We start from the raw sequence: 576,716 nt of genomic DNA, 5'->3' as shown, positions 1-576,716 counted from the left end.
TGACTGATCTAACTGTGATACTCTTCCCTGTTAGGCCAGTTTTGTGCAGTGCAATGATGACTGCATGTGTTTCTTTAGAGATAACCATGGTTAACAGAAGAGAAACAATGATGCCAAGCACCAGTCTCATTTTAAAGTGTCCAGTGGTGTGATTCTTTATCATGACAGATTGATCTCCAGCCCTGTCCTCATCAACACCCAAACCTGTGTTAATGGAGCAATCACTGAAAAGATGATAGCTGCTCCTTTTAAGGCAGGCCTGCAATGAAGTTGAAATGTGTTTTGGGGAAAAAGTTCATTTTCTAGACAAATATTGATTTTACAATTAATTGCTGTTAAGCTGATCACTCCTTATAACATTCTGGAGTACATGCAAATTGCCATTATAAAACCTGATGCAGAAGACTTTGTAAAAATTAACATTTGTATCATTCTCAAAACTTTTGGCCATGACTGTACATGCACCAAGAGGAAGATGGTGATCTCCGGCGGACCTGAGTGGTGAAGCGACACATACAGGAAAGCGGGGCATGATCTAAGTGAATGGCGGCACAGTGCATTCTGGATGGACAATGCACTTTCGGTAACTCCAAGGGACCGGGTTAGTAAATGTGCCCCACTGTCTCATGGCAACACAGATGTGAAGAAAGCCCATGGTTGGTCAAACAAATTTTATAACTAAATTGAGAACAGCCAGCCATCTTATGTATATGGGTGCCTTCTATATGGGATTATACTAGTTGAAAATATCCAATACTTTTGGCCTCAGGTAAGGCAATGGCTCTCCCCTTCTGAAATCACAAATACAGTTGACTAATACAATCATGCTTGTTAATGAAAAAAGTGAGGTTTATAACTGTTGACTAAATAAAGGTGTACTGCGCATGACCAAAAGCTAAATGCATGTACTATCAGATCTGTATTATTTTTATTTACCTGGCTTTTCTTTGAATCATGTGATCCAACAATCATGAAAATACAGTGAAAGATGAAATACTCTGAAATGCATCACCTGTCTAACCAAAAAGTGTAGAAATACCTTAAAACAACAGAAAAGTCATCTGTAACTGCAAGCTTCATTATCTGCCTGAGGGGTGCCTCTGAGAATGCCCTTATGTGTTTTATCATTCTTAATGTAAACAGTGGTTTATGTTTGCTGGCAAAAATGGACCCATTACCCATCACTGTGCAGCTCTGCTCCAGTTCATCAACCCGTTGCTGCCAGGACTGTCGTTTCAAATAAATCATTCACTCAGGGTATGTCCCCTGCATTCTATACTGTCTTCTAGACATTGTGGTTTTTTTAATTTGTATTTTTGTTGCCTGATCCTCAAAATATACACTCACTGGCCACTTTATTAGGTACACCATGCTAGTAACGGGTTGGACCCCCTTTTGCCTTCAGAACTTCCTCAATTCTTCGTGGCATAGATTCAACAAGGTGCTGGAAGCATTCCTCAGAGATTTTGGTCCATATTGACATGATGGCATCACACAGTTGCCGCAGATTTGTCGGCTGCACATCCATGATGCGAATCTCCCGTTCCACCACATCCCAAAGATGCTCTATTGGATTGAGATCTGGTGACTGTGGAGGCCATTTGAGTACAGTGAACTCATTGTCATGTTCAAGAAACCAGTCTGAGATGATTCCAGCTTTATGACATGGCACATTATCCTGCTGAAAGTAGCCATCAGATGTTGGGTACATTGTGGTCATAAAGGGATGGACATGGTCAGCAACAATACTCAGGTAGGCTGTGGCATTGCAACGATGCTCAATTGGTACCAAGGGGCCCAAAGAGTGCCAAGAAAATATTCCCCACACCATGATACCACCACCACCAGCCTGAACCGTTGATACAAGGCAGGATGGATCCATGCTTTCATGTTGTTGACGCCAAATTCTGCCCCTACCATCTGAATGTCGCAGCAGAAATCGAGACTCATCAGACCAGGCAACGTTTTTCCAATCTTCTACTGTCCAATTTCGATGAGCTTGTGCAAATTGTAGCCTCAGTTTCCTGTTCTTAGCTGAAAGGAGTGGCACCCGGTGTGGTCTTCTGCTGCTGTAGCCCATCTGCCTCAAAGTTCGACGTACTGTGCGTTCAGAGATGCTCTTCTGCCTACCTTGGTTGTAACGGGTGGCGATTTGAGTCACTGTTGCCTTTCTATCAGCTCGAACCAGTCTGCCCATTCTCCTCTGACCTCTAGCATCAACAAGGCATTTCCGCCCACAGAACTGCCGCTCACTGGATGTTTTTTTCTTTTTCGGACCATTCTCTGTAAACCCTAGAGATGGTTGTGCGTGAAAATCCCAGTAGATCAGCAGTTTCTGAAATACTCAGACCAGCCCTTCTGGCATCAACAACCATGCCACGTTCAAAGGCACTCAAATCACCTTTCTTCCCCATACTGATGCTCGGTTTGAACTGCAGGAGATTGTCTTGACCATGTCTACATGCCTAAATGCACTGAGTTGCTGCCATGTGATTGGCTGATTAGAAATTAAGTGTTAACGAGCAGTTGGACAGGTGTACCTAATAAAGTGGCCGGTGAGTGTATATTCAACTGCCCTTCTGCTTCGCTATTTTGAACTGCATTTGTTGTTACCGGGCTTTAGAGACTATTCTCCTGTGTTTGTGTTGTCTTTGTCTCCATGTGTTGGACTTTTGGCACAGGGAGCCAATTCTAGTTCATCATCCACCGCCCAGAGGAGTGGTCCATGCAATAGGAAGGGACAGCTGAGAAGTGAGTTTAGTTTTGTCCATTCACAGAACCTTTATTACATCATCTTTTCTACAATGTTTACATTGTAGACTATTACTTCACTAAAAAAATATTTTTTCTTTGTATTCTCAACAACTTTTACTTTTGATCACTGGTCCATGTAAATGGGCTTTTGGCCAAGCCAATTTCTCTCACTTTTTATCAATTATTTGGTCAAAAGTGTCAAAAGATATGACACATGCTGCACAATTTTCATTTTACCTACTAAACCTACAGCACTGAGAAATACATAGAAATAATATGCACAATGGGAAATCAATAATAATAATGAGAAAATAAGATCAGGCTCCGTATTTAGTAACAATTTGAGCCTCATATTCTGCTGCTCTTTATATTTCTTGTGACTTCAACCTTGAATATATTTGAATACATTTATTAATATACAGGCCATAAGGCATGTAAATAAATGTGTTATCGATGCTACAATTACTACTGCTCTTGATATCCTGTCATAAAATGTGCTCACATTATAGCTCTAATATTCAATGTTATATAAAAGAAATTAGTGGAGAAATTGGATACCTTGCCCAGATAATGTAAAAAAGTTGAACTGTATGTAAAACATTGGACACCCTTATCGAAGTTGGAAAACATTGCACATCATATTTGGAGATTCACAATGAAAAAAAAATATTGATGTTCATTATATGTCAGTTGACCATAGCAAATCATCGGATGATACAAAATAGGTTTTTGGACGCTGACAATAACATTGAAACAAATCTCCAAAAAACCTCCCCTAGATCATAAACTTTAATGACAAACAGCTGCAACAATGATTTCTCTGCAGCTGAATTACAGACCGCTGCTGCCAATATTGTACATGGAGTGAAAATGGATGTTCTTAAGCTTGTTTGCAGAATTTGGAGACATAAAAGATATATGTCTAACATTCACCTGGTATGGCTAGGTGGGTCGGCTAATTTACTAACAATCTGTTTCCAGGCAATATTAGGTTTACATCTTCTTTGTCTTCATCACTAGTCTTAGATGATAACATAGTGTTTAACTACCACTGAAAAACGAAAATGTGCAGAAGAGCTCACGCACATGGGCACGGAGCCTGTATGGGATTGCGAGGAGGCCATTTGACGCCAAAGTATGAGGTTGCACTGCCTCCATGTGCTGCAGTACAATCCCTACCATACATGGAGACAGAATAAAACATTGTACACATTCAATAGAGCTGCATTGGGCCCTAACATATCTCTTTAAATTGGACAAAAAAAAACTATTGTGATATGATTAGAGATGAGCGAGCACTAAAATGCTCGGGTACTCGTTATTCGAAACGAACTTTTCCCGATGCTCGAGTGCTCGTCTCGAATAACGAGCCCCATTGAAGTCAATGGGAGACTCGAGCATTTTTCAAGGGGACCAAAGCTCTGCACAGTGAAGCTTGGCCAAACACCTGGGAACCTCAGAAAAGGATGGAAACACCACGGAAATGGACAGGAAACAGCAGGGGCAGCATGCATGGATGCCTCTGAGGCTGCTTAATCGCACCATTATGCCAAAATTATGGGCAACAGCATGGCCATGACAGAGTGACAGAATGAAGCTAGATAGCATCTAAAACATCCAATAATTGACCCTGACACTATAGGGGACTTCATGCAGAGGCAGCGGCAGCAGCGGCAGGCTAGAGAGTGGCATGGCGACATACCCTAAATGGACTCAGGCTTCAAACCAATGGGTGGCAGAGAGGAACCAAAGGAGGTGAGCAAGAAGCGCTCAAATAATATCGGTACATGATAAAAGTTTGCCAGTATATTTTGTGGATTACACAGCAGGGTGGCGACAAAGTTAACATGGAAGCCATGAAAACAACCCTGACAAAGCTCGTTTGATAAGGGGACCATGTATGGAGGCAGTGAACTAGTAGTAGATTAAAGGTGCTGCAGTTAAAACTATGTTAGTTGGATCTTGGCATGGAGCTGGCGCTCCGCTGCCAGGCGAGCTTTCGCCAATCCAAGCCCGTGTCTCTAGGCTACTCCCCAAACAGCACTTCTAAGAACCTTTTGTATAAGATCAAGTGTAGTAGCGTTCTTATAAGTTTAGGATATGGCGGGTGAGGGGAATGTAAACAGAAGCGCAAGAAGCGCTGAAATAATATTGGTAAATGATAAAAGTTTGCCAGTATATTTTGTGGATAACACAGCTGGGTGGCGACAAAGTTAACAACTTTGATGTGGAATCCATGAAAACAACCCAAATTTCTGCCTGACACACCTCGTTTGATAAAGGGACGATGTATGGAGGCAGCTATATGGACGACTTTTGGAGGTAGCAATGGAGACAACGTGTGGAGGCTGCTATGGAGACAATTTAATTTGGATAGTGCCTGTATGTGGCAGTCCAAAAAAGTTTTCAAACCAGAGGAGCAGGTAGGTGGCCCTCCAGAAAAATGGAATAGATTGAGTGCCTGTATGTGGCAGTCCAAAAAAGTTTTCAAACCAGAGGAGCAGGTAGGTGGCCCTCCAGAAAAATGGAATAGATTGAGTGCCTGTATGTGGCAGTCCAAAAAAGTTTTCAAACCAGAGGAGCAGGTAGGTGGCCCTCCAGAAAAATGGAATAGATTGAGTGCCTGTATGTGGCAGTCCAAAAAAGTTTTCAAACCAGAGGAGCAGGTAGGTGGCCCTCCAGAAAAATGGAATAGATTGAGTGCCTGTATGTGGCAGTCCAAAAAAGTTTTCAAACCAGAGGAGCAGGTAGGTGGCCCTCCAGAAAAATTGAATAGATTGAGTGCCTGTATGTGGCAGTCCAAAAAAGTTTTCAAACCAGAGGAGCAGGTAGGTGGCCCTCCAGAAAAATTGAATAGATTGAGTGCCTGTATGTGGCACTCCCAAAAATTGTTTAAAACAGAGGACCGGGTCGGTGGCCCTCCAGAAAAATTAAATGCATAAAGTACTATAGCTAGAGCCAGTGGGCCCTGTCAAAAAATAGCCAGTTTCCTCTGCTTTACTGTACAAAGAGGAGGAGATGGAGGAAAATGAGGAGGAGGAGGAGTGCATAAATTATTCAGGTTGAGCTTCCTTCACCTGGTTGAGATTGGAAATTATGAGAAATCCAGGCTTTATTCATCTTAATAAGCGTCAGCGCTGTCAGTCGACAGGCGTGTACGCTTATCGGTGATGATGCCACCAGCTGCACTGAAAACCCGCTCGGACAAGACGCTAGCGGCAGGGCAGGCAAGAACCTCCAAGGCGTACAGCGCCAGTTCGTGCCACATGTCCAGCTTTGAAACCCAGTAGTTGTAGGGAGCTGTGTGATCATTTAGGACGATGGTATGGTCAGCTACGTACTCCCTCACCATCTTTCTGTAAAGATCAGCCCTACTCTGCCGAGACTGGGGACAGGTGACAGTGTCTTGCTGGGGTGACATAAAGCTGGCAAAAGCCTTGTAAAGCGTACCCTTGCCAGTGCTGGACAAGCTGCCTGCTCGCCTACTCTCCCTCGCTACTTGTCCCGCAGAACTACGCACTCTGCCGCTAGCGCTGTCAGAAGGGAAATACTGTTTCAGCTTGTGCACCAGGGCCTGCTGGTATTCATGCATTCTCACACTCCTTTCCTCTCCAGGGATGAGAGTGGAAAGATTTTGCTTGTACCGTGGGTCCAGGAGAGTGAATACCCAGTAATCGGTGCTGGAATAAATTCTTTGAACGCGAGGGTCACGGGATAGGCAGCCTAGTATGAAATCTGCCATATGCGCCAGAGTACCAACGCGTAAGAATTCACTCCCCTCACTGGCCTGACTGTCCATTTCCTCCTCCTCCAACTCCTCCAACTCCTCTTCTTCTGCCCATACACGCTGAACAGTGAAGGACTCAACAATGGTCCCCTCTTGTGTCTCGCCAACATGCTTCTCCTCTTCCTCCTTATCCTCCTCCACCTCCACCTCCTCCGATATGCGCTGAGAAACAGACCTAAGGGTGCTTTGGCTATCAACAAGGGAATCTTCTTCCCCCGTCTCTTGTGACGAGCGCAAAGCTTCCGACTTCATGCTGACCAGAGAGTTTTTCAACAGGCCAAGCAGCGGGATGGTGAGGCTGATGATGGCGGCATCGCCACTGACCATCTGTGTTGACTCCTCAAAGTTACTCAGCACCTGACAGATATCAGACATCCACGTCCACTCCTCATTGTAGACTTGAGGAAGCTGACTGACCTGACTACCAGTTCTGGTGGAAGTTGACATCTGGCAGTCTACAATCGCTCGGCGCTGCTGGTAAACTCTGGATAACATGGTCAGTGTTGAATTCCACCTCGTGGGCACGTCGCACAACAGTCGGTGAGCGGGCAGTTGGAGACGGCGCTGCGCTGCCCTGAGAGTGGCAGCATCTGTGCTGGACTTCCTGAAATGCGCACAGATGCGGCGCACCTTCGTGAGCAAATCAGACAGATTGGGGTATGTCTTGAGGAAACGCTGAACTATCAGATTTAACACATGGGCCAGGCATGGCACATGTGTCAGTCTGCCGAGTTGCAGAGCCGCCACCAGGTTACGGCCGTTGTCACACACAACCATGCCTGGCTTCAGGTTCAGCGGTGCCAGCCACAGATCAGTCTGCGCCATGATGCCCTGTAATAGTTCTTGGGCGGTGTGCCTTTTATCGCCTAGGCTCAGCAGTTTGAGCACCGCCTGCTGTCGCTTAGCGACGGCACTGCTGCTGTGCCTAGAGCTAGCGACTGATGGCGCCATGCCCACGGATGGTAGTTTGGAGGAGGAGGTGGAGGAGGGGTGGGAGGAGGAGGAGGCATAGTAGGCCTGAAACACCTGGACCGAGGAAGGCCCCGCAATCCTTGGCGTCGGCAGTATATGACCAGCCGCAGGGTCAGACTCGGTCCCAGCCTCCACCAAGTTAACCCAATGTGCCGTCAGCGATATATAGTGGCCCTGCCCGGCAGCACTCGTCCACGTGTCCGTGGTCAGGTGGACCTTGTCAGAAACAGCGTTGGTCAGGGCACGGATGATGTTGTCTGACACGTGCTGGTGCAGGGCTGGGACAGCACATCGGGAAAAGTAGTGGCGGCTGGGGACCGAATACCGAGGGGCGGCCGCCGCCATGAGGTTGCGAAAGGCCTCGGTCTCTACTAGCCTATAGGGCAGCATCTCCAGGCTGAGCAATCTGGAGATGTGGACATTACGGGCTTGGGCGTGCGGGTGGGTTGCACTATATTTGCGTTTCCGCTCCAGCGTCTGGGGTATGGAGAGCTGAACGCTGGTGGATGCTGTGGAGAATCGTGGAGGCGACGATGGGGTTTTTGTGCCAGGGTCCTGGGCAGGGGGCTGACTATCAGCTGACACAGGGGAAGGAGCAGTGGTGTGCACGGCCGGAGGTGAACGGGCTTGTTGCCACTGAGCGGGGTGTTTAGCATTCATATGCCTGCGCATACTGGTGGTAGTTAAGCTATTAGTGGTGGAACCCCTGCTGATCCTGGTTTGGCAAATGTTGCACACCACAGTCCGTCGGTCATCCGGTGTTTCCTTAAAGAACCTCCAGACTTCTGAAAATCTAGCCCTCGCCGCAGGAGCCCTCGCCACGGGAGCTTCACTAGTTGACACATTTGGCGCTGATGCACCAGGTCTGGCCCTGCCTCTCCGTCTGGCCCCACCACTGCCTCTTCCAACCTGTTCTGGTCGAGGACTCTCCTCCGTCTCAGAAGCACTGTGTTCACCCGGCCTATCAACCCAGCTTGGGTCTGTCACCTCATCATCCTCCGATCCCTCAGTCTGCTCCCCCCTCGGACTTCCTGCCCTAACAACAACTTCCCCACTGTCTGACAACCGTGTCTCCTCATCGTCTGACACCTCTTTACACACTTCTTCCACTACGTCAAGAAGGTCATCATCACCCACAGACTGCGACTGGTGGAAAACCTGGGCATCGGAAAATTGCTCAGCAGCAACCGGACAAGTGGTTTGTGACTGTGGGAAGGGTCCAGAAAACAGTTCCTCAGAGTATGCCGGTTCAAATGCCAAATTTTCCTGGGAGGGGGCAGACTGGGGGGGAGGAGGCTGAGGTGCAGGAGCTGGAGGAGTGCCGATTTCGGTGACATGGGTGGACTGCGTGGAAGACTGACTGGTGGACAAATTGCTCGAAGCATTGTCGGCAATCCACGACATCACCTGTTCGCACTGTTCTGGCCTCAACAGTGCTCTACCAAGAGTCCCAGTAACTTCAGACATGAACCTAGGGAGTGCAGCTCTGCGGCGTTCCCCTGCTCCCTCATCAGCAGGTGGTGTCTCACCCCGCCCAGGACCACGGCCTCTGATTCCTGCAGTAGTTGGACGCCCACGTCCCCGCCCTCGTCCTCTACCCCTAGCCCTCGGGTTAAACATTTTGAAAATGAAAGTTATAACTTTAATTTTTTTTTAACTTTTTTTTGTGTTTTTTTGTGTTTTTTATTTTTTTTTTGTGTTTTTTAGTTTTTAAAACCAAACAATGCTATCCTATTGCTATGGCTATTTTCTAGCCAAGTATGAAAGCACACTGCTATGCCAGATGAGATGACGCTGAGTTATGAAAAAATAAACGTAAAATAAAAAGGAAATGGCAGACTGTGCCTAATTGAAATCCAACCCCTAATAAATTTTCCCACTTCGGTCTTTGCGATGGATATGTGCGTCACTAAGCGCTAAACACAGCGGTCGCAAGTCTCACTCCAAATTCCTGACAATTGGCTATTATATGCACTGCAGCAAGGACAGCCACCAGCAGATCAACCAGAAATAAAATATATATAACGCTATTGTAGGCGTAAGTAAGCCGTTTGGATTCTCCTTTGGCTATTTTCTAGCCAAGTATGAAAGCACACTGATGAGATGACGCTGAGTTATGAAAAAATAAACGTAAAATAAAAAGGAAATGGCAGACTGTGCCTAATTGAAATCCAACCCCTAATAAATTTTCCCACTTCGGTCTTTGCGATGGATATGTGCGTCACTAAGCGCAAAACACAGCGGTCGCAAGTCTCACTCCAAATTCCTGACAATTGGCTAGTATATGCACTGCAGCAAGGACAGCCACCAGCAGATCAACCAGAAATAAAATATATATAACGCTATTGTAGGCGTAAGTAAGCCGTTTGGATTCTCCTTTGGCTATTTTCCAGCCAAGTATGAAAGCACACTGATGAGATGACGCTGAGTTATGAAAAAATAAACGTAAAATAAAAAGGAAATGGCAGACTGTGCCTAATTGAAATCCAACCCCTAATAAATTTTCCCACTTCGGTCTTTGCGATGGATATGTGCGTCACTAAGCGCTAAACACAGCGGTCGCAAGTCTCACTCCAAATTCCTGACAATTGGCTAGTATATGCACTGCAGCAAGGACAGCCACCAGCAGATCAACCAGAAATAAAATATATATAACGCTATTGTAGGCGTAAGTAAGCCGTTTGGATTCTCCTTTTGCTATTTTCTAGCCAAGTATGAAAGCACACTGATGAGATGACGCTGAGTTATGAAAAAATAAACGTAAAATAAAAAGGAAATGGCAGACTGTGCCTAATTGAAATCCAACCCCTAATAAATTTTCCCACTTCGGTCTTTGCGATGGATATGTGCGTCAATAAGCGCTAAACACAGCGGTCGCAAGTCTCACTCCAAATTCCTGACAATTGGCTAGTACATGCACTGCAGCAAGGACAGCCACCAGCAGATCAACCAGAAATAAAATATGTATAACGCTATTGTAGGCGTAAGTAAGCCGTTTGGATTCTCCTTTGGCTATTTTCTAGCCAAGTATGAAAGCACACTGATGAGATGACGCTGCGTTATGAAAAAATAAACGTAAAATAAAAAGAAACTGCCAGACTGTGCCTAATTGAAATCCAACCCCTAATAAATTTTCCCACTTCGGTCTTTGCGATGGATATGTGCGTCACTAAGCGCAAAACACAGCGGTCGCAACTCTCACTACAAATTGCTCACAATTTGCTAGTAGATGCACTGCAGCAAGGACAGCCACCAGCAGATCAACCAGAAATCAAATATATATAACGCTACTGTAGGCGTAAGTAAGCCGTTTGGATTCTCCTATGGCTATTTTCTAGCCAAGTATGAAAGCACACTGATGAGATGACGCTGAGTTATGAAAAAATAAACGTAAAATAAAAAGTAAATGGCAGACTGTGCCTAATTGAAATCAAACCCCTAATAAATTTTCCCACTTTGGTGTTTGAGGTGGATATGTGTGTCACTAAGAGCTAAACACAACGGTAGCAAGTCCCCCTGCAAATTCCTCACAATATGGTACTAGCTGCACTACTAGTGCCAGCAAGCCCAGCCACAAGCAAACAAAAAAAAAAAAGTATAACGTTATTGTAGCCCTAAGAAGGGCTGTTGGGTTCTTGTTGAATCACTCCTGCCTAACACTATTCTAATAGAACACCCTAACGCTTTCCCTGACCAGCAGCAGCTCTCTCTCTAGCGGCATCCAGACACAGAATGATCCGAGCAGCGCGGGCAGCGGCTAGTCCAGGGTCACCTGATCTGGCCAGCCAACCACTGCTATCGACGTGTAAGGGTACCACGTCATGCTGGGTGGAGTGCAGAGTCTCCTGGCTTGTGATTGGCTCTGTTTCTGGCCGCCAAAAAGCAAAACGGCGGGAGCTGCCATTTTCTCGAGCGGGCGAAGTATTCGTCCGAGCAACGAGCAGTTTCGAGTACGCTAATGCTCGAACGAGCATCAAGCTCGGACGAGTATGTTCGCTCATCTCTAGATATGATGCATCAATGTATAGAGCTATTCCCTCCTAGGGCAGATGTGATGCCAATTTTTGGTTCATACTCTACATTGAAAATTTTAGCAAAGTGCGGTCCAATACAAGTGATACAAAATGACCCCATTTTGTCCGGTTTGGCTTAAGGTCATGCCTTAGTAAAGTGTTAGTAAAGTATTCTTTGTATTTTCAAACACACATTTTCCAAGCATTTATAGCCAGATCCATGGTTAAAAAATTTCAGTCACTTCTCAACAAATATAAGTGTGTGCAAACAATAGTTTTGAGAGAAGTATTGTTCGCTAAAATCTGGAATAGTTCCAAAATAATGAATGTACAACTTTCCATTCTATTTCCTCTCAGCAGTTTTCATCTATTTACTTTGAACACTGTAGAAATACTGTATTATTCACCTAACTGATCCCATTTAGTTACTGTAAATGAGACCTGAATGGCTGAGCAACATGTCCTGTGTGTCTAGAGGAACCAAGGGCCAAGAGGCAATGTTTTCTTTATGCCATCCAGGAAAACATATTTACATATTTCCCAGAATCCCCCAGTGGAGCATCAATGGCTGTAAGGCTACCGGCACACTGGTTATGGCCGGGCCGACATACGTCAGCCGTGATGGAGAGGAGGAGGGGTGACCCCTCCCTTCTCCATAGTGATCAATTGCGCATGGCCCGTAACATGGGGAAAGATAGGGCATGTCCTATCTTTTCCCCATGTATGGAGTGGTACATGCGGCACCGTATCGCTCAGTGGGGCCATTGCTATCTCATAATACATAACTTATATGACAACCTCTGTCTATTGCTGAGTCTGCCTTTGCATATCATATTACACCCGTCGCCTAGTGCTTCCTTTTCATGTCCCCATCTCCTGCAGCATTTCCTATATGAGCCATGCAGCCCCACAGTGTGCCACCCTATACCTATCCTACTACCAAGTCCTCGCCATCTACCCCCTTAGACCTGGATATCACGCTACTAATCTACGCGTACCGGTGTGGGTTGTGGGGCTCTGCACCTCCCGCAAGGGTGCAGATCCTAGAGAATGACCGCCTGTGCACACTCGGCGGCCGCTGTGTATCGTAGGAAGTGAGGTGCTGCACTTCCTGGAAAGGTGCACATGGTCCTCCAACACTCACACAGGTGCACGGAGCAGCTAGAGGCATGCTGGGTGAACGGTCCAGGCCTCTCGGTCATGCTTTTCTCATGTGACTTCCGGGTGAAAACCAATGCATGCAAGACGGATAAAGGCACCCTGGGACAGTTGCATGTTTGTGTTAGAAAATCCAATTTGACCTGAATGTGAGACCATAGTTAGGATGAGTTTATGGTTGTATCCCATGCCAACCAAATTACACAGAAAAAGAACTGATGGTGACAGTTATACATATATCTGTAATACACTTGATTTGTTTTGATAACATCAAATTACAAAATATGTTATTTTTGTATTATAAATGTAATTAGGAATTTTGCCTGTGTGGGAATACCCCTTTAAATGGTATCCATAGGAGTCTTCTTAATTTCCTGACTTAGAGGAACCAGGAAGCAGAGACCTCTGGTGGAACAATTACAAAGTATAGCATTTTTGCATTCCTGTGGTCCAACATTAATGTGTTTGGATTTTTGCCCAAATATTGAATACTTTAGATAATCACTAAATCATATATGTGTATATTAAGTTATATACTGTATCTGTAGAAAGGACACCATTAAACTATGACAAAAATAAGCCCTCTCTGCTCGTTGTACTTGCTATGGTACTGTGAGATTCTAGCTTAATGCTATGTTGGATTATTAGTTTTTGTATAATAGGAAACTTAAACTAAATGTATAACATTCCATTTCTGTAAAATTGTAACATTTATTTTCCTCCTGGATGTACATCAATAAAAGGTATGTGTGTTCATGTTCACTGGAATCTGTGCATGACAAGATTCATTTGTTTGATCTTTCATGCTCCAATAAATCCAATATTAATAATGGACAAAAAGATTCTAATTTTAGCTGAAATGCATTGTTATGTAATATGTGTAGCAACATGTAGAAAAAGGTTAATATAATATACAGTCTATTAACAGTAACTTTAGGAGGTCATATGCTTCTTGTAGTGGTTTCAAACAAAAGATGACTAGGCTTGTGTGTGGTGGAATTTGCAACACCCCTGCCAATGCATAGGCAAGGTGGTAGTTGTGAATAGCGCCCTCTCCATTTCAGGAGCTGATAGGGAGACTGATCATCTCTCTAGGAGGTCTCTAAGTACTGTAGAACTTAGTAGTTGCAGCACTAGCTACTGCCTGGTAAGGCAAGAGCTAACAATACCCAATGTTATCGTCCAATGATGTTCTTGTAAGGCAAGCCTGAAGCTAATTGGGGAGTGCTGCCACCTGACCAAGGGAGTTTATAAACCCCTGGTGGGTGGGAACACATGGTCTTGGATTTCAGTAAGGAAATAGAGAAGCAAGACCAGTCTGCAGCTCTGTACAGAGCTGCCCTCCAGATCCACTACTGGGAAGAAGAGGTACCACAGGCCGCTGCCTGATACCTGAGGGCATGTCAGGAGACTTAAGCCCCAGAGCAGAGTTCCCCATCTGGACTCAGCTCCATCTCTACCAGACCAGCCTATATATACCACTAGGCTGTGTGTTACTTTCCTGTGGACCAGCTATCTCCCACCAGCTTGATGAATCTACTGCTACAACCATTTGGCCATTGCCTGCTGTTGAATAAAGAACTGTAAGTTGATTTGCGGTATGGCATTTTATGGGCATATTCCTCATCATTCATTAAAATGTGCGAATCACACATTGTAATGAATTGGTTAAAACCAGACAGCCTTGGGTCTGTCACTGACGCACATGGACCTTTGGTCTGTCACTGACGGGCGTACTGCATCAAGTAGTGGACCCTGGGGGAAGCATTGGAAAGGTGAGTACATGGTTTATTATTTTAAGACAAACTCCACCAGTCCCAGACCACCCCCACATCAGCCCCAGACCAGTCGGCCCATCGCATCTGCAGTCGGTGTTTGCTTCAATATGTAGCAAATGCCCACCTTGTATGGAGAGGGCTCAGCCAACATTTGACATAATAGTACGTCACATGTTGGTAAGGGGTTAATTAAGGTTCTTTGTATTTCATCATGGTCTTATCATTATGATAGTCTCTATTATTATCTTTTCTGTACAGTCATTGTTTACATTTATATGAAACAGGTTTGTTCTTACCAGAAATTTCTGGAGGGAAGCAAAACTGACGAGTTGACACAAAGTGAGGTGTTACTTTTTCCTACCCACATGACAAGAAGTTAAAAGTATAACTATTTTCAGGTTAGGCTTTTTACTGTAAAGACACTTTACACCTTCATATCAAACACCCATGAAATTACCTGTGCAATAATGCAGGTTTTCTTTGATAATACCTGCACATCAGTCAGTTTTCAATGAAAAAGAAATTTTTATTTTTTTTTACATATTACTACAAAAAACTTGTATTGTGACCTCTACAAGGAAGGGACAGAAACACAGATCCAAGGATGAAAAACACACCTTTACCACCAGTTTGGCTACAGAAGTGCTTTTAGGAGAGGTATGGAGAACATGAAACTCTTCTGCCCTATGTGTGATGTCCCTCTCCTACATAAGTAGTATATGTGCATGTGTAGTGTGTATATGTGCAATATGTACAGTATATGTCTGCATATTTGAGAACTGGAGTGATGGTGTTGGTGTTGCAAGACATTTAAAGGTAAGGAACGTTATTTTCATGTATATTGATTTCAACAAAAATATTTCGCTATTTTCCTGAATTGGTCAACGCCCTCTTAAAAAGGACCTTTAAACAATTTCACCAACTAAACCTCTTTGCAATTTTTAAAAAGTGTTATTGTACTTGACTTTTTTCAACTGTCTGTTACTTTGGGCACCCAGTTTGCTTAGTAGGTTCCACTGCTGTCAGAAAAATGATCCATGCTTGGAGTAGACAGCTTGGCACCACCCATCGGACTGTAATGAAGTTATTGGTAAGTATTGATTGTAATTAGCATATTGTATGTCTTAGCATATTGGTTGCAGAAACTTAAAGTTACCGATATATTTTAACTGTGCTACAATTGGAGTTGATGAAATTGGTTATAGGTAGAGATGAGCGAGCACTAAAATGCTCGGGTGCTCATTATTTGAGACAAACTTTTCCCGATGCTCGAGTGCTCGACTCGAATAACGAACCCCATTGAAGTCAATGGGAGACTCGAGTATTTTTCAAGGGGACCAAGGGTCTGCACAGGGAAGCTTGGCCAAACACCTGGAAACCTCAGAAAATGATGGAAACACCACGGAAATGGACAGGAAACAGCAGGGTCAGCATGCATGGATGTCTCTGAGGCTGCTTAATCGCACCATTATGCCAAAATTATGGGCAACAGCATGGCCATGACACAGCCTGTTTGCTAAGGGGACGATGTATGGAGGCAGCTGTATGGACGACTTTTGGAGGCAGCTATGGAGATGACGTGTGGAGGTAGCAATGGAGACAACGTGTGGAGGCAGCTAAAAAGACGACATGTGGAGGCTGCTATGGAGACAATTTAATTTGGATAGTGCCTGTATGTGGCAGTCCAAAAAAGTTTTCAAACCAGAGGAGCAGGTAGGGGGTCCTCCAGAAAAATTAAATAGATTGAGTGCCTGTATGTGGAAGTCCAAACAAGTTTTCAAACCAGAGGAGCAGGTAGGTGGCCCTCCAGAAAAATTAAATAGATTGAGTGCCTGTATGTGGCACTCCCAAAAATTGTTTAAAACAGAGGACCGGGTAGGTGGCCCTCCAGAAAAATTAAATACATAGAATACTATAGCTAGAGCCAGTTGGCCCTGGCAAAAAATAGCCAGTTTCCTCTGCTTTAGTGTACAAAGAGGAGGAGAAGGAGGAAAATGAGGAGGAGGAGTGCATAAATTATTCAGGTTGAGCTTCCTTCACCTGGTAGAGAATGGAAATCCTGAGAAATCCAGGCTTTATTTATCTTGATAAGCGTCAGCCTGTCAGTGCTGTCAGTCGACAGGCGTGTACGCTTATCAGTGATGATGCCACCAGCTGCACTGAAAACCCGCTCAGACAACACGCTAGCAGCAGGGCAGGCAAGAACCTCCAAGGCGTACAGCGCCAGTTCATGCCACATGTCCAGCTTTGAAACCCAGTAGTTGTAGAGAGCTGTGTGATCATTTAGGACGATTGTATGGTCAGCTACGTACTCCCTCACCATCTTTTGTAAAGATCAGCGCTACTCTGCCGAGACTGGGGACAGGTGACCGTGTCTTGCTGGGGTGACATAAAACTGGCAAAGGCCTTGTAAAGCGTACCCCTGCCAGTGCTGGACAAGTTGCCTGCTCGCCTACTCTCCCTCGCTACTTGTCCCGAAGAAGTACGCCCTCTACCGCTAGCGCTGTCAGAAGGGAAATACTGTTTCAGCTTGTGCACCAGGGCCTGCTGGTATTCATGCATTCTCACACTCCTTTCCTCTCCAGGGATGAGAGTGGAAAGATTTTGCTTGTACCTTTGGTCCAGGAGAGTGAATACCCAGTAATCGGTGCTGGAATAAATTCTTTGAACGCGAGGGTCACAGGATAGGCAGCCTAGCATGAAATCTGCCATATAGCCAGAGTCCCAACGCGCAAGAATTCACTCCCCTCACTAGCCTGACTCTCCATTTCCTCCTCCTTTTCCTCCTCATCCTCCTCCACCTCCTCCGATATGCGCTGAGAAACAGACCTGAGGGTGCTTTGGCTATCAACAAGGGAATCTTCTTCCCCCGTCTCTTGTGACGAGCGCAAAGCTTCCGACTTCATGCTGACCAGAGAGTTTTTCAACAGGCCAAGCAGCGAGATGGTGAGGCTGATGATGGCGGCATCGCCACTGACCATTTGTGTTGACTCCTCAAAGTTACTCAGCACCTGACTGATATCAGACATCCACGTCAACACCTCATTATAGACTTGAGGACTGACTGACCTGACTACCAGTTCTGGTGGAAGTTGACATCTGGCAGTCTACAATCGCTCTGCGCTGCTGGTAAACTCTGGATAACATGGTTAATGTTGAATTCCACCTCGTGGGCACGTCGCACAACAGTCGGTGAGCGGACAGTTGGAGGCGGCGCTGCGCTGCCCTGAGAGTGGCAGCATCTGTGCTGGACTTCCTGAAATGCGCACAGATGCGGCGCACCTTCGTGAGCAAATCAGACAGATTGGGGTATGTCTTGAGGAACCGCTGAACTATGAGATTTAACACATGGGCCAGGCATGGCACATGTGTCAGTCTGCCGAGTTGCAGAGCTGCCACCAGGTTACGGCCGTTGTCACACACAACCATGCTTGGCTTCAGTTTCAGTGGTGCCAGCCACATATCAGTCTGCGCCGTGATGCCCTGTAATAGCTCTTGGGCGGTGTGCCTTTTATCGCCTAGGCTCAGCAGTTTGAGCACCGCCTGCTGTCGTTTAGTGATGGCACTGCTGCTGTGCCTAGAGCTACCGACTGATGGCGCCATGCCCATTCTGATGGTAATTCGGAGGAGGAGGTGGAGGAGGGGTGGGAGGAGGAGGAGGCATAGTAGGCCTGAGAGACCTGGACCGAGGTAGGACCCGCAATCCTCGGCATCGGCAGTATATGAGCAGCCGCAGGGTCAGACTCGGTCCCAGCCTCCACCAAGTTAACCCAATGTGCCGTCAGCAATATATAGTGGCCCTGCAGCATTCATCCACGTGTCCGTGGTCAGGTGGACCTTGTCAGAAACTGCGTTGGTCAGGGCATGGATGATGTTGTCTGACACGTGCTGGTGCAGGGCTGGGACGGCACATCGGGAAAAGTAGTGGCGGCTGGGGACCGAATACCGAGGGGCGGCCGCCTCAGTCTCTTCCAGCCTATAGGGCAGCATCTCCAGGCTAAATAATCTGGAGATGTGGACGTTGAGGGCTTGGGCGTGTGGGTGGGTTGCACTATACTTCCTTTTGCGCTCCAGCGTCTTGGGTATGGAGAGCTGAATGCTGTGCATGGAGACATTGGTGGATGCTGTGGAGGATCGTGGAGGCGAAGATGTGGTTTTCGCACGGGAGGTGTTTGGGCCGGGGTCCTGGGCAGGGGGCTGACTAGCAGAGGCAGCAGATGACACAGCGGAAGGAGCAGTGGTGTGCCCGGCCTGAGGTGAACGGACTTGGTGCCATTGAGTGGGGTGTTTAGCATTCATATGCCTGCGCATACTTGTGGTAGTTAAGCTAGTAGTGGTGGAACCCCTGCTGATCCTGGTGTGGCACAGATTGCACACCACAGTCGGTGTTTCTTTAAAGAACCTCCAGACTTCCGAAAATCTAGCCCTCGCCATGGGAGCTTCACTACGTGAAACATTTGGCGCTGATGCACCAGCACTGGCCCTGCCTCTCCGTCTGGCCCCACCACTGCCTCTTCCAACCTGTTCTTGTCAAGGACTCGCCTCCATCTCAGAAGCACTGTGTTCACCAGGCCTATCAACCCAGCTTGGGTCTGTCACCTCATCATCCTCCGATCCCTCAGTCTGCTCCCCCCTCGGACTTCCTGCCCTGACAACAACTTCACCACTGTCTGACAACCGTGTCTCCTCATCGTCTGACACCTCTTTACACACTTCTTCCACTACGTCAACAATGTCATCATCACCCACAGACTGCGACCGGTGGAAAACCTGGGCATCGGAAAAGAGCTCAGCAGCAATCGGACAAGTGGTTTGTGACCCTGGGAAGGGTCCAGAAAACAGTTCCTCAGAGTATGCCGGTTCAAATGCCAAATTTTCCTGGGAGGGGGCAGACTGGGGGGAAGGAGGCTGAGGTGGAGGAGTGCTGATTTCGGTGACATGGGTGGACTGCGTGGAAGACTGACTGGTGGGCAAATGGCTAGCAGCATTGTCTGCAATCCACGACATCACCTGTTCGCATTGTTCTGGCCTCAACAGTGCTCTACCACGAGTCCCACTAACTTGAGACATGAACCTAGGGAGTGTAGCTCTGCGGCGTTCCCCTGCTCCCTCAACAGCAGGTGGTGTCTCACCCCGTCCAGGACCACGGCCTCTGACCCCTGCAGTAGTTGGACGCCCACGTCCACGTACTTGTCCTCTACCCCTAGCCCTCGGGTTCAACATTTTCAAAATTGTGTAAACTGTAAATTTTTTGGGATTTTTTTTGTTTTATTTGTGTTTTTTTTTTTTTTTTTTTTTTTTTACAAAACTATGCTATTCTATTGCTAAGGCTAGTTTCTAACCTACACTGACAGCACACAACTGGATTTTGTGCTGTGCCTGATGACTCTGAGTTATAAAAAAAAATAAAAGTAAAAAAAAATAAATCAGCAGACTGTGCCTAATTCAAATCAAACCCCTAATAAATTGTCCCACTTAGGTGTTTGAGATGGATATGTGTGTCACTCAGAGCTAAATATAATGTTCGCAAGTCTCCCCATGGTACTAGCTGCACTACTAGTGCCAGCAAGCCCAGCCACAAGCAAAAAAAAAAATATATATATATAACGCTATTCTAGCCCTAACAAGGGCTGTTGGGTTCTTGTAGACTCACTCCTGCCTAACAGTAAGGTAATATAACACCCTAACGCTATCCCTGCAGCAGCAGCAACTCTCTCCCTAACGGCATCCAGACAGAGAATGATCCGAACAGTGCGGGCATGGGCTAGTCTATTCCAGGGTCACCTGATCAGGCCAGCCAACCACTGCTATCGACGTGTAAGGGTACCACGTCATGCTGGGTGGAGTGCAGAGTCTCCTGGCTTGTGATTGGCTCTGTTTCTGGCCGCCAACAATCAAAACGGCGGGAGATGCCATTTTCTCGAGCTGGCAAAGTATTCGTCCGAGCAACGAGCAGTTACGAGTACGCTAATGCTCGAACGAGCATCAAGCTCGGACGAGTGTGTACGCTCATCTCTAGTTATAGGACATCTAACATCAGATTACCTGATGGTAGATGACTATTACATACCTCCCCCTCCCGTTCCTGTGTCTCCCATGCTTTATTTCTTAAATGTTTGCATGGCTGCATTTCTGTAAAATATACGTTTATAAGATATGCAAATTACCCTCCACCGTAATATAATGCCAGTCGCGTTCTGGTAATGTCATTGGCTCTCTTTTCAAATTTCACCAGGTTTCAGAATGCGCCTGGGGGCGAGCATAAATTATATTACGTTACATTGAATTTGCATATCTTCTAAACTTATTTTTTGAAGAAATGCGACCATGCAATGATAAAAGAAACTACAGTTTGCACCTTCTTTTCATTGCAAATGTTTTAATAAATATGGCTCATCATGGTTGACCATCAATGATCTAGAAAGAGATGATAATAAAAGCTTTAATAAAAGGTTATCATTTCATCCCAATGTTGCTTGCAATGATGATGACATCAATGCCAAAATGTGGTATATACAACTACTGAAATATCAAATATAGTACATGCATGTTAACACATGGAAAAGTGAGAAGAAAATCTTGAATAAAAAAATTAGCTTACTTGTCCATTTGCAGTACTTGCCGTTCTTTTAGAACAGAGGTCCCCAAACTTTTTTTTTAAAGGGGGCCTTTCACTGTCCCTCTCAGACCATTGGAGGGCTGGACCAAAGTTTAAAAATAAATAGTGGTACATATGTCCGCATCCGTAATACACTGGCCCCCTCTCCATTAATTATTAAATATGCTGCCCTCCCCCTCATAATTAATTATGCTGCCCCTGCCATTAATTATTTCCTATGCTGTCCCTCATAATTAATTATTTCCTAAGCTGCACTCCACCATTAATTATTTTCTATGCTGCCCCCACCATTAAGTATTTCCTATGCTGCCCCCACCATTAATTATTTCCTATGCTTCCCTCCACCATTAATTATTTCCTATGCTGCCCCCACCATTAATTATTTCCTATGCTGCCCCTCATAATTAATTATTTCTTATACTGCCCCCACCATTAATTATTTCCTATGCTGCCCCTCATAATTAATTATTTCTTATGCTGCCCCCACCATTAATTATTTCCTATGCTGCTCGCCGCCATTAATTATTTCCTATGCTGCCCCTCATAATTATTTATGTCTTATGCTGCTCCCATAATTAATTATTTCATATATTTGGCCCCCGGTCGCCACAATCTTTTTATTGCCATTTAAAAAAAAACAACTTGTACTTACCTCAGTCTCCCGCCGTCACGTGACTGTGCAGCCTAGTTCATGGATATGTGCACCGGGGGTGTTTTCCGGCCACATCGCTCCAGTAATAGTGCTCGAGCAGATGTTTCCAGCAGCATAGGTCCCTGTGCGACTGTTGTAAGCCCAGCGCTGGCACGCCAAGCGACAGGGGGCTGAATTGAAACGGTCTGTGGGCTGTAGTTTGGGGACCCCTGTTTTAGAATCTATTATTATTGTCTATTAGTATCTTTTATATTGTTGTTTAAACAGTAGGTAATTTTCTACATTACTTTAGCAAATGACCTATGTCCTAAATTACCAGGAAGAACAAAACAAATGAAACATTTCAAATTGCCATCTTAGTTCTTAAGTTTGAACTTTTAATTGTTTTCTAAAGTATGTAGATATAGTGATTTATATTGTACTTTAAAAGATTGAACTAAAGTCACCTTAAAGATTCAAAGGGGTTGATCTGTTTCAGCAAATAAATGTTATTATTTGTGCAAAAAAAAGTTGTAAAATTTAAACTTTCTGGATCACTTCCTCCCATTTCTCAGATTTCAGCTGTCATTCTACAGAAAGCTTCTATGGTCCCTTCTAAAAGATAGAATTCCCTGCCCCTGCTCATTGTATGGTCAGACAGTTGCACAGCTCATTAGTGTCACAGAGAGTAATCAGAGCTGTATGATATAACGAGCCGTGCACCTGTGTGACATCACATGACCAGGAACAGATCTCTATCTCCTGAAAGGGACCATAGAAGCTCCCTACAGAATAACAGCTAACAGAGATTTAGTAAACTGTGAGGAGCTGGTACAGAAAGTATATTGGAAAAATTTATAACTTCTCCTAAAATAACATTTATTTTTGAACATACCTCTTGAATACCCCTTGAGGCACATTTACTTACCTGTCCCGTGGCGATGCCCACTGTGTGTTGTCCAACCTGGGTTCGGAGCTGCCGCGATTCACTAAGACCGTGCCTCCAATTTCCTGCATGTGTCGCTTCCCCTCTGTGGTCCGCCGGAGTTCATCCTCTTCTTTCCGGTGCATGTGAGTGCTGTTCTTGCGACACAATTTGATTTTTAAATTCCGCGGTTTGTCCGAATCAGTCAGGTTGTCTGATGGCCACGCCCCCAGATTTGTGTCGCATGCAAGCCTGCGCCCATGCGCCACAATCCTATCGCGTGCACCAAACACCCGTGGCAATTCAGCGCAAAACTGAAAAATTCAAGTCAATTGAAGGTAAAAAAATAATGTAAAAACTGAAAAAAACTAAGATTCTTCACTGTACAGTACAAACACTGTATGTAACTTTTACTTCCAGAGGAAAAAAAAAAGCTATGACTGAAAAAGTAGTTTTTCTTCAAAGTAAAATATATTAGTCATATAGAGAGATCATTTTGTGGCGTCTATGATTTACGTAAAAGCCATTAATCAGCTTACCACATCACTTCCATTTCTTGGGAAATGATTCTTAAAAGAAAAACTAAAATGTTTGTGAAGATAAATAGTATGTTGTTTAATTTCTAAAGAAGAAAAATGTTAAGCTTTTAGCATTCTCTCGCAAAAGCAAATTTATTTTGAAATGGTAATGCAGAGAACAAGAGAATACTTTGTGATTATCATTTAATTTATTATAATACCCATTACCTCTTCTTTCTTTCTCTGCACCGTTTAGTGTGTTGTTGTACTGCTACTTAGTGGTATTGTAGACTCATGCACATTTCATGGATCCATGTTTGAGATTTGAATATGATATTTGAAGGCAGAAAACGGAACGCAATCCAGTTACCAGTAAATTACAAAGCAAAATGTACCAGATGCTAGAAGGGATTACTAATGATAAAAATAAAAAAGGCTATGGATAAATTCATTGAAATCTTGATAAGGCAAAAAAAAGTTAATAATTTAAAGAGAATCTTCTAATCATTAATATGTATTACTTTTTTTTATTACACATGTTAAAAAAAGGGGACGTATGCACACTGGAAATACAAATTATAACACTCACATAAGAAGTGTGCTAGAATAGACCTAAGAAGCATAATCAATAAATATCTTTATTAAATACAACAAATTTAACAAAAACACGTGACATATAAAAACATTTAAAAGTATTGAAAAAAAACCTAATGTGGTTGGTCCGGTTACTCCACCTCAACCAACACCTCTAGCCTCCAAGGGTTAGTCAAGTAAAGCTGTCTATCAACCCCGACCATTGAATTATCAATAAGTACCCATATCAAAAGCGATTATGCAGTATATAATATTACAAAAAACATATAAACATAAATGGCTTGAATATAACCTGAAATCTAGTGTTAAAGTGTTAAAGCATTAAATAAACCTTTATTCAAATACAAATTGTACAGTCATGTAAACCACTAGAACCGAGTACATATGCCAAATCTGTGGTAAATGTAACATATATTGAAAAATGGGGCTGCAGGAGTGCGACAAAACCCATGGCTTGGGTGGGAGGCTCCCTACACGTATTGTTGCCAATGGCGTAAACGACCCACCACATCTATTATTTATGTGTATACTACGGTACTTTTAAATGTTTTGATATGTCACATGTGTCTGTGTTGAATTTGTTATATTTATTAAAGATATTTATTGATTATGCTACTTTGGTCCATTATAGCACTCTTTGAGTGTTATTACAGTATTCACAGAATATGTAAATTCTAAACCAGTGATGGTCTGAGAGTTGGATCAACAATAATGATGGATCATAACAAACAGTTAAATTGTAAATTGTGAGTAATAAAACACATGTTTGATCTGGTGATGCACCTTGTACTTAAGTGTTCACACAGATTGGGATAGGTCTACTCCTGTGTTTTCAAGCAGGGATAAATGTACACTGCCACTATGCCAGGACTGCTAATAATACCATTATACACTGACTATATAGTGCTTAAACTATATAAGAGAGCACTCCACAGATAAGAGATGCTTTTACTGACCAAATACATAACTAAATGCAGTGACTCGCACAGGACATCTTCCCTGTTTGTAGTCAGTCACCATCAAAATGTGAGGCATCAAGACAATAATGGAATTTAACAGGTTAACCAATCATAGTTTTTAACATAAGTTGTCTTCTGTATAAAACAGCAGTCATCTGCAATGTATAGAGAGGGTTTAGGAGAAACCGAAACCACGTGATACGTTTCCTTTAAACAGAACCTTCCACCATTTACATAATCTCCAACTGGAGATAGAAGTTGTGGGTACAGTTAAAAATCTTAAAAATAGCTGGTACATCACTCCACGTATTAAAGAAGAATGCTTCAATTTCCAAAAAGGGTAAACACATTTTGGGCTAGAACAGCCCTTCTCCAAGTACAATTGGGATGAAGATAAAGAAACAGAAAGTTTGCTTCTCATAACTGCTCAGAGATAATGCTGGCATGGTCTCTGAGCAGTACGTGAACGCGGTTACCCTTTTGGAATTTAAAGCATTCTTCTTTACTCTGTGGAGTGATGTCCTAGAAGCACTGCAGCAGCTATTTTTAAGGTTTTTAACCGCATCTACAACTATATTCACCGATGCCCGATTCCACTATTAAAACGACGACGGAAAGTTAAAGGGCAGCTAACATCTCCTTATATTTGCTGTATGCTTCGAAAAAAGCCTTTTTAAGGTGAGCATGTTTCTTTAGGGGGAGTGTTACCTACCCCATTATTAGTCCTTGTTCGCTATCTATTTGCCCTCATAATATTACACGAGGTGCCGTCCTCTTGACATTACTTGTGACATATTTATATTACTTGTTCATAAATGGTTGGGACTAAAGACAACATTTCAAATATACATTAATTGGTAAAATAATGGCTATTAATTGACTCAAAGATTTTGGGTTGGTAAGGTTCTTTTTAATCAGTGACATCCAATAATTGCAGTAGCCACAGGCATTCTAATTGGATATCACCTAAAAGCCATGAGTTAGACATCTTGCCGGTTATATTTTTGGAACCACTTAATGGATTGTACAGAATTCTAAAGCCTTGTATTTCTCTTACTTCTATGAGAAAACTTCAGTTTTATATGAAAGAAGAGTAATCTAGAGCCGTTTTATATATTGTTGGTGTGTCATCAATGTTTTATCTGGGATACAGTTTGAAATTTCCACAAATCAATAGAATCGATTGTATCAGTGACTCTTTCTCCAACGACTGACTCCTCTCAGGCCCTTCCCTTAGTTGCTCTTCTGAAAGCAGACATTCACTGAAATCCTTGCTGAATTCTGTGTTGCTACTGGACAAAAAGAAGCTCACTTAAATGTCAGACTACATAGAACAGTGATGGGCAACCTTTTGAGCTTAGTGTGTCAAAATTCGACAAAAAACCGAGCATAACTCGGGTGGTGTGTCACCTTGACAAAAAAACATATTTTTGTGATATTTATATTTTAAATAACAAATATGTATACTATTTAACTTCTAGGGTACTTTAACCTTGGATTGTCTGATTGATCCTACCATGTACTGCCATACAATCAGACAGGTGTGAAATTGCTTAGTAACTTGCAAACTTTCAGTCATGAAAGTTCACAGGTTATAGCGAGGGCGCAGGCACTGCTGTCCGCATTTCCTTCATGCCCTCTTGGCATGGAGAAGGTGTGCGGATCAAAATAATCGGAATGTCTGGCGATTTGCAAGGCGTTGCAATTATTTCAGGGCTTGTACGTCACAAAACTGACACACAAGCCCTGATGACTGTCTTCTGTCATACAGTGCACTGACCTTACTCACTGTGTGATGGGAGTTGTTGTCCTCCCTCATCCCTGCTCTGGAGTTGGTCAGTGTAGAGGTGGCAGCTGCTGGGACATCACACAAGGCAGCAGCAATGTGGCCTCTGACTGTGTTGCCATACTACCCCCACCACAACTATCGGGAGCTGCAGAGGAGCCTCCTGGGTGTATGGCCGGGTCATCTCTCCTGCTGTGCCCTGTGCTGATACCTGTGCTGACTGGAGACACTGGGCACAGCTCACACATGGGGAGTGGCCGGCCCGGGGAAGGAGGAGGAGGGGGGAGTGCTGGAAGCTCAGTGCAATCTCTCAGCCTCCCGGCTACTGCACCTGATCATGTAGGATGAAACTTAACTCTCAGGCAGCCGCGTGTCAGTGAAAATGGCTACGTGTGTCAGCACTGACACGCGTGTCATAGGTTAGCCATCACTGACATAGAAGCTATACTACGTATAGTAACAATTCTAAAGTATTTGGAAATGTATGAATAAATTGACAACAGAACATTACCATTTGTCTTGTTAATAATGTTTCTCGCTATATTATACCATATAATAAGAATGGGACATTAAAATACTTGCATATGATACCAAAATGTTAAATTAGGAATGCACAAATTTACTCAAACAACTAGAACTTTTCTGTAGAACTGATAATTTCTCAGAAGAATACCCATAGGAGATTAGGGTGTTCACATAGAGGGGCAGGTATATAAAGCTTGATGTCCCACCTGATATAGCAAGAGGCTCTGGTTTCTTAGTATATACAATCACCGGCCACTTTATTAGGTACACCTGTCCAACTGCTCGTTAACACTTAATTTCTAATCAGCCAATCACATGGCTGCAACTCAGTGCATTTAGGCATGCAGACATGGTCAAGACAATCTCCTGCAGTTCAAACCGAGCATCAGTATGGGGAAGAAAGGTGATTTGAGTGCCTTTGAACGTGGCATGGTTGTTGGTGCCAGAAGGGCTGGTCTGAGTATTTCAGAAACTGCTGATCTACTGGGATTTTCACGCACAACCATCTCTGGGGTTTACAGAGAATGGTCCGAAAAAGAAAAAACATCCAGTGAGCGGCAGTTCTGTGGGCGGAAATGCCTTGTTGACGCCAGAGGTTGGAGGAGAATGGGCAGACTGGTTCGAGCTGATAGAAAGGCAACAGTGACTCAAATCGCCACCCGTTACAAGCAAGGTAGGCAGAAGAGCATCTCTGAACGCACAGTACGTCGAACTTTGAGGCAGATGGGCTACAGCAGCAGAAGACCACACTGGGTGCCTTCCCTTTCAGCTAAGAACAGGAAACTGAGGCTACAATTTGCACAAGCTCATCGAAATTGGACAGTAGAAGATTGGAAAAACGATGAGTCTCGATTTCTGCTGTGACATTCGGATGGTAGGGTCAGAATTTGGCGTCAACAACATGAAAGCATGGATCCATCCTGCCTTGTATCAACGGTTCAGGCTGGTGGTGGTGGTGTCATGGTGTGGGGAATATTTTCTTGGCACTCTTTGTCCCTTGGTACCAATTGAGCATCGTTGCAACGCCACAGCATACCTGAGTATTGTTGCTGACCATGTCCATCCCTTCATGACCACAATGTACCCAACATCTGATGGCTACTTTCAGCAGGATAATGTGCCATGTCATAAAGCTGGAATCATCTCAGACTGGTTTCTTGAACATGACAATGAGTTCACTGTACTCAAATGGCCTCCACAGTCACCAGATCTCAATCCAATAGAGCATCTTTGGGATGTGGTGGAATGGGAGATTCGCATCATGCATGTGCAGCCGACAAATCTGCGACAACTGTGTGATGCCATCATGTCAATATGGACCAAAATCTCTGAGGAATACTTCCAGCACCTTGTTGAATCTATGCCACGAAGAATTGAGCCAGTTCTGAAGGCAAAAGGGGGTCCAACCTGTTACTAGCATGGTGTACCTAATAAAGTGGCCGGTGAGTGTATATCTGGTGACCAACAAGTCCTGCCAAGTGCCATAGCAAGTGCTGTAGTTTTTTTAGATATACTGTTTTGAAAATTTGCCCTCATCCCATCAGTTTTACACAAGGATGTGGATGAGGTTTTGCAGCCTCCGATTGATTTTTATTACAGCAATGCAGAATCCTCATGTTATTCTCACATTGTCCTCACCAATTATGAACATGATTTGTTTGTTCCCAAGATTTTTCAGTTAATGGGAGCCTTCTTACCACAGTTTTTTTTAATATGACCAATTCTAGAGATCTTGCTGTTGGAAGCAAAAATTCTAATCCTCCACAACTCCCGGCCTCCCCAGAATCCAACATCTGATCGACCGGTTATATTCTTCCCACCGAATTTACAACAAATCTTTAAAAAGCGCAGACGACCTGATAAGTACATTCTGATAACATTACTCACAAATGATGAAATCCCTACAGACAACTCACAGACACTACACATAGCTTCCCCTGGCCATAATTTATCAGTGTTAAATTTGCCTCCAGGTGTCTTCAGCTCCACACTGTGCCTGTTAAAATATTACGGTCACTTACAGCAGTTTTACTCAACCACGCGGTACACCTTGTCCCGGGCGGCGGCCCAGCACTGAAAAGACAAAAATCCAATACTCACCTTCCCTGTTCCCCTGCATAATTTTATGCTACAGGAAAGAGGATCATTGGAGGGGGACAGCTACAGGGGAGGCATGGAACTCGAAAGAGGACAACAAAAGCTATACATTTTGGCTAGATGCCAGACTACCTACTTATGCCCGCCGGTCCCTGGAAGAAATATATGCTCATAGATGGTCCATGGGCAAAGAAAGGTTGGGGACCACTGACTTACAGTATAACGTCACCTGGATAACAGTGCTCCTAAAAGATATATAACCCTCACAAAACAACTGACCACCTCTTTTTTTTTATTTATACCTACACATATAATTTTTGTACTGTTATCCAATATGGAGAGGGGGCAGGAAACACAAAAACAACCAAGGAAAATGAACAATACAATACGAGAGGCAAAAATTGCAAGAGTGTCAACACTCAAAAGAAAAAGACCTAACCGTAATTAATTTGTCAGCTCGCAGTTTAACCAAACCTCAGATCCAGGTTTTACAAAAACGTCTGAACTTTATCCTTACCACCATCCTTTATGGATGTTAATAAATTCATGTGAAATCTTACCTTAAGAAGACATTTTTTCAGGACAAAAATCTGGTTGCAGTACAACATGCCAAAACTTACCGCAACCAATATGAATGTTTGAATATCCAGGATCAGTATGCAACTATATCGCTACAGGAATTAAGGGATCAATCTGTTAGAGAACCTATAGTCATAGGATTTTTTCTCTATGAACATAATTCAGAAAATGACTCTAATCTATCAAATAAATCATTTTTTGCATTAAAAGAATTGCGTCAAAACCATTATATAACTGTGAGGTCCGCAGACAAAGGTGGCTCGGTGGTTATATTGGATAGTGGTGTGTATGAGAAGGAAATCCATGCAATGCTTGTGGATCCAGTTGTCTATAAAACCTTATCATCTGATCCAAACAATATTGTGAAATCTAAATTACAGGAACTACTAACATTGGGTAAAGATTTCCATGTACTTACAGAAAAAGAGATGTCATATTTGTTACTGGAGCATCCTCAGGTATCTATTTTTCATGCAAGGTACATAAAGATACCTTCCCTCCCCCCTATGTCCTATTAGTTCAGGTACTAACTCTTTGAATGACCGACTTAGTTCTTGGTTAGACTCTTACCTACAGCCCATTGTGTGCTTCATGCCTGGTTTTCATAGGGATACAAAGGATGAATGGGATGAAAGATATATGTGGGTCTCATGTGACATTAACTCTCTATAAACGAGCATACCTTATGATAAAGCGTTATGATATTAGCGTTACAGCACCATTTAAATAAATATACAGATTTCTCCAAAGAACTTAAATAATTTATTTCATCTTTAACTCATTTTTTGCTTACTAACAATTATTTATGTTTAACAATTCTTTTGTTTTGCAACTTCAAAGTTGTACAATGGGAGCATGTTTTTTCCCTTCACTGCCAAATCTTTATGTTTTGTGGTATGAAGAAGTTTATCTTTATAATTCCAATAATCCATTTTTATTGTATATTTACTGGTATGGAAGATATATTGATGACACACTGTACATATGGTCAGGCACGGAGGATAATGTTCATAAAATTGTTTCTTACCTGAACAAAAACAACTTTAATTTGCAGTTTACTTATGTGGTGCAGGGGAAATCTATACCTTTTCTTGATCTTGTCCTTACGGAGATGCTATTTCCAAGAGGGTATGTACCAAGACATACAGAGAATCAGTAAGTGGCAATTCAGTACTTTTAGCCTCCAGTTGTCACCCACGCATGTGACAAAAAATTTACCAGTTGGAAAGTTTGTAAGGGCACGCAGGAGCTGCAGTACCAATACTGATTTTAAACGCAAATGTAACATTGAGTGACAAAGGATATTCGAGATCATGTATAACCAAAGCTAAAAATGTGATTAGAGAGAAAACTAGAGATTCTCTTTTGGTCCCCACAGAGTATCCACTGACGGAAAAACTGGAACAAGTAGTTTTTTCCACAGCCTTTAGCACTGAGGTTATAGTGAACATCATAAAAAAGGTTTTGCCAATGCTTATGGTTGATGATAAATTAATGGACATATAACAATCTGTGGGTAAATTTGTTGCTAAAAGAGCATTCACCATAGGCAATCGTATTTCCCCTTCCCTGTACATGACTCCGACGATTAAGAGCACAAATTGGCTTACTGTAACTGATTGTTACAAATGTGGAGGAGAGAGGTGTAATAGACACCTTCACCAATTGCAATACCAGATATGCGGTTTATTTAGCGGAATGTAATCTTTATAAATTACATGGTAAAAGTGCAAATAGGCAAACACATCTCAGATGCTAGAGTGGACTCGGATAACAAACCTATGAAAGATGTGAATAAGATCTTGAGTCTGTCTAAACAGTTCTTGCTCTCTCACACAGGATGTTTTCAATCACTCAGAGTTACAATTTTAGGGAAAACATCTAAACCCACCATAGGAGGAGATTGGACTCATTAGCGCTGTAACAGAGGCATATTGGATCCTAGTTTTGGACACCCGACATCCCAGAGGCATGAATAATCAAACGGACCTACTGTACCTCTATTGATTACACTTGTGCCTCATTGGCATTTTCGCTATTTATGCAATATCTTTTAATGCTTAGATTCATCATAGCCTATATATACACATGCCTGCATCATGTTTTTTTCTATGTTTATTTACCTTTATTTGCTGTATCATTAGTTTTCTTATACAGCTGCGCAGATTAAATGTTCCTACCCTCTGCGTGCTCTGCGCATGTTCTTGTTTACGCCAGATGGCTATTGCACTTGGCTATTTAAACCTTGAGCACCATGTTAAAAGTTAGACCATGGCTAAGAACTTTAAAAGATTTGGTCTGTGTATCACACATTTTGTATTCATGCTGTTTTTAATGTAACCAATAAATCCAAGAATTTTTACTTAAATTGGTGTGCCGGAGAAACTTTTTCCTTTTTCATCTACAACTGACCACAATGTCACACATATATATATATTTCTTTGGAATCAATTATAGTATGTACAGCACCACCAATATATTCTGCGATAGATACCACACCCCTGTACTGATTACATACAGCACCACCAAATAAATCGGTTAATAAATATAGAGACTCCTAAGATTGGTGCACATAATGCATTTGAAAACCTGTGCGAATGCAGCAGTAAAAACTTATCACCCAACATATGTATACGGTTTTTATATAAATAATAACTTTTATTTTGCCTATTAACATTAATGATTAAGAATAACAAACACATGTTCCTACTTATAAAACACATAACACAATTGTAGATGCATTGTGGCCAATGCTAATCAAAATGAAACACATCATGTGATCATTGACATATGTTGTAAATGTACATTTACATTTCCAATTTATTGTACGGATTGTTGCGGATGCGAAAAATACCCAATATATGTGTGTGTTTGTGTTTTTTCTACTTCATTAGATGTGTATAGGAAATGGTGGTACTAATTGTTTTAACCTTTTTTTTCTTACAGGTTGGCTTAAACAAGCGATCCTTGATCTAACACATATACACATACAAATATATTGCACTATGTTATGTAACACACTGAGTAGTCTGCCAAAGGACTTTATGCAACCCTGGGGCACTCGTCGGACACCGGAGTTGCTATCAGAGCATCAGACCCCCCAGTATGTGGCAAAGGGGTGGGGGCATTGATTCTAAACAGAAGCCCCTTACATGCCATGGTTATAGAATATACAGCTGACAACCACAGCTTCTGGCTCCATTCGGGAGCCAGTGCCAGAAGTACGGGCATAATAATAGGGAACAGGTTTCATAGTTTCATAGTTTCATAGTTTCTACGGTTGAAAAAAGACACTTGTCCATCAAGTTCAACCAAGGAAGGGAAGGGATTGGATGAGGAAGGGATTTAGGGGAAACAATTCTATATAACATAACCATCTATGTTATTTAGGTGGGGAAGTCACTGCAGTCTGTGTAGCACTATTACATCAAGCCACTATTAGGCCCCCATTTACAGCCTCCCGAGTTTAATTAAATGTTAGCCTCATTTATTGTCCCGAGTTAAAGTATAATCCAGCTCTTATATACTGCCACTTATTGTTTAAAGGGGTATTCCCATAAACACAAGATTCTTAAATATACTTAGGATAACAAAATAACATATTCTTGAATTCACTATAATTAACAAAAATACAGTAGTTCACAGATATAATTCAAATCTGTCTCTGTCAGCCCTGCTGTTTACAATTTGGTTGTCCCTGGATATGACTGTGAATCTTCTGATCTTATGGTCGGATTCTTCACATGAATAGCTTCTCTAGTCTCCAGTGCTCTTTGCCTCCTGCCCCTCCCATCCCCCCTGCATTACAAGACCAGCTCAGACACAGGCACTTCCTGCCAGCAAGCAGCAGTGTGCAGAGACTTACTATACAAGCTACAGGCAGATAAGGTCTTTATCCAGGGGAGAGGGAGACATATAGCAGGGTTAACTCTGTGTGTGTTATAGGTGAGTTAGCAGAGCTGAGAGTATAAGATACTAATAGAATGTTCAGAAACAAGCACATTATTAGCACGCAGCATCTCATAGCAAATAGGAATCATGAAGTGTCTGATTAGATTGACCCTGCCCACAGTCTGGAATTTTACAATGAGAATGGGGGTTAAAATTATCTTTATTGTGTAAGCATCACTAATGGATTAAAATTTGAGAACTTTCTTTCATGGGGAAACCCATTTCATTATAAACAGGTTCCCATATAAAGTCCCCCAGTTTAATTATATAGCACCCCCAGTTAAATTATATAAATCACCCCCCCCCCCAGTTTAATTAATGTTCGGTCCCCATATATAGATCCCCCCTCCAGTTTAATTATATACAGCATTCCCTTCCTTCCAGTTTAACCCCTTAAGGGCACATGTCACTATAAGTGGTTATAGCTTTCTAATGCTGTAACATATCCAGTTGATTTTGAGATTGTTTTCTCATAACATATTGTACTTCATGATAGTTGAAAACTTTGGGTGATATTCTAATTCATAGCACTAAAGTAACTTTATAGCTAACATTTAACAAATGTCTCCTTTAAGTTGTCATGTTTTTTTTATTTGTCCTCTCCTTTTTGTAAGAAGTTATGAGCCTTAGAACTTTAGGTGTCATTTTTCACATTTACATAAAAATCACAAAATCATACTTTTGATGGACCTTAGCTTACAGGTCACTTTGAGAATCCTAAATAATAGTAAAACTTCATAAATTACATTTTAAAAACTACACCCTCAACGTATATAAAAAAAACTTTTTATGAAGTTTGTCAACCCTTGTATTAAAAGGGTGAAAGCAAAATCTGGTGCGATTTTGAAATTTTATATTTTTTTGGCTAAATAAGTGTATTTTTCAAAAAATGTAAACATTTTCAGTAGATAAAATATTAAAACGCTCCACAGACTTTGATACCCAATCCCTCGCGAGTATCACAATCCCCCATATGTGGTGGGAACGGCTGCTGTATGGGCACACGCCAGGACACTGAAGGGAAGGTGCGTCATTCAGAGCAGATTATGCACTGTCACTTTTTAAAGCCTATGCAATCTTTTTTTGGCATTTTAAACATATAAGGGTTTATATTCTGCAGGATTAGATGTACTTTACAAATACTGTACATACTTGAGTATAAGCCAACTGGAGTATAAGCCAAGACTCCTAATTTTACTACAAATAACTGGGAAAACTTATTGACTTGTGTATAAGCCTTATAGTGGGAAATGCATTGGTCATTGCCTCCCCGAGTAATGCAATGCTCTAAGACTCCATAATGCTATAAGACTAAATAACCAGCATTTACTGAAGGGGCTGGGCAGAATATAAAGGGAGCAATGGACACTGACTCCAGCACTGACTGGTCAGCCGTCCATCACTCAAGCCACAGCTACAGACAACACTTGCTCAAACTCACACCCAGCTTTCCAGAGGAAAGATCCTGAGAAGGATCTGTCAATCACAGGCAGCTCTCGGTGTGGTTTTCAAGCACAGAAGCCTGAAAAATCATCCCTTTCAGAACAATTTGCAAGTTCCGACAGTATATGTATAAAAGAATTAAGAAAACTGTACACAAAAAATGGCACAAAGCTAAAAAAAATAGAAATGTTAAAGCAAATAGAAATCTTAGAATCAGAAAGAACAAAAAGTGTTGAGTTTTTTGTCTGTAATACTTGACCTACAACAGTTAAATAACCAGTAAAACAGTATCTGCTGTCTATAAGTTATAAGGACAAACTTCCTTACCACAAACAAAGGAATGAAATTTTCAGTCAAATGACTCAATGTGGTAGTGTGAACTGTGTAGACCTCTCCTGACACACGACTAATTCCCCCTGTCCTTTTACCGAAAACTAATGATGTATGTCACGTCAGAGTGTTTCACACACAGGAAGTTTATAACTGTATCTGTGAAAACCAAACTATACCTTTTAAACAGAATATTCAATTTTCTGTTGTTTTCTTTTATTCCTATGTATGACACAAAAATGTAGCACGTCCTGGCACATGAGCGTTATATTCTTTTCCATAGGAGGAAGAAAAACATTCAATGTTTTCTCAACCTCATAAAATTATATTAGTTATATTGAATAAATATATTTTTTAAAGTCTACAAGTATTTAAAAATGCACCAAACTTTAAAATCTGTTTCTATATTAGAAATGCACATTGCTGCACTGCAAACATACTATTGACCTATGGTAATAATTAAAGTGATGTAACAATTCGTGATGAGCGTCCCCATTGAATTTTAAAAAGCTGTCCAACCAGTGACACCCACGATTGGTTCTGACACTGATCGCGGGGGTTAACTGTTTAAATACCACTGTCTAACTTGTCTTTGTGCTCCACATGGTTGCCGACTCACATGCTTAACACCATGGGGCTTATTTACTAAGGCTCCGCGGACGCATTTTCGTCAGTTTTTCCTTTGTTTTTGGGATTTGTGCTGCAGGGACAGGTATTTAAGTGGAGATAGTCTAGCACGCGATAGGATTGTGGTGCGGCTGCGCTGGCTTCCATGCGGCAGAAATGGGGGGGGCGGGTCATCGGACGATCTGATAAATTCAGACTGAGCACGGGATTTAAGATTCGAATTGTGTTGCAAGACAATGCACTTACATACACCAGGAAGAAGAAGGTGAACTCTGGCGGACCTGAGCGGGGAAGAGACACATGCAGGATATTGGGCGCACAATCTTAGTGAATCGCAGCACAGTGCATTGGAGTCGGACAATGCATTTTCGGGGAACTCCAGCAGCCGGGTAAGTAAATGTCCCGCCATAAGTTTATCTTGGCCTCATCAGAACAATTTGATGCAGTATGTGGCATACGGTCTGAGTAGTGACGGGCTAATGCTCTACCCCAGTGCCTCTATTATGAAAAGACAGACTCCAGAAATTACGCTGAGCATGTGCATTTAACTACTCTGTACAAAGCAATAAGGAACGCAATGATGGTAGTAATCTATCTGTACCTTTTCTATGGTGAGTCTTTACTGACTTGCAGCAACATGATCTTTGTCAGCTACTGACAATATAAACATAAATCTAAATCAATATAAATCTACTAAAATCCAAACAAAACCTATATACATTTGATATCCCTGTGATCATACTGACCCAAAGAAAAAAGAGAAGGGATCATTTGGAGCGCACAATAAAAGCTGTAGAAACAGAGCAAACACTGCAAACATGTTTTTTTTGTCAATTTCACCACACTTTTTTCCAGCTATCCTGTACATTGCATGGAATATTAAATGGAGCCTCTAAAAAGAACAATGTGTCCCGCAGATAACAAATCCACATACATCTCTGTTAACAGAAAAATAAAAAAGTTATCATGTTTGGAATGAGCGGAGTAAAAAACAGAAATGCAAAATCAAATAAGAGTCCTGTAGCGGTTAAACAAACCCATATGTAAAGCCTCTCCTCTTTATCTTTATTTATTCTATGTATAAAAGCAATAAGAAATGGGTCAAAATAATAAATTCCACCTTTGCCATTGTTGAATTGTGTCCTGGTCATGTTAACATTCTTTAATTATGTGAATGGGAAGCTAGCATTCCTTCCTAGCTTCCTAGCAATCCATACCCCAGTCATAAGCAGTCACGTCCTCATCATCATAGGTAACCCTAGTGAAACAGACTTTAATCTGATGAACACAGCGCACAAGCATTTCTGATCCATCATTTCTTATTATAGGGTATCGAGAGAATAAGACTTGGCAAAGTTGCTAACTCTTCTAACAGCACATGGGATCTTTTACCAAGCTTTGTGCTGTACAGACATTTTCCTGGGAGAATGAAGAAAAGAGGAAAAACCTTTTATACATTCCTTCAGAGCAAACTGAACAGATGACTTTGTGCAATGTGTGCTGCTTTAATGGGATGAGGATAATCAGGCCATCCACCTTAATAGGGCAAATATTGGGCAACAGATTCCATTCCATTAAAATAAATGGGTTTAATGCTTCTTTAATGGGACGCCCCTTATCAAATAAGCCCTTTAGGTAATATTTTTTTCTGCCTTAATTGCTCCTATTATAGGTGTGAATAGTGCAGCTCTCTCCTACTGTGCAATTTGTAAATGATCCATCAGCTTATAACAGCTTGTTAACATCCTCTTTTTTTGCTTCTCCAGGCACCCTCCTGCTCACAGCAGTCTCACACGCGTCTGATCCATTATATTCTCTGCTCTTGTGACCCTGCCTGACATTTTCTTTTCTCCTTGCTTACAATACATATACATGTACACTTGTTTCAAAATTATTTCAGAAGATTTTTGTTTGAAATTTTCTGCTGGCATTTCTTTTCAAACCTACTGTACCTTGCACAGGAGTATTAAGAACAAAAAGTGTTGTGTGGAGACATGCAGTCTTTACGCCATTGTTCTGATGTATGTCATACTGTTATTTCAGGACACTATATGTTTGAAAACTATAGGAAATGATTGCACTTATTTCTTAAGAGCTTCAAAGTTCACCTTTTACATCAAATTTCTGGAAACATCTGTAATTTTTCAATCTAGAACTTAAGGACATGCATAATTTTTGTTTTTCCAATTTATTTTATATTTCTCGTCATCTGTAAATTGTTTGACCAACATAGTCATGTGAGGACTTGTCTTTTTTTAACCAAGTGACACTATTTAATGAGCTAAAAAACTAAAACAAAATATTGAAATGGGGTAAAAATACTCTATTTTCTGCATTTGTCTATGTATTATTTACTATGTGGTGAAACTGACTTATTCTTTGTGTCAGTACACTTAAAAAGATACCAAATTAATTTAGTGTTTGTACATTTGTGCTGCTTAAAACACATTCTACTGAGAGGTATCAGCTTCAAAGGCAGGAGCCCACATTCCCTTTCCAACATGGAGCGGATTTATACAATAATAAGGAAAAGTGGTATTGTGATCTTACAAGCTACATAGTTAGTGGGTTGGACAAAGAATTGAGTCTATCAAGTTCAACCATTGTATACAGTGGGTATGGAAAGTATACAGACCCCTTAAATTTTTTCATTTATTGTTTTATTTCAGCCAACTGGTAAGATTTTTTTTTGCTCATTAATGTACGCTCTGCATACCATCATGACAACAGAAATATAGATATGTTTGCTAATGTATTAAACAAGAAACTGAAATATCATATGATCATAAGTATTCAGCCCCGTTGCCATGACACTCATATCTAACTCACACGCTGTCCATTTCCTTCTGATCCTTCTTGAGATGGTTCTACTCCTTCATTGGAGCCCTGTTGTGTTTAAATAAACTGATTGGACTTTATTAGGAAAGGCACACCCATGTATATGTAAGACCTCACAGCTCACAGTGCATGTCAGAGCATATGAAAATCATAAGGTTTAAGGAATTGCCCAAGGAGCTCAGATAGAATTGTGGCAAGGCACATATCTGCACAAAGTTACAAGTTAAAATTTTTCTGTAGCACTCAAGGTTCCTAACAGCACAGTGGCCTCCATAAACCTTAAATTAAAGAAATTTGGGACAACCATAACTCTTCCGCAACCTAGCCATCCAGCCAAACTAAGCAATCATGGGAGAAGAGCCTTGGTGAGAGAGGTAAAGAAGAAGAGAGGTAAACAAGATCACTGTGGTTGAGCTTCATAGAAGCATTAAGAAGATGGGAGTATGTTCCACAAAGTCAACTATCACTGCAGCCCTCCACCAGATTCTACTGACAGAAGCCTATCATCAGTGCAAGATGTATGAAAGCTTGCATAAAGTTTGCAAGAAAACACATGAAAGACTCCCAGGCTATGCGAATTTATGACTCTCTGTCCTGATGAGATGAAGATTGAACATTTTGGTATTAATTCTAAGCAATATGTGTGGAGGAAACCAGGCACTTCTATCACCTACCAAATACAACCCCAACCATGGAGCATGGTTGTGGCAGCATCATACTATGGGGGTGTTTGTCAGCTGCAGGGACAGGACAACTGATTGCATTTGAAGGAAAGATTAATGTGGCCAAGTAAAGAGATATCCTGGATGAAAACCTCTTCCATAGTGTTTTGGACCTCAGACTGGGATGAAGGCTCACTTTCTAACAAGAAAATTACCCTAAGCACACGAGCAGTGGTTTCAGAACAACTATTTGACCATTCTTGACTGGCCCAGCCAGAGCCCTGACCTAAACCCAATTACGCATCACTGGAGAGACTTGAAAATGATTTCCACCAACGTTCACCATCCAACCTGAGGGAACTGGAGAGGATCTGCAAGGAAGAATGGAAGAAGATCCCCTAATCCAGGTGTAGAAAACTTGTTGCGTCTCCCAAGGAGACTCATGGCTCTACTAGTTCGAAAGGTGCTTCTACTCAATACTGAGCAAAGGGTCGGTACACCTATGACCATGTGATATGTATAGTTTTTCTTTTATTAGCAAAAATATCTCTATTATGTACAGTGTCTTTCAAATTATATTGTGCCTGTCATGAATTATTATAACAGAGGAGTACATTACCAGAACAAAGCTTAGTACATAAACACAGTAGCAGAATAAGGCTCAATATATAAATACATTGCTAGAACTGAGCTTCCTACAGAAACACAGCACCAGGGCCAAGTCCCTATATGCATATATACTGTATCCCAAATGATTTTACTTATGTCCTCTAATTTACATGTATCCACAACCCTCAATCATGAATGAATTAATACACAGTTTCTCCTTATTGTGCACACTGTATATGATATTGTGCACCCTCTATTAGATATATACTATGACCCCCCCCTATAAGACATAAACTCTGTCCCCTCTATTAGATATATACTCTGCCACCTCTATTAGATATATACTTTGTCCCCTCTTTAAAAATATAATTTACCCTATCTATTATACGTATGTACCGCCCTGTGCCCCCTTTATTAGATACTGTGCTGCCTTCTAAAATGATAAAATGACTTACCTCCCTTGTTTCCAGTCCTCGTCCTCCACCTGTGGCTGCCAACTCTCGGCTTCTGCTGACGACTCCAGCAGGGTGATGATGCTGGATCACAGAGAGGGCACTGCACATCATCTCACAGCAGATGCAGGACTTTGTGGCGCTGTTGTTTTAATAACAGACATGGATACCAGGGATTTTACTATAATTTGGAATCGGTGGAGGGTGGTTGCTGGTGTCCCCCACCTGGTTGAAATGGCCCTGTGTGACATGGATGACCTGGAGCAGAGACAGCTGTATGTGTATGCAGAGGGCAGCGTGCTATGGAATATGGATAGACAGCAGCTTTCAAAGGAAGCAAAGACACAGGTAGATATACATGCAGAAACATGTCTAACAGAAGACTTGGCCAACCCCTTTTAGTGGCCTCCTCTCCCTGCAACAACTTTTACACGTCTTTTTCTATGGTGATACTGTTTTTTTAAAGGTCTTCTCTTGCAACTTTAATCATTTTGTGGGTGCCGATGAACAGACTTGTTAAGCAAACGCGTTAACACTCATCACCTCCGGTAAGACCAGTGATTGTTGCTGGCAAAGCTGCCTACAGCATTTATAGAAGAGTGAAGAAATCTACACTACTTACAGCATTTAAATACAGGCAACACATGCATGGCACCAGGGGTCGAGGAGGGCCAGAAAGGGGGTAGCAGCTGTGCATTGTTGGCTGTCCGTGCACTGGCGCACTTGCTGCAACTGGTAACTTTTCACAAGTGTGCTTATTTCTACGCCAGGTAGGATCTAAGCCTTTTGATGTATCCTGCATTGGAGGGGCGGCAGGGCTATCGTACACTGGCACATGTGTATGATATATTACCCCCATAGTGTCTATAAAATAAAAAAAATAATAAATCTACACAACACAGAATGCAACTGACAAATCATTTTTAGGACAAGCAACAGACAATCCTAAAATGTTTGATGCTGAACCTTTAGGGTTATTATGTAGCATACATATAATGATAGATTCAACTATAGTATTCATATCTGTAGCATGTAATAGTGATTCTTATACCTTATTACATGATTACATCTTAGCATACATTTGTGCTGTAAATATTACGTTTATAGTAGGATATTATAATACACTACATATGATATACAATCATAAGGACATTTCATGGTGCAGAATATAGGCAGAAAGATGGAACTATTCCTGGAAATCTGGATAGTATACAACCACAGTATATTAACGTTAATAACATGTCAATTTAAAACCACAATAAGTCATATGCAAAGAGAAATCACACATAATTAAATTTCATGGCAGTTATGGGGTAAATTTAAATCAAAAATCCATTCAAGATTAATGGAGACCTTTTTAAAATGTTGCTTTTTATGCTATAAAATGTAGTGGGAAAAATGTAATCCATTAGCTTAAAAAAAAGTGAATCTCGTTAAATGAAATCTCTAATAATTATTTGTTAATATGATTTATGTGAATAAGGCAGCGCTATTGCGTTCCATTGAAAATCTGATGTGAAATATGATAACATAATACAGTGCGGTTTAATAATGACAAAGGTTATTGAATAATTAGCAAATTCTGCTAAAATGTAACCAATCATAAAGAAATAAATGTATTGATGTATTATATATGAAACAGGTTAAGTTTTATTCTTAACCTCTTCATGCACAATGATGTCCAGGGCCCTCATTGGATGCACATTGTTTGTAAATTTGCGCAACTGTATCTGAAGGCTGGGTCTGCAATTATTCCAGGCACAACTATTTATGCGTTGTGGTAACACAGTGGTGCCTAAAGGGTTTTTTTACTCTTCCCTTACCCTGATTGTCCCCCCTGTGACGGCTTCAGGGGTTCACCATAGCAGCACCAGGGCCTGATGAAGAAAAGCAGGATATAACACTGTCAGTACAATAAGCGAATTATTATAATAATAATAATACAATTATTACAATAAGCCCAGGCTTATTGTAATACACTGCCAAAAATTAATATTGCAGTATATAAGTCTGAACAAGTGGTCTAAATGTTGCTTGTTCATGTCCCATAGTCGGACAGAAATACTCGAAATAAAGTATTAAAAATAACAATGTCACAAATGCCCTATCCCTTTTAACCCATTCCATAGGCACATAAGTTGTAGGGGGTACATAGTGTGATGCATTTGGTTTCCGTGAAACGAGAATTTAATTGAGTGGGTGTGCTGAGTGCTTGGGAGTAGGAATTAACGTAAGAACACCATTTTGCATAAGTGGACGGAGCTTGAGGGCTAATTTGCGTGGTTTTCTAACATAATTGCACCCTGTGTTGAACTCTGGTGTTGGGGGTTCATGACCCTTACAATGTCTGCATATTTCTTCAAAACAACTGGTATAAACCCTTTTCTTCTAAACAACGTCTGCCACATGTATATGTTTTTAGTCCAGTTGGATAACATGAATTGGGGAGTCTCCCACTGACTCAATGTTCTGTTCACAAGAATTGTTCACCTTGTGGAAATTAAATAAATGAATCTAACCAGTCAACTTTTCACGACTTCCAGCAACTCCAACACTTACCGCTCCTCTAATTCTGGTGCAGTTTCTTTAATATCTACCATTCTTTTATCATTTATAATTACTGTATATACTCGTGTATAAGCCAAGTTTTTCAGCACAAAAAATGTGCTGAAAAACCTCACGAGTCAATAAAAAAAATAAACTTACATACTCTTCTGGCAGCCCTGATGCTCGGTGCAACTCCCCAATGCTCAGCGTGGCTCCTCTTCTGTCTTCTCCGCGATGCTCCAGTCCCCGCGTTCCTCTTCTGCCTTCTGTCTGCTGTAACAGCCGGCAGAGACGCAGTCATGTGCTCTGCTGGCCTGCGCATAAAACGACGTAGTCAGTGGTCGCATGATAGTGTGTACTGGCCGGCAGAGCGCATAACCGTGGCTTTGCCGGCTGTTACAGCAGACAGAAGAGGAGCTGCGGGGACCAGAGCATTGTAGAGAATATACATCAGGGAGCATCAGGGAGCCACGGCGAACATCAAGACCGCCCGACGGTGAGTATGTAAGTTTTTTTTTTTAAGTGCTTGCTTGCTTACAACAAACAAATGGTTGGGAAGAGGGAATAGAAAATCAAACTGTTCTGACATCACTGGTAAACCATCTATAAAAGAATGCATGTTGTTAGGTTTAGTGGTAGAAAAAGGTCTTCTATAAATACTATATGGACGCAATCTAAGTGAACACATTTATTGTATTTATACACAAACTGCTTAACTGCCAAATATTAGCAACTATGCAATACATTTTACACACACTCTTAATATATTTTAAGCTGTCAAACATGATGTCATGATAAAAAAAAAGGAGTGCAGGCTCTAAACTCACCCACAACCCTTAAAAACCTACATAACAAGCCACGCAAATCCTAATGGTGAGGGACCTCTGGTAGGTAATCCCTACTCTGACTTTGGGGAAGAGACAAAATGACTCCAGAATGGAGTTTAGGACACTTATGGGGTTCCAGAAACAGGCAGGAGCACAGACAGGATAAAGGGTCCGTTATAGAATTAGGGTACACACAGTTCTTGGTCAGTCTGGGGGTACACAGGGTGTGGGCTTAGTATGGGGGTGCTCAGTTTCCTGGTTCAGGATGCGGGTACACAGGTTATTGGCTCAGGCTAGGGCTGCATATCAGCAAGCTCAGAATTGAAGATGAAGTTTCTCCAGTCTTTTCAAATGGTTTATATAGAGAGACCAATTAAATGAGGATGTAATTGCTCTCTGCCATACAGATCTCCCATCTTCACATATAATTCAGTTTATATTTAGTCTTCTCCAACACTGCATTTTTGCATTTCTGCATTTTTTTAATGCAAACTTCTGACTATCAGTAGGGAGAAGGGGCAAAAGTAGGAAAGTCTGCACCCCGTCGCTACATTGTGGTTAATGATCCCCCCACTCGAAGGGTATTTCTGATCCCAAAACTTTTAGGGTGCCTGCACACATATTTCCTGTAATTTTGCAGAGCTGCATTTCCATGCAGTAAATCCGCAGCTTGTCTATGTGCCTTTAATGCCTTGTGGATAGTGCCTGAATGTTCATCAATTGATTGTGCAGTCCCTCTTCTTACTTTTGTACTGTGTGCAGACCCTCCATGCTTTTTTCTTTACATCTGTGAGCTCTGCTGCAGCAGAGTATGACTCAACATGTTCCATCACGTTCCTTTCTCCCTGTCTCTGTCAGTGTGGGCAAACTTTTAGAAGAGACACATTGACATTACATGGACGAACTGGAGCAGTGAGAGAGAAGGCAGCCGTGTGTGTATGCAGAAGGCAGCATGGTAAGAACAAAGAAAGTCTGCATCTTTAAAAGGAGGCAAAGACACAAGTACATATACACACAGAACATTCATGTACATGTATATAATCACACAGTACACATACAGTTCACATGTACACATACAGAACACACAACCTAAATATGTACATACAGCACACACAACATACATATCTACATACAGCACACATATAAGGTAGGTAAAATTCAGCTTACCTTAATATTATTTCCCTTGACATAAAATTTGATGGGGGATATAAAACAGTGATAGGTTCCTGATGAATGTTTGGGATTAGACATCCTGTTTATGAGCACATGTCTTTATTTACTAGATTATCAGGTGAATACATTGTTGTCTTTCAGAAAACTGTGGTTCTTCTTTATAAATTCTTGAGTTGCTTCCCACGTGTGTGTGCAAACAAAAAAGACAGTTTATTAATATTTGCCGAAGCTTTTCATCATGATTTCATGGACCACAGGAATAATAACTGCAACTATAATATTGCATCTTAACAAAATATTTGCTGTAAAAACCTGAGTAACTTTAATACTGATGCAAAACTGGAAATGACTTTGATAAATTCCCTCAGCTACTGTAAAATCAAATTAGAGGAATGAAAATTCAGAAATAAAAGCAGTATTAAAGAAATCTCTTGATTGAAGAATAAACCAAATAGATCCATCTTCTGGAAATCTTTGCGGCAATTATCTGTCTTGGCTTCATTTATTGTTACATAAAAAATCTGCTTTACTGAGAATTCTACTGAACAGGATTTCTACGAGAGACATCAAGAGAAAATATCTTCAATCTGAAATGATTGTTTTGCAGTAATAAATTGAACCATATGTACACTATGTTATTCAATCTTTTTTTCTTTAAGCTATAAATTGATATTAAGGAACATTGAAGTCATAACACATGGTTATCCAGGCATGAACAAGGCAATAACCCGCATAAGTTGTCAAGGTGAAGCCAAACCATTTATTAGAGGTTTGTGTTGTTTTTGAAAAATACACGCTTGGATAAACAGGGATTAGTGCTATTATGCTGCTACGGTGACTCAAGTGTGTTTTTACAGTGTCAGTAATTTTTATGTTTAAAATCACTGGTGCAGTATATTAGCTATAATTTATGTTTATCATCTTGTGTACCCTAATAGGTTTCAACAAACCATTTAACACTCCGCTAGTGCATATACATTACTAAATAGGTATTTATCTTGAAAATGGGATAGCAAATGCAACTCTCAGATTCTAGCAATTGACTATTTACAGGTTACATAACCCAAAATAATCCTCCCCTCCTCTTAAGACACAGGTAATGCGGTGATCGTTTACAGAATTTACCAAGCATCTTTTTTTCTTGTGCATTTTCTTTTTGGCTCGCAACAAAAGATATATATTATGACAAAAAGCCTGTCAGTTTAGATGACATCAAAAAGCCTGGCATGCAGTGTCCGTCACACTTAATAAGTAGAGTGTCCATTATAAAGCCAACACAGCTGGAAATGACAATAACGTCTGCTGAGTATAATATGCTACAGGGTGCCCTTTGAAGAGGACAACTGACTTTTCAATTTGCCATTTGGATATCTTGAGTACGGTATTATTTATGTTCTTAGTCATTTTCCTTGCTATAGGAAGGCACGAGTTAAATGAAAACCCCTCATTAGATGCACTTTTTTCTTTACCGATGCGGCTCAGATGAGGCTAATGATACCACTTAATAATATCAATCTTAGTGTGAAAGTATTTCAGCTTGATTTCAATTACCATGACACAGTAAATAACTTTTAAGTGCTTACTGTTGATCAGTATGGATATATTTATGAGGCACTATTGTTTTAGAATAGTGACACTCGAGAAATATGAAGTATCTGTTCCAATTAATCAAATGCAGATGTCCAAAATGTTCTATGAATTTTACCTTATTCATCTTATTGGCATGATAAACAGTTGTAACAATGTAACATGTTACATTTACAATAATTTAGCCAAGAGTGAATGCATGTGGATGTAGATTTTGAAGTTTAGATCTACATTTAAGATAAACTTGCCCTAAAAGTCCCAATATATTTTCAGTTTTAAAAATTCCTGTCTCTAATCTAATATTCACTTTTCAAAATATTTTCAGTTTCTTTTTCTAAATAAAGAGAATATCTAAATTGAAACATTTATATTTATTAAATCATAGAATTCATTGCCCATCTTGCCTTAAAAGATTATGTGTATGTGAATATGAAATGGCGATGAAAATGAAAAAGTGTGAAAGAGGCCTGAGGCAGAAGATTTTCAGTTGTCTAGTGCCTCCTTTAAAGTGTAATACAACGTTTGGCAAAATGTTATAAATAAATAGTGTAGATAATAATAGAAAACTTTGTAATAAACTTTATAAAAACGTTTCTTATTTCTTCATTTTTCTTCTATTTCTTTCCTTTATAAGAAGCTTTCTGTCCCGTTCTGCATTGGTAGCTAAGAGATAAAGGAAGCAGATCAGATTTGGCAGGAGTTAATTATTAGTCTTGTTATCTGTCTGAAGTGGAAGGACCTCAGAAGGCTTTCAGATGCACTGCTCACAACAGGAGAAAGAGAAGAAAATGGTACAAAGAAGCTGTTTTACTTAATGAAGTATATTACAAAGTTTACTGATCCATTCATTTCTGAAATTAAAAATTCAAAGGTTTAAAAAACTTTGAGAACAATTAAACTACAGAACTCTCTTTCAGTGTTGAGTTTAAAAGGTACATAGGTGTATTTATTAAAGGAGTATTATCATTGTTATAGCATTTAGACTTATTGGGGATATTTATCATACGCCGGCGCTCGTGCTGATAACCCCACTGCTGCTCTTTCACAGCCCAGAGCCTCTTGATGTATCTGACGAGGTTCAGCGCATGTTTGAAAATTTGCCAGCTGCATACCTGCAGTGAGTGCACAGACATGGGGACAGTAAAGCCCCACACTGGCCCACTCCCGGTCAGTCATCGCCCTCTGCTGGGCCGGCCATGCCCCCCCCCTACTATTTGGGGTAAGTAGTAGCAAGCACTAGCAAAAAGTTAGCATTTGTGATTATTTCAGGGCTTCCACGCCATTGGCGTGAAGCAGAGGCCATGATAAATACCCCCCATTTTTTTGTGATGGATATGGACTTTTACATTCCATTCATTATTTTTTTAATTCCTCTGGGTGTAGAATATAGTACTATTATTTTTAGTAGATGGACATGTATCAAAATGTATTAACTTCATTTTGTTATCTGTTACATAGAGGGTGTTAAAACTCCCTTTGAATCCCAACACAATTCTAAATGACTCCGCTCTAGTAATCTAGTACCTAATGCTTGTGAAATTATTATAGTCAAGAAATACACCAATAGCCTTTATAATGTTTTAATAAATTCACCATGACAATACTTTTACTGCTCTTACAGTAAAAAAAAAAACCTTTAAGCCTCCATTCAAACTCTTTCGATGTTCCGACTATTCAATTGTGTGTTTGACTGAACAATGGCATCTGGTAGTTGGCTGGTGCTATTTATCAGAATGCTGCAAATCCACAAAAGAAGAACAAAAGAACAGTTTATAGCAGAATGCTCAGAGTGAAATGTCACAGATTTTTGATGGCTTCTTGGAGTGGAGTGTAACTCTAGGAGTGAGGTTCTTTTTTCCAAAAGAAACAGCTAGTAGATCTGTCTTGAATTTCTAACTTCCAACTCCTGACTTTTGAATAATTAAAAAATACACAGTAGACCAACACTTGTGTAAAGATATAGGTAACAATTATCAAATACCAAAATAGTCAACTCAAGGACACACATTGCATACTAGTGGTAATCAAAAAATGTTGATACAAAAAACTAGTATATACCTTTGAATTACTAACTCTAGTTCCCCATTAGGGGTTGTCCACCCTCATATGGGTTTCAGTCCAGAATACACCCACAACCACATACCTTTAAATTACCAACCATAGAAACCCATCAGGGTTTTTTTTACCCTAACAGGGATTTCTGTCCTATATAAAATCACATACGTTTAAATCACCAATCATAGAACCCCATCAGGGGTTGGCCACCCTAACATGGGTTTCAGTCCGGTGCTAAAGGTTAGGGTCAGAGTAAGAAGTCAAAGTCAGGTGTCAGGGTTTAGAGTGGAAAGTCAAAAGTAAACTGTCAGGAGGAATAATCAGGTATTAACATAAGGGTCAAAAGTCAGAAGATATTAGAGTTAGAATTCAGGTATAAGAGTTAGAAATAAGAATTTAGATTCAGAGTCAGAAGCCAGGTGTTTGATCATTAGTGCTGAACATTGGACTTCTCTCTCTAAGTCTGACATCGGGTGTTGGATGTTGTATATCGAACAATAGACTGAGATTTACAATAATATGATATTTGACTCTGCCATCTGCGGATGTCCTTATATGGACACTGTATTGAGGGACACTCATTGACCCTTTATTTCAAACCAGTTGATATAAGTTTCCTTTAATATGTAAGTTGTGAGTGTGTTCACACAAGATTTGCATTTTGACCTGAAATATTCCCATTGACTCATTTTAGGTTTTTACAGGAAATCCCCTTTAGTATTTTATCAAACCGTGATTTGTTTGTAGGCTTATGGTTTATAAATTATTACCAGAACATTTGCTCCTTTTGCAGTTGATTTTTTTTTTACTCGTGGTTGGTATCATCCAGTCGTTGCAATTATGTCACAATAGTCATTTACATTTTTATTCATCCATGTTTCTTCTGAATTGATAAAAATCAAATCTGTAATAAGTACACTTTCAGGATTCGGGATGTGTGGATCCTCTGGACCACCATGGGAAATGGTACTAGCCGACACCGGGGACCGGAGTCTAAGTTTCACCTGATCTTCACCAGAGCCCGCTGCAAAGCGGGATGAACTTGCTGTGGCAGGGTACCACCAGGTCGTTCCACAGGTGCGACTAGCCTGCTGTGGCAGCCGAGGTCGAGGTACCTTAACGGAAGACAGACTTGTGGTCGGGTTCAGGCACAGGGTCAGGGCAGGCAGTAGAGATGTAGGGTCAAGTCCAATTCGGGGTCAGCAATGGGAAGTCCAGGCAGATGGGAACGGGAACACAGGAATATGGAGGGACACAGGAACTGAGGAATACGCAGGAACGCAGGAATACACAGGAACACAGGAATATCGCTTGGGAGCTTTTTCTAAGGCTGTGAGGCACAAAGATCCGCCAGGGGACACAGGAAGGGACTGGGAATTTAACTGGGAAGGCGGAAGGCCAGCACCAATTATTGGCGAGATGGCCCTTCAAATCTTTGCAAGCCGGCGAACGTGCCCTAGGAGAAGGGGAGCACGCGCCGCACCACGGGAGCTGCAGAGACCGCCGCTGGAGCCAGGACAGGTGAGTTCACCGGCGGAGAGGCTCCGGGGGCACACGGAGGTACACAGGTGCGCCTGCGACCCAGGAAACGGGTCACAGGGGCACCCGTGACATACAATATTGCCATAATGCAAACCAATGCTCCTTTTGTTGAACATTCCTTTGGGAGTCCTAAAGAGGGATAACATTTTCTAATGGCAAACTCCTAACCTTACCCCCTAGTATGCACATAAAGTCTATTACTGCCCCCCATACTTTTTAAAGTCCCAATTAGTTTAATAGACCCTTTCCAGACAGCTACTCACAATGCACTCACAACTGCATGCTTCTGCAACCCACACACTGATACAGTGGTATAATGGATCCCTACATTTCCATTGTCTTCAACTTTGTATTAGCCTGGAGGTTGGAGATAGAGTTGTAGCTGGGGACATAACTGCTGCAGTCTTGGATGTCAGACCAAATCTTAATATACATGACTGATCTGCTCTTAAACAGTGGTGTTGTTAATGCTGGGTTCACATTTTTTCTGTATGCTGAGCGTATACGTAGAGATATAGTGGCAGACAAAGGCACAGAAATCTGACCATGGTCACACAGGTGCAAGGTTCGTTATATCACACAGCGCTGATTATTCTCTATGATATAATGGGCCGTGCACCTGTGTGACCATGATCAGATTTCTATCCAGTGGATGTAAACATAAAAGCTTTCTATAGAATGATAGCAAGCAGAGATCTAGAAAACCAGGATGAATTGATACAGAAAGTATATTGGAAAACTGTAAATTTTTATAACAATAACATGAATTTGCTGTTATGGGAATACCCCTTTAATGCAATTTGGCTTGGAACATAATGCAAAAAACTGCTACCTCTGCTCACTCTGTAAATCTTGTTTCCCGTATGGGGTATAGTCAGTTTTAGAATGTTAGCAATGGTGCTGGTCAGTCACTTTTTTTAGATGTGAAATAATTTATTTTGCCAAAAGTGGAATAAAATACAATAAAATAATATAAATCCGTACCTTTAGTCCAGCACCTCTACACAGTTCACCATGGTGACATAACTCTCATATTGTCCAGTTTGACCCCTCCAGGCAGCTATATTTGTAGTCTGCAACTTCTCTCTGTAGTGCTTATATAAATCTATCTTTCATATAGATTCATATAAATTTATAATATTTTATAAGATATTGTAAAATCGAGACAGTTATTAACTTCCAGTTACTTCCAATAACGGGATCTCTAATTCCATTTATTGTTTGTCCATGATCATAGGTGTATGAACCAGAAGAAGCACTTGGTCCAAGTGCGAAACGCGTTGTTATTAAAAGCATTGCATTTTATTTTATTTTATTCCTCTTTTGGATAAAGTAAATTAATTATTAAGTTAAGTAAATTAGCAAAATAAATGATTTCTTATCTAAAAAATGGGACCAACCACCGTCTTTCCTAGCGTTCTAAAACCGACTATACCCCCTTGCGGGAAACAAGATTTACTACTGGGAACTGCTCATCCATACACCAGGGAAGGAAGCAGAACCACGAACGCAGCTGCGGAGAAAGGTCCATTACAAGAAGTGACACTAGGAGTTATGCCACAGATGCACAACTCCTTCAGGTTAGTAGTTCTATGTACTTTACATTCTCTGTCCACTTGTCTCATTCCTCTGCTCTCTCTTTAGCTATACTGTACAGCTTTGGCCACTGATTTTTAACCCTTTCACAACCATCCCTGTTGCTTTTCTATTTATATAATTCTTCTAGTACCATCAATCAAGTTGTATTCAGCTTGCACAGAACTCTGCACAGGATAAATACAGGGTTCTTCACTCAGTATTATTAGGGTGGGACTTTATATGCTCCAATTTTTTTTAAGTTTCTTAGAACATTTCCACAACATTGTTCCTGACACAATATTTCAACATAAATGAGCAATAAACTTTAAGTTGCTTATAGCCCTATGCTCTTAATTGGACCTGAGTTGCAATGTATGACACATCTCAAATAGTTCATACCATTTTTTATTAAAGGACATCTACCACCAGGATCAAGGTTTGTAAACCAAGCACACTGACATACTGGTGTGTGCCCCCTCTGGCAGTATCCGATCTTCTTTTAGCTACTTAAGTCCTGTTTTTTTTTTTTTTTTAACTGAAAATTTTTTTTATTCATTTTCATTTAGTACATTATAAAAATACATACAAACAGCTTTGCCATTTTGAAACAGTATAGATTTTCAATATCATTTACATTTGTGTAAGATCGCTCTTCTGTTTCTGTTTTTTTTTTTTTAAAATAACCTTTTAAGATCATGCAAATGTTAAGGCGCCATAGGTGTTAATGGAGCCTGGAGCCCCTCTGGCTCATATGCATAATCTTAAAAGAGGGAGTATAAGAGGGAGCACACCAGTATGTCAGTGTGCTTGTTTTACAATCCTTCATCCTGGTGGTAGATGTCCTTTAAATCAGGGGTCTCAAACTCGCGGCCCGCGGGCCAACTGCGGCCCGCGGGACAACATTTTGCGGCCCCCACCTGGAAAAGCACCGCCCGTCGGCAAAGCTGCCGGCAGCCTCAAAAAGATAGCGGCGCATGGGCGCCGCCATCTTACCTGGGATCGCCGCTCCCCCGGGGGCAGCGATCCGTCTCCATGGTAGCCTCGGGTCTTCCGTAGACCCGAGGCTATTTCGTTTTAACCCCTTCATTACAATGTGCTGATAGCACATTGTAATGAATGAGGAGGAAAATCCCCATATACTGCCATACTGTAGTATGGCAATATATGATAGGATCGATCAGACAACCTAGGGTTAAAGTACCCTAGGGAGTCTGAAAAATAGTATAAATAAAAAAAAGTTTTTTTAAAAAAAATTATAATAAAAAAAACATTAAATTTCAAATCACCTAGATTCAGTTCCCTAGAACTGACATAAATATAAATAAACAGTAAAAATCATAAACACATCAGGTATCGACGCGTCCGAAAATGCCCGATCTATCAAAATATGATAACGTTTTTTACAATGCGTTTAACCCCGTTACGGAAAATAGCGCCCAAAGTCGAAAATGGCACTTTTTTGCCATTTTGAAAAATATAAAAAAAAAACTATAAAAAGTGATCAAAAGGTCGTACAGTCCTAAAAATGATATAATTGAAAATATTGTCATATTTCGCAAAAAATGACACCACCCACAGCTCCGTACACCAAAGTATAAAAAAGTTATTAGCGCCAGAAGTTGGCAAAATCAAAAAAATAATTTTTGTACAGGTTTTAATTTTTGTAAATGTATGAAAACATTATAAAACCTATACAAATTTGGTATCCCCTTAATCGTACCGACCCAAAGAATAAAGTAGACATGTCATTTGGGGCGCTCAGTGAAAGACGTAATATCCAAGCCCACAAGAAAATGGCGCAAATGCATTTTCATTGCATTTGGAATTTTTTTCCCGCTTCCGAGTACATGGCATGGAATATTTAATACCATCACTATGAAGTGCAATTTGTTACGCAGAAAACAAGCCGTCACACAGCTCTTTACGTGTAAAAATAAAAAAGTTATAGATTTTTGAAGGTGGGGAGTGAAAAATGGACATGAAAAAACAGGAAAGGGCCCGTAACCGGTTAATCCCCTTCCCTCCGGTACTTGAAAAAGATGAAGTCGCCGCTCTGAACGCACTTGGTGCAAGTCAGAGCGGCGACTTCATCTTCTTCGATGGGATGGACACGGGGAGGCAAGTACCGGGGGGAGGGGAGGATGGAGTGTCCCTGACTGGGCTCAGTGCGGTAGGAGCTTGGGACCCCTCGGTGCACAGGACGCGTTCATAGAGAAAACACGTCTCCCCGCTCGGGGCTTTCCTTGCGCTGGGAGACGCCATGACATTTGAATCTGAATAATGATATTTTGTAAGCGCATTTTGTGTGGAAAACTTGATGCGGCCCAGCCTTACCCAGAATCTACCTCCAGCGGCCCCCAGGTAAATTGAGTTTGAGACCCCTGCTTTAAATAGTAAATTATATTTACATTGGAGCACATTTACTTACCCGGTCCCTGCACGATCCGCAATCTTGAATGTCCAACGAGGATGAAATCTGCCGGAATTCACATAGATTGTGCGCCTGATATCCTGCATGTGTCGCTTCCCCGCTGAGGTCCGCCAGAGTTAACCATCTTTTTCCTGGTGCATGTAAGTGCTTTGGACACAAATTGAAAGTTAAATCCCATGCTCACACGGCCCACCCCCCGATTTATGTCACCTGAAAGCCAGCGCAGTTGTACCACAATCCGATCGCTTGTGACAAAATACTCTTCTAAATGCATCGCAAAATGGAAGTCGTTGGAATAATCAACAAAAATACGGCTGCAGGACCCTAAGTAAATGTGTCCCATTAATTTTCATTGTCTGCCTCTTTATTCAGAGATAGTGACTTTACTGTGTTACCTGTTTCAGAACTTTTTTTAAAAAAATTATACATTTATACAAAATTATCCTACATTAGGGCTTCAAAAATGATTCCTGGACAAACTTGCATAAATGGAACAAATTGGGTTTTCCCACTACTTACATTTATGTCCTATCCTCAGGACATGCTGACCCACCGGCAACCTAACCAATCACAGACCCAAGAAAACGCACCACCACCCCATTCATATAGCATCATAGAATACTTAGTGGAACTTGTGAACCCATATTTTTGTTATCCTAGTTGTTCTTAGTAGTTAGATACCCTGCTAGAAGACATTTACCTCTACTCATATGGTGTATATTGGGCAGATCTCATTTGAGTAATAAAAGAAATAAATATTTTGTGAAAAAATTGTACCTCATTTATGTCTAAAATTATAAAACAACCAATGTACCATATTTTTTGGACTATAAGGTGCGCCTTATAGTCCAGTGCGCCTTATATATAACCCGTACTTACAGACAACACGTACTGTATAACGTTTAAGAGTGTTTAAGAACTCCGTGCCAGCAATATCTTGCACCAGCCCACACTGTACATCGGGCACAATACCCCACAATGGCAGGGTCGGCAGTACCACCAGCACTATAGTGCCGACAACACAGCAATCCGCATTGGCCCCCTGGTAAGCAATTTTACCCCTATACCTGCCAGCCCTGTAACAGGGGAAAAAGGAGGAGCCACAGGGAACCCTACAGGACTAACACCCTTCCTGAGGAGTGAAAGAGAAGGGGCAGAGGGAGACAGCTTAACACCTGTAGCATCACCCTTGCAACATTAACCCCTAACAGCCCGTACCTCTGAGATCCAAGCTCTGTGCACTGTAGACACATTTGCTTGGAACTGCAACTGCCTTGGACTGTGTACAGGTCTGCCACCTGCTGGTCATTCATCCTTTTAATCAGGTGCGCCTTATAATCCGGTGCACCTTATATATAACCCTAGAAGTTTTAGCAGGCATTTATTGATGGTGCACCTTATAATCCGGGACGCCTTATAGTACGAAAAATACATTACAATATGCTCTATATGTATCATCTTAAAAAGGTGAACCTATAAATACACTTTATTCTTTAATTATATAATCAGGGATAAATATTAGATCAGTGCGGGTCTGAGCGGCCTAACCAAAGATAGCCAAGAGACCACTCTCGCTGTTCCAACTCTCTCTATATGAACTATAGTTGTATTGAATTATTGCATTCTAAAACTTTAATTTGTATAGATGTTACAGCACTTCTGTGTATAGCATGGCAGCATTATTTAGGTATTATATAGTGGTTAGGCTACGCCTACATATATCCTAGGCAAGCAGTAAAATGAGTGTGATTTAACTTGCCCTTACAACTTTTATTATCAATACTTTATATAGCAAAACAGTTACTTGGTGCCTTTTTTCTGATTCTTCTTTCTCCTTTAGTGAGCAGTGTAAATGAAGTCCCCTCCACAGCAGTAGATAAGGAAGTAGGATAAATATATCCATACCTAGACAATATTTTCCTATATGATTCAGTTCTCCAAGGTAGACTTTCGTCATTAGAAACATTCCTTTAACACTCAACATTCAGTGGGGAACAGGATAGAAAGATGATTTACATGGACTGATTAAAGGAAATCTACCATCAAAATCAAGCATGATAAACCAAAGACACTTACATATTGATCGAGACACAGTGACTGTGGTAATATTCTTGTATTGCTATCCACTGCCTCCTTCTATTCTAAAATCAACTTAAAATCAATTAAAATTATGCCACTAAGCCAGGAGGGCTCTGGGGTGTTTCTAGAGCCCCTCCAAGCCCTAGCAGCACAGACTGTTACACTGTGCAAGGAACACTTCACACTCCCACTTTGTGCTGAAACTTCCACTGCTGCCATGAAATTACAGCTGAAGAGCTATAGAAAAGTGCTGAGGGAGCAATGGAAAGGGTGAGACAGTGTAACTTGTGAAGATGCAGCAGGGATGGGCTCTGATAATGCTACCAGATCTCTTCTGGCTTATTAGCATAATTATAAAAGGTAATTTTAGAAGAGAGGCCATGGATAAGAAATATAAGAAGATTACTACAATTATGGTGCCTGGATGTAGCATGATGGATTTTGATGGTAAACGTACTTTAAATTAGTAAACAGGCAAGGGAAACAAAAACTTATTTCTTAATAAAGTATATTACACGTTTACTATTATCATCCAAACTATTGGTTTAAATAATTTATGCTGAAATACAAAAAAAAGGCATCAGTATTGCATTTCCAGTGCATTACTGTACACCTCCATGGCCGCATGGTATTCTATGGCAAAAATATTTTATGATTTATCTACCAAATTTCTCCGACTATAAGGCACACCGGATTATAAGGCACACCATTAATAATTGCTTGCTAAAACGTCTAGGTTCATATATAAGGCGCACCGGATTATAAGGCGCACCTATTATAAGGATGAATGACCGGCAGATGGCAGCCCTGTGCACAGTTCAAGGCAGCTGTTGTCTGTAAGTAGGGGTCATATATAAGGCGCACTGGACTATAAGGCGCACCTTTAATTTCTGAGAAAATCTAAGGATTTTTTGTGCGCTTTATAGTCCAAAAAATACGGTATTTCTTTTTTTTTCTTGCTTAATACCAGTGTAAGCAGTTTTAGCTTTTTCTTTAGCAGTCATACTGTCTTGCTAAATGTGAGCCTTGTACGCTTAACAGGAGCATGTCAAAGATTTATAGAGAATCCCATTTGGAGTTTGTTTCTGAGTCATTTGCAATCAGATAATTAATTCAATATATGAAACCTCACATCAGTTTTGCTGAATTTCTTCTGCAGCCTTAAATACTTAGAAAATTTAAGTTAAATGTCCTGTGTTACATTGCCTTCTAATTTTCTTGGCAAATAGTGCAAGGCATATTCGCAATTAGCATCAATATTTAAGTTTTATTAAACAAATGTTGCTTTAGGAAAAGCCATATATAGGAAAATGAATCCAATGACAATATACTTTCCCAACATTCAATAAAGCAAAATCCTTCCTACAGTCAATTACACCCCAGTGCAAGGCCTATTTGCTTTGTAATTTCATAACTTGCAAGCAATTTAAATATGAAATGTTCCATCAAATTAACATATCATGTGATAGAATATTATCAGATACATTAAAGCATGCATGTTCAGCTAGAATTAATTATATAGTATTGCTATTCTTTTATTAACAAATTGAATCTTACACTTTTACATCTTGAAAAAAGATGAAAATAATTAAGTTGAAAGGTAAAGTTAATGTTGATAAAGAAAACATCAGTGTATATAAGGATCAGCCATAACATGGTCATGTAAAGTCCATGCCTCCAAGGGTCAAAGCTGCTGTGGGCATTTACGAACATAGAGGCTTATTTACTAAGTTTCCGAGGATCGCACTTCGGAGTTTCGGAGGATCGGATTTTCTGTTGTTTTCAGGGACTGCACAGCTGTAAAATGTATTTAACTGGGGATTGTGTTGCATGCGATCGGACTGGCTTTCATGTGACAGAAATTGGGGGGCCGGCTGTCAGACAATCCGACTGAATCAGACTGAGCACGGGATTTAACTTTCAATTTGTGTCGCAAGACAATGCACTTACATGCACCATGAAGAAGAAGGTGAACTCAGGTGGACCTGAGCGGGGAACCGACACATGCAGGATATCGGGCGCATGATCTTCGTGAATCGCAGCAGATGTGCATTACCGTCAGACAATGCACTTTCAGGGATAACGCAGGACAAGTAAGTAAATGTGCCCCATAATGTTATAGGTGAGCTGTGTAAAATTACCTGTAATAGCTTCATTGTGTCAATTTTGGCTACTATTTCTTCTTAGAGCTGTTTACTTAGATGGGTGCAAAAAGTCAATGAACCAGTGATGGTGAACATTTTAGAGATTGTGGGGGAGATTTATCGTTAGATGGCACCTTGGGACAGTTCTATGACTATCTTTGGATCTCCGCTTCTCGTCAGATTCATTAAAGTGTCTTTGGTCTTATGCTACATATGTGTCTGAGATTTTTCTATCATAAAGGCACAACATAAATCAAAATCACAGCACATACACCAGCTGGAGTGATTATGCAACTTTTTAAAAAAGTTGCAAGTCATAAAAACTGCCTTTGCATTGCACTAGCAGTGGTTCTATGTCTACACCAGTATAGTGAAGTGGCGGGAATAGTCCTGTGCAACTTTTTAGCAATGAAAAGTCGCAAAAACCCTCTATGTGACTTTTAGATGCAGAAAATCCTAGCAAAACCAATGATAAAATCTCCCCCTGTGTTCCAAAATGTCAAACCAGAACCCACCTACAGTATGTATAGCAAAGTGCAATTTAAAGGGACATTTGGCACATTCCCATTAAGTCCTAGTAACTAAATGCCACCTTTTTTAGGTAAAATTGGTTACCCTAACAACCCCATGAAATCAACGTTGTCATCTTACCTGCCATACCAGCCAGATCTAGTAGAAGTAGGAGTCTGTCTGCTCCTCCCCATGCCACATGCCTTCTTTCACCATTCAGCACTTCAAGTGACCATGGTGATGTCATCTAAGGTCCTTTAACCACTAACATATACAAAATATACCCCATTTATCTGATTTAATTAAAGTTTAACCGTCATTTCAAAAAACTTTTGATATGTTGTAGGGCAGGTAATTTTAAGCGCTTTTGCAATTGGATTAGTTACCCAAATCTTGCTCCTTCCTCTTGTATTCTGCAGACTTCCCCTAGATGTCAGCAATCTCACATATGTCTGTTGCTAAGCTCATCCTGTCTTCATAAAGAAGCTGAGACTACGGAGGAAGAGACACGCCCCCATCCCTCTCCCTCCAATCAGCGGTCTACCTCATGTGTCACTGCTCACAGCTGATTACCTCATATTAGACTAAACAATGTGAAGCATGATCTCATGCACAGAGATCAAATATTTAGATAGCCAACACACTTAAAGAGCAAAATTGAACCCAAAAAAAGAGAAAAGGTAAGTGTGTAAAGGCTGAAAAATCAATAAACTTTATTACAAATACATATACAGATGATCAAAAAGATCCTACAAGCATGATTAAAAACATTTAAAAGTGTACAAAAACACATACAAATAACAAGGTGGGTCAGAGTCAGGTGGCCCAGACCCACATACGGCCACAGGTCAGCACAAAAGTATATGGATGCAATCCCCTCACAAGGATAAAGATGGAGATGTAGCCCTAAAAGACTCTGTCTAATTACTGTCCTTAGAAAAATGGGAGAAATAGGTCAAAAATGCAAATGCTCAAGGAAAGTCAAATGAAATTCCTACACAAAGCCCAGGACAGGAATAAAACTGATAGTGGAGCCAAGCAAGTATCGCAGGGAACAAAGGTAGTTCAATACAATCAAAGAGCAGAGCAGAGCCCACACCATCAAACGTTCCTAATCATTATAGCCCAAGTGGGGAGAGGGAAGATTGGATCACAGACCCGTGGTCGGAGGCACCCCACGCGTTCCGTCGCTAGATTGCGACTTCCTCAGGGGTAAGTGCCTTCTGGCCCGTGGAGCCTACCTTATGTGTCCCGGGGGAGTCCCCAACCTCCAATCGCTGGCGTCTCCTAAATGTGAGCACCTGTGTGCAAAAACATGGCGAAGTTATCGCGAGATCGGTAAAGACTCGCGCATGCGCCTAAATCATTCTTACCGGCGACGATAATTGTGGTAAGCCCTGATACTTTATGCGCATGCGTACTTCGTTAATACATATCGACGCCCGTGCGACCAAGTGGAGTGACAAAATGTGCGCACGCGTACAATGAAATTTGAAGAAACGGACTAAATAGGCGCACATGTACAGGTACGAACAATAATGATAGAAAGAGGTATAGAGGACTTATGTGCTCAGTCAATAAATATCAACGTTGGTACAAATAAGTAAAACGGCGGATTTATGCGCATGCGTCTAAAACAAAAACATGATTGTGGAAAAGTGACATTAAGTGTGGGCATACGAAATAGACCACAAGGGTAGGTATATACCATAATCAATAGAGTGAATATATGATTGCTAACGCGACCAGGCAAGTAATGAACAATACCAAGAAGTGAAAAAAATGTCAGTTAGAAACGTGTAAAGCAGGGTAGTGGTTATAAAGAACCAAAAAAGAGGAATAATAGGGAATGTGTATATAGACCCAAATAGAGCAGTCACAGGCTGTGCACAACCAAGTGCCCTGACTGGTCGAAAAAAACAATAGATAAATATTATCAACTGGAGAGCCATGACTAAATACAACATATTAATATGCAAAAGAGTAATTTATTTTTCATTAGGTATAAAGCAAAAAAGGAGTCGGATGGGGCTCCCATTATGGGACGACATAAGGTAAGGACGGCTCCACGGGTTATGTAGACAAAGTTAAAAGAGAAATGTAACCATTGAAGTTACATGCATGTGGGGACCTGAAAATTCTATCATCAAAAGACACCGTATGGGTAGATACTTGGTAGAGCAATAATTCTTGGTCTAGAGGCTGAAGCAAGGTTAATGGATCTGGCTACAGGATGATCCCCAGTGTGGTATGGGTTACTGGGAGAAAGACACAGACAATTTACAAAGATACAGAGTATTTACCGAGATATACAATCATTTTGCAGGTATAAATGGAGGCAAGACAAAAAGAGAGAACAGGCTGTAAGGAACCGAGTATAAATTGGGTGAAATCCCAGGTATCCAAGTCAGATGTTGGCCTCCAAATTGGGATGAGATGTTTCAAAGGAGGTTGCTCCAAGGGATCCCCATTGCTCAAGGATATTCAATCATCGGGGGGTATCGAGGAAGAGGAAAGATATCAATCTACGATCACAGTAGGTCTCCATAAACATAAAGAGGAAAAGAGCTTTGGGGAGAGGATACAAATTGGTTGGCTCGTACCCCTGTGGGGATTGCTCTGTTTGCCCGCTTATGGAGATTTGTAAAGAAATCAGGGACTCTGCAGGTCTAAAGGCGTTTACATTACGTCATTACATCAACTGCAAATCAAGAAATGTAGTTTATGCCCTCATTTGCCCCTGTCAGAAAATATATGTGGGCCAGACATCACAAGAGTTAAGGAAAAGGGTCCAACAGCACCTCTCGAGCATCCTCAACGCGGACTCCCACTTCAGCCAGGGCAAGACTCTCTCGACAGTGGCTACGCATTTCCGACGGGAACACGCAGGTAAGACACGGGGTATCAAGGTGGTTGGTCTTGACCTTATACGGTCTACCATTAGGGGTGGAAATTTGACTCCGGAACTTTTAAGGAGGGAGGCCCGTTGGATCTACAATCTGGGCAGCTTGGCCCCTCGGGGGGTTAAGGAAGATTTACTTTTTTCAGGATATTACAAACAGAGGTGATTCTCCTATACCCTTCTGCCGTCTTTACTAAGCGGGAAAGTAAGTACTTCACTGTCTATTCTCTATATATTTTCTTCACCTTTCCTTTTCTTTGTCTCACTCTTTTTCAATTCTCTTCACATATGGGTCATTACCTTTGTTTGCTCACCATGTGTTCCCATTCACAGCACACCCTCCACTCTCACCCGGCTCACTACTCATTTTTCAAGTGGGTAATATATAATAACCCTTTCACCTCACTTTTTTCTTGGGAATGTTTCCTTCCCCCTGTAGTCTTGGGACCCTTTTGGCCCCCTTCTTCGGGCACTTTTGGATTCACTTACCTGGGTTTACTCCCTCTTCCTTTGGTGCACTTCCCCCTTCTTACCCATCCCATATCACGGGATTTAGGATCATGAGAACCCAACCAATCTTTTCTTACAAAAAAATGTTTTTGACTTGTTCTCTCCCAGTTTTTTCCTCTTTATGTTTATGGAGACCTACTGTGATCGTAGATTGATATCTTTCCTCTTCCTCGATACCCCCCGATGATTGAATATCCTTGACCAATGGGGATCCCTTGGAGCAACCTCCTTTGAAACATCTCATCCCAATTTGGAGGCCAACATCTGACTTGGATACCTGGGATTTCACCCAATTTATACTCGGTTCCTTACAGCCTGTTCTCTCTTTTTGTCTTGCCTCCATTTATACCTGCAAAATGATTGTATATCTCGGTAAATACTCTGTATCTTTGTAAATTGTCTGTGTCTTTCTCCCAGTAACCCATACCACACTGGGGATCATCCTGTAGTCAGATCCATTAACCTTGCTTCAGCCTCTAGATCAAGAATTATTGCTCTACCAAGTATCTACCCATACGGTGTCTTTTGATGATAGAATTTTCAGGTCCCCACATGCATGTAACTTCAATGGTTACATTTCTCTTTTATCTTTGTCTACATAACCCGTGGAGCCGTCCTTACCTTATGTCGTCCCATAATGGGAGCCCCATCCGACTCCTTTTTTGCTTTATACCTAATGAAAAATAAATTACTCTTTTGCATATTAATATGTTGTATTTAGCCATGGCTCTCCAGTTGATAATATTTATCTATTGTTTTTTTCGACCAGTCAGGGCACTTGGTTGTGCACAGCCTGTGACTGCTCTATTTGGGTCTATATACACATTCCCTATTATTCCTCTTTTTTGGTTCTTTATAACCACTACCCTGCTTTACACGTTTCTAACTGACATTTTTTTCACTTCTTGGTATTGTTCATTACTTGCCTGGTCGCGTTAGCAATCATATATTCACTCTATTGATTAAGGTATATACCTACCCTTGTGGTCTATTTGGTATGCCCACACTCAATGTCACTTTTCCACAATCATGTTTTTGTTTTAGACGCATGCGCATAAATCCGCCGTTTTACTTATTTGTACCAACGTTGATATTTATTGACTGAGCACATAAGTCCTCTATACCTCTTTCTATCATTATTGTTCGTACCTGTACATGTGCGCCTATTTAGTCCGTTTCTTCAAATTTCATTGTACGCGTGCGCACATTTTGTCACTCCACTTGGTCGCACGGGCGTCGATATGTATTAACGAAGTACGCATGCGCATAAAGTATCAGGGCTTACCACAATTATCGTCGCCGGTAACAATGATTTAGGCGCATGCGCGAGTCTTTACCGATCTCGCGATAACTTCGCCATGTTTTTGCACACAGGTGCTCACATTTAGGAGACGCCAGCGATTGGAGGTTGGGGACTCCCCCGGGACACATAAGGTAGGCTCCACGGGTCAGAAGGCACTTACCCCTGAGGAAGTCGCAATCTAGCGACGGAACGCGTGGGGTGCCTCCGACCACGGGTCTGTGATCCAATCTTCCCTCTCCCCACTTGGGCTATAATGATTAGGAACGTTTGATGGTGTGGGCTCTGCTCTGCTCTTTGATTGTATTGAACTACCTTTGTTCCCTGCGATACTTGTTTGGCTCCACTATCAGTTTTATTCCTGTCCTGGGCTTTGTGTAGGAATTTCATTTGACTTTCCTTGAGCATTTGCATTTTTGACCTATTTCTCCCATTTTTCTAAGGACAGTAATTAGACAGAGTCTTTTAGGGCTACATCTCCATCTTTATCCTTGTGAGGGGATTGCATCCATATACTTTTGTGCTGACCTGTGGCCGTATGTGGGTCTGGGCCACCTGACTCTGACCCACCTTGTTATTTGTATGTGTTTTTGTACACTTTTAAATGTTTTTAATCATGCTTGTAGGATCTTTTTGATCATCTGCATATGAATTTGTAATAAAGTTTATTGATTTTTCAGCCTTTACACACTTACCTTTTCTCTTTTTTTGGGTCTGATTACCTCATATGTCACTGCCCCAGCACTCATTCATGTGCAGGGAGAAGCCCTCACTAATGTAGTGACCAAACACCTACACTTATCTCTCCTCAGCTTTCTCTACACTTGTATGTAAACACATTATCCACACTGACAGAAACTGCAGCCCCCCTCCCCCCATAACCTCACACAAGGAAGTGGCAGGAGACTGTGCCCTCATGTCTGTGCTGGAGTGTTACTGTTACAGACAGATAGATAGATAGATAGATAGATAGATAGACAGACAGATAGATAGGAGATAGATAAATAGATAGATAGATAGATAGATAGATAGATCATAGATAGATAGATAGGAGATAGACAGATATATAGACAGATAGATACATAGATGATCGATAGATATGAGAGATATACACAGATAGATAGATAGATAGATAGATAGATAGATAGATAGATAGATAGATATATGGATACAAGATAGATATATATAGACACATACATAGATATATATGATATAGATAGGATATACATAGATGGCTAGGAGATAGAAAGATATTAGATAGAGGATAGATATGAGTAGATAATAGATAGATAGATAGATATGAGATAGATAGATAGATATGAGATAGATAGACAGATAGAGAGATAGATAGGGCTAAGTAGATAGATATGAAATGGATGGATACCCTGTCATTGGTCAGCAGCAGGCGCTTGTGATGAGGTGACAGGAGGCAGGCTCCGCTCCTCCATCTTGCTGATTGTAGTTTTTTTGAGAGCTAGAAACTATAGTTGCTATGGGCCAAAAGAGGTACTAAATGAGGACCGAGAGGCAAAATACTTTTAGGAATAATTCTCAGGAACACCTGGAGCAGAATTATGTATTTTAGTATTTTTTTTTGCTCAGAATGACGGTTACATTTTAAATCACAGAATGCCTCCATGGAGGCAATGGGAGGAGTAATGCACGCAGGCATGCTGTGATTTCATGTGATCAGGTACATATGTTGTCATAAATAAAAATTTTGTGATGTATTTGACGTTGTATTATTATACTGCACAAATAACTTTCATAGTTCATTTTATGAAATTGTGTGGTAGATTATTAAATTTACAGGAGAGGAAATCCCTTTGTCTGCAAAGTAAGCATTCTATACATCGGTGATTCACAATGCAAGAAATATTTTCATATTATCCCTATTCAGAACTAAAGAGCATTACAGAGTTACAAGGATACAACCTATAGTAGTCATGGATCTTGTATGTTTGAGAATGGGGAGAAAGTTTATGTGTCTGGAGGAGTACCTGTTTGGGAAAGCAAGGTTAAACTTGATGTCTTCCTTGAATTTTGTTTTGGAATTTTTGTAAATGGACTAGATATATATGGATTCTTGGCAGGCATATACATGGAAAGGTAGAGTTTTGGCCATTAGCTCAGGATGATCTCCGGTTGTGCCAACTTTGCAAGTTATCCCCTTTCCATAAGATATGGAATAAAAAGCTGATTGGTAAGGGTCCGACCAATAGTTTATGTTAGAGCCAGAGTTCTGTGCTTGGCACTTTCTGGCAATCACATACGATTGAATGGAGCAGCAGGATGAGCGTACTTCACCAATTAGAGTGATCTGGTCTCCCTTTATCTGGATTTCTGAGGGTTGTTTTCTCATGAGCACTCAGTCCCTCACCGATCAGCTTGCTATCTCTTTCCCTTGCATAGTTAATAACTTGCAATGTTGCTACAATCTCTTTAATGTTTACTGCAAGGAGAAAGTGGTGAGGCTGGAGTGTCATGCTATGTGATTGGTGGAAGTAGTTAGTGGTTGTCATAAATATGACATGCTCAGAGGAGTACCTATTGGACTTGAGTTCTGACCTATGAGACAATTAGACCTGAAGTATGTCCGCAGATTTGAAGCTGCTGTAGGTTTTTTCACAGGAAGAAGTGGAGCCTGAAGCTGCTTGTTGAATGTACAGTTGATGGGTGGCTAAATGACTGCAGTTGTGATGTGGTTACTGAAGATGTCCTGTGTGGAGGGTCAATATGGGGGCTTGGTTAAGTCTTTGGAAGAGTTGAGTTTAGACTGTTTTCCTGAGCAAGTCCCAGCAAGTAGACAATTTGCTTACATAAGTGATCATAATGATCTCTGCCCCTTTGTACTAGTGCTGGGAGGAATCCAAACTAGAACTTAACAGAAGAAAACTCTACATGAAACATTTTTTTAGGGTTCTGGAGAGAACTTCAGTTCAGTAAAATCTCAGACATTATACTGCTAACATTATATGTATATATAGATTTTTTTAAGTAGGACGTGAACTTTCAGCTCTTTTCATTTTAGAGTAGAGTAATAATCTGCAGAAATTTACTGGAAACTAATAACAGGAAGAATACCGGTATGTTATATTTCCATTGTAACTATTTGAGGGGCACAGAAAATCCTGCCATAAAGAAGACAATATACAGTAATACAACAAAAGGTGCATTTGAGGTTCTATGAGAAAGTTCTCCAATTTTGTTTATCTTACATCTGGTTTTCTTTCCGGTATAAAAAAAAAGAGTTTGAACGGATGTTAATTTTTCAAAATAAAAAACTTTAGTAGTTGAAATTGTAATCATTTAAAAATCATGGCAGCAAAGATACAATAGTTGTGTTTCGCGATGACACCATCCTACGCACATCCACAAAGTAACCAAATGCTTTAGATGAAACCCTATACGTAAATGATAACACAACATCTGAATATACAAAGTTCACCTAAAATGTACTTAAGTACATCTCTATAAGAAGCTTTACTTCGGAGCAGGTGGATACAGAGATAAGATTCAAACCCTTTAGTACCTCCCACACATACCAATGTAACCAGTGATGACCTACTTAGACAGTAATATCCATATCTTGTTCTGGGTTTCTATGTGCAGGTGTAAATATGAAAAAACACCCAAGTTCACATATTACTTAGGAAGAATAATACACACCAATAGCTTTTATGTCAGTATTTATGTCAGTATTCAGTGTTGCTGATCAGATTTACTAAGCCTTCTGTTATAGTGGATCCTACAGTTTACATATAACTTTATCATATAGCATACAGGATAATGTCCTACTATCTGTACCACACACCATCCCACGAAGAATTAGCAAAAGTGTAAGTTAGACCAGACATTCTTATGCTACATCCAATGCTTCAAAGTGTCTGATTCTGGATGATAAATCTCTCATAGTCTAGTCTTGCAATAGTTAACTCAGCTTTACTAGAAAGCTGTACTGAAATTCTGGCAAATATGCATAATTTTTGGCACGTAAACTTTTTTTTTGCAAAACAACACTGCCTTTTCTAATCTGTGAGGGTCTGACAGCTGGGATCACTGCTGATGACCACGGCGGGACCCTAATGTATGCAGTGGCAAGCCAAGTGTTATTCTTGGCAATCATTGTTTGCTCTCATAGAATTGACTGCAGTGGCAGGGCGCATGCTCAGTCGACTGATCCACCCTCCCAGTGGGCTTGGGATCCCCATTCTCCTAATTGTTTGGGGTCCTGTTCTCATGATTGGATGGCAGACCCTCACCAATTAGGAAGTTATCCTGTGGATCGAGGACAAATTCCTCAGTTAGGACAATTCCTTTATAGTTTTTATAAATGTCGTGCAAGGCATTTAAGATATCCCACTTTAAATTTATACAAATCGTTATCTCTCTTTTGAAGAGACAGTTCACTATGTCGTTTCTTGAAATTAGGAAGATAAAATATGTAGACAAGCATAAATATATACATTAACAAGTTTCTTTAAAAATATGGATCTTAGGATATATGGTCTGAAAAACATTACAATGCAGATCCATGCTCATCATACCCTACAATAATGGACATTCACTAAGAAAGAGTGCTGCACAATACCTGAATGATTACTGCTTAGATAATACTAGTATTCCACCAAATAACATACATAATTCACAAAAAAAAAATAATGTTCCACACTTTCTACAAAATATGTTTCAGGGACAGGGTTTCCCCTGTTTGAGGATGTGACTTAACGCCATCTGTTGTAACTTAAAGTAGGCCATGACCCACAAAAGAATAGGGACCACATTTTAGAGAAAATGGTTGGGACAAAGGCATTTTTTATTTTGTCTTACATGATAGTCCCACTTGAAGAAGCATTCTGCTTAGCTAACGTTATGTTTGTCACATTTAGGACCAAGTATGGTACGGAACTGTTATACCATATAAGAGCCCTCTACAGCTTTACTATGTGGCCAATTATATTGTTTATCATATATATTCACGTAATGAGATATGAGACAAAGCATGTCAGGAACCTAGTAGGGAGGTTTTTAAGGCCACTCAGTCTTTCTTGGAGCCAGGATGAGTGACAGCCTGGCATCCTGGCTTAAGATGGGACCACATGTCCCATTGACACCCAGTAAACAGCATACAATCATATACTTGAACTGTGTTTGGGAACAGAGATTGCCAAAGAAGCCTTGTGACATGACTCAAGGTTGAGAAAAAACAAATAGAAAGGCAGGAGAAAAATACACTTTTATTCAGATGGCTGTTGTTTCTCTTCAGTGCAGAGGATGTAACTGGTTTGAGGGGCCATAGGTATGGGTCAGTAGGGAGGTTGTGTCTCCTTGAGAAGACAGCTTTTGCAATTATCTTTTAAATTGGTGGGATGAATTCTTTGTGCAGCATATAGGGATTACATGACTCCACATACCTTGCATAAGTGACTTTCAAAGGCAATCCCCTGTCTTTGTCTTTTAGTCAACATTCCATGTGTTGTACCCTTGCCTGGATTTATTTGCAAATACAAAAAGTGCTACTTTCCCTCTGTCAATTAGTTACAATTTAAGTGGTTGGCTATTTTCCAATTAATCTCTTCCATTAGACCTGTCTCTCTGCATATATATGTACCTGTGTCTTTGCCTCCTTTGAGAGCTGCAGCCTTTGCCTGTTGTCACCATGCTGCCCTCTGCATATGTACACAACGTCCTCTCTCTCACTGATCAAGGTCGTCCTTACTGCACCTCCCACTGTGTCTTTCTGTCTCACAGTTCATCTCACTGACAGACATATCCCCTGCTGCTACAGCTCTTCGTATTCAGCAGAGTCCAACCATGTAAATAAAGAATCATGGAGAGTCTGAAAACAGCACAAATGTAATTAGCAAAAATGCTAAATCACTTGATGATCATGCAGGGATTATAAGGAGGTAAAGGTACCTGGGCAACAAATGTAAAAGAGTGGACAACAGCTTTAAGTTTTATAAATTATTTACCATCAATGAGAATTCTTTACTTTGGTTTTTAATTTTCATTCCAGAGATCTCCAGTCTGTTGGACATTTGACCCTACTGCTATAGGCTCAGCACATTTTACAGTATAGGAGAATAACACCGTCCAAATACATCTGTGTATCTGTGTGCCAGCTTCATATACCATGCTTGCCATGACTGAGCAAAGCAAATTCTAAATAGCTCCAAAATGGCTAGAGTGTGACTCTATTGATCCTATATAAAGCTGTGAGATTGTCACAGTAATACTCTGGCCATTTCGTATGTCAATGCACATAACCATAGTCAGTCCGTAACACGTGATTGGCATGTAGACTGTGTCTTTCAGAAAGAACATGTTCATAAAAAACTGGTAGTGATTCTATATGCAACATGTTGATTAATATAATAAATTGTATAAATTGCAGTTATTTTGTCAGCATATACACCCTATCAATGTGCAGTATCCATCTGTGTATCTATGTATCTATCTTTTTTGTTCACCTTTCATAGAATAAAAGTTTATGAATACTTATTACGATATAATACAGTTGAATTAAAATATTGACCATTCAAAAATATCATAATAATGAGTATTATTGTTCTTATTTTCTGCAGCCTATGACCCATTTATTTTCCACCACTGCCTTTGCCTCCTTATAGATTTGAGTAATTAACACCTAATTATTCCCACTGAGTGTTTCTGACTCTGCAAAAGAGCAAAAAATCATCAGGGGGTAATTATTTAGTACTCTAGTCACTAAGCTCTAGTCACTTAGTATGTTGCCTTAGGAACAAACGGAGAAAAATACATTCAAGTAAAGGGTTCTTAATTACTTGGTTAACATGATAAGGGGTAGTTATACAAGGCAAGTGACACACCATAACTGCTCAGCTGCCGAAATCAGTCACTTTGTATTAGGAACAATTTCTGCTCGGGGCCCAGGGTGATTCCTGTTAACAGTATTTTGTAACCACATTCTGGAGCTTGGAGAATTAAACTGCACTGCAGACAATAAAGTCAGAGTTACCATTTGGGATTTCTATTTCTGACAATCCTCATTAATAATATGGCTAAACCCATAATGAAAATTAAGCACATCATATCATAAAAAAATTAGTTTTTGTTTAAATTCTCCAATATAAATTGTATGGGTTGTATTGCTCTATTTTCAGTAGTATAGTTAAAATAGTTGATCATACATAGTACAGTGGCAGATTTACTAGTTAGACTTGCAGACAGATAGTCTTCAAGGGGTTTCCCAGGATTCCATGGGGAACATGGCAGGAGTAAACTACAAATTAAAATCTATTTACCCTGTTCCAGTGTCACAGTTTGTCTGGACCTTGACTTTTCTAGGGGTTAGGACATTCACCGCAGCCAATCATTGTCTACCAATTGGCCACGTAAGGGCAGATTTACTTACCCGGTCCATTCGCGATCCAGCGGCGCGCTCTGTGTGGTGGATTCAGGTCCGGCCGGGATTCATTAAGGCAGTTCCTCCAACGTCCACCAGGTGGCGCTGCTGCGCTGAAGAGCATCGGAACGCACTCAAGTTCACCGCAAGACTTTTCTTTTTTTAAATGCGGCGGTTTTTTTCCGAATCCGTTGGGTTTTCGTTCGGCCACGCCTCCTGATTTGCGTTGTGTGCATGCCGGCGCCGATGCGCCACAATCCGATAGTGTGCGCCAAAATCCTGGCGCAATTCAGGGGAAATCGGCGCAAATCGGAAATATTCGGGTAACACGTCGGAAAAACGCGAATCGGCCCCTTAGTAAATGACCCCCATAGAGTCCTGTGACCCTTCACATTTGCATTGCTGCCAGGAACGCTGAGGCATAGGAGAAGTTTTTTTAAAAAATTGATTTTTATTTATTTTCAAATGTTGCAATAAAAACCACAATCACTCATTAATAGGTGGTTTAGTGCCATATTTGTTGTATTTTGCAGGACAACCTGCAAGCTTTTCCTGCAACTTTTTCTCTAAAACCTTGCACTCTTGATATAGAACTTTTTAGGTGCAAGAAAAGTAATTGAACTAAAAAAGAACACCAGCCAAGCTCAAAAAGCACTCAAGAAGCCAAAAATAGTGATAAATTCCCTCCTAAATCCTTCTAGTCTGACCCTATGATGAGTAGCAAGCTCTCCCAGCATGGCCAATCATTGACATACCTAAGGAGAACATTCCTGTGGTTGATAAGGGGTTTTAAGCTGCTTGATTGGCTGTTTTAGTAGTCAATCGTGCAGCTTTATGCTATTTCCCAAACTCAGACCGGATTCTGAGCAGCAGCGCTTGTTTGAACGGGGTTCATGGATGTCAAACTCGCCTAATTTGGTACAAACCTGAATTATGTGCTTGGGGTTCATTGTCACTACCCACACATAAGCACGGTATAGTGAAGGCCACTTTAAGAGTAGTCTAGATAGATCTTTCCCAGTAACCAGAACATTTATTAAAAAATGTAATTTTATCTATTCATATGAGTTTCTCTTTGTTAAGTCCATGCCCAATGTGCCATATGTGCCTGAGAGAGAGCATAGAAGCTGATTACCATAAAAAAATTGGTCACTTATAAAGTTCAGTTACTCCATTGTAGCTCTTTCTCCTCCATTTGTGTAAAAAGTGCATGGCAGAGCCAGTGATAGTTTGAGAATGCCATAGGCCCCCGGGCTGTTTCCACTATTCTTTCATATATGTGTGTGTTGCCAGACCACCAATATGTATAAGGCATGAAAAAGTTTCTACTGCATGTCATGGAATTTGTGCCTTTTTTAGACTTTTGCACCCACACTCCACAAAAAAGGGCTCCAGGGCAGAGATACCATGGCCAGTCATATTTATTATAATCTGCGTAAGAATACTAGTGAGAGATACTAGTCCACAAGTGTTACTAAGAATTACCAAGAATTACTAAGCAGTAAGAACCTCTAATTCTGGTGAGTGGCCGCCAGGATCGGTATTATGAACACTGTTGCACAATACACCAGTCTAAATAAATATACCCCAATTTGTAGAGGGGCAGTTGGAGCCGGACATGAGTTGCGGGCAAGGGGGATGAATGTCTTATTGTGGACATCCTCCCTGCCAAACTTTCCTCCACTTATTTTCATGGGACTTGCAGGTTGAATTACAAACCAGAAGTACTTAAGTATGGGGGAGCTGTTTGGTTGGGGTTTTGTGAGGAGGATGGAAAGGATTTGTAAAGTACAGTTACTACATTTTAGCTGCCGACTATGTGATACACACAGGCAACAGCTACACAAGGTCCCTCACCAACCCCCAGCTTGAAGAGAGCAAGGCAAAGGAGGATATACAAAGAGGCTGTACCTGGTGATTTGTTATATTCCGTCAACCAACTGATGCATTTGTGTGAGTAGGAGGGGAGGAGACAGGCTTCAAGTTGCTTCCTTCATCTCAACTGGGGAGGCTTTAAGCTACAGTGCCCCAATTTCCTAATGACATTGGATTATCATTTGGGCACTTTAGAGGTGGTATGGGCCACCTGAGTGCCTTGAGTCCCAGGTGATTACCCAAATTGACCATAGGATATTCCACTATTTGCCAAAGCAATACGACTTTTGCAAGATTTATGATTAACCTTTGCAACTTAAAACTTGTGTGAAAGCTCGATAAAATCTACTCCAGCTGCCGGCTTGATGAGGCCTGCTGAGGAAACGGGACACATTTATGATGATGCCTGTCTCATGAACATTCTACGCTACCTTATTTGTAGTGGTGCTGAGTAAAGATGAACTATTAAAGTGAATGGTATATGCCCCTGCAGTTATTGCAGATGGCCACTACACAAAGTTTGGAGCCAACTGCTTTCGGCTTTGTGCTCTATATTTTAACTGGCTGAGACAGCTGCTTGGAGTGGAACCAGGTGTCGGGACTTCACCATTGTTTATAATCCATACCATTTTTATTAGACTTTTTTATGTCACTGATAATTCTATAATCCAAACCTTAAACTGAATATTGAAAGACAGATCATAGTTGCATGGGTTTTTATTTCCGTATTTTTGTTACTCTGACTGTTTTAAAAAATTCATACGGAGAATTCATTATAATCTCAGTCTTTTTTTTTAATAGAGCCCAAAATTATAGTCATTGAGGTCAACTTTCTTCGTATAGTGTATTGAGCCTACAGCATAAAGGTAAAAAAATGAGATATGTTTTCTAAAAAAAAAAAGAAAAAGAAACATTTCTAGCTATAATCCCGGTCATTTGTGCAGTGAGATGTAGACAGGGGGCTAATCTCCTCTCAGACATTAATGTTTTCCTCTTATAAGAAGAAAGAAGAAAAAAAAGAACGCCCAAAATAAATAAATAATAGGCTTTATTATTCCTGACAGCTCATTGTGTTTAAAGTATGATGAACTAAATGTCCTTTTTCTGCTTTATAAATAGGAATATTAAGGGAAAAAGCAAAGTCCCTATTAATTAATTTGGACCATTGTCTCACTTGTGATAGTCCTTGGTGTCAAAAAGATAATTAGAATTTTATAATGATAATTGTTATAATTATGCCTGAGAAAAAAATCATCAGGGGGTAGGTCTATTCAACGATGGTTTAATTGTTCCTTCTGTTTAATAATAAGGTCATTTTTCTATTAGCCAGCAGCAGGAGCTCGTGGTGAAGAGCAGACATACTAAAATCATTAGCTTGTTTACCTCTTTATGGTACTGCAATTTAACTGCAAGTTAATAAGATATATAATATCTGCAAAAAAGCAAGAGCTTGGCCAGAATACACAATAAAAACCAAATTAAATTACTTCTAGCAAACTGTCACCCCATGTTTGTACATCCCAAATATGCACTATACACTAGTATACAAAGAAACACAAAAGACGTGTAAGAGGACACTCAAAATGAACTGTAATTACAGTGAATGCATAATTAGTATGTAAGTCACCAAGTCTGATCATTTACTATTTCCAGGAACATATTTTCCAAGTTTTTATCAACCTACATTATAACAGTAAAGTGTAATACACTTGCAATATACTAAGTAGAAAGATTTTTGCTTTCCTGTAGGTAAACAATGTGCTACTAATTTAATTTTTTGGTGCTAAAAGTGAAGTGTAAATAGTGTCCACAGGATTCAATTTGTAATTGCCAATCAATTAAAGGGGTATACCAGGATTGTGAACATCTGATGAAAAAAAACCCATAATGCTATAAATAAATGAATATACAAAAAGTCAACGTCATTAATCACAAAATGGAACTTAAATATTTAGATTTTATGATTCACAAAATATTATGTGCTTTCTAAAATAGACAGAGTTACCACCAAGGTGGCCGCCACGGGATACTACAAGTCCCATGATCCTTTAGTTCAGAGTAACCCCTCCTCCATCTCATGCTCTGCTCGCAGTGATGATCTAACAGACTGTCCTGCTCTGTTACCATAGTAATGATGTGTAACTGCCATCACTGCACATTATCTCACTGAGATGACGTCTCACCACAACAGCGACCATAATAGATAAACTGCAACCAACCAACTATAGCCAAACATAGTGGTGATCACATGACCTGCCCAGGCAGGTGCAGGACTTGTGATGTGGACATGTGACCAGCGGCCATCTTTTGTACTGTGTCTGCTCCATGCGGAGAAAATCAACACACTGATTAAAGGGCCAGTAGCATTTTAATTCTCCATTACAGTGTATGTACACAGCATTTTTCTGCTAAGGGGAGCAAAATTTTAAATAACAACTAATTACATATTAGCTAATATTTTAGGGAACCATTTGTATATGAATTATACAAATGGAATACCCTTTTAACTCCTTAAGAGAGCAGCTCACAACCGTGGTTGGTCCATGAATTATAAAATGTGCACTGATTGGATTTTATGGACTACCCACAGTGCGGAGGATGGGACTGAGAATCATAGAGATATATACTCACCGGCCACTTTATTAGGTACACCATGCTAGTAACGGGTTGGACCCCCTTTTGCCTTCAGAACTGCCTCAATTCTTCGTGGCATAGATTCAACAAGGTGTTGGAAGCATTCCTCAGAGATTTTGGTCCATATTGACATGATGGCATCACACAGTTGACGCAGATTTGTCGGCTGAACATCCATGATGCGAATCTCCCGTTCCACCACATCCCAAAGATGCTCTATTGGATTGAGATCTGGTGACTGTGGAGGCCATTTGAGTACAGTGAACTCATTGTCATGTTCAAGAAACCAGTCTGAGATGATTCCAGATTTATGACATGGCGCATTATCCTGCTGAAAGTAGCCATCAGATGTTGGGTACATTGTGGTCATAAAGGGATGGACATGGTCAGCAACAATACTCAGGTAGGCTGTGGCGTTGCAACGATGCTCAATTGGTACCAAGGGGCCCAAAGAGTGCCAAGAAAATATTCCCCACACCATGACACCACCACCACCAGTCTGAACCGTTGATACAAGGCAGGATGGATCCATGCTTTCATGTTGTTGATGCCAAATTCTGACCCTACCATCCGAATGTCGCAGCAGAAATCGAGACTCATCAGACCAGGCAACGTTTTTCCAATCTTCTACTGTCCAATTTCAATGAGCTTGTGCAAATTGTAGCCTCAGTTTCCTGTTCTTAGCTGAAAGGAGTGGCACCAGGTGTGGTCTTCTGCTGCTGTAGCCCATCTGCCTCAAAGTTCGACATACTGTGCGTTCAGAGATGCTCTTCTGCCTACCTTGGTTGTAACGGGTGGCGATTTGAGTCACTGCTCGAACCAGTCTGCCCATTCTCCTCTGACCTCTGGCATCAACAAGGCATTTCCGCCCACAGAACTGCCGCTCACTGGATGTTTTTTCTTTTTCAGACCATTCTCTGTAAACCCTAGAGATGGTTGTGTGTGAAAATCCCAGTAGATCAGCAGTTTCTGAAATACTCAGACCAGCCCTTCTGGCACCAAGAACCATGCCACGTTCAAAGGCACTCAAATCACCTTTCTTCCCCATACTGATGACCGGTTTGAACTGCAGGAGATTGTCTTGACCATGTCTACATGCCTAAATGCACTGAGTTGCCGCCATGTGATTGGCTGATTAGAAATTAAGTGTTAACGAGCAGTTGGACAGGTGTACCTAATAAAGTGGCCGGTGAGTGTATGTTGTAAGGAGTCCCCTCTTCCCTCACAAAACAGCAGTGCCGAACTGTAAACAAAACTTTTTAAAATTTTAGTTCATAAAGCCATATGAGGGCTTGTATTTTGCTGAAAAAATTGTACTTCTTCCCAAGCAATGTACTGGGAATTAATGAAAAGAACTCCACACACAGTGAAATTGAAAAAAAAATTCAGCTCTGTTTTTACAAATGTTACTGTGTGGTCCAAATGACACACCCCCTACTTCTTCTTTAGGTTAGTATTATCGCAGAGATACCAGATAAATGTAGTTTTTTTAGATAAAAAAAATTATTTGTAAAGACACATTCTGACACCAGTAACTTTTTATAGCTGACATTTTTATTGATACCATTTTTAGAACCATATAACCCTTTTCTCACTTTACTTAATTGTTAGGAGCTACATTGGGCATTTTGGGATATGAAGAGACGAACAAACAGAAATTCTGGCTCTCTCAATACTGTTAGTTTTTCTTTAAGAAGCTCCTCCTACACTGTATGCTGCACCCAAACATCTGGCTGAAGGCCCGGTTTTGGTTCCCTAAGCCTCCAATGTTTGGTACAGCTCAGAACTTAGCTATTTGGATCTGTCCAACTCCTTGTTATAAGGCCATTTCTGATTTTGAAGTCCATGAAGTGGCCTTGTGCACTGTTGACATGACGTGACCTTTATTATTTTTACACCTACCAGGAGCCACATATATAAAAAATTTCTTAAGCCACACAAGGAATTTAAAAGATATGTCATAATAATTCAAAGGTTCTTAATAATTCTGGTGAGATTACATTATGTCAGCCAGGGTCGTGTCAAAACTAAAGACAACTGAGATGGACTGTAATGGGAGAAAACAATTGTACACTATTGATTTGTTTTATCATTTTATATTACTTTTTTATATTATTATATTTGAATATACATGTTGTTCCTTGGACATGAAATAATAGATAATTTAGCTGGCTTATAGATATTCACATCTCTTCATCAATAATTATTTTTATTATCTCTTGACAATGGAAAATATTTTTTCATAATTGACATAAAATGACAAAAAATGACATTTTTAACTTTAGTGACATTAGATCTATAACAATGCTCACTGGTGTACATGTTTGTGCAGCATATTCCCGAAAAGGTTGGGCCATGTGAGTGCATTAGAGTGCAGTAAATCTGTGTTTTTGATTTGTGTTCATAGACCTCCTCAATGTTTAACTGGTTCACTATTTAAGTACATTCAGTACATTAGACAATTGGTATTAAAATACGAATCTATATAATTTATTTTTTTTCAACCTCTGCTATCTTATATGTAGCAAATACTGCTAAAAATAGATAAGCAAAATACATATGAGCAAATTGTTATGTTTTTCTCATTTCTACTCCAAGGCATGCCTGCAAAAAACTTGTATGATAAGAGTTTACATTTTTGTGACACCTGGTGGCCACAACAGGGAAATCAGTTTGCTGTATCACATTGATTTTATTTCACACCATAATTGAGTAGTAAAATAAATCCTACTATAAGTCCTTACTATTACACTCAATGCCTCCTATATCTGAAATTGTACATTTTCTTGTAAATAAAATTACAGGCAGTCCCCGGATTACATACAAGATAGGGTCTGTAGGTTTGTTCTTAAGTTGAATTTATATGTAAGTCAGAACTGTATACTTTATCATTGTAACCCCCAGCCAAATTTTTTTGGGTCTCTGTGACAATTGGATTTTAAAAATGTTGGGTTGTCATAAGAAACAGGATTAACAATAAAGCTTCATTACAGACACCTGTGATAATTGTTATAGATGTTTATAGTAGCCTAAGGATAAAGTACAGTAAATTGCCAACATCAGAGGTCCGTTTGTAACTAGGGGTTGTATGTAAGTCAGGTGTTTTTAAGTAGGGGACTGCCTGCATTTAGATTACAATATCCATTGTGTTATGTGATACCTTTGACAGTTATTACACAATTTACTTGCATATCTAAGAAACTCATCCTAAATAAATATACAGGTGGTCCCCTTAATAAGAACACCCGACTTACAGACAACCTCTAGTTACAAACTGACCTCTGAATGTTGGTAACTTACTTTACTTTAGCCTTAGGCTGCAATAAACAGCTATAACAGTTATCACAGGTGTCTGTAAGTAAGCTTTAGTGTTTATCCTGGTTCTTATGACAACCCAACATTTTTTAAATTCAATTGTCACAGAGACCAAAAACATTTTTGACTGGGGTTATAATTATAAAATATACAGTTCCGACTGACATACAAATTCAACTTAAGAACAAACCTATAGAACCTTTCTTGTATGTGTGTTTGTGTAGCATGCATGTGGGGATTTACCAAGGGATTTACCAAGGGGCCCAAAGAGTGCCAAGAAAATATTCCCCACACCATGACACCACCACCACCAGCCTGAACCGTTGATACAAGGCAGGATGGATCCATGCTTTCATGTTGTTAACGCCAAATTCTGACCCTACCATCCGAATGTCGCAGAAAAAATCAAGATTCATCAGACCAGGCAACGTTTTTCCAATCTTCTACTGTTCAATTTTGATGAGCTTGTGCAAATTGTAGCCTTGGTTTCCTGTTCTTAGCTGAAAGGAGTGGCACCCGGTGTGGTCTTGTGCTGCTGTAGCCCATCTGCCTCAAAGTTCGACGTACTGTGTGTTCAGAGATGCTCTTCTGCCTACCTTGGTTGTAACGGGCGGCGATTTGAGTCACTGTTGCCTTTCTATCAGCTCGAACCTGTCTGCCCATTCTCCTCTGACCTCTGGCATCAACAAGGCATTTCCGCCCACAGAACTGCCGCTCACTGGATGTTTTTTCTTTTTCGGACCATTCTCTGTAAACCCTAGAGATGGTTGTGCGTGAAAATCCCAGTAGATCAGCAGTTTCTGAAATACTCAGACCAGCCCTTCTGGCACCAACAACCATGCCACGTTCAAAGGCACTCAAATCACCTTTCTTCCCCATACTGATGCTCGGTTTGAACTGCAGGAGATTGTCTTGACCATGTCTACATGCCTAAATGCACTGAGTTGCCGCCATGTGATTGGCTGATTAGAAATTAAGTGTTAACGAGCAGTTGGACAGGTGTACCTAATAAAGTGGCCGGTGAGTTATGTAATCATGCCGAAGACATACCCAGTCTATGCATTAGTTCTTGACTAACAGAAAGGCAAGCAATTGGGGGGGGGGGCTCTCTTTGTAATGATCATTTAATATATGGGCAGGGTTTATCCCTCCACCCATTTGCTTTTATGCATTTGAACCAAACATACTTTGAGAATGCTTTAGCTACACTTATGCAGAAACATAACTTGTTTAATCTCTGAACTGAGTGTTTTTTCCCTGAACTGGGAAAACTAGGTGCAGACTGGTAAACATATTACACGGAGCTTCCTGAACTGTCCAGACATGACTAAACAACCTAAGCTGGATGACTCATGCAAAGCAGCTGGGGGATGGTGCAGTGATTTATTACTTCTGCCTGTCAGGGGCAACACAGTGAAAACAGCGTTTTCTGAAACAGTGCATAATTAAGGTAAGAGGAGAAGCACTGGGCCAACCAGACATAGCCTCATTATCATTATTTATAATTGCTTTTTCAGAAAAACCACTAGGCTCAGTGATTAAACAAGATATGTTTCTGCACTAGTGTAGCTACAGCAGTCTTAAGGTTTATTTGGTTTATACTGCATCAAAGCAAATGGTAGATTTCCTTTAACTTTCTCCTTATCCTCTTCCCAACTAAGAACGTTTTGCTTGTGACAGGGAATGACAGATTTATCTTATGTTGTCATTTTAATTCAGTGGTTTATTGAATTATCAGCATCTGATAGTTATTATAAATTAGGTCTATTTCCTACTACATCTCTATATTTCTATCAAAAAGCCACTAAAAGAATGAAATATGGATTAACATTACAGCATTTTAGCATCCATTGTCCCAGATGCTAAAAATACAGCGTTTAATAAGAAACTCTCCTGTCAGCAGATTATAAGGAAAATGTTCCTTATCATCTCTAGTTGTCATTGATATATTAAGTACCCAACCCCTGGTGCCTAAAGGCTATATACATCTAAGGAATATGTTTTATGATTGAATTCATTTATTTTGAACTAAAAATATTTTCCTAATAGGTTTTCATTAATACTAATTGCTTCCTCTTCTACACAGGCAACATTTCATACTTAATGAACTACATTATGTTTTTCACTTGCAAAGAGAAATCTGCCAGAGAAGCAGCCTGATGTCTCCTCTTAGTGGTTGAAGACGCACACTGGGGCTTATTTACTAAGGGTCCTCGGACGCACTTTCGATGGATTTTCTGACATTTTTGGGTTTTGCACAGCTGTGTACTGTATTTAACAGGGGACTTTGTTGTGCGCAATGAGATTTTGGCATAGCTGCGCTGGCTTTCATGCAACAGAAATTGGGGTGCGTGTCGTCGGACTATCGGCTGATTCGGACAGAGCGTGGTATTTAAGATTCATATTGTGTTGCAAGATCAAGCACTTACATGCACCAGTAAGAAGAAGGTGAACTCTGTCGGACCTGAGCAAGGAAGCGACACATACAGGATATCAGGCGTACGACCCTTAACCACTTGATCCTCTATAACGTTATATATTCATTAATCGTCCTGTTTGGTCACATTGTACTACACTACATCAAAAGAAAAGCAAAAAGTTATGGCTCTCATGACTACACTGAAAATATGTATTTCTTGAAATCAAGTAATTTTATTGTGTCATGCTAGTAAAACATAAAAAACAAGTACATTTATCCACAACATAATTGTGATGCAGCAATGAGGTAAGATATCATTACTGCCATATGCCTGTTTTTTTCATACTACCTGGAAGAAGAAGAATCATAATGGTGTCAGAGGTGTAACAAGACTCCAGTGAGCCTTGGTGAAAACCAGGGGCATAACTTGAGGGGGTGCAGAGTGTACGATCGCAACCGGGTCCTGGAGGCTTAGGGGCCCATAAGGTGTCACTTTCCCATATGAGAAGACTAATTCTATAAAACATACATTCTAGTTGGGGGCCTGGCACAGACTTTGCACTGGGGCCCTTCAGCTTCAAGTTATGCCACTGGTGAAAACTTTGGGTAGGGGCTCATAAACCTAAACCACTATCCCCATCTTACACATTATACTTGAGTATACATATCTACTATATATTTGTTTTCAAACTGTTTTTATTGGGTACATTATAAATAAGCCAAATTACATAATGCAATATGGCCAGAAATAATGTTCCGTTTTTTTTTAATCACATACAAAACTATGGTAAATACTGTTAGTAATCAACTAACATATAAAAACAAAGAAAGGGAAAGGGAGTAATGCTGAAAACGTACAGTAAAAAAATACCATGCCCAAGGATAGGGGCATGAAGACTAGGAAGGAGGGGAAGATCAGGGAGTAGGTGGGGCCAGGATGAGTCACATTGCAGTTATCTACTTTTGACCATGGTGTATATACGTTACGTAACCATACAGTATACACATGCTATGCAGTACACATACACTATAGATCAAACGTAGAAACAATGTATGATCACTTGATTTTATGTCGGCGAACATATTGGGGCACATTTTCTTACGTCCGACGATAATGCACAAAGATTGTGCGCCCGATTTCTTGCATCTGTCTCTTCCCCGCTCAGGTCCGCCAGAGTTTACCATCTTCTTCCTGGTGCATGTAAGTGCATTGGTTGCGACACAATTTGAATATTAAATCCGGCTCTCAGTCCGAATCAGTCCGATTGTCCAACAGCCCTCCCCCCGATTTCTGTCGCATGAAAGCCAGCGCCGATACACCAAAATCCGATTGCGTGTGACACAATCCCCTTCTAAATACCTGTCACAGTGGCGCAAATCCCCAAAATTGCCAAAATACGACGAAAGTGCGTTTCGTGGACCCTTAGTTAATAAGCCCCATTGTTTCCCATCAGAGCCAAATAAATTAGACTTTCATCACTAAAATGAACTATGGATCACTTCTCCCCTGTCCACACAACATGTTCCTCAGCTAAGGTGAGACTAGCCTTTTAATTCTTTCTGCTAATGACAGGTTCAGTCATTGCAGAGTGGGCTTTCAGACCAAATATTCTTAAATGTCCACACTGTATGACAAGACAGATGAACAATTGTTCAGTGCTGAACAATTCAAGCTGCGCTGTTGAAAGGATTTACCTATACACTCGGCTTATACTTGGGTATATAAAAAAATTAATTGAGTACCATTCCGATGCCGTGGCCGGCTCCTATTCTTTATTCATGTGCTCCGGTGACTGCTGACATCACAGTTGTGCACCTGCCAGGTTGTGCGCATGGAACTGTCGCTGACCTGGACCTGGCGCTGACACACTTGAAGAAAAAAGAGTAGCCGCCTGTGGCATCGGAATGGTGAGCACTCACCATTTTTTTAATTTACTGTTTCTTTTTTTATGTGCTGGGCATACTGGGGGCTTGCAGGCTATATACTCCACGGAGCTGGCTAGCAGGCTATATACTAAAGAGGGCTGGCTGGCTTTTTACTACAGGTGGCTGGCTGGTAAGCTATATACTAAAGGAGGATGGCAAGCTATGTAATAAAGGGGGCTGGCTGACAGGCTAAATACCAAAGGGGGATGGCTGGCAAGCTACAGGGCCGCATCTGCCATGAGGCGAGATGAAAATCAGGCGGCAGAATGTGGGTCCCTGTAAAGGGCGGCAAAATTTGCCGCTCTAAAGTGGGCGATTTGGGCATCCATTAACGCCCGAATCGCCCACCAGCGAAATAAATAGCGCCTGTCTCTTTATATGCGGAGTGACACAGCGCCTTTCCAGCTGCTGCGTCGCTCCGTTCTAAGCAGTGACACAGGCGTCATGACGTGTGAGAGCCGTGTGAAGACGGGAGCCGAGGGAGCAGCTGCCTGCAGGTGAGTATGATTTTATCATTTTTCATGTACTTTAATTAATTGAATGTGGCTAATAAGTGTGTGGGGAGGTGTCATGTTATACTGGGGGGGAGGGGGGTACTGTAAGTATTATATGGGGCTAGAAAACGTTTAATACTGGGGGGGGGGGCGCTATATATATCATATGGGGCCATAATTATTTTATACTGGGGGGGGGGGGATGATGGAATGCTATGTATTTATTAGGGGCTATAATTATTTTATACTGGGGGGATGCTATATATATATATATATATATATATATATATATATATATATATATATATATATATATATATATATTATTTGGGGCTATACCGTAATTATTTTATACTGGGGGGAGTGCTGTATATACCATTTATATTATTTGGGGCTATGATTGTTTTATACTGGGGGGATGCTATAGATATTATTTGGGGCTATAATTATTTTATACTAGGGCGGGTTCTGTATATTTTATTTGGGGATTTGGGGCTATAATTATTTAATACTGGGGGGGATGCTATATATATTATTTGGGGCAATAATTATTTTATACTGGGGGGATGCTATAGATATTATTTGGGGCTATAATTACTTTATACTGGGGGGGGGGCTGTATATATTATATGGGGCCATGATTATTTTATACTGGGGGGGGGGGTTGCTATATATATTATTTGGGGCTATAATTATTTTATACTTGGGGGGATTCAGTATATATTATATGGGGCCATAATCATTTTATACTGGGGGGTCCTGTATATATTATATATCACTATATCACTAAGCTGGGGGGATGTATATGGGATACAGTATATTACTAAGATGGGGGGGGGCTGTATATCGGATACAGTATATTACTAAGCTGGGGGGGCTGTATATCGGATACAGTATATTACTTAGCTGCAGGGGCTGTATATGGGATACAGTATATTACTAAGCTGGGAGGGGACTGTATATGTGGGGCAAGATTTTATTTAAGCTGTAGGGGATCTGTATATGGGAGCTGTATATAATTTAATTGGGGGGTAAATAACGAGGCCTTTAAATATATGAGAGCAGGGCTATATAAAAATTAAAATTATATATATATATATATATATATATATATATATATATATATATAGATATATATAGATATATATGTATAGTATATATTCATCAGGGGTGCTATATATTTGATCAGGGTTGCACTGTATGTAAAATCTTGTAACATAATAACAGGGTGGGATACATTAGTTATAGGATACCGATTACTTTGCATCATGTAAACCAAATGTTGGGGGGGGGTCTGTATTAATAAATTGGGGGTGTTGTATATTGATTGGTGCTTAGCATGCTATAATCCCAGTAGAATATATATATATAAATATAATGAAGGGATGTTTTGTATGTGGGGAGAGTTGTGTTGTGAGGGGTATATATTATTCAGGAGCGCAGTGTTGTTATCCAGGAGACCTTATACCGTAAGTGACTGTGGTATTTTTAAGGACGCCGGGTGGAGATGCTGCACGGAGCTGAAGATATCCGGCTGTGAACTCAGCAGTGATACGTCATGGATTGGAGAACCCGGAATAAAGTCCTACTGATGGAAGAGATTGTCATCTATAAGGTACTAGATGCCACTAATGCCTTTCAGATCCTGTAGTCAGTCACACAGTGTCAGGGAGCTGTCTGTAGGGTTGTTAATTGTTAGTAAAGTTTAAGGATTTACTTAACAGGGAGCGGGGGGGGGGGGCAGCATTTTAATAATCGCCTCAGGCAGCAAATATGCTAGAATTGGCCCTGGCAGGCTATATACTAAAGGAGGCTGGCTGGCTTTGTAATACAGGCGTCTGGCTACATACTACAAGGAGCTGGCTATATTCTACTGGGGGCTGGCTGTACACTATAGGGGGCTGGCTGGCTATATACTACAGGGGGCTAGCTGACTATATACTACTAGGAGCTGGCTGGTTATATACTGGGGAGACTATGACCAATGAATTTCCCACCCTAGGCTGAGGTGCCTCAGCTTATACTCGGATTGGCTTATACTTTAGTACATACGATATCTTTCGAGGGTGGCAAGCCTTCATGTTGGACTTGAATGAGTTTGAGATGTTGTAAAGATGCCAAATTCTAGAAATCACAGACTAGAAGGTACACCATTTTTGCACAGTCGATGCAAACTGGAAAGTTAGGCTGCCCATTAAAAAGGCTTTCTTCAGCTAATTAAGGAAATTAGCACCAGGTGCCAGATTAAAACCAATACCTTCCAGTTATCTGAGTGTACGTTCTCACTCGTGGCGTTAACGCATACGTTTTTAAGCAGTATCATAGCAGCTGAGAAAAGGAGAGTTGCCCAATTACATTGCTGTCAACATTGCTTTTACAAAACACATGCGTTAACGGCGCAAAAACGAAATGTTGACAGCAAAGTAATTAGGCAAATCTCTTCTTCTCAGCTCCTGTGATGCGTTTGAATGCACATACCACGTGTGAAAGCACCCTCAAAGTGTTCTCAACTTTTGATCAGTGCTCTTTTGCAATTATCTCATTTTTATTTGTGCTTTAGAATGCCCCAAATACTTATACAGAAATACCACCATAATATTCTACATACAGATATACATACACAACACATATGCTGCTTACAATAGAGTTGAACATACCAAACAAATCAATATATATATATATATACATATTGGACTCCTCAGGTTTCAATCTTTATCATGTATAGAACGGCCTTTTGACTTCTTCCGGCCATGGCTTATTACAGCAAACATTATCCCTAGGTGTCTTCAGCACCACCCTGTGCTTCTAAAAAGTAGCACTGTAGTATTAATAATACTATGTTTCTGTGTAGAAAATGTCTTAAAATTGTACCGTTTTTTAGCTTTTTAATCATGTATTCATAGGATAGGGCCAAAATAAAGGGGTTTGTTGTTGAAGTGCAATAGAATATGGTATTTATTAACCCTAATGGCAAGACAAAGTTTCTGTAGTGATTTCTGCTCCAATCCCATGGTGTAAATTTTGGGGTACCTGTATACCACAAATGTCAATATTTTTTTGTTGCTGAAGTTGATAGCAAGAAATACGTGGCAAATCCACATAGTTTCTGGAGTGATTTTTGCTCCAATTACAGGGTATCTGTTTTGGGGGATCTGTATACCCCAAATTGCAGTTCTTTTTTGTTGCTGAAGTTAATAGCAAGAAATCGGTTTAAAATCCATACAGTTGCTGAAGTTATTCTTGCTCCAAGTCCAGGGTGTCCATTTTGGGGGAGCTGTATACCTCAAATTTCAGTTCTTTTTTGGCAAAGACATAATGGGGCACATTTACTAAGGGTCCAAATGCTGCATTTTCGTCGGGTTTCACAATTTTTTTCCATTTTGCCCTGACTTGCCCCGGGTTTTTGGCACACACGATTGAATTGTGTCGCATCGGCACCGGCTTGATTGTAACACAAATCAGGGGGCGTGGACGTCGGACAACCCAAGTGATTCGGACAAACCGCAGAATTTAAAAAGCAAATTGTGTTGCAAGATCAGCACTTACATGCACCGGGAAAAAGAAGGTGAACTCCAGTGGACCTCAGTGGGGGAAGCGACAGATGCAGGAATTTGGAGGGGATAGCACGGCGGGGATAGCGACAGGATGGGTAAGTAAATGTGCCCCAATATTTTCAGGGAAATTATAATGAATGATGGATGTGACATCTCTAATCTTCAAATTCAAATTTAAATTAAAAATTTGAAACTTTGAATTCATTTTAAACTTCAAATTCATTTGAAATTTCAAACTCTGTCATTGTGCCACACTGTGGCCTACTGTGTTTCTGCCACCTATAGAATTTGTCATCATGCCACTCTCTGACATCATGCTGCTGCTGCCACCTCCACACATTGTCATTGTGCCACTATCTTACCAACCGTTTAGCTGCCACCTCCACACTCTGTCATTGTGCCACTCAGTGGCCTACCAGGTTGCTGCCACCTCCATAATTTGTCATTGCCACTCTCTGACCTCATGCTGCTGCTGCCATGTCCACACTTTGTCATTATGCCACTCTGTGGCCTACCAGGTTGCGGCCACCTCCACGCTTTGTCATTGTGACACTCTGTGGCCTACCATGTTGCTGCCACCTAAAAAAATTGGTCATCATGCGACTCTATGACCTCATGCTGCTGCTGCCACCTCCACACTTTGTCATTGTGCCACTATCTTGCCTACCATGTTGCTGCCACCTTCACACTCACTATCATTGTGCCACTCTGTGGGCTCCTGCTACTGCTGCTGCTACCACCACCTCCACACTCTATCATTGTGCCACTCTGTGGCTTACCATGTTGCTGCCACCTCCATGCTTTGTCATTGCCACTCTCTGACCTCATGCTGCTGCTGCCATGTCCACACTTTGTCATTGTGCCACTCTGTGGCCTACCATGTTGCTGCCACCAAAAGAATTTGTCATCATGCCACTCTATAACCTCATGCTGCTGCTGCCACCTCCACACTTTGTCATTGTGCCACTATCTTGCCTACCATGTTGCTGCCACCTCCACACTCTATCATTGTGCCACTCTGTGGGCTCCTGCTACTGCATCTGCTGCTACCACCACCTCCACACTCTATCATTGTGCCACTCTGTGGCTTACCATGTTGCTGCCACCTTAAGAATTTGTCATCATGCCAGTCTCTGACCTCATACTGCTGCTGCCACCTCCACACTATCTTGCCTACCATGTTGCTGCCACCTCCACACTCTATCATTGTGCCACTCTGTGGGCTCCTGCTACTGCTGCTGCTTCCGCCACCTCCACACTCTATCATTGTGACACTCTGTGGCTTACCATGTTGCTGCCACCTCCATGCTCTGTCATTGTGCCACTCTGTGTGCTACCATGTTGCTGCCACCTTAAGAATTTGTCATTATGCCACTCTCTGACCTCATGCTGCTGCTGCCACCTCCACACTATCTTGCCTACCATGTTGCTGCCACCTCCACACTTTATCATTGTGCCACTCTGTGGGCTCCTGCTGCTTCTGCCACCTCCACACTCTATCATTGTGCCATACTGTGGCTTACCATGCTGCTGCCACCTCCACACTCTGTCATTGTGCCACTCTGTGGCTTACCATGTTGCTGCCACCTCCATGCTTTGTCATTGCCACTCTCTGACCTCATGCTGCTGCTGCCATGTCCACACTTTGTCATTGTGCCACTCTGTGGCCTACCATGTTGCTGCCACCAAAAGAATTTGTCATCATGCCACTCTATAACCTCATGCTGCTGCTGCCACCTCCACACTTTGTCATTGTGCCACTATCTTGCCTACCATGTTGCTGCCACCTCCACACTCTATCATTGTGCCACTCTGTGGGCTCCTGCTACTGCATCTGCTGCTACCACCACCTCCACACTCTATCATTGTGCCACTCTGTGGCTTACCATGTTGCTGCCACCTTAAGAATTTGTCATCATGCCAGTCTCTGACCTCATACTGCTGCTGCCACCTCCACACTATCTTGCCTACCATGTTGCTGCCACCTCCACACTCTATCATTGTGCCACTCTGTGGGCTCCTGCTACTGCTGCTGCTTCCGCCACCTCCACACTCTATCATTGTGACACTCTGTGGCTTACCATGTTGCTGCCACCTCCATGCTCTGTCATTGTGCCACTCTGTGTGCTACCATGTTGCTGCCACCTTAAGAATTTGTCATTATGCCACTCTCTGACCTCATGCTGCTGCTGCCACCTCCACACTATCTTGCCTACCATGTTGCTGCCACCTCCACACTTTATCATTGTGCCACTCTGTGGGCTCCTGCTGCTTCTGCCACCTCCACACTCTATCATTGTGCCATACTGTGGCTTACCATGCTGCTGCCACCTCCACACTCTGTCATTGTGCCACTCTGTGGCCTACCAGGTTGCTGCCACCTCCACGCTTTGTCATTGTGACACTCTGTGGCCTACCAGGTTGCTGCCACCTCCACACTCTGTCATTGTGCCACTCTGCGGCCTATTCATGCTGCTGCCAACTGACCGCTGTCTCAATGGAACACCCTGTGATTTCCATAATGCTGTTTTTACCCTCCACCACTCTGTGACATTGCCACTATATTTGGTTTTCCCCTTCATTTTATCTGTCAGAAGGAATGAAAAGCTTCAGGATTGATAGCCAGAAGCAGGAGTGGATACAGAACACAAATATCCCATTTACTGGTCATCTCTGTTCTGGATCAACTCCTGTTTGTTTTTGCTTTTTAATACTGATGGATTTTTAACCGATTGAAAGTGGACACTGAAGGATGAGATGAAGGGCAAAATGATCAGTGACGTTAATGCAAAATTACTGCCGACACCCTCTCCACTTTTTTGGGGGGGTTTCTACATGTATCCGCGTTTAACAGAACAGGTTCTGTTGTAATCTATGGAATCATCTGATATCAGTGTAAAACTCTTTGATGTTATAGTGGGATCTTGGTCCTCAGCTCAGTTCTTTTGAGCTGGCACAGATGTTACCTTGTCAGACTCCGTTCCCGCTTCACTTATTTGGTGAAGTGCCCATGGAATTGAAGAGTGAAGTGATTCTAAGAGCGGCAGCTGTCATGTGCATGTCATACTAAAACACAGCATTGTTTGAAGACCAAACCACGCTCCCTATGCACATTTAAGCATGGCACAAAATTCTACAACACCCCCTGGCTCTCTGCAGCCAGGAAATACCTGTTTTTAACGTGATTCATCATGATTCGATTTGTGTTGAATGAAATTTTTTCAGAATTTTTTTTTTCGGGTCAAACCGAATTTCAACAAATTCGCCCATCTCTAATCACATTCATTATATAGCTAGTAAGTCATTGGGTAAAAAGTTAAGTGACAATATTCCGGCAGGATGGAGTCATCAGGGGGACTTAGAAGCAGACTGTATTATGATGATGAATTAAAGCTCCCTCTAGTGGCAACTCCAGGCTACCAGAATTTAATTGAATAGTGCTACATCTATGCAGGAGATGTCTTTGCAGTGGCTTTGAGAGGCTTTGTATCATAAAAATATTCTGATACCTAAGAAATCTATAACAAAATTAATTAAAACAATATTTATTAACATATATATAAATGATATTTAAAAGATGGACATTCACTTTTTTCCATATGAAATGATTTGCTATGCTTACATCAGCAGTACATTAGCAATTATAAGTCAATAGCACTTTGTAGATATGCCTGATTTGCAGTCAATAAAACTGAAATGGGTATATCATCCAAGCACGAATTTCTCTCAGTGGTACTTCTAGAATTTTAATAGAACATTCGGATCATGTTCTTTATTTTGTGTCTTGTCTCATAAAGTAAATATAGATATAATTAAAAGAAATTGCAAAGTATATGTGCTCTTTTTTTTTCTAATACCACAATCTAAAATTATCAACAGCTAAAGTAGAATATTGTGAGCTCATCTGAAAGTTTACATTAGGGCATGGTAAAATGTGCTATTTAATTGACAATACCTTCTACATATTACACTATATTATTTGAATATCATTTTATAGAAAATAGATTACAGAAAATGGGCTAATGCATTGGAAAACAACACTTGCATTGGAAGATAATTTTCTAAATGCATGAATGGTTAAGGAATAATTTATAGTCTAAGAATGTGAACTGTTCCAGGTGTAAGGCATTTCTATTGCAGCAGCTCCTTCTTTTTATATCATACACACCATCCTCCAATTACTTCCCTTTTAAGTGAAGAAAAAAAATTCCCACCACTACTAAAATATACGTGGTCCTGTTTTCTCAAGTATTTGCAAGGTTGAAGAAAATGTCTAAATGCTTCAATTAAATACCTTTGTTTTTGGTATATATTTTTATTCATTAGTCAATGCAGCTGCAGAATTCCATCTACATGCTGGAAGTGCTCTTTCATGCTGCAAAAGGAGAACAAATTCAGATTAGATTTTCTATTTATTAATAAAACAATTTTAAGCCTTAGGCTGAATTCATACATGCAGTGTCTATAGCAGTTTCTATGCGTTTTAAGAAAGGAAAGGCATATATAAGGGAGGATTTTGTGGTTCTCCCTCCTGCTGGATCCACTTTTGGTTATGGTGTAGAGGAGAAAACTGCACCTCAAAGTGCAACAAAAATGCCATTGCCATTCGAAGCTCAAAAAGTATCAGCTATATGTGTGATCATGACAGACTGAAGTTTTTAATGATTGAAGTTTGGATTACAAACTTTACAAGAAAGCTTGTGGCTCTGCAGGCTTTCTGTTCCACAAATCCTTCCCATTAAGGGTGCATTTAGAGGAACTTACGCCCATGCAGCTACGGCCGGACGGGCATACGTCCAGTGAAATGGAGAGGAGGATGAGCGACCCCTCCCTTCTTTATAAAAATGCATTGTGTATGGGCCGTAACATGTCCTATCTTTTCCCTGTGTACGGAGCGGTACGGTGCCGCACGTGTCACATTGCCATCTATGGGGGGCATATGTATGGCCGCAAGCTTGCGGCCATACATATACTTTCCATACGGTAGTGTGAATGCACCCTAACACTGCCATTGTGGAGATGTATATACAGCCTTAGGCCCCTTTCACACTTGCGTTGAAGATCAGTCTGTTCAGGGTGCGATCAGGGTGCGATCAGGGTTTGGTCAGTGAAAAACTGACATTTTTCATCAGAGTTCAATCAGTTTTCAGTCAAAGTTTGTTCAGTGTCTCAGTTTTTACGCACATTTTTTCGATGTTTCCAATGCATTTTCAATGTGTTTTTCATACGCAGATAACGCACGTGAAAAAGACTCAGATCGTGGTCTATCTTTTCTATGGCAATCAGTGAAAAACGCATTGCACTTGCGTGTGTCTCAGAGTGCAATGCGTTTCTGATCTCCATAGACTTGTTGTATGTTTTTCACACGCATGACTTGCAAAGTAGAGCATGTTAAGAGTTAAAAAAAAACTTTTGTGTGTGTGAAAAAAAGCAAGCCTGAAAAAAACATTGATTGCAATGGGTCAGAGTGCAATGCAAGTTCTGGGCATCAAAAGCATGCGCATGAAAAACGGAAGTGTGAAAGAGGCCTTAGAATCGGGGGTCCCTATATACCTAACACTCATGGCTGGACCATTCTGCACGTTATTCTTCAAAATACACGTATAACATATGTACACACACTATGGGGGTCATTTACTAAGGGCCCGATTCGCGTTTTCCCGGCGTGTTAACCGAATATTTCCGATTTCCCCTGAATTGCCCCAGGATTTTGGCGCACGCAATCGAATTGTGGCGCATCGGCGCTGGCATGCACGCGACGGAAATCGGGGGCATGGCCGAACAAAAACCCAACAGATTCGGTAAAAACACGCCGCATTTAAAAAAAATAAAGTGTCGCAAGACTTGCACTTACCTTCACTAGGAATAGGCCGGTGTACTTGAGTGCATTTCGGCGGGCCTCGGGGAACTTCAGCGCAGCAGCGTCACCTGGTGGACGTCAGAGGAACTACCTTAGTGAATCCCGGCCGGACCCGAATCCACCGCAGAGAACGTGCCACTGGATCGCGAATGGACCGGGTAAGTAAATCTGCCCCTATATATCCATAACAAAAATATAAACACAACTATATATATAATGGCACAAAAACGGAACGTGTGACATCACCCTAAGGAGTGCCTCCTGATAACCTGCTGGCCAAGATGGCGTACCTGGCAGCCCAGTGCAAGTATAGAGATGGACCTGCTATTGTATTAGACAGTACTTGGATGACTACTTTTTTATGGCTATGCTGAGGCTGACTTGTTTGACTGCAGAGTGTGAATAAAACATTCAATTTGGACTATAACCTGTGTGTCCCTGCTTCCTACACTACTACCAAGCGCCCGCCAGAGCAATTCCCTACAATACCTATACCGATACCCGCACATTACTATGTAGAGCCAAAAATGTACTTCACACCAGGGCTGCCATAATGGACATACAGAATTCACTATGGGGCACAAAGTTTACTAAAGGCTTTGTGCCAGTTTTCTGTCGGACTTTACACATTAAGAAGTGTGTCGCACATGACCATTTTCTGGTGCACCTGCACTAGGCACCATGTGAAACACATTAGGGGTGTTCCAGGGCTCAGTTGGACCATGCACCTGATTTAACATACAGGTCCAACAGAAGTGTCGCACACCCCATGTTAAAGGTAGAACAGAGTGGTGCACTCTGTCATGTCAGTTAAGGGAGCATCAGATTCATGAAGAACGGGCACCAGAAATCCTGAATCTGGCAGATCCTGCATTAAACACAGGCAAGGCACAGTTAATGCAGTTTGCTCTATTCTTACTAAATGTGCCCCTATGTCCCTAAAAACACTACAGTCACTTATTGTATAATGTCACAGGGATAAAAACAAATCTTCTAATATATATATGCTACCTACTGATTTACATACAATGACATTCTCTAATTAATTTATGTTTACTCCCATTCATTAATATTTTTCCAATGCAGAACCCCCATTGATTCATATGTAACCCTGCACCCCATCATTAATTAAAGTAGCTGAACAGCCTACCTTTACAAATCCCTATGCAGTCAGAAGAGCCTGGTCCAGGAGACCCCTTGTAATATACAGTCCAGGAGCCCAATCCCCCTAATAACATAATGTCCATAAGCCTATTCCCCTCCCTGCATATAATATACTTTCCAGAAGCCTTTCCCCACCTCCTAATACTATACTGTACTATACTATACTCTGTGCCTTTCTCCCACCCTCCCTCAATAGTATACTGTCGAGGGGTGCCTTCCCTCCTAATACTGTACTGTCCAGGAGTGCCTTTCTCCCAACCTCCTATTATATATATAATCTGGCCTGTGAAAAAATAAACAACTTGGACTTAGTTCTTAGCAGCTCCTGTTGTCCCACGCCACCGCCTGCCGGTGCCATGCCCCTGTCTTTTTACAGGCTACTTCCTCCCACCTGGCACACCCACAGCATTCGTTTCCGACTTGGCAGCAGTGGATGGGTGGATGTGCCAGGTCGGCAGAAGTAGACTGAGAGGACTTTACCTGCCTCATTAAACAAACAGGGCCAGTGGCAGCGCGGGGCAATGGAAGCCCAATAAGTAGTTATTGTAAGTCGGTTACTTTTTTCAAAGCCACCCAGACCGGGCATTCTGGGACCTGATACCTAACATGTTTCTGATTTTTTTTGTTTGTTTATTTTTATTTGTGTTCTAGGGAAAGTATGGTGGTTTGAACTTTTTATTATTTTTTAGACCCTTAAGGGTTCAAGTACATTCCTACCATGCACTGCAATACTACTGTATTGAAGTAAATGGGGATCTTTCAGATTATCTGTTTCGGCCTGCTACAAATGGTGGCGCGAAAGTGATTAAACGTCAATGTGCAGCAAACACTCTGTATGGAGACACAAACTTAAACTCCCACGGTAGTCAGCTCCAAACTTCTCCCACCTGACAGTGGACCGGCCAGCCGCGCTCAGAGTGCCCAAGGCAAAGGCATATACTTGCAAAGAAGAAAACGGAAGAAAACTCCAGCGCAGGCTCCTTGGTCTTTATAAAATCAACTTTTCTTTATTTAGCATACAGCATAGACGTACATCGGGTAAAACACAATAGGTTATGATCTACGTGTTTTGGCTAAAAAGCCTTTGTCTTAGATCAAGACTAAGGCTTTTCAGCCGAAACACATAGATCAGAACCTATTGTTTTTTACCCGATGTACGTCTATGCTGTATGCTAAATAAAGAAAAGTTGATTTTATAACGACCAAGGAGCATGCGCTGGAGTTTTTCTTCCGTTTTCTTCTCTTTATGGAGAGGACTTACCCTGTGAGCTACAGAAATATTACATATGGATTCACCTGTCACACCACATCCCAGGATCACTAAGAGGTTCTATCCCTTCAGTAAATCCATTGCAGCACTTGTAAACAGGGCGCAAATGAGACAAAAACTTTTCATGTCTTAATTGCCAAAACACTGGAAAGCAAGGCATAATCCATCATAGTATCATAGTATATAAGGCTGGAAGGAGACAAGAGTCCATCAAGTCCAACCTTCAAGAATTAAATAAATGTTTTATCCCCATAACCCGTGATATTTTTTCTCTCCAGAAAGTCATCCAGGCCTCTCTTGAACATGTACATAGAGTCGGCCATAACAACCTCCTGCGGCAGAGAGTTCCATAGTCTCACTGCTCTTACAGTAAAGAACCTTTGTCTATGGTGATGGTAGAATCGCCTCTCCTCTAGGCGTAGAGGATGCCCCCTTGTCCTGGTCACAGGCCTAGGTATAAAAAGATCTTTGGAGAGATCCTTGTACTGTCCGTTCAGGTATTTGTACATTGTAATGAGGTCCCCCCTCAGTCGTCTTTTTTCTAAACTGAATAATCCCAAATTTTGTAATCTGTCATTGTATTCTAGTCCCCCCATTCCCCTAATAATCCTGGTTGCTCTCCTCTGTACCCGTTCCAGCTCTACTATATCCTTTTTATGTACTGGTGCCCAAAACTGTACACAATATTCCATGTGTGGTCTGACCAGGGATTTGTATAAGGGCAGAACTATGTCTTTATCATGAGAATCTATTCCTCTCTTGATACATCCCATTATTTTATTTGCTTTAGCAGCAGCCGCCTGGCTCTGGTCACTAAAATTAAGTTTACCATCCACCAATACGCCCAAGTCCTTTTCAGCTTCAGTTTTACTAAGTAATTGACCGTTTAGAACATAATTATACTTTTTGTTTCCATGGCCCAAGTGTATAACTTTACATTTATCTACATTAAACCTCATCAACCATTTCTCTGCCCATCCCTCAAGCTTCCACAAATCCCTCTGTAATGCTAAACTATCGACCTCAGTATTTATTACTTTACACAGCTTAGTATCATCTGCAAATATTGAAACTTGACTGTGTAAACCCACTACAAGGTCATTAATAAAAATATTAAAAAGAAGTGGCCCCAATACTGACCCCTGTGGCACTCCACTGGTAACATCAACCCAATCTGAGAATGTGCCATTAATGACCACCCTCTGTTTTCTATCACTAAGCCAATTACTTACCCAGATACACAGATTTTCTCCTATTCCCAGCAGTCTCATTTTATATACCAACCTTTTATGTGGCACGGTGTCAAATGCCTTTGAAAAGTCCAGATATACAACATCCACAGTGTCCCCCAGATCCAGTCTTGAACTTACCTCCTCGTAGAAACCAATCAGATTAGTCTGACAGGACCGATCTCTCATAAACCCATGCTGACGCTGGGTTATAAGGTTGTGCACAGTGAGATACTCCAGGATAGCATCTCTAATAAACCCCTCAAATATTTTCCCCACCACAGCAGTTAGACTTACGGGTCTGTAGTTTCCAGGATCGCTATTTGATCCTTTTTTGTATATTGGTACCACATTTGCTATGCGCCATTCCTGTGGAACATAACCAGTCCTCAGTGAATCTTCAAATATTAAAAATAACGGTCTGTCTATCACCGTACATAATTCATGCAGAACCCGGGGGTGTATGCCATCTGGCCCAGGTGATTTATCTATCTTAGTGGTTGCGAGGCGGCGCCGTACCTCTTCCTGGGTTAAACTGTTGACATTATAAAAAGAATTAACATTATTCCTCATTGTGTCTTCCACCAGGGGATTTTCCTGGGTAAAGACAGTTGAGAAGGCGACATTCAGTAGATTGGCCCTTTCCTCATCTCCTTCCACCATGACCCCCATGTTATTTCTAAGGGGACCCACACTCTCTGTTTTTAGTTTCTTATCATTTATATACTTGAAAAATAATTTGGGATTATTTTTGCTCTCCCTGGCAATATTTCTTTCAGTCTCTATTTTTGCGGCCTTTATCTGCTTTTTACAGGATTTATTTTTCTCTCTATAATCCTGTAATGCCTCATCGCTACCTTCACGTTTTAGCACCTTAAACGCTTTATCTTTCTCGCTTATTGCTTTCCTTACAAGACTAGTTAGCCACATAGGCTTTTTCTGGTTCCTTTTATGCTTTTTCCCATAAGGTATGTGTTTCTCACAGGACTTTTTCAGAATATATGAGAAAAAGTCCCATTTTTGGGGGGGGCTTTTGTCTTTGAGAGCATTATCCCAGTCTATGCCTTTAAGGTCTTCCCTTAGTTGATGAAAATTTGCCCTCCTGAAGTTTAGAGTGTTGGTTGCCCCTTCACTAACATGCTTAGTAAAGCGTAATACAAAATCAATGATATTATGATCACTATTCCCCAGGTTCCCCCCAACCTGTAGTTTTGATACCCTATCAGGTCTGTTGGTAAGGATAAGGTCCAGCAGTGCCCCCCCTCTTGTTGGCTCCAGGACTAGTTGCGACAGGTAATTGTCTTTTGTTGTTGACAAGAACCTGCTACCTTTGAAGGACCTGCAGGTTTCTGCCCCCCAGTCAATATCTGGGTAATTGAAGTCCCCCATGATAAGTACTTCACCATGCTTTGAAGCCGCATCCATTTCACTTATCAGCATTTCCTCTGCTGCCTCCACTATATTTGGAGCCTTATAACAAACCCCTAGTAATATTTTATTATTCTTTTTCCCTCCCCTTATCTCCACCCATAGGGACTCCACATTTGCGTTACTGATGTCATCTCGCAAGACTGGCTTGAGGCAAGAATTCACATATAAACAAACCCCTCCCCCTTTTTTATTTATACGATCCTTTCTAAAAAGACTATAACCATCTATAGTAACAGCCCAGTCATAGCTACTGTCCAGCCATGTCTCGCTGATACCCACTATATCATATTTCCGTTCCAACATCAAGAGTTCCAGTTCCTCCATTTTGTTTGTGAGGCTTCTGGCATTTGTGTACATACACTTTATATGGTTTTCCCTGTCCATATTCCTTTTGTCCTTATTTCCCAATCTCATTCCAGCCCCCCTTCCTCCCCCATGGACTATGGCTCTTCCCAGCTCTCTATGTACACCGTCTAGTTGCCCTGCACAAGTGTAGTTGCCCTCCCCCCAGGTCTCTAGTTTAAACACTCCTCCAACCTTCTAGCCATTTTTTCCCCTAAAACAGCAGCCCCCTCCCCATTGAGGTGCAGCCCATCCCTACTGTAGAGCCTGTAGCCCACAGAAAAGTCAGCCCAGTTCTCCATGAACCCAAACCCCTCCTTCCTACACCAACTTTTGAGCCACTTATTTACCTCCTTGATCTCCCGCTGCCTTTCTGGTGTGGCACGTGGTACAGGCAGTATTTCGGAGAAAATTACCTTTGAGGTCCTTGCCCTGAGCTTATGGCCTAAATCTCTGAAATCATTTTTAAGGACCTTCCACCTACCTGTTACTTTGTCATTAGTGCCAATGTGGACCATGACCGCTTGTTCCTTACCAGCCCCTCCCAGTAATCCATCAACCCGATCCGCAACATGCCGAACCCGAGCACCCGGCAAACAACACACTGTTCGGTATGCACGGTCTTTGTGACAGATTGCCCTGTGTGTTCCCCTAATAATGGAATCTCCCACTACCAGCACCTGTCTGACCTTGCCTGTGCTCCCATTACCCTTCTTACTGGAGCACACATTCCCCTGGTTGCTAGCGGCCACATCTTTCTGCAGCATTGCTACCCCAGAGCTGATATCCCCCTCATCCTCCAGCCTGGCAAACTTATTGGGGTGCACCCGATCAGGACTAGACTCTCTACAACTCTTCCCTCTACCCCGCCTTCTACATGTTACCCAACTAGCTGCCCCCTCATTCTGCACCTCCATACTTCTCTCCCCACAACCATCTTCCCCAGAGAGTTTGTGCTCCAGGAGCAGCAAACTTCGTTCCATATTATCAATTGCCCGTAGCCTTGAAACTTGCTCATTTAGATCCAGAATCTGGGCTTCCAGATGAGCAATTTTCACACACCCCACACAGCAGTATTCCCCCTCGAACGGCTGTTCAAGGAAAGAATACATGGCACAGGATGTACACCGTGTAGCAATGCCACTTATGGAGTCCATTATTCTAATGGGGATTACAATAGAATTATGCACAGAAAGAAGAATTTACAGTCAAAGTAACACAGAACACAGAAGTTACCTGCTAAAGCCCCTCAAACTTATGTCCCTTAAACGTAAGTCACACTTAAGACACTGCACACACTTGGGATCAATGCACACTCGCTGCCAAGCTCATACACTCGCTTTGCTAATGCTTTTTTAAAAGTTATCTGCCACAAAAATCTGCAGAGCTCACTGCACAAGATCTGGCTGCAAACCACCAAACAAACTGACCACAGAAGTATATAAAGGCTGCTAATTAGATAGCCACACCCCACTATTAATTAGGCAGCACCTGTGACTATACTGTCTAGATAAGCAAGGTGAATGCCTCCCTATACCCCCCACACAATATACAGATTATGCAAGTAAAATACCTTCAGATCTACTTGGTTGCAATAAAAATCACACAATGAATATCAGGAAATAAAAAATGTAGATGCACTTATCTATTTGTTGCTGGATCCAAAAAGTACTCCTTCCCTTAAACGTAAGTCACACTTAAGACACTGCACACACTTCAGATCAATGCACACTCGCCGCCAAGCTCATACACTCGCTTTGCTAATGCTTTTTTAAAAGTTATCTGCCACAAAAATCTGCAGAGCTCACTGCACAAGATCTGGCTGCAAATCAGATGCAACGGTTTCTGAAAGAGATATTCCCATGAAGACAAGTTTCCTAACTGTACTCAGGATAACAAAATAACACATTCTCCAATTCAATGTTATTAACAAAAATATAGCATTTCACAGATATAATTCCAACCTGACTCTCATCTCTAATCTGTCTCATTTTTCTTTCTATGGGTCAGTCCAATGTTCTGAAGCCAGATGAAAGTGTGTAAAAACTTGTATCCTGATAATCTAACCACATTGTCACCTCACAGAACTAGAGGGATCATATTGTGTCTGCTTAGTAGGTCCCCACCCACACTATGGAATTTTGAACTGAGTAGCCTAGGGAGTGATAGGAGCTAACACAGCAATAATCTCCTTAAAGTATTTACATCTCTCTACATTTCCAAAATTAATAAATCATTTTGCACCTTCATTTGACACATTTCTATGAATTTGTTGAGGTGACCTGTAAGACATATCACCCCAAGTTTTCCCATGTCTAGACCGTACTTTCTCAATTAAGAAAATGCAGAAATGCAGAAATGAGTCCTATCAACTCTGTCATCCGTTTTGGAAAGGTAAGCATGAATTTTGAAACCACCAGCAGCATAACCAATTTATAATAGATGTTGTTTAGGTTAATAATTTTGCTTATTGTATATAATAAATGTCACTTGTAGAGACTGATAGAAACATGAATAGTGCTGATTACACAGTAATTAGCAGTGATGGTAAATGTGTACAATATAGCTGGGCGAACAGGTGGAAGTCACATGACAGGAGGTTTCATCAGTAGATCTCAGAGTGTGTGATATGAATGACTAATAATATATTTAAGAGATTTCTTAAAAAGTCTTTGCATTAGTGGAGTTAGAATATTCAAAGAAACAAGAGTAAGTAGAGTTCAAAATATACTGCGCTTAACGCAATGATTAAAATTTATGAGCTTAAATGAGTCCTCCTTGTTTGATTCATTCCACTTTTGCCTCTGATATACTTGAAAATGTAAAACATTATTTTGGGTGAATATTCATTAGGTATAAAATGCAATACAGTATACACTGAATGATACTAATATTAATGTGCAGTTCCACAAAAACAAACCTGGAAATATTCATCTTAAACTTTATGATATTTGCATGTCAATTTTGGAAATCATGATTTTTTTTTACATCTTTTTAACTATAAGTAGATATTTATACTGAGTTGAGGAGTTTTTAGTGTATTAACCCTTCTTCACCAATGCCTTTTTTCGTGTTTGCATTTCCATTTTTTACTCACCTTCTTTTACAATCCATACCTTTTTTATATTCTGCATACTGAGCTTTATAAGGGCTTGTTTATAGTGTAACAAATTGTACTTCCTAGTGGCAGTATTTTACTTTTCATGCCATGAACTCAATGAAAAAATGCTTTTGTCCCATGTTGTTGTGGGCTCTGTTTTAATGGCTTTCAATGTGCCGTCCAAATGATACAACCCCTTTATTCTTTGGGTCAATGTAATTACAGGAATACCAAATTTATATACCGTATATGCTCGAGTATAAGACAAGTTTCTCAGCACAATGTTTGTAAAATGAAAATTGATCTCATAATTTTGATGTTTCCCTATGTTTATCACATAGGCTCAGTAAAGTTTAACTTTTTTGAATTCAGGCCTAGAATCCCAACTGCTTAGATGCAGTGGTTAGATGCTGCAGCATGAGGTTATGAAAAGTGAATAGATAAAAGGATTGTAATTTTGCAATTGCAAATAATTTTTAATTTTTAATCAATTACCAAAATACATACTTACATACATACTTTACTTTGTCCTTTTAACTACTGCTTAATCAGCTAGTTGTAGCTGATTAACCTACCCCCTCTTATTGCAGGTTAAAGAGTCTTTTCAGATAATTTTTGATATTGTGTAGGGGGGAACTAACATCAAAATCAAACATGATAACTTCTTATATTTGTTATCCATGACTTCCTTCCTTCTAAAATCAACTTTTAAAATTATGATAATGAGTCAGAAGAGCTTTTCCTTGCTGCAGCTTCACAAGCTATTACAGTGTGCAAGGAACACCTCCCCCTCCCACTGTGTGCTGAAACTTCCTCTGCTACTGTGCAATTACATCAGACAGAGGAAAAGGGGGAAGTGGTGAGGAAGAAGAGGGAGACAGTGTAACAGCCTGTGAAGACAGAGCATATAGGGTGGTTCTGGTAACACACACCCCCAACTCAAGAGCCCTTCTAACTCAATAGAATAATTTTAAATGTTGGTTTTAGAAGGAAGGAGGCCGTGGATAACACATATAAGATTACCCTAGTTATGGTGCTGCATCTATGAGTAAGTGCCCCTGGTTTATCATGCTGGCATCGATCATTGCTGTTAACCCTGTAAATAACCAATGGGAAAGCTGCTGGAGGCATTTAAATCTCGTGGCATGGCTCCTATGCTCCCAGGCATTTAAATCTCGTGGCATGGCTCCTATGCTCCCAGGCATTTAAATCTCGTGGCATGGCTCCTATGCTCCCAGGCATTTAAATCTCGTGGCATGGCTCCTATGGTCCCATGCCATAGCTCCCATGCCGCGAGATTTAAATAAATACCTTCTGATCTTAACATCCCAATATTTTCATTTTATCAAAATATAATAACCTTTTTTTCCAGCATTTAACCCCATAACGAAAAATAGCACCACTACGAAAAATGCCACTTTTTTGCGCCATTTTGAAAAATATAAAAAAATTATAATAAGTTATCAAAAGGCCATACAGTTCTTAATATTGTAGCATTGAAACTGTCATCAAAAGTCGCAAAAAATGACACCATACACAGTTTTGTATATATACTAAAGCATATATAAAAGTTATTAGCGCCAGAAGATGGCAAAATGAGTAATTTTTTTTGTACAGGAGGTTTTAATTTTTGAAAGGATGGTTACTGAAACATGGGGATACAAGTAACACCAACATGTCCCTTGCAATGAATTAAACACTACATTATCCCTTGCTTAAACGACTGGAAGTATAGTATTAGGTGAATCTCTCCTCTACCTTTTTCTTGGAACTCATGCAACTTCCTTATAGGTATCATTAAAAAAGACACAGCTGATCCTTAAGAATCAATGTTCTACCATGTGGTAGGTTCATATTTCCAAGAACAGTATTGCATTAATTGAGATAAAATAGAAAGTTTCTATAATCCCATTTACCAGACTAATTTAAATTAATAGAGATGGGACACTAAACCTCTAGGAGACAGGAGGTATTGTATCACTAGGGGTCGGTAATTAGTCTTCCTGCCTACTGGGCCATCTGGGAGTGGATTTTGTTTTACTGGGCACTGCCAATATGAGGTTGTCCTAATGGTAGGAAACACAGCTTCCCACTGCAAATTTGGCTAATAAGACTCTTGCTAGGTATCATGTAGTAAAAGTAAAGTGCAAGATGGGAACATTATCAGGAAAAGATCTGTGTATCCTCAGAGTTGTTGGAGTAAAAATCACATTGTTCTTTGTTCATCAGACCAATGTTCTTGAAGCCAGAATTTATGAAAATCAATTCTAGTAGGCCCAAGAGTAAAAGCTCAAGCCCCTTTTTCTTATCTATTTGCATATTGGATTCTATCTATCATCAGAATATCTCCAGACAGCATCTCAATCAAAAAATTGGATTCATTTATTGGAGCCACAGTGAATTGATAAGGTTTAATACAGGCGGTCCCCTACTTAAGGACACCCGACTTACAGACAACCCATAGTTACAGACGGACCCCTCTGCCCACTGTGACCTCTGGTGAAGCTCTCTGGATGCTTTACTATAGTCCCAGACTGCAATGATCAGCTGTAAGATGTCTGTAATGAAGCTTTATTGATAATCCTTGGTCCAATTACACCAAAAATTTTGAAACTCCAATTGTCACTGGGGCAAAAGAAAAAAAATTGTCTAGAACTTCCATTATAAAATATACAGTTTCGACTTACATACAAATTCAACTTAAGAACAAACCTCCAGACCCTATCTTGTATGTAACCCGGGGACTGCCTGTAATAATAATAATAATAATAATCTTTATTTATTTACCGCCATCAAATTTCGTAGTGCTTTACAAATCATAGGGGACATATACAAATATAATATTACATTACAAAGAACAAACAGTCATATGGAACAATAGCAGTGAGGGCCCTGCTCACAAGAGCTTACACACTATGAGGATGAGGGGGTTGACACAAGAGGTAAAAGAACTTGTAGAATGGTCCAGCCATTCTTTATATGGGAACAATATAAAATAATTTAATAAATAAAAATTCTGCTGCTTGAACCAGCCATCAGCCGCCATGGATTAATATCATATTTTACATGAGATGCTAGCAGGGATATTTTTATTCCTCTTCTTTGCAGGACCATAATAGGGGACTAGGCAAAACTTGTACATAAAAGGTTAGGGTCTGGCTGGCAACCCAGAAGTTAGTGTTGTTGTCATCCAACTGTCCTAACATAAAAATTAGTATAATTCAGTCTTGTAGAAGTTGTACAAACCTTAACATGAAGGAACTATTTTTGCAACATGAGACATTAAGAGGGATTTATCAAGGCATGTACAGACAGTCCCTGGGTTACATAGATTTGTTCTTAAGTTGAATTTGTATCCAAGTTGAAACTTGCATAATTGTAGATGCAGACAAAAAAATTTCTTGCCCCAGCGACAATTGTAGTTTCAAAATTGTGTGCTGTAAAAGGACCAAGGATTACCAATAAAGCTTTATAACAGACAACTCACAGCCTGGGACTATAGTAAAGTAACCAGAGAGCTTCACCAGAGGTCACAGTGGCTAGAGGGGTCCTTCTTTAACTAGAGATCATCTGTAAGTCAGGTGACCTTAAGTATGGGACCGCCTGTACTTGCAATTATTTTCCTCCTTAAACTACCTCCATGCCAAGTGCTAATGGAAGGACTTGAAGAGGGCCTTGCCGGGTTGTGCAGTGGAACTGCCACTGGACATGGTCCATTTCTCTGTCTGGCAATTCCGGTCATAGCATTTATCATGGTTGAGCACTGGATATACTAGGTAGCCAGAGCCTCTTCGTATATCTTTCTCAACCTGCGAGAAGGGGTTAACATCGAGCACTGGTGCATCAAGCACTGCACTTGAATTTAGGACCCAGATGTCAAGAAAAAGATATAGTATAGTATAGCATTGCATAGAAAGAAGTTATAATGGAGGTTATTAGCTAGTGGGGGCAGGAATAGCAACCTGTTTGGTTATTAGAGATGACAGTATAATGTAAAAAATACATGACTCTGAATTCTGTTCATGAATTTACAAGCAAGCAGTGAAGACCCTAGGAAAGGGAGGTAACAAATAAGAATGGGGGAGGGATAGATGACCTTGACATTAGTCTTCATAATTGTTTGAGGTGATCTGTGTTAGGATTGTAACAAACCTTTGACTGATAATCACCAATGAATTGTCAATAGCAGGGTTAGGGCTCATTCAGACAAAGAAAATGTTCATGTAATCTCCATATCGACATTTCTCAATTTAGACATGTGTGTGTATAGTGCTTCAGCTCAAAATTCATAAATAGATCCATAATATTCGAAGCTACTCCCATTAGGTATTTGTTATTTTATAGAGAACAAATAGTTATTTGGCATGTATCTATGCAGGAAAAAGATTGTGTATTTTATGGGCATTTTAATGCATTTTTCTCTGTCTGAATAGAAAATAATTGCATCCTATAAATTCAAGGTAATAAACAGCTCACTGTATAAAACTAATTAAAATCTTGTAAGTAAATGCAGAAAATTAGTTAAAATTACTCATGTAATTCTTAAAATGAAAAGAAAGTGGGGTCATTATTACTCATACTACTTTTCATGCAATCGCTGTTTACATTGTCCCCCAGTGTTAAACAACTGGCTAGTAGATTTGCATAAGGTAACTAACATATACCACATCACTTGCACGCCTGCAAGTACACTTGAGTAACTATAATTACACGTGACACCAATTACTCTATTACTTTGTATTAAATTATAATGGAAAATTCCACTAGAGAATTGAAGCCTAATTGCATCTTCATTTGCATAATTTTGCATATTAATTACATCTCCGATGAATAATAAATTTCAGCAGATTTTTAATTTATGCATAGACACAAAAACAAGAGAAAAAATCATTTACAATGAAATACGCAGCTATGGTCAGGGCATTTGACTAATTTCGCTTAGTTTAGCAAAACAAAACTTAGTCTGTTTAACATGGTCTGTCTGTGTTGATTGCTGTTTACTACATGGTATGTCAGTTGTTAGTGAGTTAAAAGATGTCTCTTCCTAATGGAAATAACAGAATTCAATTATAACATCCCGAATGTGTGAATCCATGCTATTGTGAAAATTTGTTAGAGGACAACACTGTTTAACGTGAAGCATAATCCAAATGGATTTATATTTTTTAATTGTTTGTTTCTTTGTACTACAACAAAGTATAGTAATCAAGATAGAAAAAGCAGACAATGCTGAATAATCCGGAATGGATATTTCACTTCTATGTTTCAAGTGGCATTTGTTGAAAATATAAAAGGTAAAGGGAAATGAGCAAACAGCGGACTTAACCCAGTAAAATAATAACATTTTCTAAGGAAACGAAGAAGGAATTTTAAATACCTCATCAAATGGTATTCATTTCATGAATGAAAATACAGTGGATGATATATTTGTAAATTGTTAATTGGCTTTGTTGCCACTAGCAGCCTCGGTTATGTTGGATCTTTTCAGCTTGTATTACACTCTAATTCAGTCCACTTGGATCGCACTTGTCTGTCACATTGAGTCTTTTACTCCATTTTAGCATTTTTGTGTCTTGCCATCAGGGTAATAGTGGAGGGGGGGGGGGGATAGGGCCCACGAGTGAAATAGATTAAGGGGTTTCACCTACTACTACATGTAAATATTAACCGTACATCTTTAGACCACATCCACGGTATGCGTTTTCAATGTGTTTTGAAACACTGATGCATTTTGTTATGTTACGTTGGTGAATTTTTGAGCCATTTGGAAGGTCTGTTTTGCACCTTATTTATGATCCTGTCTTTTTACTTGTGATACATGTTCAGTTTCTCCTATCCTGGCAGGTGCAAATTGTGTCTTCTTTTTGAGACTTTTTGTTGCAAATGTCTCAAATCCACATGGACACAAGCCACGTGAGGGGGTTATATACAGGAGTGGACACTACTGTTAATTTGTGATTTAAGGCCGTGTCCTGCATTTTTAAGCACTCTAGTCACACCCCAGGGAGATGACGACATATGAGGCTCCGGTCACATGTGGTGTTTTGATTGTAGTTTGAAACACATTACAACAGTTGAAGAGAGGTGATTTGGCTACTTACATTACTGTTAACATTCGCGTTTACAAAATGCACATGTTCACATATTGTTAATGCCTGTGTTAATGTCACATTTACATTGCGTTTTGTAAATGTTAACGGTAATTCAATTAGGCAAATCACCTCCCCTCAGCTGTTGTAATGTGTTTAGCTCCCTAGCTCCCCCTAATATTGTGGACCTTCAAATCCTCCTCATATTGTGGCCCCTTATCAACTTTCATATTGTGGCCACCACATCTAGCTCTCATAATGAGGGCCCCTTCAGCTCCCCTCAATTTGTGACCTTTTACCTCAAGTTGTGGGCCCCTCAATGCCCCCTCATCTTGTGGGTCCCCCTCATATTGTGGCCTCTCATCTCCACCTCATCCTGTGGGCCCTCATCATCATCCCTTCATATTGAGCCCCCCCCCCCTCATTTTGTGGGCCACTTATCCTCTTCCTTTTCTTTTTTTAAGTAATTAAAAAAATAACAAACACCAAATACTCAACTCGCTTAGTTTCACAGCAGATCTCCTGTGCTCTTCTTCCTAATCCTATTTCTGCGAGAAGTGATGTCGGTGGACACAAAGAACCTGCTGGCCTCTGCTGCATATAGCTGCAGCAGGAGAACAGTGCTGATGCAGAGAGCTGGCAGTGAGGGTCATTGGAGTCAGTTGTGGCAGTGGGCAATACCACCAGTCCAACCCTACTTCTTATCATTAACACCAGTTGCAGACCTCACGTGATAGATGAAAAATGAATAGTTATATTATATATATATATATATATATATATATATATATATATATATATATATATATATATTGTTATATCTTGAAGAACACTTTTTAAGTATGGTCCAGTTTGTGACATATTTAATACAGAAACTAGACAGAATCGCATGTATGTTAACCCCTTAAGGACGCAGCCATTTTGTAGCTTAAGGCTCAGCCCGATTTTTTGGATTCTGACCTGCGTCGCTTTATATGGTTATAACTTTTGAACACTGTTACTTATCAAAACGATTCTGAGATTGTTTTTTCCCCACATGTTGTACTTCATTTTAGTGGTAAATTTTGGCTGATAAGTTTTGCGTTTATTTACAAAAAAAATAAAATATGATAAATTTTTTGAAAAATTTGCCATTTTCGAAATTCAAAATCATTGCGTTTTCAGGCAGATAGATTTACCACCTAAATAAGTTGCTGAATAACATTTCCCATATGTCTACTTTACATTTTCATAATTTCTGAAATGTTTGGATAATTTATTTTGGTGTCACGCGGCTTACAAAAAGAATATCGCTTTTCCGGATTTTCAGAATTGACTATTTTGGGGATAAATACAGTTTTGAATGAAATTTTACATATTTAGCATCAAAACCCCCTATATAATCAACCTATTTTCAAATCTGCACCCCTCAAGCTATCAGAAACAGCTTTTACGAAGATTGTTAACCCCTTGAGATCTTCATAGTAATTGAATCAAAATGGAGGTGAAATTTAGAATGGTCAAATTGTTCCCTTATATGTTCATTTAGCACTAAAATTTACACATTTCCAAAATATAAAAAGAGAAAACCCACCATACAAGTACAGAGTACAGAGACCCCCCACATGTAGCTGTGACTTGTTTTATGGGGGCACAGCGAGGTGCAGAAGGGAAGGAGCGCCCTGCAGCTGCCAGGATTTTAGTTTCCTCATTGGCCCCTTTTGAAGGCTATAAAATTTTCGCTTTTTTGTTATTTGGGCCATGTGATGCCATTTTTTTTGCGCGATGAGATGCTTTTTCCATTGTTACCATTTTGGGGTTAGTATCACCTATTGTTGAAAATTTAGGAACTTTTTTTGAGGGCAGGAGTAGAAAAGCATCAATACTGTACTGGATTTTTTACTCTTTTTTTTTTTGGTGTTCACCGTATAGACTAATAATCCTGTTATCTTTATTCTATGGGTCGATACGATTACGGGGATACCAGACTTGAATATATTTTCTTACGTTTTACTAAATTTGTCAAACAAAACCCTAATGTGGGGAAAAATCTATCATTTATGTATTGCCGTCTTCCAAGTGGCATAACATTGTTACTTTTTTGGCTACGGAGCTGGTTGATGGCTTATTTTTTGCGGGACATGTTGTACTTTGCACCAGTATCATGTCGGAGTACACATGGTTTTTTGATCACATTTTATAGCATTTTTTGTGGGATTGAATAGCTAAAAATCATAATTTTTGGTAGGTTTATAGCAGTTTTTTTTTACGGCGTTTATCGTGGGGGTTCAATAATGATTTACTTGTATTCTACGGGTTGTTACGGACGCGGTGATACTATATATGTGGGGTTTGTGTTATGATTTAGACTTTTTTGGGGTTATATGTCTCTTTATATGTTATGGGGCTTATGGGCATTTTTATTGATTTATTACTTTATTTTTTATTGAATAACATTTTTTTTTTTACTTTTTCACTTTTCCACCATGGGAAATGACCAAGCAATCATCTTGGACCAGATAATTTAAGACCATGCAGCTGAATTCAATTATCAGGTGCACCCTGCACATTTGCCGCTGTTGATAAATCTGGGCCAAGTATGGATTTGGACCTTTATCTACAGCGGGCATTCTCAACTTTAACTTTACCTGCCCATATTTCTGCTTCTGTAAATTACAGAACCATGCACTTGATGCGGTTTAGATAATGCGGATTATTTTCTTCTGCTGTAGAGCTCAAGATATGGGAATCTTTTTCCTTTATTGCAACTGTATTTTTTTTTTTTACATTAGGAATGAAATAGAGAAAAAATTAACTGAACATGAATCACGAAGGAGTCCAGAAACAGGTACAGAGATCACAGAACAAAAGCGACCCATATGGGTTCAGTACAGTAGCAGAAACCCAGAGGGTTGGAAGGTATAAACATTAACAGAACATATTCAGAGAGGACACAGTTTGTGGGGGACAAACACGAAAGAAAAGAAGGGCACTTGGGGCCTTTCACTCTGCTTTCAGAGGGGGCATGTAATAACTAACAACACATCTCAAGACACCATTGTATTTGACCAGGATCAGTAAGGGGCCCAAATAAGATCAAATTTATTATATTTTGTAAAAGCTCCTTGATTCAGACCTCTTTAATTCTAGAGCATAGGTCAATGTAAGAAGGAGGTGCTACTTGTTTCCATCTGTCTGAGATAAGGCAACAAGCTGAATGTGCAATAAGAGCCTTCAGTTGTGTTTTCCCAGACCAGCTGGGTAAACATTCAACAAATATGCACTGGGCCTCATTGGTATCGAGCTACCCAGAACATCAACAATATCCTTCTCTACCATTTGCCAGTAGGGAATAATAGAGGTACAGGTCCAGAAGATGTGTGGCATGTCAGCACCTCCCAGACCACATCTCAAGCAGGTGTCTGGGGCCTTGGGGTACATTTGGTGGAGCAGAGCTGAGGTGTGATACTATATTAATAACATTTTCTTTATATTGGACACATTGGGAGGTTTTGGTCGCTTTGTCCCTAGATCTGTAGTCCGTTTGTCCACAAACCAGAAAAGACCTTTGTTATGCCAAGGTTTAGACATTTGGCCTGTGAGTACAGAAGGTAGGCCAGTTTTGTACAGGTTTGAAGCCATTGGCTAGTATTCTGACTGTAAAGGGAAGAGATCTACGCAGTATTTCCAGTTTGATCTGGTATGCGTCAGTGGCCCTAACAGTGGAGATGGTGGGGCCTTTCACTCAGAGGAAATGCATTGGGGTGAATTAGGGAACTCCAGAGCTTCTCAATCCCAATCCTTCTAAAGTAAGCAAGAAGTGTGGACCAAGCAGAAATCCTGAGCAGGTGCATCCCCAAACCACCCCGGTCCCGCAGAAGTGTTATTATCTGTCAAGACAGGCAATGAAGTTTATGCATCTGCTTGACCCCAGAGGAGTTGCCCAAGATATTCAGTCCCTTCTTGGGAAGTTTTTTGGAGCGGTTAGCCAGTTTGTAAGTAATAATATCACTGTATCAAGTTGCTGGGAGCAGGAGCTGGAGAAAAAGCAGCCTTCACCATGCGGTAGAAGAGAAAAACAAAAAATTACAACAATAGAGGACGGCGCCTCATGTGATAACGTCAAGGAAGTATATTTGTATCTAGGTAAGTATTCAAAGTTGCTCAACTGGTAGCCAGCTCTCCAATATCTGGTAACCAAATAACCGTGAGAAGAAGTGTATGAAAGAGGAAAAAGTGGGGCTAAATGGTGCGCTTGTAACCTGATGTTGTGAGGTGGCCTCATCAAAGAGTGATGCAATTCATAAACCAACTCATTTTTATTTATATTTCAAAGATAAAAATGCAGTATCCAATGGTCATACCATTGGATACTTGATTTTTTACCGGGATACTGGATTTTTATATATTTTTATATATTTTTATATTATATTTTTATATATATAACAAAATTGAGTTTGTTTGTGAATATTTATTGAAATTGAGGTTACAAGCGCACCCATTTAGGCCCACCCCTCCTCTTTCGCACACTTCTCCTTGCGGTGTTATGACACGCCTGTAGGGATTTCTTAATTGGTGGGATAGATTCCTTCACCGATTTCATAAAAGATGATGCACACAATAATGCTGACATCACAGATGACCACTCTGCAAATGCCACCGATAAAGCCAGTTTTGGCCTTGGATCTGCCCATGTATAGTCCTTATGTATACCAAATGGCAAGAAACAAAACAGAAATAAAGGCAGCAAAAATAATCACACATTATTTATCAAATATATAAATAAGATACTAGTACTAGTACGGCGCGCGCCAGGTCCCGGTGCATGGAGAGGGCTCGCGGGCCGAGCCCTCTCCATAGCCGGTAAGTCTTTGCTGCATATTGCAGCAAAGGCTTACCGGTAACACCCGCGATCGGTGCTAGCACCGATCGCGGGTGCTTTCGCGGCGATCGCCGCCGGCAATGCTGCCGGAGGCTTCAAAAAGATCTTGATGACGTCACGGGGATGACGTCACGGGGAGCGGTGATCCGTTGCCATGACAGCTTCGGGTCTCACGAAGGCCAGAAGCAGTCTCGTTTTAACCCATTCATTACAATGTGCTATCAGCACATTGTAATGAATGAGGAGTAAAATCCCCATATACTGCCATATTGCAGTATGGCAGTATATGGTAGGATCGATCAGACAACCTAGGGTTAAAGTACCCTAGGGAGTCTGAAAAATAGTAAAAGTAAAAGTAAAAAAAAAGTTTAAAAAAAAATTATAATAAAAAAACCTAAAAATTCAAATCACCCCCCTTTCCCTAGAACTGATATTAATATTAATAAACAGTGAAAATCATAAACACATTAGGTATCGCCGCGTCAGAAAATGTCCGATTTTTAAGAATATAATTAAGGTTTTTCACTGCGTTTAACCTCGTAACGGAAAATAGCATCCAAAGTCAAAAATGGAATTTTTTTGCCATTTTGGAAAATATAAAAAAAATTATAAAAAGTGATCAAAAGGTCGCTCAGTCCTAAAAATGATAGCAATGAAAACGCCATCAAAAGTCGCAAAAAATTACACCACCCACAGCTCCGTACACCAAAGTATAAAAAAGTTATTGACGCCAGAAGATGGCAAAATCAAAAAAAAAAATTTTGTACAGGAGGTTTTAATTTTTTTAAATGTATGAAAACATCATAAAACCTATACAAATTTGGTATCCACGTGATCGTACCGACCCAAAGAATAAATTAGACATGTCATTTGTGGCACACAGTGAAAGCTGTAAAATCCAAGCCCACAAGAAAGTGTCGCAAATGTGTTTTTTCACCATTGTCACTGCATTTGGATTTTTTTTTCCCGCTTCCCAGTATGTGCCATGGAATATTGAATACTGTCACTACGAAGTGCAATTTGTTACACAGAAAATAAGCCATAACAGAGCTCTTTATGTGGAAAAATAAAAAAGTTATAGATTTTTGAAGGTGGAGAGTGAAAAATGGAAGTGAAAAAACTAAAAAAGGCCAAGTCGTTAAGGGGTTAAAAAAAGCAAAGTGGGCCTTCTGAGGAATAACCTGGGTTTCATGATGAAGGCAAATGAGGACATAAAATATATGGCGCCTTCTCAACTGTTTATCCAGGAAAATACTGTGTCATATTATATGATCAAGAATAATATAAATTCTATTAAGTTAACATAGTAAGAAGTGAAAGAAGACCTGCCACCCAAATTTTACCTCTCACACCAGTAATACTTGCTGGTAAAGGATTAAAAGTCCACCCCATATCACCTACAATTATATGCCACTGAGGCACTGTACTTTAATTGCAACAGTTTTAATATGCAAATGAGTAAACATAAATCAACCTCTGAAGAGAAGAGTCACATTTCCTCCTGGCTGCCAGTGATCCATGCATCTTCTGTTTGACTGACAGCTCAGTGTCTCTTCAAATTTCTGCTTGAGTAGACAGGAAGTCCTCTCCCTGGCCATACCAAAATGCAGGCCCTCTCACCTGTATAGTGAATTTAGCAGTAAGCACGAATGAAAAACTGTGATTTGGAGCAACACAGGCAAAGTCACAAAGAGGGGTGAAGTAAGGTTTATTGTGCCTGTTCTTGATAACAGATTTCTTTGAAGCTCTGACTAAAATAGACAAAACACTTGGTCAAGATTTCATTACCCCCTCATACTGCAAAATTAACTAACATGATACAAATACCTTTGCTGTTAATAATTGAAAATTCCTTAACCCCTTAAGGGCCTATCTAATTATTACCTTTTGGACCTTTAGGAATTTTTTAAACCTGCCATGTGTCACTATATACAATTATAATTTTAGAACGCTTTAACTTACCAAGTTTATTTTAATTTGTACCTATTTATAAAATTTGTAAAAATTTAGAAAAATTAGCGATTTTCTGATTTCTAAATGTTATGCTCACCATACAGTTAGTCTAACCACCCAAATTGTTTGCTAACTAACATTAACCATATGTCTGCTTTATGTTTTTTTTTGTTAGGAGGCTTACAGTTTAAACAGCGATTTTCCAAATTTTTAAGCAAATTTCAGATTAATTTATTTTAGAGGATAATTCATTTTTATAAGGGTTTTCAAAGTCCTATTTATTAGAAACTTGCCACAAATTATTTTTAAAATGGCAAGCCTACAACTATTTAAAACAATGTTTGGTAAGCTTATTATTCCTTTAAGCATCTCACATGTATGTAAAGAAAATGGAGCAATAATTTGGAATTTTTTAGGGGTTTTTGTTGGCTTTTGTTGGGTGGATTTTGCTGGAACAGATTTTAGGTACAATGTCGCATTTTCTGAGCCCCTAAGATAGTAGGACAGTAAAAGCCTCCAAATAGTGGACCCATTTCAAAAACAAAACCCCTCAAGGAACATAGTAACTCTACATTTGGGGCATAATACATCGTTGTTTAACTTTTATTAGCTTTTTATGTAATTGATTTTTAGCTTTTTATGTGTTTTATATACCAAATAGCATAGATAACATGTTAATTATGGTATATGGGTCAGTAAGATTATATTCAATTTACATAGCATTTTGTCTAGTTCTACAGAATAAAATTAATTTGGAGAAAAAAATAGATTTTATTGCCATCTCCTAAGAGACGTTTTTATTTTTTTTGATGATTATGCTGTTTTAGGGCTTCATTTTATTTTATTTTTTAAGGCGTTCACCGTTCATGTTCAGTAATGATTTTATTTTATTGTAGGGGTTGTTCCGGATATGACGATACCTAATATGTGTAGTGTGTGTGTTGTTTATTTTAACTTTTATGTGCTTAGGAAGTTTTATATTATAAGGGGCATTTAGACATTTTTTTTTACTCTTTAAAAAAACTATTTTTGTCCCCTTCTGGGACTTGAACAAGTCAACATCTGATCACTTTTTCAAAAGAATACAGTGCCATACTGATGTATAGAAGTATATTATAACAGTCAGCCCTAAAACATGCATAGGCCGACACTGACTTGGTCCTGTGGATAAACATTGTAGGATTATAGCTTAGATTTGATGTACTTTCTCTATTATTTAACATGTTGGTCCATTATGCATAAAGAAATTGAGGTCTGAAATAGAATCAGGAAACTAGTCTCTTTTGCATGTTTAGTAGCGCCTGATTAGTATTATAAGGTATAGGCAAGACTTAAAAAAATAAAATAAGTACATTCTCAATAATTTTATTTTTAAATAGCCACTGTGGTCACAGAAGTGAAATGGTGATGAATGGCCACAGTGGTCAAGCGACCAAACTTCATAAACCTACAGACTGCCTTTTGGATGCATCTGGAACTCTTTTGGTGCATTTGTGTCATATTTATAATAACTAAGGCCAGTGGCACATGACTACAGGGTCATTTTTGCGGACTGACCTTAGTGAAGCCTTTTTTAAATGTTCTTTTGCATGTATTTTTAGCACCACTGAGGTGCTAGAGTGCTTTAGTGGCCAAATTTGGAAACTTACACTTCACAAATGTCTTTAATATCTGGATTCACCAAATCTAGAGTAAGATGGATAAAAAAAAATGTAGTGAGTTGTCACACACCAGAAAAAGAAGCAACGTTTTTGGAATTTTCAACAGTTTCAGCATTTTTATCACAAAAAAATGTAAGCTATTATCAATGACCCATAGTCTACATTAGGCTACCACTTGTCATCTAATTACTTGTACAGAAAGTCGTTTGCAAGAATGTGAATATTTGCATTACAGTACGTTAAGCTCTTTAATATTATTATAGGAGAAAAAGAAGCTTATGATATCACTTTACCAAAGTCTACCTCAACCTTATTCTAGCAAAATTATCCTATGAAACTGTCTTTTTTACGTTAACTACTATTGCTTTATATTTATATAAAATGTTTAAAGTTACATGCAGTCCCAAGCTTACGTACAAAGTTCTGTAGGTTTGTTCTGAAGTTGAATTTGTATGTAAGTCGGAATTGTATGTTTTCTAATTGTAAGCCCAGCCAAAATGTTTTTGGTCCCTGTGACAATTGGATTTAAAAATTGTTGGATTGTCATAAGAACCAGGATTAACAATAAATGTTAATTGCAGACACCTTTCATAACTGTTTATTGTAGCCTAAGGCTAAAGTACAGTAAATTCCCAACATCCAGAGGTCTGTTTGTAACTAGGGGTCATCTGTAAGTCGGGTGTTCTTGAGTAGGGGACTGCCTGTATTGGTGTTGATTGATCATGCCTTCTATGCCAGCTTTATGGCTTCCAAGGCATGAAAAAGTTGCAGTTTCTAGCACAAATAAAAAGCGCATCTCTTTGCCAATTTGTGCTCCACCCGCCACTAGAAAAGCGTGGGCAGAGCTGGCAACAAATGGGGAGAGCCATTTAATGAAACTTCTGATTGTATGGATGGAAAATATGGAAAGTCACATTATGGACACATGTTACAGATGTATTAGAATTAACTCATATTAAAAAAGTAATATACCTCCTGCGACTTCTGCACAATGCACTTCACAGAGCTTTAGACCTATAATGCAGAGATATCTTTAGGATATGTTATCAGTGTAATTGATTTGTAGTCCCACTATATCTGGTTATTTAAAAGTTTTGCCAAACACAACCCTCCTCTTATCCATACCCTGTGTCTAAAATTGACTTATTGGTCAAATGCTGTAACATACAACATAAAAAACGTTTGAGAATGCCCTTTATTCTGCCCCTTTGTTTGTGTTTGCATGACTTTCAGGGGATGGGCCCGAGCAAATTACACATTAATAGCATATCCTAGAAAGTTCATTAGTGCATGATTACAAACAAGTGGTTTTCCCACAAATACATTAATGTCTTTCTTTTCTGAAATATGATGGTTACACCTCTGGAACCTGAAGCCTTGAGTATAATCTGCTAAAGTAGGCTGTTTTGGTAACTCCTATAGAAGAGAATAAGAAATACTGAAACAATGAAGCAAAGTTATTTAGGGCTCTTTTACATTGGCGTTGTTTTTCATATCATTTATTCGGTCATTTCACAGATACAGAGCCATTCTTTTCTATGGGCTTTCATATTTCAGTTGTTTTCAATGATCTGTTTTTTAATCCTGTCCTATTTCAACATGCAATGGATGTGCAATGACCATGCCAGTGTGAATCCACCCTTACACTGTTTCCAACATTTTCATTAACTTCTACAGAACATTGTAACCCCTTACTGACGTGTGATCTATCTGTACGTCACACAGCGGCTGCCGGTGTATGGAGAGGGTTCACGGGCTGAGCTCTCTCCATTCAAGGTTGGATGTTTCCTGCATATTGCAGCAAACACCCAACAGTAACACCCACAGTTGGTGCTGGCACCAATTGGTGGTGTTGACCCTGTTAATGACTCCAGCAAAGCTGCCGGAGGCCTTTTAATCCCTGCGGTGCATGGGGGCCGCCTTCTTGGATTCAATCACTGCCTTGTGAAGTCACCTGTGAAGACAGAGACTGTCTGATTTTAACTCATCAATGTGCGATTTGCACATTGTAATACATAATGTATAAAATCCCCATATACTGCTATACTGTAGTATGGCAGTATATGGTAGGATCAGACAACCTAGGGTTAAAGAAGAAAATTAAATAAAAAAACCTAAAAATTTAAATCACTCCACTTTCTATAGAAAATAAATAAATTTAAAATATATTTTATAAATATAAACAGTAAAAATCCCAACCATATCAGGAATTGCCACATGCCAAAATTAAAGTTTTTCCTGACGTTTACCTTGTAACAGAAAATACCACTTTTTTGTCATTTTGAAAAATATAAAAAATGCAATAAAAAGTGATCAAAAGGCCATACAGTCCTAAAAATGCTAGAAAACATCATCAAAAGTTCCACCACAGCTCCGTTCACCTATGAAAAAGTTATTAGCGCCAAAAGATGGCAAAATGAAGAATTTATTTTTTGTACAGGAAGTTTTAATTTTTGGAAATGTATGAAAACATTATAAAACCTATATAAATTTGGTATCCCCATGATTATACCGACCCAAAGAATAAAGTAGACATGTCATTTGGGGTGCACAGTAAAAGCTGTAAAATCCAAGCCCACAAGTAAATGGCACAAATGCATTTTTTCGCCAATTTCACTGCATTTGGAATGTTTTACCTGCTTCCCAGTACATGGCATGGAATAAATACCGTCACTATGAAATGAAATTTATTTCACAGGAAACAAGCCCTCAAACAGCTCTCTACATGGAAAAATAAAAAAGTTATGGATTTTTGAAGGTGGGGAGTGAAAGATGAAAATGCAAAAACGAAAAAAGGGCCTAGTCATTAAGGGGTTCAACGTGTTAGCTTTGTTCTACACTATTTTCATAAACACTGATCAGTGTGGACTGTCTAAAATTTAACTTTTATTAGAAATGCCTAATATATAAAAAGATAACAAAAGCTAGAGAGAATTGTTGTATCTACCAGCCCAGAATATAGAAGACACCCTAAAGGTGGTCTGGTTCTGTGAGGCAATAGCCTCTATCCTAATATACATCAGCACTGAGCCTCCCAATATACATCTTTAATCCCAGCATGTGTTGACGTTTATCATGTTGAAGATGGGGTCGGATCCTGACTTTCAATACACATTTTAGTGTCTCTAGCTTTTGTTATCTTTTTATATTTTAGGCATTCTAATAAAGGTTAAGTTTTAACACTTAGCATTAAATATTCCAGAATTTTGTGCCTAATGAAGTGGTATGGCTTAGTAATGGAGACATGGCCTACAATTACCAGATTCAAATAAAACTGCGCCAAAACTATTGAAAAATAGCTTCAACAATATCCTGGTCTTAATTTGGGTTACAAATACAGCAATATTGTAAAAATAATTCAGAATAGGTTGCGCAAAAAGCCTTACTTTCTAAAATCACCTGACCTTTTATGGGTTAATGACCGTAAGTATTTAAACTAGATAGAAATAATATGATAAAATAAATAAGATTTACAACAGCCAAAAAGAAGAAGCACACTATTGCTTTATAATAACCTTGAGGAAAACTAGAACAATATATTTTATTAAATGCTATTTTTTCTTATAATGAAGCAAATACAACAGCTAACAAATGTAGCTTTAATTTGGGAGTCGTCTTTCAATAACAATTATTTGATGAACAATGCAGTGGAAAACAATGTGAGAATTAAAAAACATATTTTTGAATATATTCTGTAAATGTACTTTTAATTTTTTTTCCTTAGAAGAAATGAAAACGTAATGACTTTTCGAAGACAATTAGGCATTGAAAATATCTGTAGGTCCTTGACCCTTTATTAGGTGAAACAGTTCTAACACACCATAGTTTTGGATTAGGAGTTTTTCCCTAAAGCTGTGCTTCAGAATCTTTTACAGATTTCGAATCTGTCATTGTACCCTGCCAATTTTTCACATCCACATAGTTGTCACACATTAATCTCCAATGTAATTATATGTAGTGTAAAACTCTCATGAAAGATAAAATAACATAATTCCAATAAAATTAGCGGTTCATGTCTTGAATTTTTGGGGAGGGTTTTTTTGGTAACTTTTTGTACTAACAGATTAAAGAAATGTATCTATCTATATCTCAATCCGTACAGTTTAGACATTTTAAATCAGTATAGTTTAGACATTTTAAAACAAAATGAAAAAAAAGAATAATGGCTTACAATATTTTTGCTTCATCATAAAAATGTATATTTTATAGGCCCAATTTATTTCCAATTTAGCTTTGTATTTTATGTGAAATTTAACCATAGATTGACTATTTAGTTTAGTTTACTAATTTAATGTCATAAATCAAACGTGAAAAGACAGAAAATTTGTCTGGTCCCATTTATCCCTTAATTAGGCCTTCAAGACTGGTCCATTTCTTTTGCGCTGAAAATTCATTACGAGTCCTATTTTCACTATGTCTTAATGTGTAACTTTGGGATTAAGATAAGATATTGCTAAATATATAGTAACATTGTACAGCAGGGTTCATGCTTATATTTGAGCTCCCCAAAAAAATCTTTCTTGTAGATTAAAAGTTTTGAGAATTAATGAGAACTCTAATAAGGGAATGACGAATTCATGCAAAAATGACAGGATTTCAATAATAAATGCAAGTTTACAGGAGTTGAAATAAAGATGCAGAAAAAGCATTGAGCAAGAAAGATAAAGCTACTTGTATAAAGGTGTCTTAAAACTTGAAGAACTTTGTGAACTTTGTAGCTGTATTAGAAGAGTGCATTGGGCCTCTTGCTGAGCTTGCTTTTGTACATTTCATTATACTTTCTGTTGTTACGTTCATTTTTTTTTTTACTTTTTACTCACTCCTAGAATTTTTTAAAAATTCTGCTTAAGGGATATAAAATTTATTATATCATATATATCATATATGAGATGTTTTCTGCGAAAAAAAATTGGAATTATTTTAGGTTTTTTTAATATTATTGCAATGTGCAAAATTAACATATTAAATATACAAGAAATGAACAATACTTCAGGGTACCAAAAATGATAATACTTCATCCTTTGTTTGCAATCTTTAAATGTACTTCTTATTGGGCTGTAAAACAAGAAATTCTCACAAGTTTTATGATTAAAAAGACAAAGCATAAAGAGGTGTAATAATCTAAAATTTGGAATCAAATATCAGCCATAATCCTATCACATTTATGACTACTTTGCTACACTTCTTTTATTATCTACTTCATTCGAGCAATTCAATACATAGACTATTTATATATGTTAAATGTAATTCCCTATATTAAAAGCAAATTTTGACAATTTTTAAAGACAAAGCAAACACATCAGTACTGTATATTTCCTAGCGCATTTTAGATTTTATAACATTTTTAAAATGGGAAAAATAGTTAAAAAATCTATTCATTTATGTATTTTCTATTACAACATTGATTACAAAGAAACTGTTTAATAAACTATTTTCATCCTAAAATTTGAAAATCCCACGTAATAAAAGTCCACCCAGTTTTTAATCACTACTCAGTTATTTGTCTTTTATTTTGACTGGCAGAGACACCACAGCTCATATTGCTGCACACAGTATAAGTGAGCTGTCTCAGAATGCAATTGATAACAATCTCTACAGGCAACTGTATAAAAGATGAATTTCGAATCGCGCTTACATTGTCTCCAAATGACAGTTTCAACTCCATTTCTTGAAAATTCTGAAAAACTGAAATCTGTTTAATTAGATAATGTTTGCAGCTATGATATTTCACATATTAGAGCACAAACTGGCATAAAACAAGAATGAGCAAAGAGACTACTGTAAAAAAAACAAATATACTATGCTAATTTTATTTTATGCAAAAACACATTTTACTTGTAGTTATAATATGCTTGGACATTTCACATTGAAGAAATGTTATTTTGTTCAGGCTTTAGGCTACATTCTTCCTTTTTATAAAGTTTGTTTGCTAAATGTGGCAGAATAAACAGAATAAAAAATCTAATTAACTCTCTTTTTGCCTGCGTTTGGAAAAAAATGTCAGGAAAAATACTAAGCAATACTTCCCTCGTGTGGTGTAATTGAGTAATACATTTTTAACTTCGGCAAAGGATGTTCTGTTGGCGAAACATTTGAACATTCTTAAAAATGACTACGTAAAGGTGTTGTCTGCTTTGGAAAATCTGTATGTATCTCTTGAAAATGACCTGGTAATATTTACCTTCTTTTACAGCCTTAATCCTGTATGAAGAGACCTTACTGCTAAGTACAATGGAATACTCAGTTTGCTGGAGGCATCAAATACATAATTTACGACAAGTTTATAAAAATGTTGCACAATGTTGAAAAATCAATCATGTCTTTAATGTGTCCAGAGTTTTCTTTTTTTTTTACTTTTATTTAATCTACTCTTTGGCCAAAATTTGCCACATTCCGCATGAGGTTTGATAAATCTATCTCAAAAAGTGTCAGTCTCAATATGCTAGTCCACTTTTCACCCCTGACATGTGCTATGTAAATTTCAAGTGGAATATTGTGTTAATATTAGGGATCACTGTCTTGCTGTGCCTGTGCTGAGGTATTATATTAAGGATCACCCTGAGGCTGGTGTTTAAAAAAAAGAAAATCACAAAATATCTTACAGTTACTCAAATTTTTAAGACCTCAGTGTTTGCCATGTACGGTGACCTATTAGGCCCAGTTCAAGACTGGGTCTAATAGGCAATCTGTCAGCAAATCACTGAAATATAAGGAGACCCAACAGGAGGCCAGAGTGCCCCTAGTAGTTACTTATAGCCCACAACTGGAGATCCTACATCACATTGCCAAGGAACTCCAACCGATTCTACATAAAGACACAAGATTAAAAGAAATATTTCCAGTCCCTCCTCTCCTGTCTTTCCGGCAACCACCAAACCTGAAACAACTGGTTGTCCGGAGTGCCCTGAGACCCCCATCAGAAAATGGTACCTCACCCCAAACATGCCAGCACATTTGCACGGGTGACCTGGTACCTGTACCTCAATCACAGCAGGTACATCACATCAAGGGAACCTTTTCCTGCAGGTCCTCTAATGTGGTCTACCTTATCATGTGTCAGCAGTGTCCAACCACAGGCCTTTATGTTGGGGAAACAGGTCAGAGACTACATCAACGTATGAACTCACACAGAGCTGATATTAAAAATGAAAGGAAAGATCTGCCAGTGGCTGTACATTTCTCCAGAGAGGACCACACTATGGAAGATTTGCAGATTACTGTTTTAATGGGACATTTTAAGACACAGAGGGAAAGGAAAGAATGGGAGTATAAATTAATGAGGAGATTCAACACCTTGCAAAGTGGTCTTAACATTCATGCCAGCTTCATGATCTCCTACCTCTGACCTGGAGGCCACAAGCAGATAAGAGCCAGGGCTCATGTGTCTCGCCTCATAGGTTTTTAATGTTTTTATTGCCATCCTGTTGTAAATAAGATGTCCCTGTTTTTATCAATCTGTTGTTTTAGAGGGGTTTTTTTATATCCTTTGATGATCACTGTTTATTGTGTATAAAATGCTGTGAATTTTCATGCATAACATCATGTCTGAGGAAGAGAACTCGTATTCTCGAAAGCTCACCATCAAATATACTCAGTTAGCCTCAAAAAGGTATCGCCTGATTTCTTCACTCTTCTTCAGCAAATCACTGACAGATACAACACACTGCAATGTGTTGTATATGAGATCAAGGTATCCCCATTGTAAGTCCCCTAGTGGGACAGTAAAAAAAAGTTTTAAAAAAAGAAATAAAAATAAACAACAACCCAATCCCCCTGTTCCTATATATAATTCTGTTATAATATAATAACCCCTCCTCCCCCAAGAAAAATGGTACCATCACGTTGGTTGTGACCATAGTCAAGCAGATTTAACATTATACCCTTCACAAAACAGGTATAATAAACAAATTAAAATTAACATTTTTGTGCTTACTACCTCCCAAACAAAGTGATAGAAAGCGATTAAAATATCTGATGTACCCTATAATAGTAACCTCTAACCGTTAGCTTTTCCCTTAATAAACAAGCCTTAATAATCCTCTTTTGATTTAGAAATATAAAAGTTATAGCTTTCATTATAGCTTTCATTATATGGCAACACATAGGCACATACGGATTCCTTATAAAGAAGTTTTTGTTTGCTAAAATAGCAAAACATAAAAATCCTGTGCATATTTGGTGTCTCCTTCTAACCTACATTCTAACTTACAGAATATTTTTATCAGATTTATTATACTGTACAGTGAACTGCATAAAAGTTTTAATTAAAAAAACATGGCAAAACAGCTGTTTTATTCTGTTGCAAGAAAGAGTTAATAAATTTGAATCATCATGCTATTTTTACTGTAAAAATTAACCCATTTGAAAATAAAAATAAGCCCTTATATGCCCTTAACAGGAAAATACATATAAAAGGTCTGTGTCCTCAAGGTCATTTTAGGCCGTGTCCTTAACCCCATAGCGCAATAAGACGTACCCTTACGTCTTACTGCGCATGGGGGAGTATGAAGAGGGCTCACGGGCTGAGCCCTCTTCATACTCACCGGGCATTTGCTTCATAATGAAGCAAACGCCCGTCGCTAACATCCGCGATCGGTGCTTGCACCGATCGCGGGTGTTAACCCTTTGGTCGCCGCCGGCAAAGCTGCCGGCGGCATTAAAGAGCCAGCAGCGCGTGGGCGCCGCCATCTTGGCTCCGATCGTCACTCCCCGTGACGTCACCGGGGAGCGGCGATCCGTTGCCATGACAGCCTGGGATCACACAAAGATCCGAGGCTGTCATGATCGAGGCTATCTATTACAATGTGCGATCTGCAAAATGAAGAATTTTTTTTCTGTACAGGAGGTTTTAATTTTTGTAAATGTATGAAAACATTATAAAACCTATCCAAATTTGGTATCCACGTGATCGTATTTACCCAATGAATGAAATAGACATGTCATTTGGGGCGCACAGTGAAAGCTGTAAAAACCAAGCCCACAAGAAATGGCGCAAATGTGTTTTTCCATCATTTTCACTGCATTTAGAATTTTTTTCCCGCTTCCCAGTACACGGCATGGAATATTTAATACCATCACTACGAAGTGCAATTTGTTACGCAGAAAATAAGCCATCACATAGCTCTGTACACGGAAAAATAAAAAAGTTATAGATTTTTGAAGGTGGGGAGTGAAAAATAAAAACGCAAAAACGAAAAAGGGCCTGGTCCTTAAGGGGTTAAAGTGTTAAGGTAGAAGAAAAATGAACTGACCAATTTTTTGCCTAAGATGAGTCACATTTAGAGGATGGAGGGGGAGTGTTTTTTCAGCTGCCCCTTGGACTCTATAGCAGCTAGGTCCATGATTTCATCTTAAGATTACAATGTATCTTTAGGATCACATCAGGTTTGTTGTTCTGTGAGCTACAGAACATTTTTAAAGATGGGATTCCAGAATGAAACCAGAATCTAGAACCAGAATCTACCCAAAGTAGAGGCATCTGAACTGACAACCCCTCTCCAGCCTCTAAAAGTGATCCATCTCTGGCAAAAAGCTGAGTAATCTTTTTTATAGAGATTTTAAACATAAAGACAGAATGATGCAAGTAAGGAGATTTCATACCCTACCTGTGGGTGCTAGTAGTAGTAGTAGTCAGGGGAGGATTAAGGGCACCCTGGGCCCTAGGCTGCATTAAGACTTTGGGCCCTCAACTGGCTAATGTTTTTAATGATCTGATGCTTTCTACATTAGGATCGCAGTACAGAACCAGAATCCTACCAAATAAAGTCCATACCACAATCAAGCTGACTACAAACTTATAGCCCCAGACCCAAGTCCACTATATAGAATCAGCACCGAAAGAAACAGGATATGTTTAAACAATAAGTAAATGTTCTTCATGTTGTTTAAAAATCTTGATAAATACAGTTCAATAAAAAAAGAAAAATAACTTAACATATTATTGTAGCAAATTCTGACCCCTATAACAAAGCAATTAGACCTCCTGAACTTACACAGAGGCAGGCAAAGGGTTACATACTGTAAGAGCTCAATATATTTATATATGTAAATGTCTACTTATGCTCATATTCATACACACACACATCCAGTGCACACACTCAGGGAGCTTTTATACCTAGGACTGCGGGAAGAGGGGTAGCGGAAGCAGTAAAGCCTCCGGGATGTTCATCTCCTGCACTTCTCCTTTTTATCACATTACAGGCCTCGGAGGAGGGCACTGACCCGCATGGGGAGTTTTGGCTGTAGCCGTACACTGCAAACTTTGAGCTGGAGGCCGCGGGGAGAGGAAGTGATTTCCTCCACTCAGAAGACTTGTTTATTATGTGAGCTGTTAGAGTTCCCTCCTCCGGAGCTACCATACTGCAGTTGTTGGGTGATTTGGGTGGCCATGGGCCCCTCTGGGACCATCAGGCCCAGGGCGGTCGCCCATACTGCCCTAAAGGTGATCCGCCATTGGTAGTAGTGGTCTAAAAGCTGGTGGCAGAGTATTTAAGTATATTGAAGCTGACTGTGGGGCTGATGTTTATTGCCTTTAAATGCCAGTTTTCTGGTTTGAGAGACATAAAAAAGTGGGAATCTCTGGGGCATGCTTACAACTTTTTGGCCCATTTGCATCTTATCACTACTTTAAATAAGTGGACATGAAAGAGAGGGGACACCTTGGCCTGATTCATTTGCAATTACCTATACCAGAAAACTTGCGCAGGCCATAGCTCCATTTCAGTGTATGAGTGATGCTCTAGAATTATTTAGAGATAAGGACCTCTTTTTATAATTTGGATGTATTCTCGGATACTCACAGAATGGGTTTTAACAATGTGGAGCAGATTTATCAAGCTGTCTGAATATTCCTAGTTGCCCATGGCAACCAATTATAGCTCAGCTTTCATTTTACCAGTGCTCATAAATATTTTAAAGGGGAGTTGTGATTGGTTGGCATGGGCAACTAGGAATATTCTGACTTTCAGACAGCTTGATAAATCTGCCCCTGTCTCAGGTTCCACTAGTCTTTTGCTGTGCCGTATTTATCACTGTGATGATGAAATTTGGTGCATCAAAATGACCATTATAAATTCATTTCCTAGTGTGTGCCTGTTGTTTTGATATATAATATGTATAGTCTTGGGTAACAGGGGGAAATATCACTGTTTTTTCTATATATTTATTAGTATCTTATATGTGTTTGTGTTTTTACTTTACTTGTCTCCCAAGAGGAAATAAAAAACACTTTTGACTTCTCCCTAGGGCAGGGAGATTAGCGTGGAGAGTGGGAGCAGGAGAAAACGGCAGCAACATCTAAAGTCATCGCTGTAGACTTAGGACTCGCACTCGCTGGCGTCTAAAGTCCCTGGGCAGTCGGGGGGGGGGGGGGGGGGTTAAAGTTTGAACAGTGACAACAAGAGCAATTATAACAAACTAACATTTTTGTTTTTTTGCAGCTACATTTTCAGCTTTTTTTTGTGGACTAGGACGAGTTCGGTAGAGTGTAAGCAAATTTAATAAAAGCTTTGTTATGTTGCTAAAGGCCTATTTGACAATATAACAATGCTACATAAACAGATACAATTCTTTATTGTCTCCTTCCTACTCCTTGGTGGCTGTACTAGTCTGATGATTAACCCTCATTTATACATAGCAGGCTGCACAGATATATTCCCTTTTAAGTATCATGCTACAGTCTGTGGAACCCCAAGTTGTTTCAAGCAATGGAGACGCTGAGCACATTTTTGGGATGGCCTGTATACCTCAATACAATTCTTCTCCTGCTAATAACACTAAATCAAGGAATTTACATTTAAGCACTGCCATTATATATTCTTCACTACAGATAGGTAAGTGTATCCTTTAAATTACACACAATGTTGCATAGACTATGGAGTCGTATAAACAAACCACATCCTGCTTCATCCTTCATCTTCATGTTTATTCATGATATATAGTTGTTAGTCTTTGTGTGTGTGTTTTTTTTAATTTGCACATTGGAATAGAAGAGTATTTAAAAACTGTGTTAAAATTTCAGAAACACCTTAAAAAAGATTCCATTACTTAAAGTGATTTGGATAATTGTGTTCAATGGTAGCCATTATTTAAAATATAATTAGTTGCTAAACTCAGAGAAAAGGGGAAATTCTGCAGGTGTTTTTCATTATTTGTTATGCATGCAAAATATCTGCATAAATTACCATTATTATTCCAATGTATACTAAAAGACAATAAAACATTAGCAATCAAAAAAGAATATTGTTGACCCACAATCTGTAATAGCAGACTGGGTATAATGTGCTCTGGCCTTTCATGTTATTTGTGCACATGTGCAACTCAATTTAAGATGTGAGGAACAATATTGCACCTGTATGAACAGACCATGTGTAAAAAAAGACCTCATCCATCAAGGTATTCAGTATGATGGAAACACAGCAAAAGCACACATTTAATATGGCCATATTTTATGTAAAATATTTTGCATAGAAATTTTTCAAGGGAAGTTTAGTTCTGTGTTACCACAATTTGCTTTTTCTGTTGGATTCATAGAGAGTTCATAAAAAATGCTGATATATATCATTGGTCTGTACAGCTCTCTCAGAGCCATATTACGGCATAGTCTCCTTCACTACTGAGGATAATTGAGACACTTTGGAGAGTTCAATATTTCACTAACAACTTTGAGTCAGATTTATCATTTGCCAGGAACCTTCCAATTTTTTTAGTATATTTTGCACATTTGTGCAGATTTATCATACATGCATTGGCAACCTGAGGAATGTGGCTTCATTTTGGCACATTGGGGCAGATTTATCAAGCAGTCTGAAAGTCAGAATATTTCCAGTTGCCCATGGCAACCAATCACAGCTCAGCTTTCATTTTACCAGTGCTCATGAATATTTTAAAGGGGAGCTGTGATTGGTTGGCATGGGCATGGGCAATTGGAAATATTCTGACTTTCAGACTGCTTGATAAATCTGCCCCATTAAGTGTTAATGTTTGACTTTTTGCATGCATGCTACTCTAAGAATTTTTACTGGGGCCAATGTCTTAAAGTACAACTGTACTTTTAAGTACAACTTAACTCTGCACTAAGCAAAAAAAGCAATTCTCTAATTTACTGTAATTAGCTATCTGCAGGTGTTTAGCTGCTAGCAGAGGTTTTTACCTTGTCCCTCAGGCTAATTTCCATTTGCCATGCTTACTGTTAACCATAGGAAACCGCAAAGGATGAGATAAGGCTTGTTGGGAGGGGCCTTAGTAGAGGAGTGCAAGAAAATAGGACCTAAAGTGATGTCACAAGCAGTGACTCATCACACGCTTCAGGTCATCCAATTACAAACTGAATGCCCTCTGGCATCAGTGACTTTAGTTGATGTCACAATCAGGAAGTACCGCCCACTTCAAGAATAGCTGAATTTGATTTTACAAGAAGGGCTGCCAGATATATTGGGCTGTATCTAAGGCTGTGCCCTAGTGCATATGTACCAAATTTTCAGTATAGTCCACACTGTACATAACCTCCACATGTGCTTGTGCCAAACATCAACTGTACTTATCATTTACAGCTGTAAAAACACAGGCGAAATCCATACCTATTACATCCATTTAGTGTAGGTGTCCACAGATTGTGCATGTTCTCTATATCTTCTCCATTAGGTCCACCAACCATCACCATGTCTCCTTCCAGTCATGTGTGTGTCCTTCCTGTGAAGTAGTGCTACACAGAAAGTCCTCCTTAAAATACTAGTAACACACAAATAATGCTTCCAGTCATCAGGGTAAAGCTTTTCCATTGACCAACCAAAAGTGTGTCCAAGAGACAGCACCAATATACACTCACCGGCCACTTTATTAGGTACACCATGCTAGTAATGGGTTGGACCCCCTTTTGCCTTCAGAACTGCCTCAGTTCTTCGTGGCATAGATTCAACAAGGTGCTGGAAGCATTCCTCAGAGATTTTGGTCAATATTAACATGATGGCATCACACAGTTGGCGCAGATTTGTCGGCTGCACATCCATGATGTGAATCTCCCGTTCCACCACATCCCAAAGACGCTCTATTGGATTGAGATCTGGTGACTGTGGAGGCCATTTGAGTACAGTGAACTCATTGACATGTTCAAGAAACCAGTCTGAGATGATTCCAGCTTTATGACATGGCCCATTATCCTGCTGAAAGTAGCCATCAGATGTTGGGTACATTGTGGTCATAAAGTGATGGACATGGTCAGCAACAATACTCAGGTAGGCTGTGGCGTTGCAACGATACTCTATTGGTACCAAGGGGCCCAAAGAGTGCCAAGAAAATATTCCCTACACCATGACACCACCACCACCAGCCTGAACCTTTGATACAAGGCAGGATGGATCCATGCTTTCATGTTGTTGATGCCAAATTCTGACCCTACCATCCGAATGTCGCAGCAGAAATCGAGACTCATCAGACCAGGCAACGTTTTTTCCAATCTTCTACTGTCCAATTTCGATGAGCTTGTGCAAATTGTAGCCTCAGTTTCCTGTTCTTAGCTGAAAGGAGTGGCACACGGTGTGGTCTTCTGCTGCTGTAGCCCATCTGCCTCAAAGTTCGGCGTACTGTGCGTTCAGAGATGCTCTTCTGCCTACCTTGGTTGTAACGGGTAGCGATTTGAGTCACTGTTGCCTTTCTATCAGCTCGAACCAGTCTGCCCATTCTCCTCTGACCTCTGGCATCAACAAGGCATTTCCGCCCACAGAACTGCCGCTCACTGGATGTTTTTTCTTTTTCGGACCATTCTCTGTAAACCCTAGAGATGGCTGTGCGTGAAAATCCCAGTAGATCAGCAGTTTATGAAATACTCAGACCAGCCCTTCTGGCACCAACAACCATGCCACGTTCAAAGGAACTCAAATCACCTTTCTTCTCCATGCTGATGCTCGGTTTGAACTGCAGGAGATTGTCTTGACCATGTCTACATGCCTAAATGCACTGAGTTGCCGCCATGTGATTGGCTGATTAGAAATTAAGTGTTAACGAGCTGTTGGACAGGTGTACCTAATAAAGTGGCCGGTGAGTGTACACTGACGTTATCAGGGCTTTGGAATGGCCTTACCCTGATGAGGCGGTAAGCGTAAAGGGGTTTGTCTATGAAAGAACATTCTCAAATTTCAATCCCCTAATGATGTTTACACAAAAAAGATCATTTTAACCCCTTAATTTACAATTTTATTTTAATTTACAATCATGGCTCAGCTTCCAACTGCCACAGCAGCAGCAGACAATGGGGCACATTTACTAAGGGTCCGCAGCCGCGAATCCGTCGGGTTTTTCCCGAATATTTCCTCTTTGCGCTGTATTTCACGGAATTGTGGCGCACGCGATCGATTTTTGGCGCAATCGCGCCGACTTTCGCGCGACAGAAATCGGGGGGCGTGGCAACCGGCCAACCCGAAGGATTCGGAAAAACCGCAGAATTTAAAAAGCCATTTGTGTCGCAAGATCAAGCACTCACATACACCAGAAAAAAGCAGGTGAACTCCAGCGGACCTCGGCGCAGCAGCGACACCTGGTGAATATCGGCGCACGGACCTTAGTGAATCCCGGCAGAACCCGAATCAGCGTCGGAGAACCCGCCGCTGGATCGCGACTGGACCGGGTAAGTAAATGTGCCCCAATGGCTTTTGTATATGGTGGTTAATGAGTGAATTTTGGAAAGCGCGGTGTGAAAATTTCAGGTCAAAACTAAGTCCATGATGTTCCCTGAGTGACCGAGAGTGGCTGTGCATGTGACTGTAAATGTGACAGTACAGATTCCTTTAGCAGACATACAAACATACATACACACACACATAGACTCAGCTTTCAATATTAGATTAACAATATTCTATGCATACAGTCAATAGTGGATCCTGATGTGGACATGTTGGGCGCTCGCCTGGGCCCTGAGGCTCTTGGGGGCCCTGACTGCTCAAAAATGACCCTATAATGACTCGACTCACAGGGTCGGTCAGTTACTGTTGCCTGCTTTGTGACAGTTGCCCCTGCCGATGGAAGCAGCAGCTTACTGTCCACACCTCCCCTCAGCTCCATCCTCCTCTCTCACTGAACTTTATTGCAGTCAAATGAAGCTTCTGGGCAGTGGAAAATGCAGGATGCAGCCTGAAAGGGAGGTCAGGTACTTGGTGTTTCTTTCACAGCCACCAGCTAAAGTAAAATCTCTGTCAAGGATTTACTTGGGCCACTTTTCTTGCCATGCTGTTTTAGTCCCCCTTACAGCCCCAAATAAACCCTACCAAATAGGTTCCCCCACACTGCCTTTGCTAGATTTTATCCTTCTATGCACTTCCCCGGCTGTCATATAGGCCTTATTAAGGTAGCATTGTAACCCCTCACACAGGGGTGTAACTATAGCCTGGACCGCTCCCCTCTTGGCCCGCAGCCTGCAATCTCATGGACTGTGCTCCACATGCATGCCTGCCTGCTACCTCCCCCTCCCTGGTCACACAAAGCATGATAAGGTTTGGGCACGGCACACAAGCCTGCAAAGCCGGCAATATGGCCTCCTGGATTCTCAGCAAGCAACTTTATAAGCACCAACTCACCGCGTCCACCCACGTCCTCTGTGTCTGTCTATATCGAGTCCTGTGCCTGGCTTGTGGTCACGTGAATGATGTGACCTGACATAGCATGGTTCCTAGAGGAGCTGTCTGTCGCAACCATTTTGAAGAAGAACCACTGACCTTCACTTTCCCAAGTAAGGTATCTGCAGGTGTTTGAGTGTATATATTATATATGTGTGTATATGTACATATATCATATGTGTGTGTATATATACATATATATCATGTGTCTGTGTAATATATATATATGTGTAGGTGTGTGTTTATACGTATGTATGTTTGTGTGTATATATAATCCTATATACTTGAGTATAAGGTGAGTTTCTCTGCACAATTTTTGTGCTGGAAAAGCCCCATTCGGCTTAAACTTTAGTGTACAAAAATATTATAGTTAGTACTCACCCTCCGGCACTGACCCCTGGCATCCTCTTCTCCCTGCAGCTCACTCACCTCTTCGAGTTTCCGTCTTGGCAAAGAAGTGCATCTGCCGCAACAGAAAACATGACACGGCAGTGCCCCCCGCCTGTTGACGTCAGCATAGTTTTGCATAGACGTGCATCTGCCAGCGAGGTATGCGGGCAGAAGATAACGCCAGGGGTCTTGAGGGGAAACTACTGGGCATTTTATTGATGAAAGGAAACTACTGGACATTTAATTAATGAGGGGAAACTACTGGACTTTTTATTAGAGACCAGCGGCTGCATTTCCCTCCCTAGGCTTATACTCAAGTCAATGGGGCTCATTTACTAAGGGCAGCACTTTCATCGGGTTTCCCGACTTTTTCAGTTTTGTGCCGAATTTCACCGGGATTTTGGCGCACGAGATCGGATTTCAGTGCCGGCTTTCACGTGACAGAAATTGGGGGCCGTGGCCGTTGGAAAACCCGACGGAAAACGGCGGAATTTAAAAAACTAAGGGCCACATTTATCACTTTTGTGCGCCTAAGTGTAGTAGTTGCGCCTAAATTCTGGCGCACTGTTTTGCCAGAATTATCACAAGCTACAACCATCTGTGATAAGTATATTATCTGCCTCTTATTAATCACTTTACTTTAAAACAGTTTAGGCGCAATTTTGCCACAGTTTAGGCGAAAATGTTAGATTCAGGCACTTACATGTGATCCTCCTACAAGCTCCTCTCTGCTTCTCCCACAGCCCAGAATGAAGATAACACTCACAGCAGCACCCAGGTGTGTGACACCCTGCACCCAGTGACCTCCTCAGCAGTGGCTTCTCCTGGAGGGGATCCCCCAGTGCTGCACAGTATCCCCCTCAGAAACACTGGTGATACTGTGCAGAATTACATGGGGGACACTTGTATGTCGTATCTGCAACATTCTGCAAACTTGTGCAAACTTCTCTTGCTCTTGCTGTGAGCTCAGCGTTTTGCAGAATGTTTTGTAAATAGAAGGTGATGAACTGTAAATAGAGTCTGCAGCTCCTGTCTGCAGAGTATCTCTTGTATCTATTATCTGTCCTAGTGTCTGGCTGAGCTTTGCTGCAAAGGGGCTCAGTGCTTTCTTCTCAGATAACGCCACCTTCGGGCTGTAGTGTTTTTGCGCCCGTTTTTACGCCTAAATGAAAATGTTTCAAGTGATGAATATCATTAGTCGCAGCAAAACATCTGGATTGGTAAGATAGATGAGGGAAAGCTGCTTATTTTTGCTGCGTGGCTAGTTTGGCGTTTAATCGCAAAAATGGCGCAAAAACGGTGCACCTGAATGAAAAGGCGCAAAAACAACAGAAAAAACGAGTGATACATGTGGCCCCAATTGTGTTGCAAAATCAAGCACTCACATGCACTGAGAAGAACCAGGTGAACTCCGGCGGACCTTGGTGGACCTAGGCGCAGCAGCGACACCTGGTGGACATCGGGCGCACGACCTTAGTCGTGTTTTCCCAGTATTTTTAATGGTAAAATTGGGTACCTCTGCTTATACAATACATATATATATATATATATATATATATATATATATATATATATATATATTAAACAAGGAAAAGGCAGCACAAAAAAGGAAAAATGTTGAAAAAACTGTGGCTTTTTTTAATCAATAGTAGACGACGTTTCAGCTCTTACAAAACCGAGCCTTTCTCAAGTAAGGCTCGGGTTTGCAAGACCTGAAACGCCGCCTATTATGGATTAAAAAAACACCTTTTTTTCAACATTTTTCCTTTGTGGGCTGCCTTTTCATCGTTTATTACGTGTAGGATCTTTTTTGCCTAGATTCACGTATGCCTTTGCACGTGGTCACACTATTGCATTTTTATCTGGATATTAGAACTGCCCCTGAGTCTGGATTGGACTCAAAATACTGCGTTGTCAGCTGTCTAAGGAGAAAAACCAAGCTTTTCTAGGGCCATTTCGACTAGAAATCTCCCTTTTCCAGGATGCACTGTATCAACATCACCACCTAGAGCTAAGAATCTGTATGTTATGCGCAATATGTATCAAGGTATTTTGTCTTGGCCTTTTTAAAATGGCTATTAAGATTATTTCTTCTGACGCGCAGCATTTCTAGGTCAGCGGATCAGAAGAAAAAAAGTTTTCTGTGGCTCATCCGATAATGTCTCCAGTAGCCGGACGTCTCGGATTCCACATGGACCAGGTGCGTTTGTAGACTGGTAAAAGGAATTAATACAGCGTTCCGAGTCCAGGGGTGTATTAAAAGCTTCATCTTTATTTTGGATACATATTCCAGTATAAAGAATACACAATACTCCTTGTGTTAAGTCATCAGCTGGCTATATGACAGTAAAAGTAGCCTGGCTTGGACGCTGGATTAATTCCTTTCACCATGTGACTTTACAGCCCAGACCCGGCACTAACCCCCGAGATTGGAAAAACTGAGATCCCAGGTGTTTAACCCCTTACCCGCCTGCTGTCAAGCATGACCATAGTGTAAGTTTGTCCCCTGCTGCAGCCCTGCGGTTCGGCCTGTGACCCAGGGCCGCCAGCTCCCCTGCACGCTGGGTTCTGCCTCCTGGCAGGACCCGACTGTAGTTAACTGAGCACAAATGTATTGCAGTGTGAGGGCTTGAACAAGCAATCCGATCAATGCTTGTTCAAGCCCAAGTCTGAAAAAATTTTGAAATGTAAAACAAAAATTAAAAATAATTTTGTTAAAATAATTAAATAAAAAAATAAAAGTCCCCCAATCAGCTCAATTACATATTACCATATATACTCAAGTATAAGCCTAGTTTTTCAGCACAAAAAAATGTGCTGAAAACCTAAACTCGGCTTATACTCAAGTAAAAAAATATATCAAAACTCACCTTTCTGGCTTCCCCCGCTGCTGGGTGTATACTGGGGCAGGGGGCTGGCTATATACTGGAGAATATGGGGTGGCAGGCTATATACTGGGGGGCAGGTGCTGGCAATATACTATGGGGCAGGGTCTGGCAGGCTATATACTGGGGAGGCTGTGACCAATGCATTTCCCACCCTCGGCTTATACTCAAGTCAATAGGTTTTCCCAGGTTTTTGTGGTAAAACTAGGGGTCTCGGCGTATACTTGGGTCGGCTTATACTCGAGTATATACTGTAAATCCAAATAAAGTATATAAAACACAAAAACACAAATAAAAGGTACATATTTGGTATCCCAGCGTCTGTAATAATGTTTACAATAAGCTTCCCGTTATATACAATTTTTCGTCAAATACGCTTACAAAAAATGTTCTAAAAGTGATCAAACAAAGTTACGTGTCCTAATATGATACAACTGAAAAGAACAACTCTTTTCACAAGAAATAAACCCTCAACCAGATTTGTCAACAGAAAAATACAGAAGTTATGCTCCTAAAAGTTGTCGATAGTAAACCAATATTGGTTTTGCTCAGTAAAATTGAGCAAAGATAAGAAAAACTATATAATTGAGGTATCACCGCAATCGTAATGAACCAGAGAATAAGGATAAACTAGAGAAAAAGAGTGCTAAAAATCCAAAATAAAAGTTGATAACAGGAGGGGACGAGACAAGGGTGCCTCCTGTCACCCCTTTTATTTGATCTTACGTTAGAACCGTTGGCCAGATACTTGAAGTCAGGGGCGGTTTACTCTGGCATCCATGTGGGAACGAAAGAGGTCTGACTGGCATGCTTTGCAGATGATATGCTTTTATTTCTAAAATCACCTAGAGCACAATTGCAACAAATATTACAGACACTGGACCATTTTGGGTCATTCACGGGCCTGCTTACTTGGGTATTAAAATAAGCATTCTCCCATCACAGACATATAATTTGAACTACGCCCCGCTGTTCCAGAAAATACAGGGAGAACTATTGCGCTGGGAAGCTTTGCCGTTATCTTTAATGGGGAGGGCACACCTATTAAAGATGACAAGTTTTGGAAGGTTACTATATCCGTTGCAAACTTTACCTTTGCTAATACAACACGCTGATTTTCAGAGGTTACAAACAGCGTTTGTACTCTTCTTGTGGAAGGGTAAGCGTCCTAGAATAGCCTACAATAAGATAGCCCTACCCAGGTATGATGGAGGCATTCACTTACCAGCACAATTTAGACATATTAGGGACAAAGCCCCGGAAGAAGCCGTGTAGGCGAAATTCTGAGTCGGGCAAGGAGAAGCGAAAGTGTGTTTTAACAATTTATTTTGAAGGCCTGTTTTAATCTTATGTTATGTGGGTATATCGATTAAATTATCTAAATATTTAATAGAAAAACCTGTCTGCACTATTGCGTCTGGTTTTCTCCCTTGGCTATGGAGCCACGGCAACTCTGAGACCAGCGGAACTACTAGCAAGGTGGTACGAGTTCCCAGTCGGAAGACTGAACCCAAGCACCTGGAATCAGCCACTATCCGAGTGCCTCATTGACGAGCACAGCCGGAGAAACGCCAACCTGGGGAGACAAGGAAACGAGTGGACACCGACTAATTTCTCATTTGTGAAAGGTACCGTGTTACCTGGATCCATTTCTGTGCATTATATGCACTTGGGACCAAAAGTAAAGCTGGCAAGGACGTAGATGCAGTGAATCAGAGGTACAATCACTTTTGAAAACATGTCAGTACAATGTGCTGACAGCACATTGTAATGAACGGTTAACCCCGAGTGACGGTCCTCGGAAAGATGGCGGCGCCCATGCCGATCGCGGGTGTTACTGGTAAGCCTTTGCTGCAAAAGACTTACCGGCTATGGAGAGGGCTCGGCCCGCGAGCCCTCTCCATGCACCGGGACCCGGCATGTGACGTACTATTACGTCACATGTCAGTAAGGGGTTAATCAAAATTAGAAAAATCGCATATAAAGTTCTAAGCCTCATAATATCCTAAAAAAGTGAGAGGGTGCATAAAATATGATTCCAACATAAGTCAGCAAAAAACCCCCCGAGAAGAACAGGCACTACCTCCACCAATTCTTGTTGCCAGATGCCGTACAGAATCCCAGAAAGAACGGTGCGGTACCACAACGTCCTCACATGTTTGAACGCTAAATAAAGATTTGTGGATTGTGGAAAGTGTGGCCCTGTTCTTGGATTGCACCCGACATAAATCAGACATCCCTGAACTGTTAGTTATCAAGCTATATGGGTATTTTAACTATCTTCCTGGAAAGCAAAACATTTAAAACTTTGAAAATGAAGACATTTTGCAAAATTTTCATTTTTTTTTTGAATGAAACACAAAACTTATCACTTAAAATTTACAACTTACATGAAGTACAATGTGTCCCGAGAAAACATTTTCAAAATCACCTGGATATGTTAAAGCATTTTGAAGTTATAATCAATTATCATGATACATGTCAGATTCGAAAAATCAAGGCTGGTCATTAAGATGAAAACAAGTGCCAGTGATAAGGAGTTGACTACAGTAGTTAATCTGGTTTGTTTATCATAGTGTATATTATGTATATTCACCTGAGGTAATGCAGGCTGTTCATAGGCTAGCTTCCTTTGAACTTTCCATTGGTTGGAGTTTATGAATGTTAGCTCAGTCCTGGGGTTCTGTTTTTTTTGTCTTCTGACTTAGTTCTATAGAGAGAAATATTGCTGATCTTGTGCTAGCGATGCAGCAGAGCTAACACAGCTCCCCAAAAGATTGATCCTACCTAGCAGCCCACTGATCCAGGTCTGAGGTACTCAATTCTACTTCCTGCGTGAGGAAAGATATAATGCACTTCAGCTAGCCAACTGGAAAGCCTCTTGAATGGCATCAGAGCGGAATGTTACACTGCACAGAGTTATCTGTGCGCAAGACTTTTATCATCATCTATGTTTCCAATGTAAGTGTCTGGCTGAGCCGCTATCATCATGGGCGTCACTCTCAACATTAGCGGGGGAACAATATGGGGGGACCATATAACCACGCGCTCCTTGCTTCACTAATCTTTGTATTTTTAAATCTACTAAATCCTTATAAACTTATAAAAATTGAGTATCCCTGTGATCATATCAACTCGAAGAATAAATTGGAGGCACCATTTGAAGCTCAAAATGAAAGCTGTAAAAACAGAGCCCACAAGAAAAAGCCACAAATGTGATTTTTTTTGTGAATTTCACTGCTCTTGGAATTTTTTTTCCAGCTTTCCAGTATATTGCATGGAATAATAAATGCTGCCACTAAAAAGTACAATTTGTCCTGCAGATATCGAGCCATAACACATCTCTGTAAACGTAAAAATGAAAAAGTTATAGGTTTTGGAATGAGGGGAGAAAAAGAAAACAAATGCAAAAATGAGGGTTAACCACTTCATTGTCCCCGCCCTACATGTACGGCGCAGGAGTGTGGGGAGTGTATGAAAAGGTCTCACAGGGCGAGCCCTTTTCACACAGAGGTCAGCTTGGCTGCATATTGCAGAAACCCCCCACCGCTAATACCCGTGGTTGGTGATTGCACTGATCGTGGGTATTAACTCTTCTGATGCCACCAGCAAAGCTGCCGGCGGCATTTAAAAGATGGCGGCGCTCAAGCGCCGCCATCTTGGTTCCGTCCCCCACTCCCCCGATCATCAGACTCGAGGCTGTCTTGTTTCTGTAGATTCATTACAATGAGCCAGTGGCTCATTGTAATGAATACTGTGCAAAAATTCCATATACTGCAATACAGTATACTGCAATAAAGTCAAGGTACAGGAACGGCAGGCAATCTCGTAGTCAGGGACAGGCAGGAGATCAGGACGGGCAGCACAGGATCAAAGTCGGAGACATAGCAACAGGTCAGGGCAGGCGGCAAAGGAGCGAACGGGAAATCACGAAAATAGCTCAAGGCATCAAACACAGCTTTCTCAACACCTCAAGGCACGGAGATCCAGCAGGGCTTGCAGGAAGAGGCAGGCTTAAAGAGTTTTCCAGAAAATGGCCAGCGCTGGGCCTTAAAATCTTTTGAAGCCGGCGCCCGTGCACCCTAGCAGTCAGAAACGAGTGCACACGACCGAGGAGGACGGAGCAGGGGCCGGGAAAGGTAAGATGCACGATACCGCGCTAGCGTGGAGAGAGGAGCACAGGTGAGCGGGAGCACCCGTGGAAAGAAAGTAATAAACAGTAAAAATCAAAGACATATTAGGTATCACTGCATCCCAAAATACCCGTTCTATCGAAATATAAAAACGGTTATTTCCGGCAGTGAACCCCATTATGGAAAATAGCGCCCAAAAGTCCGCAACTTTTACACCATTTTACATCACACGAATAATGGAATAAAAAGTCCTCAAAATGGTAGCAATGAAAACGTAGGCTCATTTCACAAAAAAATTACACATCACACAGCTCTGTACCCCAAAGTATGAAAGAGTTACCTGTGTCAAAAGATGGAAAAATGTTTTATTTTTCGTACAGGTTTAATTTATGAAAATGCATTAAAATGCAATAAAACTGATATAAATTTGGTATCCCAGTCATCATACCGAGGTGTTATTTGGAGAGCACAGTGAAAATCATAAAAACTGAGCCCACAAGTAAGTGATGCAAACGTTTTTTTTTTTTTTTCAAATTTTTCCACATTTGGAATTTTTTTCCAGCTTCCCAGTACACGGCATGGAATAATAAATAATGCCACGGAGAAGTAAAATTTGTTAAGCACAAAATAAGCCATCACACAGCCCTGTACACGGAAAAATTAAAAAGTTATGGATTTTTGAAGGTGGAGAATGAGAAATGAGCAAAAATACCCTGCGTACTTAAAGGGGTATTCTCGTCTGGGCAATCAGTTTGATTAATCTGCCATGTATAAACATTTCTTCAATTAGATGTTATTAAAAAAAATGTTCCTGTGTGAAGATAATTTCCCATAAATGTAGCCATGTTGTCCCTTAGAAACGAGATAGCTTCCTCGGATACGGCCAATTCTGCTGGAGGGATGGCACAAATAAACAAAAGGTTTTTGTATATGAAATGTCCAGGAGTTACTGCATGTTGCACATTTCGTCCTGTGGTACTGATCGCTGAATCCTGGTGGTCAGGCAGGATTCAATACCGCATGTCTGGCCACCGCTGCCAGAGTGTGAGGTGGTCGTAACCGAGGAAGCTATCTCGTTTCTAAGGGACAACATGACTACATTTATGTGAAATTATCTTCACACAGAAACAATTTTTTTACTGTGATTTCTCCATTAATTTAATTTAAATAATTTCAGTTCCCCAGACTGCAGGAGACTTGTGGCAATAATTTTAAACCTTAAATGGGTATTTCAGGAATCAGCATAATTCTTAAACAAATAGGTACTTAAAATATAAGCTAATATGTAATAAAGGGTTATTTTAAATTTTGCTCCTCCTAGCAGAAAATGCTGCTGACATACACTATGATTAAGAATTAAAATACTACTGGCCCTTTTAATCAGCCCACAGATTTTCTCAGCACGAAACAGACACAGGACAGAAGATGGCCGCTGGTCACATGTCCACATGACATGTCCTGTAGCTGCCTGGGCAGGTCATGTGATCATCAATATGTTTGGCTGTAGTTGGTTGGTTGCAGAGCGTCCAGTATTGACATTGTGTGGTGAGACATCTCAGCGAGGTGATGTGCAGTGATGGCAGTTACACACCATTACTATGGTAACAGAACAAGAAAGTTTATTACTTCATTCCTGTGATCAGAGCATAAGAGGTAGGAGGAGTTACTGAGAACTAAATTATCATGGGACTTGTAGTTTCCAGTGGCGGCCATCTTGGTGATAACTCTGCATACTTTAGAGCGCCCAAAATATTTTGTGAATCATGAAATCAAACTATTTAAACTCCATTATGACTTATGACATTGAGTTTTGTTACATTCATTTATTTATATCATCATGGGTTTTTGTATCAGATGTTCATATTCCCGGGATACCCCTTTTAATACCTTGGAAGACACTTCCCAATGTTGTCCAATATTCTGTTTAAGAGGGGACTGTAGATTCACATCCTGTAGATGTAAAGATTGGTGCAGAGGGAGGGTGAAGTATAGATTCTACTCAGGCAGGCACAGTGGTGTTTTCAAAAAAATTAAAGGGGCAGTGGTGACACCCTAAATCAACCAAATGCCAGATATTGAGTGTAAGATATAGTAAAAAAAGTAACAGGATAATGACCCCCCTCATGCACCAGAATATGATTGCCCCGCCGCTGCATATTTGCAGAGGGATACATCAAGAGGCGGAAGCAAGAGGCTGCGGGCCTTGCGTAGAAATAAATGCAGCCGGCTTACTCACGGCTGTGCCCTCTGCTCGGCTGGTCGCGCCCCCCCTCATGCCCCTTGAAGGTGGTGGAGAGGGCCAAATAGTCGCAAGTACTAGCAATAGGCTAGCATTTGAGTCAATTTCAGGGCCTCTGCGGTAGTGATAAATATGCCCCATGGAGTACACATGATTCAGACAACCCAGCACCAGCATCGAACAGAATCTATTAACCCCTAATATGACAGATGGCAGAAGGAGGAATGAACAGGCTGTATTTATATATAACTTTTTCATACTTCCATGTACAAAGCTATACTGAGGGTGGTGTCATTTTTTGTGACTTTTGATGACGTTTTAAATGCAACAATTTTAAGGACTGTACAGCCTTTTCAACACTTTTTATTGAAGTTTTTATATTTTTTTAAAATAAAAAAACTGCATTTTCGACTTTGGGCTGTATTTTCGGTTACGGGTATAGACACCAGGAATAACCGTTATTATATTTTGATATATTGGACATTTTAAGACTTTGAGACTTTAATCCTAGATTGTCTGACTGATCCTACTATATACTGCCATACTGCAGTATAACAGTACATGGGGTTTTCCTCATCATTCATTGCAATGAAGGCTGCTTCGTATAAGGCTTCCACGTGACCAGATTACTGCCCCCCCAATGATATAATAATATATTATAATGTATATCTAAAAATACGCTACACAGTTAGATGATTGCAGCACTGTATCTAAACATTACATATTAAGGAGTCAAAAGCACGAAAATACTTGCAGTACATAATGGTAGATAATGAAATATGTTGTTTTAAAATTAAAAGAGAAAGACTCATATTTCATATTTTATTTAAAACAGTTGCTGATTCAAATATTACATTACTATTAGAGATGAGCGAGTATACTCGTCCGAGTATACTGCTCGGTCGAGTATTAGCATACTCGGACCGGCTCGTTACTCGGACGAGTATCTCGCCGGCTCGAGATCGAGCATTAAATTAAGTGAAGAACAGTATTTTTATTACATAATAAAATAACCCAGATGTTTACTGATGTTTTGCTTGTAAGAACACATTGAAATAACACTATTCTTCACTTTCCAGGTGTTCCCGCGTGTCTCCCGCTAAGTTAGGAGATGTGCACGAACATCTGGAATGTGAAGAATAGTGTTCTTTCAATGTGTCCGGCACTTAAATGTTCGTGTTTTCACTGTTTTTAAAGTTTTAATTCTATTCTTCACTTTACAGCTGTGCGTGCGTATCTCCGAACCTATCGGGAGACACGAGCGCACACCTGCAATGTGAAGAATAGAATTAAAACATTAAAAACAGTGAAAACACGAACATTTAAGTGCAGAACACATTTAAATAACACTATTCTTCACTTTGCTGATGTGCGCGCACATCTCCGACATTATCGGAAGACACGCGCTAACATCTGCAAAGTGAAGAATAGAATTAAAACATTAAAAACTGTGAATACAGGACCATTTAAGTGCAGAACACATTGAAAGAACACTATTCTTCACATTCCAGATGTTCTGAACATCTCCTAACTTAGCGGGAGACACGTGCGAACACCTGGAAAGTGAAGAATAGTGTTATTTCAATGTGTTCTTACAAGCAAAACATCAGTAAACATCTGGGATATTTTATTATGCACTGTTCTTTTAATGTTCTCTTTTACTAAAAAAATGCTCGGGTCTCCCATTGACTTTAATGGGGTTCGTTATTCGATACGAGCACCCGAGCATTGGGAAAAGCTTGTATCGAATAACGAGCTCCCGAGCATTTTAGTGCTCGCTCATCTCTAGTTACTATTCTTTGAATTTATTATGACATTGTAATATTACAAAATAACCACTAGATGGAAATATTGTCACATAAGTAAAATGAAATCAAGCTTTGTAAAACCATTGACAAGGAGAATCTTCTAATCTGAAGTGCAGGGTTAGATGCTAGGATTTAGAGGACACAAGCTAATGAGATTGTTTACATAACTGACAAGTATTCCGTTACTTCACGTAAAGGTCAGAGGTTATGTCAATCTTAATATTCATTTCATAGGTTGTTGGTTCATTATCATATGTGTTTGTTACACAAAACAAACATAAAATTTTCTTTTCAGAAATTAAAAGTTCTAAATAGAAAATGTGATGTATAATTTAGTTCTGGTTCCCACAATTATCACATATCCATAGGATAAACCAGGTGCTGTATGCCTGACAGGTGTTGGTCGCACCTCTGTTACTTTACTGAAAGAAGGAGGGTTCCCTCTGTGCAGATTTGACATTTTTATAGGCAAATGGGTGAGATTTCTAGAGATTTCTAGAGAGTAAATTTCATGCCCTGCCTGAGGATAGTAGTTTATTGGGGTAAAATCTTGTGACAGGACACCTTTAAACAAACTTAAAGGAAATTAACCACTTAGATAATGCCCGATTGAGCTATGCCCACTTACTGTATGCTGTGTTGTTATTGATAATGACACTTAATTGCTTTTTTTCAGGAAACAAACATGTCTTGTAGTCAGTTTCAGGCGCTGCAGGGCATTACGGCTATGGATCTCAGCACTTTGTCTTTGCATAATAATACACACCTTCTGTGTGCATAAGCATCTGCTCCTCCCTCACCTGCCCAGCATACTCTTGGCAAAGTCTAGCACATGCGCATTGGGTAGCCTCATTATGCAACCGGCTGCAAGAGAGGGAGGAGCAGTTCTTCTGCACACAAGAGGCATGCATAATTATGTAAAGACAGAGCAGTGATGACCTGGAGTGCCCAAGCCTGACTGCTATGATTTTTAAACTCTGATTTTCTCATAAAAAATACTGTTTCCTGAAATGAGAAAATAAGTACCATAAATGACATCTCCTTTATTCTTTGGGTCGGTATGTAGGGTTTTAAAATGTTTTCATACATTTACAAGAATTAAAACTCTTTAAAATTATTTATTTTGCCACCTTCTGGTGCCAATTACTTTTTCATACTTTGGTTTTCAGTGTCATTTGTGGCAACTTTTGATGATGTTTTCAATGCTGCCATTTTGAGGACTGTACGGCCTTTTGATCACTTTTTATAGAATTTTTTAAATATTTTTCAAAATGGCAAAAATTATTACTATTATTATTATTATTATTATTATTATTACCATTAAATTATTACCATTAAATAAAATAACCATTATTATATTTTGATAGATCGGACATTTCGGACACGGCGATACCTAACATGTTTATGAAATTTACGGTTTATTTATATCTATATCAGTTCTAGGAAAAGGGGGATGATTTGAACCTTTGTAGGACCAGAGGCTGTCATTGAACAGATCGCCACTTGCCGATGACATCACCTGGAATAGCTGGCTTTTTAATGCCGCCGGCAGAGATCGAGGGGTTAACAATGGTGTTACCGATTGGTGTTTGCTGTAATATGCAGCCCATGAGCCCTCTGTAAACACCCGCAACCAATGTGGTAATATGTCACATGTCGTTAAGGGTTAAGGAAAGCTCCAGACAGTGTTGGCTAGCACCCCTGTAGATCTGTATAAGCATTGTGTATGATATTAGTAACAGCAGAACTGTGGAAAATACCTTTGTATTCCACAATTGTAGTTGTACTGGTGTGTGATCTCTCCTTAATGAACACAGCCAAGCCCCAGGTAGTTTACAGCAGTATATAGAAGTGATCTCATCCACTAGTGCTCTAATTCCTAATACAATCCTGGAATTTAAATGTAGATTTCAAAGCCCTTCTGCTCCTAAATACACACACACACACACACACACAATATCTGCAGCTTTTTGTCCTGGGAATTCAAAAACAGTTCAAACCTTGTAGGTGAAATAAAAATGGTTATCTGGCCTTCTCCCTGTTGCAGGTCTGCACCACGGTGTGGCCTCCGTGATCTCCAGTACAATCTCCCCCTTGCTTGGTATGCTACTTTTCAAGATTATGGAGGGCCAGATGCCCAATAGTGACCCTCACTAATGAAATCCTTGCTAGTCATGCACATTTGAGTAAGCATAGCTACATTTCTATTCAAGATTTTTCTGTATACTGTCATTTAATTTTGAAGAATGTGAATCAAACAACCACTGCTTTGTTGAGGCTCCAAAGTGCGATCAAGTTAGAATCCTTTCCAACACACTTGATTGAAAATACTTTTTTTTTTTTAACTAGGGAGACAAATGAAAAGCTGATGTCTATTTTGTTTCACAAAAGTCTTTCTCATCGCACTTCTTTACATTGTCCAGCAGGTGGCAACATTTGAACATAATGTTAATGACATTTATCAAAAACAGTGCAGTTTGCCTGTGTAGTGTTCAGGATTTGTGGAGCTTGTTTTTCACAAATCTGGGGCTCCCTGCACTACTCCGACAGAGCACACCAACATTTTTTTGGTGGCCCTTCAACATTGCGTGCAACACAATTCTGCTGTACATTGAACGATAAATGCCTCTTTCTGTGCAGAATTTTGTATTGCGTCAGGTATTGTGCAGCTGCGACACAAATGTGGCACGGACGCTTTATAAATACATGTGCTAGCAATGTAGAACATTATTAGGATGCTTTTACTAAGATGTGATGTTTTCAAAGCCTTAAGTTTTTTTTTGCAGGCTCAGAAACAAAACGAAAGAAAAATGGAAACAAAGCGCAATGGATGCCCAACTGAAGCTGAACATGAATGCCAATGTGAAAGCCCTGATTCTGTAATGTTGCCGACATTTGGAATTGTCCTATATAGACTCCACTGTCTATGGTAACCCAATAGTACAATGGATAAAATAGCTAGTGAATAGATGGACATATGGAAAGTTAAGTAGACAAGACTTTTGAATATATTTTTTAGTTTCTTTCTTTCAATCAATCAATCAATCAATAATTTTTTTGGTTATTTGGCTGTACAATGTATAATATTCCTATGGGAGCAGCCCATGCAGTGATAATGCATATGCTCTGGCATTGCAGTACAATAATTGTGCTTCAGTAGTTATAGGGAGTAGTAATTAAATCTTATGCCATTTAATTAATAAATCTCAAGATGACAGATCAGTGTTGGGAGATTGGGTTTCATTGTCCTTAGTGTATCATGGGATCAATTAAATTGTCCCTTGAAAAGCATTCACAACATTAATTAAAGGAAAAGGGAAAAGTTAACTGATGTTAAAGGCCAACCTGCAATGAGACAGTGTCGCCATCTCATCATTTTAAAAAACGATAATTGGACTTTGCAAGTTTTAAGAAGTTAAAAGAAGAGTAAGGCTCCCTCCTCATGAACATCAGCTGTTTTCAACTCATATCATATATACTTATGGGGCTGGACTTAAATTTAACCTATGGAATACTTACAATAGTCCCCCACCTGTATGCCAGTTTTGTGTCAGGATGACAAGGCTGGATGTCACACACTCCTTTGTGGGTATCCGGCGGCACAATGCGCAAATGTTAGACACCCAAGTGCTATCCCTTGATTTTGAGCCTCCACATGGATCTGTGAAAACACAGCCATATGCATGAGCCCATTAAAATAAAAAAGATAGCGCTTGGACAAAAACAACATTTGTGTGCATGTAGCCTAAGGCTCCTGCACACAGCCGTTGCTTTTGGACATCCCCATGTATTTCTTTGAGTTCACACAGATGTTTTTTTTCTCAGTGCAATTGCCAAGAAGGGGAATAGTGGTACACCCAAGTAACAAGTTACATTAACCCTCTAATGAGTCCCGATTCTACGGACGAAACATCCGAAATGTCGGGTTACAGCGACATGTAGCATGCACTAGGGCTCCCTAAGGGTGAGTTTTTCGTACTGCCCTTGTAAGGGCGGGAATCAATCTTCGGCCAGCCCACTATTCAGCAATCGCGTGGTCACCGAAGTTCCATGGTAAGACCTTTCCAATTATTCACAGAGGGTTTACTTCAGTCATTTTATACGTTCAGTTAAATAAAGTTCAGTTAAGTCACATTTGTTCTGCTGAAATAAGTTCACACATATGGCCATTGTTTTAATGACCCCATCAGTCAACTGCCCAAGCCAAAAAACTGGACAGTTTTCTCCCATGTATTTGCGGCCAAAAAAAATCAAGAGTGTCCATCAAAACAGCAATAGGTTAAAGTTGTTCAATTGTTTGGGTATGTCTTCAGCCTACTCCTGTACACCGCTGTGGCCAATGATAGGCTGCAGTGGTCTCATGCCACCTCATTCTATAAGAGGTAAGTATTACATATTTTATTATTTTAAAATGAATAATTCTGGACAACTCTGTTGTTCCTTTCACCTCCTTAGAACACTCTACCCAGGATAATTACCTGATTAATGACTTTAGCGGTTTGGAGCATCGATTGGTCAAAGTTCCCTCATGTTTTTGTCTTTGTCATAAAAGTATTTTGGATACTCTTTGGATAAAGCTCTAGAGGTGGTTAATATGCAAATAGGTTTTCCTAGACGGGACAAGGAAAAACAGGCCTCTTTTGCTACCTTGTAAAGCAGCCCCCTTACCATCAAACATGACCTTAAAGAAGCCTAACGACATGATGTGGGATTAAAACCAAACCAGTATATCTCTTAGCATTCAGATCCTTTGCTGAGACACTCATATTTAACTTAAACGCTGTCTATTTCCTTCTGATCCTTCTTGATCTACACCTTTATTGGAGACCAGCTGCGTTTAACTAAAATGATTGGACTTGATTAGGAAAGGCACATACCTGTCAATATAAGACCAGCTCACAGTGGATGTCAGAACACATGAGAATCATGACGTCTAAGGAACTTCTCAAGGCACAGATCTGGCCAAGGTTACAAAATAATTTCTGCAGCACTCAAGGTCCCTAAGAGCACAGTGGCCTGCATAATCCTTAAATGGAAGAAGTTTGGGATGACCACAACTCTTCCTCACTATATACACCGCTTCATTATTTTTGGCATAAACATTGCACTACTGCTAGTGCAACACTTTGCAAAGGCAGATTTATGATTTGAGGCTTTTGCAAAAATAGAGCATAGAACATTTATTAAATGGTCAAAGCCACTTTAATGAATCTGATGGGCAGCTGAGCTTTAAAATTAGACATAGAACTGTCCTAAAGAGCCAATCTAATGATAAATTACGCCCAATATTCTGCACAGCCCTGTTATCCAGGATAAAACTATAGACCAGTACGTCCCATCAAGATACGCAGCAGCTGAGAATAGTCCTTTGTATATTGTGCCTGGGATTTAGAAAGCTCAAGCTATATCAACGCTAATTACTGTATACTGTTATTGGATTCATTTTACTAAATTAGCAAATATGAGTTTTTCAGGCAAGTTACTAAGGGAGCAGGCTAATATCACCATGAGATCATAACATTCGACATAGCTAATGTTCAGAATTGGCAGTGACTTCTATACAAATAGCTCCGGCAGCTGCATGACCCAGATGTTTGAATCAAATATTCAGCTTTCTCTGCAAACAACATATGTGCCCTCTCCTCACTCCATCAACTTTGAAACCTGAAACATAATATTGCATTTGTTTCTAAGGCTTTTTAGGGGATCAGATTAACAGGTACATCACTTTACTGACTCTATTATGTTCAACGAGTTGGATCCAAACGACTAACTTGAAGTGATAGAGGAGTGACATGGAACTTCAAGTGTTAGCAGATACATGACGTGATATTACAGATGTGTCCACTCCAGTGTTTCACAAAACAAATGCATTCCATTATTGAAGCATGAGGGCAAAACCCTTGTCAGGCCAGGAAAGTAAGTAACAAGCACTGAATGACCAGAGAAGTAATGCATAACCACAATTATGTTTTTGAAAAGATAGTCATCTTGTGCCAATCATCTCAGGTTATGTAAAGCCGAGAGGAATAGTAAGGTAGAAGACATTTAGGTATTACATTCATTGAAAAGGCTGACAATCCATAATTATTAAAGGGATTCTAAAGAGCAGAAGGTTATTTAAAGGGAAAGTAATGCCAATTTTTGCTTTAAACCAAGGGAGCCCCCCCGAGATGGGATTAACAGAAGGGTTGCTGCAACATGTGGAGGGAATTTTCTCTCTGCTTCACAGAGACATAGCACTTCAGGGCCACTCTGCCTCTGTGCGGGCAGGAATTGAAGCCTCAGTAGACAGCATTATATGAATCATACATGGGATTGGAGCATCGACTAAGTATGTATGTATGTGTGTGTGTGTGTGTGGGCGTGGCTAATTATTTTTTTATTTCTAGCATTTACGCCGGTCACATTAACTATATGCTGGAAGCTACATCCAGCACCCATGATATTACTGTATAAAACTGTTCCCGGAGGATAAAGAGGGATCTTTACAAATGTGGTCAGTACCTATGCAGGACATATGCCAGTTCAGTTCACCCCCATCCCAGCTACATACTATCTAGTGCACCCTGCTTAGGAACATTAAGCAATACAATACAGGGTCAGAGCCTAACTAGATCTATATATAAATGTTTGTATACCCTCTGGTTTTATCTTTTATCAATAAAAATTACATTTTACAGCGATAGTGTAGAAATATTTTAATGGTAAGTAATTTTTTGACTGTACGACAAACCTTATTATAAGACTTTCCCCAGATTCAGTCTTCCAATAAGGGAAACATCTATTTGAGACCAATTAATTCAGTGTTGGTCACCATTAAGCAAAGCACCTATAGCTTTGCTACATCCACTCACTCACAAACAGATCTACCATATCCATACCCTCACACACTGCATTGAGGCCATCTATTAGGCATGTGGAGACATATTGACACTCTCTTCCTCTTCTTGAGTGTCCTGACATGAGCATTACTGCATGGTTTTCCTATCCTGGAAAACTTATTTGCATATTTTCCCAAAATCCCCTAGTGGATGATTTTGGGAAAATATGCAAATACATTTTTTAGGATAGGAAAACCATGCAGTAATGCTCATGTCAGGACAATCAAGTAGAGGAAGAGAGAAATATAGAGAATTGGTTAAATGCTTTATCAGCGCTTCACACAATCTCCAGGACAGCGGTCAAGAGGGTCTGACAGTTCTGAATCTTTCTGACCTTCAGATTATAAGATGTAGTCACTTTTTAGCAAGATTTCATTTCTCAAGACTAAGAGTGCATACCACCCCAGGACCATTCTTTTTCTGATGCACCCAATTCTACTGTACCTAGGGTGCACCTATATTGATGCACCTGTATTGATTGGGCACCTCCTCTGGCCCTTTTACAAAAGAGTTGTTTGACTTTTAATTTTTTTATTTCTCTTGTGTTGTAAATTATGTTTTTATACTTTTATAAATACAAGGTCTTTATACTGCATGTTTACAGTTTATTGTATTGTTTGTGTTCTTTTTTCTGGATTAATTTACTACTCAGATAGAATACATGGATTGCAGAAATAAAAAGTGGATCCATTTTTTGCAACCCAAGAAAAGCACTCAATACTGCATGGTCAGAACTGCCAGATCCTCTGTGATAATATTTTTTATTACTTTACATGTGAATGGTGACAAGTAGTGCCTGATAAAGTTCTACTGCCTGTCAGGGATTTATTAACTCCATTGCAGATATTTGAGCCAGTGCAATGATATTAATGAAATATTGTGCATTGAAATGGAAAATTATGTTTCTTGTGATAGGCAGTCGCTGATAGGGTGAGGTGGATCCCAATGCTGCTAGTTTAGATAGAAAGGGCAGGTGTTAATAGACTTTTGAAAAACAATGTTCAGCAGCCAATGGAGAAATACAAAATGCTTGTATAAAGCTGTGAAAAGCTAGGTCATGATTGATAGGCAAGTGCTTATAAATTCTGCACAGACAGAAAAATGTTATCACACAGCGGATGTAGGAACCCATGGGGCTAAGCTAAGTAAAACAATTCTGTTTTTTGCTGAATCAAATGGGTCAAAGTTGTTTTTAAAAACAAACTAATTTTTCAACAAATTGCAATACAAATACACACATAAGCACATACATAAGTACATATATAAAATCATAAATACCGTATATACTTGAGTATAAGCCGACCCAAATATAAGCCAAGGCCCCTAATTTTACCACAAAAAACTGGGAAAATCTATTGACTCGAGTTTAAGCCTAGGGTGGGAAATGCATTGATCACAGTTAGTATATAGCCAGCAGCTGCTGCCCCCAGTATATGGCCAACCAGCCCATGTCCCAAGTATATAGCCAGACCCCGGCCCCAGAATATAACCAGCCAACATTCCTCCAGTATATAGCCAGCCCCCCGTCCCAGTATATAGCCACCCGGCATTCCCCTGTAAGTAGCCAGCCGGCAAACATTCTGATGTCAGCAGCAGGTGAGTATTGACTTTCTATCTTTTGTGAACTCGGCAAACTGTGGCTGGCTACATACTTGGGCAGGGGCTGGATATATTGGGGGAATGCTGGCTGGCTATTTATAGGGGCAGGGGGCTGGCTATCTATAGGGGCAGAGGCTATTTTTTTTTTACTTGAGTATAAGCCGAGTTTGGGTTTTTAAGTACATTTTTTGTGCTGAAAAACTCGGCTTATACTTGAGTATATACGGTACATAAGCACATATATAAGATCACTTGTGATAGTCTCATGAGCCCCAGGGCAAAAGCTTACATTAAGAACCCCACATAATGTTTTTCATGTCCATCATCGGCTCTTTTGACACTTTTCATGTAACTCAAGCAGCCAGGCTCATTGTCAGGGTCTTAAAAAATGGGTGCATAGGCCCAAAGTTATTTCCCCTCCCCAAAAAAGTCTTTATGTATCTTAGAAACAGCAAAAGAAGGCAATGTATGCACAGCAGCTCAACTAAATGTAAGCTGAATGAATATACAACGGCATAATAAAGATTTTACAATTCTCAAATTGCTACAAGTCAGAGGAGATCAAAATGTTGCTCAGCCGATTGTAACCCATCCTGACTTGTGAACCTGGTTGCAATTGCAACCCCACTGACTGTATAGATACGTCATTGATCATAGTCATACATTAGTGGAGGTTATCATTGTAGATGCATTTTAGTTCACCGGAAATTGTTCCCATTGATCTGGATGTTTATCTCCCCCATTGGGGCACATTTACTTACCCGGCCCATTCGCGATCCAGCGGCGCGTTCTCTGCACAGGATTCGGGTCCGGCTGGGATTTAAGATGGTAGTTCCTCCGCCGTCCACCAGGTGGCGCTGCAGCGCCGAAAATAATCTTAACGCCCCGGAATGCACCATCCCATAGAAGGTGAAGGTGAGCGCTCCCCAAGCGACACATTTTCGGTTTTTAAATGCGGCGGTTTTTCCGAATACGTCGGGTTTTCGTTCGGCCACGCCCCCCCCATTTCTGTCGCGCGCATGCCGGCCCCGATGCGCCACAATCCGATCGCGTGCGCCAAAAACCCGGGGCAATTCATGTACAAGCGGCGCAAATCGGAAATATTCGGGTAACACGTCGGGAAAACGCGAATCGGGCCCTTAGTAAATGACCCCCATTATGTCTAATTTACTCTCAGCTGTGATCAGTTCAGTGTCTTAAATTAAGTGAAAATTGTTGATCCTGTGTTACAACAGTACTACAGACATTCCATAACTCAAGAAAACATTATATGGCTGTAATAATCTAGATATAATATAATCATGAGATATTAATGATAATAATATCACAAGTATAAGTAATGGAAGAAAATTACTCAAACTAATTCAAGGAAATTACCCCTGTCCTGATAAAGAAATCGTACATTTCGAAAAAATTTGCATGAGGTTTTTTTCCATCAGGAGGATCCATTATTATAGAAAAACACATTTCTCAAGAGGCGGACTGTGCTACACATAATGTAAAATTATATTACAATGATAAAGCACGCTCCATCATAAGACAGATTACAATTAGAGATAAGACTTTGTAGCCAACTATCAGAATGTAAGGAGCCGCAGTATTTGTCTTTTTATCTGGCCTTATTTTTTCTTTTGTGTCAATCTGTTCATAGAATTAAATAAATTGTGTTTAACGTTCTAAATCTGTAAGTCACTGTTAGCTTCCAGCTCGACTTCTCTCAGCTCCATCCACTTCTACATTCAATTAAAACCCTAAGCAATTTAATGCTCTAGATGACTGTGGTCAGTTATTAGCTATATTAGTGAGTTGGAGGATTGTATTTGATATTTCAAGGATCGCCCCCAAAGCAAAGTGCCATCCCAAATTTTAGTGTCTCCCTACTCTGACAGAACTTTAACCTCTTCTGGTCTAAGCCATTTTAGGGCTTTAGGACCAGGCCTGAATTTGCCCTTGGTGGTTATAACTTTATAAGCTTTATCATGTCCAGGGGATTTTGAGACTGTTTTATGATTACAAATTGTACTTCAAAGTAATAATCTTTTGTGTTTAGTTATGAAAAAAATGGAAATTTGGCAAAATTTTATAAAAATTATTCATTTTCATAGTTATAAATGTTCTTCTTTTCAGACAGATAATGATAGCACCAAGCCATAGCACATTTCCCAAACGGCTGTTTTTTATCGGGGTGGCTTTTTATGCATCCTCTCTCTTTTCTAGGTTGTTAGGAGGTTCAAAATTTGGGGTACAATTTTTTTCATTTATTTGAAAATCGCTGGTACCCTTATTTAGATGCACTTGCTCAGGTTTAAGTGACTTTTAGAGGCCTAAATAGCAGTATAACCCAGTAAATTATGCCATTTTGGAAACTGCACCCTTCAATGTGTGAAAATCAACTTTAAGAAGTGTGTTAACCCTTTAGATGTTTCACAGGGGTTAAAACAAAATGGAGGTGTAATTTACAAGCTGTAATGTTTTTTAGACAATACATTAATTTGGACCAAAAATTAAACCCTCACAAAGTATTAAATGATAAAAAAATCTACAAAGTTTGACACCCAATTTCTCCCAAGTATAAGGTTACCCATATATGTTGGTAAACTGCTGTATGGGCCCACGGTCAGCCATAGAAATGTAGGAAGAGCCATTCAGAGCTGATCTGCATTGTCATATTTTGCAGGCTATAAACTTTCAGATACATCATTTACGGGGGGTTCAATAGCTAATAATCAGATTTTATGAAATCTTTCTTAGTGGTGGTTAAAAAATCATTAATTCTTGTGTATGGTTTTTAGAATTTTTTCCCGGATGTTTACCGTACCATAAAATTAATGTGTTATCTTTATTGTATGGGTCATCACGATTACGGCGATAGCCCATTTATATAGCCTTCTTATGGTTACCTTGTTTTGCATATATAGAACTCATTTTGTGAGAAATTTGCTGAAAAGGTATTCCAGGAATAAGCTTATTTCAAATAGAAATCGGTCATTAAAATATAAGCTAATGTGTAATTAGTTGTTATTTAAAATGTTGCTCCCCTTAGCAGAAAATTCTGTGGACATACACTATGGTGGAGAATTAAAATGTTACTTTCCCTTTAATCAGTCCGTTGATTTCCTCCACGCGGTCCGTTGCAGAGCAGACACAGGACAGAAGATGACCACTGGTCACATGTCCACATCACATGTCCTGCAGCTGCCTGGGCAGGTCATGTGATCACCACTACGTTTGGCTGTAGTTGGTTGGTTGCAGTGCATCCAGTATGGCCGGTGTTGTGGTGATGGCAGTTATACCTCATTACTATGGTAACAGAGCAAGAAAACCTGTTACATCATCACCGGGAGCAGAGCACAAGAGGGGGGAGGAGTTACTGTGAACTAAAGAATCATGGAACATGTAGTTTCCAGTGGCGGCCATCTTAGTGATAACTCCACCTACTTTATAGAGGCCATAAATTTTGTAAATCATAAAATCAAACTATTTAAGCTCCGTTTTGTGAGTCATGATATTGAGTATTATTGTATTCATTTATTTATTTATAACCTCATGGGTTTTTGAGTCACACGTTCATATTGCCGGAATACCCCTTTAATTTTGCATTACAATGTAACAATGGGCATAACATATATATATATATATATATATATAAATATTTTTTTTTTTTCATTTACAGAGCTGTTTTAGAGCTTATATTTTAAGGGACAAGCTGTGCTTTTCCTTGGTATCATGTTGGGGTAAATGTTACTTTTTGATCACTTTTGATTACTCATATTGTGAGTTTTTTTTTTTTTTACTGCGTTCACTGTACAGCTTCAGTGACATTTTTATTTTATTGCATGGGTTGTTACAAACGTGGTGATACCCAATGTTTTTTTGGTCATTTTCACTTTTTTATGTTGTATTTGATATTTATGTGGGATGGGACTTCAGGGGACTTTTATTCTTTTTTAAGAATTTTTTTAATTACGGTACACTTTTTTTACTGTTTTATTTTGTCCTAGGGTGGGACATTAACAAGTGATCATTTCATACTAGTGTACTGCGGTGTATTATTTCAGCAGCCTATAGGCTTACATTAGCACTGTTAGATCCTGTATTCAGCACAATCCTTACAGGCTGTTACAGAAGGCAACACTGTGGTCCTTATTGGACCTCAGGGTTTCCATGGCAACAATTGGCACCTCTGTGCCCTGCGTGAAAGGGCCCGATCGTTGCGGCAATGCACTATACACTATAGGGTTGAACAGGCGGGATCACAATAGTCGCGTTCCTGGTTGTTACTGCGGGATTGCGATTATTGCTAACTCTCAAGTTCCTGCAGTGATCACAAAGGCTAAGCTTCTGAGCTTGTCTGATCACTGTGACGTAACTCTACGTCAAAGTGGGGCAACTACCAGCATCATATGACGTAGAGTTACGTTAGGGTCCGGCAACCTTCTTCTCTCCAGTTTCGCCAAACGACTATTTATCAAAATGGGCAGCATCCCACCAATGTCTTTGGTTTCCCTAGCTGTAGTCCCTGGGCGATAATAAGGGTTGTATAATAGCTAAATCCACTAATACCTCCCTATTGGAGAAAAGCATGGCAACATTGGAAGTGGCAACTGGGAGGACAGTTAGGTATAGATTTATTTAATTTTTGATTTATATTAAATATATTATTTACATTACAGTGATTCTGAATTTATTAACTTTTTGTCAACTTTCAATACCTTTAAAATAAATTAATAACTTGGTATCTTTTCTGTAATTTTATGCATTTTTATTTTAATTAACACATTCAGGGAGCTTGAACATGTAATCTTTAGATGTAAGATGTAGGCCTTAACCCCTTGGTGCTCTGTGCCATACTATTATGGTGCAAGCTCCCGCGATTCACTCTCAGCAAAGCACTAGTACGGCATCAGGCACTCTGTACATTGTGTATAACCATGTCACGTGACATGGTGATATCACAATATGGCTCGGGTAACAGAGGCAGGAAAACCTCCTACTGACATCACCCGGCCAAGCGGTTCGGTCCTGCCCACCGATCAAGTCAAGTCTAACTCGCCAATTGCAGCGTTATTGTTACACCAAAACTACTTTTACACTGTCTGATCCCTTTCTTTTCCCTCCTGTATATTCCCTTTGTCCTTTGTCCTCCATTTTTCCCATCTCCTGTCTGTCCCTTCTGAACCCAAACACACTTTTCAGTGCGCTGTGTTAGCGTTGTTCTGCACTGGACACACTTTTTTTCCAGTGTGCCATGTGAATAGCGCTGCACAGTATCTATGTCTAGCTAGGTCATCTTAGGGCAAGCTATGTGCATTTGTAGCGCCTTTTTGCATTGGTTTTTTTTCCAGAGAGCGCTTAGGCATAGTTAGGTGCTCTTACCTAATTTTTCTGTGTGCTGGCTGTGTGGCTTGACTGTGTAGTTGGTTGCACATTATCTAATTTTTCTGGTGCAGATTATCTTATTTTTTCCTGTGTACAATGTCTCAGGAGACGGACATCATGTTGGTGGCATACAACATGTTGGCCTCTGACAAGGAGTCAGCTAGTGGGGATGATGTTTCTTTCTACCTTTCCTCTTCCTCAGGCTTTCACTGACCCCACATGGGTAGCCCCAGATAATTATAGCATCTGGATGTAAAGATCAACTTGCTGCATTAAGGATGGATTGCAGAGGAAATAAATGCATTCAACAGTAGTGTTGAGCGGACACAAACTGCAAAATTCTGATGCGTATCAAACATGGCGGCTATGGCATCCATAAAGCCCATTTTTCAGGCTTTGGGTTCATGCTCGGGACACTGATCAGTAGTAGGCCATTGATTGGTCATGCATGACATGTGAGCCTGCTCTATAAGAGTCAGTGTCAAATGTCCAAATTCTATTATAGTGAGGAGACTGAGCCAGGGAGAGGCTTCTAATTAAAGTAGGGTCAGTGAGACAGGAAAGTAAATAGTAAAAATGAACAATTGCCCCATTCTGGACAGTTATGTAGGGAGAGGGGACTATTTGCATTTACACTATCACACAGTAATACCTCAAATGACCAGTCTTAGTTCTGATTACAGCATCATATAATGATTCAGTAATTCCAACCATTTAAATCATAATATAGTAATAGCTTAAAGGACCAATCTTTGTACAATCTGCACCTACAGCATCATATAAAAATATTTTACATGACCAGTCTTTGTACCATAGTATGTGCATTTACAGCATCATATAGAACATTAAAGAACCAAAGGTGTTCTATTTGCACCTACAGCATCACACAGTAATAAGTTAAATGACCAATCTTAGTACAGATACAGTACTAGTCTTAGTACTATTTGCTTTTAAAAAATCATATGGTATAACTTAAAGAAATAGTCTTACTAATTTTTGCATTTACATCATCATATCATAATACCTTAAAGGACCTGTCATAGTTCTATCTGTATTTACAGCATCATACAGTAATACCTTAAAGGCAATAGTTAGTACCATCTGTATTTACAGCATCATACAGCAATACTTTAAAGGGAACCTACCACCACAAATCTACCTATAAAGGTAGATCGGGTGGTGGGTGGATCAATGGGACGTGAGGATAGCCCTTTTAATTCTAATCCTCATGTCCCCGCACTTTTTTAGTAAGTTTTATTTGTTTTGTATGCAAATTTTTTTATTCGGCTACTGGGGCTTGGAGTAGCCGCATCTGAGGTTACATGGAAAATAGTGCCCAAAATCGCAAATGGCACTATTTTGCCATTTTAAAAAATATAAAAAATTCAATCAATTCAATCAAAAGGTTGCACAGTCCTAAAACTAAAAGCATTGAAAAGGCCATCAGAAGTCACTAAAAATGACACCACCCACAGCTTTCACCAAAGTATGAAAAAGTTATTAGCACCACAAGATGGCAAAATGAAGAATTCTTTTTTTTATACAGGAGGTTTCAATTTTTGTAAATGTATTAAAACATTATAAAACCTATACAAATTTGTTATCCCTGTGATTGTACTGACCCAATGAATGAAAAAGAAGGAAACTCCCGCTCCTGCACCAGATAAAAATACCAATCTTCCAGCTTTATTCTTTCAGTTTAACAAAAGCATACGCATGGTAGGCAGAAGCACAGCACAGAGAAAACAAGGGAACAAAGGCGCAAGACCCTGCTAGACCCACTGAATGAATGAAGTAGACCTGTCATTTGGGGCGCACAGTGAAAGCTGTAGAATCCAAGCCCACAAGAAATGGTGCAAATGTGTTTTTTCAGAAATTTTTCAGAATTTTCAGCAAATAATTTTTTTTTCCTTGAATAAATGCAAAACATATTACCTGAATTTTGCAACTAACATGAAGCGCAATGTGTCACAAAAAACAATCTCAAAATCACCTGCATATGTCCAAAGTTATAACCCCATGTCAGAATTGAAAATAATGGACCTTCGGGAAGGCATTAAGTGGTTAAGATATTGCTGTATGATGCTGAAAATTCAAATAGGACACTGGCTTTCCACTATAGCAGGCTATGAGTATTTCAGATTTCCATATGTTTCTAATCACTCAAACCTCCTCTACTTACCAAACTGCCCTAAAAGGGCAAATGTTCATTTTTGCTAATCCTCTACCTGTCTGAGCCTCTTCCTTGCTCTGTCTTCTATCTGTATTGATGCCTGGACATGAACTCCTGCCTTTTATACAGCATGGCCCATGTCCCATCTGGCCAATCACAGCCATGCTAAATGTAGGCTTGGCATGGGTTGCTAAGGCACTGCAAGCTGGTCCTTGGATGCTCATCAGTCAATCAACCAACTTGCCACATCTTCCCTGAACATGGATCCGATACGATAGCCTGTCGTTCAGCTCCGAGGTTGCGGGTGAAGTACCAGCCATGTTTGGTATGGACCTGAACTACTAAAAAAGTTGCAAATCCTCATTTTGCAACTTTTAGATGTCACAGTTTTGGATTGTAGGGCTTAAAAAATGAATGAGTCTCAAATAAATCCCATACACTGGTTTATTTTTCTCCAAAAATATGTTGCACTATGAAAATAAGCACTAGCATAATATTTCCGTGTTTTCAGAGTAAAGTTCAAATTTAAGACCTAATTTGAATATAAGTCCTACTGACAACAGTTATATTATCTGAACTGTGGTACCTTGTAAATGTCTCCTTGAATTTTACTAACTTATTGTGGGAGGTTTATTGCAGTTCAAGAATTTTCAAATCTTACAGCAACCATGTGGGAGGGAGCTGCAGGGAAGAGGGAACTGAGAGATGCAACGGCTACATGCAGCTACATCGACAAGAGGAGTTCATATAAGGAAAGTACCATTTCTAGACACAAAGAATTGGGGTTAAGGATTCTTATGGCAATAGAGTGACAAGAAATTCACAATGGAATTCGTGGTTGGAGAGTTATGATGATGTTTTAGAAGATGATGACTGATTTACATGATGATGAATAAATGTTCAAAAAATAAATATAAAAAAATAAGAGACCTAACCCACTTATCAAAACATGGGAGAATATCATGTAGTAGATAGTCACGGGTAGATCATGTAGTAGAAGATCATGGGTAGGTAGATAGATGATCAATGAAACAGGCAATTTCATCTAACAACAAAGTCTCTTGTCACAATAAATCACTAATTACATTGTTTACATTAAATTATGTCACAGGGAACCCAGAAGCCTAATAAATTGTCAAGGTGTCTAGGTGCAAATGTCCAGAACAATTTCCTCATTATAAACTGTAAGTCATTTCATAATGATACATGGATAAGCGCCTCTCACTGAACGTGTGTACACAAATATCACATGTATATTTCCCATCAGTAAGGAAACATTAATAGAGCTAAATAATGAAAACCTTTCAGTAAATGTCAGCCGCCTGAGAGCTCCAGTATGTTGTGAATAATCACAATGTATATCTAACATGAGATGATCCATTATTTATTTGTCAGCCTTGTACTGAGTTAAGTCACTATGACAAGACAATCATTTTATACACTCATTTCCTGCTATAATGGTAAATAAATGCTGCTATATTAGATACTGCTTTATTAGAAAGTGTTTTCCTAATAAAAGAAGAAATGATCCAAGACAAGCACTATTACTACAGGTACACTTGGATATATTAATGTGCAGAATTTGCAGAATCAAATATTGAAACTAATTTCAAGGACTGCAGCAGTCAGATCTGCTACAGAAAGTAAAGTTGTAGGGCAATCACCCCTACACATTTATTAAGGACCATTGTATTTTTAAGGATGTGGGACGGAGGTGAAAACACGCAATGGACGTTGCTGCACACGGGATTACTTGAGTATGTGATGATAAGGTCTGCATGCCTTGCTTAAGTGATTTGTAGAAATGGTCTTTTACTCCTTCCCGTCACGCGCCATAATAGTATGGCGCGTGTCGGGTGCATGAAGAGGGCACTATATGATGTAGTAAATATATCATATGGTAAAGATATCCACCAGATAAGCCAATGATAGTTTCCCAATTATAGTAAAGAATACCAAAAGAGAACAACAAGGAGAGGAGAAAGGAAAACGAGGCTACAAACAATCAAAGTATAGAAATAATCAAAATCAAATATAAGAAAACAATTATAAGTGTGTAAGATGAATATATGTCAGAAAGAGCAAATGCATGTTAGGTAATAGGTCCAAGATAGAAGATATATGTAGCAGTAGTATGCAGCCAATATAGCCAAAGTACAGTATAGCCAAAATGACACTAAAGGAGTTAGACTCACAGATATATGCGAATAAACACAAGAAACGGTGATAGTACATACCGTGAAAAAGGCACCTTAATAACACCTTAATAACACTTTGTGTCTTTCTAGAACAAGTTTAGTGTGAACTTGGGTTTAAAGCAAATCTACCATCTGAATTGATGCATTATGAAGCAAACATACCTTGAGAATGCTGTAGTTACACTGATGCAGAATCTTATCTTGGTTAATCCTTGTGCTGAATGGTTTTGCTGAAAAAACAATTGTAACATTCAAGACCTTGGGAAAGCTGGATTGCATGATTGCACAAGTTAGTATTAAGGCATTACACACGGGGCTTAGACCAGACAGTATTAATCAACCTGAGCTGGATCACTGATACGCAGCAACTGGGGGATGGTGTAGCAATTGATTATACAACCTTTAGGCACAACCCAGGGATTTCATCATCCTGTGAAGCAGTGAATAACTAATGTGCTAGGAGAAATGCTGAACCAGCCACTGAAGCAAGACAGCTTATGATTGTTCTATCAGCAAATCCACTCAGCTCATTGATTAACCAACATATGATGCTGCATCAGTGTAGCTACAGCAGTCTCAAGGTATGGTTGGTTCATTATGTATCAAATCAAATGGTAGGTTTCCTTTATGCTTGATATGCTATTTGGATTGATTAAGAACCACGTCCGCCTTTTTCCTTTAGCTCTTACTCATTATCAGTTAAGCTGATGTGATTGACAGCTTCTCACACTACTCATTTGCTTATCTCTTCAGATCGCTGAATTCTGACCCAATCACCATTAAGGTCAAGGCACTGAAGTCACATAAGAGTCTTTCCCTCCCCTAACCCGTTACCGACGTGCGACATATCTGTACGTCACACGTAGGCTGCAGGTATATGGAGAAGGCTCATTGACTGAGCCTTCTCTATATGTGGTGGGTGTAACACCCGTGGTGGGTGCTGGCACTGATCGTGTGTGTTAACCCTATAAATGCCTCTGGGGTCGCCATATTGGATTTTATTTCCCCTTCCCCCCCTGCAAAATTATCAGGGAGGGGCAATCAGTTACTATGACAGCCTTGGGTCATACAAAGACCCAAGGCTGTCTGATTTTAACCCATGTATTACAATGTCAATTAGCACATTGTAATAGATGATATGTGAAATTCCCATATACTGCCATACTGTAGTATGGCAGTATATAGTAGGATCAATCAGACAGCCTAGGGTTAAGTTACCCTAGGGGGTCTGAAAAATAGTTAAAAAAAAATTAAATTAAGTAAAAAAAGTAAAATTAAAAAAACCTAAAAATTCAAAACAACTCCCTTTCCCAAAAAATCATATAAATGTAAATAAAAAGTAAAAAGTCAATAACATGTTAGGTATAGCTGCATCCCAAAATGTCCTATCTATCAAAACATATTAATGTTTTTTCCCAACGTTTAACCGCCATAATGAAAAATAGCGCCAAAGTAAAAAATGCCACATTTTTTGCCATTTTTAAAAATATAAAAAATTCAATAAATAATGGTCAAGAGGCCATACAGTCCTTAAAATGGTAGCATTGAAAAAGTCTTCAAAAGTCATAAAAACCCCCCACAGCTACATACACTGAAGTATGAAAAAGTTATTAGCCCCAGAAGATGGCAAAATGAAGATTTTTCTTTTTGTACAGGAGGTTTTCAATTTTGTAAATGTTTGAAAACATTATAAAAAAAAAACATTTAAATGTAGTATCCCCATGATCGCACCAACCCAAAGAATAAAGTAGACATGTCATTTGGGGCGCACAGTGTAAGCCCTAAATTCAAGCCCACAAGAGAATGGAGCAAATGCATTTTGTTCACCATTTTCACTGCATTTGAAATGTTTTCCCAGTACACGGCTTAGAATATTAAATACCGTCACTATGAAGTGCAATTTGTTATGCAGAAAACAAGCCCTCACACAGCTCACAAGTTATGGATTTTTGAAGGTTGGGGAGTGAAAAATTAAAATTCAAAAATAAAAAAGGGTCTGGTTGTTAAGGGGTTAAAATGACTTTTTTTTTTTTTACCCCAAAAAACTACTAGCCCCCTGCATGCAGGGTATGAAATCCCCTCTCTAGAATGTGCCCTTTATGTTTACTCTTGACCATTTACTAAAACAATCTCCTTCAAAGTCAAATGAAAATGAGAACAGCCACTTTTTGTTTGAGATGAGCCAAGTTTAAAGGCTACAAGGGATCTGTTTGCACATAGCAAAAAACTTTTCAGTACAGATGGTTAACAGCAAGTGCAAGGAGCACGTATGAACAAACTATTCAGAACATAGAGGGTTAATAGACTTCTACTACTTCTTTATACAGATATGAACTGGAACATAGCTATTGCCACTTTCATAATGCAGACATAGCTGAAAAAACCAGACACATGATACATGCTATTATCCGTATGTAATTCAAAGGATAGCATTACAATGGGTAATGAGAAGGGAGCGCCATGCAAATACAAAGCAAGCCCAGAGATTATAAACCAGCTGGCATCTGTTGTATTTGTGATTAAGAAGAATAGGTAGGAGACTGGCGAGCTAAAATTTTAAATAATCACAAATAATCACAAAATCTTAAAACTGACTGCAAATGTAAAGAGAGATTCTCCATCTGCCAGAATTCTCCAAATTCTCAATGTGTAATAGTCATAAAACTGGACAGAATGAACAGATTTATTACCTGACATTGTCACATGCAAATTTGTTGCATCATAGGTTACAAATAAAAACATAAATGTATTCAAAACTATATTGAAAACTGCTCAGACTGTAGTTTGTGGACCAATGCACTAATGCATTTACAATAATTAGGACACCAAAAATAAATCTCACCTAGCCAAAATGTAAGGGTGCATCCTTAACATATCGGGGCAGATTTATCAAGCTGTCTGAAAGTCAGAATATTTTTAGTTGCCCATGGCAACCAATCACAGCTCAGCTTCATTTTAGCAGTGCTCATGAATATTTTAAAGGGGAGCTGTGATTGGTTCCCATCGGCAACTAGAAATATTCTGACTTTGAGACTGCTTGATAAATCTGCCCCATCATATCAAGAGATGGGCAAATTTTTCAAAATTCGATTCGACCAGGTTCGCCGAATTTTTTGAAAAAAAATGGAATCGACCCGTATCGAATCCTGTCGAATCACGTTGAAAAACAGGTATTTCCTGGCTGCAAAAGCCTGTAGGGTGTTGTAGACCATTGTGCCATGCTCAAATATAGTAGACCACCACCTGCTGGTGCACAGTCTACTCCATGTGCTGCTGCTGCTGGTGGCGACTACCCTCCTCACTAGGCGGGTGAAGGAAGCTGCTCATTAGGGACCCCAGACTAAAGCTGCTACTGATGGAGCTGCTACTGCTCCTAACCCCCCCCCCCCTCATCTCCCAACAGCAGCTATGGCAGTAGTACATGAGCGGTGATTGCCAGGAATGGTCAGACCTGACAGAGGATGGACAATAGTGCACATAGGCAACGGCCAACTGTCTACACAATGGGGCAGATTTACTTACCCGGCCCATTCGCGATCCAGCGGCGCGTTCTCTGTGCTGGATTCGGGTCCGGCCGGGATTTATGATGGTAGTTCCTCCGCCGTCCACCAGGTGGCGCTGCTGCGCTGAAGTCCGCTGGAATGCCTCGAAATAAACCGGCCTATCCTTGATGAAGGTGAGTGAAATTTTCGCGACAGAATTTTTTTTTTAAATGCGGCGGTTTTTCCGAATCCGTCGGGTTTTCGTTCGGCCACGCCCCCTGATTTCCGTTGCGTGCATGCCGGCGCCGATGCGCCACAATCCGATCACGTGCACCAAAATCCCGGGGCAATTCAGGTACAATCGGCGCAAATCGGAAATATTCGGGTAACACGTTGGGAAAACGCGAATCGGGCCCTTAGTAGATGACCCCCAATATGTCCTCCTCCTCCTCCAGTTCAGCCCCCACTGGACTCATGTTTCCATGAGATGTAGTCGCCACTTCTCCAGTGCCCTGACCAGCCAGATTTTGCAGCATCTGTTCCAGGACATGAAACAGTGGAATTACGTTATTCAATGGAAAAGAAGGAGCTGCAAAAAGCCATTAAAAATAATATATACTTTTTTAAAGTGTCAATACACAAATATAAATAACGCATGCAATCTAGTATACAAGGGGGACCCAAGTGGCCCAGATGAAATAGGGGGCAGCCACAGAGTAAAAAAGCCACCCTCCTCTGAAAGCCCAGTGACATATAAGTATCTAATGACTCAAATACAGAGTCAATAGTAAAGTATATCTAAGATGATATATATATTGAGTTACCTTCCGGTTTCAACAGATCTGTATACATGAAGTACATTCACCCAAAGGCATGGTAAAGGTCGATCAGTGGGCGATCCTGGGAGGGGGGCCAGTAGATTACACCGTTTCACTAATGCTTCGGCAGGAGGAATGACGTTAATCAACCCGTAGTCCTAGCGACTGACTAATAACGTGGCCTCTTTAAAGGGCATGCGCAAACGGCAGGTGTCACTTATGAGGTGATAGTGGCTGACATCAAAGTTACACAGGGGAGTACTCCAGTCTACTTGCATCATCAAAAAATCATTAATGGCTTTTCTCTGTTCATTCAGGTGGTCTAGCATATGGAGGCTGGAATTCCAATGAGTGGAAACATTGAATATCAGCCTATGTTGGGGGAGGCTGTTCTGCTGCTGCAACTCAAGGAGAGTGTGTTTGGCTTTGTAAGATTGGATGAAGTGCATGCACAGTTTCCTGGCCATTTTTAGAATGTCTTGCAGATGGGTGGAAGACTTCAGGAACCTTTTGACAACCAGATTGAACAAGTGCGCCATGCAGGGCGCATGGACCATCCCTCCTCAGTGCAGCGCGGACACCATGTTCCTTCCATTGTCTGTCACCACGGTTCTGATTTGCAGTTGTCGCGGAGAAAGCCACACATCAGTTCGCCACATGCCATTAGTTCTCTGAAGGTCAGGGACTGCAGTACCAACAACTTGTACAGGAGCAAGGTCAGCTTCTGCACCTTAGGATGGCTGGACGCATACAGATGTCTCCTTATCTCGCCCGTTCAATGACTGCTGCTGTCATGTGTAGCGAGGAGCAGGAGCATCTGGACCAGGAGATGATGTCAAAGACAAACAGCTCACTTCGGCAGAGGTGCTGGAGCCTTGACTGGCTGAAATGGCATGTGCTATTGCTGTTGCTGTGGAAGCAGGATGGACCTCCAAATCTGAGTCACGTTTCTCCCAGGCCATTGGATGGTGATGCTGCATCTGTTGACGCAGGGCCGTGGTGCCAACGTTAGCTACCTGGCCACACTTCACTTTCTGCCTGCAGATTCTACATATGCACACGCTCGGCTGCTCTGGTGTCTTAACAGAAAACTGCCACACCGCCGTGGTGGTTATTTTACCGCCAACACTCTACACTGAGTGACTACTAACACCACTGACTCGCTGAGCCCCTATGCCACTGCTTAATTGGACCTGCAAAGCGGGTTTTGTACCCTACGGCCGTTTCGCTCCCATCCCCGCACTGCTGTCACCCGGCTGACTCACGGCCACAGTAGCGACTTGCTGCCTGCTTTGCTGCCTGACGTTCAAGCTCACACCCTCTTCTCCCAACAATGATGATGAAGCCCCACCTCTTCCAGCTGCTGGCTGTCCTCTAAGAGGCTGGTTGAGGACAGGACAGGGATCGCTTCAAGTGTTAAGCTGAGCTTATCTGCCCAAGACATTTGCCCCCACAGAGGTCGTTTTCTCCTGTAAATGGAAGGATGCCTCAAGATGCCCCATGGTCTTGTCAAGAAAATAAAAACACACAACATATTAATAAATAAATATAGAAATAAACAGTAATCCTTCTCAATAAAATATATAACTACAACCTTCATTAATACGCCAGACCGCTTTATAGTGGTTTGTAGTGTAAGGCGCAGCAGTGATTGTTAGCGTTATCGGAGGTTTCCAATAACATTGGCATTGTAACCTTGCTGCGTCTGTATTAGCACTAGGAGCTGCTTACTAAAGTAAGTTTTTGAGGGTGACAGGTCCTCTTTAAGGGTCTGAGTACTTTCTGTACACACTGTATGCCTGATGTATGAAATGATGTTACCTGCTGTAGATGATGCAGCTTGAAATTTTGAAATCCAGAATAGAGTTGTTGTGGTTTTCTGATTTGTATGTATTGATATCTGGTGAACAAGGAAGTCTTGTATTTGTTATATATTGTGTTATACTGTATATTGAAAATGTAAAAGCAAATTGCCATGTCTCAGTATTAGGCTGCTGACCTTTCCTAATAATAGACATTGTACATCAGTGTAAATGCCATCTTCAGCTTTGATGCTTAGCTAGACACTTCCCCTTAGTTGCTTCATCATCAGTTTTAAGTGAGCACTAATATAGCAAAATGTGAACTGTTCTCTGTACTGTTATGTTTAGCCTGTAAAGGGCAGTCCCAGAATTTTACTATAAATAAAGTAACTTGGATGCTCTCAGAGAGATGGAGCAGGAAGACAACACAATAAACCTGTGTTTCTGTCTCCCTCCCCAACCACTTCCCCTGGGGGGAAGGTGTTAGGCCCTACTCTCCCTGTCTCTCTGTTTTGTCTTAATTTCACATCCACAGACAACTGGTCAAATCCCTTGCAATGACAAAAACTTTGCTCTACCGAACGTGCCTCATTTTGTCCAAATTGCTTAGATGGATGTTCCCTTGCTACCTGCTCTATCTCAGGACTGCAAAACTGGCAGCAGAGTGCCAAATTTGCAGAATGGTTGCCAAGACTAACAGCACTGAGTACTTAGAAACAATGGACCTGAAGAAATAATTCCAGCAGTTCCGGATTAAGTAACACTTTTGAGAGAATACAAAGAGTTGAAGTTGATAGAGGCGATAAAAGGTCATCTTTAATTAAAAGTAAGGAAGGGAATTTATCAATATATACAGTATAGACCAAAAGTTTGGACAGAGCTTCTCATTCAAAAAGTTTTCTGTATTTTGATGACTATAAAAATTGTAGGTTCACACTGAAGGCATCAAAACTATGAATAAACAACTGGAACTATGTCTTGTATTCTAGGTTCTTCAAAGTAGCCACATTTTGCTTTGATTACTGCTTTGCACATTCTTGGCATTCGCTTGATGTGCATCAAGAGGTAGTTGCCTGAAATGAGCTTCCTAAAGTTTTGAAGGAGTTCCCAGAGATGCTTAGCACTTGTTGGTCCTTTTGCCTTCACTCTGCAGTCCAGCTCAACCCAAACCATGCTGGTTCAGTATACCTTCAATTCTGAATAAATCCAAACAGTGTCACCAGCAAAACACTCTCACACACCAGCAAACCTCCTCCTCCATGCTCCATGGAACCAGGCATATGTAGTCCATTACTTCACCTTTTCTGCATTGCACAAAGACACAGTGGTTGGAACTGTGTGTTCAAAGTTTTCTCAATTTTTGGAATGACTGCCCTTCATTTCTTAATGCAATGATGGCCACTCATATTTCCTTACTTAGCTGCTTTTTTCTAGCTATAATAAAAATTCTAACAGTCTATTCAGTAGAACTATCAGCTGTGTTTCCACCCATTTATAATGCAAGAAATCCCACTTATAAAACCTGACAGGGCACCTTTTTTGGTGACTACCTCTTGAAGCTCATCAAGAGAATGCCAAGAGTGTGAAAAGCAGTAATCAAAGCAAAAGGTGGCTACTTTGAAGAACCTAGAATATAATACATATTTTCAGTTATTTCACACTTTGTTAAGGATATAATTCCACAATACAATTCCAAATTACAGAAAACAGACCACAAACTGAAAAGGTATGTCCAAACTTGTGGTTTGTACTGTATGTATTAGAAATCAAGGGTTGGCCTTTCTGGGGTTTTTGTATGACTCTACCTCTACCATGCAAGACTAAAAGTAATTTGACTTTGCTCAGTTTTTCTGTGGTGCGATTAGTTGTGCTCAAAAGCTCTGAGAACAATTCTGAAATTAAGGGGATGGCCACTTATTTATTATTGCTGTGTGGTTATCATTCAGTGTAATAGAATGACTAATGCTGGGAGCTGGAAGCTGGTCTTCAGGTTTTTACTGATGTCCATTGTATTGCATACTAGAAGACACCTGAAAATAAAAATTTTTGCGCCCGAAAATAAAATGCATTAAATTTCCTCTCCTCCTAATGCGGCAACAACAAATAATAAAAAAAAAGATTTTGGTCTAATTTTTGCAAAAGGTGCAGAATTTTATATCACCTGGGAACAATCTTGTATTTGAGTTATAGAATTTATGTGGCTGTTGGAATTGGATTGGATTTCTTCAAGATTAGATTTTTCTGATGAATAGAAAATTCTAAACCCAATTCTATTTCCTAATTTTGTAATGAGCATGGGGCTTCTACCCTCCTCAATAATAGATAGATGACAGAGGTCTAATAATTATTTGAAGTCTTTCCCCTACTACTGGGTCCATTCTAGACTTTCTGTTGCATAAGATCAAAATTAAATAGGTGCTCCACTTCCTCAAGGAAAGAAATCTAAGTAGCTGCTGTGGAAACATGTAAAGTTTTACTACCACACACATAACTATATAGCAGCAATAAATATATAACACACATAAATCTGGACCTGCAATGAATATAATGCACCCAGAAAAATATCCTATCAATGAATAAACAACACTTAAATATAAAGTAGCAATTAGAGATGAGCGAACATACTCGTCCGAGCTTGATGCTCGATCGAGCATTAGCGTACTCGTAACTGCTCGTTGCTCGGACGAGTATTTCGCCCGCTCGAGAAAATGGCAGCTCCCGCCGTTTTGCTTTTTGGCGGCCAGAAACAGAGCCAATCACAAGCCAGGAGACTCTGCACTCCACCCAGCATGATGTGGTACCCTTACACGTCGATAGCAGTGGTTGGCTGGCCAGATCAGGTGACCCTGGGATAGACTAGCCGCTGCCCGCGCTGCTCGGATCATTCTCTGTCTGGATGCCGCTAGGGAGAGAGCTGCTGCTGGTCAGGGAAAGCGTTAGGGTGTTCTATTAGCTTACTGTTAGGCAGGAGTGATTCTACAACAACCCAACAGCCCTTCTTAGGGCTACAATAACGTTATACTTTTTTTTTTTATTTGCTTGTGGCTGGGCTTGCTGGCACTAGTAGTGCAGCTAGTACCATATTGTGAGGAATTAGCAGGGGGACTTGCTACCGTTGTGTTTAGCTCTTAGTGACACACATATCCACCTCAAACACCAAAGTGGGAAAATTTATTAGGGGTTTGATTTCAATTAGGCACAGTCTGCCAGTTTCTTTTTATTTTACGTTTATTTTTTTAATAACTCAGTGTCATCTCATCTTGCATAGTAGTGTGCTTTAATACTTGGCTAGAAAATAGCCATAGGAGAATCCAAACGGCTTACTTACGCCTACAGTAGCGTTATATATATTTGATTTCTGGTTGATCTGCTGGTGGCTGTAGTTGCTGCAGTGCATCTACTAGCAAATTGTGAGCAATTTGGAGTGAGACTTGCGACCACTGTGTTTTGCGCTTAGTGACGCACATATCCATCGCAAAGACCGAAGTGAGAAAATTTATTAGGGCCCGGGGTTGGATTTCAATTAGGCACAGTCTGCCATTTCCTTTTTTATTTTACGTTTATTTTTTTCATAACTCAGCGTCATCTCATCTGGCATAGTAGTGTGCTTTAATACTTGGCTAGAAAATAGCCATAGGAGAATCCAAACGGCTTACTTACGCCTACAGTAGCGTTATATATATTTGATTTCTGGTTGATCTGCTGGTGGCTGTAGTTGCTGCAGTGCATCTACTAGCAAATTGGGAGCAATTTGGAGTGAGACTTGCGACCACTGTGTTTTGCGCTTAGTGACGCACATATCCATCGCAAAGACCGAAGTGGGAAAATTTATTAGGGCCCGGGGTTGGATTTCAATTAGGCACAGTCTGCCATTTCCTTTTTTATTTTACGTTTATTTTTTTCATAACTCAGCGTCATCTCATCTGGCATAGTAGTGTGCTTTAATACTTGGCTAGAAAATAGCCATAGGAGAATCCAAACGGCTTACTTACGCCTACAGTAGCGTTATATATATTTGATTTCTGGTTGATCTGCTGGTGGCTGTAGTTGCTGCAGTGCATCTACTAGCAAATTGGGAGCAATTTGGAGTGAGACTTGCGACCACTGTGTTTTGCGCTTAGTGACGCACATATCCATCGCAAAGACCGAAGTGGGAAAATTTATTAGGGCCCGGGGTTGGATTTCAATTAGGCACAGTCTGCCATTTCCTTTTTTATTTTACGTTTATTTTTTTCATAACTCAGCGTCATCTCATCTGGCATAGTAGTGTGCTTTAATACTTGGCTAGAAAATAGCCATAGGAGAATCCAAACGGCTTACTTACGCCTACAGTAGCGTTATATATATTTGATTTCTGGTTGATCTGCTGGTGGCTGTAGTTGCTGCAGTGCATCTACTAGCAAATTGGGAGCAATTTGGAGTGAGACTTGCGACCACTGTGTTTTGCGCTTAGTGACGCACATATCCTTCGCAAAGACCGAAGTGGGAAAATTTATTAGGGCCCGGGGTTGGATTTCAATTAGGCACAGTCTGCCATTTCCTTTTTTATTTTACGTTTATTTTTTTCATAACTCAGCGTCATCTCATCTGGCATAGTAGTGTGCTTTAATACTTGGCTAGAAAATAGCCATAGGAGAATCCAAACGGCTTACTTACGCCTACAGTAGCGTTATATATATTTGATTTCTGGTTGATCTGCTGGTGGCTGTAGTTGCTGCAGTGCATCTACTAGCAAATTGGGAGCAATTTGGAGTGAGACTTGCGACCACTGTGTTTTGCGCTTAGTGACGCACATATCCATCGCAAAGACCGAAGTGGGAAAATGTATTAGGGCCCGGGGTTGGATTTCAATTAGGCACAGTCTGCCATTTCCTTTTTTATTTTACGTTAATTTTTTTAATAACTCAGCGTCATCTCATCTGGCATAGCAGTGTGCTTTCATACTTGGCTAGAAAATAGCCATAGCAATAGGATAGCATCGTTTGGTTTTAAAAACTAAAAAACACACAAAAAAAAAAAAACACAAAAAAAAGTTAAAAAGAAAATAAAAGTTATAACTCTCATTTTCAAAATGTTTAACCCGAGGGCTAGGGGTAGAGGACGAGGGCGGGGACGTGGGCGTCCAACTACTGCAGGGGTCAGAGGCCGTGGTCCTGGGCGGGGTGAGACACCACCTGCTTATGAGGGAGCAGGGGAACGCCGCAGAGCTACACTCCCTAGTCTGAAGTTACTGGGACTCGTGGTAGAGCACTGTTGAGGCCAGAACAGTGCGAACAGGTGATGTCGTGGATTGCCGACAATGCTTCGAGCAATTTGTCCACCAGTCAGTCTTCCACGCAGTCCACCCATGTCACCGAAATCGGCACTCCTCCAGCTCCTGCACCTCAGCCTCCTCCCCCCCAGTCTGCCCCCTCCCAGCAAAATTTGCCATTTGAACCGGCATACTCTGAGGAACTGTTTTCTGGACCCTTCCCACAGTCACAAACCACTTGTCCGGTTGCTGATGAGCAATTTTCCGATGCCCAGGTTTTCCACCAGTCGCAGTCTGTGGGTGATGATGACCTTGTTGACGTACTGGAAGAAGTGTGTAAAGAGGTGTCCGACGATGAGGAGACACGGTTGTCAGACAGTGGGGAAGTTGTTGTCAGGGCAGGAAGTCCGAGGGGGGAGCAGACTGAGGGATCGGAGGATGATGAGGTGACAGACCCAAGCTGGGTTGAGAGGCCGGGTGAACACAGTGCTTCTGAGACGGAGGAGAGTCCTCGACCAGAACAGGTTGGAAGAGGCAGTGGTGGGGCCAGACGGAGAGGCAGGGCCAGAGCTGGTGCATCAGCGCCAAATGTGTCAACTAGTGAAGCTCCCGTGGCGAGGGCTCCTGCGGCGAGGGCTAGATTTTCAGAAGTCTGGAGGTTCTTTAAGGAAACACCGGATGACCGACGGACTGTGGTGTGCCACATTTGCCAAACCAGGATCAGCAGGGGTTCCACCACTACTAGCTTAACTACCACCAGTATGCGCAGGCATATGAATGCTAAACACCCCACTCAGTGGCAACAAGCGCGTTCACCTCCGGCCGTGCACACCACTGCTCCTTCCCCTGTGTCAGCTGATAGTCAGCCCCCGGCCCAGGACCCTGCCACAAAAACCCCATCGTCGCCTCCACGATCCTCCACAGCATCCACCAGCGTTCAGCTCTCCATACCCCAGACGCTGGAGCGGAAACGCAAACATAGTGCAACCCACCCGCACGCCCAAGCCCTTAATGTGCACATCTCCAGATTGCTAAGCCTGGATATGCTGCCCTATAGGCTAGTAGAGACCGAGGCCTTTCGCAGCCTCATGGCGGCGGCCGCCCCTCGGTATTCGGTCCCCAGCCGCCACTACTTTTCCCGATGTGCCGTCCCAGCCCTGCACCAGCACGTGTCAGACAACATAATCCGTGCCCTGACCAACGCCGTTTCTGACAAGGTCCACCTGACCACGGACACGTGGACGAGTGCTGCCGGGCAGGGCCACTATATATCGCTGACGGCACATTGGGTTAACTTGGTGGAGGCTGGGACCGAGTCTGACCCTGCGGCTGGTCATATACTGCCGACGCCGAGGATTGCGTTGGCCTACCTCGGTCCAGGTGTTTCAGGCCTACTATGCCTCCTCCTCCTCCCAACCCTCCTCCACCTCCTCCTCCGAACGACCATCCGTGGGCATGGCGCCATCAGTTGGTAGCTCTAGGCACAGCAGCAGTGCCGTCGCTAAGCGACAGCAGGCGGTGCTCAAACTGCTGAGCCTAGGCGATAAAAGGCACACCGCCCAAGAACTATTACAGGGCATCACGGCGCAGACTGATCTGTGGCTGGCACCGCTGAACCTGAAGCCAGGCATGGTTGTGTGTGACAACGGCCGTAACCTGGTGGCGGCTCTGCAACTCGGCAGACTGACACATGTGCCATGCCTGGCCCATGTGTTAAATCTGATAGTTCAGCGTTTCCTCAAGACATAACCCAATCTGTCTGATTTGCTCACGAAGGTGCGCCGCATCTATGAGCATTTCAGGAAGTCCAGCACAGATGCTGCCACTCTCAGGGCAGCGCAGCGCCGCCTCCAACTGCCCGCTCACCGACTGTTGTGCGACGTGCCCACGAGGTGGAATTCAACACTGACCATGTTATCCAGAGTTTACCAGCAGCGCCGAGCGATTGTAGACTGCCAGATGTCAACTTCCACCAGAACTGGTAGTCAGGTCAGTCAGCTTCCTCAAGTCTACAATGAGGAGTGGACGTGGATGTCTGATATCTGTCAGGTGCTGAGTAACTTTGAGGAGTCAACACAGATGGTCAGTGGCGATGCCGCCATCATCAGCCTCACCATCCCGCTGCTTGGCCTGTTGAAAAACTCTCTGGTCAGCATGAAGTCGGAAGCTTTGCGCTCCTCACAAGAGACGGGGGAAGAAGATTCCCTTGTTGATAGCCAATGCACCCTTAGGTCTGTTTCTCAGCGCATATCGGAGGAGGTGGAGGTGGAGGAGGATGAGGAGGAAGAGGAGGAGAATGTTGGTGAGACACAAGAGGGGACCATTGTTGAGTCCTTCACTGTTGAGCGTGTATGGGCAGAAGAAGAGGAGTTGGAGGAGTTGGAGGAGGAGGAAATGGACAGTCAGGCCAGTGAGGGGAGTGAATTCTTACGCGTTGGTACTCTGGCGCATATGGCAGATTTCATGCTAGGCTGCCTATCCCGTGACCCTCGCGTTCAAAGAATTTATTCCAGCACCGATTACTGGGTGTTCACTCTCCTGGACCCACGGTACAAGCAAAATCTTTCCACTCTCATCCCTGGAGAGGAAAGGAGTGTGAGAATGCATGAATACCAGCAGGCCCTGGTGCACAAGCTGAAACAGTATTTCCCTCCTGACAGCGCTAGCGGCAGAGTGCGTAGTTCTGCGGGACAAGTAGCGAGGGAGAGTAGGCGAGCAGGCAGCTTGTCCAGCACTGGCAAGGGTACGCTTTACAAGGCTTTTGCCAGCTTTATGTCACCCCAGCAAGACACTGTCACCTGTCCCCAGTCTCGGCAGAGTAGGGCTGATCTTTACAGAAAGATGGTGAGGGAGTACGTAGCTGACCATACCATCGTCCTAAATGATCACACAGCTCCCTACAACTACTGGGTTTCAAAGCTGGACATGTGGCACGAACTGGCGCTGTACACCTTGGAGGTTCTTGCCTGCCCTGCCGCTAGCGTCTTGTCCGAGCGGGTTTTCAGTGCAGCTGGTGGCATCATCACCGATAAGCGTACACGCCTGTCGACTGACAGCGCTGACAGGCTGACGCTTATCAAGATGAATAAAGCCTGGATTTCTCCTAATTTCCAATCTCCACCAGGTGAAGGAAGCTCAACCTGAATAATTTATCCACTCCTCCTCCTCCTCATTTTCCTCCTTCTCCTCCTCTTTGTACAGTAAAGCAGAGGAAACTGGCTATTTTTTGACAGGGCCCACTGGCTCTAGCTATAGTACTTTATGCATTTAATTTTTCTGGAGGGCCACCTACCTGCTCCTCTGGTTTGGAAACTTTTTTGGACTGCCACATACAGGCACTCAATCTATTCAATTTTTCTGGAGGGCCACCTACCTGCTCCTCTGGTTTGAAAACTTTTTTGGACTGCCACATACAGGCACTCAATCTATTCCATTTTTCTGGAGGGCCACCTACCTGCTCCTCTGGTTTGAAAACTTTTTTGGACTGCCACATACAGGCACTCAATCTATTCCATTTTTCTGGAGGGCCACCTACCTGCTCCTCTGGTTTGAAAACTTTTTTGGACTGCCACATACAGGCACTCAATCTATTCAATTTTTCTGGAGGGCCACCTACCTGCTCCTCTGGTTTGAAAACTTTTTTGGACTGCCACATACAGGCACTCAATCTATTCAATTTTTCTGGAGGGCCACCTACCTGCTCCTCTGGTTTGAAAACTTTTTTGGACTGCCACATACAGGCACTATCCAAATTGAATTGTCTCCATAGCAGCCTCCACACGTTGTCTCCATTGCTACCTCCAAAAGTCGTCCATATAGCTGCCTCCATACATCGTCCCTTTATCAAACGAGGTGTGTCAGGCCGAAATTTGGGTTGTTTTCATGGATTCCACATCAAAGTTGTTAACTTTGTCGCCACCCTGCTGTGTTATCCACAAAATACACTGGCAAACTTTTACCATTTACGGATATTATTTCAGCGCTTCTTGCGCATCTGTTTACATTCCCCTCACCCGCCATATCCTAAACTTATAAGAACGCTACTACACTTGATCTTATACAAAAGGTTCTTAGAAGTGCTGTTTGGGGAGTAGCCTAGAGACAGGGGCTTGGATTGGCGAAAGCTCGCCTGGCAGCGGAGCGCCAGCTCCATGCCAAGAACCAACTAACATAGTTTTAACTGCAGCACCTTTAATCTACTACTAGTTCACTGCCTCCATACATGGCCGCCTTATCAAACGTGCTGTGTCAGGCAGAATTTTGGGTTGTTTTCATGGCTTCCACAACAAACTTGTTAACTTTGTCGCCACCCTGCTGTGTAATCCTCAAAATATACTGGCAAACTTTTACCATTTACGGATATTATTTCAGCGCTTCTTGCGCATCTGTTTACATTCCCCTCACCCGCCATATTCCAAACTTATAAGAACGCTACTACACTTAACTTGGTGCAGGCTGGGACCGAGTCTGACCCTGGGGCTGGTCATATACTGCCGACGCAGAGGATTGCGGGGCCTACCTCGGTCCAGGTGTTTCAGGCCTACTATGCCTCCTCCTCCTCCCACCCCTCCTCCACCTCCTCCTCCTCCGAATTACCATCCGTGGGCATGGCGCCATCAGTCGGTAGCTCTAGGCACAGCAGCAGTGCCGTCGCTAAGCGACAGCAGGCGGTGCTCAAACTGCTGAGCCTAGGTGATAAAAGGCACACCGCCCAAGAGCTATTACAGGGCATTCCACATCAAACTTGTTAACTTTGTCGCCACCGTGCTGTGTAAGCCACAAAATATACTGGAAAACTTTTTTCATTTACGGATATTATTTCAGCGCTTCTTGCGCATCTGTTTACATTCCCCTCACCCGCCATATCCCAAACTTATAAGAACGCTACTACACTTGATCTTATACAAAAGGTTCTTAGAAGTGCTGTTTGGGGAGTAGCCTAGAGACAGGGGCTTGGATTGGCGAAAGCTCGCCTGGCAGCGGAGCGCCAGCTCCATGCCAAGATCCAACTAACATAGTTTTAACTGCAGCACCTTTAATCTACTACTAGTTCACTGCCTCCATACATGGTCCCCTTATCAAACGAGCTGTGTCAGGCAGAATTTTGGATTGTTTTCATGGATTCCATGTTAACTTTGTCGCCACCCTGCTGTGTAATCCACAAAATATACTGGCAAACTTTTATTATGTACCGATATTATTTGAGCGCTTCTTGCTCACCTCCTTTGGTTCCTCTCTGCCACCCATTGGTTTGAAGCCTGAGTCCATTTAGGGTATGTTGCCATGACACTCTCTAGCCTGCCGCTGCTGCCGCTGCCGCTGCCTCTGCATGCCGTCCCCTATAGTGTCAGGGTCAATTATTGGATGTTTTAGATGCTATCTAGCCTCATTCGGTCACTCTGTCATGGCCATGCTGTTGCCCATAATTTTGGCATAATGGTGCGATTAAGCAGCCTCAGAGGCATCCATGCATGCTGCCCCTGCTGTTTCCTGTCCATTTCCGTGGTGTTTCCATCCTTTTCTGAGGTTCCCAGGTGTTTGGCCAAGCTTCCCTGTGCAGAGCCTTGGTCCCCTTGAAAAATGCTCGAGTCTCCCATTGACTTCAATGGGGCTCGTTACTCGAAACGAGCACTCGAGCATCGGGAAAAGTTCGTCTCGAATAACGAGTACCCGAGCATTTTAGTGCTCGCTCATCTCTAGTAGCAATACATGTACTACACTGCTGGGCTGTCATTAGGGAGACATAATTATCACATACTATTAAAATAAGTTCCTGCTGCCTTCTCTCTATGTGTTAACCTGTTCTTTCTTGGTCTTTGTTCTGGTGGACTCATCACAGGTGAGAATTCTTCTCCATCAAGTGCAAAACATTATGAAGTCTACCCCCTGGCTTCTATAGCTCAGGTCCAAACTGCACCCAGAAAATACACCTTTATTGACCTTGCTATGTCCTGACATATTGAATATTAAATATAACACTGTAAGAGCTTAATATACCTCCTAATTAAATTCATATATAAAAATTCAAATACAGCATCTACCTAATGTTATATAAGTTCACTGAGTTCACTTGCAATGTTTTCTTGGTAATAGCTCCTATATTTGTCTTAGATTCACTGAAGGTGGAAGTATTGTAACGATAAATTCAAACATAACTTTTAATTCTCTTATATGAAATATTAGCCAGAACTGTAAATACAGACAGACATAGTTTCATGAATCGAATTTGTTACTTTGGTGTCTCTTACATATTTGTGGACAAGTTGCTTGTGCCACTTCGTGTAAGTTCATAGAGGCTATGTAACATCTGCAGTTGGCGGAATAGATGGCGTTTATTTGTGTGTGAACTGTGGCTTATGCTTGTGTTTAGATTAACTGAGCCACACCCTGCTCCTTGCATTTCAGCCCTGCCCAGCAAGGGTTACTATCCAGATGGACAGTTCCCCCAGTGTGCTGCTGGAGGCGTGTCCGGGAATGGCCTTATATACCTGCTTATTCCCATCATACCTTGCTGGTTATTCTTCAAGTCTTACCTTGTATCTAGTGCTCTTGCTATCTTGTTTGGTATTCTGTGTTTTTGTATCTAATTCTGTACCTTTGCAGCCATCTTGAGTTTGACCTGTCTCCGCTTGTCTGCCTGACCTGTGTATAACCCGTTTGATCTTGACCTGACTTGTGTATAACCCACCTGAAGTCCTGTATCTGCTGTTGTTTGTCCCTCAGTATCATTTACCTCCTAGTGTTATCCCGCGTTCCCTGTCTCTGACCTGTGTTAGTATTGTGTGCACCAGTGTGAACACTGGTCTTTACCTGTATTCCTGTTACCTGTCTTCTCCACCATCCAGCAGCTGCCAGACGAAGTAAGATTTCATCTTGTAGGGACACTCAGGGACCGTCAGTTAGGTTCCTGATAGTGGGTTTGCCCTTATCAGGTAGGTTTATCTGCTTTAGGCAGGGCCTTAGCCCGCAGGGATTTCGCAGGGGGAGTTCGTCACCACTTACCTAGTCTGACAGCTAGCGCCAAGCCTGGTTGCTGGACAGGTGCTGACAGGCTACCCAGCACAGCAGTGTGAATCGAGTCACCCTAGTGTCGGGATGCAAAGTACAAATAATAAAATTTACAGTGGGAAATCTTAGACCACTTTCTCACTTTGTGATAGAGCACTCTAGATTAGTTTCTACAGTATTCATTCTGCAATGTTTAAGCTGGCTGTATGCTACAGATCCACAGTGCAGCTTTATTCCACATTGTAGGCTAGATAGCTGCTTGATGCCCCCAGTCTATTCCACACCATTCACTAGGTGGATGAGTGTTATCTGATCTATTTAAGCTGGCCGCCGCTTTCTTAGCCTGTGCTCATTTATCAATGTTAAACCCTAGGATCTAACGCGTTTCTTTGTTGCCACTAAATCATCAGGGGTCTTAACAGTTTGGCAACATATTCTAGGGTATGATAAAACATGAGTCCGTGCGGTATGCATGCCCGGCTTAGTCGTGGCCGTAGCACGCGCCATTGTAGCTCCGCCTATATCCAAAATCATTGGCTCGTCATCCCCGCGAGCCTCCTCGGCATTCAATCCAATATGAGGATGTCACTTTGTGACGTATCATGGTGGGCGAGCAGGCACATCCAATCGCGCCGTATTGGGAGGAACCCTTCAACTCTGACTCCCCCACATCAGAACGACGCGATCTGAAGCCCTGATTACCAGGTACAGTAAGGTCCTAGATCGTACATCCCATACCCCCTTGGAGACAGCCCACTTCCTGATTAGTGGGGGACAACCTGCACCATTCGCGCAACACTTTCTGGTGCGCCTACCGCGACCTGCGCCTCCCCGTCATCAATAAGGTCAGGCTGTGACAATGCAGGGGACCAGAGTGCTGACATCCTGGATACCAGTTTATACTATTGCGCTGGCTCTGAGGTACCTGCTGAATCCCACCTAATGTCAATTCTTGATTAGATGATGAGTGAGGGCATTTACTTAATTTTGGGTCTGACATTTTCTGTCAGGAACAGCACTGCATCCAGTGCTTTTTTTGCAGTTCTTCTGGTTCTTGGATAGCAATAACATTGGATGACAATCTGGCATTAGAAGGTGATACCAGTATTTTATTATTCTTTGTAATCACAACTTTATGGTGGTATAATTAGCTTTATGGGTAAATTTGTAGCATTATCTCAAGTCGAGGTTTTACGGGAGTGAGAACCCAATAATACACAGATGGATCTTCATGGCCCAGGCTTATTCGATAAAGCTAGCATAGGATATATAATCGTTTTTCTAATATGGTTTCACACAGTTCAGTCTGAAGGTCTATTGGGGTTCTTTTCAAAGCATCATTTTGTCCCAATCCCCTCCTCTGGCTGAGGGTCTAACCTCTTCAATGCCTCGAAAGGATATTGCTTTTTGATTCCCTTGATGGTGTAACCACATATGCCTGGCAATGGGAGTATCTTTGTTATCCTTCATATCCAGCATGTGTTCCTGAATTCTATTTTTGAACTGTCTGAAGGTTTTTTCCCACATAGTCGGCCGGACAGGTACATGTGGCTAAATGAGGTACATGTGGCTACGACTCCTACTGTGGAGCAATTGATGAAGTCCCTTATCTCATAGTTGTTACCTGTTGATGCACTAGGTATGTGCTTACATGGGGTAACCTATTTGCATGCAGAGCAATGCCCACATTGGAAAGTACCTCTTGGTCTCCATTCTAACCATGTTCCACTGGGTTTAGGTGGTGGTAGAAAACAGCGTACCAATAGGTCCTTCAGATTTCTACCCCTTCTGTAGCTTATCGCCGGTTCAGGGGGAATCTATTGGGCTAGCTCATTATCATACTGTAGGATGTCCCAGAAATTGTTTATAATGCCACGTATCTCCCTATGGCTGTTGTCATAGGTACCAATGATCCGAGTCACCTGTTCTGTGGTTTCTTTCTCTTTTGGGGATAGTAGAGTGGTTCTATCCATTTGATATGCTGCTTGATATGATTCTTCGAAGATTTGAATTGGAAAGCCTCTTCATTTGAAACTTTGTTTCAATTCCTCAGATTTTTTTCCTAAAATCTCTAATACCGCTGCAATTCCTCCTCATACAGAGGACCTGCCCCTTTGTAACCTTTTTGAGGGGATATGGATGGCAACTGTCCCACTTTAAAAGGTTGTTGGTGGCTGTGCTCTTTCTAAACACCGTCGTGGCTCTCTGTGCTTCTGCGATCTTACTGATTTCCAGATCTAGGAAGGCGATCCTTTGATCCTGGATCTCTGATGTAAAGTGCAGGCCCAGTTCATTGTGGTTCAATGCCGTCACAAATCTCTCAAAAATTTCAGGGGTTGATGTCCAGATCAACAGCACATCATCTATGTACCTCAGCCATAATGGGACATGTTGTGTCCATTCAACCATTTCCTCCCCGAAGACCTCCCTATCCTCCCACCAGCCGAGGTACAGATTTACGTAGGTGGGGGTGCCTGGTGCCTCCTTAGCTGTACCTCGGCATTGGTGGAAGAAGGCGTCCCCGAAGAGGAAGTAGTTATGGCTGATGACATATTATAGAAGGTCCAGAATGAACTCACTATGTTGATAGTATTGAGTCCCTAAATCTACATCATTTTATATAACCTTTATTTATATTAATTGCAACTTATCAAAACAAAATATCAATACAAAACATTAATAAAAAAATATTTATGGATTTACAGGATCTTTATTATCTATATGTGGATTTACAGAATACACAAACCTAGTACTCAAAACATATTAACCCGTTAAGGACCAGTCCCTTTTTCATTTTTGAGCTTTAATTTTTCACTCCCCACCTTCAAAAATCCATAATTGTTCTTATTTTTTCTATGTAAAAAGATGTATGAGAGCTTGTTTTCTGTGTAACAAATTGCACATCATAGTGACGGTATTAAATTTTCCATGCTGTGTACTGGGAAGCGGTAAAAAAATCCAAATGCACGGAAAGTTGAGAAAGGCGAAAAAATGCATTTGTGCTGTTTTCTTGTGGGCATGGATTTTACAGCTTTCTCTGTGGTCCCCAAATCACATATATACTTTAGTCTTTGGGTTAGTGCAATCAAGGGGGTACCAAATGTATATAGGTTTTGTAATGTTTTCATACATTTACAAAAATTAAACTCCTGTACAAAAGAAAAATTCTTCATTTTGCCATCTTCTGGCGCTAATAACTTTTTCATACTTCAGTGTATGGTGCAGTGGCTGTAATTTTTTGCGACTTTTGATGATGTTTTCATAGCTACCATTTTAAGGCATTTTGATAATGTTTAATAGATTTGTTGATTTTTAAAAACAGCAAAAAAGTGGCATTTTCAACTTTGAATGCCTCATTCCATTCCTCAGATGATAGATCATTCAACATCCTTCTCCATCTGTTATAACCCTGGTTTACATTTTGATTCAAACGATAAACTAATCTTGAAATAGCTCCTTTTGTTTGTTTGCAAGTTTTTATCATAGAAAGTAATGGGTGCTTCTCTTCCCTAAACTCTGTGTCCCCTACAACTCCCCTTAAATGCATAAGTAATTTGTGCATAATAGATCCATTCCTAGAAACCAAACCCGAATTTAACCCCAGCACCCCATATAAATTCCAATGTAGGGAAAGCCCCTTTCTGTTAACATAAGGCACCAGCAGTCGTGCACAGTCTAAACAGAGGGGACCAGGAATGAGGCCAGTAAAAACATCTGGAATTATGGGTGGGTAATGGCTACCTCTTATCCAAGCTACATGGGCTTCTATAGAAGAATGCAAGGGGGTCATTTACTAAGGGCCCGATTCGCGTTTTCCCGACGTGTTACCCGAATATTTCCGAGTTGCGCCAATTTCCCCTGAATTGCCCCGGGATTTTGGCGTACGCGATCGGATTGTGGCGCATCGGCGCTGGCATGCACGCGTTGGAAGTCGGGGGGCGTGGCCGAACGAAAACCCGACGCTTTGGGAAAAACGTGCATTTTAAAAAAAAAAGTGTCACAGAGCTTGCACTTACCTTCACCAGGAATAGGCCGGTGAACTTGAGTGCGTTCCGATGCTCTTCAGTGCAGCAGTGCCACCTGGTGGACTTCGGAGGAACTGCCTTAATGAATCCCGGCCGGACCCGAATCCACCGCAGAGAACGAGCGCTGGATCGCGAATGGACCAGGTAAGTAAATCTGCCCCAAAGTCTCTGATTTACAGCTCAAACACAGCTTCATTTATGAAAAGGATTTGTGCCGAGTCTGTTTTCATAAGTATTAGTGGACACAGACAGTATTGGGCCCCTGTACAGGAACAGTACAGGGTTCCTTGTTATCCCATATCTAATCATTTAGCCGCGTCCATATATATATATATATTGTGTATATGTTAGAATCCATTAGTGCTTGTTTAATCTAAGTAAAAAGGGTAAACTTTCCATAATCCTTATCATGAAATCTAACAATTTACAAAACAATATAACTGGAAACAATGCCGCTATCTATTCATTATTCCCCAGCGTTCACCCTTTATCTCATATACTTGCAGCAGTACAGTGTGCGAAACCGTGATCTGTGTAAATCAATTCTTCATGAAGTATTCTATTGACTTACGAACAGCTAAAACACTTAAAGTTACTCCAAATGCTTACACGGGTTGATTATTTTAATGCATAAGTCAGGCTTCCTAAATAGAAACCTAAATGATATCTTTACTAAAATAGTTTAAAATTTTACCGTATATTATTTTTGATACCAGAATCTGTATACCAGAATCTGTGTATACTCGAGTATAATTCGAGTTTTTCAGCACAAAAAATGTGCTGAAAAACCTCCCCTTGGCTTATACCTCTCCTGTCACCTGAGTAGAAAACCACTTATTGCACCAGATTCTGCTTGTGCTCTAATGTCCTCCTCCTCCTCCAGTTCAGCCCCCACTGGACTCAAATGGCATGAGATTTAGTCGCCACTTCTCCAGTGCCCTGAACAGCCAGATTTTGCAGCATCAGTTCCAGGACATGAAGCAGTGGAATGATATTATTCATTCTATAGATCTGGCGACTGACTAATAACGTGGCCTCTTCAAAGGGCCTGAGCAAATGGCAGGTGCCACGCATGAGCTGCCAGTGGCTGACACCAAAGTTACACAGGGGAGTACTTCTGTCAGCTTGCATCATCATAAAATCCTTAATGGCTTTTCTCTGTTCATACAGGCAGTCTAACATATGGAGCCTTGACTGGCTGAAATGGCATGTGTGCCACTAGGTGCTGCTGCTGTGGCAGCAGGATGGACCACCACATCTGAGACACGTTTCTCTCAGGCCATTGGATGGTGACGCTGCATGCGCTGACGCAGGGCCGTGGTGCCAACGTTAGTCCGCTGGGCACGCTTCACTTCCTGCCCGCAGAATCTACATATACATCTACTCAGCTCCTCTGGTATCTTAACAAAAAACTGCCACACCGCTGAGGTGGTGATTTTACCTCCCACACTCTGCACTAGTGACAACATAGCCGCTGCCTCGCTGAGCCCCTGTGCCACTGCTTACTTGGACCTGCAAAGCGGGTTTTGTACCCCGCAGCCGTTTGGCTCCCGTCCTCGCTATTGCTGCCATCTAGCTGACTAACGGCCACAGTAGCGACTTGCTGACTGCTTCGCTGCCTAATGCGCAAGCTGACACCCTCTATTCCTGACGATGAAGATGAAGCCGTGGCTTCACCCAGCTCCTTAACGGTTTCAGTATGCATAGCATGACTACTTGCAAGTGAAACACAACCTCCCCATTTCTTCTTTCCCGCCTACTGCATGAATCAGCGGATGTCTGCCAAGCAGTTGCTGACTGTCCTCAAAGAATTTGTCCTTGCTGTATAGTGGCACTGAGCCCAGACCAACTCGTAGATTTCTGGCTGAGGGAAATGAACTGGACAGAGGCTGGTTGATGACAGGTGAGGGCCGCTGACCTGCTCCTGGGCCATGCCAACTAAGAGTTGTATCTGGCGAACCCACGGACCCTTGGCTGGGGTTGTCAAGTGTCATTTAGGAGGAAGTAGATAACCTAGTCAACCAATCGAGAACTTTTGCGTTGTTAATCAACACACTGCCGATAGATGACAACAGCAGTTCTTGCCTCACAGAGTCACCCTCGCCGCAACGTCCCCTTACTGTGCTGCGACCTGTGCCTGTTCTACCTGCAATCTCTCTGTCTGATTGCTTAATCAACTATGTTGATTTGACACAGATTTCTTGATATCTACTTTATCAACAAAAAAGTTTTTGAAATGGGGGGTTTACCGAACCACAAGAACTGACACCCTAGACTTTGAGAAAAAATCATTCCAGCAACTATGTAAATTTGACACACATATTTCTTGATATCTACTTTATCAACAAAAAAGCACCTGAAATATGGTGTATACAGAACCACAAGAACTGACACCCTGGACATTTAGAAAAAAATCACTCCAGTAGCTTCTGAGCACAATGAGATAGACGCTACAGACAGCACATGCAGTGTGAAATGACGAGATTGGAAATGGCTGCCTGTTTTTATAGGGCTGTGTCATCACATAAGCACATGTGATCGAGGGTGTTCATTTCTTCTTCCCAGAGTACTCTGCCCCATGTAACACGTTGTGCTTGCGCCCATTTAGCTACTAAAGGGGGAAAAAAACTAACTTTTCTCCCACAAATCACCGTAAACTTCGGAATCATGATGAATCGAACAAATTCCGATTCGTTAGAATTCGTCCATCTCTAGTCACCAGCCTTCCAGTTCTCCCATATTCCTGCTTTCACCCTTCAACTCACCTATTTCAGGGTCTCAATGTTTCTAAAAGTTTTCCTCCCCTTTAATACAGCAGTATCATTTCCCTACCTGGGTTATAAGCACCAAACAAGGGTTTTAACCATTTAAATGCTCATTGTAAAGACACTGGGGGGCACTTAAATGCCAGTGATGCTTGGGCGCCGCCATCTGGGCCTGGATTGGGCCCCCCGTGATGTCATCGTGGGGATGATGATCCATTGCTATGACAGCCAGAAGTCTATGAGAAACTCCCAGGCATTTCATTGAGCACAATCTATAACAGTGTGTAGGAAGCACACTGTTAAAGATCATTAAGAAAATTCCCAGTATATGGCATGATCCATCAGACCCCTAGGGTACATCAACACTATATATTGCAATACTACTATATACTGCAGTCTATGGGTGTAAAATGACAGCAAAAAAATTAAAAAACGGTAAAAAAATTAATAAAAACCTAAAAGCTTAATTCACGCCCCTTTCCTTATAACTGATATAAAATAAATGAACAAATAAAATCCTAAACATGTTCAGTATCATCTTGTCTCAAAATATCAAGATATAAATATGGTTATTCCTAATGGTTTTTGCCATTTTGCAAAACATAAAATTTTTAATATGAAGTGATAAAAAGGGTGCACAGTTCCCACAATGGTAGCAGTGAAAACTTTATTGCATCCTGCAAAAAAATGACACCTTACACAGCTCCATACAACAACATATGAAAAAGTTATTGACCTCCGTATATGGCAAAATTAAGAATTTTTTTTTTTCAAAAGATGAAAATTTTATAATCTACTAAAACAGAATAAAACCTATACAAATTTGGTATCTCCATGACTATACCAACCCAAAACATAAATGGGAGGAGTCTTTTTGATGCATAGTGAAATCCGTAAAAACAGAGTCTAAAAGAAAATGGCGCAAATGTGGTTTTTGTCAATTTCACCACATTTAATTTTTTTTTACCGTTACTAGGAAGTACAATTTGTTACGCAACAGTCCTTTATGCAGCTCTGCATGCACAAAAATAGAAAACGGTATGGAATTATGAAAGTGGGGATTGAAAAATGGAAATGCAAAAACACAAAGGGTTGTGTCCTTAAAGGGTTAAATCTAGCTACAATGTATATCATCTTATATGTACACAGTGTGCATAATGCCTATGACCTCTACAAGTAACCTGGGATTTTACATTGTGCCGTTTCCTAGATTTACTAAACCATAAAAGGGAATGTAAATGAACTGAATGTTTGTTGTGCTTGAGAAGATTAAATATGCACAACACACAATGACAGACCATTCATTCATGACATTTTAGGAACTAAAATATCTTGGCAGTGAAGCTGGGAATCTCCTCCACTTTGCCGGGAAAGCAGCTAATTACAGCTCCAGTGGAAGTTCTGTGTTCAGCAATAGGCACATGGATGATTCCTCTGAGTACCTTCTGCCTCTGAGCCATTGGTCTCTCCTAGCGAATGATTTATGTGATACCTACTAAATAGGACTGCCCTCCAGTTACTTTGCTTATATCACGCTGCTTCCTATACTGTACACAGTAAATCTCTCTGCTGGAAATCAGACAGCTTCCCTGAAAAGAGAGGAACTTCTCAAGTGCTGATAAAGGGTGATGCTATTTTTATATAGAGATCTCCCTTGCTGGTCCTTTGTGCGCAATTTTTCATCTGTCTTCTAACACCGTAACCTCCCAAATTGCTATTGTCTGGAAACAGGTAACAAATGTAGTTTAATATGTTTTCCAGAAGGAAAATTAGGGAGTAAAAATTTTTGTAGGTTTCAGTATAAAGAGATAATAAAATGATAGCACTGAATGTTTATAGTGATGTACAGTGAATGTACCGACAGCCTTCCTTTTTATGGCCAGTTCACAAATCTCTGGAATGGTCACAAAAATCGGACCAAAAAATGGGAAGGTAGATAGATTTTTCCAAACATTAGAGGGTATCAAGTAGTTTAGCCATACATTATGCATTTATTGTGAGCCAAAGAGTCACTATAACTATACGTTAGTGCGTCTGTGGACATATTGGGGCAGATTTACTTACCCGGTCCATTCGCGATCCAGCGGCACGTTCTCTGTGCTGGATTCGGGTCCGGCCGGGATTTATTAAGGTAGTTCCTCCGCCGTCCACCAGGTGGCGCTGCTGCGCTGAAAAGCATCTGAATGCGCTGGAGTTCACCGGCTCGGGCTGAGTGAAGGTAAGTGCAAGCTCTGCGACAGATTTTTTGTTTTAAATGCGGCGGTTTTTCCGAATCCGTCGGGTTTTCGTTTGGCCACGCCCCCGATTTCCGCCGCGTGCATGCCAGCGCCGATGCGCTACAATCTGATCACGTGAGACCCCCATAGATTACAAAAACTAGGGTTTCGATGGGGTCCCACATACCTCCATCGGACCACTTGTTGCTGCGTCAGTCTAATGGCCATTTTGCTCCATTAATCTCTATGGAGCTGACGGATATTGCCGAGTGCCACGCTCGGCAATCTCTGTCAGCTCCATAGAGATTAGTCTGACAGAGCGAGAAGGGGTCCAACAGAAATATGTGGGATCCCATTAGACCCCTCGTTTTCGTGATATGTGGGGGTCTCATCACTGAGACCCCCACTGATCAGCAAGTTAGGCCATATCCAGTAATACAGGCGGTCCCCTACCCGACTTACAGATGACCCCTAGTTACAAACAGACCTCTGGATTTTGGTAATTTAATGTACTTTAGCCTTAGGCTACAATAAACAGCTATAACAGTTGTCACAGGTGTCTGCAATTAAGATTTATTGTTAATCCTGGTTTTTATGACAATCCAACATTTTTAAAATACAATTGTGACAGACACCCAAAAAATTTTGGCTGGTTTTACAATTATAAAGTACACAGTTCCGACTTACATACAAATTCAACTTAAGAAAAACCTACAGACCCTGTCTTGTATGTATCCCGGGGACTGGCTGTAATATAGAGTAACCAACTTGGGATGCTAGCCATATGTAGAAAAATATATCAAGAAAAAAAAATGGATCCACAATAACATACATAGGTAGACAAAATCCTGAATTGAAAATAAAGCAATCTTCATTATTTAATAAAGAGTGCCTGGTCATTAAAAAAGTGACATCATATGCGATTTAGGTGACATCGTCTGAAATAAAAAAAACTGTATTATTATTATATCACAGATGGCGTTCACTGTCAACGACAATAAATAGGAATAACCACTGAGGCTTTATAGGATAGATCTAATTTAAGCACACTGGGATCTTCAGTTTACTCTGATTGACCATGTACCCTGTGCCACCTTTATGATTTAGATAGATAGAAAGGAGAATGTACTTGTACATATCTATCTATCTATTGAATCAATCATATCTATCATCTATCAATCATATTAATCTGTCTTTCTATGTTTCTATCTGTCAAAACTTTCATATATCTATCTATCAAGTCTATCACATCTATCAACACCATATACATATATATCTTTTATGTAGTATACTGTATCTATCCATCTATCTATCTATCTATCTATCTATCTATCTATCTAGTCTATCACATCTCACAGTCTATCACATCTATCTATTTATTATATCTATCTATTGAATTTGTTACTTCTATCTCTCACTCCTAGCTATTAAGTCTTTCAAATATCTATCTATCTATTTATCTGTCTGTCTGTCTGTCTATCTATCATCTATCAATCATATTAATCTGTCTATCTATGTTTCTATCTGTCAAAACTTTCATATATCTATCTATCTATCAAGTCTATCACATCTATCAACACCTATATACATATATATCTTTTATGTAGTATACTGTATCTATCCATCTATCTATCTATCTATCTATCTATCTATCTATCTATCTATCTATCTATCTATTTATCTGTCTGTCTGTCTATCTATCTATCTATCTATCATCTATCTATCCAACCTATTTATCTATTGATCTATTAAATTAATATCTCTCTATCTATCCTATTTATTTAGCTATCTATCAACTTACATATCTATCTATCTATCTATCTATCTATCTATCTATTATATCCATCTATTAAATCGATCAACTCTATCTATCCATCCTATCTATCTATTTAAATATGAAGTCTATTACATGCATTGAGTTTATCACATTTATATGCATATACTATCTGGTATACTGTATCTATCAATCTATCTGTTGAGTCTATCACATCTATCTAGCTATCCAAAGCATCTAATGTGTACAGTCACTATTGTTCTATATTATCCTGTAGACATTACAGCCCCTATGTAAGAGGGCAGTAGTTAATAGGATGTTGTTGAAGGCTTTCAGAAATAATTAAGTGTAGAAGTGAATGCGATGCTGGTAAAGTTGTCCTAGATAACTGACTGCAGAGAGGCACAATGGATCTGCCTGTTTCCTTTGGAGGTCTGCTAGGCATTGTCTGAAGCTTATAGAAAATACATGGAGAGAACGTCTTTCCAAACGAGAAATGGCTAAATGAAGTAGAGAAAGGTCTGCATTTGTGCTATCATCCAGCCCAGCTGCTCTCCTGGCTAGCTCCACTCTCTACATCACCTCTCCTGCTTTTGTGTTGCAGCCTAAAGTCACTGCTTGCAGGAATCTTCCCTTTTCTTTTGCTTTTGCATGAATCTAAATTTAGCACAGTGTAAGGTTATGGTTGTGTGGAATACCATGGAGCAATTGAAGCCCAGAGTACAGAGGGAACAATCACCAGAGGGTTTGCTGGAGGCTTGAAAAGAGGCAGAGGGAGAGACTGTCACCTAGCACTGACTAGCTCACTCTCAGGGTTAACTGGCTCTGGCTTCTCTCATGAAGGGACTACAGTCTGGTAACTTTGGTCATACAAATACAGAGGCATTTTGTGAAGATTACATTAATCCATTCCTCTGGTTTGGAGAGCTGACTGGGGAAGGTCACAGCTGTGCTGAGCTGCAGCATTCAGGATAAAGCAGACTTGTGGTGGACTGGGAGCTTCCAGGGATAATCATCAGGAGTCACCAGGCACCCCTCCTCTTCTCACCACTACCACCTCACCCACCACCTCCTCTTCCTCATTTCATCCCTCCCCCCTGCACTTTCTTCCAAAACATCCTTGTTTATAAACTTTGATGGAGAATTACACACCGGGCTGGAAAAATGCCTGTTATGAAAGGATTACTAGCACCTCAGAACACCTTCCTAGATACTATAGCGACTAGATTCGATGGAACACGTAAGTCTTGACTTGCTTTTCCCTTCTTCTCTGTCTTATTAACTATTTGGAGATGCTTCCAGGTGTGAGGATCATGTATTGTCTAGTCCTACCATACTTGTGCACATGAGATGTATCCTGTCTTTACCTTATATACTATTAAAGAGCCAGCAAAGGAAACCTAGTTCCCATCAAGTCTGTCCAGGAGCTGAGGATTTCAGCACCATGGAGAGCTCACACAGTGCCCCGGCTCTCCCCATACGATACTGAAGTATAAGATAGATGTGGTACCTTGTATTGAATAACTAGAAAGGTTGATGACAGTTGTTAGTTTTGGAGACTGCTCTAGTCTCTTCATCAGTCAAGGTATCAACAACTGAGGACTCGCAGTTTGTATCTATTTATCCTCTGGCTAACACTATACAAAGAATCTTTACGCTTCTGCAAAGTATAAGATATTCTGTGTATTTACCCTGTGTATCTACAGCAAAAGAGGATCTTGGTGGTGATTATGCAAATTTGCTGAGGATGATTACATTGTAGCAGTGAACAGATGCTGATGGAATAGAATCAGTCATTAGTTAACCATTAGGCTGCTTTTCTTACTTGCTCAGAGAAGTTTATTTGATGTGAGCAGCGCAGTCAGGTTAACCTTACAGAGGAGGAATTGTGCTCGTTATGGATAACTAGCTCTTAGGTATAGCAGAGGATATGTGTAAGGCTGACAAAATATGAGACTAGTGATGTAATGAGACAGATAGGAAAATAGATAAATATTAAGACAGTAACAAAGGATGAAAGAAAATAAGAAATTGTAATAAACTTAATAGATTCACAAGTAGGGGAAAGAAAAATAGGGGGTATGAAGAAATTGGTAGATAATAGATCTACCATAGATAATAAGATAGATAATACTTCTGAAATACCTGGTAGTTATTGTAATAAGTTTAGACCAGATACATTTTACCCACTAATAGTGTAAATGGACTGTTATCAAACCACCATTTAGTGTAATATAATGACAGTATTGATTCTCTTGTGCCTAAATCCATAAAACTCACTGCAATTCCATAAATTAATCAGATTCTCCTGCTGCTTTTCCCCTCCAGCTTTCTCTACACAAGGGAAATCCTGACCATTAGTCCCTCTGCTTCTCCTGTAGCCCCCATTCCTGTGCCAGCAGCGTCCTATGTAGCTATGGGATGGACATGAGTAATAGTTGTAGGTTATTCAGGAGGCATGCATATTAATGGATCTGCGTAGATGTAAATTAGAGTGGGTCAGGCCTGTATGGCATGAACTTAATAAAAGCATCTATCTGCTCTGTTAATATTGTATATCAGAGGGAATGTGCACTCATTCCCTGTAAATAAATCCTCAGTTCTCTAGGAATGAGCTTAGTGATTCTGTAAAGCAGATTGAGGGGAAAACATATTTAATAAAGATAATCTCAAGACTAATGTTTGGAAGAAAGAGAAAAAAAAACACCCAATCATGTCTGCCATTAGGAGAATGGATCATGTCCATGCAACTGACTACTTAGTGTGTTGTTCACTGAGGTTACAGTGAAAATCCTAAACTCATATAGGGAAAGAATTTGCAGTGCAGCAGAGTTGAGTTTGTCACTGTCAAGGCTGAAATTATTAGGTTTTTAGTAGGAATATCTAATTAATCTATAGAGCTATACTAACTTTTCGTTAACAAGGCATAAACATACATGATATTTGGAGGCAATATTGTTTCCAGATGTAATCATTTACATTATACTTTACTTCAATGGTGAAATTGTAATTAAAATTTTCATATGTTTTATAATCCCAATTTTTGGACTATGGGATAAATTCTCTTACAGGTTCCTGTGTGTCGAAACTGCTGATAATATAGTCTTTTATTTATCTCATATTGTTAGATCTAGATCATACACTGATGACCGAAGTTAATGCACTCTTTTAATTTAAGCATATCACATTGGGAGGATGCAGGATGCTGTCATCAATGATAGACTAATCCAGTACTGAATCTCTAATCCAAGGGAGAATTAATTATAATTCGGACCAACCATGCAGAAAGGGAATCCAGATTTCATCTGCAAATATGCCTCACTTAAGGCTTAAGTCTGTTCTTAAATCATATTTTACACAACACATATTGACTCAACACAACTACAATATAATAATGGATATTCATACATTAGACTCAAGGTTACATGGATGTAGGAACTAGTACATTGGCACTAGTGACTGGTTTGCCACATGTTAACAATCAATGTGAGTTAAATAATAAATGCATTTATTTAATTTATAAGGTGAAATCGTTTGGTATGTAAAAAAAACAAAAATATGAACATAATGGAAATGTTGTCCCCTAAAATGATCATGATTTTTGCACAAAGTTAAATTTTCCCAAAGTCTATTGTAAATTATGAGTCTTTTACTCATTGCTTAAAGCATAATGATTACCATAACTATTGGCTGAGTGACTGTGTTCACATCTCTTCATCCACATCCAGACACATCACTGACTTTCTCATTTATCATTCTCTTTTTGTACATGATGATAACTCATTTGGCTACAAGAGTCCAGAAGATTTACCTGCAGTGTTATGGAAGTGCTCAGGGAGGCGAGGCAGGTCATGCAAAACAACTCATTCAACTCTTCTATATCTTTCTTTCTTTTTCTTTTTCTAAGGGGATCTTTCTTGTAGAGGGTGGGGATAAATTATTAACTAGTAGGATACTAAAATCAATTTCTTGCACATTAAAATTTAAATGATTGATTATATCTATATATGATACAATATATACATCAATGTCTTTTATCTATCCTTTCTATCTCATACCTATCTATCTATTATCGAACTCCTGCCCTCTATCCTTTCTGTCTCCTATCTAGTGATCGATCTATCTCATGTCTATGAAGTACAAACTCATATTTATCTATCTACCTATCTGAAACTTTTTCTCCTTTCTGTCCATCTCTCTTTTTAAATGGCCAATGTTTTAGTGTTTTGGACATAACTGTAACTCCTTATTATAGCATTCAATAAAACAGCCAATCATTCTAGTTAGTTTTGACAGGGAAACACTCTCCACATCCTATGTATGTGTTATGCCAGTGAATCAAGTGATTGTATGTATTTCTGATATCCCACCATAATGTCTTCAGTGTGACATGTATGTGCATTATGGATGATACAATGTTTGATATACATTGTTAAAATAAATAATATTTAGATCATACGTAAAATCTGTAGAAACTTTTCAATAGATTAGAAGAAAACCCATTGGACGGTGTATGCTGCCCTTCAGAAATGTAATGTATAGTCAGGATATAAAACTTCAGACTAAAACTTCAGAATAAACATTCAGGTCTGGCCACTGAATGAACATTACTCTAATACATAGCATATGCCTAATACTCAAGTGGCTTGGATCTGAGATGCAGCTACCAAGCAGAGCACAATAAAATATTTAAATCTGAAAAAAACTATCAAGGCATGATAATAAAGAGGTTCTGTCTAACTGGAACAGGCATTTCTCTCATTCATTGATGCAGGAAGAAAGTCTTGAAGTGAAAAAATTCACATGAACCCATGTATCAATCAGATTACGCCACTTAGCAAGTTCTTCTTTTTCATGCTGTCCTTTTGCATTAGAATGAAATCTGTATATTTTACCAAGTGTCACATATGATTATATATGTGCACACATATACTTTCATAAAGAAGGATAACCATGAAATGAAAAGACATGTAATAGGAGGAGTAGTTTAGTCAAATGTGAAGATCTGACAATAGCAAATCAGCTATCTGCCATTGGGGAGATACAATTATGGCTGAGAGCAGTTGTGGAGCCTCAGTAATACAAGTGGAAGAGTATACTATAGTAAATATTTCAGATGTGACAACTCTGAACTGCACAGGTCTGTAGACATTCATTATATTTAGACTTTTATAGGGAGCCTGTTACTGCAATTTGGGACACTAAACCCGCTTTATATCCTAGTGAAACTGTGTTCGGTATGAAAAAAGAAACCTTTATACATACTTAGAGATGAGCCCAATAAGGCACATAAGACTAATCTCTGCTGCTCCCCACGCATGGGAGTTTCTCTAGAGTATCAGTTGCTGGCAGGCTCCCGTTGTTGATTGCATGGGCCTAGCTTTTGTAATCTTGTGATCACCATGAAATAGGTATAGGGTTTGGTGCCTTAACATAAAGTATATCATGATGCCCGTATATAGAGTGTTAAGGGTTTACTGAAGGCAACATTTTACAGAAGTTCTCTATGTAGGTTAAAAAAGTCTTGATATCTATTTTGGCTGCAAAGGGCATCAGGGATATACAATTCAGAAAACCTGTTTATTGATGTCAATTAAATATTTACCTCAATTTATTTTAAGTATGACATGGAACAATAAGGATGTATTTTTTATGCTCTCTTTCTTTGCTAAAAATGCAGTATAATTATATTTCAGTCTTCTCAGACAGAAAGGTTACTTGGAAACATCGGGGCTTATTTACTAAGGGTCCCAAGGACGCATTTTCGGCGGGTCTCCCGACGTTTTGGGGATCGCGCTGGGGATTGTGTCACATGCAACGGATTGTGTCGCAATCGTGCTGGCTTTCACGTGACAAATCGGGGGGCTGGCCTAAGCACGGGATTTAACATTCAAATTTGCGTCACAAGCCAAGCACTTACATGCACCGGGAAGAAGAAGGTGAACTCCGGCGTGCCTGAACGGGGAGCAACATATGCGGGATATCAGGCTCACAATCTACGTGGATCGCGGCCGATGTGCATTCAGGTGGATCCCCGGATTGGGGATTGCTACTCGGACGAGTAAGTAAATGTGCCCCAGTTTTTTGAAAGCCCAGTGTTCTAAATGCTCAGTCCAACAGATTTACTGCAAAACTATAGCAGAAATTTGAGGTACATCAGCCCTGGTCTACATTTTCAAACTAGTGGAGTTTGCTCCCAATCTCCTAAGAGGCCAGAGCCTCTTAGTAGATGTGGGCATCGAAGCTATTTCTACTGTAAAGCAACCAATGCATCTTATATTAGTGATGTCTTCAGATAAAAAATGAACACCGATAAAGACAGTTCTTGCCCTTTCATTTATTAATCAATCCAAGTTGTCTCTGTTTGTTCAAGCTGTGTATAATACAGGACTATCACACGTATAACATTCTATGCATGTCTCCACTTTTCTCCTGAACATATGTGGGTAGGAATAATAGTCAATGTCCCCTTAACTGGTCTTGTTCTCTCTTCTCGCAGTGGTTAATTGCTTGGTTACATGCTGTTTATTTTCAGTTGTTACACAAAGATAGGTTATGACACATCAATCCTATTACAGATTCTAGTAAACAATTGTCCTTTCTGTGTTTCTTTATACATTCAGGTCAGATCAGCCTGTACAATGTGCAAGGTGCACTGCTGTCTAGAGTGTAGACATGTAGACTTTTTTATGCTACAGAATTCTATGATTACTGGTCTTGTGTCATAAAACTTGTTTTTAGAAATAACATTTATTGTTTGGCAATCAGTGATTTAGTTATGGGGTAAATAAAGGGTCTTAGACCCTGTTGATACTATCCCTTTAGCATGCAAATGTACTAAAATTGCCTGGAGCAGGGGTATACAAGGGTGTCTCACCGCTCAACTGAAGGGGCCACTCTAATAACCAGTAGTGTTGATTAAACCAGAACCTCAAAGTTCAGGTGGTCCGGGTTTGGATCAACCAATCACAAAGTCGCCAGCATCGTTTAAACTGATCAGGTGCCGACAATGAGCTCCACCTTTTTGGTGAGGATCATCATGGGGAGCACCTATCATCCTCAAAATGGGTATTATAGAGTATCAATTTTGGATTCGGTCGCACTCAGTACAGTAGTAACCGGCACCTTAGATGCAAGACAGTACAGAACAAAATTTCAACTCTGAAACCAAATGTTGAATTCTGATTACCTAACTCATACAGATCCCAGACCAGTCAATATATAATATACAAGACAAAAAGCAGCAAGAAAGAACCTGGAAGCCTACCATAGGTGATGGAAGCGCTCATTGGCGTCCACCGGCAACAGGGTTCAGGTTGCAACCAGAGACTCTGTCGGCCACAGGTTGTGCACTATGATTTGGCATTTGGAACAATTTTAGAAATTCTAAGGTACAGAATCGAATCTGAATATTTTCTGATTTCCTTTAGATGAATTATGTGTTGATCAGATAATCTTAAATTGTCCATTGATCTTTGATTATTATCCATTTGCACCATGCCCGTTAGGCTTCTGTCATAATACTTTTAGTGAAAATTAAAAAATCTGTAAAAATGTAACAAAATGTTGTAGGATCTTTTTATTAATGTTTAGTGGACTAGAAGAGTTTAAATACCAATTTCCAGGACAATAAAAGAAACAGTAGCTCAGACCGAATAGATCTGGACCCCAATTGAACTGTATGAAACATTTGGTGAAGCTTCAGCAAACCAAATCTTAAATGATTTGCTACAAAACTGACATCACAACTTCTTAGTATACAAGGGAAACATTACTCCATCTAATGGTCTCATATGATTTAATGTCAATTATTTCACTTTCTAAATGATGTACATTTGTCTTCTGAATAAACGGCATATCCATCACTGAGTATTTTCCTTTTGCTATTTGGTTTTTGCATCATTCAAGCACATGTGTCTTTGACATACATTCTACAGCATTCAGGTCCATCTTTTATGTAACATAATCTGGTGCAGACTGTAATCCACAGATAGAATTAAGCTTTGGAGATATTTAGTGAAAATATGCTCAGATTTTTCACTCTAACAAATCTTCAAACTATACTATAATGTATTCAATAACATTCAAGGAAAGATTTGTGTTGAAGTAAAAGTAATATACTTTTCTTAGCACAGAGATTATCTGAGGAGTATAAATGTAAAATCGTAAAAGAAATATTCTACATACTTACTTGTCAAGGCCACAAGGGGGTAATTCTGTATTATGTGCCGTATTCAAATGAGCTATTAAAAGTCTTAACATGGACCCTCTAAAGTGCCGATTAAGGTGAGTCTTTACATTTGATGTTACAATTATAGGATTTTTAGTTGATTACCTAAAAGGCACCATATATTTGACCATATGAAGCTGCAAACACTGTTAAGTAGCAGCCTTGGAAATCTGTTTATCTATACCTTTGTGTGTGTTGTTAGTAGCAGCAGGACTGTGAAAAAAATACATTTCTATTCCAGGAATGTAGTTGGGCTTTTCACTGCATAAAGCATTGCCCCTCCCCTCTGCTCTGAATAAGAGCTGTAGCTCTTGTGTGTCTGGTTAGATATTACAGAGAGTAGGGATTGGGAAACCGTTTGTTCTCTAAGAACAATTCCTAACATTGTATGGTCAAAACTGTAATTTAGTCTCACTTGTGATATGATGCTGGCTAGGAGTTTTTCTGGCACTGTGTGGCCTAGTGGATATCACCTATACATAGGTGATACATATAACCCACAGGTATAGCTAGCATCCACCATCACGGATATTTCTGATCTGAGGTCAAGAGGGCCCAGCATTTTAAGGTCAACCTCTCACCATAATAACAATGTGCCTGTTACAGCCATGAGACAAGTGCATTCTTATTGGGGCATAAAATGGCCCCAGTAATTGGGTAAATAGAACCTCTCATGAACAATATACATGACAGGTTCTATAAGGATGCAGCCTTTTTGCATTCATTTTTCGCACCCCACCTTAAAAAGTCTGTAACTTTTTCATTTTTCTCTTTACAGAGTTGTATGAGAGCTTATTTCTGCATAAAAATTTGCACTATGCTCCTATTTATTATCTTATTTATTATACCATGCCTTGTATTGTAAAGGGGGAAAAAAATTCCAAATGCGGTGAAATCAGTGAAAAACCACATTTGCATCATTTTCTTGGTTTTTACAACTTTCACAGCGCACTCCAAATAACAACTCTACTTTATACGTTGGTTCTGTACGATCATGGGATACTAAATTTATACAGGTTTTATTGTGTTTTAATACTTTAATACTTTTTTAATACTTTCAATAAAAAATTTAATCCTTGTGAATAACAGTTATTATATTTTGATAGACAGACATTTTTGGATGCAGTGATACTTTACATGTTTATGATTTGAGCTATTTATTTTTATATAAGTTCTAGGGAAACAAGGGTGGTTTGAAGTTTTAGGTTTTATTTATTTTTTTAACTTTTAAAAAAAATTGAAAACTATTTTTCAGACCCCTTAGGATAATTTAACCCTAGGTTGTCTGATTGAACTTACCATGTATTGCCATAATACAGTATGGCAATATATGGGGATTTCCATATTATCTATTACAATGTGCAAATCGCCTATTGTAATAGATGGGCTAAAACGAGACAGCCTCAGGTCTTTGTATGAACCGAGGCTGTGATAGCAACAGGTCGCGACTCAATGACATTATGGGAAATGACAATCAAAACAAAGGTGGGGCTCATGAACTGCCATCTTTTAAATGCTGCCAGCGGTAACATGCAGCAATCCCTATGTCTGTATGTCCCTGTGAGCCCTCTTCATATATTCGAAACAGCTCCATGACATACAGGTATATGAAGGAGTATTATGGAGTTAACAAAATATAATCCATTAAATAATTAAAGTACCCTGCATGAATCTATAGCTTGTAATACCTGTCTGTCTGGACTGACTTGACGTTTTCAAAACCTCCATTTTTAACTTTTTTGCCTTTCAGGTGTAGATTTGCTTGTTGCAGGACCCAATTTTGGCCAAGCTTTAGCTCCAGTGTGTTATGTGACACTGGAATACTCTATACACAGAGGAGTTCATGGCTGACTCATGAATAAATACATGAAGGAGTGAATACAAAGGGACCATGTCCTGTGGCTGTAAACATGCCCACATTACCACCCCTCCTCCACTGGGCCTGACAATTGCTATGAGGTTTTGTGATGCACAAATGCTTTGGTGCATTATGGTCAAAAGTCGCTATTTTAATCTTGTTTTAGACAGTGTTTCGAAGCTTTGGGTTTGTATAAGTGCAATTTTTTATACATAAGCCAACTGTTTTCTTTTAGAAAGCAGACACATTTTCCTGGCAAACCTTCCAAGAAGCCATACTTATTTATTCTTCTGCACTGTTATGAACTTGAACATCCAAAATGCTAACTGAGGCCTAATAAACCTGATAGTTATTCTAGGGTATTTCTCAGTTTCTTTACACACTGATTCAGTATTTTTGCTGACATTTGCTTACATTGTATTTATTCAATTCAAGATAATGTAGGAACATGTGTCTTCACAATATCTTGATACACCAAACCAGATGATTCTAAAAGGGTGGGTTTTTTGATCCTGATATACTATGGTATTTGTTTTCTTCTATTCTATTATGTCCTAATCACAAATTTAAAATAATATATCATTAACATTCGCTCTAGAATTTGACAAAGCTACAGATGAGGGTCAATGAACAGAAGGGGGGGGGGCAACACAACAGTCTTATATGCAGGATGAAAACTTTTTCCAGCATCAAACCATGTCTCTTCCTCCCTCCTTCTGGATGGTTTCAGGAATCTGTTCCTTCTGGAATAAATATACTGGTTTGGCTTTACAGCATCACAGCATTAATTCTCTTGAAACTCTTGCTTGGTGTTAAGATGCCTTTCAAAGTAGCAAAAAGAGGCATTTTTTTTCCTTGTCCCATTCTGGAAAATGTATTTTATTTTTCTGGATGTCTGCAGTTGCTTTCTTATGCTTTTTCTGTAATCCTCCTCCCCCACTGTACTGGGAAGAGGGGAGAGTTATGGCATCTGCTCTGTGTAAATCTGAAATTGAATTAATCGGTCAGCTTAGGGTCCAATATGCATTGGGGACACAATGGGGCACATTTACTTACCCAGTCTGGAGGAGATCCCGAAAGTGCATTGTCTGACGACAATGCACTGTGCTGCGATTCAAGAAGATTGCGTGCCCGATTTGCTGAATGTGTCGCTTCCCCGATCAGGTCCGCCGGAGTTCACCATCTTCTTGTCGGTGTATGTATGTGCATGGTTGTGACACAATTTTTAAGTTAAATCCCACAGTTTGTCTGAATTTGCCAGAGCGTCCGATGGCCCGTGCCCCGATTTGTGTCGCCTGAAAGTCGGCACGATTGCGACTTAATCCGATCGCGTTCGACACAATCGCCTACTAAATACCTGTTCCAGTGGCCTCGAAAACGTTGGAAAACCAGACGGAAATGTGGCCGCAAGACCCTTAGTAAATAGGTCTCAATGGGTCACATTTATTAAAGTGCTAGTTTTCTGTCTTTCTGCGCCAAAATTCTGCAACATATACAAAGTGCACCAAAAAAATATGGTGCACACTTCCCGAGCCCTACAGGGGGCGCCAGATTAATGAAGGCCTCATGTCAGTTCTGATTAATATGGCACACTCTGCACACTGCACAGGCAAACTGCACACTCCACAGGGGTCAATAAGGAGATCAAATTAGAGATTCTGACATAAATAGCAGGAAACATTTAGTGGGGGGTCATTTAGTAGAAAATGTCACAATTACAAATTTGAGACTTTTTTTAACCCTACGATTCGCTCAGACCAAGTGAGTGATGGGGTCAGATAAGCATTTACTATACCCAGGAGCAGATCCTGGGCAGAGGTTAAAGCAAAAGTCTTTACCAGACCCTACGTGGCATAGAATACCTCCTGGTTCCAGAGCCCATTAAAGTGCCCTCATAGGGATGTGCTGGAGACGCTTTTATAATCTGAGTAAAAGCCCTTTAAATGTTAGAGAGAGGCCAGAGACCAGTCAACTGCCAACGTTATAAAGGAACCAGTTTCTTCCAATATCAGCCTCTATTACATAAAACCACACAAAGTAAGACATATACAGTATGTGTAGGATTTACAGTGTTATTGAACAAATTGTTTATTATTAACTTTATTTAGTGAACTACTATGTCTGTTCAGTCCAGGATGAAGGAATCCAGTGATGTGCTGTTGGCTCTATGTCTTTCCACTGCAGAAGTATATACAGCATCAACATTGAGGAGAATCTTCAGCCTGAGGTCCTTCTGTGTTCTTTATGGCTAGGCTGCTTGTGTTAGTGCATGTGAGGAGAGCTCAGCATTATGGGAAGTGAGGAAAGCTGCTCTGGCATCAGTTCCTTTAGCTGGCATTATGCAGGATAGGAAGAAGCTAGCAGTGTGATATTGGTATCAATGAAATTGTTGTCCAGGGCTTTCTGTAGCTGTGCTAAAACTATTTTTTGGCAGATAACTTTGTAGTTACGCTTTTTTGTTGGTTCTTTGTAGTTCCATTTTTATTATTGTTGTTTTATTAGGTAAATAGAACAAATTCTCATATCTATTGACCTGAATTAAATCATTTTTATTTAGTCAAGTAACATGAATTCCATAGGCAAATACCATCAAAATCAATTGGTTGTTTTTTATGTAAATCAATATGACGATGGGATGACGTGAATAATGTCACAGGTTTAGTACTGGGCTTCAATTTTTTTTCACATGTTACATGACCCATAATATCATCGATGTATCCATGTCACAAATACCAGAGGTGAAAACATAATTGCAACAGAAATCAATCTCCTGCTTGAACTCAAGGTGATATCATTACACGGGGACACAGCTCCTCTGATTGAATAAGGTACAATTAAAAGAGGTGAAAGACAGAAACATTGTAGATACTATTGCTCCCTGATTTGGCACCTTCTCTTTCTTGGCCTAAATTCTTTGCTGTAAAGAATATAATGATGAAATAGTGCAGTTGTTTTTCCTACCTTAATCGTCTGGCTTCTTGCCATTAGCTCATGGGAAATAAATCTGTTCTGCGAATAATGTATGATTTGAGATTCTCATTATGTAGAAACTATGGGTTTGCATTTGTCCCCCAATTATGTATATAATCTCCAGGTGATATAATTCTATTTATACGACCTGTTGAGAAGTATAACATATAATTAGTCAGCTGTGTTCCCATTTTGTAAAAAGGGCAGTTTTCCATTTTTATCCAATTATAGCACTTTAAACATAGGATTAATATGCACTAAGAAATTCTATAAGAGAGATTTTGTTAAGCTGGGTGTAGGTTGCCACTTCATTTTTTTGGTCTTTTTTCTTTTTGATATGTTACCCCACTAATACACTCTGCAACAAAAATAGTATAAAAAAAAAAGTTTAAAAGGTTGCTAATTTTACTACAAAAGTTGCATAAATCAATAGCACTAGTAAACATAAGAATGGTTGTAATATATAATATCTGAGCAAAGTGCTAGGAAATATGCCAATATGTTTTCCAGGATGGGATTAGGAAAACCACACCTCTACTGCTATCTTGTTAGGCAGCCCCTTAATATCAAGCATGAGTTTCAAAAAGCCTAATGACATGATGTGGGATTAAAGCCAAACCTGTACATCTATTCCCAACAGCACTGTTTTAATGTCTTTGTAGGGAACTGGTTTAGCTTCATAAGGAGAGCTCTTACTTCCCAACCCTAAGCAAAGTGCTTCATTCTCCACTGACAGAACAGTGCACAGACTAGACTGTCTGAGGCTGCCCTTGTTTCCAACCATGTCAGCTGGTGATTGATACATTTGGATTAGTTTAAGACTGTCCAGTTGTACTTTGCACAAAAACTGTGGTTGAAGTCTTGCTTTTTTAATGTAGGATGTATATTCAAGTGCCCGTGTAGATTAGCGTGATACTATGGAGATACTGGGGCAGATTTACTTACCCGGTCCTGCCGCGATTCACTAAGGTCATGCGTCCAATTTAATTCTTCTTCCTTCCTTTCGCTTCTGCGCTGAGGTCCGCCGGAGTTCACCTTCTTCTTCCCGGTGATCTTGATCTTGTGCCACAATTCCGTTTTTTAAATTCCGTGGTCTGTCTGAATCCGGTGGGTTGTCCGACAGCCACGCCCCCCAATTTCAGTTGCATGCAAACCGGGGCCGCGGCGCCACAATCCGATCGTGTGCGCCAAAAACCCCGATCGATTCTGGGCAAAATGGAAATATTCTGGAAACCCGTCGGAATCACGGTCCGCAGACCCTTAGTAAATGAGCCCCACTGTGAAGATAAGTGCTATACTATCTAGGAATACATTATGCAAAGTGATAATTGTATGTAGACAGTCAAAATTTGTCCTCCATGTTGAGGTTGTTCCAATTGTTTGGATATTGTACTTTGCACCATCTAATAGTTGATCTAGTTTACTACAGAAAAGTGTGCCGGAATGTTGTAGCTTTGCATAATTTCTGTCCTCATGGACTGGTGCATGCAAAGCCACACCCCTTTTTGAGGCCACACCCCCTTTTTCATATTAGTTGGAAACACTAGTGCATTTACCACTGAAACAACCATCTTTTTAGGTACAAAATTTTTTACAATATAGTATATTTAAATGCAGTATGTTAATTATGCGTAATAGGGGGTTTTATTCTTTTAGAGAACAAAGCCTGGTTTAATCTTCATTTCTTTGAATTTCACCATTTGTTGAGGTTTAGTACAGAGCATTTTGTGTGGTTGTGTCTACAATGGTATACTTGGAGTTATTACTGTCATTTTTCTTCTTTGACTACAGTGGAACAAACCTGATTAAAACTGTCAGGTGTAATTAGAGTATTTTTGTCAGGTAATTATAATTACACAACTACTCGTATGTTTTATAACAGTTCCCCCCTTGGTTATACTTATTGAAGAACTGTGTTCCACAACAATTTATTTGTGCTAATATAAAAATGAATTTTATAGGGCATTCATGAAATTCTAATTCCACCCCCCCCCCCCTCCCCCACAGAAACTTTACCAAAGGTTTGCTTTACATTTCACATACAGAATTAGAAGAATTTATATTATTGGGATTTGGAGTTCAAGAGTTTATACATATTTAGAGATCACAAATATTCCTACATTTTAGGTTCTTTTTCATGAGTTGAACTCAACTTTATTTGCAATCTTCCTTTATTAACAGTTTGGCTATATGAAATGGTCTTCTTCTTGGTACACCAAAAAAAAAGCTCACAGTCCATTTTTGCAGTGCATAAAAACAGCATGGATTTCCTAAATGTCACAATTACTTTCCTGAGGGACAGTTAGACACACCATGGCTCAGGGTCAGCTTAGTCCATACACAAAAGAACAAACAAAGGACATAGAACCTTATGTGATATTGCAATAAAAGCAACAATTAACATAAAGCATAGCAGAAGCCAGTGTCCATTGGAAATCATTGCCTCAATTCCAGGATATGAAGGCAAGAGGAATTCTATTTTATTATTCAACCCCTTAGTGATGTGGCCTGAAAAGGCTCTAGTGACCGAAACATATTATCAAATTTCCATAAGTGGCGGTTTAAAGGTCATAACTTCTTTTTTTTGCGAGCTACAGTAAAAAATTTTGCCGTGTTTTTTTCGGTATACATAGAGCTAGTTGAAACAATAAAAGTGTTTTTTTTAATTTTTAGTAATTTTTAGTTTTATTTCGAGGTTATAAAAAACTTTTTTTGTCATTTGTAGTACATATTTTTTTTTTGAAGTTTTCAAAATAGCGCAAAATGATCATTATTAATGAATTCCTGAATTCCCTATTTTATTTTGGTCGTTTTGATATATAATAAGTATAGTCCCAGGCAAACTGGACGACTATGGCAGTGTTTTTTGTAGTGTAGCTGGGGTTTTTTTAAATATGGGAAATGTGAATGTATTTCATAAATATTTATTCATATTTTGTGTGTTTTTACTTTAAAAAGCCTCAGTTACAGGGGGAACAAACACCTGTGGTTGGGGATTCTGATCAGAGCTGGACTGGGTTTAGGTATACCCAACAGCTATGAGTAACCCCTTTATACCCTGCGATCTATAGAGCCAGCGGAAGTGTCGGCTCTTCTCCTCTCTGCGTCGGGCTCCTTCAGCGTGATGCTGTAAAGAGTGGAGAAGGGTGAAGCGGTAATTAACTGCATCTCCCTTCTCCCTAGTGTCTCAGGGGTCTCTGACACCGGGAGACCCGGTCCTGCTCCCACGGCTAGCACAGGAAAAGTAGAAAACTGCAGAAATGCCTAAAGATGTTGCTGCAGGCTCGATACCTACGCCACTGGCGTCTAAAGTCAGCAGGCAGTCCGAAGGCAGTTAAAACTATAACACTGCGTTTCTGCTCCAGTGAAAAGCCGAAAAATGTTAACGTATTTAAATAATAAAAAGATCAGTTCAAAGATATGAGCGGACTGAAAATTCCTCTTCCAAGCGTGGCATATACATCGCCATTTCAATTGGGTTCCACATATGAAATGTGACAATGGTATTGTAAGCCAATGGCTGGTAAGATACTGGAGGGTATGTACATCTAACCCAGATTGCTCAGATGGGCGAGATAATTTAAATGAAGAATGCTTGATTCTCAGCAAACAACTATGTTTGCTGAACATTATTTAAGTGTTGGGCACTGGGCTGGATTTTATGGAATGGCAAGTAGGTGAGTAGTGGGACTTGGCATTCCCATCCCTTTCAGTTCACAACTTGGGGATATTCCTGAGGAAACTCAGGTGACTGGGATTGTCCTCACTAGTGTAGAATAAGAAGTCTGCTAGCAGAGCAGACAATGGCAGAGCTTTCTAGAAAGATTCAAGGACATTTGTTACTACTGGAGACTGTCTTGACTGCTTTAACTTATAATTGTTAACCCCTTAATGCCGAGGCCCTTTTTCTTTTTTGTGTTTCCATTTTTCACTCCCCACAATCAAAAATCTATAACTTTTTTATTTTTCCATGTAGAGAGCTGTGTAAGAACTTGTTTTCTGTGTAACAAATTGCACTTCATATTGACAATATTTAGTATTTCATGCCATGTACTGGAAAGCGAGAGAAAAAATTCCAAATGCAGTGAAATTGGATAATCATTCTGTATTAACAAGGTTTTCTGGTAAACAGCTAGCCACAATAGAAGGGATAACCACTAAGTCGCTGTGGTTCTAACTGCTTGTATTCTAAGAATTTTAAGAGTTTCTTATAACACCAGTATACCAGTGGTTGATTGCATATGCATGAAGACACATTTGGCTCTATGGAACTTTAAGAAGTGGCTGAAAATTACTCTGAAATTGAATAGTAAAATTAAAAGAGTGGCAGCAAAATAGGGATGCCTTTCTCAAGATCGGTTTATCACAGGAGTTAACTAGAAAATCCCTTTAAAACCATTTAGCTTTTGTATTGTGGTTTTCAATTAAGATATCTAGTTCTTTCATTAAACTACCAACGCTTAAAGAAAGCCTATTTCGATCACCCACCTGTTATCAAGAATGGTGGATGGGTCACAATAAAATCTTTCTGTATTTTGTGAGAACTTTTCATGCCAATGATAGAAGGAGCAAAAGGCAGTGAAGAAAAGTCACATTGGCCTGATCCCTCCTGACTACAATGACGTCCTCCCGGACAAATAAATGCAGATAATGTGGTTATAAGGCGCATTATATTGTGGTATGTGCTGATAATATTATGGCCTATGGTAGAGGTCATTACTTAACTAACAACAGAACATGCTAATTATAGTGATGGCATTAATTATATGTAATTTCCCTGCTGTCTAGACCGCAACATTGCACCACAGAGGCCATATATGTATATATGAGATCTTTTATAATTACCATTCACAATTTTTCCCCTTTAAACAATTCTCTAATTATGTCATTGGATTTCGAACTTGCTTTAAGTTCTCTACAGTTGAATAATTAAATTGAGTTCTATGGCAGTTCTGCATTCTTGTCTTCTGAACCAAGGATGATGGGTTTATCTTTCAAGACCAATTATACTAGAAGAGGCAAAGTTGGATATCTTAGAGCAAAAATTTAGTTTGTCAAATAAATAAATAAAATGACACTTCAATAAGGAACTGCTTTATAGGATAAACCAGAAAATATTTTAGATTATTTGAGCATTATTAGATTATTAGATCCACGGCACAGTTATGTGCTAACTTTACTGAACTAAATTGGCAGAACATAGACTTCTGATAAAGTCCCTATGCAAATAAAACACATTTTCAGGTTTGAAAAACTCATAAGATGGCATCAGATTGGGTCGTCTGGGGGCCCCCAGAGGAAATAGTTTTGGGGCCCGACAGAATAGGTGGAAGATATCCCCATTTGCTTTAAATTTCATTGGGATCTTTGATGATATGTATTGTGTGTTCAATGATAACAAAAAAAATTATTAGTTAATTGGAAATAAGATTGCTTCCAGTTGGTGCAATAGGGCCCTATCATACTCATAGGACCCTGTCATATTCATCCTGTTGACACAATAGGGCCCTATCATTCTCATACTTATTTTTGTCAAAGAGAGCGCCTCTTATGTTACCCAGCACATTTGTCTAATGGCTATTGCTGTAGTTTACTTTTAATATGTGATAGAAAATTGCACTTTTATGTTTACTATCAGTAAAATAACACATAAACATAATGGGGTACATTTACTAAGGGCTTTTCAACGCACTTTTGTTGGACTATGCACATTCTTCTAGGCTAAAATGACTTGCGCAGGTATTTAAGAAACAACACATTGATGATGTCTGGTGCACGTTCTTAGTGAATCGGTCGCACCAAGCATAATACACGGACAATGCACTTTTAATGAACTGTCCGACTTTGTTAGTAAATGTGCCCCAATGTGTCAGCAAACAATTGCCTACTTCTTAACCATTTTGTAAATGTTACTGAATTGAGAATGATATAATTGGTCTGGTCCGTTGGATTCCATCATTTTCAAAATTTAGTAAACCATTTATGGGTAAATTCTTTGCAAAATAGTATATTTTTTATATTTTATATTCAGCATATAAATATATATTAGCTGTAATAGAAGAGCATGTCAGTACTGACAGCTTTGTCACTCATGGCTGATACAGGTACATTGCATGTTTACAACATTATTTTTTCATTGCACAGCGATAGATTCATTAATAATTCAGGGTAAGAATTGCTACAGCTATATTTAATCACTGTCCCCAATACTAATGCGGAGACTCTCTCCATGTTTTACAGACATTTTTAGAGAATTAAGCTGATAAGACTTGTACTGAGATGTTTTTAAATTGATTAATCACTTAAACATATAGAATATTAGTCTACAAATATTATTTTCTGTGCATCCTTGTTTTATCCTGTAACATGCCTAACAATGATAAAGAAAGCAGTATCATCATATTTGTGAGGTTTGGCTAATATATTTTTCTACAGTTTTTATAAAGAATATGGGCCAAAGAATTTAATGAAACCAAATGGCGAATTATAACTTTAAACAGAACCTGCCCTGTTATACATACTGTTCTACCTGTGAGCAGCACAGAACAGGATAATCAGAATAGAATAGTATGAAACTCGGTGGGACGCAATTTGGTATAAGCTACATTTTATATACAGGCAGTCCCCGGGTTACGTACAAGATAGGGTCCGGGGGTTTGTTCTTAAGTTGAATTTGTATGTAAGTCGAAACTGTATATTTTATAAATGTAGATCCAGACAAAAAAAACTTAGCCCCAGTGACAATTGGAGTTTAAACATTTTTTGCTGTAATGGGACCAATGATTATCAATAAAGCTTCATTACAGACACTTTACAGCTAATTATTGCAGTCTGGGACTATAGTAAAGCATCCAGAAAGCTTCACCAGAGGTCAGAGGGGTCTGTCTGTAACCATGGGTTGTCTGTAAGTTGGGTGTCCTTAAGTAGGGGACCTCCTGCAAACCAAAGGTCCTATCTCATTTACTGTAGTGAGTTGCTCTGCTGAATGATATTGATGTGGCTCCTGTGAAATATAGAATGACCTCTCTCCCCCCCACACACACTCTGCATTGTAATCCTGTGAATTGAGTCAGCTGGGGGTCTGTGAGCTGTCCTGAGTCAGGCTGCAACACTCCTATCCTCCACTGGTAAACACGCCCCCTGCACAAGAGATGTGTACAGGTTGCAGGGGGGTAGTTTACAAGAGGACAGAGGAGGAAGGGGGTGTTACAGCTCAGAAACACCCAGATGACTCTATTCACAGGATTATATGGATTAATTCTATAATTCACAGGAGCCGCTGACTCATTTCATCATCTTCCAGAGCAACTCCCTAGAGAAAATGAGGTAGGACCTTAGGTTGGGGGAACTAGATGTGCCTGACAGGTTCCCTTTAAATAACTTTTTTTTATGCTTTTATGCTCATGTTCAGTGGGTCGAGCTTTGACATGGGGATTGAGATAATTGACAAGTCACCTTTTTGACTACTACACTTAAAAAAAAGCAAAAATGTAATGAGAACCATCAGAAGAAATTAACCTGATAAACCACAACCACTACCTAATCATTAACATTTACAAGATCGTGTTCCTTTTATGGCCTAGTGTCATCGCATTTTCAAGAAAATAATCTTTGACGTGATATGAGAATTAGTTGTTTAGAGAGACATAAATCATATTAAAGAGAACATGCTAGGAGCTTGACTACAGTGCTGAGCTCCCCTCCTCCATGACTTTATACAGCTAACTTGCATATCACTTCAAAATATATTTTCAGGATAAATGTAAAAAAAGAACTGGAACAGTAACTTGATTTAGTAGGTTGTGTTCTGCTTGATGTTTTTAGTGAATTAGATTAATTTCTGTTGACACATCTCTTTTAAACATAGTGTATATGAGGGATTAATCAAGTCTTGTACATACCTACAGGCATGGCTAAAGTTGTGATTGCTGGCCCACAGCCAGGAATCGCAACTTTTTCACCTATTTGTTGCAGAATAGACCTTGTCGGACACATCACAGGTGATAGCACAATAGTTATTTCGGGCACAGGTTATAGCACAATTCTACACAAATGGATTTTGAGGGGCATGAAGGGGGTGTATCCGGAGGAGGGTTTCTGAAACAGGCCTAGAGCGTGCCTAAGTTCAGGTCCATAATGTCTTGCCACAGAAGCACAGCTGCCCACCTGGATTTATCAGCAACCCAGAGCCTCCTGATAAACCTACCACTTGCTGGGGACGGGGGCATCATCTAACGCTGGTGCACTTAGCTCCACAGCATGATAAATGTACAATGTGAAATGTTCCCTTTAAGCATCTTCCTATCCATCCTAAACATACAAAGTTCATTAGCATAATGCAAAACAAGAGGTGCAACCAAGAAACCCAGTAAAAGGTCTTTCACATTGATGTTGGTGCTCAGCTTCCACGACCCATCTATTGCGTTTTGTCTCCATTGTATCTCTTTTTTTCCTCCATTTGGCAGTTTTTTTTGCGGACCAATAGACTTCTTAGGGCTTTCGTGGTCTGCATCATGAAAAAGATAGACCATGTTTTGTCATTTTTTTCCACGGACAAAGGGTCAGTGAAAATACAAGCTAATGTAAAAACACTTATTGAAAACAATGGATTTGTGAGGCATCTGTGGAAATCACAAAACCAAGGACGTGATAAACTAAGCCAATGTGAAAGAGCCCTAATGCGTTACAATAGTAGTTAAAATAAATTTCCATTTGCATATGTTTCACTATTTAGCTAAGGCTCTCTTGTCTTACACTTTATAGTAGTCCTTTAAGAGCTCTTTCCCCACCAAAACTATCACTAAGGGCTCTTTCACATTGGCGTTGATGTTCAGCTTCAGTTGCGCATCCATTGTGCTTTGTCTCTGTTGTGTCTCCGTTTTTCTTCCATTTTGTCTTCATGATGCATCAGTTTTGTCTCTGTGTCCTCCAAAAAAAATGTGAAAGTTTAACATTGCTTTGAAAACATCACACCTCACTTTTCAGCCTCATCAGTGAAAAAAAATAAAAAACAACTCCAATGTGAAATAGCCCTAACCAACATGGATTGCTGTAATAAAAACATTGATCATTGAAAGTTTCTTAAGCTCATGAAACATGGAAATTGTCAAATTATCTCTAACAACTATTTATTTTTAATGAGGAAGAGCATTTGCCAATCTTTCTTCTTTGCTGGAGTTTATAATTGATTGTTAATTTGAAGCACATAACATTTTATTTGACCATATTTTGCTAGCTACTCATTAGTGTCTCTTACTTTGACTGCAATAGTCTTCAGTGCAAAGGTTATTCACCGCTGGCTTAATTATTCCTTTTTAAACATCTTCTCCAACTGTTCGTGTTTCCTGGGACCACTGCTAATTCAGGAGTAAATTGGATAGAAGTAATGGCCAGTAATAATATACCTGAAGCTTGACTTATACGAAATAAAATGAAACATTGATAATAATACCTAATTTAAAAGGAATGTCTCACCAGAAAATTACTCATATTTTGAACAAGTTTTTATGTTTAACACATTTATAAAGTTTTTTTTAATGGTTTTTGTCAAATACATTTTTCCATTATTTTTTATACTTTTTACCATTTATATTTAGTAAAAAGTACTATAATCTGCAATTGTCACTAATCTTAATTATAGACAGTCACTTGCTTATTCTATCAGGGTTTCTTTGTAGAAGTAATCTCATTTACATCACAGAAAGGACAGATATAATGACAGAAGAAGGTTATACCTTTACAAAAAAAACAACATTATTCACTACTGACAATTAATAATTATACAGTTTATCTATTCATCTCCCTGTTTATAAAACTCACTCATAGACCTCAATGATTATCTACAGTCTATTGATTCCTACTGTCATAAGGCTGCTATTAGCAGAGCAGAGGTAACACTCAGCCACCATAATCATGTCTAGAAAATGTAACCAAAATATCTTAAAACAGATCAGAAATTTTTTTTACATATGTTTCTATACTTGGTTTTAATAAGCAAAAATACCCTGAATAAATACCCTGTTTAAATAATTCGTTAAGGAGCGCACCATCTCTACCAGACCTTATGATCTGTTAGCAGCATATTGAAGAGAAAGGTTCTATGATTTCCAACGTTTCTTTATTATTTATTATATTTTATTAGGGGGTGCATCACACCAATCACCCCACCAAGTTTGATACCGCCTTGTACAGATCATAAAAAAGGGGATCTCCAACCCTGAAATCCTAATAAATGTTTGCCCTTAATACTCTCAATACCATTGAAGGTCCTCCCTCGGTCCTAAAACTGCAGAACTGAAATTGAACACTAGGACCACCTCTTGGTCACCAATTAGCATGGTTCTGGTAGCTTATGTAGGCAGTAAATATGAATGTTACACTTGCACCTAAAAAGTCACATGGCTGTGACATGCACCTGAAAAGTCATATGGATTTGTTCTGAAAAGGTTCACGCTTCTGTTTTGCACCTGAAAAGTTGCAAAAAGACAACCAGCAATCCAGACACAATAGTGATATATCCCCCATCCACAGACTCAGCAATGAGAACCACTTTTCCTAGTAGTTCCTATGAGATTGACTTTAAGAAGCCCATTGAAAAGAAATAAACAAGAAATACTATATACATATAGGGGGTCATTTATCTTATCTCTGTTTGTTTTGGCTGTTTTTTGCCTGTCTTTTTCCATCTGCTATCTTTATCTTTATCAATCTCACTTTTTCCTTGTGAATTTTTTTTTTCAGATCTCCTTTTGTCACACAAATGTCTCAAGCCAAGTTTTCTTTGAGTATGATTTTTTTGCGCCAAAAAATGTAGTAAATTTTAGATAATTTGAAAAGATTAATTTAGAACATTTTAAATAGAAGATGAATGTGTCTTGCGTGACGATAAACAAGTGTCTGGCGGACTTCAGTGCACATTTCAAAAAGTCCCAAAAAAGTTGTAAAAATTTTCAAAAAGACAGAAAAATAAAAATAAATGACCCCCATTGAATGCTATGAAAAAACTATACAACTCTTTAAGGGTATTTGTAAATATTTAACAAATGTAAAAAAAACTGTAACAATAGATATAAAATAGTATAAAAGTTGACATAGGGCTAAGCAATCTCAAACATCTGTCCATTTGTAGATTGGAAAAGACCAGAAAGGACTTACGGGAAACGGCGCCCAGGGATTATGAGTCGTATAGTATGGAAGTGGTTCACGTGATTCATTTGTTGCTTAAAACATATTTAAATAATTGGAATGACGCGTTTTGGAGGTGGACTACCTCCTTCAGCAGGTCTAAGAACATAGTATAAAATTCCATATACTCAAGGTACAGGCGGTCCCGTACTTAAGGACACCCGACTTACAGACGACTCATAGTTACAGACGGACCCCTCTGCCCACTGTGACCTCTGGTGAAGCTCTCTGGATGCTTTACTATAGTCCCAGACTGCAATGTCCAGCTGTAAGGTGTCTGTAATGAAGCTTTATTGATAATCCTTGGTCCAATTACATCAAAAAAAATTTAACTCCAATTGCAAAAAAAAATTTGTCTGGAGCTACAATTATATATATATATATATATATATATATATATATATATATATATATATATATATATATATATACATATATTTTACATTTTGGTCACTCACAACCTTTCCCAACTTTCCCTATTAACAAATGATAAAAAGTATGTTGAATATAAATGAGCCCAAGACAATTAACATATATGTACAAATAATTAAAGAATTTCTATATATAGAAGTAAAACAACCTCCTGTGTGGTATTCCACATGTATGTGCATACAAGAGTCAAAGGCAAAAATTGTTATTATATAACATATGTAAAGAATCCAAAAAACTGGATCTTAAGTACTCAAAATAATGGACGACTACAAACCTGCCCCTGATACTGCATGTAAACAAATATGTGCTGCTTCTACTGCATGTAAGCAAACAAATGCTCCTGCAACTACATGTACACAAATATGCACTCATGCTACTTCATGCATATAAACATGGGCTCCTGCTACTGCATGTATATAAACATGTGCTCCTGCTACTGCATGTATACAAACAGTGTCGGACTGGCATGTGTACGGCCTACCAGAGGTGGTGATCTTGAGGGCCCACCCTTCAAGCATAAAATGGCATAAAAAAATCAAATCATATAGCATGTATCATCAAAAATATCTAATAATCTCTAATATTGGAATTGTCCTATATGAAATAGAACATAATATCCAGTGATTACTCCATTCACTTCTAAATGAGGATCTTTGGGGCCCATTATAAAGTGTTAGAACCTGGGGCCCACCGGAGAAATCTCTGATGCTCTGGTGGGCCAGTCCGACACTGTATACAAACATGTGCTCCTGCTACTGCATGTACACAAATATGCACTGCTGCTACTGCATGTATACAAACATGTGCTCCTGCTACTGCATGTACACAAATATGCACTGCTGCTACTGCATGTAAGCAAACATGAGCTCCTGCTACTGCATGCATATAAACATACACTCCTGCCACCGCTTGTATATAAACATGTGCTCCTGCTACTGCAAGTACACAAATATGCACTCCTGCTACTGCAAGTATGCAAACATGTGCTACTCATGTACGCAAACATGTGCTATTGCAACTGCATGTACACAAATATGCGCAACTGATACTGCATGTACACAAACATCACTACATAAATGATAAATGAAATACCTACTATAAGAGTAAATAATTATTTGTATAATGTATGCATTTATGTGTAACTTTTATTGATGGTTTAGATATTTCTATCCCCTAATCTATATTTGTCAGTCCAAATATTTACATTCTTATTAATTTTTCCACTTGACATCAGTAGTTTTAATAAACAACATTGAGTAACTCACACCTCGGCTTGGTGTACTTATTAAATATGCAGACATTTTTGCATCAGAAGCAATATATTTTTTAATTGGAAAGACCTTGATAAAACATTTGTTTTGCTGATGTTTACTAAGTTATAAAAAAAAAACTGCATGGTAAAGTAAATAAGTGAAATTATTTCTTTGGGGTATAGTCTGTTTGCTGATGTCTAATGAGTTGAAAATTGAAACTAGAAGTAAACAGTCACTGGGGTAATCTTCCAAAAGAATGAAGAAGCTATGTGTGCAATAGTTCAGTATAATGTTGATTATTATAACAGCTTTCATCTTAAGTATTTTAATGTTTTAGTGTTCTCTATTCACAGTATGACCAAAATTAGACAGGAATATTTGTATTTTAGCTGGTAAACATATACAGGCAGTCCCCTACTTAAGAACACCTGACTTACATATGGCTCCTAGTTACAAACGGACCTCTGGATGTTGGTAATTTACTGTACTTTAGCCTTAGACTATAATAAACAGCTGTAACAGTTATGACAGGTGTCTTTAATGAAGCTTTATTACTAATCCTGGTTCTTATGACAACCCAACATTTTTAAAATCCAATTGTCACAGAGACCAAAAAAAATTTGGCTGGGGTTACAATGATAAAATATACAGTTCCGACTTACATACAAATTCAACTTAAGAACAAACCTAAAGACCCTATCTTGTATGTAACCCGGGGACTGCCTGTACACACTTTCCTTTTCAAAGTATTAAGCTCACACTAAAATGTGTGTAATGAACATTTTGCTTTTCAGAATTATCCAAGCTTCTAATTGCCTTTTCTCACAGGTTGTAAACACAAATTTGCAGAAAAGGTTTCAATTTCTAATACTTCTGTTTTTTTTTATTGTGGCTTAATTGAATATATTACTTGTATATATTTCAACAGTGAATTTTGTTTTAATGAATTGTGGTTGTGATTGTGGTGGTTGGATTGCAGGAACCACAATGTATTGTACATGAGGAATTAGGAGACCACAGCTCCTAAATATACTATAGTTTCTACACATCAATTGCAGAACGCAAATACAGTAAAACCTCCCAAGATGAGCACCTATTTGATCAGACTTCTTTATCCAGACCTGAATCCCTGTCACAGATTTTAAGTTTCACAAATTGCAAATTGCCATCTTCTTTGAGAAAAATGGCTTTTTAGAATGCCATTTTCACTCCAATTTTCGAGATATGAAGGCTCTTTTCCTGACATTTCTGGCATTGATTGAGACAAATCAGCTTCCATCTTGTGGCAGGAGTGCAATGCTGACTGGAGGGTTATTGCTCGAGACTTTTCAGCTGGTACTGGAACATTCTTAAAGTTTCTAAGCTTTTATGCAAACTCATTTTGTCAAACACTCAAAGTGGGGCTCTAAAGAAACTTTTTAAGGGCTTAAATGTAGAGGTTATCAAGTGGAGTCCATGAGTTTGATCTCCTTTGACATCTCACAATTTAACAATCTTAAATCATTCAAGAACTTGCTATGTAAACTGATATTTATGACAAAGGTTGCCAGCCGTGTCCTTTTCCTCAGGAGATAATTTACCTTTTATTGACAGAAGTAGCAATAGGTCTATATAAAGTCAAGTAACAGAGGATACAGAGAAATGTGCAGCTGTAAGGGTTAAAGTATTTCCCATTTAACCCAATCTCACTAAATTCAGAGAAGACATCACAGGACATAACTAGATGGTGTTATCACAGACCTGAGCTGTTGTATTTCAGCTGTGAAAATTCGCCAGCTGCCGTGAGTGTGCAGGCGTGCGGACAGTAATGCCCCGCTCCGGCCCACTCCCGGCCGGCCACGCTCCCCCTTCACATCCCTTCAAGCCCCAATGGCGTTGAGGTGGAAGATTGGGGTAAATAATCGCAAGTGCTAGCAATAAGCTAGCATTTCTGATTATTTCAGGGCTGCTACACCACTGACTGACGTGGCTCTGATAAATATTCCCCATTGAGCCGAATTGTGGTATCTAAGCTACCTTATTAGAAGAAATATATTATTGATATGTTGTTCCTAAAATACATGAGAAAAGTTGTGTGTGAGCCTTATGTAAGACTTTTGCCCTAGAAAATGTAATTTTAGTTACGTTCCTGACTCAGGCCCTATATGAAGATGTATCTGTATATGTATCTGGTTTTGCTTATGTTACTCCTCCGTTTAGACTACAGTCTCTGCAGGGTTAAAACCCTTATCACATAAAATATATTTTCTATTTAAAATGTTTTAATAAGGGGGAAAAATATAGAGGGGTAGGTGCATCCTCATATACTTTGAGCGTAATGGTTGGTTGGCTGATTTGTTTCCCAGGAGGCCCCAGGAGTAATTTATTTTATTTTATTAGAAAAATGGGCTTATGATATAGTAAAAAATAATGGGGCAGATTTATCAAGCTGTCTGAAAGTCAAAATATTCTTAGTTGCCCATGGAAGCTGTAATTGGTTGCCAAGGGTAACTAAGAATATTCTGACTTTCAGACAGTTTGATAAATGTGCCCCAATGTGTCCAGTAGAGTGTACGGTTAAGACCTTTTAAGGGTAAGGCTACGCATTTCAACATCAAAACAGCATCTAAGTCAGGCCAAAAAAGGAATAGCAACTGGATAGTGAGACTCAGTGGTGACCCTTTAGCAGGCTTTATGAACACCATGGAGTCTCGATATCCATCCAAGCCTCTCCCCCCTGCTAAGTAACTTATTTGCTCAGGAGAGGCAAAAATGGCTTATTGGGGATTGATGCAAAGTATTCCGTACATACCCAGCCTCCACTGAGCTTCTGGGAGGACCTCATTGATGTAATTGCCCATATGAGAACAGTAACAATACTGGAGAACTAGGGAAATATCCTGCATATTGGCAGCAGCCAATACCTGTCTGTGGTTGTTGTTCATTCCTCCTTTCACTTTCAGGAGGAGAGGCAAGGAATGGGATGCAATATCCCACTGTATATGCATACAGTAGCATATGTCCTAGCCTTCTGTTGTAAGGGTGTGTTGGGAATACGGTACCTCTGATGCATGGTAATAGGAGAGACAACACGTGTTTGAAACTGGAGTTGGAGCATACATGGAGGATTATATGTAAGTATTTTTTATCTTATGTGGTAACTGACATCCACTGTCTTACTGTATGCAATATACTGACTATAGAAAATGTTGTCATATGGGCCACACACCATACGAGCTACACTTTACAGAGAAACACTATGCACACAATAAGGAACTGTACCATACAGAGAACATCTATTGAGAACTTTGAAAATGTAACATTAATAAAAAGAAAAAGAAATATATATATATACAAATATATGCAAAGCTTTAACCCCTTAAGGACGGAGGGTTTTCCGGCTCATTTCTCGCTCTCCAACTTCAAAAATCCATAACTTTTTCATTTTTCCGTGTACAGACCTGTGTGAGGGCTTATTTTGTGCGTAACAAATTTTACTTTCCCGTAATGTTATTTATTTTAACATGCCGTGTACTGCGAAGCTGAAAAAAAATTCCAAATGTGGAAAAATTGAAAAAAAACCGCACGTGCGTCACGTTCTTGTGGGCTCAGTTTTTACGACTTTCACTCTTCGCTCCAAATAACATGCCTACTTTATTCTTTGGTTCGGTGCGATCGCGGTGATACCAAATTTATATAGGTTTTATTGTGTTTTAATACATTTTCAAAAATTAAACGAATGTGTACAAAAAAGAAAAAAAATTTTTTGCCATCTTCTGACGCTAATAACTTTTTCATACTTTGGCGCACGGAAATGTGTGAGGGGTCATTTTTTGCGAAATGAGGCGACGTTTTCATTGCTACCATTTTGAGGTCTGTGCGACATTTTGATCATTTTTTATTTCATTTTTTATGTTATGTAAAAAGGTGTAAAAGTCGCATTTCGGACATTTGGGCGCCATTTCCCGCCTCGGAGGTCACCGCCGGCCGTAACCGTTTTTATATTTTGATAGATCGGGCATTTTGGGACGCGGCGATACCTAATATGTCTGTGATTTTTACTGTTTGTTATGTTTTATATCCGTTCTAGGGAAAGGGGGGTGATTTGAACTTTTAATATTTTATTAATTTTTTTTATTTTTTAAACTTTTTTTTTTCTTTTTTTTTTCACTATTTTTTAGACCATCTAGGGTACAATAACCCTAGATGATCAGATCGCTCCTACCATATACTGCAATACTACAGTATTGCAATATATGGCGTTTTTGCAGGTCTTACATTACAATGAGCCACTGGCTCATTGTAACGAACCTGCATAAACCATGTAGCCTCGTGTCAAGAGAAGACCCGAGGCTACCATGGTAACCGATCGCCGCCCCCCGATGACGTTCGGGGGCGTGGCGATCGAAAAAAAGATGGCGGCGCCCGCGCGCCGCCGTCTTTTAAACGCCGCCCGCGACTTTGCGGGCGGCGTTTAGAGGGTTAATAGCCGCGATCGGTGCAAGCACCGACCGCGGTTATTAGCGGTGGGGGTTTTGTGCAAAATGCAAAAACCCCCACCTCTGTATGAAGAGGACTCAGCCCGTGAGCCCTCTTCATACTTCCCTTATACCTCTGCGCCGTAGAGCTACGGCGCAGAGCGTTAAGGGGTTAAGGACCCAACATAGCACACTATACACAACCTGCAAAGGCCATGCTGTCATATTTTAAAAAAACTAAAAAACTTTCCTGGATCAAATGAATGCATGTTTATATTTTTATCAACATTGATCCATTGTTATGTATTCAGAATGTTTTTGTATACATTGTATGTTCAGAAAGGACCCATACTATTTTAATGGTTATTTTATATCGTTCAGACTTTCTTTGTGTATTATTCTACATCTGATATCCATCATGCGTTTATTGTTATATTATTCATATCTGTTTTTATTGACTTTCGTTCAAAATTACCTTAGAGATTTACATGTACTATATGGTCCTTCTTTTAGGCTTCTTTTAGGGCTCATTAAAAAATCACTTTCTGGTAATTCATAGAAATAGTGAATAATCATTTGCTCTATAGCTACATAGTAGGTGCAGTTTTGTCTGTTATAATTTATTTTATTTAACTAGTTATTAGTCTAGAGATACTCTAGATCTACTTGAATACACAATGGGGGTGATATCTTCTTCCTTTTTTTCTGTCTTTTATGAGACTTTTTTTGGTGCTTTGCAATTTTTGTGACTTTTTGGGGGACTTTTAGAAATGTGCACTGAAATATATCTACTTATCCAAATGCTTTAAGTTGCGCAAATTACATTTATAATTTCAAATTGTCTAAAATTTGCAATATTTTTTGGCTCAAAATAACTCTAAGCGATACCATACTTATGGAAGACTTAGAAAATTTAAAGGAGTGACTTGTACCACATTTTTGAGACTTTTGCAACAAATATTGCAACAATAAAAACCCATTTAATGCAAAGAAAAAGTGAGATTTATAAAGTAGCAGATGCGAAAAAAACTGCCAAAACACACATAGATAAAAATAAATGACCCCCATTGTCTAGCTCACAATCTGATTGTGTTGCCCCCAACTATTCACTAAGGTGGGAATACACCAGAAGTATCCTTACTACAGAGGGCTAAAACTTGGTGGGAATGTAGCCTTTAAAGTAAATGCATAAAAAAAAAATTATTGTAAGCCATAGGAAGTTTTTAACAAACTGCTGGTCATCTGTCACATGGTCTAATAAGACATTACAAAAAAAAAGGCCTGCAAGTGAATTGGCATTTCAAGAAAAATTTTCCCTGTCATTTTTGCATTTCATGCATACTGTCATGTTATAGAAATGTCTAGAAGTGCTGAGCGCATGAATGAAATTATGAGGGAAAGCGAATCAGTACATTGCAATCATTTATTTTGTGTGACATGCATGGCATTTAGATTTAATTTATCAATTGGTTAAGGAACAAATTGCTATTATTAATACTTATTTTGCTTAATTCAGAAAGCAAACTGTTTTCACTAACCGTTAAAGGAAATCTATCATCAAAATCAAGCATGATAAACACTTACTCATAGAACCAGGCACCGTGACTGTTAAATCTTCTCAAATAAACACTTAAAATTATGCTGATAAGCCAGATGGGCTTAGGGGGCGTTACCAAAGCCCCAACATGCTTTAACTTCAAATGGTGTGACACTATGTAGGATCATGTCTCACATTTGCCTTCAACACTTCCTCCCTCCCTCTGCCACCATAAAAAGACTTTTAAAATTATGCATATTATCCTGAGGGGCTCCAGGCTCCATGTGTGTTAATGTAGCCTGGAGCCCCTTGGGCTCATTTGCATAATTTGTAAAGCCATTTTTTTCTCCAAAACAAGGGCATAATAAGCTAAAAGTGTGTATTCTGCCAGAGGGGGCACATACCAGTATGTAACTGTACTAGGTTCACATTCCTTGATCTGAGTGTTAGATTTCCTTTAATATTTTGGATTTACTGGATTTTGTTTGTGCGTATTCATTTGTTGTACATTTACTGCTAGTTATTGTAAACTTTATGGCTAAATATATTTTGAGAACCAAAAACCTTCATTGTAACTTTCTGCTGTAGCATGAATTTACTAAATCACCATCTTGTTCGGGAAAGGAGGTCAAAGCACTCACTTACTATACAAGCCTATAGTCCTACAAATACAAAAAGAAATCTCATATGAATACACAGCAGCCAAGGATGTTTCTCCACATTATCATTTACATGAACATAATGTTCTTTTAACATTACATATTTCACAATATTCTAACCTATTTCCTCGGGATCCATGTGACCTTGCATTTTATACAATGAATTTGATAAATCATCTAGATAGAGAGAGGCCTATTTTATCACTTTTTCCAGTACAGATAACTATATATCTTTACAGGAAAACAAGATAGTTGTACATGATTACTTCTTTTGAAACATTTTTTAAAGATGTTTTATAAGGGAAATAAATTAAATGTGAATGCCCAGATGAGAATTTCCCTTTAAGATGCAATTAGCATGGCAATGGCTTAACAAACATGCAAATTTTAAGACATTTTGCAATTCATTTCTTTAAAGGGGATGTAACTTTTATTATATTTATCCCTTATCCGCACAATACAATCACTTGTAGTCTTGGCTGTTTGACTTTTTGCAGTGGGCAGAACAGGAGATCACAAGTTTTATCTTAGCAGTTTAGTAGCACAAGGGCTTCCGGATTGGCATACAGTACAGACAAATCCTGGAAGTCCCTGCGCTATGAAGTCAATAGTCCCAAAAAATTCAATGGGGCACGGCCGGTCTGGTTTACAGGATGAACCAAACCTAGGTGTCCCCGTGCTATGAAATAGTTAAGAGGAGCTTATGATCCACCATTCTGCCAATTGCAAAGCGCCCAACAGCCGAGACCCTCATATATGTCCATCATATATTCATTCCCTATTCTGTGGATAGGGGATAAAGGTGAAAGTCTGCACCATGGTAAAAGCATATATAACCTACCTGACATAGAATGTACCTTATAGGTCACCAGAGGTTCAAAAATGTCTAAAAATGTAATTTGCTAACCCCCAATGCAACATGTTTATTAGGCCCACAGCAATAATGATCTATGGTATTTCATGTCTTAGACTTCAATAAAATGTAATTCTAAAATGTGCAGTTTTGCTGTCTTTGAGGGCCTGGTGGGATCAGAAAACTAGTCAGTGTTTGGTGTAACCACCATTTGCCTTTTGTAGGGCAACACATTGTTGACTGTGGCCTGTGGAAGGTTGATGCACTCTTCCTGCATGACCATTTGCCCACTCAAATTGGTTCTAATAATTAACTGAACCCAGGTGGAGACCCTGATGAGGACAATGAACATGCAGAGGAGTTTCTCTGAAGATGGATTCTGACTGTGCAGTAATTATGCAAACCGATTGTTTGCTTCATTGTCTCAGATGATCTGGAAGGTGAAGATGCTGGGCTGGTGTGATTACATGTGGACTGCAGTCGTGAGGCTGATTGGATGTATTGCTATATTCTTTGAAACGGCTTTGGGCTTCAGGCACTAGAGCTCTGGTGGACATTACTATAGTCAACACATCAATTGTCTGTTCCCTCGAAATCTGTTGCATTGTACTATGTGATAATACTCCACATTTTGGAGTGTTCTTTTATTGTATTATCTTAAAAAATGAGAAGTGTTCACTAACACAGAGTTTGAAACATTTGTGAATAATATTTGAGAGAAAAAAGGTGTACATGGGAAAAGTCTTAGATATTTGCGTTCAGCACATGAAAAATGACAGAAAAAACAAAAGTGGTGCATATTTTTTTGTACATTCCTGACTTAAAATGTATAAGTATAATAAACTACCATGATTATACAATAAAAAATAGCAAAAAAGTCATTGTGATTTTGTTTGAAAAAAAAACTACTCTGCAAAGTAAGTCAGATATATGTAATTTATCAGCACTTCATAACATGACCCAGTTCTTTAGAATTTAATTGCAGTGACTGGATAACGTAGAATCCATACGCAACAACATTACATGGATCAGGAGACATAATCCATCTAATATGACAAAATAAGAAATCAGAATATATATCAAATAATCCAACTTCTTGAATATATTAAATGTAGCACCATCCATGCTATGAATAATAACTTGACTTTCTCTGTGCATTTTAAGCACCTAATTGTCTAAACAGATTGACCGTTCTACAGTCTATGAGAGTAGGTTCTGTTTCTTTTATATGTTCCCAAAAAATCATCTAGCAGACAAATATTTATTACATACAGATCACAGGCATATTTAAATATCATTACCTATGTCTATGGGCTTCCAGTCTGAGAAACTAAAATATTTAAAATCCAGTGGCTTTCAATGAAAATCCCAGTCTGTGACAGCAAGGATTTTCACTTAAAGCTTTGAGATCCATTGTATATGATATGTTTGTTGTGTATAACATGAAATTATATTGCATTCAAAAACTTTTTTTCATTAAAAGAAAAATAATATACATATTAATTTAGAGCAATGTATGTAACATAAATATAATATAAATTGTTCTATATCTGTATATAATTCCCAAGCACCGATGTAATTGTGGAAGCGTAATAGTCAGCAATCCGCACTCCATATAGCATTGATGCATACTGATACAGCTTAAGATTATCTGTCATCAGGGCAAAATTACATGATCATCTGTCACTTCTGCTTTAGTAAAATCTATCATGTTTTCATTTGCTAAAAACAGCACTGATAGAATTCCCAGGATTACTGTCTGTATACATTAGAAGCTTTACATTATAGAGTGCAATAAACAGCAGATATTCTAAATGTCTCAATTCTGTTAGAAATTCTTACATGTTAGCGTGTGCTAAGGCCCATTTTACTGGGTCTGGCTGAAAATTATGGTGGTGTTAGTTATTTTCTTAGTTAAAGAGGCTTTTGGTGGTAAAAAAAATATAACATCTCCATAGGGTAAGTCCTTAAAGGAAATCTACCACCAGCTGGTAGACATGATACTTACCTACACTCCTCTTGATGTTGATCCCAGCAGTGTCCTTCTCCCCTTCATCTTAATCCCGGTGGTGACCTTCTCTAAGCTTGACACACTGGGGCAGATTTACTTACCCGGTCCATTCGCGATCCAGCGGCGCGTTCTCTGCGGTGGATTCGGGTCCGGCCGGGATTCATTAAGGCAGTTCCTCCGACGTCCACCAGGTGGCGCTGCTGCGCTGAAGTTCCCCGAAACGCACTGGAGTACACCGAGCCGGGCTGAGTGAAGATAAGTGCAAGCTCTGCGACACATTTTTTTAAAAAAATGCGGCAGTTTTTCCGAATCCGTCGGGTTTTCTTTCGGCCACGCTCCCGATTTCTGTTGCATGCATGCCAGCGCCGATGCGCCACATTCCGATCAAGTGCGCGATCCTCCCAATTTAAATGCCACTGGTATTAATTGCAGGGGGGTTTAAACCAAACCCAATCTTGTGGTTTGGGTCCACTCATCTACTCAACACTTGTCATCTGTATTTAGGTTTTTGTACCAGACTTTGTGGGTTTGGGTAAACCCCAAACCAAACAACATGTTTTGGGTATGGTTCTGTCATCCTGCTGTTTAATAGCTGTAACTGCGTGCTAGCGAATTTGCCAGTGGCATCTAAGCAGTTAACACCCGCGATCGGTGTCAGAACTGATTGTGAGTGTTACTGGTTGATGTCTGGGTTCAGGTCCAGATGTGGATTTAACTCAACCCCCACTATTAACATCCTCGATCTCCAGTGGCATTTAAATGACAGGCAGCCAAACACACCAGCACCAGCATTCCAATTGGTTAGGGTCCTGGTTAGGATTCAGGTTCAGTACCCAAACAGGTTTTTTTGAATTTGGGTTTGGCCAAACTCAGCTGACCTATATTCTGATAGGTCCGCTCATCACTAGTCATCAGTCACCAGGGAACATGTACTTGAGTGGGAACTGAATTTGAAGTCCTGGATTCCATTGCTATGCAGTGTTCCAACAGTTTCAAACGTTTTTCAGTCTAAAGTTTCCAGTGGGTGTCTTTGGTGAGTAACTGGTCAGATACTAATGTCCAATTCTACCGATGAACACATGATCAGTTAATCAAAATCAAAGCCTAATCTAAGATTTAAAGATCCTGGACATGTAAACCCATTATTACCAATTTAGTCAACATTTCCTAAAATTTAAAACAAGCTTTTTAACCTAGACAGCCCCTTTTACTTAAGCACCAGCTTTATGACTATGCTCAATTGTCCTCCAGTAAACTCTATCTCTTACTTGCTTGTTAAAGTCTTCTTTTTATTGCAAATAGCCATTTAAAATGCTTTTTATTATATAGTCAATTCTCTCCATGTATAGATTTTTGGCTTAAAATGCAATAACTGTTTATACGTAATACCCACTGATAAGTCCTATCTGCTCTACAATTTTGTGTCTGGTTTCTTAGTCTCAGGATGAAAGAAAACTAAATGTTGTATTAATTGCGGTGCAAAGTGTCCAATTCAGCTGGATTCAGTAGTGTGCATGTTAGTAATAGTAAGTGCCGCCTAATCAAATGAGCCATTATCATGCTTAGTTCTCTAATCCATTGTTCTCCAAGGGCCTGCTAAAGGCCTTGGAGTCTGTGAGAAAGTATTTCATAAGAATAATCCTCCTCCTTGAAAGGTTTTCAGCTATCTTAATATTTCCAGCTGGATTTTTCAGAGAGTTTTCATTTATTCTACGATGTTCTACCTTATAACAATTACCAGCGTTTTCAGCCCTCAACTCAACTTTTCACACTTAAAGATGTGGATTTAATCAAGATATTATTGTGTATGTTAAATTGTTGTAATTTATTGGATTTATAAATTCCTGTAACTAATTTTGGATTAAGCCTATGTATAGTACAGTGAATAAAGTGAAAAGGAATAGAATTGGGACAATTAAAGGAGCAACAGTAAAATATTGGTCTAGAATGGAGGAATAAGATAATCTAAACTATCTTTCAAATAATAATAGTATGACATTGACATAAAAATGGTAATTTTCATTCTAAGTGTATTATGAAATACTGTAACATTTGTTATTAAATAGAGATGAGCGAGCACTAAAATGCTCGGGTGCTCGTTATTCGAGACGAACTTTTCCAGATGCTCGAGTGCTCGTCTCGAATAACGAGCCCCATTGAAGTCAATGGGAGACCCGAGCAATTTTCAAAGGGACCATGGTTCAGGAATAAAATGTGTTATTTAATTGAAAAAGAATGTCTTCTGATAAGTTAGCAGATGTATGCAAACATCTACAATCTATTCTTCACTGTTCCGCGCGTATATTATCTCCCGACAAGTTAACAGATGTGAAGAACAGTGAAGAATAGAATAAAAACAGTGAACACAGGATCATTTAAGTGAAAAACGCAGTGAAAAACACAGTGAAGAATAGATTACAGATGTTCGGCACATCTGCTTACTTGTCGGGGTGATACGCTGTCCCGGGATTGCTCCTCTTCTTCCACTGAAGTCTCCCCGTGCTGCCCGATGTCTCCCCCGTGCTGGCCGATGTCTCCCCCGTGCTGCCCGATGTCTCCCCCGTGCTGACCGATGTCTCCCCCGTGCTGCCCGATGTCTCCCCCGTGCTGCCCGATGTCTTCCCGTGCTGCCCGATGTCTTCCCGTGCTGCCCGATGTCTCCCCCGTGCTGCCCGATGTCTCCCCCGTTCTGCCCGATGTCTCCCCCGTGCTGCCCGATGTCTGCCCCGTGCTGCCCGATGTCTCCCCGTGCTGCCCGATGTCTCCCCCGTGCTGCCCGATGTCTCCCCCGTGCTGCCCGATGTCTCCCCGCTGCCCGATGTCTCCCCGTGCTGCTTGATGTCTCCCTGCTGCTTGATGTCTCCCTGCTGCCGTTCCGCGCGTATCTTCCGACAAGTAAGCAGATGTGCCGAACATCTGTAATCTATTCTTCACTGTGTTCTTCACTGTCTTTTTCACTTAAATGATCCAGTGTTCACTGTTTTTATTCTATTCTTCATTGTTCTTCACTGTGTTTTTTTAATTAAATGCTCGATCTCGAGCAGGGGAAATACTCGTCCGAGCAACGAGCCGTTTCGAGTACCTTAATACTCGAACGAGCATCAAGCTCGGACAAGTATACTCGCTCATCTCTATTATTAAAGCAATTATGGTGTCAGGAGCTATATGTAGACTATATACTTGAGTATAAGCCAAGTTTTTCAGCACAATTTTTTAAGGTCCATTCAGCTTATACTCGAGTTTATAAAAAATGAACTTAGCCCTCTTCTTTCTGTGTAGCAACACAGGTAGATAGCGGCTCATGTGTTTTGTCCACACATATACTGTGATGCCACCTAATGACATTATACTGTGTGCGTGGACAGAGTGCATAGACCTGTCTCTTCCCACATTGCTACACAGGCCCCAGAGAAAGAAGAAAAACTGATAGGAGCACCAGAGGTAAATATCAAGCTTAATTTTTATTATGATGAGGGTCTGCTGTTATTAGTATGGGGAGGTTGTTGCTGCTGGACATTTTATTAATGAGGGGAGGCTGATGCTGGACATTTTATTAATGAGGGGAGGCTGTTGCTGGAAATTTCTTTGAAGGCAGACTCAGATCATAGCAAGTTAGGCTCTAACCAGAGGATAACTTGCTGGAGGACTCCTTAAATGAGGCAACACCCCAGTAATACAGCCACCAATCCCACCCAGTGATACATAATTATATACAAAAGCTAACTCCACATTAATACATCTATACAGTCAAACCCCCTCCCCCCTGTAACACATCTATACAGTTGCCAAGACCCTCCAATAATGTGTCTAGAGACAACTGCCAACACCACAGTAATACATCTATATACCACCTCCCCCGCACCCCAGAAATACATATATAGTGGGTACAGAAAGTATTCAGATCCCTTTAAATGTTTAACTCTTTATTTCATTGCAACCAAAAGATTAAAAAAGTTCTTTTGCTCAATAATCACAGAAAAAAAGACAGAAATATAGATATTTTTGCTAATTTATTAAACAAGACAAACTGAAATAACACATGGTCAAAAGTATTCAGACCCTTTGCTCAGTATTGAGTAGAAGCACTTTCTGAGCTAGTACAGCCATGAGTCAGTTTGGGAATGATGCACATTTTTCACATATGGATTTGGGGATCCTCTGTGATTCTTCCTAGTAGATTCTCTCCAGTCCGACCCTGCTCATTAGGAGGAAGCAGTCTTGTGATTTCTCCACAGAAAAGTCCAGATCCCTCTAAAAGGCTGAAAGGGTGAATATCAGAGAGATCCATGTATACATCGCTCAGTTTAGGATAGCATGGTGGATTCACAACCTTGCTGCTTGTTACAACATGGACAGTTATGATCACATGACCCTCCAACCCCTGCCATTTAATGGGCCAGAATGTCTGGCCAGGGAGCTTTAAATAATGTGATTAAACATATAAAATGAAATACATGTAATTCTAGGTGCACAAAAAGTCAAATTTACAAATTTATCACCAAGTAAAAACAATCCATCATTCTAACAAAAATAATTAAATTGTTCCAGCTTATTCTATAGTATTCTATATAATGAGCAGTTACAATTTGACCACAAAATATATTTGCCATATCCCAGACACACATGGACTTGTAGCCTAACTGTAATCTTATAGACAGCAAATTTTCCTGGTAGTTTTCTAAGACTGTAAAAAGGGAACATCTAGAAGAAATCATGAATATCTAATATACAGTACTATATCTTTAAATTATTTACTTAACATGACAAATATAGTGTCACTGGCATGAAGAATTTCTAGCATTTACACCACTTTTCACATAGAAACCATTCTGATAATTGCCTCCCTAATTAATAAGATCTAGTGTGTGTGTTGTATGTCTGACACACAGAAAATAGATAGAGATGAGCGAACACTAAAATGCTCAGGTACTCGTTATTCGAGACGAACTTTTCCCGATGCTCGAGTGCTCGTCTCGAATAACGAACCCCATTGAAGTCAATGGGAGACTCGAGCATTTTTCAAGGGGACCAAGGCTCTGCACAGGGAAGCTTGGCCAAACACCTGGGAACCTCAGAAAAGGATGGAAACACCACGGAAATGGACAGGAAACAGCAGGGGCAGCATGCATGGATGCCTCTGAGGCTGCTTAATCGCACCATTATGCCAAAATTATGGGCAACAGCATGGCCATGACAGAGTGACAGAATGAAGCTAGATAGCATGTAAAACATCCAATAATTGACCCTGACACTATAGGGGACGGCATGCAGAGGCAGAGGCAGCGGCAGCAGGCTAGAGAGTGGCATGGCGACATACCCTAATTGGACTCAGGCTTCAAACCAATGGGTGTCAGAGAGGAACCAAAGGAGGTGAGCAAGAAGCGCTCAAATAATATCGGTACATGATAAAAGTTTGCCAGTATATTTTGTGGATTACACAGCAGGGTGGCGACAAAGTTAACATGGAAGCCATGAAAACAACCCAAAATTCTGCCTGACACAGCTCGTTTGATAAGGGGACCATGTATGCTTACAGTTCATGCCAGTCGCTGCACTGGCTGCCAGTCTCCTTTCGAATACAGTTTAAAATAATAATAACCCTCATCCATAAAGCTCTGTATAATGCTGCACCCCCCTACCTCTCCTCTCTTATCTCAGTCTATCGCCCAACCCGTGCTCTTAGATCCGCCAGTGATCTTAGATTAACCTCTACCCTAGTGCGGACCTCCCACTCGCGTCTCCAAGACTTCTCTAGAGCTGCACCAATTCTATGGAATGCTCTGCTCCGGACTATCAGACTAATACCTAACCTCCAAAGTTTCAAACGTGCTCTTAAAACCCATTTCTTTAGGCAAGCCTATAACACTCATTAACTGCATGAAGTTTTAACTCTTCTACTAACCCGTCCTGTGTCGTCCTCCCATCTGTTATCCAGCAACCAACAGGCACCAGACTTCTCTGCAGTCCCATTCACCCTGGACCTGGTATATAAGATGACGGCTGAGTGGTTCAAGCGACAGCAATTCCATTTATTATATTTTTTTCTATTCCCTAAGAAGAATGGCTTGACCATTAAATATTCTTTTACCTCGTGTTACCCCATCATCTTCATAAACCGTAAGCTCTGGCGAGCAGGGACCTCACTCCTGTTGTTCCATACAAATGTTGTGCTCTGTTACATTACATTTGTATTTGTTTCCTATGATTTGTAAAGCGCTACAGAATATGATGACGCTATATAAATAAAGATTATTATTATTATTATTATGGAGGCAGTGAACTAGTAGTAGATTAAAGGTGCTGCAACTATGTTAGTTGGATCTTGGGATGGAGCTGGCGCTCTGCAGCCAGGCGAGCTTTTGCCAATCCAAGCCCCTGTCTCTAGGCTACTCCCCAAACAGCACTTCTAAGAACCTTTTGTATAAGATCAAGTGTAGTAGCGTTCTTATAAGTTTAGGATATGGCGGGTGAGGGGAATGTAAACAGATGCGCAAGAAGCGCTGAAATAATATCCCTAAATGGTAAAAGTTTGCAAGTATATTTTGTGGATTACACAGCAGGGTGGCGACAAAGTTAACAACTTTGATGTGGAATGCCCTGTAATAGCTCTTGGGCGGTGTGCCTTTTATCGCCTAGGCTCAGCAGTTTCAGCACTGCCTGCTGTCGCTTAGCGACGGCACTGCTGCTGTGCCTAGAGCTACCGACTGATGGCGCCATGCCCACGGATGGTAATTCGGAGGAGGAGGAGGTGGAGGAGGGGTGGGAGGAGGTATAGTAGGCCTTTGAGACCTGGACCGAGGTAGGCCCCGCAATTCTCTGCGTCGGCAGTATATGACCAGCCCCAGGGTCAGACTCGGTCCCAGCCTGCACCAAGTTAAGTGTAGTAGCGTTCTTATAAGTTTGGGATATGGCGGGTGAGGGGAATGTAAACAGATGCACAAGAAGCGCATGATGCGCATGGAGCTGGCGCTCCGCTGCCAGGCGAGCTTTCGCCAATTCAAGCCCCTGTCTCTAGGCTACTCCCCAAACAGCACTTCTAAGAACCTTTTGTATAAGATCAAGTGTAGTAGCGTTCTTATAAGTTTAGGATATGCCGGGTGAGGGGAATGTAAACAGATGCGCAAGAAGCGCTGAAATAATATCCCTAAATGGTAAAAGTTTGCCAGTATATTTTGTGGATAACACAGCAGGGTGGCGACAAAGTTAACAACTTTGATGTGGAATCCATGAAAACAACCCAAATTTCTGCCTGACACACCTCGTTTGATAAAGGGACGATGTATGGAGGCAGCTATATGGACGACTTTTGGAGGTAGCAATGGAGACAACGTGTGGAGGCTGCTATGGAGACAATTTAATTTGGATAGTGCCTGTATGTGGCAGTCCCAAACATTTTTCAAACCAGAGGAGCAGGTAGGTGGCCCTGCAGTAAAATGGAATAGATTGAGTGCCTGTATGTGGCAGTCCCAAAAATGTTTCAAACCAGAGGAGCAGGTAGGTGGCCCTCCAGTAAAATGGAATAGATTGAGTGCCTGTATGTGGCAGTCCCAAAAATGTTTCAAACCAGAGGAGCAGGTAGGTGGCCCTGCAGTAAAATGGAATAGATTGAGTGCCTGTATGTGGCAGTCCCAAAAATGTTTCAAACCAGAGGAGCAGGTAGGTGGCCCTCCAGTAAAATGGAATAGATTGAGTGCCTGTATGTGGCAGTCCCAAAAATGTTTCAAACCAGAGGAGCAGGTAGGTGGCCCTGCAGTAAAATGGAATAGATTGAGTGCCTGTATGTGGCAGTCCCAAAAATTTTTCAAACCAGAGGAGCAGGTAGGTGGCCCTCCAGTAAAATGGAATAGATTGAGTGCCTGTATGTGGCAGTCCCAAAAATGTTTCAAACCAGAGGAGCAGGTAGGTGGCCCTGCAGTAAAATGGAATAGATTGAGTGCCTGTATGTGGCAGTCCCAAACATTTTTCAAACCAGAGGAGCAGGTAGGTGGCCCTCCAGTAAAATGGAATAGATTGAGTGCCTGTATGTGGCAGTCCCAAAAATGTTTCAAACCAGAGGAGCAGGTAGGTGGCCCTGCAGTAAAATGGAATAGATTGAGTGCCTGTATGTGGCACTCACAAAAATTGTTTCAAACAGAGGACCGGGTAGGTGGCCCTCCAGAAAAATTAAATGCATGAAGTACTATAGCAAGAGCCAGTGGGCCCTGTCAAAAAATAGCCATTTTCCTCTGCTTTACTGTACAAAGAGGAGGAGAAGGAGGAAAATGAGGAGGAGGAGGAGTGGATCAATTATTCAGGTTGAGCTTCCTTCACCTGGTGGAGATTGGAAATTCTGAGAAATCCAGCCTTTATTCATTTTAATAAGCGTCAGCCTGTCAGCGCTGTCAGTCGACAGGCGTGTACGCTTATCGGTGATGATGCCACCAGCTGCACTGAAAACCCGCTCGGACAAGACGCTAGCGGCAGGGCAGGCAAGAACCTCCAAGGCGTACAGCGCCAGTTCGTGCCACATGTCCAGCTTTGAAACCCAGTAGTTGTAGGGAGCTGTGTGATCATTTAGGACGATGGTATGGTCAGCTACGTACTCCCTCACCATCTTTCTGTAAAGATCAGCCCTACTCTGCCGAGACTGGGGACAGGTGACAGTGTCTTGCTGGGGTGACATAAAGCTGGCAAAAGCCTTGTAAAGCGTACCCTTGCCAGTGCTGGACAAGCTGCCTGCTCGCCTACTCTCCCTCGCTACTTGTCCCGCAGAACTACGCACTCTGCCGCTAGCGCTGTCAGAAGGGAAATACTGTTTCAGCTTGTGCACCAGGGCCTGCTGGTATTCATGCATTCTCACACTCCTTTCCTCTGCAGGGATGAGAGTGGAAAGATTTTGCTTGTACCGTGGGTCCAGGAGAGTGAACACCCAGTAATCGGTGCTGGAATAAATTCTTTGAACGCGAGGGTCACGGGATAGGCAGCCTAGCATGAAATCTGCCATATGCGCCAGAGTACCAACGCGTAAGAATTCACTCCCCTCACTGGCCTGACTGTCCATTTCCTCCTCCTCCAACTCCTCCAACTCCTCTTCTTCTGCCCATACACGCTGAACAGTAAAGGACTCAACAATGGTCCCCTCTTGTGTCTCGCCAACATTCTCCTCCTCTTCCTCCTCATCCTCCTCCACCTCCACCTCCTCCGATATGCGCTGAGAAACAGACCTGAGGGTGCTTTGGCTATCAACAAGGGAATATTCTTCCCCTGTCTCTTGTGACGAGCGCAAAGCTTCCGACTTCATGCTGACCAGAGAGTTTTTCAACAGGCCAAGCAGCGGGATGGTGAGGCTGATGATGGCGGCATCGCCACTGACCATCTGTGTTGACTCCTCAAAGTTACTCAGCACCTGACAGATATCAGACATCCACGTCCACTCCTCATTGTAGACTTGAGGAAGCTGACTGACCTGACTACCAGTTCTGGTGGAAGTTGACATCTGGCAGTCTACAATCGCTCTGCGCTGCTGGTAAACTCTGGATAACATGGTCAGTGTTGAATTCCACCTCGTGGGCACGTCGCACAACAGTCGGTGAGCGGGCAGTTGGAGGCGGCGCTGCGCTGCCCTGAGAGTGGCAGCATCTGGGCTGGACTTCCTGAAATGCGCACAGATGCGGCGCACCTTCGTGAGCAAATCAGACAGATTGGGGTATGTCTTGAGGAAACGCTGAACTATCAGATTTAACACATGGGCCAGGCATGGCACATGTGTCAGTCTGCCGAGTTGCAGAGCCGCCACCAGGTTACGGCCGTTGTCACACACAACCATTCCCGGCTTGAGGTTCAGCGGTGCCAGCCACAGATCAGTCTGCGCCGTGATGCCCTGTAATAGCTCTTGGGCGGTGTGCCTTTTGTCGCCTAGGCTCAGCAGTTTGAGCACCGCCTGCTGTCGCTTAGCGACGGCACTGCTGCTGTGCCTAGAGCTACCGACTGATGGCGCCGTGCCCACGGATGGTAGTTCGGAGGAGGAGGTGGAGGAGGGGTGGGAGGAGGAGGAGGCATAGTAGGCCTGAAACACCTGGACCGAGGTAGGCCCCGCAATCCTCGGCGTCGGCAGTATATGAGCCGCCCCAGGGTCAGACTCGGTCCCAGCCTCCACCAAGTTAACCCAATGTGCCGTCAGAGATATATAGTGGCCCTGCCCGGCAGCACTCGTCCACGTGTCCGTGGTCAGGTGGACCTTGTCAGAAACGGCGTTGGTCAGGGCACGGATTATGTTGTCTGACACGTGCTGGTGCAGGGCTGGGACGGCACATCGGGAAAAGTAGTGGCGGCTGGGGACCGAATACCGAGGTGCGGCCGCCGCCATGAGGCTGCGAAAGGCCTCGGTCTCTACTAGCCTATAGAGCAGCATGGGGTTTTTGTGGCAGGGTCCTGGGCAGGGGGCTGACTAGCAGCTGACACAGGGGAAGGAGCAGTGGTGTGCACGGCCGGAGGTGAACGGGCTTGTTGCCACTGAGTGGGGTGTTTAGCATTCATATGCCTGCGCATACTGGTGGTAGTTAAGCTAGTAGTGGTGGAACCCCTGCTGAGCCTGGTTTGGCAAATGTTGCACACCACAGTCCGTCGGTCATCCGGTGTTTCCTTAAAGAACCTCCAGACTTCTGAAGATCTAGCCCTCGCCGCAAGAGCCCTCGCCACGGGAGCTTCACTAGTTGACACATTTGGCGCTGATGCACCAGCTCTGGCCCTGCCTCTCCGTCTGGCCCCACCACTGCCTCTTCCAACCTGTTCTGGTCGAGGACTCTCCTCCGTCTCAGAAGCACTGTGTTCACCCGGCCTCTCAACCCAGCTTGGGTCTGTCACCTCATCATCCTCCGATCCCTCAGTCTGCTCCCCCCTCGGACTTCCTGCCCTGACAACAACTTCCCCACTGTCTGACAACCGTGTCTCCTCATCGTCGGACACCTCTTTACACACTTCCACTACGTCAAGAAGGTCATCATCACCCACAGACTGTGACTGGTGGAAAACCTGGGCATCGGAAAATAGCTCAGCAGCAACCGGACAAGTGGTTTGTGACTGTGGGAAGGGTCCAGAAAACAGTTCCTCAGAGTATGCCGGTTCAAATGCCAAATTTTCCTGGGAGGGGGCAGACTGGGGGGGAGGAGGCTGAGGTGCAGGAGCTGGAGGAGTGGCGATTTCGGTGACATGGGTGGACTGCGTGGAAGACTGACTGGCGGTGGACAAATTGCTCGAAGCATTGTCAGCAATCCACGACATCACCTGTTCGCACTGTTCTGGCCTCAACAGTGCTCTACCACGAGTCCCAGTAACTTCAGACATGAACCTAGGGAGTGTAGCTCTGCGGCGTTCCCCTGCTCCCTCATCAGCGGGTGGTGTCTCACCCCGCCCAGGACCACGGCCTCTGACCCCTGCAGTAGTTGGACGCCCACGTCCCCGCCCTCGTCCTCTACCCCTAGCCCTCGGGTTAAACATTTTTAAAATGAGAGTTATAACTTTATTTTTTTTTTAACTTTTTTTTGTTTTTTTTTGTGTTTTTTGTTTTTTTTTGTGTTTTTTGTTTTTTTTTGAGTTTTTAAAACCAAACAATGCTATCCTATTGCTATGGCTATTTTCTAGCCAAGTATCAAAGCACACTACTATGCCAGATGAGATGACACTGAGTTAGTGCCTAATTGAAATCCAACCCCTACTAAATTTTCCCACTTCGGTCTATGCTATGGATATGTGCGTCACTAAGCGCAGAACACAGCGGTCGCAAGTCTCACTACAAATTGCTCAGAATTGGCTAGTACATGCACTGCAGAAAGTACAGCCACCAGCAGATCAACCAGAAATCAAATATATAGAACGCTACTGTATGCGTAAGTAAGCTCTTTGTATTCTCCTATGGCTATTTTCTAGCCAAGTATCAAAGCACACTACTATGCCAGATGAGATGACACTGAGTTAGTGCCTAATTGAAATCCAACCCCTACTAAATTTTCCCACTTCGGTCTTTGCTATGGATATGTGCGTCACTAAGCGCAGAACACAGCGGTCGCAAGTCTCACTACAAATTGCTCAGAATTGGCTAGTACATGCACTGCAGAAAGTACAGCCACCAGCAGATCAACCAGAAATCAAATATATAGAACGCTACTGTATGCGTAAGTAAGCTCTTTGTATTCTCCTATGGCTATTTTCTAGCCAAGTATCAAAGCACACTACTATGCCAGATGAGATGACACTGAGTTAGTGCCTAATTGAAATCCAACCCCTACTAAATTTTCCCACTTCGGTCTTTGCTATGGATATGTGCGTCACTAAGCGCAGAACACAGCGGTCGCAAGTCTCACTACAAATTGCTCAGAATTGGCTAGTACATGCACTGCAGAAAGTACAGCCACCAGCAGATCAACCAGAAATCAAATATATAGAACGCTACTGTATGCGTAAGTAAGCTCTTTGTATTCTCCTATGGCTATTTTCTAGCCAAGTATCAAAGCACACTACTATGCCAGATGAGATGACACTGAGTTAGTGCCTAATTGAAATCCAACCCCTACTAAATTTTCCCACTTCGGTCTTTGCTATGGATATGTGCGTCACTAAGCGCAGAACACAGCGGTCGCAAGTCTCACTACAAATTGCTCAGAATTGGCTAGTACATGCACTGCAGAAAGTACAGCCACCAGCAGATCAACCAGAAATCAAATATATAGAACGCTACTGTATGCGTAAGTAAGCTCTTTGTATTCTCCTATGGCTATTTTCTAGCCAAGTATCAAAGCACACTACTATGCCAGATGAGATGACACTGAGTTAGTGCCTAATTGAAATCCAACCCCTACTAAATTTTCCCACTTCGGTCTTTGCTATGGATATGTGCGTCACTAAGCGCAGAACACAGCGGTCGCAAGTCTCACTACAAATTGCTCAGAATTGGCTAGTACATGCACTGCAGAAAGTACAGCCACCAGCAGATCAACCAGAAATCAAATATATAGAACGCTACTGTATGCGTAAGTAAGCTCTTTGTATTCTCCTATGGCTATTTTCTAGCCAAGTATCAAAGCACACTACTATGCCAGATGAGATGACACTGAGTTAGTGCCTAATTGAAATCCAACCCCTACTAAATTTTCCCACTTCGGTCTTTGCTATGGATATGTGCGTCACTAAGCGCAGAACACAGCGGTCGCAAGTCTCACTACAAATTGCTCAGAATTGGCTAGTACATGCACTGCAGAAAGTACAGCCACCAGCAGATCAACCAGAAATCAAATATATAGAACGCTACTGTATGCGTAAGTAAGCTCTTTGTATTCTCCTATGGCTATTTTCTAGCCAAGTATCAAAGCACACTACTATGCCAGATGAGATGACACTGAGTTAGTGCCTAATTGAAATCCAACCCCTACTAAATTTTCCCACTTCGGTCTTTGCTATGGATATGTGTGCCACTAAGAGCTAAACACAACGGTAGCAAGTCCCCCTGCTAATTCCTCACAAAATGGTACTAGATGCAAATTAAAATAAAAAAAGTAGAACGTTATTGTAGCCCTAAGAAGGGCTGTTGGGTTCTTTGAGAATCACTCCTGCCTAACAGTAAGCTAATAGAACACCCTAACGCTTTCCCTGACCAGCAGCAGCTCTCTCCCTAGCGGCATCCAGACACAGAATGATCCGAGCAGCGCGGGCAGCGGCTAGTCTATCCCAGGGTCACCTGATCTGGCCAGCCAACCACTGCTATCGACGTGTAAGGGTACCACGTCATGCTGGGTGGAGTGCAGAGTCTCCTGGCTTGTGATTGGCTCTGTTTCTGGCCGCCAAAAAGCAAAATGGCGGGAGCTGCCATTTTCTCGAGCGGGCGAAGTATTCGTCCGAGCAACGAGCAGTTTCGAGTACCCTAATGCTCGACCGAGCATCAAGCTCGGACGAGCATGTTCGCTCATCTCTAAAAATAGACTGTGACTGAACCATATTGGGTACTGGTTCTGATGCTACCAAACAAAATCTCAATTTCTACAGCACAAATAAATATTTTTAAAACCATTGACCACATTGTTATTGCTATTAGTGTACATTTAAAATGTAGATTATTTATAAAACAATTCTTCTCAAGAGTTTTTCACTATTTCTGTAACTATTTTAGTAGTGATAATAAGTATTTGATACACTGGCGATAAGAAAGAATTGAGAGAGGCCGCCTGCCAGCATTTATGCAGGAAGACATAATTGTGGTTCTGCCCCAACCAGTTAAAAATCACACTCTCCCCAAAACATACCGGCCCATATCCTTGTCATCCACAGACATTAAAATAGTTGTGAAAGCCATGACCATCTGGAGTGATTACACCTTTGATAAATGAGGACCAATCAGGTTTTATACCTGACAGCTCGACGGCACAATAAGATGTCTATATCTCAATCTGCAGGCATAACTAACAGGGATGGAGGCGATGCAGTGCTCTCACTCGAAGCTGCAAAGGCCTTTCATAGTGTCGAGTGGGAGTTTGTAGCCAGGTTAATCTGCCAGTGGCCCAAATGCCTGGTTCCTACCTGGAAATACCTGGAAGCTGGATTTGTTTAGGTTCACAATGTGACGCAGCCCACATTATATGGAATACAGTGCATATGGGCCACATTTAAGGGGTTGGCCCCAATAAGTGAATATAGCCCCCTATGGCATAATGCCATAACTTTACCAGAAATGGACCAGCGTGAGGGATTTTCCCCATGGGAGCAGAAGGTGTTGGTCAGGGTAGCACAGGTCCTACACAAAGGGCAGTTGAAAACATTTGAGCAACTAAATGACGAGTTTGACCTGGGAGGCAGGTTTTTTTTATCAATATCTGCAATGAAGAGACGTGATGGCAGCCCAATTTGGGGAAGGATCTGTATTGATAGCCAGTAGTATCCTGCTGACTTACATCGCCTAATGGCAGGAAACTTCAGGGGCGATATCCTTCTTATATCAAGGCTCCTAGGCAAAAACATGGATGGATTTCAATTCCCAACCTGACAGATGTGGGAGAATGACATAGGCCCAATGAGGAACGAGCAGTGGAATGAGGTGGTAGATATGGTGCCTAGGCTGTCGCCTAGTGACAGTAAAAGGCTGAGTTAGCTGTTTCTTATTTAAAGAGTATATAAGACCCTGAGATGCTGCATAGATTTGATCTCCAACCAACATCTCAATATCCCCCGTGCCAGCAGGATAATGCCAACTTGCTACATATGCAATGGGCATGTCATGAACTAGGTTATTAATGGAAGGAGGTAATGCGCCTACTGTCCGAGGTCTTTCAAACTTCTCTGAGTGCTCAGTCTAGACTATGTGTGTTGGGTATAATACCTGACCTGGATGTGAATAACTCTATTGGCTTGGACATTCAGAGGGCCTTGTGCCAGGCACGGAAAGAGATCCTCTCTCATTGGATACAAACCTCACGTCCTACCATGAGAGAACATAAAAACAGTATGAATAATATCATTAGACTAGAATATGGTGTCTAGCTGAAAAGAAAAATCACCAAGCAATTTGAGGAGATCTGGGGTCACTTGTTAGCAACACCAGGGTTATCATCAGGGGCGCTCATTGCTATTAAACAAAAGCCGTCACTGTTTGCTTGTTAAACAGAGGGACTTAGCACCACAACAGACATATCTGTATTATACTAGGACAACATTTGTCTCCTAACATAACACCAGGTTACTTAGAATACAGTGTGGCACCCACCACCATCAATCTTTGAAAGAGATGCACTTGATAGACAAGGGGCACCGGACCAGGGAAGGGGTGGGAGGGGAGAAGTGGGAAGGGTAAGCAGGGGTGTTATTCTATTGTTCATACAGCTCCCGGCTGCATCCGGCAAGAATGTGTCCATGGTCCATTTAACTCCTGACTGTGCCCGTGGCAATTTGTAAGCCCTTGCTTTTGCTACTCAATCTATGTTCATGTTTTGTTTTTCTATTCAAAAATGGAAAATGTAAGGCTCTGTTTTACCCTGCCTTAATAAAAAAGCTCTCAACAAAAAAGAGTGGAGAAGGATGTAGTTTTTTTAAAAAAATACACTTCCACTGTGAAAGATAGAATTAAAAAACAAACAAACTCAAGCATATTTATCCCCCCAAACCAAAGGTCCTACCTCATTTACTGAAGTGAATTGCTCTGCATGATGATATTGAAATAAATTAGTGGCTCCTGTGAATTATAGAATGAATTGAGTCATATGGGTGTTCCTAGACAATCATGAGTCAGACTGTAATACCCCCTTTCCTCCTCTGTCCTCATGTAAACATACCCTTTGCACATAAAATTTATAGCTCCTTCTGTGCTGCAGCTTAACAGGAAGCGTGCAGGAGCATGTTTACCAGAGGCTAGAGGTGCCTGACAGGTTTCCTTTAAATTAATTTGTTGGCATTTTATTGGATAAAATAAGTGTTTCATTGGTTGGAATTTATTTAAGAAGCTCTTCCTAATCTGCACCTTTAATAACTGCACCTGATTGAACTTACCTGTATACAAGACACCTGTCCACACACAATAAATGAATCAGGACAATAGGCAAGCAACTTCGTGAAAAGGTAACAACTGTAAGGACAAATATAAAAAATTGAAAGAAACATAAGATGAAGGTAATTCTACTTCGGTTTGGCACTCCATGCAAGATCTCAGCTCATGGGGTTAGAATGATTTTGCAAAAGGTCAAGAATCAGCCCAGAACTACATGGGAGGACCTGGTGTATGACACATCCTGTAGAAATTATGTCCATTAATTGCTGTTAAAAATACATTAAATTGCAGGCAAAAAGTATAAAAAAAAGTAGCATACCTAAAGTAATCCAATCCACTCTCCAGTGGTATCAAATCTCATGTTCTCTAGCCCATAAAAATGTATGTCCACACAAAGGCAGATGTAATAACAGTCAAATGTGTTGTTAATAAAAATAGTTCTACCGAGAATAGAGTCTTATCTGTTGTTCATAGGTACTCAAAGAGAGATAAAGAGGCCAGAAAACTGGTGTACAGGCACTAAAATTGACACAATTCCTGGGGCACGGCCAGGATTTAAGAGAAAGTACCCCCTTACGTGAACTCCAAGCCAAGCACATGGTGTAGAGCTTTCTGGCTGTGCAGCAAGGCCACAGCCTCTTGATTTACAGCAGGGAAAAAAGTTAGTAGTCAATCACCAATTGTTCACTTAAAAAGATGAGAGAGACTTAAAATTTACATCATAGCTAGACTTTAACTATGAGAGACAAAATGTGAAAACAAATCACTATATATGCAATTTATTTGCATTGGAGCTGCCTGATGTCTTCTGCAGCCAGACCCCATTTGAGTGTGCACGGTAACTGCCGTAAAAAAACCCAGATCATTTTTTATTAATACCCTAAAAATGCCCTAAAAAGTGATATAAAAATGTTACAGACCACTAAAAAGAATTTTTTTCTTCTTGCAAAAAATAACCCTTAACCATATTTGTCAGCTGAAAAATAAAAATAATTAAAATTTGTTTTTATTCAGTAAAATTGGGTAAAAAAATAGAAAAAAATTGGGTTATTATAATAATCATGGTGACCCATAGAATAAAAATAACATATTATTTTTATGGTATGGTGAATGGAGAAAAAAAACATTAAATTGTAGCCTATACAATGTGACAATGCAAATCTGTTCAGAATGGAGCTCCTTCCATTCTATGCCCAGCAGTTTACAAGCACGTATGTGATATCGGTATGCTCAAGAGAAACTGGGTATAATTAATGTTTTGTAGAGTTTTTTATCATTTATTCCATTGTAAATGTTTAATTTTTCCATCTAAAATGAATAGATTGTCCAAAAAAAAATTGCAATTTCTAGACTGCACCTCCATTTTGCTTTAACACCTATAAAACACCTAAAAATTTAACAAACTTCTTTAAAAAAAGTTTCATACTACATGAGGGGTGAAGTCTTCATAGTAGGGTGATTACAAGTCTTGCTATTATTTAGGTCTCTCACAATTAATTGAAAGTTGAGGAGTCCCTCCAAATGCAAAATTTGGAAAATGCCACCTAAATTCTAAGCCTCATAACATTCTAGAAAAATAAGTGGATTCTTAAAAAAACAATGCCAACATAAAGCAGACATTTGGCAAATGTAAGTTATGACTTAATTTGGGTGCTATGACTGTCTGCTTCGAAAATAGAGAATTTAGGACTTTGAAAATGGAGAATCTTTCAAAATTTTTGCCAAATTTCATTTTTTACATAACTAAACACACAAGATATTATCCAAATTTTAAAAACTAAATTGAAGTATAATGTGTCACAAGAAAACAATACCAAAATCCCCTGATATGTTAATGCATTCCAAAGCTACAAGCATTTATAGTGATACAGGGCAGATATGAAAAATGGGCCAAAATAGGTTGAGTCCTGCAGGACTGGGAACTAGGAAACCCGGGGGTCATATATCACTGTTTGTTTTGGCTTGTTTTTGCTTGTCTCCATCTGCTACTTTGGTAATTTATCAATCTCACCTTTTGTTAAATGAGTTTTTTTTCCCATATCTCTTTTCGAGACATTTGTTACAAATACTAGACATTTTATTATTGGGGGCACTCTTCTGGACATTAAATTAATGGGGGAACTCTGCTGTACATTTTATTTATGGTGGCACTCTGCTGGACATTATATTAATGGGGGCACTCTGCTGAACATTATATTAATTGGAGGGAATGCTGTGGACATTTCATTCATGAGGGGAAACTACTAGAAATGTTATTGATGAGGGGAAACTACTGGACATTTTATTGATGAGGGGAGACTACTGGACATTTTATTGATGAGGGGAGACTACTGGACATTTTAATGGAGAGTAGCAGCTACATATATTACCCAAGGCTTATACTGGAGTTAATATGTTTTCCCAGTTATTTGTGGTAAAAAAATCCAAGATGCTGTAATTTCTTTTGTATAATGATAGGAATGCTTACAAATTTGTGTTTCTAGAATACAAAACTGTACTGCTGATATTTTCAGTAATTTGCCCATAAATTTTATAACAGATTTTAAAATTATTCTTGTGACTAACTTAAATTATTGAAGAGTAAATGAAGATAGAAAACCTGAACTGGCTGTAAACCATTACTGTGCTGCTTCTATATTTATGTATTCATATAAATATTTACCTGTAATTTATTATGCAGTCTTGGTGGAAGTACCTCTAAATCATTGATAGTTGTCATCATCACCAACTCAAATGAGGAATGACTGTGGTTTTCAATACATTTTATATAAAAAACACAATTTGGGTACTTTTTGGTGTAATGTAAGCAAATTCCTACAGAGTCATACAGTAAGTCTTACATATTCCACTTACATTGATTAAAAATTATGGAAGTACCTTGTATATACAAACAATAGGCATATAAAAAAATTCCATACTCAAAACTTTACATCATTTTTAATTACCTATCTCCTATTTCTTATAAAAATATTATGAAATATATATTAAATCATGGTCATCAAAGTATAGGATGCATTTTACAGTGCTAGCTATATTTTGAAATATTTTGCTTTTAGAAGCTCCTAGTTCCAAATTTCGATATGCTTAGAAGCTTTTTACTATAACATGGAAGGCAAACTGGGGTACACCTTTTAGAAGGATGAAGATGCTGTATTATGTATGCTATGTTTTTGCATTGAGCACGGTCTGCTTTGATGTGAAGGTCCTAGTTGAATACTACAAGGGCTAAAATAAGGCACAAAAGTTACATGTGGTCCCTAATAGGAGACATTTAGGACCCTAGTTGTTCACATGAGTTATAATATTATGGGTCAGATTTATTAAGGGTCCAAATTGCGGTTTTCCGCCGGGTTTTCCAAATGTTTCCGTTTTGTGCTGAATTTCCCTGGGTTTTTGGCGCACAAAGTCGGATTGTGTCACATCGGCGCCACCTTACATGCGTCGAAAAAGGGGGGCGTGGCTGTCGGGAAACTGGACAGATTTGGAAAAATTGCGCTATTTAAAAAAAAAAGCGCTGCTTGACACAAACTTACATGCACCAGGAATAGGAAGGTGAACTCCGGCTGACCTCAAAGGACCTCGGCGCAGCAGCGCACCTGGTGGACATTGGGCGCACGACCTTAGTGAATCGCCGGAAGATCCGAATCATTGTCGGAGAATGCGCCGCTGGATCGCGACAGGACCGGGTAAGTAAATGAGCCCCTATGTGTCTTGCATTATTATTGTAGAGATTTTGTAACATTTAAAGCATACAATAAAGCACTAAATTTTTTACCCGGATTTCATAAAAGAATAGCGCAGGTGATAATTGTAAACTTCGTAATATACTTTATAAATTAAATATTTTCATACTGCTTCTAGCATTTTGTCTAAATCAGCTTTCTGTCCCAGACTCCACTGACAGCTGAGGAACCTGATAATGGCCTAGCACTGGATAGTCTGATCTCCTCACAGCACTGAATAATCAAGGGAAATATTTTATAGTATAGAATTAAGCTTTGACCTCCTCTCCTTATCTAAAAGCTTTGTACAGAGTTGGAACACTTTTTTTTTTGCAGCATGGAAGCGGGAATATTCAGTAGTAGATTGGCACAAGGTGGATGAAAACTTGAAAACTGGAGTGCCTTGATTCAGAGGAGCATTGAAATTTGGACATTTGTGGACATTTGAATATTTTCTCTATGCCAACTCAACAGCACTTCTTACTTTATTTAAAAATCAAGGTTTTACTTGCATCAATCTATATTGTTATATTGTATGCATATTGTTTATTATTACTGTATCTGTATAGACTAGTAGATAGGTTTAATGAACATTGAGAGATGTTTCTTATGGTATCATCTATATTACAGATTGTTTTAAGAAAAAAATAGAATTCTCTACCAGACAGCTTGACCTTTAGAATGACAGGTGCTGTCCAGAAAAGTTGTTTACTCTTTAGAAACTTGCATATAATATTATGAGGGACTCAATGTAAGATTATGGGAAAACGCTTGTGTCATTGTGTTTTTTTGCTAAATTGTAACCACCCCTCCCTGAATAGTTCCAGTTCTTAGTGTTGGCAGTTAGGGAACAGGTGTGTTGTTGTGGGACAGGTCTTGCAGTTAAGGAACAGAATTTGAAGAAGACTGCCAGTTAGAGATGAGCGAACATGCTCGTCCGAGCTTGATGCTCGTTCGAGCATTAGCGTACTCGAAACTGCTCGTTGCTCAGACGAATACTTCGCCCGCTCGAGAAAATGGCAGCTCCCGCCGTTTTGCTTTTTGGCGGCCAGAAACAGAGCCAATCACAAGCCAGGAGACTCTGCACTCCACCCAGCATGACGTGGTACCCTTACACGTCGATAGCAGTGGTTGGCTGGCCAGATCAGGTGACCCTGGGATAGACTAGCCGCTGCCCGCGCTGCTCGGATCATTCTGTGTCTGGATGCCGCTAGGGAGAGAGCTGCTGCTGGTCAGGGAAAGCGTTAGGGTGTTCTATTAGCTTACTGTTAGGCAGGAGTGATTCTCCAAGAACCCAACAGCCCTTCTTAGGGCTACAATAACGTTCTACTTTTTTTTTTTTTTATTTGCATCTAGTACCATTTTGTGAGGAATTAGCAGGGGGACTTGCTACCGTTGTGTTTAGCTCTTAGTGGCACACATATCCACCTCAAACACCAAAGTGGGAAAATTTAGTAGGGGTTGGATTTCAATTAGGCACAGTCTGCCATTTTTCCTTTTTTATTTTACGTTTATTTTGTTTAATAACTCAGTGTCATCTCATCTGGCATAGTAGTGTGCTTTCATACTTGGCTAGAAAATAGCCATAGGAGAATCCAAACGGCTTACGCCTACAGTAGCGTTATATATTTGATTTCTGGTTGATCTGCTGGTGGCTGTACTTGCTGCAGTGCATCTACTAGCCAATTGTCAGCAATTTGTAGTGAGACTTGCGACCGCTGTGTTTTGCGCTTAGTGACGCACATATCCATTGCAAAGACCGAAGTGGGAAAATTTAGTAGGGGTTGGATTTCAATTAGGCACAGTCTGCCATTTGTCCTTTTTTATTTTACGTTTATTTTGTTTAATAACTCAGCGTCATCTCATCTGGCATAGTAGTGTGCTTTCATACTTGGCTAGAAAATAGCCATAGGAGAATCCAAACGGCTTACGCCTACAGTAGCGTTATATATTTGATTTCTGGTTGATCTGCTGGTGGCTGTACTTGCTGCAGTGCATCTACTAGCCAATTGTGAGCAATTTGTAGTGAGACTTGCGACCGCTGTGTTTTGCGCTTAGTGACGCACATATCCATTGCAAAGACCGAAGTGGGAAAATTTAGTAGGGGTTGGATTTCAATTAGGCACAGTCTGCCATTTGTCCTTTTTTATTTTACGTTTATTTTGTTTAATAACTCAGCGTCATCTCATCTGGCATAGTAGTGTGCTTTCATACTTGGCTAGAAAATAGCCATAGGAGAATCCAAACGGCTTACGCCTACAGTAGCGTTATATATTTGATTTCTGGTTGATCTGCTGGTGGCTGTACTTGCTGCAGTGCATCTACTAGCCAATTGTGAGCAATTTGTAGTGAGACTTGCGACCGCTGTGTTTTGCGCTTAGTGACGCACATATCCATTGCAAAGACCGAAGTGGGAAAATTTAGTAGGGGTTGGATTTCAATTAGGCACAGTCTGCCATTTGTCCTTTTTTATTTTACGTTTATTTTGTTTAATAACTCAGCGTCATCTCATCTGGCATAGTAGTGTGCTTTCATACTTGGCTAGAAAATAGCCATAGGAGAATCCAAACGGCTTACGCCTACAGTAGCGTTATATATTTGATTTCTGGTTGATCTGCTGGTGGCTGTACTTGCTGCAGTGCATCTACTAGCCAATTGTGAGCAATTTGTAGTGAGACTTGCGACCGCTGTGTTTTGCGCTTAGTGACGCACATATCCATTGCAAAGACCGAAGTGGGAAAATTTAGTAGGGGTTGGATTTCAATTAGGCACAGTCTGCCATTTGTCCTTTTTTATTTTACGTTTATTTTGTTTAATAACTCAGCGTCATCTCATCTGGCATAGTAGTGTGCTTTCATACTTGGCTAGAAAATAGCCATAGGAGAATCCAAACGGCTTACGCCTACAGTAGCGTTATATATTTGATTTCTGGTTGATCTGCTGGTGGCTGTACTTGCTGCAGTGCATCTACTAGCCAATTGTGAGCAATTTGTAGTGAGACTTGCGACCGCTGTGTTTTGCGCTTAGTGACGCACATATCCATTGCAAAGACCGAAGTGGGAAAATTTAGTAGGGGTTGGATTTCAATTAGGCACAGTCTGCCATTTGTCCTTTTTTATTTTACGTTTATTTTGTTTAATAACTCAGCGTCATCTCATCTGGCATAGTAGTGTGCTTTCATACTTGGCTAGAAAATAGCCATAGGAGAATCCAAACGGCTTACGCCTACAGTAGCGTTATATATTTGATTTCTGGTTGATCTGCTGGTGGCTGTACTTGCTGCAGTGCATCTACTAGCCAATTGTGAGCAATTTGTAGTGAGACTTGCGACCGCTGTGTTTTGCGCTTAGTGACGCACATATCCATTGCAAAGACCGAAGTGGGAAAATTTAGTAGGGGTTGGATTTCAATTAGGCACAGTCTGCCATTTGTCCTTTTTTATTTTACGTTTATTTTGTTTAATAACTCAGCGTCATCTCATCTGGCATAGTAGTGTGCTTTCATACTTGGCTAGAAAATAGCCATAGGAGAATCCAAACGGCTTACGCCTACAGTAGCGTTATATATTTGATTTCTGGTTGATCTGCTGGTGGCTGTACTTGCTGCAGTGTATCTACTAGCCAATTGTGAGCAATTTGTAGTGAGACTTGCGACCGCTGTGTTTTGCGCTTAGTGACGCACATATCCATTGCAAAGACCGAAGTGGGAAAATTTAGTAGGGGTTGGATTTCAATTAGGCACAGTCTGCCATTTGTCCTTTTTTATTTTACGTTTATTTTGTTTAATAACTCAGCGTCATCTCATCTGGCATAGTAGTGTGCTTTCATACTTGGCTAGAAAATAGCCATAGGAGAATCCAAACGGCTTACGCCTACAGTAGCGTTATATATTTGATTTCTGGTTGATCTGCTGGTGGCTGTACTTGCTGCAGTGCATCTACTAGCCAATTGTCAGCAATTTGTAGTGAGACTTGCGACCGCTGTGTTTTGCGCTTAGTGACGCACATATCCATTGCAAAGACCGAAGTGGGAAAATTTAGTAGGGGTTGGATTTCAATTAGGCACAGTCTGCCATTTGTCCTTTTTTATTTTACGTTTATTTTGTTTAATAACTCAGCGTCATCTCATCTGGCATAGTAGTGTGCTTTCATACTTGGCTAGAAAATAGCCATAGGAGAATCCAAACGGCTTACGCCTACAGTAGCGTTATATATTTGATTTCTGGTTGATCTGCTGGTGGCTGTACTTGCTGCAGTGCATCTACTAGCCAATTGTCAGCAATTTGTAGTGAGACTTGCGACCGCTGTGTTTTGCGCTTAGTGACGCACATATCCATTGCAAAGACCGAAGTGGGAAAATTTAGTAGGGGTTGGATTTCAATTAGGCACAGTCTGCCATTTGTCCTTTTTTATTTTACGTTTATTTTGTTTAATAACTCAGCGTCATCTCATCTGGCATAGTAGTGTGCTTTCATACTTGGCTAGAAAATAGCCATAGGAGAATCCAAACAGCTTACGCCTACAGTAGCGTTATATATTTGATTTCTGGTTGATCTGCTGGTGGCTGTACTTGCTGCAGTGCATCTACTAGCCAATTGTGAGCAATTTGTAGTGAGACTTGCGACCGCTGTGTTTTGCGCTTAGTGACGCACATATCCATTGCAAAGACCGAAGTGGGAAAATTTAGTAGGGGTTGGATTTCAATTAGGCACAGTCTGCCATTTGTCCTTTTTTATTTTACGTTTATTTTGTTTAATAACTCAGCGTCATCTCATCTGGCATAGTAGTGTGCTTTCATACTTGGCTAGAAAATAGCCATAGGAGAATCCAAACGGCTTACGCCTACAGTAGCGTTATATATTTGATTTCTGGTTGATCTGCTGGTGGCTGTACTTGCTGCAGTGCATCTACTAGCCAATTGTGAGCAATTTGTAGTGAGACTTGCGACCGCTGTGTTTTGCGCTTAGTGACGCACATATCCATTGCAAAGACCGAAGTGGGAAAATTTAGTAGGGGTTGGATTTCAATTAGGCACAGTCTGCCATTTGTCCTTTTTTATTTTACGTTTATTTTGTTTAATAACTCAGCGTCATCTCATCTGGCATAGTAGTGTGCTTTCATACTTGGCTAGAAAATAGCCATAGGAGAATCCAAACGGCTTACGCCTACAGTAGCGTTAAATATTTGATTTCTGGTTGATCTGCTGGTGGCTGTACTTGCTGCAGTGCATCTACTAGCCAATTGTCAGCAATTTGTAGTGAGACTTGCGACCGCTGTGTTTTGCGCTTAGTGACGCACATATCCATTGCAAAGACCGAAGTGGGAAAATTTAGTAGGGGTTGGATTTCAATTAGGCACAGTCTGCCATTTGTCCTTTTTTATTTTACGTTTATTTTGTTTAATAACTCAGCGTCATCTCATCTGGCATAGTAGTGTGCTTTCATACTTGGCTAGAAAATAGCCATAGGAGAATCCAAACGGCTTACGCCTACAGTAGCGTTATATATTTGATTTCTGGTTGATCTACTGGTGGCTGTACTTGCTGCAGTGCATCTACTAGCCAATTGTCAGCAATTTGTAGTGAGACTTGCGACCGCTGTGTTTTGCGCTTAGTGACGCACATATCCATTGCAAAGACCGAAGTGGGAAAATTTAGTAGGGGTTGGATTTCAATTAGGCACAGTCTGCCATTTGTCCTTTTTTATTTTACGTTTATTTTGTTTAATAACTCAGCGTCATCTCATCTGGCATAGTAGTGTGCTTTCATACTTGGCTAGAAAATAGCCATAGGAGAATCCAAACGGCTTACGCCTACAGTAGCGTTATATATTTGATTTCTGGTTGATCTGCTGGTGGCTGTACTTGCTGCAGTGCATCTACTAGCCAATTGTGAGCAATTTGTAGTGAGACTTGCGACCGCTGTGTTTTGCGCTTAGTGACGCACATATCCATTGCAAAGACCGAAGTGGGAAAATTTAGTAGGGGTTGGATTTCAATTAGGCACAGTCTGCCATTTGTCCTTTTTTATTTTACGTTTATTTTGTTTAATAACTCAGCGTCATCTCATCTGGCATAGTAGTGTGCTTTCATACTTGGCTAGAAAATAGCCATAGGAGAATCCAAACGGCTTACGCCTACAGTAGCGTTATATATTTGATTTCTGGTTGATCTGCTGGTGGCTGTACTTGCTGCAGTGCATCTACTAGCCAATTGTCAGCAATTTGTAGTGAGACTTGCGACCGCTGTGTTTTGCGCTTAGTGACGCACATATCCATTGCAAAGACCGAAGTGGGAAAATTTAGTAGGGGTTGGATTTCAATTAGGCACAGTCTGCCATTTGTCCTTTTTTATTTTACGTTTATTTTGTTTAATAACTCAGCGTCATCTCATCTGGCATAGTAGTGTGCTTTCATACTTGGCTAGAAAATAGCCATAGGAGAATCCAAACGGCTTACGCCTACAGTAGCGTTATATATTTGATTTCTGGTTGATCTGCTGGTGGCTGTACTTGCTGCAGTGCATCTACTAGCCAATTGTCAGCAATTTGTAGTGAGACTTGCGACCGCTGTGTTTTGCGCTTAGTGACGCACATATCCATTGCAAAGACCGAAGTGGGAAAATTTAGTAGGGGTTGGATTTCAATTAGGCACAGTCTGCCATTTGTCCTTTTTTATTTTACGTTTATTTTGTTTAATAACTCAGCGTCATCTCATCTGGCATAGTAGTGTGCTTTCATACTTGGCTAGAAAATAGCCATAGGAGAATCCAAACAGCTTACGCCTACAGTAGCGTTATATATTTGATTTCTGGTTGATCTGCTGGTGGCTGTACTTGCTGCAGTGCATCTACTAGCCAATTGTGAGCAATTTGTAGTGAGACTTGCGACCGCTGTGTTTTGCGCTTAGTGACGCACATATCCATTGCAAAGACCGAAGTGGGAAAATTTAGTAGGGGTTGGATTTCAATTAGGCACAGTCTGCCATTTGTCCTTTTTTATTTTACGTTTATTTTGTTTAATAACTCAGCGTCATCTCATCTGGCATAGTAGTGTGCTTTCATACTTGGCTAGAAAATAGCCATAGGAGAATCCAAACGGCTTACGCCTACAGTAGCGTTATATATTTGATTTCTGGTTGATCTGCTGGTGGCTGTACTTGCTGCAGTGCATCTACTAGCCAATTGTGAGCAATTTGTAGTGAGACTTGCGACCGCTGTGTTTTGCGCTTAGTGACGCACATATCCATTGCAAAGACCGAAGTGGGAAAATTTAGTAGGGGTTGGATTTCAATTAGGCACAGTCTGCCATTTGTCCTTTTTTATTTTACGTTTATTTTGTTTAATAACTCAGCGTCATCTCATCTGGCATAGTAGTGTGCTTTCATACTTGGCTAGAAAATAGCCATAGGAGAATCCAAACGGCTTACGCCTACAGTAGCGTTAAATATTTGATTTCTGGTTGATCTGCTGGTGGCTGTACTTGCTGCAGTGCATCTACTAGCCAATTGTCAGCAATTTGTAGTGAGACTTGCGACCGCTGTGTTTTGCGCTTAGTGACGCACATATCCATTGCAAAGACCGAAGTGGGAAAATTTAGTAGGGGTTGGATTTCAATTAGGCACAGTCTGCCATTTGTCCTTTTTTATTTTACGTTTATTTTGTTTAATAACTCAGCGTCATCTCATCTGGCATAGTAGTGTGCTTTCATACTTGGCTAGAAAATAGCCATAGGAGAATCCAAACGGCTTACGCCTACAGTAGCGTTATATATTTGATTTCTGGTTGATCTACTGGTGGCTGTACTTGCTGCAGTGCATCTACTAGCCAATTGTCAGCAATTTGTAGTGAGACTTGCGACCGCTGTGTTTTGCGCTTAGTGACGCACATATCCATTGCAAAGACCGAAGTGGGAAAATTTAGTAGGGGTTGGATTTCAATTAGGCACAGTCTGCCATTTGTCCTTTTTTATTTTACGTTTATTTTGTTTAATAACTCGGTGTCATCTCATCTGGCATAGTAGTGTGCTTTCATACTTGGCTAGAAAATAGCCATAGCAATAGGATAGCATTGTTTGGTTTTAAAAACTCAAAAACACAAAAAAAAAAAAAAAAAACACAAAAAAAAGTTAAAAAAAAATTAAAGCTATAGCTCTCATTTTAAAAATGTTTAACCCGAGGGCTAGGGGTAGAGGACGAGGGCGGGGACGTGGGCGTCCAACTACTGCAGGGGTCAGAGGCCGTGGTCCTGGCCGGGGTGAGACACCACCTGCTTATGAGGGAGCAGGGGAACGCCGCAGAGCTACACTCCCTAGGTTCATGTCTGAAGTTACTGGGACTCGTGGTAGAGCACTGTTGAGGCCAGAACAGTGCGAACAGGTGATGTCGTGGATTGCTGACAATGCTTCGAGCAATTTGTCCACCAGTCAGTCTTCCACGCAGTCCACCCATGTCACCGAAATCGCCACTCCTCCAGCTCCTGCACCTCAGCCTCCTCCCCCCCAGTCTGCCCCCTCCCAGGAAAATTTGGCATTTGAACCGGCATACTCTGAGGAACTGTTTTCTGGACCCTTCCCACAGTCACAAACCACTTGTCCGGTTGCTGCTGAGCAATTTTCCGATGCCCAGGTTTTCCACCAGTCACAGTCTGTGGGTGATGATGACCTTCTTGACGTAGTGGAAGTGTGTAAAGAGGTGTCCGACGATGAGGAGACACGGTTGTCAGACAGTGGGGAAGTTGTTGTCAGGGCAGGAAGTCCGAGGGGGGAGCAGACTGAGGGATCGGAGGATGATGAGGTGACAGACCCAAGCTGGGTTGAGAGGCCGGGTGAACACAGTGCTTCTGAGACGGAGGAGAGTCCTCGACCAGAACAGGTTGGAAGAGGCAGTGGTGGGGCCAGACGGAGAGGCAGGGCCAGAGCTGGTGCATCAGCGCCAAATGTGTCAACTAGTGAAGCTCCCGTGGCGAGGGCTCTTGCGGCGAGGGCTAGATCTTCAGAAGTCTGGAGGTTCTTTAAGGAAACACCGGATGACCGACGGACTGTGGTGTGCAACATTTGCCAAACCAGGCTCAGCAGGGGTTCCACCACTACTAGCTTAACTACCACCAGTATGCGCAGGCATATGAATGCTAAACACCCCACTCAGTGGCAACAAGCCCGTTCACCTCCGGCCGTGCACACCACTGCTCCTTCCCCTGTGTCAGCTGATAGTCAGCCCCCTGCCCAGGACCCTGCCACAAAAACCCCATCGTCGCCTCCACGATCCTCCACAGCATCCACCAGCGTTCAGCTCTCCATACCCCAGACGCTGGAGCGGAAACGCAAATATAGTGCAACCCACCCGCACGCCCAAGCCCTTAATGTGCACATCTCCAGATTGCTTAGCCTGGAGATGCTGCCCTATAGGCTAGTAGAGACCGAGGCCTTTCGCAACCTCATGGCGGCGGCCGCCCCTCGGTATTCGGTCCCCAGCCGCCACTACTTTTCCCGATGTGCCGTCCCAGCCCTGCACCAGCACGTGTCAGACAACATCACCCGTGCCCTGACCAACGCCGTTTCTGACAAGGTCCACCTGACCACGGACACGTGGACGAGTGCTGCCGGGCAGGGCCACTATATATCGCTGACGGCACATTGGGTTAACTTGGTGGAGACTGGGACCGAGTCTGACCCTGGGGCTGGTCATATACTGTCGACGCCGAGGATTGCGGGGCCTACCTCGGTCCAGGTGTTTCAGGCCTACTATGCCTCCTCCTCCTCCCACCCCTCCTCCACCTCCTCCTCCGAACTACCATCCGTGGGCATGGCGCCATCAGTCGGTAGCTCTAGGCACAGCAGCAGTGCCGTTGCTAAGCGACAGCAGGCGGTGCTCAAACTGCTGAGCCTAGGCGATAAAAGGCACACCGCCCAAGAGCTATTACAGGGCATCACGGCGCAGACTGATCTGTGGCTGGCACCGCTGAACCTGAAGCCAGGCATGGTTGTGTGTGACAACGGCCGTAACCTGGTGGCGGCTCTGCAACTCGGCAGACTGACACATGTGCCATGCCTGGCCCATGTGTTAAATCTGATAGTTCAGCGTTTCCTCAAGACATACCCCAATCTGTCAGATTTGCTCACGAAGGTGCGCCGCATCTGTGCGCATTTCAGGAAGTCCAGCACAGATGCTGCCACTCTCAGGGCAGCGCAGCGCCGCCTCCAACTGCCCGCTCACCGACTGTTGTGCGACGTGCCCACGAGGTGGAATTCAACACTGACCATGTTATCCAGAGTTTACCAGCAGCGCCGAGCCATTGTAGACTGCCAGATGTCAACTTCCACCAGAACTGGTAGTCAGGTCAGTCAGCTTCCTCAAGTCTACAATGAGGAGTGGACGTGGATGTCTGATATCTGTCAGGTGCTGAGTAACTTTGAGGAGTCAACACAGATGGTCAGTGGCGATGCCGCCATCATCAGCCTCACCATCCCGCTGCTTGGCCTGTTGAAAAACTCTCTGATCAGCATGAAGTCGGAAGCTTTGCGCTCGTCATAAGAGACGGGGGAAGAAGATATTCCCTTGTTGATAGCCAAAGCACCCTTAGGTCTGTTTCTCAGCGCATATCGGAGGAGGTGGAGGTGGAGGAGGATGAGGAGGAAGAGGAGGAGAATGTTGGCGAGACACAAGAGGGGACCATTGTTGAGTCCTTTACTGTTCAGCGTGTATGGGCAGAAGAAGAGGAGTTGGAGGAGTTGGAGGAGGAGGAAATGGACAGTCAGGCCAGTGAGGGGAGTGAATTCTTACGCGTTGGTACTCTGGCGCATATGGCAGATTTCATGCTAGGCTGCCTATCCCGTGACCCTCGCGTTCAAAGAATTTATTCCAGCACCGATTACTGGGTGTTCACTCTCCTGGACCCACGGTACAAGCAAAATCTTTCCACTCTCATCCCTGCAGAGGAAAGGAGTGTGAGAATGCATGAATACCAGCAGGCCCTGGTGCACAAGCTGAAACAGTATTTCCCTTCTGACAGCGCTAGCGGCAGAGTGCGTAGTTCTGCGGGACAAGTAGCGAGGGAGAGTAGGCGAGCAGGCAGCTTGTCCAGCACTGGCAAGGGTACGCTTTACAAGGCTTTTGCCAGCTTTATGTCACCCCAGCAAGACACTGTCACCTGTCCCCAGTCTCGGCAGAGTAGGGCTGATCTTTACAGAAAGATGGTGAGGGAGTACGTAGCTGACCATACCATCGTCCTAAATGATCACACAGCTCCCTACAACTACTGGGTTTCAAAGCTGGACATGTGGCACGAACTGGCGCTGTACGCCTTGGAGGTTCTTGCCTGCCCTGCCGCTAGCGTCTTGTCCGAGCGGGTTTTCAGTGCAGCTGGTGGCATCATCACCGATAAGCGTACACGCCTGTCGACTGACAGCGCTGACAGGCTGACGCTTATTAAGATGAATAAAGCCTGGATTTCTCATAATTTCCAATCTCCACCAGGTGAAGGAAGCTCAACCTGAATAATTGATCCACTCCTCCTCCTCCTCATTTTCCTCCTTCTCCTCCTCTTTGTACAGTAAAGCAGAGGAAACTGGCTATTTTTTGACAGGGCCCACTGGCTCTTGCTATAGTACTTTATGCATTTAATTTTTCTGGAGGGCCACCGACCCGGTCCTCTGTTTTAAACAATTTTTGGGAGTGCCACATACAGGCACTCAATCTATTCAATTTTTCTGGAGGGCCACCGACCCGTTCCTCTGTTTTAAACAATTTTTGGGAGTGCCACATACAGGCACTCAATCTATTCTATTTTTCTGGAGGGCCACCTACCTGCTCCTCTGGTTTGAAAACTTTTTGGGACTGCCACATACAGGCACTCAATCGATTCCATTTTTCTGGAGGGCCACCAACCTGCTCCTCTGGTTTGAAAACTTTTTGGGACTGCCACATACAGGCACTCAATCTATTCTATTTTTCTGGAGGGCCACCTACCTGCTCCTCTGGTTTGAAAACTTTTTGGGACTGCCACATACAGGCACTCAATCTATTCAATTTTTCTGGAGGGCCACCTACCTGCTCCTCTGGTTTGAAAACTTTTTGGGACTGCCACATACAGGCACTCAATCTATTCAATTTTTCTGGAGGGCCACCTACCTGCTCCTCTGGTTTGAAAACTTTTTGGGACTGCCACATACAGGCACTCAATCTATTCAATTTTTCTGGAGGGCCACCTACCTGCTCCTCTGGTTTGAAAACTTTTTGGGACTGCCACATACAGGCACTCAATCTATTCAATTTTTCTGGAGGGCCACCTACCTGCTCCTCTGGTTTGAAAACTTTTTGGGACTGCCACATACAGGCACTCAATCTATTCTATTTTTCTGGAGGGCCACCTACCTGCTCCTCTGGTTTGAAAAATTTTTGGGACTGCCACATACAGGCACTATCCAAATTAAATTGTCTCCATAGCAGCCTCCACACGTTGTCTCCATTGCTACCTCCAAAAGTCGTCCATATAGCTGCCTCCATACATCGTCCCTTTATCAAACGAGGTGTGTCAGGCAGAAATTTGGGTTGTTTTCATGGATTCCACATCAAAGTTGTTAACTTTGTCGCCACCCAGCTGTGTTATCCACAAAATATACTAATAAACTTTTATCATTTACCAATATTATTTCAGCGCTTCTTGCGCATCTGTTTACATTCCCCTCACCCGCCATATCCTAAACTTATAAGAACGCTACTACACTTGATCTTATACAAAAGGTTCTTAGAAGTGCTGTTTGGGGAGTAGCCTAGAGACAGGGGCTTGGATTGGCGAAAGCTCGCCTGGCAGCGGAGCGCCAACTCCATGCCAAGATCCAACTAACATAGTTTTAACTGCAGAACCTTTAATCTACTACTAGTTCACTGCCTCCATACATGGTCCCCTTATCAAACGAGCTGTGTCAGGCAGAATTTTGGGTTGTTTTCATGGCTTCCATGTTAACTTTGTCGCCACCCTGCTGTGTAATCCACAAAATATACTGGCAAACTTTTATCATGTACTGATATTATTTGAGCGCTTCTTGCTCACCTCCTTTGGTTCCTCTCTGCCACCCATTGGTTTGAAGCCTGAGTCCATTTAGGGTATGTCGCCATGCCACTCTCTAGCCTGCTGCCGCTGCCTCTGCATGCCGTCCCCTATAGTGTCAGGGTCAATTATTGCATGTTTTAGATGCTATCTAGCTTCATTCTGTCACTCTGTCATGGCCATGCTGTTGCCCATAATTTTGGCATAATGGTGCGATTAAGCAGCCTCAGAGGCATCCATGCATGCTGCCCCTGCTGTTTCCTGTCCATTTCCGTGGTGTTTCCATCCTTTTCTGAGGTTCCCAGGTGTTTGGCCAAGCTTCCCTGTGCAGAGCCTTGGTCCCCTTGAAAAATGCTCGAGTCTCCCATTGACTTCAATGGGGTTCGTTATTCGAGACGAGCACTCGAGCATCGGGAAAAGTTCGTCTCGAATAACGAGTACCCGAGCATTTTAGTGCTCGCTCATCTCTACTGCCAGTCTATCTGAGCAGAAAAAGAAGGACAGCTAGCCCAGGCCTTTCCTCAACGTACAACTCTTCATCTGCCATAGAGGAGATTGAAGAAGTCATCACTGTGATTTGTTTGTATTGCTTTTTACCTGCATTTCTTCAGTAAAGAAGGAAACTGTTCTCTGCAGACCCTTACTCTCTGGACTTATCTCCCATTGGTGTGCACTACGCCTTACCAGTAACACATGGCGACAACTCGATAGTGCCTGGTGAAACCAGGACTCAGACCCTAACCCGGTCATCAGGTAACATCAAGTGACATCAGGTAATAAAGACACTTTACTGGGGAGTCAAGGTGGACCGTTAGCGACCTGGAGGGACATAAATAAATTTTAGAAAGTCTTCCACATTAGCTAACGTGTGGCTAAGCTAAAGTATGCCACGAAACTATGTGGCACAAGATGTTGAATAGATTGAGGAAACTCAAATTGGCGCATACTAAGGAATGGCATCAATTTGGCTTACCTTGGATTGTGTAGTAGAAAAGTGCAAATAGTTAGTCATGCCTATTCTTTGTAATGAAATATCCATCCGCTTAACAATATTCTTCATAACACCAATAATAACAGACCATAATATTCTTCCTAACACCAATAACAGCAAACCACAATATTCTTGGTTGGCAGTTTATAATATAATAATGTACCACTGCCTTGATATCTAAAAGAGGCCATCTCATTAAATAATAAGAATCTAAAGAAGCAGAAGGTATTGATGTTCTTCAGAGCATCAGCTAAAGGAGGACAAACCTTTTATGAGTTGTAAGCCCACGCAACTCCAGGGCTAGGTCGGGGCACTACTTTTCTATGGACCTGTGAACCTATTGTAAATCAAAAGAACTGGTTAAGCAGATCTGGAAAAAAATGAAATCCCAGCCTGCTTATTACAGACAGTAGGAATCTGTAATGCTGCCATCCATGGCTATATGTGGCAATAGGATAATGTCTACATCAAACAGACACCTATTAATGATAAACAGTAGACCAATGTTTTACAGCATTTGACAAAAAGCAACATACTCTGGGGATTTGATGTAGGATTTGATTCAGGATGCAAAGGGTTTTGTTGACGAGTTATGGACCGGGATTTGATAAAACAAACTTTAATTTAACCAATGAGATTGTAATGGAATTATTATTCAGTGACTGATACCTTCCTATATCTGCTTCTGCCATTCTTCTTTGTGGCGTCTCAGCCAGGGAATATGTTCTTGTGCATCTGCATATTTTTGCTTGCTAAATGTGTATACACTCTGCTTTCCATTCTATAATGCACTCAGCATGATGTCTGCACACATTATAATAAACTCTCTTATTTATGCTTATTTGCACCTGAAGTGCACGGATTCCTGAACGCATTTCTGCTTGAATTCGCAATCCTTGCATTAGTAAATCCATCCGTAATGTTTATGTATAAGTTGGATAAGGATTTCTGCTCATCAGAATGCTTGCAAACATAGAACCACTCTTGCAAATATTAAAGGAAATATGGACTTCCGTATTTCTAGAAATATAGTAGGAAATGATCAATATTTGGTAGCTGCAAACCTGGAAGAAGAGGATCCTTGAAACTTTTGCAAATGGACTAAAAAGTAATAAAAAAAATGTCAAGCCTTATTAACGGAATATCCTTTAAAATGTCATCTATTGCTCTTATGTGGATTCAGACTGAATTAGTTTGGTGGTCGTATAACTTAAAGAACAATATTCTTATTTCATCTTACTGATGATGTATTTCATTGGTGGTTGCTGTATACAAATGCAGCTGTATATACAGCATACAACTTCTTCAGTAAGTGATTGGCTGCAGTCACATGATATTTCATATCTAAGGAGCAACCAACCATACCCTTGAGAGGTTGCACTTTCTCAGAACAGCTACTATGGCCACACTTGAAGGGAACCTGTCATCAGGAATTTAGCAGGTGACAGGCTATAATAATCGATGCTGATTTTGAAAATATCGACATCATTTCAGTAGTTTATATAAGTTTAATTCACATTACCTGGCTTCCTGACAGCAGCAAATGATGAGTCCTGGGGGAGGTGCAGCTGGAGCCTGTGTGTGCCTGTGCCAGTCTCCTCTCTTCCACACTTATGCCGCTCCACTACCTTTCATGTGCTTTGAACAGGCAGGGGAGGGAGGGGGGTGGTGTGGAGTACAGGAATAATGCATGAGGAAATACAGACACACACAGGCGGCAGACTGTCTCATGTGCCCACCCTACCATTAGGGGATTTTAAAACGGATTGTACCATTTAGTGATCAGGTGGATTTCTACTGTTAAACCTTTCTCAAGTCTTTCTCAAACATTGCTGCTAACATGGAATAAATCCCCCTGATCACTTTTACATCCTGCTATTTTTTCTTGTTTTTTTTTTTTTTACATTTGGAGGAACTGTCGTCTGGCCTTGAATAGTGTGCAGCTACCTTTTTCATGCATCTATTTGTGCTGTTAAAGATTTTCTTTTTGTACAGGATTAAAACAGGATTATAGATTTTTTTGTGGGACAAGCTATACTTTTTATTGGTATCATGTTGGGGTAAATGTTACTTTATGTTCACTTTTTATCCTGTCGTTATGAAGTAACATGTGATTATGTCAGTTATTTTATTGTACAGATTATTACAGACATGGTTATTCCCTCTAGGTGTTTTTTGGTGATTTTCACTTTTTTTTTGTTGTGTTTGATTTTTATATGGAATGGGTCATCAGGCGACTTTTATTCTTTTTTATTTGCAGTTTTTTGAAAACTTTTTTCATCTGTTTTATTTTGACCTGGGTAGGACATGAACAAGTGATCAAGTGATCACTGCTAGATCTTCCCAATAATAACCTATAGATGCTGTGGTCACCATGACCACAACGTCTATAGGGTTAAACAGCTGGGATCATGGGAGCCTTGCTTTCGCATATTGCCGGGATCCCTTGGTGATCACCCAGGCACAGCTATTGAGCTTGGGCGATCATCATGATGTAACTGTTCATCATAGTGTGGTAATTACAGTTACTTCAGGGTGCAGGAAGGGATTATATTGCTATTTTGTCTTATTGTGTGTTATTGTACATCTAGTTATGCTGTAACACATTATTCTCATCTTGCTATATTGAAATGCTTCGGGAAGCACTTTGGAGTTTGAAATACATTGTGCAATGGTATGCAGAACGCCTCGTGCCATTTTGAAACTTATCACATAACACATTGGAGATGTAAATAAGAAAATCATTTAATTAAAAATAATCATTGTGTAAGTAAGGTGATTGGGATGAAAGTCCTTTTCTACCCATTTTTCTGTAGCAAATCATCTTGGACTTTCTATGTGGACATTTATCAGTATGCTTTTTTAAAAATATTTTCCCATTTCTTTTTATATTAATATTTGATTGTTTGAACAACAACAACAGTATATGTAGCCATTATGTGACTTGTATATTGCATCTTTTCAACAATTTTTTGAGGCTCCTTATCTTATTGCCCTTTGTTTCATGCTTCAATCTCCTCTAACTCGATATCACTCAATGCTAAAATATTGGTAGATGGGGCAACACAAAGAGAAAAGTGCAAGTGCAGAATAGATATACAAAGCATCTTGTATTGTATTGTATTGCACATAATGGGGGTCATTTACTAAGGGCCCGATTCGCATTTTCCCGACGTGTTACCCGAATATTTCCGATTTGCGCCGATTGTACCTGAATTGCCCCGGGATTTTGGCGCATGCGATCGGATTGTGGCGCATCGGCGCCGGCATGCGCGCGATGGAAATCGGGGGGCGTGGCCGAACGAAAACCCGACGTATTCGGAAAAACCGCCGCATTTAAAAACCGAAAAAGTGTCGCTTGCGAAGCGCTTACCTTCACCTGGTCCGAGGTGGTGCATTCCGGCGCGTTCAGAAGATTTTCAGCGCAGCAGCGCCACCTGGTGGACGGCGGAGGAACTACCTTCATAAATCCCTGCCGGACCCGAATGCAGAGCAGAGAACGCGCCGCTGGATCGCGAATGGGCCGGGTAAGTAAATCTGCCCCAATATGTATAATATGAAATAATATGTACAGGCGGTCCCCTACTTAAGGACACCCGACTTACAGACAACCCATAGTTACAGACAGACCCCTCTGACCTCTGGTGAAGCTCTCTGAATGCTTTACTATAGTCCCAGACTGCAATAATCAGCTGTAAGGTGTCTGTAATGAAGGTTTATTGATAATCCTTGGTCCCATTACAGCAAAAAATGTTTAAACTCCAATTATCCCTGGGGCCCAAAATTTTTTGGTCTGGATCTACAATTATAAAATATACAGTTTCGACTTACATACAAATTCAACTTAAGAACAAACCTCCAGACCCTATCTTGTACGTAACCCGGGGACTGCCTGTATAATATCCTGTTGGAATGCAGATTGCAGTGTGGATTTACAACAAGAATAGCTTCCACGATAGCAGCCGAAGTTTAGGTAAGGAGGATCTACAAAGGCAGCTCATCTTTATGTATAGTCGTTAATTAAATGAAAAATTACATAGATAAAAACTATGGGGGAGATTTATCATTACTTTTCATTTAAATGTTTTGTTTTTTTTAAACATTTTATTTATAAATTTTTCATATACATATTTAACAAACCATCAGAAATATCAAGCCGAATTGAAGAATGAAATATTATGAGCTTCACGGAAAGAGGTATACAGTGCCTAATTATAGGTTCTATTGCAATCCATATTATCATTTCGACAACGTGTACACGTATACATGTATACAAATATAATTTAGTCATCCAGACCAACTTACTAATACATATTCTGCTTTCTGTTTATTACGTACCATCTATCCCCAACCCCGGGTAAGAGGGAGAAAAAGGAAAAAAAAAATGTTAGTGCAAAAAAAAAATCGCAAACATTTGTGCAGTGATATTTTGGTACAGTGATATGTTGCAGTCTTCTGCAACTTTTTCACATTTGCACTACAACTGTTTTTGAATGGATTCTCTGTATTAATCTAGTGAATGGCACTGTTAAGAGTAAAGTTAGTTGTAAAATAAAATTTCCTTCTATGCACTTCAACTCTGTACAAGAGCCTTCCTCAGTTTGAAAACATTAAAAAATGGCTGCCGTTTTAAACCTGAGGAAGGCTCTAGTACAGAGCAGAAATGCGTAAGTTTTATCTATGTAATTACCGTATTCATCTAATAATCAATAATACATGAAGATGCGCTGCCTTTGTGGATCCCTTGCTGGAACAACTGTGATGTCACAGAAAGTATTGGCAGTTGCATAAAGGACAATGAACAGAAGTGCTAAGCTTAATTTCTAAACTTCTTAGGGTAGCCTGTAACCTGATCTCTCAGTCAACTCATACGATACGATACAACATTATTGATCCACTGGGTGCAAAATGAAGGTTAAATGATCAAACTAATCCGCAGCAGTAGCTAAAAAGTAGAGAAAGAATCTTCTTCATTTAGAAAGGTATGCTGTAAAGTTTCTTATATGAACTTGTACTGTTGATTTGTGCAAAGTTTGTGGAAACGACAGCAACTTTTAAGCGGTGGCATCACTTGTGAAGGATGTCATTCTCCAGTCTGAAGTCTAAAACTGATGACAAGAGACGCTGCAGGGGAGACAAGGCAGGTTAGTTGCTGAAGCAAGCATCGGATGTGGAAGCTTAGCGGGTTAGGATTCAGTGTCTGACACAACTGTTTCATTCAGCTTCCCTGCAGCATCTTTTGTCATTAGTTTTAAACTTCAGGCTAAAAAGCCAGCATCCTCATATATGAAACCATACGGAAAGCAGAGTTGAAGAAGCTTGGAGGACTGATTCGAACTCCTAAGGGAAGCAAAATACAGCAGACAAAGATATATCCTTAATGATCTACTAGTAGTAGGCAAAAAAGCCCCTAAAACAGTTTTTTCTATTGAGGTGTTTAATGAGATTCCTGAGATTTATTGACTGAAAATTCAGTGCCATTCTTTAATTTGCAACTAAGTAACACATTGTAATTTGAGATGATCAAATTGATTCAGTGATATTTGAAATTCAACTAATACTGAAATAGTAGAAACCAAAAATTTCATGATTCAACAAACCAAAATTTTTGAACATTTATTTTGGGCAAATTTGTAAAATGGCTGTAGCCATGTGAGACTAATAAAAAAGGATCACATGACCTTGGGTGGCAGCCAGGTGGAATTTAGGCGATGAGACAGTACAAGAGAGGTAGAGTTATGTCATGAGAATTCTCAGGGAGAAATAGTAGCAGATCAGTTGGTCAGATAGGTTCTGTAAGTTTGTTCATGAACTTGTTGAACTTGTATAGAAGTTAGAACTATATACTTTATCAGTGTAACCCCAGCCAAATTTTTTTTGGTCTCTGTGACAATTGGATTTTAAAAATGTTGGACTGTTATAAGAACCGGGATTAACAATAAAGATTAATTGCAGACGCCTTTGATAACTGTTGTAGCTCTTTATTGTAGCCTAGGACTAAAGTACAGTAAAAACCAACATCCAGAGGACCATTTGTAACTAGGAATTGTCTGTAAGTCGGGTGTTAAGTAGGGGACCACCTGTACAGGTAGAGATAGTCTCAACCCTAGTGTAAATCAGTCAATCATCTTAAAAAGTCTGAACATGAACACATTTTGGGTCAAAGACTCTTTCTCTTAACCACACTAATGCTCCATATTGTAAGAAAGCTTCTTTGACAATGTGTTAATGTACAGACTTTTTAAAATGCATTGATATCAGCGGCCTTGATATCAATGAGGGGACAAATTTTGTATTTCAATTTTAGGCATATTAAATAAAGGTTATATCTTAACCACATTGAATACTCTCTATACCCCTTTCAGTGAATTTTAGTTTATGTCAGAGAGGTGAACAATAATTTATCTCTTTACAGTGAATAGCAGGCATGTGTGACTGTTAAATTTTTGCACTTTTTTTTTTTTAAAAGTCCCCCATTCTTCTGCAACCCTCTTCTAAAACTTTTGCCTATGTCTGCTCGGGACTGGAGTTTATTTTTGCCAAATTTGCAACATTTTACTACAATTTGTGCCAAAATTTCAAGTTTTTTATATGCCCACATCTGGATTTAAACATTGCAAATTTTGGAGAAAATGCACTAAAAAAAGTCACAAATATAATAGAAAAAAAGACAAAAGACAAATCACGCCCGAAGTATTTTAAACTTGATATCAATTGTCTTCCTTTATAATATTTTATGGACATTATCTGTTTTATACAGTTAATCCTGTTTTCCTGCTGGATAATAAATACTTTTAAAAAGTAAATGTTGGGGATTAGTCATACATCCTTCCAGGAAAACAGGGCTGTGAACAAATACTACAAAAACTTCATGAAGTATAAACAAATTATATGTAAAAGTCAGTCACTTGAAAGGGTTTTTTTCTTTCAAGCATTTGTAAACAAAACATAATGTAAATCATAGATATATTATTAAAATCTCATGTATTGATTCAATGAAAGGCTGTAAAATATTGCAATTAGTTTTATTTATAAATATATAAATATCAAATGCAAATCAAATAATAGCAACCGTGAAAAGTATTTGTCTTTATGAAATACATGAACATTAATTATTGTCAGCGATTATTTTACTTATTTAGATTTCAGCATAATGACCATTATGTGCAGGTAACTCTAAGTTTGCCCAATGCTTATGGTATCTATTTCTCTTATCCATTATGTAAGACATAAAATACGGAAGCCCTTCCATTTTGGATAACCATCATTTCCCATTTGTATGTATGTACAGAATGTTTCCTTCAGCCATGCTTTCGTTATTTACATTGGAAAAGATAATGTTGCAGTAGATGTTTTTTTGTATTTATAAATAATTAAAAATGTGGGGTTTATTGGAAATTAATATATAGTATATACGCGGGCATAAGCGGATCCAAGTGTAAGCCAAGACCCCTAATTTTAACACAAAAAACTATCAAAACCTATTGACTCGAGTATAAGCCAAGGGTGGGAAATGCATTGGTCACAGCCTCCCCAAGTATATAGCCAGCAAGCCTCCTGTAGTAGATAGCCTACCAGCCCCCTGTAGTATATAGCCACCAGCCCCCAGTAGTATATAGCCACCAACCTCCTGCAGTATATAGGCATCCAACCCCCTGTAGTATATAGGCTGCCAGCCCCCTGTAGTATATATCCTGCCAGCCCCTCTAGTACATAATCTGCCAGCCCCTCTAGTACATAACCTGCCAGCTCCCTGTATTATATAGTCAGCCATCCCCCTGTAGTATATAGCCACCTAGTATACAGCCTGCCAGCCACTTTTGTATATAGCCTGCCATCCCCCTGTAGTATATATCCAGCCAGACCCCTGTAGTATATAGACACCAGCCCCCTCTAGTATATAGCCAGTTGGCCCCTTGACGCATATAGCCAGCAAGCCTCCTGTAGTAGATAGCCACCAGCCCCCAATAGTATATAGCCTGTCTGCCCCTGTAGTATATAGCCTGTCTGCCCCTGTAGTATATAGCTTGTCAGCCCCTGTAGTATATAGCCAGCCAGCCCCCTGTAGTATACAGCCTGCCAGCCCCCTAGTATAAAGCCTGCAGCCCCTGCCCCCAGTATAATTCCTGCAGTAAAAAAATAAAGTGTACTCACCTTCAAACGTTCTCACGGCAGGTCCTCTTCTATACAGCGATGCTCCGGCATCTGCTCCATGTCCCCGGGCCGTCCCTTGCAGGCATCATAATGTTGGCAAGTTCCACTTGTGCTTGGTTTTTCTAGGTTTTGGTCTATTTCTCTGTTCTAGGTGAATTAATTCTTACTCGCTTTCTGCAATAGGAATGTGAGTAGAACAAGTACCTGCAAAACAAGTACCCTCTTTACTTCTTTTCTTCATCCTTTCCCCTCACATCTCCTTCTCTCTCTTTGCCACTCGCTTCTTTACTCCCTTTTCTCTTATCCCTTTCTTCTCTTTTTCCATTTTAGTGTTATTTTCAATATTCCTATGAAGGGCCCTTTTTGGACACTCCATTGTCCTATTCCCTCGAAATATAAAATTAGCTGAAGGGTGGTGGAGGCTTGAAGGTAGATCCTTGTGACTATACATGATGTGCATTTTATTCATTTTTAATATATTATATTCTGTGTACTTTTCCCCTCATGTATATTGTTTGATGTGAAGAGGACTGTGTTCCTGCTACCAATAAAGCAAATTCTATTAAAAAAAACCCAAGAAGTATAATGCAAATAGTAGGCCAAAATAAGGGAGTCATGTGCGGGATGAATCTAAGCTGGTAGACAACCCATAAATGGCGTACTCACTAAACTAGATACCATATATACAAAGACTATCCAGAAGCATTTGATGTCATCTTTATTAAAGGGATTGTCCGGGACTTTATAAAAAAACAAAGGTGGTCGGGAGGGGGATGATTAAAAAAAAAAAAAAAAACATTTACTTACCTCTGTGGTCCCCCCCCCCCCACCAGTGTCTAGCGCTGTAAACAAACAGGGGTATTGAATCCGTGCTGCATTCAACTTCCGGCCATACCCACCCATCCCTATTCCCAGTGCTGTATAATGTGGGATGGGTGGTTATGGCTGCCCACCTCGGCCAGCAGGAATCTGAATGCAGCTTCCATGCCTGTTTGTGTACATCGGACCGTACGCTCCCAGACAGTAGGCTCCCAGCCACCTTTGTTTTTTTATAAAGTCTCAGACAACCCCTTTAATAGCAGAACTAAATGCTGCAGTTCTTCTTTAATAACCATCCATAATACAACTGGCCATGTATTGTGCGTAAGGCTGCCTGTGTCATTAAGGCTTTCCAACTATTCATCGTTCACTCATTTGAAAGAAGATGTGAAATTTTGATGAAATGCGCTTTATATATTTTAATGATACTGGAAGGGAAGGCCTGAGAGTAGTATGGAGATGTGTGTGACTGGTCTTCTCTGGTTATTCTTTCTGCATTCAAATTCGTCCCTTTCAAGTCCCATTTCCATAGACAGCTGATAATTGCAGTGTGGAATGGCGGAGGGCAGAGAAGATACAAAACTTAGAGAACTGTCACGTGCTTCCTTGGCTTTCATGTCTTAAGTGGTCAGCGCCTGTGATTATGTTTTATCTCATTTATTTTTTAATTGCACACTGTATAATTTGCAAATAATTGCATGTTGGCCATTTGATGACTTACCGGCTTTCATGCTTCTTTTATCTGTGTGCATACGGTATTATTTCTGTGCTGGTTCCAGGCTGGTACATGTCGTATTTCAACGTGTTATTTTGTTTATTCATTACTTTGTGTTTCTACCTATTTACTCTGTGCTGAACTCTAAAAGCAGATGATCTGGTTAATCCCTAAACTCCTAATGTCCTATTTAATTACACTGGCCAGTACATTTATTATGTTGGATATAAATAAAGTGATTACCTCTTTTTTTTTTATATGTTAGCATTTTGAAACAAAGGATTTTCTTTATGCTGTATCTATACAACGCTTTTCCTTCTGTGATAGCCGATGTGCTGTGAATGGCTGCCATTCCACTATAGAGAGAAAACTGTCTTGCTGTGAGTCTACCATTGATCTATTCATTACTCTTTCTCTTTGGCTCCTTGCAGGAAGATTAAAACCAGCTTTATACATAAAGGAACATGCTCTGCTTTAAAAGGGAAAATATGTAAGAAGGTTTACTACCTGATTAAGCGTTATATTAAAATATATTCTGGGGTGTGCTAGATGTGCATAAAAATGCTGCTTTTAAAGCTACAGTCTGTATAAGAAGGATATTTTTAGGCATAGGCTTACAGTATATGTGTTTTCTATTAAAAGCAGCACCTATGTTGTTCATAGGGATGCTATCATGGTTATGTCCGGGTGAGTTAACAGGGTTTTCCCAGTTAAACGGAACCTGTCAGCAGAAATTGACCTTATAAACCACTACCAGTATGAACACCTTTTAGAACATATCTATTTCATGGCCCAGTGCGGTGACATTGTCTGGAAAATCAACTTTGAAGTGAGATGCAATTTTATTGTATAAAGTCAAGGAGGCGGAGAGTTTAACACTGAAGTTAAGCTCTCATCCCCTCAGAATGCCCTGTTTACTGTAAATGATTGTCCTGCATCCAGACACATCACCTACCAGATCTCCTTCATTCTGAGGCAGGGAGGGCTTCATTTCAATGATGAGCTCTCCGCCTTCATGACTTTACATAACCAATTAACATCTCACTTCAAAGTAAAGAAGCATGATCTGGAGGGTGTTAATCTGCTTCACATTATACTGGTTACGGTTAATTAAGTCAATTTCTAATGACAGGTTCCCTTTAAGTTAAAATAAAAAGGCCTGTAACAATAAATATGTTAACATACAATGTTGTAAAACATGCTAGCTTTTACCCCCATCACATGTGCTGTGCCCATATAAACTGGATCATCAAGCAGGCAACCCCTGGCCAAGCAGTATACAGTGATAGGCTGCAACGGTGATGTGGTAACTATGGGCATGCCATGACTAAAGCCATGTAAACATACAGTATATGGGAGATAAGAACTGGAGCTGGGTAATGACAGGGGAAAAAATTGTGTAGTAACTAGAGATTGGCGTGTTGGCACCTGTAGAGATGTGCTCAACCACCAGATAGAGAGCCCTGGGAATAAAAAGACAAAATAGAGCAGATTCAAGTTTAGGGTCTTTATATGTGGAGGGGGTAACGTGGCAATACAGTTGGAAGCTCATCTTTATGTTACATCATACAAAGCATACCATATGAGGCAGGGGGCGCAGTCCCGGAGTGTACCAGGATCGCAGTGCCAGAAAGGCACTACTTCTTCAGACACAACTTTATTGGTGCATTAAAAACAACATCCTTCGTCAGGCTGCAGCATAGAAAGTATTATTTTTATGCTAAAACCTGATAAAGGCTTCAGCTCATAGCCATAAACCAATGCTCCAATAAACTTACATCTGAAGTAGCAACGCTTTGCATTTCAGTCCTCTCAATTTGTAATCTTACCAGTTTGTAATTCTTTTTTTATTATGTTCAGATTAACATTTTTAAAAATACTTCCCCCCAATTATAGCATTTCTTGACACAGTGGGTGAATTGAAATAGCACTAGAACACCAAGAAACAATTGGGGCACTGTCCCTTGGAACCACTTGGTCAGACCTTCACAGCTTGGATTAGAGGCAGACACATAGGGGCACATTGACCTTGAACCAGCTTTCTGTCGGACTTTGAACGCTCTTTCAGGTGCAAACTACATGCACATGTATTTAAGAAGTGTCTGCGCCACATATGTATCGCACACCACCCAGTGGCGTGGCTGCATTATTCTTCACGCGACACAAATTTTGTCACTGAAATGGGCGTTTCGATGCACATTCGGACCACATCTAACATGCAAAGTCCGACCAAAATGTGTTGCATGCCCCATGTTAAAGGTGCACCAAAAGAAAAGTTGGTGTACTCCGTCGGGGCAGATTCATGAAGAACGGTCGCCACAAATCATGAATCTGGTGCACTCTGCACTATACACAGGCAAACTGCATATAGTACAGACTGCACTGTTCTTAATAGATGTGCCCCATCAACTTAATACTGTGGTGCTCAGCAGTATAGCAATAGAAATGGAAGTCATCTCATGAGCATAAGCGTATGAAGCATTAAGAAAACTGTGGCACTCTCCGAATAAAAGTCCATAATCCTTATTCAAAAACAGAACTAGACAAAGCGCTCGTATAGAGCTCATGGTGCATTCCCCCTGCTCCTTCTCCACCTGATTTTTATGAAGGAATTTTGAATAAAGATTATGGACTTTTAATTGGTGACTGACACAGTTTTCTTCATGCTTCATACTCTTATATTTGAGCAAATTGAAATAGGTTTCCTCTCTCAACACACAGGAAATATTTGCTCCTGAATTTCCTGGACCTCATTTATTTGCAATACTCTGTGACACAAACATTTGAAGATCACTTTACTATGGTAAACAATGCAGATGTTATACACAAGACATTTGTGGTGTGTAGGACTTCATTTTCCAGCATTTTTGCAGCTATTTGTTTCATAGTGTTACATTGTTTAATGTTTAAACATTTGGTTTTATATTTTTTTACCGTTTCTGTTTGAATGATAAAAGGGAATGTATGCTGCTGATGCTCTAAATAATTTATTTGTCACCAACTGCTTACACATGCGTACATATTAAAATGATAAACACCGTCTCATGTTGGCTGGGTGCCAGTTTTCCTCCATGCAATTTCATTAAAAGGGATGTACAGTACTTAGTTGATTGTGCTTCTCAAGTTTAATTCCAGTTGTTAAATGCTATGTTGGCTCATTATTATTGCTAAAGGGAGATAAGAGCACGGACAAGAACCTCTGTTTCATAATATCAACACATACGCATAGAAACAAGTACGGTATTAGTCAGGAAAGACATGACTAGCTTATGTAAATAACCCAAAAAACTATAAGAAGATCACCATTTATTTTATAACACATATAAGTGGGGTGTGTTTGTCTGCCAGTGACTCATTAGACCTCATAGCATATGTCATGACGCGTTCTATATATAATACACAGAAGTATGCAAAAACGTTTTCCAAGGTGTTAAATGGAAAACACTGAGGAGACCCAACCAGGTCGAAACAGTGCTGTCTACAGTTGGGAGTCTGTTCTTTCTGCAATAGATATATTGATTTGGCTTAATCCCACACCATATCTTTAGACTTCTTGTAGGTCATACTTGGTGTTAAGGGGGCAGCCTTTCAAGGTAGCAAAAGGAGGTACCGTATTTTTCGGATTATAAGGAGCACAAAAAATCCTTTGATTTTCTCAGAAATCAAGGGTGCACCTTATAGTCCAGTGCGCCTTATATATGAACCATACTTACAGACAACAGCATCCTTGAACTGTGCACGGGTCTGCCACCTGCTGGTCATTCATCCTTATAATCAGGTGTGCCTCATAATCCGGTGTGCCTTATATATGAACCTAGACATTTTAGCAGGCATTTATTGATGGTGCACCTTATACTCTGGTGCGCCTTATAGTCCGAAAAATACTGTATTGTTTTCCATTTAACACCTTGAAAAACGTTTTTGCATACTTCCCAGAATTCCCTAGTGGAGCATCTATGGCTTTAAGTCTCCACGTGCCTTTAAGGTGGCCTTAATTGGCAATCTCTCCATAAGGAGAACACTTACTGTCTGACCCATACATAATACACAGTATACACAGTGGTCTTCATCCACTTTGGGCCTTTTATAGAGTTTTATGAGAACTTATGAATGATACTAATTGTGTTTCCTAGTGGCACCATTTAATATTATGTGTAAAGGAAAGCTGGAAGATAATTTCAACTGTGGTGGAATTCTTTTTTACAGACCTTATTCCTAAGGTTATGTGTTCTTTGAGATTCCAAATTTATATTAGTTTTTTTCTTCAAGGGCATTTATAGCCTAACCATGATTTACCTGCCTGAACTAATTGCTGTGCTATGTAGGACTGTGCTCACTAATATCTTTGCTTCTATTGTTAATGGCTAAACTTAATGGGGTTGTCCACTTTCAACGAATAATTGATATTGTTTGTGTGATAAAAATGTATAAAATTTTTCAATATACTTTCTGTATCAATTCCTTGCAGTTTTGTAGATCTCTGCTTTCTCTCCTGCTATAGAAAGCTTCTATATGTACTTCCACTGGATAGAAATCTGTCCATGGCCATATGATGTCACACAGGTGCACAGCTCAGTATTATCACACGTCACTAATTACTCTCTGTGATACTAACGAGCCGTGCACCTGCATGCCCATTACTTGACCATAGAAAGATTTATATACACAGGAAGTAAACATAGAAGCTTTCTATAGAATCACAGCAAGCAAAGATCTGAGCTGAGAGCAACAAACCACTTTAATATTAAAAATATGCAAATTAAGCTGACGTGCTCTGGCAGAACATCACAGGGCTCCAGCTCCACATTTTGCTGGACTCAAGCGACGCAGCTGAAGAGGGAAGACTGAGCAAAGGTGCTTGGTGGTGGTGCTTATGCTCCCCACCCAAAGTACTTTAGCCTAATTTACATATCTAAAGTTTTCTTTTGATACGGAAGAAGGAGCTGGAATATAATATCAAAGGTATGGGTAGTATCTGTGATTACAGCCCTACGTAAAATGGCCATTTCATCTTTTTTTATGATGCCTGTAACTTTTCTTATACTTCATTTTACATTGTATATTTTGTTTTGAGGTAAGGGGCGGAGCTCTTATTTTTACTGATATAATTTGGGGAAAAACATTACTTTTTTATAACTCTTTTCCTATTTGTATTTTTATTTTCAATTATTGTAGCCACTTTACTTGTTTTTAATTATGTTCTAGGGAAATGAGATTGGAGGTACAGAGAAAAATTGGTTTTACTGGAACTTTTGTTGATGAGCAATGTAGTCTCTCAGATCAAAGCATTGTGGAGTAACTGTACCCCAAGGGTGGGAGGAACACCTCCTCAATGGGCACTCCCATGGGACTAGGGACACAGCATGCCCAGATTTTTTTTTTTTAATGAATGGACCTAGGTGGTGTAAAATGAATAAAGTTATACTTACCTTTCCTCCAATCCAGTGGGATGCCTCCCCTCACCCAGCGTTGTTGTCAGATCAACAATGCGCTGGCAAACAAGTAATAATGGCAACTCTTCATTTACGATTATGGAAGCTTCAGAAGACCTATCTACTTTTACCACTCACCATAGACTTAAAGGACATAATAATAATAGTTATTTATATAGCACCTACAGATTACGCAGCACTGCCAAATCGATACCTGTCCTCATGGTCCCACAATCTAATCAACCTACTAGTATATTTTGGAATGTGGGAGGAAACCGGAGGACCCGTTCTACTACCAGGATGAATAATTGTAGACCAAGCCCACTGAAACACTGGTATCTGCCCCTCTGCCCCCACTGAAATGCTGGTATCTGCTATTCTTTTAGTTTCTTATGTCTTGATTTTTTGCAAAAAAAGGCTTTCACACTTATACAAATTTGCTGAAGGGGCTCTGGGCTCCATAGGCATTAATGGAGCATGGAGCCCTTCAAGAGTAAATCCTGACAGAGGGTGCTCACTCAGTATGCATGGTCTACAATAAGTGATCCTGGTGGTAGATTACTTTAAATAGTGAGTGGCTGGACATGTGTGGCAAAGTCCCCATTTTGCTTGGCCATTGGAATGGGATAGGTGGACCCCTGTTCTTCACATTGTTGCAAATACATGTATGTATTTTGTATTTATGACATATTATATTATAAAAACTGTACATGAGAGCAACCTTTTAAGTTTTGTGTTGAGCCCATTATCTCATTTTAAAAATTGACCAATCCACAAGTGTGGTGGTCATGTTTGAATGGAAATTTAAATTTGGCAAAACAACTAGTATGGATTTCAAAAATTTAAATTTATTTTCAAAAAGTCACTTAAAGCACAATGCTTCTTGGGGTACATGAACCTTTTTTCAAAGGGATTCATTGCAGGTCAACTAAGAACTGGGCAAGCACAGTTTATACTATAAACTACATTGGTTTAGCTGCCATGACGTACCAGTATTTACTTAAGTTACCGGGCATGTACAGTTTCTGTATCATAATATGGCGCAAGTGAATAGGCTTTGCAGTCCGATCACTATGGGAGACTAACAAGCGCAGTAGCACTTATGAGAAACCATACTACCATACAGCGAATTACAGTGTTTCTCTAAGCATGGTCAAAAGAGAAGATATTTTATATTTTTATACTTGAATATATGAAATAGATTGATTTTAATAGACTGATTGTTATACAATTGTATTTTTATATGTGTTATATATGCCACATTATACAAATGTATTACAGAGGTAGTATTATCACTAATTTGAGGGGGATATATATTGGCACTGTATGTCTTCATAAAAAATGCTTCAAAATGCTATATGGAGATTTTTTCAATACTGGGCACATAGTGCACTAGTCTTAATATTTTCCCTGCAACTCGAGTCCTCTCATTATATCCATTGCACAACTGTGTGTGTCCAGAGAATTCAACTATAACCTGCACCAGGATTTGGTGGGGTGGGCAGGGACTTTTAAAAAGTGGCATGGAAGGGAGTAGAAAAATGCCTTGTACACCAGAAAACTTATATACAAGGCATGGCAAAATGTTGCTGTTATGCTCAATGAATTAAAAAATAATAATTTCCCTGAAGCTATTCTCATGATTTGTCATAAATTTCACATCTATAACAGATTTTGAAATTATTACTAGTAGTAACTATAATAGTAGTTTTACCATTCATGGTGCCTTGGGTTTGTTTTAAAGGAAACCTACCAGATTTCCTTTTAAAGAGAAATGAAAGCATGTCTAATATTGTATGAAATATTATTATTTTAATTGCCACATAAGAAGAAAATAGTTATTTCCCTAAATTCTGTGAAAGTAAAAATATTTTTATTTTACATAACAACAATCAGAAGGATACAATGGATTGTTTCTATTTATTCTGTGTTTTTGATACCTTTGAAATGACACAATGTGCATGTGCTCAGTGGCACATGCAGATAGTGATAACAATACACCATTCAGTGTATAAAAATGGTTTATGCAGAGCTGAGTAAAATTGAAGCATTTATCTCTTCAAGACCATGTTCGTTCATGGTTTTGGAATTATCGTTTTTCACTCTCTACCTTCCAAATATATTTGATTTTTCAGTGTACAGAGCCATATGAGGACTTGTTATCTGGGGACAGGTTGCGCTTCCTAGTGGCACCATCCAATATTTAGTAAAAAAAATCTGCAAAAAAAAAAACAACAACACAATTACACCATTTTCTTATGGGCTTTGGTTCTGGGACTTTCACTTTGCACTCCAAATGATACATTCCCTTTATTGTTTAGGTCAGCATGATCACAAAACTTATGTGTAAAAAATTCCAAAACTTTTCATGTTCCACATTTGTGCCCAACATCTGAATAGAGACCTGCATCTTGTATAGGTAGACACAAACACATAGGGGGACAGTTTTCAGCATAGAAGCCCTGATAAAAGTCTCTGCCTCATCGGTGCCATCAGACACATCAGCAGGCTCTGACAGATTGTACAGCATAAACTTCTACTTCATGACTTACCTGCCATAGAATTGGGCAATTAATTAATAACCCTTCAGCCTGAATCGTTGCTAATTGTAGTGAGAACACAGGTTCAGTGTTAACACACCCCATGCCGGCCCACTTTTCCTGTAAACACGTCCCTCTTCGCAAAGAATAAACGCAATTGCTGGCGTTTCACTAGTAATAATGATAATTTTGGGGCTTTTACGCCAGTTTTCTGACATAGTGCAGATCGCAATGATGTGTAAATAAAATCCTTTTATTGATAGACTTAATAGAGCTTTAAAATGCAGTTGTAGTAATAAAATCATAAAACGCATTTTGACAACCTAGTGCCTTTGGCATCATTTGGATGAAAGATTTTATTACTATAAGAGCCTGGATCAAGACACTGGAATTATCTCAACTGACACTAAAGTATCCTATAGTTTTGGCCAAAGTCAAACTCAGACCCTTATTTGTAATACATTGTAGAAAGAGTCTGAGTACTAGTTACTACTTAATATTACTCAATGGATACTTTTGCCCAATTACTTTTACAGCAGACACATCTACATTCTGCCATAGATTTGACATATATACATACAGCACAAATTGTTGAAACTAGCTACCAAAATAAATTTTTGTTCCACCCCAAAAGGCCGGTTCCAGAGTTTCTTACCACTGAGAACCCCAGTAATGAGCTTTAATCTTCAGTGAAACCTGTTATGAAGTGTTCAATATCCCCTGCAGTGGCACCTCAGGCCAAATGGAGTGTTACGCCGTACTCATTAAAATTAATAAGCTAAAATGAATGGATGTGCCAGTTTTTCTAGAGGGAGATATGACTGTCTGCCAATTTTTATTAAGATTGTAGTTTGTGACCACAGAATATTTTGAATATGTTTAGATAGGATAATAATAATAATTTAGGGAGGATAATACAGCTACACATATTTATCCATTCCACACTTATGTCTAGCAAGGATAGCACTTTTAATCAAATGATCCTCACTAGCAAAGTATGCTTAATCACCACTTAATCTTTCTATACATAATCTGTCTCAGTAATACACCAGCTCTTCCACATCGTGTTTCCGATTTTATCTCCTTTGAAAGAAAAATGAAAAGTTAAATTAAACTAATCTCAATTGCCATTGTTCAATTATTCATGGTACTACCACATATTAATTCTTACTTTTAAGCTTGTTTAAATGCTTTGTTCACTTTGCTTTTGTATTATAAGATAGTCTATCACTTCGCAGACAAAATGGAAAATTCAAATGACTGAATTTCTTCTAGAAATAAGTTAGTGTCAGCTCTACTGTCCTTCTTTAGCTCTTCTCTGAACATACAGTGGAGGAAAGAAATATGGTATTTGATCCAAGGATGATTTTGCAAGTTTTTCCCCCTGCAAAGAACGGAGGATGATTTTTAAATCATGAATTTGCATTTTATTCAATTCTATAAATTGATCCCCAACCAACAAGCAAGAATTCTGACTCTTTCAGTGCTGTCTGGCTTTCTTTAAGAAACTCCAGCTACTTTACAACGGTATTAATTGCACCAGTTTGAACACATTCAATCAATCACACTCCAACCTCTCCACCGTGGGCAAGACCAAAGAGCTATCTAAGGACACCAGGGACACAACTGTAGACCTGCACAAGGCTTAGATGGGCCACAGGATAATAGGCGAGCTGCTTGGTAAGAAGACAACAACTGTTGGCACAATTAAAAAAGAAGAGAGAAACACTAGATGACCATCAATCTTCTAGGGTTTAGGGCTCCATGCAAGATCTTACCTTGTGGGGTAAGGATGATTCTGCGAAAAGTCAGGAATCAGCCCAGAACTACCCAAAAGAACCTGGTTAATAACCTGAAGCCAGCAGTCACAATCTCATAGGGAACATAGTCCCCAAGATTACCATTAGTAATACACTACGTCGCCCTGGATTAAAATTATGCAGGGCTTGCAAGGTCCCCCTGCTAATGCCAGCACATGTCTAGGCTTGTTTGAAGTTCCCCACTAACCCTCTGAATGATCCAGAGGTGACATGGGAGAAGGTCATGTGGTCAAATTCGACCAAAATAGAACTTTTTAGTTTCAACTAAACTTGTTGGTTTAGGAGGAAGAATGTAGAGTACAGCCCGAGGAACACCATTCCAAATGTGAATTTGGGATGGAAAGATCATACTTCATGTGGTTTTCTACAAAAGTGACAGGATGACTTTACCATATTGAAGGGAGGATGGATGGGACCTTGTTTCACAAGAATTTTGGCAAAAAGAGCATTGAAGACAGGTCATGGATGGGTCTTCCAGTATGAAAATGGTCCAAAACACACAGCTAGGGCAAGTAAGAAGCAGCTCTGTGTGAAGCATTTCAAGGTCCTATACTGGTCTAGACAGTCTCCAGAACTAATCAGAAATCTTTGAAGGCAGCTGAAACTCAATGACCATTTTGCCAAGTGACAGTCTTGAAACCTGAAATATCTAGTGTAGATCTGTATGGAGGACTGTGCCAAAATCCATCCTGTAGAATATGCCAACTTCTTATTGGGAAGAATTTGTTTTTGTACCTAATATTACAGTCTGTTTTTCTTTGGTAACAAATACTTATTTCATGCAATAAAATGCTAATTAATTATTTAACCCCTTAACACTGCTGGCCTTTTTGTTCTTTGATTTCTATTTTTCTCCTCCCCACCCTTAAAAATCCATAACTATTTTATTTTTCTGTGTACAGAGCTGTTTAAGAGCTTGTTTTCTAAACAAAAAATTGTCCCTTCTATTTAATGTTCCATGCTGTGTACTGGAAAACTGGAAAAAAAAAACAAATGTGGTGAAAAAACACATTTGCTTCATTTTCTTGTGGACTCTGTTTTTACAACTTTAACTGTGCGCTCCAAATGGCTCCTGAAATGTATTCTTTGGTTCAGTACAATCACAGCAATACTACATTTTTATAGGTTTTACTATGTTTTATTAGATTTTTAAAAATGAAAACCTTTTGTACATAAAACAAAATCTTGATTTTGCCTAATTATGACTATAATAACTTTTTCATACGTTTGTTGTATAGAGCTATGTAAGTTGTCTTTTTTTGCGGGAAGAGATGATGTTTTCATTGCTACCATTTTGGGACTGTACAACCTTTTGAACACTTTTTATTCAAAATTTTATATGATGCAAAGTGGAGATTCTGACATTTTGGCCGCTATTGGGTTCACCACCAGGAACAACCGTTTTTATAATTTGATAGATTTTGGGACACAGCGATAATTAACATGTTCATGATTTAACTTTTTCATTCATTTTTATATCAGTTTTAAAGAAATTGGTTGGTTCGAATTTTAAAATTTTTTAAAAACTTTCATTTTTTTACTTTGTTTTTAGACATTTTTTTAATGTTGCGATTGTGAATTGAATCATTTCATTGTGGAGTCTTCAACAAAATAAGAGCCATGATAAGGGTGGACAAATTTAAAACTTTGAGAGGTTTTCCCATAGGATAGAGGATATGGGGGATATTTATCATACGCTGGCGCTCGTGCGCCAGCGTATGATAGCCCCGCCGCTGCAAATTCGCAGCCCGATACATGAAGAGGCTTCTGCCTGGCGTAGAAAAAAACGCAACCGGCGACTTTACACGTATGAAAAGTCGCCGGCAGCAGCGAGTGCGCAGGCGCGGGGACAGTAACGCCCCGCGCCGGCCCACTCCCGTCCGGCCGCGCCCCCCGCTCGGCCGGCCGCGCCCCCCCCTTCACGCCCCACTGGCGTGAAGGTGGCGGATTGGGGAAAATAATCGCAAAAGCTAGCAATAAGCTAGCATTTGCGATTATTTCAGGGCCTCTGCGCCAGTGGCGGTGCGCAGAGGTCCTGATAAATATGCCCCTATATTTCTAATTGTAATGTGGAGGTGTGAAACCACTGTGACCACTGCAATTTTTAGAAACTCCTTGGCTGTCATGTGATTACCGACTTCCAGTATTGACTCGTCATGTAAGCCATACTGGAAGTCCCATAGCATCCTATGCTCTGTCAGCCATATATTCCTTATCCAGTAATCTGAAAGATGGCATAGAAAATAGATCTGATAGAGCTAATCTTTGAGTGCAATTCATTCTATTAATGTTTTTAATGTATTTCAAAACTATGAGGGAGATTTATCAGAAGTGCTTAAGAGCAAAATTGTTCTATTTGCCCATGGCAACCAATCAGGGCTGACCTTTCATTTTTCCACAGCTGTTTTTAAAATTAAAACTGAGTTCTGATTTGTTTTCATGGGCAACTAGAACAGTTTTACCTCAGACACTTCTGATAAATCTCCCCAATGATTGCATGTACCTTGTGGCTGGCAGAAAAGGTTTGCAGGTGTTTCTAAGAAAGTAGTTGGCTGAGACAAATATATACAGGGTTTAAGGCCATATTTACAGCTTACACTGCCCTGGGCACCAATCCTGGTACAACACCCCCCTCTTCCCATCAAAGTCCTATTCCTATCAAAGCAATATTCCAATCAAATTATTTGCTATAAATCCCTACACTGCCTCAACACTTTAATAGACAGACCTCTTGTCAGATCCACTGGAAGGGACACCATGTCTGCGGGCCCTTCCACCCTCCGTGCTGACAATGCTAGCAATCCTCCCCGAGTTTCTGCACGTCTCCACACTAACTCCGGCTCTTATCCACAGTGAGTTATCCCTGTGTCACATTCGGGGCAGCGGGCATCCAGGACGCGTGCGCTTTAGGGAAGTTAATGCTGTCTGTCTTCTGAATCAGCCTGGGTTCCTGCTCATGTGGGATTCTGGGGGCGGATCTCAGGCTGCATAAATTGGATCTGGTCCTTCCACCTGTGCCAGTGCTTGTCTTTCTAGAACTCACAGCCTAGCTGGATTCCTGGTCTCTTGTTTTTCCTTAGCGTTGTTTGCTTCTCCCCTGTATTGTATTTTGCCAGTTACTTCTATTCCTTGACTAGTGTTTTTGACCTTGACGTACTCTCTGGTGTGACTAGGCGGTTCTGCTCACTCTTATATGTTCTGTGTCTGTTCATCTTTAGTTCTATTTCTTGCATCTGCTTTACATTTCTTTGCTGTCTTGAACCTCATTTGTTTCATCGTTTTTCATCCTGTTTTTTCCCTCTGTCTGAATACTGTGCTATCCCTCACACTTCAGTTTTTTGTCCGTACCACCTCACAGCGGCTGACAGACCTATTTGGGTTCCTCTCACCTCCCAGGTCCTTGCAAGGTAGATAGGAGGTTTCTGCGGCAGAGGCTCCCTACCTTCAAAGGGGTTTCTGCCTTGGTAGGGTCTAGTTTGTAAATAAGCGCAGGGTAAGTTCGCCCTTTCTCTCCATTCTGTTATAATGCACCTAGACTTGCGTTCTAGTTCTTTTGTGTACAGTATTTCAGTTGTGAGTTTTCCTAACACCTCTTCTGTTTCCACCCCTATGTACAATGTCCCCCTATATCCTCCAACCCAATAGACAATTAACCTCTCTGTTCACATGCTTACATAAACTCCTATGCCTCCACTACAAAAATTTACACCCCTCTGTCCCCACGCCTAATGAGAATTAAGCTCTATGTTCCCACCCCCTACATACTCCACTCCTCTATACTATGACTTACTGGGCTGTTTCACTTATAGTTTATGATTCACTGTCAGACTGTGGCAGCCATTCAGCCAAGGAAGAGAGTAAACATAAAAAATCTAACAATAGCCTCATAGTAAATTCAAACCTGGCGGCGACATCACTGACGCTTGTGAAGTATTCTTCCATATGTCTCTCTTCCTCAACAGAACCATATGTGTGTCTCAAAACGGCCAGGATTCTGGGTCAAAATGATTTAATTTGTATATGCAACTAGGTCTTATGGTATAAGTGTCTATATATAGCCACCAAGTGACTGTGACTTGGAACCTGTCATGATCATGTATATATAAGGTAATATGCTATATTTACTCGTTATTTATTAATTCCGCCAAAAACATTTAATGTAAATTTAGCTTTAACGAGTACAAAGAACAAGCTGGACCCTATATTTTATAAATGTCTTGGCTTTGTCTCATTAGTTCACAATCTTTATAGTGAAGGTAGAAGAGCAATCAAAATCAACCCACAGACTTCAGTGATCTGTGCCCCTTCCATCATATGTTCATATTTGGCAATTCTTATGGTGTGTGTATGTGTCAACTACCACAAAGCTCCCACTCCAAAGATACATGCATGTTTAGTCTGGTTGGGTAAAAAACAATTCAGATACCATTAAACATTTATGTTGTCAATGTTTGGATGCTTAAGGTAAAAACTTTAGGAAAACTGTGGTCATGGAGAAGCTTATGAAACTTTGTGCCTCAATATCATTGAGCAAATGGAAGGTTATGTTTTATTTTACTATTTTACTTTTATAATAAGTGCAAACCTAAAGAAAAAATATTATCGTTACCAAAAGTCAGCCATCAAAGCATTTGAAATACCCTTGTACTCTGCGGAGGGCTGAGTATTCTACTTGTTACATCTCAGAATTGAAGGTGTGTCGCAGGGGCAGTTGGTGTGACAGAGGTCCAAACCAATCAGCAGCTGGGTGGCACTCCATTTTAAACCACTGTTGACTCCATTCAGTGCTGGTAAGACTTGTGTTCTGGAATTTGGAGTTCTATTATACCAGCTGTGGTTTCTGTGCTTATTTGTTTTAGATCTTTGACTATTTTACCTGCCTATTTGTATACATTAACGCCATCTTGGTTTTAATTTGTCTGACCTCACGTTGCCTGTTTCTCAGTTTGTTTATCTGTTCTGTGCATGTACCCAGGGTAGTGCAGGGTGGGCAAGTAGGCAGGGACAGAGGTCTTGGGAAATGCAAGGCTTGCATTTCTTTCCTGTCTTAACCTATCACCACAACTTCAAACCACTACTTTTTCAACCATTATTGTGCCAATGCCCATGTCTATTGTCACTAACAAATTTCCTGTTCCATAAGGAAGGGATAGGAGAATGGTTTAAAAATATATTAAATAATAAAGATAATTCTAGTAAGATATGTTCATAAATAGAGATGAGCGAACATGCTCGTCCGAGCTTGATGCTCGTTCGAGCATTAGCGTACTCGAAACTGCTCGTTGCTCGGACGAATACTTCGCCCGCTCGAGAAAATGGCAGCTCCCGCCGTTTTGCTTTTTGGCGGCCAGAAACAGAGCCAATCACAAGCCAGGAGACTCTGCACTCCACCCAGCATGACGTGGTACCCTTACACGTCGATAGCAGTGGTTGGCTGGCCAGATCAGGTGACCCTGGGATAGACTAGCCGCTGCCCGCGCTGCTCGGATCATTCTGTGTCTGGATGCCGCTAGGGAGAGAGCTGCTGCTGGTCAGGGAAAGCGTTAGGGTGTTCTATTAGCTTACTGTTAGGCAGGAGTGATTCTCCAAGAACCCAACAGCCCTTCTTAGGGCTACAATAACGTTCTACTTTTTTTTTTTTTTATTTGCATCTAGTACCATTTTGTGAGGAATTAGCAGGGGGACTTGCTACCGTTGTGTTTAGCTCTTAGTGGCACACATATCCACCTCAAACACCAAAGTGGGAAAATTTAGTAGGGGTTGGATTTCAATTAGGCACAGTCTGCCATTTTTCCTTTTTTATTTTACGTTTATTTTGTTTAATAACTCAGCGTCATCTCATCTGGCATAGTAGTGTGCTTTCATACTTGGCTAGAAAATAGCCATAGGAGAATCCAAACGGCTTACGCCTACAGTAGCGTTATATATTTGATTTCTGGTTGATCTGCTGGTGGCTGTACTTGCTGCAGTGCATCTACTAGCCAATTGTGAGCAATTTGTAGTGAGACTTGCGACCGCTGTGTTTTGCGCTTAGTGACGCACATATCCATTGCAAAGACCGAAGTGGGAAAATTTAGTAGGGGTTGGATTTCAATTAGGCACAGTCTGCCATTTGTCCGTTTTTATTTTACGTTTATTTTGTTTAATAACTCAGCGTCATCTCATCTGGCATAGTAGTGTGCTTTCATACTTGGCTAGAAAATAGCCATAGGAGAATCCAAACGGCTTACGCCTACAGTAGCGTTATATATTTGATTTCTGGTTGATCTGCTGGTGGCTGTACTTGCTGCAGTGCATCTACTAGCCAATTGTGAGCAATTTGTAGTGAGACTTGCGACCGCTGTGTTTTGCGCTTAGTGACGCACATATCCATTGCAAAGACCGAAGTGGGAAAATTTAGTAGGGGTTGGATTTCAATTAGGCACAGTCTGCCATTTGTCCTTTTTTATTTTACGTTTATTTTGTTTAATAACTCAGCGTCATCTCATCTGGCATAGTAGTGTGCTTTCATACTTGGCTAGAAAATAGCCATAGGAGAATCCAAACGGCTTACGCCTACAGTAGCGTTATATATTTGATTTCTGGTTGATCTGCTGGTGGCTGTACTTGCTGCAGTGCATCTACTAGCCAATTGTCAGCAATTTGTAGTGAGACTTGCGACCGCTGTGTTTTGCGCTTAGTGACGCACATATCCATTGCAAAGACCGAAGTGGGAAAATTTAGTAGGGGTTGGATTTCAATTAGGCACAGTCTGCCATTTGTCCTTTTTTATTTTACGTTTATTTTGTTTAATAACTCAGCGTCATCTCATCTGGCATAGTAGTGTGCTTTCATACTTGGCTAGAAAATAGCCATAGGAGAATCCAAACGGCTTACGCCTACAGTAGCGTTATATATTTGATTTCTGGTTGATCTGCTGGTGGCTGTACTTGCTGCAGTGCATCTACTAGCCAATTGTCAGCAATTTGTAGTGAGACTTGCGACCGCTGTGTTTTGCGCTTAGTGACGCACATATCCATTGCAAAGACCGAAGTGGGAAAATTTAGTAGGGGTTGGATTTCAATTAGGCACAGTCTGCCATTTGTCCTTTTTTATTTTACGTTTATTTTGTTTAATAACTCGGTGTCATCTCATCTGGCATAGTAGTGTGCTTTCATACTTGGCTAGAAAATAGCCATAGCAATAGGATAGCATTGTTTGGTTTTAAAAACTCAAAAACACAAAAAAAAAAAAAAAACACAAAAAAAAGTTAAAAAAAAATTAAAGCTATAACTCTCATTTTAAAAATGTTTAACCCGAGGGCTAGGGGTAGAGGACGAGGGCGGGGACGTGGGCGTCCAACTACTGCAGGGGTCAGAGGCCGTGGTCCTGGCCGGGGTGAGACACCACCTGCTTATGAGGGAGCAGGGGAACGCCGCAGAGCTACACTCCCTAGGTTCATGTCTGAAGTTACTGGGACTCGTGGTAGAGCACTGTTGAGGCCAGAACAGTGCGAACAGGTGATGTCGTGGATTGCTGACAATGCTTCGAGCAATTTGTCCACCAGTCAGTCTTCCACGCAGTCCACCCATGTCACCGAAATCGCCACTCCTCCAGCTCCTGCACCTCAGCCTCCTCACCCCCAGTCTGCCCCCTCCCAGGAAAATTTGGCATTTGAACCGGCATACTCTGAGGAACTGTTTTCTGGACCCTTCCCACAGTCACAAACCACTTGTCCGGTTGCTGCTGAGCAATTTTCCGATGCCCAGGTTTTCCACCAGTCACAGTCTGTGGGTGATGATGACCTTCTTGACGTAGTGGAAGTGTGTAAAGAGGTGTCCGACGATGAGGAGACACGGTTGTCAGACAGTGGGGAAGTTGTTGTCAGGGCAGGAAGTCCGAGGGGGGAGCAGACTGAGGGATCGGAGGATGATGAGGTGACAGACCCAAGCTGGGTTGAGAGGCCGGGTGAACACAGTGCTTCTGAGACGGAGGAGAGTCCTCGACCAGAACAGGTTGGAAGAGGCAGTGGTGGGGCCAGACGGAGAGGCAGGGCCAGAGCTGGTGCATCAGCGCCAAATGTGTCAACTAGTGAAGCTCCCGTGGCGAGGGCTCTTGCGGCGAGGGCTAGATCTTCAGAAGTCTGGAGGTTCTTTAAGGAAACACCGGATGACCGACGGACTGTGGTGTGCAACATTTGCCAAACCAGGCTCAGCAGGGGTTCCACCACTACTAGCTTAACTACCACCAGTATGCGCAGGCATATGAATGCTAAACACCCCACTCAGTGGCAACAAGCCCGTTCACCTCCGGCCGTGCACACCACTGCTCCTTCCCCTGTGTCAGCTGATAGTCAGCCCCCTGCCCAGGACCCTGCCACAAAAACCCCATCGTCGCCTCCACGATCCTCCACAGCATCCACCAGCGTTCAGCTCTCCATACCCCAGACGCTGGAGCGGAAACGCAAATATAGTGCAACCCACCCGCACGCCCAAGCCCTTAATGTGCACATCTCCAGATTGCTTAGCCTGGAGATGCTGCCCTATAGGCTAGTAGAGACCGAGGCCTTTCGCAACCTCATGGCGGCGGCCGCCCCACGGTATTCGGTCCCCAGCCGCCACTACTTTTCCCGATGTGCCGTCCCAGCCCTGCACCAGCACGTGTCAGACAACATCACCCGTGCCCTGACCAACGCCGTTTCTGACAAGGTCCACCTGACCACGGACACGTGGACGAGTGCTGCCGGGCAGGGCCACTATATTTCGCTGACGGCACATTGGGTTAACTTGGTGGAGGCTGGGACCGAGTCTGACCCTGGGGCTGGTCATATACTGCCGACGCCGAGGATTGCGGGGCCTACCTCGGTCCAGGTGTTTCAGGCCTACTATGCCTCCTCCTCCTCCCACCCCTCCTCCACCTCCTCCTCCGAACTACCATCCGTGGGCACGGCGCCATCAGTCGGTAGCTCTAGGCACAGCAGCAGTGCCGTTGCTAAGCGACAGCAGGCGGTGCTCAAACTGCTGAGCCTAGGCGATAAAAGGCACACCGCCCAAGAGCTATTACAGGGCATCACGGCGCAGACTGATCTGTGGCTGGCACCGCTGAACCTGAAGCCAGGCATGGTTGTGTGTGACAACGGCCGTAACCTGGTGGCGGCTCTGCAACTCGGCAGACTGACACATGTGCCATGCCTGGCCCATGTGTTAAATCTGATAGTTCAGCGTTTCCTCAAGACATACCCCAATCTGTCAGATTTGCTCACGAAGGTGCGCCGCATCTGTGCGCATTTCAGGAAGTCCAGCACAGATGCTGCCACTCTCAGGGCAGCGCAGCGCCGCCTCCAACTGCCCGCTCACCGACTGTTGTGCGACGTGCCCACGAGGTGGAATTCAACACTGACCATGTTATCCAGAGTTTACCAGCAGCGCCGAGCCATTGTAGACTGCCAGATGTCAACTTCCACCAGAACTGGTAGTCAGGTCAGTCAGCTTCCTCAAGTCTACAATGAGGAGTGGACGTGGATGTCTGATATCTGTCAGGTGCTGAGTAACTTTGAGGAGTCAACACAGATGGTCAGTGGCGATGCCGCCATCATCAGCCTCACCATCCCGCTGCTTGGCCTGTTGAAAAACTCTCTGATCAGCATGAAGTCGGAAGCTTTGCGCTCGTCACAAGAGACGGGGGAAGAAGATTCCCTTGTTGATAGCCAAAGCACCCTTAGGTCTGTTTCTCAGCGCATATCGGAGGAGGTGGAGGTGGAGGAGGATGAGGAGGAAGAGGAGGAGAATGTTGGCGAGACACAAGAGGGGACCATTGTTGAGTCCTTTACTGTTCAGCGTGTATGGGCAGAAGAAGAGGAGTTGGAGGAGTTGGAGGAGGAGGAAATGGACAGTCAGGCCAGTGAGGGGAGTGAATTCTTACGCGTTGGTACTCTGGCGCATATGGCAGATTTCATGCTAGGCTGCCTATCCCGTGACCCTCGCGTTCAAAGAATTTATTCCAGCACCGATTACTGGGTGTTCACCCACGGTACAAGCAAAATCTTTCCACTCTCATCCCTGCAGAGGAAAGGAGTGTGAGAATGCATGAATACCAGCAGGCCCTGGTTCACAAGCTGAAACAGTATTTCCCTTCTGACAGCGCTAGCGGCAGAGTGCGTAGTTCTGCGGGACAAGTAGCGAGGGAGAGTAGGCGAGCAGGCAGCTTGTCCAGCACTGGCAAGGGTACGCTTTACAAGGCTTTTGCCAGCTTTATGTCACCCCAGCAAGACACTGTCACCTGTCCCCAGTCTCGGCAGAGTAGGGCTGATCTTTACAGAAAGATGGTGAGGGAGTACGTAGCTGACCATACCATCGTCCTAAATGATCACACAGCTCCCTACAACTACTGGGTTTCAAAGCTGGACATGTGGCACGAACTGGCGCTGTACGCCTTGGAGGTTCTTGCCTGCCCTGCCGCTAGCGTCTTGTCCGAGCGGGTTTTCAGTGCAGCTGGTGGCATCATCACCGATAAGCGTACACGCCTGTCGACTGACAGCGCTGACAGGCTGACGCTTATTAAGATGAATAAAGCCTGGATTTCTCATAATTTCCAATCTCCACCAGGTGAAGGAAGCTCAACCTGAATAATTGATCCACTCCTCCTCCTCCTCATTTTCCTCCTTCTCCTCCTCTTTGTACAGTAAAGCAGAGGAAACTGGCTATTTTTTGACAGGGCCCACTGGCTCTTGCTATAGTACTTTATGCATTTAATTTTTCTGGAGAGCCACCGACCCGGTCCTCTGTTTTAAACAATTTTTGGGAGTGCCACATACAGGCACTCAATCTATTCAATTTTTCTGGAGGGCCACCGACCCGTTCCTCTGTTTTAAACAATTTTTGGGAGTGCCACATACAGGCACTCAATCTATTCTATTTTTCTGGAGGGCCACCTACCTGCTCCTCTGGTTTGAAAACTTTTTGGGACTGCCACATACAGGCACTCAATCGATTCCATTTTTCTGGAGGGCCACCTACCTGCTCCTCTGGTTTGAAAACTTTTTGGGACTGCCACATACAGGCACTCAATCTATTCTATTTTTCTGGAGGGCCACCTACCTGCTCCTCTGGTTTGAAAACTTTTTGGGACTGCCACATACAGGCACTCAATCTATTCAATTTTTCTGGAGGGTCACCTACCTGCTCCTCTGGTTTGAAAACTTTTTGGGACTGCCACATACAGGCACTCAATCTATTCAATTTTTCTGGAGGGCCACCTACCTGCTCCTCTGGTTTGAAAACTTTTTGGGACTGCCACATACAGGCACTCAATCTATTCAATTTTTCTGGAGGGCCACCTACCTGCTCCTCTGGTTTGAAAACTTTTTGGGACTGCCACATACAGGCACTCAATCTATTCTATTTTTCTGGAGGGCCACCTACCTGCTCCTCTGGTTTGAAAAATTTTTGGGACTGCCACATACAGGCACTATCCAAATTAAATTGTCTCCATAGCAGCCTCCACACGTTGTCTCCATTGCTACCTCCAAAAGTCGTCCATATAGCTGCCTCCATACATCGTCCCTTTATCAAACGAGGTGTGTCAGGCAGAAATTTGGGTTGTTTTCATGGATTCCACATCAAAGTTGTTAACTTTGTCGCCACCCAGCTGTGTTATCCACAAAATATACTAATAAACTTTTATCATTTACCAATATTATTTCAGCGCTTCTTGCGCATCTGTTTACATTCCCCTCACCCGCCATATCCTAAACTTATAAGAACGCTACTACACTTGATCTTATACAAAAGGTTCTTAGAAGTGCTGTTTGGGGAGTAGCCTAGAGACAGGGGCTTGGATTGGCGAAAGCTCGCCTGGCAGCGGAGCGCCAACTCCATGCCAAGATCCAACTAACATAGTTTTAACTGCAGAACCTTTAATCTACTTCTAGTTCACTGCCTCCATACATGGTCCCCTTATCAAACGAGCTGTGTCAGGCAGAATTTTGGGTTGTTTTCATGGCTTCCATGTTAACTTTGTCGCCACCCTGCTGTGTAATCCACAAAATATACTGGCAAACTTTTATCATGTACCGATATTATTTGAGCGCTTCTTGCTCACCTCCTTTGGTTCCTCTCTGCCACCCATTGGTTTGAAGCCTGAGTCCATTTAGGGTATGTCGCCATGCCACTCTCTAGCCTGCTGCCGCTGCCTCTGCATGCCGTCCCCTATAGTGTCAGGGTCAATTATTGCATGTTTTAGATGCTATCTAGCTTCATTCTGTCACTCTGTCATGGCCATGCTGTTGCCCATAATTTTGGCATAATGGTGCGATTAAGCAGCCTCAGAGGCATCCATGCATGCTGCCCCTGCTGTTTCCTGTCCATTTCCGTGGTGTTTCCATCCTTTTCTGAGGTTCCCAGGTGTTTGGCCAAGCTTCCCTGTGCAGAGCCTTGGTCCCCTTGAAAAATGCTCGAGTCTCCCATTGACTTCAATGGGGTTCGTTATCCGAGACGAGCACTCGAGCATCGGGAAAAGTTTGTCTCGAATAACGAGTACCCGAGCATTTTAGTGCTCGCTCATCTCTATTCATAAAGTATAAGTCTACCAATATGACTAATGGTTTGCTGGGGCTATGATATTTTACTTCACTATGTGCAGCTTCACCTACAGTAATCTCCGCTTGATTTGTAAAAACTCTGTATCCTATTTTTAGACTGACAGTTTTAGGCTAATTAGGAGAAAGAATGGTTTATATTACAGGAAAGAACTGTAAATGGTAATATCTGGAGCTCTTAATGAACGTCTGATTCATGACCAAACAGCCTCTTCAAAGGTCACCATAGGACTTTCATTTGAGAATAAATACATTTTAAGTTTTTAAATTGAGTTCATATTATATGTATATAAGAAGTCTTTTGTCATTCCTTTTATTACTGGATTCAAAGTCTGAAGAGTATATTAAGATGTCCCTTGCCAGTAATAAAAGCAGACAATGAAATTTCAATACATTTTTAAACTTGTCTGAAATTTGCCCTAAAATACCACAGCACATATGGTGGATTTTATTATCAGACCATTGATTTCTATGGGCTTAAGCCATGTAACAGGTGGGACACACTGAAATGTACAGGAACTATCTCTATAACTATAAATCATCACATCATATATAAATATTTTGACCTTATACAAATGCAGAACAAACTTAAGAGTTACTATTATTTTAAGTGGAAGAGAAAGGTTGATAGTTACACAGTTTTTTGAATATTTTTATTTGTTAATATATTTGTATATCATTTCTAGGGAAAAGGATGTGATTTGTACATTCAGGTTTTTTTTATTTTTTTATATTTTAAAACTTTTTTTTATACAGTAAAAATAATCTAGCAACTGATGTCCCCTAACTTTTGGTGAACTCTCATGTGTGGTTTTTGTACGGATGCTGACCGATCATGAGTGAGAATTCCCAAGGAGCGGGTGACTTCACTGACTTTCGGGCAGGGGAATGGAAGCGGAAGGTTGAAGGGAGAGCATGCAGAACATGTGCATAATTATGACCAGACGGAGTACTGAGTTGCTTGTAGTACATACCCTAGAGCACCAGAGACTGATTTGCATATTTTAAAAGGCATTTTTTCCCAAATGATACCGTTTTAGTGCTAATTAAGATATAATCCTGTACCAGTAAGCAAACAGCAACCAGTAAGTGGTTAAAAAGATGACAATCCAATCAAAATCAGGCATGATAAATCATGGACACCTACTCATAAATCAAGGTACAGTGACTTTGGTAATCTTCTTATATTGTTGTCCATGGCCTTCCTTCTAAATTCTACTGGTTACATTATGCTTATGAGCCTGAAAAAGATCTACTAGAGCCCTTGGTGCTGCAGTTTTAAAGGCTGTTACACTGTCTCACCCTCCCCCCTGCTCCTGCTCAGCACCTGCCTGATGTAATTTCACTGCAGCAGAGGAAGTTTAGGCACACAAGTGAAGGGGGTTAGTGTTTCTGCACAGTACAAGCCACATCCCAAAGGGCTTTGGGAATGCCCCTGTAGTCTTTTTTAGCTAATTAGCATAATTTTAAAAGTTGATTTTAGAAGGAAGGAGGTCATGGATAACAAATATAAGAAGATCTCTACGTAGCATTGTTTTTATTGTTATATCTTGGGAAACATATTTGCATATTCCTACAACTAAGTCCATGTTCTGGTATTATTAAAGGCTTTATGCCAGAAAACTCTTTCACATAAGTCCGAAATGTTGGAAGTTTTGAGAAACTCTCTGAAAAATGAGAGATTCTTAGTAGGGGCAGGCCTAACAAACTTAATATAATTTATACTATAAACTTGGTGCTGATTGTTCCAGGACAAGGAATGTAATACTTTAATATTTGTTGTGTCTCACTTTCATTGTACTATGGAGTATAAAACGTCCACCTTCATAGATTCCCCCAAATGTGAACAAAGCAACATGACCAAACATCTGACTTTTACATAGAAGAACCTATCGCTGTAATGATCTGCCAGACTGTACTTTGTAGTGTTCGACAAGCCTTTGAAACATGAGAACTTTCATATTTAAATATATACATTAGGTCACGAAGGAATATAAATTACAATCCGAATATATAATATTATCATAAATATAACATCTAAGATATAATCCAAGCTTCTGCATTATTACTACATATTTTGGTATGCCTAATTACAAGTTGGGGCTTTCCTGCAGTAGAGAGGCAATTATGCTTTCCTGCTTAAGTGTACCACACTTTTAAACGGAATAGAAGGGAAAAAGTATATCTTATTATATTTAGTTTTATTTAACATCATTTATAGTCTGAATTTTTTATACAATGTGTTTTTTTCTAAACCCAATCTATGTGTGCTGCTAAGTAACCCCACATATGAATTACTCATAGAGTACACTTACATTATAAGTTCTTGTTTGTTCCTCCCCTGCTGGCTTAGTATATATTAAGCAGGCGATGTCCATAAAAGATCATGTAATTGGGTCTTGGGTACAGTATATACCCAGTATATATTTGATGTAAGAAAACTAAAAATAAACTGGTTTTGGCAGGAGGTGCCTCCCATTGTGCAGACATGTGGTCCAAAATGCATAGGTGGACCAGGGATTTTCCCAATCCAGCTCCAGGGCTCCTTTTATTCAGGCTTTTAACTAAATACCAGTCTCTGAAAGTCCCTGCTTTCCATCACACACAACAACTTCCCTGGAACCTATGATACATAAGATAGAAAACTATGGGAACTATATCTGCCCTCCATGACTTTGCCCATCCTTATTTCCCACTGCTAAGTTTCCCTGACTATCCCATGCATTTATGATTCTGTACTGCACTCATTTTGTTGTCAAAAAGGTTTGTACTTTGACTATTATTCTGTGGTTTTTTATTTTGTTCTTATGCATTCTTTTTTTTTCCTTGGTTTTTTTCCCTATTCTTCAGGTAATATAGTGTAGGAAATTTTACACAGCAAGGGGGGGGGGGTTGTTGTTTTAAGGGGTTTGTGATGTGGGCAGGGAAAGTTGGGGAGATTAGTATCAGTACTAATGCTTATTTCTCATATTGTCTGTCAGGCAGAATAGAGAGTAGACTGATCATGGTATAAAGGAAGATGGAAGAAGCAACTTGACCCATTATTAAAGCTATAAATAATGAAAATTTTTACTGCCATCCACGGCCTTCGCTCACATGTGGTACCTATGACCTTGGATCCTTCCTCAAAGACCCAATAGTAATGGGAAGGAACCAAAGGATCATGAAATCCTGAAATAGTTCAAAATAAAAGTTACCAAGTTACCAAGTCACCAAGTTACCCTCTACATAGTGGTTGGACATACCGATAGTGGTGTTAACTGCCTGCCGTTTGCTTGCTAACTATCACATTACCTCACTTCTCTGTGTGTCCTTGGCTCAAAGAACACCTTAAGCTTTTCAAACATTTCTAGATGTACTAAATTGAAAAAAAAAAGTTAATAAAATTTCAATTTCAATACCTCAATGCCAAGGTATAAGTCATGAATAAAAGAATATGTGAAAATATGTGACACAATATTTGCTAATAACATGTGGTGTGTAACATTTGCTGTCAAAACAATACAAGGGATATGCCAACAAAGCGACAGGGACTATTTTAGGAATGTACAATAGTGTCGCGAGTATGACAAGAGTAAGATATTCCAAGTATTGTTTTGAAATATGCTGCCAAAGATTTATATCAAGATAAGTGACTTTTCCCTGGCAGGAACAATTTGCTAGTGTTAATATTAGGACAATTGGTGTTATTGTTACTATTAATCATTCTGTATTATCTAATTGCAAAAAGAGCTTAACAGGTTAACTAGAATTGTATCTCTGCTGTATAACGAATAGAGACATTTGCAGTAAGTCACTTTGTACAGAAATTGGGGAACAGCACTTAAATGCTTTATAATTCACATTTTTCCTATTTTTCTGGTATTCTTCCTGGATTTGTATAAATAAATTGACAACTAGGTGTGCCACTCCAGAAACTTTGACACTTGAATATGTCTATGTCCAGATGGCAAGAAATGCTTGAGTTTCTAGGAGAAATGGCAGTATAGGTACAGCGAAAAAGCAACCATGTCCTACCGGGGACATGAGAGTTCTAATGGAGTTCTTGCTCCGAATTCTTTTTTTCATGGCGTATACAAATGTTTACTAATAACAAGTCCTCTCTAAAGGGGCTATCCCAATATAAGAAGTACAAGGCCGTTTTGTTATAGAAATAATGCCACACCTGTGCAAAGGCCGAAAGTACTATTGCTACTAAGCTCCATTCACTTCTGTTACCCCAGCTAGTGTTTGTTATTCCATCCGTGTTCTTCTTTTCTAGGGACAGAAACTTTAAAAGGGAATAAAAATTACAGTTTGGAAGATAATATAGTGCCAGACTGTACAAGTACACACACTTTCCCACCTTGTGATACCCAGTTGTCAAATTATTTAGGAATTTTGGAGAAACTACAAATAAATGGCACATGCTTCAGCTAGACTTTCCCCCAAAGCCTACTTTTGTAAAGCATTTGTTTCATCTGGCCATGTTATTATCCTGTAATACCTTAATTCATTTGTATCTGAATCCCATGTTGTGTGAAATATCATGGTGATATATAGATTTATTTATTAGAAAACCTATGCATCTGCTATATACATACATTTCTTCAACTGTATATAAGTAATAAAATTATATGTGTGAAGATAATTTCCAATAAATTAAGCCATGTTGTCCCTTAGGAACAAGATAGTTGTCTTTGGATACGGCCACTACAGCAGTGGTCATACATGCACTCTCTAGCATGCCTGACTATCTAGATTCAGCATTCATTAACATAGGGACATACAACAACACCCAAACATTTCATATGCAAAACAATTTGTTTGTTTGTACTATCACTCCAGCAGTGGTTGTAGGAAAACATGGCTACTTCTATGGGAAGTTATCTTCACACAGGTAAATTGTTTAAAAACATCCAATTGGATAAATGATTATAAATGTGAGAAAAGTTTTATGTCAATGCCCAGATAAGAATACCCCTTTAAGTTTTTCCCTTACAATATACATAATATATGAACATAATATGATCACTTTAAAGCATACATACGTCCTAACCCACCCATGAATCAGACCCCCCCCCCCCCCCCCGGGCCCCTTTTAATATCCTCAATGTATTGTAAGCTGTATTCTACTTTATTATAGACTAACAGAATTCCTATGTTCCATTAGTGTAATGGTGAAATGCATAAATACTGTAAAAACTGTGCCAATACTAATAAACACATGAAATACTGAACCTCATTTTCTTGGTCATAAAGTTTTGCTTTATCCAAAAAAGTGCTATCTTTTACACATTAATCTAATAGAAAGCACTTTAGGAGGCTATTAGTGTTGCTCCGAGTCATCCAACACCAGTCATCAATTAAATTAAGATAATTCTAATTTGCTTTTAACCAGGAAGCAATGTTTCCTGCAGTAAAAGGCTGATATTAAAATCTATTACTTCATGTGGTATCTAAGAGAAAGCAAATGGAAAAAATAAACACTTCTCTCAGAATGATCCAATCGAAACTGATCACTCGCATGGATGTAATGTAATGGTCTCTGCTATTTTTATGTTTTCTATGGACCAGGACGAATTGTCTAATTATCATTTAATATAAATAAAGTGAATGATAACTAGTCATCAGTCAAGGTTTAAAGAGAGCCTGTCATAACAACAATGATCTGTGTATGGGGTCAATAATGGAATCACCTTTCTGGTTACAATGTTGGGCAACAAAGCAGAGAAAAAGAGAACTATATGTATATGTAATTAGCCCACAAATGCTCACTGCTGACTACCACCTAACACTGACCCTTTAACCATGACTTATATGTACAGCCAGTGGCGTAACTAGAGTCCACTGGGCCCCGGGAAAAAATTCCTAATGGGGCCCCCCCGCCCCTCCCCAACTATACCTAAATAAAAAAAACCTCAAAACCCTTTCTGCTAACCGATATTTCAGTGATTATTACATATTCTGCCCCCCACAATTAATTATTACAATCTCCCCCCCCCCACAATTAATTATTACATATTCTGCCCCCCCCAATGAATAATTACATATTCTGCCCCCCGACAATTAATTATTACATATTCTCTCCCCCCACAATGAATTATTACATATTCTGCCCCCCCCACAATTAATTATTACAATCTCTCCCCCCACACAATGAATTATTACATATCCCCCCCCCCACAATGAATTATTACATATTCTCTCCCCCTACAATTATTTATTACATATTCTGCCCCCCGACAATTAATTATTACATATTCTCTCCCCCCACAATGAATTATTACATATTCTGCCCCCCCCCACAATTAATTATTACAATCTCTCCCCCCACACAATGAATTATTACATATTCCCCCCCCCCACAATGAATTATTACATATTCTCTCCCCCTACAATTATTTATTACATATTCTGCCCCCCCACAATTAATTATTACATATTCTGCCCCCCCACAATTAATTATTACAATCTCTCCCCCCACACAATGAATTATTACATATTCTGCCCCCCCCCACAATGAATTATTACATATTCTGCCCCCACACAATGAATTATTACATATTCTGCCCCCCACAATTAATTATTACAATCCCCCCCCACAATTACTTATTACATATTCTACCCCCCACAATGAATTATTAAATATTCCCCCCCCCCCACAATTAATTACATATTCTTTCCCCCCTACAATTATTACATATTCTCCCCCCCACACAATGAATTATTACATATTCTGCCCCCCACAATGAATTATTAAATATTATAACCCCCCCCCACAATGAATTATTAAATATTCTGCCCCCCCACAATGAATTATTACATATTCTCTCCCCCCCTACAATTAATTATTACATATTCTGCCCCCCCCCCACAATGAATTATTACATATTCTACCCCTCAAAATGAATTATTAAATAGTATAACCCCCCACAATGAATTATTACATATTCTCTCCCCCCCCCCCCACAATTAATTATTACATATTCTCCCCCCCCACAATTAATTATTACATACCCCCCCCCCACAATTAATTATTACATATTCTCCTCCGCCACAATTAATTATTACAATCTCTCCCCCCCAAAAAAAATTAATTATTACAATCTCTCCCCCCCACACAATGAATTATTACATATTCTGCCCCCCCCATGAATTATTACATATTCTGCCCCCCACAATTAATTATTACAATCTCTCCCCCCACACAATTAATTATTAAATATTTCCCCCCCACAATTAATTACCACATATTCTGCCCCCCACAATTAATTATTACATATCCCCCCCCCACAATTAATTACCACATATTCTTGCGCAAACCTCCCCCCCCCCAATGAGTTATCAGATCAAATTAATGATTTTATAAAATAAGCCCCATTAAAAAAATAACCTATACTCACCTCTGGCAGCGGGTCCCGCGTCTTCTATCTTCTTGCCGCGGGCGGGCAGGAAGGGGTGCGCGGCTGCGTGATGACGTCATCACGCTGCCGCGCATTCCAGTTCATGGAGCGATGTGCGCCGGGGTTGTCTTCCGGCCACATCGCTCCAGTAATAGTGCTCGAGCGGCCGCTTACTGCCGCATCGAGCACTATTCAGTGACGGGCAGGAGCTTCCTGTCCGGACGGAGGCCCCTGCCCGACTGCCAGTGGCGTACCGACCGCGGTCGCCATTGAGATGGTCGTCCGGGCCCCCCCGTCCGATGGGCCCGGTCTCAATGGCGACCGCTGCGACCGCGGTCGGTACGCCACTGTGTACAGCCTCTGTGTAATGTTGGGTACTGGAGCTCTTGTAGGTTCTGTACAGCCTCCATTGCACTTTCTGACTATTTATTAACTATTAATGTAATCAGGAGCTCTTTTTCTGGCTCCATGTCAGAATAGGGAATAGAGAATAATGTGCACATTGCTTTTATAATAAATCTGGCTTTTTCTGATAAACAGAAAGGTGTTTCCTGTGTCCCAAGGGAGTGGCCAGTGGCCAGTGAGGAGTGATCCCCCAAACCCAACCCTCAGGAAAGCGCTCCGTCATGCATCTATTTCAAATAGGAAGATATCAGTGTTTTTAAAATTTGAAATAGATGTCTGAGCGGTTTCCGAGGGTGTTGTTGGGGGAAACTCCTTCTCACTGGCCACTCCCATGGGACACTGCTTTGCAGAAAGAAAGATAAAATTTAATCTAACTATGGCAAAGGCACACTAATCTCTATGGGGACATGGGAGAGCCAGAAAAAGGGCTCCGGATGAAAGGTTCCCTTTAATGGACCATACACTGGTACATTGATATCAGTATAACTTAGCTTGTTTATTAGTTTTTGAACTTGAATTGTCTGTTAGACAGCATTATATGTAGGCGGCAAAGAAAGACAATTGTTAAAACAATAGGGGATAGAAACGATTTCAGTCAGAATCTCACTTTGAGGAAGTCCAAAAACCACTCTGTTTCACACAGTTTTCATTAGTGCTGAAGAAGGTAAGTTATTTCTCTGAAGAACTCACAGATGATAGGCCTTTACTGGACTGCATTGCAGTCTACAAATTTATTACTTGTCTCTCATGGAAAGACTCTGGTCAAAGACAATTCCAAATTTCGGTTCCATAGCTATTCAAATATTGTAACATATGTAATTATTCTTATAATACAAAGGGTGAGATTTGCTAAAAGGATTTGAAGGTAGACATTAAACTATCTGTTACATAAAATAATAAAAAATGTAAAGTTATAAAGTATCTGACACCGATTGATAAATCTGGCTAGCTAAAAGCTGACCTGTAATGAGGATTTAGGGCAACAAGCTACTTCCAACCTATAATGAAGGACCAGTGACAGCATCACAATGATGTTCCTCTGTATTCTGAGAGTCAAAAGAAGTTTTAATGTTGCATCTTTTAGGAGTGACTTTGATGGAGAAGGATTTCCTAATGCCCTCCTGGCTTGAATAATGTCATAAAAGACAAGTACATTGTAAGCTACTTAAGCAGCAGACCAAGTTTAAGATCAAGTTTAAGTTTAAGTTTCGTTAATAGACCCTGTTAGCATTACTTTTATATATATGCTCCAAGATGGTCTGCACCCTTTTGTAATTAGGTGTGCAACAGTCTCGGGATCCAACCCCTTAGACTAAAGTAAAAGAAATAGGGTGTGCAACACTTGTTTTTTAATGCAATTTCAATATTTATTAATATTTCTACAATAAATATTGAAATTGCATTAGAAAACAAGTGTTGCACAGCCTATTTCTCTTACTGGAGCATATATAGTATCCAGGATAAAAAAAAATGTATTTTATGAGTTTTTAATTTTTTTAGTTAAATGGGTTTGCCCATGAAAGAAAATTCTCAAATTTCAACCCCCAAGTGATGTGGGCGGGCTCTGAGAGTGTGTCAGGCAAGATGGCTCCCGATCCTGAGACAGAAGATCCAGGGTCGAGTCCAGGGGAAACCAAAATTGTGTATACCAGGACTGATAAAGACAGGTTATCTGTGACATGCTGTATTTCTGTTAATAACATGGAATTAGAGAATGTGTTATTTTGTTATCCTGAGTATATTTAAGAAACTTGTCTTCATGGGAATACCCCAACTTCATGGGTATGATCCCAACTGTACATACTACATACAGATAGCACACATATAACACATCATGACATTGACACAATTGACATGGCTATATCTCCTGAACCCTAAGTTGCAGTCAGAAATGCATTTTTATAATTAGCTCCTGCTCTGACTGTACCTTTCTTTCCAACACATTTTTATCAGGTTTCATGACTGTCACTTTAATTGTAGATACCTCTGTTTCTGAGGCACCTAAAAAGATCATCTTGCTACAAGAAGTCAGAGCTGACAGTTTGCAAAAGTACATGCACTCTCTACATATGTAGTTGAACTTGGGGAAGGGCAACAGATTGATTATGTACATATTTTAACACATTTTGGTAAAGCTTTATTCAGTTTTACTGCTTATTTAAAAAGAATGTATTTTTTCACATTTTAGTTATTTGTTTGAAGTTATAATCATTTAAATAATTGACCTGGTCATTCGGGTACCAATGACCCTTGGTTGCAAAAGGGTTCAAACGAGGAAGTCTCTTTGAGAAAAAAAGATTATAAAAAAATAATAATGGCAATGTATTTTAGGTTAGTTAGGACTTGCATCTAGTTGAGTTTGGTAGGCAATGAGACAGTATATTTCCTAGTGGTATTGTTGTCATTGAGATCAGTTTGCAGCATTTTTACATTACCATTGATATATGCTGCAAAACATCATCTACAACAATGTTTCTCTGTCCAAACTTTTTGTATTTCTACCTGTAATAAAAATATGTATTCAGAATGATATATCCCTAAATTGCATTGGTTTTCTAACTCTCTGAATAACATTTTAAACTATCCATTAAACTGAATGAAGTCTTCAAATTCCCTTCAAGCAATACCAGTAAACTTTTCTAGAAACATACAATACAATATCATCTTTCTCTCAAAATGTAACAATGGAAAGGTCAAAACGTTAGGTTACGTTAAGGCCAAAAGTGACTTAAGGCCCACGAAGAAGTTATACAACTTTAATGAAGACACAATAGAAGATTTTTTTTTTCAAAATGTGAAGTGCTTTCATTTTCAATTTTCATGTTGCAGAACTTGAAAGAAAAATGCGGTTGGATGCAGCTTCGAAGCCTATTACTTATAAAAGATGGTATCTTTCTACCCCCTGTAAAACACATATCGTACATAAATACTACATAATGGGCCACATGTATCACTTTTGTGTGCGCCTAAGTGTAGTAGTTGTGCCTAAATTCTGGCACACTGTTGCCCCAGAATTATCACAAGCTACAACCATCTGTGATAAGTTAAGTTCCTCCCTCTTATTAATCACACAAATTGGCACAATTTTGGCGCATTTTAGGCCCAATGTTAGATTTGGGCCGTTACATGTGATCCTCCTACAAGCTCCACTCTGCTTCTCTCCCACATCCCAGCATGAAGATAATACTCATGGCATAGCCCAGGTGTGTGACACCCTGCACCCAGTTACCTCCTCAGCAGGGGCTTCTCCTGGAGGGGATCCCCCAGTGTTGGTCTTCTTCTGCCCCCTGTAATTCTGCCCAGTATCCCCCTCAGACACCAGTGTAGTCATCCTGCTACACGGGGGACACTTGTCTGTACTATCTGCAAAATTTTGCAAATTTCTCTTCTCTGCTGCTCTGAGCTGAGGCTTTTGCAGATTGTTTTGTAAATAGAAGGTGATGGATTGTAAATAGAGGCTGCAGGCAGTGTTTCTAATGTCTGTACTAGTGTCAGGCTGAGCTCTTCTGCTGGGGATGAGCTGCTCTGCACAAGGGCTCAGTCCTTACTTCTCAGTTAACGCCCCCTTCGGGCTGGAGTGTTTTCGTGCCCGTTTTTGCGCCTGAATGAAAAGTTGCAAGTGATAAATATCATTAGGTGCAACAAAACATCTGGAATGGTAGGATAAATGAGGGAAACCTGGTTATTTTTGCTGCGCAGCTAGTTTGGCACAATAGATACATGTGGCTCAATGTACTTTAAGTCCCCCTTATCTACCTTCCAGTAGTTTTTTAGTTCTAACTTTTTCTGTAACCATTGACAAATGTTCTGAACTATTTTCTTTTGTCAAGCAAAATGGAGAATGTGAAAATTCCTACTCCATATATTAGTGAGGAATTTGAATATTTTGGAGAACTTCGAAATAATAACCTGATTATAATATAGTCAATATTTACACTTGTGGCAAAAAATATCTTGATCAGCATATTGTATGTGAGCTTTCTAAGAAAGTGCTTACAAATTTTTTCATCTTTACAAGCCATTAAAGACGATATTAAGTTGACTATCCCAAATTTCTAATCAAAATATTTAAACATTTAAATGTCAGTATTGAGTCACATGAAAAAGTAGCCAAGCACTAAGTAGCACTAAAATCTTCTTCTTTTATTTAAACATCATTTAAAAAGCCCAGAAACAAAACCAACGCGTTTCTTTAAACCTTTAATCATGGCTGAGTAAGTCATATAGTCATTACATTTTGCCGTTTGTACTAAAACCAAGTTTGATTCTTTATCAAGGCAGAGCTTACATTAGACAGTGGGGAGAATTTATCATGGTTTTTGTGTTGCTTTTCTGGTGAGCGAGCCAAGAAAAAGTAAAAATCCTGGCACGCAGGAATTCCTTTTTCTCTTACACTACTCTCACCCCAAGTTGGCAGGGAGTGGTAAGTAAGTGGGCCGGCCTGGGGTTCCTGGCACCACTTACAGCTCTATTCTATTGTAGAAATAATCCAGGGTAGATAATCCAGGGTGGAGTATCTTAGGTGCATTATGCATCGGCATGTGGGGTGTCATCAATATATATATTTAAAACATAGGTGTCCCCTGACCTTAGTCTTGCAGCTGAGCCAAATATAAACATACCAGTGTAACTCTGTAGACTGTTTTCTCTTAATTTTTTCTGCTCTCCTATAGACTTTTTTGACTAGTATACAAAGCACCTTCTTTATTTTAACAGGTCATAAGACAAGTAACTGGTGCACCCAATTTTTAAGATATGTACAGGTCCCAGGATTAAGTCTCAAATCCTTTTTACTTCTAAAAAATCTCAAATGTTAAACAAAAATAATCTGTATTGGCCACAAAAAAAACATTGATAACCCAACAGTGAGAAAAAAATGTATTTCACTATATTTAATGAGTGAACTAACATGGGCCTTAACTGGTTAAAAGATCTGTCTTATTAAGACAGGGTATAAATAACATACAGGCATATTCATTAGTCTCCATGAGCTCTTTGTATCCCTCATTTCTCACTTTTGCATTTGTAGCAGTGAATCAAGGTCCCTCCGTAGTTTCTTGTGGAGGTGTATAATTCCATTCAGGTTATTCAATATGACAATGGAAATCTTTGACGAGAAAGGAGATAAGGGAAATATTTTAACAGTTGCCAAATTGAATTGGTTATTTCTAACTTTCACACATTAATATTGTAACTATAGTAATATTCTTGTAGATTTCATATTGAGCAGTTTTGGAAGACACACTTCATTATTACTAAACATGAAAAGTGATGAATTACACAAATATTTAGCTCATTTTACATTCTCCTTTATTGTTTTGTTAGATACTTTGCCCTGAATAAAAGCATTCTGTAATTGAGGTTGAAAGAGGCAAAGGGACCCCCTGGCGGTAAACTGCCAGACTGACTACAACCATTGCACATCAGTGAGAAAGTGGCGGTAATCTCACTATCAGTTTAATTATCTGGAAAAACTGTTGCCAAGTGATCATGCCCTCCGTGGTAACAAATTTACTGTAGATGTCAAAATATTGTCTTATCCTTGTATATCTAAAGTATATCTATTAAATCTAGACCTACATATCATCCAATTGTATTGTATTTTAGCAATATGTTTCATATAATCCAAGCTCGAAATATACTACATGTAACATTTTACAAATTATATATTCTTATAGATATCATATTATATTTTGACAGATTGTGTGCTTTTATTTTGCTCTATAGTCTGTTGTAGTATGTATATAGCAATATACAAAAAGGTTTACATGTCATTTAAAAGGCTAAACTATTCTCTAAGGAAGTAGGACTATTGAAAACTATTCCTCAAATTTAGACTACATGCACAGGAATGTAGTTTTGAAGCATTTTCTATCTGCTCTTTAAACGGATAGCACACAGTCCGATGTATTTTAATGGATACACACACACATGGTCTCCACGGTTTCCACGGCCCGGTGTGTGGGCCAACAACTTTAGAGCAGGTCCTATGGCTCGAGCAGTCTTTTCTATAGTCATTGGCGTATGAGCATACCTTACATGCCAATGACACCCTGATTATATGCATATTGGTGTACAGGTAGGCTTGAGAGGACACAAAAAAAATCTAAAAGGCCTTAAGTAGAAACTCGATAAATTGTCTTTGATGCTGTGCATCACCTTGTGGGAAACTGGGTGTGGCTTATGAGAAAAAAATGTGCACCAAAATGTGCAAATATTCCAAAATTTTGGCAGGAGGTGCAAATTACTGCTACTCTCAAAATCTTATACTGTGATTTATCATCTAGCATAAAACTGTTTAGACTAGCTGTTCACTGCATTACTTGGCCACACTTTTGATAAATCTGCCCCATGAGAAAGAAAGTCAGTTTATCTATTTAGGTAGGTAGAAGGTAAAATAATGGCACTCACCACTGTCTTGAGTCTTCAAGTCAGAAGTTTGTGTTGACAAAATACTCACAAAGTAACACAATGCAAAAATGAGTATTGTTAGGACACCCCACTATGTAGAGTAAGAGCCGTTTCGTGATCTGTGCTTCTTCCAACTCCACACTGTACAATGTTGGACATCTGGCCTTGTTATCACCCTCGTGGAGTCTATGCGCTGAACACTGTTCTGACCGACGCAGCTCACCTTCTTGCAACAGCTCACATTGATTGGCCATTGTGGATGAGTTGCACTACCTGAGCAACTTCTGTGGGAAGTAGACACCACCTCATGCTCCCTCTGGAGTTGTAAGGAATGACAAAATGCAAATGTTCCCAAAAACAACAGCAAAAAAGGATGAAAACAGAGAAATGGTCTGTGGTCACCACCTACAGAACCACTCCTTTATAGGGGTTCTCTTGCTAATTTCCTATAAATTCTACCTGTTGACTGTTACACTTGCTCAACCTTTGGAGAAATTGATTCACAATCAGTGTTGATTTAAAACTTATTAGGTTGATTTCACAGAAGCATGACTAACTTGGAGTTACATTTTGTTGTTTAAGTGTTCCTTTAATTGTTAGAGCAGTGTACTATTTTCACAAAGCCATGTAATCTGCTTTTCTTTTGCTGTTAAAGGGAACCTGTCAGCAGAAATTAACTAAAAAAAACACTACCAGTAAGTTGCCAAGCAGATGAACACCTTCCAGATCATGTTTCTTTCATGATCTAGTATGGTGGTCTCATCCAGGAAATCAACTTTCAAGTGATATGTAAACTGGTTGTATAAAGTCAAGGAGGCGGAGCTTTTAACAAGTCATGCTATCTCATCCTCAGAAAGCCACTTCACTGTAATTGATTTTCCTGCATTAGGAGATAAAACTAATCAGATCTTCTGATGCATGATGTCAATCACAGTGAAGGAGGTATTCAGAGCTCCCCACCTTGATTTCAGTGTTAAACTCTCCGCCTCCTTGACTTTATACTACCAATTTACATCTCACTTCAAAGTTGATTATCTAGATGATGCCATCACACTGGGTCATGAAAGAAACAAAAACTAGAAGGTATTATGCTGTTTGGCAATATCCTGGTAGTGGTTTATTACACCAATTGCTGATGACAGGTCCCCTTTAGGCACAGTACCCACAAATTATACTCAATATATACTGAAATGCATTAAAATAGGTATATTTAGCTGATACCTTAGTAAGGTATCCTGTTTTTGCCTAGACATATAGCTCAATTATACAACAAATATTTTAATATCATGTTTTTTCACTGAAATATTCTATCATTGTAAAGAAATACTCAGGCTACTTATGGTATGGGTCCATATCATGCTATGAATGGCATATTACTCATGTACCTACATCAAATTAAGATTATTTTTGTACCGACACAAAATATTTAAAAGCTCCTTGTTCTAAGGAGCACCTCCTATAGCGACATCCCTGCAAAATAGTGCAATGCACATCGAAAAAGCACTATAAATTGGTCTTGCCAAATTTTTTTTTTGTATTTGCTTTATATCTTCTAAACTTATTTATCTGCATTTGTTTTTCAGACAGCAACTTCATTCTCGCAAATGCTCAAGTGGCCAAAGGATTCCCTATAGTTTATTGTTCAGATGGCTTTTGTGAACTTGCTGGATTTGCACGAACTGAGGTCATGCAGAAGAGTTGCAGCTGTAAATTTTTATATGGTGCTGAAACAAATGAACAGACAACACTTGAAATTGAAATGTCACTAGAGGAAAAGAGTGAATTCAAGGGGGAAATCATGTTTTACAAGAAGAATGGTAAGTGATTCCTCTTTTCTTGTGTGTATATGTGGATAAGTGTTCTGGATGTTCTTGAGGGTGATAAGTCAATTCACTGAAGAACTGGATAGCTTCCTATATGCCTTTACGCTTTTCATGTTTTACTATCATTCTGTAATTTCCTTTCAGTAACAGAAATAACACAACTGCTGGAAAGGTCAGCGGTGATTTATACCTTTTAATAAGCCACCTAGCTATAAACATGTATTCATTAAAAATTGGGCTTGTAACATTTATAGGGCAATGCTTTTATAATCACTGGATACATAAAGATAGGAAGAGATTTACAAATGCTTATACGGTGACATTTCACCGACTACTTATTGCATCTCAGTTTATTCCATGATAAGTGTCCCAATGACTTCCCTTCTCACAACTCACAATAATGCCATGTGTAGGTCAGCATATAATATATGTAAATCTTCTGCAATATTCAAAATATTCTTATGAGGCTACTATAAATACAATAACACAGTGAATGTTTATTTTCAAGGTCAGGCAGTCTAATGTTCCCGTTTAATGTTATTGCTTGTATAATGAAAAGTTATACTGTTTTCCAATATATATTCTGTATCAATTCCTTACAGTTCCTTACAGTTTTCTAGATCTTTTCTAGAAAGTTTTGTTTATTTTCATTGGACAGAAATCTGACCATGGTCACACAGGTGCGCGGCTCATTATACCACACAGATCTGATTACTCTCTGATACTAATATGCTGTGTGCCTGTGTGACCATGGAAATCATAGAAGCTTTCTATATAAGGACAGCAAGCAGAGATCTAGAAAACTGTGAGGAATTGATACAGAAATTATATTAAAAAAAATGTATAATTTTTCATTAATTTGCCGAAATGAGACTACCACTTTAAAGGGGTATTCTCGACTGGTAAACAGCGATAAGTCCTGCCCACCTAAAACCCTTTTGGAGAACCGGACAAGGCACGGATCACCCTTTTGTAAGGGGCAGAATCAAACTTGTACAAGGAAGGAAGATTCCATATCCGGCCACGTCCAAGGTAACTCAAGCTTTATTATGGCATAGTATTTAAAATCCCACTGCGTTATTGGCCAACACGTTTCAAACGGTAACCCCGTTCTTAGTCATGGCATAACATAAGACTAAATGATATGGGTATTTAAAAGCATACAGATGAAAACAGACACTCCCCAAACTGATGACGTGACATGTGCCATTTCCGGAATCCTCGGAGAATGTAAGTAATGGGGGAGGGGATAAGACAACAATAAATACAGATTTCTACTGATAATATTATACATGCACAGCAATTTTACAAACAAATAAACAAAATGGAGTAAAAACATATGAGATAAACAATCTCAATATTGATATGAGGTATAGCAATCAACCAGTTATTAGCATCATGCTGTAAAAGTTGTGCGAACATGTATTAAAGCAATGCTAGCTCATTGCTTTTGGGTAGTAGGGGATACAACAATTGCCATTGTAAAAAAAGTAAATGATCATGTGGTCACCTGACAAATCAGGAAATCATCTGCAACGGCGGCGGCACTCGGAGTCGCCCCAACATCTCAAAAAGTAAGAGCAGAAAGTCTGGAAAGAATTAAAAACAAACAATTCTAGACTGGGCATTCACATTCAGTTTCATTAACCGCTTAACGCTCTGCGCCGTAGCTCTACGGCGCAGTGGTATAAGGGATGTATGAAGAGGGCTCACAGGCTGAGTCCTCTTCATACAGAGGTGGGGGTTGTTGCATATTGCAGCAAACCCCCACCGCTAATAACCACGGTCGGTGCTTGCACCGATCGCGGCTATTAACCCTTTCAATGCCGCCGGCAAAGTCGCCAGTGGCGTTTAAATGACGGCGGCGCACGGGCGCCGCCATCTTTATTACGATCGCCACGCCCCCGAACGTCATCGGGGGGCAGCGATCAGTTGCCATGGTAGCCTCAGGTCTTCGTTTGACCCGAGACTATCTGGCATCTGCAGATTCGTTACAATGAGCCAGTGGCTCATTGTAATGAATGTGCTGCAAAAATGCCCTATATTGCAATACAGAAGTATTGCAGTATATGGTAGGAGCGATCTGACTATCTAGGGTTAATGTACCCTAGATGGTCTAAAAAATTGTGAAAAAAAAAGAAAAAAAAAAGTTTAAAAAATAAAAAAAAATTAATAAAATATTAAAAATTCAAATCACCCCCCTTTCCCTAGAACGGATATAAAACATAATAAACAGTAAAAATCACAAACATTAGGTATCGCTGCGTCCCAAAATGCCCGATCTATCAAAATATAAAAACGGTTATGGGCGGCGGTGACCTCCGAGGCGGGAAATGGCGCCCAAATGTCCGAAATGCGACTTTTACACCTTTTACATAACATAAAAAATGATCAAAATGTCGCACAGACCTCAAAATGGTAGCAAAGAAAACGTCGCCTCATTTTGCAAAAAATGACCCCTCACACATCTCCGTGAGCCAAAGAATGAAAAAGTTATTAGCGTCAGAAGATTGCAAAAAAATTTTTTTCTTTTTTGTACACATTCGTTTAATTTTTGAAAATGTATTAAAACACAATAAAACCTATATAAATTTGGTATCACCGCGATCGCACCGAACCAAAGAATAAAGTAGGTGTGTTATTTGGAGCGAAGAGTGAAAGTCGTAAAAACTGAGCCCACAAGAACGTGCGTTTTTTTTTTCAATTTTTCCACATTTGGAATTTTTTTTCAGCTTCGCAGTACACGGCATGTTAAAATAAATAACATTACGGGAAAGTAAAATTTGTTACGCACAAAATAAGCCCTCACACAGGTCTGTACACGTAAAAATGAAAAAGTTATGGATTTTTGAAGTTGGAGAGCGAGAAATGAGCCGAAAAACCCTGCGTCCTTAAGGGGTTAATCTGCCATGTATTTACATTTCTTCAATTAGATGTTATTAAAAATGTTTTACCTGTGTGTAGATAATTTCTCATAAATGTAGTTATATGGTCCCTTAGAAACAAGACTGTGTGCTTGGATACGGCCACCTCTGCTGGAATGATTGCACAAACAAACAAAAGGTTTTTGTATAGGAAATGGCCGGGAGCTACTGCATGTCCCACAGCTGTCCTGCAGTAATGATCGCTGAATCCAGGGCGTCATGCAGGACTCCATAGGGCATGTCTGACCACCGCTGCCAGAGTGCGGGGTGATCGTATCCGAGGAAGCTATCTCATTTCAAAGGGACAACATGGTTACATTTATGAGAAATTGTCTTCACACAGGAACATTTTTTTTGATAACATCTAATTGAAGAAATGTTTATATATTGCAAATGAATTTAATTAAATGAGAATGCCCAGGTGGGAATACCCCTTTAAGCTTTATTCAGGAAATGTCAATTTTGCTAACATTTAATGTTTTACTTGGAACAATATTTTTAAAAAAGAAAATACAAAGTGAAGTTGGAGGTTTTTTCTAGAATATTACAGATACAACCGGGGTGGAGCATTTCTTTACTGCTCTAAGTTGTCAAAATCAGCAAAACAGCCTAAACACAGAAAAGGAGGAAAGTGTTAGTTTGCTTGGGGTCTGACTATTGGGATAAATATTAGTGTTCTAATCTTTTCCAATATGCCAAGATGGTTATCTGATGCAGCTCTATAGCAGTGAATAGAGTACTGATCGGCATGCACAATTGTTGCATTCCCTCATTCTCCTAAGTTAATGTTCCAGCATTTGGAAAATTGTAGAACTTTTCCTTACAAAAATCATATCAATAATTTTCTGAAAGTGGACAACCCCTTTAATGATAACAATTCTCATAAAACAAATTCAATACAATACCACTTCATGATAACACTCCCAACTCCCAATATCATTATGGCATGTGGAACAAAAGTAACTCCTAATGCATGATCAGCCAAAATCCGCAATAAAAGGGGATATTATCATCCCAGAGGTTTAATGGCATATGAATGGGCATCTGGTTAAAAGGGGCACAAATGCTGGAACATTAACTTAGGAGAATGAGGGAATGCAACAATTGTGCATGCCGATCAGTACTCTATTCACTGCTATAGAGCTGCATCAGATAACCATCTTGGCATATTGGAAAAGATTAGAACACTAATATTTATCCCAATAGTCAGACCCCAAGCAAACTAACACTTTCCTCCTTTTCTGTGTTTAGGCTGTTAATACACATTTGCTGATTTTGACAACTTAGAGCAGTAAAGAAATGCTCCACCCCGGTTGTATCTGTAATATTCTAGAAAAACCTCCAACTTCACTTTGTATTTTCCTTTTTAAAAATATTGTTCCAAGTAAAACATTATGCTTTCCTTGAACAGCCGTTCGAGGGGGAATACTGCTGTGTGGGATGTGTGAAAATTGCTCATCTGGAAGCCCAGATTCTGGATATAAATGAGCAAGGTTCAAGGCTGCGGGCAATTGACAATATGGAGCGAAGTTTGTTGCTCCTGGAGCACAAACTCTCTGGGGAAGATGGGTGTGGGGAGGGAAGTATGGAGGTGCAGAGTGAGGGGGCAGCTAGTTGGGTAACATGTAGAAGGCGGGGTAGAGGGAAGAGTTGCAGGGAGTCTAGTCCTGATCTGGTGCACCCCAATAAGTTTGCCAGGCTGGCGGATGAGGGGTATATCAGCTCTGGGGTAGCAATGCTGCAGAAAGACGTGGCCGCTAGCAACCAGGGGAATGTCTGCTCCGGTAAGAAGGGTAATGGGAGCACAGGCAAGGTCAGACAGGTGCTGGTAGTGGGAGATTCGATTATTAGGGGAACACACAGGCCAATCTGTCACAAAGACCGTGCATACCGAACAGTGTGTTGTTTGCCGGGTGCTCAGGTTCGGCATGTTGCGGATCGGGTTGACAGATTATTGGGAGGGGCTGGTGAGGAACCAGCTGTCATGGTCCACATTGGCACTAATGACAAAGTAAGAGGTAGGTGGAAGGTCCTTAAAAATGATTTCAGGGATTTAGGCCATAAGCTCAAGGCAAGGACCTAAAAGGTAGTTTTCTCCTAAATACTGCCTGTACCACGTGCCACACCAGAAAGGCAGCGGGAGATCAGGGAGGTAAATAAGTGGCTCAAAAGTTGGTGTAGGAAGGAGGGTTTTGGGTTCATGGAGAACTGGGCTGACTTTTCTTCTCAATGGGGAGGGTGCAGCTGATTTGGGGGAAAAAATGGCTAGAAGGTTGGAGGAGTGTTTAAACCTGGGGGAAGGGCAACTACACTTGTGCAGGGCAAATAGACAGTGTAGATAGAGAGCTGTGAAGAGTCATAGTCCATGGGGGAGGAAGGGGGGCTGGAATGAGATTGGGGAATAAGAACAAAAGGAATACGGACAGGGAAAACCATATAAAGTGTATGTACACAAATGCCAGAAGCCTCACAAACAAAATGGAGGAACTGGAACTCTTGATGTTGGAGCGGAAATATGATATAGTGGGTATCAGCGAGACATGGCTGGACAGTAGCTATGACTGGGCTGTTACTATAGATGGTTATAGTCTTTTTAGAAAGGATCGTATAAATATAAAAGGGGGAGGGGTTTGTTTATATGTGAATTCTTGCCTCAAGCCTGTCTTGCGAGATGACATCAGTAACCCAAATGCAAATGTGGAGTCCCTATGGGTGGAGATAAGGGGAGGTAAAAAGAATAATAAAATATTACTAGGGGTTTGTTATAAGGCTCCAAATATAATGGAGGCAGCAGAGGAAATGCTGATAAGTGAAATGGATTCATTCGGCTTCAAAGCATGGTGAAGTACTTATTATGGGGGACTTCAATTACCCAGATATTGACTGGGGGGCAGAAACCTGCAGGTCTTTCAAAGGTAGCAGGTTCTTGTCAACAACAAAAGACAATTACCTGTCGCAACTAGTCCTGGAGCCAACAAGAGGGGGGGGCACTGCTGGACCTTATCCTTACCAACAGACCTGATAGAGTATCAAAACTACAGGTTGGGGGGAACCTGGGGAATAGTGATCATAATATCATTCATTGATTTTGTATTTGTATTCGCTTTACTAAGAGCGTTAGTGAAGGGGCAACCAACACTCTAAACTTCAGGAGGGCAAATTTTCAGCAACTGAGGGAAGACCTTAAAGGCATAGACTGGGATGATGTTCTCAAAGATAAAAGCCCCCCCAAAAAATGGGACTTTTTCTCATATATTCTGAAAAAGTCCTTTGAGAAACACATACATTATGGGAAAAAGCATAAAAGGAACAAGAAAAAGCCAATGTGGCTAACTAGTCTTGTAAGGAAAGCAATAAGCGAGAAAGATATGGCGTTTAAGGTGCTAAAACGTGAAGGTAGTGATGAGGCATTACAGGATTATAGAGAGAAAAATAAATCCTGTAAAAAGTAGATAAAGGCTGCAAAAATAGAGACTGAGAGAAATATTGCCAGGGAGAGCAAAAATAATCCCAAATTATTTTTCAAGTGATAAGAAACTGAAAACAGAGAGTGTGGGTCCCCTTAGAAATAACATGGGGGTCATGGTGGAAGGAGATGAGGAAAGTGCCAATCTACTGAATTTTGCCTTCTCAACTGTCTTTACCCAGGAAAATCCCCTGGTGGAAGACACAATGAGAAATAATGTAAATTCTTTTTGGAATGTCAACAGTTTAACCCAGGAAGAGGTACGGCGCCGCCTCACAACCACTTAGATAGATAAATCACCGGGGCCAGATGGCATACACCCCCGGGTTCTGCATGAATTATGTAGGGTGATAGACAGACCGTTATTTTTAATATTTGAAGATTCACTGAGGACTGGTTATGTTCCACAGGACTGGCGCATAGCAAATGTGGTACCAATATAGAAAAACGGATCAAATAGCGATCCTGGAAACTACAGACCCGTGAGTCTAACTGCTGTGGTGGGGAAAATATTTGAGGGGTTTGTTAGAGATGCTATCCTGGAGTATCTCACTGTGAACAACCTTATAACCCAGTGTCAGCATGGGTTTATGAGAGATAGGTCCTGTCAGACTAATCTGATTGGTTTCTATGAGGAGGTAAGTTCAAGACTGGATCTGGGGGATGCTGTGGATGTTGTATATCTGGACTTTTCAAAGGCATTTGACACCGTGCCACATAAAAGGTTGGTATATAAAATGAGACTGCTGGGAATAGGAGAAAATCTGTGTATTTGGGTAAGTAATTGGCTTAATGATAGAAAACAGAGGGTGGTCATTAATGGCACATTCCCAGATAGGGTTGATGTTACCAGTGGAGTGCCACAGGGGTCAGTATTGGGGTCACTTCTTTTTAATATTTTTATTAATGATCTTGTAGTGGGTTTACACAGTCAAGTTTCAATATTTGCAGATGATACTAAGCTGTGTAAAGTAATAAATACTGAGGTCGATAGTTTAGCATTACAGAGGGATTTGTGGAAGCTTGAGGAGTGGGCAGAGAAATGGTTGATGAGGTTTAATGTAGATAAATGTAAAGTTATGCACTTGGGCCATGGAAACAAAAAGTATAATTATGTTCTAAATGGTCAATTACTTTGTAAAACTGGAGTTGAAAAGGACTTGGGGGTATTGGTGGATGGTAAACTTAATTTTAGTGACCAGAGCCAGGTGGCTGCTGCTAAAGCAAATAAAATTATGGGATGTATCAAAAGAGGAATAGATTCTCATGATAAAGACATAGTTTTGCCCTTATGCAAATCCCTGGTCAGACCACACATGGAATATTGTGTACACTTTTGGGCACCAGTGTATAAAAAGGATATAGTAGAGCTGGAACGGGTGCAGAGGAGAGCAGCCAGGATTATTAGGGGAATGGAGGGATTAGAATACACTGACAGATTACAAAATTTGGGATTATTCAGTTTAGAAAAAAGACGACTGAGGGGAGACCTCATTACAATGTACAAATACCTGAATGGACAGTACAAGGATCTCTCCAAAGATCTTTTTATACCTAGGCCTGTGACCAGGACAAGGGGGCATCCTCTACGCCTAGAGGAGAGGCGATTCTACCATAGCCATAGACAAAGGTTCTTTACTGTAAGAGCAGTGAGACTGTGGAACTCTCTGCCGCAGGAGGTTGTTATGGCGGATTCTATGTACATATTATAAAACTAAATTCCTTAGACGTAAAGGGTAGACGTAAAGGAATTTAGTTTTATAATGTAGCACTAGACATTGAGGATGTCTGTGATCACAGGTTGTAAAAATAGGAATATGTGCAAAATGTATTTGTAGTAATCTTTGTATTAAGAAAATATGTATATAAAAGTAAAAAATGTTTTTCTGTTATTAATACGCTAGAGTTTATACAACACCTCTAGCTCAACATCTCCCAGACACAATGAAAACAAAAGAAGGTTTTGTTTTTCTCCAACTCCCTATGTAATGAGTGAAGCACATTTTTGGGTTAATTGGGTAATACCCACGTGACTTTGAATGACAGGTTGAGGGGCTTGGCTCAGCACTCCCTGTGATTGGAGAATAGTTTGAAAACAGAGATTGCCCTCCAGGTGGTTTGGAGAAACTAGCAAACATGGATTTTTTAGCCTGATGTGTATGTATGCTTAAAGTGTTTTCCTTATTTAGATACATTGTTCAAATCAGATGTATTCCGTGTTCCTTGTTTTTTAAATGTATGTTTTTTAAATGTATGTGATTTATGTATGAAATTGAAAACGTATTTTATGGAGAAACAGTTTTGTATAAATAAAGCTAGAGGACGCTAATCATGCCCCAGAAGAAGCACAGAGGCGAAACCCTGGGTCGGGCAAGGATTGGCGTCCTCGTGGAGTCATTTGTGATATGCGCATTTTTTATCTACATATGTGAGTAGAACTGGAAATAAAAGTTTTAAAAGTTTGAAACTGTCTACACTATGTCTGGATATGTCTCTTATATGCAGTGAGTGGAGGAGACTAGGACAGGAGTGAAAATATTGACGGTTTCTGGTCTGAATGGTGACTTATCCCTGAAAGTGATCCCTTGTGTTTGGTGCACAAATAAGGAGGAAACGTGCATGGATCGTCTTTTTCGTTTTTGAGCTCCGGTCACAAAAGAGTTTCTTCTACTGGATTATTGTTACAATAACACCTCCAGTATGTATTACCCACTATAGAAATACACAACAAGAACAACTAGTCAAAGACTGGTGACAGAGAACTGTTTAATGTGAATCAGTACATTTCCAAAGAATCTTTGATGTTTTATCATACGCTTCATATTTTACAAAATAAAGATGGATAGAGGACCTGCAGCACACGGCTGTACATGGTTAACATCACTTATCCTGAGTCTGGCTGCTTAGAAGAAAATGGCCACTAGCCATATGTCAAAATTGTCACTTTCAAAAAAGATTTATGGTAAATGAACCTGTGGAATTGTAAATGTGGCCTGAATTCTCTAATTGACATCTCAGTCAGGCAGGAGTTTCTCCCACAGGGATCTATGCACGCTTTTCAAAGTGAGAAAGAACATATTGTCTCAGCAAGTATTGTAATCTAGTAAAATGATGAATAAGCACAGTCATCGCAATATGTGGCAATGCCGTCTGCTGCTGCTCAGTCCCAAATGCCTTGTTCCTCGTCTGATATTATCGCATCATAGTCAAGAAGTTTAGCTTGAAAAACACTGGCTATTTTTGGCTATGTGAATTAAAAAACTGGAGAGACTAGAAGGTACGATAGATAAATACATATATAGATTAATAAAAATATGTGCATAGTTTGTTGTTTTCTTTTTAGCAGGTATTATCGATGGAATAGTAATTACTGTAGATTTTACTCATAAATAGATTGTATGTACACCCTATACTTTTTGCAGGGCAGTTTTATCAAAAAGGTCTTTGATAAGTGCAGAGTTAGACCAGACAGTCTTATCGAAGTGCGCCAGACTTATCAAAGTGTTTCATGCTAGATGAAAATTCTGGCGCAGTTAAGAGTAAACCAGTTACAAGGTTTTACCCCACTAAACCACTAGTCCTCTCAGGTAGATTTAATTCCTTCTTTTATATGAAATCTCACCTGTTTACTGTTTAATCTCACCTTCTCGTCCCATTTTCACATAAGATAAGTCAAGTTTAGTGATTGCAGGGGTAGGGCCACATCAGAAGCCAATATCATTGGTTCTTTAGAACCTCAAACATGCGTATTAGTAATGTGTCTTTTTACATGTGTCAAATGAAATTTAAGAATCTCATCTTTCGGATACCATCAAGCGTATGGTCCTGTTAGCTACAGAACTGGGCATTTGGCATTTAAAAAATAGCTGGGATCTGTATCGTCATCTGCAGTTTTTATCTCTCACTATGTATTTAGCTGCCTGTATCTCTGTTTATGTAGATCACAAAGCCATAAGCTTCATGTGATCTGAAAGATGAGATTCTTATCTTTGATGAAAAAAAAAATGTTTTATAAGTCAATAGGTGAGATTGCACATAAAGAGAGGATTCTAGTAAGGGCATTTCCTATCCTACCTAAGCAGCTCCTAATTTAGTGGGGTGAATCTTAGTGACAGGTTCTCTCTTTCTAGTCAAAATTTGTACCTCCTATTAGTTGCTGCAGAAAATTCTATATTTTTATTGCAATTAATTTGTCCAAGGCCATTTCACTTTTTATACGAAGGGCAAAGTGAAATGGCCTTGGAGCACCAGTCGCGAAAAGTGCCTGAAACCTTTTGGTAAAAGTGGTGTGCTGTGTTTCAATTAGATTTTCTTTGCAAATGGAGACAGAATTTAGAATTCTGCCCCATTTGTTGAAAGTTATTGTCAATAAAAAGTTGCTTTTACTGTCATGGATGTGGTTCAGCCTTCTTCAGGCTTCTCTCTGGTCATGTATTGATCACATAAGCCGTGTTGAGTGGCTTCCTAAGACTCCTGCCACAGTTTGATGTATTGTATGCAGAGTGTTTTAGCGTCTCTACTAGAGATGAGCGAGTATACTCGTCCGAGCTTGATGCTCGTTCGAGTATTAAGGTACTCGAAATGGCTCGTTGCTCGGACGAGTATTTCCCCTGCTCGAGATCGAGCATTTAATTAAAAAAACACAGTGAAGAACAATGAAGAATAGAATAAAAACAGTGAACACAGTGAACACAGGATCATTTAAGTGAAAAAGACAGTGAAGAACACAGTGAAGAATAGATTACAGATGTTCGGCACATCTGCTTACTTGTCGGAAGATACGCGCGGAACGGCAGCAGGGAGACATCAAGCAGCAGGGAGACATCGGGCAGCACGGGGGAGACATCGGGCAGCACGGGGGAGACATCGGGCAGCACGGGGAGACATCGGGCAGCACGGGGGAGACATCGGGCAGCGCGGGGAGACATCGGGCAGCGCGGGGGAGACATCGGTCAGCGCGGGGGAGACATCGGTCAGCGCGGGGGAGACATCGGTCAGCGCGGGGGAGACATCGGTCAGCGCGGGGGAGACATCGGTCAGCGCGGGGGAGACATCGGGCAGCGCGGGGGAGACATCGGGCAGCTCGGGGGAGACATCGGGCATCACCCCGACAAGTAAGCAGATGTGCCGAACATCTGTAATCTATTCTTCACTGTGTTTTTCACTGCGTTTTTCACTTAAATGATCCTGTGTTCACTGTTTTTATTCTATTCTTCACTGTTCTTCACATCTGATAACTTGTCGGGAGATAATATACGCGCGGAACAGTGAAGAATAGATTGCAGATGTTTGCATACATCTGCTAACTTATCAGAAGACATTCTTTTTCAATTAAATAACACATTTTATTCCTGAACCATGGTCCCTTTGAAAAATGCTCGGGTCTCCCATTGACTTCAATGGGGCTCGTTATTCGAGACGAGCACTCGAGCATCTGGAAAAGTTCGTCTCGAATAACGAGCACCCGAGCATTTTAGTGCTCGCTCATCTCTAGTCTCTACCAAATAATTGTTTGAAAACCCCTTGACAAACATATTAAAAGGAACTGCACCTTTGGAGAAAGTGCTGTTCTCCACCCCCTGGTTTTTTAGGAGTATTATTTTTTGGACCCCGCCATAAATAAAACTATAGCAATTTGTTTTTGATACATGGATTGATAGAGAGATAGATGATTAGATCATTTGACATATCCTATTTGACATATCCCATTAGATGGGGATTACTACTAAGCTCCTAGCCTCCTTTAGGTTCTGTAGGTTTGTTTTTAAGTTGAATTTGTATGTAAGTCAGAACTGTATACTTTATCATTGTAACCCCAGACAAGTGGTTTTTGGTCTCTGTGACAACTGGATTTTAAAAATGTTGGGTTGTCATAAGAACCAGGATAAACAATAAATCTTCATTATAGGCACCTGTGATAACTGTTATAGCTGTTTATTGTAGCCTACGCTAAAGTTCAGTAAATTGCCAACATGCAGAGGTCCGTTTGTAACTAAGGGCGTCTGTAAGTTGAGTGTTCTTAAGTAGGGGACCACCTGTACTGAAACCTTATAGAAGTCTAATCTCTGTGCTGTAAGAAAGCTGTGCAGACACCTTCAGTCCTTCCCGATGGTATAGGACAGTAATGGCGAACCTTTTGGAGACAGAGTGCCCAAACTACAAGCTAAATCCACTTATTTACAGTGAAGTGCCAACATGGCTTCTTAAGAAGTAACTTATTGCTTCCTGTTCTTCCACATATATCAATCGTATCAGCCCCCCGAGGACACCAATACAGTTGAAAGAAGGAGGGCAAATTCAGAGTCTCGTTGTAGCTTTTCTCCAGGGTCTCTCTGTAGAGGAGGAATGAAGGGTCCAGCAGGATGACCTCCAAAGATAATGCACCCCTGTCCACACCTTCTCACTGTTTCCGCAGTTCCAACCAGCCAATGAAGTGTTGCTTTAAAATAGCGCTGAGAGCAGCATCTCTCAAGTTGCCTGGGACTGCAGGAATATTTGGTGGATTTGTTCCTGTGTGGTGAACCCTGTCCTGGGGTGATGGTCTGAGTGCCCACAGAAATGTCTCCGAGTGCCACCTCTGGCACCCGTGCCATAGGTTCGCCACCACTGGTATAGGAGGTGGGGTGCGGTTTATTCAAATTTTTCACCTGTGTTGACTTCCTGTTGGAACTGTTATGTTAATCTGAAAGGATATAAATAAGATTGCCTTTTTCCAGTGTTATAAAATATGCATATTTTTAATCAGTATGGCACAAAGAGTGACATAAAAATTCTGTTATGCAAATCTGATTTGTAAATTCACACGAATCCCCTCATTTTTTTCTTCCTTATCATGTTAACAATCCATAACATACACGGTGCTGTAAGGGGTTAAATCACAAAAGTAACTTGTCCCATTTCTTTCCCCTATGCCCCCCTAATTCACTTTGTGTAAAACATAAAAAAAAAAAGGTTGCATTCAAGTCCTGCAGCTTAATCCTGATAAACGCAAGAATTTTCTAGAGAATGATTACAATCATTGAATAGAATTTTATTCAATTTTAAGTGTTATACAACATTGTGCGAATACTCTCATAACAATCGAATGCAATTTCATCGCTAGTTCAAGTAAATCAAGTTTATAGAAATTTTAACAAATCCAGTGGGAATTACTCTGGAGAAATGTGTGCTCCATCCTGCGAATCAAAGGACTCTCAGTGAATATCAAATGAGCATCTACAGCTACTAATTATAGTGGCCAAGTTCATGGGGGCTCAGCAAATAATCTGTTCACAACATTATATAGACATCCAATATACAATGTATCACATTCTTCAATAGTCTGAGATACTTCACTAGCTGTATATCAAGCTATTATTATGTGCATTTTGCTTAAGATTTAGCTTACGATGATCACAGCAGAATGATCAAATATCCATCACCTACTTTTTATAATTAAAATTACAATGTAAATTTGTTCTATAAGAAATTTATTAGGTTACTGCTTTATAGTTCTTTGGCCAAAGGATACAGCTCCACTATTATCATACAGTCTTCCCTGAAACTACTCAACAGATTAAAGTAAATACTATGTAAAAGGATTAGCTTGGGCATGTACCGATCCGCTGTCTGGCCCAACATGAGCACAAAGCTGGAAGCCAGAACTGCAGCAGAGGATCCCATTGTACCCAATTAGAGCGGCACCTGTAGTTATGTCTTTTAGCCACCACACAGGTCACGGCGCCAACCATACCTGGCTCTGTGTCCTATATTTCTGCTATGCGGGAGAGCCGATTGTTTCCTAAAACCAACTCAACGCGGTCATTTATCTTTATTTTTCTTCCAATTTTTTCTGTCTTCTTTGAGACTTTTTTTGGCGCATTGCTATTTTTGCCCCTTTTTGGGGGATTTTTGAAATGTGCACCGAAAGCACCGAAAGTCCGCATTAGTCATTAGTATTATCATCAGTAAGAATCATTTATCTTCTATTCCAGATGTGCTAAATGCCACAAATTACATTTATCTTTTCAAATTGTCTAAAATTTGCCACATTTTTTTGGAAAATGGAAAGAAGTGACTTGAGACATTTCTGCGACATTTTGGAGAAATTTGTAACAAATGTCGCAAAAAGTGACCTAAAAAACCCATTTAACAAAAGGAAAAAGTGCGATTGATAAATTACTACAATAGCATAAGTAAAAAAGACACAAAAAGAAGGCAAAATAAACAGAGATAAGATAAGTGCTCCCACGGAATTGTAAGTAATGGTAAGTATTTGACTCTTTAGATTAAAGAGTCTCTGCCTTCATAAAGATTTAGATTTTCAAATCAACAAGTAGCACAACCAAAGCTAACCAGGAATTCAATCCCCTGAACCTAAAAGTTGCTATTTAGACAACAATATAGAAAAAGGAACACTTGGCATTATGTTTGACATGTGAAAGATGACCATTTTAACCAAATAAAATGTGGGATCTACCAAAATCAACAAAGTTTATATTTTAATCATAGACAGGCAGACTGTCAGCACCCATCCAGCAAACGCGCAACCACAACCAGACTTGGCGCTAGCTGTCAGACTACGTAAGTGATGGCAAACTCACCCTGCGATGTCCCTGCGGGCTAAGGCCCTGCCTAAAGCAGATAAACCGCTCTGATACTATCATGAGTGACCCTACAACAGGACAGGGGACACTTACTTCGTCTGGCAGCTGCTGGATGGTGGAGCGGACAGGTAACGGAAATACAGGTATAGACCAGTGTTCACACTGGTGCACAGAAACCAACACAAGACTTAACAGGTAACCGGAATGCAGGAATAGACCAGTGTTCACACTGGAGCACAGAATACAAACACAGGACTGAGACAGGGACAAAACAACAGATATAGACAAGTATTCAGGCAGATAATCACAGGTCAGATCCAGATACAGGTGCAGGCGGGATATAGAGGTCAGGTCAAGATCAAACGGGTATACAGTCAGTCCCCGGGTTACATACAAGATAGGGTCCGGAGGTTTGTTTTTAAGTTGAATTTGTATGTAAGTCGAAACTGTATATTTTGCAATTGTAGATCCAGACAAAAAAAAAATTGGCCCCAGTGACAATTGGAGTTTAAACATTTTTTGCTGTGATGGGACCAAGGATTATCAATAAAGCCTCATTACAGACACCTTACAGCTGATTATTGCAATCTGGGACTATAGTAAAGCATTCAGAAAGCTTCACCAGAGGTCAGAAGGGTCTGTCTGTAACTATGGGTTGTCTGTAAGTTGGGTGTCCTTAAGTAGGGGACCGCCTGTATACAGGTCAGGACAAGATCAAGCGGGGAATATACAGATCAGGTACAGATATAGGCAGACAACGGAGACAGGTAAAACTGAACTAGATACTCAGGGAAGACAAGACTCAAATTAACCAACAAGCCTGAAGGATACAGGTACAGGCGGGATATAAACAGGTCAGGTCAAGATCAAACGGGTTATATACAGGTCAGACTCAAAATAACCAGCAAGGTAAGATGGGAATGGGCAGGTATATAAGGCCATTCCCGGACACGCCTCCAGCAGCACACTGGGGGAACTGTCCATCAGGCTAGTAACACTTGCTGGGCAGGGCTGAAATGCAAGGAGCAGGGTGTGGCTCAGTTAATCCAAACACAAGAATTAAGCCACAGTTCACACACAAATAAACGCCTCTATTCCGCCAACTGCGGATAGAGCGATGTTCAGGCACGGACGTTACAGTACCCCCCCCCCCCTTTTATGAGGGGTCACCGAACCCTCACCATTCCCATAGATGTTGGGAGGAGGGCTTCCACGAAGAAGTGACATGATGCCTACCCTCTGGGCATCATTACCAGAAGACTGGGACCTAAGGTGGAAATACAGCTTGCAACTCTCCCTGAAGGGAAAAATGTCTCCAGCGAAGAGATAAGAAAGCTTAACCTTAGGCTCATACACAGTCTGACCAGAAATCAAAGGGAGGCGCTGTTCATGCTGCTGCACATGTTCAGACAGGTTCTGAACCATGTGAGCCAGATTCACAACAGCTTCCATGGCCTCCATAATGTAGGTAAGGCTGGTTATTATGTCAGCACCCGTCCAGCAAACGCGCAGCCACAACCAGACTTGGCGCTAGCTGTCAGACTACGTAAGTGATGGCGAACTCACCCTGAGACGTCCCTGCGGGCTAAGGCCCTGCCTAAAGCAGATAAATCACCCTGATAAGGGCGAACCCACTATCAGGAACCTAACTGACCGTCCCTGAGTGACCCTACAACAGGACAGGGACACTTACTTCGTCTGGCAGCTGCTGGATGGTGGAGCGGACAGGTAACGGAAATACAGGTATAGACCAGTGTTCACACTGGTGCACAGAATACTAACACAAGACTTAACAGGTAACCGGAATGCAGGAATAGACCAGTGTTCACACTGGAGCACAGAATACAAACACAGGACTGAGACAGGGACAAAACAACAGATATAGACAGGTCTTCAGGCAGGTAATCACAGGTCAGATCCAGATACAGGTGCAGGCGGGATATAGAGGTAGGGTCAAGATCAAACGGGTATATACAGGTCAGGACAAGATCAAGCGGGGAATATACAGATCAGGTACAGATGCAGGCAGACAAACGGAGACAGGTAAAACTGAACTAGATACTCAGGGAAGACAAGACTCAAATTAACCAACAAGCCTGAAGGATACAGGTACAGGTGGGATATACACAGGTCAGGTCAAGATCAAACGGGTTATATACAGGTCAGGCTCAAAATAACCAGCAATGTAAGATGGGAATGGGCAGGTATATAAAGCCGATCCCGGACACGCCACCAGCAGCACACTGGGGAAACTGTCCATCAGGCTAGTAATACTTGCTGGGCAGGACAGAAATGCAAGGAGCAGGGTGTGGCTCAGTTAATCCAAACACAAGAATTAAGCCACAGTTCACACACAAATAAACGCCTCTATTCCGCCAACTGCTGATAGAGCGACGTTCAGGCAAGGACGTTACACAGACATATACCATTAGGTACATAGAGCAGATGTGGTAGCTTCAGTTAGTCTGAATCGGGGAGATTTATTAGAAGTGTCTGAGAGAAGAACTGTTCTTGTTGCCCATGGCAACCAATCAGAATTCATTTTGCATTTTCCCACAACTGTTTATAAAATTAAATCTGCGATATGATTTGTTTCCATGGACACGTCTGATAAATCTTCGCCAATAAAGGTTTTTATATACATTTTACTGTACTTTTTAAATTTAATTATGTTAGTTGTATTTTGGTAACAGAAACTTCTAATGTGACGTCAACATTTTTGCATAGTAGTCAAAGTATTTTTAGAAAGGATTTCTTAGCCTATAGCTTGCCATTCTGAATCTTGTGTAGAAACACACAGACAAACCATCTTTGATACTCCTAAAAAATAATTATTCTGTTGAAACTGTTTCTAGGCGCAGTTCAGAAGGTACCAGTAAATTACACGTGAATTTCTATTCAATATAACTTTCAGTAATTGGTGGTTGTGTTCTGTGGGATTGCATTGTCTATTGCTTTGTGTCTTATCTTGATGTTTCTACAACACGGTGATTCTCTAATACAGAGGAAATTTGACAAACTGACTTGTAAAGGTGACCTACTATGTGACCTGTCACAGTACAAGTCACTGAATGTCTACTGTTTGATATCATGTGCTTGTTAGCAATAGAAGTTGCCGATATGGCAAACCGGCTAATTAGAAGGGATGTCCACAAGTTTTTGGCCATGTCCATTCATTATATAAATGTTCTTTTCTCTTTTTCCATTGCAAAATGAAATTGATATTGAAAATCTCCCTTTGGCTATACCTAGACCTAAACAATATAATACAAACCGGAAAAAACATGTTCCACAAAAAGCTTCATTGCTGGAACGTTCCTCTGACTTGTTTATCAGTATAATAAATCTAACATCTTATCTATATAGTTTGCAATTGGATTACTGCTATTATTCTTGTCTACATGGTATAATAACTCAGAACATCCCACTTCAGCAAGCAGTCACTGGTTTGTCAGGGCTCAGAAAGAAATAGTAATGAAAAAGATTGATGATAGCCATTTTCTAAAGATGTAACATATTTTATCAACACAGATGTTTTTTTTATCACAGCTTTGCAGAGAGAATCACATTATCCTGTACAGACTATGTAGCACTAATCTAAATAAATACTTAACTTTGTTCAAGAAAATGTTATGCACTTAACAGGAAAGTCCAGAAGCCAAGTGAAATACATGGGACATAAATGTGTGAATAAATAGAGTTATAGATTGCTTCATTAAGGCTCATGTGATAAATAACATCACCTTAAAAACAGCTCTCAGCTTACTCTAGACCAAGGGTAGGGAACCTATGGCTCGGGAGCCAGATATGGCTCTTTGTTGGCTGCATCTGGCTCTCAGACAGATCTTTAATAAATAGTGATGGCTGCTGTGTGTCTTAGACTGATCACTGGACACAGGCAGCGATGTTACCACTGCCTACGTCCTTTGTACGACCCAGGCACCATCGAAGCCATCGTCTAAGCCTGTGTCAAAGAGAAGAGCGTGGGAGTGATGAGGAGCTGGCATACTGGGTGTATGTGCTGGGGCTACCTATCTACTAGGAGGCATGTGCTGTGGCTACCTATCTGCTGGAAGGCATGTGCTGCGGCTACCTGTATACTGGGGGACATGTGCTATGGCTACCTATCTGGTAGCCGGCAGTCTTTATAGGAACCCAGGAAGTGAGCAGCACCAATCAGTGGCGCATTGGCCCTTCAAATTCACGGGTGCCAGCCTACGCACTCTGGCCAGACGGGATGGGAGCCGGAAAATGTTGGGTTGAGTGAGCTCGGAAAGGGGCTGCCACGGAGAGGGGCACGGGTATGCCTACGATCCGAGACCTAGATCACAGTGGCACCCGTGACACTGGGACTACCTATCTACTGGGAGGCATGTGCATATGGTATGGCTCTTACAGAATAACATTTTAAAATATGTGGTGTTCATGACTCTCTCAGCCAAAAAGATTCCTGACTCCTGCTCTAGAAAAACAGATTCACAATGGCAAATAGAAAATATTTACCCCGTAAAAACCTGACCCTTTTTTGCTTTTTGTTTTTTATTTTTTGATCCCCACCTTCAAAAATATTTCCATGTGGGTGTTTTTTATTGCATCTAAAAAAATGAAGCCTCTATTACTGTCCAAAGGCAAAAAATATCTTTATTCACTTGTTAACGAGACATCCAGCAGTTTTTTTATTGCATACAGAGAAACATGTAAAAATATTGGGGTTCATTTATCTTCGGGTTCTCTCACATATATGTCGGCAACAATTATTGAGAAAGTCTCACCACCAAAAAGGGGAGGTGACTGGCGAAAAGTCCTACTCATGAGAGAGGCTTTTTGGATACTTACCTTAAACACCAGCCACCCCCATGGCTTAAATTTACGATCCGACCTTATGCATTTTTACTAAGCTCATGTTTATATTTATATATTTATGTTTTGGTTAATTTTTCTTCTTTTTTATTATTCGTCATATCCTCTCCAATACCTGTGCTTTTCTTCTTTCTGAAGTGCGTCACATCATTTCCTTGTTTCCTACTTGGGTGTTTCCCTTTAGACTTCAAATGCCTCTTGCTTCCACATGCACATACGCCAGTATGACTAAGGATTAACTTCAGAAACGCGTCATGGCTCTCCCCTCTCCCATGTGCACATGGTTTTTTAACCTTATGGATTAAAAGTTAGTTTTTATGCTCCCTTTTTTCTTTTGATTTTTCCCTATTTCTACTTTTTTTAACTCAATTTTTTGGATCTTTGCTGGAGTTTTTCCACGTTTGGTTTTCATTTATCTTAGGCTTTTCTTTTTTTTTGCTCTTATATTTGCACCATTTTTGATGCCCTGGCATATTTGCCAATTTTCCATATTTGCCAATTTGACCAAATTAGCGACTTTTCCACTTACCTTGCAAAGTTCACAGTGCAAGAATATTTCATTGTTGCACCTGATCTTTAGATACTAGATGTGGACGTACAAATCGTGGTAAACAGGTTCCACTGTGATGCAAATAAATTCCAGTCCTGAACAGCCGTGGGAAAAATTTTAAAAGAGGCTAAAGAAGAATTTGTGACTTTTGTGTTCCTTTTTTTGTTTAATCCAGCAAAAAAACCACTGCCTCAGTTGTCTGATATATGACCTGTTAAGATAAATAATAATAATAATATGACCAAAGATAAATGACCCATAAAATCCTCTTCTGGGACTAAAATACAAAATAATAATTGTGGAATTGCTTAATTTTATAGGTGACTAAAGGGTTCTTTTATCTTTTGTAGACATTGATGGAATTCATTAAGCCATACATAATACAGTGTTAACGTCGCAAATTGTTGGTGTGCAACTACTTGTGAAGTATGTTTTTTTAACATGTTCACAAAATTTTCGATAACACTTACATTAATAAATTGCACAGCTGAATATAATATAAATACTTCTTTTTTCAATAATCAGACTGTTCTTTTCAGTCGCAAAATTGACATTCACTCTGACATCCCTGCTAAATCTAAGTTCAAGATTGACTGCAACACACAGATGTTCAGCATACAGTTATATACACCCATAAAGAAGGTGATAAATTAGAGGAATGAGGAATTGAAAGAGAGAAAAACAGATACACAGGGAGCAATGTATGTATATGATGCTGGATCTAATAGTAATCTAAGTATCTTTTATATCATTACCATGCAGTACTTCCTTTTTAATGTCTTTCTTTCAGCTACTGAGTGGGACTTAGAAAACAGAGTCTCTTGTTTCTTCATGAGTTGCCCATATCATATTGTACGTCTGACTTGCCTTACCAACCATTACTATTGCCCACCATGATTGGACCTGAGATACTCTTTTCTGGTCCCAGAGAGAATGTTTTGAATGCCCATATATTCTATTAAAAGGCTTTTTTGTGTTTTTTATTTCATATTGATGTCCTATCTTTAGGATAGATCAGTAATATCAGATTGAGGGGAGAATGACACTTAGGTCTCCAACTGATCAGCTGACAGACTAAGAAACCCAGCAAGTACAAACAAGAAGGGAATATCCAGCCATCATACCACTCAGGGATGATATGGATTCTGTGTCTCAGAGATTAATGAGATTTGGTTTTAAATGTGCATATTAACCCAAGAACAGAAGCACAAAACCTTCTGAAGGTAACAAGAGTCTGTCATGAATACTCTATTGAAATGGACTGAAAGATAACTCTGACAGGAAGAAGCCACTTTCCGAAAAGATACATAAAAAAGCCAGGTTGATTTGCAATGCACAAAGGAACAACGTCCATAATTTCTGGAGAGGTGTTTTGTGGTCTGATAAAACTACAATTGCAGTATTTGGTCATAATAACCATTGTTACATTTGAAGGGAAAAGGGAGAAGCTTACAAGAATATCATCTCAACTGTGAAACACAGGGGGGGCAGCATCATTTTGTGGGGTTGTTCCTGCAAGAGGGACTTGTGCTCTTCACAAAATAGATGCATCATGAGGAAAGAATATTATGTGGCAATACTGAAGCAACATCTGAAGCCATCAACCAGGAAGTTAAATGGGTCTTTTATATACACAATGAGGCACATTCACTTACCTGTCACAGAAAGTGCAGAAAATGCATTGATCATGCACTCTGCCGCGTTTCACAAAGATTGTGCGCCCGATATCCTGCATGTGTCGCTTCCCTGCTAAGGTCCAACAGAGTTCACCTTTTTCATCCTGGTGCATGTAAGTGCTTGATCTGACGACATAATTTGAAAATTAAATTCCGCACTCCGTTGGATCGTCAGACGTCACCCCCCCCCCCCCCCCCAATTTCTGTAGCATAAAAAGGCGGAGTTGCGACATAATCCAATCCCCTGTTAAATGCCTGTCACACCCGCGAAAAACGCCGGAAAGTCCAATGAAAGTGCGTCCACCGACCCTAAGTTAATAAGCCCCAATGACCTGTAGCATACTGTGAAACTGGTTACAAACAATCTGAATAATAACAAAGTCAATCCTTTTGAAAATTTATGGGCAAAGCTAAAAAGACAGGTGCGAGCACAGTGGCTACAAACATGGATCAGTTACATCAGTTCTTTCTGGAGGAATGGGCCCAAATTCCTACCAACCATTGTGAGAAGCTTGTGGAAGCATGTCCAAAATTGTTGACGTAAGTCATAAAGTTTAGGGGCAATGGTACAAAGGCATATCAAAGATTTTGACAATCCTAATTAACCTAAACAAGAAAAGTTTATTCTGATTTCATGAGAAATGATACTGAGAAAAACGTGTCTTTTTATATAGTGTATGTAAACTTCTGGTTTCAACCGTATGTATATATATAATTTATTGAATAATATAAATATAATTATATCATAAATAAAATTATAATAATATATATATACATATACACACATATATATCCAGTCTGCTTAGGTTATTTTGCCCTGTATAGTGTTGGGATTCGTGTTGCAGTTTTGTGTATAAAGCTGTGTGTTTTAGCATTTGAAAAGGATGTCAGAGCAGTTCTATTTAAAGTAGCAGTCAAATTTGTTTCAGCTTTCTGAATTAGTTACACAGATAGAGTGGACATTACGTCTTGTGCTGTAGGATGATGAGAAGGAGACAACTTTCTAATTAATTCACAGATAGACTTGCACTGTAAATAGCAAACTCTACATGTCAGATTTAACATGCTGATAATATTCACTTGGAAGAGGATAGTTATGATCAATAAGGGGTTCAAAGTAAAAGTCTAATTTCCAAGTATTAAGAAGCTTCATTAAGGCATTTTAATGATCCCAGAAGATAAATATTGCATTTAAATCATTGCTTTACTTCCACAAAGAAGAGCGCTGCTAAGCTCTGTCGGATGAGACAAGCAGATTTACATTCACTGAACAGCTGTGGTTTCTTGACTATTGACCTTTCCAATAAGATTTGCTTAAAATTACATTAGTTGCAGCTCTAGATTTGTACTTTTTTGCTTCTGCTCCCATTAAATTACATGTCTTTTTTTGCAACTTTCAGGTACATCATTCTGGTGCCTACTGGATATTGTTCCTATAAAGAATGAGAAAGGAGATGTGGTCCTATTTTTGGCTTCATTTAAGGACATTACAGACACAAAAGTAAAGCATGCACAAGAAGATAAAAAAGAAGGTTTGTGTATTATTCATTTTTTTCAATAATGTGGTACGCACCAACACTTAATCATTACCAAATTATGATATTCCTAAGTAAAAGAGTAAAGCAGTCAACTGTTTATATGATGATTATGGATCAAATTGGTATGAGATTTTCACATATGACTATTATTGGCCACTGAACATGAAATTGTACCGTAAAATTGTAAATTGAATTAAATTTCTTGATAAGCCCTACCTATTTTCCTATGTAAATTGGGCCATTGTAGGAAAATAATAAAAAAAATAGATGTCTGGATTTTGGTTATCCTGTTTGTCCCTTCAGATTTCCAATAGTAGATCTACACGGATTTATATTCATATATTCATGGATTTATATTCATAGACATACTTATTTATATTCAACATTTAGATCAAAATCCACACCCCTACCTAAATTTTGTTACAATAATCCTACCCTTTCAACTGAGAGTATAAATATCAATATAATAGCAGCAAATAGGTAGACAGTTAATATCAACTTTATTATAGTCTTCTAAAATTGTATTCAATATTGATGCAATAGCTCACACAAGGGATAACGGACCAGAAAACTACACGCCCCAATACCACACCCTAGTGTACATATACACAAAAACTTATTCCCATAACTTTCTAGGCGCACTTAAATATATACACAACGGTACGTATCATAGAGACTGTAATATGGTAGCTGGATATATGTAGAAATATACCTACCCTAGGGTCATCTCGGTGTCCATATATTTGTGAGTGTCAGTCTCAATAGTAGGGCTGGGAGGAAGCTTCCTCTTCCTCTTCTGGACGTAATTGGGGGAGGGTGTGATGCCCTAAAATAGACTCACCCTATTCCCCAAAAGCTCCTGCCCTTACAAGGGCAGTCCCCAAGTACTTTCCCTTGTACTAAATACATGTCACACCTCCTTCTTGACTGGTAACATAATTATTATAATTTTTTGGTTCTATTGCTCTCGGATTATAAATATCAATAGACTCATGCTCAAAAAGGTTTTAGGCTTCCCTTTACTTGGGGTAAATATTCATTACACTGCCCTATTACTATTTCTAAATACCCTTTCAATGCAAAGTGCATTCTAGGTGAGAAATGGTGAGAATATACAGTAAGGGTGCAATATATCCAAAAGATGTTTACATTAAGATTTCTATAACTAAACAAACCCATATTCCATTAGGAAAGTTGCGCCAATGATTGCAAATCATCATCATCAACCAGATATAATTCACAATGAAAAACCATTTCTTTTAGCCAAAAATGGGTTACAGTTATATAAACATTAAAAGTTCAATTTGTTTATTTACTGTATTATAACACGGCAAATTTAAAGAATTGTACTTCTACCAGATACATAAGTTCTCTATATTACCTTCAATCCTGAGTAAACAAAGTGTTCTTCATCTCATTTACAGAGACCTTGTAATAACATTCTGCTCTAGGGAGCAATAGGCTAAAAATAAACAATACAACAACACACATTGGAAAATATCTATATATTGAATCTACAAATGAACACACTTTATCACCATAAGGGAAAACAAGTTGGAAATCAATGGATTTCAATAGGAAAGATAAAATAAAATCTTTTGTTCTGTATTTTTAAAGTGTTTTCATTAAAATAGGGGGGAGATTGATCATTGGATTTCCGCAACTTTTTTGCGTGGTCTATTTATCTTTAGTCAGGACATTTGTGCATGTCTGCCTTTGCTTTTTCTAGGTTTTGGACTTGTTTCATTTATCTCAGGCATTTCCCTGTGAGGTTTTTTGAAATTTTTATTAAAGGAAACCTACCACCATGGATCTATTTATTAAGGTATATCCAGTGGCAGGTTCCTCTAAAGTATAGTAGTATAGTCCATTTTAGGGCTGATTCTTTCGTGGCCCAGAACTTTTATAAATTTGAATTACCCCGATATGCAAATTTCCTAAAGAGGCTCCTGAGGCGTGGAGTAGCCGGAGCTGAGGCCACACACTGTGGCTACTCCACGCCCTAGTAGCCTCTTACGTTCCGCCTACCAATGCATCTTCAGCGTACAGCTACGAGGAGCTACGTGCACACGCACAAATTGTAGGTGCAATAATGAGAAATTCTTGTGCGACTTTTGCAGTTGGAAAAGAGGAAAAGAAACAAATTTCGGTGCAAATATAAAAATATGCCAAAGAAAAGTCACAAATATAAGAGAAATCTTAAGATAGATGACCCCCAAAAAGGTACAAAAGTCACTAGCAGCATTCCATGCCTAACAAATAACCTAACACTGGACAACAAATCTATCATTCTGTCGGCCAGTAACAAGGCCAGGCAAGTCCAGATTTATAAACTGAGACTAGATGTAAAATACTGCTGCCAGATTTATTGAAGTGACAATGATCTGACAACTTGCTGGGCAACAAAAGACTGGAGGTCATTTATCATTGAGGTTTTTTGAGTGTAAAAAATGTTCAAAAAAGTCACATTGAGAGTTTTTGCAACATTTCAATTTACTGGTGTAAACATAAAAGCAATGCTAGTGCAAAACCGAGCAAAGTGAGATTCATGATTTGCGACTGTTTAGTCACATAGTCACTCCTGTTGCCTGCTGGCATATGCTGGGACTTTTTGAATTTTTTTTAGTGACAACTAATAAAGCATAAGAACATTTAGGCCACTTTAATGAATCTGATAGACAGCTTTGCTCTAGATAGAACTGTGCCAAAGAGATGGCCTAATGATAAATAACCCCCACAGATTTTTAAGTCTAGTAATAAATGATCCCCAAAAAGCCATGTAGGCTCCTATGCTCCTTGGGCTGGATGCAGTATCTATAAAAGCAATCCCAAATTATCAGCTGCAATTTGGAACTCTGCTATCTTCATTTGGAGCTAATTTGCCCTTTAGTCCCCCCCTCATTCTCCAGAGACAATGTATATGTGCACACTCATCAGGAGGAATTTATCATTACAATTAATCTATGTTGGCTGTCTATGTTCAATTCCATTTTTGTTTTATCTTAATTCATCAAGTTTGGCTTTTTTTCTTTTTGTTTCATAATGGGTTTCTTTTTGCATCTGTCGCACAATGTTTTTTTCTTTGGAAGAAAGGTAAACTGGTACACAGTCCAGACTGACACGTTTCGAGTGGAAGTTCTTAATCATAGTCATAGCCAGTATGGACTATCATAGCCAGTATGGACTATGTATGCTGTTCGTATTTCTGAATATCCAATAAAATTGGGATTTTATACTGTGGACATGCTGTGCTGGAGGATACTGTCCTTCGTCCACGCCTGCCCTAATTGCTGAGGACCTGCAGCCGTTAAAGATACAAAACCTTTTGATATATTTTTTTGGTGCACATGTCCCTCTAGGGCAGTAGTTCTCAACCTGTGGGTCGTGACCCCAGCAGAGGTCGAACGAACAAAACACAGGTCGCCTAAAGCCTTCGGAGCCACGATTTTATTGTGTTTTTACTGCAAATCGCATTGTTTGGGGTCACCGCAACATGAGTAACTGTATTGCGGGGTCACAGCATTACAAAGGTTGAGGACCACTGCTCTAGGGAGCAATTGGTCTTCATTGATTTGGTAGTGGTTTTTGTCCTATTTCTATGGCAGGGGGTGACTGGAGTCATTTTGTGCAAAAATTAAAATATGTGCCAAATCACAAATCATGAATTTAGTATTGTGAAAACCAGTCTGTGCAAATAATGAATTTAGCACGAGGAGAGTCTATTTTAAAGTGACTTTGAAGTGTCCAATATTCATATGGCGCAATGGAAAGTTGCAAAACAGTATTTGTGCCGCAACTGTACCAAAACAAGACAGAAACCTCAATGATAATTCAACCTTCATGTCTGATGGTTATGTCTCTGAATGAGGCCATGACAAATTGAATGCTAACAAATCTGGGAAACTTACTCAAAGCCAAAGCCGCTCATCTAGGAGTTTGTATTCCATAGCAAAACTGAAAATCCACTATAAATCATGACTTTACAGTATTTTTAGCTCCACAGGAAGACATCAGATTTTTTGCTTTAATTAAATTGTGAGCATAAGGTCACTCAGCATAATTTGGTTCTAACAAGGGTTGAACGGAAGTAAGGATGAAAACTGCTTTTTCTCTACCAATGTATTTCTTTATACGCCCAGTGGTGCTATCTCAAAATTGTTTCCGCTCTATTAAGTATTGTGCTAAAGTAGTCTAAAATTATAAATCCATTTATATGATTTTTATCCCAGTGAGATGTACTGTCTGAGCTTATTAGGGAAAAGCAATTGTAAAAAAAAAAATTGACTCCATCCAAAATGATTGCTTTCCTTTAGTTCATTCATCACATAAAACAAAATAAATGTGCATTTTCACTCATTTAACTTTGTCAGATCTGTATGTAAATTCCAGAATTCTTGCCCAGGCCATTTTATACTTTACAGTTTAATTCTGTTTAGTATCTATAATCTTTTTGTACTTGAACGATGCTTCCTACTTACAGGATAGAAAATGATAAATATTGGAGCAGTGAGTTTTATACCACAGAGATTCCATAATTATGAGAACAGGGACCCTTAGTCACACAGACACACTACCACTCCATTATTTGCATCTCAGATTATGGAAATAGATGATCATTGTATTGTGACTCATTAGGACTCCATAACATACTTTTTTACTGTAACATAGCGCTACATACCATAATAGTACGTCATGGAGCTGATACCGGTTCGGCTCATCACTGGAGCTTAACTAGTGTCGGGAACTGACATCCCTGTTTAACACCAGTAGTCAGAGCGACAGGCCTGGGTGTCTTACAAAGACTCCCAACTGCCATCCCCGATGACCTCACAGGGGGGGTGAGTAACGATCTGACCCAAAATGGTGATGTGCACGTGCTGCTGGCATTTTATTACTTTCACTGGTAGCTTTGCCACTTACATTTAATGTTTAAAAAGAAACTGCTTTACCCCACTAAACTACTATCCGCCTGAGGTAGGGGATGAAATGTCCTTCATGAATTCCCTCTTTTATTTGAAATCTAACCCACTTAACTATAACAATCTCCTGAAAAGTAGGTAAATATGACTCTTCTCATCCCATTTTAGTCAATACAAAAGCTCCTATCTTCTGTTATACCTAACATGCTACTATTGTCATATATAAGATAAGGATCTCATCTTGCAGATCACATCAGGCAGATAAAGACATAGTTGGAAATGTGAGTGGCAGATAAAGATCCAATTCCCGCCTATATTTTCTGTATGTCCAGTTCTTTAAGTGCATTCTAAAAGAAGAGATTCTTATCTTTAATATAACACAAAATTCTTGTTTTTATGTACTATTGAACAGAATAAAGGAGCCTCTGAATTGACAATACTAATGTCAATTGTGAAAATAGACCACAGTATCTAATTGGCTGCAGACTCCGGCTGTAATAGCAGGGTGTCAATGGTGTCATACAGCAACCAGAGGTCCAGTGAAGGACCCTAGGGCTGCCTGTGAAAAGTATCTGTGTAGGTCTCCAGCCTGGCCCAATAGATGTCTGTTAAGAGAGCTATAATGGACTATTACAGAGATCAAACTATTTCTATAGTTGTCCATTTATGGACCAAAGGTATAAAAAAAAGTTTTAAAAAAATCTAAAAAAGTTTAAAAAAAAAAACACCACACACACAGCCCCACCTTTAAGAAAATAAATTAAAAACACACAATTTTGTACCACCACACCTGTACCTCTCCAGGCTACAAAACTATACCAGGATTTATCTTGTATGACAAAAAACTTCTACAAAATAAAGTAAAAACCAAATGCCAAAATTGACATTTTTTACTAATCCACCATACAAAAAAATTAGGACAAAACATTTTTTAAAAATTTATGAATTGTAAAGGTGTACAAATAAAATCTATGGGGGATATTTATCAGGACCTCTGCGCACCGCCAGTGGCGCAGAGGCCCTGAAATAATCGCAAATGCTAGCTTATTGCTAGCTTTTGCGATTATTTTTCACAATCCGCCACCTTCACGCCAGTGGGGCGTGAAGGGGGGGCGCGGCCGGCCGAGCGGGGGGCGCGGCCGGACTGGAGTGGGCCGGCGTGGGGCGTTACTGTCCCCGTGCCTGCGCACTCGCTGCTGCCGGCGACTTTGCCTGGCGTAGGAAAAACGCTGCGCAACTGGCAGCCCGATACATGAAGAGGCAGAAGCCTCTTCATGTATCGGGCTGCGAATTTGCAGCGGCAGCGCTGGCTCGTGCGCCAGCGTATGATAAATATCCCCCTATGTGTCTATTCACAAAAATAAGCCCTCGTGTAGCTACATTGACAAAAAGCTTCTAAAATTATGGAACTTGGAAGGCGGCAAAAACTTTTTTCCCCCAAAACTATTTCATTATGCAAAGGAAGGTCATTTTTAAAAAAAACCCTATGGGCGAGATGTATCACTTTTCTGTGCTTAAGTGTAATTGCTGCGCCCATATTCTAGTGCATTATTGCGCCTGATTTATCACAAGTTACAAGCATCTGTGATAAGTTGAGTTCTTGCCTCTTATTCATCACTTTAGGTGAAATTTAGGTGCAGTTTAGGCGCAATGTTAGATTTGGGCTCTTATATGTGATCCTGCTGAAAGCTCTCTACCGCACCCCAGCATGAGAATAACCCTCACAGCAGAGTCCTAGGTGTGCGACAAGCTGCACCTCCTCAGCAGTGGCTTCTCCTGGAGGGAATCATCCAGTGCTAATCTTCTGCTGCCGTCCTGTAATTCTGGCCAGAATTCCTCCTCAGACACTAGTGTGGTCATCCTGCTACATGGGGAGACTTCTCACTTCTCTTCTCTCTTGCTCTGAGCTGAGGCTTTTGCAGATTGTTTTGTAAATAGAAGGTCATGAACAGTAAGTAAAGAATGCAGGAGGATAGTGTGTGTAGTGTCTGTAGTGTCTGCTGAGGAGATAAGCTGCTCTGCACAAGAGCTCAGTGCTTGCTTTTCAGTTTACGCCGCCTTCAGGCTGGAGTGTTTTGTGCCCGTTTTTGCACCTGAATACAAAAGTTGCGATTGAATGTTATTAGGTGCAGTAAAACATCTGGATTAGTAGGATAAATGAGGGAAACCTAGTTATTTTTGCTGCGTGGCTAGTTTGGTGTTTAGTCGCAAAACTGGTGGGTGCACAAACAGTGTGACAGAATGAAAGGCACAAAAACAACAGGAAAAACGAGTGATACATCTGTCCCTGTAATAATTATATTGCTGTCAGCATATTGACCTAAAGAATGAAGTAAGTTATTATGTTATTCAGGTTCAAACATATATAGGCAGCATCAGATTTGCGTTCTGTTTAAAATATAATGCAAAGAAATAGTTAATAAAAGTTCACCAGTAAGGCAAATGGATCCCAAAGTTGTGCTGTTAAATTGTGCTATTTCATCCACCAAAAACAAGACAGCTTTAGTGACTGAAAAATAAAAAAAGTTATAAGTGGTCGAAGAAATTAACGAAAAGAAAGAAAAATTTCCTGGGTATTAACATGGAAACAGATGCGGAAAAAGGGGTTAAGGACACCATGATGTAAAGAGATGTCATATGTCATTAAGGTGTTAAGATGTTCAAATGTATTGTGTCTACATGAAAAGAACTGTCTGAGCTCTTCACCTACAAAGAAAGATGCAAATTTCACTGCACTACCTGAAAAAAAACATCTACAATGCCTATTATATGATTATTTTTATTTCTGGCTTTAGTGAAACTAAAAACATAGAATTACTTTTTGATACTTATAAGACACAAATTACACAGTGTTGTATCTGTAAACGGAAGTACCAATAAAAGGCAACACTAAAAAATGTATGTCTTTAAAATCTATTTGTGTGTATTTGCCGGTGTGTACATCAGGTACCTCTAACACAACCAAAAGTATATGTAAAAATGAAAAAAAGGGCATAAGTATCCGACACTGTATAATGCTGACACAGTGCCACCCTAGAATTATGAAGCCTTAGCTATGGTTACCTTCCTCCTACAATGTAATTGTAGGGTACTACAGTGATTCCAGGGTAGCCAGGGGCCAAATATTGACATCCAAACTATTATTTACAGATATTTTATAGGCCCAGCCAGATTTTGTAAGTTAGTCATTCATAGAAGCAAATATAAGAAGATTTAAGGGGAACCTGTCACCATAGGCCTTTCTCAGCATGGGACAGGTTACCATAGACTAAGTAATGTATAATCCATACATTAAAAAACATAGAACTAAGTTCTATGGTTTTTGAAATAAACTATATTAAACTTTTCCTAGTTCCCTGCCAGCTTTCTCATGTGTGTCCCAAGGGCGTGTAGGGAAACCAGCTGAGTCCCCTCCTCCTTCTGTGATAAACACTCTCTCTGTTTTTGTCATCCTTCAAATCAAGCCTCCTCTTCTTGTGGTGCAACAGTCCAACTCCACTCTCTGCTCAATAACAGCTGGCCACTCAAGCTTCAGATCGGCTTGCTGCCGGTCAGTGAGATAAGTGTGGAGAAGATTGAGGGGAGGAGGAGGATGGAGGACTGAAAGCTTTATTTGAAGAATGACAAAAACAGAGAGAGCATTTACATAGAAGGGGTGGAGACTCAGCTTTTTTTCCCATACACACCCTCGCGGCACGCATGTGAGAATATACAGCTCTACAAGTTCCAATGGACCTTTCCTTCTCCCCTCCCTTATCTATTAATTTTAAATTTCTCCTTAAATTTGTCTTGGTTTGCCAAGATAGACTGTTGGTTCATTAAAAATCCTAATTACAGATGTCTATAGGTGTCAATAAGGAGAAAAAGGGGGAGGAGAAAGAAAGGGCATTTAGAGATAGAAGCAGAGAGTCATTTCATAGAAATGTTTAGTATTGTTTCTCATGGATTCACACAAGCTTAACCTGAAAACGTGGATGATGAAAGCTTAGGACATTCACACTTATAGCCATTTATTTACCAACAAGGTTGACATTTATTCTCAAGAAATCCTGTTTAATTTTGATCCATCAGAATTCTCCCATGTAGTTTTTATGTAAGAACAATAGTGAAGTCTGTCATTATATTTTATAACATTTTAAACAGAATCTTAAATGTTCAGCTCCAAAAGGTTAAAGTTACATGTGGTGATATTTAATTGCTTGTTACTTTTGTTCCACAGAAAAATACAGAAGCAGAGGAAAAGCAGGGTCACATTTTGAGGCAGCAAGGAGACGGAGTCGGGCTGTCCTTTATCACATCTCGGGTCACCTACAAAGGAGAGAAAAGAACAAATTAAAGCTTAATAAAGTAAGAACTCAATATTTATAACATGCTATATTCATATAGTGCTGCACATTAGTGCATGGGAGAATAACCTGTGCAATTCTTACAAACAGCTTCTTCTTAATAATAATTTCCAGTTGACACGTCTCCTTCACCTGAATTTTATTTTTCGAAAAAATGCACATTTGCAATAGTTTCATATAGTCATTGTGAAGAGCTTCACACTTTACAGTTATAGCTTTAATTACTTGTAAAACAGTGTATTTTCAGTTCACTTTCTCATACATTTGCAAAATTTTGTAGTTAGATCCATTTTCCAGTTAAAAAGAAAAATGGGCAGTGTTATTCTTTTGAGCTAAATATATGAAATATGATATTTTAAAAAGTCCCAAAAATTATCTACATTTTTATCCATTTTTTTAAGCATTGAGGCAACTGCATAAGGTAACACAGAGAATAGTTATTGAGAGTTCTGTAGTTGACAATCAATCTGCCCCAGCCAATTTTCCCCCAAACCATCCCATTAAAAAATTCTGAAGAAAGATAGTGCAACATTATGCCCATCCAAACACTAATGAAGTTTAGGGCTCATTCCCATAGTCGTGTGCTCGTCTGGACCGGAGCCCATGCAAGCACAACGCTCTTAGCCCCTCTTCCCTTTATAGACAGACGAGTAGCTGCGACTCGTTGGCAGTCCATTGAGACAACATGTGCTCATCACACTGGGCTTGTGCGTCAAATTTCTGGTGTACAAGCCCTGAGATAATCTCCAGTTCCTTCCGAACTGCTAGGAATTGTGATTATTTTCCACTTTATGCCACCTCCATTACAAGTAGTTGTGTATGAGCATAATGGGTGCATGGTTGGTGGTAGAGTGGTATTTGTACACTTACAATAGCCTTTGACCATTCAAGCTTGAATGTTCACTGAGATACGGAATGTTCACGGAGATACGCGCGCACATCTGCAAAGTGAAGAATAGAATTAAAACATTAAAAACAGTGAATACAGGACCTTTTAAGTGCAGAACACATTGGAAGAATAATATTCTTCACATTCCAGATGTTCCGAACATCTCCGAACTTAGCGGGAGACACCCGCGCACACCTGCAAAGTGAAGAATAGTGTTATTTCAATGTGTTCTAACAAGCAAAACATCAGGAAACATCTGGAATATTTAATTAAGCACTGTTCTTTTACTGTTCTGTTTTAGCAAAAAAATGCTCGGGTCTCCCATTGACTTCAATGGGGCTCATTATTCGAGACGAGCACTCGAGCATCTGGAAAAGTTTGTCTCGAATAACGAGCACCCGAGCATTTTAGTGCTCACTCATCTCTAATAATAACGCAATTCTCCTCCCTCCTCCCCCAAGACCCCTCTGTAGCCTTATGTTCTGGTCTCAACTCTGCGTTAGGCTACAACCCCTTGTGAAAGACACTGGGGAGATTTAGCTTTGCTTTTGCTAGTTGCCTGACAGTATAGTCCCCTTTTTGTCTTGTTTCTTAGTTTAATTTGTCTTAGTTAGATTTTTGTTGTGTTAAATTGGACCTGTGCCTGTTAGTCTAACATTGCTGCCTGGTGAGTAGGATATGACTTTTTTTTCAAAACATTTTTTAACATTTTTGTGCAAAAAAAAGTTGGTTGTCCTGCGAGCTAGCTTTTGTGCACTTTTATGTCTTAACAGCTGGATTCATTAGATGAACAAAGCCAATCCATCCAAATGCTGTGCTCCACATGGTGGGGGTGCAAATATGGAAAAGTGTACAAATTCACCACTGCTCAAACATCTTTTTTTTGTACTAAAAAGAAGGAAAAAGGATAGATCTCACCCAAAGTCTCCCTAGGGTACAAAGTTGTCTCAATCTTACTCCAGTAGTGAGCACAGAAGGTGGGATACATTGAGACATAACATGTGCCATAAATGTGCAGTTGTGACAAAAATTTGGTTTATTGTTCTGGCAGAAACTAGCCCAAAAATAGGACCTGTTAAATGATATTAGACAGTTTAGAAATTAGCCATGTGTATCACCCTGAATGAGATATTGGCCCTGATTTATGAAAAGTAGTGAAAACTGAACTATCTTCATAAATCTGGCGCCCCCTGCACTGCTTGGGAAGTATAGTGCACCTTTAATATACAACGTGCAACACAATTCTGTTTAATCGCTATAATAAATGTGGTGCATGGTCCGTAAAGGCACCAAAACACTCATTCTTTAGGTGCAGAATTCTGTGTTCTGTCGGACACAGTGCAACCATGACACAAAACTGTTGCAAACCTTTATATATACACGTGAAAGCAGTTTGCCCATTCTTTTCAGTGCAAATTTAGCCTGAAAAACAGGTGCAAACACTTTAATAAATGTGGTCCACTGTGATTAATCTGGCACAGTCAGAAAATCTACCCAAAGTAGCTTGTATATGTGTTTCAATACTGTATGGCTCTTCCTTAACTTCTACTACTGGGTGGGTAATTAACTGATAAGTAATTAATGCTATTGGCGGTTGCTTTTCTGAAAATATTGCCAGTTGACACCAGTCTTATATTAAGTAATATAACAATATAAGTTTGGGCATAAAAACAACATTTTTATTTTATCTTGTGATATGTTTATGCATAATGTGACAGTGACGTTAAATTATTGTGAAATCTCCTCCTGTGTTACTGGCACTATTCTTCCTATAAATCGGCAATCTAAATGTTCAAGGACTTGGTAGCAGCCTGAGTGGGTTTCCAGATGTCATTATTTCTTTTGGTATATTGCTGCTTAATGTCAATTAAATCAGAAAATGTTTATTGGAATTAATGAAGAGAAGTATAATGACTTTTTAGGTAATGTATTGAGTTGACATTTGCTTCTACAAGAAGGTAGAAAATAACAATACACAGCTCTAGCAGGACCATTAGCAGTCCATTTGACAATTTCATGCCCACACAAGTACAATCTAAAATACAATGCCTATAGCGAAATGCTTGCTACTTGGCACTCGGCTGTCATAACTGTGTTGTATTTTCCAGTATGGGTGATAAAGCTGATTACCACTCGATGACTAAAGTCACATAGGATTGTCAGTTCTTCTTTCTCCTAAATTAATTGAGTGACTTTGAAAATAAACCCCTTCCAACATACAGTATACATAGCAGCATTGTGCAGAAATGGTTATGTGATGAGGAAGATGATATGTTTCCCATCTTCTTTAACACGATAATCCATGGTTACGTAACAAATGAGCAGAAAAGTCCAAAATCTTTTATTTCAGTTGGTTCAGAAGAGAAATGACTACCAATCTATAAAGACCAATCTGTCCTTAGAAAAACAATATAGTTACTCTCTTCAGAGTTGTCCCTTCCTATTGCCCAGCCCACCCTAGGCAGTAGGCATACGGTAAGAAAAAAGGGGCCAGGAAATATCAGAAATTTGCTGTCAAAATTCACACTAGCGTGGTCAAGTGTGAACTTTGACTTGAACTGAGGATTCCGCGAACCTTTTAGGTGATGTCAGAATTCTGGTTCACTGCTCTGGTTCAGGACTCTGTCCATCACAGCAGGTCAACAGCTGATGAACTAAAGCCGAGCTGCAGAGTACTGGGTGTGGTGCAATTCAATCAACACAGTCACCAAACTTAGTTGCATTCTATGGACAGAGGATGACACTGGTATACATGTTACAGTGGTTTTCATAATGTTTTAGCTCTTTTTAAATGTATTAATGAAATTGTGCCCAAAAGATATCCACATAATATCTAACCAGGTGTATCTTGAAATTCCTGGATTGACCTCAAAATCACAAAGTTTCCCAAATGTTAAAAAAAAAACTACCAATTTGACTGCTGAATCTTTACTCACAATAGCAATTCCCTTGAATCCAATTGCTGAATTCATGTTATATGACAGCATATTTTTGTACCAAATACAAATGATTTCTACAGCTCCACTATACATATCAAAGTATTTAATTTAAAAGTTTTATGAACATAATGAATCCATGCCCATATCCAGACTTTTGTAGACACTTGTAGCTATGGAAATACTATGGAAAGACCATACCACAAAATCGTCCAAAAATAGGACATGTGGGACAGTTCATGGTGTGGTGAGAAATATGGTGATCATATAGATAGCTTTCTTTCCCATTAAAGTCAATGGGGCTGTTTTTAAGATGGCCATTTTTCTATGTGAAGAAAACAGTTGTGTACATGTGGCCTAAAACTGAGATATACACAATGTATTTTATTAAATCTAAACATTTATATCCTCAGTTCCTCCTGCTCTACAACATCCAGCCTGCAAACTTTATTATAACTTTTAAATAAAGTGCTCTGAATAGTAAGCACAAGTTGGTCAGTTTTCTCATTCACTGATGTTCAGGAAACTGCCTGCAGGTAAAAGGGGGCACTTTTTTATATATATGATTTTTTACCAATTCGGTGTAGGTCTATAGGGCTTCATATTTGTACAGCATGTAGAAAAGATTGTACGACAAAACAGTAATAATAATAGCATAGTAATGTAATACATTATACAGGTGATACGCGTGATGGTGAACCTTTTAGAGATCGAGTGCCCAAAATGAGACCCAAAACACACTAGCTTTTCCCAAAGTACCAACACGGCAATTTAGGCAGTAGCAAACTTACTGCTACCAGAATCTTTGAGCTCCAATCAGACCCTGTCCACACCTTCTCACTCTTCAAACAGGACGAGGCAGCACAGGATGGGTCACTTTAAAATATCAGGGCACTACTTGGACTGCCTGAGACTGCAGGAAAGTGCCATATTTGGCAAACTCTGTGCCTGGGAGACAGGCCGCATGCCCACAGAGAGGTCTCTGAGTGCCATCTCTGGCACCAGTGCCATAGGATCGCCATCACTGCCCTGTGGATTTCATGTAGGCTGGGAATTTGCAACATATGTACTGTTCATTGAACGTTATGTTTATGTGATTGACAGTTCATGTTTCCCGAGCCCCACTTTTATTGTTTATCTGTACAAGCTGCATTTACTTTGAGGTAGCTGTGGGTTATTTTGTACTGTGCACATGTGTGCCTCTTAAATGTTTTTAATGTTTATTATATCATTTTGAATAAAGTTTGGTCATACATCCTACTTTGTTGTACTACTTACGTTGCTATTTTAGATGGTACTATTTTTTGTAGACTATTAGGACCCACCAATTTTTTTGTGAAATAATATTTTTTATTTACACAAATAGCCTTATTTTTTGTTTTTCCTTTGCTTTGCAGAATGTTTTTGTAGATAAACCAGCAATTCCTGAATATAAAGTTTCAGATGCAAAAAAGACAAAGTTCATCATTTTACATTTTAGCACTTTTAAAGCTGCCTGGGACTGGCTTATATTATTAGCAACGTTTTATGTTGCTGTTACTGTACCTTACAATGTATCTTTTGTGGACAATGATGACCTGTCATCAACAAGAAGCACAACTGTTAGTGATATATCAGTGGAAATCCTTTTTATTATAGGTAAGATCTGCTTCTCTTTGAGCCTGCAAACTTAATGTATGTTCTATAAACTTTCATAATTTTCCTAGAAATGTATTCTTTCATGTTGTTAGTTTCATTCATATCATGTAAGCACCATCAATGACTTAATATCCAATTTCTTTATAGTACGTTTAGCTTAGTTTTTTGGGATGTTTTTTTATGTATACACAGACATCTTTATTATAAATCTGTTGCTATTCTACCTGTACCAATCATTACAGGGTTTTTAGAAGAATATGTGATACTGTATTACATAAAAGTATGAAGAAAACTATAAGGCTCCCTCTACTGGTTGGTAAAGACAGCCAGAATACATGAAGAGATTTCAAGCTAATTTAAAAAAATGGTTCAAGGTCAACACATAATATATGCATAAAAAGAATTGAATCACTGTTTCAATGAAACTGCCTATTACTTGCCTCAGCGTTCTTGTGTACTTGACTGCTAAGGCCTTTGCAAACACATCACTGATAAGGTCATTTTTTTGCTTAAACTGGCTAAGCCCACCCTGGGGTTTTCCTGGAAACCATTTTTAGGCTGCATTCACATGAACAAATTAAAACAGCCGTACGACCCTATTCTTTTCGATGGCCAGCACAGTTTGCATTAAATGGCCGTATTGTGCACCTTTTTGAGCCATACAAAAATATAGAGCATGTCCTATGTATTTGCGTCTGTAGGCCCTATAGAAGTCAATGGGAATGTATAAAATACGGGTTGCATACGGTTGTGCACTGAATGCTTCCGTATATATATGCAGTATCCAAAACCGGTAGGAGGTACATTCTGTCAGCCAGCCAATAGTCAGCCATTCATCATTTATCAGCCCCCCATATTCGGTGGCATATATGCACATATGGGTGAAAAGCATTACGTATATACAAATTCGTACAGATTCATACAGCACAGAAATACAGGACTTGAGAAAACACACGTTCATGAGAATGTAGCCTAAGAGTGAACAGAAGCTTGGTAAATGTAAATCAATTACATGGGGCTCTTACATTTCCTGATAAGTGGACAGCTGTGACCCTATGACAACATGGACCACATTCATTTTTATACAACTCCTTCAACTGGTTATTTGTTAATAGAGACCACTGGTGAGATTTAGTTCATGTAGGGCTGTGTTATGGTGAACTTCTGTGGCCTATTATTTTACCAAAGCCTTGGTAACTCAAGAAGCTGGGATAGGCCAGTAGGATACCACTAGTAGCACTTTTGTTTCAGGCATCTTTTTATATATTATATCACATAAACATGATGATAACTAGAAAGATAGATAGATAGATAGATAGATGGATAGATAGAATATTTAAAATATTTTTAAAACCTGGGTGTTAAAGCCTGTTGTAGCTCTAAGCTAAAGTTACACAAAAATAAGATCATAAATAAAATGGAAGATATGGCATAGCTTTTTGCAAGAAAGTAATCCAGTTAGATATAATAGTGCAATCTTATCTGCTACATAGAAGCTATTTACTTTGTTCTGGACTCACATATTGCTTTACTGGGTGAGACACAGTTGCAAGGTCACAGAACCTTTTCTACTTTAATCTACAGCCCTATCTGGCTTTATTAATGGAAGTGGAAGAGAATGTTACACAGTGCTTCCACATTTATCAAGCACACCTTAAACGTATTATGTTCCTCTCAATTTGTAAAAATGGAACTCTCAACTTTACTAGAAAAATCATTTTCAATAGGAGTTTTCTTGTTTAGAGATGCATAATTTTAGCGACCAATAATTGTTTTTATTTTTTAATAACATATTTTGTGGATGAAATATGTTTATATAGTCTATACATGATTTTAACTAAAAAATAAGTGCTATAAATGTAATGGTTGGTATAAGTGTTTGACACAACTGATCAGCAATAATGATGAAGCCCATAATTGATGGTTCTGGTGAAATCCATTACATCCTACTTTAAATGAGACCAAGTTCAGTTTTTGAGCACTTTTGGCAGCAGTTTCCTTATAGACTTGGTTGCAGAACATGCTAGCTCTGGGCTTAAAACCCTTTTCAAAAAACACACCTCAAAGCTAATTGTGATACAGTTTTAAAGAAAATCTACCACTAAAATCAAGCATCATAATCCAAGGTCTCCTACTCGTATATCTTGGCACTGTGAATGTGGTAATCTTCTTATATTTGCTATTGAGTCTGAGGGGCTATAGAGTGTGTTTCCAGACCCCCTCAGTGTTTTTACTTGTTGTTACAATGAGTAGAACATGTCTCCCCCTCCCGCTGCCTATGAAATCAAGCAGCAGCAGTAAGTACTGGGGGAGCGGAGACCTGCTCTGCTCATTTTAAAATCAGTGAAAAGGCATCCCTCAGGGGCTCTGCAAAAACCCTAAAATGCCAGTACCAGCTGCTATAATCAAGATATTTCCTCAATTACTGACACAAACTTGCGTTTGGTTTGGCTTTTTTTCTGAGTTTTATTTTGTCATAAGTGTTTTTCCTTGTGTTAATTTGGGCTTGCACATGTTTGCTGAAATGTCTGCACTTATTTGCAAAATAGTAAAAAAGTTTTTGCTCAAAATAGTCACAAAGGGGTTTTCCTTCAGCCAAGTTGAGCATTTAAACATGTTTTTGTGACTTTACAGTCCCATATGGGCAATACAACTATCTTAAGTCTAAACAGCTGGATTTGTTTGATAAATAGTGAAAATCCATCATAAACTTGTACGTCATAAGTTGTGGTATAAATAAAGAAAAGTCGCAGATATATGTGCAAAAGAATTAACTCAACTAAAATGTGTGACTTTTTTGCATCAACATTAGAAAGAAAATGATATAGAGTACCATGCGAAAGTATTCAGCCCCCTTGAACTTTTCTACATTTTGCCACGTTTCAGGCTTCAAACACAAAGATATAATATTGCAATTTTTTGGTGAAAAACCAACAACAAAAGTGAAGTGGAATTAAATTTATTGGATATTTTAAAATTTTGTAAAATAAATAATAAACTGAACAGTGGGGCGTGCAATATTATTGGGCCCCTTTACTTCCGTGCAGTAAACTCACTGCAGAAGTTCAGTGAGGATCTCTGAATGATCTAATGTTGTCCTAAATGATTGTTAATAATTAATATGATCCACCTGTGTGTAATCAAGTCTCTGTATAAATACACCTGCTCTGTGATAGTTTTAGGGTTCTGTTTAAAGTGCATAGAGCATCATGAAGACCAAGGCCGGTCCGTGATACTGTTGAGGAGAAGTTTAAATTCGGATTTGGATACAAAAAGATTTCACAAATTTTAAACATCCCAAGGAGCCTGTACAAGCGATCATATTGAAATAGAGGGGTATCAGACCACTGCATCAACCAAGACCCGGCCATCCCTCTAAACTTTCATCTCGAGCAAGAAGAAAGCCATTCCTCAAAGATATTCAGATAAAGTGGCCACAAGCCACCTGAAAGACAACAAACATCTGGAAGAAGGTGCTCTGGTCAGATGAAACCAAAATCAAACTTTTTGGCCACAATGCCAAACAATATGTTTGGTGTAAAAGCAACACAACTCATCGCACTGAAAATACCATCCTTACTGTCAAACATGGTGGTGGCAGCATCATGGTTTGGAAAATAGTTATAAGTGATGGGAAGATGGATGGAGCCAAATGCTGGACCATTCTCAAAGAAAACCTGTTGGAGTCCGCAAAAGACCTGAGACAGGGACAGAGATTTATCTTTCACCACGACAATGATTCCAAACATAAAGCAAAATCTACAATGTAAGGTTCACAAATAAACATATCCAGGTATTAGAATGGGCAAATCAAAGTATTAACTTAAGGGGGTCAAATAATATTGTATGCCCCACTTTTCAGTTTATTACTTTTTACAAAAATGTAAAATTTCCAATAACTTTCCTTTCACTTCATAATTATGTCCCACTTGTTTTTGATTGTTTACCAAAAAATACAATTCTATGGGGCAGATTTACTTACCCGGTCCATTCGCGATCCAGCGGCGCGTTCTCTGCGGTTGGATTCGGGTCTTCCGGCGATTCACTAAGGCAGTTCCTCCGTCGTCGGGAAAACGCGAATCGGGCCCTTAGTAAATTACCCCCTATATCTTTATATTTGAAGCCTGAACAGTAGCAAAAGTTAGAAAAGTTCAAGGGGACCGAATACTTTCACAAGGCACTGTATCTCCCCCCTAGTTTTTTTCTCCCCACTCTCAATTTCTAATAGAATTATCAGTAATGTGGCTTTTTCGAATGTGTTGTTTGCAAACTTGACCAAATAATTTTTAATCCCTTTTGCATTTATATGGTAAGCCTCAATGTTTTCTCTACTATATTTCATAAGAGGCTCTGTTTGCGATTAGCATTTTTACATTCTATTCATCATTCTTCCAGGAGTTCATGTATATTTAAAAATACCAATGGCAAACAAGACTGCTTCTGAAATATGCTAGTAGAAATGTTAATGCATACCAATAAAATGTATTCTTCAGTCTTTTATTTAGAGTGTTATTTTTAGATAAGAAGAAATGAGCTTGTAAGAATATGGAACATAAACTATGGTATATATTTATATTCTATTCTACATACTACTGTAAGGCCCCATTCGTCCATATCTTACAATTAACGGCCAGATCATGGCCCCCATATGGGTCTACGGCACCCGGTATTGGGGGAGGGGTGAGTTACACTAATCCCCACCTTTGTATGCCACCCAGCTTTGTGTAGCCTAAGTAGTAATTTATGCCTATATATATTATATAAGTCAGATTGTTGAAACTGATTTAGTTTCTCTTTTTCTTAAAATTTATTTTATTTATCTCTTAATTATTAATTTATGTAATGGAACATTTATTATTTTCTTTTACATATTATATTATCACACCAATATTGCAATGTGCAGTCTAGACCTTTTTCTCTAAATGTAGATTTAAAATCTGAATTATAATATTTTTATAATATATAATATTAATTTACAGTGGAAGCTTAGCATGCTGATGAAGTAAATTATCTCTAGACTGATAGATTATGGCAGTCATTGTAAATAGTACATGTTTCCTTTACATTGTACCATGAACAAACATAGGAATAGAGAAACTAACCAAACATCGTCTTTCAGCAGCAAGGCAGATTATTATTCTTTCTTGTGATATCGGAATTATCTGATGACAGCTTACAATGCAACCGTAGCAATACTTATTTACTCAGCTGTTAGCCATTCAGTTAACTAGATAGTAGTAAAATGTACGTCCACAGACCTATGTTTCAGGAGGTTGAACATATCTTGATGCGATAAAAGTTATTGAAGAGACTTTTTTTTGCAATTTGTCTGTGTATTTTTTTAATGGAAAGTAGGTATATCACGGTTAAAATTAAGAAACCTCAGGCATGTATGTAATTCTCCTTTCATTAGTGAAGACCTGTACATTAAAGAAACATAGGACAGATTTGATCATATATAGACGAGAACGATTCTGTTGCTAAGAAAAAGACAAAAAAGTTATGTCTATGTCAATGAAAATGAAATGAACTGGAAGCCACTGTGCATGCCAGTGAAGGGTATATTATCTTACTATACTATGGGTGATGAATTTAACCCATATTCATTTCCCGTTTACATTGAAAATACTGTTTGTTGACGATCTATAAGAAAAATAAAAGTCTTCATTTCATGTTAAGATAACACTTTAAATTAAAGCTAACAAATATATTGTTCATAACACTTCCATTTAGTATACTTATTAGCAGTTTTATGATTTCAGTTTTACTTAAATACATCTTTAAATACATATGTAGATCTTGTTATCTTTAGTGGCTTACATTATTAACTCAGTCCGCTGTGTAGTACAAAATATAATAATGGGGTTTTCATTATTTCATAGGTGGTCCATATAGTGACCAAAGGTTTACTGCTCTATAGTACTGAGCCAAAAGCAGTCCACGTGGCATGTGTTTCTGTATAAATTATTTGAAGTGAAGTTTAATTCCTCAGTCTATGGGGGAGATTTATGAGAAGTGTCTGAGAGCAGAACTGTTCTAGTTACCCATTTAGTTTCCACTATACTCTACTAGTTACCCATGGCAGCAAATAAGAGCTCAGTTTTCATTTTCCCACAGCTGTTTGGTTTTCATGGGCAACTAGAACAGTTTTACCTCAGACGTCTGATAAATCTCCCCCTATGATTTTATTTTCTAAAGGGTTCATTTATATATCCACTTGTGCAAAATCCTCTTTATCATAATAAGTCATTTCTGTTTTTTCTTTTTTTCTTTCGGTGCCAAGCAGATATTATTTTAAATTTCCGAACAACCTATGTCAGCAAGTCGGGCCAAGTTATATTTAAAGCAAGATCTATTTGTATCCACTATGTTACAACTTGGTTCGTCATTGATTTAATAGCTGCTCTTCCCTTTGATCTTCTTTATGCTTTTAATGTCACAGTGGTAAGTATTTTACATCATCTCTTATCTAGAGCTAAACACCAATCTACAGGATTCTGATCCTTACCATTTTGTTAGGTGTATGATTTTAAATTAAAGATTTCATGAGCTATAGTTTAATTTGGTTTTAGTTAAAAATTTATTCAGAAAATGTATTTTTCAAATTCATTTTACATATAGTCAACTAAAATCCTTTCCCTTTCTTCAAAAACAATTTGAGTCTTACCAACTCTTCACTTTATCTTCTCCCCTTCACCATACCTCTAGATGCATATCCCATGCCTTTATGTTTGTATCTTGTTACCCTAGGTGGCCTATGAATCAGCAACATTTTATACATGTAGGATTTAAAATTTGCTGCTTGTGGTCTCTTATGTATTATGAATTTAGTTATGTAAGCATTTGAATCTCAAATATGAAATACAATGCATCTTGCTGTGAAATATTGGTTCACATTTATATATTCTTTACCTCAGCAATATTTTTATTTCTCACGCTTCAAGCAGCATATATTTTAATACATTTTTTAAGGGCAATTTGACTTACAGATGTAGTTAGTCTAGATGTGTAGGTCTGTTTAACTATAATTATCATCACATCAAATAGTTTAATATTTAATATATAGAAAAGAATATATGAATTTTTTCAATTATATGAAAGTAGAATTATTCTTTAGTTTAGCATGAATATATTTTCATACACCTAAATACCTAGAGCATGGCAAAATATATTTGAATGTTTATCTCTTTTAAGACTTTCAATGTGTAGATTACTCACAATTTTTCAGATTTTTTTTAACTGTCACTTTAGCGCACATTGAAACATTTAATTTACTACACAATGTTTATTGCATGTGTTTTACCACACAGGAGCTCAATTTACTTATTCACATAGATATATGTCCTCATGATGTTCTGGCAACAGATAATTCGAATATATTATTATTTTTCTGCAACTTTTTTTTATTTACCAACCTTTAAATTTTGTATATTTTTGGCAGCCGCATTTGAGCCATCACAAAGTTAATAATTTACAGTTCAATCCTTAATTGACTGACTCTCATTCTCTAAAACCCCCCCAAAAAATAAAACAAGCTAGAGACAATACTGATAAGTATGCAGAAGACTTAGAACAGCTTTAAAGTTGGTATTGTATCACTGGAACTACCAATTAAGATCACCATTCTTATAGAGCGGATATTAAAAAGAAAGGTCGCTCCGTTCATTCCATAGTTATTACACATCCAACATATGACTAAATACAACAATCTTACATTGTCTTGATAAGTGGGGATACCTATCTTCAAGTCCTTATTAGTCTTTTATAACATATTCTTTTAGGGGGGATGAACAGTGCTGATATACTAGTACTGGCCAAAATTCACTTCTGAACATGAAATAAAATAAATTTACAAGCTTTGTGAAAAATAAATAGTGATATTTTAATTTAAAGGAAATCTACCATTTGTTTTAACGCATTCCGAACCAAACATACCATAAGAATGCTGTAGCTACACTGAAGCAGAAACATATCTGATCCAAGTGGTTTTGCTCAAAAAACAATTATAAAATACAGGGCCTTTGAAAATCAGGGTGAAGACTGCCTGTCATGCATAAGCACATTACAAAGAGCTTCCTGGACTGTCTAGACAGGACTAATAAACCTGAGCTGGATGACTCATACACAGCAGCTGGGGGATGGTGCAGTGATTGATTACTTCTGCCAGTCAGGGACAACACAGTGATTAAATCAATCTCTGGAGCAGTGCATTATTAGGGTAAGAGGAGAAGCGCCAAGCCAGGGGTGTGTCAAAGCCTCATTATCATAATCTTATAGGTTTTGGTTTTTTTTTTGGAAAACCACTTAGTTCAGGTATAAACAAGATATGTTTCTGCATCAGTGTAGCTAAAGCAATCTCAGGGTATGTCTGGTTCATTATGCATAAAATAAAATATTGAGACTGCTGTTGAAGGTAATTATATTTGCTTATCTGCAACTTTCCTATTCAGAAATTTAACTTAAGAGTTAGGGAGGATGTACAATAAGTAAAATTTGCCATGCTCTAAAAATTTACTTACAGGCATTTAAAAGTATTCTGCCTATACTAATTTTAGGTATATAAAGTTATTAACAACAGTAATTCATTCATGTGGTACAAAACAAATATTATTTATATTCATATAAGATAATTTGTTCAGCCCGTGAAAGTTTATTGTAGTGAAAATTAAAATGTAATGGTTAATTATTAGAAGTATCAGGATTCCTTTAAAAATATTTCTTCCAGTTCTATTGTAAGGTGACTTTATGTTTCCTGATCAATAAAGTTTTGCTGAAACGAAAAAGTATTCCTTGTTTAGACTTAAAAACTGACTGTTTAATTGTTCTAAGTATAGCCATGACTTTCTTTCTTTAATCACAACTACTTCTAGTAATCATTTAAGTGATTATTTATAAACTTAAAATTGAAATTTTAAAAAAAACTATTGAATCTTATTACCTAGAAATAAAATAGAAAAAATGAAATAGAAAAAGCTATTTGGAAATTAATAGTTTAAAAGATGCCAGAACATTAAAAAGTACAAAACTATGTCAATAAGTAAATGAAAATGTAGCAGTGATCTGTAATATATTTTTTAAGATACTAAAACCAACACATTTTGAAAAAAGACATTTATTTTTCTCTATTTTTTTACAATGCTTCCCTTGCTGCCTTCTATCCATGACGTTGGCATATGCCCACAAAAGGACAACCTGGTACGCACCAAGGAATGAATGCCAAATGTTAGTCTATCTCTCCACTTTATACTAAAGGGCCTATCATTTTCTTTAAGCATCTGCATCCTGTTCTTCTTTTCATCAGGGTTGGCATTAAATGATTTCAATTCTATATATCATTTATTTATTGTTTTAAACTTTTTTCAGCTCATACCAATAAAAAATAAATATATTTTTTTAAATTTTAATTTAATCATAAATTTCTCAACTAACCTTTTTTATTTTTTAACATGTTTTTGTTTATGTGTAAAATATTTTAACATCTTTTTCAAAAAGTGCTAAGAACAACATATTTAGGGTAATAAAACAATCATCGGACATCAAGTTTAACATTTTTAGATGAATATCTTTTAACATTTAGAGTATACAATGTTCTCTTATTACAAATTGAATATCCTCTGAACATAAAACTAATGAATAAACATTAGAATTAGGCATTATAAAAAGGAAATTAATTATATTTTAAATAATCATATATTTTATAATTATGCTTACGGGTAACTTCATTTATATAGATTTATTTCTTTATATAGGAGGACATTTATCTTACACAACAATAATAATGTGATATCTCTGTCATAACAAATCATACAATCAATGATGAACATGAAACATTTTTCAAAATCCCAGGAATAGTTTAGATGGAGTTACCCCACACCTCAGGGTACAGAAAATAGAGTTACAATCTAAAAATTATTTTGGAATATTTTAAGAGCCTCGTGTCTTAGTCAAAGTCAGATTGTACTTAAAAAATGTTCTAAACTCAGCTAAATGAAAATAAATAGGCATTTTTATTGTATGTATGCTATTACTAAGTAGCATGTATACTGTCTTTATAGAAGGTTCCAGTCATGCCTTGTTTTGTCCCTGTCAATCCATTGTTATTAGATTCATGTCTCATTTCTCTTTAAAACATCTGGTTAGGTAAAAATGAAACCCATATCCTATATTTAATGTACAATTGATAATGTCATATATAGTCCAAAAATTGTTTAAAAATCGTTATTATTTGTCCATTGTTGAACTATATGTAGTTGTTTTTTGTTATTAAAAATCTATTTGTTCTATTTGTGTCAATCAAATGGCAATTTATAATTTGTGTATTTTTAATTCCTAAAATCAATATAAGAATGTAGTGTATAAAGTTAAAGTTAGTTTGGTGTTAATATGATAACTGTGATTACCCTGTAGGTTTCTCTTGTTCACCTTTTGAAAACCATCAGATTGTTACGGCTTCTGCGGCTTCTTCAGAAGTTGGATCGTTATTCTCAGCACAGCACTATAGTTCTTACTTTGCTAATGTCTATGTTTGCCCTTTTGGCACATTGGATGGCTTGCATTTGGTATGTCATCGGCAAAATGGAAATGGAAGAAAATAACCCCCTCACCTGGGATATAGGTAAGACATATTTAAACATGGATGTACTTTAACCAGAAATTGATGAATATAATAATATTCAAACATCCTTTAGGGAATCTATCAACATACTTTCTGTGAATAAAACAAATGCTTTATTTCTTTTTTCTGGTACTGGAGCTTCTTTAGATAAAGCTCCATTTACCAATAAAATTTGACGATTTTTGAGTCATTGACCCAAATTTATCAACAACAGTACAAACTGTATTATGTGCAGTTTGCCAGTGGAGTTTGCAGCGTGAGCTAGATTCATGAATTGTGCATGTTCTTCATGGATCTGGGAAGTGTGCACCATTTCTTCTTTTTTGCTCCTTGTACATGTTGCAGAATTGTGGCAAATGGTCTGACTAAGCCCTAGTACACCCCTTTAGGTGCACATATTTTCTGTCTTTTCTTTCAGTGCAGCCGGGAAAACTGGTGCAGACACTTTATAAATACATGTGCAAGCATGTTCTTTTTACTACAAAGACAGACAGAAAACTGCTGCAAACACTTTAATAAATGTTGACATTGTCTATAAATATGCAATTTATTTTATTTATGCAATTTATTTATTTTAGCAACTTAAAGTGAACATCTAGTTCAGTTTTCTTTACAGCCTCTTGGACCCAACCTATTAAGCATTCTTAGTTGACATGTCTTGGGAATCTCTTTAATTAGCTATTATAGATAGAACACAGTACAGTTGCTGGAATACAATGGACTGTTGCAATATTTGCAATCTAATGGATGGATGCTAAATATGTACTTTACAAAACGTGTCTGCCAACAGTATGTATTCTTCCAGCTGTTTGTTTTAGCGTACAGAGCATCAGCATATCTAATGTGTTGTTATGTCATCCTGGGTGGATTAGTCCTCAGGGAACACTACCTATTAGCTAACATTTAGTGCAAACGTTATGCAAAATAACTGATCAATGGGTGTTCTTGTTATTGGAAATATGACCTAAAGGGACATGTCTGGTTACTTTACAGTTTGATATATAATGTCATATTTGTGGTTTAAAAAAAAAATTATATTTAATGATCTTCCCCATTCCCAGTACCTGCAAAGGTACATCTACATAGTAAATGTTACCTATTAACCATGTAGCTGTTGCATTTTTACAAGTACAATATATATCAAAAAGATAACATGAACAGTGTAAATAAAGAAATAAGCAGAAATTCTAAAAAGCACAGTTCTGATGCTTAAAAACAATCATCGGTTTGAACATTTTTGCAAAGAGGCGAAAATGACAATTGATACCCGTTCATTAATAGAATTTGATATTTTTGGCCCTAAGCTTTTATCACCAAGTACAAAAAAAATCATATACAGCCTGGTACTACCTGCGCCAAATTAATTATTTGTATATATACTTGTTTTCCTAATACAACTGAATTCATTGGCTCAAATTTATGCCACTCCCCACCATGGTGTATTTTCATGAGACTGTCTCATATAACCCAAACAGCAAAATACACTGCCGGCAAGTTTATCAAGGGCCAAAGCCACTTTAACGAATCTGACTGCAGAGCAACTGCAAAACAGACGTAGAACTGAAGTAAGGTGCCAGTTCAATAATTAATTACCCCCACTGAGTCATTTGTGAGAATTTCTGATCATAATTTTAAGCAGTTGTCAAGTCATTGTAAAAATTGTAACTTTCAATTGCATATATTAAAATTGCATTCTTTGTCGAAATGTGTAAAGATTTTGTCCCACAATATAAATTTATTCCTGGGACCCTCATGTATCCCCAAGGCAGGGATCCCATTAGTTCATTTGACTTGAACCATGATATTGCATGCATTGCTGTTGCTTCTTTCAATTATTTCTAGTCCTGACCATATATTTCTGAGCAGTGTTGTGCAATCTACATCAGTCTCATAGATTTTGATCAGAGCAGCAGAATGCATAAAGACTCTATTCAACCAGGGGATGGAAGATCTATGTTTTCTAATCAGTAGAAGTCCCAGGGGTAGTCATCATTTTGCAACAATGCTATTATTGAGCAACCACTTTAGGTCATATTGAAGATTTTAATTGTGGCAGTGTTATAGGGTAATAGCTCCGCAACAGCTCAAATACATTTGCTCCTTTCAGCTGTAAGTAACATAAACATAATAACCAAACATAATAGGCCAAGTAAGTTAGTGTAGTAAGGCCATGTTTGCCTGAATTATCTACATGTGATGAATTATGTTAGCTGAGGTGAAGTGGTTGATTTTGCCCAAAAATACATGAATTTAACAAAACATTTGATTAAGAACTGTTGGACAGAATAAAGCTTTAAAAGTTATAAGGCAATAAATGGGGTGAGGGGACAGTTACTCATAGCCTATGGTTTTCAGAGCGTCAAGGATGCACAAATAGATCTGAAGTTGTTGTCTGTATAATATCCTATTAAAATATTATTAATAATTTCTCTAAATATTTGTTGCTGGTTACTACTCATTCAGCTCACTAGGCAATGGCCGCAATTATGTTTGTTTATCCTTGCTACTCCATAACTTATTATAGACATACCTGTTCTGTACACATGATGTATGAGGCCAAATTTAGTTTGCCTATTTTTAGGCATATTTTATGAGTTTGCTTTGAGGTTTGGCAAACATTGTTCTGGAATTAACTTTTATCGCTTATAGGAAAGGTCATCAATTTCTAATTAATTTTGAGCTTTGACGACCAGTGTTAACACAGACATTGAAATGGAAGCTTTTATCTCCTGTGTAGTGGCTAGAAACTGTAACTGTAGCCACAACTTGCTTTCACTTCTATGGAAGCTGCAGCTACAATCGTGAAATTTACTCATGGAGCCATTGGCTTCAGTTATAAATCTGTTTCTATGCTCAGCTGAACAGTTGATCAGTGGTGTGAATAGACCATCTAGGTTAACTCATGGACAATACTTGTAATGCATTTTAACCAGGGGCAGATTAAGACTGCCATGGGCCTTGGGCTGTATGAGTACTGTAGCTTATACAGCTCTGGATTTCACTTCCTACACATGGTACTAGAATAAAGCTTATTGGGGAATGGGGATGTGTCCCTTCTGTCTGCTTTCAATCTTCGGTTTCAGGACCTTAGGAGGATCTTCACATGTACTGAAATGGCTCTTGTGTTCATGTATATTGAGAGCAGGAACAGGTATAAGAGGATTTCATGGGTGAAGGTTCTTCACAGTATTAAATTTGGTGGTTGGTTTGGGTGGCAATGGTCCCCGGGCTATTGTCCAAACCGCCTATATTATAATCCACTATTGATTTTAACTGTTTAACTGTTGCATTTAATATGAAAATGAATTCCTGACTTCCGGTCGCATATCTGCTGTGTACTTTAAAATATAAAGATCATATTATTTGATGTATGATAAAAAGGTATGATTAGAAACAGTTGGGGGCTAGAAATCTTATTATGTGATAAGGATATTAGAATGTATATGCTTTTTTATATACAGTACTCCTCTAGAAACCTTTAAAATGAAAAGAAAGTTTTTTCATCCAAATTTTTTTTTTATTGTCAACTACAAATTTACTGCAGTTATTAATCCTGATAAGTATATATGTAAATTTAATTTAAATGAGATAATTATGAGACATTAATTCGGAATAGTGTACTCAGTGGGTTCTTCAATTTTTGTTGACACACAATTATTTCAGTTTTGATGGTAATTTTTGTCATATACTAAAAAGGCACAAAAATTAGCACACTCCTCTAATATATTGTGAGACAATTTCCTAGTTTTCTTAGATTCTGAGATAAAACCCAATGTAAAGAATGGAATGGCAAGCTCACCTTTGTATTACAATGTCAGGACGAAGGAGAAGTGGATAATTTACAGCTCTCCTAAGTAGACATTGTCAATATGCACAAGGATGATAAGAAATTTTCTCCAGCACTCCAAAAATAGTTAAAAACTTTCATTTTCTTCATTGATCCATTTACAGGTGACAAAGATATACATCCACATGAGAATGCCTACATGTTTCAAGCTCTTACTAAATAGGAGCTAACTGTCATGGTCCCAGGTTTCTAATTGTCTTTGTGCATAAATAAACAGACTGGACTAATAAATGTCAGTTACCTCCATTGGACAAACAGCTTTTTCTCTGTTAAAGCTTTCATCCTCCAGTACTAAAGAAAGACTTTCCAATTCAGAGCATCTAAGATCCAAAGTTAAGTGCCTAGATCAGGCTGATTTCCATCAAGAATACAATTTTTCCAGATTCCAATTTTTTAACAGAACTGACAAAAATAAGACTAAAGATAAAAAAAAACTACTTTGATAATCATCATATTTTAACTAAACAAATGTTTAGTTGAAGATAATTTCTCATAAAGTTTTTGTATATGAAATGTCTGGGAGTTACTGTATGTCCCACCGCCATCCTGTGGCATTGATTGCTGAATCCAGGTGGTCAGGTAGAACTCAATACTGCATGTCTGGCCACCACTGCCAAAATGTGAGTTGGTCGTATCCGAGGAAGATATCTTGTTTCAAAAGGACAACATGGCTACATTTATGAGAAAGTATCTTCACACAGGAACATTTTTTTTAATACCATCCAATTGAAGAAATGTTTACATATGGCAGATGAATTAAATTACATATAAATGCCCAGATGACAATACCCCTTTAAGCAAGCTTTTCTGTGGCTTAACTCTGCTACCCCTTGGATGAAGATGGCAAAAACGTTAGCATCTAATGCTGACCTTAACACCTAACTGCTAGCCTATGAAATCTACCTACTGATAAACCCATCCTATCCCTGACTTGTAATCTTTTGAACATAGTGGTTTGATCTCATAGAGCTCCCCAGGCCAAGCATACCAAATTACGACTGTCTGAGCTATCTTTAGATACTGTTAAATACTCAATCACTAATATATAATGCTGCCCTCTTTCCATATCTTATAATAAAACACTTCATTGAATCCCTCAAAAACATGACCTTACTTATGACATGAGACTGTCAAAGCTAGCTACTCTTCCCATCTTTCCGCTTACTTAAATTTTCGCAATCACTATGCTTTCAGACTATTGAAGAGGAATTTAGACTGTAGTATCCCAACTGGGGAATGAGGGAAAGCTCTCTGGTTTATAAAGCCCTAAAATGTGCTACGCACTCTGTAACAGCTCTTAAAATAATGCTTAGATGGTGCTAAATGCCAGAATGTTTACACCTTGCTTACCTCAGCTCCTCCCCCTTGTGCTGGAGATGTTGCAGTATGAGAGGCACTTTGATCTTTGGGACTGCTACAGCAACTAATAGATTCCATTCCAAATAAAACATCAGCTCGGGCACTTCTGAGCTTTAGACTTCAAACTATTTCCCCTCTGCAGAGATTATTAATGTGCAAAGTATTGGATTTAGCAAGAATCGTTATTTCTAGTCACTGTAAAACCCCCTTATGCCATCAATAAACCAATTCATTGCAAAAATCGAAAATACTCATGGCTTTTAAAAAGCGTTACCATTTGGATTCTTTCTCTCACAACCAATTACCGGAACATTGTACTGCACTTTTTGTGCTTATACATGGATATGTTCTATGTTTGTAAAAAAAAAAATAATGCAACATATAAGAGAATTCCTGAATCCTCCGATAAGAATATACCGCTATTCAGACCAACACTCCTGCGTTTTTCTTGTGACCTCCTCCGTATGCAACAGCAACGCCCCAGAAAAAAGCCAAACCGGGCGAAACCCAGGGTCGGGCGAGAACGTGCAGCTGGCGTCCCATATTGGAGTTTTATATGCACATTTTTATCGCTCTTTTGTGAGTATGTTATTAACCTAAATAAATCCTGAGTGTAAACTGTACTGCGCTATCTGCGGGTGAATTTCTTCCAGCGATCTACAGCAACATATGTTGCATACGGAGGAGGTCACAAGAAAAACGCAGTGTTGGTCTGAATAGCGGTATATTCTAATCGAAGGATTCAGGAATTTGTGCTGGAGGAGTGTGAACTGCTCTATTTTGGGAGTGACATATTGGAAGAGAAAGACATACGGAAGCAAGGGAATCAGGAGACTTATTCAGAACTTATTTTCTATGTTTTACAATTTGGGTTTACTGGATCAACCCTTGACTGTTTGTAGCTCCATGAGAGAGGTGTGCAGCACATAGCCGTTATTGCTGTATTTTTAGCATGTAAGAGAATTGTATGACGTGGGACTGTTTATCAACTGTTAGACTATGGGAGTTATATATGCTGTAAAATCCCAGTATCCTAAACTTTATGTTGGTTATACAATACAATAGACAAGTTATAGAAATTTCCAGCATATTAGTACCAATGGCACAAAATATATCTGATCCAACTCACAGTAATTCCCAAAGTTTCTGGTGGATTTGTCACATTAAACATTTGATGTTGCCAAGCTGCAACTCCATAGCAGCTTTGTAACTCCCAATAACCATTCTCTCTCTGATTCTGAGCTTTTGCAATAATTTTGCAAGAACTTTATGAGATGGTGCAGTAATTTTAGCAAATGCCCTTTCCTAAATAATTGTAGAAGGCTCAACATCTTCCAATCCCCCCCAACTTGACCTGCAACTAACCTAGCAGAAAAATACTGGTCTACACACTGAAAATTAATGTTGAATCTTTCATCACTACAGACCATCAGAGATATTAGCCGTTATCCATGTTATCTAGGGATATAAGAAAAAAAAAATCAGCACATGGTTTGGCATGGAATGGGCTAATTTTTCTTTAAGGTGGGGGGGCTCTGGTGGTCTTGTGCTGCCCTGCTAGACTATGTAAGGTCTGCATTTGTGCTAAAAAATTTATATAAAGCACCGATATCCGCAGAACTCTTCTTTTGCACACAGCTCGGTTTCAACCCACTATAAGTAATAAAACCACTCACCCCCATTGGCTCCTAATTCTCTCTGCAACACTGCCATCTTCAGCTTATAGTCTGTAGCATAGGCAGCTCTTAACATCTAATAACAGCCATGATTCTGGGTCACGTGACTGTCCCATGACCCATTTATATAATTGCAGGTTCTGGTGCCTTACAAGTCAAGATGGCGGGGAGTTCAGAATAACTTCTCATGGTGATCGGGTGAGGCGCTTTGTCAGTGTTTCACCTGATCTTCATTACAGCGGTCAGGAGGGTCTAGCAGTGCTGAATCCATCGACTATAGGACATAGCCATTTTTTAGCAAAATTTTTTCCATTGTCCAAAAAATCCAATATTCGTGGTGTGTCCCACAAGTGCCATGTTAACTTCAAAGACAATACAAATAATTACTTAAAAAAAATTACATAAAATATACTGAAATCTCAATATTGGTTCTTTTTAAATACTAATCGTTTAATAAGTGTTGGCTGTACAAATTATTATCTACCCCTCAATCTATTACATATAACCTTCTTTAGCCATTTGGACTTTAATCAATGTTCATTGACTACATTGTTAAAGGAACATTTTAATTCAATAAAGAGCAAGCATCATAGCATAGAGGAACAAAACTAATAGGAAACACATTTGTAATAAATCATTAGTTTCTTAGATATCTAAATGACTATTCTACATAGTTTAATATAAGGATTAAGACTAGTAGGAGTCTAAGCTTACTTTCAATCCCCTCCTCCTCTTATTAATGCAGGTTTTCGTGAACAGCTGTATCAGTTAGTGAATGAATTGTCCTGACGTCAATCAGCAGATGCATCATCCTCACTAATCCTCATTTACTAGTGATAGAAAGAACATCCATTGTCTACAATATATTACAAGTGTTTAAATAACTGATGGAAATTATCACTGTCCTCAAGAGATACCAATATTTATTTCTCAGGAATACCTGTAGATCTACAGAATCTACTTTATTTTTTACACAACTTTCTATATATTCCACTTAGACATAGATCACACAGATTCGTTTTTTATTTGTCTTTTAGCCAAGAATAGAAACAAATAACAGAACAAAAATAAGCATTTGATTTTCTTCCTTTTATAATCTCTTCATGGTCCTGAACAAAAAATGGGAAATATAAGTACATAACATTCTCTATTTTTGCAGAAATGTGTTTTTTTAAATTTTCTAAAATAGAAAAAGGGGGGGGGGGACGTTGGCACAAAGTGGTGGATGTATGAAGATGAGTGATAAATGTAGAAGCTGAAATGTAATAGGTATTTAGATATTAACAATGGGTGAATGTCGCTGATGGTATTGTATGAGCCACCCTAGCTCATAGATATGTACAAGACAATCGAAAACCATAGAAAAATATACCTGCCCTGACTATGATAAATGGAACGAGGAGTGGTTAATAATGAAAGCTGCAGGGGTTGAAAGGGTAACTGACCTTCTTGACCCAATCTTCAGTGAAGAGAATGTGATGTTCCGGAAGCTTGTCCGCGATGTAGTTGATCCCGCAAAGGTAGTTAATGTCCAATTTAGTGAATGTTCTCCGCTCGACCACACACTAGATCGGAAGTTGTTAGTAACATCACTATGAGTTATGGATGCAGCAAAGGGAAAGAGACATAGGTGAACACGCACCACACAGGTTTTCAAGAGCAACGGCTCTCTTCCTCAGGGTAGAACTCTCCCATCTAGTGTCTGGTCGAGCGACCAGCTGGGGCTCCCACACTGAATTGCTCCTATTCCTTGGATTTTCTTCAAACTTAGATTACAGGAAAGGACATTCACTACAGTGGACATTAACTACCTTTGCGGGATCAACTACAATTGCCGACAAGCGTCCAGAACATCACATTCTCTTCACTGAAGATTGGGTCAATAAGGTCAGTTCCGTTATTAACCACTTCTCGTTCCATTTATCATAGTCAGCGTAGGTATATTTTTGTTTTTTTTAATTTTCTATTTTTACTACTAACATATGCAGACATGGCATATATGCAACCTGTAGGCCCACACAACAGACCTACTGTATGAGAAAACGGTTCAACTATCACCTTAAAAGAAAAGGATAGTAACTAGAGATAAGCGAACATGCTTAGGGGTTGGATTTCAATTAGGCACAGTCTGCCATTTACTTTTTATTTTACGTTTATTTTTTTAATAACTCAGTGTCATCTCATCTTGCATAGTAGTGTGCTTTCATACTTGGCTAGAAAATAGCCATAGGAGAATCCAAACGGCTTACTTACGCCTACAGTAGCGTTATATATATTTGATTTCTGGTTGATCTGCTGGTGGCTGTACTTGCTGCAGTGCATCTACTAGCAAATTGTGAGCAATTTGTAGTGAGACTTGCGACCGCTGTGTTTTGCGCTTAGTGACGCACATATCCATTGCAAAGACCGAAGTGGGAAAATTTATTAGGGGTTGGATTTCAATTAGGCACAGTCTGCCATTTCCTTTTTTATTTTACGTTTATTTTGTTTAATAACTCAGCGTCATCTCATCTGGCATAGTAGTGTGCTTTCATACTTGGCTAGAAAATAGCCATAGGAGAATCCAAACGGCTTACTTACGCCTACAGTAGCGTTATATATATTTGATTTCTGGTTGATCTGCTGGTGGCTGTACTTGCTGCAGTGCATCTACTAGCAAATTGTGAGCAATTTGTAGTGAGACTTGCGACCGCTGTGTTTTGCGCTTAGTGACGCACATATCCATTGCAAAGACCGAAGTGGGAAAATTTATTAGGGGTTGGATTTCAATTAGGCACAGTCTGCCATTTCCTTTTTTATTTTACGTTTATTTTGTTTAATAACTCAGCGTCATCTCATCTGGCATAGTAGTGTGCTTTCATACTTGGCTAGAAAATAGCCATAGCAATAGGATAGCATCGTTTGGTTTTAAAAACTAAAAAACACAAAAAAAAACAAAAAAACACAAAAAAAAGTTTAAAAAAAATTAAAGTTATAACTCTCATTTTCAAAATGTTTAACCCGAGGGCTAGGGGTAGAGGACGAGGGCGGGGACGTGGGCGTCCAACTACTGCAGGGGTCAGAGGCCGTGGTCCTGGGCGGGGTGAGACACCACCTGCTTATGAGGGAGCAGGGAAACGCCGCAGAGCTACACTCCCTAGGTTCATGTCTGAAGTTACTGGGACTCGTGGTAGAGCACTGTTGAGGCCAGAACAGTGCGAACAGGTGATGTCGTGGATTGCCGACAATGCTTCGAGCAATTTGTCCACCAGTCAGTCTTCCACGCAGTCCACCCATGTCACCGAAATCGGCACTCCTCCAGCTCCTGCACCTCAGCCTCCTCCCCCCCAATCTGCCCCCTCCCAGGAAAATTTGCCATTTGAACCGGCATACTCTGAGGAACTGTTTTCTGGACCCTTCCCACAGTTAGTACTAGCAATGCAGCTGCACGCATGCACATACGGTGGAGGGAGTGTAGTAACATATAATTTCAATCTATATTTCCTTGGGTTTCCTTCTCCTATTCCACTGTTGTAATAAACTCCTACATATACATCGTGGTTAACTTCAATAAACACAAAACCTATCTACAAAAAAAGTTATTCCAACCAAAAAATTGCAAAATACAATTACATCTTTATTATAAATCAAATGACAAACAATTTAAAAGCAAAGAGAACAGGCTGGTCACATATAAGGGGAAGCGGAGACACTACACAAAATCAGACAAATCTTGCAGGGTGATGCATGGGGATAAGTGCTGCCCTCCTAAGGGAGGTGTGCCTGAGGAGATATGCTATGAATCCAGAAGGAGGAATGATCCTAAACAATGTTTAAAGTGCATAGTGCCTGTACATCCAAATGGGGGGCATATCTTAATCTAAGAGCACACATTTCATTGTAGCTTATCGTAAATTTTCCGATGCCCAGGTTTTCCACCAGTCGCAGTCTGTGGGTGATGATGACCTTCTTGACGTAGTGGAAGAAGTGTCTAAAGAGGTGTCCGACGATGAGGAGACACGGTTGTCAGACAGTGGGGAAGTTGTTGTCAGGGCAGGAAGTCCGAGGGGGAAGCAGACTGAGGGATCGGAGGATGATGAGGTGACAGACCCAAGCTGGGTTGATAGGCCGGGTGAACACAGTGCTTCTGAGACAGAGGAGAGTCCTCGACCAGAACAGGTTGGAAGAGGCAGTGGTGGGGCCAGACGGAGAGGCAGGGCCAGAGCTGGTGCATCAGCGCCAAATGTGTCAACTAGTGAAGCTCCTGTGGCGAGGGCTCTTGCGGCGAGGGCTAGATTTTCAGAAGTCTGGAGGTTCTTTAAGGAAACACCGGATGACCGACGGACTGTGGTGTGCAACATTTGCAAAACCAGGCTCAGCAGGGGTTCCACCACTACTAGCTTAACTACCACCAGTATGCGCAGGCATATGAATGCTAAACACCCCACTCAGTGGCAACAAGCCCGTTCACCTCCGGCCGTGCACACCACTGCTCCTTCCCCTGTGTCAGCTGATAGTCAGCCCCCTGCCCAGGACCCTGCCACAAAAACCCCATCGTCGCCTCCACGATCCTCCACAGCATCCACCAGCGTTCAGCTCTCCATACCCCAGACGCTGGAGCGGAAACGCAAATATAGTGCAACCCACCCGCACGCCCAAGCCCTTAATGTCAACATCTCCAGATTGCTTAGCCTGGAGATGCTGCCCTATAGGCTAGTAGAGACCGAGGCCTTTCGCAACCTCATGGCGGCGGCCGCCCCTCGGTATTCGGTCCCCAGCCGCCACTACTTTTCCCGATGTGCCGTCCCAGCCCTGCACCAGCACGTGTCAGACAACATCATCCGTGCCCTGACCAACGCCGTTTCTGACAAGGTCCACCTGACCACGGACACGTGGACGAGTGCTGCCGGGCAGTGCCACTATATATCGCTGACGGCACATTGGGTTAACTTGGTGGAGGCTGGGACCGAGTCTGACCCTGCGGCTGGTCATATACTGCCGACGCCGAGGATTGCGGGGCCTACCTCGGTCCAGGTGTTTCAGGCCTACTATGCCTCCTCCTCCTCCCACCCCTCCTCCACCTCCTCCTCCTCCGAATTACCATCCGTGGGCATGGCGCCATCAGTCGGTAGCTCTAGGCACAGCAGCAGTGCCGTCGCTAAGCGACAGCAGGCGGTGCTCAAACTGCTGAGCCTAGGCGATAAAAGGCACACCGCCCAAGAGCTATTACAGGGCATCACGGCGCAGACTGATCTGTGGCTGGCACCGCTGAACCTGAAGCCAGGCATGGTTGTGTGTGACAACGGCCGTAACCTGGTGGCGGCTCTGCAACTCGGCAGACTGACACATGTGCCATGCCTGGCCCATGTGTTAAATCTGATAGTTCAGCGTTTCCTCAAGACATACCCCAATCTGTCTGATTTGCTCACGAAGGTGCGCCGCATCTGTGTGCATTTCAGGAAGTCCAGCACAGATGCTGCCACTCTCAGGGCAGCGCAGCGCCGCCTCCAACTGCCCGCTCACCGACTGTTGTGCGACGTGCCCACGAGGTGGAATTCAACACTGACCATGTTATCCAGAGTTTACCAGCAGCGCCGAGCCATTGTAGACTGCCAGATGTCAACTTCCACCAGAACTGGTAGTCAGGTCAGTCAGCTTCCTCAAGTCTACAATGAGGAGTGGACGTGGATGTCTGATATCTGTCAGGTGCTGCGTAACTTTGAGGAGTCAACACAGATGGTCAGTGGCGATGCCGCCATCATCAGCCTCACCATCCCGCTGCTTGGCCTGTTGAAAAACTCTCTGATCAGCATGAAGTCGGAAGCTTTGCGCTCGTCACAAGAGACGGGGGAAGAAGATTCCCTTGTTGATAGCCAAAGCACCCTTAGGTCTGTTTCTCAGCGCATATCGGAGGAGGTGGAGGTGGAGGAGGATGAGGAGGAAGAGGAGGAGAATGTTGGCGAGACACAAGAGGGGACCATTGTTGAGTCCTTCACTGTTCAGCGTGTATGGGCAGAAGAAGAGGAGTTGGAGGAGTTGGAGGAGGAGGAAATGGACAGTCAGGCCAGTGAGGGGAGTGAATTCTTACGCGTTGGTACTCTGGCGCATATGGCAGATTTCATGCTAGGCTGCCTATCCCGTGACCCTCGCGTTCAAAGAATTTATTCCAGCACCGATTACTGGGTGTTCACTCTCCTGGACCCACGGTACAAGCAAAATCTTTCCACTCTCATCCCTGGAGAGGAAAGGAGTGTGAGAATGCATGAATACCAGCAGGCCCTGGTTCACAAGCTGAAACAGTATTTCCCTTCTGACAGCGCTAGCGGTAGAGTGCGTAGTTCTGCGGGACAAGTAGCGAGGGAGAGTAGGCGAGCAGGCAGCTTGTCCAGCACTTGCAAGGGTACGCTTTACAAGGCTTTTGCCAGCTTTATGTCACCCCAGCAAGACACTGTCACCTGTCCCCAGTCTCGGCAGAGTAGGGCTGATCTTTACAGAAAGATGGTGAGGGAGTACGTAGCTGACCATACCATCGTCCTAAATGATCACACAGCTCCCTACAACTACTGGGTTTCAAAGCTGGACATGTGGCACGAACTGGCGCTGTACGCCTTGGAGGTTCTTGCCTGCCCTGCCGCTAGCGTCTTGTCCGAGCGGGTTTTCAGTGCAGCTGGTGGCATCATCACCGATAAGCGTACACGCCTGTCGACTGACAGCGCTGACAGGCTGACGCTTATTAAGATGAATAAAGCCTGGATTTCTCATAATTTCCAATCTCCACCAGGTGAAGGAAGCTCAACCTGAATAATTTATCCACTCCTTCTCCTCCTCATTTTCCTCCTTCTCCTCCTCTTTGTACAGTAAAGCAGAGGAAATTGGCTATTTTTTGACAGGGCCCACTGGCTCTAGCTATAGTACTTTATGCATTTAATTTTTCTGGAGGGCTACCTACCCGGTCCTCTGTTTTAAAAAATTTTTGGGAGTGCCACATACAGGCACTCAATCGATTCAATTTTTCTGGAGGGCCACCTACCTGCTCCTCTGGTTTGAAAAGTTTTTTGGACTGCCACATACAGGCACTCAATCTATTTCATTTTTCTGGAGGGCCACCTACCCGCTCCTCTGGTTTGAAAACTTTTTTGGACTGCCACATACAGGCACTATCCAAATTAAATTGTCTCCATAGCAGCCTCCACACGTTGTCTCCATTGCTACCTCCAAACGAGGTGTGTCAGGCAGAAATTTGGGTTGTTTTCATGGATTCCACATCAAAGTTGTTAACTTTGTCGCCACCCTGCTGTGTTATCCACAAAATATACTGGCAAACTTTTATCATTTACCAATATTATTTCAGCGCTTCTTGCGCATCTGTTTACATTCCCCTCACCCGGCATATCCTAAACTTATAAGAATGCTACTACACTTGATCTTATACAAAAGGTTCTTAGAAGTGCTGTTTGGGGAGTAGCCTAGAGACAGGGGCTTGGATTGGCGAAAGCTCACCTGGCAGCGGAGCGCCAGCTCCATGCGCATCATGCGCTTCTTGTGCATCTGTTTACATTCCCCTCACCCGCCATATCCCAAACTTATAAGAACACTACTACACTTAACTTGGTGCAGGCTGGGACCGAGTCTGACCCTGGGGCTGGTCATATACTGCCGACGCAGAGAATTGCGGGGCCTACCTCGGTCCAGGTCTCAAAGGTCTAGTATACCTCCTCCTCCTCCCACCCCTCCTCCACCTCCTCCTCCTCCGAATTACCATCCGTGGCCATGGCGCCATCAGTCGGTAGCTCTAGGCACAGCAGCAGTGCCGTCGCTAAGCGACAGCAGGCGGTGCTCAAACTGCTGAGCCTAGGCGATAAAAGGCACACCGCCCAAGAGCTATTACAGGGCATTCCACATCAAACTTGTTAACTTTGTCGCCACCCTGCTGTGTAATCCACAAAATATACTTGCAAACTTTTATCATTTACCGATATTATTTCAGCGCTTCTTGCGCATCTGTTTACATTCCCCTCACCCGCCATATCCTAAACTTATAAGAACGCTACTACACTTGATCTTATACAAAAGGTTCTTAGAAGTGCTGTTTGGGGAGTAGCCTAGAGACAGGGGCTTGGATTGGCGAAAGCTCGCCTGGCAGCGGAGCGCCAGCTCCATGCCAAGATCCAACTAACATAGTTTTAACTGCAGCACCTTTAATCTACTACTAGTTCACTGCCTCCATACATGGTCCCCTTATCAAACGAGCTGTGTCAGGCAGAATTTTGGGTTGTTTTCATGGCTTCCATGTTAACTTTGTCGCCACCCTGCTGTGTAATCCACAAAATATACTGGCAAACTTTTATCATGTACCGATATTATTTGAGCGCTTCTTGCTCACCTCCTTTGGTTCCTCTCTGCCACCCATTGGTTTGAAGCCTGAGTCCATTTAGAGTATGTCGCCATGCCACTCTCTAGCCTGCCGCTGCTGCCGCTGCCTCTGCATGCCGTCCCCTATAGTGTCAGGGTCAATTATTGGATGTTTTACATGCTATCTAGCTTCATTCTGTCACTCTGTCATGGCCATGCTGTTGCCCATAGTTTTGGCATAATGGTGCGATTAAGCAGCCTCAGAGGCATCCATGCATGCTGCCCCTGCTGTTTCCTGTCCATTTCCGTCGTGTTTCCATCCTTTTCTGAGGTTCCCAGGTGTTTGGCCAAGCTTCCCTGTGCAGAGCCTTGGTCCCCTTGAAAAATGCTCGAGTCTCCCATTGACTTCAATGGGGCTCGTTATTCGAGACGAGCACTCGAGCATCGGGAAAAGTTCGTCTCGAATAACGAGTACCCGAGCATTTTAGTGCTCGCTCATCTCTAATAGTAACTCTGTACTTTTTATTACTATGTGTGAAAATGCACGAATGGCTCCATAGCTTCCAATCTCTGGCGAAGGGATTTTCATCATTAAAGTGGTATACAGCTAGTAATATCTTCCAGTGAGTCAAATTAACCACATTTTAGTCATCTCTGTTATTTCTGTCTACTTTTTATTAATTTTATTTTATAATTTCATTAAATAATATCCCCAATGAAACAGAGCATTCATTGACAAGCCAGTAGAGCATATCTGACATATAGCAACCTCATCAAGTTCTAACTGAATGACTGATAAAAATGGTGGGCAAGTGGTGATATTATATAATTGTTTTCCAAAATTGTGTCAAATTCTGAATTTGTTTGCAAACTGTTAAAAGTAGCATTTTTCAACTGTTTACAAAATCAAATGCTATGAAAGGTGGATTTATATAGTGATATAATTTCTTTTCCATATCTGTCAACATTTGGCACTTCTATTTAGCAAGTACCAAGTCAAAATGGGTAACTATCCAGGAATTTGCAAAAAGGTATAAGAAATTAACCACTTAAACTCTATACTAAATAGGAACAATTTCTAAGATTGGTGCAGTTTCCCTTCAAATTAATCATTTCTAGATTTTCTTACGGCTCAATCTACAATGATGATAGAGTATTGGGTGGTGTATACAGGAATTGGCATCTATATTAATCTAGATTGTGCATTATAATTCAACCAACACAATTCAATTTCATATTCCCTCGTCTTACCATTCACTAGATGTAGTCCTATTTGTGATCCCTAGATTTCATTTCACCAAACATTTTTTAATAGTGGTGACTAGCATTGTTTTTTAAAAATATAAAATTACAATTTCCTTAAATTACATGAAATATATTTATTGATCCCTGGCAAATAATAAGAATAGCTGTATAGTTAATTAGCATAGCAACCATTACATGTTAGAACAAAAACAACTAGATTCTTATTACAGTACTGTCATCTTTTTTCCCTTCCTGTTTCTCTGGGTGTATTCACAAAGAAGAAACAAATAAGTCCGGGAAGTGGATTGTAACTGTGTCAAACACCATTGAATCTAAGGCTCTAAAAATCCGCCCTAAAAGTAAGTGCCTTATTTTATGATTTTTTCATATAAAGTTAATAATTTGGCCAAATGATATTTTATGATAAAAGTTAAAAACAAGTCAGCAATAGATATTTTACTAAAGAAAAATAAATAAATATATATATATTTCTTAAAAACCCAATTGATCTGCTCTGAAAACATAATATAAATTATTAACAACGTAAATGTAAAAAGTGATTTAAATGATTTAAATTATCAAAGTAGTTTACTTAAAATAGAAAGATTATCTTACAGTTATCCAACAGTTTTATATCTTCTGTTTTGCACATATAGTTTCAATAAATTCAAACTGATGACAGTTTATTATTTTATTTATACTTATTATGAAGGCCATCGCAAAGAAAAAATAAAAACAACTCTAAATATCATATGAGTTTCAATGTATTATGCAGTTACCAATTAAAGCTTAAATAAACAACAATTCTATCATGGGGCTCATGAGATTACAAAATTATGTTGTACAAATTCATGTATCCAAAGGAACTTTAAAAAAAGTTATCCACTTTTTAAATTAAACTATCCACGTTTTTCAAAATGTCAGTCAAGTCCTAGAAAATTGCTGCCATTTATCTATGTTTTATACATAAAATATTGTTTTAACTTTAATATAGCCAAACAATAAACATTGGACGATACCTCTGAAATAAGATAATCAGAAAAATCCCCCCAAAACTCTAACATTTGCATTAAGTCTTTTTTATGTAATGTGGAAGATTTTTTTAAGGTTTGTAAACACATTAATGTATTGAGTTTTATATCAATAAAAAAAAAATACATGAATACTGTTATCTTTTGAACATACAAAAAAGTCTCACATACATTACCATTTTTCGGCTAAATATGCCATCGTCCAAATACGAGACAACGAACTTTAATATAGCCAAACAATAAACATTGGATGATACCTCTGAAATAAGATAATCAGAAAAATCCCCCCAAAACTCTAACATTTGCATTAAGTCTTTTTTATGTAATGTGGAAGATTTTTTTAAGGTTTGTAAACACATTAATGTATTGAGTTTTATATCAATAAAAAAAAAATACATGAATACTGTTATCTTTTGAACATACAAAAAAGTCTCACATACATTACCATTTTTCGGCTAAATATGCCATCGTCCAAATACGAGACAACGAACGTGTGTGCACAGGGTTGACGCTCAATGTCTCCTGAGAGCCATGAAGACTTTGATTGGCGTGGATTGAATCACTAAATGGAGTATGGCATATTCAGCCGAAAAATGGTGATGTATATGTGCCTTTTTTGTATGGTCAAGAAATATTTTTTAAAAATGGCGAAATACAATATGGATCGTCTTTTTTGATTGAGCAAATGTTGAGTGGCGAGGATAGAGAGCCTTGTATTTTTACTTGTATTTATGATCTTTTCAGAGTAACTTTAGTGGATCAACATTTCTAATTAGAATGGATTATCTGTTTCTTTAATTTTCTTGTGTTGTTTAGTTGCCTATTTGTTATGTGCCCTTTAATAGCTTAGGTAATAGTTTGAAAACATTTTTCTGCCATGACAAAGATTGGGGGGGGGGGGGGGTATCAAGGATTGTACTGATATACAAGCTTTGATTAAGTCACAATTGCTGGAGCCCGACCAGGAAACACCTCCACACCGAGTGGGTGCTGAGGGGTGTGGTGTGAGCTATGTGGGCTGGCATGGTGGGGGGATGAGCAAGACATGTGGGGAAAAGTGCAGATGCAGGATGAACCAGAGCTTGATTGATCCTCCCCAAGGTTTCTAAACTATATCTATGTAGGAACCATATTTGTGACCACTTGTTTTATAAAAGTGGGATCAGTGTTAATTCATTTTTAAATTATATTCCATTAAAATATTAATTTTTTTCCTTTTTCAATTAGAAATAATAAGCATCCTAATACAATTAACATTAAAACTAAACATTACTGCTATTGTCAATCTCCTGTCATACCAGTTATGCTTTACATTTTTATGTTGTTTATGTTATGTTTATGCTATAAAATAATCAATGCTTATGTCTTGAATCTGCATTTGATCCTTTTAATTACCATGGGTCATTGGTACCTAAATGTAGAATGTACTGGTAATTATTTGCAGTTTTGTTATGTTTCTTTTTAATTGATGATGTCTTTACATATCATGACAATTTTTATTTACAACAGAAGCTATGCTAATACAATAGGTGTATCATTGGTCAAAATACCTCCAATATACAAATAATGCAGCATGAATAGGGGACAAAATGGAGGGTTAAAGTGCTAAAATGTAACTTTTATTTATGAATCTAATAAAAAAACTCACACTATAGTGCAGATAAAGAAATACGTATAAAAACAAAAGTAACCAAAAATTCTCTTAGGTGGTTACTAAGCGGAAGTGTATATCTACGATAACTAAGCGAGCAGAAACACCCATCAAATTTGATTAGGTCACCAGAGTAAATGGTCATCTCCTACCATGATTCAGGCATCTGCAGCTCAGCGGGTGGGTATCAGGGGCAACCTGGAACTATCCTGTCCCTGAGAACACCCCTTTAGCTCCCGCCCTACAAGGGCAGTCCACAGCTGTCTTTATCATAAAAAACGCATGCCCCCTGTCAGCACCACCTTCCCTGACGCGTTTCGTCACCTGACTTTTCAGAGGGATAAATACTGATAACCGCCCTCCTTTAACCTGGATTTAGCGTTCATAGGGCATATAATGGTCTGCAGTGGTTGTGAAGAATGTTGTCTACAATGCTTCAAAGAAAACTGTGGTGCTGGACCCGGAGATTTAGTGTGCAGGCTGGCAATCTGTTAGTTCTATTTATTACATGTTTTTTGTTTAGAGAATCAGCAGACAAATGACTAAAAATCGTACTTAATACACTTTTTGTCATTTTGCGGATTTAAGTTTTATAATAAGCAATGAAATTTAACCCCTTCCCGAGGGCCGAGCCCTCTCCATAGCCGGTAAGTCTTTGCTGCATAGGCTTACTGGTAACACCCACGATCGGTGCTACTTCGTTTTAACCCATGCATTACAATGTGCTAATTGCACATTGTAATGCATGGGGAGTAAAATCCACATATACTGCCATACTGTAGTATGGCAGTATATGATAGGATCGATCAGACTACCTAGGGTTAGAGTACCCTAGGGAGTCTGAAAAATAGTAAAAATAAAAAAAAGTTTAAAAAAAAAAAATTATAATAAAAAAACCTAAAAATTCAAATCACCCCCCTTTCCCTAGAACTGATATAAAAATAAATAAACAGTAAAAATCATAAACACATTAGGTATCGCCACGTCCGAAAATGCCCGATCTATCAAAATATGATAATGTTTTTTCACTATGTTTAACCCCGTAACGGAAAATAGCGTCCAAAGTCGAAAATGGCATTTTTTTGCTATTTTGAAAAATATAAAAAAATTAATAAAAAGTGATCAAAAGGTCGCACAGTCCCAAAAATTATAGTAATGAAAACGGCATCAAAATTCGCAAAAAATGACACTATCCACAGCTCCATACACTAAAGTATGAAAAAGTTATTGGCCCCAGAAGATGGCAAAATAAAAAAAAAATATTTTGTACAGGAGGTTTTAATTTTTTTAAATATATGAAAACATTATAAAACCTATACAAATTTGGTATCCACGTGATTGTACCGACCCAAAGAATAAAGTAGACATGTCATTTGGGACGCAGAGTGAAAGCTGTAAAATCCAAGCCCACAAGAAAACGTCACAAATGTGGTTTTTCACCATTTTCACTGCATTTGGAATTTTTTTCCCGCTTCCCAGTACACACCATAGAATATTAAATACCGTCACTATGAAGTGCAATTTGTTACACAGAAAATAAGCCATAACAGAGCTCTTTATGTGGAAAAATAAAAAAGTTATAGATTTTTGAAGTTGGTGAGTGAAAAATGGAAGTGAAAAAACTAAAAAAGGGCAAGTCGTGAAGGGGTTAATGAACTTTTACAAAAGTTATTTTAAAAATATATACAGTGTCAACCTGTGACACTTCCCCAGGTTTAGCTACAGATACAAAGACTGCATGTACTTCTGCAAACTGTCAACATTGGCCCACCATGTGCAGTTTGCCTGTGTAGTGTGCAGATGGTTGTGGTTCATGTTCTTCATGTATCTGATACCCCCTGCACTGCTCCCACTGAGTGCACCAACTTTTTTTGGTGCACTTTTAACATAAGGCATGATAAATGTGGTGCAGGGTCCGACTGTGCACCGGAACTCTCCTTTCAGTGCAGAATTTTGTGTTGCATCGGGTATAGTGCAGTCCCTATTGCAAATTTGTTGTGTGCATCATAAATGTGTCTCGGACACTTCATAAATATATGTGCAGGCAGTTCGCACTGAAAAGAATGTGCAAAGTCAGACAGAAAACTGGTGCAGGGGCTTAATATGCCTTATATTCCAGGATTACGTTTTAGGTGCCATATCACTAGACATAGAGAAGAGCAGAGAAAGTTACGGTTGGGAGTGGGAGCTGTATCTAAAAATCACTAAACCAACTGTAACTTTAACATTGTTTACCTCCAGTTATGTGGCAGCTAAAACTCAATCCTTCTTTATTTAATGTATATGACACAATAACTGTGTTCCTAGGTACCATGGTTCAGAAAAAATAAGAGTTTGAATTGTGCCCGCTGCCATGATGTATGTATACATGCTATCTGCATGGGGTATGTGCAATATAGCCTAATGGCAATCATGAATGGGTTAAGTTCTCACGATGAAGGCTCAATATCAAATTACCTGGAAAATTAGGTTTGGACCTCGTGTTCATAAATTTTGAATGCTTTGAGTTTGTAATAAAGAATCCAGAGTCTTCATGATTCTATAATACAAACCGATACGAACTCTTCATGGTTCCTACAAGAAACAGTCCCCTTATTTTTAGCCAACATAAAAAAAATTATAAAAGCTGGTAACCAGTTCTTTATATAACTTCTTTCAGGCTATTATTTAGGATTGATAAGGAATGGCTTTTCCATTAATTGTAGTTTTTTGGGGGTTTAATCCCTTAAAGGACATCTGCCACTAGGATCAAGGATTGTAAACCAAGCACACTAACATACAGATGTGTGCCCCCTCTAAAAGGAACTGCTCTTCCTTTAGCTTCATATGCCCTGTTATTTATTTAAAAAAGGCTTTTAAAATTATTCAAATAAGCCCAAGGGGCTCTGGGCTCCATAGGTGTTACATCATTTTTAAAGCCTTTTCTTCTTAAAAACAAGGGCATATAAACCTAAAAGAAGAGAAGATCCTGCCTTAGAGGGTGCACACCTGCATGCCAGTGTGCTTGGATTACAATCCTTGATCCTGGTCATAGAATTCCTTTAAGGACACAGCTTGTTTTCACCCTTAGCACACAGCCCAATTTTTCACATCATGTGCCACAATATGCAGCTATAACTTTGGAAAGCTTTATCTTACAGAGTTTATTTTCAGACTTATATTCCAAAAAATAGAAATTTGGTGAAAATTTTGAAAAAAAATTTAGCAATTTTCTGAGTTCTAAATGTTCTGCTCATCATAAGGTTAGTCTAACCTCTGAAATTGGTTGCTAACTAACATTAACCATTTGTGTGTTTTATGCTGACGTTATTTTTATAAGTTATTTTATTAGGATGTTAGTAGGCTTACAGTTCAAACTGCGATTTTCCACACTTTTAATACATTTCAGATTACATTTTTTAATGGTTTTCAAAGTTATATTTATGAGAAACTCTGCACAAATCATCTTTAAAATGGCACCCCTCAAACGTTGCATTTGGTTGATATTACTCATGTTACTGAGCAGCAGGAACAGTGAACCTCCTATACATGTAAATGATCCTATTTTGGAAACTACACCATCTAGAGAGTTTATAAAGGTTTATGTTAAGCTTTTTAACACCACAGATGTTTCATTGAAGGTAATAAAATTGGCTTATGTAAGTGAAAACCTTTTTCCAAAAAAACTTGCTTTGGTCCCTAAATTTTTAGAAGGGTAAGAGGAGTAAATGCAACCCACTTTTTGCACTGTAGAGGTGCATAGTGAGAATCGGAAGGGAAGTTGCATTTATTGGTGGATTTTGTTGGAACAGATTTCCGATTTCAGTCCCTAAGATAGCAGAGCATTAAAAACTCCTCAAGGATTGCAGTAACACTATATTTGGGGGGGTGCAATACCCCCTTTTTTAACCTTAAAGGGGTTTTCCCACTAATCAAAGTTAGGCCGTATCCACTGGATAGTGCGTAACTTGCTAATCATTGGGGGTCTCTGTGCTTGGTCCGTCGGACCCCTCTTTGCCCCGTCAGACTAATGGAGAAGACGGCTTCGCATGACCGTTCTGCTCCATTAATCTCAATGGAAGGTTTTGCAAAAAAAAATCTATTCTGTAATTGATTTTTACGGGTTTTTGTTTGTGTTTTACACACCAAATAGCATAGCTAACATGTTATTTATGTTCTATTGGTCAGTATGGTTATTGTGAAAAATCCCTTGATTTTGCATAGCCGCCTACTAAGCTGTTTTACGTTTTCATTATTTTGTTGATTGCGCTGTTTTAGAGCTTATTTTTTTATAGGATGAGTTGTACTTTTTATTAGTATCATGAAGGGGTAAATTTGACTTTTTGATCACTTTTTATAGTGTTTTTTGCCTTTTTCCCCAACTTCATGGTGGCTTAAGGAGTTAAACACCTGGGCCCACTCTGATTTGCTAATATTAGTGTGATGTACATAGCTACACTGTTTCACTGTATAGTGGCCCGACTGCAATAATGAACTGACACCATGAGCAGAGCTTTAATAATGTAACAAGGCAACTGCGCAGTGTACAGAACCATTGGCTTTCAGTACCATAAACTATGCTGATATCAGTTGATTTTTGCAGGGCTGCAATGTTATACAGATCAGCTAATAATGTCCTATACTACGGAAAGGCAGTTGATTATTAGTCTACTTTAATTATCTATGCTTTCTAGGGATTTATTCTGGTACAAAGGTGTAAGAAAATATGAAAAACAACTGCAGAATAAAGTCTATTAATATCAGCAGAGAATCAAAACTTCATTTATCATGTATTCTATCTATGCTATGTATGGTGTTGCCGAATTTATTACGCACAGAAAGTCATCACTGAATAGTTAGGTTGACAGCCTGAATTAATTCCTTAACACCCTCTTGCCAGCCTCTCAGGCATCTGAAATATGATAATCATTTTCAGGGGTTTATTTTATAACACAGAAAAAAGATTATCCTCAAACATGATTAATTGGATAAAAATGAAAAGTTACATTTCCTCAACCATTATGAATGAAAATTGCTAACACATTTCCACTAAATAATTATTAAATTAAGTTAAAACTATAGTGTTTTTTTCTGTTCTAATTATGATTGTATGTTGTGTGTAAGTTACATATGGTATGCTTTGCAAAAAAAAGCCTTTAAAGTGTTGTCTATGTATATCTGTATATAAAAAAAAAGTTTTTGGGGGTCATTTATCTTTTCCTTCCTTTGGTGTTTTTGCTTCTTTTTGCTGCGTAATGGCTGATTTGCGCCCATTTTGTGCTTTTTTTTATATTACGCCCTATTGTTTTTGCCCTATCGTTTTTGTGTCAATACACTGCGCCTCTTTACAGATGTTTGCTCCCGATTTACTATACTATTGGGCCTATATGGGCGCAAATAATTGCGCAATAACAGACAAGTCCTAACCATGCTTAGGAAAGGCAATGGCATGATTTGTGCAACAAAGTGTGCCTTTTTTAAAATTTGTGCCTAATAAGGCACAACCCCCCCCCCTGCATTTGACAAAGAGCAAAATGACAAAGACAAATGAGGTGCAAAAAATAGACTCACAACAGGCGCAAAAAGAGTGCAGAGAAGGGGGAAATAAGATAAAAGACCCCCCCATGTTTAGTAAAGATACTGTGATAACTAAAGATAGGTTTCAAGCCACTGGAATTCGGTAATAAAAAAAAAAGTTCCCAGCACTAAAAAACTTATAGTGATTTAATCAAAGTGTTACCTTTCCTGAACTACTTCTTGACAATAGGTCATTGCTGGTAACGCTCATAAAGTTCCAAAGGGAATAGGGTCATCTAAGTTCATAATCGACACCATGGAAATAATGATAAATAAATAAGGTAGTACCTCTATAAAGTAAACCTAAACAACAAATTTCTTAATCTCATTTCCTTTTTTTTCGTCTCCCATAACAGTCCTGTAACAGACCTATAACACAGTATACCATATGACTGTTTGTTCTGTGTAATGTAATATTATATCTGTATATGTCCCCTATGATTTGTAAAGCGCTACGGAATTTGATGGCGGTATATAAATAAAGATTATTATTATTATACCACTGAATAATGAATAAATGTGTGATTGTTGGGGTCTAACCCATGAGACCCCCAAAAAGGAGCAGAAAGTGGGCTTCAAGTCTATGTTAACTGCCCTGTACAACTTTGACTTCTGATATTGGCTTGTTCTCTAAGCCACCGTGTGAGTCCCAAAGTAACTAATGGAGCACAGCATGTGTTTGTGTCAAACATGCAGTTCCTAAGGGGTGTCAACCAGGCAGTACCCTGGTACCTGGAAGTCTGGGAGGGCAGATATGTTTTGAAACCTTCTCTGTCCATTCATAAATTCACGGCTCCAAGGGGTTGTATAGGGCTTCCTCAACATCATGATTCAAACACATTCTATTGGGACTGCAATCTAATGATTTTTTTTAAACGTTGCAAATTGTTGAAGATAAGTGTTCATGACATTGCAAGATCAGATACTGTAAAAGCTTGCCTAATTTGGTTAAACTTTACAACCATGTAACAGTCCATTCCTGGATTGAATAATCTACATCTTTCTTTTGAAATTTGAAACAATCAGGGGAAGTTATCATTAGAGTGCCTTTGGCGTTCCGCTACAGACAACTTCCTTGAAATGGCTTTTCCCCTCGATAAATCTGCTGGCAGTGTTTTATGCTGTGGGGGTTGTTTGCGACAGTCTCATAAAAAGGTCCACAAAAAACTCAACAAAAGTCGCAACATAGACTAGGGTGGGGACTGGCTTGAATTTGCATCAAACCTTGTGATTCAGCGAAAATTTTCGCAAAATTGCAAATCATGAATTCAGTCATATAAAAACTAGTCAATGCAAATAATGAATTTGGTACAAGCTGGGTCTATGTCAAAGTGACTTTGCACTGTCCTATGTTCACACACAACGCCACACATAGACAAAAAAACTCAATGATAAATCCCCCCAATTTATTAAAACCTGCATATCATTTATAGAAATATTTACCATTTGACACTGAAGAGGTCTTTCGTCAAACTGGTAGACTTTTAATGTGCCAAAATTCATATGCTTACTGGTCACCATTCTCTCTGGAATTCAAGTTATGAAAAATATTCCCTTAAATTTCTTAAGTATTAAGACTTATGCTTCCTCTTTAGGCAATGCAGATATTCTGACAATGGATTATCATTACACAGAGGAGTTATTATCTGTACTTTTTTCAAGTACCAAAATGAATTGAAAACTTTTTAAAGACAATTCAAACCCACACTGCTCAGTGTGCTACAGGAGATAGGAAAATCAAGTTTTATCACAACATCAACAGAAGAATCAATTATAATTGCCACCCAAAAGATTTGGATTTGGTCTATGTTGCCTGGGCTCAGTACAGTGAGCACAATGAGTGCTCACCGTACCGTGCCTTGGTAGCAAAAAAGATAGAGCATGCTCTATCTTCAGCCGTAAGAATGGCTGTGCAGCATTATTTTCCTAGAAGAGCCTCCAGCTTGCCTAACGTGTGTGGGCATAAGTTCACGTGTATGCAGCCTTAGTTTGTAATGTAACAGACTGAAATGTGGCCCTTAGTTAGAATGTTATTTCTACATTGCTGACAAATCGGTCTAACAGATTGAAGACATGTCGCTCTATCCTCTCTTCTCCTGTTTGTTACACATCTGTGCGTGTTAACCCTTTCTACTCCCCATGACTGTAGTATGCTAAGAGCATAATTTTTTTAAACTTCAAGCTAAACGTAAAGGGGTTAATCCTAACTGCCAGAGCTGTTTAAACACACACAGCGAGATTAGATGTGATCTCCATAGACACACAGTGTACAAGCTGCTATACGGATCTCAATGAGAGGGTGTAGCTTGATTTTTATTACAAACTAAGCAGAATTTGTTAGAAAAATACATTTTAAGAATTACAATTACATTGTAAGAAGTACATTAGAAAAATGTTCGCCACACACAATATAAAAAGTTATTACAAATGACAGTTATATTATAACTTGTATGCTATGTCTGCTGGTATATAAGCACTGAAGTAGTCACAATTTGTTATGCCACCTCCATGCAAAGTGAGCAAGCCTTGGTGGCAGCCACCATCACAACTTCTCTTCTTATGACACCTCAGGATGTGGGCCGTCCCTGGTGGTGGAGTGGAATGGCTGTGCCTTCCCTGGTGGTGGAGTGGAATGGCTGTGCCATCCCTGGTGGTGGAGTGGAATGGCTGTACACTAGCTTTAGCCTGGGCCAGGCAGTGGCGCAGGTTATAGCACAGACCTCTGTCAGGTCAAGTCTGGCAAAGAGCACAGCCACCTGTTGCAAGGGCAAAACCATGATTAATTTATTCTTGTCATTTTTCTAATATGTTCTTTTTTCTCCTTACATAGGCTGGCTTCATGAACTGGGAAAGAGGCTGGAATCCCCTTTTTATAGCAATAATACACAAGGAGGTCCAACCATCCGAAGTACATATATTGCATCATTGTATTTTACACTCAGCAGTTTAACCAGCGTTGGATTTGGAAATGTTTCCGCTAACACTGATGCTGAGAAGATCTTTTCTATTTGTATCATGTTAATTGGAGGTAAAACCCTTTCTTCTATTATTACACAAAGGTGGATATATTATTACATGAAATTATAGGAATAATGACTTGTATTTTGCTGGTTGAGTCGAATTTTTGAAAGAAGCGTTAAATAACTTTTATCTACTATAATGGAGTGGAGGAAGGATGTGGCAAAAAATTAACCATTTAAATACAAGCTGTTTGATAGCTGGTATAAATCTTGGAGACACCAAATTTGTATTATTTATCAGAAATATTCTTTTACTTTTGTATGATAGAAACACAAGATTACTGAGCTTGGGCTTGTTTTTTTCAGTTTACATTTTCTTTCTTTCCGATTTTTGCCATAGGGATATCAAATATCATGCTACACATACACATCTGGTTGTAAGGAATCTGGTGATAACCAATGGGGCTGATTTCATGAGTGTAAATTTTTAAATCATATTTGTTGTAGTCTCTGTTTCTGTAAATTGCTCTTAATTTATCATATGAAACAAATAGGGGGTCATTTACTAAGGGCCCGATTCGCGTTTTCCCGACGTGTTACCCGAATATTTCCGATTTGCGACGATTTCCCCTGTATTGCCCCGGGATTTTGGCGCACGCGATCGGATTGTGGCGCATCGGCGCCAGCATGCGCGTGACGGAAATCGGGGGGCGTGGCCGAACGAAAACTCGACGTATTCGGAAAAACCACCGCATTTAAAAGCGGAAAATGTGTCGCTTGGGACGCGCTTACCTTCTCTTGGTCCGGGTCGGTGAATTTCAGGGCATCCGGATGCTTTTTAGAGCAGCAGCGCCACCTGGTGGACGGCGGAGGAACTACCTTGATGAATCCCGGCCGGACCCGAATCCACCGCAGAGAACGCGGCGCTGGATCGCGAATGGACCGGGTAAGTAAATCTGCCCCATAATGTTTTGTTCACTTCCATTCTGAAAGGTGACTTTTTTATTGCCACTTTTCAAAATGTTGCATTGATAGATCAGGTTTATAAAAGCTAAGCAAGCAGACTTAAATGTGGAGTGTGTAGCAAGTTATATAGGAGAAATTCCAAAATGAAGTAAGTCCAAAAAGTCACAAAAGCCCATAATGGTTAGCCATCTAAGACTTGATCTCCAACTTGCCACCCTTCTTGATGTTAGCATAGTACTATAGTACTATCAGCAGCTAGGGAGCCTGATAACAAAGTATTGACACCATGGGTTCATATACCTTAGGGCAGCGATGGGGAGCCTTTTAGAGAGCAAGTGCCCAAACTACAACAAAAATCTGCTTATTTATTTCAAAGTGCCAACATTGCAATTCAAACAATAACTTATTGCTTACGGCTTTGCGAAGCTTTGAACTGCATTGGCACCCTGAAGACATCAATACAGTAGGAAGGGGAGAAATTGAGATTATTATTGTAGCTTTACTTCAGGGTCCCCTGTACAGGAAGAGTTGCAGGGCAGGAGCCCAAATTATAATCCAGCACTATCCACATTTCCTCACTCCTCTTGCAGTCCTAGGCAGCCAAGGAAGTGTTGCTTTAAAATAGTACTGAGTGCAGATTATCCTGTGTGACCTGGGACTGCAGGAGGAGGCTATGGGTCCTGTCTTATTAACTCTATGCTGACGACCGGGGTGCCCACAGAGAGGGCTCTGAGTGCCACCTCTGGTACCCATGCCATACGTTCGCCACCACTGCCTTAGGGCATTACCTCATGAACTTAAACATCCTAAATGGCTTCTGGCCTGCTAATTAGTATGAAAAGGCAGAATTCTTGAGCCTGAATACACATGAATACCTATCATTCCAGGTAAATTTTTGCATATTGAAATTATGCAACACACACTTGACTTTCTTTTCATTATCCTGTACAGCTTTGATGCATGCCTTGGTGTTTGGTAATGTAACAGCTATAATCCAACGAATGTACTCCAGATGGTCCCTTTATCATACAAGAACCAAGGATCTGAAGGATTTTATACGGGTACATCACCTTCCACAACAGCTGAAGCAGAGAATGCTTGAATACTTTCAGACCAATTGGTCAGTCAATAACGGGATAGATTCTCATGAGGTACCTTCAAATATTTTAACAATTAATCTTGTCCTTATTTTAATTATTCAAATTATTATTAATATTGTCTTATTTTGAAAATAGAAAGTGAAAGTTTCAAACTTGAATGTAATAGTATAAAAAACACAAGTTATAAAAGTATGTTAAGATACTTAAGGGAACACTCACATCTTCTGATCAAAAAAATCTTTATTCTCATGGCAACATCTTACAGAACCATGGATTCCGGGGGTCCCTAGGTGACAGACTGCTTCCCACGTATAGCGTTTTCTCACACCTCCAGATAGTTAGTTATAATATAGTTAGTATAGTGTGCTATAATAAAAACAACCACGGTTACCTGAAGCAAAAAAAAAAGTTTTTGAGATAGGACAGGACATTTTGATAAAATAGTTTTCAGCGTGTTTTTTAAAGCATGTTTTAAACAGCTCAAAGAATTGTCTAGAGCACAGGATCTGTTTTGTAGACCACAAGGATTTAGGTCTCTTTTTAGTAAAAACTGGACCAAGATGCTTAAAGCACCTACTCACACCTTAAATTCATTTAAATGGGAGCCACAATCTGCAGTGACTTGCAGTGTTTTAAAAAGTTTTCATACATAACCTTAATTTACTGTATTTAGTACAAAATATTGCAATACAGTGTTTTAGAGCGGTGACATGGTATAAGTGTAGCCTATGTTTCTAAACATTTTTATATACAGTATCTGCACAACTAAATTTCAAATTAATGGTACATGGTCCCAACTCAAAACTGCTTAGGTGAGATAAAAAGATAAATGGTTGAATTCATCCATCATTCTAAACTTAAAAAATACATTTCCAGCTGCATTAATTCCTTATCTGTTTCTGACAGCTCCTGAAAGAGTTTCCAGATGAGCTACGTTCAGATATAACGATGTATTTGAACAAGGAGATTCTACAACTATCCCTTTTTGAGAGTGCTAGCCGCGGTTGCCTCAGGTCTTTGTCTCTGCATATCAAAACTTCCTTCTGTGCTCCTGGAGAGTACCTACTGCGGCAGGGAGATGCTTTGCAGGCAATTTACCTGGTATGCTCAGGTTCCATGGAAGTTCTAAAAGATGGAATGGTTTTGGCTATCCTAGGTATGTAAATCTTTACTTTATTTACTGTGTACTGTAGATTATAGCAAAAAATTTAGTTTGCGCCCATATTTTCTAAGAGGTCAGACCCTCTTTTTGGATATAAGTGCAGGAGTGCCGGCGGGGGGGAATTTTAACACTGGTGTTCAAAGCACCAGAGTTAATGAATTTTAATGGAATGGAACTTTTGGAACTTGATGCCATTGCAGTATATGGTGGGTTTGCTGAAGACCTGTTACAGTTTTCCACTGGCACACTGTAACAGGTATTCTAAAATGACAAGCAGTGGAGTCTTGTACAGGTGATGTGTCGTCACTCCCCAATGACATGGGAGTTTCAATCGTAGTCAAAACAGAGGTGCCAACACACCACTGGCATTTAACACCAATCGCTGGCAGCTTTGCATTAAACACAAATTGATGCTGTTACCAGAGGGTGTATGTTGCATAATGTAGCAAAAACACAACATGTTTGAATAGGGCTCAGCCCATGAGCCCAGTTCATACAACCCTAATGACACTGTGTCGTTAAGGGGTTACAGTGCAGCTACAACTTCAAAAATGTTTTTGATATTTTCCAGAAGTAAATAGTGCAGGTTCCCACAGTAAACTTTGCAATATACTTGTAACCTTTCCTGCTGACTCTTTTAGCTACTTTCATCTGTAATGAACATCGTTTCTGAAAGCTTTCTTATAAGCTTTCCATATACAGCACATAGATAGCGATAAATAACTTTTTCCTTAAGTAGAAAATATTTCACTTTATTCAGTTCTGTAAAAAGAGTAATATATCCAGTGACTGTCTATAAGGTGTTGGGTCATTATGAAAGTTTTGACCGATAATTCCTATACGAGAATCCAAGATAGAATATAGAGAAATTGAAGAGGGTGATCCTGTCAGATGAATCACTCACAAAAACCTCAATCTAATAGCAACTGTACATAACAACAGTATTTTGTAATGGCATTAACCCATTCACTTTCATCTTCATGTTTGAAAATAATACACATAGCATACTACAGTCAGGGAAAGTACAGAAAGGGTTAACACTTACTGCTCAAAGCTGTGTAAATCAACAGCGAGGAGAGAAGAGAGAGTCTTGTCTTCAGCTTAGTAGAGGGATTTTCCTTGACAACAACTAAGTAACACTGTAGCGAAGGAGCATTTTACAACCTGTTTCATGACAAACTAAGCAGGATATCTCAAGCAATATTAGGAATTATCTCAAAAGACAGTTACTCTTTAAATGTACTAGTTAATTTGACCTCTCCCACTAAGCCTTACCCTTACCCCACCTTTCAGGAAAGTGACATAAGAGACTCAAATGCACATAAAGTCCCCAAAAATGTTATTGTACCTTTTACATTTTACACCAGAAACTGCCAGAAACATATGGTAAATTGTCTAACATTTTATGTAATTTATTTTATTTAAAAAAAAAACTTTTTAAAAAAAACCCTTTAAATATTTAGATTTTGTTTGTTAAAAAGGCACCTTTTAATTGCCAATATTTTTAATATGATGATTAAACATTCTATTATCATCTCAAAAGTAAAAGGTTTTATTAAATGAGAGCTCCTTCTCCAGTTAATGATGAATCAAATGATATTCAGAATTTAAAAACGCATCAGTCACTGCTGTATCCCAAATGACCAGTTCTTCATCTCCAGACAAGGTACGATAGAATAATGCTGCATAATTTTGTGATGATTGCGTGTTCTTCACTTGACACATTCTCATTAGTTCTCCAGCTAAGGAATTGCAGTTATTTTTAAATGAGATGTAATCAGTGAAATATGGGATGTCTCAACAGTGAAATCTAGAATTAGGAAACTGCATATTTCTTATCTAGGATTTTATAGTTTTCATTTTTGAAAACACCTAAAAAGCGAACCAAAGCTGGAAATGACAGAGTTTGGACTTATTATTCAGAAATGACTGCACATTTACTACTGTCCCCATAGCAATTATTGCTAGCTTATTGTTATTCCAGTATAAAGCCTTACTGCATACCCAGCAATCTAAATAAAAGTATAATATATGGGATCCCTTTTTTAAGAACCTTTAACTCTTAGGAGTATTTAGGCTACCAAGACCTGTTTTGCAAAACACAGTGCGGGGGACCTATCATCACATAGTCTGCTTTTTCTACTACTTTTTGAAAACTTTTTGACAAAGAAGTCTCTGAAGGTAATACAAGAAACCAGACAACGTGGTGATAAATTACCATCAATTTGGCAATAAATCTGTCTTTTAGTCAGTCCCTATAACAGCCTGTCAGTTCCTGTCACAGCTTGTCTGTCAGTCCCTGTCACAGCCTGTCTGTCAGTCCCCATCACAGCCTGTCGGCCAGTCCCTATCACAGCCTGTCAGTCAGCACCTGTCACAGCCTGTTTCAGTCCCTGTCACAGCCTGTCTGTCAGTCAGCCCCTGTCAAAGCCTGTCAGTCAGTCCCTGTCACAGCCTGTCTCAGTCCCAGTCACAGCCTGTCTGTCAGTCAGTCCCAGTCACAGTCTGTCTGTCTGTCAGTCCCTGTCACAGCCTGAATATCAGTCCCTGTCATAGCCTGTCTCAGTCCCTGTCACAGCCTGTCTGTCAGTCAGTCCCAGTCACAGCCTGTCTGTCTGTCAGTCCCTGTCACAGCCTGAATATCAGTCCCTGTCATAGCCTGTCTCAGTCCCTGTCAATGCCCGTGTGTCAGTCCCTGTCACAGTCTGTCTGTCTCTCTGTCTCTATCCATCTTACCTTACACATAAGCTTGTAGTAACCAATCAAAGTGCAGAGCTCATATTAATGACCAGTGGCAGAACAGAAACCAATCATGGTTCAGCTTCCAACCACCACAGCAGCGCCAGACAATGGTTCTTGTATATGATGGTTAATAAATGTATTTTGGGAAGCGCAGGGTGAAAATTGTGGCTCAAAACCTAGTCTAAGACATTCCCTGAGTCACAGAGAGCGGCTGTGCAAAATTTGGTGACTGTAAAATCGATTCCTTTAGCGGACATACTTACAACCATACATACATGTACTCAGCTTTATATATTAGATTATGGAGAACAGACAATTTTGTAAGGTTAGGAAAATATTATGTTTTTTACTCTTTCTTTGAACGGTATGTGTCTTTTGCTCTGTTTGAAAAAAAAACAGCAAAAATAAGATACTTGCCCCACAATGGGGCTCATTTACTAAGCATCCGCGGACCGCATTTTCGCCGGGTTTCCCGACGATTTCCGTGTTACGCTGCTTTTAACAGGGGTTTTTAGCACATGCGATTGGATTTTGGCGCATCGGCGCCAGCTTTCACGCGACACAAATCGGAGGGCGGGCAGTCGGACAATGCGACAGATTTTAACGCGCGGGATTTAACATCGCAAATTGTGTTGCAAGACATGTACTCACATACACCAGGAAGAAAAAGGTGAACTCGACAGGACCGGGTAAGTAAATGTGCCTCAATGTCTTTTTTAGTTTTAAGTAATCTGCTTGACATACTTTCAAAGAAATAAAATAATATAACAATTACAATTGTTCACAAGTGTAGGTTGCTATCTACTGCCAAAATTAAACAATAAAAATATATCTTCAAATATATCTGCATGTATAGGGTGCATAAAATAGATGTATGGTGTGCATATATTTGCATGTATGGGGTGCAAGTGGGAATAGACACATTTTTACATGGATACAGACAAATATGTTCTGTTAATCTGACAACAATATCTATAGGGAATTCCATATTTAGGAGGTGATCCAAAATACCAGTACTGACACATTCAAGTGGCTGTATGGAAAATCATTGCCAATTTTAGCTAATAACATTATATTTTATTGATGACAAATAGGTTTATTTTACCTATTGATAAATTTGTGAAGTAATTATCGACAATTTTCCCACAAATTTCAGTTGGCACGTCCACATACGAGAGGTACTTGAAGTTTTCCAATGGTCTTCAAGTCTGCATTATGTTTCCTGTAAAGCTTGTACAATATTCTGATAACATTGCATCTGTTCTTTACAGGGAAAGGGGATCTAATAGGAGCAAATCTATCAATTAAAGATCAAGTCATTAAAACCAACGCAGATGTCAAAGCACTGACCTACTGTGATCTTCAGTGCATCATCCTTAAAGGCCTTTATGAAGTTTTGGACTTTTATCCTGAATATGCACATAAATTTGTGGACAACATACAACAAGAACTTACATACAACCTTAGAGAGGGTCATGAAAGTGATGTAAGTGCAATTGCCGGTGATATCGGTAAATGAAACCATGTAACAGTGTTGCTCTATATTGAAGAATTTTCCTCTTCAGTAGTTACAGATTGCTTGAGTTTCAGCTTGGACATGCTGTACTTGGGTTCTTCTTTTAGAAAACTGAGTCCAATAGTTTTTGCTCTAATATCTATAATACCTATTTACTGCTCTTGGAAACCTCTGGTTGTTAATATGATGAAACTGGTATTAACTAAAATCTGAAAATACAGCTGAATATTAGAATTTACATAAAGAAGTGTCATATGACTTTAATGGGACAATGAGGAAATATGACAATACTTGTCATTGTAATGTATATATTCAAAACAATAGGGGAAAACCTTCAGTTCAGTCAAATGACCTTGTCACTCGTGTAGCACAGACCAACTTAAAATTCAGTGAGTCCTGTAATGAAACATCGTCAATGATAAAGATAGTTTTGTCATTGTCTAACCAAAATGTATCTCTCCTGACTCTCCTGACTAGTCCTTGGTTACCAAATTCTGGTGTGTCACAAGCTAATTTCAGGTGACAATGTACAATTAAGCTTCATTATTCGGCATAGTTCATGGTTCATGGCTTGGAACGTAATGGTTATATATCACATATCAAAATGATTTGTTGCAGTCTAGCAAGTAATTTTGTATCTAGAACATGTGTATAACTATATGTCCTACCCAGAAGCACTGTCTATTTTATGACAAAGGAAAGACCATGTTGATACAATGAAATTGTGTTTTAACATATAAGCAGGTATACAGACAGTCCCCTACTTAAGGACACCCAGCTTACTGACAACCCCTAGTTAAAGACAGACCCCTCTGCCCACTGTGACCTGTGGTGAAGCTCTATGGATGGTTTACTTTAGTCCCAGGCTGCAATGATCAGCTGTAAGGTATCTGCAGTGAAGCTTTATTGATAATCCTTGGTCTAATTACAGCAAAAAAAAGTGAATTTTGATTTACATACAAATTCAACTTAAGAACAAACCTATGGAACCTATCTTGTACATGACCCAGGGAATGCCTGTATTGCTTTCAGCACAGTTATAAAGTAGCTATTGGAATTGTCAAAACTAAGAAACTAAAGCTGAATATTCACAGGTTAATTTACCATGACTGAGGTTTGGCTACAACACTTGCTAATGTGAGCACAGATTACATGATCTACCCTTTCTCATATTCTGTATGCATGAAAATCCAAGTATCTAAATTTATGTGTAAATTGTGTCAAACTCCCCATTAGAGTAGACTAAAAGTACAATCCATCCACATACTGGCAAATAGCCATGCGCAAACTCACTTCAATGGGTATGAATAATTAATTCATTAGTTATATCTACATCGAACGTGTTTATGGTGAAAGTATACTCCTTACAGATTGTATCATTTTCAGTGTTGAGTGAATCAGAACCACAAAGTTCATGACTATACCAAGCTTTGTGAGGTCGAGCCCAAAACCCGGATATGGGTCCGGGCACCAGGAGGATTGCATTCCCCTATGACATAACATGAAGTGCTGGTAAGAGCACATACAGTACACCCCATATTTGCCAGCATGATCACAGGTGTTAATGTTAGGGCTTCAAGTCCATACCTGGCCAAAACGAATATATTATTGGCAGACTTCTAAAGCATTTTCTTGGAAAAATGGGTTTTGTGCGAGATCTATGGTAACTTTTATCCATTGCAGTTGACAGGTAAAGAATGCTTAAAATATATTCAATCGCTGTTGTGTAATGCAAGGATGACCATGTGTTACCATGGATTTTTGAAAATCTGGTTTTAATATGTTGACGAATGATAATGATATTTCTATGGCTATATAGTCCTGTATTCTGGTGCGATTTAATCATAAAATATACAAAGGTCACAGGTTGTGAATTCTAAAAACAACAACAACAATCCGTACTATAGACGCCGACCTAGGCGACTATACTGATCACCACAACCCCCAACGGTTGTGGAAATTTTATGCGATTATGCGATTTAATCATATTACAGTTTTGTATCATGCATTACTCCCATCTTGTTAAGAATTACTATTGATCTATCATCTGTAGTTAAATGATTCCTGCAATTTCATTATGACTCTAATGATTGACGTCGATCATGAAAACGGGGTCCCTGACCCTCTGGTCTGAATGGATTAGCAGTTGAGTATGATTCATAATATGTATAGTCTCAGGTAAATGGTGTCTTTAGTAATGTTTTGCAGTATTTTAGTTTCCTTTTTACATTTTATTTTGTATAGGTCTGTGGATTTGTTTTTGCAGGATGTGCTCCATGAGTTCATACAAGACCCGTAGCATATTAACACTCAATTTTACTTTCATTAATTTTATTTTTAAAGTTAGTATCTAATAGGCAACCAGTTAAAAACAAACACCATTTGGAGATAAGAGAAAGAATCAACTTTGGTTCTCTTCAGGAATTGCAGGGGCATAGTAACTGCATTGCCTTTGCAGTCCTGTGGACTGCTGCTTGCTGCCTGGGTGTTTTTGGCTGGTGAGGTCCACTCACATGCCAATGACAATAGAAAAAAGACTGCCTGAGTCGCAAACACAGGGGAGAATAGGAATAGGAACTGCTCTATAATTTGCTATTCATCAAAATCACTATACTTTTATCACAAATGATATATTGCCTCTAAAGACCATTAATAATTTGAAGTAAGACAGTGATAATGACATAAATTCAGTTAAAACGGAAGCAACTTTATACCTATACAAGCGATCCCCGACTTAAGAACATCCAACTTATAGGTGACCTCTAGTTACAAACGGACCTCTGGATGTTGGTAATTCTCTGTACTTTAGCTGTAGGCTACAATGATCAGCTGTAACAGTTATAAAGGGTGTCTACAACTAAGCTGTATTGATAATCCTGGTTGTAATGACAATCCAACATTTTAAAAACTTAATTTTCACCCAAAAAATTTTGACTCAGGCTACAATTATAAAGTACAAAGTTCCGACTTGTACATATTCAACTTAATGAGAACCCGTCATGCAAAATAACCCCCCTAAACGAAATATATTTTCATAAACTGCCATTAGAGAGCATTGCCTCTATCCCTTCATTGTCCCTCTACATGCCTGTAAACCTAAGCAATGAGGTCCTAAAGCTGTATGCAAATGACCTGTGAAGTGTCCAATGAGTCATTAGCATATTCAAGCTGTCCAGCTTATTCATGAGTGGGAGGTACAGCCACACCCCCAGTGCTTGACTGACAGCCTGTATAATGATGTGAGGCTGTATAATGATGTGCTTCCTGGTGCTGGTGGCCACGCCCCCTGCAGCCTGTGTGTGTGTGTGTGTGTGTGTGTATATAGGAGAGATACAACAGCTTCAGGCAACCATGTTATAGCAGAACATGTCAGGTACTTGTGTAGCTGATGTCTGTGTCTCTTACATGTATATTAGGAGGATGCAGCATGTCAGCATATTCAGCACACACACTAGTAATGCTTTACTATATATTACACACAGACATGAGCAGGAGGAGGAGAGGGGAGGGATAACAGGGGTGACATCACTGCCCATTTGACCAGCATAATTTACATAATAAAGAATAGATGATTTTACAATGATTAATGTATGAAATAACTAGATAAAGGCTGGGATGGGATCCTTGTGAGCTGCTCCAACAGGTAGTAGTGACAGGACAAGTGACAGAGACCTGATGACAGGTGTCCTTTAAGAACAAACCTAGAGAACAAACTGCCCGTACTTTTATTTGTTATAATGATTTTTTAAAATATTTTTTGTTGTGAACCAAAGAGATATTTTTGAATTAATCTAATTCCATTTGATTGCTCACTGAGTTCTATGGATCTGAGGTAATAGCTCTATTTTCTCAAGGATTTCAAAGAATAAGGGAATACGATACTAATATAATACATATAACATACAACATTCACATTTAGTATTCTTGCCATTTGCCTTAAAGGTGTTGTTCACTTTCAGCAAATAATTGATATTGTTTGTGTAAGGAAAAGTTATACAATTTTCCAATATACGTTCTGTATCAATCAGTTTTCTAGATCTATGCTTAAGGTCTTTCTATAGAAAGTTTTACTTTCACTGGATAGAAATGTGCCCATGGTCATATGATGGACATGCAGGTACACAAACCTTTATTATCACATGGCTCTGTTATTCTCTGTGTTAATAATGGCTTGTAACACTGATTACTAGACAAGGGTGAGGTCTGGATAAAAGTAATAGTTTGTGAATGTGGTGAAAAGTTCTCTTTAAGTAAATAAAATACAGGCCACCGAGGACTTAAGGAAAACTGACTTACAGATGACTCCTAGTTACAAACGGACCTCTTTGTCCACTTTGAACCTTTATTGTTAACTCTTGTTCCTATAACAACCCGAAATTTTAAAAATCCAATTACAAAGGGACAAAGGAAATGTTGTTACACTTACAAAATATATCTGTTCCGACTTTCGTAATCTATGATTAGTACATTGCTAATCTAAGATTAGTACATTAAGTATGTTGGTTTTGGGTACAGAATAGAAAGGGTAAAAAGGGTTTATTAAAAGGCATTTTTTTGTTTTCATATACAGTATGAAGAAACGAGTGTTGTGCTTTTCAAAACATTCTTCTTAGCATTGTACAAAGAGCTAAGAAACACAGTGAAGCTGTGGGATATCTTCTTTCCTATAGTATTTACAGAACACAATAAATTCTAGAGGAAATGCTCAATAAATGCCAGAAAATATACCACTAAATGTCACTTGCCAGATTAATAGTTCACAAATAATCCAGAACGAAGGAAGTAAAGTCACGTTTAGTTTGTTTATTGTATCACTGTGCTTTAGGCAAACCATTGGCATATAAGCAGGTAGAGAGTTTATAAAGCTTACAGGTTTTTTCTCAAAATAAAGCTTTTCCATAATTCATAAGAGCAATGAATCATATCTTATTTGTGTGTCACATGTAGTTTCCATGAGAATGGCACATAGTTATACAAGTTTAAAGGAAACCTACCATCACTGATCTACCAAATACAGTAGATCCAATTGCATGTTGCTGCTATACCCATAAGCTTCAAAGTTTTTTGCATAATCATTACATTCAGCAGAAGCACGTAAAATCCTTATCTTTTATTTATGCTTATTATTGGCAGAGGCTACTGGGGCGTAGAATATCCTTTCTGTGGAGGGGGAAACCAAGGCTACTACACACCCCAGTAGCCTGTGTTGATCCCACCTACCCGTGCGTCTTCCGTGCTCTCCATCCAGCAGCTGTGCCCCCTCATCCTTGGAATGGCAGCTTGAGCATTAGCTCTGGCTTTAGAGTCGCGGTTGTGCTACTATGCGCAAGCACTCTGCGCCACAATGCGTGTGCGCAGATTTCCGGTTTCGCAAACGAAGGCATGCATCTGCTGAAGGGAGAGTGCTGAAGACACAGGCTAGGTGCACATTTTACAAGCTTCTACTGAATGTTTTGAATATACAAAAAAACTATGAGGCTCAGAATTATAGTAGCAACCTACCATCAGATCTACCTTATTAGGTAGATCCAAGATGGTAAGTTTCTTTTAAAAAGCATGATAAATAGTGAGCCTCATCAACCTTAATTACCTTCTTCATTAACCTATCATTGCCTCCTTAATATCCAAGGCTATTTAAAAAGATTTTTTATAATGATAACATTTTGTCTTTCACCTATCACCTGTTAGGAATATTTCGATCTGATTCATTCCCATGAACCAAACTAATCAGTCATGTAGATCACTTTCCAACCCTGCCCCTAACTTCCTACCAGATATATCCGTGCTATAGGGCAATTCTATTGTACTTTAACCAACCTACATATAGCTAGTGCACATGTAGGGGAGGAACTTGGCATGGAGGTGGTGTAAGGGGCGTAAGTTGGACAATTGTTGCAATTCCTGGACATGGTTGGCTGGTTTTCTTCCATTTCAGTAGCCTATCTGTTTTTGGGCTCAAAAGCAGTTACTGTGTGTTTACTTATGCTCATGCTGATAACATACAGATACACACTTGCATATAGGATAGTTATCTATTACATCCTTTTATTTTCTTATGACATGAGCATTTACTTACATTTGTTTCATTTTTATCAATTAAGTAATATTTTTATTTTTTATTTTAGAGAATGGCAAGACTTTCATGCAAATCAACTCTATCACAGGTACTGTACATATTAACAATTTTGTTTTATGTTATTACATAATACATAGATTACCACTCGCCTGTTCCATAAAATCCTAGGTAAATTGTATCTACTGTTTCATTTTTTTTTATTTCAATCCAAAAACTTGCAAACAAGTTTCAAACAAAATTAAAAAATAATATTCCAACATTTCCTCCCTTTATCTTTTCCTTGATCATGTTCATATTTTCATTTGTGCATCTATAGAAGTATTCTCTAAAAAATATTTAACTCATAAACTCAGTAATATCCTTTTTCTACTCCTCACAGTCCACAACATGCCATAATACAACATGACATAGCTGAAGACACACTGCTTTTTTCTACAGCGGGACAGAAAATGGCTAAAACCCTTCCAATTGGCTAATCCCAGACCCAATAGTTCCTCTCTAGCCTAATATGGATATTAGGCTACAGGAGACTCCATATGGAACAAGTACTAATACAAAATCATTTTTTCAAATACTTACCCCATGCAAACATGAAATGGATTGGTCAATTAAAAAGTTGCTATGGAGGCCAAAATACGATTATTACAGAAAACAGGATTTATAATCAAGGAATATACAATTGGGGAGATTTATCAGAAGTTTCTGAGGTGAAACTGTTCTAGTTGCCCATGGAAACCAATCAGTACTCAGCTTTCATTTTCTGAACAGCTGTGCTTTCAGAGACTTTTGATAAATCTCCCATAATAAGTGCTTAAGAACTCCATTAAGAGGGGTTGATCAGCTGACAACCCGGGGTAGATAAAGACTTCCCCGGATTGTATGAATATTAGATTATATTCTAGAATTACCAGCTTGGAGAATGGAGGTTGTGTCCCTTCTGCCTGATTTAATGTACATTTTCAGGAGCTTTGGAGGACCTTTAAAGGTCCTGATATGGCTTTTGTGTACAGATGTATGAGTATTTCATTGGTCAAGGTGGTTTGGGTGGCCTTGGGCCCCTAGAAGGTTTAAACCCCAGATTACCACCCAAACTGCCAATATTATAATCCACTAGTACTGACAAATATTAAAGGGGTAGTCCACTGTCAGCAAATAATTGATATAGTATGTGTAAGGAAAAGTTACCCAATTTTCCAGTGGATAGAGATCTGTCCACAATCACGTAGGTGCACGGCTCATTGTTACCACAAAGAGTAATCAGAGCTGTGTGTTATAACGAGCCGTGCACCTGTGGACAGATTTCTATCGACTGGAAGTAAACATTGAAGCTTCTATAGCATGACAGCAAGCAGAGATCTAGAAAACAGAGAAAAATTTATACAGAAAGTATATTGGAAAATTGTATAGCATTTCCTTACACAAACAATATCAATTTGCTGAAAGTGAACAACCCATATAAGTAATCCACCAAAATTACTTTATCATCTTGTTTTACATAAATTGTATACTTTTACATACTAAATCTGTATAAACTTTAGATAGTTCAAACTCTAGATGGACTTAAGCTGGGCCAGTTTCACCACAGTACCTAATGATGGATGATAAATGCATTGAATTATTAGACTATCTAGTCTAACTTTTAACCTTCTGTTATTTAGTTTAGTTTATGCTACAAATTTTGCTTCCTGTGAAGCTATATCCCTTTTTGGCATATCCCACATTTGGCAACTCTAAAACATTTGCCAAATGTGGTGCACAGTGTAAGACACCAGGCCTCTGGCAGAATTTTCTTAGTATATCTCAAATATGGTTTCTACAGTAGGAATTCAGCCCTGCTAGAAGAATGGAAATAGGGTATGCTTCTTTGATGGCTGCATGAAGGAATGCGATGGATTTTAAGCTTTGTAGCAAAAAAATGGAGCTAGCTAGAATTTTGTGTTTATTTAGATATAAATCACATTTACACTTTAAAAGACTCAGTAGATTAACAAGCAGTCTAAAATCTATAATAAACACATCATGATATTTGACAAAGTGTGAAAATTAAATAAGGAATGAATCATACAGCAAAAAAAATAATCTTTTTTTTAGTTTTTGTGGTTTTAGGTAACCACAAACAAATGGATCCACCATAGTCTCTACAGATTATGTTGTTACAATATACTAAAATATGGCATTTACAGGCAGTCCCCGGGTTATGGACGCCGTACTTACAGATGGAAGTTTGGAAAGAGATCAACATTACATATTAGTTTATTTAGGAATGGCATTTTAAAATGGAAAATCTAATTTAAAGACTTGCCAATCCATGCACTTCATTAAAACTTGGGAAAACATGCCATCTGAGGGACTGTAGACAATACCTTATACTCAGTTTTACAGATTACAATTTCTCCTAACTTCTCTTACTTTGGAGTATTGAGTACATAGGCCCTATAATGTTGAATCTACTCCATTTTTGGTTGTTATCTGGTCCTAGAACAAAAAATAGCGGCCATATGACAAATTGCCAGTTTCTGTTGGGAAATATATTTATTGGCCTAGTGAGAAACCTGTGATCATGAAGGTTATTTTTACATTATGACAGGTTCCAAACGCCTCTGGCATGTTAATTTCAATAACGCCTTTGTCGTGCACCTGAATAATTCCAAAGCTTTTAAATAGCTTTTTTTAAAGTTACCCTGCCAACAGTGTGGGGAATCCCAGGGAAGGGGTGGGGGGCATTTCAAATGGCATGAGTCATATAATGCCTCATCCCACCTCCTACCTAATCACCTCAGCTGCAGTGAGGAGGAAGGAAGGAGCCATTGAGGAGAAGATGACTTCAGTTAAAGTTAAAGTAACCTTTAAAAAGCTGTAGTGAAATTACGGATATCCTATTTAAATGCGTGATTATTACTAAGACATGTTTATAGAAAAACAGACACTACATGTATACATTTTCAAAAAATGTTTTAGTTGAAACTTTTCATCTTTAGAGAAGGATGAAGATACAGTTGCAGTTTATTTTCCATTTTGTATAGCATTGCCACGAGAGTTGAATGATTTTATACTTTTATATACTTAAGGAGAACCTGGCGTGCCAATTTGGGACCGTAAACCAACTACAGGACTTGTGGCTTAGGGTCCCAAATAAACCTGTCTTAAGTCTCTATGTGGCCCCTAGTAAAAAAAAAAAACATTTATACTTACCTAGATGCAGTCCGATGAGGCACATGTTACTTGCCTCTTTGCATGATGTTTTGTAAATCTGGGATTATCCCCGGGATGTACTTCTCCAGCTTCACTTGCAGCAGGGCTCGGGAGAGAAGGTAAGTATAAAAAATTTTTTCATTACCTTATACAGGATGATCTTGGGCAATAGACCACTGGACTTGTGGGTGGTTTAGAGCCCCAAATTTCCCTTACAGGTTCTCTTTAAATATTTTATAAGTAGAAATATGCCAAAATTATTATGTTTCATTTTTATATTTATATATCTTTATATAACTTTATGAAACTATTCAACTTATGTAGTGTATTGAGTCTAGCTGTCAGTCCTAATCACTGTCAGGGTGTATTAGGCATGTGCTGATTAGTAACTTGGGGGCTTTGATTAAGGCTCTGGGCTGTCTGTAATAGTGATTCAGAGTACTAATACTTACCTCTGCTTTTAAAGTCCGTTAGATGCCGCTGTTGCTATTACTCCTCATTTAAGGATTTTAATCCCACTCAAGAGCTCCTACCAAGGTTCATTTTTATTGCTAGCATGGTACTACCACATGGGGAGCATGGTGGTAGATCACTGCTATTTCACATACAATATCTTATGGATAGGGAAAGCTAGTGCAAAAAGGAAAAGTGGCTATAAATTGTATATTGCTCAAAGTACAGAACTTTATTTAATTGTAGTGATTAATGACCTGCCAAAAGTCATCTGCGAAAATAAAATTAAAAGTTTTGCATATGCTTCTTTGTCCCCTAGTGGCTTTAGGAAAATGTAATAATGCAAAGCTTCATTGATTTATTTTGAAAGCATCTCCAGATGAGAGATTTCTTATCTTTTACTATACTAAAACATTCTGCATATTAGGTATCGTAATGGTTCTGGTTTATCATCATTCTACCCTACTTTACATCTACTCATTCTGGATTTAGGCAGCCTCAAAAGCTCATATCTTTTAGCATCTTACTAAAGAGAACTAACAACCTGTTTTGTTTTTTGTACTGGTGGTATAGAACTTTATAAATATTCAATTTTTTTAATCAGGAAATGACCTCTTCTCAAAGTAAACCAGCAGCCAATGAAAGGAAGCTGCAGTCTTGTCCAATCATGATACAGGGGTGTGTCTCAGGCTACCTCAGACTTCCTGTAGATGCTGTAACTAAACTTTAGCTAAACTGTAGTCAAACGTCACAGCTTGGTCAAAATGGAGATTAGATAAAAAATAGTAGTCAAGTAGAAGGATCTGAGGAATATAATAAAGAGGCAACAACCCACATAGGTGATGGCTTATTTTTTGTGATGGGTAAGTTTTAAATGATCATTAAAACCAGCTAAGCCCTCTTTAAAATGTTCATCATGTTACTGTTATATCAGTAAGATGTTAAGACAGAGGCGCAGAACCTGAGTTAACCCACAAACCCCATCCCTGCCTATTTGCCCATAATGCTCTAACCAACAGGTGAAAAATGTACAACAGTCCCTACTATAAACATTTGCTCAAAACAGGAGACACACAGACAGATAGACACATGTGAAGTCAGGATAACCGGGTCAAGAGACCAAGAGTAGTCAAAAATGTGGAACAATAGAGGATATAGGGCAAAAAGTATCAGGAGACCAGTTTAACCAGCACCTGTGAAGCAAGCAGCAGATATATATGGAGATCCTTGCTGCTGCGTCAACCTTCCAAAACTTAATCCTTATCTGACAAACACAGCTCCATGTTGAGCTCCAAGAATTCTCTGCTCAAAGCAGAGTAAAAGGCCTTGGTGACAGCACAAGTTGTGACATATGGCTAGTATTTAGTAGCATGTGACTCTGGATAGACTGGAGACCATTTAATGTATATTTTTGGCATAGAACTTGCATTGAATATGCATCAAAATGGATTCTTTGCTTTTCTGCTGTGCATCTTATCTAATCTATTCATTCGCGCTTTCATCAAACTATGACAGTGGTTATTCTAATCTGTTTATGGGTAACAAATAGAGTATGGACTAGAGCAAGGCATGGTAAGGGTGGAATTAATGAAGGAAGAGGTTATAAGATGTAAGTCATGTTTTTTTCCTACATTACCACAGGATGACCTTTAGTTTTTTTATTTTAAAAAATGTTTTCACGTATTACTGTTCCTATTTAGTCTAAAAAGTATAAAATATTGTATTTGGCTGTAGCATAAAGTATGCATTAACCATTAGCAGTGGCAATTTACTGTGCTTTAAGCCTTACTGTTAATGTTTGTTTAGTATAAATTACTCATTTTGGAACTGTTAATGCAGTGTTATAAAACTTAAGACTTATATAACATAGCCAGTTCATAACTTCTTGCTATTCACATTTGTTACATTTGTGTGGGTGCATTGGCCTCAGTGAAATGTAGTGGTGTAATCATCCAGTAATTATTAATGGATTCTCATTTAATTTCTGGGAACACGGCCAAGAGAAGGGTTACATGGTTGACCCTTTGTATTCTAGGATAAGAATATCAGTGAACTAACAGGTTGCTATTATCGCCTTAAAATGGTAACCTCATGTGTCCCCCAATGCTATAATGGAGTTTGCTATATGCTACAATAAAAGCAGTGGGGGAGAGGTTTTGTACAGAATTGAAGACATTTATTGTATTATTCTTATAATTTTTTTTCTCTATACTGACTTGTTTATCGTTAGCAATCCTGGAAATAAACATAAAATCAATCCTTACCTAATTTTATTCTGTATCTTTCAGCCAGTTTTCATAGTTGCAATAGAATGTACCTGACCTAAAGGGTTCTTTTCTTTTTTATGAAAGACATTAAAGGGGTTGTCCATTTTAAGCACATGACAGAAAATAACTAATATTGCTTGTGTAATGAAAAGTTACTACATTTTCCAATTTACTTTCTGTATCAATTCCTCGTTGTTATCCAGATCTCTGCTTGCTGTCATTCTGTAGGAAGCTTCATTTATTTCCTGTAGATAAACACGGGTCCATGGTCATGTGATATTACACAGGTGTATGGCTCGTTAGCATCACACATGACAGCAAGCAGACAACAAGCAGAAATCTTGGAAACCGTGAAGAATTGATACAGGAATTAAATTGCAAAATGTATAACTTTTCATTGCACAAACAATATAAAATTTTTGATGAAATATGCTTAAAGTGGGCAACCACTTTAAAAAAAAATTTATGGCCTAGTTTAACCCCTTACTGATGCGCAAAGTACTATTACGGGTCCCGGTGCATGGAGAGGCCTCGCGTGCTGAGCCCTCTCAGTAGCCAGTAAGTCTTTGCGGCATATTGCGGTGTCCCCCCCTGTCAATAGCCGCCACCTTTCCGAGGATCGTCGCTCCCAATGACGTCATCTGGGAGCAGTGACTTGTCCGCCATGACAGGAAGACCCGAGGCTGTCTTGTTTTAACCCTTTCATTACAATGTGGTATGAGCACATTGTAATGAATGAAGAGGAAAAATCCCCATGTACTGCCATACTGTAGTATGGCAGTATATGACAGGATCGATCAGACAACCTAGGGTTAAAGTACCCTAGGTATTCTGAAAAATAGCAACAAATGATACCACCCACAGCTCCATAAACTGAAGTATTAAAAAGTTATTGGCGCCAGAAAATGGCAAAATAAAAGAAAATATTTTTGTACAGGTTTTAATTTTTGTAAATGTATGAAAACATTATAAAACCTATACATATACACATATATTTGGTATCTCCGTAATCATATCGATACAAACAATAAATTAGATATCTCATTTGGGGCCTACAGTGAAATCCGTAAAATTCAAGGCCACAAGAAAATGGCGCAAATGCATTTTTTCCCCATTTTCACTGCATTTGGATTTTTTTTCCTGCTTCCCAGTACACGGCATGAAATATTACATACCTTCACTATAAAGTGCAATTTGTTATGCAGAAAATAAGCCAACACACAGCTCTTTATGTGTAAAAATAAAAAAAGTTATAGATTTTTGGAGGTGGGGAGTGAAACACCCTTTAAAATAAATGAAACAAGTCCAAAACCCAGAAAAAGATACACAGAAATATCCTAAAGATAACTGACCCCCAATGAGTCATATTTAGTGCAATGAAAAGTTTTCCAATGTTTTTGTGTAGGTTATTTATTGATTTTTGATACATTTGAAGATCCCTGCAGTATAGATCCCGCGATATGGCACATCTCTGATACCATGCCATGCACTTATGTGGAAAACAAATCACTAAGGGACATTTTTCGGATGCTTGAAAAAAACCCAAGAATAATTCTATTCACTATCAACAATAAGAGATTTGATCAAATTCAAAGGGGGGGCATTGATCCTTAGTCAGGACATGTTGTGCATGTAATTTTTTGTTGATTTATGTTAAAGGTTGATATATAAGATACAGAATGAGTCTGTGGGGCTTTTTTCAACTTTTTATCACAGCAAACAAACTATATTAAAAAGTCGCACTAAAGTTACAAACTCTTCTGCAACCCCTTCTCAGGTCTGAAGACTTTTTACCCATAATTTGTGTCAAAATTTTAATTCTTACTAGGAGACTGGAAAATTCTTACTAGGAGACTGGAAAATTCTTACTAGGAGACTGGAAAAGTCGCAAGTTTTGTGCACAAATATGCAAATGTACCCAAAAAGGTTGCAAAAATAAGACCCCCACTGAGTCTGTGCTATACTAGTGGCATTACCAGACAAGCATACAATACCAGAAAGCATGCCTAGGGACTGCTGCGATCACTGATCGGTTGTAGTGGTCAGGTACTAAGACACATTGGTACTACAATCATCTGCTCATGATGGGCGGAGAATAAAATAGGTGTGTTAAGATCATTTCTATTATCTTTAAAGTTGACAAAACTATTATAAAGCAATACTAAGTTTTGAAAACTAAAATAAAAAATGAATGATCAAACTATATATATCCAACCAAAAAATAATAATTTTGTTTTTTCAGACTGAACCTAGGGGAAACGGAAGTGTAAATAAAAGACTATCCTTCATTGTTGAAGATGATGATGAAGACACAGGGGAGGAAGAGGCTTCATCTCCAATCCATACACGAAATACAACATCTAAATACAAAAAATCCTCAAACAGCTCTCTGGGGATCAATCTGAAACCATTCTCGGGGAGTGCTCCATTTAAATCACCAGTAAAATCAAATCTATACTCAAGGCAGGATAATGACTCCTACCTGAACAGAAGACGGGATAAGAATTTAATGCTTAATCTGCCAAAGGTCACAAGTCTAGGACCACCAGATTTAAGTCCCAGGTTTGTACCATTCGTTTCTGTTTATATCCAATTTATTGTACCATATTTTTCGGACTATAAGGCACACAAAGAATCCATTGATTTTCTCATAAATCAAAGGTGCGCCTTATAGTCCAGTGCACCTTATATATGAAGCGTACTTACAGACAACAGCTGTCTTGAACTTTTCACAGGTTTGCCACCTGCTGGTCATTCATCCGTATAATCAGGTGTACTTTATAATCCGGTGCGCCTTATAAATGAACCTAGACATTTTAGCAGGCATTTATTGATGGTGCGCCTTATACTCCGATGCGCCTTATAGTCAGAAAAATATGGTAGAAATTGAAGAAAACAGCACTCCAACAGGCAGCAGCTCAGTAGAAAAAAAGTGGACTATTCCATAATGAATGACGTTTCAGCTCTTACAGAAGAGGAAATAAACTATTCTGCATAAAAATACCAAAATATTGCTTAATAATGACTGATAAGTGTGCCATTCACGTTTGTGTTCAATTCTTAAATGAGACTGTTATTGCTAATGTCAAATGATGACAGAATATTAGAAAATAATGGGACATTGCGCCTTTTAATAGTGTCGCACTGTTTTTGCGCCAGTTTTGCTACTAAATACCAAACTAGCCGCGCAGCAAAAATAACCATGTTTCCCTCATTTTCCTACCAATTCAGATGTTTTTCTGCGCCTAATAATCATTCATCATTAGCAACGTTTCATTCAGGTGCAAAAATCTGATCAGAGAGCGATCAGGGTTTGGTCAATGAAAAACTGACATTTTGGGGGTCATTTACTAAGGGCCCGATTCGCGGTTTCCCGACGTGTTACCCGAATATTTCCGATTTGCTCCGATTTCCCCTGAATTGCCCCGGGATTTTGGCGCACGCGATCGGATTTTGGCGCATCGGCGCTGGCATGCACGCAACGGAAATAGGGGGGCGTGGCCGAACGAAAACCCGACGGATTCGGAAAAACCGCTGCATTTTTAAAAAGAAAATTGTTGCGGAGCTTGCACTTACCTTCACTCAGCCTGGCTCGGTGTATTCCAGTGCGTTCCAGGGAACTTCAGCGCAGCAGCGCCACCTGGTGGACGTCGGAGGAACTGCCTTAATAAATCCCGGCCGGACCCGAATCCAGCGCAGAGAACGCGCCGCTGGATTGCGAATGGACCGGGTAAGTAAATCTGCCCCTTTATATCAGAGTTTAATCAGTTTTCAGTCAGAGTTTGTTCAGTGTCTCAGTTTTTTACATGCATTTTTTTGGTGTTTTCAATGCATTTTCAATGCTTTTTCACGTGCAGATAATGCATGTGAAAAAGACTCAGGAATGCGGTGAACAACGCATTGCACTTGCATGTGTCTCAGAGTACAATGTGTTTTCCTTGAGTCTCCATAGACTTGTATGGTCCGTTTTTCACGCACGTGACTTGCAAAAGTAGAGCATGCCGAGATTGTAACGTGTGTTAAAAAAAATGTACATGTGGGCTTGAAAAAAAAGCCTTAAAAAAATTCATTGAATACAATGGGTCAGAGTGCAATGTCACAAATACATGCGCAGAATGTGCATGAAAAACGCAGGTGTTAAAGGGGCTTTATTTTGTGCCAGGTAAGTCATGCAGGAATGATGTATCTGGAGTAGTTTAGAACTGTGGAGTCTACTTTAGATAAGCTATTAGATGGTCTAGATAAGGGAAGAATTTTCTGCCACACAGACTGAATTCTATGATATCCGGGGAAGACCATGCCCCCATTTCCTTAGGAGATGCCCCCTTTTTGACAGGTCAGAAAACTGCTTAAAAATAGCCTAAAACCCTTGAAAAATGTGGTGTATGGCATTTCAGGTGCAAACTACTCTATAATTCTGGTTTAAACAGATTAATAAGTCTCCCCTTCTGTACAAAGTCCAAACACAGACCATAGTCTTCCACTCTGTATACTTATGGAAGACATTTGTCTACTAAACTAAACACATTAGGAAAACAAACTTATTGATTATTTTTTTTAGATGGGTGTCAAAACTGCACACTGAGCTTTTTACTGCACTGTCCCTTTAATACAGCAGGTAATCTTGCTGAGTGTTAAAGGATGTTTCCATTTCAGGAAGTAATTCATATTGTTCGAATAATGAAAAGTTATACAAATTTCCAATATACTTTCTGTATAAATTCCTCACGGATTTCTAGATCTCTGCTTGCTGTCCTTCTATTGGAGGCTTCATTGTTTACTTCCAGTGGACAGAAATCTGACCATGGTCACAGGTGCTTAAATCACAGAGCTTCGATTAATCCTGTTACTCTAAGATACTAACAAACAAGCGTGGTCAGATTCTATCTACTGGAAGTAAAGATAGAAGCTTTCTATAGAAGGAAAGCAAGCAGAGATCTAGAAAACCACAAGGAATTGGAACAAAGTATATTGGAAAATTGAAAATGTTTTAATCAAATAAAAAATAACATTAATTTGCTGAAGTAGGAATACCCCTTTAAGCATACAAACCCCAAAGCCTAGCTATGACCCGGAGTACATGCCTTTGATATCTTACAAACCTAAACTGAAGATCTTCAGACAAATGGCTGCTCAGTGTAACAGCTACAAATGACAAAGATGGTCTATTATACTGATCTCTCACGCAAAGTTAATCTGTTTTACTTGCATTTGGACCTAAAACCAACAGACAGTAACAGAAGCTGTGGAACGTCAGCATAGAGAAAACCTTGTAATCCGGGGACGAGGCTGGTTTAATAATGGTCCTGATACATTTCATAGAAAGCTCATTGATTTTGGCAGCAGAGATAAAACACTTGCTAGTACTTGCCCTGAAGATCACAGCTTATTGCCTGGGTTCTCAGGGAGACACTCCTGTTATCATCTTATTGTTAAGGGACTGTTATTACAAAAAGTAATTTTCAAGAGCTTACAACCCAAAAAAGAAATCAAGTAATTTTTTTCAGCATTAAAGCTGTGCTGACATTGCTCCAGAGTTAAAAGTCCTAAAAATTCAGAATGAGTGTATGTCAAAAGTTCTAAAGAGCTGGCCTTACTTTTACAGATCTAATTAGGACAAATGCCATGAACAAGGACGTAACTAGGAGACGTAGGGCCCCACAGCAGACTTCTAATCACTTAAATATATGCATATTACACTCATATATACCCACATATTTATAAACCCACAACTATAGACATAAAATTCTTCATACATACACATTTATACACTCTTACACACATATACACACATATAGAGCATATACACATCATATATAATGAAGTCTACAGCAAAGTGTTTTTAGGACGGTGTTGTTGGAGAAGAATCTCCTTACTCAGATGTGATGTGTTGTAAATCATTGTATAGTACGAACTGAACGGTGAATCACTCAGACCTTCACATGTTGTTTGAGAGGATTCCAATTTTTTTAGGTAGCAGACAGTTTTTATAGGTTCTTGGGACAAAGGAACCTACTGACCATACCCACATTCCAATAGCCATCAACAGGAGGTAACAGTGTAAAATGATCTGTGTATGCGGGGGATGGTACTAAGTATAGTAAAACACATGGTATGTGAACACAATAGAAAATGGATTCTATTCCCTCACAGTGTTCACACCATCCAAGAAATACGCCAGCACTACCAGGCCTGTATTTGGTAGTGATATGGCAAAAACACTTATGACATAAACTGGGTATGTTTAAATTCAAAGGGTGGTGCTCAGCAGACTGTAGCAGACATCATAGAGTTATGAAAAAATAGAAAAAGCAAGCGGCACTCACCCAAAAATATCTTCTTTTACTTACAAATCGTAGGGGTATAACTAGGAGACACAGGACCCCATAGCAGACTTCTGATCACTTAAATATATACATATTACACTCATATATACCCACATATATCAACATACAGTTCTTCATTAGAGATGAGCGAGCACTAAAATGCTCGGGTACTCGTTATTCGAGACGAACTTTTCCCGATGCTCGAGTGCTCGTCTCGAATAACGAGCCCCATTGAAGTCAATGGGAGACTCGAGCATTTTTCAAGGGGACCAAGGCTCTGCACAGGGAAGCTTGGCCAAACACCTGGGAACCTCAGAAAAGGATGGAAACACCACGGAAATGGACAGGAAACAGCAGGGGCAGCATGCATGGATGCCTCTGAGGCTGCTTAATCGCACCATTATGCCAAAATTATGGGCAACAGCATGGCCATGACAGAGTGACAGAATGAAGCTAGATAGCATCTAAAACATCCAATAATTGACCCTGACACTATAGGGGACGGCATGCAGAGGCAGCGGCAGCAGGCTAGAGAGTGTCATGGCGACATACCCTAAATGGACTCAGGCTTCAAACCAATGGGTGGCAGAGAGGAACCAAAGGAGGTGAGCAAGAAGCGCTCAAATAATATCGGTACATGATAAAAGTTTGCCAGTATATTTTGTGGATTACACAGCAGGGTGGCGACAAAGTTAACATGGAAGCCATGAAAACAACCCAAAATTCTGCCTGACACAGCTCGTTTGATAAGGGGACCATGTATGGAGGCAGTGAACTAGTAGTAGATTAAAGGTGCTGCAGTTAAAACTATGTTAGTTGGATCTTGGCATGGAGCTGGCGCTCCGCTGCCAGGCGAGCTTTCGCCAATCCAAGCCCCTGTCTCTAGGCTACTCCCCAAACAGCACTTCTAAGAACCTTTTGTATAAGATCAAGTGTAGTAGCGTTCTTATAAGTTTGGGATATGGCGGGTGAGGGGAATGTAAACAGATGCGCAAGAAGCGCTGAAATAATATCGGTAAATGATAAAAGTTTGCAAGTATATTTTGTGGATTACACAGCAGGGTGGCGACAAAGTTAACAAGTTTGATGTGGAATGCCCTGTAATAGCTCTTGGGCGGTGTGCCTTTTATCGCCTAGGCTCAGCAGTTTGAGCACCGCCTGCTGTCGCTTAGCGACGGCACTGCTGCTGTGCCTAGAGCTACCGACTGATGGCGCCATGGCCACGGATGGTAATTCGGAGGAGGAGGAGGTGGAGGAGGGGTGGGAGGAGGAGGAGGTATACTAGACCTTTGAGACCTGGACCGAGGTAGGCCCCGCAATTCTCTGCGTCGGCAGTATATGACCAGCCCCAGGGTCAGACTCGGTCCCAGCCTGCACCAAGTTAAGTGTAGTAGCGTTCTTATAAGTTTGGGATATGGCGGATGAGGGGAATGTAAACAGATGCGCAAGAAGCGCATGATGCGCATGGAGCTGGCGCTCCGCTGCCAGGTGAGCTTTCGCCAATCCAAGCCCCTGTCTCTAGGCTACTCCCCAAACAGCACTTCTAAGAACCTTTTGTATAAGATCAAGTGTAGTAGCGTTCTTATAAGTTTAGGATATGCCGGGTGAGGGGAATGTAAACAGATGCGCAAGAAGCGCTGAAATAATATTGGTAAATGATAAAAGTTTGCCAGTATATTTTGTGGATAACACAGCAGGGTGGCGACAAAGTTAACAACTTTGATGTGGAATCCATGAAAACAACCCAAATTTCTGCCTGACACACCTCGTTTCATAAGGGGACGATGTATGGAGGCAGCTATATGGACGACTTTTGGAGGTAGCAATGGAGACAACGTGTGGAGGCTGCTATGGAGACAATTTAATTTGGATAGTGCCTGTATGTGGCAGTCCAAAAAAGTTTTCAAACCAGAGGAGCGGGTAGGTGGCCCTCCAGAAAAATGAAATAGATTGAGTGCCTGTATGTGGCAGTCCAAAAAAGTTTTCAAACCAGAGGAGCGGGTAGGTGGCCCTCCAGAAAAATGAAATAGATTGAGTGCCTGTATGTGGCAGTCCAAAAAACTTTTCAAACCAGAGGAGCAGGTAGGTGGCCCTCCAGTAAAATGGAATAGATTGAGTGCCTGTATGTGGCAGTCCAAAAAAGTTTTCAAACCAGAGGAGCAGGTAGGTGGCCCTCCAGAAAAATTGAATAGATTGAGTGCCTGTATGTGGCACTCCCAAAAATTGTTTAAAACAGAGGACCGGGTAGGTGGCCCTCCAGAAAAATTAAATGCATAAAGTACTATAGCTAGAGCCAGTGGGCCCTGTCAAAAAATAGCCAGTTTCCTCTGCTTTACTGTACAAAGAGGAGGAGAAGGAGGAAAATGAGGAGGAGGAGGAGTGGATAAATTATTCAGGTTGAGCTTCCTTCACCTGGTGGAGATTGGAAATTATGAGAAATCCAGGCTTTATTCATCTTAATAAGCGTCAGCCTGTCAGCGCTGTCAGTCGACAGGCGTGTACGCTTATCGGTGATGATGCCACCAGCTGCACTGAAAACCCGCTCGGACAAGACGCTAGCGGCAGGGCAGGCAAGAACCTCCAAGGCGTACAGCGCCAGTTCGTGCCACATGTCCAGCTTTGAAACCCAGTAGTTGTAGGGAGCTGTGTGATCATTTAGGACGATGGTATGGTCAGCTACGTACTCCCTCACCATCTTTCTGTAAAGATCAGCCCTACTCTGCCGAGACTGGGGACAGGTGACAGTGTCTTGCTGGGGTGACATAAAGCTGGCAAAAGCCTTGTAAAGCGTACCCTTGCCAGTGCTGGACAAGCTGCCTGCTCGCCTACTCTCCCTCGCTACTTGTCCCGCAGAACTACGCACTCTGCCGCTAGCGCTGTCAGAAGGGAAATACTGTTTCAGCTTGTGAACCAGGGCCTGCTGGTATTCATGCATTCTCACACTCCTTTCCTCTCCAGGGATGAGAGTGGAAAGATTTTGCTTGTACCGTGGGTCCAGGAGAGTGAACACCCAGTAATCGGTGCTGGAATAAATTCTTTGAACGCGAGGGTCACGGGATAGGCAGCCTAGCATGAAATCTGCCATATGCGCCAGAGTACCAACGCGTAAGAATTCACTCCCCTCACTGGCCTGACTGTCCATTTCCTCCTCCTCCAACTCCTCCAACTCCTCTTCTTCTGCCCATACACGCTGAACAGTGAAGGACTCAACAATGGTCCCCTCTTGTGTCTCGCCAACATTCTCCTCCTCTTCCTCCTCATCCTCCTCCACCTCCACCTCCTCCGATATGCGCTGAGAAACAGACCTAAGGGTGCTTTGGCTATCAACAAGGGAATCTTCTTCCCCCGTCTCTTGTGACGAGCGCAAAGCTTCTGACTTCATGCTGATCAGAGAGTTTTTCAACAGGCCAAGCAGCGGGATGGTGAGGCTGATGATGGCGGCATCGCCACTGACCATCTGTGTTGACTCCTCAAAGTTACTCAGCACCTGACAGATATCAGACATCCACGTCCACTCCTCATTGTAGACTTGAGGAAGCTGACTGACCTGACTACCAGTTCTGGTGGAAGTTGACATCTGGCAGTCTACAATCGCTCGGCGCTGCTGGTAAACTCTGGATAACATGGTCAGTGTTGAATTCCACCTCGTGGGCACGTTGCACAACAGTCGGTGAGCGGGCAGTTGGAGGCGGCGCTGCGCTGCCCTGAGAGTGGCAGCATCTGTGCTGGACTTCCTGAAATGCGCACAGATGCGGCGCACCTTCGTGAGCAAATCAGACAGATTGGGGTATGTCTTGAGGAAACGCTGAACTATCAGATTTAACACATGGGCCAGGCATGGCACATGTGTCAGTCTGCCGAGTTGCAGAGCCGCCACCAGGTTACGGCCGTTGTCACACACAACCATGCCTGGCTTCAGGTTCAGCGGTGCCAGCCACAGATCAGTCTGCGCCGTGATGCCCTGTAATAGTTCTTGGGCGGTGTGCCTTTTATCGCCTAGGCTCAGCAGTTTGAGCACCGCCTGCTGTCGCTTAGCGACGGCACTGCTGCTGTGCCTAGAGCTACCGACTGATGGCGCCATGCCCACGGATGGTAGTTCGGAGGAGGAGGTGGAGGAGGGGTGGGAGGAGGCATAGTAGGCCTGAAACACCTGGACCGAGGTAGGCCCCGCAATCCTCGGCGTCGGCAGTATATGACCAGCCGCAGGGTCAGACTCGGTCCCAGCCTCCACCAAGTTAACCCAATGTGCCGTCAGCGATATATAGTGGCCCTGCCCGGCAGCACTCGTGCACGTGTCCGTGGTCAGGTGGACCTTGTCAGAAACAGCGTTGGTCAGGGCACGGATGATGTTGTCTGACACGTGCTGGTGCAGGGCTGGGACGGCACATCGGGAAAAGTAGTGGCGGCTGGGGACCGAATACCGAGGGGCGGCCGCCGCCATGAGGTTGCGAAAGGCCTCGGTCTCTACTAGCCTATAGGGCAGCATCTCCAGGCTAAGCAATCTGGAGATGTGGACATTAAGGGCTTGGGCGTGCGGGTGGGTTGCACTATATTTGCGTTTCCGCTCCAGCGTCTGGGGTATGGAGAGCTGAACGCTGGTGGATGCTGTGGAGGATCGTGGAGGCGACGATGGGGTTTTTGTGGCAGGGTCCTGGGCAGGGGGCTGACTATCAGCTGACACAGGGGAAGGAGCAGTGGTGTGCACGGCCGGAGGTGAACGGGCTTGTTGCCACTGAGTGGGGTGTTTAGCATTCATATGCCTGCGCATACTGGTGGTAGTTAAGCTAGTAGTAGTGGAACCCCTGCTGATCCTGGTTTGGCAAATGTTGCACACCACAGTCCGTCGGTCATCCGGTGTTTCCTTAAAGAACCTCCAGACTTCGGAAAATCTAGCCCTCGCCGCAGGAGCCCTCGCCACGGGAGCTTCACTAGTTGACACATTTGGCGCTGATGCACCAGCTCTGGCCCTGCCTCTCCGTCTGGCCCCACCACTGCCTCTTCCAACCTGTTCTGGTCGAGGACTCTCCTCTGTCTCAGAAGCACTGTGTTCACCCGGCCTATCAACCCAGCTTGGGTCTGTCACCTCATCATCCTCCGATCCCTCAGTCTGCTCCCCCCTCGGACTTCCTGCCCTGACAACAACTTCCCCACTGTCTGACAACCGTGTCTCCTCATCGTCGGACACCTCTTTAGACACTTCTTCCACTACGTCAAGAAGGTCATCATCACCCACAGACTGCGACTGGTAAAAAACCTGGGCATCGGAAAATTGCTCAGCAGCAACCGGACAAGTGGTTTGTGAGTGTGGGAAGGGTCCAGAAAACAGTTCCTCAGAGTATGCCGGTTCAAATGGCAAATTTTCCTGGGAGGGGGCAGACTGGGGGGGAGGAGGCTGAGGTGCAGGAGCTGGAGGAGTGCCGATTTCGGTGACATGGGTGGACTGCGTGGAAGACTGACTGGTGGACAAATTGCTCGAAGCATTGTCGGCAATCCACGACATCACCTGTTCGCACTGTTCTGGCCTCAACAGTGCTCTACCACAAGTCCCAGTAACTTCAGACATGAACCTAGAGAGTGTAGCTCTGCGGCGTTCCCCTGCTCCCTCATAAGCAGGTGGTGTCTCACCCCGGCCAGGACCACGGCCTCTGACCCCTGCAGTAGTTGGACGCCCACGTCCCCGCCCTCGTCCTCTACCCCTAGCCCTCGGGTTAAACATTTTTAAAATGAGAGTTATAACTTTAATTTTTTTTAAACTTTTTTTTGTGTTTTTTTGGTTTTTTTTGTGTTTTTTAGTTTTTAAAACCAAACGATGCTATCCTATTGCTATGACTATTTTCTAGCCAAGTATGAAAGCACACTACTATGCCAGATGAGATGACGCTGAGTTATTAAACAAAATAAACGTAAAATAAAAAAGGAAATGGCAGACTGTGCCTAATTGAAATCCAACCCCTAATAAATTTTCCCACTTCGGTCTTTGCAATGGATATGTGCGTCACTAAGCGCAAAACACAGCGGTCGCAAGTCTCACTACAAATTGCTCACAATTTGCTAGTAGATGCACTGCAGCAAGTACAGCCACCAGCAGATCAACCAGAAATCAAATATATATAACGCTACTGTAGGCGTAAGTAAGCCGTTTGGATTCTCCTATGGCTATTTTCTAGCCAAGTATGAAAGCACACTACTATGCAAGATGAGATGACACTGAGTTATTAAAAAAATAAACGTAAAATAAAAAGTAAATGGCAGACTGTGCCTAATTGAAATCAAACCCCTAATAAATTTTCCCACTTTGGTGTTTGAGGTGGATATGTGTGTCACTAAGAGCTAAACACAACGGTAGCAAGTCCCCCTGCAAATTCCTCACAATATGGTACTAGCTGCAAATAAAAAAAAAAAAGTATAACGTTATTGTAGCCCTAAGAAGGGCTGTTGGGTTCTTGGAGAATCACTCCTGCCTAACAGTAAGCTAATAGAACACCCTAACGCTTTCCCTGACCAGCAGCAGCTCTCTCCCTAGCGGCATCCAGACACAGAATGATCCGAGCAGCGCGGGCAGCGGCTAGTCTATCCCAGGGTCACCTGATCTGGCCAGCCAACCACTGCTATCGACGTGTAAGGGTACCACGTCATGCTGGGTGGAGTGCAGAGTCTCCTGGCTTGTGATTGGCTCTGTTTCTGGCCGCCAAAAAGCAAAACGGCGGGAGCTGCCATTTTCTCGAGCGGGCGAAGTATTCGTCCCAGCAACGAGCAGTTTCGAGTACGCTAATGCTCGACCGAGCATCAAGCTCGGACGAGCATGTTCGCTCATCTCTATTCTTCATACATACACATTTATACACTCTTACACATATACACACACATATAGAGCATATACACATCATAAATACACACTGATATACAGTGCCATATACAAACATACAGCATATATACACACATACAGTATATACAAACCATACAGCATAAAAACATGATATATACATTATGTACATAGTATGCTGTACAATGTGCAGCATAATATGTAAATAATGGTACATGTCCTACATTATTTAGTGTCAGGTTGGATGACACAGCCCCTGACACTGTGGGCGCCATATCAGCTGTTATGGCTGCTACCACTGTAGTTATGCCTCAGTCTGTAGCTTATGGCTAATGCTAATCTGTGTGTACAATGGGCTGGTCACTGACCTGAATGTGGCATCTTGTATGATGAACATGTTGGTTAATCACACATTTTACGTATCATGCAATTCTATAATGTAAATGTTTACTTACAGTGTGTTCCGTATAGTAGAACATTACAAAATATCTTTTATTTCAGGTTATAGATCTTGCACTTATTTCACGTTTCCATTTTACCTTTGTCTTATCTTTCTTTATCTTTCTTATTTCTGCATTTATTCATCTTTCTCTGTACTTTGCAGTAAATACACTTTACATTCCACCCGAATCTAGTCCATTTTATATAAAATAACCCACGAAACATTCATATTGAATGTATAATTTGCTGGTTGGTAAAAGAAGGCACACAATATGTTCACACTTTTCTATTTGAAATATTTTATATTTGCTTATAGGTCTCCATATACTTGGAGAGAGAAATGTTTCCTTTGAGTAAAATTTTCACTGATATATTTTCACTTTGATAAATAATTTTTAAAACTAGACAGGCTTTCCTGGCTGTGTGCCGACCCCATCCAGTTAGCATTGGCTTCCCAGAGCAAGCGCTGTTTCAAGTCTTTTAAAATAACAGAAACATCCTAATCCCAGACCCCAGTGCCAGGACTTTATAACCAGCAGATTACATCAATATCTTTTGTGGTCTTATACAAAGAATACTTAAAAGGGACACAAATTCTGTAGAAAGAGGTTCTATTGGGTAAATAAAATCTTTCTTATCGTTTCATCTTGACACCTAATTTATTTTACATTAAAATAAATTATTTTAAATGATTAAGTAAATTATCTATTGATATTATTTACCTATCCCACAAAATAGGTTCCTAAATGCCCCCCCCCCCCAACTAACCTTCTAACCTTCTAACCTTATTTTCTGACACTGTTACTGTTATTGTTACTGAATTCAGTTTAGGGCTAAATCACAGATGTAATGGGGTATATTTGCTTCCCTACAGGCAATCTCCAGGTTTCCCCAATAGCAGTTTTCATAATTAATGGCTGTGTAGATGCAGTGTCAGACTGGGATGACAAGGTCCCACGAAAAATAAAATCCATTCTTTGGGCCCAACCCTGTAGAGCTACAATTGCAGCTTATTGTAATTATATGACTAGATAGAAAATCTAAGATGCTGTGTGCTGAATGTCTGTGAATATCTGTATGAAGTACAGTTAGGGTACCCAATTAATGCAGGGACTGGAGGCCCACATAATTCAACCATCTGGGGGCCCTCATAAATAATAAGTGAACCATCTGTTCACTTGTGTCTTAGTCAAAACCTGAAAGGCAAAGGAATGCTCTTTCAAGCATTCGAAATATAGACATAGCTAATAAAATGTTATGTTTTTTTAGAGGGTATGCAAAGTATTCAGAGCCTTTTAAATTTCTGACTCTTTGTTTTGATGCAGTCAATTGGTAGGATCAAAAAAAGTTACTGTTTTGTTCATGAATGTACACTCTGCGCCCAATCTTTACAGAAAAAAATCCCTAAAATGTAGATATTTTTGCTAATTTATCAAACAAGAAGTATTCATTAGTATTCAGGCCCTTTGCTGTGACCAGGGCCGGCTCCAGGTTTCAATAGACCCCTGGGTGAAAGAGCCTCAGTGGGCTCCTTTGCGGTGAACTCATTAAAAATGCAGAAACTAAAACAGACTCCAATTCCCTATAATATTTCCCTAGTTTATCATACCAAATATGGTCCAATAAGTCCAACCTTGTGATATTTTTACTCTCCAGATAGGCATCCAGGCCTCTCTTGCCATAACAACCTCCTGCGGCAGAGAGTTCCATAGTAGAGAACCTTTGTCTATGACGATGGAAGAACAGGCGTAGAATACCTCCATATAATCCCAAATGTTGTAATCTGTCATAGTATTCTAGTGCCCCCATTCCCCTAATAATCTTGGTTGCTCTCCTCTGCACTCGTTCCATGCTTTTTCTTTACACTGGTGCCCAAAAGTGTCACAATATTCCATATGTGGTCTGTCCATTGATTTGTATAAGGGCAATCCCTACTTGTATTTGCTTTAGCAGCAGATGCTTGGCTCTGGTCACTTAAATTTACCATCCACCAATAACCCCAACATAGAACATAACTTTACTTTTTGTTTCCATGGCCTAAGTGCATAACTTTACATTTAACTACATTAAACCTCATCAATCATTTCTCTGCCCATTCCTCCAGCTTCCACAAATCCAACTGTAATGCTAAATACAATTGGCCTCAGTATTAGTTACTTTACACAGCTTAGTATCATTTGCAAATATTGAAACTTTACTGTTTAAACCCTCTACAAGGTAACTAAAAAATATTAAAAAGTGGCCCAAATACTGACCCCTGTGGCACTCCACTGGTAACGTCAAACAAATCTGAGAATGTGCCATTAATGACCACCCTCTGGTTTTCATCAATAAGCCAATTGCTTATTATTATTATTTTCCCCTTGTCCCATTTTATGTACCAACCTTTTATGTTGCACTGTATCAAATGACTTGGAAAAGTCCAGATAAACAACTCTCCCAGCTCTCCCAGGTCCAGTCTGAAGCTTACCTCCTCATAGAAGTCAATCAGATTAGTCTGACAGGACCAATCCCTCATAAAGCCATGCTGATGATTGGATATAATTATGCCATATATACATTTAGTATCCAGGGATTTTGCAGTTGAGCAAGCTAGTAATATCACGTGCCAACCCTCTGTACTTTATACAGATATGGACTGGATACGGTGACACGCGTGCACATATGGTTAAAAACCTCATGTATATAAGGCCAAATACATCACTAAAAAAAGCATACGTTTGTGTAAAACCGGTCTTACACTGTCATTTGTCCCCATCCTATCAATCCTCATTGGGCCCCTCTCCATAAAAAGACTAGTGATCCCAGCTTTAATATGGCAAAATCTATGACACAACCTATATTTTTCCGTGCTTGGTCACAATATGGTGAGACAGCATGTGCACACTGCCATAGCTGTCTATGGGGCCCATGATACAGGCACAAATTTTGCCTCCAGATTAAGGTCCTCATTACATTTGTGTGCATGAAGCCTTAGGGTAGTAGAGAGCAGTATGGAATTTAATGCGTATTTTTATTTTCAGCAAATTAATGTTATTGTTTGTATAATAAAAATTTACACTATTTTCCAATACACTTCCTGTATCAATTCTACACTGTTTTCTAGACCATGATCACACAGGTGCACAGATTGTTAGTATCATAGAGAGCAATCAGAGTTGGGTTATAACAAGCTGTGCACCTGTGTGACCATGGTTAGATTCCTCTCCACTAGAAATAAGCAATAAGTATTATATTTTTTTTAACATTTTGAGTATTGATATGAAAAGTTGACAACACTAAAAATAAAATGTTAAATATCAATAACTGTAATTAAAAGTGTTTATTTTTTTTTACAAATCCAAAGTGTGTAGTGGAAATATTTACAAAACATGAGATCACACTTATTGCATGTGTAATAAGAACTATAACGTTGTTTCATCTTATAATATGTCATCTATAGTCTGGTAAAGAGATATATGCCTTTGAACTTGAACTATTTATATAGACAAGCATTTATACTCTCTAAGTATGTCACAAGGAAAAAAAACAATTAAACTCACATTTTTTTTTCTTATACTATGCCCCTGACTTGAGATGCTGATATTTGGGAAGGTCTGGAATATGAGCTATTTAACTTAACAGCAGAGAAATATAAAGAACATATAAAATCAATATAATCTAATTATACTAATAGTGTAATGAAATGTAATAACAAGACTATTTTATCTTTTCTGTCCATTTATTCGCTATGTCTCGAGTCTTGACACAGTGGAAATAAAAAAGCTGACCTGGTTCATCTGCCTCAGGCATTCACAAGTAAATGGTGCAGGCCACAAATGATTGACAAGTCTCACAAATAAAAGGCAAAGCTGGAATGTCAACCAAACTAAAATAGACTCAGCAAGGGAGCTTCATTTGTCTTCATAGAAAATACTCTATCATATATCATAGTACGACAGGCTTGCTGGATTTGTGCATGCAAGCTTTACTGCGTGAGCTCATTTAGTGTATAAAGCTCTGGAAGAAAGGATGTTGGTTGACAATGCTTGTATGCTAAAATTATACCTAGATATATTTAACATATTAATGCTTTTCCTGTTAGAAATTCACTGTTCCTCAGAATCAGGTTACTTTATAATGAGAAATAAGCAAATTGTATGCTACAAGCTGCTGTACAAAAATTCTCTGCCCCAGGCCTCAATACAATTATACTCTCAACAAAATCATGGCATAGACTATTTCTTTCTGCTCGGTTATCCAAAGTTGGATATGACAGCACATTAGAAGATCACAAAATCTTCAGCTACTCTTATTTAGTCTATTTTTTTTATACTTAACGCTTGTTATACCTTTACATAAATACAAAAATTTTCTAACCACTGTGTCTGATCCGCGTCTTCATTGCAAGCCTTAAACTGTCCTCCACTGCATGCCAACGTAGTTGTTAATACAATTATCCTGGCTTTCCCACTCCCAGTGGAGCTCTCCATTAGAGGAGGTGCTCAGACATTGCTTGGGCCCCAGAAATGAAAAATTCACCCATGGTAGTAGTTGTACTAGATTCTAATTGCAAAATCCATGCAATCTTAACCTTGGCATGATAAAATCACTATGTAAAGTGCATTAACCACAATTTGAGTCTGGTTATGCATATATGTTTGTTAAATTCTAAAACAATAAAAATAAAGTGACAAAAAAGTAGATCTTATTTGTTCTTCCACTCCCCCCCCCCCCCCCCCCATGCCTCTCTCTCCTCTCCCTCATCTCTTTTGGCAAAAAAACATGGAGCACATGATATTAAAGTTGACTCTGTTTTTTAAAGAAGCAAGTATATAATCTAAAAAAATCGTACTAGAAATTTTGGGGCTCCCCTCTCCCTGCATGTATAAGTTTTCCATCTTATGTAATTAATATGGTGTCGAGATACAAGTTCAAGTGCCACAAGATCTGATCCATACTAAAGCCAGCATACAAAGCCATAGAAACTTTAAGATTAAGATTTCTATCAGACATTAACATGATAATCATGTGGTAATTATTTCTACCAACAACCTAGAATAAGTCCCTCTGGTAATCACCCCAAATTGTGGTTTGCGGATATGCGTCAAGTCACTGAATTACATGGTAGTTACTGACAATGTACATCCATGCTACTATACACCACAGCCACGTACCCATCCTGGTTGTATGAGTTGGCTACATTCTGGGACTGATGTCGTGTAGTAACCCTGAATTTATATGCACGTATGGAGCATTGGACACCTCCATCTTTAGCTATATAGTATCTAGAACCATGTATTCAATGTCATATAAAAAGACAAGAATTGTGTTTCTTTGAGCTAGAGATCTGGAGATATGAGCAGATATATAATTGGAAATGCAAGCTGCAGATAAAAGTCTGCTTTTTTCTTTACTCTATGTATCTCCGGTTCCCTGAACCCCAATCCTGATGCAGTCTGGAAGATGAAATCCTATGACACCAATGCCAGTGCATTTGAAGTGCCGATCCTCCGCCAGCCTCTAAAGTGACTTATTTCAGGTCATACATGACTCTTCTCCCCACATTTTCATATGGGTTTTGAAAACACAAAAGAGGCAATGCTAGAGATTCATTTGAGAGGACTACTAGTTTAATTGTAGTCTCTTTTACATACATTTCTGGAGGAATAAAACAGATCAGGCAGAAAAAGTGCAGGGGTATAACTTGTGGGGGTGCAGAGGTTGCGGTAGCACCCGGGCCCAAGAGGTTTAGGGGGCACTTATGATGTCACTTTCCCATATGAGAAGACTATTACTATACTCCATATATTATAGCTGAGGGGCCTGGTACAGAATTTGCACTGGGGCCCATCAACTTCTAGTTACCCACTGAAAAAGTGGATGGATCTAGAGGAATTATCATATTTGTGATCACTAGAAAAGCCTTAAATAAAGGTTGTAATTTCTCACTATTCAGGATAACAGATAATAATTCTTGAAACCTATTTTAATTGAAAAGAGTCTAATTTGATTAATTTGTTGATATAGTTGGATAAATCCAGTACTGAACCTGCCCACATTTTAAAATGGCTTCACATGTAAATCAAAAATAAAGTAAACCCAGGGGAAATATATTCACCATACAAATACCACATTTGTGAAAACAAATGTCAAGTTTATTAAAAATAATTAAATTTTAGCATGTGCTGTAATTGTATCATCCCCACAGTGTTCCATGAGACTCTTCCTTTGTAACTCCCTAGTGATGTACCAGCTACATTATTAAATCTGTGTGTTTGAAGCATATGAACTGAATTATACAAGCCATTGGAGGAGATGGGACCATATGCTGTCCTCTTTAAGTTTATATTATCCAAATGAATCATTAGGTGAAAAACATTAAAGGTAACACTGGTTAAACATTGAAATGTATAGAATATGTACCGTATATACTCGTGTATAAGCCGAGTTTTCCAGCACAAAAAATGTTCTAAAAAACGTCCCCTCGGCTTATACACGAGTCATACAGTCATAAAAAATCTTTAAAAAATAATAAACTTATATACTCACCCTCCGGTGGCCCCGACCTGCAGCGCTGCTCCCCCGATGTCCGCGCGTGTCCTCTTCTGGCTCACGTGGCCGTCTTCTGTCTTCACAAACTTCGTGCCGGGCGCCGCCATGTTTTTCCTCCAGGCGGCGCCTAGTATGACTTCAGCAGCGGCGCGTCATACTAGGCGCCGTCCAGGGGAGAACAATGGCGGCGCCCGGCACGAAGTTAGTGAAGAAAGAAGACGGGCGCCGAAGCCAGAAGAGGACCCGCGCGGACATGGAGGGAGCAGTGCTGCAGGTCGGGGCCACCGGAGGGTGCGTATATAAGTTTATTATTTTCTTTTAATGCTGGGATTGTTGTATATTACTGGGGCAGTGCTGTATACTACTGGGGGCAGTGCTGTATACTACTGGGGGCAGGCTGTATACATACTGGGGGCAGGCTGTATACATACTGGGGGGGTCTGTGATTAATGCATTTCCCACCCTCGGCTTATACTCGAGTCAATAGGTTTTCCCAGTTTTTGATGGTAAAATTAGGGGTTTCGGCTTATACTCGGGTCGGCTTATACTCGAGTATATATACGGTAATAACATGACTTGAAATGAGACAAAATATATCACGAAGAATGCAAGTCCTAATAAAAAAATGAGATATAACTGATTGAAAAATAATAGTTACAACAGAAATATATCTGTATTTAGATAATTAAGATACTAGAATATTCAAGGATTTAATAAGTAGATAGCCCAGTTTATAATCAATATTTACAAAATAGCAGACATGTCCATTCCCTATTTCTATAAATGGGGGATTTGGTTCACACTTGGCTAACAAGATCACATTTCCCATTGCAAATTAAATCTTGGATAAATCATAAGAAATCTAAAAGTATTTACCAAAATAATTTAAAATAACACTATTTATTTGAAATTTTTTCTTAACAGAGTTGTTGATGGAATTGAAGATGATAATGGAATTGAAGAAGGTCAAGCATTTGATTTTGAGGCTTATCGGTTGAGACAACAAGCTCGAATGAGTCAAAATGTTGGAGGTACGGTATATGCAATAATTTTGCTGGGGTGTCACACACATTTCCATATCTTATTATCATATTATAGACTGAATTTACAAACAAATGAATTGCTTATCTATCAGAATAATGTAGAAATTACAATGATGATATTATTAAATTATTAATATTAATTTAATATATAAAAAATAATTAGTAATAAAATTGACAATAATAACAGGCAATTAAAGGGGATTGGAATAAGTATTAATTTATTTATATACGTATAAGTATTTATATTTATATATTACCAATATATAGTATATATAATAACTAATAACTTGTTTATATATTTTTTTTTTCATTTCACTTTTTTACAATTCAGAGGAATCAATTTGCATGCCTTCAGGTAAGCAGTCCACGATCATTCACTCTTATTATCTGTATATAGCCTGCTTAAATCGTAACAGTATATAAAGAAAATGAGTTGGTATTTGACAAACAATATAATGGGGCACACTTACTAAGGGTCCACAAACCGCATTTCCGTCGGATATCCCGACGATTCCCAATTTGCGCTGCATTTAACATTTTGGCACAATCGTGCTGACTTTCATGCGACACTAATCGGGGGCCGTGGCCGTCTGACAACCCGACTGATTTGGACTAAGTGCAGGATTGAAAATTCAAATTTCTAGATTGTTCTTCATCTATTTCTGTTTCTATGAACATTACATTCCCCATTGATATAGATGCAAATAGTACATATCCTGGTAATTCCCTTTGACAGCTCATTGACCCAAATTTATCAAGTACCCTAATTTTATGACACAGGGGAAAATAGCACTAGATATATTATTACATATCTCTGACTTACTTGAGATAAGCTTACACTATTAGATAAATGGGTCAGCTACCAGCATCTTTTTTTGGTGTTGCATACTGCATCCATTTAAGTGCATGAGACATTTTTGTAATTAAGTTTAGGAGACCAAAATAATAAGACTCTTTATGGTAATTAATTTCTCCATTTACTCCCTTTCTGGGGTAAACCCAATCAGAGATTATTTATATCTACTTATTTATTGGCGTAATATAGAAATGAAAAATCTTTTTAAAAAAGTCTACCTTCAAATACTTCTATAATGGTCGGAGCTCAGATTTACAAACCTATTTGTAATCCTGGAATGGCCGGATAATCATAAACTTAAAAAATATTCAAATTAACCGGAGGCGCTTCGGGCTACGTCACACAATAGTTCTTGGCTCCCCCACCTGCTAATATTTGCATCCCACTCCATGTTCATGGCAGCCTAGTCCTGCCCGCCTATCCACTGATGTCACAATCGAAGCCCAAAATTTTGTTACACTATGGCAGTAAATGCTGAGAATATAAAATATCTAACTGCTACATCATTTATGAATATCCTACATAATACAAATGTAATTCAGTAAAATAGATCCTCAACGACTATATATTGAGCAATTTCACCTTTTGAAGAATGTTTCTAATCTAGAAATATGGCTGCTGAGACTGCTACTTATTTCCACAATAGGAGACCCAACCTCTACACAGTAGAAAACATATTTTATTTTAATTTTCAGTTATTAGTAACTATATAGTTATAATGCAACAATAATGTGGGTGAGGCACCTAAACTAGAGAAATAGCTATTTAAGGTCAATGTAAATTGCTGTAACATTTTTTAGCCATTTCCAACAATATACTGGAGCTCAGGTAACAGTGACAGGAAAGGATAGCAGTATTCTCCGATTGTTTATGGTTCTCCCTGGTGGGAAAACATTTTACACGATTTTGTGTTGTGTTAAAAGTGCTTTCTCAACAACACATGGATTGCAGCAATATAATGCAATGTCAGATCCCTCCCAATAACATATTCATTAACTCAACTGCTGGCAAGTAACTCTTCTACTGCTGTGTGATCCTTCCCGCTGTGCCTTTCTTATTGCCGATGTCTTCTTGTAATTGGATAGCTGCTGCCTGTATGTTTGTTTCTTTCCACAAGCTGAAAATAATTGAAGTACTGTATTTTTTAAATCTCCGATATCCTGTCTATTTCTGTAAATACAGAAATGCTACTTTATTTTTCTGCCTTTAAGAATAAATAAAATGATGTTTTCGATGCTAACCGTTAATCGTTATCGTAAACTATAGCCAAAGTCTTTTTTGGGGTATTGAAAGTAGTATTTTACCTTGTAAAGGAAACCAGAATAATTATAACACAGTCATTACTCATAAAAATGCAAAACCATAAAAACTTAGAATGTCACATTTAACAAGGAAAGAATACAGATAAGAGCCATTATTTTTAATTGGTCCTAGACTTTTTCTGGTAGACTTCTTAGAGTAAACCCATCTCCCTCCTAGGTTAACCGAGGCAATATCATAAACAGCTATTATTAAGGGAATTATATAGAAAGCTCCAGTGTAACAGAGACTACATGACTAAAGGTTACAGATAATGAAACAATTATACAGCATTTTATTATTTAGTGGCCAAAATATCTCAGTTATGTTACCTTGTCAATTAATTACCTTATTGTTTTGAGCATACAATATATGAGATAACATTAGTAATGTAAGAGGATACATACAATGTAATAGTTATTATGGGGGAATGGCTTCTTCTTCCCAATCCAGAAACCTGTAGTCCCCTCCACCTTCCCCATTTTGCCTGCTCTTATACAGCTGGGGTGATAGTGATGCTTAATTTTGGGTTCAGATAGTGGTAAAAATTGATTTAATGTGTTATGAAATTGTTATACATTTCCCTTGACATTTCATTTTGTCAAATTTTATACAGTCAAAGTGGTGCTGAATTTCAGTTTTTCGACATGGAGCAATTCTAGCACAACCATGGAGCTATACACTCACCGGCCACTTTATTAGGTTCACCTGTCCAAATGCTCGTTAACACTTTCTAATCAGCCAATCACATGGCGGCAACTCAGTGCATTTAGACATGTAGACATGGTCAAGACAATCTCCTGCAGTTCAAACCGAGCACCAGTATGGGGAAGAAAGGTGATTTGAGTGCCTTTGAACGTGGCATGGTTGTTGGTGCCATAAGGGCTGGTCTGAGTATTTCAGAAACTGCTGATCTACTGGGATTTTCACACACAACCATCTCTAGGGTTTACAGAGAATGGTCCGAAAAAGAAAAAACATCCAGGGAGCGGTAGTTCTGTGGGCGGAAATGCCTTGTTGATGCCAGAGGTCAGAGGAGAATGGGCAGACTGGATCGAGCTGATAGAAAGGCAACAGTGACTCAAATCGCCACCCGTTACAACCAAGGTAGGCAGAAGAGCATCTCTGAACGCACAGTACGTCGAACTTTGAGGCAGATGGGCTACAGCAGCAGAAGACCACACCGGGTGCCACTCCTTTCAGCTAAGAACAGGAAACTGAGGCTACAATTTGCACAAGCTCATCGAAATTGGACAGTAGAAGATTGGAAAAACATTGCCTGGTCTGATGAGTCTCGATTTCTGCTGCGACATTCGGATGGTAGGGTCAGAATTTGGCATCAACAACATGAAAGCATGGATCCATCCTGCCTTGTATCAACGGTTCAGGCTGGTGGTGGTGTCATGGTGTGGGGAATATTTTCTTGGCACTCTTTGGGCCCTTGGTACCAATTGAGCATCGTTGCAACGCCACAGCCTACCTGAGTATTGTTGCTGACCATGTCCATCCCTTTATGACCACAATGTACCCAACATCTGATGGCTACTTTCAGCAGGATAATGCGCCATGTCATAAAGCTGGAATCATCTCAGACTGGTTTCTTGAACATGACAATGAGTTCACTGTACTCAAATGGCCTCCACAGTCACCAGATCTCAATGCAATAGAGCATCTTTGGGATGTGGTGGAACGGGAGATTCGCATCATGTGATGCCATCATGTCAATATGGACCAAAATCTCTGAAGAATGCTTCCAGCACCTTGTTGAATCTATGCCACGAAGAATTGAGGCAGTTCTGAAGGCAAAAGGGGGTCCAACCCGTTACTAGCATGGTTACTAGCAAGTGGCCGGTGAGTGTATTTGACTTGGCTCAGCTGAAAGCCATGTGCAAAAAGACGCTCAATTTTCTTCCAAAGGACTGGAATAGGGAGTTTTTTGATTTTCATTTCAGAGATAGCCCAAAGTGTCTCAGATTATGTATATATGATGAATTTGGCCATCTTTGCATAATAAATGTCTCAAGCCTCCTAACCGCAACGTACACTTTACTGCAATGATATTGTTTTTACTATTTATTGTCTTGCAGACTATTCAGATTTCAACCCAGCAATGCTGTTTATTACTGCTGAAGAAACCAAACAACAGGTCACCCGACTTAACCATGAGGTATATTGTCCTTTTATTCATATTAACGGTAAAGGTACATGATGTTTAGCAAATTTTTAAAGTAAGACATTTGTGTTTATATCAAGATTCCATACCGTTCAGACAATGCTACAATGTTACTTTTCCTTCAATTAACAGTTTTGTTCACCAACTCCAACACTAGGGCAGTGCCCATTAACAATATTTTGCATTAACCATTGTGTGGCATCGCAGGTGACAAATTAAAAAAAATAGAGAAAATGTCAATTCATGATTTCTCGGAGTAGCTCCTAGAGATGAGACTGGCAATCTTTAAAAAGCTATATAACAGAGATTTTCTTCTGTACTGTTCTCATTTGTATATCAGTATATATAAAATGTTGTGTACTTAGCCACTGTAAATCAAAAACTAAATGACCAACTTCAGTTGTTTTTAGAATTTTTCAAAGATACACTTTTACCACTACCAGGGCCGGCGTTATGAGGCTGCAAATATGGAAATTGCCCAGGGCCCTCTGTCCTAAAGGGGCCCCATGCATGTGGACTTTTGTGGGCAGAGGATGTATTGCTCTTTTAATTGCCCGGGCAAAAATGCTTATCATCTATCTGTCAAGTTATCTTTCTCCTATAATTTGTCTCTCCTATGTATACATCTGTCTATCTAGTCATTTAACTATCTTGCATTATTGTCTATCTATATATCCATGTATCTTCTATGTACCTCCTATGTATTATCTTTCCATCTATCAATCAATCAGTTAATCAATCAATTGATCTTTTATCTATCATCTATCTATAAATCTATATAATCTTTCATATTTATCTTCTGTCATTCATCTACCTATCATCTGCCTATGTTCAATAAAATTCTCCATTATAGATTTCCTTACCATACTACTGTGTGTAACTATAAAGTGTTATTATTGTGCAGGGCTAAAGGAGCCTCTTACTGACTGTGACTGCTCATAAAGTAGTTTTATTGTAGGGCCCTACTTTTAGTTTTGCCCAGTGCCCCACTTTGTCTAAAACTGGCCCTGACCACCCCAACCCCAGCACCATCTTTCACTCACAGTAGCAGATAGCTTGGCCTGATGGCTTTTCTATTGACTCCAGTTATGTATATCCTTTTGTAATTCTAATTTTAGATTGATCGCTTTGTTATTCTAGTGCAAATATTCATTTTCTCAGTAATGGCTTCTTGCCAGCTGATCATACACAAAGTGCTGAGTTGTCTTCTCACAGGGGAAGGATAAACAAAACCAATGATCTGAAGCAAAACGGAGGATGCATTTTCTCCTTATTCTCCAAGATGAAGGTTTTACAGAGGATTTTGACCAAAACTTAACAAGAGAGATATATTTGCAAATAAATGATAAATTTACATATAATCAGTAAAACAGAAGTCACCGCGGCTGCCAATGATTATTTATTGATTTACTTTTATGTATTTTTTTGCCAAATTGTGTCCGTTTTGTGACAACTCGAAGGAGAGACAATTTTATAAGTCTCATTTCTCCTATTTCTAATAGCTATTGTTTACTATTGCTTTGTATTCAGTAGGAACTGCAGGGCTTCCACTGGGTCTTTTCCAAAAGTATATTTTATCTTTGATGGATACTTTTTAGATACCACAGATGATATGCCTCAAGCTATTTCACAGTTCACCTATCTATCATAGTTTGTAGTCAAGGATTCCAGAGGTGGATGGTAATTTTTGAGGAATGAAATGCATTTTTTATGCACCGTCCTTCTAAAAACTTGTTTATAGTATTTGTTTCAGGTGAATGGTGCATTAGGCGCATTAGTCAGAATACTGTACATCTGATTCATTAAATAAAGTGCATAAAATGTGAATATGATGAGTTTAATCCATTAGAACTAATCTGGAACAACTGACTTGCATTATGCACATCACTGGAAAATAACTGTGACTCGTGAATGGAAAACACAGACAATGTTCTCAGAATTCTCATCTACAGAGCAGAACAAAAAAATGATCACATTTGACTGATCTTGTAAACTGCTTTCTAAAGATTTTATAATGCAACAATTTGCAGCAACACACCCATAAGTGACCAATCTAGAAGTTTTTACCAGAATTCAAATACATCCCCAATATGTTTAAAACAAAATTAAAATTCTTTACTGCCATATATTTCAGACTATAAGGCGCACAAAAAATCCTTTGATTTTCTCAGAAATCAAAGGTGCACTTTATAGTCCAGTGCGCCTTATATATGAACCGTACTTACAGACAACAGCTGCCTTAAACTGTGCACAGGTCTGCCGCCTGCTGGTCATTCATCCTTATAAACATGTGCGCCTTATAATCCGGTGCGCCTTATGGTCATAAAAATACAGTACTTCTACTTCCAATATAGGTACATGTAGGGTAGTGACTAATCAACCTAGGGGCATTATCATATATTTTGTCTTTTTTTCAATTACTATATATTAGAGTTTCATCTGCTCATTGGTATTATAGCAAGCCATAATAATTCTGCTTTGGCATGAAATGTTAATAAATAATGGAGGAAAAACACCCATTATAGCATAATACAGGCAGTAGCCTTCAGCTATGGTGGGAGCCCTGTTTAAATGCAACATCACCATGATGTCACTGCTGAGCCAGTGTATACCAACAGAGGCTGGCACTGAAGAGAGGCATTTTGTTTACACCAATGGTGCCCAACCTTTTTGTATCCCAGGGCTGGCTACACCACAAATATTTTTTTACATGGACCGCATTGGGTAAGCTCTTTACCATAGCCCCTTTGAAAAAAATGGTGTACTCCACAAATACACATATAACCCCAGCCCATAGAATGTGCAATTGCCTGCAGTCCCAGGTCTAAAATTCACCATTTCCTGCAGCTGCCCCGTTTTCTGTGACCCCTCCTGTTAGTGCTCCTTTCTCTGTTGTCTGTCTTTATAAGAAGGGTGCTACAAAAAAAAGGACATAATAATACCACTTTTCTCTAGCCCCATATACACCTATAATGTCCTCTTATCTTTGACCATTTCATTGTGAGGAAAAAAAATATACATACTGTACATACACGAGTATAAGCCATGGATAATTTTACCAAAACTTGAGTATTTTTATGGACTTGAGTATATGCCCTAGGGTGGGAAATGCAGCAGCTACTCTTTAATAAAATTTTCACCAGCCTCCTTTCACTAATACAATGTCCAGCAGCAGCCTCCGCTCACTAATAAAATGTCCAGCCTTAGCCTTCCCTTTCCAAAAGCTGCCCACCCTCATTAATGAAATGTCCATAGCAGAGCCCCCATATCATTAATGAAATTTCCACAGCAGAGCCCCTATCATTAATTAAATATCCAGCAGAGCGCCCCTTACTTATGAAAAGTCCACAGTAGGGGCCACCCAATAATAAAATGTCCACAGCAGAGCCCCCCGGACTAATTAAATGTCCAGCAAATCCCCCCACTAATGAAATGTCAACATAAGAGTCCACCTATCAATGAAATGTGAACAGCAGAGACCCCATTAATGAAATGTTTATAGGTTATCAATCACTTCCTCCAGTTATTGTGAGCCAAAACCAGGTAAGGTGGAACACATAGAGAAGGTACAAGTCTTTCCATTATACTTAACCTCTGAATAGTTTCTGGAAAGCCTTGCACCTGTGTCGTGTGTTCAACCTCATCTGGCTTTGACTCACAATAACTAATAAAAATACCCGAAGATTTAGTAAAGATGTAAACTAGACCATTGTCAGTATGGGTCAGTTGGCTGAATCATTGACAGTCAGCAGAAGTTGATGGAACTGGATTGCATTACCATTCACAATGACCATACATAGAGGCGTCACCTGTTTCAAAGACATTGGTCAAAAAGAGGGAACTAGATACAATAAAGCCAATCTTTGACTTAAAGGGGTATTCTCATTTTAGCATATAAAAGTTATTGTTTGCATAATGAATAGATATACAATTTTCCAATATACTTTCTCTACCAGTTCCTCATTGTTTTCTTGATCTCTGCTTGTTTTCCTGCTTTAGAAAGTTTCATTGTTTATTTCCAGTGGACAGAAATCTGACCATGGTCACAATGACGCACGGCTTGTTATAACGCAGAGCTCTGATTACTCTCTATGATACTAACAATTTGTTCACCTGTGTGACCATGGTCAGATTTCTGTCCACTGTAAGCAAAAATAAGTTAAAAATTTTTCGACAGAATAACAGCAAGCCGAGATCAAGAAACCATAAAGAATTAAAACAGAAAGTATACTGGAAAATTGTATAACTTTTCATTATACAAACAATAACAATCATTTGTCGAAATGGGAATAGTCCTTTAAAGGAAACCTACCACTTGTAGTGGCAGGTTTCTGATGGGAATACCGGGCACCAGCTCAGGGTGAGCTGGTGCCGGAGCCTATTTTCGTTAGTGTTTTAAACCGCGGGCTCTCATGCGCGCGGCTCTCATTCACTTCCTATGTAGCCACGCGCACGGTAAGCGCCGAGCGCGTACCTGCCTGCGCCGGCTATAAAGTTTAAAAAGTGTTTTAAACCGCGATACCGCGGTTTAAAACACTAACGAAAATAGGCTCCGGCACCAGCTCACCCTGAGCTGGTGCCCGGTATTCCCATCAGAAACCTGCCACTACAAGTGGTAGGTTTCCTTTAAGCAGTACTCATCCAAGACAAGGGATTAGCTTCAAGGGACAAGGAACTAGATGTCTTCTGTTGATTAAAGCCCTATAGGAGAAAGATCTATTTGTATGGGGCCAAAGAAGTCCATAAATGGACCGTGCTTGTTAAGCATGAATTGTATAAGTGGATACAATAAAAGGTTACCATCAATATTTGACACTATTCATGTAGCCCAAATAATGAGGACAAGCCTTGATGCCGACTAGTGTACAGGTATTTGCTTCTGAATCTAGGAATAGATCAGTTAAGGTCAAGCCTGGTATACAGATGATATTTTGAATTTGAGTTTGAATCATCACTTCAAAACATAAGAAACAATATAGTACTACATAAATATTAAAGCAATTTAGAATGGATATAACGGATCAGTTTATAACATAACATAAATTCAACAATTGTAATAACTGGAAATGGTCTTACAAGTCCAGTTTATTATTGAACTGTCAAAATTAAGTCAGAAATCAGATAACTAAGCAGTTGTATTATTCAGACTAATTGGTGGCATTTGTAGCTTTGAATGGCAGTAAATAATGTACCTGTCACATTATCTAAGAATCCGACAGCTGAATTTATGTTTGTAATGAGGATATGCTGTCATGACCATGGAACATCATTCTTTACAAATTGCTCTATTTATTTCTATTGGACTAGTAGCAATAAAAGGACCTAAAAAATGAAATAGAAACTCATGCTGTATATACAGGTATTAACATTCTGGCTCCCTGAGAAAAGAATGTATAAGATAATCACCCTCTTTTCTTACAACATGTGGATTATTACCATTTTAAAGTTAACAATAATAGTATGACAACAAATCCTTCTGGTACGACTCATATTCATATTCCCAGTGGCCTCCTTAGGGTTCGGTCACATGGTGCTTTCTTGGTGTGCCCTTGGTGTATTGTAAAACGCATTGCAAAATGCACACCTTTTTCTATTCCTCAATTCATATGGTTGGTTTTGAATCCGTTTTTCTTCATTTCTTGAAATGTAAGCAGGTGTGAAAATGTTAACACAGCTACTGACACTTCCAGAAAAGAGAAAACGAAATGTGCGCGTTTTAAAACACATGCAGTTTGCAATGCGTTTAAAAACTGGGTTACTTTCACATGAACGCGTGCTACGCACGGGTTCTGCTAACTCCTCCCCTATCCACAGTGAGGCAGTGTGCCTGGCTGTAAACATGATAAAGCATTCTCTTTTTCCTATGGGTGGTACCCGACCTTAGTGAATCGCCGGAAGATCCGAATCCTCGTTTGAGAACGCGCCGCTGATTGCGACAGGACCGGGTAAGTAAATGAGCCCCATTGTGTTCACCATACCGCGGATGGCCGCAATAGACCAGTAGACCGAGCAAAATTTTGTTTCAGGTCCTGGACTACGGCACAAACTTTAAAGTCAAAGTGGACTCAATGATGGCTGGAAAATGGGGGTAGTAAAGGCTAGAGGACTGAAAAATTATGGGAATAACAGAGCAGCTGCCTTACCCAAAATAGGCTAGGGAAAGTACTTAACCTTTTACAGACATGTCACTGAGCCCACTCCGTACACAGTGGGGCAGATTTACTTACCCGGCCCATTCGCGATCCAGTGGCGCGTTCTCTGCGCTGAAGAGCATCGGAACGCACTGGAATACACCGAGCCGGGCTGAGTGAAGGTAAGTGCAATTTTCACAACACATTTTTTTTTTAAATGCGGCGGTTTTTCCGAATCCGTCGGGTTTTCGTTCGGCCACGCCCCCCCATTTCCGTCGCGGGCATGCCGGCGCCGACGCGCAAATCGGAAATATTCGGGGTAACACGTCGGGAAAACGCGATTCGGGCCCTTAGTAAATGACCCCCAGTGTGTGTAAGCTGCATCATGCTGGCTCTGATCGCAGGTGTTAAACCCAAACGAGATTGCAGCTTATGTTTCATCATCATGAGCATCAGCTGCTTGCTTTGACAGCCTGGACTCTAACACAGAGTTCTGTGGCTGTCATCGCCGTAGTTTTTTCACAGATTCATTGATTTTACAATGGACTACAATACTGTAGTGTTGCAGTATGTTGTATAGGGGATCAGACCCCAAGAGAGTGTAGAAATACAAAAAATACAAAAAAAAATAAACAAATTGAAAAACCTAAAAGTACAAATCACCCACCTTTCCCTAGAACTGATAAAAAAAATAAACAAACCATAAATTCATAAATATGGTAGGTATCGCTGCTCCCCAAGGGTCCCGATCTATCAATATATAAAAATGGGTATTCCCAGCGGCGAACCCCCATAACAGAAAATAGCTCCCAAATGTCCGAAACACCACATAAAATATTGAATAAAAAGTGATCACAAGGTCATAGAGTTCTACAAATGCTATCAAAGTAAATAGCATCATGTCCCACAAAATATGACACCTTATACAACTCCATACGCCAAGTATAAAAAGTTATTAGTGTTAGAATATAGCAAAATTAAGAATTTCTTTGGTAATGTCCTCACAGCCCGCAGTAAAGTCCTTATAGACCCCCTACTTTGTCCCCAGTAATGTACCCACAGCCCCAAATATTGTCCCCACAGTCCCCCAGTAATGTCTCCACAACCCCCTAGTAATGTCCCCAACAGCCCCAATTATGTCCTCACAGCCCCCAGTAATATTCTCACATGCCAATAGTAATGTCTTGCACACAGCGCCCAGTAATGTTCCCACAGTCCCCAGTAATATCCCACACAGCCCTTAGCAATGTGCACCACAGCCCCCTCAATGTGCCCCTCTCACAGTGCTTACACTTATATTCACTTAGACTGTGTTCTCCCCACACCTCAACTAGTTACCCTTCTCATGTTCTCCCCCTCCTTACTCAGGTATTCCCCTCATGTTCTACCTTTTCTCACTCAGTTGCTCCCCTCATGTTCTTCCTCACTCCTCACTCAGTTACCCATCCTCTTTCAGTTACCGACCTCTTGTTACCCCTCATTCAATTACTCCCACATGTCCACTCTTCCTCATTCAGCTACCCCCTGATGTTCTCCCTTTCTCATTCAGTTAACCTCTCATGTCCCCCTTCTAATTCATTTACCCTTCCCTACTTCAGTTACCCCACAAGTTCTCCCTTTCCCTCAGTTAGCCCCTATTTTACCCCTCACCTCACTGGTGAGGTCGTGCTGCTCTGTGCACATTTTCTGTATATTACAGGTTGTTAAAGAATACATTTTAATGTTTTTATTACAATTTCTATTTTATGCACCTACCTTAAAAATCATTCTTACTTCCATGTCATAAGAAACAAATTCACATATCTGTAAATGCTGTTAAATGTAAGTTTCTTTTTATTCTAGGTAAGTACGTTGACCCATGAAGTTTCTCAGTTAAGCAAAGATATGAAGATTGTCATGAATATTTTAGAAAACCTCATAGCAGTGCAACGTCCAGTTGGATACTATTCGACATATGGTACAGTGCTGGAAGCAATGGGAACTACAATAGGATCCCCAACGGATCAATTGCAGGCGCAAATGACATGGACGACAAGTCAACAGTGCATGGAGAGACAGGGCGAGACCTTGGTCGGTACCCCAACACAACTATGCCAAGGGACAGTTGTATCTGACCTGTGGAATATGGATTCTGCAAGCGTAGGAAGCAGCCCCCAAAGAAACGCATCCAATGTAGAAAATTCATCAGAAGGCGAATATTATTATACTTCAGGCCTTGGATATTCTCCTTCACATTATCAAGTTATTCAGGCAGAGCATTTGCCATATTTAAAGTGCATGTCCCCTCATTCGGATACTACATTAACTCCTCTGCAGTCTATATCTGCAACTCTTTCTCCATCTATGTGTTCATCTTCGGACACTTCTTTGCAGCTAGTGCTTCCCAGTAGATCTGAAGAAGGATTCAGCCAAGGAGCAATTAGTTCACTTAGTCTTGAGAACCTACCAGGATCTTGGGACGTAGAAGGGACAACTGTAATGTCACATGAACAGTCTACAGAGGATTACCCAAGTGACGTTGTTACAAGTACAATAGAGTTTAAAGATGACAAAGCCATAAATGTATAGTGTTAACTAATAATCCATATTCAACAGAAGCACAGAAGCAGCGACATGGTAACCATTCATGCATGAAATGCAAAAAAAATATGGTTGGAAAATGATTCATTGAGAATTTAATACAAAAAGCACAGTAACTCACCATATTATCTAGCAGTGTGGTGGGTGTGTTTTTGTTACTTATGTAAGCTGTGGGTCTATAAGCCAGACTTTTGTTAAAGACTGAAGACCCTAAGGGTCAAAACAGCTGGGAGTCATATACAAAAGAACACATGACCACAAATGTCGTAGGGAGTTATTGTATCACAAAGCAAACGCTCTTTCCTGAGTGCCTGACTGTCATTTGCAAACAATAGCACTGTCAATGCTTGCTTCAGGTAACCATGACTCCTGCTGTCTATTTGTCAGTTCAGAGACGACATAGGGACAATTTTCGCTGCATGTCATCTCCTAGACAATCAACCAAATAGAATTGGTAGATGGTTAGTTGTTGCACGTTATTTGTCATTTTAATGAAACCTCTTAATTTATTTATCAGAAAAAAAAGCTATTTTTATATTCTTGGTATGAAATATGTATTTAAAGTATTTAAAATATTTATAACTCAATGTCTTTTTTTGGTAAAAAGCTTGCGGTTTTCAAGAGAAATGCACAATTCTTATGCATATTGAATTCAACAATTTATTATTCAGAAAAAAAAAATTGTACATACTTAATATAATATCCCATTTTGCATGTAAGGTGGATGAATGTATGCAACTGATACTTTAATAAATATATATATACAAAAATATGCCAAGCAACTCCAAAATATATCACTGAAAATTAGTTTCATACATTCATTAAATTAGACATTTACTCATATTTGGTCACAATGAAAGTTTTATTTAAATTCATTTCCTTAGGTTTAATAGAGTGAAAGTGGAAAAGTTATATTTGTCTTAAATGGTTTCTACTGGGATTATGGGTGTTTTTACCATAATAATAGCACTACTGTTGCTGTGAAATTTACTCAAACACCTGTAGAAACCTGACCACCCGATTGCAAGGTCACAGGATTCATCCGTATCTTTTTATAAAGGAATTCAATATGTCATGACTCCATCTCAGTTGGATGCCATGATGACTGTGTGAACGGATCCTTACTATATAAAGCAGAAATCCAATTTACTAACAGATGAATACTTTACTGATCCTAAACGTGCTTTTACTTGCAGTTTAGCCACTAATGATGTGTTTTCATTATATTTTAGGTCATCTTTCTTTAAGTTGATTTATAGTAGCTTTTAGAAAATGTTGTCACCAGGCTGTGTAGTGTCACATCCTTGGATTTTGTTAAATAATAGGAAGACAAAAAAAGGAAAATATTTTTTTTTTTTAACCAAAGACTTATAAAGTTCAGTGTCTGGGTTTTGTAAAAGAAATGTAACTCAACATTTTGGCTATTTATAGCTGTAGCTTTGGGTTCCTAAAATAACTTTCATCTAAGTCCAGTTGATACGAATTTCTGTATGTTGTGAATCATAAGGTCAGTCTGATCTTCATATTTAGGCTCAGCACTAACATCCTTCTAGAGTTCTACTGCTATACGCATCATATACCACTAACAGCACACATCAGTATTACATTCCAAATTACATTTCAAAGACTTTACTATTAAACAGGAGCTTATGTTCTCTTCATTCCCAATCACCATGTTTCGATGATCCATCTTTATTCAACACCACCAAGGACAAATGGCCAGAGTCACTCAAGATCGGGAAGGTGAAATTTATCATTTTCTTTTACATCTGATTTATCTTTGGAATCCAGATGTTAATGTTTAAAAATCTCCAAAATATCTGTGCAACGGTTGTTAAAAGTTGCTAATATCAGCATATAAAAACTCCATGCACCGGCTGACATAAAAATATCAGACTTATATGTCAGATTCAAGACCCTTGAAGATTAATCAATAAAGCATCCCTCACCACCACCATGACAAAAAAATAAGAAGCAATCCAAAAATCTTCAAACTAAGGTAAATGACCCCAAAACATTTATGGAATATAATATAAAGTAATGTAGACATATCAGATTGTATTGATGATTCCTATTAAAAATTACACAATTGGTTGCAGAGATATTGTTGACCCTTGCTTCCCCAGCTGACCCCATATAGTAACACACAAAATTCAGAAACCTGACTAGAACCACTGTGTAAACACAGTCCCCAGACCAGATCCCACCCATACCCACATAATGGATCAGGGGTCCCACACAAGCCTCCGCCTCCTGTCAAACTACTTATTGACCAGTTATGACTGTGTCAGCTGCTTATTTTTTTGCCGTAGTGTTTAGTCGGATAAGGTCACCTCATCTAACTGCCCCCATTGTGCATGCATGTAAACAGTTATTCTGATACTAGTATTCAATCTATAGGTCCATACAATATATTAAAACACAGCATCCAGATAAAATACTTCCAGACATACCAAAAATTTTACCTGACTCGAGAAATCAGTGTTAACTGATTTATAACAGTGTTATAAAGGTGTCCCTATTACATATAATTGGCTATGTTTCACAATGCAACCAAATATTCTATGACAGATGTTATAATTATAGTCAATACAAATGATGCCACATAGACAGTGCCCCTCCATATAATAGTCAGAAAACGTCCTCATTCAAATACTGAAATTCAAAAAGATTCTCCATTGTGTCCCAAACAAACCAAAGTTTCCAACTTTCTAAACCACTGAAGTAATATTGACACACCTTAATAGAAAGTAATGCTGCCTCTTTTCTTACAGTAGATAGTAATATTTCCTAATGCCCCCCTTCGGTGTCCCCTTGATAAAAATAAAGTCTGTGTTTCTTCACTAAAACTTACTAAAGCCTCTAGTGCGCTCCCAAAAAGTAATAAAATCCCTTGTATGAGTCTTAATGCAACTTTGTGACCAAAAATAGTAATGCCCCCCACAAAAAAATACAATAGAATTTTAGCATTTTTATCGCCTACTCGAGATCACATGAATTGCAGAATAAGTAAAGTAGATGGACTTTGCTGTCATCATTGTTCTCCTTCTGTATTTGGGTAAGCAATATATGTAAGCGAAAAATTGATTTTTATTACCTTATTGCAATCTGTACAGTGTCACTGCCACCTCCTATGAATTCCTAATTTAACCCCAACTAATTTATACCCAACCTGATCCATAGTATGGTGGAAGGTCCTTACGTTATTCTTTTGTGTATGAGTTACTATGTATCTATTACGTTGCAAACAAAGGATGTTGTGAATGGACTAAGAACTGAATAATATGAAAACATTGTTATGTAAGGCTTTTAGTGATTTTTTTTTGCATTTGTGTGTAAATACTATGAAGTGTTATAACATTACATTGTTTTAGGAATTTAAACAGAAGCAATGGTGATAAGTGAGAAGAATAATGAATAGCACAGAACAAACAGTGAATTCATGGCATTGTAAATTTCCTAGGAGTAGAAAGGCAATATCAGTGGTTTATTACAGTAAATGTTTTCCACTTTTATTTTTCTATAGGGTCACTTCATATGGGCTGAATGTGTACTTTTTGTATTTGTATTGTTTTTAATCATCTTTTGCAGCCTTAAGGGTCAATAGCATATTGCAATAATAAATGCTGTAGGAAGTCCCCAGACTGCAAACGACTATGATGACTATGAGATCTGTTCACTCTCTATGAAAATGTTATGTTTACATGAATCCAAGAAAAATCTATGATTGTCTTCCTGTACATGGCTTGTACAACTTCAATGTATTGACAGAGGTCCCTTTCTCTTAATGTAGCGTGTAAAATGACTCTAAATATTGTGCATGGCACAATTCTGGAAATATGAATTGCTAAATATGTCAGATTTATATGATTTCTGATATTAAGGGTTGTTTAAGCTTTCATTTGAAGGTTTTATTTAGCAAGAAAAAAGATGTTAATAGAATACTCCAGGTAAGGCCCCTTTCACACGAATGTATTAAAGCGGCTATGTGCTACCCATACCGTACCATTTTCATATGTGGAGCACCCTGCCACATTCATTACAATGGGCAATACAGTCATCCTACAGATACGTATTGTCCACCATATTGTGAGCGTTACATTAAAAAATGATAAAGCATGTCTAATTTTCTCCAGTATTTCTGTACAACCCATTGGAGCCTACAGGAACATTTAATATACGTTTTGCATACGGTTGTGCACCACATGTTGCCATATATACGTGTCATATCCAGGGATTTTTGGGTTGAGCAAGCGAGTAAAATTATTTGCCAACCCACATATATTTTATTATATATGGCTACGGAACGGATACAGTGACATACATGCACGTATGGCTAAAAAACGTGATATGTAAGCAGATATATATAGCCAAATATGACACAGGAATGCATAACTAAAAAAACGTACGTTTGTGTGAAAGGGGTTTAAAGTTGATACACAACAAGATTTACTAATACTGTCTGTCCTCAAGTTAGACATCTTTGTCCAGATATGCCAACATTCTAGTGACTCAAACGAGATTGTAGAATTGGTGCATCTTTAGACCTTTTGTCTCATTTTATGCTACCTGTTGGATGGTTTGCTTTCTGGTTTTTGTTTTTCAGACATCTTATACCATGGGGGGATTTATTAGCATGTTGTCTACTTTCTTCTACTACTTTTTAAGACAAAAAAGTCTCAAAAATTAGAAGAAGAAATCAAACAGTTTGATGATAATATCCCCCCCCCCAATTAATATTCACCCATTCCCACTAAACCACCCCTACTTGACAAATGGACTTCAAAAATGCTAAAAAATGTGAGCACACTTTGGGCCAGAATGTTGGCATACTTATGATTAGTAAATCTGTCCAATTGTGTCAACTATGGCAAAGGGCATGAAGGGGCAGTTCATTAATTAAAAAAAAAAAAGTTAAGAAGTAATGCTCCGCCCCTTGAGTGCTTGGTATCAGTGTATCAGTTTGGAGGTTACATTTGAAATATTTGCTGAAGAAATGTTTATTACATATGAAACTGACTTTGCATAAAGGATGCAACATTCTACAAAAGTGAACATATATTAATTGAAACATATATTTCTTGCTGTGAATGTTTGAAATAAAAAAGCTATTTAAGATTTGCATGATGTATTTTATTACTGAAAATAAAAGTTCTTACAAGATATTTGTTTTGGTTTTTCAAATAAAGAAAATAGATAAAAGTTCTTATTTTTTGTACATTTTTATTTTTTTTATGATTAAGACTGTAGCTATATTGTATCCCCCATTAAAGGGTCGCCCGATAGTGTCAGGGATCAATAGCATAACACAGGGGATATCCACATATCCTATGCCAGGGACCAAGATCGACCCTCGATTACTAGTCCCAAAGCAACGCAGAAACTAAATCAGACTCATCGCTACGTTTGATGAAAAGGCTCCAGAAATTAAGAATATTCTGAAGAAATTTTGGGACATTCTGAAACGTGATCAGGATCTAACACACAGGATTGAAATCCACCCCTCTATTTCCTAAAGAAGGGGGAGGAATCTTGGTGATCGTTTGGTTCACAGCTATCTTACACCAGCTGTGTCTGATAACACCTGGCTACAAAAATGTAGTATCAAAGGGACCTAGAGATGTGGTAAATGTAAGGCCGGTAAACACATCAATGTAAAACCTTTTCCAGTGTGAGGACAGGCATCACATACCATAATCGAGAATTCATCAACTGTAGGACAATGGGGGTGGTTGGTTTACCTTGCCACTTGACCATGTCCTTTGAACTACGTGGGTAAAACCATTAAAGAATTCAGAGTGAGGATTCTTCACCACTTTGGGAATATTAGGAGAGGTGAGGATAGCCCTTTGGCTAATCATATTCATCAATGTCATGATGGTGTCCTCAATGCCCTCAGGTTTCAGGGCATTGAGAGAATTCGACCATCTCCTAGAAGAGGGGATTGGAATAAAAACATCTTGAAAAAAGAATCCCAATGGATCTTTAGGATGAGATGCACTAAGCCCGATGGTCTTAATGATGCAATTTAATTTGCACCCTTTATATGACCCTTGACTTTAAACATATGATGCCCAGCCCTTCTGGAGGCACTTTGTTAACACATAAGACATGTGTCCATGATGTTTTTCTGAACTAAGGTCATCAATGTGGCAGTGTACATACATTTGATACACTGACCTTACAGTGTATGCTGGTTATACACAATACTTTGTATCCATGCATTTTTGCGATAATCTTTACGGGACAACCTTTCCTGCTCACTTGGTTGTCCTGTCTTATAGTGTTCCACCCTGCATCTATACTCAGGTGGTCTCTGTGAATAACTTTGATATTTACTTTTCCTGTCATGTTCATTATCTTTATACCAACCTGTCCGTTGTTATACTAGGGGGTGGGGTTGTTACAGGTAGCGGCCGCCAGCTACCGCTTGCTTGGATTCTCACAGCGGTGCCGAGCCGGACTAGCTCACACCCAACTCCTCCTGATAGGTTGGCGTTTGATTGCATCATCCAGTGTTCAATCCCGCATTTGCTGGGGGGCGGAGTCATGCTGAATATAAGGTCAGCTGACCCACCGCGCCAGCGGCTATGACTATGAATGCCGGCGCCCACCATGTTTTGTTTTGTCTCTGTCTGTATGTGCAGATTAGACACGTCAGTGCTTTGTCTACCCGCTCTATGGCTCCTGATGAGCCCATTTATCTTGGGCAAAATGCGTAGAACATGAGCCGATGGGACTATGAGACTAATTTATCCGTAGCATCATAGAGCTGACGAGTGGGCAATAGGGTCTCAGGGCGCACAACCTCATTCTATCGTGGTGCTGTGCGGCAGCCCAACATAAGCTGCCCCTGTCTAAACCCAAACTAGCTTGCCCACAATTTATGTAAAGTGAGCGTGTATCACTTGTCTGCGGCATCCTATTACACCCATAGACATTTGTAGCTCACTTACTTCCAGCTCATAAGAGTGTCATTTGATGCATCAGACACTCTTGTCATACATTGTATATATTCACACTGAGGTATTTTTAAATATTTTTATGATAAAAGTTAGTTTTTATCTCCTTATGTGACTACTCCAGTTAGAAGCTATAGTGTATGCAAAAGGGAATAGTAAAAAGTAATATGGTTTGTGCCAGCCAAAATATAGGGTGTAAGAGCTTAGTTTTGGACCTCCCCTTATAACATACTAATCCTAAGCATAAGCCATCAGCATGAAAAATGGTTTGAGCAACAGAAAAACCCTTAAAGGTTCAAGGGTTACACTAGTAAGTGAAAACCAGTGCAGTCAAAAACACAGAAAAGGTAGGAATATTTCCAGTGTAATTTTACCCAAACACTAGAAAGTTCTGGGTAAGTTCCACTTCTTTTTTTAACTTACAAATACAAATACAGACCTAAAAGTTGCCTTACACAGGTATATTCAGTGCTTGAAAAGTACATTGGCTGTTTTCGTCAAAAGGGAACACGTGCAGTAAGTTTGTTTAGAATGGATCAAGCACCCAAATGTTCTTAGTAAAACTTTGTAAACTTTTTATCTTAAAACGATGCATGGATGCAGTTCCATCTTCAGCAACTTGCGATTTACTTAAAATAACTAAGGGCTCATTCACACTGCCGTCTGCGGGGCCGTACATGCGGCCACATGTACGTCCCAATAGACGGCAATAGCGGCACTGCGGGGACATGTGTGGCACCGATCCGGGCCGCACACCGCAAAAAGATCTATCTTTCGGTGGATGTGCGGCCGTGTGCCGCTATTTCCTATGGAGGGAGGAGGGGTCACCTCCTCCTCAACTCCAGCACACGGCGGTATGCCCACACAGCGGGCATACCGCTTGTGAATGTACCCTAAGTTACTTAAATAGGTTGTCCAGAATATTTTTTCGGTTCCAGGTTGTGATGTAAAATTACTAAAGAACCAATTTTTACCTTCCTACTTTACACAGAGGTTTTCAGTAGTGGTGTCATGTCAACTCTACAAGACTGTTCCAGTCCATCTAGTATTTGTATTATAAGATCCAATAAACACTATAGTTTTTAGCAAATATTATCATCAGCTATACTGTATATTTTACCTCTACATTCTACTTGTTAAGATCTCCTTATTTTTCCAAAGAAAATGCTATAGGAAAATATACAATATTTTAATCACCAGAAACCAAGCCAGAATGCTAACAATGTCCCCTATGATTATTAATCATTTAGTGGTATTGTATAATGCATTGTTTTTGACAAGAGCACCAAGAACATGTAATCCATATATTCTTGGTTCAGGATGAATGAGCTCATTTATAAATATTTCATGAGGTTAAGAAAGAATTGTTGAATGATTTCAACTATTAGGCATAATCATAAAATAATAATTACATTACATGCATCCATAAATAAAGACTATGAAAAACTTTATTTTTAGAAATCTTTTTGCCTGATATTGTGGCATAATGTGGATACGGAAAGTATTTAGATCCCTTCAAATGTTTCACTTTATTGCAGCCAATTGCTAAGATCAAGAAAGTTCTTTTTCTGCTTATTAATGTAAACACTGGACCCCATCTTAACAGAAAAATAAAACAGGAATGCAGATATTTTTGTTAATTTATTAAAAAACAGTCATATGTATTTAGATTCTATGCTGTTACACTCATATTTAACTCACATGCTGTCCATTTCCTTCTGATCCTCCTTGAGATGGTTCTACTCCTTCAATGGAGTCCAGCTGTATTTAATTAAACTGATTGGACTTTATAAAAAAGGGAAAACCTGTCTATATAAGATCTCACAGCTCACAGTGCAAGTAAGAGCATATGAAAATCACGATGTCTAAGTAACTGCCATAGGAGTTTAGAGACAGAAATGTGACAAGGCAGAGATGTGGCCAAGGTTACAAAAGAATTTCTGCAGCACTCAAGATTCCTAAGAGTACAGAAGTTTGGGACAACCACAACTCTTTCTTGTACTGGCCACCCAGCCAAACGAAGCATACGTGGGAGAAGATCCTTGGCGAGAGAGGTAAAGAAGAACCCCAAGATCACTGTGGCTGAGCTGTAGAGAAGCAGTGGGGAGATGGGAAAAAGTTCCACAAAGTCAATGAAGATTGAAGTTTTTTGAGTAAATTCTAAGCAGTATGTGTGGAGAAAAACTATGGGGATGTTTTTGGTTGCAATTGAAGGAAAGATGAATGCGACCAAGTACAGAGATGTCCTGGGTGAAAACCTCTTCCAGAGTACTCTGAACCTAAGACTGGGCTGAAGGTTCAAGGTGCTTTCAACAAGACAATGGCCCATTTTTATCAAGAACAGTGCAAACTGTGAATCTGGTGCACCCAGCAGTGCTCCTACAGGCAGAAAATTGGTGCAAATGTTTTAATAAATGTGGGCCAATGACCCAAAGTACACAGCTCAAATAAACAGGCAGTGGCTTCATAAAAACTCTGTGACCATTCTTGACTTGCCCACCCAGAGCACTGACCTAAAGCCAAATGAGACTTAAAACTGGATATCCACAAACATTCACCATCCAACTTTAGGGAACTAGAGATGATCTGCAAGGGAGAATGGCAGAGGATCGCCAAATTCCCAACATTATTTCCCAGTCATGGTTGCATTCAACCAAAGTGAAGATTCTCAATTGTGAATCTTTGGCTTTCCAGTCAATGGGATCCTGAAAAGGGAGCACCTTTCATTCTCCCTCACAAAGATAAAACTTTGTATTACTGAACTTCAATCCACTGAATATAAACTGCTCCTGAGTGACTCCCAGTTATGTATACAATTGGTGAGTATAGCTGTGCAAAGCGCTGTTGTGTGAAATGGCCCTCAGTACTATCTAATGAAGACCCCAGGCGTGCCTCCCTCCAATGCCTGTATATGAGTATACAAATGGGAGTACTTCTCCTAATTTTTTATACATCTATATACCTCCCCCCACCTAATCCATTTACCATCTCTCCTAAATACCACAGGGCAGCAAGTGTCAACCCATCTTTTATACTCTGCACCATAAATACTAGGGGTTAGTTCCCAGGTTGTTGGTCAGAAACTGGGTAACTTCCCTTGGGTTGCAATATTCCTACCCAAATCCCATTAGTCTGCTCAATGGACTCCACACAAGGTTCCACTGGTTTTGACCTGTTTTCTTTCTGTGGTTGTTTTGTCTTTGTAAATACATATATAAAAAAAACTTTTTCAACCTCTGGTCCATTTTTAGGAGGAACCAACAGACCCAATACATAGGCCACGATCATTTGGGTCTAAGAAGATTAAGGGTAACATAAAGTATCTTCTCCTCATACAGAGACTAAGAATTTAAACAATACATAATATCTATGGAACCTGGTACAGATTGAGCATGTTATGCCATGCTATGTTAGGTACTAAAAACTATTTACCTGACACCTGATACGTACACCTGAGATCTACCACTAGGATAAAGGATTGTAAACCAAGCACACTGGCATACTTGTGTGTGTTCTCTGGCATGATCCACTCTTCTTTAAGTTTTCTATGCCCTTGTTTTTAAGAAAAAAGGCTTTAAAATTATGCAAATGAACCTCATGGCTCCAGACTCTATTAACACCTGTGTTACCTTGAGCCCCTCAGGCTCATTTGACTTTTTTGTAAAAACAAGGGAATAAGAAGCAAAAGAAGAGTGGATCCTGCCAGAAGGGGCACACACCTATATGTCAGTGTGCTTGGTTTACATCCTTCATCCTGGCGGTAGATGTCCATAAACATTATTAGATGATTTAGCAAAAACTATATATGCATTTTTAGAAAAAAATATTGAATAACACATTATGCAGTGTACATAGATTTTGATGTAAATTCCTATGTAGATTTTGATATTTTAAAGAATTCTTGTTTTCCATCTGCAGTGTAATAAAACCTTTCCTTTTTAAAATTATTTTTTATCATACTGTTTCTGTTAGTCACCCCTGCATATATTGTTGTCATATTTCTAATTACTCTAACTTCCATGTAGATTGGATTTTTAATAGGGATGGAAATGAACTGTCATGTGTCCTTTGCATTATTCCAACAAGGCAATGTATGCAAAATTAGAAACATTTTATGCATGAATAAAAACAAACAAAATAAAGTCCCTTGGCATAAATAACAAATTTATTGACAATCCTTCTCAGAAGCAATGGATCCATAATGTTGACTGACACAGTTTGGGTATGCACAGACTGAAATATTCCTCTAGCTTATTGCATCGCGGTACAACCCTGATTTGTATGCAAGCTTGATCTCTGTGGATGGAAGGATGAAGCTCTAGGGATATGAGCAGTTAGTAAGTTTAATGGAAATCAATTACAAAGACGAGCATTCAACACATCGTTTCAGTGTTAGAATCCCTTATAATAAACACATTTAGTGGTTTCAAGAAATAGATATTTAAAAAAATTTTTTTTTGCATAACTTGAAGATTTTACATGTTTTCCAAAGTTTGTACCATGTCTGTGTCCCATACGGCACTAAAGGTGTTCCTTCTGACTCCCATATCACACATTAAAAGCCTAATAGTTACCATGTCATCAATGTTAAAGTATTTCTGAGATTGGCATAAAACCCTTATAGGGACAGGTTGGTAGGGCTTGTACCTTTGACTGCTAAGGCCAGTGATTGACTCTTGTTAGAGTGGGAGTCATTTACAGGGACATTAGAGAAAGTCACAGGACATTAGGGAAGGCGAAAATATCGGCCTTCCTGCGATTGGCTATCCGCTTAACAACTGGCCTGCCATGAGATAACCTCGGACTGCATCATACATCTCAAGACAGTCCAGAATACAGATATAATGGACACCCCTGGTAAGACCTAAAATTTCCTTATTACAGTGTAAGGTGTCTATCTACTTGCTATCTACTTGTGACTGCTTTAACTCAAATGGATACAGTCGGTGTGTCTTGTTTGTCTATATAGTGGGATAAGGAACTAAGGTACACTCTTGTAAACATGACAGCAACGGATGTCGTGTTTGACCTGGGAGCACTATATGTGTCTTTCATATACATTTTTTATTACTCTGCTTTTCTACCTCATCCCTTGCTGCCTGCATTCTCATCCACATGGTAAAATGCACACTCATAGATAATTGAGGATGGATGCTAATGGTAGCAACCACATTGAATAAAATATGCCTACTTTTCATTAGGTAAATAGGTTTACAGTAACATGCACAGTAATGTGACACATGCTCAGGTGCACCCCTATTTACATAGGGCAGGTGCCTGCTGTTCTATACAGCAGGGGTCCCCAACCGCCAGTCCGTGGATTAGGACCAGTCTGTTGTAGTTTATCAGCCGGTCCGCGGCGCTGCTGACAGCTAGCACCGCGGCTCTGCGCCTGGTCAGCGCTCGCTCTGTGTGGATTTATAATGTTTTCTGCCATAGCCGTGACAGCTCGCAACGGGGTTTTCTGCCATGACAACAGCAAAAACGAGATTACGGAGTAGACTGGACATAAGGAACACACTTGGGGTTTCACTGTCTCCCATCACCCCTAGATGGGACCGTCTTGTTGCAGGAAAACAAGCCCAGTGCTCCCACTGATTCAGGGAAACAAGCCTGGAGCTCCGACTCATTCTGAACCAAAGGTAAGTTGAATCACATTCTCATTATAAATGTCATAATTATATGATAAGCATGCACTAAGCTCCACCCCTCCATAACCCCACCCGATATGACCAAAGAAGGTTGGGGACCTCTGCTATACAGCATGCACTTGTTATTAACAACCACATTCTGCGTTGGAAATAACCTACAATCGCTGGCAACAATCATGGGTGTTAACTTTTTTAATTCATTGGTCATACCCTACTGTGGCATGTGAAGGCTGGCATCTTGTCATCAGGGGTGCAGATCAAGCTCCCATGGTTTTCAAACAGCAATCAATACAACAAGCTACCAGAGGATAGTGAAGTAGCATATCAGTGAAATAGTGCAGTCGGATTGGCTACGAGATCAGAACCCCTATGGTTCAACCATCCTAGAAGTCCTAAAGAAAAGTCAAAACATAAAAAGAAATAGTGATAATAATAAAAAAAACCTTTTCCTAGAACACACACAATAAGAAACAAATACAATCATAAACCAACTTTGTGCAAATATTCCTATTGAATTTTTATGAGTTTTAAATGTTCCCATATCTTTAAGTAAACAACAACACGTGATACAATAAGATTACCCTTTTGATAAATGTCTAAACAGCTCTTGTTTTGACATTTGACTTCACTACTGTTGACTGGTTCCATATGGTTGTAATGTATGCCTCTTTTCAAATGACTTCCTAATGGGACATTAAAAGCTCAGTGGCTGTTTTACCCCCAACGGCTGCCGCCTGTTTTGGTAATCTGTGCTCAGCAGCAGATCATTCTGAAAGGAACTGCAATGTCAATAAAAGTGCTGGTCTTTTTTTTCCAGAACTACATTTTCTTTAATCACTAAACAAAATTAGTTTATTTCAACAGCAAAACAAACAAGTTTGAACATAAGTAGAAAAATGTATGAAGATAAGAAGAATAGGATTCAAAGATATGAAAACTGTGCTATGACTTATGGACACATACGAGTAGGTCACACGTATGATACAAATGTACGGTATGTAAGGGGTAATAGAAATTAGGATGGTTAGGATACAAGTGTAAAAATAGTGTAATAAAAATGTGAGAAGAGTAAAATAGAAGTCTATGAATAGTAGCATATACATGTATGAAGAGGTGTGATATACATTTACGGAGGGTATGATACAAATGGGTGTGTGATATGAAAATATGAAAATCCAGATGCAAATGCAGAGCCCTCTGTAACACATTCTTGGGTCCACTTCAAAGGTGACAAAAGTTTCCCACATTGCAAGGGAAAACCATAGACTCAGCTCAATCTCTGTCATGTTGGTGCAGATAGAATTGAGGTAGGGACTGACAAGGACCCCATGCTGTCATAGTGCCTAGTTCATGTGAACCTTTTCTCTAGGTGTAACCTTAGCCTTAGGGGGTTTTGTTTAGATTTAAAGCGCACCTGTCATCAGGAATGTCATATTAAGCAGTTAACAGGTTCCATTAGCCTATGCTATGCTTATTTTAAAATACCTCTGTCATCATTCAGAATGATTTAAGTAGTTTATATACGTTTAATTCCCATTACCTGGTTCCCTGCCAGAAGTTTGTGGTAAGTCCTAGGGTTGACAGCTGCAGCCAGTGTCTCCTCATGCATTTTGTCTCTATTAAACACCATCCCCTCCCTTCCCTTACTACTCAATGCATATTACAGGAAGTGGAGGGACAGCCAGATGAGTATGGAGGAGGGTAGCAGACAAAGACACACACAGGCTCCAGCTGCCCCTCCCCAGGACTTAAAACACGCTGCTGGCAGGGAGCCAGGTAATGTGAATTATACTTATATCAATTACTGAAATTATTCAAAATGCTGACAAAGGATTTTTCTTTTTAAAAAAAATCAGCATAGCATAGAATATTGGAATCCCTCACCAGCAAAAATGATATTCTTGGTGACAGGTTTGCGTTAAATTTGCTTGTTTCTGTTGATGCTTCCATAATCTATTTTTCTATTTAGTAAAGCCAGATAGGAGGGACAAATAAAATCAGAATCTTTGTACTGTATGTTGTGATTGTAAGTTTAACACTAGCGACTTACTTCAGCTATCATTGCTTGCCAGCCATCTCAGTGAAGACATAGTCCCTGAACTAGAGGACTGTCACCTTAAAGAATCCACACATAACAAGCCCTCAACAGTTATCAGTGATACAGGTTTAATGGTTTCACTTTGTGTATCTAACCCCTTTCCGTCTACGTTAGATGGGTAAACTCCCAACAGGTTTGTGTACTAGAAGTTGAGTTTGTATGGGTACTTTCTTTTTACATGGTTTGGGAATGTCCATTCATTCAGGATTATTAAATGGACATAAGTGTCTGTCAGGCTGTATCTGCCATGAGGTGGGATGAAGTTCCCGCCTCAGAGGGCAGATGGTGGACCTTTTTAAGTCCATTATACATGGAAATCAATTACAATGGTGCCTTTAAGGCGCTAACATAATTGATAGGCAGAGCGGTGCAGCACAGCATGCCTGTGTGCACCGCTCTGCAGGACACAGGCCGGACTGCATGATGTAGTCATCACACATGCCGGCCTGTGGCACTACACAGAATGCGGCAGCCCCGCATTCTGTGTATATGGGGGGGGGGGGGGCGGGCTTGGTATACTGGGGTGGAAAGGCTGTGAATACTGGGTGGGGAGAGACTGTGTATACTGGGGGGGAGAGGCTGTGTTTACAAGGAGAGGAGGCTGTGTATACTGGGGTGGAAAGGCTGTGTATATTTGAGGGGAGTCTGTGTATACTGGGGGTGAGGCTTTGTATACCACTGGGGGAGAGGCTGTGTATACTAAGGGGAGAGACTGTGTATACTAGGCTGTGTATACTGGGGGGAGACTCTGCATATTGGGAGAGGGATAGACAGTGTATACTGGGAGGGGGAGAGGCTGTGTATACAACTGGGGGGGTCGTGTATACCACTGGAGGGCTAGGCTGTGTATACCACTGGGGGGAGGCTGTGTAAACCCCTGGGGGGGAGGTTGTGCATACCACTGCATAGGTTATGTGTATACTAGAAGGAAAGGCTGTGTGTATACTGGGGGTATACTGGGGGGGAGGCTGTGTGTATACTGGGGGTATACTGGGGGGGGGAGGCTGTGTGTATACTGGGGCGGAGGCTGTATGCTACTGGGGGGTACTGATTGCTACTGAGGCGGAGGCTGTGTGCTACTGTGGAGAAAGCTGTGTGGTACTGGGGGGAGGCTGTATGCTACAAGGGGGAGGCTGTGTGCTTCTGGGGGAGGCGTGGTTCTGTATACTTTCTACTGAGGGAAGGCTGTGTGGTACTGGACGTGGTGCAGCTATATATACATTCCATGATGGATCTGTACATAGGGGCTGGATTTTAATTAAACTGGGTGGCCTTATATGGAGGACTGTATATCATTTAATTTTGGAGTGTATAAATATGCTCCAAAATTAAATGATTAAATGGCTGTTAAAAATAAAATAGGGGAACTGTATATAAAAAAATGGGGTGTATATAAATAAGCAGGGTGCTGTAGTTCAGGGGACCTAGTATATATAATAAATTGTGGGTGTTGTAGATACTATAAATTATTCAGGGGACTATATAAAGGATTTTTTATGTGGGGAATACAGGCGGTCCCCTACTTAAGGACACCCGACTTACGGACAATCTACAATTATAAAATATAAAGTTTCGACTTACATACAAATTCAACTTAAGAACAAACCTCCGGACCCTATCTTGTACGTAACCCGGGAACTGCCTGTACTGTGGTCAGTTGTGTTGTGCTTCATTACAATATAATATAAAGATTATTATGTAAGTGACTGTGTCCTTTTGGGGGTGCCATGTGGAGCTGTACTGCATGGAGCTGAAGACATTTGACTGTGAAATCAGCAAAGATAAACCATGCCCGGGAGAAATTGTAAACACGTCCTCTTGCTGATGGAACAGATTGTCACCTGTAAGTCACTAATTCACTAATGTCTGTGTCATTGACTGACTATTGTGTGAAGTAACATCATCAGGGTGATCAGCATTTTAAATTTTTGCCTCAGGCAGCAAAAATGCTAGAATCGCCCCTAAGTGTCTGGGACGACTCCTGGGCATGTGTTCCCCTCAGATTTGAGGGAGTTTGAGAGTATTCTTCTTTCTCTACTGATGTTCTATAGTAGGAAGGTGATCTTCTTTAATAGGAAGCCGCCAAAGCTCCCTAAGCTTGCCAAATGGATCTCACTAATCAATGTGGATCTTCCGTTGAATAAAATCACTTATGCTGCTAGGGGCACTCGGGATCAGTTCTCTTTTAACTGGGATATATGGGTGGCTGCCCAGACTGCCTAAAATATGTAGAAGGAATAGCTTCTGTATGTGTTCTGAGGGAATGGTCAGGTGAGTGCGGGCTCTCTGCCCTAGGGAAGGGGTGCCTGTTATTAAGACTGGATGATGTAATTATCCTAGGTTGATCTTTTTGTGCTAATTGTCGATTTTTGTGATTGTACCTTGTACTTCCCTACGGTGGATGCTTGCTTTTGTTGTTATATTTTGAAAACTAAGTATTTGAAAAAAATGGGTTACACATTATGTACGATCCTGTCTTTTTACTTGTGATACATGTTCAGTTTTTCCTATCCTGGCAGGCACAAATTTTGGCTTCTTTTTTAGACTTTTTGTTGCAAATGTCTCAAATCCACATGGACACAAGCCACGTGAGGGGGTTATATACAGGAGTGGACACAAGCCACGTGAGGGGGTTATATACAGGAGTGGACACAAGCCACGTGAGGGAGTTATATACAGGAGTGGACACTACTGATAATTTGGGATTCAACATGTTGCATTTTTAATGCATTTTGAAACCTATTACAAGAGCTGAGGAGAGTGGATTTTCCTAATTACATTACTGTTGACATTTGAATTTACAAAACGCATAGTAAACGCAATGTTGACACATGCGTTAATGTGGCGTTTATATTGTATTTTGTAAATGCAAATGTTAACAGTAATGAAATAAGGCAAATCCCCTCCCCTCAGCTGTTATAATTAGTTTCAAAATGCATTATAAATGCAATTAAACAGCTTAGAAGTAACCAATTTTAAGCTGGGTTATTAAAAACAATCTATTGAAGAGGATAAGGAAAAATGCATCGGAATGCTCCAAGTTTAATAAATTCCTATATGGGATGGATACATTGAAGGGAGGAATCTCTATGGTTTATAAAGACCTGCAAAGTACTGAGTGCCAAAAAAAACTGGGCTATATGATAAATTGGGAGAAGGATTTGGGGAATTCATTCTCACTAAGCCAGTGGCAACTAGCCGTGTCACGACCATATAAAATATATTATTGCATAAACCACATTGAGACGCTTCGTAAGCTACAGACAAGATGCTACGTATCTCCATCGCGACTAGCAAAATTTTCTGAGTTAGAAAGTGACAGCTGTTGGCGCTGTAAAGAGAAGGGAACAAATTTATTACATATTTGGTGGAACTGCAGCAGTATTAAAACTTTCTGGGGGCAAGTCCAGAATCTGATTAAGCAGATCTGGTGCCCAATAATTGAGCTAAGTCCGGAACCTGCTCTTCTGAATTTAAATATGGAGATAATCCCACCAGAATGCAGATGGTCTGTAGCTAGAATGCTAGCAGAAGCAAGAAAAGCCATAGCATTATTCTGGAAAGAGCCAAAGTGTCCAGATTCAAAATCAGTTATGAGGAATCTTAAGCAAATCTATCAATATGAGAAAATTTTGAACGAGAAAGCCATCTTAATAACAGCCAATTTTGATAATAAATGGGAAAAATGGATAATATATGCATCGAACAATGATATATTTTTATAAAAGTTTAAAGCTTTCTATATAATTGTTTTTCTATTCTTATTTTTGTTTATTATTCTTATTTTTTTTTTCTCTCCCTCTGTCTCCTCTTCTTCTTTTTTGCTGTTTCTCAAGTGCCTACGAGATATTAAAATCTCATGCCTTAATAGGGAATATACATATTTATGTCTGTAAAGTAGCTCTATTATGTAAAATAGTACCTAAATAGATTCATGATATAGAAATACGTTTTGATGGAACCTTATATATGCTATGATGTACTGTTACAAGTATAAATGTAATGTTAAAATCTTAATAAAAAGAATTCAAAAAAAGAAAAAAAGAAGTAACCAATTTTTTTTTAAAATGCAAAAATTTAAAAATTTTGACAAAAGAGGTTACTGTGCAAAGTGTTAAACAGATAAAGCATGTTAAATAATTCCAATTTACATGTTGAAATCAGGTCCATGGAAAAAAAATATCCTTTGCACCTGCCCTGGAGCAGGAGCAGAATGGCAAATGGCAAAATGTTGCAGGGAACATCTGGAAAACAAAGATACATAAGGCACACTACACAAGGTGCAGACCAAAGTGTACTTGAAAAATAAGTTAAAAGTCGCAAAAACGGCAAAAGTCGCTAAAATTAGACAATTTGGCTAGCTGAAACTATGATACATGTGCCCCAGAGAGAACCCTCTGTTGGTAGATGATTTTGAGACAGTTTGAACTTTGGACTGACAGACTTTGTCATTGGACGCACCATCAGAGGATTGGATTGAAGCTTATCAAGAACAGGTTATGGTGGTAGTGTTACTTTATCACTAATGTTTTGTATACCGTATATACTCGAGTATAAGCCGATCCGAGTATAACCCGAGACCCTTAATTTTACCATCAAAAACTGGGAAAACCTATTAACTCGAGTATAAGCCGAGGGTGGGAAATGCATTAATCACAGACCCCCCCAGTATGTATACAGCCTTCCCCCAGTAGTATACAGCAGCCCCCAGTAGTATACAGCCCGCCCCCAGTAGTATATAGCACTGCCCCCAGTAGTATACAGCACAGCCCCCAGTAGTATACAGCACAGCCCCCAGTAGTATACAGAACAGCCCCCAGTAGTATACAGCACTGCCCCCAGTAGTATACAGCACTGTCCCCAGTAATATACAGCCAGCCCATCATTAAAAGAAAATAATAAACTTATATACTCACCCTCCGGTGGCCCAGATGTGCAGCGCTGCTCCCCCGATGTCCGCGCAGGTCCTCTTCTGGCTTCGGCGCCCGTTTTCTTTCTTCACTAACTTCATGCTGGGCGCCGCCATTGTTCTCCCCTGGACAGCGCCTAGTATGACGCGCCGCTGCTGACGTCATACTAGGCGCCGCCAGCAGGAGGAGACCAGCGCCACACTCCACTAAGCGGCACAGACCGCTATTCCTTCTGGGCAGCGCTACATTGCTACAAGCATACCTCCCTTTACTGATTCCACTTTACAGACTGGTAAGCTGACCTTTGCATTGTATTTCCCACAGGTATTTTCTCTGAGATTGGACCAGATATGCCTTTCATGAACCTATGAAGACCATTGTATCTGTAACCACCACTTGTCTTTAACATTTTTTGTGACTCCATGACAACTGCTATTGCTGTATTGTAATACCTATTTTGGAGTTTGCTCTTTATTTTGATGCACTCTTGATGTCAATATCGCAATATATTTGTGACTCATTTGTATATATGTAAATAGCTTTTTTGGTGTTTATATAACATTCCTCATGCACTTCTTTTTTGTACTATATTCCAGAGTTTGATAAAGGTCTATTGTTGACCGAAACGTCACGTATAATAGTTTGTATCAATAAAAAACTCCCTGCAACCTATACAGTGTGACTGGAGTCCAAGATTTTCTTACACTATATGGGATTGGGACCCTCTCCAGTGCACCTGCATCGAATACTTGATTAAGTGTGCAGCCAAAATCCAATTTTTAAACAGATGATACCCTTATTTTGGCTTGCACCTATTATACCATGCCACTAGGAACCTTTTCGTACAACAGCGAAGATTCAGCTGACATCCTGTCGCAACCTACTATCTCCACGGAATTTCTTCACATTCCAACTAACGAGTTCAAAACAAGAGACTTGGAACGGACATCAAAACAGGTATTAAATTCACAGCTACACTGTGCAACGTTATCTGAATACCTCAAAGTCCAACGGATACCTAGGGGACTGCGGGTCCCCCTAAGACCGACTTTTTTTAAGGATAATAAAGATTTTTGCGCAAGATACGAGCAGATTTTGAACAAATGCTGGTTGGACCTTATGACCCTAACCGTTGAATATTTACACAAACAGATCATTACTCTTCAAGACAAAGTCACTAGCATTGAGTCTCAGCTCCAAGCAACTGTCACCACAGAAGAACTAACCTCTCTACAGACCAAACTTAAATCTTCTCTAGACACATTCAAGGAAGAGCAAGAGATAAAAAAACGTCAAAAATTCTTCAGGGACGCTGAGGACTACTTGAATGACAGAGTCTATAAATGGCAAGACAATTTCCAGCTATACAATGCACGACGACGAAGGAACAGATCACCCGCCACCTCTTCAGCTTCCAGTATGGAAGGGGAATACCAAGAACAGCAGGCTTCTGTTTTTTTAGGTACAAATCGAGGACGTCAACCAAGAGGAAGACGATGAGGGGCAAGAGAAAACAACCGAGATCAACCACCGACAATGGCAACTCGATCCCAGGTAGGGACCCTTCACCCATCATACACCAGCTCCCCGATAGGGACTCGTCACTCATAGTAAATATTTCCTCCATATCCCTTAGTCCTGCTGAACTCCTTCTCCTCCAGAAAGGTCTATCCTTTTGTCCATCTTATAAATATGATACCTTTTCCCTTGACATGGATTTGCAAAGGTTTTATAGAAATTTAAGACTCAAAGCCCATTTCTCTGATACTACACACACAGAGAATCCCAGGAGCCCGGTGAACCATGTGAACCAGACACATCCCATCAATCTTAGAAGTCTTGGCCTTAGAAATAAGAGCACATACATGCCTCCCAAAAACTCACATGCAGTCGAAACCTTCGTCTCCCTTGTTGAGAGAGACGTTACCCAATTCAGACACAACATCAACACCAATAGAATGCATGCATCCAATAACCTTTCTAGTACTGACAAAACAGCCCTACTACACCTTATGTCCAATAAGGAAATCATCATCAAACCGGCAGATAAGGGGGGTGCGGTGGTGATTCAGGATAAGAACAAGTACATTAATGAGATCTTGTCCCAACTCAGTGACACAACTATCTACCATAAACTTGAGAGAAATCCTACTGGCAGAATTGCTACTGCCATACAAAAAACACTTGACAAATACAATACATTGGGCATTATCGATTGGGATGTACGCACCTTTCTGACAAAAATCAATCCCATTACTCCGGTCATTTACACATTACCCAAAATCCACAAAAACCTAACCAACCCTCCGGGGCGCCCTATTGTAGCCTCCTCTGATTTCATCCTCTCACCACTCTCCATCCTCTTAGAAAAAATCCTCACTCCACTAGTCAAAACTACTACGTCCTTCCTCCTCAACACATCCGAATTTCTGAAACTGATCAAAGACATCCACAAAATTGATCCTGGCACCATTTTTGCTACATTTGATGTAAACAGCTTATACACTTCCATTAAACATGACCTAGGCATCAGAGCAGTACAGAAATTACTTGAATCCCATGAATATCCACAACTCGAAATAGAATTCATTATAGATCTACTCAAATTAGTACTGACTGAAAACTTTTTTATGTTTCAAGATAATTACTACATCCAAAGGCAGGGTACTGCCATGGGTTCCAACATAGCCCCTCCATATGCGAACACATATATGGCCGATTTTGAAGAAACCTTCATTTACCATAATCCTTTGTTTATCCAACATTGTCAAATTTGGAAAAGATACATTGATGATGTGTTCTGCATATGGAGGGGCCCGGAGAATTCACTAATCGCCCGGAATTACAATTCACCATCCATCACGACCTCACGAAAATTCAGTTCCTTGACACACTTGTCATTAAAAAAGAGGACGGCACCTTATGGTCTGATATATATACAAAACCCACAGACCGTAATAACTTACTTCACTTTTCCAGCTACCATCCTGAATCCACCAAACGTTCCCTACCTTTTTCCCAATACAACAGGGTTGAACGCATTGTCAGTAAACCTGAACTTGTCCGCACAACACTCTAGACCAGTACAAATCGAGACAGCCACGACAACAACGACACAAGCAACCACGCATTCCATTTGTACACTCATATCATCCGTTTGCCTACAGAATCCATCAATCCATTAGGAAACATTGGCCCATTTTACACAAAGGTCACCCATCTGTTACAGAATTCCAGCAACCATTCCTTCCTTGTTTTAAGACAAATTGAAAGACAAATTGGTTAAAGCCGACATAGGGACTACTTCCAAAATTTCCAGACAATCATTTCTGCGGACACCCAAAAGGGGTACATTCCCGTGCTTGCACTGTGCTCAATGCACTAACATTCAGAGAGGGGACTCATTCACACATCCACTGTCAGGTAAACGTTACTCCATCAAAGGCTACTACACGTGTGACACTGATTACTGTGTTTATCTCATTAAATGCCCATGTGGCATAGCGTACAAAGGGGAAACTACCCAGCGTATCCGTGATCAGATATGTAAGCACAAGTCCACCATTCGTCTCAACAACACATTACTCCCCATACCTGCCCATTTCCTAGAAGCCAGGCATTCCATAAATCAACTTAAATTCCAGATTATCGAACATGTTGAAATGCCAAGGAGAGGAGGGGATCGAGTTGGACTATTAAAGAAGCGTGAATCCTACTGGATACACACATTACAAACATTACAACCAGATGGACTCAATAGAGAATATATTATACAAAGCTTTTGCTAACCCTATTACATTCCCAGTGTCTAATTAATGTGTTTTTTACAGAGACGATAGAATTTCCTGATGCTGATTCGTTGACACCACTACTAAGGATGGGTAAAATAAGCCTGTTCTCTGTATGCTCTCCAACTGTTTTCCAAGTGTCCCCCACCCTAAATCTCTCAATTTTTTTCAATTTTTATCTTTTCTGGATTTTATTTTTTACAATTTTCCTTTTATCTACCTTATTTTTCTATTTTTTTCTTTCTTTTTTATTATCTCTTTCCCCTCCATGTTCAAAATTCATTCTATACCCATCGATGTCCAATATTCATCATTATTTTTTTTATTTTTTTTGTGACGACTTCCGGTCCCATACCGGAAGTTGCCGTCACGATACCGGAAGTACACTCCCAGAATGACGGCTTGGGCTTTAAATAGCCGCCGCCAGCAGGAGGAGACCAGCGCCACACTCCACTAAGCGGCACAGACCGCTATTCCTTCTGGGCAGCGCTACATTGTGTCTAATTAATGTGTTTTTTACAGAGACGATAGAATTTCCTGATGCTGATTCGTTGACACCACTACTAAGGATGGGTAAAATAAGCCTGTTCTCTGTATGCTCTCCAACTGTTTTCCAAGTGTCCCCCACCCTAAATTTTTTCCAATTTTTATCTTTTCTGGATTTTATTTTTTTACAATTTTCCTTTTATCTACCTTATTTTTCTATTTTTTCTTTCTTTTTTATTATCTCTTTCCCCTCCATGTTCAAAATTCATTCTATACCCATCGATGTCCAATATTCATCATTATTTTATTTTATTTTTTTTTGTGACGACTTCCGGTGCCATACCGGAAGTTGCCGCCACGATACCGGAAGTACACTCCCACAATGACGGCTTGGGCTTTAAATAGCCGCCGCCAGCAGGAGGAGACCAGCGCCACACTCCACTAAGCGGCACAGAACGCTATTCCTTCTGGGCAGCGCTACATTGCTACACGCATACCTCCCTTTACTGATTCCACTTTACAGACTGGTAAGCTGACCTTGCATTGTATTTCCCACAGGTATTTTCTCTGAGATTGGACCAGATATGCCTTTCATGAACCTATGAAGACCATTGTATCTGTAACCACCACTTGTCTTTAACATTTTTTGTGACTCCATGACAACTGCTATTGCTGTATTGTAATACCTATTTTGGAGTTTGCTCTTTATTTTGATGCACTCTTGATGTCAATATCGCAATATATTTGTGACTCATTTGTATATATGTAAATAGCTTTTTTGGTGTTTATATAACATTCCTCATGCACTTCTTTTTTGTACTATATTCCACAGAGTTTGATAAAGGTCTATTGTTGACCGAAACGTCACGTATAATAGTTTGTATCAATAAAAAATTCCCTGCAACCTATACAGTGTGACTGGAGTCCAAGATTTTCTTGGAGGAAAAACATGGCGGCGCCCGGCACGAAGTTAGTGAAGAAAGAAGACGGGCGCGGGAGCCAGAAGAGGACCCGCGCGGACATCGGGGGAGCAGCGCTGCAGGTCGGGGCCACCGGAGGGTGAGTATATAAGTTTATTATTTTTTAAAGATTTTTTATGAATGTATGACTCGTGTATAAGCCGAGGGGACGTTTTTCAGCACATTTTTTGTGCTGAAAAACTCAGCTTATACACGAGTATATACGGTAATCAAATTTAGTAAATATATTTTTTAGAATATATTTTGGACATTTATTTGGTCCACAAATTGGTGGTGTACTGTATGTAGTGAGAATGCATATACTGTATCTAGTGAACTTGAAAAGAATAAGGAAAACAATAAAAAATTCTCCAGTGATTTCTTAGTTTTTTATAGGCTATGTTAACTGTATTTACCATTCCAAAGGCAGACAATATAAAAGTTGCCAACTCAAATACACGTTTCTACTATGTGCTGTTATCTTATAAACTTATGTAATAGTAATCAATAACTAATATGTCATCAGTACAGCCTTACAGAGGATGCTGGTGCCTCCACTACCACCTCTAGCAACAGAGATTTTCCAGGTCATGCACCCACCGGTAGCTATCAATAAGAAATATAACAATAACTAATAATGGGCACCAACATGGAATAGAAGTAACATAAAAAATTATATATTCCTTTTTCCAACACACAATGTAGCTGGAATCAGCAGAGGGAACTGTCCCCAGAGTTTTTCGCTCTCCATTGGTTTGATAAAAGCTTCAAGTCCCAGCTGAGAAATGATCGTTATATGGCACCATCCTTGGCATCCAGAACAAACAGACATATTGTGATGCTGCTGCGACAAGGAATGTAATTAGTATCGGTATCAGCATTCGCTATGTCATAAAGGGAACCTGCTGTACTCTAAAATCCTCTGAAGCTGATGTGATGATTCTTTAATCTAAAAAGAAACTTAAATACCAATGATTCACCGGGGAGTAGGAGCCATTATTACCGCCGTATTCCCTGACATCTGCTCTGCACAGTTCAGTAGTTTAAAGATTATCAAGGTGGCCCTGATGCTATTAATGTTAATTAAACTTAATTTTCTCCTTTTGCATTAGTATATTTTGTTCAAAGCTTAATAATAACATATTACTACCAAAGATGTTAATAATAAAGATGTTAGTTTTAGTTTTGTTTTATCAAATTTCTCATCTAAAATTCTCCCCAAGAGTGTTTAGTGCAGGAATGATCACATAGAACCAGGGGCTCCAGACGGTAGCTCACAGCAAATATGTGCACAGTGGGCATAATAAAGCTCAGCAAATGGATACCGTTTTTATTTTTGGTCCTCTATGGTTTTTTGAAGTTTACATTATTTATAGCCATATACTGTAGATGCATCAGAGAAGCTACTGTGGTCGATATGTCAACAGGGTATGGTCACGCCTGGTTTGAACAATTTTGTTTTCCGGTGAATTTTATTTATTTTTTAAGTTACCCAAAGTGGTACATAACCAAGCATGATAAAAAAACTGTATTCAGTATAAAATTAAAATAAAGAACATAAGATGCAATGTGTGATCTGATTCTCAAAGAGTGACCCATGGCAACACCTACTTAATTTAACATAACAGAATAGTGACGTGTAGGGTGATTTGTGCTGTGATTAAAATGTGATTAAAATGTAACCTTTTATCAATAACAATAATAAAAAAAAGTTACAATACAAGTTGTAGTTCACAATTACATCCATCAGTGGTCACTAGTATATTAAGAAAAAGTCTAGTCTACCACTAGAGCAGTGATGGCGAACCTTTAAGAGACTGAGTGCCCAAACTGCAAACCAAAGCCGACGTTTCTAGTGCAAGGTGCCAACACAGCAATTTAGCCCGATAGTGCCACAATACATCTATACAAGAGACAAATAACACTTTGACTTGAAGACGCCACCATTAAAACCACATAATTCTGGTTATAAAGACTATAGAAAGGCCAACATTACCTATAATAACACTATACTAGAAGCTGATATAGTGATGAATACTGAATTACCATCATATACTGATTAACATTACCCACATACAGTGACAGTAGTCCTGAGTAGAGGAAGGGACTAGGGGACTATAAGTTAGCCTGCTTATGGACCAAATATTGCCATCTTAACCCCTTTTTTGTTTTTGTATTTTAATTTTTCACTCCCCACTATCTAACTTTATTTTTCCATGTAAATAGCTTTGTGAGGGTCTGTATTCTGCATAATGCAGTGAAATTGGTGAAAAAACACTTTTGTGCCATTTTCTTGTGGACTTGGATTTTACAGCTTTCACTGTGCACCACAAATGACGTGTTTCATATATTCTTTAGGTCAGTGCGATCACGGGGATACTAAACTTATATATGTTTTATAATATTTTCATACATTTACAAAAATGAAACCACCTGTACAAAAAAAAAAAAAATATTTTGCCATTTTTGGTGCTAACTTTTTCTCAGTGTACAGAGCTGTGTGTAGTGTAATTATTTCCGAGGTGACCTGATGTTTTTAATGCTACCATTTTGAGGACCGTACAGGCTTTTGATCACTTGTTGCAAAATGGCTAAAAAGTGGTATTTTGATCTTTTGGCGCTATTTTTAGTTATGGCGTTAAGGTTTAGGGAATCCAATTTGGCAGGGGATCTGTAGGGCAAAGTGGTGGTTATTGTGGGGTGGAAGGTGTGGGCACAGGTGGATTTGGGATCACACATATGACAGCTGTCTGTGGCCACATACATACTTGCCTCATCACATGCACCGTGCAGCCAGTGATACAGCCTGATGCAAGTGATGAGCGTTTCAGACACAGACCAGTATATAGGTGGCAACAGACATCTGTGATACAGGGTGATTTGGGACACTAAATCACACTAATCTTTAGTTGGTTTAGCGTCCCAAAGCTACCTGACAGAACCTCTGAAGGCATTTGCAGCTCTAACACTGAACTGCTGATAAGAAAATCACACACAGCAGCCCCAGCAGCTCCTGACCTCTTATCTCCTTCTGATGCTGCAGGCTTCCTTCTGTGGACTCTCACTCCTCGTTCTGCTGTACTTGTCTTCCGGGGCTGAAGAGGAGGAGGGGGGGCACTGATCGGCTGCTACTGTCTCACTAGGCATCACTAGTGAGAGCAGAGATGATTAGCATCAGGCTGCAATGGACAGAGGGGGCTCCGACTTTGATGAGACTGGGGAGATGGTACGCATGCATGCAGAGAGGGCTCTGCGTGGGCTCTCTGGCACGCGTGCCATAGGTTTACCACCACTGCACTAGAGGAAAGGAAGAGGTTCATAGAACTGCTCAACTTACTTTGATTAATTAATTGTTATACATATTCTCCATATCTGCATTTTGTTCACACATAGGTATTTACATGAAAGCCCTCATGTGTATTGCTGATGCTTTTATTTATTCACTGGCTAGATATTAAGGGGGTTACTGATCTTATCTCTCAGCTATGTTACAGGCCTGAAAAAATAAACTAAGATATCTCTGTGTCACGGGTGTTCCCGCGACCGATATCACGGGTCGCGGGCTTACCTGTGCCACTCACCTGTCCCCGAGTCCCGGCCTGCTCCGTACGCGCATGTCCCCATGTCCTAGGGCTTCAGGAAATTTATAGGGCCAGCGCACCATAAATTGGCACTAGCCATTTTCCCAGAAGGCTCTCCCATCACGCCCTATCTGTCTTTGTGCCTCACAGCCTTAGAAAAAGCTTCCCAGCGATATTCTCCTGCGTGCCTGAGTGTTCCCGTGTATCCTGCATTCCTGCTCCCGTGTGTTCCTGCTCCTGAGTTCCCGTGTTCCTGTTTCCATCTTCCTGGACCTCCTGTTGCTGACCCCAGATTGGACTTGACGTTGCATCTCTGCCGCATGCCCTGACCTTGTGTCTGGACCTGAGCCTGAGACTGTCTTTTGCTAAGGTACCTAGGCTCTCCCATCACGCCCTATCTGTATTTGTGCCTCACAGCCTTAGAAAAAGCTTCCCAGCGATATTCTCCTGCGTGCCTGAGTGTTCCCGTCTATCCTGCATTCCTGCTCCCGTGTGTTCCTGCTCCTGAGTTCCCGTGTTCCTGTTTCCATCTTCCTGGACCTCCTGTTGCTGACCCCAGATTGGACTTGACGTTGCATCTCTGCCGCATGCCCTGACCTTGTGTCTGGACCTGAGCCTGAGACTGTCTTTTGCTAAGGTACCTGGTTCCACAGGCAAGTCGCACCTGTGGAACGACCTGGTTGTACCCTGCCGCAGCAAGTCCATCCTGGTTTGCGGCGGGCTCTGGTGAAGACCAGGTGCCACTTAGACTCTGGTCCCAGGTGTCATGTTGTATCACCTCCCGCGTGGTGCAGTGGATCCACGAATCCCGAATCCTGACACTCTGATTCAAGTGCATATTGGATATTGTAGCTAGTCAACAATTCTAATCTCATTTCCTTCCTAACTAAAATACTGGCCCTGACACGTTTTACCGTACAATATCAGGGAGACAAACTGACAATATGACCATCAGCATTAAGTAATTAGCAATGGCCTTGGGTGCCGGTATCACAAATCTTATATGGGGCTTAGTACCACCCTCCTAAGCATATCAACCTTTCTGCTGGGCAAGTGGGATGACCAACAAAGATGTAATTAAATTGGAAAAACAAACCCTCATGCTTAGTGTATTAGTGTAAATATAATCATAAAAAGCAGATGAAGTTTAGGACTTCTTTCAGTCCAAATGGTGCTATTGATTTGAACCTGTGGATCCATCTCGCTTTAATCCCGGAGTAAGAGGTCCCAGTGATGAGTCAAGATTTCTCTAATTTGCGGATGGGCAATTAGACAATTTGTGTGTATCTGGTGTACCTGGGGTCAGGTTAAGTATTGCCCTTCTATCCTGTTTCATAGTCTCATTATATTATTTTTTAGGGTATCCACGTTCCCTAAATCTGTCACAAATTTTCGTACGTGGCGGTTTTAGGTGCTCTTTTTTTTGTGTGCTGTATTAAACTTTTTTCACCATTGTTTTCTGGACACATAGGGCCACATTTACTTACCCGGTCCATTCGCGTTCCAGCGGCGGCTTCTCGGACGAGCATTCGGGTCTTCCGGCAATTCATGAAGGTCCTGCGCCCGATGTCCACCAGGTGTCGAGTTGCGTCGGAGTTCACTCATCTCTTCCTGGTGCATGTGAGTATGGCCCGTGCGACAATTTTTTTTTTTAAATGCGGCGGTTTTTCCGAATCCGTCGGGTTTTCGTTTGGCCATGCCCCCCCGATTTCCGTCGCGTGCATGCCACAATCCAATCGCGTGCGCCAGAAACCCGGGACAATTCATGGAAAATCGGCACAAATCGGAAATATTCGGGTAGCACGTCGGGAAAATGCGAATCGGGCCCTTAGTAAATTACCCCCATAGAGCTAGTTTTATATGGGGAAATGCAAATGTAATTTTATGAATATTTTTGATGTGTGTGTTTTCTGGTGATGTTTATAAAAAAATATAATCTTTAAGCTCTTACTTTAGAATTTTATTCAGGTTTACGGCTGTTTTAGCATCTATCACTCAGTGATGGTCAGTGTAAGAGTGTGGGCGGGGACTCTCTTAGCAGACACATTGGGGCTCATTTACTAAGGGTCCACAGAGTGCATTTTCGTCGACGATTTCTGTTTTGCACCGCATAGTGCTGGGGATTGTGTCGCACGCAGTCAGATTTTGGCGCATCAGCTTCGGGTTGCGCGTGACAGAAATCAGGGGGCGGACCATTGGACAACCCGACGGATTCGGACAACGCGCAAGATTTAACATTTAGAATTGTGTTGCAAGACACACACTTACAAGCACCGGGAAGAAGGTGAACTCCGGCAGACCTCAGCGCGGAAGCGACAGATGCAGGAACTCGCGCGCACGATCTTCATGAATTGCGCCGGATTTCATCCTCATCGGACCGTCCAAATCGGGGATCGCGACTAGACCAGGTAAGTAAATTTGCCCCATTATGATCCCTGTAGTGCTGTGAGATACAGTGGGGCTCATTTACTAAAGGTCTGAACGCCGCACTTTCACCAGGTTTCCGATTTACACAGAATTGCCCCGGGATCGCATGCGATCGGATTGTGGCGCATCAGCGCCAGCTTTCACACGACAGAAATCGGTGGCGTGACCGTCAGACAACCCGACATAAGTGTTCCCCAGAAAAGGTCTCTTATATTTCTTCAAGTTTCTCTAAGAACCAGAACAAGTCATAATGTGAGGAGAGTAAAGAATGAAGGGTTGACACCTGTTGGGGCTCAAAGGGAGGGAGTCGGTCACCCATAGCATGATAACTAGAGTGCTTCTTGGACCTAGCTGGACCTAGAATGGTGGAAGTAGAGTTAGGCTTTTTGAGTAGTTTTAATATAAAGCTAAGTTTGGGAGGGATAGCAATAACTGGACCATCTGCTTATGGAAATACTTTGTATGTATTTGTTGGGACACAAACAGATAAGGAAGGACACATCTGTACAAGCCTTTTATTCATAGCAGCCCATGTTATACATCAGAAATAATGTGAACTGTGACTCGATACATACAATAGCAATACGACAGCTTGGCATGCATGAAACAACAATATTTTACCTTAAATTGTATTCCAGTCTTTTCTTTTTCACTCGTTCATTTTACAAATTGTTTTCACTTCTCTAGACAGACTTTTGTTGTTAAATGTGTTTTGGCAACATTATCCGAACATCCATCCACAGAATAATGATTCGCTATTGTAACAAAGAGCAATTAACACTGAACATTCCTTTTTCTGTTCCCTGTTAAATGGACCTGTCAGTTTGTGTTTTTGAAGAAAAGAGAAGAATGCCATTTTATAAGACGATTTCTCATTTATGCTGTTTGATAGGGTAAACATTGGCATTATAGTAGAGAAAAGTGTAGTAGTATCTGCCATGTGTCAAAAGCAAGACAGGCAAGTGACAGTCTCTTCTGTTCTCCTATGTGTATCCAAGATTACAATTCTATAAATAGGAAATAATATGACAAAATGTAGAGGCTTCTCCGTTATATTGATGATATTCTGATCATTTGGACTGCAGGTGAGGAGGCCCTAATTCAATTCCATGAGGGCTACAACAATTTTCACCCTACCATCAATCTGAAACTAAGCTATTCAGATAAGGAGATACACTTTCTGGATACCACCATACAGATTAAAGACAGCCACTTAACCACAACAATATTCCATAAACCAACAGACAGAACGGCCTAGCTGAGAAATAACAGCTTCCACCCCAAACATACCAGACAGTCTATCATATACAGCCAGGCCATATGCTACAACCGTATCTGTTCAGACAAGACCTGGAAAAACACCTCCTGGAGCTCAGGTCTGAATTTCTCCAATTGGGCTACAGACCAAAAGTGACTGATAACCAAATAGGTAAAGCAGCAGCCATCAACAGAGATGATTTACTCAAATATAAGGAGACCCAACAGGAGGCCAGAGTACCCCTAGTAGTCACTTATAGCCCACAACTGGAGATCCTCCGTCACATTGCCAAAGAACTCCAACCGATTCTGCATAAAGATACAAGACTAAAAGAAATATTTCCAGTCCCTCCTCTCCTGTCCTTCCGGCAACCACCAAACCTGAAACAACTGGTTGTCCGGAGTGCCCTGAGACCCCCATCAGAAAATGGTACCTCACTCTGCCTACAAAGCAGGTGTAAAACGTGCCAACACATTCGCACAGGTGACCAGGTACCTGCACCTCAATCACAGCAGGTACATCAGATCAAGGGAACCTTTTCCTGCAGGTCCTCTAATGTGGTCTACCTTATCATGTGTCAGCAGTGTCCAACCACAGGCCTTTATGTTGGGGAAACAGGTCAGAGACTCCATCAACGTATGAACTCACACAGAGATGATATTAAAAATGAAAGGAAAGATCTGCCAGTGGCTGTACATTTCTCCAGAGAGGACCACACTATGGAAGAATTGCAGATTACTATTTTAATGGGACATTTTAAGACACAGAGAGAAAGGAAAGAATGGGAGTATAAATTAATGAGGAGATTCAACACCTAGCAAAGTGGTCTTAACATTCATGCCAGCTTCATGATCTTCTACCTCTGACCTGGAGGCCACAAGCAGATAAGAGCCAGGGCTCATGTGTCTCGCCTCATAGGTTTTTAATGTTTTTATTGCTGTCCCGTCATAAATAAAATGTCCCTGTTTTTATCAATCTGTTGTTTTAGAGGGTTTTTTTTAATATCCTTTGATGATCACTGCTTAGTGTATATAAAATTGTAACGGGTCACACAGACAACGGAACTAAAAAGTTGTGCAGAAAACAGTCCAAGCCTGGGATGACAGCAGCAACACAGAGGAACACTGGTAACGCTGGCATGGACTGCAGACACAGCTGGACTGGAACCCTGGAAGGCGCAGCAGGAAGCGTATGGGAACGCTGGAGACTGGAAAAACGGAGGCGTCTGGAAACGCTGGAAGACAGGACACACCAGGAGCGTATGAGAACGCTGGAGACACACAGAAACACAGGAAAGCGTCTGGAAACGCTAATGGGCTTTCTCTTCCACAGGAACGGCTTAGGGAAGCCTGGCATGGAAACCATAGGAGATCCTAGGAGAAGATCTGGCAGGGAGTGAAGGGAGGTGCCGGATTATAAGGGCGAGCCGGATTAGCAGGAGCCAATCAGGAGGACGCTGGCCCTTTAAGGCTTGAGAAGTCAGCGCGCGCGCCCTCTAGTGGTGAGAGCGTGCGACTGCAGGCAAGGAGGCATGCGGCCTACACGCCGGGAGACGGAGCACAGACGGGAGCCAGGAGATGTAAGTGAGGACAGGGAGACGGGGACCGGCAGGCAGCGGAGCACGGGTGTACCCGCGATCCGCGACATGGATCGCGGGAGCACCCGTGACAGTACCCCCCCCCTTTAGGGCCCCTCTTCTCTTCTTCTTCAGCCTCTTTTTTCGCCTCCTCCAATTCATCTTGGTGACGGAACACCTAAGGAGAAAAGCAGAGACAGGACAAACTTGCATAGACTCCTCTGCAAGCAGTACAACCAGAGGCTGAAGTGGCTCTTGGGAGGCCGGAGCAGCACTGGGAAGCTGCGGAGGCAGGAGCGGCTCTTGGAAAGCTGGAACAGCTTTAGGAAGCTGCGGAGGCTGGAGCGGCTCTTGGAAGCCGGAGGCCGGAGTGGCTTCTAGGAAAGCCAGAGAATCTGGAGAGGTCACTGGGAAGACCGGTGGAGACACTGGAGAGACCTCTGGGAAGGCCGGTGGAGACACTGGAGCGACCTCTCGGAAGGCCGGTGGGGACACTGGAGCGACCTCTGGGAAGGCCGGTGGAGACACTGGAGCAACCTCTGGGAAGGCCGGTGGAGACACTGGAGCGACCTCTGGGAAGGCCGGTGGAGACACTGGAGCGACCTCTGGGAAGGCCGGTGGAGACACTGGAGCGACCTCTGGGAAGGCCGGTGGAGACACTGGAGCGACCTCTGGGAAGGCCGGTGAAGACACTGGAGCGACCTCTGGGAAGGCCGGTCGAGACACTGGAGCGACCTCTGGGAAGGCCGGTGGAGACACTGGAGCGACCTCTGGGAAGGCCGGAGGTTCTGTAGCGGCTTCTGGGAAAGCCGGAGGAGAACTTGGAAGCGGTGGAAGCATGGCGGCCGGCTGGAGTGGTCCTTGGAAAACCGGAATACAGCTTGGAAGCTGAGGAAGCACGGCGGCCAGCTTTTGGAACACCGGAGCCAAGCGAGGCCGACATGGAAGCCGGACTTGTGGTTGCTGGCAATCAAACAGCTGCAGAGGCATGGAGGCAGGCTGGAGTGGCACTTGGAAAGCCGGAGCAGCACTGGGAAGCTGCGGAAGTAGAGTCTGCGGTAGCCGGGAGTCTAGCAGCTGTCGGAGCAGGGTGGTAACCCCGCTCAGATCCTTTCTCCAAGAAAAAATCAGTTGAGACTGCTGGGTGAGGACCTCTGCCAGCAATTGGTCTGAGTCATTAGAACAGTCCATGTCCTTGACAGGATCCATGGCCTTGGCGGGGTCCATGGCCGGATCTTGCTATAACGGGTCACACAGACAACGGAACTAAAAAGTCTCTATGGGAAGAGTCCGGAGGGAGGAGTCTGTGGACCAGTGGACCCTCTGGACCACCGCAGGAGATGGTATGAGGCCTGCGGTAGCAGCCAAGGTACAGGGAAGTGCAGAAACAGTCCAAGCCTGGGATGACAGCAGCAACACAGAGGAACACTGGTAACGCCATACCTCCCAACTTTTGGGCAAGGGAAAGAGGGACACAAAGCTCCTCCTCCTTTTTCTAAACCACGCCCATTGTCCCACCCACAGGCATAATATAATATCAAACTTGATGGTCCCCACATGGTACAACGCCCCTTAATTTGTCCCCCCCTTCCCGTGAACCAATATAATAACCCCTTATGCAACTCTGCAACATGTGAAAAATATAAAATCCCTCTTTAATTTTATTCTCCCTTTACATTTGGTTTTCAGCTTTTATTTTTCTCCCCAAACTTAAACATAATGCTATCTGTACTCAAACCCCCACCCCTCCTCACATGGTGTGGTCAGGAGCGCACCTACCATGAGGCGAGTTGAGATTCTCACCTCAGGCGGCACAACTCCTGCTAGACTAGGGGGCGGCGTCAGGCTCCCGCCCGCTGGCAAGTGTTCCAGCCGGCACATCTTACCGCCCCCCGCCCAACAATACCGCCGCCCATCACATTTACCCGCCGGCGGCCGGCACCTGTACCAGCGCGCAGGCCGACACTTCCCCCAGCGGCCCGCTTATAAAATCCAAACACCCGGCACAGGTACCAACGCGCGGGCCGATACTTCCCCCAGCGGCCCGCCCATGCATTCAACAAGCGCGCGGCCGGCACATGTACCTGCGCCCCGGCCGACACTTCCCCCCCTGAGGCCCGCCTATCACATCTGACCACCCGGCACAGGTACCAGTCCCTGCCCCAGCCCAATGTCCGCGCTGGTCGTCGCCTCCCCTGCCGCTCCGTTTTCGCACCCCCCCCCCCCGACTCTGGTCCCCCCCGGCTCCGACATCCCCGTTCCCCCCTCCCCCGGCTGCGATTCTCACCTCCCCGGCATCCCCCCACACCGGAGGACAAGGCCGACGAGAAAAGAAAAAAAGAGTGAAGGTAACTTCTATGTATGTATGTATATGTGTGTGTGTGTGTGTATGAATTTATGCATAGATGTGTCTGTGTGTGTTTGTATGTGTGTAATATATATATATATATATATATATTCTGTATATGTATGTCTGTATATTTGCTGTATATACTGTTTATATATGTGTATGTATGTGTGTACATTCAGTGTGCCACCATGTAAAATATACTATATGGCGGCACGCTGTATGTATTATATGGTATATGGCGGCACACTGTATGTATTACATGGTATATGGCGGCACGCTGTATGTATTATATGGTATATGGTGGCACGCTGTATGTATTATACGGTGTATGGCAGCACGCTGTATGTATTATATGGTATATGGCGGCACGCTGTATGTATTATACGGTGTATGGCAGCACGCTGTATGTATTATATGGTATATGGGGGCACGCTGTATGTATTATATGGTATATGGCGGCACGCTGTATGTATTATACGGTGTATGGCAGCACACTGTATGTATTATATGGTATATGGGGGCACGCTGTATGTATTATATGGCGGCACGCTGTATGTATTACATGGTATATGGGGGCATGCTATATGTATTATATGGTATGTGGTGGCACGCTGTATTGATTTTATATTATATGGCGGATTGTTGTATGTATATGTCCTTGGTAGTAGCTCGCTGTGTTTATTCTATAATACACGGTGGGATGCTCTATGTATTTTGCATTGCTTTTCACATTAAACCAATATGATTGGGTCTGGTCCTGACACTCCTTGATATATTACATATCTGGAGTCGGGGGGGGGGGGGGGGGCGTCTTTTTATAGCTCGCCTCAGGCAGCAGAAAGGCTAGGTGCACCCCTGGGTGTGGTCCCTGTTCTCTATCCTCCTCATTATGTGACCTCCTGTACTCCAGCCTCCTCCTGTGACCTCCTGTCCTCCAGCCTCCTCCAGTAGCCTCCTGTCCTCCAGCCTCCTCCTGTAGCCTCCTGTCCTCCAGCCTCCTCCTGTCCTCCAGCCTCCTGTCCTCCAGCCTCATCCTGTGACCTCCTGTACTCCAGCCTCCTCCTGTCCTCCAGCCTCCTCCTGTAGCCTCCTGTCCTCCAGCCTCCTCCTGTCCTCCAGCCTCCTCCTGTAGCCTCCTGTCCTCCAGCCTCCTCCTGTCCTCCAGCCTCCTGTCCCCCAGCCTCCTCCTGTGACCTCCTGTCCTCCAGCCTCCTCCTGTCCTCCAGCCTCCTCCTGTAGCCTCCTGTCCTCCAGCCTCCTCCTGTCCTCCAGCCTCCTCCTGTAGCCTCCTGTCCTCCATCCTCCTCCTGTGACCTCCTGTCCTCCAGCCTCCTCCTGTAGCCTCCTGTCCTCCAGCCTCTTCCTGTCCTCCAGCCTCCTCCTGTAGCCTCCTGTCCTCCATCCTCCGGTCCTGCAGCTTCATTCTGGGTCCTCCAGCCTCATTCTTTGGGTGAAGACACACATGGCGTTTTTAGGCCGTTTTTGGGCCATTTTTTAGTTAGTGCGTTTTCACATCGTTAAAAACGCATGTGTTTATGACCAGTTTGAATTAAGATAATTGCTGAAACCTGTCAAAAACGCATGCGTTTTCAAAAAACACAAAAAAAACTAAAAACGGCCCAAAAACGGCCTAAAAACGCCATGTGTGTCTTCACCCTTTGGCCTCCTGTCCTCCAGCTTCCTCATGTGGCCTCCTGTCCCCCAGCCTCCTCATGTGGCCTCCTGTCCCCCAGCCTCCTCATGTGGCCTCCTGTCCCCCAGCCTCCTCCTGTATCTCCTGTCCTCCAGCCTCCTCATGTGGCCTCCTGTCCCCCAGCCTCCTCATGTGGCCTCCTGTCCTCCAGCCTCCTCATGTGGCCTCCTGTCCCCCAGCCTCCTCATGTGGCCTCCTGTCCTCCAGCCTCCTCATGTGGCCTCCTGTCCCCCAGCCTCCTCATGTGGCCTCCTGTCCTCCAGCCTCCTCATGTGGCCTCCTGTCCCCCAGCCTCCTCCTGTATCTCCTGTCCTCCAGCCTCCTCATGTGGCCTCCTGTCCCCCAGCCTCCTCCTGTATCTCCTGTCCTCCAGCCTCCTCATGTGGCCTCCTGTCCCCCAGCCTCCTCATGTGGCCTCCTGTCCCCCAGCCTCCTCCAGTCTCCTCCTCCTGTCCCCAAGGATACAAAAATTATAGGTTTTGTAATGTTTTTATACTTTTATACAAAAATTAAAACCTTCTCTTTATTTTGCCATCTTCTGATGCTAATAATTTTTTCATACTTCAGTGTACGGAGCTGTGTTTGGTGTCATTTTTTGCGAGATCAGATAAGCATTTTCAATGTTACCATTTTTAGGACAGTACAGCCTTTTAAACTATTTTTTTACAGGTTTTATATTTAGCAAAATGGCAAAAAAGTGTCATTTTTCATTGTGCCGCTATTTTCTGTTATTTTTTGGGTTTAAACTCTGGGAATAACTGTTATTATATTTTGATAGAATATTTAGATTTTATAATTTTTTTTTAACTTCAGGCACCAATCAAGGGGTTAACTTCTGTGATTGGTGCATGCAACAATCACAGCTGTTAGTGATGGGTGATTGCTGCAATATGCAGCAAACCCCATGTGTGTATGAAGAGGGCTCACCCCGTGAGCCCTATTCATACACCCTCAGCCGCAGAAGCCACTTTTCATCTTCCTCATGCGGTCATTTTTTCTGATCTGCCACGTGTCACTATAAGTGGTTATAACTTTGGAGCTTCAACATGTGGGGGTTTTGTGTATTTTATTCAATTTTACTGAATAAAAACTAATTTGGAGAAAATCTTGTACATTTTAGCATTACCATATTTTCATATGCATAACTTTTTTATTTTTCAGATGACAAATCTGGTTAAGGGCTTATTTTTTGGGAGAAGAGTTGTTCTTTTTAGTGTCTTATTTTAGAGTGCGTAACTTTCCTTTATCACTCTTTAGGGCATTTTTTTAAAGGTATTAATTAAAAATTATCTTTTTTCGGAAAGTTTTTTGCGGTTTTTTTCCCTGGCGTTTAGCGTGCAGGTCCAGTAATGATTCTGTTTTATTATACAGATTGTTACGGATGCGGCAATAGCAAATAAGTGGCTTTTTTGTGTGTTTTATACTTTATTAAGTGTTTTTATGGGAAAGTGACATTTTAGGGGCTTATATTTTTATGTTTTTAATTTTTATTTATTCTAATGTGTAGTGTTTAGTGTTTTTACATGTTTTTTACTTTTCCATACTTGAACTAGTGATGCTCTGATCACTGGTTTAAGTTCAATACACTGCTCTACAATACTTCTTCATTGTAGAGCAGTGTAAACTGTCTGAGCATGCAGGTGCATGCGCAGACAGTTTACAGTCAGACCCGGAAGGGGTCTGACTGCTGAGGACATCGGGCAGCCCCGAAGCACATGGCAGTCCTCGAAGCTGCCCAGAAGTGGATCGGATCCCCCGGTAAGCGCACGGGGAATCCGATCCATAGCGGAAATGCCCTTACACGCCGCGGTCATGCTTGACCGCAACATGTAAGGGGTTAAAACCCACGATCGGAGTCGGCTCCGATCGTGGGTGTTAGAGCGCGGAGATATTGCAATTATTTCAGGGCTTGTACGTCACAAAGCTGACATATAAGTCCTGATAGATGTCTCCTGTCACACAGCACACACAGCCACAGGTCAGTGTGAGGGTCAGGCTGTGTCCTACCTCATCCCTGCTGTAGAGATGCTCCCAATACACGTCTGCAGCTGCTGGAGGGGGGAGCACATCATACAAGGTGCTGCTATTTCTCCTCTGTGCTGCCCCCTGCACCTCCACAGCTTCAGGAGAAGGAGCAGAGGGTCTGCGTTGCCCCTGTGTCTCTGCAGTCAGTGTGTCCTGGGACCAGGAGATGGGACTCAGTCTCTTGGTCCGGGACAAAGCATAGCAAAGCGTGACCCAAGGAGGCGGAACACAGCTAAAAAAACGTGACAGTCCCGCCGAAAGTGGTGTAAGTGTTGTATAGGTGCATTAAAAGAAATAAATAAAACACTGGGTCACATTTACTAAGGGCTTTGCGCCAGTTCTCTGTCGAAGTTTGAGCTTTCTTTTAGGTCTTTCACAGGATTTAAGAAGTATCTGCGCCACATTTCTGTTGCACACAACTCTTTTGTGTCGCGGCTGCACTATTTTTCACTCGAAAAACACTTCGTCATTGAAAGGGACGTTCCAGTGATCATTCGGACCGTCACATTTATCATGCAAAGTCAGACAGAATTGTCACACGCCCCATGTTAAAGGTGCACCAAAAAAAGTGATGCCCTCTGTCAGAGCAGTGCAAGGAGCGCCAGATTCATGAAGAACGTGCACCAGAAATCCTGCACTGTAGACAGGTAACTGCACATAGTACACCCTGCACTGTTCTAAGTAAATGTGCCGCAGTGTCAATATAAACTTCTACACTATGGGACATAAATTATTGACCGTTTATGTTCTTTTTATTTTTCTTATATATACGGAGGAGCAGTGGTGTTTCTTTGAGCCAGAGATGCCGATATTCAGGGTTATAGTTATGGTTGGCATTGATATCTTCATATGTAGCTCTCATTAACAACTGTCACTTAAACAGTTAAAAATTTTGCTTCTATAGCACACGTCTCCATAACCTTTTCATGGGCTCATACACAGCTATGGTTTTCATAGGCAGATTATGAGCAGACTGCCCGGGCCGTCTATTGTATTGTCATCTGCACTCATCACTTTTATGTGCCCCAAGTCCTGCACACGTTCATGTGAAGGTCGCCGAAAGGTGTAAAAGGATGATCTTTGCCTTATTTTATCACATATTCACACCTGCCATCCAGAACTTGTCCAAACAGTTGCAAAGAACATGTAACATTCACATTAATGAGTAATTTCTTTTATTTTACATTGTCCTTCCCCTATTTCTACCTATGTTATGGTGTTCTAACTCAAGTTCCTATGAACTATAGGAGGTTCAGTAATCATACTGCTAATATAAAGCACACATATTACACCCATCTAAACGTTACATAAGGGGGGGGGGCGGCATTATAATTTTCACCTGAGACACCATAAATGCTAGAATGGGCCCTGTATACACTACTTATTAAAATTGTGTTTATGTGAAAGATAATGTTAACCCCTCAGCGGTGTATGGAGCCATTGTTATGGTCTTGGCCTATGACATTGTATAGAGCTTTTGTTATGGTCTCGGCCTATGGCGGTGTATGGAGTCATTGTTATGGTCTTGGCCTATGACATTGTATAGAGCTTTTGTTATGGTCTCAGACTTTGACGGTTTATGGAGCTATTGTTATGGTCTATGATGCCATTGTTATGGTCTATGAAGCTATTGTTATGGTCCTGGCCTATGACGGTGTATGGAGTCATGTGTCTATTACACTTAGATATCTAGCTGATACATCAGGGCATAGGAGGCGACAAAATGTCACTTGTCACGGATGGATTTTCCTCCTGGAAAATGGGTTTGGTCAGGAATTTTTATTGATGGCCTATTTTCAGTAGTTGATTGTTGGAGCAATAACACACAACACCCATATGATCAACTGTTTGATGCCCCATATACATAAAGTCTAGGAGCTGGAAGCAGCTGGCTCCTTGCCCCTGTAGTGTTCAGAAATCTCTACTGGAGACGTGGCTCTTAATGAAAATGTATGCTAGCCGTGGCTGAAGCTACATGGGCAAGGAGTCAACTGCTTCTAGCTCTATGTCCTTGTGGTTGTCCAGATGACCATAGTCTTCAACTATTGATGGTCGATCCTTGGGATCTCTTTGTAAAAGACTGAAGGCACAGTAAATGGTAGTGTCACGTTGTGGATGTATTCTTACATTTCCAGGAGGAATCACGTGGACAGAGTTCTAGGAAAAATTATTTTATGGCGTTATAATGACACACATCACACAACCTAATATACATAACTTTCTATATTCACCTCTATATGATAGAGCTACACATGTGTGTTAGAGCTCATACATGGTGGTTATGACCCAAGCATGGAAAGGGTTGTGGGACCTCAGTTCTGGCGATGAGTCTTCCTAATACATCGGGACACAACACAATATGATATTTAAGGTATGATCATGTTTATGATAAAAAAATATCTTTTTTTCTTTAGGGAAACGTTTAAGGGGTTTTCCCATCTGGGCACTTACATTTATTTTAATTCATTTTCAATATGTAAACATTTCTTCTGATTGGATGTTATTAAAAAAATGTTCCTGTGTGAAGATAATTTCTCATAAATGTTGCCATGTTGTCCCTTAGAAACGAGATAGCTTCCTTGGATACGACCACCTCACATTTTGGCAGCGGTGGCCAGACATGGGCTACTGAGCCCTGACCTCCTGGATTCAGCGATCATTACCACAGGATAGCTGAAGGATATGCAGTAACTCCCGGACATTTCATATACGAAAACTTTTTGTTACTTTGTGAAATCACTCCAGCAGAGGTGGCCGTATCCAAGGACACAGACTTGTTTCTAAGGGACCATATGGCAACATTTATGAGAGATTATCTTCACACAGTTTTTTTTAATAAGATCTAATTGAAGAAATGTATATATATGGCAGATTAATAAAATTGAATGTAAATGCCAAGACGAGAATACCCCTTTAAGTTTGTGGCAGATCTGTCCGGGAGCTGACATCATGGATCTATATTTGGAGACTTCAGAGATGTAGGTTGGCCCTTCCATGGCAATATCTATAGATGGACCTTTAGCTTCCCTGCCAATGACTCCTTGTCTAATGATGATGTTAAGTAGAATCTACAGCTTGATCCATGTAAGGCTACATACATGTAATAGGCTGCACACAAGGGGATGTTTTGGGTTTGTTGGAGAGGGGAGGGGCGAGTCCTCCATAGAGAGGAGGCTACCCAGCTCAGTCACAGTGCCGTGAGAGATGATATACTCAACACACCGTGACCTGGAGTAATAGACCTCAATGGTGGGCGATATCTGGCCCCAAACTGGGCATCCAGATCATGACCACTGCACGTGTGCACTAGGCCTAATAGGACCTATGGGACCCTCTAAGAGCAATACGGGGGTAGCTTTAATAATTCTTGAATAAAATATTAGCCCAAAAATTGCTGCTCTGCTGATCGCCTGATTGGATATGGCAGATCACTGGAGGTTTATATGTATGTGTATAGGAATGATGACGTCTCCTCTTCTCCCCCCTCCCTCTCATTACGGTATTATATCTATTACAGATCTGACGGATATTTTGGCCATTAGTCACAGAGATGTCAGGACGTCACAGGTGTGAGGAGGACATGACAGGTCTGTATGGGAAATCCTACAACCATAATCCAGTGACCGTCGCCTGGTGATAATATGGATCTTACACATGATGTAATATAGATGGAGGTTTCACAATCTTTTGTTCAACCAAGAAAGATTCTCTATTAGTCATTTAGATGCCGACATTTAGGATCACTATAAGGATTACATCTGAGCTTGTGACTTCTCCTATAGTGGAAAACCTAAATACCATAGGTGACCGCAGAGAAGGAACTTAAAGCTGCCAGGTCCCAGTAAGAAATCTATAATGTACAGGTCTTCATAAGGGAAAGAAACTGTATATAAACCCCCTAAGGCTCATTGGCCATGGGTGACCTTAAAGGAAATCTACCATCGCAATCAAGCATGAAACCAGGGACACTTACTCATAGATCCCGGCACTGTGACTGTGGTAATCTTCTTATATTTTTTATCTATGGCCTCCTTCCTTCTAAATTCAACTTTTACAATTATGCTAATGAGCCTATAGGACTCCTGGGGTTGTTACCAGAGACTCTCTGTGCTGCAGCCTCACAGACTACTACACTGCCTTCCCCACCTCCTTCTCCCCCAGCACTTCCCGCCTGGGGAGGACACTGGGTAATGGTCTGTGAAGTTACAGCACAGAGGGACACTGGTAATACCCCCCCTGATCGCTTCTGGCTCATTAGCAGAAATATAAAGGTTGATTTTAGAAGGAAGGAGGCCATGTATAACACATATGTGTATGAGTAATTGATCCTGGTTTATCAGGATGGAATTTGATGGCAGATTTAATATTAGGATCTCACTAATTAATTCAGTTTTTCTATGAATTGAACCAAAAAGTCCTAAAATCTCTTGTGTCACAAATTAGCATCAAAAACTGCAACTCCTTTCGTCACATGTCACATCTGAACAGCAACTACACAAGTGGACAGGGTCTTAAAAAAAAAAAAAAGATCAGAAAAATTTATTTTATAGTAAAATGGCGCCAATTTTTTTGTAACAAATCAACAATTCAGTTATCAAAATTTAGCACATTTTTATTTCATTTTTTCCCATGTTCATCGCTGTCTCTCCTTGTCAGAGCTGGTGAATGTGAAGCTGAGATCTTACCCAACATATACCCACATCTTACCCTATCTATATAGCCATGCAATATGTATGTAGCAGCCAATCACAGCTCAGCTTAGATTCATACAGAGCAGCTAATAAAATGAAAGCAGCGCTGTGATCGGTTAATATGGGTAACACTACTTTACTACAATCAGCTCATGTATAACTCCCTTATGTATAACAATGGGACATAGTTTTGGCATATGTTGGGCTAATTTGGACCTATGGATGTATATGGCAGGTATGAGGTCACCACCTGGACACTATTATACAAATGTCTTTACTATAGGCCGAAATATTTTTGGCTGTTCTATCAGAAGTTGATATACTGATATATGAGTAACTCCCGGAATAGAAGAGAGTCAAAAGGGTTAAATTTGCCATATTTAATATACATTTATCATGTCTCCATCATTTATTATACAAGATGGCCACTCCCTGTACTGGGTTCCCATGGAATCAGAATCCTCCCCATTCAACTGAGTTCTAAACATGATGTCATACCCGCTGTGATGTCATCACTGCTATATAACTCCCGCTCTGTACCCATAATTCTCTGAGGGTTGTATAGTTGAGGAGTGGAGAGTGAAGAGGAGATTTTTTGCTGTTTTACTGACGAATGATGGAAAGATTTTTTGTAAGTAGACTTTATTTACTGACGGATATCAGGATTATTGTTAGTGGTGAAATTTAGACATCAGGAAATAGACGGTCCAATTGTAATGTAGATAAGGGGATTCCTGGGCGGTGTCATACTGGGGCTACTTAGGTCCACCAGATAACATTTTTCTGGAGGACCCTCTTCACATTCAACTAAATAAAAGACCCTTCCAGCTTCCAAATTTAGTTATCTTCTGCTGTATCTTTGTAATCCAGTATAAGGTTGGAGCCTGGGCCCACCGGAGGATCCTCCGATCCTCTGGTGGGACAGTCCGACACGGATCCTGGGGAATATCTGCTCTCATGTTTTGGTTTCTGTTCTACATTTGGGGCATTATTGATAGCGCTGTGTGTCCAGAGGAGCAGGAAGAAGATTTACCCCCCTGACCCCTGTCCTTAAAGGACATATTATAAAACATGGTGACATCATATCCAGGTCCTGATGTCCCCTCCACCCATTCCTGGTTATACTGAGGTCCTAAATCTGTCATTAGGGTGACATTGAGGTGTCTGGGAGGGTGAGGGGAAGATCTAAACCCTGTATCTACTGTGCACTAGTTATAATATGTCACCCCCAGACTCATTCTTACACTCCTCTTGCTGATAACAGTTTAAAATTATAAACTTTATGTGAAGAAATTGCAAAAATGGTATAATTTACTCTAAAAGAAAGATGGTGTACTGGTTACCATAGCAATAGAATCTTTCTCCATTTACTTTCTCTATCACTGCTGTATACAGCATGGTATTACCCATAATGCTCTGAGAGATAGACTATTTGATATGGAAGATGTTCTAGAGCCGCCTACTACATCTTTACTCATTTCTGGTTATATCAATGTCTCTTTCCACCAATGTCCTCCTATACTCCACTAGTGGTCTCCACCATCTCCGCTCCTGAAGGTCTATGGTTACTTTGCATGATTCCTTCTGGAGACGTCTCCATCATGTGGAGCCACAAATAATTTCACTGATCCAAAATTCTGTTCTTCTCTCTCCCCTATAGGATAAACTTACTGGGCGCACCCGTGTACAAGTCCTGTCCCGCAGGGCACTGGAGCCGGAGGCTAAGCGCACTTGGATTAAATCATACAACGACGGGGTGAATAATTCTAGAGACGTCATCAGCCATCACCACATTATACATAACATGTGATATGTTATTGATCTGAAAGTAATGTTTCTATTTTTATGTCCCACAGCTAGGTCCTTCTCCTGCCTTCTATAATTTGGCTGCTGCTGCACAGGATGGACCAGGAGAGCTGATGCCGGAGTCACCTGAGCCCTGCTGGATTGTTAGATCGGTAAGGAGGCCATTACTATATAGTCATGGACTCACCATGTCCCATAACTGCTGCTGATGCTATTAATGATGATGTTGGAGGTCATGATGAATTGAGGGAAAATGATTCGAATTTGACAATTAATATGTATTGACAGGAGAATTTCCTACCACTGGATTCGCCTCCTGAGTGTAGTACAGGAAAAACGCCGCTGGACTTGGACTGCATCATCACGGTAATGTCTCTTCTCCTCTATTATCCACACACGACTTATAGACAATGGGGCAGATTTACTAATATTCTCTAAGAGACGCAAGATAAACTAGAGCGTGTTATCAAGTACATGATTTACAAATTTAGATGTAATAGTTACATCTGGTGTCCACTGTACGTTTCTTAGATCCAGGCACCATGACTGTAGTAATCTTCTTATATTTGTTATCTATGGCCTCCTTCCTTCTAAATTCAACTTTTAAAATTATGCCAATGAGCCTATAGAACTCTTGGGGTTGTTACCAGAGACTCTCTGTGCTGCACCTTCACAGACTATTACACTGTCTTCCCCACCTCCTTCTCCCCTAGCACTTCCCTCCAGGGCTGGAGACTGGGTAACGGTCTGTGGAGTTACAGCACAGAGGGATACTGGTAATACCCCCCCAGATTGCTTCTGGCTCATCAGCAGAATTATAAAGGTTGATTTTAGAAGGAAGGAGTCTATGGATAACACATATGTTTATGAGTAATTGATCCTGGTTTATTGGTTTCCACCAATGTCCTCCTATACTCCACTAGTGGTCTCCACCATCTCCGCTCCTGAAGGTCTATGGTTACTTTGCATGATTCCTTCTGGAGACGTCTCCATCATGTGGAGCCACAAATAATTTCACTGATCCAAAATTCTGTTCTTCTCTCTCCCCTATAGGATAATCTTACTGGGCGCACCCATGTCCAAGTTCTGACCCGCAGGGCACTGGAGCCGGAGGCGGAACACACTTGGATTAATTCATACGAGGACGGGGTAAATAATTCTAGAGACACCATCAGCCATCACCACATTATACATAACATGTGATATTGGGGTTATCTGGGGTTCACCTCCTCCATGACATCTTATTAATAAGATATCATTGATCTGAAAGTAATGTTTCTATTTTTATGTCCCACAGCCAGGTCCTTCTCCTGCCTTCTATAATTTTGCTGCTGCTACTGATGATGAATCAGGAGACCTGATGCCGGAGTCACCTGAGCCCTGCTGGATTAGATCGGTAAGGAGGCCATTGCTATATAGTCATTTAGTGTGTGGTGTCCGCTGTGTGTACAATTTTTGGTGCTTTTCCATAGTAAGTCTGGACCCATGTTTATAGTTGAATGGAGGATTCATTTGCTTTCTATCACTCTAAATTTCTGTGTATCCAAATTCTCAACAGGATGAACCAGAAACCTCTGGGGAGAAGAAAAGATCATCTGGATCAAGATGGAGACAAAGACTGAGGAGCCTTTTCTGCATGGTGAGGAGATCTCAGTCTAGGACATGTATCTCAGCCTGGTGATTCATGTCGTGTATCTCAGGATCTCATTCACAAGTGACTGGACTCGTGATACACACATCATCATCAGCTTTCTCTTATGTTTCCTCTGTAGTGCCGGGAATCAGTAAAGGTGACTCCTTTCACGCCAGCTCTCAGCAGACCGGACACAAAAAACTTTGGGTGCCAAGTCACAGAGGAAGAGCTCAGCCCTGGGCCAAAAGTCACCATGATCCATGTGAAACCCATGAAACATTCCTATATGGTTGACGCTTCAACCCAGGTCAATGAGGATGAGTTCTGAGGTAGGTGGAACGCACATCAGTACATTGTGACAAGGACAACATCAAGGAGATCTGAGATTCTGCAGATCGGAGTCTTCAGAACTTGTCCAGTGACTTTGCAAATTATTTAATTTACTTCTCTTCCCGATATCACACACTATTTTACTATTACATGTTTACAGCTAAGTTGATGTTACTGCTCTTAGTTTGGAAAAGTGCATTATGGGAGCTCAAAAAATATTTTTACAACATACACTGACTGATTTTTGGCTTTTGCGTTGGATTATATGACCTAATGTGAGACTTTCCACATCATCTAGAATTTTTTTTTTTTTTTTTGCAGCTTTCATTCATGAACTTCCTGACTACTCTGCACTTCATCCCCAAGGATAAGAAGTTCTTCTAGACGACCTGTAACCTACCGAACCTGTAAGTCCTGATAGTCTATACTCTGCCACATAGATGAAAACCTATCACTTCTCTACTAGTGAGCAATGTCCATAAGATATTCCCATCTAGGCCGATGTCCATGTGGTATCATCACTGCTACGGACACTTAGATATGGATCATTCCAGGATGGCTCCAGTCTTGTAGACATGTAGCAGCCACTTGATGAGGAATGTATGTAGTGATATATCTTTGTTCTTTCATTAGGCCAATAGACGCGTCCTCCCGCCCCTGGTGTCAGAGCTGGACGTCTATGACAATGAAAATCTGAACATCTACACAAACCTTTCTACTGAGGTTTTTGACTTTTGACCATTAAACGAATTATGTCAGTGTCAGGAGACTATGGTCTGCTGTACTGGATCCATGATAGGCTCCACTAACACTCACTTTCTGGTCTCTCCTTGTCCGCCTTTTCTATACATACACAGTACAGGGGGGTCTCCCGAGTGTTATACACAGCACAGGGGGATCTCCCGACTATTACACACAGTACAGGGGGATCTCCCGAGTGTTATACACAGTAGAGGGGGATCTCCAAAGTGTTATACACAGTACAGGGGTCTCCCGAGTGTTATACACAGTACAGGGGGGTCTCCATAGTGTTATACACAGTACAGGGGGATCTCCCGAGTGTTATACATAGTACAGGGGTCTCCCGAGTGTTATACACAGTACAGGGGGGTCTCCCGAGTGTTATACACAGTACAGGGGCATCTCCCGAGTGTTATACACAGTACAGGGGTCTCCCGAGTGTTATGCACAGTACAGGGGTCTACCGAGTGTTATACACAGTACAGGGGGGTCTCCCGAGTGTTATACACAGTAGAGGGGTCTCCCGAGTGTTATACACAGTACAGGGGTCTCCCGAGTGTTATACACAGTACAGGGGGGGGTCTCCCGAGTGTTACACACAGTACAGGGGGATCTCCCAAGTCTTATAAACAGTACAGGGGGATCTCCCAAGTCTTATACACAGTACAGGGGGTCTCCTTAGTGTTATACACAGTACAGGGGGGTCTTCCGAGTGTTATACACAGTACAGGGGGGGTCTCCCGAGTGTTATACACAGTACAGGGGGTCTCCTTAGTGTTATACACAGTACAGGGGGATCTGCCAAGTGTTATACACAGTACAGGGGGGTCTCCCGAGTGTTATACACAGTACAGGGGGGTCTCCCGAGTGTTATACACAGTACAGGGGGGGTGTCTCCTGAATGTTATACACAGTACAGGGGGATCTCCCAAGTCTTATAAACAGTACAGGGGGATCTCCCAAGTCTTATACACAGTACAGGGGGGTCTCCCGACTGTTATACACAGTACAGGGTGGTCTCCCGAGTGTTATACACAGTACAGGGGGGTCTCCCGAGAGTTATACACAGTACAGGGGGGGTCTCCCGAGTATTATACACAGTACAGAGGGGGTCTCCTGAGTGTTATACACAGTACAGGGGGTTCTCCTTAGTGTTATACACAGTACAGGTGGGGTCTTCCGAGTGTTATCCACATTACAGGGGGGTCTCCTGAGTGTTATACACAGTAAAGGGGGGTCTCCTGAGTGTTATAGACAATACAGGGGGGTCTCCCGAGTGTTATACACAGTACAGGGGGGTCTTCTCAGTGATATACACAGTACAGGGGGGTCTCCCAAGTGTTATACGCAGTACAGGGGGGGTCTCCCGAAAGTTATACACAGTACAGGGGGGTCTCCCGAGTGTTTTACACAGTACAGGGGGGTCTCCTTAGTGTTTTACACAGTACAGGGGGGTCTCCCGAGTGTTATACACAGTACAGGGGGGAGGGTCTCCTGAATGTTATACACAGTACAGGGGGGTCTTCTCAGTGTTATACACAGTACAGGGGGGGTCTCCAAAGTGTTATACACAGTACAGGGGGGGGTCTTCTGAGTGTTATACACAGTACAGGGGGGTCTCCCGAGTATTATACACAGTACAGGGGGATCTCCCGAGTGTTATTCTCAGTAAAGGGGGGTCTCCCGAGTGTTATACACAGTAAATGGGGGTCTCCTGAGTGTTATCCACATTACAGGGGGGTCTCCTAAGTGTTATACACAGTAAAGGGGGGTATTCTGAGTGTTATACACAGTACAGGGGGGTCTCCTGAGTGTTATACACAGTACAGGTTGTGTCTCCCGAGTGTTACACACAGTACAGGGGGGGGTCTTCTCAGTGTTATACACAGTACACGGGGGGGTCTCTCAAGTGTTGTACACAGTACAGGGGGGGGGGGGTCTCCCGAGTGTTATACACAGTACAGGGGGGGGGGTCTCCCGAGTGTTTTCCACAGTACGGGGGGGGGGGTCTCCTGAGTGTTATACACAATACAGGGGGGGGGGGGATCTCCCGAGTGTTATACACAGTACAGGAGGGTCTCCGGAGTGTTATACACAGTACAGGGGGGGGGGTCTCCTGAATGTTATACACAGTACAGGGGGGTCTTCTCAGCGTTATACACAGTACAGGGGGGTCTCCCGAATGTTATACACAGTACAGGGGGGTCTCCAGAGAGTTATACACAGTACGGGGGGGGGGTCCCCCGAGTCTTATACACAGCACAGGGTGGTCTCCCGAGTGTAATACACAGTACAGGGGGGTCTCCCGAGAGTTATACACATTACAGGGGGGGGGGGGGTCTCCCGAGTATTATACACAGTACAGGGTGGTCTCCTGAGTGTTATAAACAGTACAGGGGGGTCTCCTTAGTGTTATACACAGTACAGGGGGGTCTCCCGAGTGTTATGCACAGTACAGTGGGGTCTTCTGAGTGTTATACACAGTACATGGGGGGGGGGGGGTTTCCCGAGTGTTATACACAGTACAGGAGGGGTCCACCGAGTGTTATACACAGTACAGGGGGGTCTTCTTAGTGTTATACACAGTACAGGGTGGTCTCCTGAGTGTTATACACAGTACAGTGGGAAGAGGGGACTCCCGAGTATTATACACAGTACAAGGTTGTCTCCTGAGTGTTATACACAGTACAGGGGGGGTCTCATTAGTGTTATACACAGTACAGGGGGGGTCTCCTTAGTGTTATACACAGTAAAGGGGGGGTCTCCTTAGTGTTATACACAGTACAGGGGGGGTCTCCTGAGTGTTATACACAGTACAGTGGGGGGGGGGGGGGGGTCTCCCGAGTGTTATACACAGTACAAGGTTGTCTCCTGAGTGTTATACACAGTACAGGGGGGGGGTCTCATTAGTGTTATACACAGTACAGGGGGGGTCTCCTTAGTGTTATACACAGTACAGGGGTGTCTCCCGAGTGTTATCCACAGTACAGGGGGGTCTTTTCAGTGTTACACACAGTACAGGGGGGGGGTCTCCCAAGTGTTATACACAGTACAGGGGGGGGTCTCCCGAGTGTTATAAACAGTACAGGGGGGGTCTCCCGTGTGTTATACACAGTACAGGGTGGTCTCCTTAGTGTTATGCACAGTACAGGGGGGTCTCCCGAGTGTTATACACAGTACAGGGGGGTCTCCCAAGTGTTATACACAGTACAGGGGGTCTCCCAAGTGTTATACACAGTACAGTGCAGGGTGGGTCTCCCGAGTGTTATACACAGTACAGGGGGTGGGGGGGTTCCTGAGTGTTATACACAGTACAGGGGGTCTCCCGAGTGTAATACACAATACAGGGGGGTCTCCCGAGTGTTATACACAGCACAGGGGGGGGTCTCCTGAGTGTTATACACAGTACAGGGGGGTCTCCCGAGTGTTATAATCTCAGTGATTAACAAGGTGTAGAACTTTGGTAACTAAGAACTATGTCTACTGTTACACTGTGACACAGATTTAATGCCTTGGAATATAGGGAGGGATCTCCACATTACAGGGGGGGTGTTATCCACATTACAGGGGGGTCTCCTGAGTGTTATACACAGTAAAGGGGGGTCTCCTGAGTGTTATACACAATACAGGGGGGTCTCCCGAGTGTTATACACAGTACAGGGGGGTCTTCTCAGTGATATACACAGTACAGGGGGGTCTCCCAAGTGTTATACACAGTACAGGGTGGTCTCCCGAGTGTTATACACAGTACAGGGGGGTCTCCCGAGTGTTTTACACAGTACAGGGGGGGTCTCCTTAGTGTTTTACACAGTACAGGGGGGTCTCCCGAATGTTATACACAGTACAGGGGGGAGGGTCTCCTGAATGTTATACACAGTACAGTGGGGTCTTCTGAGTGTTATACACAGTACAGGGGGGGTCTCCCAAGTGTTATACACAGTACAGGGGGGGGTCTTCTGAGTGTTATACACAGTACAGGGGGGTCTCCCGAGTGTTATACACAGTACAGGGGGATCTCCCGAGTGTTATACTCAGTAAAGGGGGGTCTCCCGAGTGTTATACACAATAAATGGGGGTCTCCTGAGTGTTATCCACATTACAGGGGGGTCTCCTAAGTGTTATACACAGTAAAGGGGGGTCTTCTGAGTGTTATACACAGTACAGGGGGGTCTCCTGAGTGTTATACACAGTACAGGTTGTGTCTCCCGAGCGTTATACACAGTACAGGGGGGGGTCTTCTCAGTGTTATACACAGTACACGGGGGGTCTCCCAAGTGTTGTACACAGTGCAAGGGGGGGGGGGTCTCCCGAGTGTTATACACAGTACAGGGGGGGGGGTCTCCCGAGTGTTTTCCACAGTATGGGGGGGGGGGTCTCCCGAGTGTTATACACAGTACAGGGGGGGGGGATCTCCCGAGTGTTATACACAGTACAGGAGGGTCTCCGGAGTGTTATACACAGTACAGGGGGGGGGGGTCTCCTGAATTTTATACACAGTACAGGGGGGTCTTCTCAGTGTTATACACAGTACAGGGGGGGTCTCCCGAATGTTATACACAGTACAGGGGGGTCTCCAGAGAGTTATACACAGTACAGGGGGGGTCCCCCGAGTCTTATACACAGCACAGGGTGGTCTCCCGAGTGTTATACACAGTACAGGGGGGTCTCCAGAGAGTTATACACAGTACAGGGGGGGTCCCCCGAGTCTTATACACAGCACAGGGTGGTCTCCCGAGTGTTATACACAGTACAGGGGGGTCTCCCGAGAGTTATACACATTACAGGGGGGGGGGGGTCTCCAGAGTATTATACACAGTACAGGGTGGTCTCCTGAGTGTTATAAACAGTACAGGGGGGGTCTCCTTAGTGTTATACACAGTACAGGGGGGTCTCCCGAGTGTTATACACAGTACACGGGTGGTCTCCCGAGTGTTATACACAGTACAGGGGGGTCTCCCGAGAGTTATACTCATTACAGGGGGGGGTCTCCCGAGTATTATACACAGTACAGGGTGGTCTCCTGAGTGTTATAAACAGTACAGGGGGGTCTCCTTAGTGTTATACACAGTACAGGGGGGTCTCCCGAGTGTTATGCACAGTACAGTGGGGTCTTCTGAGTGTTATACACAGTACATGGGGGGGGGGTATCTTCTTATATTTTTGAATGTATGCTAATGAGCCTGAGGGACTACCCTAGCACCTCCATCTTGTATCTATACAGGCTGTTAGTGTTAAGGAGCACTTCCCCTTCCCACTATGTTCTCCATGCTCACTGCTACTGAGATTACAGCAAGTGCAGGGGGGACGGTGAGACTGCATCAGCACAGTGTAAAAACATTGTGCAAAGCCAGAGCACAGATGGGCTAGGGTAATTTGTTTTAAAAAGAAGACGGCCATTAAAAACAAATATAAGAAGATTATTACAGGAAGAGATAAGATTAAACAATTTTTATGGTTGTTCTTCTTTACCCTCATATTCCACAGAGAAGGAAGTGGCCACCGGTAACCAGCTGTCAGACCAATTTGCCTAGGATGAAGTTACTTTAAAATTTGCTCAAATGCATGCAATTGTGTATTCAGGTATTCAGGAACATATTTCCAGGCGCTAAATATTGGTATCTGTTTGAGATTACAAGGGAGGGGGAGACTGAGACATGCCCAGTTTAAAAACAGTTTGTAAAGCCGGAGCACGGAGAGGCTAGGGTAGCCCTCCCGGATCATTAGCATACTTTTAAAAGTCTGGTGAAATTTATGTCTAACTCTGTTCACAATTGCTGCTGTTGTTCTGAATGCACAACAAGACCCTTTAGGGAAAGTTTAGGTGTACATATTTGAATATTAAAAAAGATAACTAATCGATAGAAGGCCGTGATACAACGGAAAACTGAGGTAAAAAAGTTTCTTCCAGATGAGGGAAGCCATTTCCTATTCATGTTACATCAGCTGTACATAATAGCGAATTTCTACTTGCAATATATTGGCTGTGAACGGCATAACTAGCTTTGATTATAGTCCTCCGACATTGCATTTTACGCAAGTGCACTCAAGGTACCCACTACGCATCTGCACTCTGGATATCTTCAATGCGCATGTGCAATCTGAGCATTTGGATAGCAATTAGCCAGTACTACATACCTACATTGCATAGTCATAGTCAATGAGCATTTCTATACTGGACTATTGTTATAATAAGAAGCTTGTTTCTACATATTCAGCATATTGGGGGTCATTTACTAAGGGCCCGAATCGATATTTTTCGTCGGCTTTCCCGAATATTTCCGATTTGCGCCGTCTTTCCCTGAATTGTCCCCGGGTTTTTGGCGCACTTGATCGGATTGTGGCGCATCGGCGCTGGCATGCATGCGACAAAAATGGGGGGGTGTGGCCGTCGGTCACAACAGGACCGGGTAAGTAAATGTGCCTCATTAAGTGTACAATTGCATTTTACCTATCTAGCATACTAAACGTTTTTTAATACAACTTCTATACATTAAAATCTATGGTTGCTTCCATAAAAATAGTGCAATCTACAGTCATAAATAGAAATCCGGACACTGTAGGTTAATTGCGATCGCTGTATATTAAGCGATTCGCTTTGGATTCTGAAACTCGTAAGCTGAACATAATGATCTAAGAAAATCCAGCATACTGTTGTATGTATGAACATCATCACCACAACATGTAGGATAATTAGCAGCATAGTATTGGAAATGTATGAGATATTATGAATTCATAGTTAATTCTATGCTTATCTTTCTCATACTCTAGCTTTTACATTCATTTTAATTAATATTCATTAATGTATTTATCATTGTAAATGCAAGAGCCCTGCATGCTCTAATACTGATGGTAGGTTTCCTCTACTGGGGTAAATCCCTAATATGTATAGATTATTTTTGCACAGGGGTCCAATAAGTAGTCCTAATCAGGAATTGATACACATTCACCTATGACCACCCTTTGGACTCCAAAACACAGAAAGAGTCAGGCTATCAATGAATAAAAGACAAGTTTTCTCACAAATCTATATAGTAATATGCTTAGCCCCTTCCTTTTTATAACATACATTCTGCAGATTACACACCATGTTCCATGTCACAGGTTCCCATTAAAACTTTGCACTTTTTCCCATCCGACCCACATGTGACACGTAATAAGACAAAGTAAATTTTGCACAGTTGTCACTTTGACTCTTAAAGAAATAAATTACAGAAAATGTTGTTTTGGAAAGGCCGAGGACAGAATATTGGACCACGTGTCTTTACATTTATATAAATTATAATAATCTCCTTTTTGTTGATGAACTGAAAATTCGACAAATAACTAAGGAGCCAGTGAGCGGCATGTTATGTTAGAAGTGCACATCACGTGACAAGGCTTGTGATCTACTGGAGCTGGGTAAAAGGAAGCTCCAGGTCACCTACAATAGAATCTGATTAGGCTCTCATACTGAGACATATCCATAGCTAGAGGAAGAGCAAGATAATAATGACCTGTCACAAACTAACAGGCTGTCAACATGAGGTAATCCTAGATTAAAGGGAACAGAACAGATCACAAGCTCACCAGATAACATTGAGTCAGCCACGAGACACGCGCTTAGAAGAAAAGTCTGGTGGGAGACAAAAATCATTTAAGAGTCAGCAATTTATTCTTCAGAAACTGCCCATTATATTAATGATACAATTAATATCTTGCTAGGCTATTGTATAATGAGAACGAATTCGCAATGGAATATTCTTTAGAAAGGGACAGGGAGTGGGTGGAAGTAAGAGAACATGCTCTCCGAGGAGACAAATGTACATGTTATACTAGACTGTCTAAGTAAGAAAAGAGCATGCAAGGGTGTGAAAATCAAAGTTACACTGTTATAGCGACAGCTAATAGTATTTTCCTGCATGGCAGATATTCAGGAACATATTTCAGAGCGCTAAATTTGGTATATGTCTGACATAAACATCCAAAAAAAGGATCCTATTTAAGGCACATCATTAGAAGAAAACCTAATCTGCAGTAGAATCACATTTGTTGATTGTTAATTACCCACTTACAGTAACCGCATCCATTTCATTGATTTACTCCAATTTTAGCTTTTACTCTCCTTGTCTTTATTGGTGCACTCAGAGTTCACATTAACAATTAAACTGTTTCTGTTCTATGTATGCAGTTTAGAGGGTCTATTGATGCAGGAAACTAGTGCAGCAGCAGTTATGGCCACACTCCTGGTGCACCAGAAGTTCTTCACATATTAATGAAAATCAAAATCTCTTCAAGGCCTAAAACCCATAAGTGAGTCTGATGTGACTACCACCCATAAGTCTGGCTTTGTCCGGATGCAAATAGTCTCCAGAAATCGCAATCAGTTCCAAGCTGATTTCTACGCCTGGTCAGAGGTAGCCGTAGATTTGCTCCAAAATGTGTTACTTTTCAATAAAGAAGCAGCTGTATTTTGGATTCAGGTGATAACTCAGGGAACACTGCAGAAAACTAGACAAGGCCAACTTTGAAAGAGTTTTAGGTGCCTCCATAGCCGGTAAGTCTTTGCTGCATATTGCCAGCAGCACTGACCGCGAGTGTTTTCCCACTGATCGCCGCAGGCAAAGCTGCCGGTGGCTTCAAAAAGATGGTGCCACTATCTTTCTGAGGATCGTCGCTCCCCGTGACGTCATCGGGGAGCGGCGATCCTTCGTCATGGTAGCCTTGGGTCTTCTGAAGACCCAAGGCTACTTCAGCTTAACCCATGCATTACAATGTGCTATCTGCTATCTATCTGCTATCTATCTGCTATCTACTGTAGTATGGCAGTATATGGTAAGATCTTACAGACAACCTAGGGTTAAAGTACCCTAAGGAGTCTTAAAAATAGTAAAAATTTAAAAAAGTTTAAAAAATTATAATAAAAAACCTAAAAACTCAAATCACCCCCGCTTCCCTAGAACTGATATAAATATAAATAAACAGTAAAAATCATAAACACATTAGGTATCGCCGCGTCTGAAAATGCCCGGTCTATCAAAATATATTAAAGCTTACAGTGGTCCGACGTATTCATGAGAGGGCGGTTTGAGGCACTCCAACACCACATGCTTCAAGCTGCAGTCACCGCCTCTTTGGACGTTCCCCTCATGAATACGCCAGACCACTGTAAGCTTGGTTGGTTCGAGAGGGCTATGTACTGCAGTGTTTGCTAGCTTTATCGGTATGTTCATATTTAGGCTACAATTACACAAACATATGCCCATGGGGTGACCCCCTCACCTTTCCATACGGGATGAGCACACAGGGAAAGATAGCATGTGTCCTATCTTTCTTTCGTGTATGGATCGGTATGGTGCCACACATTTGTGACACTGTATAGCTCTATGAGGCCATTGCCGTCTAAGGAGGACGTATGTACGGCTGCAAGCTTGTGGATGTGGCCTTAGTAAGACGTTCCTTTATCCCTGCACAATAATAACGCTTTGTAGTTAACAAACAGTAGTATGGAAAAGCAATCTGTAAGATGGGACTGTAGGAAGGTTTTAAAGGAGAAAGACAGATGATAGGTAGATTGATGATAGAAGATAAAAATGAAAGGGGGTAGATTAATAAATAGATAAAAGATACATTTACAGATGCAGAAATATAAAGTCGATTATATATAGAGAGATGATAGAAGATCGTTAGATATGAGAGAGAGAAGATCAATTGATAGATGTTTAGATAGAAGATAGATGGATAGATAATAGATTGGAAATAGATAGGTAGATAGAAGATATATAGACAAAAGGTAGATAGATAAATGGTTAGATAGATAGAGATATAGATATGAAATAGACAAATTACAGGAGATAGATAACTAGACAGATAGATTATAAGCATCTTCACCCGGGCATTCAACCAAGGGGAATTAAAAAGCAATACATCCTCTGCCCACAAAAGTCCACATGCAGGGGGCCCTGGGCGAATTCCCCGTTTGCCGCTCCCTAGCGTCGGCCCTGTTACTTGGGGGGAATACAAGAAAAAAATCTATTATGAAACAGATTCTTTTAGTTTGGATGGAAACGCAGAAATCATAATTTTCGGCATGCAGCAGTACCATATATGTGCAGATTGTGTGGGGATCTTCACTTTTTATTATATTGGTGTTTTATAATATATGGGGCATTTAGGGGACTTTTATCATTTTTTTATTTTTATTTTTTCTATCTCATTCTGGGACTTGAACAAGAGATCATCTGATCTCTTGTTCAAACTAATAGACTGCAATATTGATGTATGGCAGTGTATTAGAGTAGTCATCCTATGCAGATTCATAGGCTGACATGGAAACAGGATGTGTCATTCAGCAGCTGAAGACTACACCGAACCCTGCGCGCAGGGGGGGGGCAATGGAGGTGGGGGCAGGTGAGTAAGCCCTATAGATGCCACCGTCATGTTGACCCGGTCGCCTGCAGCTGTGATGGTGACTATTGCTGTCACATACAGCACGCCCACACACTGCTACCGTTTACAGTTGTCAGGGTTATAGTTTCACGCAGGACAAAAATGCACATGCCACCATGGACGTGGATTTTTGCCCATGGTCAGCAAGGGTTTATTTTTAGTTTTATACATAGTTTATCATAGATATCATGATATTTATGTTCTACGGGTCAGTATGATTACGTTGATAGCTTTTTTATGTTTGAATAATTTTGCTGAATAAATAAGCATTTGGAGAAAAAAAATCACTTGTTTTTGTATCGCTGTCTTCTAAGAGGCATAACATTTTAATTGTTTTGCTTTGTTGATTCAACCGTATAAGGGCTTATTTTCTGCGTGATGAGTTGTACTTTTTATCGGTCTCATTGTGGAGTATATATGACTTTTTGATCACTTTTTATTGTTTTATTTGTTAGGTTGGATGCAAAAAATCCTAATTTGTGGCTTGTTTTTTTTTATTTTTTTTGTTTCTGTATTCAATGTATGGGTTAAGTAATGATTTTATTTTTTTGTACGGGTTGTTATGGACAGGGCAATATGTTATATGTGGTTTGCGTGGTGATTTTCACTTATTTTATATCTAGGAGTTTGGCCATTTATAGGACATGTATGGTTTTTTATTAATTTTTATTTTTTATTTGTAAATATTTTTTTATTTTTTTTTTTACATTTTTTTACTGTCCCACTCTGGGACTTGAACAAGTGATCATTTTATCGCTTGTTCAAAGTAATACACTACCGTGCTTATGTATAACAGTGTATTATAGTAGTCAGTCTATGCATAGGCTCACATAGGCATAGGCTCACAAGCACAATGACAGATCCTGTCTCCCTCCGATAGGATCTGTCATTGTGCTTTGAAGGCAGCTCCGGGGTCCTCGTCCAGTCCTCAGGGCTGCCATTGAGATGATCGACACCCCCTTGAAACAGACACAGGAGTGATTGTGTTGGGGGCACAAACAGAAGACCTATAGGTAATCCCAGCTGTTACTGTTGCATACAGCCAGGCTCATGCACTGCTGTTAAGGATGGAAATGTACGTCCATGGGGGTTGAATTAGCTCACCAATACATACAATGAATCTGATGAGCAGCGGAGCTGCAAACAAAAACATAGATCTGTCCCAAGAAGCTGCTTTATGATAAATAACCCCAAAAGTGTCGGCTCCTTTGTCACATATAAACTAAATATATGGTGGTTGAAGTTTTACCTTTCTTGAGAAACTCTGTTTTCTGAATGCAAAGAAATCAATATGATCATTTCAGTGCATCCTGGACATGGCCACAAGTTCCATTGCATCCTTTCTTGGCTACTGGGCAAGAGATATTACATCATTCATCTCATACCCATAAAATGCTATTTATTGAACATAAATAAATACATTTACTTTATATCTGACCCAAGACCTATCAAAACTGAGCAACTCTTTTTGGTTAAAGGGCTTGTTTACTTTGAGCAAATAATAGCAAAAAATATTTTTAAGATAGGTTTTCTTTCAAAATTGTCAATAGCTTTTACTCAGTAGTCTGCAGTTTTTCTCTTACAGTACAGATTTCTGGCATAGGAAATGCACAAAAAAATGTATCTGGTTTCTATAGTCCTATAGTTCCAAAGCCCAAACGTTAAACTATATATTTTGTCAGACTAGTCTATTTAAAAAATGTAGGCTGCAGAGTAAAAATTTGAAACTGAAATTGGGAAATCCAAAGTCAGGCCTTTGTAACACTTACCACCATTGGCAAGAATGCTAGTCCCAGTCAATGAGGTTCTTTCTTGTATGCATCAGAAACAACAGAAAAACTCTAAGTAACTTGCTGTGATAACTTCAAAGGAAATCTACAAAAATAAAGCATAATAAAATCAGGGACAGTTACTCGTGGATTCCGGCACTGTGACTGTGGTTATTTTCGTATATTTGTTATCAATTTCTTTTTATGTTAATTATGTTAACCCTTGCCCCTCTTTGATCTGGCTTTAAAGACTAGGAGTTGCTTACTGCACAAGTGCTAGGAAACAGGGGGGAGGGTGAGACAGTGTCACAGTCTGTAAAGCCAAATCAATGGGTAAAAAAAATATATTTTCAAAGATATTCAAAGATTACCTCTTGATACTTCTTGTTACCTCTGAAATGTTCTTCTTTGGAAGGTTTACACTTGATCAATGAAGTTAAAACATATACTTAAACTTATAGTTCACTGGTGGTTGGAAACCTAGCCGATGTGATCCAGCTCTTACTTCTACGGCTCCTTCCTTCTTCTATGGAATCTGACATCTCAGTGAGCTTCTAAAAGAATTCAAGGGAAACTTCACAACGAGAAGCATATTGGGGGGAAAGGTGATCATATCCAAAGTAAGTGGAGAAAGAGACAATTTTGTTGATGAGCTATACAATAGAGATGAGCAAACACTAAAATGCTCGGGTGCTCGTTATTCGAGACAAACTTTTCCCGATGCTCGAGTGCTCGTCTCGAATAACAAACCCCATTGAAGTCAATGGGAGACTAGAGCATTTTTCAAGGGGACCAAGGGTCTGCACAGGGAAGCTTGGCCAAACACCTGGAAACCTCAGAAAATGATGGAAACACCACGGAAATGGACAGGAAACAGCAGGGGCAGCATGCATTGATGCCTCTGAGGCTGCTTAATCGCACAATTATGCCAAAATTATGGGCAACAGCATGGTTGCCTTGGTTCCATTGAGTGGGGTGTTTAGCATTCATATGCCTGCGCATACTGGTGGTGGTTAAGCTGGTAGTGGTGGAACCCCTGCTGATCCTAGTGTGGCACAGGTTGCACACCACAGTCCGGTCATCCGGTGTTTCTTTAAAGAACCTCCAGACTTCCAAAAATCTAGCCCTCGCCACGGGTGCTTGACTACGTTAAACATTTGGCGCTGATGCACCAGCTCTGGCCCTGCCTCTCCGTCTGGCCCCACCACTGCCTCTTCCAACCTGTTCTCGTCGAGGACTCACCTCCGTCTCAGAAGCACTGTGTTCACCCGGCCTATCAACCTAGCTTGGGTCTGTCACCTCATCATCCTCCGATCCCTCAGTCTGCTCCCCCCTTGGACTTCCTGCCCTGACAACAACTTCACAACTGTCTGACAACCGTGTCTCCTCATCGTCCGAACCTCTTTACACACTTCTTCCACTACGTCAACAATGTCATCATCTCCCACAGACTGCAACTGGTGGAAAACCTGGGCATCGGAAAAGAGCTCAGCAGCAACCGGACAAGTGGTTTGTGACTCTGGGAAGAGTTCCTCAGAGTATGCTGGTTCAAATGCCAAATTTTCCTGTGAGGGGGCAGACTGGGGGGAAGGAGGCTGAGGTGGAGGAGCTGGAGGAGTGCTGATTTCGGTGACATGGGTGGACTGCATGGAAGACTGATTGATGGACAAATGGCTAGAAGCATTGTCCGCAATCCACGACATTACCTGTTCGCACTGTTCTTGCCTCAACAGTGCTCTACCCCGAGTCCCAGTAACTTGAGACATGAACCTAGGGAGTGTAGCTCTGCGGCGTTCCCCTGCTCCCTCATCAGCAGGTGGTGTCTCACCCCGCCCAGGACCACGGCCTCTGACCCCTGCTGTAGTTGGACACCCACGCCCTCGTCCTCTACCCCTAGCCCGCGGGTTCAACATTTTCAAAATTAAAGTGTAAACTGTAAATTTTTTTTGTGTTTTTTTTTGTGTTTTTTTGTGTTTTTGTTTTTTTAACAAAACGATACTATCCTATTGCTATGGCTAGTTTCTAACCTACACTGACAGCACACAACAGGATTTTGTGCTGTGCCTGATGACTTTTAGTTTTGAAAAAAAAAAAAGAAAAGAAAAAGCAGACTGTGCCTAATTCAATCAAACCTCTAATAAATTGTTCCACTTAGGTGTTTGAGATGGATATGTGTGTCACTAAGAGCTAAACAGAACGTTTGCAAGTCTCCCTGCAAATTCGTCACAATATGGTACTAGCTGCACTACTAATGCCAGCAAGGCCAGCCACAAGCAAATCAACAAAAAATAAAATATATAACGCTATTGTAGCCCTAAGAAGGCCTGTTGGGTTCTCGTATGGCTAGTTTCTAGCCTACACTGACAGCACACTACTGGATTTTGTGCTGTGCCTGATGACTTTGAGTTATGAAAAAAAAGAAAAGTAAAAAAAAAGAAAAAGCAGACTGTGCCTAATTCAATCAAACCCATAATAAATTGTCCCACTTAGGTGTTTGAGATGGATATGTGTGTCACTAAGAGCTAAACAGAACGTTCGCAAGTCTCCCTGCAAATTCGTCACAATATGGTACTAGCTGCACTACTAGTGCCAGCAAGGCCAGCCACAAGAAAATCAACAAAAAATAAAATATACAACGCTATTGTAGCCCTAAGAAGGCCTGTTGGGTTCTCGTATGGCTAGTTTCTAGCCAACACTGACAGCACACAACTGGATTTTGTGCTGTGCCTGATGACTTTGAGTTATGAAAAAAAAAGAAAATTAAAAAAAAAAGAAAAAACAGACTCTGCCTAATTCAATCAAACCCCTAATAAATTGTCCCACTTAGGTGTTTGAGATGGATATGTGTGTCACTAAGAGCTATATATAACGTTCGCAAGTCTCCCTTCAAATTCGTCACAATATGGTGCTAGCTGCACTACTAGTGCCAGCAAGGCCAGCCACAAGCAAATCAACAAAATATATATATAACGCTATTCTAGCCCTAAGAAAGCCGGTTGGGTTCTTGTATGCCTAGTTTCTAACCTACACTGACAGCACACAACTGGATTTTAAGTCTTTAAGTTTTGAAAAAAAAAAATCGTAAGACTGTGCCTAATTCAATCAAACCCCTAATAAATTGTCCCACTTATGTGTGAGATATGGATATGTGTGTCACTAAGAGCTAAATAGAACGTTCCCAAGTCTCCCTGCAAATTCCTCACAATATGGTACTAGCTGCACTACTAGTGCCAGCAAGCCCAGCCACAAGCAAACAAAAAAAAATTAAAATATAACGCTATTGTAGCCCTAACAAGGGCTGTTGTGTTCTTGTAGACTCACTCCTGCCTAACAGTAAGCTAATATAACACCCTAACGCTATCCCTGCAGCAGCAGCAGCTCTCTCCCTAACGGCATCCAGACAGAGAATGATCCGAGCAGCGCGGGCAGGGGCTAGTCTATTCCAGGGTCACCTGATCAGGCCAGCCAACCACTGCTATCAACGTGTAAGGGTACCACGTCATGCTGGGTGGAGTGCAGAGTCTCCTGGCTTGTGATTGGCTCTGTTTCTGGCGGCCAAAAATCAAAATGGCGGGAGTTGCCATTTTCTAGAGCTGGCAAAGTATTCGTCCAAGCAACGAGCAGTTACGAGTACGCTAATGCTTGAACGAGTGTGTTCGCTCATCTCTACTATACAACAAAGTTTCAATAAATTGAATCCTGGACACACTGCTAACACTTGTGTTAACACTAAGTGCAGATGGAAAAGTCCTGGCATCCAGGTACCAATACCGATTATGCGTGTTAGAAGTGGGTGTCAAAAGCTGTATGATGGTCTACTCAGCTGGACTACAAACGCAGAACCAAAACTTCTGGCTGTTTGCAGTTCTGGTCCACTCATCACGGTTGGTGACCATTAAAATATTACATGAGGCCCACAAAATACTGGCTTGTGAAATAAATCTTTTTTTTTTAACCATCTTTTTCAAAGATAAGTCCTTTAAGTTGTATCTGCTATTTCAGGCAAATCTTGGGTGAAATGTACAATATTGAACAATAATTCAGCTACCATGTAATACATAAAGAGAAGAGCTTGAAGTGTTTAATATTTCATATAACTTGAGGGTTATTTATCAGTGCTTGCTAAAAATCCAATTGAAGCATATTGCATTATATTTATCAAAGAAAAAAAAATAGCACTGCTTTCAATTAAGTCATGCTCTTCGGTGGTGAGAAAATGTGATGAGTGCCCTGGAGAGAGGGCTGCCCATATCAAAGCAAACAAGTGTTTTTGTGTACAATGTGCTGCTCTATATTCAATTTTCTACGTACTTGGCAAAAAATTCTGTTCAGTTTCAGAGAATGTTTAACTAAAAATAAAAGCAAATAATACAAGAAACTTATACAGAAATATTTCTCTTTATTTTTAACTCCTTTCCCTCTTTCATCGCATGAATATTTTTGCTATACTAATCTGCTGCTTTGTCTTACAAACCTTATCCGTTACCATGGAATCCTTTCTAACATTTACTCAAATTAAGTTAAAGAACTCAATTTCTGATTGATTGAATTCCATTCCAAAATAAAGGTGTTTCTTAGTAAAAAGTGTTAAAAAATAATATATAATTAATATCATATAATAATAATTAAACCTCTTGCTCCATGTGTCTCAGTTTGTAAGATAAGGATGAAAACAGTTTGTTTTCTGTTTTGTTAGTGTGAACACTAGTGTATTCCTTCCTTCCCTTCCTATCTTTCCTTCCGTCCTTCCAACCTTGATTGAATTGCACCACATCTGCTTGTCTCTTAAATTCTTAACAACTTGGCTCTTTTTCATTTTTGTGTTTCCAATTTTTCTCCCCACCTTCAAAAATCTATAAATTCTTTATTTGTCCTTGTACAGTGCTCTGTGATTGATTGTTTTCTGTGTTTTCTGAACAAATTGCACTTCATAGTGAAAGTATTGAATATTCCATGCCATGTACTGCAAAGCGAGAAAAAAATTCCAAATGTAGTGAAATTGGTAAAAAAATGCATGTGTTAAAACAAGACAGTCTCGGCCATTTGTATGACTCGAGGCTGTCATAGTAACGGATCGTGGCCCCCGATGACCTTACAGCGGGAATCGATCGAATCAAAAATGCCAGCGCCCGCCGTTGGGATTTTAATTCCTCCGGAAGCTTTGCTGGAGGCATTTACCTGGTTAACACCCGTGATCGGTACCAGCACCAACCGTGGGTGTTACTGGTGGGTGTTTGCTGCAATATGCAGCAAACATCCGCCTGCTACTGAGAGGGTTCAGCCCATGAACCCTCTTTATCCTCCCGCTTCCGACATGCACCCTACTATTACAGCATGCGTCTAGAAGGGGTTAAATGTTTGAATCTTTGAATGTGCATATAGGCCCTTCCTGATATGTATTCTTTGTCTACTTGTATTTGGCGGCCATCCTACCTAGTCTTTCTTTGTCACTTCTTCGGCTGCCCAAGCAGTGAAGAAGACAGATGGGAAAAGGCTCCTCTGGCTACTAAAATTATTTGCATGTATGATAACGATTTTGACAAAATTCTTACCAGTCAAGGTAACACACAGCCCAGACGCCAGCATCCAACTTACCTGGGCAAGTGCGGGGTCTCAAAGGAGGAGCCCACTCAGGCGCTGAAAAAAAATTTCGGCCCCCGGATAAATTATACCAGTGTCGCTTTAAGAAACTGCTATAAATGATCACCTTTCAGCTCCTGTAGTTTTCTGCCTTTATGCTGCGCTCGTCGGGAGCGCAGCATTGAGGCAGAATCCACAACTCACCTTTCCTCGTTCCCCCAAGAGGTGCTATGCACTGTACTTGACAGCTCTGAAGGCGACGCACATAATGATGTTATCACATCACCTGTGCTGGTTTCAGAACTGGCGCATACAGCAGGCGTATGCTGAAGAAAGAAGGCAGCTGCAGGCTCTGCTTCAGGAGAACAAGGAAACGTGAGTTTTTGTTCTTTCCTAGAGTGGGGGGGGGGGGGATGGAGTGTGGCTATGGGGTGAGGGGGCAGTGTGCCTTATGGGTGGTGAAGGGGAACAGTGTGGCTATGGGGGGGGGGAGCAGTGGACCCTATGGGGTTGGGGGGAGTGTGGCTAAAGGGAGCAGGGGGCAGTGTGACTACGTAGGGAGGGATAGTCTGACTATGTAGGGGACGACAGTATGAGTACCTAGGGGGGGACAGTGTGTCTATATAGGGGGTGCAGTATGACTACCTAGAGGGGCAGTATGGCTATGTAGGGGAGTACAATATAACTCTCTAGGGGGGATAGTGTGGCTATGAAGGGGGGGCAATATGACTACCTAGAGAGGGAAAGTGTGGCTATTTGGAGGGGAAAGAATTCTTATGGAATGTGGCTTATGGGGGAAAGTGTGGCTACATAGGGGGGCAGTGAGGCTATGTATGTATTAACAGTGTGGCTTATGGCATGTGGTTTATAGGGGACAGTGTTGCTACGCAGGGGGGGGGCCAGTGTGGCTTATGGTTGGGTGGACAGTGTGATTATGTAGAGGTGGCTTATGGGGGGGACAGTGTGAATAGGTAGACCGGGACAGTGTGGCTATGTAGGGGAAGACAGTGTGACTATGTAGGGGAGAAGCTGTGGCTATGTAGGGTAGACATTGTGGCTACGTAGGGTAGACATTGTGGCTACGTAGGGGGGACAGTGTGGCTACGGGGGGTGGTTACAGCAGGGGGGGACAGTCTTCCTACTGGGGGTAGGCCCGCTAAGGGGCCTACTAGGGCTCTGTCACCCAGGGGCCTACATAAACCTAAAACCGGCCCTGGTAACACATGTCAGAGTTTTTAAAATCTGAATATTTAGGAAGTTGCAAGAATGTAAGTCCATCCAAATATTAATCAGAAGACAGTTGCTCTGGCTGTTTTCTCCATGGGTGAAGGGCAGATTAAAGATTTGCTGGTTGCGAGGAAATTTTTATTTAAAAGCTGGTCATCCCTGGCACATATCTTGAAAAAAGGAAATTTAAGGAATTTTATTTTAAGTTGGTAGTGAGCTCTTTATCCCATTGAAGAGTAACTGTAAATTTGCTGACCAAAATAATTTTAGCACAGCTGGAGAAAGCATTTGACAACAATTCAAATGATAACTGTATCATGCTGTTACCTTATTCCTAGCCTTAGATACAGCCTTGTATAAAATCATATCCAGCTATTACTGAAATGAGCGGAATTCCTGACAGGGACATCAGCCAAGGACACTGATTCTAGAGTACTGAGGGCATTCATATGAATGTTTGTAGTTTGATGACCAGAAGCATGTGATGAGTCACATGCTTCTGACATCATTCAATGTCCTGTGCCAGATCACTAAGCCCTTTCAGTTGAATCAGGACAGCATGTTTCTAAGTGGACCACCTGAAGCATGTGATGAGTCATGTTTTTGACACTATTCAAGTTCCTGTTTTCCTGCAATCCTCTCTTTGTGTCCCTCCCAACAAACTTCCTCTCATCTACAGCTCCCCTATACAGATCCTCAAGGTTTCCAGCAAGCATGGCAAATGTAGATTAGCCTAGGGGATGAGGTAAAATATCTGCTAGCAGCTAAACACCTGCAGATATCTAACAAAAGTACAATAGAGAATTAATTACTTTAGCTTAGTGCAGATTTAGGCAAAAGTTTTTATACTTTACAGTTGCACTTTAAAATGTGTCCCTTCCTAATTGTCTGGCCTAAGCAGTAAGTGACGACAGTAAGTGGTGACTGGTAGTCATTCTTTTCCTGTGCCAAAAAGCACTGTTTTGAATTGCTTTGAACGTATTGTGCCCCCCCCCCCCTTTCCATTGGAACTGGGGCAGGATCTATGATATCACAGTGCATAGCTTAATAGAAATGATGTTGCTTTTATGAAAGAATACTAACCTGCAGGCAATGAAATGGAGATATATAAACTAAATGTTATAGTTAAAACATAACTGTTATGAAATATAACACATTAAATAAATGTATAGCATATTTATTATATATATATATATATATATATATATATATATACAGTTTATACAAATATGTTTCTCAAATGTAGAGCAAAATGAGAATTTTGTTACAGAAGAGGGAATCACACAAGTATAAAATTAGCATAACAGAAAGAGAGTTGGATGGGGGGAAAAGCAAAGCATCTATGCAAATTAGGCACTAAACAGACACTGACAAATGCAGCACTTTGCCATGTCTCAGATGAATTATGAGACCGGAAACCATTGAAATAGAAGGGGAGGACAGCTTGAGACAGCAGGCGCAGATGGAGGAGATGGATCAATGAAGTTATGAAGTTTACAAGAGATTATTGCAGTTACCAGCCAATAAATAGATGTAACTTCCAGATAGAGATAGTAGAACACAAGTTTTAAGTCAGTATCTAATATGCATAGATATTTTATGTAAAAAAGTGAAAAGGATTGTCCTTATTTGACAATCACTTATTCAGAAAATCCTGAACCATGTTTACACAGTGAAATCATTATGCGATTTACAGATTTACAGATGAGAGAAAGAAGCTATATGTGTCTCAGCAGAAAAGTGTGGATGATTTCGAAGCATTTCATTCTGAGGTTTTTCTATTCTCCTTAATATCCAGAACAAAGTCACTGCTCATTTCTCTCAACAACGACAATTAGCACCCAACCTAAAAGACCTCAAGAGGAACCGGAGAAACAACATCCGGGTGAGAGGGCTTCCTGAAAATACACATGCTCCTGATCTGATCCTGACATTCACAGGCATCTTCACTATCATCTTAGATCTAGCATTCAAGCCAGCTATCACATCTGACCAAGTTCGCCAGGCTCTCCACGCCAAAAGCAGAGAGTGGTCATCTACCTCATACATCAACTCCTTCTTCAACTGCAGAGACATCACCAATTGGCGGTTCCCTTGCTGTCTTCAGAGAATATGAGCCACTTGGAGAATCTTCCTTTATTCAGGTCTTTGATCTCCCCCCTGATGCTTCCAAAATGTCTCTACTGACAAATGCCCAAGATCGCCATGCCCTCAGCGCCAAAGATCCAAGAGACGCCTTTCTGATGACAGATCTCAAAAGGACTGATGGGACTATCACCCTCCTCATGATATGTGCCAATGAGAGGTCTCCTTTATATGCTACCAGTTTGTATTTTTCTTGCTTCAACTTTAATTCATTTACCTTCACTATATGACTATTTGGGAGATGGGACAACTATGGAGCATATACTTATACTTTTGGCCTTAAGGGGTGGTTCTACATATTTACTCGTGACCTGCTGGCTTGCTTTGGGTTTAGTTCCACACACATTTTTTAGTATTCCCTGACTGATTACATTTGCTACATTTGTTTTTCTTGTTCCTTGCTGCAAAACATATGTCTAAATTTCAAGTTAAAAGTGAAGTAATGCAGAATTTGTCAATTACAAGCTTAAAAACAAGTAATCTGGCATTGCACTCTCTCCAAACTTGCACCTCTAAGTCATGTGGTATCCATGCCTGGTTCATCTTAAAGGAAACCTACCACTTGAAGTGGCAGGTTTCAGAAGAAAACACCGAGCACCAGCTCAGGCTGAGCTGGTGCCGGTGCTTATTTTTGTTAGTGTTTTAAACCGCGCTATCGCGGTTTAAAACACTTTTTAAACTGTATAGCCGGCGCAGGCAGGTACGCGCTCGGCGCTTACCGTGCGCGCGGCTACATAGGAAGTGAAGGAGAGCCGCGCGCATGGTAAGCGCCGAGCACGTACCTCCCTGCGCCGGTTATACAGTTTAAAAAGTGTTTTAAACCGCGATACCGCGGTTTAAAACGCTAAGAAAAATAAGCACCGGCACCAGCTCAGCCTGAGTTGGTGCTCGGTGTTTTCTTCTGAAACCTGCCACTTCAAGTGGTAGGTTTCCTTTAATGAATTTGAGTATGTCCATGTTGTCTGTGGATAAGCGGACCCTCTTGGTGATGACACCAGCAGCAGTGCTGAACACACACTCTGACAACACATTTGCCACACAACAGCACCTGTAAGGCCTAGAAGGCAAGCTCTCGCCACATGTCAAATTTCCTCACGTTGAAATTGAATTTGGAGGACCATCCTTTAGTACCAGGAGACATGTGGACAAATAATCTTCCACCATGAGAGTCACATTCTGCCTCCTGGTGCTACCTGCTGAATCTGATAGTGGTGGAGCTTGAGAAGAGTTGAAAATGGTGTTTTACATTGTGGCCATGATCATTCCCCCTCCAGAGTTGGTTCTAGTGTTCCTGTTGGGTTTGTACCTTCCTCCTGCTTTTCCCACTGCTGCCATTGAGCTCTTTGCGTCGGGGAACCCCCCACAGTAGTAACTCCACCAAAGTGTGCGTGTACACCCTCATTTTTATCTCATCCACTAGTAGTGGAGATAAGGATGCTATACTTACAGCATAGATCAAGGAGGCCACCCAGTAATCAGAATAAGTGATTATCTGGCAACTCGATTGTTGCTCAGAGGCAACAATAAACAGTCCTCAGTGGGAGGTGACTTCTCCACTCCCCCACCATGTTCCATTGATGCATATGCCTTCCTCCTCCTCTTCCTCCTCCAAAAGCGCCCCATGGCTGGACAGTGTAGTACTTGACGACTGGTCCAGCACCGAACCCTGAAAGCCATGTGAGGACTGTCCTGATACCTTCTCCTCCTCTTCTTTCTTCTGTGCCACCATTTCATCCTCTTTCATGGACAGCAGAGTTTTAAATCAGACCAAATATGGGGGTGGTATTGCTGCCAATGGTGTAATCAGCACTGACCATTTTGGTGGCATAGTAGAAGCCCAGTTGTTGTTGCATCACATATGAGGAGATTGGTTGGCAGGCTACATTCCCTCTTCATAGCGGATAGTGGAGTAATAGCATGGTGTAAAAAACAAAAATGTGACATTAGCAGTAGATTTATTTAGTTGACCAAAAGGTTCAGCACAAACGCAAAGGAAATGATGTGTCTCAACCTGGCATAGCCCAAAGCTAGTACAAACTTCCGGCAGTTGTTGTACACCACCTTGAGGCATTAATCAATCATCTGTCTGCTCCTGGATCCCAGTTCCTGGGAGGTGTGTAGACTTGTAGCAAGGCCTTCTGCTATTACCCCATTTCTTTGCTAAAACCAGTGGGGAAGGCAGTGCGCTGAAGGAGCAGGAGAGGAGGAAGCAACTGGAGAGATGACTAACAGGGAGACATGATTATTTTATATAAATATATAAATGGTCTGTATAAAAAAATATGGTTCCAAGCTATATTACATCAAAAGAAAAGGTAGTACTGTCTTGAGGAAAAAAAAGTTTTAATCTCCAGAGGTGAAAAAGCTTCTTTACTGTAAGAACAGTGAATGTGTGGAATAGCATGCCTCAGGCGCTGATCACAGTAGGATAAGCAGAGAGCTTCAAAAAAAGGTCTAGATTAGAGATGAGCGAACACTAAAATGCTCGGGTACTCGTTATTCGAGACGAACTTTTCCCGATGCTCGAGTGCTCGTCTCGAATAACGAACCCCATTGAAGTCAATGGGAGACTCGAGCATTTTTCAAGGGGACCAAGGCTCTGCACAGGGAAGCTTGGCCAAACACCTGGGAACCTCAGAAAAGGATGGAAACACCACGGAAATGGACAGGAAACAGCAGGGGCAGCATGCATGGATGCCTCTGAGGCTGCTTAAACGCACCATTATGCCAAAATTATGGGCAACAGCATGGCCATGACAGAGTGACAGAATGAAGCTAGATAGTATCTAAAACATGCAATAATTGACCCTGACACTATAAGGGACGGCATGCAGAGGCAGCGGCAGCAGGCTAGAGAGTGTCATGGCGACATACCCTAAATGGACTCAGGCTTCAAACCAATGGGTGGCAGAGAGGAACCAAAGGAGGTGAGCAAGAAGTGCTCAAATAATATCGGTACATGATAAAAGTTTGCCAGTATATTTTGTGGATTACACAGCAGGGTGGCGACAAAGTTAACATGGAAGCCATGAAAACAACCCAAAATTCTGCCTGACACAGCTCGTTTGATAAGGGGACCATGTATGGAGGCAGTGAACTAGTAGTAGATTAAAGGTGCTGCAGTTAAAACTATGTTAGTTGGATCTTGGCATGGAGCTGCCGCTCCGCTGCCAGACGAGCTTTCGCCAATCCAAGCCCCTGTCTCTAGGCTACTCCCCAAACAGCACTTTTGTATAAGATCAAGTGTAGTAGCGTTCTTATAAGTTTAGGATATGCCGGGTGAGGGGAATGTAAACAGATGCGCAAGAAGCGCATGATGCGCATGGAGCTGGCGCTCCGCTGCCAGGCGAGCTTTCGCAAATCCAAGCCCCTGTCTCTAGGCTACTCCCCAAACAGCACTTTTGTATAAGATCAAGTGTAGTAGCGTTCTTATAAGTTTAGGATATGGCGGGTGAGGGGAATGTAAACAGATGCGCAAGAAGCGCTGAAATAATATCCCTAAATGGTAAAAGTTTGCAAGTATATTTTGTGGATTACACAGCAGGGTGGCGACAAAGTTAACAACTTTGATGTGGAATGCCCTGTAATAGCTCTTGGGCGGTGTGCCTTTTATCGCCTAGGCTCAGCAGTTTCAGCACCGCCTGCTGTCGCTTAGCGACGGCACTGCTGCTGTGCCTAGAGCTACCGACTGATGGCGCCATGCCCACGGATGGTAATTCGGAGGAGGAGGAGGTGGAGGAGGGGTGGGAGGAGGTATAGTAGGCCTTTGAGACCTGGACCGAGGTAGGCCCCGCAATTCTCTGCGTCGGCAGTATATGACCAGCCCCAGGGTCAGACTCGGTCCCAGCCTGCACCAAGTTAAGTGTAGTAGCGTTCTTATAAGTTTGGGATATGGCGGGTTAGGGGAATGTAAACAGATGCGCAAGAAGCGCATGATGCGCATGGAGCTGGCGTTCCGCTGCCAGGCGAGCTTTCGCCAATCCAAGCCCCTGTCTCTAGGCTACTCCCCAAACAGCACTTCTAAGAACCTTTTGTATAAGATCAAGTGTAGTAGCGTTCTTATAAGTTTAGGATATGCCGGGTGAGGGGAATGTAAACAGATGCGCAAGAAGCGCTGAAATAATATCCCTAAATGGTAAAAGTTTGCCAGTATATTTTGTGGATAACACAGCAGGGTGGCGACAAAGTTAACAACTTTGATGTGGAATCCATGAAAACAACCCAAATTTCTGCCTGACACACCTCGTTTGATAAAGGGACGATGTATGGAGGCAGCTATATGGACGACTTTTGGAGGTAGCAATGGAGACAACGTGTGGAGGCTGCTATGGAGACAATTTAATTTGGATAGTGCCTGTATGTGGCAGTCCCAAACATTTTTCAAACCAGAGGAGCAGGTAGGTGGCCCTCCAGTAAAATGGAATAGATTGAGTGCCTGTATGTGGCAGTCCCAAACATTTTTCAAACCAGAGGAGCAGGTAGGTGGCCCTCCAGTAAAATGGAATAGATTGAGTGCCTGTATGTGGCAGTCCCAAAAATTGTTCAAACCAGAGGAGCAGGTAGGTGGCCCTCCAGTAAAATGGAATAGATTGAGTGCCTGTATGTGGCAGTCCCAAAAATTGTTCAAACCAGAGGAGCAGGTAGGTGGCCCTCCAGTAAAATGGAATAGATTGAGTGCCTGTATGTGGCAGTCCCAAAAATTCTTCAAACCAGAGGAGCAGGTAGGTGGCCCTCCAGTAAAATGGAATAGATTGAGTGCCTGTATGTGGCAGTCCCAAAAATTCTTCAAACCAGAGGAGCAGGTAGGTGGCCCTCCAGTAAAATGGAATAGATTGAGTGCCTGTATGTGGCAGTCCCAAAAATTGTTCAAACCAGAGGACCGGGTAGGTGGCCCTCCAGAAAAATGGAATAGATTGAGTGCCTGTATGTGGCACTCACAAAAATTGTTTCAAACAGAGGACCGGGTAGGTGGCCCTCCAGAAAAATTAAATGCATGAAGTATAGCAAGAGCCAGTGGGCCCTGTCAAAAAATAGCCATTTTCCTCTGCTTTACTGTACAAAGAGGAGGAGAAGGAGGAAAATGAGGAGGAGGAGGAGGAGTGGATCAATTATTCAGGTTGAGCTTCCTTCACCTGGTGGAGATTGGAAATTCTGAGAAATCCAGCCTTTATTCATTTTAATAAGCGTCAGCCTGTCAGCGCTGTCAGTCGACAGGCGTGTACGCTTATCGGTGATGATGCCACCAGCTGCACTGAAAACCCGCTCGGACAAGACGCTAGCGGCAGGGCAGGCAAGAACCTCCAAGGCGTACAGCGCCAGTTCGTGCCACATGTCCAGCTTTGAAACCCAGTAGTTGTAGGGAGCTGTGTGATCATTTAGGACGATGGTATGGTCAGCTACGTACTCCCTCACCATCTTTCTGTAAAGATCAGCCCTACTCTGCCGAGACTGGGGACAGGTGACAGTGTCTTGCTGGGGTGACATAAAGCTGGCAAAAGCCTTGTAAAGCGTACCCTTGCCAGTGCTGGACAAGCTGCCTGCTCGCCTACTCTCCCTCGCTACTTGTCCCGCAGAACTACGCACTCTGCCGCTAGCGCTGTCAGAAGGGAAATACTGTTTCAGCTTGTGCACCAGGGCCTGCTGGTATTCATGCATTCTCACACTCCTTTCCTCTGCAGGGATGAGAGTGGCAAGATTTTGCTTGTACCGTGGGTCCAGGAGAGTGAACACCCAGTAATCGGTGCTGGAATAAATTCTTTGAACGCGAGGGTCACGGGATAGGCAGCCTAGCATGAAATCTGCCATATGCGCCAGAGTACCAACGCGTAAGAATTCACTCCCCTCACTGGCCTGACTGTCCATTTCCTCCTCCTCCAACTCCTCCAACTCCTCTTCTTCTGCCCATACACGCTGAACAGTGAAGGACTCAACAATGGTCCCCTCTTGTGTCTCGCCAACATTCTCCTCCTCTTCCTCCTCATCCTCCTCCACCTCCACCTCCTCCGATATGCGCTGAGAAACAGACCTCAGGGTGCTTTGGCTATCAACAAGGGAATATTCTTCCCCCGTCTCTTGTGACGAGCGCAAAGCTTCCGACTTCATGCTGACCAGAGAGTTTTTCAACAGGCCAAGCAGCGGGATGGTGAGGCTGATGATGGCGGCATCGCCACTGACCATCTGTGTTGACTCCTCAAAGTTACTCAGCACCTGACAGATATCAGACATCCACGTCCACTCCTCATTGTAGACTTGAGGAAGCTGACTGACCTGACTACCAGTTCTGGTGGAAGTTGACATCTGGCAGTCTACAATCGCTCTGCGCTGCTGGTAAACTCTGGATAACATGGTCAGTGTTGAATTCCACCTCGTGGGCACGTCGCACAACAGTCGGTGAGCGGGCAGTTGGAGGCGGCGCTGCGCTGCCCTGAGAGTGGCAGCATCTGGGCTGGACTTCCTGAAATGCGCACAGATGCGGCGCACCTTCGTGAGCAAATCAGACAGATTGGGGTATGTCTTGAGGAAACGCTGCACTATCAGATTTAACACATGGGCCAGGCATGGCACATGTGTCAGTCTGCCGAGTTGCAGAGCCGCCACCAGGTTACGGCCGTTGTCACACACAACCATTCCCGGCTTGAGGTTCAGCGGTGCCAGCCACAGATCAGTCTGCGCCGTGATGCCCTGTAATAGCTCTTGGGCGGTGTGCCTTTTGTCGCCTAGGCTCAGCAGTTTGAGCACCGCCTGCTGTCGCTTAGCGACGGCACTGCTGCTGTGCCTAGAGCTACCGACTGATGGCGCCGTGCCCACGGATGGTAGTTCGGAGGAGGAGGTGGAGGAGGGGTGGGAGGAGGAGGAGGCATAGTAGGCCTGAAACACCTGGACCGAGGTAGGCCCCGCAATCCTCGGCGTCGGCAGTATATGAGCAGCCCCAGGGTCAGTCTCGGTCCCAGCCTCCACCAAGTTAACCCAATGTGCCGTCAGCGATATATAGTGGCCCTGCCCGGCAGCACTCGTCCACGTGTCCGTGGTCAGGTGGACCTTGTCAGAAACGGCGTTGGTCAGGGCACGGATGATGTTGTCTGACACGTGCTGGTGCAGGGCTGGGACGGCACATCGGGAAAAGTAGTGGCGGCTGGGGACCGAATACCGAGGGGCGGCCGCCGCCATGAGGTTGCGAAAGGCCTCGGTCTCTACTAGCCTATAGGGCAGCATCTCCAGGCTAAGCAATCTGGAGATGTGCACATTAAGGGCTTGGGCGTGCGGGTGGGTTGCACTATATTTGCGTTTCCGCTCCAGCGTCTGGGGTATGGAGAGCTGAACGCTGGTGGATGCTGTGGAGGATCGTGGAGGCGACGATGGGGTTTTTGGGCCAGGGTCCTGGGCAGGGGGCTGACTAGCAGCTGACACAGGGGAAGGAGCAGTGGTGTGCCGGAGGTGAACGGGCTTGTTGCCACTGAGTGGGGTGCTTAGCATTCATATGCCTGCGCATACTGGTGGTAGTTAAGCTAGTAGTGGTGGAACCCCTGCTGAGCCTGGTTTGGCAAATGTTGCACACCACAGTCCGTCGGTCATCCGGTGTTTCCTTAAAGAACCTCCACACTTCTGAAGATCTAGCCCTCGCCGCAAGAGCCCTCACCACGGGAGCTTCACTAGTTGACAGTGGCGCTGATGCACCAGCTCTGGCCCTGCCTCTCCGTCTGGCCCCACCACTGCCTCTTCCAACCTGTTCAGGTCGAGGACTCTCCTCCGTCTCAGAAGCACTGTGTTCACCCGGCCTCTCAACCCAGCTTGGGTCTGTCACCTCATCATCCTCCGATCCCTCAGTCTGCTCCCCCCTCGGACTTCCTGCCCTGACAACAACTTCCCCACTGTCTGACAACCGTGTCTCCTCATCGTCGGACACCTCTTTACACACTTCCACTACGTCAAGAAGGTCATCATCACCCACAGACTGTGACTGGTGGAAAACCTGGGCATCGGAAAATTGCTCAGCAGCAACCGGACAAGTGGTTTGTGACTGTGGGAAGGGTCCAGAAAACAGTTCCTCAGAGTATGCCGGTTCAAATGGCAAATTTTCCTGGGAGGGGGCAGACTGGGGGGGAGGAGGCTGAGGTGCAGGAGCTGGAGGAGTGGGGATTTCGGTGACATGGGTGGACTGCGTGGAAGACTGACTGGTGGTGGACAAATTGCTCGAAGCATTGTCAGCAATCCACGACATCACCTGTTCGCACTGTTCTGGCCTCAACAGTGCTCTACCACGAGTCCCAGTAACTTCAGACATGAACCTAGGGAGTGTAGCTCTGCGGCGTTCCCCTGCTCCCTCATCAGCAGGTGGTGTCTCACCCCGCCCAGGACCACGGCCTCTGACCCCTGCAGTAGTTGGACGCCCACGTCCCCGCCCTCGTCCTCTACCCCTAGCCCTGGGGTTAAACATTTTTAAAATGAGAGTTATAACTTTTTTTTTTTTTTTACTTTTTTTTGTTTTTTTTTGTGTTTTTTTGTGTTTTTTGTTTTTTTTTGTGTTTTTTGTTTTTTTTTGAGTTTTTAGAACCAAACAATCCTATCCTATTGCTATGGCTATTTTCTAGCCAAGTATCAAAGGAAGCACACTACTATGCCAGATGAGATGACACTGAGTTAGTGCCTAATAGAAATCCAACCCCTACTGAATTTTCCCACTTCAGCCTTTGCTATGGATATGTGCGCCACTAAGCGCAGAACACAGCGGTCGCAAGTCTCACTACAAATTGCTCAGAATTGGCAAGTACATGCACTGCAGAAACTAAAGCCACCAGCAGATCAACCAGAAATCAAATATATAGAACGCTACTGTAGGCTTCAAGAAGCTGTTTGTATTCTCCTATGGCTATTTTCTAGCCAAGTATCAAAGGAAGCACACTACTATGCCAGATGAGATGACACTGAGTTAGTGCCTAATAGAAATCCAACCCCTACTGAATTTTCCCACTTCAGCCTTTGCTATGGATATGTGCGCCACTAAGCGCAGAACACAGCGGTCGCAAGTCTCACTACAAATTGCTCAGAATTGGCAAGTACATGCACTGCAGAAACTACAGCCACCAGCAGATCAACCAGAAATCAAATATATAGAACGCTACTGTAGGCTTCAAGAAGCTATTTGTATTCTCCTATGGCTATTTTCTAGCCAAGTATCAAAGGAAGCACACTACTATGCCAGATGAGATGACACTGAGTTAGTGCCTAATAGAAATCCAACCCCTACTGAATTTTCCCACTTCAGCCTTTGCTATGGATATGTGCGCCACTAAGCGCAGAACACAGCGGTCGCAAGTCTCACTACAAATTGCTCAGAATTGGCAAGTACATGCACTGCAGAAACTAAAGCCACCAGCAGATCAACCAGAAATCAAATATATAGAACGCTACTGTAGGCTTCAAGAAGCTGTTTGTATTCTCCTATGGCTATTTTCTAGCCAAGTATCAAAGGAAGCACACTACTATGCCAGATGAGATGACACTGAGTTAGTGCCTAATAGAAATCCAACCCCTACTGAATTTTCCCACTTCAGCCTTTGCTATGGATATGTGCGCCACTAAGCGCAGAACACAGCGGTCGCAAGTCTCACTACAAATTGCTCAGAATTGGCAAGTACATGCACTGCAGAAACTAAAGCCACCAGCAGATCAACCAGAAATCAAATATATAGAACGCTACTGTAGGCTTCAAGAAGCTGTTTGTATTCTCCTATGGCTATTTTCTAGCCAAGTATCAAAGGAAGCACACTACTATGCCAGATGAGATGACACTGAGTTAGTGCCTAATAGAAATCCAACCCCTACTGAATTTTGCCACTTCAGCCTTTGCTATGGATATGTGCGCCACTAAGCGCAGAACACAGCGGTCGCAAGTCTCACTACAAATTGCTCAGAATTGGCAAGTACATGCACTGCAGAAACTAAAGCCACCAGCAGATCAACCAGAAATCAAATATATAGAACGCTACTGTAGGCTTCAAGAAGCTGTTTGTATTCTCCTATGGCTATTTTCTAGCCAAGTATCAAAGGAAGCACACTACTATGCCAGATGAGATGACACTGAGTTATTGCCTAATAGAAATCCAACCCCTACTGAATTTTGCCACTTCAGCCTTTGCTATGGATATGTGCGCCACTAAGCGCAGAACACAGCGGTCGCAAGTCTCACTACAAATTGCTCAGAATTGGCAAGTACATGCACTGCAGAAACTAAAGCCACCAGCAGATCAACCAGAAATCAAATATATAGAACGCTACTGTAGGCTTCAAGAAGCTGTTTGTATTCTCCTATGGCTATTTTCTAGCCAAGTATCAAAGGAAGCACACTACTATGCCAGATGAGATGACACTGAGTTATTGCCTAATAGAAATCCAACCCCTACTGAATTTTGCCACTTCAGCCTTTGCTATGGATATGTGCGCCACTAAGCGCAGAACACAGCGGTCGCAAGTCTCACTACAAATTGCTCAGAATTGGCAAGTACATGCACTGCAGAAACTAAAGCCACCAGCAGATCAACCAGAAATCAAATATATAGAACGCTACTGTAGGCTTCAAGAAGCTGTTTGTATTCTCCTATGGCTATTTTCTAGCCAAGTATCAAAGGAAGCACACTACTATGCCAGATGAGATGACACTGAGTTATTGCCTAATAGAAATCCAACCCCTACTGAATTTTGCCACTTCAGCCTTTGCTATGGATATGTGCGCCACTAAGCGCAGAACACAGCGGTCGCAAGTCTCACTACAAATTGCTCAGAATTGGCAAGTACATGCACTGCAGAAACTAAAGCCACCAGCAGATCAACCAGAAATCAAATATATAGAACGCTACTGTAGGCTTCAAGAAGCTGTTTGTATTCTCCTATGGCTATTTTCTAGCCAAGTATCAAAGGAAGCACACTACTATGCCAGATGAGATGACACTGAGTTAGTGCCTAATAGAAATCCAACCCCTACTGAATTTTCCCACTTCAGCCTTTGCTATGGATATGTGCGCCACTAAGCGCAGAACACAGCGGTCGCAAGTCTCACTACAAATTGCTCAGAATTGGCAAGTACATGCACTGCAGAAACTAAAGCCACCAGCAGATCAACCAGAAATCAAATATATAGAACGCTACTGTAGGCTTCAAGAAGCTGTTTGTATTCTCCTATGGCTATTTTCTAGCCAAGTATCAAAGGAAGCACACTACTATGCCAGATGAGATGACACTGAGTTATTGCCTAATAGAAATCCAACCCCTACTGAATTTTGCCACTTCAGCCTTTGCTATGGATATGTGCGCCACTAAGCGCAGAACACAGCGGTCGCAAGTCTCACTACAAATTGCTCAGAATTGGCAAGTACATGCACTGCAGAAACTAAAGCCACCAGCAGATCAACCAGAAATCAAATATATAGAACGCTACTGTAGGCTTCAAGAAGCTGTTTGTATTCTCCTATGGCTATTTTCTAGCCAAGTATCAAAGGAAGCACACTACTATGCCAGATGAGATGACACTGAGTTAGTGCCTAATAGAAATCCAACCCCTACTGAATTTTCCCACTTCAGCCTTTGCTATGGATATGTGCGCCACTAAGCGCAGAACACAGCGGTCGCAAGTCTCACTACAAATTGCTCAGAATTGGCAAGTACATGCACTGCAGAAACTAAAGCCACCAGCAGATCAACCAGAAATCAAATATATAGAACGCTACTGTAGGCTTCAAGAAGCTGTTTGTATTCTCCTATGGCTATTTTCTAGCCAAGTATCAAAGGAAGCACACTACTATGCCAGATGAGATGACACTGAGTTATTGCCTAATAGAAATCCAACCCCTACTGAATTTTCCCACTTCGGTCTTTGCTATGGATATGTGTGCCACTAAGAGCTAAACACAACGGTAGCAAGTCCCCCTGCTAATTCCTCACAAAATGGTAAAAGATGCAAATTAAAATAAAAAAAGTAGAACGTTATTGTAGCCCTAAGAAGGGCTGTTGGGTTCTTTGAGAATCACTCCTGCCTAACAGTAAGCTAATAGAACACCCTAACGCTTTCCCTGACCAGCAGCAGCTCTCTCCCTAGCGGCATCCAGAGACAGAATGATCCGAGCAGCGCGGCCAGCGGCTAGTCTATCCCAGGGTCACCTGATCTGGCCAGCCAACCACTGCTATCGACGTGTAAGGGTACCACGTCATGCTGGGTGGAGTGCAGAGTCTCCTGGCTTGTGATTGGCTCTGTTTCTGGCCGCCAAAAAGCAAAACGGCGGGAGCTGCCATTTTCTCGAGCGGGCGAAGTATTCGTCCGAGTAACGAGCAGTTTCGAGTACCCTAATGCTCGACCGAGCATCAAGCTCGGACGAGCATGTTCGCTCATCTCTAGTCTAGATGCCTTTTTATATCAAAATAACATTGATGGTTATCCTATAATATACAATTGTACATCCCTTACTTTCCTTGTTTGAACTGTATTTATATATGTCCTTTTGCAACCATACTAACTATTTAACTATGTAGCCCAGTGGGGAGTTAAGGAGATATTGGGGCAGATTTACTTACCCGGTCCATTCGCGATCCAGCGGCGCGTTCTCTGTACAGGATTCGGGTCCGGCCGGGATTTAAGAAGGTAGTTCCTCCGCCGCTCCGTTCCTCAGCGCTGCTGCGCTGAAAAGCATCTAAGCGCGCCGGACCAGCTTGGACCAAGTGAAGGTAAGCGCTTCCCAAGCGACACTTTTTCGGTTCTTAAATGCGGCGTTTTTTCCGAATACGTCGGGTTTTCGTTCGGCCACGCCCCCCCCGATTTCCGTCGCGCTCATGCCGGCGCCGATGCGCCACAATCCGATCGCGTGCGCCACAATCCCGGGGCAATTCAGGTACAATCGGCGCAAATCGGAAATATTCGGGTAACACGTCGGGAAAACGCGAATCGGGCCCTTAGTAAATGACCCCCATTATGTCCCGGGCCATGCTTACTTGTCCAAGTGTCAGCTGTGAGGTACACCTCAGGACTAATGGCATTGCACAGCACACACTTGATTTGTCCATAACCTGTTGATGCAGAGCGGGGATACCCTGCTAGGAAAAGTAGTGGTGGCTCGGAACTCTATACTGTGGGAAGACCACCACCATCAGATCTTTAAAGCTGTCCTTCTCCACCAGCCTGAATTGGAGAATTTCAAAGGCCAGCAATTTGGAAATGCTCTTATTCAGGACCAGAACTCATGAGTGAGCACCTGTACTTGTGACCCTGCTCTTATACAGCAGAACAACATGTCCCACCCAGCCAATCACAACCATGCTAAATGTAGGCATGGCTTTTGATGCTAAGTGGATACAATAAAAAATAGCAAAATGTCTTACTCAAATAAAATGTAACTTTTAATATATATTAATAAAACCCCAATTCACACTGTTGTTGTAGTAAACGAATAGTGAGCTAACTAAGATGTCACACAAGCTAGTGAAAGAAATAATCACGTAAAACGGGTAGTGGCTCGTCTAGTGTTACATCTGTGAACCTGGTCACTAGGTTACAACACACCGTGGATGTAACGCTAGACGAGCCACTGCCCCTTTTACGAATACTTTTGCTTACTATTGAAGTAATTTGGATTGGCCTTTCTGTCCCTTGGATACAAGTGGATACAAGCTTATTGATTTGATGGTCCGCAGTCAATCAAACAATTTGCTGCATTTTCCCCAAACATTGAATCAATTAAAGCTGCAGCTGTTTGACTTTGACGGTCGTGGGAGCCGAACCCGCCAAATTCAGTATTTTGGACTTAAATCATTTTCCCGTAAGACACGTAGATTTCCTGAAATAAAATTCTAAAATAACTTTTATTTGATGTATGTTGAAGCTGTTCAAGTTTCTACCAATACAATGACAAAACATTCGCTATAGGTGTTTGTAAAATTCAGGCTTACACAAAGGAAAGTATAACTAGCAGTGAGTGTTAGACAAAGCATCTACAACAAAGGAACTTTGAAAAAATGATTTTAGTACATAATAAATGCAAAGCAATAATTATGACATTTTCTCCAAGGATGCACACAGTCTTCAAGAAATTTCCCCACATCAAGTTCTTCTGGTAAGTTCCACAGTCTCGCACTTCGAAGACTGGAGAACCCTCTTTCCGCTTTTCATAGCAGCTAATTACTTAAAGGGGTTATGCCACGAAACAATTGACTACAAAAAGCTGTCAAAGAGGTTAAAATATTTCAAAAATCTATTTGTAATGGTTACCTGGAAGTAAAAATACCTTTCTATTTGTTATTATGATGCTTGTTCATCCTCTATTCTGCTCCACACAGAAGCAGATGTGGGAGGGGCCAGGCCAGGCACATGCACAGCACTGACAGCGGCAGTTATTGCACAACTCAGTGCTACAGAGCGCTCAGCCTTCAGAGTCTCCTTCCACCTGCTGTGCTCAAATAGGCCCTGCATTACTGATCCAATAGAAGTCCAATTGAAATGTGTCATACGCCCCATGTTAAAAGTGCACCAAAAAAAGTTGGTGCAGTCTGTCAAAGCAGTGCAGGGGGCACCAGATTCATGAAGAACGTGTGCCAGAAATCCTGAATCTGGCGCCCCCTGCACACTTCACAGGACACTGCACATAGTACACATGTACTATGTATTCTCACAGCATCATGGTTGGTCAGGCTGACATGCATGGATGCATAAATAAATAGGTGACGGCTTCTCACATTGGTTTCTACGAGGAGGTAAGTTCAAGACTGGATCTGGGAGACGCTGTGGATGTTGTATAACTGGACTTTTCAAAGGCATTTGACACGGTGCCCCATAAAAGGTTGGTATATAAAATGAGACTGCTGGGAATAGGAGAAAATCTGTGTATTTGGGTAAGTAATTGGCTTAGTGATAGAAAACAGAGGGTGGTCATTAATGGCACATTCTCAGATTGGGTTGATGTTACCAGTGGAGTGCCACAGGGGTCAGTATTGGGGTCACTTCTTTTTAATATTTTTATTAATGACCTTGTAGTGGGTTTACACAGTCAAGTTTCAATATTTGCAGATGATACTAAGCTGTGTAAAGTAATAAATACTGAGGTCGATAGTTTAGCATTACAGAGGGATTTGTGGAAGCTTGAAGAGTGGGCAGAGAAATGGTTGATGAGGTTTAATGTAGATAAATGTAAAGTTATTCACTTGGGCCATGGAAACAAAAAGTATAATTATGTTCTAAACAGTCAATTACTTAGTAAAACTGGAGCTGAAAAGGACTTGGGGGTATTGGTGGATGGTAAACTTAATTTTAGTGACCAGAGCCAGGCGGCTGCTGCTAAAGCTAATAAAATTATGGGATGTATCAAGAGAGGAATAGATTCTCATGATAAAGACATAGTTTTGCCCTTATACAAATCCCTAGTCAGACCACACATGGAATATTGTGTACAGTTTTGGGCACCAGTGTATAAAAAGGATATAGTAGAGCTGGAACGGGTGCAGAGGAGAGCAACCAGGATTATTAGGGGAATGGGGGAACTAGAATACACTGACAGATTAAAAAAATTGGGATTATTCAGTTTAGAAAAAAGACGACTGAGGGGAGACCTCATTACAATGTACAAATACCTGAACGGACAGTACAAGGATCTCTCGAAAGATCTTTTTATACCTAGGCCTGTGACTAGGACAAGGGGGCATCCTCTACGCCTAGAGGAGAGGCGATTTTACCATCAACATAGACAAAGGTTCTTTACTGTAAGGGCAGTGAGACAATGGAACTCTCTGCCGCAGGAGGTTGTTATGGCGGACTCTATGTACATGTTCAAGAGAGGCCTGGATACCTTTCTGGAGAGAAAAAATATCACGGGTTATGTGGATAAAACATTTATTTAATTCTTAAAGGTTGGACTTGATGGACTTGCGCCTTTTTCCAGCCTTATATACTATGATGATACATGTTACTGATCTTTAGCTACTTCCCTGCTAGTCAGGCACAGGGGCCCTTTGCAGGACAGCAGTGTAGCATGGAGGGACAGTGAATGGTGGAGAGTACAGGAGGAGGACTGCAGGACAGCAGTGTAACATGGAGGGACAGTGAATGGTGGAGAGTACAGGAGGAGGACTGCAGGACAGCAGTGTAACATGGAGGGACAGTGAATGGTGGAGAGTACAGGAGGAGGACTGCAGGACAGCAGTGTAACATGGAGGGACAGTGAATGGTGGAGAGTACAGGAAGAGGACTGCAGGACAGCAGTGTAACATGGAGGGACAGTGAATGGTGAAGAGTACAGTAGGAGGACTGCAGGACAGCAGTGTAACATGGAGGGGCAGTGAATGGTGGAGAGTACAGGAGGAGGACTGCAGGACAGCATTGTAACATGGAGGGACAGTGAATGGTGGAGAGTACAGGAGGAGGACTGCAGGACAGCAGTGTAACATGGAGGGACAGTGAATGGTGGAGAGTACAGGAGGAGGACTACAGGACAGCTGGGTAACATGGAGGGACAGTGAATGGTGGAGAGTACAGGAGGAGGACTGCATCAGGAGAGGTCAGAGCTCAGCCTGTTACTTGTGTTATCTCTGTAGCCTCCTGTGTGACTAATGGTGGAGGGAGGAGAGGGCTGCTGCATTGCTATGATCCATGTTAGGGGAGGACTCCTTTGTGCAGCAGATAGCCATGTCTGTCTGGCTGCAGTTACCTTGTATCTGCTGCTGGAAGCAACTGTGGAGCAGCGGAAATTACCTCATTCACTGGTGTAGACGACTGAGCTCTCTGCCCCCTGTCTCACTTCCTATTGGCTGCAGTGTGTCAGCTGATCTCTCAGTGTGGAGAGGAGCTGTGAGCCCGTGGAGTGATCTGTAGTGCAGAGCAGCTGGGGGAATCCTTGTGCGCAGACTCAGCCAGATCAGCTGTAGCTCAGGACGTGACACAGCTACCACTAGGGGGCGCCAGCAACCAGGACAAAAGGAGTTATCTCAGTAAGCCTGCAGATTTTGTAATAAGTGTAAATGGTGAAAGTACTTGTCACAATGCATTGGACCCAATTACAGACATTTGCTATGGTGACACAACCCCTTTAAAAGGATGATGTCAGTAAAACAAGATTTAATTGTAGCAACAGAAACATGGTGGGGGTCATTGCTGCAATTGATCTTATCAGTGTAAAATAACAGCTGTTCTCTCTGATTTTCCATATAATTAATTGACAAGAAGTTTGGTAAATGAAAACAATAAGATGTTTACTATTTTGCAGGGTATGTATCTGTATGCCAGTCTACCATAAACAGAAGAGCCAAATGACAGCAGCCGAGAATAAATTGTCAATCATAGACTAAAATGAAATGGAACAGCATGATAAAAGTTATTTCCCAAATATGCACAGATGGTAATTCACATCATTAATTAAAAAAAGTAAAAATTCTTTTTTTTGGGAGTGATGCAGTTTGGATGACCTTCAAATAAGAATCAATTGGACAAAGAATTTGAATAATTCCTGGATACCTAAATGTTCAAATATTTAATTTAAAAAAACTATTAAATAGAAATGATTTGAATCTAAATCAAAATATACTAAATACTAAATTGGTGCATAAAGTATTTACACTTATTTCTGTATGACACGTTGCTATATAAAAAAAAGTCATAGAAATATGATTACTATTTACTAAATCAGACAATATGGACAAGAATCAAAGCAAAATGGTATTGGTCTGTTTGAGAAGAGGTCAATTCTTAATGGCCCATGGTCCCCTAATTAGCATTAACTATGCTTGAAGGCGATTTCCAGGCAGTTAGATAGGTTGATCATGGGTGTGCTACATCTGGCATTATTGATTATTTTAGTGTAGTTGTGTCAACAAACTACTCCACCATAGTCATACCAGATTTGTCATAAGCGCTGCACCTGTAGTTCTACTATCCGGTTATGCACTATAGATGGCACCAGGGGCGTTGCTAGGGTGGTAAAAGATTCGGGGCACGGGCCCCAATGCATGTGTATTGCACTTTCAGTAATGCCCCCTCCTGTACATAACCCCCTCACATGTGGTTGTGCCAATAAGAAGGTTACTTCTGGTATATACAGCTACAGAGAACAAAGGAGAAATCCCCATCACCACATCTTATGTTCCTCATTGTTCCTACATCTTTGTTCCCTGGCAATGTTATCCAGCTGCCGCCCCTAACAATCTCCCCAAATACTGTAAGGCAGCGCTCACACGTTTGTCTTGCATTTAAACAAAACCAGGTGCGTGTTACCCATCACATGTGTATTACTAGAAACGCAAATAAGATCAAACCGAGGCCTGTCCTAGTGACATGTGTGAACTCGTTCCAAGAACTGTCCCCCACACAGCCCCCCCAGTAAGTAATGTCCTCACACAGCCCCCCAGTAAAAAATATGTGCCCCACACAGCCCCCTAGTAAGTAGTGTCCTCATACAGCCCCCTAGTAAATAATGTGCCCCACACAGACTCCAAGTAAGTAATGTACCCACACAGCCCCCCAGTAAGTAGTGTCCTCACACAGCCCCCCAGTAAATAATGTGCCCCACACAGACTCCCAGTAAGTAATGTACCTACACAGCCTCCCAGTAAGTAGTGTCCTCACACAGCCCCCCAGTAAATAATGTGCCCCACACAGACCCCCAGTAAGTAACGTGCCCACACAGCCCCCCAGTAAGTAGTGTCTTCATACAGCCCCCCAGTAAATAATGTGCCCCACACAGACTCCCAGTAAGTAATGTACCCACACAGCCCCCCAGTAAGTAATGTCCTCACACAGCCCCCCAGTAAATAATGTGCCCCACACAGACTCCCAGTAAGTAATGTGCCCCATACAGACCCCCAGTAAATAATGTGCCCCACACTGACCCCCAGTAAATAATGTGCCCCACACAGACCCCCAGTAAATAATGTGCCCCACACAGACCCCCAGTAAATAATGTGTTCCACACAGCCCCCCCAGTAAGTAATGTGCCCCACACAGACCCCCAGTAAGTAATGTGCCCCACACAGCCCCCAAAGTAAGTAATGTGCCCACACAGTCCCCCAGTAAGTAATGTGCCCACACAGCCCCCCAGTAAGTAATGTACCCACACAGACCCCCAGTAAGTAATGTACCCACACAGACCCCCAGTAAGTAATGTACCCACACAGCCCAACAGTAAGTAATGTGACCACACAGCCCCCCAGTAAATAATGTGCCCACACAGTCCCCCCAGTAAATAATGTGACCACACAGCCCCCCCAGTAAATAATGTGCCCACACAGTTCCCCCAGTAAATAATGTGCCCACACAGTCCCCCCAGTAAATAATGTGCCCACACAGTCCCCCCAGTAAATAATGTGCCCACACAGTCCCCCCAGTAAATAATGTGCCCACACAGTTCCCCCAGTAAATAATGTGACACACACAGCCCCCCCCCAGTAAATAATGTGCCCACACAGTCCCCCCAGTAAATAATGTGCCCACACAGTCCCCCCAGTAAATAATGTGCCCACACAGTCCCCCCAGTAAATAATGTGACACACACAGCCCCCCCAGTAAATAATGTGCCCACACAGTCCCCCCAGTAAATAATGTGCCCACACAGTCCCCCCAGTAAATAATGTGACCCACACAGCCTGGATGTATGAGTACCAAACGCACAAGTATAAGCTGAGCTGAGTATAAGCCAGGGTACCTAATTTTACCAAAAAAATATATATTGGCCCACATTTATCCTGTGGAGAGTGCAGAGTGCGCCAGATTCATAAAAAGTGCTGCATGGCCTTCATTAATATGGTGCAATCTGCGCTGCTCAAAAAGTGATCACTTTCTTTTTTTTGGTGCACCTTTATCATAGCGTGAAGCAAAATTCTGTCAGGTCCCTATAATGTGGTGCACGGTCCGACTCTGCACTGAAAGCCTTTAGGCTCAGACATGTTATAAATACATGTGACACCAATATGCACTTTCTTTTCAATTCAAAGTCAGGTAGAAAACTGGCGCAAACACTTTAATAGATGTGGCCCATTGACTCGAGTATAAGCCGAGGCTGGGAAATGCAGCCACTACTCTTTAAAGCAAACCTACCACTGCTCACATTTAATACTGATGGTGGCACATACTTTAGTTAGGCACGACGATCGTTAGTTTAGCTAATAAAACGATTCACTTACATATCTAAATAGCCGTCCTACGTCATCTTTGGCTTCCGATCTTTAAATATTCCTGCCTCCTTCATTGTACTCGTCCTCCTTCAGGTGGCGAGAGCCGTGACGTCACCAAGCTCTCGGCACCTATCGCGCATGCGCAGATACTAGCTCTCGCACAGCCGGCCGGCGATAGGTGCCGAGAGCTTGGTGACATCTCTCACGTGAAGGAGGACAGGTACAATGAAGGAGGCGGGAATATTTAAAGATCGGAAGCCATCGCCCATCTGAAGATGACGTAGGGTAGCACCGGAGGGCTATTTACATATGTAAGTGAATCTTTTTTTAGCTAAAGTATGTGCCCGGCATCAGACCGGGTGGTCTGCTCACATGATTTTATCATGCGAGCAGTAGTAGGTTTCCTTTAATTAAATTTGCAATAGTCTCCTCTCATCAATGAAATATCCACAACAGCCACTCCAATTAATAAAATATCCAGCAGAGTGCCCTATTAATAAAATGTCCATAGAATAGTGCCCCAATTGATTTAATGTCCATAGCAGAACACCCCCATTAATAAAATGTCCATAATAGAGCATCCTCATAAATAAAATGTCCAGAGCAGAGCACCTCCATTAATAAAATGTCCAGAGCAGAACACCCCATTAATAAAATGTCCAGGGCAGAGCACCCCATTAATAAAATGTCCAAAGAAGAGCACCCTTATTAATAAAATGTCCAGAGCAGAGCCTCCCATTAATAAAATGTCCACAAAAGAGCATCCTTATAATTACAATGTCTAGAGGCAGAGCCCCCCATTAATAAAATTTATCAGAATCCCCTTAAAAAAAATAAATGTAGTACTCACCCTCCGGAGTTCACCCCCGACATCCTCTTCTCTCCACATCAAGTCATCGGCTTCCTGGCAGCATGCAAATTGTGACGTTAGAGTTTGTGCAGCACCTGCTGCCATCATAGTTTGTGCATGGGGAGATGGCATAGACATGAATCTGCTCATGCTTCCAGGAACCCAAAAACTTCCCTCAGGGAGAAGAGGATGCCGGAGGCAGTGCGTACTTCATTTTTTAATGGAGTATAAGCTGAGTGGGGCTTTTTCAGCACAAAAAATGTGCTAAAAAACTGGGCTTATACTCAAGTATATATGATAAGTGCTCCTGGTTTATCCATGCTTGATTTTGATAATAGAGGTCGGAGATTACACAAGATGAATGGATGGGACAGAGTGTCGATGGCTTTGTAAGTCATGATTAATATTTTAAGCTGAACTCATTGTACAATGGGTCACCAGTGGAGAGACTGGCAGAGGAGAGCGGTAGAGAAAGATGGATTTGATTTATTCGATTAGATATCACATAAACATATCACCCATACTGATATATATATATATATATATGATATTTACATGGTATAACTAGGGTTTTTGTTTTAAATGTTCTGCTTCTAACTATGACATGGGACTTGACTGTTGTGCATTGTAAAATAAAACAGTAAAATCAATCCATTACAGGTAGGACTCTGTCTCTCAGATGATATAATGTCTTTTCCTGACAAGGCCAATATTTCATCCTGTTTGAAGATTTATGCTGAAGTCAATGACAGACATATTCATTGTTCAAATGTCACAACTTAAAGTTTGTTTTTATAACTGATGAGTTGAAAAAATAATTGTAAGTCATTCCCCTCTCCTGACAGTAGCGGAGGCTAATAATAGATGTTGGTTTGGGAACAACATACTGTGGAGTAAATTATATCCTCTTGTGAAAAATACACATATCTAAAATCTTGTATGTACCACATCACTGTCACCTTAACAAGCCAACAGGATGATGTGTCAGGACCCAAATGTTGTAGTGCTTATTAGTTCAGCCAATTAGCTGTTTTCTCTAAACCTCACTGCGGAATTTAAATAGACATAATGATGAGAAAAGCAAATTATTGTGGGACTGGACCTGCACTATTTGCAGACATATATTTTATGCCGCCTATTACATTTGCATATTCTCTTGTAAATGTCTAATTCTATTACTAGAAAAAGTATGCATACTGCTGGTCTAAAACTGTATCATTGTTGTTGTTATTATTAGTGTGTACATTTGTGTATCTATACAGGCGGTCCCCTACTTAAGGACACCCGACTTACAGACAACCCATAGTTACAGACGGACCCCTCTGCCCACTGTGACCTCTGGTGAAGCTCTCTGGATGCTTTAAAATAGTCCCAGACTGCAATAATCAGCTTAAAATTGTCTGCAATGAAGCTTTATTGATAATTCTTGGTCCTATTACAGCAAAAAAATTTGAAACTCCAATTGTCACTAGGGCAAAAAAAAAAATTGTCGGGAACTACAATGATAAAATATACAGTTTCGACTTACATACAAATTCAACTTAAGAACAAACCTACAGTCCCTATCTTGTATGTAACCCGGGGACTGCCTGTATCTACTAATTCTCTTATTAACCATAATTTACTCTATTAAATGGATTGTAGAAAACAAAAGCACTTCTGTATTGACAATTTTACTTAAAAATTAAATTGCAATTAAATGAAGTGATGAAATAATTGGAAATGGCTTGAGAGAAATAAATCAGGCAAAAGAAATTCACCTTTAAATAATATGGCAATATACACTAAATTTAAAGAAAATATTTTTACAAAACATACTTAAAGGAGTCATCCCACAGGAGGGATGATGTCCTAACACTGGAAATCTGCTTCTTGTCATAGGCCACATAGGGCCTAACTTGCTGATCGGTGGGGGTCTCAGTGATGAGACCCTCAAATATCACGAGAACAAGGGTTCCGATGAGCTCCACTGCTCAGAAATCTCTGTCAGCTCCATATAGATGACTGGAGTAGTGCGGCCATCTGCTCTAATCATCTCGGGGAGCGCCAAGCGGTCTGACGGAGGTACCTCGGTCCCCATCAGACACTCGTTTGTGATCTGGGGGGGTCCCATCACATCAATGGAAATTTTACAATATCAGCATATAGTATCAGGGACAAGCTTTCTCTAGGGCACTAGGTGCAAAGATCCGGCAGGGCTTGCTGGAAGAGGCCAGCTATTTATAATAACCTGGAATGGCCAGAACCAATTAAAGTAGCGCTGGCTCTTTAAATCACTAGAAGCCGGCGAGCATGTGCCCTAGGAGGCGTGGACACACGTCGGATCGCAGGAGACAGCGCTAGAGTGCGGAGAGGTAAGGGAGGCTGCGGCACACATGAGGGGGCACAGGGAGGCACACGGGTGCGTCTGCGACTCGAGAGAAGGGTCACAGGAACACCCATGACAGACTGCAGACTATAGTAGTTACGTTCAGTTTATGACTAAAGTTATCATAAAGTTGGGACTTTGATCCCAACTTGAAACTAGAGACAAAAATTGTAGTGCGAGCATAGTAACCCAAAATACATATATAATACAACACAAACACTACTTCTGTGTGTAAGTCAAAAATAACTTCTCAATGCTCAGTTACAGTATCCCATGAGCAATAAAGCAAATGCAAATGGACCAAAACAGTTTTTTAACATGCTTCTCAACATTACCTGTACTTTGATCTCCGCAGACAATCTTTCCTATATTGCAAATGCCAAAATATACACTTTTCAAGCATGTCTATTATTATCAATTATGTATTAAATATATTCCATGCTGCTGTGCAAAAAGTGACCAAACATAAAAAGCTTACATTTAGCCATGAACCAAAAACACATCAAAATATCAGCAAAACGTTTTAAACTGAACACAAAGCCAAAGTTACATTTTAAATTGTGGAGAAATGCTCTACTAAGACATATCCAACAGACTCGCAATTTGGCCAATTATGCGATGTGCTTCCATAAAATCTTATTTTTATGGGGTTGCCATATTGAAAGCATAAGTGCAAGTTCTTGATTGATAACTTGTAGATATGGATCAGATGGTAGAATTGTGATAGGCCCTGAGGCCACAACACCAAGGCAGTTATGCATGTTAAATGTTAGTTTACGAATAATTTGTTATAACAATCAGAATTGTGAGGCAAATAGAACAGTCATAAGGTCCAAGCAAGGATCAGAGAACAAAACAGTAATAAAAACTATAGAGAACATAGAAATACAAGTACCATGAGACTAGAATAACCAGCACTTAAAGGAGTGAGTAGTAAGTATAAATGGAATTCCTGGATGCAAATTGTGCAAATTACACCAAAATTATGGCACATATAGATTAGTAAATTGCCCCCTCACGGACTTAGGTTCAGGAAGGGAGACTATCGGGTCACTTTGGACCACCCTTTAACAGCTCTGAGCCTTTCAATTATTTTAGCTGCCACCACTTGGACCTTGCATAGATTATGTCCAAATACAATATTACACTCGATAATTCAATTAATTTAGGTAACGTCCTTTTTGAATCATGAAATTGTTAGAACACATGAAGGCTATTTTTAAATTGAAGTTTTAAAGGAAATCAACTACATAAAATTTACAACTACTCACCTTTGCTCCTCCTTATCTTGATCCTGGCACTGTCTGTCGCTAATCTAGACATGCTGGAATCACCTAGAAAACAAACTTAATAATTAGCAGCACGGAGCTGGGGGATGTCTGGTGTTCCCGGCTGCTAATTATGTAAACCCTCGCCACCAGAATGTGAGAGGGAGGAGGCGAGGACGTACAAGATTAGCAGCTGGAGCACCAGACATCTTGTCTCTGTGCTGCTAATTATAAATTTGTTTTGTAGGTGATCCCAGCATGCAAAGATTAGCGATGATCAAGATGAAGAGGAATAGAGGTGAGTATTTGTAAGGTTTTTTATGTGGTTGATTTCCTATCAAAAAGGACAGTGCTTATAAACAAAAAAGGAGTTTTCATAAAACAAGGTTAACAAATTAAACAGACAAATACATGCAATTCAAAAATAGCAGTTTGATTAAATAAAAGGAATAAAAACAGAACTTAATACATTACCTGGTGTCATAAGTCTGGTGCCTGGGGAAGCAGATGTAAGCGATGATCAATCTATCCAATAGGGATCCCAAATAATAACTATTAATGATTCTAACATCCCCATAGCCCCCTGTCTGTGATGACAAGATGAAGGCTAGGAGTATGCCAATTGTGTTTTATAACTCAGGATGTTTATGATTTCCATATGCCTCAGAATCTTTATATTATGATATCTTGCCATGTGGACATCCTACTCACTTGGTCTTACTTCCATCTTTTCCTTCATTATGTCCCACACACTAATCATAGGGATATCAGTATTAAAATTTTGGGAGTTATTCAATTGCTCCTTGTTGCTGAGAGGCCATTTGTTTACCTTAGCAGAGAGGTGGAAGAAGTTATGTGTCTGAAATATGGCACATATTTGTTTGATGTATAAAGCTAGAGGGTTCTAACCCTGATCTGGGTTAGGGCAATTCCAGAGGAATTTCACAAAGCGAGGGGTGTCTACTAGAGATGAGCGAACATACTCGTCCGAGCTTGATACTCGTTCGAGCATTAGCGTACTCGAAACTGCTTGTTGCTCGGACGAATACTTTGCCCGCTCAAGAAAATGGCATCTCCCGCTGTTTTGCTTTGCTTTGCCACCCAGCATGACGTGGTACCCTTACACGTCGATAGCAGTGGTTGGCTGGCCAGATCAGGTGACCCTGGAATAGACTAGCCCCTGCCTGCGCTGCTCGGATCATTCTGTGTCTGGATGCCGCTAGGGAGAGAGCTGTTGCTGGTCAGGGAAAGCGTTAGGGTGTTCTATTAGAATAGTGTTAGGCAGGAGTGATTCTACAAGAACCCAACAGCCCTTCTTAGGGCTACAATAACGTTATACTTTTTTTTTTTTATTTGTTTGTGGCTGGGCTTGCTGGCACTAGTAGTGCAGCTAGTACCATATTGTGAGGAATTTGCAGGGGGACTTGCTACCGTTGTGTTTAGCTCTTAGTGACACACATATCCACCTCAAACACCAAAGTGGGACAATTTATTAGGGGTTTGAGTAGAATTAGGCAGAGTCTGCTGATTTTTTTTTTTTTTTAGCTGTATTTCATTTTATAGCTCAAACTCATCTTGCAAGGCAGTGTGCTCTCATTGTAGGCTACAAAATAGCCATAGGAGAAACCCAACGGCTTACTTAGGCCTACAATAGCGTTATATTTTCCTTTTTTTTGTTTGCTTGTGGCTGGGCTTGCTGGCACTAGTAGTGCAGCTAGTACCATACTGTGAGGAATTTGCTGGGAGACCTGCGACCGTTGTGTTTAGCTCTTAGTGACACGCATATCCACCTCAAACACCGAAGTGGGACAATTTATTAGGGGTTTGATTTCAATTAGGCACAGTCTGCCAGTTTCTTTTTATTTTACGTTTATTTTTTGATAACTCAGCGTCATCTCATCTGGCATAGCAGTGTGCTTTCATACTTGGCTAGAAAATAGCCATAGGAGAATCCAAACGGCTTACTTAGGCCTACAATAGCGTTATATAGTTGATTTTTGGTTGATTTGCTGGTGGCTGGCCTTGCTGTAGTGCATCTACTACCATATTGTGAGGAATTTGCAGTGAGACTTGGGACCGTTGTGTTTAGCTCTTAGTGACACACATATCCATCTCAAACACCAAAGTGGGACAATTTATTAGGGGTTTGATTTCAATTAGGCACAGTCTGCCAGTTTCTTTTTATTTTACATTTATTTTTTCATAACTCAGCGTCATCTCATCTGGCATAGTAGTGTGCTTTCATACTTGGCTAGAAAATAGCCATAGGAGAATCCAAACGGCTTACTTAGGCCTACAATAGCGTTATATATTTTATTTCTGGTTGATCTGCTGGTGGCTGGCCTTGCTGTAGTGCATCTACTACCATATTGTGAGGAATTTGCAGGGAGACTTGCGACCGTTGTGTTTAGCGCTTAGTGACGCACATATCCATCGCAAAGACCGAAGTGGGACAATTTATTAGGGGTTTGATTGAAATTAGGCACAGTCTGCCATTTACTTTTTATTTTACGTTTATTTTTTCATAACTCAGCGTCATCTCATCTGGCATAGCAGTGTGCTTTCATACTTGGCTAGAAAATAGCCATAGCAATAGGATAGCATCGTTTGGTTTTAAAAACTAAGAAACACAAAAAAAAGTAAAAAAAAAATTAAAGTTATAACTTTCATTTTCAAAATGTTTAACCCTAGGGCTAGGGGTAGAGGACGAGGGCGGGGACATGGGCGTCCAACTACTGCAGGGGTCAGAGGCCGTGGTCCTGGCCGGGGTGAGACACCACCTGCTGATGAGGGAGCAGGGGAACGCTGCAGAGCTACACTCCCTAGGTTCATGTCTGAAGTTACTGGGACTCGTGGTAGAGCACTGTTGAGGCCAGAACAGTGCGAACAGGTGATGTCGTGGATTGCCGACAATGCTTCGAGCAATTTGTCCACCAGTCAGTCTTCCACGCAGTCCACCCATGTCACCGAAATCGGCACTCCTCCAGCTCCTGCACCTCAGCCTCCTCCCCCCAGTCTGCCCCCTCCCAGGAAAATTTGGCATTTGAACCGGCATACTCTGAGGAACTGTTTTCTGGACCCTTCCCACAGTCACAAACCACTTGTCCGGTTGCTGCTGAGCAATTTTCCGATGCCCAGGTTTTCCACCAGTCGCAGTCTGTGGGTGATGATGACCTTCTTGACGTAGTGGAAGAAGTGTGTAAAGAGGTGTCCGACTATGAGGAGACACGGTTGTCAGACAGTGGTGAAGTTGTTGTCAGGGCAGGAAGTCCGAGGGGGGAGCAGACTGAGGGATCGGAGGATGATGAGGTGACAGACCCAAGCTGGGTTGAGAGGCCGGGTGAACACAGTGCTTCTGAGACGGAGGAGAGTCCTCGACCAGAACAGGTTGGAAGAGGCAGTGGTGGGGCCAGACGGAGAGGCAGGGCCAGAGCTGGTGCATCAGCGCCAAATGTGTCACGTAGTGAAGCTCCCGTGGCGAGGGCTAGATTTTCAGAAGTCTGGAGGTTCTTTAAGGAAACACCGGATGACCGACGGACTGTGGTGTGCAACCTTTGCCAAACCAGGATCAGCAGGGGTTCCAGCACTACTAGCTTAACTACCACCAGTATGCGCAGGCATATGAATGCTAAACACCCCACTCAGTGGCACCAAGCCCGTTCACCTCTGGCCGTTCACACCACTGCTCCTTCCCCTGTGTCAGCTGATAGTCAGCCCCCTGCCCAGGACCCTGGCCCAAAAACCCCATCGTCGCCTCCACAATCCTCCACAGCATCCACCAGCGTTCAGCTCTCCATACCCCAGACGCTGGAGCGGAAAAGGAAATATAGTGCAACCCACCCGCACGCCCAAGCCCTCAATGTCCACATCTCCAGATTGCTTAGCCTGGAGATGCTGCCCTATAGGCTGGTAGAGACTGAGGCCTTTCGCAACCTCATGGCAGCGGCCGCCCCTCGGTATTCGGTCCCCAGCCGCCACTACTTTTCCCGATGTGCCGTCCCAGCCCTGCACCAGCACGTGTCAGACAACATCATCCGTGCCCTGACCAACGCCGTTTCTGACAAGGTCCACCTGACCACGGACACGTGGACGAGTGCTGCCGGGCAGGGCCACTATATATCGCTGACGGCACATTGGGTTAACTTGGTGGAGGCTAGGACCGAGTCTGACCCTGCGGCTGGTCATATACTGCCGACGCCGAGGATTGCGGGGCCTACCTCGATCCAGGTCTTTCAGGCCTACTATGCCTCCGACTCCTCCCACCCCTCCTCCACCTCCTCCTCCGAACTACCATCCGTGGGCATGGCGCCATCAGTCGCTAGCTCTAGGCACAGCAGCAGTGCCGTCGCTAAGCGACAGCAGGCGGTGCTCAAACTGCTGAGCCTAGGCGATAAAAGGCACACCACCCAAGAGCTATTACAGGGCATTCCACATCAAACTTGTTAACTTTGTCGCCACCCTGCTGTGTAATCCACAAAATATACTGGCAAACTTTTATCATTTACCGATATTATTTCAGCGCTTCTTGCGCATCTGTTTACATTCCCCTCACCCGCCATATCCCAAACTTATAAGAACGCTACTACACTTGATCTTATACAAAAGGTTCTTAGAAGTGCTGTTTGGGGAGTAGCCTAGAGACAGGGGCTTGGATTGGCGAAAGCTCGCCTGGCAGCGGAGCGCCAGCTCCATCCCAAGATCCAACTAACATAGTTTTAACTGCAGCACCTTTAATCTACTACTAGTTCACTGCCTCCATACATGGTCCCCTTATCAAACGAGCTGTGTCAGGCAGAATTTTCAGGTGTTTCACCACATACATAGTGGAACTCAGCGCGTCTGTCGCCGCCATGCTGGAGACCTGCAGTAGCAATCATAGAAGCGCAATATGGATGCCCCATAGTGTCGCTCTTAATCATGGAAGTCCTCTCCATGGCTGCCTCCAAATGTCGTCCCCTTATCAAACGAGCTGTGTCAGGCTCATTTTTCGGGTGTTTCACCAGATACGTTATGTAACTTGGTCACTATGTCGCCACCATGCTGTGTTATCGACTAAATATACCGTCAACCTTTTGTTCACAGAGGAAATCATTTCAGCGCTTCTTGCTCACCTCCTTTGGTTCCTCTCTGCCACCCATTGGTTTGAAGCCTTAATCCATTTAGGGTATGTCGCCATGCCACTCTCTAGCCTGCCTCTGCATGCCGTCCCCTATAGTGTCAGGGTCAATTATTGGATGTTTTAGATGCTATCTAGCTTCATTCTGTCACTCTGTCATGGCTATGCTGTTGCCCATAATTTTGGCATAATGGTGCGTTTAAGCAGCCTCAGAGGCATCCATGCATGCTGCCCCTGCTGTTTCCTGTCCATTTCCGTGGTGCTTCCATCCTTTTCTGAGGTTTCTAGGTGTTTGGCCAAGCTTCCCTGTGCAGAGCCTTGGTCCCCTTGAAAAATGCTTGAGTCTCCCATTGACTTCAATGGGGCTCGTTATCCGAGACGAGCACTCGAGCATCGGGAAAAGTTCGTCTCGAATAACGAGTACCCGAGCATTTTAGTGCCCGCTCATCTCTAGTGTCTACCTCTCCTAATTTTGAGATATTTCTTTTTTTACGCTACATCCCTTACTTTTTTGTCAAAGCCAAAATACTACAAACAAAATACTACTGTATTCAGCCGTATCAGCCTTATTTAGCTTAGACCATGGGATACAAGTAACAAAGGTTAAAATTCTTTACTCAAACATAATTCACATTTATACTTGATATCTATAGTACTGAAGAGGAGCATGCAACTGGTTTACAGATTTATTTTTTTTTTAGACAAGACGATGTTAGTAGCTATTCTGCCCAATAAACATCTTAATCCAGGGGAATCCAGTTGGCATGACGACCTATATAAATATCCCCTATTAAATTGTGGACGCTGCTTGCTGAAAGGCAATGGTGAAAAAACACTAAAGATGATTGCCTGATATAAACAAACATCCTCTGCTGGATCTTAGGAATGCACTTTTATGTGAAAAATAATCCTGCTTTTATTATGTACACAACCCAAGACAATTTTTGTACTTTATACTTTGCACTCATTACTTTGGTGATGGTGCAAATCAATGTAAGGTAAGAAATGTCAGCAACCCCCATGTGAAGCACATAGTTAGTGTGACACAGGGGGAGTTGAAATGATGGGATCTTTCACCTCTCGGAACTTTAGATGTTCTTTATGCATTTAATAAATACATTAGCAACAACTATTACTGAAATTTTATGATATATTAAATTATCAGTATCAAATTACTTTCAGGCTTTTTTCCCTGGTTATTCATCAGGTGAGTAGGCAGAGATCAAAATGGCCATCATTACTTCATCCTTATTACGTAATAGGGTCTTCTATAGTGACAACAGATGACTGTTCCCATATTTACCTCAATCCTTTCTTTATGTGGATGTCAGAAGGTAAGAAGGTAAGTTCTCATTATGGAGAGCTTTCCAATTAAGGCCAAGAATTCTGGGAAGTATTAAAATACATTTTCAAGGTATTAAATGGAAACAATGCCTCTTTTTGCTACCTTCAAAGGCAGCCCTCTTAACATCAAGTATGACTTACAAGAAGCCTAAAACATGATGTGGGATTAAGCCAAACCAGAATATCTATTCCAGAAGGAACAGATTCTGAACTGTAGACAGGGCTGGTTTGACCTGGTTGGGTCTTCTCAGTACAGTGTAGGAAACAGGTTTGGCTGTGTGAGAGGCTATTGACTAGGGTCAGAAGGTAAGAGTTCCCCTTATGGAGATTTTGTGGATGTCAGCAGCCTTAGTGATACTTAAAATGTAGCTTTTAATAAGTCCTCTGAAGACAGCTCCCAACAAAACAGAAACACATGTGACCTCATTAAATATATGTATTAAAAACGCAACAGCATTAGGTCCGACTGCAATAGATATGACCACAGTATCGTAATCCAAACCACGGGTTGCCATATAGTAGTAAAGAACAGTCTTACCAGTCCAAATCAAAATACCTAATGACTTGGTTAAGAGGGTTGCTGGTTAGTTAGCTAGAGGGAGCCAGGCACCAGAGAGTAGCTCACAAATCCCCAGTAAACTCTATGGTATAGTCATGGAACGCCCCAAAGTAACTACCGCCTTAACAAGGGCATTATCGGACTTACCCTATCAAGGTTCTTACTCTAGTGGACCCTAAGCAGCACCATGCCTTGATACATTTTTTCATGCACAGATACATCAGTGGGCATGAACATGGTTTTGCTAAACTCAAAAGATTATGGTTGGGGAGTTTTTCTTTGTAACTAGAAAAACCTTCCACTAAAATGATAATAGGACAAGTATTAAGAGTCAAACAGATGCAAGGTTGCGAGAGCAGTCACCGTATAATTACCAAAATGAAAACTATTAGGTACTATGAGAATCAGCTGTTCACCACATGTGTCTTTAGAGGACATATTAAAAACTAAATTTTACGTATGACTGAGGTTTTGTCATGTTAGTTCATGCTGCATCTTTTATCTTTTGGTAATACCAAATCAGATAGAGTTAAATTTTAACCTATAATTATACTCAAAGGAAATCCATTCTTCCCATTTCCATATGTCTGAAAATTAAAAGGTATTAGGATAATAAGTACTCAGAGAATCAGGCAGCTCCCACTGTCTCACCAATTTAATTTGTGCTGCTACCATGGTCTAAGTGTTCCGCGGGTTTTGACCCTTTATACATCACACAAAGATTTACGACTATTTTATTTTAAAGATTGTTGCAGCAGAAACCATCAGTGAAGTGTTTGCAGACACCAATAAATGGGTGGAGGCATAGCAATTAGTATAGGCCGAGGTCAAGGCAGATGGAATTTGTGCATGGCCAGTTATCCATCAATATGCCAGGACAGATATATCAGATACAAAGGAAAATGTCTAATGCAACGCAGAAACATGGCAAGAAAACATCTTCATTAGATCTAGCAAGCTAGGTCATCTAGCTAGGAAGAAGATTGTGGTGGGCAGAGAAGTCATGCAGTGTCCATGGCCAGGTGGTTCTACAGTAAATGTAAAGAGATAGTACAAAACTTAGTACATCTTCTGTAAATGTATCAACAGTAATAGTGCTGAAAAAACACAAGGAAATTATATTTTACCTAATATTAATAAAAAATATGCAGAATTATGTCATATGGGCAGACATAACCTGATGGTTCTATAGTAGAGGCTAAGAGAGCGTACAAACCTTAGTACCTCTTCCATAAATGTAATAACAGAACAATAGTAGAGTCACAAGAGAATCATATTGGACCAAAAAATTTTTATTTTATTTAAGTATATTTAGGCTCCGTAAAGACCTTTCCTAACTCCACATTCGACATTCAGAAGTAATCCCTGGACCAATGACCCACCTCCAGAAAAATATTTATAGTGTAATCAGCTATAGGATTGCTATAAGGCTTTGAGGCTGAGTTTCCTATTTCTTTTTTTCGGGCAAGGGGGAGTTAGAAGCAAATCTAAACAATACTATGCAAGTTGTTCTTCCCTTGATTACTGTTTTATTGCAAACATGAAAAGTTTGTAGTATCACATTTCATTTCATTGACAGTAGTGGTGGATCATTACTGACTTTGCAATAAGAAGATGAATTCTAGTTATAACTTTGCTCCTGTAACATTTACTTAGATACCTGTCAATTATACTATCATTTATTATAATAATTTTTTCTTCAACAAGTTTTGTACTTTAGGTTGCATTTTCCCAAAAGGCACGAAAAGCAATTACACTCAAGCTCAAGTTCTATACTTAGAAATAACAATCACTGTACTGTATTTCCTGTATTTCTACCATTGTTATCAAAGCTAAAATTTCACATATAATTGTGTTTTTTCCAAGCTTGAGCCAAAAATAGCTGTGAAAGGTGGAAAGCCAATAAATATTATATGTATTTTTAGTCACCATAAAGACAGGAATCAGCAGTATAAGACTTTCCACCTAATCCCTTATGACTATGGCTGAAAAATGGAAAGAAGATTGTCACAAAATTGTAATTTCTTTACTGGGCAAATGAGACCCTATAATAAATCTTATGAAAAGTGATTAATATATGAAATCTGGGGATAATGAGTTTAATCATTTTAGGATATTCAAGGCCTGAGCCACAACATTAATTTTGTTAAGGAAGAAATGGGCAGTTTAAGTCTAGAATAATATCTGCTCCTTATAGATAGCCAAAAGCCAACTTGGCTGAATGCTCTGGGGAGAATATAGATATTCATTTATTCTTTGTAAATGTACAGCTGTCACTGCTGTGCTGGAGTTTGGCTGGGGGTTACTCTAAAAGGCAGTTAAATCAGCCAAGACCTAAAGGCAATTTAAATTTTAATTTCTAACAAAAAATTCTCTTCAAAACTAAAGGTATTTAATATAAAAGCACATTACATATTTTTTAAACCTTGAATCTTTTATAAGCAAATACAAAATACTATGTTTTATGCAATAAATTACAGGAAAGTGATGACTGTACAAAAATATCCATTATTTTAAATATGTTGCTGCTAAATAACTATATCACATATTACAGAACAAGAAACAAATCCATAATGTAAATATATTAAAATTCTTGTGACATTTTTTATCACTTACATTATTTAGACGTATAATCATTAATATACATTTACCAGCTTCCAAGTCACCCCAAGGGAATAAAAGCATTTTATAGGACATTTTTAAAAGCTTTCCAGAGTTAACTTTCCCCATTTCCCAGCAATCAGTCATATTAGAGAAAAAAAAAAAATAATTTGTATGCAAAACCGTTTTCTTCCCTCTATAGCAGATGTCAGTCAAAACAGGAAATATATGTCTGCCTATAAGAGCGCATAAAATGGAAAGCTTCTAAAATATCCCACACAATGGGGCCAATTTACCAAAGTATTTAACCCGTTAATGGTTTGGACACTTTGCTCCTTTCTGACCTGGTCCTTTCTTTCAGATCTCACTTGTGTCATTTTATGTGGTTATAATTTTGGAATGATTTAACAAATTAGTTTTCTGGCACATTGTAATAAATGATCAGTAAAATCCCCATATACTGCTATATTATAGTATGGCAGTATATGGTAGCATCTATTTTTCACAGATATTAGAAAATGGAAGGGTAATAAGTTTCGATTCTATGAAAGAAAAATTTGCAATAGGTGAAAGGGATTTTTTTAGATATTTTCAATTAGTTCACGTTATTAATGCAATTAAAAGTGAGAAAAAGTTAGAAATACAGTCACATCAGGGTATAGAATTTGTGCAAAACACTGGAGATAGAAAAGGATTGATTGCAGATATTTACAAGTTTTTGGTTAGGGGTCACTCTGAGGGTGTGATACACAAATCACAGGAGAGATGGGTAGGAGCGATATCAGGAGAGGAGTGGGAAGAGATCTATAGAAACGTCAGGGCAGGATCAATAAACGAAAATCATAGATTGATTCAGGTTAAGATTCTTTACATGTTATATTATTCCCCTATTGATTTATATAAGATGAAAGTTAGGGAATCGTCTAAATGTAACAGATATGGAGAGCTGAGGGCTGACTTTATACACGTTATATGGTATTGTCCAGAAATTTACAAGTTCTGGAGTAAAATACTTCAACGTATGAATAGCACTCTGGATCTCTCCCTTAATCCATCAATTATGACAGCTATTATTGGAAGAATCAGTACCTCCGAGAGAAGAACTGTTCATCATTAATCAGTAAATTATTTTTAGATTATTGATGTTAGCCAAGGTACTTATAGTAAGAGAATGGGGTAGTAATAGTGGTAGGACTTTAAAGGTTCAGAGGTGGTTGAATCTATCTGTTGAGGTTAAACAATATGAAAAAATTCAAGCAGAAAAGAAGGGTATGATAAAGAAATTGGTTAGAACCTGGGAAAAATGGAAATACAGTTGAATTTGTATGTAAGTCGAAACTGTATATTTTATAATGGAAGTTCTAGACAATTTTTTTTCTTTTGCCCCAGTGACATTTGGGATTTCAAAATTTTTGGTGTAATTGGACCAAGAATTATCAATAAAGCTTCATTACAGACATCTTACAGCTGATCATTGCAGTCTGGGACTATAGTAAAGCATCCAGAGAGATTCACCAGAGGTCACATGGGGCAGAGGGGTCCGTCTGTAACTATGGGTTGTCTGTAAGTCGGGTGTCCTTAAGTAGGGGACCGCCTGTAGATAAAAACTGGAATTTGGTATCTTTAAAATCCTTTTTACTTATTTTGCGAGGTGTTTGTTGGGATATATGTATGTATATATGTTAAGATATAATATTTAATAGCATTGGTGGTTGTTTTGATTATATGCTGTCATATGCTGTGTATATTTGTTTAGGATATTTGATGTTTAGGATTATCGTTTTCTTGTGCTTTGCCAAAGTTGCAGAGCCCCTGAGATACCAGAGCGGAGGAAACCTCCAAAAACTCAGGAGGCAACTAGATAATGTTTTCTGTCTCCTAGTGCAAATACAGAGACAGAGACAAGACAAAAAGAGAAGGAAAGTTACCAAATGCAGGTCAGAACCAAGTTGACAATGCAGTACAAAATCACAGTACAAATGGATTGTCAGAGTATCAAGAAAAGGGTCAAAGATACCAGAAGTCAGAAGATAATCAGTTCAAGATTATAGCAAGCAAAGAGCATTAGTCCACAAAATTTTTTTATGAGATGCCAAAGCCGCTGTTCAGAAGGAGATCAGTTCGCTGACATACAACAGGGCAGCAATGATTGTCTGTTCATCACAGTGGATTAACTGTTAGTAAACTGGAGCAGAGTTGAAAGCAGACATATTGGTGTGGGGAAAATCAATCAAGGCTGCAAGGAAATAATTACAACAGTGTTCAAACTAGCAAGGACAGAATGAAACAAAATGACACTTATTAACTTATCCACGGTCATACTTTACGGACAAAGGATGCTGTAACACAAACACTGTGTGAGAAGTTTTTCTGGGCCTGCATTCTAAATGATGATCTGCTTCAATTGCAGCTTCACAAGCATTTCAGTCTTTTTTGGACTCAAATTAGTTGTAAAAGACAAAAAATAGCAGGTGAAACATCTTTGCAGCACATGAGGTAGTTTAGATTGGCACAATGGTTCAGGAGGCACAAATAATGTGAAACAGAATTAGAAGCAAATTTTTCCAGCTGCGGTGTAAAAAATTATATTTAATCATCACCACGGATGATGCTATTTATTTCTGTCAACGTTGTTTGTATTTTAGTTCTGCTCCAGTATCACAACCAGACAAAGCTCTGATCCATGAAAGCAGTTTAGGTAGCGTTATTTTAGGTTTATTTAATTGATCACCTATCTTAAGAATATGTTATCAAGATTTGACTTGTGTCAGTGGTATGCGGCACATTCAGAGGAGAGCTCTGGTATCTTCACTCATATCAAGCATTGTGCCACATGTTGTACTGCAGCTGTGCTTGGTATTGTAGCCAAATTCACTTACATAAATGGGATTGTGTAGGGAAATGGAAGCAGGAGTGCTGTAACCATTTCAAAACCTTTAAAGGTTGGGGGAATCCCTTGTTAGATCCCTGCCAATAGTGCAAAGGAAAGTTGATCAATTTGAAAAATCAATATTTGGGAAATAAACTCTTTAGCCACTTGAGGAACAGCCAGAGGCAGAGTATAATAAAGATTTCCGAATTAAAGTTTTGGGAGCCTCTAACAGGCTCCCAGCTTTCATGGCAACAAGTCAGCTCCCTGCAGTGATATCATTGGGGGTGCTGATTGAAAGTCCAATTTGGAAACGCCATTATGCGGCACTGTTAGGTTTCAACTTTTCAGTTTGACAAATATCTATCCTGTGTGGAGAGGACTCAGCCTACACTCTACACCCTTGACATGGACCAGAATAGACCCTACACACTTGACATGTACCAGTCCATTAGTTTACGTGGGCTGGTCATCAAGGAGTTAAAAAGAGACATTTGCTGTAAATTTACGGCATATGTTACCCAATGGTTAAGCTGGGAGTTAAAGCAAGTGCACACCTGGATTGGGGAATCTGTTACATTCTCCAAAACAAAAAGTTGAATGGAAGTTCTTCTGTGCACCTTCAGTTTTTTCACAGACATCAATGTATGGCTTTCTTAGGTTTCAATATTTATAGTGGAGAAATGATCAAAATTGGCTTTTGAGCTATAGTAGCGGTTCTGTCTCCTCTGTTGGCTACTATGTGTGAACAAAACTCACTAGGAAGAGATCATTTCCATTGCAGCAAAAGTAAAATCCCTTTAAAGCACAGACTATTTAATCCCCAGTGGAAAAAGAAGATTGTCACTAGAGATTGGCAAATTTTCAAAAATTTGTTTATGTCAAATTTCTGACAAAATACATCATTTTTCCGACAAATTTTCAGACAAAATTAGTTTCGACCCGAACCGAATCATGCCGCATCACATTAAAAATAGGTATTTCCTGGGTGCAGAGAGCCTGTAGGGACTGTCATTCGTTAGGCAAAGCAGCATGCTGCGGGCCATCTGCGCAAGTGACACTGAGGGACTCCCGGCCTCCATCTCCTCTGTATACTGCCATGGTGCTTCTGGGTCAACTGCCTTGTCTTCTACCTGCTCCGGATACTCCTGCTCCTCCTCTCCTGTCACCTGAGTAGAAAAACCACTAATTTCACCAGACTCTGCTTGTGGTCCAATGTCCTCCTCCTCCTCCAGTTCAGCCCCCACTAGACTTATGTGGCCATGAGATGTAGTCGCCACTTCGCCAGTACCCTGACCAGACAGATTTTTCAGCATGAAGCAGTGGAATGGTGTTATTCATCCCGTAGTCCTGGGGACTGACAAATAACGTGGCCTCTTCAAATGAACAGGACAGAGGCTGGTTGAGGACAGGTGAGGGCTGCTGACCTGCTCCTGGGCCATGCCAACTAAGGGTTCTATCTCACGAAGCCACAGACTCTTTGCTTCTCAGTTCTCTGCCCCATGTAACACGTTGTGCTCGCATCCATTTTGCTAATAAAGGGGGGGGGGGGATCATTTCCACGAATCACCATAAACTTTGAATCCGTGCAGAACCGAAGTTTTCCTGAAATTCTAAACGAATTCCACTTCGATTATTCCACAATCGATTCGCCCATCTCTAATTGTCACATAATTGGTGCATATAAGCTGAGAAATATGTTCTAAAAAGGGAATCCTGGAGAGTTTCTTTAAAAATCACTACACTTAGCTTTTAAAAATGTCTCTCAAAATTATTCACCAATCCACCACAACCTGGTGTGTGCTCCCTGAAACATGATCTGTTTTTCATTTAGGTGTTACAGGCTTCTTTTTTTAATGAAATAGGACTTTTAAAATTATGCAAATGAGCCTCAGAGGCTCCTGTGTATTTCACAGAAGACCCTCCGGGCTCCATCAGCTGTTTCACGCTTATACTCACCCCCTCCCTTCCTATGCCAGAGAGCCAAAGACTACCAACAGGACCAGAATGGGCTTTTAAGATGTACAGTAGGCTCATTTGCATATTTTCAAGAAAAATAAGCTATTAACAGCTAAATGAAGAACAGATCCTCTTTCAGCGGGCATATTCCAGCAGGTACGTTTGATTGGGTTGAAACCACGAAATCCATGTGGTTGATTTGCTTTAAACATCTGAATACAAACGCCCTGTCAATAATTTCATTGAAGACACTACAATCAGTCTTTGCCCATCTTAAAATGGCTGCTTTCAGAGAGCAATAGAGTAGATTCTCCTGTACATAAGATGAAGATATACTTTAGTTTCTGTGCCCCTTTAATCTTCAACTAAAAAAAAAAGGTTTAGTGTTATAAACATAAAACTATGGATTGACCTCCCATTGGAACTCTTGTTGGCAGACATAGCGAAATTAAGAGAAAGCTGAATATGTTTCCACAAACATTGAAAATGTGAAGCTGCCGGCATTAGGAGCAGAATGATGAGCATCTGATGAGCAGAATGATGATCCAGGGATTTGTCTGATTGCCTCTTTGAGGACTGAAAGGATTTTTTCCATCCTTGAGGCAACGTGAAATATATATATATTGAGCTTTACTATGGATCAAGTGGTGTTTTGAGGATAAAAGACTGGAATTGATGGACAAATGTTTTTTTTCAGTCTGTGTTCTTTCTACTAGAGGCAAATCTATAGGAAAAGAGACAAGGAAATAACAGTAACAACTTGGGTGGGATTGACCTCCTTGAGGGCCAACTTTCTATGTGTACAGCACAATCAAGAGTTTAACCCCTTGCCGCAAACAACCGTCATAGTACGTCGGCAGGTGGTATCGGAGTATGAAACAACACAGAGGTCATTTACTAAGGGCTCCGTGGCCACATTTTCGTGGGGTATCCCGAATTTTTCTGTTTTGCGCCAAAATTCGCTGGGATTTTGGCGCAAGCGATCAGGTTTTGGCGCATCAGCGGCTGGTTGCATGCAACGGAAATCGGGGGCGTGACTGTCGGTAAACCCGTCAGATTCGGAAAAAACGCAGAATTTAAAAACCGAATCGTGTCGCAAAATCTATCACTCACATGCACCAGGGATAGGTTGGTAAACTCCAACGAACCTTGGCGCAGCAGCGACACCTGGTGGACATAGGGCGCACGACCTTAGTGAATCGCCGGAAGACCCGAATCCTCGTCTGAGAACGCGCTGCTGGATTGCGACAGGACCAGGTAAGTAAATGAGCCCCAATGGGTACACATAGGAAGTTACTGTGGCAACGCGCCGTATTACGCCCAACTGCGTTTTCTGAAGCCAATGTTTAGTAGGGTAAAAACTGGTGACAGAGTTTCTTTAAGAAGTTCGATGAATGTGCCATACAGCTGACATTAAAAAGCACAGATTATCTCATTAAATGTTACAACATGCTCCGGCCTGTCCATCTAGCAGCATATCTATATTCATTACTTTTGAAGGCCGAAGTTGTAGTGAAGCAGTGTTATGTAGTAAAGCATGATTTATGACTTCTTTCTTCGCATCATAGTTTCTGTTTCTAAATATAGTTCATTCAAAACGGAAAACAGCAGAGGAAAACACGTTTTGATGCACTCTCGTCTTGATCTCATTTTTCTACCGAAGATCTCACATTTTTCAATCAATCTTATGTGACAAGAAGGATTCAGCAACTTATCAGTAGACGGTACATAGACTCATTTTCATGGAGCAGGAAAGACTCTGTTAACAAACCTCTTTGTTCTCCATTTCATCTATTTCTGTTATGAATGTACGTTATGACTCTATTTCACTCATGTCATTATTTTTCTAACATGGTCTACCAAATACTGCTTAGTTGTATGTAATGATATATAGAACAGCTTTTCTGTTCATTTATTTTAACTGACACAATATGATAGGGACCCAATTACAATAGAGAGGGGATCACTGATGTAAGGGTGACTTAAAACATAACTTTTAATAGCATTCCACTTAAGATCAGGTGAATCCGTGATATAAAGTAGGAAACACACTAAGTCCATTGGCTAAAAACTATTATTGTAGAGTCTGGCACGCTAAGGATCACAAGTTCCTCCTATCTCTACCTCTCTCTGGCCATACGATGCCCAATGTATGATCAAAATGTGAGTGATTACCACTCTAGCGTGTCACTGCAAACAAAACATCCAATTAACCCCTACAAACAAGGATGTACTATAATGTCCTGATGCTGGTTATGGAGAGAGCTCATGGGTGTATAATACAGTTGACACCCACCCGTAACTTAACCTGCTAAGTGCCTCGGTTGAACCCACATTTAACTTACCATCCCATGGGCACCTCCATCTTGAATGACCCCTGTGATGTCATTGGAGGGCAATGATCAGTTGCCATGGCAGCCAACAGTCTTATTGAGACTTGTAGGCTTGCCATGTGTAATGATATAGTATTATCAATCAAACACTGCAAGGTTAAAGCACCCTGGAGGGTCTGAAATAATGGTAAAAAAAAAGAAAAAAAATGTAAAATGTAAAAAGTAGATCACATATGAAAAGAACAGTAAAAATCATAAACATGATCGGTATGGCCACATGCCAAGATGCCCATTCCATCAAAGTATTAAATAGATTACCGTATATACTCGAGTATAAGCCGACTCAAGTATAAGCCTAGGCCCCTAATTTTACCACAAAAACCTGGGAAAACCTATTGACTCTAGTATAAGCCGAGGGTGGGAAATGCATTGGTCACACACTTATACAAAACGGGCTGGCACAGCAATACAAAACAATCATATAGGCCAAAGTTTGCATCCAACAACAATGGATATACTACAAGAGAAAGTGATGCAACAAAAAATATGGCAAAAAGGTACTTTATTATGTCAAATACAAAAAATCAAATACAAAAAAGCACAAACACTGAGAAAGACAAACAATCTAAAAACACTAAAAGAGTGCTAACAAAAGCACAATCGTCCCCAGAAGGGTCAGGGCACGAAGTCCCAAACCCAGGGGTGAACCACAGCCCGGCAAACACCCCTCCAAAAGTAAACCCCCGATGCTGCAAAATATACAAGAACCAGTTCTAAGACCAATGGGGATATGGTGTAGATGTTACCTCAAGCGAAAAGGTGTGCAAAAGGAGTAATCAAAACCTGAGTAGGTGCGAGGCAAAGCAGACGGGGGAAGAGGGTGGACCGGCTGTGGGAAAGGAACCCCACGCGTTACGTCACATGCTCGTGACTTCCTCAGGGGTAATCAATTTTGCAGCATCGGGGGGTTACTTTTGGAGGGGTGTTTGCCGGGCTGTGGTTCACCCCTGGGTTTGGGACTTCGTGCCCTGACCCTTCTGGGGACGATTGTGCTTTTGTTAGCACTCTTTTAGTGTTTTTAGATTGTTTGTCTTTCTCAGTGTTTGTGCTTTTTGTATTTGATTTTTTGTATTTGACATAATAAAGTACCTTTTTGCCATATTTTTTGTTGCATCACTTTCTCTTGTAGTATATCAAATGCATTGGCCTCCCCATTTATATAGCCTACCAGACCCTGCCCCATAGTATATAGCCAGCACCTGCCCCCCAGTATATAGCCTGCCAGCCCATATCCCCCAGTATATAGCCAGCCCCCTGCCACAGTATATAGCCAGCAGCGGGATAGCCATATAGCCAGAAAGGTGAGTTTTGATATTTTTTTTTTTTTACTCGAGTATAAGGAGAGTTTGGGGTTTCAACACATTTTTTTGTGCTGAAAAACTAGGCTTATACTCGAGTATATATCGTGAACACTAACAGAAAATAGTGCCCAAATGTCAAAATCACTGCTTTTTCTTAATTTTTTCATCCATGAATATTTGAATTAAAAAATCATCAAACAGACATATTGGTCCCAAATTTACATAAATTAATACGCCACCACATACTGCAGAAAATGACACCTTACATAGGTCCATACACTAAAGTGTGAAAAAGCTATTTTTTATGTACAAAAGATTTTTATTTTTTAAAATCTATGAAAACCTTATAAAAACTATATAAATTTGGTATCCCTGTGATCGTAGCGACCCAAAGAATAAAGAGAAAGTAGCATTTGGAGCACAGAATAAAACCCGTAAAAACAGAGTCCACAAGAAAACGCCACTAATGTGTTTTTTTGTCAATTTCACTGCACTTGGAATTTTTCTCCAGTACATTGCATGGAATATTAAATGGTGCCACTAAAAAGTACAATTTGTCCCACAGATAACAATTTGCCGACGTGTTTGTTGTTTTCTAGCTCTGCTGCGGTCAGATTTACTAAAGTACCTTTTGGCCCTTGAGAAATCTGCTGGCAGCGAATGATGCTATGGGGATTGTTTTGCGACAGTCGCATAAAAAATCCAAGAATAGTATTAAAAGTCGCAGCACATAGACCAGGGTAGCACTGGCGTCAATGTGTGCCAAAACCTGCATTTAAACTTTCTGGACTGAGTCTCCTTATTATTTATTTTAATAGGGGGCGTTCAGGAGCCGGAAGAACCCACACTTCTTAGTAAGAAGAGCCTAATGATCCAGCTCACGAAGAAGAGCCGGACTCCCCATCACTACATTACACATCCCAGCGCCATCTGCTTCTCTGTGCCTCTGCCACCTAGAGGAGGAGTTGTAGAGGAGAGGACTGATTATGGGTTTATGGGTTAAGGAACAGGACCTGCTGGAGAAGCTTCACCTCTGCACCACAGCCTGATCCCTAGTAGGTCTCCACATCCAACACACAGGAGGCTCCTGCCTGTAACCCCATTACCAACCAGGTACCTGAACACTATAGCCACAAGCTAAAGCCTGAAGTGCAGTTACTTGGTTCGTAAGTAGATTTTATTGTTAAAGAGTTTGCAAAAGAATCATTCCTGAGAGGACTGAGAGCATTAAGTGCACCAATGCTGCAGAAATTGCGCCATCGTCCGCGGCAACAGGGCCCCAACAATTGGAGTGTGTCATGTGCCTAGCTGCAGCATAAGTGTCTATAATCCTGTGCAGGTGGAGAGTGTGTGTTGTCACCTGCAGAGTGTGTGATAGTGAGTTGTGTCATTTGTGTTGTATTCTGATTTAACCCTTTGTTGTTTACAGAGCTCATTATTTAAAGGGACCCCTCTGCCAAGTTGTTGTACTCTTACCTGTTGTCAGTGTGTACCAACTTCCTGGGTTCCTGGGTTGACCCCTGGCAGAAAAGGAAAACCCTCCTGCTAACCTACAGAGCTCCAAGCAAGATTTGGAGGCACTGTGGCACATTTACTTACCCGTCCCATCGCGATCCCCGAGGTGCCTTGTCTGACAAGGGGTTCGGAGCTGCCACGATTCGCTAAGATTATGCATCCAATTTCCTGCATGCATCGCTTCCCGATTTGTGTCGCATGAAAGCCAGCGCTGATGCAGCAAAATCCGATTGTGTGCGGCAAAAAACCCTGTGCAAACACGACGGAAATGCGTTCTGTGGACCCTTAGTAAATGTGCCCCACAGTGAGTTTGAAGTCCCCATACACCCTTTCTGCTTAGCTTGGCCTAAAGGGGTGTTATATAGTCATTGGGGCAGTCCTATGAGTGATTGACTGCCTTCCATATATGATCCCACATGCAGAGATTCATACTTTTTGCCATCAATTATAGGGTGGCCATTTTGACTAGATGTCTTCTAAGCATAGAAAAAGTAGTGATGGTTATAATGAATCTATTCCTACAATCTATATGTCAATATACTTATCACCTTCTACTCAATAACTGCAGATTACATTACACTTCATGGTTTCAACTTTAGAACATATGTCAGAACATAATCCTGTCTAAATTGTCTTGGGTTAAATACATTGTCAGTTCATGAAAACAGTGAGTTGCACACAGGGGTGTAACCAGGAGAGGGGGGTCCCATAGCAGACTTCTGAATGGGGTCCCCCTCTCCCCTCAGAAAATATACATATTTGTATACTCGTAACATGTGTTATACCAGGTATCATTAGTCTATGTTACTTTATTTAGGGAGACTTCACTTTTCTGTTACCTGTAGGATATGGGGATAAATTATTACTAGAAGACCAACAACTCAAGCTTCTGCAAAAAAGAGGTCCACAAGTGTCTTTTGCGCTAGGGTAGTGGTGGCCAGGTTTAACCACCAGGCTATTCACTTCATTGCCCAGGATTGTCATTCCAGAGGTCCGATACAAGTGTATTTGGGTTGCTGTATTCCAACAGGGTAATTTTTACCTTATCATAATTCTAGGGGACCCCATCAAGTGTCATAAAAATTTGAAGTAGCAAACTATATTCACAGGCAAACGTTGACATTTTTATTCCAGGCTCCTCGTCCATTATGAAGTGCAGGAGCCTGTGACATTTTATACGATAACCAACAGCTTTCCTACTATAGCATTTCCTAAGCATAGTACTCTGGTGTGTATGGATCTGTCACAAGAGGTCTATGGTACCACGCAGTGCCTGTCACTTGTCTCCTTTTCAAGTGATTAGGTCACTATGTGCCCATAGATTTTCTCCTAAATTCAATTGCACCCTAAGAATCTGACATTTAGCATGTTTTAATAAAGTTCTTTCAGATACAACAAAATGCATTTTTGAAGAAAAAGCAAACATTCTGCCAATGCAACAAAGGAGAGTTGTGAGTTCTTGGCGGCCAACAATAATGTAAGCAACTTCATACTTCAGTTAACTCTGCAAACAATTCCTTTTATACTTTTTAGAAATGCTGAATTACGGTAATGTTAATAAAAAGAAAGCAACAGGTATTCCTCTTTTGTCTTGTAATGATACACGTAGGTGGAAATTAAAAGGAGAACAACAAAGAAAAATGTACAGATGGAGCAAACTTTAAATGGACATTTAATGTGTCTTATGCTTTATAATTGAATTCAATGTAACAGGATTTGGTTTTTTATAGTATGTAACAAATAAATAGGCATATTTACTAAAAACTATGCATTATGCACTATGCACAATGTGCAGTTTGCCTGTATGTAGTGCAGAGGGCGCTGGCTTCATGGTTGGTGGAGGACGTTCTTCATTAATCTGGCACCCTCTGCGCTGTTCTGACAAAGTGCACCCATTTTTTGGGTGCACCTTAAACATAGTGCATGCGACATATTTCTATGGAACTCAATAAATGCATGATAAATGTGGGGCACTGTCCAACTGAGCACCAGAATGCAAGTGAGTAGTTTACCTTTCAGGCACTCCGCCTAAAATTTTCCACCTCTGTAAGGATGCTCTCCAACATTATGACCACTGTAATGTACATAAACAAGTAAGGCAGAACAAAGAGCCCTGTCTTATGCCAGTTAGCCTGAGAGTTGTTTCAGTAGGCCAAAAAGAACTTGTAGTCTATTACGGCAGTACATCTTAAAGCCAGAACCAATCCAGTAGCAGACTTTCTTAGCAGGGAAACTCTGAGATACGGAGAATGGGTGCTAAGTAGAGATATATTTCTGTCACAAAATAATTTTTCTATCTAGAAAGAATGGGTGCCTCATGTGGCACAGGTGCCTTTCCCCTTTTTGTGTCCTCTCCAGGGTAACAACCGGGTCATGGTTTCTGCTGCTCCTGGAGATGGCAAATGGCAACTCCCGCCTCATCAGAATCTGCTGTTCCAGGGCCCAGTAGTTCATCCGGCAGTTCAAAAGCTTCACATGACAGCAACTTTGCTAATGAGCAGGAATGACGGAACCTCCAAAATATATCATTGAGTGTGGAGAGTTTTTTCTTAATTCTTCCAAGGACAGATTTCCAGTAGAGTGTTCTACATAAGGGGCTTAGAGTATAAGCAACCCCCAGTGCATTCTTAGATTTTTATGGTGGCAGAGTTTCCCTTAGTTAAAATGTTTCTTAAAGGAGCTTCTAGGTTGTGTTCTTCAGTCTCCCCCTCTGTTTCTCCTTGGGATCTTAATAGAGATGAGCGAACATGCTCGTCCGAGCTTGATGCTCGGTCGAGCATTAGCGTACTCGAAACTGCTCGTTGCTCGGACGAATACTTTGCCCGCTCGAGAAAATGGCAGCTCCCGCCGTTTTGCTTTTTGGCGGCCAGAAACAGAGCCAATCACAAGCCAGGAGACTCTGCACTCCACCCAGCATGACGTGGTACCCTTACACGTCGATAGCAGTGGTTGGCTGGCCAGATCAGGTGACCCTGGGATAGAGTAGCCGCTGCCCGCGCTGCTCGGATCATTCTGTGTCTGGATGCCGCTAGGGAGAGAGCTGCTGCTGGTCAGGGAAAGCGTTAGGGTGTTCTATTAGCTTACTGTTAGGCAGGAGTGATTCTCCAAGAACCCAACAGCCCTTTTTAGGGCTACAATAACGTTATACTTTTTTTTTTTTATTTGCAGCTAGTACCATATTGTGAGGAATTTGCAGGGGGACTTGCTACCGTTGTGTTTAGCTCTTAGTGACACACATATCCACCTCAAACACCAAAGTGGGAAAATTTATTAGGGGTTTGATTTCAATTAGGCACAGTCTGCCATTTACTTTTTATTTTACGTTTATTTTTTTAATAACTCAGTGTCATCTCATCTTGCATAGTAGTGTGCTTTCATACTTGGCTAGAAAATAGCCATAGGAGAATCCAAACGGCTTACTTACGCCTACAGTAGCGTTATATATATTTGATTTCTGGTTGATCTGCTGGTGGCTGTACTTGCTGCAGTGCATCTACTAGCAAATTGTGAGCAATTTGTAGTGAGACTTGCGACCGCTGTGTTTTGCGCTTAGTGACGCACATATCCATTGCAAAGACCGAAGTGGGAAAATTTATTAGGGGTTGGATTTCAATTAGGCACAGTCTGCCATTTCCTTTTTTATTTTACGTTTATTTTGTTTAATAACTCAGCGTCATCTCATCTGGCATAGTAGTGTGCTTTCATACTTGGCTAGAAAATAGCCATAGGAGAATCCAAACGGCTTACTTACGCCTACAGTAGCGTTATATATATCTGATTTCTGGTTGATCTGCTGGTGGCTGTACTTGCTGCAGTGCATCTACTAGCAAATTGTGAGCAATTTGTAGTGAGACTTGCGACCGCTGTGTTTTGCGCTTAGTGACGCACATATCCATTGCAAAGACCGAAGTGGGAAAATTTATTAGGGGTTGGATTTCAATTAGGCACAGTCTGCCATTTCCTTTTTTATTTTACGTTTATTTTGTTTAATAACTCAGCGTCATCTCATCTGGCATAGTAGTGTGCTTTCATACTTGGCTAGAAAATAGCCATAGGAGAATCCAAACGGCTTACTTACGCCTACAGTAGCGTTATATATATTTGATTTCTGGTTGATCTGCTGGTGGCTGTACTTGCTGCAGTGCATCTACTAGCAAATTGTGAGCAATTTGTAGTGAGACTTGCGACCGCTGTGTTTTGCGCTTAGTGACGCACATATCCATTGCAAAGACCGAAGTGGGAAAATTTATTAGGGGTTGGATTTCAATTAGGCACAGTCTGCCATTTCCTTTTTTATTTTACGTTTATTTTTTTAATAACTCAGCGTCATCTCATCTGGCATAGTAGTGTGCTTTCATACTTGGCTAGAAAATAGCCATAGCAATAGGATAGCATCGTTTGGTTTTAAAAACTAAAAAACACAAAAAACCCCAAAAAAACACAAAAAAAAGTTTAAAAAAAATTAAAGTTATAACTCTCATTTTAAAAATGTTTAACCCGAGGGCTAGGGGTAGAGGACGAGGGCGGGGACGTGGGCGTCCAACTACTGCAGGGGTCAGAGGCCGTGGTCCTGGCCGGGGTGAGACACCACCTGCTTATGAGGGAGCAGGGGAACGCCGCAGAGCTACACTCCCTAGGTTCATGTCTGAAGTTACTGGGACTCGTGGTAGAGCACTGTTGAGGCCAGAACAGTGCGAACAGGTGATGTCGTGGATTGCCGACACTGCTTCGAGCAATTTGTCCACCAGTCAGTCTTCCACGCAGTCCACCCATGTCACCGAAATCGGCACTCCTCCAGCTCCTGCACCTCAGCCTCCTCCCCCCAAGTCTGCCCCCTCCCAGGAAAATTTGGCATTTGAACCGGCATACTCTGAGGAACTGTTTTCTGGACCCTTCCCACAGTCACAACCCACTTGTCCGGTTGCTGCTGAGCAATTTTCCGATGCCCAGGTTTTCCACCAGTCGCAGTCTGTGGGCGATGATGTCCTTCTTGACGTAGTGGAAGAAGTATCTAAAGAGGTGTCCGACGATGAGGAGACACGGTTGTCAGACAGTGGGGAAGTTGTTGTCCGGGCAGGAAGTCCGAGGGGGGAGCAGACTGAGGGATCGGAGGATGATGAGGTGACAGACCCAAGCTGGGTTGATAGGCCGGGTGAACACAGTGCTTCTGAGACAGAGGAGAGTCCTCGACCAGAACAGGTTGGAAGAGGCAGTGGTGGGGCCAGACGGAGAGGCAGGGCCAGAGCTGGTGCATCAGCGCCAAATGTGTCAACTAGTGAAGCTCCCGTGGCGAGGGCTCCTGCGGCGAGGGCTAGATTTTCAGAAGTCTGGAGGTTCTTTAAGGAAACACCGGATGACCGACGGACTGTGGTGTGCAACATTTGCCAAACCAGGATCAGCAGGGGTTCCACCACTACTAGCTTAACTACCACCAGTATGCGCAGGCATATGAATGCTAAACACCCCACTCAGTGGCAACAAGCCCGTGCACACCACTGCTCCTTCCCCTGTGTCAGCTGATAGTCAGCCCCCTGCCCAGGACCCTGCCACAAAAACCCCATCGTCGCCTCCACGATCCTCCACAGCATGCACCAGTGTTCAGCTCTCCATACCCCAGACGCTGGAGCGGAAACGCAAATATAGTGCAACCCACCCGCACGCCCAAGCCCTTAATGTCCACATCTCCAGATTGCTTAGCCTGGAGATGCTGCCCTATAGGCTAGTAGAGACCGAGGCCTTTCGCAACCTCATGGCGGCAGCCGCCCCTCGGTATTCGGTCCCCAGCCGCCACTACTTTTCCCGATGTGCCGTCCCAGCCCTGCACCAGCACGTGTCAGACAACATCATCCGTGCCCTGACCAACGCCGTTTCTGACAAGGTCCACCTGACCACGGACACGTGGACGAGTGCTGCCGGCTCATTGGGTTAACTTGGTGGAGGCTGGGACCGAGTCTGACCCTGCGGCTGGTCATATACTGCCGACGCCGAGGATTGCGGGGCCTACCTCGGTCCAGGTGTTTCAGGCCTACTATGCCTCCTCCTCCTCCCACCCCTCCTCCACCTCCTCCTCCTCCGAATTACCATCCGTGGGCATGGCGCCATCAATCGGTAGCTCTAGGCACAGCAGCAGTGCCGTCGCTAAGCAACAGCAGGCGGTGCTCAAACTGCTGAGCCTAGGCGATAAAAGGCACACCGCCCAAGAGCTATTACAGGGCATCACGGCGCAGACTGATCTGTGGCTGGCACCGCTGAACCTGAAGCCAGGCATGGTTGTGTGTGACAACGGCCGTAACCTGGTGGCGGCTCTGCAACTCGGCAGACTGACACATGTGCCATGCCTGGCCCATGTGTTAAATCTGATAGTTCAGCGTTTCCTCAAGACATACCCCAATCTGTCTGATTTGCTCACGAAGGTGCGCCGCATCTGTGCGCATTTTAGGAAGTCCAGCTCTCAGGGCAGCGCAGCGCCGCCTCCAACTGCCCGCTCACCGACTGTTGTGCGACGTGCCCACGAGGTGGAATTGAACACTGACCATGTTATCCAGAGTTTACCAGCAGCGCCGAGCGATTGTAGACTGCCAGATGTCAACTTCCACCAGAACTGGTAGTCAGGTCAGTCAGCTTCCTCAAGTCTACAATGAGGAGTGGACGTGGATGTCTGATATCTGTCAGGTGCTGAGTAACTTTGAGGAGTCAACAGAGATGGTCAGTGGCGATGCCGCCATCATCAGCCTCACCGTCCCGCTGCTTGGCCTGTTGAAAAACTCTCTGATCAGCATGAAGTCGGAAGCTTTGCGCTCGTCACAAGAGACGGGGGAAGAAGATTCCCTTGTTGATAGCCAAAGCACCCTTAGGTCTGTTTCTCAGCGCATATCGGAGGAGGTGGAGGTGGAGGAGGATGAGGAGGAAGAGGAGGAGAATGTTGGCGAGACTCAAGAGGGGACCATTGTTGAGTCCTTCACTGTTCAGCGTGTATGGGCAGAAGAAGAGGAGTTGGAGGAGTTGGAGGAGGAGGAAATGGACAGTCAGGCCAGTGAGGGGAGTGAATTCTTACGCGTTGGTACTCTGGCGCATATGGCAGATTTCATGCTAGGCTGCCTATCCCGTGACCCTCGCGTTCAAAGAATTTATTCCAGCACCGATTACTGGGTGTTCACTCTCCTGGACCCACGGTACAAGCAAAATCTTTCCACTCTCATCCCTGGAGAGGAAAGGAGTGTGAGAATGCATGAATACCAGCAGGCCCTGGTTCACAAGCTGAAACAGTATTTCCCTTCTGACAGCGCTAGCGGCAGAGTGCGTAGTTCTGCGGGACAAGTAGCGAGGGAGAGTAGGCGAGCAGGCAGCTTGTCCAGCACTGGCAAGGGTACGCTTTACAAGGCTTTTGCCAGCTTTATGTCACCCCAGCAAGACACTGTCACCTGTCCCCAGTCTCGGCAGAGTAGGGCTGATCTTTACAGAAAGATGGTGAGGGAGTACGTAGCTGACCATACCATCGTCCTAAATGATCACACAGCTCCCTACAACTACTGGGTTTCAAAGCTGGACATGTGGCACGAACTGGCGCTGTACGCCTTGGAGGTTCTTGCCTGCCCTGCCGCTAGCGTCTTGTCCGAGCGGGTTTTCAGTGCAGCTGGTGGCATCATCACCGATAAGCGTACACGCCTGTCGACTGACAGCGCTGACAGGCTGACGCTTATTAAGATGAATAAAGCCTGGATTTCTCATAATTTCCAATCTCCACCAGGTGAAGGAAGCTCAACCTGAATAATTTATCCACTCCTCCTCCTCCTCATTTTCCTCCTTCTCCTCCTCTTTGTACAGTAAAGCAGAGGAAACTGGCTATTTTTTGACAGGGCCCACTGGCTCTAGCTATAGTACTTTATGCATTTAATTTTTCTGGAGGGCCACCTACCCGGTCCTCTGTTTTAAACAATTTTTGGGAGTGCCACATACAGGCACTCAATCTATTCAATTTTTCTGGAGGGCCACCTACCCGGTCCTCTGTTTTAAACAATTTTTGGGAGTGCCACATACAGGCACTCAATCTATTCAATTTTTCTGGAGGGCCACCTACCTGCTCCTCTGGTTTGAAAACTTTTTTGGACTGCCACATACAGGCACTCAATCTATTCCATTTTACTGGAGGGCCACCTACCTGCTCCTCTGGTTTGAAAAGTTTTTTGGACTGCCACATACAGGCACTCAATCTATTCCATTTTTCTGGAGGGCCACCTACCCGCTCCTCTGGTTTGAAAACTTTTTTGGACTGCCACATACAGGCACTCAATCTATTCCATTTTACTGGAGGGCCACCTACCTGCTCCTCTGGTTTGAAAACTTTTTTGGACTGCCACATACAGGCACTCAATCTATTTCATTTTTCTGGAGGGCCACCTACCCGCTCCTCTGGTTTGAAAACTTTTTTGGACTGCCACATACAGGCACTCAATCTATTTCATTTTTCTGGAGGGCCACCTACCTGCTCCTCTGGTTTGAATACTTTTTTGGACTGCCACATACAGGCACTATCCAAATTAAATTGTCTCCATAGCAGCCTCCACACGTTGTCTCCATTGCTACCTCCAAAAGTCGTCCATATAGCTGCCTCCATACATCGTCCCCTTATCAAACGAGGTGTGTCAGGCAGAAATTTGGGTTGTTTTCATGGATTCCACATCAAAGTTGTTAACTTTGTCGCCACCCTGCTGTGTTATCCACAAAATATACTGGCAAACTTTTATCATTTACCAATATTATTTCAGCGCTTCTTGCGCATCTGTTTACATTCCCCTCACCCGGCATATCCTAAACTTATAAGAACGCTACTACACTTGATCTTATACAAAAGGTTCTTAGAAGTGCTGTTTGGGGAGTAGCCTAGAGACAGGGGCTTGGATTGGCGAAAGCTCGCCTGGCAGCGGAGCGCCAGCTCCATGCGCATCATGCGCTTCTTGCGCATCTGTTTACATTCCCCTCACCCGCCATATCCCAAACTTATAAGAACGCTACTACACTTAACTTGGTGCAGGCTGGGACCGAGTCTGACCCTGGGGCTGGTCATATACTGCCGACGCAGAGAATTGCGGGGCCTACCTCGGTCCAGGTCTCAAAGGTCTAGTATACCTCCTCCTCCTCCCACCCCTCCTCCACCTCCTCCTCCTCCGAATTACCATCCGTGGCCATGGCGCCATCAGTCGGTAGCTCTAGGCACAGCAGCAGTGCCGTCGCTAAGCGACAGCAGGCGGTGCTCAAACTGCTGAGCCTAGGCGATAAAAGGCACACCGCCCAAGAGCTATTACAGGGCATTCCACATCAAACTTGTTAACTTTGTCGCCACCCTGCTGTGTAATCCACAAAATATACTTGCAAACTTTTATCATTTACCGATATTATTTCAGCGCTTCTTGCGCATCTGTTTACATTCCCCTCACCCGCCATATCCTAAACTTATAAGAACGCTACTACACTTGATCTTATACAAAAGGTTCTTAGAAGTGCTGTTTGGGGAGTAGCCTAGAGACAGGGGCTTGGATTGGCGAAAGCTCACCTGGCAGCGGAGCGCCAGCTCCATGCGCATCATGCGCTTCTTGCGCATCTGTTTACATTCCCCTCACCCGCCATATCCCAAACTTATAAGAACGCTACTACACTTGATCTTATACAAAAGGTTCTTAGAAGTGCTGTTTGGGGAGTAGCCTAGAGACAGGGGCTTGGATTGGCGAAAGCTCGCCTGGCAGCGGAGCGCCAGCTCCATGCCAAGATCCAACTAACATAGTTTTAACTGCAGCACCTTTAATCTACTACTAGTTCACTGCCTCCATACATGGTCCCCTTATCAAACGAGCTGTGTCAGGCAGAATTTTGGGTTGTTTTCATGGCTTCCATGTTAACTTTGTCGCCACCCTGCTGTGTAATCCACAAAATATACTGGCAAACTTTTATCATGTACCGATATTATTTGAGCGCTTCTTGCTCACCTCCTTTGGTTCCTCTCTGCCACCCATTGATTTGAAGCCTGAGTCCATTTAGAGTATGTCGCCATGCCACTCTCTAGCCTGCCGCTGCTGCCGCTGCCTCTGCATGCCGTCCCCTATAGTGTCAGGGTCAATTATTGGATGTTTTACATGCTATCTAGCTTCATTCTGTCACTCTGTCATGGCCATGCTGTTGCCCATAGTTTTGGCATAATGGTGCGATTAAGCAGCCTCAGAGGCATCCATGCATGCTGCCCCTGCTGTTTCCTGTCCATTTCCGTGGTGTTTCCATCCTTTTCTGAGGTTCCCAGGTGTTTGGCCAAGCTTCCCTGTGCAGAGCCTTGGTCCCCTTGAAAAATGCTCGAGTCTCCCATTGACTTCAATGGGGCTCGTTATTTGAGACGAGCACTCGAGCATCGGGAAAAGTTCGTCTCGAATAACGAGTACCCGAGCATTTTAGTGCTCGCTCATCTCTAGATCTTAACCTAGTGTTGTCTGTCTTGACAGGTCCTCCCTCTCTATGATTCGTCTCTTTTGAACCTTACCTTTAAGTCTATCTTTCTGTTGGCCATCACTATCACTATCACTATAGCCCCCAGAGTGGGTGAGATTCAGGCCTTTTCATGTAAGTCTCCATATTTCAAGGTTTTGGAGGATTATATTGTTCTAAAAAATCACAACTTTTTCACAAGATTCCATTGTGAGCAGGGGATCTGCCTCCCCTCTTTCTGTCCAAACCTCTCTTCTGAGAAAGAGAGATAATTTCATTCCATGGAAATGGGTGTATCCTCCAATATGTTCGTAGTGAGTGAGTGAGTTTAGATCTACTAACTGTCTTCTTGTAAGGCTGCCAGCAAAGTAACCATAGCTCGCTGGATTAGAACCACTATTGCCACCTGCTATCAGATTAAAGAGTTACTGGTCCCAGTCTCGAGGGCCATTCCACTCCTGCAGTCTCAGCTTTCTGGGCAGAACATGCTTCAGCTTCCCTAGACCAAATTTGTATGGAAGCCACCTGACTAACCCTAGTACATTTTTCCGTCATTATAAATTGGACATTACTTCTGGTTGATTTGTGCTTTGGTTGAAAAGTATTATATGCAGTTGTCCCCCCTAGGAATATTCTTCAGTTAATTGGATTTCCCTTTTAGCCTACATAGCAGGAAATGTTCCTGCTGCTGTGCCAGTGTGGAGGCTAAAAGGGACATCCAGTTACCCGTAAGTGTAATTTTCATCTTTCTTTTTCTCCCACTATGCCACCCTCATGCCAAATGGGCAGGAAGAGGGTATGGAGTAGGCCAGGGTAGGGACACGTAGCCAGGCATATTTGCTATAGCTTGTGCCAGGATCCTGACATAGGCTATAACAGAATTCTACACCCGATATTTATCAAGAGGTTGGAGCCTCCTTGTATATCAAGCACATTGGGGCACATTTAATTAGGGTCCGAACGCCGCATTTTCATCAGGTTTTGCAATTTTTTTGCCCTGAATTGCCCCGGGTTTTTGGCACAAGCGATCGTATTGTGTCCCATCGGCGCTGGCTTGCATGCGACACAAATAGGGGGGCGTGGACATCGGACAACCCGACTGATTCGGACAAACCACAGAATTTAAAAAGCAAATTGTGTCGCAAGATCAGCACTCACATGCACTGGAAAATAGAAGGTGAACTCCGGTGGACCTCAGCAGGGGAAACGACACATGCAGGAAATTGGACGCACGATCTTAGTGAATCGCGGCAGACCCAAATCCTCATTGGACAAAGCACGACGGGGTTCGCGACGGGACGGGTAAGTAAATGTGCCCCATTGTTCACTAGTGGGGGGGATATCATGACTTTGTTTATAATAGTATAGATGAAAAAATAATTTTACTGTCCTCCCACCTATGCTGCCCATATGCAGCCCTGTCCAACAATCACAAAAACCTGGGTGCTAGTTTGAATCAAGCCATGGTAACTCAACCATGGATATTGCTTCAACGGAAAGAAGAGTGTTCCATTGTCTACCACATGGATACAACTATTAGCAGATGCCAAGGATGCCGGGAGAGACATGTCAATGGAACCACATGTGGTGAGTAACTCACTGCTTCTACCTATCTGTTGTACTGGCTCTTTGTATCCCTGACCTGGTTCTTCTTCTTGTGTGACATCTCATTGCCTCCCATCTATGATCCTGACCCTTGACCATGCCTGTGACTTTGTCTCCGCTTTCTAAGGTATGAAAGAAAGAAAGAATTTAACATTTGGATCATGTGTGTGTAATATTTTCTATTATCTGTATAACTAGTGAATCATTCTCCTCTTAGTATATTTCAGCACACCTTTGTTATAAATAGCTGCCTCATTTAAGACACAGTTTGAAGTCCTCCTTCCTTCTAAAGCTTTCCTATTAATGAAGGCATAAGTTAGAACACTGCTAGGTTGTTGGATTCCCAAAACATATTCAAAATCACTCTGTTCATTTAATCCTAAAAATATCTCTGCAGTAATACTGACAAAATATAATAATGTCCTAATAGATAGCAATACCTTTTCCTAAACCTGATAATGACTTGTACATTTATGCAAAGGCATTCGCTTGGCAGTTTACACAGTATATATCTTCTAATAATAGAGTCCAGCCTAGTACAGCATGAGGAATACATCATAGTTTTTGTTCTATATTGAAGATATGTATTTTTAAAATGGCATAGTTTACAATGGATAATAGCTTGTTCATGGAGGGGGACAAATTATTTTTCAAAGTCTATATGAATGTAAAAACCTTCTTTTTCTGTATATAAAGGAGGTCAACTTGTAATGATTATAGAATAGACCATGAGAGAGAGTGCTCTGTATTTTCCCTGGATATATTTATTTTTAGTACTCATGCTACTGTTTTTTCCAAAATACTTTTGCTATTTTTGGTGTTTTGCGTTATAGACATACTTATTTAAAATTATGGCATAGTACAGTACCAAAATAAGAAATTCGTGCAGGCGAAGTGTCCAAAGCGTAACATGCCGGATGCACACCTTATGCATATGTATTGGGAATGTTCCAAGTTGGGAGAATATTGGCAGCAGGTGTTGGATCTTATTTTTAAGGTATACTCAATACGTCTGCCAACATCCCCAAGAGTATGCTTGCTGGGACTATTGGAAGACGATATGACTATTACGACTGACATTATAGGTATATCTCGCATTCTTTATCAGGCCCAGAAGCTAATAGCAGCCAAGTGGATACAACTAATCCCTCCCACTATCAAAGAGCTGAAAGAACGCCTTAATGATGTAATCAGGTTAGAAAAAGGAGTATATTAAAAAAAGAAAAGCCATGAAAAAGTTTGAGACTGTATGGGGTCCCTGGATTGCTACACTAGATCTCCCCTCTAGGTTTCTAATATCTCCATCTGTCCTCTTGAGATAATCATATTGCATTGTATAAAATACGACTGAAGAGATCAGTAAATATTCCTGTGTATGAGTGCTGTATGTCTATGGCAAGAATAGAAGGATAAAAAGGAATTCCATGGTATATGTCTGTACATATCCAATTCTTAGGAAAGACTTATCATTACATTGACATATCGTGAAGAAGTCTTCTGTATTGTTGTATCGAGAAATGGGAGGGATATAGGGGAGGGAGGGTAAAGAATGGGAAGGTGTTGTCAAGTTTTATTCTCATTGTTGTAAACGGAAAATGTATTGGCGTAACTAATAAAAATGATCTGATTTTTTTTAAAAAATAGTGTAAATAACGTGTTTTTATGTGGGTGATAAAGAAAGGAGTATAGGCTGCCCCCTACTTAAGAACACCCGACTTACAGATAACCGCTAGTTACAAAAGGACCCCTGGATGTTAATAATTTACTGTACTTTAGCCTTAGGCTACAATGAACAGCTATAACAGTTATCAAATGTGTCATTAATTCAGCTGTATTGTTAATCCTGGTTCTTATGACAATCCAACATTTTTAAAATCCAATTGTCACACAGACAAAAAAAATTTTGGCTGGGATTACAATTATAAAATATACAGTTCCGACTTACATAAAAATTCAGCTTAAGAACAAACCCATGGAACCTATCTTGTACGTAACCCGGGGACAGCCTGTAGTAAGATTTCTGGGTATTCTAATGCTTAGACCACAAGTTTGGTTCAGATCACAAGTTTTTTATATTCAGCATATCTTATGGTGTCACCAATGGTGGGAAAGTGTCCTTCCAAGCCTCCTATTTTCTCTCACTCCTACTACATACTACCATAACCCTTCCGTTCGTAGAGAAGCACTACCTTGCCTATTCTTATCTTCCTTTTGAGCAATTATTCTAGAAACTTTCCACACGCAGAGGTGTGGAACTTGCCATTCGCTCAGTTTTCCTTGCTAGATATAACTGTCTTGATCCTATCTTCCCAGAAAAATGTTGTGGCCGCCAAATGATTGACATAGATGTAAATATCCGCTGCATGGAATACCCTTTAAAACACAGTGTAAAAAATAAATGATTTAGAGGTAGCTTCAAAGTAATCATTTCTACTTATGCCACTGAATAATACATGTATTTCCTACAAATCTTATATTTTTCAAAAAATGGTTACAACTTACAGGTGGCAGAAGCAGAAAAAAAATCTACCAAGAAGCACAGATCAGTTCATTTTATGACAGGACATAAATGTATTGTATCACTATTTGACATCCATTGTTCATTAGAGATTACAGTTCCTTTGCACTAATATACTGGAATTCATTGTCTAATATGCCTTAAATCATGTTCTCAATTACTTAGTTCTTTAGAACTGCCAGTTTTAAAAGGTCCAGGTTACAATTATGCTTATCCTTTTAGGGGCCATGTCAATCTCAAACGAATTTCTTATTCTAGATATTGCAGTAAGGGTCTAGGTATCAATCCCTCTGCATTTCTTGCAGAGATGTATGGAGAAATGCAGGATTTCTCATAACAACATAACTTTTTGATATATCTGTGGACATTGGGGGAATTGTATCGGTTTTCTGTCAGACAAAAGATCAGACAAGGCATTTACAGAGCCCCGTCTCCATCAGTTTTTGTGATTTTTCCACTACATCACCCCAATTTTCCAATGTGGGAGTAAATACCTTTATCGACCTTATTAACTTTAGTTGGAAAACCAGCAGAAACTATTAATTAATTCCTTTATTAATCAACCTACCAGTATGTTTTGGAGCGAGGGTGGAAACCGGAGGACCCAGAGTAAACCCACTGAAACACAGAGAGATGGAATCTCTGCATAGTCTAAAGAGGTCTGACCTGTTTGAGATCCCTTTTACTCTCTGAATGGGTTCTGGATGCAGCATTCTGAGCTTGAGAACCCCATGCAGTGCTGTTCTGCTTGAGGCTGTGGCTGTCTTTTTTGTATTTTGCTGTAAACTTTTACCCTACTCTGTTGTTTGACTACTCTATTCTGTACCTTGTCGCCATATTTCATTAGAACTAGTTATTTTGACCTTGTCTGTCTATTTATTTGACTTACAGTACTGTCTGCCTCCCTCTATCCATTTGCCATCTGTTCTGCCTAACTATTACATCCAGTGCTTTTATAATGACAACTGTACATTGCCCTCCCCACTATATAATTTCCCACATTGTGCCACCCACCCAATAATGTGTCCTAAAATGTCATAATTCCACCTACACTTAATAGTTGTGGCCCCCACCTATTCTCCCTACACTAGATAATATCCCTGCTGCAGACTAGACTATAGACTACTCCTATATTAGTGCCCGGGACATGCTACTACCTTGATTACTTGTCCCTCACATTCCTGTAAATATGTGGCCATTTCCATACCCACATGAAAAATCATTACTGAGAGATCCCTCCTCCTGTAAAAGACTGCAAGGTACTTGTACATGTGCTGATCTTACTGATACTGAACTTATGGAGGCACCATGCACTCTAGACAGCTCCCTACTCTTTGTCCCAGACCTGCCCCACACTGAACAAGTAATGCTCCTATAATAAGTAGTACCACCACACTTAATAAATAACATCCCCCCCTCAGTCCTATTTGCCTCTCCTCACACTGTACATAACCATATTTACTGCAATCAAAAACATACTAATACCCCTTCCCCTTCCATATCTCCTTCCTCTTGGTCTTCACTGCTGAGGTGCGGTGATGTCATTCCACTTAACCTCCTGCTCCCGGCTGCTACACTTGGAGGTGCAGTGAAATAACATCACTGTGTCTACTGGGCTTATAGTGGTGCACGAAGCTTACAGCACCATCCACCGCTACAGTACTCATCTATATCTGTGTCTGAAGGACCCACATAGAGATGAAATAGTGCATAGCTGTCTCCGGACATCAGACCAAAAAATCCAGGGCATTTGCCCCAGATGTTTTGACCTAGTGACCCCCTGGCTGTCGTAATCTGGTAGAGGTTATGTGACTTTACCACTAAGGATGAATCGTGCTTTTCTGGTGCTTGAAGTGTAGAAAGATGCACCAATCATTGCCTATACCACATTTATTAATTGTTTGACACTTTTATATCTTAGTGGTTGGGACTTAGCAATAGGGGCATGACTTCATATAAAAAGTTTTTTTTAGGATGAAACATTATGTGCCAAGACTTGTACCAAACATTTGTCTATCCTATTAATAAATCTGCTCACTGGTTATGCTTGATCATAATTAGGTTTTAAGAGCTGTCACAAATCTGTCCAGCAAACAGATACCATAACCAGACTTAGCACAAGCTGTCAGACTGGGTAAGTGGTGGCGAACTAACCCTCTGACATCCCTGTGGTCTTTGGCGCTGCCTACAGCAGATATACCACCCTGATAAGGGAAAACCTAATTACAGGAACCTACTAACAGCTGCTGGATGGTGGAGTGGACAGGTAACATGAAATCAGAGATAGACCAGTGTTCACACAAGGGCACAGAAAAAATGTCAAGCAAAACCAAACACTAGCAGCTCACCCCAGGAGAGAAAAGACACAGAGGGACAAACAACAAATGATAACAAAATCAAACAAAACCACGTCAAATCCAAGATGGCGATGAGACACAGATTCTTGCAGTGTGAGAATTGTCGAATAAATGTAGCTGAGATTGGATACACAAAATAACAAAGATATAGCAAAAATAAAGACAACAAGTAGGAATGCCCATTAACCAGCGATCTTTGATGGGACTGGCCAGAATATATATATAGAGTAATGGATGCCGCCCCTAGCAACTGACTTAATCAGCAGCCGTCACTCAAGCCATAGCTGTACACATAACAGACTCAAACTAACACCCAGCTTTCCCAAAGGAAATATCCTGAAATAGCCCTGGGTGTCAAGCATAGACACTGAAACCTGATTCCATTCAGGGCAATAAGTAAGTTTTGGCAAAAAAAACTGCTTTCCCAGAAACAGATGGACCCAGGAAATGGTGTTACAGAATTTTGAACATTCTGGTTCTTAACATTAAGGATCTGATGGTTCTAAGTGGCCAATGCCCTGAGGCTACTTTACTTGCTTCATAACATAACTGCATACAGCAGGGCCCACCGAGATTCTAATGAATGAAAATGAGATCGCTTTAAAACTTTATGGCTATTGTGGTTGACCTTGAAATTACAATCCCCTGATGCCGGCCTCCATTTAAAAAACATTTTTCAAAAGTTTAAAAAATTTTTACTACTTGTCAAACTGAAAAAATGGGCATTTACATTCAGAAATAATGATGAAAAATCTAATAACCACACCATCAGCCAACACAGCCAGCCACAAATTATCCTTATATATAGGTCACTGAATTCCCATGTGTTCTGAATGCTCATGCTTTAACCCATGCTGCAGGAATCCGCATTAAATCTCACACAAAGTATTACAGGAAACCAAATGTAGATAATCCGTCCACTCAGGTGTGATACATATTTTCTGACTTAGTTCTACTAAGTTGCTTTTAAGAATGAAATAAATTATTGATCTCCATGTTATGTATTATACATTACTTATAAAGGTTAGGAGGCTTTGCAGGTTTTTAAATAAAACAAGAAACTAAGAAAGTCAGAAACTTAGTTTTTTCCTTCCATGGATGCCATTATTTATGGCAATTTTGTCAATGTTGTCATTTCAATTGTTGCTTGTCATTAAAAATATATCATTTGAACAACAGCCTAGCAACGAATCACATGTCACGAATGACGTCTCCTGTCTCTGACTCTAAAACAAAGGTAGGGCAGGTGATAGGACGGATGCACCTGCCCCAGATATAAAGCAAACAAGAAATGAATACATGTTCCTGATACACAATGTGACTAATATTCCAAAGTGTTGACAGATACCAGATGAAAGAATATGGTAAGATAGAGACACCCTGTTCCATTAAGAATTGTAGAAAATACAGTATGTTCTTCTCTTTCTTGTTCCAAATAAAAGGTATAATTTAATGTGTTCCTAGGATTTCTAGTAGCTATTTCTAGAAAGCGAGAAGGAATACATTAGTTAAAGTGAAGGCAAAACAAGGGTTTTCCTAAATATAACGCAGCTGTTACAATGTTATCATTGAATATGGTAATCCTTATTTAATGCATCCTGCTTTACATTCATTCTATAACTAATGTAGGAATGTTTCACAGTACATCACATGATCCTCTGGCGCCCCCATCTGGTGAACATGTAGAGCTTGCCTGTTCCATCCTTAGCACTGTTATAGAGGAAGCAATTGACCACATAATTATATGGCCTTAATAATGAAATTTTATCTCTTAGAAATACATCTGGGCTTTGTAATTGTTTCAACAGAGAGGAATAGTAATTCGTTATAGATAACTCACTTTCAGGTGACTGCTTTACGTAAGGGACAAGAAAGATGAAAGATGCCAGGGACAGAAATATTGTCAGCTGACTTGATAGCAATTTGCCATGTCTGCTTGTACTGTAAAGTGGTGGAAACAAAATTTACTGTTAATCTGATTTTACAACTATTGTAGCATGAGGGGGTTACCGTACAGAAGAACTGACCGAGGAGCTTTACTTGACTTCAGGCTTCTGAAAGGTATGTTCAGAAACCACTACTTAGGCCAACAAAACAGCGTGAGGCACCTCTGTTAGTTTTACAGGAATTTAAAGCAATCTTAATGACTTATCATTGTCTTGGCATGGCTATATGTGGATATACATTTTTGACTAATTGGCTAAATGTATCAATTATACAGCCATGGCCAAAAATTTGGAGAATGATACTAAGGTTAGTTTTTACAAAGTCTACTGCATCAGGTTTCATAATGGCAATGTGCATATACTCCATCATGTTATAAAGAGTGATCAGCTTAAAAGAAATTAATTGCAAAGTCAATATTTGCCTAGAAAATGAACTTTTTCCCCCAAAACATATTTCAACTTACAGGCCTGCCTTAAAAGGAGCAGCTAACATTGTTTCAGTGATTGCTCCATTAACACAGGTGTGGGTGTTGATGAGGACAGGGCTGGAGATCAATTTGTCATGATTAAGTAAGAATCACACCACTGGACACTATAAAAGGAGGCTGGTGCTTGGCATCATTGTTTCTCTTCTGTTAACCATAGTTATCTCTAAAGAAACACATGCAGTCATCATTGCACCGCACAAAACTGGCCTAACAGGGAAGAGCATCGCAGCTGGAAAGATTGCACCTCAGTCACCAAACTATTTGTTGCAAAAATGGGTGCCCCAGAAGGATCAGCAAGCGCCAGGACCTTCTCTTAAAAGTGTTTCAGCTTCGGGACCGGGCTACCAGCAGTGCAGAGCTTGCTCAGGAACGGCAGCAGGCAGGTGTGAGTGCATCTGCACGCACTGTGAGCGGAGACTCTTGAACAAGGCCTGGTGTCAAAGAGGGCAGCAAAGAAGCCACTTCTCTCCAGAAAAAAACATCAGGGACAGACTGATATTCTGGTACAAGGTTACAGGGAGTGGACTGCTGAGGACTGGGCTAAAGTCATTTTCTCTGATGAATCCCCTTTCCGATTGTTTGGAACATATGCAAAACAGCTTGTTCCATCCAAGAGCAGTTTGGTGATCAACAATGCCTTTTGCAGCATGATGGAGCTCCTTGCCATAAAGCAAAGGTGAGAACTAAATGGCTCAGGGAACAAAACATAGAGATTTTGGGTCCATGGCTTGGAAGCTCCCCAGATCTTAATCTCATTGAGAACTTGTGGTCAATCATCAAAAGCCAAACAAAAAACAACAAATTGTGACAAAATGCAAGTACTGATTGTGCAAGAATGGATGACTATCAGTCAGGATTTGGTACAGAAGTTGATTGAGAGCTGCCAGGGAGAATTGCAGAGGTCCTGAAGAAGAAGGGTCAACACTGCAAATATTGACTTGCTGCATTAACTCCTTCTAACTGTCAATAAAAGCTTTCGTTACTCATAACATCTGACAAACACACATAAAAACCAGTGGGCAACAGATCATGTGAAAATATAATATTTGTTTCATTCTCAAAACTTTAGGCCATGACTGTAATGAGACCGTACAATTATTACGGTATATTTGGGTCTCGGATGACACTTTGATTCTACTGACCTAAATGAGGTGTTAGGAGGCCACTGAGCGGATGATATGATTGACAGTACTGTTTACTGATGTAGGAAGACATTGCATCCCCATTAGACCTGGGCAGATGTCTGGACAGAGCAGCGGATGTGTATATATTGTTCTTGGGCATCCACTTGGGCATATGTCCTTGAGGGAGTAAATCTGGGAGAGTCCTTTGTTGACGACCTGGGTGTATGAGTAGATAATAGATTAAAGGGAACTTGTCACCACATTTTTCACAAATACAGCTAGTGACAGAGTCCCATACAGCCCTATCAACTAAATGACACACTTTTTTTTAGCTAAAAATTGTTTATCTCACATCCCCATAAAACCAACTTTGAAATGGAATACAGCTGCGTGTCAGATGTGGTATGGCCTCATCAGCCCAGTATGGGAGCTCCTTCCCATGCCTTATGTCTCTTCACATGACATTCAGCACTTCATGTCATGTGACCAGGGTGTTGTCATCTAAGGTCCTTTACCCCTAACATTTGCTAAATTTACTCCATGTATGTATATGATCAAATGAAATAACAGCATGCTTCCATAGACTTTTAGATCTCCACTTGCCTCCACAGAGGCATGCAGTGATTTCATGTGACCAGCTAAAACATAAGTTAATTATGTTAACAAACAACAATTGATTTACTTTTGCATTAAAAGTAGCCTGGTTTTCTTGAATAGAATTTTATTTTAAGCTAAGTTTAAGCTTTGAAAGCAAACCCTATTAGCTTATGATTAACCATTTTTTATTTAATTTTTTCTAAAGGGGGTCTATAAACTTTATTGAATTTTATTTGGTTCACTTAACTTTGAGCCAGGTAGATAAAGGGCATTTGTAAGCAGTTTGGCAATGCAAAACCTTTGTTTTTGTAGCTGGAGAAGAATGAAATATTGATTTATATTGCAGGATCGTAGTCTCCAAGTGCACTTGAAGTGTGTGCTTGCACTCTGTACCTTACCTCTCTGAGTGACAGGTGAAGTGTCTAGCTTGCTGCAGTTTTTAGTAATTTCTACAGCACTGGAGGTTCCTAAGAGCACAGTGGCCTCCATAATCCTTAAATGAAAGAAGATTGGGATGAACTCTTCCTCAACCTGGCCGTCCAGCCAAAGTAAGAAATTATGACATAAGACCCTTGATAAGAGAAGTAAAGAAGAATCCCAAGATCACTGTGGATCAGAGTTTTTGCATTCCCGGGTTTTAGTGCCAGGTCTGGGCTAAGATATCACAGCCCAGTCCCGGCACTATGCTGACCCGTTGTCCCAAATTCTTCTTCTGATGCGCCACAGTAGAAAGGCGTTGCGTCAGAAGAAGTACCCTTAATGACCGACGTAGATTCCCGATAGTCCACTCCCGGTCTTGTCTTGTGGGGTAAGCATGATTATGAGACAGGAATTAACCCTGAACTACACAGGAGGACCTGGCCAATGACCTGAATCTGGTTGGAACCACAATGATAGTGTCAAGACATGTCTAACCATGTTTTAAGTTCTACAATGACCATCTGGATGATCCCGATGAGGGTTTGTGGTCAGATGAGAGCAAAATATAACTATTGGTATCTCCTTGGTAACTCCACTCCCTGTCTCTACAGGAAGAGCATCATACTTTTGGTGTGCTTTCTGCAACAGAGATAGGACAACTGCACCGTATTAAAGGGAGATTAGATGGCATCACGCATTGCAAGATTTTGACCAACTACCTCCTTCCCTCAGTAAGAGAAATGAAGATGAGTTGTGGGTGGGTCTTCCAGCATGACAATGACATGAAACCCAGGGCAGCTAAGCAGTGGCTCTGTAAGAAGAATTTCAACTAGAGTGGCCTAGTCAGTCTCCAGACCTGAACCTAATTGAAAATCTTTGGAGGGAGCTGAAATTCAATGTTGTCCTGCAACAGGCCCTATACCTGAACCAATTGAGCCAGACTCTGTACCTGACTAACAACAGCTTCC

The 576,716-nt window shown here is 40.7% G+C and overlaps 2 protein-coding genes and 1 long non-coding RNA gene across 6 annotated transcripts; 2 read left to right on the top strand and 1 right to left on the bottom strand.

The window, feature by feature from the left end:
- Window positions 1-192,364: 192,364 nt before the first annotated feature.
- Window positions 192,365-444,968, top strand: KCNH8 (potassium voltage-gated channel subfamily H member 8). 4 transcript variants are annotated; one of them, XM_072153653.1, is made up of 18 exons: window positions 192,366-193,029; window positions 309,325-309,558; window positions 333,026-333,157; window positions 342,302-342,429; window positions 347,651-347,891; window positions 354,178-354,335; window positions 358,299-358,506; window positions 375,246-375,323; window positions 386,033-386,230; window positions 388,080-388,279; window positions 389,135-389,384; window positions 393,404-393,618; window positions 399,774-399,812; window positions 407,879-408,198; window positions 426,685-426,791; window positions 427,135-427,158; window positions 431,046-431,125; window positions 439,105-444,968. In XM_072153653.1, exons 1-18 carry the CDS (start codon window positions 192,954-192,956, stop codon window positions 439,828-439,830), a joined length of 3,414 nt encoding a protein of 1,137 aa, XP_072009754.1. In that variant the 5' UTR covers window positions 192,366-192,953; the 3' UTR covers window positions 439,831-444,968. The 4 variants fall into 4 exon arrangements, with proteins under 4 accessions (XP_072009755.1, XP_072009754.1, XP_072009753.1 ...); XM_072153652.1 differs by having other exon boundaries at window positions 375,243-375,323; XM_072153654.1 differs by lacking the exon at window positions 399,774-399,812 and having other exon boundaries at window positions 192,365-193,029; window positions 375,243-375,323.
- Window positions 341,999-467,834, bottom strand: LOC140133450 (uncharacterized). The gene is made up of 3 exons (XR_011855896.1): window positions 467,715-467,834; window positions 343,299-343,369; window positions 341,999-342,390 (listed from the first exon to the last, which is right to left on the bottom strand). It is a non-coding gene; the product is annotated as an uncharacterized lncRNA (long non-coding RNA).
- Window positions 467,835-484,768: 16,934 nt separating this feature from the next.
- On the top strand, window positions 484,769-488,872 carry LOC140134223 (uncharacterized). The gene is made up of 10 exons (XM_072154821.1): window positions 484,769-484,928; window positions 485,958-486,053; window positions 486,154-486,255; window positions 486,392-486,469; window positions 487,157-487,252; window positions 487,401-487,499; window positions 487,662-487,742; window positions 487,876-488,065; window positions 488,388-488,473; window positions 488,700-488,872. Exons 1-8 carry the CDS (start codon window positions 484,911-484,913, stop codon window positions 488,062-488,064), a joined length of 759 nt encoding a protein of 252 aa, XP_072010922.1. The 5' UTR covers window positions 484,769-484,910; the 3' UTR covers window position 488,065; window positions 488,388-488,473; window positions 488,700-488,872.
- Window positions 488,873-576,716: the final 87,844 nt, after the last annotated feature.

The sequence above is a fragment of the Engystomops pustulosus genome, chromosome 5, assembly GCF_040894005.1.
Source record: "Engystomops pustulosus chromosome 5, aEngPut4.maternal, whole genome shotgun sequence".
Taxonomy (NCBI): Eukaryota; Metazoa; Chordata; class Amphibia; order Anura; family Leptodactylidae; genus Engystomops; species Engystomops pustulosus.
The sequence above is the reverse complement of the archived record's forward strand: the minus strand, read 5'-3'. Positions and strand labels throughout refer to the sequence as shown.

Bases quoted from the DNA above. Each gene is read 5' to 3' on its own strand.
- KCNH8 (XM_072153652.1), top strand. From the start codon at position 192,954: ATGCCTGTTATGAAAGGATTACTAGCACCTCAGAACACCTTCCTAGAT. The intron at 333,158-342,301 runs GTTTGTGTATTA...TTTGTTCCACAG, and splicing joins ACAAGAAGATAAAAAAGAAG to AAAAATACAGAAGCAGAGGA. The intron at 399,813-407,878 runs GTACTGTACATA...TTGTTTTTTCAG, and splicing joins GCAAATCAACTCTATCACAG to ACTGAACCTAGGGGAAACGG.
- LOC140134223 (XM_072154821.1), top strand. The intron at 486,470-487,156 runs GTAATGTCTCTT...TCTCCCCTATAG, and splicing joins ACTTGGACTGCATCATCACG to GATAATCTTACTGGGCGCAC. The intron at 487,743-487,875 runs GTGAGGAGATCT...TTTCCTCTGTAG, and splicing joins TGAGGAGCCTTTTCTGCATG to TGCCGGGAATCAGTAAAGGT.